Raw genomic sequence first — 406955 nt, 5'->3', positions numbered from 1 at the left:
CACGTCTCGGGTATCTGCAGATGGTGATGGGGGGAGGGGGAGCACTATGCACATACTCCACCACACTATCATTGGCTGCAAAGAAAAAAAGGATTATAATAAATGGAATGGGACTGGAGAGCATTTGAGAGCAAGCCCTTCCCCATCATCTGCCATTGCCAGTCGTTGTAATAATCTTTCCCACTAAGTGAAAGCAGGTAAGGATCCTTCACTGAACCCAACGATTGACTTTGTTGATGGCGCGTTCCTCTTCTGATTGGAGCTTTTTTTACGGCGCGTCACATCAGAGGGACTGTGTCTCTGGATTGCCATGGGTACGGGGGCGGGACTTGGAAGCAACGCAGCCTAACGCGGATGGATACAGCAAGATGATTTATCAATCCTTTCAGCGGGTTGGTAGAATATACGCGTTTTAATAAAAACACTTTGCATTTGACATATATACCATAGAAAGACATTTTCACTTGCTTTTGGGGGGATCACAGAAGTTCGTAGGGAATTTCAAAAAGGAGCAGCGAAGACTATTTTTTTCTGGCGGAGGGACACCACGGGGTTGGTGTTTCATGCCTGTGAGTTGTCTCCGGTAGCCAGAAAACGGGGGGGGGGTTACATCTGCCCCAAGGGCCGGGCCGGCGGGCGGGGGCATGGAGGCCGCGGGGGGCAACCTGGGCACCATCCAGCGGGGGCTCTTTACATCCACGCCTAGAGAGGGCCATCCTCCTCCTGCGGAGCTCCCGAAGCGAGTGAGTGGGGATGGGAGTGGAAGCTCTGCACTCGGGAACGGTGCTGCACGATGACCAGACACCCCGTATTCAGCCTGCGGGAATGATTGCTTATGGCTCGGGTTCCCCAACCTTCGGATGCCACTTAAGCATTGCTTGGGCTACAGCCATCCGTGCAGATGACAGGCTGAAGCCAGGACCGGATTCAGACACGCCGAGGCTCTAAGCCATATTAATATTCAAAGGCTCTGTGCCATCAACAAAAAAAGAGTGTTACATCATAATAGAAAGGGTAATGGCAAACTATTATGTTTGCATATATACATAGGCAAAGATGCAGTGAAAAGCAACTCAGTGAAATATATCTAGCAAAAAGCTTAATTTGCATTATCAAATACCTTATGATTTCTTAATTAGCATATATGAAACCGAAGCCTTCTAGAAACACAAGTGCAGTCACAGAGAACAGAACTTAGTTAATGGAAGTACAATGTGCCTTGTAATGAAAAATTAATACTGGTGTTCTGAACAAAACATGTACAAACTTACAGTAATCCAATATGCACTATTGTATACCTTTAAATGCAAATATCTTCTGATTTCTTACTTAGCAATGCATATGTGAAACTGAAGACTTCTAATGTAAAGGAACATAACAACATTACACAGATTACCACTTAGTAAATACAAGCAGCAAAGGAACCTTGAGTATGAGATCCCTTCTCTATAGCCATAATGAAGTAACTGTCAAGTTTCGATAATTTTTTTAACTGCCCTTCCTAGAATAATAGAATATTAGAGCTGGAAGGGGCCTACAAGGCTATTGAGTCTTGCTCAGTGCAGGAATCCAAGTTAAAGCATACTCAAGAGTTGGCTGTCCAGCTGCCTCTTGAATGCCTCCATTGTCGTACTCCTCTAACAGGAAGTTTTTCCTAAAGTTTAGCCAAAATCTGGCTTCCTGTAAGTTGAGCCCATTATTCCATGCCCTGCATTCTGGGATGATTGAGATCCTGGCCCTCTGTGTAACAACCTTTCAAGTACTTGAAGAGTGCTATCATATCTCCCCTCTGTCTTCTGATTAGCAAGCTAGCTAAATGTGGGCTGGATGGAACAACTATCAGGTGGATCCACAGTTGGCTCCAGAATCGTACTCAAAGAGTGCTTATCAATGGTTCCTTCTCAAACTGGGAGGAAGTAATGAGTGGGGTACCACTGAAGGCATTTGTGAGTGCCATGGTGCCCACAGGCAATGGGGTTGGTGACCCCTGCTGTAAGAAGTGACCCTTCCCACACTTAAGCAAAAATGAATGATCAACTTAGTAATAATTCTGTCACCTTAAAAGTTGAAGTAGTATTCTCTTCCCAACTCAATCTCCCACTTTCCATTTCCCTCTATAAATGGTAGTGTTCTGGAATAGGAATCTTTGGCCCTCGATTCATAGATAGACTCCAACCCCCATCAGCCCTAGTCAGCATGGCCAGTGGTCAGGGATGATGGGAGCTGTAGTCCAATAACATCTGGAGGGCACCAGGTTTCCCATCCCTGTTCTAGAATATGGTACAATTCAATGAAAGGTAGCAATAATAGTTGATTATTTAGTTGTGAGGGTTCCTACATTACTGTTCACAGTTGACATCTGAGAAGAACCTAGTTAATTTTATCAAGAATATTCTTTGCAGGCTTCTAAACCTCTTGTTTACTTTGCTTACTTAAATGTTTGTTTTTGTTTTCTAGACTGATTCATCAACATCCTTCAGTAGTGAAAGTTCAGGAGAAGACTGGCTTATAAAGGTTTGCTGTCCAGGAGCCCGGCATCGATACTGTAGGCATGTCCCCGCCCAAAAGGTAAATATTTCATTAAACTTGTTTTAACATGTCTAAGGCTTGATAAGAGGAGCAATGTGAATGAATGCTCTGTGACACAATAGTTCTCAGTGTGCAGCCTGAATATTTGGGTACTGAGTTGATTTAGTAAAGGAGTATACATAACCCTCAAATTCTGTCTCTGTGTTTTAGATTTCACTTTTTAAAAGTTACCCAAATTCATGTGTCACATATGTTCAGTATGCAATGGGACTGGAGGGTTATGCTTGACTCCCTCCTTCTGGATCCACTTCAGTAACATAAGCGGGATATAACATTGTAGTAGTGCTTACAGACTCATAGAATAGTAGAGTAGGTAGGGGCCTATTTTAAATACCCACACTGTATATCTGTAATTTTGCAGCCATAGACATTCCAAATAAATTTGAAGTACAAAAAGATAGGGGAGACCATGAGACTTCCATGTAATCATGAAGTAGTTGGGATTGAGCAAGGTTAAATGCTCATGCATGCATGCGCACACAATATCACATACACAACATCTCCAAGAAATCAGTTGATGAGCAGATATGCAGATTCAATTGAAAAAAAATGTTTTAGAAAGGAGAGGGAAAACTCAGATAATGAAAAGCCATGGTGATGAATTGTAGGTATGTACAAATGCAGGTTAAAAATGGGAAATGTTTCATTAGTTGTAGAAGGAAGTGAATTGGGAAATATATGAAAATTCAGTGTTTTAAAAAAATTCAAATAATGACAGAGAAGTAGTTGAATATATGGCTAGAATGAGGGACATTATTATTTGTAGAAGTGATATTACAACTACAACAAGGAAATTGAGAGTTCTTTGCAAACATTCAGTATGACACAGGGTGAAAACACCAGGTTCAAATGCCGCTTTTGGTGACAGATTGTATGACATTGTGTTGGCTAATGTGTGAAATCCTGGCTCTAAAGCCAATGATTAATATTTGATTATCTTTAGTGAAACTTACGGATTTTAATGGTTTGAATGTGAATCTGGGGACATGCAATGTCTGTCAAACTCCAGACCGTTTTACACAAAATCTGGGATCTTAGAGATCGGATGTGTTTCCCCTTTAAACCAGCTTCACGGAGATTTCAAAATTGTTTGGCTGGAGGTAGGAGGGGAGCAGCTGCCTTCAGGTGCTGGGGAAAGAAGAAGGTGGGAGAAAAGAGACGGGCTGGAGGCGCCTTGCACTTTCCCCACAGCTCCCACCAAGCAGGAAGGGGACAGGGGGAGCCATGGGGACCACCTTGCTAGCACACAGTGTGGAGGAAGTATGGAGGCATCTGTGCAGGGGTGTGTGTGTGTAATGGCTCCCTTCACACCTGTCCTCTCTTGGAGGCACCTGTTTCCCCCAGAGGCTCCAAAACCACCTCACTTCCTCAGCGGCGCCTTTATTAACTGTAAAACGTTTGGAGAAGAGAGCATGTAGTCATAAGCTATAAAGCAATAGACTGCTATTGTTCTTCCTCTGCCTAAAAGCAAGGTCCAGGGACATCCATAAATGACAAAAGCGAGTAATTGCGAGGGAGGAGGGGGAAAGGAGGGGGAAGAGAGAGACAAGTCAGCTGTGGATTTCCAAACTGTTTGGTTATCACCACCTTGCTCCATTCACTGGTGTGTACATTACATGGAGTCAACAAGATGAAGATGAATCAAATATGTACAGCCTGGTGCAGGTTTGTTTCAGTCCCCACTTCGACAAATCAATCTTGCTTCTTTTTAAGGATACTAGTGTGTACGTAGCCTGAGAATAATATCTGAGTTTAGAAGACAATTTTTCTGTTCCGATTAAAAAAATTCTATCTCCCGTACTGGCCTCATTGTCTTCAATGCTTGGTTGTCCTGGGATAGTGAAAGATGTTTACACTATTCCAAGCCAATTAAGTCATCTCTTGGACGGCTGAATAAAACTATTTGAATAAAACAACGATGTCAGCGTGCTTGTACAATGGAAATCCACTTGCGCAACAGGTTTTTGCTTCTCTCCTCTCCAATCCCCCTGTGTGCCCTCAAGTTTGATCTGTCAGGCCCCATCGCCTAGGGTTCTTGGAGTGCCCAGAGTTCGAGGGGTAGGGTGTGGGAGGGAGGAGTGTAAGCAGACTCTTGCTTGCATTACGTTGGCTCTCATCCTTTCTTAAGAAGCACCCTTGTTTTGAGTAAACTAGGGAAAATCCATTGGAACTTAAAAGCACAGCAGCTGATCACGTTTAGACTTTCCTTGTTCACTCTGTCAGACGTCAGTGCTAATGAGACATACTCCCAAGTAAGCATGCATAAAATTACATCTTTAAATGTTTTTCTTATTTCAAATTTATGCAGCGTATATCATCACAGCCCCAAAAGACAGGATTCCCACACTGTTTGGATAAAGAAGATGAGTTTGTAGAGTCTACAGAACAGATGCCTATTACATCTTACCAGGTACAACAGTTCAAATGTTTTCTTGAAGAGATGCAATGAATTTGACGCATTCTGTATTCCAGTTGCATGGATTTTACATATTGATGAATATGATGATGAAGGTAACATTACACCAGTGCATAAGAACGCTGTACTTCCTGGCACATTATTTAAGACATATGTTATTATACAGCCGCAAGAGTGGCTGTATACTATAGCCAGCATGGATTTTTCACATTCCGCCATGTTAAATTGAAAATACCCTACGTGTCATTCCACTGCTTCCCATAAGCTCATTTCAAAACCAAATCTTACAAAACATATAGCCCTGAACTTAGAAATGCTTGCTTAACAACCCTCTAAATTTTCAAGAGAGAATCCAGAGTTCAAAGTGTAAAACAAGAGGGAAAAAAATCCAGACCCCTGTTTGACTTTTTTCTGTCAGTGGTCTCATCATTAGTTGAAATTAATTAAAAACCAGCCATGTTCACAGAATACCTGTAATCCTATTACTGACCTTGCCCCATACTCTGACCTTCATCTTCTGCAGTTTAAAAGTTAAAAAAATGCCTGGCTGATTTTTAATTAATTTAAGAAATTTAACATTGAAATCTATGGTAGCACAGGCATGCTCAGTAAGAACCAACTGTCAGTGTTCTAAAAGCCAGTCTCACAGCTGTTTGACTTGGCTAATCAGGGGGCCACACTCATGCCAGATATTTATTCCACTTTAAACAGTCATGGTTTCCCCCCAAGAATCCTGGAAAGTGTAGTTTGTGAAGGCTGCTGAGAGTTGTTAGGAGATTCCTGTTCCCCTGACAGAGCTCCAGTGGCCAGAGGGGTTTAACAATCAGCCCCTCTTCTGGGGATTGTAGTTCTGTGATGAGAATAGGGCATCTCTTAGCAGCTCTCAGTACCCATCACAAACTACAGTTCCCAGGATTCCAAAGGGGAAGCCATGATTATTTAAAGTGGAATAAATGTCTGGCGAGGATGTGGTCAGAGACCACTTTGGTTTAAATTTGGGTGGGAAACTATGTCTGTCTACTGTAGAATAAAAAAGTGGGAGAATCCCTGAAAAATAAAGATACCGTTAACAGTATTTTTCTTTTGGAAAGGAAAGGGGCTTTCCCCCTGTCCAGTTCCCACCCACCTAATCCCCTTTCCCTCCCCCTTCCTCCCTCTATTGACTCTTCCTCCCACTCCCTCCCCCTTTCCCCCTCTCTGCCCCTCCCCAGGTCAGTTTCACTTGTCCTAAGCGTGATTGCACAGGAGTTAATCCCGCTGAACTTAATAAGCATCCAAATAATGAAACCTGCCCCTCCCTTCTGCTCCCCCTTCCTTTCCCCCTCCTGCCCCTCACCTCCCTTCACCTCTTCTCCCCTCCTCCTCCTCCTCTCCCTTGGTCAGTTTCATCTATCCTAAGCATGATTGCATGGGAGTAAATCCCATTGAACTCAATAAGCATGCAAATGATCAAACCTGCTCTCCTACTCCACTCCCCCCTCCCCCTGCCCTCGCTTTTCCTCCATGGTCAGTTAATCAGTTTGAAGGCACATAACAACAAAACAAACATGATTGCAGGGGAGTAAATCCCATTGAACTCAATAAACATGCTAATGATGGGTCCATTCTTAACAAACTGGCACAAGATCCCATTTCTTCCCTCCCAGATTAAAAAGCAGAGAAATTCACTAATAGGAAAAAAACCCCTTGTGGTTTAAGCCAACAGATATTTCTATTAAACTTTTAAAGGCAGGGAAATAGGGTAGCTATAGTGAATGCACCAGGGGAGCGGGACATCTGACCTCTTCTCTGAGATACTGTCCTGTCCTACAAATTTGTAAAAATGCAGACACAATTTTGGTTGGTCTTTTGCATTCAAATCCACTTCCTGTGTAGCTTGGAAGCATCAAGAATGCCTGGTTTTTAAGGTTGTTAAGTAAAATGGATCTGTGGCAAGGAACTGTGGGGAAAACGTCTTGCCTGAATTGGGGCCTCTGAAAGACCATGAAACTGTCAGTTCTCACAGCTGAACTCCGTTAATTAAACAGTAAGCAAGACCACTTGCTTATCAGCTGAGACTGGTTTAAGGGGTGGTGGCAGTTTACCTATCTTTCAGGGTTGGTGTTGGTTTAACTCAGCCCTGGTAAGGAAGGCATGGGTTGTGCCTCGTTGGATCAATTGTCCTGGGCTTGGGAGTTGACCCTGGTGGGAACTGGTGAGTTCTTGACAGGAAGAATTTGGCAACATATGCCTCTGAGCATATCATGAGTGGTGGCAACACCTGCAATCAGGATTGCATCTCCAAAGATGAAGAATTACATTTGTGGTATGTTTGTTAGTGTCCTTGCTTGCTTCTCTCCTGTGTTACTACTGTTTCTATGGAGAATCTAACCTAGAAAATTATATTTCTCTCATTATTCATCCTAGAAATCTGTGGCAAATTTATTATTATTATTTTCAAAACCTTTTCATTGGTCAGTGTCCTATGATGGTGAAGACAACCTTTTGTGTTTCAAACTGGAGTTTATATTCTGTTTCTATTTTGGGTGCATTAACAGTTGAATCTGAAACTGCAGTTGATGTAAAATTAGGCTGATTACACTATGTTGCAACTTAAGCAATGAATTTAGCTGTCAGAAAAAACAAACTTGGCCTGCCCAAAATGCATGTTTTTAGCCCACTATGTGTAAACCACTCCACTTAAGGAAAGGTGGGCCTGGTCAATTAAAAACATAGAGCATACCTAGAATATTGCTAGAATATATTTCACCTCCCACTGTTTTATCTTGTGAAAACTGAGACACTCCTTATTCCGCTGGGGACTATTCCGCAGAATAGTCAGTGCCATTATTCCACAATAGTTTTTATGAGTTTTCTGGTGTGAATTATGCAAAGTGTTGCTGTACTTCACATATTAACAGAAACAAAAGAGAATAATTTACTATAGGAAACTTCACTAAAATTTCCAAGTAAATCAAACATAATTAAAGTGACTGAAATGTATCAACTGTCTTAACATTGTTGCTTCAGCAGAGATCAGCACAAACAATACAACAATACAAACAAGTTGGAAAGAATTGAGTAAGTTGGAACTGAGAACTGATGTCACAGTACTATGACCTAACTTTGGAACACTTCTTTTCTGTTGTGGAGAAGTGCTGTTGTACTAAATGGTGTTGTGCTTTCTGATCAGTTGCCTTATAGCTTACAAAAGACAAAGACTATTTTAAAGTGAGTTACTAGAAAGTTAACATCTTGCTTGACAAGTTGTGAAAGTGATGAGTACCAGCATAATTCTTAAAGCCCTCTGAATATTTTTAATTTGTTAAGACTAGTGAGGTCACTGACCAAATCCAGTGGGCTCTGGTTTTGTTTTACATATTTTAATATTCTCATACTAGGGCTACCCAAGAGTGCCAAGGCAGGAAAGCTCAGACTTACAGTGGCTCATAAGACTTCGCTGTCCAAGGGCCCAAATGGAACAGATGATGGCAGATCCAAAACAAGTGAGTGATTAAGCTCTTCGGGTGAGAAGATACTGTTTTGCCAGTGCAGTATCACAGAATATCTAATAATATAGCACTGCAAGACTGCTAGAGCAGTATTTCATCTTGATTTAATCAAGTTGTGTTTTTTTAAAAAAACCCTTAAACTCATGCAGCAGAATTCCTTATACTTTGATTTTTTAAATTTCAAAAGCTACAGATGTTTTCCTTCCTAATTCTACTCAGAAGTTAATCTTTCCGAAGGCTATTCTTCACATTTGTAAGCAGATTTAGTGTAATGGCTAAGACATTTCTGCCCTCGTGTTGAATCTCACCTATGCCAGCAATATTCTACTTGGCCTTGGCAAGTCATTCTTTTTCAGCCTCAGACCCCGATATACAATAATATAACAACAATGTTGACTTACCTTATGAAGTAGTTCTTAGGATTATAACAAGATGATGTATGTGAAGTGTTGGAAATACGCAAAGTACTATACAAATCCTGAGTGTTGTTATTGGGGTGTCATCAGCTCCATCTATTGCCGTCTAAATGGAAGGCAATTTATATATCATGTCGAAAAAGAGTTTTAAGCAGTTCCAGATATTTGTAGTAGTAAGGTATTTTCTTTATTCATAGTGCTATATTGTTACCTTGAAAGTCATACAGTCATCTTGTGAGTAGCTTTAAGAAGAATCAAGTAGATCAGTTGATTCAGTGCAGGAAGTTAGTGGTGGCACAATGTGGCGATAGTTAGTCACTGGCTGGCAAATTTCAGTGTGGGGAATAATGCTATGACTGTCCCCACATGCTGCTGTTTCCATTTGGAGAGGGGAACTCAGTTTTCTACTTTCCTATGAAAGGACTTGCATTTCATTCTAAGATGTATATTTTTATTAAATTTATTACCTGCCCTTCACCGGTAGGTCCCAGGGTGGGTCACAACAATATAGAATATAGTATTAAAAACAGTTTAGAACAAGTTACATTCACAACTAAATATATGTATCTCAAGTGTCAACAGCCAGGATGTAGTGTTCCATCCTCTGCAATATTCTTTTAGGTGAATGCTGAGGCAGACACAGGCATCAGACTGTATTCCTTGTATAGGCAAATTTGAATTTGGGATTGATGGAATATGGCATACTCACTGGGATTCTCCACCCCTCACCCCTTCTTATAAGTCTCTTCCAGCAGTGTCTACGTCCTTGAGTAGATCACCTAGCAAGACTTGCAGAAGTATTCCATCTGGAGGCACAAAAGCTTCAGAAAGTTGGCTAACCCAGAAGCATTTTTCCATTGCACAGGTACAGCAGAGTTTGGGGCAGGAGAAGGAGTATGAAATCAATACTGGCACTACTCTGCTGAAGCTTTCTAATATTTGGACAGAAGGGAGAAACTTTTGCTAACAGGTTTATTAGAACATAAGGCTGACAAAGTATAATACTGCAAGGCACGAAAGGGCTGACAGCCACTTCACTGTTCTGAAGTCATTGATTCTTTGAATTCCATGCAGTTTATTGAATGTGTATGTTTTGGGATTAGAAGAAACTGAATTCCAGTCTGCTGTGCATGGGGATTTTTGCAGTTGTATTTTAATTTTTTTACATAATTTATATGAAATAACTTTTTAAATGTGGTGTTGGTTTGGATAAATAATGTAAGAATGTAGGACTGAAAGTTATTTATTTATTACAGTGATTTATACCCCACCTTTCAGGATACATATTTCAAAAGTGGCTTATAAGAAACTTTAAATACATTTTAATACCACAAAAAATAAAACAATTAAAAGCCAAAGCAATCAGGATCCTTCACACAGCATTATTATTATTATTATTATTATTATTATTATTATATAGACCTACTTAGCAAAATAAAGATGGCAAGTTTATCCTTGTATTTGGTTAGCAATAGTTGCTCATCACTAAACTCTTGATGCTGTGATTCTAGGCACTGTGTGCAGCCCTTCTAGGATGGAAGTTGCCTTATTTTTCACATGCATGGAATATTATTGTATACTCGAGGATTTATACTGAATTGTGCTATAATGTAAAATATTTTAAATTGGGATATATTAGAACTTTTACTATTCAATTAGGGATATTCTACATATCCTAAATTAATTTAATTAAGTTAAATTAATTTAAACATGTTGGATTAACAGTTCTGACCACAAAAGTCTGTTTTTCTTCTAACCTTCTAATCGGTGCAAGCAGTAATAATGGCAACTCCTCTCACCCCTTTTTGTTTTGCTTTGCACTTTTTATTCCACTAGGAGATCATTTCCAAAATAACCTTAAAGTTGCACCAACCCAAACTCCATTAAAAGGCTTTGAAATAACTATTTTCAGCCTCTTCTTTAGTCATGGGCCTACTATACACTGCTCATAAAACTAATTGTTAATTACTGCTTTTCATCCAGTAGTTTTACTTCACAGATTTTGCTGGTATTTTATTAGGCTATATTTAATGAAAGCCAGGATGTTGTTGGCACTACCCAGGCCCTGTTGGAAAGAGAGAACAACTTTGTAAGGGTAAGCAACAAAATATGTTCGCCATATGCCTTTCTAATGTTTGAGGAAGACATGCACATAATGGAAATGCCTGACCCCACCTACCCCTGCAACTATGGCTGCTGATATGTTGTTTGAATCTAATACATCTACATGTTACTTTTGCTTAGAAATGCTTTTCCAGTAGCATTGTAAATATGGTATATTGAACCTTGTGGTTGTTTGTTGTTGTGTGCCTTCAAGTCGATTATGACTTATGGCGACCCTATGAATCCTCCGTAGCGCAGAGTGGTAAGTGGCGATAATGCAGCCGAAGCTCTGCTCATGGCCGGAGTTCGATTCCAACGGAAGGAGGAAGTCGAATCTCCGGTAAAAGGGGTCGAGGTCCGCTCAGCCTTCCATCCATCCGTGGTCGGCAAAATGAGTACCCGGCATATGCTGGGGGGCAAAGAAAGGCCGGGGAAGGAACTGGCAATCCCACCCCATATATACGGTCTGCCTAGTAAACGTCGCAAGACGGCACCCTAAGAGTTGGAAACGACTCGCACTATAAGTGCGGGGACACCTTTACCTTTTATGAATCAGTGACCTCCAAGAGCATCTGTCATGAACCGCCCTGTTCAGAACTTGTAAGTTCAGGTCTGTGGCTTCCTTTATGGAATCAATCCATCTCTTGTTTGGCATTCCTACTTTTCTACTCCCTTCTGGTTTTCTCAGCATTATGGTCTTTTCTAGTGAATCATGTCTTCTCATTATGTGTCCAAAGCATGATAACCACAGTTTCATTATTTTAGCTTCTAGTGACAGTTCTGGTTTAATTTGTTCTAACACCCAATTATTTGTCCATGGTATGCGCAAAGCTCTCCTCCAACACCACATTTCAAATGAGTTTATTGTTCTCTTACCCACTTTTTTCACTGTCCAACTTTCACATCCATCCATACAGTTCAGGAATACCATGGTCTGAATGATCCTGACTTTAGTGTTCAGTGACACATCTTTGCATTTGAGGACCGTTTCTCGTTCTCTCATAGCTGCCCCTCCCCAGTCCTAGCCTTCTTCTGATTTCTTGACAATTGTCTCCATTTTGGTTAATGACTGTGCCGAGGTATTGATAATCCTTGACAAGTTCAATGTCCTCATTGTCAACTGTAAAGTTACTTAAATCTTCTGTTGTCATTACTTTAGTTTTCTTGACGTTCAGCTGTAGTCCTGCTTTTGTGCTTTCCTCTTTAACTTTCATCAGCATTCGTTTCAAATCATTACTGGTTTCTCCTAAGAGTATAGTATCGTCTGCATATCTTAAATTATTGATATTTCTCCCTCCAATTTTCACACCTCCTTCATCTTGGTCCAATCCCGCTTTTTGTATGATATGTTCTGCGTACAGATTAAACAAACAGGGTGATAAAATACACCCCTGTCTAACACCCTTTCCAATTGGGAACCAATTCGTTTCTCCATATTCTGTCCTTACAGTTGCCTCTTGTGCAGAGTATAGGTTGCGCATCAGGACAATCAGATGCTGTGGCACTCGCATTTCTTTTAAAGCATTCCATAGTTTTTCATGATCTACACAGTCAAAGGCTTTGCTGTTATCTATAACGCACAGGGTGATTTTCTTCTAAAATTCCTTGGTCCGTTCCATTATCCAACGTATGTTTGCAATATGATCTCTGGTGCCTCTTCCCTTTCTAAATCCAGCTTGGACGTCTGGCATTTCTTGCTCCATATACGGTAAGAGCCTTTGTTGTAGAATCTTGAGCATTACTTGACTTGCATGGGATATTAAGGCAATAGTTCGATAATTACTGCATTCTCTGGGATCCCCTTTCTTTGGAATTGGGATATATATTGAACGCTTCCAGTCTGTGGGCCATTGTTTAGTTTTCCATATTTCTTGACAAATTTTTGTAAAATTTGGACAGATTCAGTCTCAGTCGCTTGTAGCAACTCTATTGGTATGCCATCTATTCCTGGTGATTTGTTCCTTCCAAGTATTTTAAGTGCATCTTTTACCTCGCATTCTAAAATTTCTGGTTCTTCATCATGAATGAATCTGTCATCCTGTCATCTCTTTGATAGAGTTCTTCTCTGTATTGCTTCCATCTTCCTTTTATTTCATCTCAGTCAGTCAGTCAGTGTGTTCCCCTGTTGATTATTCAGCTTCCCTAGTTGTGGTTTAAATTTCCCTTTCATTTCTCTTAATCTTTTGGAACAGGGCTCTTGTTCTACCCTTTTTGTTGTCCTTTTCTATTTCTATACAATAACTATTGTAATAGTTCTCTTTGTCCCTACGTAGGAGTCCACATACTGCAGCTGAAATTATTTAAGTATTATTGCATTTATGTTCCACCTTTCCTCCAAGTTGCTCAAGGTCATCCCATGGTCCCAGTCCCTTTCCATTTTATCCTTACACCAACCCTGTGAGATAGGTCAGGCTGAGGGACTGTGTCTGGTCCAAGGTCACCCAGTGGCCTTTGTGGCTGGGTGGGATTTGAACCTGGATCTTAGTCCAACGCTGGAACCCACTGGTGTTGGGAGACAGGACTGCCTATCTTCAGACTGTGTGTGTGTGTGTGTGTGAAGGAGGGGGATTCCAATTTGATGAACCTTTGCATTAAGGAAAGAAAACAACGCCTCCCTGTTTGCAGGGAGCTTTTTTGGAAAGGGATATTTGGAGATGAGATTTTTGCCACACACATTTTTTTTCAATTAAAAGAGACTAACATTACAATTAGCGTGGTGGGGGTCACAAAATTTTTTTGAGCTTACTAAGGGGGTCCATGTACTCATAAAGGTTGGGAACCACTGCTCTTGTCTGTGCTTGGATATTGGGCCTCTGCCTGAACCCTGTGTCTTTGTCACTTTGCAGCAGGTGCTATTGGTCTGAATGGAAAAAAGTGGCATTGTAGGTTTCCAGCTCCAAGGTATGAGCTGATGCATATGCACTAGCAAGTCCCAGTAGTCTCTGAAGAGGTTGGACAGTTGCTGGGTTGTGTGTGTCTTGGGCCATGTATATCTTGATGTGGGTTTGCCTTGACTTGGCAAGTAGTTTACATGAAAATAGTGGACTTTGTAGATCATGCCTTTTGTCTACAGTCCTGTATGCTACCTTAGAAAAAAATTCCAACACATGAGATATATTTGCTCTTCAAACTGGTATGCATTTCTCACCTTGTTCTTTTAGGAGGTTTGTGGCATAGCATATGTCTTGTTTCAGTTATTTGGGCTGATTGCAGGTGTTGCCACCACTCACCATATGCTCAGAGGCACATGTTACCAAATTCTTCCAAGCTACACAGGAAGTGGATAGGACTATGAAAGACCAACCCAAATTTTGTTTGCAGTTTTACAAAGTTGCAGGGCAGTACAATATCTCAGAAAGGAGGTCAGGTCTCCTGCTCTCCTGGTGCATTCACTATAGCTGCCCAATTTCCCTGATTTTTAAAGTTTGATAGAAATATCTGTTGGCTATAGGTACATTCTTAAACCGCAAGGTTTTTTGCCTGTTAGGGAATTGTCATCATACCACTAGCTCAAGTTTGGTTTCTTAACCTGGTACTTGGCAAAGTCTGCAGTGAGTAACGCCTATAGGGTTTGAGCCAGTTAGTATGATATTCCTCTTCATTCCCGAATTTCAAGCATAGGCTAGCCCCTAAACCAGTTCTCATTCTTGGCAGACCACTTACTGTGCTTCATATAAATCATGCTGTCAAGATTTTCTTCAAAACTGTGACAGTAAGACATGTTTGTTTTCAAAAATAAATGTGAGATTATTGTTCTTCAGAATTCCTTAAGGCCAAATAGAAATGTGACATGTGGTCTTTACATTTTTGCATCTCTTAACTATGACATGCTAGCCGTGCTGTTGATCAGTTTTTTCCTATCTGAAAGGCAACCCTTCCTGAATATGCGGTTGTGTCTAGTTAAGAAGACCAAGTGTTGTATTACGGCTGCTTTACTTGTTACAAAAGTCCTACAGAGAAACTATTTCTACGCAGCAAGCAATTTGTAATCTTTATGTGCAATTGTCATGTAATTGGCTATGGCTTCCAAGCAGATATGCACTGAATATTGATGCAGCAAAAACCAAAGTATGCAATTTTCACAATGACGATCTACAAACAGGTTACACATTTTATTCACACACATATCTTTTGAGAAGATATGTTATAATGTGTGATGCACCCCTTAGGTTTTAGTTCATTAATGATCTGTCTCTTCCAGTTTACCTTTCTTTCTGAATAGTGTCTGGTGAGTTTAAAATGATTTGTTGTACTGATTCATAAGCTACCTAGCTTTGTTAACAGTAGTCTCTCTGTCAATTAGGAAGTAGACAGGTATTTGAAGCACAGTGATTTCTTAGCTCTAAGGAGGAGGGAAATGCTGTACAAGAAATGGTTTGAGAGCGTTTCGAGCCCACTACTACAGAAAATTCAGGACAAAGTTGACAACCAATCAAGTGAAGAAATAGAGAAAAGGAAGCGAAAGGAGCTCTCCCTTTACTTAAACTACTGTAATAAGAAGGTATTGGTAAAGAAAAATGCTTATTACTGAAAGGCAAAATTGCTGTTTCTTTTACCAAGGCTGAAACAAATGCTACGTCATAGAATTGATAGTTATTTTAATAGCAAACGAGTTACAGAACATGACTGGAGCTCTTAACAGGTTCATTGCAGAGACGTGTATTTGTGTGAGAAAAATGTATTGTTTATTGTACTAGCTAAGAGGAAAATGAGTGGATTTCATTTGCTCTAATGAGGAAATAATTTTTACGCCGGTGGTTCATGTAACAGTTGGAATATTTAAGTCTAGACACTTGAGTAGCTCTGTGGAAACGAATGCTGTGGTTTTACTCAGAAGAATTTATGAGCATGAAAAGGTACTGTATATATTCGGAGAATAAATCTGAGTTCTGGTGCCACCTTTTAAACAAAATACTTCAGCATTATCTGGGTTTGAATAGACTATTTGCAGACAATATTCCATTTCTTTCACAAATCAGAAGCACTTTTCCATCTGCACTGATTGATTTGGCTTTATTTTGTCATGTAGAAAAGAGCAAGCTGTGTGTGCAGGGGCATCAGGAGCACAACAATGTAGATTGAGTATGACAAGCTCCTTAGCAGCCTGTCCACAGTGTTTGCGTTTTCCTTGCCTTTTGCTGCATTTTAAAATGAGGATGGGACCCATCTGCTGTGGTTTTCCTTTCTGTAGATACGTTTGACTGGTGGAGAGCAGGGATGGGGTTCACCATCTGATTCTGCTCCATTGTTCAATTTGTCAAATGGGCTGCCGGTTCCTATTCACTATAAATTGTGTTCCGCTAGTTATTGTGATTCCAGATTCTCCCTTTCTTTGGTTTTTTTCTGAAAAATTATATAATTTCCTCCGTTATTCCTTATGCTGCTGTATATTTATATAGTGTATACGGCAGCAGCAGATTACAAAAATAATTACATAATTCTCACAACTGATTTTTTTAAAAAAATTAGTGTCACTAACAGCCACGAACGCATGCAGAGAGGGAGCCTGTTCGACAATGAGACGAACTTGCAGATTATCCCCAGACTTGATACCAAATCCAATTTTGCAAATATTCTACGCCATCCCTACTCGAGAGGGGACTGTGGAAGTGAGGTGTTTGGAGGGGAATGTGTAGCATGGTTCTTGTCAGTTGTGTATATTTCACCATTTGTTAACAGAATTGCCAAATTCATTTTTGGTTCACCAACTTGGATGAATTAATTCTGTTTCTTCAAATAATTAGACTTCTTATGTGCCAAACAACTTTAAACACAGAACTATGAAAAGTAGTCACAAGATAAGTGTGAATGCAGCAAACCGTCAGAGGATAATTGGAGGACATGCCCATATGTTTGAGGAAAATGGTGTGCACAGCAAACAAAATTGGATTGTAAAATCTAATGTGCAACCTCAGTGAAGGACAGGGAACTGGATAAGTATATCTTAAAGGATGAAAGAAAATACCTAGCCATGCAGCCTTGTACCAGCGGATGGATTTTTGGAGTTGGAACGTAGAGAATCAGGTTCAAGGTGACCTTATGGACATTTTGTATAGCTTTGAGCTTATTGCAATTTTACATCCTCAGCACCCTATTTGTAAAATGGGAATAATAGTAATCTACCTCAGAGTTGTTGTGAGGGTGATAACATGCAATGCTGGTAGATGCGTGTATCTTAAGTGAGTAAATGATAAATTATATGTGCTTGTGAGCTTTGGAGGGGACATTGAATTTGTGGTGCTTGTTTTAGGATGAGGCAGACATTTCAAGCAGGGATGCTTAGCTATGAGAGTATCCCTGTTTTTATTCTTGAAAGAAGAATTGTGGTGGGCATAGCTTATGTCGAGAAAGCCCCCTGTCTTGATAAGAATATAAGGAGGACCCTGCTGGATCAGGCCAAAGGCCCCTCTCATCAAGCATCCCATTCTCATAGTGGCCAACCAGATCCCTATGAGAAACCCACAAGCAGGACCTGAAATCAACAGCTATCTCCCCTCCTACGGCTTCTGGCAATTGGTTTTAAGAAGCATACTGCCTCCTGCCCATGGAGGCAAAGCAGAGCCGTCATGGCTAGTAGCCATTGATAGCCTTATCCTCCATGAAATTCTGCTCCCTCCCCAGAATGTCTACTGACTGCCACACTGTCGTCCTCTTCCAAGGAAAAACAATGCAAGGGAAGGGATAGTAGTCAGCAGAAAGTGCTGAAGCAGTGTCCTGTCCTATGTGAGCTCAAGGTTCACAGGGGAAGCCTGCTGATGTCCTGTCAAGAGGCCAAGTCAAGAGTTGATGGCACCTACAGGACCTTGGGCCAAGGGTCCTACTGCTATAGCTTTATTTATTTGTATTTATTATTTGATTTATATCCCGCCCTTCCTCCCAGCAGGAGCCCAGGCTGGCAAACAGAAGAACTAAAAACACTTTAAAACATCATAGAAACAGACCTTAAAATACATTAAAACAAAACAACGTTAAAAACATAAAAAAGGTTTAAAAACATTTTTTAAAACATTAAAAAAACACATTAACAAGCAATTCTAACAGACGCAGACTGGGATAGGTCTCAACTTAAAAGGCTTGTTGAAAGAGGAAAGTCTTCAAAAGGTGCCGAAAAGACAGCAGAGATGGCGCCTGCCTAATATTCAAAGGGAGGGAATTCCACAGGGTAGGTGCCACCACACTAAGGGTCCATTTCCTATGTTGTGCAGAACGGACCTCCTGATAAGATGGCATCTGCAGGAGGCCCTCACCTGCAGAGCACAGTGATCGACTGGGTATATAAGGGGTAAGACGGTCTTTCAGGTATCCTGGTCCCATGCTGTATAGGGCTTTGTACACCAAAACTAGAACCTTGAACTTGGCCCAGTAGCAAATGGGCAGCCAGTGCAATTTTTTCAGCAGCGGGGTGACATGTTGGTGATACCCTGCCCCAGTGAGCAGTCTCGCCACCGCATTTTACATCAGCTGCAGGTTCCAGACCAACCTCAAGGGCAGCCCCACATAGAGCATATTACAGTAATCCAGCCTGGAGGTTACCAGTGCGTGGACAACAGTGGTCAGACTATCCCAGTCCAGAAACGGCCACAGCTGTCTTACCAGCTGAAGCTGATAAAAGGCACTCCTAGCCATGGAGGTTACCTGGGCCTCTAGCGACAAAGATGGAGATCCAGGAGTACCCCCAGACTACAGACCTGCGGGAGTGCGACCCCATCCAAAGCAGGCAACTGCCCAATTACCCGAACTCGGGAACCACCAACCCACAGTGCTTCCCTCTTGCTAGGATTCACACTCAGTTTACTGGCCCTCATCCAGCCCACCACCGAGTCAGGCAGTGGTCCAGAGCTTGCATGGCCTCTCCTGATTCAGATGTTACGGAGAAATAGAGCTGCGTATCATCAGCATACTTCTGACACCTTGCCCCAAATCTCCTGATGACTGCTTCCAAGGACTTCATATAGATGTTAAACAGCATGGGGGACAAGATGGTACCCTGTGGCACCCCACAGCATAACTGCCAGGGGGCCAAAATACAGTCATCCAATGCTATCCTCTGAGAGCGACCCTGGAGATAGGATCAGAACCACTGTAAACAGTGCCTCCACTACCCATCTCACCAAGTCAGCCCAGAAGGATACCATGGTCAATGGTATCAAAAGCTGTGGAGAGATCAAGTAAGAATAACAGGGTTGCACTCCCCCTGTCCTTCTCCCGATAAAGGTCATCCATCAGGGCAACCAAGGCCAATTCAGTCCCATAACCAGGCCTGAACCCAGACTGAAATGGGTCAAGATAATCTGTTTCATCCAAGAGTACTTGCAATTGCTGCACCACAACCCTCAATCACCTTCTCTAAAAAGGGTATTTGCAACCGGTCAGTGGTTGTCACAAACCAATGGGCCCCGGGTGGGCTTTTTCAGGAATGGTCGGATCACCGTCTTTTTCAAGGCGGCTGGAACCACTCCCTCTCGCAACGATGCATTGACCACACCCTGGATCCACTTGGTCAACCCCCCTCGGCAAGCTTTAATAAGCCAAGAAGGGCAAGGGCCGAGAGGACACGTTGCTGGCCGCATCATGGCAAGCACGTCCACATCATCAGGCTGCATCAACTGAAACCGTTCCCAAGAAATTGCAGCAGATGTTGCACTGGACACCTCATTGGGGACTACAGTAGATGTGGATGGGGCATCAAGACTGCTACAGAGTTGAGCAACTTTACCCTCAAATTGCCTTGCAAACAATTCACAGTGGGCCTCTGAAGGGTCTAAGACTCCATTTCCTGGAGTTGATGTCAACAGACCCCTGACAATAGGGAAAGCTCCACTGGACGGTTACTTGAGGATGTGATGGAGGCAGAGAAGTGGGCCTTGTTCGCCACCCTCACCACCACAAAGTAGGCACGGTTATGATGTTTTACTCATGCCCGATCAGCCTCACAGCACATCTTTCACCACTTGTCCTCCAGCCGTCGTCCAGCCTGTTTCATTGCCCTTAGCTCACTGGTGTACCGAGGTGCAAGCCGGGCTCCACAATGCCGGAGGGGGCTCTCGAGGGCAACCATGTCAAGAGCCCGATGTGCCTTGCTGTTCCACAGCGTGACAAGGGCTTCGAGAGGGTCACCTGATCTATCTACTGCGAACTCCCCCAGGGCATTCAGGAATCCTGTGGATACCATTAGGCTCTGTGGGCAGACCATCTTAATCTCTCCACCACCCCTGCAGGGAAGGATCAGAGCCATAAGTCTAAACTTCACCAGGAAGTGATCTGACCATGACAGTGGGGTAACATCCACCCCCCTATCTCTACCACCTCTTCCTCCATCTGGAGCAAAAACCAAGTCAAGGGTGTGCCCTGCCCTATGTGTTGGGTCAGTAACAACTTGAGACAGCCCCATGGTCGTCATGGAGGCCATGAAGTCCTGAGTTGGACCACTAGAGGCAGCCTCAGCACGGACATTGAAATCACCCAGCAGTATTGTTCTGGGCTTCTCCAACACCACAGCCGAGATGGCCTCCACCAGCTCAGTCAGAGAAGCTGCCAGGCAGCAGGGTGGACGGTACACCAGCAACAACCCTAGTTTACTGTCTCCTTGGCCCAACACCAGGTGCAGGCCCTCACAGCCACCTTCAAGACAGAGTGGCCTCCTGGTGACAGAGATGGAAGTTCTGTAGGCCACAGCAACTCCTCCCCCCCATCCCTGCAGCCTGTGCTGGTGTTGCACCGAGTATCCAGGTGGGCAAAGCTGGGTCAGATTAACTCCTCCCAGCTCACCCACCCAGGTCTTGGTAATGCACACCAAATCGGCACCTTCATCCACAATCAAATCATGGATGAGAGTGGTCTTATTGTGTGCCGATCTTGTGTTAAACAACAACACACACAGCCAGTGGGCACAGCAGATGAGCAACGAGGAACCAATCTATGAGAGGAGTGGCAGCAAGGAACAAGGCGCAGATAGCCTTGCTTTCGCCTTCTTGGGTAATTCACCACATCCCCATGGCTATATTTCCCTCTGCCCGTAATCACTGAAATTGGGTGGCATCACCCATGTTCCTCTGTACTAAGACTCCTCCTAAACACCTGATATGGACCCAACGTGAGCCCACCAACAAAACCTGCTGGAGCCAATTATCCCAGTAGGCCTCTGTGAGGATTGGGAACAGTCGCACCCATTCAAACTTTTTCACACAGGGCCCATCTACTCCCCTCCTGTCTCACACCCAGGGAGGGCCAGCCTTCTGCCAGTTACAGACTCTCACTCTGAAGGCACCTGGCGACTTTCTCCTGTCATTCAGTTCACTGCACAGGCTCCCACCCTGTGCAGGAACTACACATGCACCACAAGCCCTCCCCACCACCAATCTCCTATAGATTGGTTTAACAGAAAACAAATTAAAAAAAGAAAAGGTAATAGAAGGGGGGGCAATGCCCTTGCCCTCGGGACTCCCCAAGTGGCAACCCCCTTCAGGGGCAACCCCGCCAGCGGCAGACCCACCTCCCAAGGGCAGCTGGGCTTTTATGCCTCCTGACCTAGTGAGCAGCTGATACAAGCGGCTGCAAGGTTAACTGCAGCCTCTCTCTGGAACCAAGGTCAGGCAGGGGGTCCCAGTCCTTGCAGCACTTACCAGGGACTGCAGCTGTCTTGAGAGACAGCACCCCAAAGGAGCAAGCAGCAAGCACCCAGATGCTCAGAGACTCACTCCCAGGGCAGGTCTTCTGCAGTCCCTATAGTGCTGCTGCTGTGCTCTTTATGAGCTGCTGTCTCTGCAGGTGACTGACTAAAGCCTACTATATATTTTGGCAGTAAGCCCCACCTCCCCAGATACATAAAATTTGTACTCATCTTGCCTTGGCCGGGTATATGTGTATGTAACCCACTCCAGCAAGCCCCCCAAATGAACAGAACTGGTGGTTCCTCCCCCCCTTCCTGTGTGTGTTTGTGCTGAAGAAGCACAACTATATATATTGTCGTACACTGCCTAATTTTATTGTATGAACTGATGGTATATAAATGTATAAATAAATAAACTAGCAGGAGGAGATGGAGCAATGGGCACTCATGATTATTACATCATAAACATTTATTTCCTCCCTCTCTATAAATACCAAACCCTCATTTTTCCTATTATTAAACAATGCTTGAAATACTGTTTTAGCAGAAGATTGATACATACTTTTATGGACAATCTTTTAGAAAAGGTGCATGCACACAGGTAAACAAATGCCTGCAGACATGCCCACAAGAAACCTCAGGTTTGTGGAACTTCCGGAGAAATGCACATTAAAAAATAATTAAGCAGGTGCACAAGAAGAAAATGGAGGATGGGGAACTAGTAATTAAGAGGAGACAAGACAAGCATGGAAACATCCCATCAACCACTGCCCAGTATTGTGGAAAAGAAACATTGAGATAGATTTGGGAGGCATAAAATTGAAAGCACTCACATGTGGACACACAGAAAAATTGGCTTTGTCCAATGTGAATATAATTAACACCCCAGAGTGAACACAGCTCAAGTCCCATCATGAGACATATCTGTACTGTTTCACTGTGCCCTTCTACATGTTTATTATAGCTTTCCCTCTCAGCTTGACTTCCTGCAATTGAAAACACCAACCTACTATAGTTACATTCTGCCTACCTTCTCCTCATAACCTGTTGGCTTGTCCTAAGATTCTGCAGAGCATAAATTTGGTGGTAGTGGTGGGCTTCAGGTGCTCTCTTTTGCAGTTCCCTCCATTCTTTACAAGTCTTTTTTAAAAACATCATACTCTTGGGCGTGAGGGAGGAGATTCCATTCCTGGTATTATGTTATGTTGCTCTTAGCTCATATTAAATTGGAGGCAACTCTTAAACTAGTTGTCTAATGTTACTGCTGTAAAACAGTCTAGCCTTTTTCTAGTTCTGCTGGATAGGGAAGACTGGCACTAGTTCGGTGTGGTTGCATAAACTGTTGGGTTAAAACACTTTCCCTGCACATAATATATAATAATCCAATATTAATAATATATAATAATCCAATATTGAAAATGTATAGTTTTTAAAAATAATTCCCAGATTTCATAGTCACCTTGGGGCTGTGCACTCAAATTACAGCTTGCATTTGTTAGAGATCTAAATATAAGTTTACTTTAAAAGTGAATTTTTAATTATGGTTCATTCCGGAAACACTGTGTGTAAGTTTGAAGATGAATATTAATAAAATAATAAACATAAAAATAAAAAATACTGCCTGCATGTTTTGTGGGCAGATTCAGAACTGAAGGACAAGAGTCCTTTTCTTTTGGGGCACAAAGTAAGTGATGACATACCCTCCAATGTTTGAAACTAGATGAAACTAAAGACATGCTTATTATACGGCCAGGAGAGTGGCTGTATACTATATCCAGCATGGATTTTTTGCATTCCGCAGTGTTAAATTGAAAATACCCCCGCATGCCATTCTGATGCTTCCTATAAGCTCATTTCAAAACAAAACCTTAAAATCTTATAGTTCTGAACTCAGAAACACTTGCTTAACAACTCTCTAAATTTTCATGGCGATACACAAAACAGTCAGAGAGAATTAAGAGTTCAACGTAAAAAGAGAGAGAAAAAACCGAGACCCTTTTTGGACTTTTTTCTGTCACATAATTTGTTGAAATTCATTAAAAATCAGCCATGTTCACAGAGTACCTGTAATCCTATTACTGACCTTACCCCATACTCTGACCTTCATCTTCTGTAGTTTAAAAGTTTAAAAAATGCCTGGCTGATTTTTAATTTAGGAAATTTAGCATTGGACTCAATGATAAGGCCTGGCATGCTCAATAAGACCCAACTGTCAGTGTTCTACAAGCCAGACTCACAGCTGCTGGGCTTGCCTAATCAGGGGGCCACACCCACACCAGACCTTTATTTCAGTTGAGGCAGTCATGGCTTCCCCCAAAGAATCCTGGGAAGTGTAGTTTGTGAAGGGTGCTGAGAGGAGACTCCTATTCCCCTGACAGAGCTCCAGTGGCCAGAGTGGTTTAACAGTCAGCCGCTCTGACTGAAGCCCTGTGAGGGGAATAGGGCATCTCCTAGCAACTCTCAGCACCCTTCACTATCTACACTTGACAGGATTCTTTGAGAGAAGCCATGACTGCCTAAAGTGAAATAAAGGCCTGGTGTGGATGTGTCCAGGGACAGCTTTGGTTTAAATTTGGGTGGGAAGCTACATGTGCCTGCTGTAGAATAAAAAGGTGGGGAAAACCCTGAAAAAAATGATACTGTTCACAATGTTTTCATTTTGGAAAGGAAAGGGGCTTTCCCTCTGCTCAGTGCCCACCCATCCAATCTCTAATTTTCTAGGTTAGATTCTCTGTAGAAACAGTAGTAACACAGAAAAGAAGCAAAGTAAGAAGAACGCCAACAAACATACAAAAAAGTAATTCTCCATCTTTGGAGATGGCAGGTGTTGCCACCACTCACCATATGCTCAGAGGCACATGTTACCAAATTCTTCCAAGCTACAATTGTGTTTGCATTTTTACCAATTTGTAGGGCAGTACCATATCTCCAAGAGGAGATCAGGTCTCCTGCTCCCCAGGTGCATTCACTATAGCTGTCCAATTTCCCTGCTTTTTAAAGTTTGATGGAAATATCTGTTGGCTATAGGTAAGTTCTTAAAACACAAGGTTTTTTGCCTATGAGTGAATAACATTCTTGATCACTGCTCCCTCCCCATTATTTATTACACATTGTTGAAGATGCTATGACATCTGCTGTATGTTTTAATTTATACTACAGTAACTTGTTCTCAACTGTTTTACAACAAATACTATTGTGTCTGGCATTTTAAACGAGATATTAATATTAACAAAATCATAACTGTCCTATAGTCTACTCATAATGTGCTTCAACTACTGCAGAGTGTGAAATGGCAGGCTGTTTTATGGTCCTTAGAGCACACATGAATATGCATTTATACATATGTGCACCAGATAAGAGATATTTCTATATCCCACTCAGGTATCTCTAAAGACCATGCTTGGGGAGCTGAACACTGAAAAAATGACAATTAACAGTTCACACTGATGATGTCTTAATAAGACATCCTCAGAAGGCAAAAATAGGGTCACTGATTTAATTTATTTGAACATGTCATGTACCCCAAAGTTGGGACTGGCCCTGGTAAATAAAGACAATTGGAGGTATGCCTAGGAATGGGTGTATGTGCACCTGTAGTAATCAGGAGGAGTGAAGCTTATACAGAAACCATAGCTACCTTACACTAACCAATACACATACTGTACTCTTCTGTTCATGCATTTGTTTTGTACTTTCCTTGTGTCTTTCCTGCCATTAGGCTTCTTCTGCTCCTGGATCTCCAGTCTCCCTTTGTGTGCTCCTTCCTCCATTTCACCCACTTTTTGAGTCCCCTTACTCTTCCTCTGGCTCATATTTTCCTTCTTTTCTTCCTCCATTTCCATTCTCTCTCCTTTCAGCCTCCCCTTCCATGTCTCCACCAATAATAGTTCTCCCCTCAATACTGCTTCCTCCCTCAGTTCAACCTCATTTCTTTCATTCACTTCCTCCATTTCCCCCTTACCTCCACTCGCCTTCCCTTTTTTTCCAGCCACCCTTCTTACAGCTGACCCTCTCAGAGGTAACCGGCTCTTCCACTGTTTTGCCAAGCTTCCCACCGCCGCGTCTTCCTTCCCACTCTCCACCTCCTGCTGCGGAACCCTCTTCTGTTTCAGCTTCTGAACTATCTCTGTCCACACAACAGCCTTCGGCTTCAGAACAGGAACCTTTTCATGCCTTCAGTGCTTACCACTCCCACAATCCTTTCTTCCTCCCTATACCTCCACCTATCCAATCCTACAGGAGATATCAAGCTCGGCAGAAGAATAGCGACAGCATTAAATATCCTTGAAGACAGAAGATGCTTTGGTTTCCTTCAGTTCCATGGCCCCAAAAAGGTTTAGCTCTACAGTAGATCAGGTTCAGGTGCTCATATTTTATAATGTTTCTTAGGTGTTTTGTAAATGCTGTTGATTACTTGTGGGGTAAGATATTCTGGATTCAGTGCTACCTGCACTGTGGGTATCATGAAGTGAAAGAGAACTGAGGAGACAGTGCCTCTGTGACTCTGTGTATCAATTGTCTGGTACAAACTTTTTACTCCTCTTTGAGAATCTAAAAGGTGCATAGTACACAAGATTGTAAGCTCTTTGGAGCAGGGCTGTATCCTATATTGATTTGTGGGGCTACAATCCTTGTAATTATATATTTGATGTAATTGAAATGAAAGCCTATCTTGTACTTCTGAGCTATGTACTGAAAAACCCAGGGGTGTGCAACACACCTACACTGCAAATATAGCTGGCTGGTTTCTAATGTGAATGCCACAGGCAAAAGAATCCTGTACTGTAGTTTAGTGGGGATGCCGACCCTTTGCTGTTGGAGAGTTGTAGCCCCTCCTTGGAGCTGCAGATTGCAAGGTTGCTTGGTTTGGAGGAGAAAAATGGGCTTAATGTTGCTATAAATATGCTCTATAGTGTAGATGCACCCTGTGTCTTGCTGTCTGATTAAGAACTCCTCCAAATTATATGTTATGTTCAGCACACTTTTTTAAAAAGCATATTTAGTACTGAACACTTCATTTTCCAGACAAAGCTGCTACACTGGGCCTTGATCTGGATCAGGAGTATGTCACATGGGAAGCTTTTAGAAACCTCTTTCTTCTATATGCGTTTTCCTAGTAAAAATACCCCCAACTGATTTTTCTCTAAGGTTGCTCTTTATTGTAAATAGCACTTTTGAGAACAAACTGGAACAAAAACAGTGTGGGGAAGAAACCCTTTGTGCTGTGGTCCTGATCCAGATGGGGTCCAACATAGCTGCTTTTTTCTGGGGAAATATTTTCTGTAACCACAATTGAAAAACTATGTTATAAAGTGTCATTTGATATTTAGTGGCCACAAAATCTGTTTTTAATAACTGAGATTGCTGCCTAACAGACATGCTCACAACTCAAGTTTGGTGACTACTGCACTAAAAATGGCAACCTTGGTAATGCTGAAAGATTTAAAAGTTAGTATCATGACTTGATTTATGAAACCAACTTGTTCAGTGCCATTGATGCATAAAAATGATGGAGATAAATTAATTTTACACGCAGTAAATGGTAGATAAATGTTCATGTACTGTGAATATTCATCTAGGATATTTTGTGGTATTTTCAGATGTACCTTAGGAGTTACAGAGAAAATATTAACTACTTGCTAGCTAAGTATTATGTTGCATGCATAGCTTCAACTTGCACTTTTCCTTCTTTCACAGGGCAGCACATTTTTAGAAAGTTATAGTCATTCCTCTTATGATCCTTTCTTTCTGAAGAGTTCTACAAACACTTGGAAGGTAGGAAAGCCAGCATGTAGAATTAATTCTGACCAGAAGATTAAGCAGATTGACTAAACACTGATGAAGATTGTATTGGTTTCTGAGCATTATGGGCACAGCCCATGAAGGGATGATGAGTTTGGGTTAAAGATTTTTACAAATTAGATTTAATTTTAAGAATTAATTGGTGCTTTAGGGAATTGCCCACTGACAAACATACCTTTCTGTAGACTTGGCTTTTCTTTTTCCCATCTAGGTCCTCACATTTTCTCCCCTTCACCCCACATATGTACAGTTCACATTTCTTGTTGTCAGATGTAGTACCTGTAGTATTGTGGCTGTGGACACATACTTTCTTAGTTCTCAACAGCTTGAATTTGCACTTGGAATTACAGTTGCCAGCAAATTACAACTGCCAGTAGCAGCAATTACAGTTACACTGATGAGGAGGAGATTGTTTGGCTGGGAGGAAAGAGAAGAGTGGGAGGTGAAAATGGCCGTAGGATTTTCACAGTAAAAATTGATAGCTTGCCTAAGCCACCCACTGAAGGCCAAAGTGACATTTGAACTGGGGTCTGCCCAGCCTTTTCTTGTAAGAAAATACATTGGCCACAAATCAAAACTTCTGTTCTGGAACTGATGGGATTCTAGAGCGCAGAAATATGAGCTTCCCTGGAGCCTAGACCTCCTGATTCTCAGAGGTCCTTTTGGAGGGACTCCTTGATGTTTGGATCTGAGTCTACTGTTCTTTGCCGTGTACCATTATACGGTGAGTTCTATAAACAAGCTGGAAAAATACTGCACACTCTGTCACCTTTCTTAATGTTTGCTTGTGTATGTATTGTGATTGTTAAAACTTTAAAAATAATAAAAGAAGATATGTGAACTTGTCTGTGTTTCAAATAGGCTTCAGTTCCGCCTTTATATGACCCCTTGTTAAAGGAGATACAAGGAAGGTACCTTGAGGCCGGCATTATTCAGCAGTGTGACACAGGTAATGCTATGCTATCTCAGACTTGATAGCCCTTGCTCGCCTATTCTTTCCCCTTCTGCACCAAGCTTCTACAGGTTAGTCTGACTTGTCCTGAGGGATAGGATGGGGGAGCTGAAGGATGCAGATATGGTCACTTGGGATCATTTGGTCATTCCTCAAAGACTATGAAGTGATACAGTAGGGGGGTGGTATATATATGGAAGGGGTGGATTTGATCCTTGATGCTGCCTTACCTTCATCTCCAAGAGCAATCACTCAAGCTAATGGAAATTATGCTTCCAACTTTGTACAGGAAAAATATACTCCTCCAAAGAGATGAATGGACTTCATAAGGTTGAACTGCCGCTGCTTCCTCTGAGTCGGCAACTTATGAATCCAGTAGAGTGGCTGAAAATTCCAGCTGGGTACATGGAAAGTGAGATTCGTCAAAACAGCCGGTAAAGCTTGTTATATATATATTTTAAAGTTTCTCTTTATTTCATCTTTCTCACTCGAGAGGGATGTTAGACTCATTTTATGCACTTCATGGAGCATGTGAACCCAGGGGTTTTTCTATAAAAGCTTATTATGTGTGTGCTTCCCATTGAAAAAGGGGCTATTGGTAACACCTAATGTCTTTTTTATCTGAACACTTCAACTGATAAATGCTATCATAATATGAAAAGCATAATTGTAATAATCAGTACTAATTTGTCTGAAAACAGCATTAACCAGTCATTGGCTAGGAACTTCTGTTTGTTCCATAGTCATTATGTTCACTTTTTTAATATGGATGTAGAAACTGAGAAGGGGGCAGCCAAGAGTCCTTTCTGCCCTGGGCGGAGAACAGTAATAGAAAATGTGTTTGCAATATTGTTGGTTGCTGATTGGTTGAGGGTATGGTTGGTTCAGAGCTTGTGGTTTATTTTGGCATATTATTTTATTGCTACTTCTCTTAATTTGCTTTCTCAGAATTGGTTCTGATTTTTTTCTCATCATTTTAATAATCCTTTTTATAGAACACCCTTTTCACAATTCCTTGTCGTGGAATTTCGAACTTCTCCCATCTGTTCATTGCCCTCTGCCAGCCTTCCCAGTCCTTCTCCACTAAAGCCTTACCATTGTTAAACCCATTCTGAATCTTTGTCCTCCATTCAGAAGACATTTCTATTACAACTCTCACTCAGACCAAGCCCTTTGGTCACCTGTGCATCTAGAAGAGTACCCTTCTAGGGTGTATGAGCAGGGAGTTCTCCCCCTTTTGCTTTTAGGAGCTCTGTACCTTTAACAGTTGAATGGCAGGCTGAAATTCAGTAAGACATGACTCCCTATTGCTGCATTTCTGCATAAGACCAGCTGATAGTTGCATTGCTCCAGAACTCTGCAATACAAAGGCATACATCCATTCAACGTGTGACTGCTATCTTACTATATGTTTACTAAATGTATATTGTATAAAACAGGATCTTGGGTCAAGCAGGATTGGGTTACTCTAAAGAAGTTTCTTGCTTTGGAAAAGTAACATTTTCTGTTAGTCAGCTGAAAGAATTGCCCCTTGCTTTTCCCCAGAGGATTCTAGAGGGCATTGACCACAGTTAGGATGGCATCTCCTACAGTATCTGACAGGCAAAGCCCTAAAGCTCCCTTCTGGAGGAGGAGCTGCCCTGTGCTTCCCAGACTGGCTCTACCTGTGAGCTAGTAGGTTGTGCCTTGATCAGGCTCTTATCTCCTGTCCAAGCAGTTAAGTTTCCTCAAAGTTCCTTTTGATTTTGTCCTTCTTTGGGTTCCCCTCCCTTTCTATTTTCACACACACATAAGACTAGCAAGGGGGGGATTCACTAGCGGGGGGGGCAGCGAAGCAGCCTGGTTTCCTGCCAAATGCAGGGTAGTTGGTCCCAATGCCATTTGTGAAGGCCGCAATGGCAGTGATTGCAGTGGTGATGGTGTTAGTTCAAACCATCCTGCAATGCCAGCATGGCAAAAGCAGGAAGCCTCAGACTAATCTTCGTATCGCTCACATGTGGAGGAGAAGCCACAGCACATTGTGTCAGGTGGAGCAGTGAGGAATGAGCCACTCCGTATCACCAGCAAAGGATAGGCCATGGAATGTTAGCCCTAGCCTAGCGGTGCATTTGTGACTGCTCTTTGCATATGGAGCAGGCAGACACTGCACAGGGACTTTACTGGGAAGATCTTTGCCAGATGTCAGCCCCTCAGAGCCTGGACAAAAGTCTCCAAGATCAGAGGCGAGTGTTGTGGGCCTGACAAGATGACCTGGTGGGGTGCCATACTCAACCCCACTAGTATGTTTCACAGCCTAGCTGGGGAAGGGAAAAAATCTTGAATTGCATCTAAGAGCTGATTGCAGAGCAGGTTTGCCAGTCATGGTCAATGTGGGGGGCGGAACATCCCTGCAGCCCTTCCAGTTCCTGCTGTGGTTCCAGGAGGTGCGTGGGAGAAAGGGAAAGTGCAGTTTCCAGTTTCAGAGGAGATCTAGAGGAATGTGCAAGGATCCTGTTGCTTCTCTTCCAGTTTCTCAGAGGACCTTTCTTCCCTTCCTCAATCAAAGGGCAGATTCAGATCATATTGGGCATCTTCCATTGGATCCCCAGCCACTGCAGGAGACAGGGAGGAAGGGAAGCTTTCTGGAAAAGAGGTGGAAAGTCCCTCAACTCAAGCCAGGCCTTTTTCTCCAGAAATGTTTCATGTCTTAACAGCTAAGGCCTATGGAACCTTGCAGCTCCCATTAAAGCAGCCATCTGCTGATGACAAGGCGGAACCTTCGTTGAAAGGGATGAAGGTGGATTTTCCATATGGAGCTCCTTTACCTGTGGCAGTGCCTCTTCCAGAGATATTTCAGAAGGACTGGTCAAGGGAATGAATTACCTCAGCTAAGCATATGTCCATTTACTGGCTGGCTAATAGATTATACAGCCTTCTGGACAAATCTATGGAACAGTTGTACGTGTCCATTGTGGATACCCCAGTCGCAGCTTTGTAATCTTCAACAGTCTTTCCTGCTGGAGAGGAAGGCAGGTGTTAAGGGATACCTGTGATAAGAGGGTGGATATAGCTCTTCACTGGGGGGTTGAGGTGTCAGTGTCAAATTCAGTTTTCACTAGGGCAGTATGTCCTATGGTGAGATTGAAGAAAATATCACTGTTGGTGGCCTTTTTGGTGGATTTGGCCTTTGACGCCTTCCAACAGCAGAAGAGTATTAACTGGTTGGAGTTGGAGGCAGTTCAGTTTGTACCTCTGGCCTTCCAAGTTGAAATAGTTCATTCCCATGTGTTCATTTGGATGGACAATATGTCACTGGAAAGCCTATGTCAACAAATGGGGGCAAGTGGTTGGTCTCTCTTGACAAGCCAAAGTGATTCTGCCTGGGCAGAGGCCGCTCTTCGCTCCATAAAGGCAGAGCATCTGGTGGGTGTCTTGAACCAGATGGCAGATTGGTTGAGCTGGATGTTGATGACAGAAGTCAAGTGTGAGTTACATCTGCAAGTTTTCCAGATGGTGATGGACACGTTTCGTGGATCCAGTCATAGTTCTGTTTGCCATGCCAGAAAATGTAAAGGTGGAAAATTTCTTGTTCAGGTTCCTTTGCCTGATGGCTCCTAGGCATAGATGCTCTAGCAGAAAGGTCGCAAAGTAGGTTGTAGTATACCTTTCCACCACTTCCTTTCTTGGTGAAAGTTCTGCGCAAGGTTCAGGGGGCAGTGGTGGAAGTAGATGCAATAGCCCCCTCTTGGTCCAGGAGGCCTTGGTCTGTGGGGCTGGTGTCATTGTTGGACAGGAAGTGGAGGTTGGCTCTTCTGAGGCAGGGTCTAATGGTCCATCTGAGGCCTCAAATGTTGCAGCTGATAACCTGGAGGTAGAAAGGGGCTGGTTGATGCAGTTGGGTTATTCGAAGAGCAGTTTACATAATCTTTGACTTCTAGGAAGAAGTCCACAGATGGGGTGTACTCATTCACTTGGAGAGCTTTCCCTTCTTTGTTCTGGTAGGACTCCTACCCCAGATGAGAGTATGGAGGTGCTGGGATTTCTCCAGGTGAGGCTGGAGAAAGGTCTTTGCACAAATACCTTGAAGAGACAGCTGGCTGCATTAGGCAGCATTTTGGATTGTCTGAGTTCCATCTCTTCTCCACATCTACTTGCACAGGGTTGCTTTGTTGACTCCCTTGATGGTTCATAGGTTTCCAACCTGAAATCTTAATTGGGTAGTGATTGCCCTTATAGGGGCATTGTTTGAACCTATGGCTACGTGTTCCATCAGATTGCTTAATCTTAATACTGTGTTCTTGGGTTGTGATCATGTTGGCCAAGAGTGTTTTGGTGTCGGGGGCCCTCTCAGCTGATCCCCAGCTAATGTATTTTACAACTGGATAAGATGGTCTTGAGACCTCAGCTGTATTTATTCTGAAAGTCAGTTCCTTATTTCCTAATATTCATATATTATTCAATATATGAATAATATTGGGGAAGCCTGGAACCCCAGAATATGCTTGATGGTGAGATCTCAGAATAAAAGGATATTGGATGAAATACCAGCTTGGCGAAAGGTCATGAAAGGTAATTAATTTGGGATGATGAAATAGGATAGCTGAAGCCATGAAGAACAGCTGATAGGAACAGTAGACAGCTGGAGAATGTGTAAGAGTGATAAAGAATAGTGGTAAACATTTTTATGAAGAATAACATGCAGAAATAGCCAAAATACATTAGGTCATTAGGACACATGCCAGATTGAGAAAAACAAGTATAAGTATAAGCTTTATGTGCTAGGTGGCCAGAATAAGGTGGGAACACCCAAAAGGAATGTCTGAGGTGGAGTAGGCGTAGCAAGGCCTATATAAATGGTCAGTGATGGCAGCAGACACTTCACATCCAGGAAAAAGGGACTACATTACATCTACGACATGCCCCTGGCTTGGTAAGGTTCCTTATCTGTTTTCCAGACTGATTACCTGGGTAAAAGGTGAATGCTGGCTGGATGGAAATGGTAGATTTTGTTTATCAGGTTAAAACATTTGATGTATGAATGTTATGTGTGAGCCTGGAATGGAGCTCATTAGATCTGGATTCATTGTAAGGTGTAAATAAAGCATAGGGTGCCATCCCATGTATCTATTGTATACTGAGTGCATCACAATAGGTGTTCATATATAAATAGGTCGGTTAGGCACACCTATGTATATAAAATAATAATCCAATTGGTGAAGGGTAACAGATATGGTGGAAAATGCTGTATGTTAATAGAAAGTTTAAGTGTAACACAAGAGTTCTTGAATTATGTGTGGAATGAGAGAAGGAATGCTGGCTGAAGGAGGGGAAAATGGAGAGAGCTGGAGGATTTGAGCATGTCTGGAAATTCTAGTAAGAAGGAAGTTATCTAAAAATGTGAAAAGGTTTCTAAGAAATAATTAGGAGGATATCTTCTGTCCTATTGGTAGAGGTTGGAAAGAGACAAACAGGAAGTCTGTTTTCCAAATTGGTCTTGTTTTTGAGATATGCACCAAGTGCTCTACAGATGTCTAGAGAGACATGCGTGTTCAGAAGGGTGTTTAGGATTGGGGCAAAAGGTGAGCAGGATTAATTCCTGTTGTCTATTAAAAGCCCAAGTCACTTTTGGTACAGACGTTGGATCTGTGCGGAGGACTCCTCTATCCTTGTGAAATATGCATAGATTATTGGCTATGGATAGAGCTTGCAGTTCAGAGACTCTTCTTGCTGACATAATCGCCACTAAGAAAAGGACCTTGTACGATAAAGTGTTTTAATGAAATTTCCTTCAAGGGCTCAAAAGGAGGTCACTGTAGCACCATGTGTAGATTCCAAATTGGGAATCTGTGTTGCACCAGAGGACTAGTAAGCACTGCTCCTCTTAGAAATTGCTTTAGATGAGGATGGATGTTGACAAGGATGCCAATAGTACTGATGTCAGTGGTGATGCCTGCCGTCTCAGTGTGTTCAGTTTTAGTCTCATATGAAATCTATTCTATGGGGGACCTGCTTGTGAGGCTTGCTTCTTTTTCTTCACACATCAGGATACAAACTTTCCCCATCTGTACTGGCAAATATGTATTATGGATAGTTTTCCTGAGACTAACATTGTTGCCACCACATCTGGTGCCAACTTCACCTTCAACAGACTTTGCTGTTCAACTTCCAGGTGGTTAGTTTTAACCATTCGAGTTCTGGATGGATTACTGGTCCTTGTGTTAGGATAGTCTTGATTACTGATGGAATCCAAGGTGATCAACGGATATTATTTATGCTGTGTGGTCCTCTGTTTTGTTGGACCTTTGGGCATCCCCAGGCTGGTCTGTAGGGTCTATCATCCTGAGTTCTGGTTCCAAATCTTGGGGAACGAAGGGACTGGTATGGATGAAAATGCCTTTGTGTAAGTTTGTCCTTCTTTTGGCTTGTATTTGGCACTGCTTTTTTCTTATCCTTGGTCTTAACCAATACCTTTTCCAAAGCTTGGTCCCCTAAGACTTTGTATGGCTTTGTAGTGAGGATCAGATGGGAGCTTGGGTCCACCTCCCAATGCTGCAGTCACAGTATTCTTCTCCACATTATTTCTGCAGCTGTGGTGCTGGAGGCAAACTGTGGTGCATCTATAGATGCATCTGCCATAAAGGCTGTTGCTCTTGCAATCTTGAGGCAGGTCTTCCTCAGTCAGTCCAGATCTTGATTGGGATCTGCTAAAATGTCATCTGTCTATAGTTTGGCTGCTCTCACAAAAACCAGTGCTGTGCAAGGTGCTCCTAAGGCCAACGCTGCTGCTTTGTGTACGTTCCTTCATGTGAAGTCTAGTTTCCATCCTGTCAAATCTTTCAGTTGACAGTCCTCTTCTTTGGATAGGTAAGTTTTTGACAACAGAGCTGAAATGGGTTCGTCCATGTCTGGCATCTTCAGCTGCTTCATTATTTCTTGTTCTACCATATCATATTTGCTGGCATAAGGCAATTATTTCTTTGATTGCAGTGGTGCTTGTCAAGCTTCCCTTATTAGTTTATTTAACCAATTTGGCACCTTCACAACCTTTTCAATATTCTTGTGTCCTGGTAAGACTTGCCACCCTTAATGGTGTGGATTCAGGCTCAGTTCCTTTAAACTCTAGTGTAGCCCTGGTCTTCATGAGGAATTGTAAGAAAGGTGCATCCTGGAACAGTCATGTGGATACCTGTTCTTCTACATCAGAGTCCTCACTCCATCCAGCCTCTTCTGTATCTGGGATGCTGCACCTTTCATATTCCTCCATTGTGTTATCTGCAAGTGGATATACAAGTCCTGAATATGTTGAAATAGCTCTCACTCGATCCCTAGGGGTGTTATGAAAAACTGGGAGACACTGTGACTGATTCAGATTATGTGGTGGCACTGTCAATAGCTGCACATCGTTGGACACTGCCCATTTATCATGATTAATGTTGAGCACTGACATGTTACTTGATAATAATTCTGCTGATATGTGTGCCATTAAGGCCTCTTGAAGCTGCCTGATCAGTGTTGAAGGTAATAACCAATTTTCTGCTGCTGCTGATTTGTATCCCATTTCTGGTCAGCTGTTGCAGAAGGCACAGATGTGCTTTCATGCATCATAGAATTACAATATTGAACTGGCTGTGGTATGCTTGTTTGGCCAGAAGCTGGTGCCTGAGCCCCTATATTGATATATTGATTACAAGCTGATTTTGCCTCTCTTGGCCACAAGGGGAAACAGCTATGATAATATTGGGTCCAAGGTGCTGTAGCTTGAGTTGGCTACAGGTGGCAACGGACTTCATTGCTTTATATGCTACAGGATTCTCTTGATTAAAACCACTCGGTTTGCTGCTTAATGGGGAGCATGAAGTTAAAGGTGTTTGCAGATCTGAAGTCCTATGGAGCTCTTCTGTCTCAGATATGTCTTCCTCATTTAAAGCTTGCAGTCTTGTCTGCCTGATCTCTGCAGCTATTATATTATCCTCAACAGTTTCTGCTACTGCAGACAGGGCTTTGGATCAGATTCTCCCTTTTGCCCATGTTTGATGCCACTGCCATGACTGCATTGGGGCTATAGTGTGTTTCCAAGCCAGCCACCGTTACTGCTAATATAGAATCACTAGCTCCATGCTCTCCTGCTGCTGGTGGTCTTTTAAATATTGCAACATGGCAGGTGCTACTTTTTGCGGCATGGCTGGGGCCCTCACCCTGCTTAGAGACTTCTCTTCTGCTGCTGCTTTCCTTCCTTCCATTGCCGGAGTTTTAGAACTCAAGGCAACAAAGAGTGGCTGTAGAAGGATCGCTAAGGATCAGTTCGACTGTGACTACTCAGACCAGAGTTCTAACACTGCTGTTCAGTTTATTTGTCTCCATGATTACTTCATTCAAGTTAACTCTTTTAAATCAGTGCATAAATTAATTCCTGTGCACAAATTAATTACTGGCAATCACTTAATACCCTTGCTTAGTTATAAATAGAATTAAATGCTGGTAATCATGTAATACATTGATTAGTTGGAAATCAGAATGCATTTCATTAGATGGGGAAAATCACAGTATAATTAATCAGTGGGAGTACAGGCAGGCAAGCATGAACATTAATTAATTAGGGAGATTGAAAGTCTGGGGCAGCATAGTAGATGTAGATCGTGCTGCTGTAAACCCCAGCAGAGATTGAAGTTAGTAAGAGAAAAAACAGCTGTAAAACCACTCAGTGCAGCCCCTTGAAGCCCTGCATGCACTTTACCTCAAGGCTCCTGCTGGGAGGAAGGGCAGGATATAAATCAAATAATAAATAAATAAATAAATATTGTATGATGTTATGCACAGTCCAAACATTCCCACACTTTTTAAAATGAACTCTCTCACAACCTTCCAAGGACTGAAAGGGCCAGAAGAGCTTTAGCAAAATAAAATAAAATAAAACAACCTGTTCAAGCAAAGCAGAAAAATTAACTGATGCTCCAAGGTGAGGAGTTCCTAGAAGTACCTGGAGCTCTGACATTTTTCTGCCTCTTCAAGCTATCCACTTGGTGGTGTCTTAGTGCCACTTGAGAACACATTTCTGACCCAGTTGTCCCACGTGGAACAGACCAAAGTTTCCACTCTGGAGCTTGCCACTTCCCAGTCAGCTAAGGGAGAGCGTCAGCAGCTGTTTTGATTCCACTACACAGCACATGTGTGTGTGTGTATGAGAGAGATTTCAGCAGTGCTATCAAGTGCAGAACATGATGACAGACCAGTGGGTGCTGAATTCAATCAAGTACAGGTACAAGATAGAACTCCAATCATCGCCCCATCACGATTCTTCCCATTTCATGTCCAACAAACAGCAGAATAGTGTTGGATGCCATCAGACACATGCAGAACACAGATGCCATGGACCAATCCCACCAGGAGGCTGTTTGCAGTATTTATTCCATCTTCCCTCATCTTGGAGTGCTGCAGGAGGATGGCTACTGCCAGGCTGTGTTAGACCTCAAATGTCTCAACAAATCAGTCATTTACAGACAATTTAGGATGGAGATTCTGGCTTCCATAAAGGAAGCACTGCATATTTCAAATTTTCTGTCATGGATAGACCTCAGAGAGGCTTACCTGCATATGCCAATTCATCCCAACCATTGAAGATTGTTAAGATTCACCTACAGGGATCAACACTTCCAATATCAGGCCTTGCCATTTGGTCTCACTTCAGTGCCTATTGCCTTCATGAAAATCAGGGCTACCCAGATTGCCTATCTTCAACATCAGGGCATGTTTATCAGATCATCCAGGATTCAGTCCAAATCACATATTTGGATTTGATCCAAATCACCTATTTCTGCTTCACAGGACATCCAGTTGACTCTACCATGTCGGAAAGATAACAGATTTCTCATGAATACAGAGAAGAGCCATCTGTCCCCAACTCAGTGGCTGTTGCATTTGGGGGCCCTGTTGATCACCAGAGAGGATTGTCAAGTTCAAAGCAAAAGGTTCCATTGCTGTCAGTGCAGATGACAGATGTGATGTACCCTGCAAAAGTCCTTGGTCTTCTGGTGTCCACAATTCAGATTGCACTGTGGGCTTGGCACTGCAGTGGGTGCTTCTTCCTTACCAATGGGTGATTGCAACCAGTCACCCCTAGACCTAACCAGTCTCAATGCAAGTTGGATCTTCCATGAGGTGGTGGATGCAACAGTTAAACCTTTGGAAGAGAATGCCTTTCAGGGACCTTATGAGAACTACATTTTAGTAGGATGTAAGCCTCCAAGACTTGGGCCATGCTATAATGGGCAGCTCATACAAAAACTGGTTAGAGGAGGAAGCGACTCACTGCATCAGTTGGATAGGCTGAGGGCGGCTTCTCCGGATCTGCAGTACTTTGCTCAGCTCTTTCATCTGAGACAATACAACAATGAAAACACATGTGAGTATGCCGGGGGGGGGGCATGGTCTGAAAGTCTGCAGAAGGAGGTGTCATTGTTTTTAATTGCCAGAGCAAAAGCTTCCAACGCTGTATTTTGCTGTCCCTTCAACCTGCCCCACCATTTCATTCACATTATTTTCCATTAAATCTTCTTTGATTTCTGACTTTAGATCTTTTTTCCAAATAAGCTACCTGAATTGTAATCTCAGAGAGGAGCTCCTGTCTGTCTCTAGAGGGCTTCAGAATGTTAGAAGCCATGCTTGACTCACTGTCAGGACAGCTGTCAAAGTAGCTCTGTTCTTTTGCTTCAGAATAAGAATCCAGCTGCCTTTCTTTAATCCTGTGTGTGCCCCTTGCATAACCAGGCCTGTAGCCGGCGGGGGGAGAGGGAATGGGGGCACCCCCTCTTAGAGCTGTACTTTGCCCCTCTAGGATTTTTTTGTGGGAAATTGTCTTTTTGTGACATGGTAGACAATGACAACCTCCATTTAAAGAATAATAGCTTGTTTTAAGAACAGGAACAATTTCAGATTGTTAACAGGAACAATTTTCCCACTGGAACATTCAATGAATAAGGCAGGGTGAGTGCACAATAAAAGCCGCATCTGGAAGAGCCCACAAAAGTCTGCTCACTCAAGACTTTCCCTGTCTGAGGGTGGATTTTTCATGATCATAATCATTCATTAATTACTTTAGTGATCTTGAAAAAAAAACAACAGTGTGTATAGAGTTAAATATTAGAACTTTGCATTATGGGCTAGAGTTAGACTCCACCCCTTGGACTTTGCTTTGCTTTTCAGTTTCAGTTTCAGTTGTGCTATCTAGCCAGCTAGCAATAAAGAAACATGTTTGTTTACCTGCAGTAAGAAGTAAGAGTTTGTTTACTTTGCAGCTATGAGTAGAGCAGGATTGGGTGCTTTATTTATTTTATTTATTAAATTTATATACCGCCCGACTAGCAATAGCTCTCTGGGCGGTGCTTGTTGCTAAAGGGTGAAATAAAGAGATAGCTTTAAGTGATCTGAAAAAATGGCTACCCATTACTCTTTTAAAGCACTAACTATACTCATAATCATAGGGGCTATTTTGTTTTTCTTCTTTTTCTTGATTACTTGATGGCAAAGGATGAAAACAGAGCCAGAGGAATAGAAATATTGCTGTGTACACTGCACTTAGATAGCTGGCTGGCTGGACACCTAGGCTGTACTCAAGCCTAATTTCTGATTTTCCCAATATGTGCAGCTCAGCATGAGGCCATTTTAGGGTTTCTTGACAGAAATATCAACCCAGCAACCAGTTAAAAAAACCCAATTGCTTTCCATAATTAGTTTCCAATTGTTTAGTTCAGCAGCCACTTAAAAAGTTGTCCAACGTGAAAGACAATCTAAAGGCCAGGAACAAGACTAGAAGGAGGGACTCTCAAGGATGAGTTAATAAACACACCCTAATGTATTTATTTTCTCTCTGTCCTTCCCTAAATCTGGAGTATGGACAAGTTTGTTTTTCAGGTGGAATCTAAAACTGAGATACTTAATGCAGCATCAAAGCCAATCTCAGGAGTTCATTGTCTTTACTAAAGTAGTTCAGCTCATGAAGAATTAGATTCTCCGTCCTTGTGAGTTTCAACCTATCACTTGCCAACAGTCCAGCTTTCAGGAAATGTAGCCCAAATCTCTTGTGTTGGCACAATCTTCATAGCCAGTCATTCACCTGGAGTATTTTTCTTTCCCTTTCTATTCCTCTTCTAAGTACCAGAAGGATGGATGAGAAACCTACCTGGGCCCCGAAGTCCTTGAATTTATTTCCCAGAGCTTCAAAGTCTGATGTGATTTCTTTGTAGCTCCTGTTGGCAGTATCATTTGTTCCCACATGGATGAGAAGAAAGGGATACATATCAGAGGGCTTTGAGTGATGGCAACCCTTCAGTTACAACTCTAATCCCTCCTCCAGGGAGACAGCATACCTGGCAAGCCCACGGATCTTCTCAGCATATTTCGGTTTCAGGCTTTTGCAGCTTTCTCTACTACTGTCCCTATTTATGAGGGTTACCAAGCCACCGCATCAGGGACAAGGAACCTTTTTGGCTCCACAGGCCACATTCTTAGCAGGATTGGCCTCATGGGCTAAATTCCCATAAAATTTGAAAGCCTGTAAAATGCAAGCTTCTTTTAAGTGTTTTTCAAAGGTGGAGGGGGGGACAAATAGAGAAAAACTTTCCTTGGCTGGGTGTGCCTGTTCCCTAAGCATACCGTAATTTAACCTCTGTTCATCAGCTAATGAGAGGGGGTTAAATTCTGCTCAGAGAACAGCCAATGCAGAATTGAACCCTGCCCTCCCATTGATCAGCTGACATCACAAGTGAAGCCAGTGGGCATGGTTTGGGAAAAATGGCCTCTTAGGCCAAACTGGACCCCCCAGTGAGCCAAGATTGGCCTGTGGGCCAGAGGTTCCTCACCCTCATGCTATATGGTCATCATACAATACATTCACTAAACATTATTAAAAAGAACAGTATGCTTCCACTGAGACCACTTTGCGACAAGTGTGACCTTGAATTTAGGCAGCTGTTGAGTTTCTCATGCAGGTTGTAGTTAGCATTAGTACCTTAATTACGCAAGGGAGAAGCCACTATTATTTTTACCTAAAGGGTATTTCTCCTTGGGTAAATGAAGGTCATCAAAGCAATACCCTAGGTTTTCTGGCTGGCAATTTCCCCCCCTGGTTTTCATAGTTCTGTTCCGGAGGTTATTATACATTTAAAATAGAAGGAATAGATTGTTGGTTTTGTGTTCTCTTTTGTGTTTTGTAAGTCGTCTTTCCTAGCCTGGCCATGAAGCAAACTGAAGTACAGGAGGAGGAAAAGCTACCCACTTCCTCTGAATCTCAACATTTACAGCATTCAACCACTAGGGGGAACCAAATCCCACTTGATCAGGAGGAGGAATACTCCTTAGATAAAAACAATGGTTTCTTCTCCAGCCAGGTCAGAAGTTTGCCTCCACACACCAAAACGATGAAGGGCAGAGGAGGTAGGCCGGTCTGATTTCTGTTCAGCCCATTTTCTCCTTGCAGAGCTCAACATCTGATAGGAACAACATTGTCTGTCATGGCAGAACAACTCATATGAGTGTCCAATTTGACACTGTTCAGAGTGTGTCCTTTTCAGGAATACTTTCCATCAAACAAATAGTTCAGGCATCAGCATTTCTTGTCGCAATTGCCTCAGAGAGGGGCCCTTTTTTCTAGCCCCAAACTATGTATTTTTCACAAAGATTAGATAATTTTTAGTTATTCCTTCTTTCTTTTGTTTGTGCCATGTCCATCCTCAGCAAGGGAATTTGCATAGACCTAAGTGCTCTTTTCATGTCCATAGGTTCTGCTGGACAGAACTGCAGATTCAAGAACACCAGTAGATTTATTTCAGTTTGGGAGAAATCTATGGGAAGAAAGGTGTCCATAAAAACTCTTTTCACAAGCCTTAGATTTGACAGAGCTCTGGGCATGCTATCACAAATGGGATCGTGATACATTTCCTGCAAAGTGATTCTGCACTCCATTTTGAGGAAGACTTGTAGACCTTGTGATGTGGATTGCATTCATTGTGAGGGGATGGCTGTCTTTCATGGCATATTTGTGAACTTTCCAGTATTTCTGTTGGATAGTGCTCGGCAAATACTTCTTGTCTGATATGGGAAAACGTATCTTATATCTCAGATTAGATGTCTGCCATCTGATCCTAGGTTGCACCAGTTCCATCTGCAGATACAGGGTCACATATTGAAATGCTTTTGTGTAACATTCCCTCTCTTAGATATTCAGACATTAGTAGAGGGAAGGTTGGGCAGCAACGGTCTTCCTTTAATTTCATTTTTATTTTTTTTGTTCTTATGTGTTGCTGCTTTTAGTCTGGTGATTATGTTAGTACTAATGGATTATTGTAACAATGTAAGTTATTTTGAACAATTGCTTTTGGGGGGAGAAAAGCGGGTTTTTAAAAATATAAATACTAAAAAGGGGGAATGTTACATAGAGAAGCATTCATTCTGTGTATTATGGGAGTGCTTTCATGTATCTTTTGAGTAGTGCTAGGAGATTCAGGCTCCAGCAAAATGACATTTTGTTAGGCTATTCTTAAATTTCAGTATAGTAGACTTAGTAGTTCATCTGGGAAATAAACGGTGCAAGAAACTGGCTTACTTAAACATTGTATTCTTCCATTTTGTATAGAAACTTATATAATGTTGGACAATGTTGGACAATGTTGGACTGGTTTTATAGTTAAAATAAAGGCCAGAAAGGGCCTTTAAGGAGTGGGCTTTGCTTGTTTGTTTGTATGGTAATAGTTGTGGGTTTCTGAAAATGATCTTTCCCCAAAGTTAGGGCTGCTGAGACCCACAGTTTGAGATCTTGGAGAAGGAACAGGAAAGGCTTCACTGATACTATGGCTTGGAAGCCCCCTCCCCCCCCCATGTGGGTGTATTTAATGTCCTGAGACTTTGCTACAGTTTGCCAATCTCACAGTATTGGAAAGGGATTATATAAGTAAAACTGAAACCACTTTTTATGATAGAGCTTGAATTTACTTAGTCAGGAAAACTGCCTGTTTACCAGGATAAAGTATGTCCCTGCTGTCTTGGGGGCACCACACACGCTACTCGTGTTCTGAGGCTGTCCCATTCTGTGGGAAGGTATGGTTAAAGAGACAAGGCTAGACCTTACATGATGCTGAAGATACTCCTCTTGCTCCCCTTTAGAGTGAGGGCTAGACTTGTAAAAGTGGCAAGGTAATTTCCTCTTTCCATAAGTTTGTACCCATTACACCCTTACGTACTATATAAATGTCAGTGCCAAGTGAGGCTTTCCATTGTCGAAGGAGCTTTATTACCAACATAGTGACTCTTGTTCTGGAAGGGTGCTGTCTTGCAAGTGGATTCAGCTATCCTGCTTATAGTAAAGAGCACCTCTGGCGATAATGTACATAGTTCCAGGTCCCTTTTCTAGGGTAGGGGTGGGGAATCTTTGATCCTCCAGCGGTTGCTGGTCTACAGCATCTATCACCCTGACCATTGGCTGTTCAACTCCCAACTACTTTAGGCACATTTCTATAGCTGGTAGGGGAGGGGTGTGAAGAGCGCAGCTCCTGGGCAAGGTGAGTGGTTCCTATTCTCCTTCTTCTTTTTTGTAGGAAGGCACATATGAGAGCTAGGAAAGGTAAAGAGCAAGAGAGGACACGAAAGAAGGAATGTATCCTAGCCAATAGGGGCTCAACAACCAGGAAAGCCAGGAGCCCTGAGAGGAACCTGCTCTGCAGCCCAAAGCAGGGACTGGTCTGGGCCTAGCCCTGTGCCTTCTGCCAGCTTTAGAACAGTCTGCCTTTTAAAGACAAGGGGAGGAGACTTCCCTCTGAAGATGATTTGTCCTACCCATCCACTCCAAACAGAATAGTTCTGTGTTGTTCATACACCATGTGTTTTATATTTTCCCATAATTCTACCAACATATAAACATTAACATGGTATTGTTTTAAATATCATCGAAATGGAAAGGTAATGTTAAAATATTGTTCAGTTTGGCATTTTAAATCTTCTTCGGAGTATCAGACAGGCTCAGCACAGCACTATATACAACTGTTGCAACAGCAGTAAGCATTAGTGCCTGATAATGGTCTAATTTCATTCTGTTAAAAGGAGAAAAATGAGCACAACTAGAAACGTGAGTTCTATGGATTTCAAGAGTTGGGGTGATCCGTCCTGGCTTCTACTGAACAAGAGACGTCCCTCTGCCAGGAAACCAGATTTCACCTGCATGCCCAGTCTTTTGACAAATCAAATGCTAACTGGCTCATCAGTTTGGAAATCAGCAATAAAATCTGCTTCCTAATGATACGTCTTTGAAATGGGTTTCTCGTCCAAGATGTAAACCAAAAGCAGTGTGGATAATGAGCCACAGTTGCAGTAAATATTTTCAAACAACAGTAAATCCTCAGTTTTTGCAATAGACAGAGATAGTTCAGGATGATGTACAACAACCTACAGAAATTATATATTTATACTGTCAGGTTAGGAGTCATACCGTGTGTGTGCAGCTTTTACTTTTCAGTATATTGCCTTACATATGGGAAATCATGCAGGAGGAAAGTGTTATGTGTGCTTTATAATAGTCCAGGAACACATGGATTAAATGCTCTGCAAATGTGCACAGAACTATTTTGTAAATTTAACAGCAGTGCGGCCTTTGCTATACGAGTAAGCTCTTTAGCAGTTATTGATTCTGGCCACAGTGCAATAACATAAAGCACAGACATATTTACAGTAGGGAATCCTTCATTTAAATGGGTTTGAAATATTGGGTTGTATCAAAAGCACCATCAGTGTAGTTCTGCTGGTGCAGAGACACTCCTATTTCCTCTCCTTCCCCTGCACATCCCCAGAATCTCCAGAGAGAGAAGAAAGGAGGGGAAGTGGCAAAATGGGAGTGTTGGATACCGCCCATAAGAGTGTGCGCATGGAGGTGTGTGTGTATAAGTACAAATACACACAATATGTAATATATAATATACATAGACACAAAATGCAGACATATTTTGTTACAGTTGACTATGGTTTCCTCTCATATAAAAATCCCCCTCCAAAATAAATGGGGCTTGAATAGGAGATGGTCTTGGTGGACTCGTCCACTTAGTGTCCTGTTGCTGACTTTACCTAGTTCAGTTAAAAAGTATTGTATATTTTAGACAAGTATTATAGTTGACAAAACACAGGCATCTAACAGAGGGTAATGTCAACCTCATGCGTCCCCAGTTTTCCCAATAATGGACTTTAATCTGACTTTGAAATACTCGAATGGTACTTAAATGAGATGTTAAGAGACTGAAATAAAACAAATTTCCAAACAATTTTTCCAGTACTATGTTCCCTCCATGGTTTAGAGCAGATGGTAAAACCTGCATTTTAGTGAGTACCTGGCTGATTTTTTTTAAGCTATATATATATATTTGTTTTTGGCCCTTAGTCAACTGTTAATTGACTAAGGGCCAAAATTGAGGTAATATGAAAGATACTCTTTGTTCAGTTTGATATGACAATGGCAGCTGAATGAGCATGCACCCTAAATGTGCAGAAAATATATAGTAAGGAGCACTACCAAATGCTGACAATGTTAAGAATATCCAAAGTGAACCTGTTGAACTTCATGCTGATGAAGAACAATGCATTATCTACCAGAGGCAATTGGACAGCCCCTTCTTCCACAAGCATGTTCTTGAAACTAATGCATGAAGATTCCAGTTTGGATGCACACCATAGATCTTCGACTAAGAAATGTTGACTCTTCAAGATATTAACCTGAAGTGTGCCAGTTGCAAATAAAGACGTAACTTATGTACAACTTTAATACCCTTCATTAGTTTACTGAAGTCCTCGTAGAGAGATTTGCAAGCGACACACCCATATGATTGTAGGCAAACTAGTTGAAATTATTAATAGTGGTAATGAGAAAAAAGTAATACTGAAGGCCTTTATTACCTTCAAATTTGCAAATGTAATCAATTCCATTGTTTAGTTGTAGAAATGTGGTGGTTTTGCTATCTTTCGTGTATGTATTGAGTTTGATACAGATACTTACTCAAGCAGAAATAGTTGTTTTGTTTTTATTCTTGCCAAAAAAAGTTGTCATAAGCAGTTTTACAGAATGTGGTATGTCGTTTTGAATTGAATACATATACTCTTGGGAAACCAGCTTTTATTATATTACAAACAGTGAATCATAGAAAACTGTTTTATTCTAGCAAAGCTCGCTATTCGGTTAGAACTTGTTAAGCAAAATAGCACCTAAGGGATACAACTCCACTCCATGTTTGAAGTTGAAAGTAGTACTCAAATAGCAGAGCCAAGTTAAAGAAGCACATGTGCTGGTTTATTCTGGTTGTCAAATGCTCAAAACCATCTACTACTATTACCACCATTCTCAGTAATGAGCACAGTTTAGGTGAGATTCCTTCTGCAAGGTGCTGAAGATCTCTGACTGGGGCTTTTGCACAGGATGATGATTTGGTGGGCACTTTTGGCTCTTAGAATCTAAGAGGAAGGTCAGGCTTCCTGCATATAATTCCATTAAATCCTATGATTTATAATTTAAATACCTCAATAAATATTATTTGCATTTTGATTTCCCCCCTTGAATTTAATTCCTATATTTTTTTCACATTTGACAGTACAATAAAATACATTTTTGAAAATCAAGATGCAATATGAATCTTGACAAATATAAAATAAGCTTATTTTATTCAGTATACAGATCCAAGTAAGACAATCTAACTTTCTCTACCTTGGGCCTTGCACAGTTGATGCAGATCTTCTAGAAGACCAAAGTATTTTTTCATAAATATATCAACCAAATCATGTGAAAAGTATCTACATTATTACAGATCACTTTTTAAAATGAATATTTTCCAGTTATTCCTTTTTTATAACCTTCAGAAACTGGTTATAAAATGATTAACAGAACTCAAGAGAGAACAGTGCAGAACTTAGTAAAGAAATCTACTCTTAATTATATACATTGTTTAAAGGATCCTGAAGTGCTAAAACTTCAGCATATATTCCTTACAATTGATATCCTGAGATGATGGTTAAGCAGATTACATTCTCCAGGCTTGAGATGAGACCGTTTGGTTCAACCTGTGAATGGGTTTTCATGCATATAACACTGACATCAGGTGGGGAGGGTGAGCTCCCCCTACTGCTCAAAGGCAGAATAGCTGTTCAAATGTGCAAGGCTCTTCTGGCTTTCCATAGCCGGTTCAATCCAGTTCTATGATGACAAGCCAGACAAGAGGAGATGACAGGTAGGAACAATGGTAGCAAAATGCAAGGGAAAAAAACCAGAACAAGTCTCTTTGCAGACAGAGGGAACTAGGAAATGATAATCCTGATTTTATTTATTTATTTATTTATTTAAACAGTTTTATATAAAGGCCGCTCCCAACTGAAAAAAGGAAACCAAAAACTAGGGAGTGGCCCTGATGTCATTGTTATATGCACGAAGAAGACCCATTCACAGGTAGGACCTCCTGCAAAAGAGCATTCATGGAGAAGGCGACTAAGGTTGCAGCCAAAATCTTGGTCTGTGATGGCAGACGAAGGCAAGCGTAGACCAACATAATACATGTCTTGATCCACTGGGCCAATGTGGAGGAGGAAATCTTCCTTTTCAGGAAAGCAGGGCGGAAGGAGCAAAAAAATGGATTCTGATCGATGGAAGGGCTTAGTGCAAGAAATAAAAAACTTCAGTGCCCTTCAAACATCTGGAGAATGCCAAGCCTTCTCAGTGGGGTGGACTGGAGAGGGACAGAAAGTAGGAAGAATACGCTCTTGCTGGCAGTGAAAGGGTGACAGAACTTTAGGAAGGAAGCACAGGTCAGTATGAAGAATCACCCTGTCCGGAAATGCTTGGCAATAGAAAAGAGCATGAAGTTCAGAGATCCGTCTAGCAGACGTGATAGCCATTAAAAGCAAAACTTTAAAGGATAGTAAACGCAAGGAAATGTATTTTGAAGGTTAAAAGGGAGGCTTTTTCAGGGCAGTGAGAACCTTGTGTAAGTCCCAGGTAGGAAAGCGATGTTGAACTGGAGGCGATGATAATGAGCCATCACCTTGGAAACATTTTAGGAAGGGATGCAATCCCAACGGTCTGATTGAATCCTTCAATAATAGGCAGGATAAAGTTGAGACTTGACGCTTGAGTGTGTTGGGCCTAAGCTCCAGTGAAAGACTGTCCTGGAGGAAAGACAAAAGTTCTGTGATGCTGGCCTTTCTAGGACAAAGAGTTTTCTCTTTGCACCAGCAAGAAAACATTTTCCATGTGGTCTGGTACATACAAAGGGTTGAGGGGCACCTGGCAGCCAACATGGTATCAATCACTGATGGTGGAAGGCCAGCCTTGATGAAGTGCAACCTCTCAGATTCCAGGTACGAAGGGCCAGCCAGGCTGGATATGGATGGAGAAACTGGCCCTGGGAGAGCAGATCTGTGCGTGGAGGAAGAGGTCAGAGCAGTCAGCATCAGGTTGACCAGCTCAGAGAACCAGGGCCTCCGAGGCCACAGCAGAGCTGCCAGCAGGATGGTTACCCATTCTTCTCTCACCTTCTGCAGGACTGAAGACAGGAGCGGAAACGGGAAAAGCATATAGGAGCCTTGGTGGGCATGAGGAGACCAGTGGATCCAGTCCTTTTGCTGAGGGAGCCACATAATGGGAAAAGAATCTGGGAACGTGTTGATTCTCTGGAGATGTGAAAACGTCCACATGAATCCTGCCAAAATGATCCAACAACAGCTGGAACCCCTGAGGATAGAGTTTCCACTTGTTTTCTGCTCAGCCAATCACCTTGAGCATTGTCATTCCTTCAGAGGTGCTCTGCTTAGAGCGAGTCCAGGAGTTGTTCCACCCAATGGAGTAGGAGCAAGGCTTCCTGTTGGAGTGGGCAGGATCTCAACCCCGCCTGATGATTGATGTGGGCTTTAGCAGTCATGCTGCCGGTGCAGAGAAGCACCCCCCCCCAAGTGCCTCTAGGAAAAGTGTTGAATTGCCAGGTGGACAGCCCGCAACTCCAAGTAGTTGATGGGGAGTAAGGACTCCTCTGGTGACCAAGTTCCCTGAACCATGTGTTCACCGCACAGGGCTGGCATCTGAGGTAATTACTGTCCGGGGGGGCTCTACAAGGGGAACTCCCATCCAGAAGTCTGATTCCTGAAGCCACCGTAATGGACAGCTGAACTGACCTGGGAATATGGATCTGCTGGTACTGCCTGGCAGCAATATCACTCTGAAAAGGAAGGAGCAGCCACTGAAAGGAGTGTGAGTGATGTCTTGCCCAGGGGGTGATTTGAATTGCTGAAATCAACAGACCCAACATCCGTGCTACCAACATCAGATCCATTGACAACTTGTGAAGAATGGACTGCACCACTGACTGTATTTTGTAAATCTACTCTGGAGAGAGAGCCAAGAGGGATAAGCATGTGTCTATGAGGGCTCTCTATAGAAAGAGGTGACTTTTTTCCACATTGACCAGAAAGCCAGCATTCTTTAGACAGGCCAAGGTGATTTGGAGGTCCTGAGTCTGAGAGGGTGAGCGGATTAGAAAGTCATCTAAGTAGGAGTAAATGTGTATGCCCTGGAGACAGAGGTGTGCTACCAGGATAATATGATTTTTGTGAATAGCCTGGGGGCAGACACCAGTCCAAAGGCCTTTTATTGGAAGTGCTGGCTGTTGAAGAACCTCAGATAGTGTCTGTGGTGAGGGTGGATAGGGATTGGACGTAAGCTTCTGTCAGCTTGATGGATGATAGGAAATCCCCAAGACAAAGGGCTTCTTCGATGGAACTAAGGATCTCCATCCTGAACCTGCGATAGACGATAAACTGATTGAGTAGTTGTATATTCAGGACTGCCCAGACCAAGCTGTTGTGTTTGGGCACCGTAAATAACAAGGATGCTGGAGGAACAGTTTCCACTGCTGCAATGTCCAGAAGATGGAGGATGGCTTGCTGGACCTTGCCCTTCTTCTTGAAATTGGAGGAAACTGTGGAAGGAACAAATGAGTGAGGAGGCAGAGCTGAAAATTCCAGACACAGACCCTGCCTGAGGGTCTCCAACACTGGATGGAATGCTTGCCGCTTGTTGGTGAAGTAGTGAAGGCAGCCCTCCACTGGTGGAGATATGGCATCAGAACTGATGTTTGGAAGCTGCTACTGTCCTCTACTGCCAAGATGGGGTCTGTTCCAGAAAGGGTGAGGTCCAAACATCCTTGCCCAGAGCTGAAGACTTAAAGGACTGAGTAGGCTGGTAGGGATGGAAGGGCCTTCAAAGAGTGTTTGATCTGTTTCCCGCTAGAAGGCATGGCCTTCTTGACCTTGGACTCCACCAGCACCTCTTGCAGCACCAAGTCCCTAAAAAGCTTGTCCCTGGAATAAGGTTCCTTGGCTAAGTTAGATTCTGCCCCTGTGGCAAAGCCAAATGGTCCTCCTATAAAAGGCGGACATTACCCAAGCCTGAGCTGAAAATTGTGCTATGTCTATAAAGGCATCAGCAATGAAAGGCACCACTCAAGAAATATTCAGAAAAGTCTTGCTAAGTCTGGTGGGATCCTGCTGAGAAGCGGCCAAAAGATCCTCCAGCCAAAGCAAAGTCACCCTAGCAAATACCAATGCGCAGAATGCTGTCCGCACTAACAGGCACAAGTCTCATGCATATGCCTGAGGCCCAAGTCCAGCTTCCTCTCCAGTGGATCTTTCAGCTAGACATCAGAGTCTTTAGGGCTAAGTGACTTATTCAGCATCCCAACAATGGGAGCATCAATGAAAGGCACTTTCAAGAGATCTATTGTGGGCTGCTCCAACACACAGTGTTTCTTGGCAATTGCAACTGACTTCTTACATTGCAAGGGAGAGTCGTATTCAGCCTTGATGACCTTAGGCAGAAGAGAAGGGAGTCTCACCACTGTGGACTTGGGAGTAGGATCAGGACAGACCACAGCCACCCTAGAAGAAACCATAGTCAGGGCATCCTCAGGAGGAACTAGATCCAAAGCCGCCATAGTCTTACATAGAAGAGGCATATAGTGGGCATCGTGAAAAAGGCAGGTGGTTATCACTTTTTCCATATCAGATTCTCCATTCCTCCTCATCTAGAACAATGAGGTTACCCTTGGGATTTCCCATGGCAGCCTGATGATCTGAGCAAGCCAATCGTGCCAAGGAAGCTCTCTTCCTAGCCACCCCTTGGGGGTCAGGAGAATTACGCACAACCGCAGAGGATGAAGAGTCCTTGTGCAGGTTGGAAGTGTGGACCTTACAACCTGTGTACTAGTAACCTGGCTACCAGAAGCCATGATAAGGTGGTGAGTCCCTAAGGAGGAGGCTGAGAAGCAGACAAGTCCCTAGCTAAGCCTGCCAGAAGTGCATCCCTGATTTGGTGCAACATAAGGGGTGTGAGCTGTAACCCAGATGCCTCTCACTTCCACAGGCATGGAAGAAGAAGGCAAGTTCCTAGGATTTCCAAGCAAAGCTGTAGAGACAAGTATGGAAGCAGAATCCTGGAAACCTAAGAAATGCTCAGGAGAAGAATCAGCTGAAAAGGTGCGATCCAAAGCCCTCCTGCCACCCACCTCCTCTTCATCAGAGAGGTCTTTATTGAGTTCTCAAACTCCTGCATGCCAAGTGCTGGTGTACCTCTCTAGCCAAGTCCCTTCCTGGACAATATCCTCCCCTTCCTCCTGAGATGGCACTGGAGGATGAAGGCAGAGAGAAAGGCACGCTACTGGTACTGGGATTCCTCTCTCTCAAACCAGGCATGTTAGATGGGGCCAAACGAGGAGTGCCAACAGTGCTTGACTGAACCAGAATCCCAGAGACAGAATGCATTGTAGCCTGACTCAGGGAGGGAAGAGGGAATTGGTTCTTCAGACATAAGAAGCATCAGCACAAACACAGAGGCTGTAGCTATGGCTTGTGTCTTTGGGGGGGGGGAGACAAGCAGTAGAAGTATTATGCACCCCAGATTTCTGCTTGCTGTTGCACATCCTGTATAGCTGGATACCAGAAGTGACTAGACTGCTATTGGGCAGTAGAAAAGCCAAGCAGGCTCTCCATAAAGTCGGGTGCAACATGCACAGGCAAAACTGTCTCCAAAATGATGGGCACAACTGAAGCACTAGCAAGAGTTAAGGGGAAGGCGGCAGGAAGAGAAAGAACAAGTCAGCAGGGGCCAAGGACTGAAGAAACCAACACTATAGAAGCAGGGGCACAGGGAACTTCACAGAAACAGAGGTGTTTTCCCCCCGCCGCCAAGGGGAATGACAGAGATGAAGAGAAGGAAGGAACTTAGATTATGGACACAATGCAGGGAACACACAGCACAAGAAAAAACACTGGAAACCAAAAAGTTTTAAAAAACAAGCCTTAGCAAAGGCATGCATGACCACTGAGGGTGAAGGCAGAATAGAACTGGATTGAACCAGTTATGAAAAGCAAGTGCCTTGCAAATTTGAACAGCGATTCTGCCTATGACGGCTAGGGGGAGCTCAATCCCCCACCTGATGTCATCTACATGCGTGAAAGAATAAATAATTCTAGCCCTGAACTACACCACTCCTCAACACGTATACATGTTGATCCAAGTGGTAACACCTTAAACATTTTTAATGTCAGGTTTCTAATTAATACTTTAAAGAGCTCTAAAAATGGAGACATTGGTATTCAAATTTCAATATCGGCAAAGAAAGGCACGTCTACAGTATCTTAATACAGCACATTTTACATTGCATAGATTGTCACCAACACACCACAGAGAAATAATGTACCAGCGATCAGGTGAAGTGACTGTGCAGCAAGAATTGCACCCAGTTATGTGCCTGAAAGGAAGAATTATTTGTAAAAATGGGAGTAGTCCTCACAAAACAATAGTTCTTATTCAAAGGAGTGTTTTCTGGTCAAATAATTGCAGATCAAATCGCACCCAAACTTCCCCCGTTGGTACCTCATGCAGCAATATACGTTTAGTTGTAGGTCCCTTGTGTTCTTGCTCAGTTCTGATTTTGGCTACTGGAACTTCAGTGCGGCCCAAAAAATCTGTTTAACAACAACAAAAACTCACACCTGAGTTAAATCATTAAGGCTGCAATTCAATGCACACTTACTTGATAGTCTCATTAAACTCAATTAGATTTACAGCTCCATCTTATGTATGTCTACTCAGAAGTAAATGTGAAGTGTGAATTAAGAGGAAATAAAGTGTGATTCAAATAAGATAAGAAAAAGGAAACATTAGGGCATGGCAAGATGCTGCTTCTGCCCCTCTCTAGAGAGTAAGTCTTGGGTGTGCAAGCTCTCTTCCTGCCCCCTCTCTTCCCTCATCTAGAAGTTAATCGCTACAGCAGGACACTGCAAGTGAACACAATCTCACAGAGCAGGCATTCCCTTCTATGCACATATAGGTTCCGGGTGTACGGTGCTTTTTTCTGATATCAGTGCTAAGGATTCAATCTAGAAACTGACGTGTGTTTTTACGGCAGGCTGCTTCTGCTCCACAGCATCATCCACTGGGATCCATAATGCTCTCAGGACGATGTGTGTACTTGTGTGTAGTTTTGTTTTTTAGTTCCTTAGCAGACAAAATTCAAAAAAATGGGAACCCCAAAAAGGGAACAGGAATATGGACAAAAGACAATGGGGTAGATAAAAAAGAAAGGTTTATTAATTGAAGTCATATTGGTTCTTCTGTAGGGAAATCTAAACTCAATTTAAGATATTTTTAATTATAGAGTGATCATTATATAAAACTCAATGAACAATGTGTAAAAAAGTCATAATAGACAAAAAGGAGAGCAATTAATACTTCACACTCAAAAGCAAGTTTTAGAAAACACAATATGCATCTGTCAATTAAAAGTATTCTAATAGAACAGTGGAAGTTCTAATTCTTATAACCAGATTTTATGAGAATAGTATGCATATGTGCATATAAAATTCCAAAAAACTATTACAAGGCGCAATCCAACTTGCATTTATGCCAGGCTGAGGGGAGCTGGATGCAGCAGAACTCCAACTGAGCTAGCTGGGTCCTGGCTCAGCTGGGATGAAGCTGGCTGTAAGGCCTGAAAAAGGGGCACGTCGTGGGAGGGGCTGAGATGAGGGGACTTAGGCCACATCTAACTTGTGTTTGGAGCGCTCCTGCAGGTCTCAATCCAGGCAAAAATTATGCCAGGAAAAAAGTCGGTCTAAAAATAATTGCAATAGAAGTTAATGGAGAATTCTTACTCCCCAGTAGGGGTATTTGGGAAAGCAGGCTTTTACTTTCTGGTCCCTGTGTGCAGCTCCCAGCTGAGTTGGCATTCAGCCTACCCAGACGCTCCTGAATGGCAACTGGATGTGGTAGAACTTTATTCCTTCTCTTGCTCCAGCACAACATTCCCCCGAGTTAGATTGCTCTGCCTAAGAAATAAAGATTCAGCATTTAGATGTGCTGCCTGTTCCTATTAAAGACAGAATATGGAGAAACCGATTGGTTCTCCATCGGAAAGGGTGTGAGATGGGTGTATTTTATCACCCTATCTATTTAATCTATACACAGAACATATCATGCGGAAAGCAGGATTGGACCAAGATGGAGGTGTGAAAATTGGAGGGAGAAATATCAATAATTTAAGATACACAGACGATACCATACTACTAGCAGAAACCAGTAATGATTTAAAACGAATGCTGATGAAAGTTAAAGAGGAAAGCATAAAAGCAGGACTACAGCTGAACGTCAAGAAGACTAAAGTAATGACAACAGAAGATTTATGTAACTTTAAAGTCGACAATGAGGACATTGAACTTGTCAAGGATTATCAATACCTTGGCACAGTCATTAACCAAAATGGAGACAATAATCAAGAAATCAGAAGAAGGCTAGGACTGGGGAGGGCAGCTGTGAGAGAACTAGAAAAGGTCCTCAAATGCAAAGATGCATCATTGAACACTAATGTCAGGATTATTCAGGCCATGGTATTCCCGATCTGTATGGATGGATGTGAAAGTTGGACTGTGAAAAAAGCGGGTAAGAGAAAAATCAACTCATTTGAAATGTGGTGGTGGAGGAGAGCTTGCGGATACCATGGACTGCGAAAAAGACCAATAATTGGGTGTCAGAACAAATGAGAAGCTAAAATTATAAAACTGAGGCTATCATACTTTGGACACATAATGAGAAGACATGATTCACTAGAAAAGACAATAATGCTGGGAAAAATAGAGGGGAGTAGAAAAAGAGGAAGACCAAACAAGAAATGGATTGATTCCATAAAGGAAGCCACAGACCTGAACTTACAAGATCCAAACAGGGTAGTTCACAACAGATGCTGTTGGAGTTTGCTGATTCACAGGATCGCCATAAGTCGTAGTCGACTTGAAGGCACATAACAACAAGCCTGTTCCTATGCTATGTAGATCAAGCAACTAGGGCCAAAAATATCCCCCTACCAATCCTATTTCCAAATAGCTATATGTCAAAGTAATGGTCAAAAGTCCAAAATCTCATTAAGACCTACAGGATTCAGGGTTTTGGCTTCTTTTTATGGTCCAAAAAGATCCCTTACCAAAAATCAATCGACAGGATACTTTTGGGAAAGGAAGAGAGATGGCTTCTAAAGTTAAAAATTATGACTCCTGTAGGTCTGAATTGTTATGGAAATTTGTACGTGCAGAGGTCATCAGCGGTGTGAGATGTGTATGTGCCAGTTAGTGTATTTACCTAAGTAGCAGGCTTTTACCCTGCATTTAGCTCACTGAGACTTGAGACTTAGTTAAATAAGAAAAGCTACTTTATTTATAGAAACACATAGTAGATAGGAAAGGCATACCTAGTTCTAACTAAGTTGGAGGTGCAATGCCCTGATGTGAGTATTGCCCTCATGGGTCAGGAGAGAGAGCAAAGACAAAGATGTCTCCTCTCTCCTCGGATAGTCGGAGAACCAAGGAAGGAGGGGCAGATAAGCTTTCCTGAGCATATCAGTCTACAACGGAAAGAAGTTAGGCAGAGAACAGCACAGGTAAAGGTAAGCAAGCCTGGCCAGCTGGGGGACCCTTACTCTATCTTCCTTCTGGAATACAAACAAAAGAACCCAAACAGGAGTTGTTCTTGCCTCACTTCCAACACCCCTTCTCAACAAGTGTTTGGTTCAGCCCACGAGGTTCACCTTGTCTCTCAGCTTGCAGTATCTGACTTTGCCCTTCGTCAGAGTGTCTGCAGTCATGTCTTCTGTTGGACAATACTCCATCTTGAGAAGTCCTCTGCTGTAGGTGTCTCTAATGAAATGGTGTTTCACGTCTATGTGCTTCGTTCCTGAACTCACCCCTTCTGACTCAGCGAGTCTGATGCATCCTTGATTGCTTCCCTCTCCTTCTTGGTTGGTGAACTGGTTTTTCTGCACAGATATCCCACTACTGCTGCCACATCTGGCCTGGTAACAGTACTGATATACAGACGTTTTCTGATGTCTTGTATCTCTCAACGTTTCCTTCAGTATTTGGCTTTTTCTTGCATATCCTCTTGCAGCCCACAGGTTTCCTTCCTTGAGGAAGCTTGGCCAGTGTCCAAGTTTTGTTCTTGTGTAGAGCTTCCAGCTCTTCCTTGGCTGCCTGCCTCCACCTCTCAGCTTCAGCTTTGGGTAAGACTTCAATCTCTTTCCAGGTCTCTGGCTCTGGACGTAAGCTCATGAGGTAAGCAAGTCTTTCTGGTGGTACACTTTTGTTGGTGCGTTCAGAGCATCTGGGTGCTGGCACTTCAGCTGCCCCTTCTGGCCCTGATGCCTTTTCTGGCTCACTCCTCATCTACCTCTGCTGGTGTATTATTGTTATGCCTTCTGTTGTGGAAGAATAGCACAGTTTCTTCTTCCATTTTGCTGTCATCTGTTTGGTGTGGCGCCCCTTCTGGTTGGTGTGCACACTTTCCTTCATCAAGGTGGACAGCTCTATATACTCCAACTTCACCAGTTTTGGGATCTATTACCGGTATCCCTTCTGTGTTGACGAATATCCAATGAATATTACTTCCTTGGCAGTGTTGTCAAATTTTGACCTCTTTTGTTTGGGGATGTGTACAAAGGCCTTGCTGCCGAATACACGAAGGTGAGACACGCTTTGTGTCCTATCATGCCATAGCTGAAATGGTGTTTTCTTGGTTGCAGATGCTGGAAGTCGGTTCAGCAGATAGGTGGCAGTAACTGTTGCTTCCCCCCAGTACTTCTGTGGTAACTGTGCATCTTCCAACAAGGAACAAATCACCTGTCCAAGAGTCCGGTTCATATGTTCTGCAACCCCATTTTGTTCTGGACTATAGACAACTGTAGTCTGGTGCTCTATGCCTTCCTCACGTAGAAAGTCCTGCATAGCCCTGGACACAAATTCTCCTCCATTGTCAGATCTTATAATCTGTAGCTTTCTGCCAAATTTGTTGGACACAATTCTGACATAGTCCTTCAATTTTTGAAGTACTTGACGTTTCTCTCTCAATAGGTACATTGTAGTATACCTTGAATCACCTGTGAAAGTCAGCATGTATAAATTTCCACCCTGTGATGTGTCTACAAAGGTCTGTGTGAATTAATTCTAGAGGTTTTGTAGTTTTCCTTTCACTTTTCTTAGGAAATTTTGGTTTCACACTTTTTATCTTTATACAACATTCACATTTTTCCATGGATTTACACTGTCCAATTTTAATGCCTCTAGCCAATTTTTCCTTCTCTAGAGCACTGATTCTGGCTAAGCTGGCATGTCCCATTCTTCGATGCCAAACATGTAAACACCCAGAATCACACATTGTAGCTGTATTTGCATGCATAGTTTCAAAATATTCTAAATGCAAAAGTCCATTTTCAATTTTGCAGTACAACATACTTCACCTTCATCTAAAACTTGGCAAACTTTGCCACTTAGAAAAAGTTCACCTCCAAGCTCCATTATTTTAGTGGCATTTATTAAATTAGCTTGACATTCTGGAACAGATAGGCAATTTTTCAGTTCAAGCTCTCTGGCACCCTCTGGTGTTTTGCAAAGTACCTGCACTGTGCCTATTCCTTGAAAACAGAACGTGTCTCCAGCTGTGGTCATTATATTCTGTGTATGAGTTTTAAAATTCTTAAACAAATTTTTATCATTTATTAAATGTGCACTACAACCTCTGTCAATTAAAATCTGGTTTTATAATCATTATTTCCATCAGATACATGGTAACTGGAATGCTTCACTTTAGTCTGGCCCTGTGTTTTTCTTTCAGCTTCCCTTTGTTTAAAATCAACTATTTCTCCTGTCTCCCTTCTATGGCAATCTCTTTGAAGGTGATTAGGGGATTTGCATTTGAAGCCATTCTTCCTCTATCTGTGCCCTCCTGTGGTTTTGAACGATGACTCATCTCTCTATCCTGGCTTTGGTTGCTCTTTTACCCACAGTAAAATTTGCTTTTTCAGACAGAGCTTGTTCCTGTCTCTCTTTATAGTCCTGATCTTTCAAATATTACATAATCTGATCCAGGTTCTGATCTGTCTGTTCTAATATGCAAGCAGTTATATAATGGCATTCATTGAAAGAAGCCAGGAGAATTACTCTTTGTAAATCTTCATATAACAACCTTCTACATGTTTCCAATTCTTGGAGCAGACTTGTAAATCTGTCAGATGTTAATTCAGATCTAGAGTGCTAGCCTGTTCCAACGTGTACAGCAACTTATAGAGAAACATTACATGTTTTTTAGATTTTCTGTGATACACATTTTCCAACTTCTTCCATATTGCCTTCACATTCCTACATCACATGCTGATAAAGCAGAAATAAGGAGATTTCACTTTGGCATGCTTATGCCTCCAGGATGAAGTGGCTTCTTCATCCGCTGCCGAGAGTTCAGGATCAGTTGGGACTCCATGCAGATTCTCCCCTTCCAGAAGTGTGGTCATTCGGAGAATCCAAATTGCATAATTGTCCTTCTCCAGCCTTGGGATGCTTGTTTTAAGTGTTGATTCTTCAGCCATGGTTTCTTTTGTTCTGCTTTTCTTTCTCTAACCTAAAATCTGCTTTTGATCTCTTTGTAAATCACACACGGTACTTAGCCTTTTTAGCTTTCAGGCACAACTTGCAATTCAACTTAGCTTACTGGGCACCCATAACCCTTTGTTATGGAAATTTGAATATGCAGAGATTGTCAGCGGTCTGAGATGCATGTGTGCCAGTGTGTGTATTTACCTAAGTAACAGGCTTTTACCCTGCATTTAGATCACTGAGATTTAGTAAAATACGAAAAGCTACTTTATTTATACAAACACATAGCAGATGGGAAAACCATACCTAGTTCTAACTAACTAACTAAATTGGAGGCACAATGCCCAGATGTGGGTATTGCCCTCATGGCTCAGGAGAGAGAGCAAAGACAAAGATGTCTCCTCTCTCCTTGGACAGTCAAAGAAGAGAACAAAGGAAGGAGGGGCAGATAAGCTTCCCTGAGCTTATCAGTCTACAATGGAAGGAAGTTAGGCAGATAACAGCACAGGTAAAGGTAAGCAAGCCTAGCCAGCTGGAGGACCCGAACTCTATCTCCCTTCTGGAATATAAACAAAAGAAGCCAAACAGGAGTTGTTCTTGCCCCACTTCCAACATTAATGAGACTCCAGACCTTTCACTATTCTATTAGAATACTTTTACTTGACATGTATATTGCACTTTTTAAAACCTGTTTTTAGTGTACTAACTGTTCTCCTTTTAAACTCTGTTATGACCTTTATACAGATTTTTAGAGTTTTACATAATATACTAATATATTAATTGTTTAGTTCCCTGCCTCTTCATTCCCTTGTATACTAGACAGGAAAAACACAGTGTATGAAAAGTGTGATGTGACAAGGATGTACCTAGTACAAAAGAAGATGGTAAGGAACTGCTCCTGCACCAGCGGACCCAGGCCTGAAGTATGCATTACATACGGATCATGTTGACACACACACACAATGGGTTTTCCCCGTTCTTCAAAAAGCAGCAGCTTTGGGAGTGACTAATGGAAAGGTTTGTGTACAGTGAGATTCTTAATCTTTTCCTAGCTGCTACTTTTCCACATTGTCACACACTTTGGGTTCTGGATATGTGATTGTGAGTGCACATATTTGTGTTCCATATGAGTGGCTGTGAGCACAATTATTTGCATATAATAGGTAGCCCCCCCCCCCGTGTCATCAGCTTCTAGATTTCTCTGTTGGCAATTAAAGCAGAAAGTGTACACAGAAACACAACCACGGAAGCTTTATGCATAATCCATAAGAACCCAAATAATACTAGTTTCAGTACCTGGCTTCTCGTAAAGCACGATCGGGGAAAGAAGACTCATTCTGTATGAAAAGTCGTCTGATGTGACAAGCCCCACACAGTGCGTATTGGGTGGGGCTGTTGGGGCAAAGGAGGCTGTGGGCTGGTAGGCTAGTGCCCAAGGGTCCAGCCATGCCTCGCACTGGCCCTGGACACCAGAGCAAAATAATGGGAGGCAAGAATAGTAAGAACAGAATATATGGCACCTCTGTCCCCAAATAGCTCTGCTAAGGTGTTCAGCACACATCCAAAAGCATAAATTGGGCTAATGGGTAGTCAGAATTTATAGGTTACCACTATGTACACTCTACCAATTTCTTTTCATCCACAAGGGACAAAAAGTGATAAATATCACAGACAAAATGCTGCACGTACCATCAGGTGAGAACTGATCCCTGTCAAACATGGTGATACATAGCACATCTTGATAGAGATCCTTGATGAAGAATTGGCAGTTAAAGTTCCATTTGGGGTTCAAAGTGTCTGGCAGTGTTCTGGTAGTATAACTTTGAGGCCCCATGCTAATTTCACAGTATGGGTTGCTCTTCCCTTAACAAAATAGAAGTGTACAGATTAACCTTTATGAAAAGAATAAAGTAGACAAATCAGACTAAGGAGGCCATTTTCACAAGAATGTTTTTTTTAAATTTCAGTTTATATGGCTTTGATTCATGGCCAGATTAAGGTGGTTGGGGCCCCTGATGCTGTTCCCAAAATGGCCCCCCCTTTCTCCCCAAAAAGGAATGCCTGAAATAATGTATCATAAAATGTCTTGTAGTATCTTAAAGACTAACAAACGTATTATGGCATAAATTTTGTGGCTCCCATATATACACAAAATAGTCTTCAGCTGTGCTATTTTACAACGCCTAGCAAAACTCAAACACATTTTGCCAGCCTTGATAATAAAAAGAAAATACCCTGAACATATACAGGGTCACATTTTAAACTCGCATAACTCATCATTCCTTTTGTTCACTTCCTGCCTCGGGTTCTTCACCAACTCTCAGTCTACCCTCCCACGCATAGCTGTTGTGAAGATACAGTAAGAAGTACAGAATGGCTGCAAAAGGGGATTCATCGCAGGCATTAGCTCCTTTAACCAGATACAGAGCGCATTTATCATACAAAGGCCATATTCTTCCCTCTCCCCTCTCTCTGGCAGACTAGTCCAGCTGTGACGCTTCCACCAATCTTAATCTGGCCAGATTATTATGTGTTTAGAAGCTGAGCTTACTCCCTGGTGTGCAGGGGACTGATTCCTAAGAGGAGTTAGGCCTGTAGCTGTGGGGGACTGTGGAAAGCAGAGTGGTCTGCTTCCATTTTTTTAAATGATTATTAAAACTTTTTACTATTTTACTTTTACAGGTAAAATAGCAATGAAAAATACAGTCACCCTGCTCCCACTTTCCAGTGCTCTGCCCCAACAACAAACTCCAATTCTGAAGTTCCATTCTGAGCACATACACAAAGTAAGAGTACTGTCATTGCTGAGATGTGGCACCCATGGGCACCAGGTTGACAATCCCTGGACTAGGAAAAGAGACAAAAGCTCAGGGATTCCTGCAGCCTGATGGCCAAAATATCTTGCTCATGAATCACAGCTCTGACTTCACTCATTGCCTACCAACACTTGAAGGGGGGAGCAGCCTGTCTGACTCATCTCACAGAAATTGCTTAGAAGGTTGCCCGCACGTTATGTTTCATAGCATTCTTTCTAGAATGGCTAGAGACTTACTTTTTTAAAAAAGAAATGGAACCTCAGAGTCTGGGCTCCTCTGTTTGCACAGGACCTGATGCAATTGCAGCATTATAAATCCGGCCCTGCTCTCATTCTGTCTTCATTATATTTACAATACTGTTTTATTCTGTAAGTTCCAAACTATATAGATGCACATGTATTTTAGCTCCAGATATTTTTGCTTGGCAACTATTTATCTGTAATACCAAACTCTCTACACATTAGCTAGGTCAGCTTAAATTATATGGCCGAACATGAAGATCTATCCCTAAATAATTACCATTAGGTTTACATGCTTTTAATTCGGTTGCTTCAATCACATGCACCATCAAACGTCCTATTCCTGAATTCTTCTGTGATCGAGCTGAAAAAGAATAGAAAGTTAAAACTAATAATTAGCTTGGATGAAAAAACAAAGCTGGCAGAGCAACACGTGGAACAAACCACAAGCCATCTAAATTGGTGTGCTTGCACAAAAGCTGGATCAGTCACCACTGCACCAGCCACCCTAAAGTTTGACAAGTATATTGTGCAAGTACACCAACTATTTCTCCTGAAAACTCCTGAAGTTTAGGAACTCTCCTGGGGTAAGCAGATTCCACCTGCAATTTATATACATTTGTCTGGGCTGGGTAAAACTGGTGACCTAAGAAATAGATACTTTTCTTTTTCAGTTTCTCAAACATTCCTTCATTACGTAAACAGAATTCTTTTCTCAGCACTAACAGAACTGCAACTCAAAAAGAACCTAGCCTCCACCCATCCCTCCAGGCTACTTTTCAAGCCAGAGGTATATCTTAGGAAGATGAGCATGCCTGAAAATGTGATAGTGAGGATATGTGGCATTTAGATTAAGGCAAAAAAGTGTCACCAATGATGAATCCTTCCAATCACACTAGAATCCAGCCCTTAAAGTTCCAATCAAGCAGTGGTCAGCACCTTGGTAAGCCTTTTCATGTTTCTTCTTTTCAGTTTCAATATAATGTTCTGATGCTCCTTTGATTTTCTGGACCCAGGCAGTTCTGCAAAAGTGAGCATTTGTTGTTATTTTTACAAAAATAAGACAACCACAAAAACGATCCACAAATAGTTTTGCATTTATTTAATTTCTGATCATAAGGGGTGTAAATAAAATAGGAAGTAAATAAAATAGTAATGTTCCTTCACTAGATGGTTTTTATAATCAGGTGTCCATTAAACTGTAGATCACACAGATGCTAACAGAGCATTAGTTATGAGGAACAAAAATCAGAGGAAGCGAGATAATTTATTAATAATAATTTAATAATTTAATTTATGTGTCGTCTATCTGGCCAGTGGCCACTCTAGGCGACGTACAACTCAGTTACAATAAAATACATCATAATAATACAATACAAACGATAACAATTATAAAACAATGACAGTTCAGAGTAATAGGCAATTAGTCATAGAGATTAACCCTCCCCGGAAGTCCCAAAGGCCTGTCTGAAAAGCCAGGTCTTCAAGGCCTGGCGGAATACATTCAGGGAAGGGGCATGCCGGAGATCATACGGGAGGGAGTTCCAGAGAGTGGGGGCCGCCACTGAGAATGCCCTCTCTCTAGTCCCCACCAACCCAGCTGTTTTAGTTGGCGGGACTGAGAGAAGGCCCTGTGTGGCTGATCTTGTCGGGCGGCATAATTGGTGGCGTTGGAGGCGCTCCATCAGATAAACTGGGCCGAGACCGTGTAGGGATTTAAAGGTTAATACCAACACCTTGAATTGGGCCCGGAAAACAACTGGAAGCCAGTGCAGATCGAACAACACTGGAGTGATGTGCTCCCGGTGACGACAATTTGTAAGTAGTCGAGCCGGCACATTTTGTATAAGTTGTAGTTTCCGGACCGTTTTCAAGGGTAGCCCCACGTAGAGCGCATTACAGTAATCCAAACGAGAGGTGACCAGGGCATGTACCACCAATGGGAGCTGATGAACAGGAAGGTAGGGTTGCAGTCTACGTATGAGGTGTAATTGATACCAAGCTGCCCGGCTCACTGCCGAGATCTGAGCCTCCATGGACAGCTTGGAATCCAGAACAACCCCAAGGCTGCGGACCTGGTCCTTTAGGGGCAGTTTCACCCCATCGAACATCAAGTCAATATCTCCCAACCTTCCCTTGTCCCCCACGAGTAGCACCTCGGTCTTATCGGGATTCAGTTTCAACCTGTTCCTTCCCATCCATCCACTCACGGATTCCAGGCACTTGGACATGGTCTCCACAGCCAACTCTGGTGAGGATTTAAACGAGAGATAGAGCTGAGTGTCATCTGCATATTGGTGACACTGCAGCCCAAATCTCCTAATGATTGTCCCCAGCGGCTTCATATAGATATTAAATAGCATGGGAGAGAGGATAGAGCCCTGTGGCACACCACAATTGAGAGGCCAATTAGTGTGTGAACTTTTGAGGTAGGCACAAAACTCTCCTTCAGGCAGCATGTTCAAGAAAAGGAAACAAAATCTGTTTCTGTGCCTTGTTATAAGCCTCTCTTATCTCTTGCTGCAAACTTTTTCAGTCTTGAGATGAAAGGATGAAGCACTAGCAAACTTAAATCCAGTTATGACCAGGCCAGATGAGAGAGATTCAGATTACTCAAAGGACCCCTGGGGCAGAGCAGCAATGAAGAATCTTCTCCCTTTGGAAATATGATCAAGGCAGGCAAGTCTCCATCACCATAACAAACTGAGAGTTTGATCCAATGCTGCATGATCATGTTCCACTTGTGGGACTTCTCCTTCCCCTCACTCTGGAGGAAATTTTGAAGGCAGAGGAGAGGAGGGGGAGGTTCCATTGTGCAAGCAGAATGGCAACACTTACAACCTTTTGTTTCCACAGGACTACAGCAGGGTGGGCAACCTGTGGCCCAATCCACATGGGTGGAAAGGAAGGAAAAGAACAGGGGTTAAGAGGAAAGGGTGCTTTCTCCATTCAGTCAAAATGGTTGCAGAAAATTAGTCTAGCATTATCTAAATAGGTATGCTAACTGCCTGCAGAATGCTTGTTATTGGGCACTATACAAATACTGTTAAGAAATAAATAACTACACCACAAACATAGGTTCTTGAATACAAATCGAAGCAGGGCAAAAAGCTTTAGATGAAGAAATTTTTGTTACCAAATTATTTCCCGACAGATAGTTTTGCCTCTCCTCTGTATCTCAGTAGCCAAATTCACCATGTGAGGGGTAAAATACATGGAAACTTCCATGGCCTCAGCTAAATAAGAGTCACATCTAAGGAGTCTATTCCCTTCTAACTGTTCACAACACAAATCCATTTGTGGAAGCTGACAATTTCCTGGCTCCCAAAGGAAGCATGTATTATTGTAAAGAGTAAGATAAACCTAGCTATATGGGATGGAATAATCTCTCGAGAGGGTAAAATAGCAGAACATTTCAGATCTCCTATTTTATTATTTATTTACAATATTGATAGTCTGCTGTAAAACAATGAGTTGAGAAATGGTGTGTAAGATGTTGTCTAACAGATCTACAAGCACTGAAAGTTAACAATATACAAGTACTAAAAGTCAACAGTTTGTTACAGAAAATTAACGTGATTAATCAATCTTTTGTGATTGATTAATGACATGGATTCTGACTCAAACTGTGTAATTTGTCTGCCCTGGCTCTCTAAGAGCCATTAAAAATTTCAGCACATCTATGTCTAATGGCATGTTATCCACAGACAGTAGATCGTATACATCAGACTTTCTTAGCCTTTTTAAACCCAAACATTTAAAAAAACAACCCACACCTTTTAAACCTGGTTCCTCTAATTATTTTGTTCAAAGTTTCAAAAAGATTGAAATATAGTGATTTTTCATTTTAAATAACATTTTTGGCTTAATAATAAAAATAAATTAAATACTTTTGATTTTAAAAAATACTCTTTTAAAAAAAATCCACATGGAATTTTTAATTTCAAGGAGTCAGCTTCAATTATTATTAATGTGAGCACTGATACTGAATGTTCATCACAAGCTTTTGGATTCTGGGCACCGTGGAAGACAGCACATCTCAGGTCACTTCGACATCCAATCGATTGTGCTACTAGCAGAAAAACTAGCTTCACAAAGGTATGAAGATAAAAATGGAATAATGTGCAGAGCCTGCTCTCCTGTTTTGGGGTATACAGAGAAATATTTAGACCAAAACCTTTCCAAAGTGAATTGTTTGAAGTCATTTTTGTCAGTTGAATCAAATTTGAGTTCCAAAACCTCCTCTTGGAGATGCTCTGTCAAGGACTCAATGTCAATGATAAAAGGCTTCCTCACAAGCTTATGAGATAATGCTGAACTACTCTGCACTCATGATGATGTAATAAGCTGCATACTCTCTTCTCACCTTCCAAGCATAACATTTTATACTTTTATATTTTAATGTTATTTTTTACTTATATAGTACATATATTTTGGAAACACTCACCCCTACAATTGAGAAACAGGGCTAAATGTGGTGCCAACAATGGAGAAACTCCATCCTGTCCTTTGCTTAACTGAGACAAAGTAGAGTTCTCTTAGCCACTCCTATAGCCAATCTGTGCATTAATGTTCTAGAATACTCTTGTCTTTGAACCCACATAATTTCAGTAGCTATTTTTCCATGCAGGACTCCAAGCCCCAAAATTGTTCTTTCAGCTGAGCATTCTCTAAGCTCACCTTTCATTGATGTTGTCTGTTTTTAGTGCGTACACTTTATCAATGTGGGAGATGTGGAAAACTGGTTCATCACTAGAAGGATCAGTTGGCAATTTCACTAGGACTTCATTAAGAAAAACAGGCTGAAAGAAACACAAAGATAGCTTCAATCATAGGGAAAAATGCCCACCAACCAGCTGAAACAAAATGGTAATTAATTTCATTGTGTCTGAAGTAAGACCATCGTGAAAGAGAACTATTGCCATGCTAGGGAAGTTGCAGACAACCATCCAGAAAAATCCACAGAAGGTAAGATATCACTGGGAAAGAGCAATGCCTTCCTGCCAAATGCATGATAATTTTGTCTAATTTGTACCTCCTATTGTCTGGGACCAGTCCTTGATACTGAACTACTCACAATTATTTAGGGCAGATTCTGATGGAATACTCTTCTGCGACAGAGAATAAAACTGTATGCTGGTTTGAAGAGAAAACTTGTAAACTTCTGCCATGGCGCTTTCCTGAGAAATTCCCATTACTTTTCATAGGGCTATAACCTGAGAAATGTTAATCAATTAGTGAGCTACAACTGCATCTGTTGATTAAATTTGTATATATTTGCATATTGGTAAAGGTATTTTGAAGCAAGAACCATACTTTGTTTCCAGATGATGCACATATGCCCCATAGCAGGCATCATCTTAGAAGAGGCATCCCCTCATTGCAAGAGAAAAGAGGGATGCTTCTAACTTAAAGATCATGGTGCTTGCTTACCATCTGCAGTTTTTATAAATTCTGGTTTGGAAAACAATTGTTTTTAAATTGGGGAACCTTTTGAGTTAATTAAAAGTCTGTAAGAGAACGAGTTGTAAAGATCTATATACATCTATATATGGAGAGAGAGAGAACTTGAGTAACAGATAACACAAGTTATCCAGAAACATAAAGAAATTATGTAGCATAATTCATTTTATTAAACGATCAAAGGATCCATGTGGTATTATGTTTCTGGATACTGAAAAAGCATTTGAATGCCTAGAATGGGTTTTATTTTACAGCAAATCTTGGTAAAAACTGGTCCTGGGGGTAGATTTTATGAATGGATCAATTTAATGTATGCAAAACCAACAGCTTCAGTTTGCGTAAATGGGGTGAAATCTTATTTATTTAAACTTAATAGGGGAACCTGTTAAGGATGTCCCCATTCACCACTCTTGTTCGCTTTATCTGTTGAACTCTTAGCCGAAGCAATTAGAACAAGTGTACTTATTAAAAGGTGCAAACATAGGCAATAAAATTTAGCAAAGTTTCTAGGTATAACTTAATAAAGTCAGAATGGTTAGAGTATAATTTAAATAGAAATATAAAAGATAAAACAATATTTTGGAGAGACATTTCAATAATGTATCTTGGGATATGCATAATCTGGATATTTTTGGGGGAGTATAACTCATGCAAGAGGTTAAAGATGATATAAATAGCTGGACATTAAACATCTCTTGGATGGGAAAAATGACTACTATAAAAATGAGGGTTCTACTGAAAATACTATTTTTATTTTTAAACATTTCATTACAAGTACCTTCATATTTATTACTTAAATGGCAAAAATTATTAACCAGTTTCATATGGGAGGGGAAAAAGCCAAGAATTAACTGAAAAGGCATTATTTAAAGCTACATAAAATAGTTGTCTAGTATTTCCATGAATACAGAAATGTTTTGAAGCTGCAGGACTTGCATACAGGAAGTTTTGATATCAGTCTGATAACTCAGTATTCTCTGAATAATATAATATTGCCACCAAATTGGAAAACCTACTGTGGTACCAAAAACAATTTGATAAATAAATTTTCAAGGAAAACCTATGTCTAAAAAATATTTAATGTGTGGAATAAATATAAAAGGTAATTGAGCATAGGTGTATCCCCTTGTACAGCAATACTTTATAATGAAGAGATTGGGGATGAAACCTTAGGAAATTTAATGCTATGGGAAAAATATGGGCTGATGGAAATAGGAAAATTAACCCATAGTGGAATTTTAAAACTTATAATGAAATTGTTAATGAACAAAACCATCCTATGTTTTTCCAGTATCTTCAGATAAGGAATTTAGCTAATATAATGAATAGGTATGGTCCGATTCGAGAAAAATCTTAATTTGAAATTCTCTTGATGAAAGATGTAGTACACAAGTTGCTAAGCTAACTACATAAAATTATTGAGTTTAGAGAAAACACAAAATAATTATCAATTAAAATGCAAAAGAAATTTGGAATATGACATTCCATTTACTACCTGCAAATGGCTTTAGAAGAATGTTGCATAGCAAGCAATTAGCGTTACTCTAAAATAATCTGCTCCCATTGGTGGTACATGCCCTGGTCTCCTCTCGCCTAGACTACTGTAATGAGCTCTACGTGGGGTTACCCTTGAAAACGGTCCAGAAGCTGCAACTGGTACAGAATGTGGCGGCTCGCCTGATTAAGGGTAGCCGCCGCCGAGACCACATTACTCCAGCGCTGAAGGAGTTGCACTGGTTACCAGTTGCTTTCCGGGCCCAATTCAAGGTGTTGGTTTTGACCTTTAAAACCCTGCACGGTTTTGGCCCAGTCTATCTGAAAGAGCACCTCCAGCATCATCAATGTTGCCGCCCAACAAGATCAGCCTCAAAAGACCTTCTCTGTCCCACCAGTTAAAACAGCTAGACTGGTGAGAACTAGGGTGAGGGCTTTTTCAATCATGGCACCCACCCTATGGAATTCCCTCCCAAATGACATCCGCCATGCCCCCTCCATAATGAGTTTCCGCCGGACCTTGAAAACCTGGATCTTCAGGCAGGCCTTTGGGGTGGGCTAGGTTTTGGTGTTACTGTTGGAATTCTAAGGTTTTAATGTGAATTTTATGTTGTGCGTCTCCCAGAGTGGCTGGAGAACCAGCCAGATGGGCGACTAATAAATAAATGGTTTCTCTGATCGGATGGTGGATATATACCCTGTCCTGGATGGGGTTACACTCCCCCTAAAGGAACAGGTGCGTAGTCTGGGAGTCATCTTAGACTCTTCCCTCACACTTGAGGCTCATGTAGCCTCGGTGGCCCGGAATGCGTTCTACCAACTTCGGTTGGTAGCCCAGCTACGTCCCTATCTGAGTAAGGAGGACCTCTCGTCAGTGGTACATGCTATGGTAACCTCGCGTCTGGACTACTGCAATGCGCTTTACGTAGGGTTACCTTTGAAGACGATTCGGAAGCTACAGCTAGTGCAAAATGCGGCGGCCAAAGTGCTAACAAGAACTAAGCGGTCTGAGCATATAACACCTGTGCTAGCCCGTTTGCACTGGCTTCCAATATGCTTCCGGGCCAGATTCAAAGTGTTGGTACTTACCTATAAAGCCTTATACGGCGCGGGACCACGATATCTGTCGGAACGCCTCTCCCGATATGAACCGGCCCGTACACTACGGTCTACTACGAAGGCCCTCCTCCGGGTTCCGACTCATAGGGAAACCCGGAGAGTGGTGACAAGATCTAGGGCCTTCTCAGTGGTGGCCCCCGGACTATGGAATGGTCTCCCCGAGGAGGTGCGCCTGGCGCCGACACTATCATCTTTTCGGCGCCAGGTTAAAACCTTTCTCTTCTCTGAGGCATTTTAATTCCTGTTAATTGTAAATTATTATATTTTGATTTTAGACTGTACAGTTTTGTGTACAGTTTTGTGTTATTTTTATTGTATTTTTAATGTTCACCGCCCAGAGAGCTGTTGCTAGTCGGGCGGTATATAAGCTTAATTAAATAAAATAAATAAATAAATAAATAAATTAAATAAATAAAACTTCTGTAAGGTACTTTTTAGATGGCATCAACTCTGGCAAGATTAAATCAGATTTATCTAATAGCACATGCTAGGGGTGTAAATCTTTAAAAGCAGACATTTTGCATGTTTTGGAAATGTCTGAAAATAACCCTTTTTAGACCTCTGTGCTAAGAGAAATAGAAAATCTAAAAGTGTATATTTTACCAAGTAAAAGTGATAGTGCTTTTAGGTTATATAAGAGATCTTGTTTTGTCAGATGATAGAGAAATGGTAACATGCCTTTTACATGCTCAACTACAATCAGCTACTACTGGAGGAAAATGAGTGCTCCCACATCAGGTAACCAGATTGTGAGCTTTTGGGAAAATATTCAGATGGTAAAACTGATGAACGTTATGATAGTACGGGAAGGTAGACAGGTGGATAACTATGTTGTTGAAATATAGGCTCCCTTTATTATTTACTGGAGCAATAAAATACAGGAGAATGTTGAACCACAAATATTGTTGGGAACCTTATAAAAATGTTATGTTCTCATATTTACCTGCTGTTTTTGGCCACCTTTCCCATTTCTTTTATTCTCCCCTTAAATAAGTTGAATATTTGTATATGTATCATAGCTTCTTAAGAATTTAATTAAAAAAAAATAAAAGTCAGTTGGGGTGTGGCTTGTCATGCAGCAAGATGGACGTTTAGCTATGAGCTCTAATTCCAGCTTAGGCCCCTGATACTTTAAACTTAGACCCCTAATACCTTATCTTCAAGGCATCCTTAAATCACACCCTGCAAGGGAATGTCATCTAACTCTAGCAAACGGCTTCATAGTGTGAAAAAAACAGTTTTTCCTCTACTTTATATTCTGACACTTTAGACCTGTCAAGTGAAGATGACACTGTCATGGCGCATGATGGGAATAAGAGCGGTAAGGGCCCAAAATTGACTAAAGCTCCAGCAGAGGAGTGGGATCTGTCAGATCAATTTTGCATAATGAGGCAAGCTTTTACAAAGGATCCAGATGCAGCCTTATCCCTGGATCAGTGCTACACTGCAAGGCACTTAAAGATGTTGCCGGAACTGCTAGTGAGGCGCTTGACTTGGGGGTTAAGCAGCAGTCACATATTGACAGATTAAAGCTGGCAACTAGAGACATTTAAGGATGGAGGAACAGGAAAATTTGGGGTGCAGAACCAACATTAGATTTCGTGGTCTTCGGGAGAGATTCAGTAGATTTTCTAATTCAGTGGTTTAAGGAATTAAAGATGGAGCCTGAACTTGCTCCTCCTGATTTTGAACAGGTTTTTAGATTCCTGGGAATCCTGGACATGTAATTGTGAGATTTGACAAATATTATACTAAGGACAAGATCTACTGGGCCTTGTGAATTTTTTGTGTGCTGAAATACCAGAATGTTGATGTTCAAATTTATCAGGATATTTGTCCTGAGACATTAAAGTGGAGGAAGCATTTCAAGCAGTAATAGCAGTCTTGCAAAAGGTTGGATTTCAATATCGATGGGGGTTTTCCTTTTGTCTCATAGTTAAAGCTAAACTCTTCACAGCAGCGCCTTTGAAAGAAGCAAAAGTAATTCTCAAAGACCTGGCTTGGAGGAGACAACGGAAGAGGCAAGTGAAGAGAGGGGAGAGGAATCTGAGAGACAGTGCGGGATGGCAGAAAGTGAAAAAGGGAAGCGAGGAAAGGAGATGGATGCAGCTGCAGAGATGGCGGGGCAGCAGGAGACCAACACATAGATGGCAGTTACTAACAGGATTGGTTTTGCAGTCTAGTTCCTTTAAGTACTTAGGAACAGTAATTACAAAAGACTTGTATCAGCTCAAAAAGAGAAATTACAAAGGACTGCTTAAAGAGCTTTGACGGGAATGGGATCAATGGGAAAAATTAAATCTTACCTAGCTAGGGAGAGTAGCAGTGGTGAAAATGACTTTACTTCCTAAATTTCTTTTTCAGACTCTGCCAATTTGGCTTGATAAAAATTTGATCCACAAATGGCAAAGACTTATAAACACATTTATAAATGCACAGAAACTATCTAGGGTGAATAAAACCATTTCTGTCAAGCCTCACATAATTGGGGGGTTGGGTGTCCCAAATTTACGATATCACTTTGATGCCTGTCAAATTAAACAGTTGATACCCTTAATGTGTGGTGTAGTGGTTAAGGTGCTGGACTATGACCTGGGAGAGCAGGGTTCGAATCCCCACACAGCCACGAAGCTCACTGGGTGACCTTGGGCCAGTCACGGCCTCTCAGCCTCAGAGGAAGGCAATGGTAAACCACCTCTGAATACCGCTTACCATGAAAACCCTATTCATAGGGTCGCCATAAGTCGGAATCGACTTGAAGGCAGGCCATTTCCATTTTCAAAGTTGGATGTAATGTGTTGTAGCCTACTTCAATTCTTGAAACTTACCAGAGATGTTATAAAAAAGATTGATAATCTGTTTTTAAGCGCTACTATCCAGGTTTGGAAATTGTGGGTGAAAGTTTTGGCTCCTCATGAATCTCCATTGTTGCCCTTTTTGTATCATTCTAGATTTAAGGAAAACTTTAAATTTCAATAATATTGGCACTGGTCTATATAGGGTGTTGGATATTTTTTACAAATGGAATTCCACTTATGGAAGCCCAATTGCAGGCTGCTTTGCATCCCACTCCTTTAGAGTGGGTTCAAGACAGGCAAATAGGCATGTTTTGTCAAACATATTCACATATGCATGGTTCTGTTCAAGGTTTAACTTAGTTTGAAAAGTGGTTGTCTGAAGGGGGTGATCTCTATGTTGTACTGCACTTTTGTTATTAAGAGTGAGGGGACAGTTGATACCCTATGGGAACTCTGGGGAGCAGATCTTGGGATGGAAATCTTAGAGGGAACATGGAATGCCCCCCCTGAAAACAGTCACTGCCAGATTGTGAGAAATGATGCTTAAACTGATTTATAGGTGGTATTGTACATCTGTTAAATTTCATCAGATTAATGCTTCTCTATCATCCATCCATTGTTGGAGGGGATGTGGACTGTTTGGGAGTTTCTTCCATATGGGGTGGTTGTGTCCTGTGGTCCAAAGCTTTTGGCAATGGGTGTTTCAGGAGATCTCTTCAATTGTAGTTTAACTCATCCTGATGGACCCATGGCTTGCCTTAATCTCTGTATTTCTAGATGAGCTTCTGAACCTTACCCATAAAAAAATCATCTTTTTTTTTTAGAAGCCGCTTGGGTTGAAGTAGCACATCATTGGAAATACTCATCTCCCTTTACAATGGTAGGTTGGTGGGGAAAAAAGTGGGCTTTAGCATTAGCAGAAAAGTTAACTGAGAGGAATTGGTCATTGAGACGTGGCAAGATAAAAGAGACTTCTGAAGATGTCTAGTATTCTTTTGTTGTATATGTGGTACAGAAAGACAGAATGATATTGTCACCATTGTCACAAAAATCTTTTGGGTTAGACATAATTTCAAAGAGATTCTGGGTAATGGGTTGACTTAGTGCTTATACTTGTTTTTGGTCATAGAATCATAGAATAGTAGAGTTGGAAGGGGCCTATAAGGCCATCAAGTCCAACCCCCTGCTCAATGCAGGAATCCAAATCAAAATATCTTATTGTGATAATCAGGAATTGTATTTGCTTTACATGCCATAGAGTTTTGGGGTTGTGTGTGTGTGTGTGGGTTGCCTTCTGTTATTGTTATATGAAATTTATTGAATAGAAGTATTTCCCCCCCAAAAAAGTCAGTCAGCAACATGAAGGACTTACATGTGTGAAGCAGCCAATGCAAACGCTGTCAAATTAAATCAACACGATTTGAGATGTGCTAATTAAAGTATATTTAGTAGCCTAAAAACCTTGCATGAGCTATGCACACCTGTGGCCATTTCCATCCTTCAGAAGGAAAGCCAAGATTTCATCTAACCAATGCTATAATGTTTTTTTTTTTTTAAAAAAAACACTAACACACTAACGACAAGCAATCTGTCCATAGTGAAAGATGTGTATAATTAACATTCAGAATCATTACTATTGATAGGAGGCTGAGATGATACATTTAACTTCAGAAGCATAAGTAGACCAAGGGAGTGTAACAGATATTCAAGAGATTATTTCCATTAAGAGAATATATCTTTTCCCTCCCCTTTCCAAATGCACAACTCTTATTCTTTAATTTACTCACCACTTTGTAGACTTTGAATTGAGTATTTGATTTTGGGTTGAACAGTTTATCTGACCCTGTAGATACAAACTGCTTGACCATGTAGGTGAGAAGCAGGAAGTCACTGAAGAGAAATCCATACAGTTCTTTGTTGCTCTTTGTCTTGTAAAGTTTGCCACTGTGCAAAAGCTTCCGTGGTCCCAAGCAATTGGTCAGAGAGTTAAAAATCAGTTGCTAAGAGGGAGAGAAAACCAATGCAGCAATACACTTACTCCCAAAGTTGAGTGTCACTGCTGCTTACTGAGAAGAACAGGGGTGAGCCAACAGTTAAAAACATTCCAAAACACAATTACAATTAAAATATTCTAAAATAGTTAAAAACATTCTTTTATCAGTGATCTCTGGGTTGCCCGGAACAATCCCCTTCAGCCATCAAATGCTTGGGTAAAAAGGAATGTTTTCAAATTCTTGCTGAAAGTCAATAGTGATGGAGACAGATGCACCTCACTGGGAAGGGCATTCCACAAATGGGGAACCACCACTTAAAAGGCCCTGTCATGAGTCAGCACCAACAGGGCTGCATTTGGTGGTGGTACCATCAACAAGGCCTCACCTGGTAGTTGTAGGATCTGAGATGGTTGACACTGGGGACGATGCTCTTTTAGATACTTGGGTCCCAAGCCATTTAGGCCTTGACATGCTAATGCTGACATGCTGAATTGGGCCTGGTAGCTAACTGGCAGCAAGTGCAGCACTTTTAGGACTGTGACACATGGTCCCACTGGGCTGCCCCACTTACCAGCCTAGCAGCTGCATTCTGCCCTAGCTGTAGCCTTCGGACCATCTTCACGGGCAGCTCTATATACCACACATTTCAGTAGTCTAGATGGGAAGTCACTAGAGCATGGACAACTGAGGCTACGCTATCCTGGTCCAGGAACAGCCATAGATGGAGAATCAGGCTCAGCTGGGCATAAACACTCCTAGCCACAGAAGTCACTTGGGACTCTAGCAACAAATTGGAATCCAGGAGTATTTTCAGACTGTGAGCCTGTTCCTTCAGGGGAAGTACAACCCCTCCCAGAATAGATCATACAGCTACTTTCTGGACACAGGAACCCAAGGCACTTCTGTTTTACCAAGATTCAGCCTTAAACTAAAGGAACACTTTACAGGGGTGAAGTGGAATTGGTTTTTTGTAATTAACACACTTTCTCTGAAAGCCAGAAACTATGGGCCAGGCAACAAGGGATTATATATCCTTTGTGAGATTAATGTTAGATGCACATCATAATAATAAAAAAATGGTCTCCAGAATTTATAAATGACAGTTAGCATCTTCCATGGAATCCATGTTGGGGATCAAAATAATATGGGATCATGAAATGGGCTTGACCATTGCAGATGAGAAATAAGCAGCTCTGTTGTTAAGAATACCCTTTCACTCTCTATAGGCCTAAATAAGGGAAAACTCTTTTGAGCTGCAGTTAGCAAAAGATGCTGAAAGCAACAAAAAAGCTTTCTTCAGGTACATCCATAGTAAAAGACAGAGAAAAGAAATGGTGGTACAGCTACTCACTGAGAATGGCAGGATGATAACAAAGAAAAGGCAGAAGTGTTCAATTCTTACTTTGGCTCAGTCTTCTTCCAAACGAGGGTCTATGACCCTCCTGGCAAACATGATGTTGAAGGGGCAGGATTGCAGATTGAGATTGATAGACAAATGGTCAAGGATACCTAATCACTTTGAATGAGTTCAAATCTGCAGTGTCTTATGAACTGTTCCTAGCTTCAAAAAGGGCAAAAAGGAGGAGCCTGGGAACTACAGACCAGTCAGACTGGCATCCTGGGGAAATTCTGGAGCATATTATAAAGTGGTCAGTCTGTAAGCACCTTGAAAACAATGCCATGATTGCTAGAAGCCAACATAGATTTATCAAGAATAAGTCATGCCGGACTACCTTATCTCATTTTTTTGATTAGGTAACCCTCACGGTAGACTATGGGAATGCTGTGGACATAATATATCTCAACTTCAGCAAGGCTTTTGACAATAGCTGACATTTTAAAACAACTACATCTGTTTTGATTTTAATTATATGGCTCACGAGCAAAGTCAAAGATGCTATTAGAGGCAAGAAAGCTTCCATCAAAAAATGGAAGTCTTGTCCAAATAAGAACAATAAGGAATACCACCTTTGGTGAAAGAGGTCCAAGCAGATAATATGGGATGCCAAAAAAGAATTTGAGGCACATATTGCTAAAAACATAAGCACCACCAACAAAAATCATTAAATACATTAGTGGCAGGAGACTATCTTAGGGAGGTGGTTGGATACTTGGATGACAAGGTGGTCAAAGGTGTGCTAAAGCAAGATAAGGAGATTGCAGAGAAGCTGAATGATTTTTTGCATCTAGCTTCACAGTGGAAGATACAGGGCAGATCCTTGTGCCTGAACTAACTTTTGCAGGAAGGGAGTCTGAGGAACTAAGGCAGATAGTGGTGATGATGAAGTTCTAAACTTATTAGACAAAATGAAAACTGACAAAAAACGGTCCAGATGGCCCAAGAGTTCTCAAAGAACTCAAATGTGAAATTGGCTTGATACCTTAAGAATGGAAAGTGGCCAATGTAACACCAATTTTTAAAAGGAATCCAGGGGGATCCTGAAAATTAGAGGCTGGTTAGCTTATCGTTTGTCCCAGGAAAACTGGTGGAAAGTATAAATAAAGGTAAAATAAGCAAGCATATAGAAGAACAAGTCTTGCTGAAGCAGAGCCAGCATGGCTTCTGCAAGGGTATGTCTTGTCTCACCAACCTATTAGAGTCTTTGAGAGTGTCAACAAACATATAGATAGAGGTGATCTGGTTGCAGTGGCGTCACTAGCGGGGCGTGGGCAGTGCGGACCACACCCGGGTGACACCATGAGGGGGGTGACACCAAGAGCCACCCCGTCGCGGGGCAGGACACCCGCGCCGTTGCCTGGCAAAGGAGCCGAGAAGCGCTCCAGGTTGGTGTCAGAGCAGCCAACTCCTCCTCGGAGGCAGGCAGGCAGGTGGGCGAGACCGGGAGCAGCGACGGCGGGGGGAGGGAGGCACACCGGCATTCCCAGGCCTGCTTCTCCAGCTGGGTGCCCCTCCGGCGCACGCCCTCCCAGGGGCATGGCATGGGTGGCTGGCCTTGTGCGTGCGCGTGTGCACTCAGCAGGACATTTGGGAGCTCGCCAAGGAGTTACCACACTAGGTGACACCAAACCTAGTGACGCCACTGTCTGGTTGACATAGTGTAATTGGACTTTCAAAAAGCTTTCAACAAGTTACCTCACCAAAGACTCCCGAGTAAGCTCAGCAGTCATGGAATAAGAGGAGAAGTCCTCTTGTAGATCAGGAACTGGTTAAGTAACAGGAAGCCGACAGAAGGAATAAGTGGAGGAATGTAGAAAGTGAAGTCCCCCCAAGGATAGGTATTGGGACATGTGCTTTTTAATTTGCTCATAAATGATCAAGAGTTAGGGGTGAGCAGTGAAATGGCCAAGTTTGCTGATGATACTAAATAGTTAGGGGTTGTTAAACAAAAAGGAACTCTCCAAACTCAGTGGATGTGCGGTAAAATGGCAAATGCAGCTCAATGTAAACAAGTGTAACGTGATGCATGGTGGGATAAACCTTAATTGAATATATACGCTAATGGGATCTGAACCAATTGTAGTGATAGCTCAATGAAGATGTTGACCCAGTGGGCAGCAGCTGTGAAAAGACAAATTCTATGCTAGGGATCATTAGGAAAGGTATTGAAAATAAAACAAAAATATATATAAATTATACATTTGTGTAATGCTGTTATACATATCTATAGTGCAATAGCATTTGGAATAGTGTGTACAGTTCTGGTTGCCTCACCTGAAAAATCATATTGTAGAGTTGGAAAAGGTTCAAAGAAGGACAATCAGAATGATCAAGAGGATGGAGTGACTCCCGTATGAGGAAAGATTGCAGCATTTGGAACTTTTTAGTTTGGAGAAAAGTCGAGCCAGCGGTGACATGATACAAATTTATAAAATTACGCATGGCATGGAAAGAGTGGATAAGAAGTTTTTCACCCTCTCTCATAACACTAGAACTTGTGAACCTCCAATGAAGCTGAATGCTGGAAGATTCAGGACAGATAAAAGAAAGTATTTCTTCATAGTTAATCTATGGAACTCGCTCCCAGAGGAGGCAGTGATGGCCACCAACTAGGAGGCCTTTAAAAGAGGATTAGACAAATTCATGGAGGATGAGGGGATCAAAGGCTACTAGCCATGATGGCTATGCTCTGCCTCTAGATCCAGAGGCAGTATGCTTCTGAATACCAGTTGCTGGAAACCATGGGGGAGAGAGGAGAGTGCTCTTTTGCTCAGGTCCTGCTTGCGGGTTTCCCATGGGCATCTGGTTGGCCCACTGTGAGAACAGGATGATGGACTAGATGGGCCATTGGCCTGATCCAGCAGGCCCTTATATTCTTAGGTTCTTATGTGACTTGTTTATAGCTTTCATTGAAGGGGTGAACACAAACTTAAAAAATATGTTTATGTGATCTGAGAACCTAGAACCTAACACATTGTTAAGAGAAGCCACTTCTTCCCTATGATTAGACACATTTCTATTATTGATAATTCCATTTTAAAGCTCTTAGGCTGCAAAATTATTTTGGAACTGAACAGCCAAAACAATCTGAAGAAAACAGACAAAGCAACATAACATCTGACTGAATCTAAACACAGCATGAAGCAAAGCCTAGGTGGAAAACTCTCACAAAATTCAAGTTACTCAGAGATGGATTTCACATGAAACATCCGTGGCTTGGAAAAAACTTGGGATGGCCACATAATTAGTCCTGGGTATTATCTCTTGAAATACATGGAGCAACCACACAGAACCAACAGATTAGCTTACAAAAGTACTGTCAGAGGGCATGAAATTGTCTTCAGGTATCTTGCTACTTAGGCTTTTTGTGACATGTGACAGAAGCTACACATGCATAGGAAGCTCTATCATCAAATTATCGGGCATTAACCTTTATTAGCATCATGCTGGTTTAAAATATATCAATTGTTTGGGTACTCACAAAAATCAGAGAAACCAGGAGAAATGTAGCATCTAATGCCTTCCCCACTACTCCCATACATTAGCTGATCCTAATTTTGATGTACAGCTATTGTACTTTTTAACATCATGCAGTTGACAGAATTACATGTATGGGTGCTAAGCAAGTGCTACATCTGGTATGTTCTGCAGAATTCAGCATTTTGAGAACATTTTTAAAAGGCAAATTTCCAGCCCACCTGAAAAGCCATGTGCCATGTCTGCATTACTTGTAGTAGACAAGATACAGCATTTCAATACAATGAGTAATTCTTTGACTCTAACACTGCTACTCTCTTACAGTCCCTCCCAAACCCATCAAATCCCACTCTCCATATCCTTTCCTCTTTCAAATCATCTAGTACTAGCTGATAAATGTCATAGTCTTTGAAAACCTAAAATCAAAATTGTGAAAAATGAGCTGATATGCAAAATTGTTCATTTGCATAATGTATTCAGAACAAAAATGTGTGTTGCAGAAGACGGTTATTTTGAAATAAAAGTTTGAATTTGTGGTTTGTTTGCAGTGTGCATTCAATCTTATCAATTTAGTAAGGATTTATGCATGATTAAAGAGACCTTCACCCCTTGTTTCCCAACTTGGGATCTACATTTTACTGCATTTCAGCCACGTATGTCATCCTTGTTTATCCAGTTCTTACACACCACCCAAGCTACAGTTACCTCAGCAAGTCCTTCACACTGAACGTGAGATTGTATCCACTCAAGCCGGTCAGAATTTTCCTTTTCTCGCACCCCTTCATTAACCTGGGAACACAGTTCCTCAGCGCACTCAAGGGCCAGCTTCAGATTAATGTGATCTGGGTGAGTTTCAGGGGCATTCTCCAGAATCTGGTTGAAAAAACAGACAGACTAATGTAGATCATAAAGAAAAGTGCAATATTAAAGAAAAAAATCCATATATGTAGTTTTCTATATATTTGTAAACATACCTGCATTTTTCTGCTCACCCTCACACAACACAGTCAATCAAGTTAGTCAGCGCTTCAGAGAGAACAAATAATTTGATACTCACACTCTTTATGAGAAGAGGGTAGCGAGTAATTCTCTGCATAGGTTTCAACAGGAAGCTGGAGAGTGGCATTCCTTTACAGCGAGGGTCTGAAGCCAATTTCTATGAGTTAAACCACAGTTTTTGAGAGACTAGAGGATTAACTAGAGGATTTTCAATGTGCAAATAGCTATATAACCTTCAATTTGTTATACTGCACAAAGGGGCAGGCACTTGTATCTCTGTCATGTAGCTGGAGAATATTAAGATGGAGAGTGTGGCATGCCTAAGGCCACTCACTCTATTGAATTGAAATGGACTGCCTTCGATCCCGATTTATGGCAACCCTATGAAGAGGGTTTTCATGGTAAGCGGCGTTCAGAGGTGGTTTTACCATTTCCTTCCTCTGAGGCTGAGAGGCAGTGACTGGCCCAAGGTCACCCAGGGAGATTCATGGCTGTGTGGGGATTCGAACCCTTGTCTCCCACCTTAACCACTACACCACACTGGCTCATGGCCACTCTATTAGAAGAGGAAAAATCTGCGCTTCAGAGCTGGAACAAGCCTCCATTTACTCCAGTAGATTCCAAGCTAAGTAAAAGCCTTTTATATTTATAAACACATATCAGAATGACCATTCACAAGGAGTTACTCCCCATATGAGTCACTAACATAATTCAAATGGCCCATGCAGCCACATAAGGGTGCAACCTTATCTTTAATATTTAAGGGTTTGACATTTCAGGATTTGGTGAAGGGCATAATTGGCAACTTTTAGACAAATACATAAATTGCACGTGGATTTATAGTCATTCCTCAATAAGTGAAGAATGGCAGTCATGCAAAATGGTCACTTGGGTGCCTAAGCTGAAAGGACAAAGAATGTATCAAGACTAGGTATGCCATCCAATTAAAAAAACGTAGTTGGGCCTAGGGTTGCTCGCTTATACTAGTAAAGGTGTGGGGGAGCATCCAAACACAGATACAGCTGAGCCAATCACAAGGAGCATGATGTGGGCCAATAGCTTGACTTCTGCATGGGTCAACCAGCCCTCTTTTTCAAGGAAGTGGCTGGAGCTCAGTGGCAAAGCAAATGATTTGCATGCAGAAGGTCCCGGCTTCAATTCCTGGAATTTCCAGAGAGTGTTCGGAAAGAAGACTCCTGCCTGAAACTCTGCTGCTGCTAGCCAGTGTCAACAATACCGAGCTGGATGGACCAATTGCCAGTGCAAGGCAGCCTCTTACGTCTCTTCCTATGATTAAATCTACCTATGAGAAAAAAAATTCTAAAGAAAAAAGCATACACTACATTAGATCCTAAGGCTCTGCTGGCGAGAGCATCCCATGAGTGGAGTTCTGCTCATAGGATGCTTCCATCAGTGGAAGCGAGGCAGCATTTTTCACTGATTCCCCCCGCACCATTAAAATCTATTCTGGAGGGTTGAGGAATTTTCTGAAGCAGCATTAGAGGGGGCACAGAGAGCTGTAGGGGGAGCGGGAGATCAGCAAAAAGTCTATCCTCCAAGCTACTCCAGTGGGAGGTTCTAGAGGATCCAAATTCTTCAAAAGAGCCTTTCCATTCATGGAGGGCTAATCAGGATCCAAGTCTTTGCCTTTAGATGACAGGCACATGCTTTGAACAGGCTATAACTTATATGAGACATTCTTCATTCTCTCACGCTCACTGCAGGGAATGCCTCTTAAGGTGGTGCTTGCCATCTGCACATTTTATAAGAAAATTTACCTGGCTGAAACAGGAGAGATGAAAGAGCACACATTGCTAAAATCAGCTTGGCTTAGACCACTTGCTATTTGACTCTTCCTCTCCCAGAACTGTCATCTGCTTGGTTGAAGCAGAGGGAGAGGTGAAGTCTGTTCCATTGGCTTGGCTGGGGCCAACTGGCATTTGGCCCCTCTTCTCCTAGAACTGTCTCCCTCAGTGGCTATTCCATTAAACATTTAAGTAATTTTATGAGGAACAAGTGCCTGGATTTGCTTTTTTTCCTTTTCCCTCTCAATCCCTTTCCTCATTTGTATCACATATATTAGGCTGTAAGTCTGAGGGCTGGGAATGTGCTTTTTAAATCTAACCAGAACCTATAAATAACCTTTTTTTAAAAATCTGCTTGCCAATTAATGGAGACCATTGTTTTAACCGGTTAATCTGTTTGAACTTTGCAGCCATAATCATGACTATTCATGGAACAAGCTACCTTTAGGTTTGATAGCGCAACAGAGAAATGAACTGAGATCCAAGTTAGCATGCAGCTGAGGGGTACTTTACATAAAATGTTTGGAAGCTACTGATGTAAGTGTATGTTTACTTTGTGAGGAGAAAGGAGATGTTCCCTGATTTGGTAAATGTGGATAATGGAGAGAGAGTGTCTTATCGGCACCAGCCTCATGAAGAGAAAGGAAACATGACTGAATTAAGACATTACTGCATGACATACTTTCAAAAATTCTTTGAACTCTGGCTCTTCATCTGTTTTTTGCTGCAACAGTGCAGCCCCATTAAGCTGGCAGCTGCAGAACTGGATATAGGCTTGCATTTGAGATAATTCAGGAGCCAATATGTCTCCAATCATCTGCACTGGCATTTTTTCACCTCCAGACTTCTTACGCAGACGCAGGGCTCTGGAAGAAAAAAAATGAAAGAGGAAGCAGTTTTAATAAGGAGCTTTAAACAGGAACAAAACTAGGGAAGGACTCACAAGTTCTTGTCACACAGAGGACATCCTTTGTGGCAGGATCAACTCTTGTTGGAAATATGAGACATGTCGGTCTGTCATACCATGCCACCAAGGAGCTCATGCAGAATCCGTAGACTGCTTCCACTGTCATGGCCTAAATTATAGGCTCTTCAAGCAATCTTCAGAGGAAGGCTGGACATATCCAAGAACACTAAGAAAATGCTACTTAATCCCTATTCAGCAGTAGTATTTATGGACCCTTACACCTACCAACGTAATCCCACTGTCACTGTATAAAATGGAAATTTTACTTACCGTGATTTTCTATTTGTAGATAAGACTAGAGGACATTCCTGGTTAGGGATGACTACTACTGGTTGTGACAGGCAGGGTTTTGAAACTTCTTAGTCTCCTCTCCAGGGGGAGGAGTCGTCCCACCCTCCAGACCGAACTGACAGAGCAAGAACAACTCAACCCCATTAATGCCAACCAGGCAGGCGTTCTTTGAGCAGAACCCTGTACAAGGTAATAATTAGAAAAAGGTAATAGACAGAGACAGACCAGACAACTGGAGAAAAACATCACACAGTAATAGAGACACACATTACTAAGCATCATGTGAAAATGTAAGACGCTGGCAGAATCCCTAAGTCCCCAACCCCATGCTCCAGAAGGCCATAGCAGAGGAAGGAGAGGTGGGTGGAATGTCCTCCAGCCCTATCTACTAATAGAAATTCGTGGTAAGGAAAATTTCCATTTTTGCTAGATAGGGCTGGAGGACATTCCTGGTTAGGGATATAACAGAGGAGTATATTACTACACAGGTTGGGCTTCCTCTGTCTAATGAGGCAACACCTTCTGGAGCAGCTTCCTACCAAATGCAGCATCAGCTGAGGAAAATGAGTCTATTTTGTAGTGCCTGATGAAGGTGTGTGGGGAGGCCCAGGTAGCCGCCCTGCAGATAATCCTCAATCGGGAACCCCCCTTACATGCTGCTGAGGCAGCCACCCCCCAAATTGAGGGTGCTGTGGTACCCAACGAGGTTTCCTTACCCAATGTCTCATATGCCTGGGCTATAGCAGCCCTTAGCCAGCGGGAAACAGATGAGATGGTCACCTTACACCCTCTCGATTTCCCAGAAAAAGACACAAAGAGAGCCTCTGACCTAAACTCTAGTGTACGGTTGAGGTAGAAGTGAAGTGCCCTCTTCACATCTAATGAATGGTACCTACGTTCCTGAGTGCAGGAGGAAGTGGGACAAAAAGAAGGCAGGACCACTTCCTGGGACCTGTGGAAAACCAAGTTGACCTTAGGTTAAAAGGATGGGTCTGGATGAAGGACCACCTTGTCCTGATGGAATATACACACAACTGGGGGTCTGAAGACAAGGCCCCCAACTCAGAAACCCTGTGCACTGAAGTAATAGGTACCAGAAAGACTGTTTTAGAAGTCAGCAAGTTCAGGGGACAGGTAATCATCAGTTTGAATGGTGGACCTGTTAACGCCATCAGGACCCAGTTAAGGTTCCAGGTTGGGAACCTATGAACTGTCTTGGGAAAACAAGTGCAACCCCCTTTAGAAAGCGCTTGAGAGCGAAGGACCCCCCCAGACTGAATAGAATGCTACTAAGGGCAGCTGCTTGACGCCTGATGGTATCTGCGCTCAGCCCCTTATCCAGACCCAACTGAAGAAACCCCAAGAGGACCTTGACATCCCTGGACAATGGTTCAGCCACATTCTTAGAACACCAAGACAAGAAGACCCTCCATGTAGAGGAGTAGACCCTGTTTGTGGCTTGCCTATGGGAAGCCAGCAGAGTGTTATAACACTTTGCCCGTTAATCCCATGTCTCTCAACCAGAGCCACTCAGCCTCCAGGCCGTTAGCCGGAATAGTTCTGGTTGAGGATGGCAAACTGGACCCTGTAGCAGAAGATCTGGTTGAGTTGGCAGCTACCAACGAGTCCTGACTGACAGATTCAACAGGTCCGGAAACCAAGGGTGTCATGGCCAATACAGGGTCATGAGAATCAGTTCCGCCCTCAAGGTCTGAACCCACTGAATTGTGCACTGTATCAACCCGAATGGAGGAAAGGCATGTAGAAGGCTGTGCAGCCACAGCATCTCGACAGCGTTTGTACCCTGAGCCTGGAGACATGGTGTTTGAGTGAAGAACCTGTCCAGCTGCATGTTTTCACGGGTGGTGAAGAGATCCACTAATGGTTCGCCCCACTGCCGCACTACCTGGTGAAAAACTGCTGGGTTCAAGCTGCCACTCCGCCTCCTTGATCGCTGTCCTGCTGAGCCAGTTGGCTACAAAGTTGTTTGTGCCTGTCAGATGTTCGGCCTTTAAGGAAGCCAGCTGTTGCTCCGCCCATTTGAACAGGTGATCTGCTTCAAACATTAGACCCCTCAATCAAGTGCCCCCTTGTTTGTTGACATATGTCTTCACAGATGAGTTGTCGGTGCATATAAGGAGATGCTTCCTTTGATCTCTGACGCGAAAGCCCTCAGGTCTAGCCTGATGGCCTGTAACTCCAAGACATTTATACTGAGCTCCAATTCCGCCACTGACTGGGTGCCCTGTGCCACATGGTGATCCAGGTGAGCCCCCCATCCATATAGACGCACATCTGATGTCATGATTATATGTGGCAGATCTTCCAAGCTGACCCCTTGGGCCAACCACTGGGGGTTCAACCACCACCTGGCTCTGCCCTCACTGCTGGAGAAATTATTATCAAGCTTCTGTGCCCAAGTAGAACCACATCCTGGTGGGGTAGAAGAAGCTGTTGTAGTGTCCTCAAGTGGAATTGAACCCATGGAACCACGTCGTATGATGACACCATGATCCCTTGGAGATGAGCTAGAAGCATCAGGTCCTTCTCGGGAGATGCTGCTGCTTTCAGAAGCAGTAGGTTGAGTTTCAACATCCTTTCTTCTGTGAGACTCATCCAGAAGAGGTGCATGTCAAGCTGCATCCCCAAGTGTGTAATCGCTTGGAATGGGACCAACATGCTCTTCTCTGTTTACCACAAAGCCCAGCCCTTGAAGCCAGGCCAAAGTAAGGTTGGTGTCTATCCGGGACTTGCTCTCTGATGGTGCCCTCACCAATATGTCATACAAGTAGGGATGTACACAGATCCCCATTGTCCAGAGATAGGCCACCAGCACCTTGGTGCTGAGGAGAGGCTGAAAGGCAACGTCTGGTACTGGAAATGTCTGTTGTCGTATGAAAACTGAGAAAATGCCTGTGTTGCCTGTGAACTGGAATGTGCAGAGAGGTCCACAGAAGTCAACCAATCCCCCTTTCTTAGAGCCGCTGTTATGGATTGAAGAGTTTCCATTTTGAAGTGTCTTTTGGACACCCACCTGTTGAGCCATTTTAGATCTAAGACAGCCTGGGTATTGCCATTCTTTTTGGTTACTAAGAAAAAAATGGAATAGACCTCTGATTTCCATTCTGAGGGCACCACTGACTCGATCGTCTGAATGCTCGGCAGGTGCTGAATGGCATCCAAGTAACTTTGGTGCTTCTCCGGTTTTTGGGAATGCGGAGTGGGCAAGAACAGATTGTGTGGAACTTGAACAAACTCTACTGCATATCCCATGGATACTGTCTCCAGCACCCATTTGTCCAAAGTGATGTCTCTCCACCAGGGGGCAAACTCCAGCAGCCTTGTTCCCATCCCGCAAGAGACCCCTGGAGGACACCAGTCAGGAGGAGGGAGCCTTTTGGGCATCCTTCTGGGGTCTCCCTAAGGAGAAAGACATGCCTCCTGACTTTGTTGAAGAGATGTGATCACCACCTCTGTCCTGTCTGACCAAGCGAAACCTGCTGGGAAACTGGCCTCTAAATCTGGAGAACTGCCTTGAGGAATGAAAAAACTGATTCTGCCTGTTCTTCCATTCATCTTTTTTAGCCATCGGTACAGCTTTCTTCTTGTCTCTAGTCTCTACAAGGTGAGCCTCCAATGACTCACCAAACATCTTAGAGCTGGAAAAGGGAAGAGCCATGAGGCGGGTCTGTGACCCTGCATCCACTGCCCATTGCCTGAGCCAAATGTTGCATTGCACCACGGTAGACACTGCCATGGACTGTGCCGCACATTGTAAAGCATCCATGGACGCATCACCGGACAACACTGAGGCATATGCCATTTTCTTTAAGCCATCCTTCACGAACTTGGGAACATCGTCCCTTGTGCCTATCTCTTCTACCCACATGAACACTGCCCTGGAAAAAACTGAGGCTGCAGCCCTAAAGCCCATAGTATCTGCCTCAAAACTCTTGCGAAGAGCCCCTTCGACCCGCTTATCACAGGGATCCATGGGCCCCCTCCCTTTCAGTGGGAATCACTGCTCAGTAAGCGAGGACCGCATCTGGTGGGTCCACTGTGGGAAAACGCAACTGTGCCATGATCCTCTTGGCAAACACATAATGCTTCTTTGCCCACTTAGCAGGTAGCTTTATTTACATGTTAACGCCCATTCTGCGTCCCACACATCATCAAAAGCCTGAGGAAAAGGAACAATAACTGGCTTCATATCAGTCGATGGGAAAGCCTTTTTAGTGCCCGCTGAAGACGACTGGGCGGGTGCATTGCCTCCCCCCTCAGTCTCTGACAACTGCAGCACTCTGTGCACCTTCAGAAGAAGGGGTTGAACAACCTCTGGGGTGAAGAGCCTAGGTTGCACCTGGGTCACCTCTAGTTCCTCTCCCGATCAGACAATGCCTCCTGTTGGCCAGTGATCTGCTTGGGCGACTGTCCTTGTACCTGTAACCCCTGGACCTTCATGGGTGTGGGGTATGCGTGTGGCTGAGTGGTCCTGTTGACTCATAACGCCCTCTAGCACCCCACTGTGTCCAGTAAGATCCTTGTCTCCTATAGGCGCTGCCTGAACCCTCCCCACTGCACAATGTGACAGGGGGTGGAGGTGTGCCATCCAGGTTGATGACAAGAGGGCGTGCCACCCCGGCTGGTAGCTAGGGTAGAAAGAGAGTGGGATCTGATATAGCTAAGGTGCGATGGCAAACTGCTATATTGCCCCTCCCTGCTTGAGCCGCTGGAGTGAGATCTGCGTTTTCGCTTTCCCTTACGGGAGTGCCTGCGGGAGTGCCTACCTCACTTATGTTTAAGGACATGGTGAATGGAGCCATGATTTCAGAGGAGATAAACTCCTTGACCCAAGACATGAACTTGGGAAACTGAGAATGGGGGGGGGCTTCCATACCATCAGCAATACTCACCCCCCTGCTGCCCCCGCTTGGGGCTGGAGAGAGCACAGGCTGATAACTTGTTGAGCCTTGTGGTGGTGGCTCACAAGAATCCATCATGTCTCCCATGTGACAGGAGTCTTGGCAGGAAAACAAGGAAAAGGCAGACGAAGCCATAAAATGGCGGCCATGGCTGTTCTGTCCTTAGGAAAGAAGTGTGGGAAACCGCTGCAATGAGGAGCTGCCTTAGCGGGCTCTGCTCGAACCCCTGCTGCCATGCATGATTTGATTTCGGGCTAGACACCCCCAGGCAGCATACCACACAAGTTCCTCTTCTCAGAAGGGGAGGAGCCGGAGACCCCGCTCAGTATGAGTGTTGTGAAAATGTGGCTCCATGGAGCAAGAAGTCAGTTTCCTTTCAAAAGTGGCTGCCACTGTTGCTGAGGCACTGCAGCTAGCCACACACCGCCAATGTTGGAAACGCCTTACACGGTGCCAAAAAACCCAGCCAGGCTCAATGATCCTCCCAAGCCCCAGACCCATGGTGTGAAGGGGGGGGGAAGAAGACAAACGGTAAAGGATGGAGATGGAAGAGAGAAATAAATAACAAATTCAGGAGAGGAGAACTACTGAAAGCAGAAAGAACAAAAAACAGCAGAAACAGATAAAAGGAAGCTCTGAACATAGAGAAGACCCAACCTTCACAGACCACAGGCAGGGCCAGTCTGGAGGGCCGGATGACTCCTCCCCTGAAGAGGAGACAAAGAAGTTTCAAGACCCTGCCTGTCACAACCAGTAGGAGGAGTCATCCCTAACCAGGAGTATCCTCCAGCCCTATCTAGCAAAACAGACATTTACAAATTTCTGCCACCTGTCATGGCCCCGTCAGAGGACTCCTCCGATGAGGATGACTCAGGAGTAACGGCAGCGGACCCAGGTGCAGCAGACTCAGAAGGAGACACAGAGGAAACTCCTGAGAATCCAGCTCCTTCTCCCCCTCAGCTGCAGAGCACCCCAGGGACAGCAGAGGCCCTGCAGCCAGACGCAGACAGTGAACAAGATACTCCCCCCTCACCTGCAGAACGTAGACAGCAGAAGGTCAGGCAGAAGAGAGGCAGGCCTGTCTCCTTAAGGCCCAAACGCTGAGGGCTCACACCTGCGGTCCAACCTGCTCTTTATAAGGCACACCTTGGCTGCAGCTTGTTGCTGACTGCAACGTCAGGCGTGGCTTCTGTGTTCCTAGTTTCCTTGCAACCTCTTTTGGACTGACCCCTTGGCACTTGATCCCGGACCTCTACTGACCTCGCTTCTGGACTCCTGACTCGGCAAGTACGCTTCGGACAAGCCTGGCCCTTATCAGCTCCCCTCCTCCTAGACCTGGCAGATTTATGGCCAGACCGCCGGCTAAGGACTTTGCTTCCCTGCCAACCACCCAGGAATTTCCATCCCCCCACCGGCACTGCTGACGCAGTGTAGAGCTGACACCACCCCTTCAATGCAACTTTTTGCTTCTGACCCCACATTTTCTTCAGACATGCTTTTGATTCTCCTCAGCTGGTGTTACATTTAGTCACCTTGACATCACATCATATAAGACTACAAACTGAACAAAAAGATTCCTGAACAGAAACATAAAACTGAGGAGCAGGAGAGTGGACCGGAGAGACAACCCATTCTCTGTTTTTAGACCAAATGTTAAAAATTACAGCTAAGATGCTACTGAGAAGTCAGGAATATTCTTGATGTCTCCAGAGGCTCTTCTCTTTCAGCTCAATTGTAAAAGACAAGTTTTGCATGCAGACAGTCCCAGGTTCAAGTGCCAGCATCTCTGATTTCTCAAGAAGCGTGGCTGGAAAATACTTCTGTCTTAAAGCTTGCAGAAGAATCAGATCAGACAATATTTGTTAATGGCCCTGGTCTTTCTGAACTGTTATAAGCATTTTTATTAGGGCTAAATATGGCCTGCATGCAATAGTATACATGTCTACTCAGAAGTAAGTCCCATTGAGTTCAGTAGGGCTTACTCCCAGGTAAGTGGGTATAGGATTGTTATTTTATTTCTTTGGACTGGAAGAACTAAAAACACAAAAACTAACAAAACAGCAGTAGCACTTACTTCAATAACTTTGTATTCGATATTATGAGTTCCTTCCAGTTGCCAAAAATTAATCCCATTTCTGATTCGGAGAGACAGCCTGCTTCAGCCATTTGTTTCTGGAAAACCTACATTCAGAAGGATACAGGAAGAGGAAAATGAGTTTTAAATACAATGGCATGCTTCTAATAAACTGTACTTCTCTCCCAAATTATGAACTGTTTGATAACTAACAATAGCCTCAAAACTGAACTTTTCATTGGTTCTTAGAACTATTGTGTATTTTTTGCCAGCTATTTCTTCTAACATACTTCTCTGACCAAATATAAAGAGGACAAGGTTCTCACTCTAGCATCCATCAGCTGTGTGGAAGAGCTAACTGCTAACAGATGCAGCTGTTCTCACTTCAGTAGCACTAGGATGTGACAACATTCCTTCCTGCACTGCTGTTGTGAAGTCTGTGTAGTTGTACCTACAGTATTAGATTTGCTTCTATGGGGAGCTGGAAGCTTCTAGAATTTTTGTGAGGGAACTGCTGCTGATGCTCCCTCCCCACTCAAAAAAGAGAGACACTCATGCCTTAAGAGCTGGGATAAACCTTCTCTTGCTCTGAATTTTCCTACTGTCACTAGTCTGAATTGAAGTAGGCATGGACACCATGATTAGAGGGCAGTTTATGTGTCTTGCACAGGTGACCAATCAAAGGACAACAGTTTCATGTTAATCAACCTGTCTTTCAGTCTTTGTGATCTCTGTGCTGTCACACATATGGAAGACTAGTGAGCTTACTATTTGGAGTGGGTGCAGTGTCCCTAATGTGAACAGATTTTGGAGAACCAAACTTCTACAACAGTCCCTGGGAGTATATCAAAAGTGTAATGCTTGATTAAAGTGGAAGAGATATCTGCAAGGCACAACTGGGCCATTATAGCACCTCTTGACAAGGCTGACTATTTAGGCATATCCCTCCTGGAATGCGCCTTAATAGTTAACGGTATTATCTGGTCTTCAGCTTATAGCAGAAATTAATCATGCAGATGATTAATTTATTAGTTTCTGTTATAAGGTGAAGACGATATGGCTGGAGGAAGAAACATAAACAGGCAATTAACACCTTTTGAAAATATAATAAAAGGGAAACTAAAGGAGTTTTATCAAATATATATAAAATATTATTGGCTACTACTGTGCCAATTGAATCTGTAAAGCAAAAATGGGAAGACAAATTTAATATCCGTATAATGGAGAAAGAATGGGCATATATATGCAATAAAGTTTTAAATATATATATTTGTGGCCTTGAGGGGAAATGTTTATAAAAGTTATGGTACTGTACATTTGTCAGAATAGCCAGAATGTAACCAAATATGGTTACACCAAAGTGGTGTAACTTTCTCCTCTTGGACACATGGGCGGTCATACAATGATGGGACTCTCTCTCTGATTAGATTGATTTGAGCTTTGAACTTTCATATTTTGTGGTGTTATTTATTGATACTGTTGAAGTTTTTTATTATTATGTTCTGAATTGTTTTTTATTCTATTGTTTTATTTTTGCTATGGAAGCCGCTTTGAAGTTACCTGGTGAAGAAAAGCAGCATGCAAATATACTAAATAAATAAACAAATAAATAATAAATAAATATGTTGGAGGTATAGAAGGAGAGGGACATTTGCCCACATTGGACAGGAATGCCCCCATGCAAAAAAAAAAAAAATGAAATAGTAATACTATTTTTAGATGCAGAAAAAGTCTTTGATAATATTGAGTGGTATTTTTTACTGGAAACATTAAACTCAATTTTAATTTGGGGACAGTTTTTAGAATACGGGTACAAGACATTTATTCAAACCCAAATGCAAAAGTCTGCATCAGTGGGACAATCTTGGCAACATCTTTATTTTGTGTATCATTACCAAGATATACATAATGAAAAAACAGAATATTGAAGACAAAGTTACTATTAATAACTAATAATAATCTTCTTATCCTGCTTTAGCACACTTTTAACTTCTGATCATCCAAGAGTCCAACTGCCTCCCTAGACTGGTTCCTGCTTTTAATGTTTTTTTTTTAGTAATTTTATTTGTGCATTTTCAATAATACAATCTTACTCAAAAGAACCCGTAACTCCTCCCCTCCCCTCCACCCCAGACATTCCATGTATATATATATAGAGAGAGAGAATTGTGAAAGCAATGAACAGAAATTCACCCAAACTTGCTCTGGATCCCTATAAGGATTCCATTAATCACCTAAAAATATATGCACATAATTGTGACTAACAAAACAGAGTTTTTCATTGTATTACCAAAACATTTCGGCTTCCGCCTTCATCAGCTACTAACATACAAATGCTGCTACCAAGGTGGCAGTTATAGAGCTTTGAGGATGGAACACTCAGAGGCTCTCACCACCAAGCTCCCCTTTGTAAATTTAGATAATCCCCCACACCACTAGCAGCAGCATCTTAGTTAAGAACAGCATCTGTTCCACATTTGGGGCATTTATTGAGATAAAGGTTCCTATAAAAGATTGATCCAGAATTCCTTCTATAAAAAGATAGAAGTCCACAAAAAGATGCAGACTGTCACATCCCTTAAGATTTCCTTTGCTTTGAAGTCCAAATCTGCTTTTTTTGCTACAATTGTTACTCGTCAACAGCATCTCTGATGGTGAAACATTATGTGTTTCTTGCAACATTAACACCAATGGTCAGATCTTTAGCAAGCTTATGCAGCCTAGCATGCTTGATAGAATTTCCCATTCCCTTTATGTTTAAGGTGGTTACTTTAAATTGGTTAGCCATAACACAAAATCACATTATCAGTATATTGCCTCCAAGCCCACTTCCTCTGTTGTATGTTTTGCCTCGTTGCACCCTTCCGATTGCCTCCTCCCCAAACTAAAATACACGAAGAGGCAACATGGCTGAACCTTTAGCAAACTTACACCTACAGAGTTGCATCTGGAAGAACTCTCAAAAGAAATTCCTCTCAGGCTACAAAAGTCTAAGGGAAGGCAACTAGTTGCCCACCCATAAACCATTATTATTTGCCTGAACTAAGCTGGCCAAGCTCTCCTGGTCCAGGAGTGGTCATAGTTGTCTCACCAGGTACAGCCGATAAAAGGCCATTCTAGCCACTGAGACTACCTGGGCCTCCAGTGACAGAGCTGGACCCGGACAGAGCTAGACTCATCTAGGCAATTGATTGATTTTTCAGACATGGGAGCCACTCACCCACAGTGCTTCTGCCTTGCCAGAATTCAAGCTCAGCTTATTTTCCTTCATCCATCCCACTGGTCCAAGGCCCACACAGCCTCCCCTGATTCAGATGTTATGGAGAGGTATGGAGCTGAATGTCATCAGCATACTGATGACACCTTGTTCCAAAACTCCTAATGAATGCTCCCAGCTGCTTCATATAGATATTAAATAGCACTGGGGATAAGATTGGACCCTGCGGCACCCCATAGTGCAACTGCCAGGGGGCCAAAAAACAATCACCCAATGCTACTCTCTGGATTTGGTCCTGTGGGTTGGACTGGAACCACTGTAACATGGTACCCCCAATTCCCATTCCATGGACCCAGTCCAGGAAGATACCATGGTAAATGGTATTAAAGCCACAGAGAGACAGTGAAGCAGGAGAAAGGTTTCATTCTCCCTGTCCCGCTGTCTGTAAAGGTCATTCATCAGGGCAACCAAGGCTGACTCAGTCCCATGGCCAGGCCTGAACCCAGATTGGAATGGATCTAAATAATCTGTGTCATCCAAGAATGCCTGCAGCTGCCCCACCACTACCCTCTCCACCACCTTCCCCAAGTTGTGGATATTTGAGACTGGTCAATAGTTATTCCAGTCCAAGTAGTCTGGGGCTGGTTTTTTTAGGAACACCTCCTTTTTCAAGGCCACAGGGACCACCCCCCTCACTCTGGACCCAACCAGTCAAACCACCTCTACTAGATTTAATAAGCCAGGAGGAACAGGGATCAAGAGGGCACATAGTTGGATGTGTAACTGCCAGCACCTTGTCCACATCAGCTGACTGAATAAGCTGAAACTGATCCCACAACACATTACTGACTCCAGCATTGGGTTCTTCATCTGAAACTGCAACAATAGCAGAGTCAAGGTCACTCTGAAGTTGAGTGACTTTATCCTCAAAGTGTGTAGCCAGTTGGTCACAGAGAGTCCTTGAATGCTCCAAAGGCCCCACCCCCCCAGTAGGCTGCCTGTTGGGGGATGCAATGCAAGATGCAAAGTGAGCCTTCTTCGCAGCCCGCACTGCCACATGTTAGGCATAATTCTGTGCACTAACCAGTGTTCGGTCGGCTTCAGAGAGGATGCTTGGGAGTGATCATGTCAGCTGCCCGTCTGATCTCGCCATTCCATAGCGAGACCAGGTCTTCAACAGGATCATCAGCTTTCTCTGGAACATATCAGGTTCCAAGGGTGGGCCATCCAAATGGGCCCACCACCCTTACAGGAGGGAACTGCCACTACCAGTCTAAACCTCACCAGTTAACGGTCTGATCATGACAAGGGAGTGCATTGCATACTCCCTACCTTCGGTCCATCCTTCATATCACTTGGACTACATCAAGGGCATGTCCTGCTCAATGTGTTGGACTGATGACCATTTGAAACAGCCCTTGGTTGTCACAGAGGCCATGAAGTCCCAATGGCTACCTCCGCATGGATGTTGAAGTCACCCAGAACTATTGTCCTGGGGTTCTCCAACACCACACCAGAGACCACTTCAGCCAGCTTAGTCAGGGATGCCACTGAGCAACAGAGTGGTTGGTAAACCAGCGGCATCTCCAGTCTCTGTCTCCCTGGCCCAATACCAGGTGCAGACTCTCTATGCCCTGCTAAGATCATGATGTTTCCTGGTGAAGGAGATGGTGCTTCTATAGACAGTAGCAACACTCCCTTGACACCCCTCCAGTCTAGCTTGGTGCTGTACCAAGTATCCAGATGGGCACAGCTGAGTTAGGTCAGGCCCACCTAGCTCACCCATCCAAGTCTTGGTGATATATGCCAAGTCAGCTTCTTCATCCATTTCAAGTCATGGATGAGCATGGTCTTATTATGGACTGACCTAGCATTCAATTATAGCGCCACCAGACTAGCGGACTCAGCAGATAAGCCACCAGTAACTTCTAGAGGAGTGAGAGGGCTGAGGCAGGGGACAAGGACCAAACATCTAGATCTCCACCCCAGATGGTGGTCAGTCCCTCCACTCTGACTCTAACTTCCCCTGCCCATCACCACTGAGATTTGGGCAGCATCTTCCTAACTCCCTGTTACCTGTCCACCCAGATACACCCAATCACCATCAATATAAAATATACAGCTGGGAGATTAGGGAGACAGATAAAAAATGAGGCCCATTAGTAGGTGCTTCCCACACTATGAGATGGAAGATAATAAAGCCGTTCCAACACTCCCCTGCATCTCAGTGGGAACACCAACAAACCAATAAGAACATAAGAAGAGCCTGCAGGATCAGGGCAGTGGCCCATCTAGTCCAGCATCCTGTTCTCACAGTGGCCACAGATGCACGTGGAAAGCCCGCAAGCAGGATCTGAGTGCAAGAGCACTATCTCTTCCTGTGGCTTCCAGCAACTGGTCTTCAAAAGCATGCTGCCTCTGACTAGGGTGGCAGAGCACAGCCATCATGGCTAGTAGCCACGGATAGCCTTATCCTCCATGAATTTGTCTAATCTTTTTCTAAAGCCATTCAGGTTGGTGGCCATCACTGTCTCTTATGGGAGCGAATTCCACAGTTTAACTACGCGCTGGGTGAAGAAGCACTTTCTTTTGTCTGTCCTGAATCTTTCAACATTCAATCTCATTTCATGAGTTCTATTATTATGAGAGACGGAGAAAAACGTTTATCTACTTTTTCCATGCCATGCATAATTTTATACACTTCTATCATGTCACCGCTGACTCGCCGTTTCTCTAAACTAAAACCCCCCAAATGTTACAACCTTTCTTCATAGGGAAGTCACTTCATCCCCTTGACCATTCTGGTTGCCCTTCCCATCTTCCAGGCTCCTCTCCTAGGAAAGGATCACAGGTCCTGTCAGTCACAGTGCCCGGCCTGCAATTCTGTATCCAAGCTCACAGAGGGGACGCCCCTGCCCCAGTACCTCTCCATAGAGGCAGCCCAAAGGGGCAATCCTCTTTGGTGTCAATCCTGCTGACCATGGCAGAGCCTGCTGTTACAGTGAGGCAGACTCTGGTCCACACCCAGACCCCAGCGGTATACACTCAACCAGCAAGCAACCCTGCAATCAGCCCAAACACTCTAACCTTCAGGCAGCTACCTCACAGGGCAAACAAACTGATGCAGACAAAACACACACTCTCTCTTGCTGGCTGACAGAGCAGACCAGGCAGGAGCCAGGATGGCGCCAACTAGCCCTTCCCCCCGCTTAGTCCTACTGCAGGTTTGCTCTCTCCAACTACGATGAGCTTACTAGACATCTAAATAATGTTTGAAACCTTTAACCACTGTAATTTACCAGACTTAACAGCTGGTAGGTAGGTGCAGTCATTATACAGCCACGAGAGTGGCTGTATACTATAGCCAGCGTGGGTTTTTCACATTCAGCAATGTTAAATTGAAAAAAAAAACACCATGCCATTCTGATAATTCCCATAAGCTCATTTCAAAACAAAACCTTACAAAATTTATAGTCCTGAACTCAGAAACGCTCGCTTAACAACACTCTCAATTTTCATGGCAATACACAAAACAGTCAGAGAGAATAGAGAGTGCAAAGTCTAAAAAGAGGAAAAAACCCCAGAGCCCTTTTGGATTTTTTTCTGTCAGAGTTCTCATAATCTGTTGAAATTCATTAAAAATCAGCCATGTTCACAGAGTACCTGTAATCCTATTACTGACTTTGCCTCATACTCTGACCTTCATCTTCGGCAATTTAAAAGTTTTAAAAATGCCTGGCTGATTTTTAATTAATATAATTAAATTTTGCATTGAACTGAATGATAGTGTCGGGCATGCTCAGTAAGAACCAACTGTCAGTGTTCTAAAAGCCAGACTCACAGCTGCTTCGCTTGCCTAATCAGGGGGCCACACCCACACCAGACTTTGATTTCACTTCAGACAGTCATGGCTTCCCCCAAAGAATCCTGGGAAGTGTAGTTTGTGAAGGGTGCTGAGAGGAGACTCCTATTCCCCTGACAGAGCTCCAGTGGCTAGAGTCAGCTGCTCTGACTGAAGGTCTGTGAGGGGAACAGGGCATCTCCTAGCAACTCTCAGCACCCTTCACTAACTACACATCCCAGGATTCTTTGAGAGAAGCCATGCTGTCCAAAGTGAAATAAAGGTCTGGTGTGGATGTGGCCAGGGACAGCTTTGGTTTAAATTTGGGTGGGAGGCTACATGTGTCTGCTGTAGAATAAAAAGGTGGGGAAAACCCTGAAAAAAAAATGATAACTGTTCACAATGTTTTCATTTTGGAAAGGAAAGGGGCTTCCCCTCTGCTCAATGCCCACCCATCCAATCTCTAATTTTCTAGGTTAGATTCTCTTTGGGTTTGGGTTGGTCTTTCACAGTCCAATCCACTTCCTGTGGAGCTTGGAAGAATTTGGTAACGTGCCTCTGAGCATATGGTGAGTGGAGGCAATTAGTCCAAATAATAGAAAGAAGACATGTGCTGTGCTGATCTTGTTTTAGCAGGGAGGAAGCAACATTATTAAGATAGTTGACATAGTTCAGATAGTCACTTTAAATATGTCTGATTTCCTTTGCAATTTTAGTGAAGTTTCCAATAGGAAAACATTTTCTTTTGTTTCTATTTCTGTGAATATGTAAAATACAGCAAACACTTTGCAAAATTTACACTAAAAAAACTCCAAAAATAATTGTGGAATAATGGCACTGACTGTTCTTCAGAATAATCTCCAGTGGACATCAGGAGTTTCTCAGTTTGCATAAGATAAAACAGTGGGAGGTGAAATATATTCTAGCAAAATTCTAGGTGTGCTCTATGTTTTTAACTGACCATGCCCACCTTGCCTTAAATGAAGTGGTTTAAACATAGCAGGCTGAAAACATTCATCCTCTTTTTTTCAACAGCTAGAGTCATTGTTGAAGTAGCAACATATTGTAATCAGTCTGATTTTACATCAAACTGCAGTTTCAGATTCAACTGTTAATGCACCCAAAATAGAAATAGAACATAACCTCCAATTTGAAACACAAAAGGCTGTCTTCACCATCATATGACACTGACCAATAAAAAGGCTTTGAAATTAATAAAAATAAATTTGACACAGATTTCTAGGATGAATAATGAGGGAAATAAAATTTTCTAGATTAGATTCTCTGTAGAAACATTAGTAACACAGGAAAGAAGCAAAGTAAGAATACCAACAAACATACAAAAATATAATTCCCCATCTTTAGAGATGGTAGGTGTTGCCACCACTCACCATATGCTCAGAGGCACATGTTACCAAATTCTTCCAAGCTACACAGGAAGTGGATTAGACTGTGAAAGACCAACCCAAATTGTGTTTGCATTTTGACAAATTTGTAGGGCAGTCCAATATCTCAGAGAGGAGGTCAGGTCTCCTGCTCCCCTGGTGCATTCACGATAGCTGCCTAATTTCCCTGCATTTTAAAGTTTGATAGAAATATCTGTGGGCTATAGGTATGTTCTTAAACCGCAAGGTTTTTTGCCTATTAGTGAATATAATTATAGACTCTGGACTTAATAGTCTTGCTGGGGCTCTTTTGATGGTAGGGTGCATTATTTCACTTACTTAAAAATGTAATATGGCCCTACCAAGCAAAATATATAAAATCATTATGAATTTTGATACAACACCAAATAACTATCAATAAGTGAGAAAGAAGCTTGGGACACAATATTCCACTGACTATTTGGAATGGATGTGGAAAATATACCACAAGAAACAATGGGTGGTATGAAATAATTGCACTAATGGAACAACTTCCACTTGTGCAAAGGGTCTCCCCTCCTCTCCTCATGAGTACCCTACGCTGTCCCAAAAGGGTTGGGGAACCACCAGAACAGAGTTAGGGGGCATGCGGGGGAGAAGTGGAGAAGATTCCATTGCACAAGGAGAAATCCTTGGACTGACTGAATGATTGCCTTAGTGCTATGTTGAATACAACCTAGTAAGTGTCACCTTAAAAGAAAAAATGGACAAGTTTCTCTTTAAATAGTATCTAACTCCAGCTAGATTGAATCCGATTTACCCAGGTGCAAACAACATTGGAGGTGTTAAACAGTATATGTGGACGGTATCTATATTTTCCGATCATGGCTGAGAGTAAAGCTGTTTTAGGCTGCAATCTTAAATGAAATAGAAGCTATAACAGGATATGCCTCAACAGCATCATATCTTATCAGATGACAGCAGCTTGAGTAACTGGAGAAAGGAAAATGCCCCCATGTTAGATAATTGGATTATAAAACTGTGGGTTAACATTCCAATGGTAAATTAACAACTATTGTAAGAGTAAGGGAAGGTAGGCAGGTGGGCAATTATTTTGTTGAGAGTTCTTTTATCATCTGTTGGTGTATTAAAATACAGGATAATGCTGAACCACAGATTCAAATGAGAAGACTTATAATTATCTTTCTCTTTAATTGTAGCTTTTTTATTCCTCGTTCTCTTTTCTCTTTGTTAGATAAGTTTTAATATTTTGTGGTTTTTAATATTTTGTCCTGACAGCACCACTGGGTGGGTAGTACCGTTCTGTCATTTGAATCTTTCCTGATTAGGCATGACTGGAAGTAGTAATGACCAATACTAGAGAGAATGTTTGGGTTTGACATAGATACTTAACTTTTCACAGCAGAAATTGCACAATTGTTTGGTTGCACCTTGATATTCTCAATTTGATGGCAAAAGAGAGATTCTATAAATTGCTTTAACGATCATAACATTGGAAGACATGCTGTACAAAACAGCAGTTGGTGACAAATTGAATTCTTACATGGTTACCCTTTACTGTAGGAAATACGGTAATTTTCAGTCCTGCTGAGGCATATTATATGAAGATATATTCTATAAACTTACGTTAATGCTTTTGTTAATTACAGTCAGACTTCCCTTTTGCACAGCTTTCATTTGAAAAAAAGTCTTAATGGCCTCCTTATGAGATATTTAAGGTAATACTTTTATAACTACCTTTTCCATCCAAGCAAATCTCACCTCCAAGACAAGCTGAAGGTCCTCCATGTATTTTTCCTCTGTCTGGATCAGCTCATGTATGTAACCCTGTCTCTTCCTTTCCATGGGATGCATTGTGTCAAGGCTCTGGAGATCAGCACACCCTATATAAAAACATTTTAAGCCACTTTTAGTTCAATTACTAGCTCAATACCAAACATAGAATACACAGAGAAAGGTCTCAGGGGAACAAATCTTTTGATGAACATGGAGAAAACTGGCTTTGAAATAGTTGAACCACAAAGATGCTTACTTAGTATTAGCTTAGCTTATCCTGTGTTCTTCAATCAGCAGCCAATGTGCCTCTCATCAAATCCAGTTTTTAGCTCTCATGACCAGAGATGGTGTGAACCATCTCCAATCTCAGCAGAAGAATTGTGATAACAGCAGTGCTACACATTACAGCACAGAGGGTCACCATAAGTCAGGATCGACTTGAAGGCAGTTCAACACATTACAGCAATGGTGTGGAGAAGGGCATCCAATAGCCTTCATGTGGTCATGTCAACATGTCTGTGTGACATGGCAGAAAGGAATTAACTGCCAGTTTCCTACACTGAAAACATTTATTTACTATATTTGTATAAAGCCGTCCAATAGCATTGTTGTCTGGGTGGCTCACAAACATAAATGATACATTATAATTCCAGAGAGAATAAAAGCAGATGACTAAAAAATTACATAGCACGTTAAACGGTGATTCAATAATCACCGCTGATTATTTTTAAAGCCGGAGAGAATAAAAAGTCCACCTGCCACCACAATAAAGAGCAATAATGAAAAGGTACCACATGGGGCTGTCTGAGGGTATTTCATAACTGGGGTGCCACCAAAAAAAGCCCCTCTTCCTGGTAGCCACATACCTCACTTATTTGGCATCAGAACCAGCAGTAGAGTCTCTGAAGAAATCTCAAGGCATGGACAGGTATATGTGGGAGAAGGCAATCTTTCAGGCAACCTGGTCTCAACCCATTTCGGGCTTTATAGGTTAAAATCAGCACTTTGAATTGGACATGGAAATGCACTGGGAGCCATGGAAGCTTATAAAGCACTGGTGTACTGTGATCAAATCACTCTATCTCACTTAGCAATCTTGCAACCCTACTTTGGACAAACTGCAGTTTCTGGACCATTTTCAACAGCGCACATACATACTGTTTTTGCATGTCTTGACCAGAGGGAGCAGCAGACACCATCACATTATGTCCAAAGCGCTGTAACCAGAGTTGGCCAGAGGTGGCAGCAGAGTCAATTGCTTTTAATGTACAGTACTAGAATTTGTCTGTACAGGATATTGTTTGGCTGTTTACTGGGGATGCTGAATTAAGTGGTAAATGAGGATTTGGAGCCTCGTTCTCCCCCCCCCCCATCTGACAGTTCCTCTTCATTCAATGATTATAACCTTGTCCACCTCAACTCCACAGCTGGTGTGCGCCACAGCCCTGTCTCTGCTACCGCAGAAAGGCTTTGATGAAAAATCTCTCCTTCAGCCATGTTTATTGCCACTACCATCTGGCTGAAATGTGTCCCTGATATCACTGACGTAACTGCTACCGCACTATCACTAGCTCTGCACTGACTGCTACTGGCAGGGTTTCTAAAGAGACAACATGGCAGGTGCTAGCTTTCACGCAATTGCTAGTTCCCTCCATGCGCTTAGGTGTGTCCTCCTCCCAGAGCTGGGAAAAGTTACTTTTTTGAACTACAACTCCCATCAGCCCAATCCAGTGGCCGTGCTGGCTGGGGCTGATGGGAGTTGTAGTTCAAGAAAGTAACTTTTCCAAGCTCTGCCTTCTCCCCTACTCCTGACATCTTAACAGCTTTGGGCATTGTATTTGCTTGCGGGAGCTCAAATTACAGGGAGAGACTTTCTTAAATGAAGGGGCTTAGCGAGGAACTGTAATGGTCGACTGAGTTTTCCCAGGCAAGAGAAGAAAATATGTTGCAATCCAAACTACTATTCTTGTAAATAATCAATGCAATTAAATACTAGCAATCACTACATGCAACTGATTGGTGAGGAATGAAATTAGTAGTAATCAATAAATTGATTAGCTACAAAAACCAGTCTATTAAATTCATTGGGTACAGAAAGATCACAGTATTAGTAATTAGAGGGAACACAGGAAATTCAGAGAATCAATCTATTTACAAGGATTTAAGGTACTAATGCTGAGAAGAAAGGCTAGCAGCAGTAGGTTGCACCGTGGTAAAAAATCTGATATAGATTAGGGAAGGAGGAAGGAGGCAAAGGAACATTCAGACTGCCACAGTGAGGCAGACGTGCATTTACCCGAAAGTAAGTTGGTCCCTACTCACTCCCCCACTCTCTCACAGAATTCACAACTTTCAAATTTTCCAACAATTTAATGATCCAATGGCTAGAACCTTTAGCGAAAAGGTAACCTATTCAAGTGAGGCAAAAAACAAACTGAGGCACCAGGAGGAGGAGTTACCCAGAAGCAACCTGGAGCTCTGACATTCTTCTGCCTCTTCAAGCTATTGGTGGATAATAATTCACTTGGTGGTGTCCTAGTGCCCCTTGAGAATGAACATTTCCCAAAAAGGGGAATGTATCTTTGGAACAGGATTATAAAGCAGTCTTGGGCTATACTGGACTTCTGGTCAGGACAGAATACACCAGGGGTAACCAATGTGATGCCCTCTACATGTTGTGGGACCACAACTCCTCTCATCCCTGACCATTGGCCATGCTGGCTGGGGCTGATGGGAGCTGAATTACAACATCAGGAAGGTACTCTGTTGATATCCCTGGCAGACTGGGTTCCGCCTTTCTGCACTCACAACAACTCTTTCAGATAGGTCAACCTGAGTTAGTGACTGATCTTGGGTAACACAGTCCAACCCTACTAGTCCAGCCCTCTAACTGCCATGCCACACTGGCTATCTGTGCCTGGAGATCTATTCAATCAGACTAACTATGACTGGAAAGAAATCACACACAACCATATTATTTTGTGTGTCCCTTTAATAAAATATTTTTGCATAGTTATTTCCAGTTTTCAAAAAACAAACAATTATACACAGCATACGCTGTATTTGCATGGTGAAACACTGAACATTATTCTAAAACTTTAATACTAGAGAGCCCAAAAAGAAAAGAAAAAAGCTATTAAGGCAGCATTGCAACACTATAATATGTAAGAATTCAATATAGTTAATCACAGAAACAACACAATCCTATGTATGTGTATTCAGAAGTAAGACCCATTGAGTTCAATGGAACTTATTCCCAGGAAAGCATTATAGGCTTGCAATCAATATATACCTTTGCCTGGAAGTAAATCTAATTAAACTCAGTGGGACTTATTTCTGAGTACATATGCGTAAGATTGCACTGTAAAGCAGGATTATGGTATATCAGCCTATACCACTACAAATCAGAGATCTGCCATCATTCTTGTAACATATTGACAATAGTTTATGGTTGGATTGCATAAAAAAGGAGTGCAAGTCACATGACAGTTTGGTAAATACTGTTATGAGCAATTAGCAAATACAATTTTTAGATTGCATAGTACTATAAAATAAGAGTAATTATTTGTAGTTTTCCAAAATGTCACAAAATGTTGCAAAGTCATAAGCAAACTTCTGAGTTCTCCAGAAGTCTCCATCATGCTGGATGGTAATTTCTAGGCTTAGTCAAGAAAACCAAATTCTTAATTTATCCCTTAGTTCTGCAAGATCTTCTTGGCCTCCATATTTCATACCTTCGGAAAATTACCTCAATCCTATTTCTGGAATGGGGGCAAATACATAGGATATAATCTAATGAGGTTCCTCCATTTCCTCATGCCAATACATGTCCCCAGAACCTGCTCCAGAAGGTTTTTTTTGGGGGGGGGGCTCAGGACCAGACCTTGCCAGGATGGAGGCAGGGGAGAAGACAAAGCTATTTCTTTTGCACAAGTAGGTGGACATAATTGAATGTCACTCATAATTGAGGCAATGGAATGCAACTACATGCCGTAATTCTATTATCTCTCTGGAGTTACCTGATAAGTCTTAATTATCCACAAGAAATTTGCAAGAACAAGGCCATTCACATTTAAAGCTAAAAGCCACAATTCAGAGAACCTTTTTATGTACATCTAAAAGCTTGGTCTATCTACTAGAACCTTTGGCTCTTGTTTTGAACAGCAGAGGCATCCATATAATAGAAAAACAACTTCTGGAACTTGCAGAGCTTCTTGATATACATTAATAAGTGCCAGCTCCGTCGGGAGCAGCTCATAGGAGATGCACAGGAAGAGCCGACTCCCATGAACAGGCCTACTGGGGAGTAAGTGGTCCCCGTAGACCACCATTGTAATTTTTTTTACTGCACCAGCCTATTAGCCAGTGGATTTATTGTGAGGATTGGGACATGGGGGAGCACTCCAAGGGAACTTGAAAGTTTTGTAAGTCCCCACCACCATGCCCCCAGAACACCCTATTTTTGGGGCTTCCACTGGCTCTGTTCACTGGGCTGGCCGTCCCTGGCGGACCTCCAGCTCAGCTGCGGCACAGGTCTTCTGCTGGGGGAGCCCAGCAGTAAAAAAGCGAGGAGGGAAGCACCCAAAAATGCTCCAGTCAAAGAGAGGAAAACCCTCAAGGTGCCAAACCAACAGACAGCGGAGAGTGAAAATAGGAATTTTTATCGCAGCCCAATAAAAATTCCTATTTTTACTCTCTGCTGTCTGCTGGTTTGGCACCTTGAGGGTTTTCCTCTTGTTGACTGCAGCCTGGCAGTGCCAGGAGCCTGCCAGCTCAGCTGGGGGCCCACTGCATCCAACTCCCCCAAGCCCAGCAGAAATATGAACTGGACTGTGCCCTAAGATGGTTTGCTCATTGGTTCTGAATGATTATCCAGTCATCAAAAATGACACAGAATACAAAGAGAAAACAAGAACCTTTCACTGGTGTTGGGAAGTCATCTTTTGCCTGAACCCTAGTATGTGGCTAAATTCAGACTGGCATAATTTGCAACCCATCAATCCTAACACAGTCCACCAGCTAGGTTTGTCTACCAGGGGCTTAATATACTTCTTGTACTTGCAACCTGTCTGGGATGGCATAAACAGCAAAGTGGTCAACATGTTAGGTAACTATATGCGGCTGATGGATACAGTTTGGATTTGGGACTAAAACATGACATCCCCAGATTAGCCTGTCAGAGATCTTTTGGTTGAAAGTTGCTAAGCACAAACACAGTTTGTGAGAAGAGGCCAGAATACTGCATGATTAGCATTTGTATTGATGCAGCATCTTAACATTTGCTAAATGACCACTATCAGCAGAAATGGGGGGGGGGGAGAGAGAGAAATAAGCTGCATGCTGAGCCATTTACATCTGCTACCACCAATAATGATAACTTAATTCTGTGAGAAACTATCACAATAAAATACAAATAAATTCATAATTTATTGAGGCATATAACTCTTCTATATTGCACAAAACCCTCCCCACAATCTATTACTTGATAAAAGTACATACAGGCATCTATTTTTAAAAAAAATAAAACTATTAAGAGTATGTAACATTCATTTTGTTTAGAGGGCAATTCTAAACACACTTAAATGGAACTTATGTCCAAGTAACAGGATTGTTATGTTGAACAAAATACTTCTGAATAAATTAAATTGTATTAATACTTTTTGATGGTACCTAACAGATGCTCTTGGAGGTCGCCATAAGTCATAATCGACTTGAAGGCACATAACAACAACAAACTTCTGCATATTCAGACTGTAAGCATTTCGGATTGCATATACCACAATTGTTTCTTGTGCTCTCAAATTGCAAAAATCTATTTGAAAAAGTATCGGTTATACATCAATGAATTGCTTTACAAAACTGTCATCCTTTAAAAAGACTAGCTTTTCCCAAGAAATTATCTTAAAGCAGTTAAATTATTCAGATAGTACGCATTATGGAAAATTAATTTATTTAAATCACAAAAGAATTACATCATTGGCATCAGCAAGTACTACACATATTAACTTAATGATGCCCTGAAATGACCAATCTAAATGGAAGTTTTTCTAAAGTTGAGGATCCAATCTCTTAGGGATATATAGTAAGTTTGGTGAATTTTGGTCTCCTGTCAGACATTCTCTGTTCTATATCTTGTCACGGCAGCCTTATCCTCCCCTCTAAAGGGAGAGGCAGAAACAAGTGAAGTTCAATTGAACTTAAACCTCTGTAGGACAACAACAAAAAATTAACTAATATCTGAGTAGGAATCTCCTGTTTTGACAGTGGCATTGACAAGGAAATTGCCAGGGGCCAATGCAGTTGCATCAAATATTTAAAAGGGGACAGCAACAATACTGCATTTGATTGTTAGAGCTAACTACTTTGGCATTAAGGGTAGCTACAGAATGTTAAAAGGAAATAGCTTGGTATATTTTAGGGTTTCACTACACTTTAAGTGGATGGTTTTGATTAATTATAGTCTGAGGTTTATGACCTATGTTGTATTTTATATGTTGTATTTTATCTTATTCTGTACGTCGCCTAGAGTGGCCGTTAATTCGGCCAGATAGGCGACTCAAAAATAAAATTTTATTATTATTATTATTAAGTGTATGCATTACTGAACCACAGCAACCCTTTCTTTCTCCAGGAAGAACCTTGTTGGGAGGAGACCATTTCGAGCGTAGTAGTGTCAAGGAGGAGTGCTAAACCCTTTCTCCTCACAACTGCTTCTATGCTTCAAATCATCATCCTCAAGCCACTCTCCCCCACCCCCCCAAACAAGTTTTCAGATGTGTAATTGTCTTGGACAAGCAGCATAGACATAGGAGTGTCCAATGTCTCCTTGTAGCCTGTGTTCCACCATCCTGGATGAGACTCTCTCTACTGACCCTTGCTTCCACTAAGTAATGTGAAGTTTGGCTGGAAAGGTCGCATCTACCTGTGAGAAGTGCAGCCTGCAGAAAGGCTTGTAGGTCCAGTCATGCTTCTTTTGACATCATTGGGAGTATGATGGGGCCTAGAACCTTGCCATGCTTGTCCTGGAATTGATTGGGGCTTCCTTGCTGCCCCACCAACCTCACAGCATCACCTGAAGGATCAGCACTGATGCATCTGAGGAAGGATGGGTCAAACCCAAGATCTCTAACCCCATCATGCTGCCAATAATGAGGAATAGAGACCTCTTCACAAACACACCTTCACCAACACTCCAAAATTCGACCCCCCACACACAAAAAGATGCCCACCAAAAGAGACCTCTTCCAGGTTTTCTCTCTACTTTAACAAATAATAAATGCAGCATTAGAGAGCCTTTTCTCAACACCTGTAGAACGAACCATGTTATAGACAAGATTGTATTTGAATCAGACAAAATTTTTTCCAGATCTAAAACCCAGCAGAAACCATCAAGTTCATAAAAAGCACACATGGTTTTATTCCACCTCTGCTTTTTTTTTGTTCAACAGCACAGTCACTAAATACAGAATTGTACATGAAGTATATTGTGAGAGATCATCAGATAACAAATCAGAAAAGGAGATAGAGGGTGCAACATCATGAGAGCACAACTATTTATGTAAAACAGTACAAATAGTAGGTCTTTGTGTGCCTAAAGTTGCACAATGTCAAGAGACAACTTGACAAGCATGCTAATCGTTCATGGTTGTTCCTAAATAAAGGAAGTAGAGAAAACCAGATGGGACAGTGCAGAAAGCCACACAAAGACCCACTATCTAATCAGTTTGCAAAAAAATAATTGTAACTGTACAATATAGAACGAAATTTGAAGTCTTGTGTGGATTTAATACTGAAGCGAAGCAAATGAATTGTTTCAGACAGATCTGAGTAGGCTGTCCACCCTGTCTCCATGCTATAGTCAAACTTGGATAGTGGGTCTCTGAGGTGCTTTCACACTGAAGGCAACATTGGATCCTTAAAAAATATAAAAAGAAAATAAAATTAGAGAGAAATGACCACAACCAAATTTTCTGAGTGAAACATGAAAGAGGCCCAATCAAAAGGCAGAGTGAAACAATTTCTTATTAACAAATTTTCTGAACATGGAATTACCATGCCTTTTCACTTTTTGTCATTTCAATAAACACTATATGGGCAAATGATGCACTATTAATTTTTACTATCTGCCAAAATACTACACAAGTTCATTTATACATCGCTGCCAAGCTGCCAACTGTTTAACAGAACAAGGTAAGCAAGGTAATGACTAAGACTGCTTGCTGGCCTTTTGATATTTAAATTCAAATGTCTATTATGTTTAATATAAAATACCATCCAACAGAGTAGTACCATTACTACCAACTGTCAAAAAGAGTCTTCAGATACCTGCATTGATTCATAGGAACAAAGTTCAACCATCAAAGATTGTCATTAGAATCTTCATCTAGTATCCTGACCAACAATCCTAATACTGAGCTCCTTCTGGGATGAAGGGTGGGATATAAATAAAATAAAATAAATAATACTTGTTTCAAAATGCATGAAACTAGCCAGCCAAATGACCTTTGTTATTAGGATGTGTATGACATCCACCACATTCAGAGGCAGCGGGGGGAGGCTTCTGTTTGGTGGCCTTTATACACCCACACCCTCTTACTTCACAAAGAGAATGAACAGAGCTGAAAGTAACTGCATATCATTGGTATATTACCCTACCTCCACGTTTTCTTGACTTGTTATGGTTGGATAAATTACATATTTCAACTGAGAAAAATGCACCGTTATCATAGGAGGCAAAGCAAGAATAGTTGCTCTCCAATGCTTGTCAGAGTTGTTCTTCCCTGTTTTTCAAAGGGGGGGGCTTTTTCAGCCCAAGGGTTGCATTCCCTTTTAGGCAACTTTCAGGAGACCATAAGCCAGTGGTAGATGGGTCAGAGCAACAAATGTAAATTTTACCTTTGTACAGTAGACTATATTATGCACACCCCTCTCTATTCTATATTCAGGCAAGGAAAAGGCACAACGAGAGCTTCAGACACATTCCACTCAGACAAAACACTTAAGCAGGGCCAGTGAAGGGCATGGCCTGGGGAGAAGAGATGCGACATGGGAAAGTCCTGGTGACCGGATAGAGTATCTGGAGAGCTGTATTTAGCTCCTGGACTTGAGGTTCCTCAGCCCTGCTTTCTGAAGCAGCAAGGGAAAAGGAGAGGTAGTGCAAGTAGATTGGGAACAGGACAGAAACAAGAGAGGTGGAGCATAAAATCCAAGTATATCTTTGCTACAGCCACCAACTGTTTCTAAGATGAATATTTTCTTCTTTGGAGCCACTGTGGTGTCAGCTGCTCCAAAATCTCACATACATCCCCCCCCCAATTCCTGAGAACATCACAATCCAAATATGCAAAGCAAAGAGATCTTATATATCAGCATTTTTCCAACCTGCATACACACAGTATAAAACAAATGTTTGTCCATCACTTCTCATGCAATGGTTTTTCTGAGACAGATCATCATTTCCATCCAGAAAAATGATACAAATGCCTCAGCCCTAAGGGATGTCACGTTTATCTTTTCCACTAAGGAACATTAAAAGTACCAATAAGTAGACAAACCATTCCGTTATGCATCAAAATTGCCTTGGTACAGCACTATTTGTTACATTTGATAATTTTGGGACTATGAACTATATTGTAAATTACATTATTTTTTGCGCACCAGATTTACACAAGTAGGACCTGCAACACAATGTTGCAGTATATCAACACCATCTAAGAACGCTCCTGTTCAGGACTTCAAGCAATCATTCACGACATCGCTGCTCCCAATCTTCACATTCTATGTGTTTGCATTATTCTACATGCTTACAACTTACATATATTGTTATACACACACACACACAGCATAGATCATACATGCTTACCTATTTGGGGCTTTTTCCAGCAATCAGGGATCCTGGAAAAGTAGGGTTGCATACATGAAGCTGATTTAGACTGTATCAGACCATTGATCCATCTGCTGTTATTATTTATTAATTTATATACTGCTTACATGACAAAATGGTTTGTAGCCCACTAGCAGCTTTCCAGGATCTCAAGCAGGGCTATTTCCCAGACCTGCTGCCCTAGACTCTTTAACATGGAGACAGTAACTGAGCTGGAGACTTCTTACATGCAAAGCATGTGGGAAGTGCTTTTATTTCTTCTAGACTCCAAAGAGCACTTAAGAGTGCAATTCTGTATGTGTCTACTAAAAAATGAGTCCACTGAGATAAATATATACATTAAGGGAAATATAAGTTGAGTGGCTAATAACTGGCCATTGTGGACATCACCAAGTCTCATGGAGGATATGCATATAATCCATCCATGAAGAGGGAATTATGCATATTCCCTGGTTAATATACATAATCTCCCACAGGTCTTGGAAAAAGTGCTTATTTTGTACATTCTCTCATCATTACTGGGGAATGTGCATATCTTGGCTGAATTTTGCAAATTCTCTGGCTGTTATGTATAAACTTCAACAGGCCTTGGGGAATGTGCATATCTCAACTGCATTATCTCGGGACAATATGCTCATTCTCTTGTCAGTATGTGTAGTCTCCAAGCAGCAGGGCTTTTTCCTATCTCTTGTTCAGGAGTGTGCAATGTGACCCCCCCACACACACACACACCAGACTACTTCTGGTCCCCTGCCTAATCTTACATGGTCCACAATATATCCTCTCACTCATCTGTTGAGCAGCAGGAAGAAGGGGTGGGACTCCAGATAAATATTAACTTTTTTCTGCAGTTCAGCTGTTCTTTCACTCTCAGCTGTTCCCCAGTCAACTGTGCTTCACAAGGGGGATCACAGGGAGTCTTGCCTTCCCCAGTTCTAGTATTATCCAACAACCTACTTTCCTCAAACCTGGAGTTGGCCCTTCTTAATTTATTTACTGGACCTCAGATTTGTCAAGTAAAGAACTTATATCACATTTTCTTACTACAGCTCAGTCGGTTATTGCCAAAAATTGGAACGAACTTTGGAGTACTGAGCTGAGTCACTGGTACCAGAAATTCTGGAAGACAGCAATTTTAGAAAAGTTAACACAAACTAAAGATACTAAGAGGCCAGATACTATCATATTTTAGTTATAACCTTTTTCTTGTGATTCTTGGAAAAAGAATATAATAAAAATGGGTTTTAAAATAATAATGGTGAGCAGTTTTCTGAAGAATGGTTTGCCAAGAGCTATCTAATGGTGAAAAGGTAAATCACAACTAGTTGCTATACTGTAGAGAACAAAAAGTCATTTCCCCCCCATGTACATTATTCAGATAAAAGTCAGGTTCATGTTCATTGCCAAATATTGCAGACCGAAACCATGGTTTCTGTGATTAGAAATATTTGCATCAAATTGAAGACCATGAAAATTCTCCTGTGCATCTAGACAATTATTTACAATGGAAACCTCTTGAAAGCGATTTAAAAGGGGGGCAAATGATAGATTGTGTGTTGCAAAAAGCTATTAAATCCAAAAAAGAGAAATGGTATTTTAGAAATTATTGTTGATGTAGTTTTCTTTTGTGCCAAAAATAATGTTGCTTTAATAGGGCCACCATGTGATGAGATGGGAGAGACTAGTGCAGGCATATTTTTAAGTGCATTGGAATAATTGGAAATGATTAGTCATTATAGTATTGAAGTAAAAGAGCATATTGAAGAATATAAAAAAGGAAAAGGGATCTATTTTTCACCATTTATTCAAAATGAATTCATTTATCTACTGGGAAATTCAGTGTGGTCAAAAATAATTTCTCAAATACAGGCAACCAAATATTATTCTACATTATTTGTTTGTACACATGATGTGTTGCATCATGAGCAAATGAGTGAAAATTATAAGATACATTAAAGTTTGGGATAAAAAGCTGTCTACTGAAGAAAGTTTCCTTGATTTTATTCGTTTAACACACACATACACACACACACAAAAAAACCCCAGTGATGGATTAGTGAAACACTTGAAAAGCTGATCAGAGATGGATTGGAGGATAAGGATAATGCTGCAAACATGAGTGGTAAATACAATGGTGTGCAGTCAATTTTTTAAAAAAAATTCTTTGGCAAGTTTCACACTGTGTTCTGTCCATAGTCTCTATCTGGCAGGCACGCATGCAGGTTCTGTGACATTTGACATGCCTACTTTTTTCAGAACCATACAAATATATTTTCTGAGTTCAGCTATTCACTGGGAAGCCCTAACAAAACATTTCAAGATCTCACAAAAGGGGCATTCAGAAACAAGGTGGTCATCAGAAGCAACAGCAATTTAAGCATTGCACAGGGCTGCCAGAAGTTTTTTTTTAAAAAAAACCTATAGAACAAATTGAAGAAGTTTTGAGCAATTCAGAAGCAGCTTCCATTAAACAAAGCCTCCTTTTTCAAATTGGTTTTAAATTTGTTTGCACATTATCTGTGTAGTGCCAAATACTCCCATTACATTGGCCATGTTAATCAGTTGTTGCAAACAAAACATACGCCTGTGAGTCAAACAGCAAAAATGATTTCAAGACACATTACAAGAAATATGTGATATTCATTTTGAAATGATTTCACATGATGTGACTAACTGAATAAATGGAAATATCCACTGAATTTTCCAAAAAGAGAGCAATATAAGTAAAATAAAAATCTTGATGAGTTCCCTGATGATGATTTTAATGAAACATCAAAACAGCCATTCAAGATTCAAATCCTAAATGTACTCGACATGTTCATTTGCATTAACAAGCAAATGCTTGCATTTTAGATGTGAAAAATAGAAAGTTGCTTTTTATCAGGATCATCAATCACAAAAATGAAAATTGCAGAGCTCAAAATGTATGCAACTGATGTCACCCTAAAGTATAGCAAAGATTTGGATTTCTATAAATTTGTACTGAAATAGAGAGCTTCAAGTTTTAAGCATTATCATTATTTCCAAATGTCACCACTCTGTTTTGCAATTAATTCATGAATATTCTGTGTCAGAAGCATACCCTAATATCAATGTTACATTACAGATTTCATTAACTTTGCCTGTGACTGTTGCATGTTGTCAAAGCTTCAGCAAACTAAAATTAATGAAAACATATCTCAGATCTACAACGAACCAAGAGTGTTTATTAAATCCTGCAATATTATCTGTCAAAAATGTAGTTGACAAAGAAATCAATTACAATGATATTGTAATTGTTCTGCTTCATTTAAAGCACAAAAATACATTTTAAAAATGTAAGATTGCATAATTATGCATCAATCTGACATTTCTAACCTTGTTACCTTGATAGTGAAATGTATAGGTAAACTGTAGGTAAAGTTAGTTAAGACTTAGTAGAAAAAAGACTTATACCCACCTATCTATATATCTAGCATTCCAGTTGACATTAAAAAAAGTTATGATTTCCATTGTGTAATGGATTTAAGTGTTTATGAATATTGTGATAACGAATAGAAAATCAGACTGCTCTGCAAAGTACATTTTGGTTTTGACTGTTTATATGAATAAGCAGTTCGTGTGTGTGTGTGTGTGTGTGTGTGTGTGTGTGAGTGAGAGAGAGAGAGAGAGAGAGAGAGAGAGAGAGAGAGAGAGAGAGGGGGTGGTGGTGCACAAGATATGGTTTACACCAGCTGCACTTATGGTTAGTAACAGCACTGCCTCTGACCCTATTTACCACTGCTGAGACATTAGCTCAAGAAACTCTTGATGGAAAAAGGTTGTCCGTTCCTGCTTTCACTCTGCGGTAGTCTTTTCAAGGCTTTAGGACTGGATGTTGATAAGTCAGAAGCACAGCATATATGCATAGTCCACCCTCGAATCCTTCAGGAGGAAGGGCAGCATATACATTCAATTAATGTGACTGCTACTACTACTAGTAGTAGTCAAAACCTCAGCTAGGGAACATCATAACTTCACAGAGGAGCAGGGCCATGACCTCATCCACAGTGCTGATAGTCACATTGGCCATTGCAGAAGGTGGAGGGGCATTAAATCAATGCACCAGCCTTGAGCCCAAATCAGACCTGATGCCATCATGTGATGGCATTGGGGCTGGCCCCACCCCGAAGCAATTTTCCTGCCCCCCACACTTGCCATTTGCTCTGGCTGGCATGAGCAGCAGGGCTGAAGATCCAGTGGTGGCCCTGCCACTCTGTTAAGCCCTGATGCAATCCAAGCCCTGGTTGGGGAGCAGTGTAAAGGAATATGTATTACACAGGGCATATGTATAGTCTCTGAAGTGATGCCACAGAATGTGAATTCAATATGAGAACATTAGTAATGTCCCACAAACTTCCATGTCAAAACAGAAAATTAAAAATGGGCAAAACATTGCAGATTTGTTTACATCTAATCATGAAAAACTGTAACAAGCACATTTCTTCCCCAAATGTTAGTGGAACTAAGAACATTTCATGCTGGCTGGGGCAAAAAGCAGGGGGCAAGTAATTTGCCAGCAGTGGCCTGAAACAGAAATGGCTTGGATCAAAACATTCTCTCTCCCAGTCCAGTTTTTCCTACAAAGTAATTCTTCCACAGCTGGTTAAAACTGTCTTCCCTTGCAAGTCTGATTATAATGAACAGCAGCACGGGAAGCAATTTCCATCAGAATTGGGGAGAAAAGGCTTTAGGTGCAGATGGGACTCTATAGACCCTGAGGAGGATGCAGATCACACTGATGTCAACGCAGATGGCCGATGCCGCAGTGTTTTGTTTTAGTCCCATCCTGAGTCAGTCCTTTAGGAAGAGCAAGACTTCCATCAGTTTTTGTTGGTGTACCGGCTCACAAATTTTTCCCAAGTGTATTGCTATATGTAAAATGTAGATGGTTTTCTTAATGCCAACACTGTTGCCACTACTTTGAGGGGTAGGCCTGCATTCGGAAGATATTGCCACTCAACATCCAGTCAGTTAACCATAGCCATTTGGGGTCTGAATGACTGAGGAGACCCTGGGTCAGAAGATCTCTGCAAGTAGTAGGCTGCACAATCTTTGAGAACCACTGTTTTCTGGGCCAAAATGGTGCTATCGAAACATTGCTGTTCTCTCCTCATGTACCTTCTTGAGCACCCATGCCAGAAGGGGTGTGGGTGGAAAGGTATACTGTAGGTCCTAGGACCATGGGCAGTTTACTGCATCTGTGCCTTCTATCGACAGAAATGTTGGGTAAAACCTTGTTAGTTGATGATTTGCCAGCATCTTTCAGAACTGATGTTGTAATTTCTTGAATATATTTTATTTCAGTTGCCACCTTCAGGGCATTAGTATTCTGCAGCTCAACCAATCTACCTGAATGTTATTGGTTCTCCAAACATTATCATCATTTTTTTATATAGCACCATCAAATGCACATGGCACGGTACATAAAATAAAACAATAAAAACAACTCCCTGCCAAAAAGGCATACAATCTAAATAATAATAATAATAATAAAATAATAAAAAAATATTTCTGAGTCGCCTATCTGGGCGAATTAACGGCCACTCTAGGCGACGTACATTAATACACTAAAATACAATATAAAATAGATAAGACCATAAAATAAAATGAGGAAAACAAAAGGAGGAGAAACAAACACAGGACAAAGCAAGGACTGCAAATGCACATACTCTAGGGATACAAATTATAAAAAATAAAAAACCTATGCCGAAATTCCAAAAGCTTTGGGGAAAAAACGAAGGTTTTCAGATAAGACTTAAAAACTGAAATTGTGGGACGAGTCCACAAGTGCTCCAGATGACAATTCCAGGAATACAGAGCAGTGAGAGAAAATGGATGAAGTTGAGCTAAAGAACCACAGAGTTTGTGAAGATTCCAAGCAGGGAGAAATGAGAGGTAAGGAGGAGCCAGATCACATCACGCTTTAAAAGTTAAGACAAGAAACTTGTACTGAATCCTGAAATAAACAGGGAGCCAATGAAGCGACTTCAAAAGTGGAGCAACAGGTTCAAAATGATGGGCCAAATAAATGACCTTGGCAGAGGAATACTGAATGGAAACCAAGAGACTGATATGAGTTTATGGAAGACCAAAGAAGATTACACTAGCCAAGGACAGAAACAACTAAAGCATGAACTAATGTCTTTGCAGAGGAGACAAGACAGGCGGAGTGTGACTGTTGATTCTCCTTGATCTCTCAGTGGCTTTCGATACCATCGACCATGGTATCCTCCTGGGAAGACTGGCTGAGTTGGGAGTGACTGCATGGCAGTGGTTCCGCTCCTACTTGGTGGGTCGGCTCCAGAAGGTGGTGCTTGGGGAACATTGCTCGGCACCCTGGACCCTCCAGTATGGGGTTCCGCAGGGGTCAGTTCTGTCCCCCATGCTGTTCAACATCTACATGAAACCGTTGGGTGCAGTCATTCGGAGTTTTGGAGCGTGTTGCCATCAGTACGCTGATGACACGCAGCTCTATTTCTCCTTTTCATCTTCTTCAAGTGAGGCTGTCAACGTGCTGAACCAACACCTGGCTGCAACAATGGACTGGATGAGGACTAATAAACTGAGGCTCAATCCAGACAAGACTGAGATGCTGCTAGTGGGTGGTTCTTCTGACCAGATGGTGGATGTCCAACCTGTCCTGGATGGGGTCGCACTCCCCCTGAAGGAGCAGGTTCGTTGCTTGGGGGTTCTCCTAGAACCATCTCTGTCACTTCAGGCTCAGGTAGCCTCCGTGGCATGGAATGCCTTCTACCAACTCCGCTTGGTGGCCCAGCTATGCCCCTGTCTGGACTTCAGTTGTCCATGCTGTGGTAACCTCCAAGTTAGATTACTGCAATGTGCTCTATGTGGGGCTGCCTTTGAAGATGGTTCAGAAACTGCAGCTTGTGCAAAATGCAGTGGCTGGATTGGTAACAGGGACCAGATGGTTCAAACATATAAAACCGATTCTGGCCCGCTTGCATTGGCTGCCTGATTCAAGCTTGATTCAAGGTGCTGGTTTTAACCTATAAAGCCTTACATGGCTTGGAACCACAATACCTGATGGAACACCTCTCCCGGCACGAACCCACCCATACACCACGCTCAATATCAAAGGTCCTCCTCCAGGTGCCTACTCTGAAGGAAGCTCGGCAGATGGCCACAAGGGAGAGGGTCTTCTCAGTGGTGGCCCTCAAATTATGGAATGATCGTCTTGACAAGGTGCGCCTGGGCACCAACCCTGTTATCTTTTTGACGCCAGGTCAAGACTTTCCTCTTCTCCCAGGCATTTTAACAGCACTTGAATAGCATGTATTTTGACTTGCCTATTGGTTTTTATGGGTTTTAATTTGGTACGGTTTAAAGTTGTATACTTGTTTTTAATGTTCTTAATTGTTGTAAACCACCCAGAGAGCTTCAGCTATGAGGCAGTATATAAGTGAAATAAATAAATAAATAAGGTAGCCGTTGGAGTCTGTCTTCCAGTGACATACCCATACATTTTGCCATCACTGTATCTCCCATACATAGATGGTCTGGGTCCTGATTAGGTTCAACCAGGATGTCATCCACCTACAGTTTAGCATTGCAGAAAAAGCAGAGGCTGTACAGGATAGTGCTAGGGCTGCTGTTTCATGGCCTTTTTAAAGAGTGAAGTCTAACTTGTGTTCCATAACGTCACGGAGTTGACTCCCCCCGCCTCTGAGAGGAAATGTTGACACCAATGCTGAAAGGGTGCATTTATTGCTGGGTCCTTCAGTTCCTCCTCCGTTTCTGTGTCTAGCATGTAGTATTTGTTGACATATGAGACTGATTAGGGCTGTGCTCTGTATTCGGACAAGGTCTAAAGGACAAATCAAATCAGGCTACTTTAGGACTTATTTGCGATTGTGCAGATTGGGCTGAGTCAGTCACTGCCTCATAAGAAGCAAAGAACACATTTCCAGATATTTTTACAAATAAAGTTACTTAGAGTTTTTAAAAGCACCTAGCACTCATGTGTCAATGTCTATGTTTGGCTGGCTGTAGGGTGCTGCAGCACATTCGAATTCTCCCTCTCTCATATTCACTCACTCACTCACACACACGCACTCACACACCCCCATAACGCTGAGATATTAATGGCGGGGGGGGGGGAGAGACAGTATTTTATTGATGCTGACAGTTCTTCCTGCAAATCAGCACAGAAAGCACCAGTGGGGAGAAGAACTTGCTTCCAATCATAGTGCTTGGGGTGAGGATCACATAACATGTAAGGAAAACACTGACTCTGTGTTTTATTGACAGCTATTCCTGCAAATGAACATAGAGAATAATGGTTGGGAAGGGGCTTTGCTGTCCAATTATGCTTGTTGTGGGACTGGATGTATTGATATAATACTGATCTTTTTCCTGCGTGGCTCAGGATTCTGTAGTTCTCCTAGCAGAATGCTCTTTTTTAAAAAAGACTAGTAACTGTAGCAATCTTGTCTCTTAAGCCTTTTTTATCTGTGTTAGTGCAGCATTTTTGAAGGTTCCAATCTTACATTTTCTTTCCATACCCCCCTCGCTGTTCTGTATTTGCAGCCTAATTCTTTTATTTAATTCATTTTTAAGAAAGCAACACAGCCAGCTAGCTTCACATATAGTTCACTCACATAATCTTGAATTTCAGAGTTTAGTTCAACTAGCACCCATTTTCAGACTTTTAAAAAATATTTCATTTTCCAAACAGACTAGTATTCTGCTAAGAAATGTATTAGCAGCCCCTGGAGTGTAGTGAGACAATTTTCACTGGGTAGGCAGAGACAAAAATTAGGGGGGGCAGAAGGGTTGGGGCATTGGTCACTATAAAAGAGTTTTCGGGGGGGAAGTTTTTATAGGTAATGACAAAAATAAACTCCAATTTATGCATTTTAATTGGGAACTATGACTTGTGAAGTTTACCAAAAAGCAAATCAGTTTAAAATACAGTATTTTCCACATGCAAAATAGTTGTGTAAACTAAAAAACAGTTACCAGGAAGTAAATGTACATTGTGCAAGTCATCCTATCATAATGATCTGAATAGTTAATAAAATCTAACGCACTGCGAGTTCTCTGCAAACTTGTAGAGGAACTGTTCACTTGAAATTCCTTCAAATATGTCACTTTCAAAAGCCAAAATTACTAATGAAGGATTGAACTCCTGTATGATGTCAGCACATGCATCAAAGTTGAGAATGAATTTTCATGCATAGCTGTAGATGCACCAAAGGTAAGTCCTGTAGCATACAAAGTGTATATGTGCGGAAAAACAGGTGCAATGTTTTAGTAAGCTCATGAACTGTGAGTTCAGTTCTCCTGAGGTAGCTGCTTCCCAGAACTAAATACCCTGGTCTCCTCTGCCATGCCTGGAAAGCAATTAAGAGAAGTTTCACTTTACAAATTAAATTAATACCTATAACCATAATTTTTCAAAAGGAAATGCTTAACAGCATGTCATATCGGAACTGTATGTCTCTCCGAAGTACAGGTGCTAGAATTAACTATGAAAGTACTGTGTGCTCTTCTAGAGAAATGCCCTGGGCCAGCCAGCTAGCAGGGCTTCTGATGGCTCTACCAGCAAATCTCACACCCCCTATATCGGTAAACTGTAAGTTGCATGAGAAAAGTTAAATAAGGTAAATTTATAATGATTATTTGCACAGTTGGGTGGAGGTCTAAAATTGTTGCAACTAAGGCTCTTCAAAACCATTTTGAAATGGAACCAGCTTGAAAAGATATATTTTTGAACTTTTTTAACAAACGAGGGAATAAATACCCACCAGACATGAACACAATATTCCAGCTCCCCATTCCCTGGGCTAAGTTAGTAAGGTCTCATGAGACTTCCTGGGCCTTGGAGAGCCAGCTCACTCACCTCTCTGCTTCTTCTCAGGTCCTGCCTTAGACTAGGCTAGGCTCAGTATTGCCAACAAGAACATTTTTCCCATCACACCCACAATCCAAATCCACCAAAATCTGACCATAACCCACTAGACACTGCATTTGATAACATGTCTGTCTTATTGTGAAACACTGTTATGAGGAATTTAAAAGTATTAGCAACTGATGGGGGGGGGGGAGAGGGGAAACTACTGTGGAGAGGGCAACTCTCAAATTTAGGTCTGAGAGAAGTATGGAGGTTTTGCATTCCTGTTTTTCTTTAGGTTTAAAAAATGCTCTCTCTGTGCGTGGCCATTGACTACTGTGAGAACAGGATGCTGGACTAGATGGGCCTTTGGTTTGATCCAGCAGGCTCTTCCTGTGATGATTATAAGATGTACTGTTTATACAAAAGATATCTGTTGTGGAAACACCTTATTAAGTAGAAATAGAGGTTCCTCATCGGTGAGGCAGGTGCACTCTGTGCATGCTCATGCCATTTATTTCTGAGGCTTATAGTTCCTAACCATCATGTCTCCTCTGCCCAAGTCTGTGGGAGCCAGCTGTGGTTTGTGAGGAGTAGGCGGTGCTTAGGCTGCATCACACTTTGATTGGGTAGAATACTGCCTGCACATTTTCCTTCTCAGTAAGCCAATTGGAAATAACCTTGCCTTTATACTTTGAAAAACAAGCACACCAGAAGATCTGGAGACTTAACTTAAAAATCCTCCTCTCTGTCACTGGCTCATTGTGTGGTATTGGGTACATTACTCTGTTATCCTTTCAATCAAATGGACAGCCAGCCAGGTACTGCAGAAATGAGACAATAGTCAAGTAGCACTCTAGAAACTGTACGTAGGAACAGAAATGCAAACAATGTAAAATATGAGAAAATGTCTGAAAATGGAAAACAAAGATTTTGTTTAGACAGTTTCATGAAATACATAATAGAGAAAAATAATGAAATTGAAATATTTGTAAAAAAAACAACAGATTCTGACCACTGAAAATCACTGAATTGGCAACAGTGGACAGCTGCCGCAAAGTCTAGGCCCAAAAGCGTATGCACACCTACCAGATGCACTAATAATATTCACTACCTCCAGAGGCTGCCTGAGCACTTCCCCCTGGGAAGGGAGAGATGCTCTGCAGTGGATAACAATACTGTCCTTCCCACCTTTCCTTCCTCCAGTTGCAAACCCTTTCGCTTGCCAACTCCCTTCCTCATCCATCCAGATTTGTGTTCACTTCATTTACACTTTTAACTCTTATATTTCCTGTGTGCACATTCCTGTGGTAACTTTGCCCTGCTCCTCTCTTTGGATGCCTAAACTGTATTTCTAAAAGCTCAGCTGAAGTTTTAAGTTACTTGGAGTGCTTTTTTTTTTTTTTTAAATTAAGTGCTGGAATTCATATCTTGATAAATTATAAGATGCCTCTCCCATCCCCTCCTCGGTGGTGGTTGATAGTCACTGGACCTGGTGGAGCTGCTAGGAAGTCACAGAGGTGTTGGTAATGAAGTAATAGTGGCGTAGCCAATTGTCCTAGTTTTCTCTCCATCTTCCTCACTTGCAAATATTTTATGGACACGAAAGCACTGCAGCTGTACAAATACTGAGTGCCTAAGTAAACTGAAAAGTGTCTTACTAACTGAAACGTGTTTAAGAGGAGTCCTGCTGTCACAGTTGCTTCTCTGCTAGAAGAAAAAGTGTGTGCCCCCATTTCCTACTAGTTCTCCCCATTGTCTTTCTTTACAAATAAACAGTGGACATTTAAACACTGCAGTTTTTTATTCATATTTAAAATTTAAGTGTCTAACCTTGCTGTCACAATTTCTAATGTGGGTTTATGTCACAATAACTATAAGTTACTTAGCAGTGAGCCCCACTCAATTCCATGGGGAAGGCTCCCTGATAAGTGTGTACAAGATTGCATCCTGAATTGGTTAGTCTTAAAAGTGTCACACAGGACTGTTAACAAGGAACTCCATAAAATTCCAGATCTATGGAAAAAATATTATTTCCCTCCACAAGCTTATTCACTTCTAAATCTTTTTTCCTAGGTAGAGGAATATAAAGTGACCTAGGACCTGAGAGACCAGGGTAAAAACAGCACTTGGGCACAAAGTTCACTTGGAGGAAACATGGAATGGATACAAACTCAATGCTGATAAATACATAAAGATAAGAAGAAGAGAGACAGTGTGGCATAGTGGTTAAGGAGTTGGACTATGACCTGGGAGACCAGGGTTCAAATCCCCACACAGCCATGAAGCTCACTGGGTGGCTTTGGGCCAGCCTCTGCCTCTCAGCCTCATGAAAACCCTCTTCATAGGGTCGCCATAAGTCGGAATCGACTTGAAGGCAGTCCATTTACAATAAGAAGAAATCTAATTCCAGACTGCTTGCCCCTGATTTTAAATTGGATTTGTGTTTATGTGCAGCCAAGTTTAGAATCTTGAAATAACCCATCCTAAACATCAAAGGAAACAGAATGGCTGGGACACAACCAGGATATCAAGGCCTACAAATACTGAACTCTACAGGTGGTCCTCAGCAAATCCAATGTGGGGCTGTCTGCTAAGAACTGCCTTGGTAGGGTGTGCAGGCAGGATGCAACTCATGCTCCTGTGCTGCACAGAGGCCCTGCACACTGTGTTGTCATCTGCACTTTTAAAGTTTTAAAGTTGCCAAAGTGTTTTAATGGTCATTTTAGCTTCATAAAAATCCTGTAAACCACAACATAGCGCAATTTTAACAAACTAATATAATAATACAGCCTACGTTATCCTTCTTGGCAATGCATGAAAGCTTTTGTAATAATACATTTGCTAGCCTTTAAAGTGCTACTGAACGTTTTGTTTCTGCTGTAAGCTATGGCTACCCCTTTGTTTGAAAGGGAACCAGAGTAATATTTACCCAGTACCATGCAATGAGCCTGTGTTCTGCTGCCTAGAGATGGATAGTTTTGGATTGGGATTGACTGAGCAGTGAACATAAGAGCCTGCTAGGTCAGGCCTGTCGCCAATCTAGTCAAGCTCTCAGCCTGAACACTACAAATTGGTAAGAAAGATGAGAATGGGGCCAAGAAAGCCACAAAAAATCCAACCACCTGCACTATAACTTAAGAGAAAGGTATCACAAGTCAAAAGATAGCAATTAGATAGTATGACTATTTGCTGCTTGTTGATCCCCATGCTATGAATGACACCGGGTTTTTTAAAAGCATATTTTCTAACTGCACAAATTCCCCACTGGACACCCCACACTATATATAAAAAAGCCAAACTAACACACAGCATGTTTTGCTCCTTGCTTACACCCTGTATCAATGGCAGTTTCTTGATAGGAGTCAGTAGTTCCTATCTACTATACTGCAATGATTCACTTAAGAATCTGCCTTAGGTCATTTGCTAACAGGACAATCCAATGGCTCTTGCAGCAATGTAAAGCCCAACTCGGTGACACTTACACCAGTGCAAGGACCACTGGCTCATCCTGAAAGTTAGCCATCTATTCCTGCTGCCTCATCAAACTAGTGCTGCCAAAATTGGTACCTCTCAAACACTGGGCTTCTCCTGTTTTCACCAAGATTGTCAGATAAGCATCACGCAGCTGGTGGCTTAAAACTAGTCCATTTTACACTGCACTGAAAAGGGTCTGCAGTACAGACTTTCAGTATAGGGTGCTGTTAGTTCACAGGAGAAACATGACAACTCCTGACACCATAAAGTATTATTGCTTGGGTATTTGTGGGTCCACAGGTGAACGTATGGGTCAAAAGGTACAAGAAATCAGGACAACCAGTCCCCCCAATCTGTTCTTGACTAAAAACATCTCTACAGAGTCAGATACAGACCTTGGCTTGTCCTAGCCAGCAAGGAACTTCAAAAACTATAGCAGGTAGTTACAGTTCTCCTCTGCCCTTGAAGGTCTTCTTCTTCAGCTCTTAGCATAACTCGGTCCTGGTTCTGCTAAGTTCTTATAGCGATGATTCATTGTTCATTCTCTCAGTTTAGAAAAATATCAAAGGACAGGCCCCAACTCTTTCTTCAGAGCCTGCAGGTTCCTCATCCTTCCATCTCAAGCCATTCTTCTCTCAGTTTATAGCAGCAGCTGCACAAGCTCAGAGACTCCTTGACTGACAGGGATTAGGCCCAACAGAGGTAGGCCAAGGCACAAGGCCTCCAGACAAACTGAAGGATAATAAGATATAAGTCTGTGCCCTGAACCTATTCCGATATTGCCAGGTCCACTAAAATCTCAATAGATCTACTGAAATATAATGCTGATCTACTTATTTTCTGAAAAATACCTTTGAATGAGAAATCTACTGATGTTTGGCCTTATGTGATTTTTTCACAGCAATATTCCATAACAGGAGTAAAGATGGCTGCCCCCGACGGCTGCAATTCTAAACCCACTTACTAAGGGGGAGTGAAAGCAGAGCCACAGTCAGAAGGGCAGTTGTGTTCAGTGTGTGCTCTGCGGTCAGCAGGATGGTCTGCTCAGTTCCCCGCCAGAGTGTTTTGTGGTGTCTCTGAATCACCTTGTTACCAACCGATGGAGTTTTTCAGAGGGGTTGTAGATGGTCTAGCTCAGACTCAGTCCAGGCTTATGATTGGTACAGTTCAGACATCGTTTTTTGAAGTATGGAAACCGAGTGCATTCTACCCTTACGTAATTTGTGTCCATGCTGTTCTTTCCACTCCCCTGCCTGAGTGGCAGTGCAGCAGCAAAAGAAGAGGTGCCGGAACTCAGTTCCACCTAATTCCACCACAAAAAGGCCCTGGTTATTGCAATGCTGGAAATTTGGAAACGGAAGGAAAATTTCATTTGGGTGGTGGTGGTGGCGGGAAGAAAGTTATCTTTTTGTGGGACAATGCTCTTACTCCCCCCCCCCCCCGGTTGCTACATCCCCGAGCAGCCCATCATCCACAGTTGTGTGGTCTTTCTTTTTGTTCAATCAATCAATCATTTATTGCTGTCTGGCCATAGGCCGCAGACCGATAATACACTTTTAAAATAAAATAAAATCATAAATGTTATTACATACAATGTTGCCTCTTAAAAGTCTAACTGGCGTGCCCTAGTTCAAGTAGACATTTCCTTCTCAGCTTCTGCGCTGCTAGGGCAAATAAGGCTACCCTATAAGTAATTCCAGGGTCTCTGTCTGAAAGAAGAAAGATAATGCGTGAGGGTATGTCTTCAGGTGCGTGAATCAATGCCTCATCCAAGAATTTGGCCCGGGGATGTTTGTAAAGAGAGCAATTTAACAGATAATGTGGTAGATCCTCCACCTCGAGAGCTTTACAAATGCACAGTCTTTGATCTTGGGCAATGCCGTTATGGCGACCGGCCAAATAAGCTGTGGGCATTGACTGAAATCTCAGGGCTGTATAGGCGTGACGCAGATTTACTGAGGTGAGGAAATCTAAATAGTTTGCTTTTGTTTGATCAGTTTTAAACAGATTGTACCATATTGAAAAGTTGGAGTTTGTTAAAGCTAATCTGTCTATCCGGGCTGTGTGGAGAAGGATGGCCTCCTTAAAGCTGGTTTTATTAAGGGAATCTTGTAACGCTTTGCGGTCAATATGATACAGTTGGCAAATTTTCGTGAGTTGGGCAGACAAAAATTTGTCCGACCATGTATCTGATACACTGATTTTTAGAGTTTGACGTGGGAGGGGTTGTTTGTCCAGTTTCCAAAAATTTATCAGGGCAGAATGGATCATTGCTCTGACTGGCGGGGTCCCAGTTTCTGCCCGGATTAGGGCCGCTGGAGTGGCTGAAGGGAGAAGCAGGATTTTTTAAAAAAAATTATTTTGAACTGTCTCTAGGTGATCGAGTAGCGGATTTTCCCATCCCCAGATTGGGGCTCCATATTGGAACATCGGTATAACTTTACTTTGGAATAATTTTAAAGCTGGAGAGACTAGATTGCCCCCTGATGTACAACAGAAGTTCAGAATAGAACCACTAATTCTTAGTGCGGCTAATTTTATGTGTTCAATATGTTTTCTCCAAGAGAGAGAATCGGCAAAGAGTATACCAAGATATTTAAAGGTCCGACACTGCTCGATTGGATGTCCATTTATTGACCATTTATGTATTGGTGACCTATTGCCAAATACCATGATTTTTGTCTTGGCACAATTTATTTGTAAATTTTCAGTGGTACAATAAGATGAAAGCCTTGCCAGGGCCCTCCTGAGACCATTGCGGGTTATTGATAATAGGGCCATGTCATCCGCATATAAAAGTAGGGAAACTTTTCTTAGGCCCAGGGAAGGAGGAAAAAGATCCATTCCTGATACTGCCGTTACTACGTCGTTTAGGTAAAAGTTAAATAAAAATGGTGCCAAAGGACAACCCTGTTTGACTCCTTTTGTTATTAAAAAAGGGTCTGTTTGGGAACCTGTGGGGCCCACTCTGACTCTGGCGTTGGTATTGGTATATAATGATCTTATCAAAAATAATAAGCGTCCATCTATGTTAGATTTTTTAAGTTTTTTCCATAGTCTGGTTCTGTCAATTGAGTCGAACGCTGCCGCTAAGTCTACAAAGGCTACGTATAAACGCTTTGTTGGGCCGTGCATTGACCTTTTAGCTAAAAAGGAAAGGGTGGCACAGTGGTCTATTGTGCTGTGGCCTTTCCTGAATCCTGCTTGTTCGGGATGTATAATTCGATTGGCCTCCTCCCATTCTTCTAATTTTATCATTAGGAATTTAGCATAAAGTTTGGCTCCAGTATCTATCAAGCTTATTGGGCGATAGTTATTTGGGTCTGTGCGATCACCCTTTTTATGGATTGGGATGATTATACTGAGGTTCCATCCAGCCGGAAGTTCGCCAGTGTCATTTATTTGAGTGAAAAGTTTGGCTAGAATCGGGGCCCACCAGTCTGAAAAATTTTAAAAAATGTCTGGGGGTAGCATGTCCTCACCAGGAGCCTTCCCTTGTTTGAGGGAAGAGATTAGTTCTTTCACTAATGATAGTGGGACTGGGGGCCAGAGAGGCGAGGATGGAATCTGCCACAGAGAAAGAGAAGAGTGAGGGGTTATTTGTTGGTGATTTTGGGAAGCGTAATGGTCGAGCCATTGTATTGCTGTAATCTGGCATAGCTCCTGTGGGTGCTCAGTTCTCATGGTTACCAGTTCCCAAAATCTGCCCTCATTTTTGTCTTTAACAGTTTGGGCAAGAGATAACCAGCCAGCTCTTGCAAATGCCTGCTTTTTCTGTTTTAATAACTGTTTGTAATTTGATCTTAAAGTCACAAGTATTGCCCGGGGGTAGTTTATCGGGTCACTTAGTGCCCCCCTTGTGTATCTCGTTAACTGGTTCCTTGCTATTTTGCAGTCTCTATCAAACCATGACTTGTTCCTTTGTCTGTTTGGCTTGTAGGAATGGGTCTTTGTTAGCTTTGGTCTAAGAGCATAAATTATGGTTTGATAGTGAGTCAAAACTTCTCCTGAACTAGTTATGAGATTTTGCTTGTTTGCTTGAAATTGGGGGCTAGTCAGGAGAAGGGCTATGGAGGTGTTTAGCTCTTGTGACCAGGGCTTTCTTCGTTCTGTCAGTAAGCCCTCTTCACTCACGGAACATGATGGGGAAAGACTGGATGGAGACGTTTTAAGATACAGGATTAAAGGAAGATGGTTGCTTTCTGGCCTGTTATCTACTTTGAACTCCGTGATCTCTAAATAGAGGGGCATTGAGATGAAAATATAATCTATTACACTGGCCCCTCTATTAGTCATATAGGTGTATGTTCCTTTGGAAGAATCCTGATTGGAACCATGGGGGCATTGTAAAGTTGTCATACTCAGAAAATCAACTAGCCAGCAGCCTTGTTTGTTGGAATGGGTGTCTCGCGATGTCCTTGGTTCTATGGGTAAAGGTGGATAAGGATCGTTGTTCATAGCGGCGATCGCCCCGGGTCTGAGTTGGCCAAGTCTGGCATTAAAGTCGCCACAAAGGATGATGTGGGATTGAGGATGTCGTCTCCTTATTTCGGTCATGATGTCTGATAAATGTTCCCATGTTGATTGTAGTCGAGCTATTGCAGGCGGGAAGTAGATGTTTACGCAAATGAGTGTGCCAAATTTGTTATCTGTTAGCCTGATAGCTAATATGTGTTGAGTGTCTCCACAGGGCAAGATCTCAGATTCCACTAAAAGATCCACCGAGACTAAGGTTGTAAGTCCTCCACTTGCACGCCCTTTGTTTTTATTTTTGGTAGCCGGGATATTGAAGTCTCTGTAGCCTCGTAGATGTGGTGTGTTCTCTATAGGGAGCCAGGTCTCCTGCAAACATATTATCTTAAATTTTTGTAGATACGCTGTCCATTCTGCATCATGGAGTTTGTTTTTCCATCCCATGATGTTCCATGAGATTATCGAAAAGGGTCAATTATTATGTGCACTGAGGATAACGCTATCGTTCGTCATGTTACTTTTGGAGCTTGTTTTTAATTCCTCCTTTGATCTTCTTTTCGTCTTAGAGGGCGTTGAATTTAGCTTGTCTGAGTCCGCTGAGGAAAATGCCAATAATGATGTTTCATTTGCTATTATCACTGAAAGATCAAGGACATTCTCGTTGCTTGTTTCAGTGGGTCGAAGTGGCTGAGGAGAAAGATTTGGCATGGGTAGTTGGATATGTGCACTTACAAGACGGAATTTCATAAGATCCAGTCTGGAAAGTATTGCTATTCTTTCATTGAACGGAAGGGCAGTAAAAGCTTCTAATAAAGATTTTTCATCCTTATCTAGAGGTTCCTGGGACCAATATAGAGTGTGGTTCAGTTCCTGTGAGGGCAAAGGCTCCGAGGTTTCTGGATTGGGTCTAGCCTCTTTAGGATCCTGAACGTGATGGTCTTCTTTTGGGACCGCGGTAGTTTGCTCTTCACGAGTTGAGGTGGTTGGGTCTTCCAATGTTTTTAGTCTCTTGTTGATCGTCGAGGTTGGAGGAGAGTTAAGCATCTTTGTGTCAATCAGAGGAAGAGGTGGTGTCTTGTTTTCAAAATAACGACGGACATATATACCTAGCCCTGCTAATGATGTCCTATGTTGCCAAAAGTTTTTCGCCTTCCACTGTGTTGCAAATGAGATGACTGCCCTGGCGGTAACTTTATTGTAGTAAAGGTACTCGATCCTTATTATGTCTTTCGTGCTGAAGTTAAAAATAGAGCTGTGTTGTAGAAGTTTTAAAAAATGATGTTTCCTTTCCGTTTGGGGCTGAAAACCGAATGGTTTGGGGTAATTATCAAGAACTATTTTGTGTCGGATCCAACTCAGTTCCCACACTTTTTGTTGATTTGCTTGGACGTCTGTTAGGTGGCCATTTAAGGTTGAAGAGTTTGCCCTTGTAAAAGTCATTTTCTGGGTGTCTAAGTTTCCATTTTTTGGTTCGTCATTCTTTTCTTGCTTTTTTCCTTTTTCTTTTGTTTTTGAGGTGTTCTGGTCCAGGCACTTGAAAAGCTTGTTAAAATTAATTTTATTCCCCTTTACTTTTTTTGTGTTTTTTATATTTTTTGATTTCTTCTTTTTTAGCATAGTTTTCATTTTCCTCTTTTTTCTCTTCGGATGCTTTTTCGTGAGCGACTCTGGATCCTTTTTTGTAGGTTGTTGGATACTTTCAGGGTGCAAAACATTTTTTAAGGAGATTAAGGAGTTTTGTTGCAAGGGAGCCAAGAGTTTTAAGTGGAATTCAACTAGATCCGTTAGTAAGTGATTGCACTCGGTGAGGAAAACTCTAATCTGTCTTTCTTTTTGTTATCTCAGAGTTTATTTTGATTAGCAGGCCTTTTCAGACTCAGACAAGTATTCTTGTTCTATTTCAGTGCTAAGAAGTATATTTTAGCCATACCTGTGTTTGTTTAGCAGTTTACTATCTTCAAATCTGCAGCAAGATTTCATTTCTCTTTCGGAAATCTTTTAGCATAACCAAGTGTTAATAATTAGGAACAACTCACCTACACATTGTGCTGGGCATTCAGCAAGCCAACTTTACTGAAAACAAGAGTGCTATAACAAAAACTCACCCACATATTGTGCCGGGCATTCAGGACAACTTTTGCCCCCTGAATTCATTTATCTCAACTTAGTTCTTTAGTGGGTTATATTAAAACATTTATCTGAAAAATAACTGAATTTTACATCAGTCTAGCAGCCACACCTTTACTCTGTTATACTTTTTATTTCTTCTTAAGCAACAGCACATACAATAAATAAACAAATAAATGCGTGGTCTGCGTGGAGCCGGAGTCACAGGTGGCAGAGTTCGTACTGCTGGCACTAGCAGAGGCACAATTGGTAGTGGTGCTGATAGAAGCAAGCATGCTTCTGCAAGGAACTTATTTTCAGAGGAGATATAAGGCACTGGCGGCAGCCCCCGCCAACCGGGCAGCCCATGGAAGAAGGGGGGAGGCAGCCCAGCCCATTGCTGCTTATATTGAAATGGATATCCCTGGTGAGTAGGTGTCCAGTGTTCTCCAGACATGAGTGATGCCATGGACCCTGGTGCAGCGGTTACCACTCACAGTGGAGGGACTGACAGCTCTCATGCAGATTCTACTGAGAACCAAGCCCTGAGAAGAGAGGTACAGCATATCTCGTATGCCATGGCCTTTCTGCAGCAAGCACCAGCACCTGCGGTTGTCCTAGTTCCTGCTCCTAGACACCCACTGCCCATGGGAATGCCAAGTAAGTTCACTGGAGATCGAGACAAGTTTGATGCCTTCCTAGCCCTGTGTGAATTGTACATGAGGGTCTGTAGTGAGGACTTTCCACAGGATGGAGACAGAGTGGCCTTCATCATCAGCCTACTGGAGGGAGAGGCTGCTAAATGGGTGAGCCCTACACGCTGGTGGCCAATGACCCTCTTCTTGATGACTATGATGGATTTGTGGCAGGCAAGGCTTATATGTTCTGAGATCCCCAGCGTGTGGAGAATGCTAGTTGAAGTCTGCAGAACCTGTGCCAATGGAAGAGCTCCATGTCTGCATATGCTTTGTTCTGGCTAATTTCACAGAACCTGACCTGGAATGACTCTGCCCTGCTGGCCCAGTATCAGCTGGGACTCAATGAAGAAGTCATGGATGAGCTGGCCAGGATTCGAGCCCTAGGGACTTTGAATGACATGATACAGCTCTGCCTCCAGATTGACAGCTGCATGGAAGGTCTGTGTCAGGCACGGAAGGCCTCAGCCTTCAGACCCCCACTTCCAGTCCTGCTGCCTTGCATGAGGTTCCCTCTTCATTCGGAAATTCCACCAGTGCCTGAAGAACCACCAATGCAGATTGGGAACATACCTACGACTGACAGAGGATGAAAGAGAGAGGTGCAAATGGTGGGACTTTGTCCGTTTTTGCAGAAAATCAAGCCATTTTGACTAGGCCTGCCAAGGAGGAGAAAGCACCTGCTTCAAAAAACTTCAAATCCCAGCTCTCCTAGAGGTCCAAGAGCTGGGAGCAATGGTCAAGAGGGGGCCTCCGGATGAACCTCTGACCCCCAAACCAACTATTACCTTGCTTGCCACTGTTTATTTGCCTAATGGAAAGGAAGTACAGACTGCTGTTATTCTAGATTCTGGTGTGTCCACCAACTTTATGGATGTGTAAAATGTGAATTTGTAAAAAAAAAATGTAAATTTAATTTTTAGGTCGCCTATCTGGCCGAAGCCACTCTAGGCGACGTACATATTAAATTTCAATAAAATACAATAAAATACAATAATTACAATAAAATACAATATAATCAGCAGTAACAAAAATAACAACATATGCTGTACACAACAACGGGCATTCAGTATGTAATTAGCCCATCCCGGCGGTCCCAAAGGCCTGTCCAAACAGCCACGTTTTTAAGACTCGGCGGAAGGTATCCAGGGAAGGGGCATGCCGAAGATCGAACGGGAGGGAATTCCAGAGAGTGGGGGCCGCCACCGAAAAAGCCCTCTCTCTAGTCCCCACCAACCTAGCTGCTTTTGTTGGTGGACTTTGTTTTGCAGCACAAGATACCCACTTTGTCCTTGTCTCAGCTGCTCAAGGTGGAGACCACTGATAGATGGCAGATAGTCTTGGGAGCTGTCAACTGGATCACCATGACAACGAAGTGCCAAAAAGTGCTATGCTTTATGTCTCAAAGCTCACATCCTGGGAATGACTTGATTGACTCAGCATGACCCCACATCAGTTGGTCAGAGATATACGTTATCCTTTCTTCTGATACTGTCTGAAACTGCCAGCTTCCCTGTTAACTCCAGAGGTTTCATCTCACCCTTATCGGAAGGAAGAGCCACTCTCAGGACCTGAAATCAATGACGGAGTATGAAGTTGAGCAGATCTTGGCCTCCTGCCGATCCCATGGCCGGCTACAGTATCTAATTCACTGGAAGGGATTTTCACCAGAGGACTGCTCCTGGGAAGCTGAAGAAGACATACACTGATCTAGTGGCAGACTTTCATGGACAATAGCCCCATAAGCTTAAGCCTGAATTTTGTGGGGAGATTCCCCTGTGGAGGGCAATGATGCCATCAGCCCCAAGAATAACCTTTGGCAAGAGTGGGTGGATGAAGAGTGGAATACAGATCTTGGAGAGGGGGGGTTGCCAATATTGCAGAAAGGAATGAAGGAGGCACAGGAGAAAGGTATTCAGAAGCATCTGGGCTTGCTAATAGAATTACTGAGAAAAGCTCAGAACCTCTCCTCCTTTCTCCTTAACCATCAAATGATGAATCTGCCTAGGCACCCAGCTCAGATTTAGCTGTGTAAGAGTTGGAACTCAATGAACAGCTGAGAGGGTTAAGTGAAAGCAGTCAGTGTGAGCCAGAGTGTATGCTGTCGCCAAGATCAAGGAGATTAGATAAGAGATGGCAACAGAAGATGCTTTCATCTCCTAGAAAACGCCTTCGCCTTACAGCTGAAGCAAGAAAGATCTAGAATTAACCTTTAGAAGTAAGCTCCCACCCCTCTCTGGTATAAATGTTTACTAATGCCTGTTTAGTGCGGTTGCAGCAACTCCTTGAAATCACTTCCATGCCTTGTTCCCGAGATAAGCCTATTTGGTATCCTGGAAGATATTCCAGTATTCTGATGCATGACTAGACTGTGATGTTGTGTTCCTGTATTGAATTCCTGAAGTTTCATGCAGAAAAATTGAGTCTTCTAGTCCTGAGTCTTGTTCTTTGGTTGGGAGCCATGACAGGATGGGTACAAATATGTCCAAACTAGATCAGGCTTTATCTGTATTTACAAACTGAAGCCACAAATAGGGTTGCAGAGGTCTGTGCACAGAGCTGATAGTGATTTTTTTAGATTACAAAGGTGCCTGATTAGTTTCTTCAATAACTTGGGCACTCACACTACTTTCTCTGATAGTTTGAGATGACGCAAAACTCTTGGCACCCTGGATGACATGGAAGGTATAGGGTCATGAGCAGGTTTGTTTTTTTTAAATTCTAGCACTGTTATGACCTTCGTAAGTAGTGGCCTAAAATGGAAATGGAAAGATTCCTTAAGTAACCCTCCCTGGATCCAGAAGATCTAAATGATTACCAGCCACTCATTCATTCCATTCTTGGGCAAGGTTCTGGAACACATGGCTGCAGGCCAAATCCAGACTATCTTAGATGAAACCAATTTTCTAGATGCATTTCAATCAGGGTTTAGACCCAGTTTTGGCACAGAAACTGCTTTGTATGATGACCTATGTTGGGAGACAGGTAGGGGGAGTGTGTCGTGATTAATTCTCCTTTCTCTCTCAGTGGCTTTTGATACCACCAACCATGGTATTCTTCTGGAGCGGCTGTCCAAGTTGGGGGTGGATAGCACTGCTTTGCAGTGGTTCTGGTCCTAGCTGGATGGTTACTCTCAGAGGATGATGCTTGGGGGTATTGTTTGGCTCTATGGAGCCTCCAATGTGGGGTTCTGCAGGGTTCGATTTTATCTTCTATGTTATGCTCTTCTATGCTAATTAGCATCTACTTGAAACCACTGAGCAGGGTCATCCAGAGATTTGAAGTAAGTGGTCAGCAATATGACACAAGTCTCTCTCTCCTTTACATCTCCAGGTATGGCAATAGATGTGTTAGAATGATGTCTTGCTCTGATAATGGACTGAATAAGAGCCAATAAACTGAAGCTGAATCCAGACAAGACTGAGGCACTGTTAGTAGGTGGTTGTCTAGACCAGATAGGGGGGTTGTGGCCAGCTCTTGATGGGGTTACACTCCCTCTGAAGGAGCAGTTATGTAGCTTGGGAGTACTTCTGGATCCACTACTATCACTTGAGGCTCAAGTGGCTGCAATGGCGAGGAGTGCTTCCTATCAGCTTCGGCTGGTGGCCCAGCTACAATCCTATCTGGACAGGGATAGCGTGACTTCTGCTATCTATGAACATAAGAACATAAGAAGAGTCTGCTGGATCAGGCCAGTGGCCCATCTAGTCCAGCATCCTGTCCTCACAGTGGCCAACCAGGTGCCTGGGGGAAGCCCGCAAGCAGGACCTGAGTGCAAGAACACTCTCCCCTCCTGAGGCTTCCGGCAACTGGTTTTCAGAGCATGCTGCCTCTGACTAGGGTGGCAGAGCACAGCCATCATGGCTAGTAGCCATTGATAGCCCTGTCCTCCATGAATTTGTCTAATCTTCTTTTAAAGCCATCCAAGCTGGTGGCCATTACTGAGTCTTGTGGGAGCAAATTCCATAGTTTAACTATGCGCTGAGTAAAGAAGTACTTCCTTTTGTCTGTCTTGAAACTTCCAACATTCAGCTTCTTTGAATGTCCACGAGTTCTAGTATTATGAGAGAGGAAGAAAAACTTTTCTCTATCCACTTTCTCAATGCTATGCATAATTTTATACACTTCTATCATGTCTCCTCTGACCCGCCTTTTCTCTAAACTAAAAAGCCCCAAATGCTGCAACCTTTCCTCGTAAGGGAGTCGCTCCATCCCCTTGATCATTCTGGTTGCCCTCTTCTGAACCTTTTCCAACTCTATAATATCCTTTTTGAGATGAGGCGACCAGAACTGTACACAATATTCCAAATGCGGCCGCACCATAGATTTATACAACGGCATTATGATATCGGCTGTTTTATTTTCAATACCTTTCCTAATTATCGCTAGCATGGAATTTGCCTTTTTCACAGCTGCCGCACACTGGGTCGACATTTTCATCGTGCTGTCCACTACAACCCCGAGGTCTCTCTCCTGGTCGGTCACCGCCAGTTTTGACCCCATGAGCGTATATGTGAAATTCAGATTTTTTGCTCCAATATGCATAATTTTACACTTGTTTATATTTGCCATTTTTCTGCCCATTCACTCAGTTTGGAGAGGTCTTCTTGGAGCTCTTCGCAATCCCTTTTTGTTTTAACAATCCTGAACAATTTAGTATCGTCAGCAAACTTGGCCACTTCACTGCTCACTCCTAATTCTAGGTCATTAATGAACAAGTTGAAAAGTACAGGTCCCAATACCGATCCTTGAGGGACTCTACTTTCTACAGCCCTCCATTGGGAGAACTGTCCGTTTATTCCTACTCTCTGCTTTCTGCTTCTTAACCAATTCCTTATCCACAAGAGGATCTCTCCTCTTATTCCATGACTGCTAAGCTTCCTCAGAAGTCTTTGGTGAGGTACCTTGTCAAACGCTTTTTGAACGTCTAAGTACACTATGTCCACTAGATCAGCTCTAGCTATATGCTTGTTGACACTCTCAAAGAATTTTAATAGGTTACTGAGACAGGACTTCCCCTTGCAGATGCCATGCTGGCTGTGCTTCAGCAAGGCTTGTTCTTCTATGTGCTTAGTTAAACTAGCTTTAATAATATTTTCTACCAGTTTTCCAGGGACAGAAGTAAAGCTAACTGGCCTGTAATTTCCGGGATCCCCTCTGGATCCCTTTTTGAAGATTGGGGTTACATTTGCCGCTTTCCAGTCCTCAGGCACGGAGGAGGACCTGAGGGACAAGTTACATATTTTAGTTAGCAGATCAGCAATTTCACATTTGAGTTCTTTGAGAACTCTCGGGTGGATGCCATCCGGGCCCAGTGATTTGTCAGTTTTTATATTGTCTATTAAGCCTAGAACTTCCTCTCTCGTTACCACTATTTGTCTCAGTTCCTCAGAATCCCTTCCTGCAAATGATAGTTCAGGTTCAGCGATCTGCCCTATATCTTCCACTGTGAAGACAGATGCAAAGAATTCATTTAGCTTCTCTGCAATCTCCTTATTGTTCTTTAGTACAACTTTGACTCCCTTATCATCCAAGGGTCCAATCGCCTCCCTAGATGGTCTCCTTTTTTGAATGTATTTATAGAATTTTTTGTTGTTGGTTTTTATGTTTTTAGCAATGTGCTCCTCAAATTCTTTTTTAGCATCCCTTATTGTCTTCTTGCATTTCTTTTGCCAGAGTTTGTGTTCCTTTTTATTTTCTTCATTCGGACAAGACTTTCATTTTCTGAAGGAAGACTTTTTGCCTCTAAGAGCTTCCTTGACTTTGCTGGTTAACCATGCTGGCATCTTTGGTAACCTCTAAGTTACATTACTGCAATGCGTTATACATGGGACTGCCTTTCAAGGTAGCTCAGAAATTGCAGCTGGTGCAGAATCATGCAGCCAGACTGCTCACCAGGTTAAGAAGGTGTGAGCACACACTGAAGGAGGTGCAGAGGGTAGTAACACAAGAACGGGCCCCCTATCTGTGGAACTCTCTTCCCAGGAAAGTATGCCTGGTGCCATCATTATTCATGTTTAGGTGACAGGAAAAAACCTTTCTCTCAGGCATCTGGTTCTTAACTTTTGAAGTTTTTTGGAGGGCTTCTGATGTGCAGCCTTCATAAGAAGGGTTGCTCTGTTTTGTTTTTAACTTTTTATGTATTTTTTAATCTTTTGCTTTTAAATTTAAAATTTTTATTAACTGTAAGTTGTGTAGAAAAACAAATGTAATAAATAAATCTTGAAACAGAAGTGTGGACACTTGCTCTTTGACATCAGAATCTTCACTCCACTTTGAATCATCTGTTTCTGCTATACTACTGCATGTTTCATCCTCCACGGATCCATCCTGGGTGCACTGATCTAGATACTACTAAATTTGTTCTCATTTGACCCCCAATGGTGTTTTGAGTGACTGAAACAAACTGAGGTTGAGTAGACACGTTTGAAGGCATTGGAAACGACTGCACATTATTAAGTACATTCTGCTGATCAACATTTACATTAGTCATTGACCATTGTTTGACAATAATTATGCTGACATCTCAGCCATTAAAGCCTTTAATTGTCTGAGCCATATAGGATTGAATGTCAACTTTCCTTGTTGCTGTACTATGTTCTGACCTGATGGGACAGTATGGAGTAATGACACAGAAAGGAAAGTATGCATCATTGGGTTTATATACTGACTTGTTTGTAGTACACCAGGCTGACCACTAGGGGACATCTGTCTCACTTCTCCTGTTGCTGAACCATTATTAGAAAGTTGTGACTGCAAGCTTTCACCAGAGAGGGGAATAATGACATTAATATTAGAATCAAGCTGCTGTAGCAGCATCTGACCAGAGGTGGCAGCAACCTCTACACTATACAACACAATCCTATTTGCTGCAATAGGGGAAGCTGATTGGTTGTTTACATTCACAGGAGAGTTTAAATAGACTTTTAGGTCTGGAGCCAGTTCAGATTCTTCCTGTCATGAGTCCTGCTGGAAGGGGGTCGACTGAGAAGAATGAAGTGGTGGAGGAGGACTTAGAGTGGGATGGTCAAGCTGGTAAAGGGCTCAGTGGGGAGTTGGATTCAGAAGGCGCCCCAGCTCTGGACTTTGACAGTTCAACCCCAGCAGCTCCAGGTATCCCTGTGGAGAGTCAACCTGACCAGCTGGTTGTTTCCCAGCCTGATGCTTCCCCTCTACCTGCACCTGCGTCACCCACAGGCAGCCCTCCCCCAGAGGGGGGTGATGGGAGCTCCTCCTTCGCCTCACGCCCGGAGCTGAATGTACTTTTTTAACCACTCAGAATCAACCTGGAGCTATGGTGTTTTCCTGCCTCTTCAAGCGCTTCCGGACTGTCACCATTTTCAGATGGGATTCAACCACATACTGGCAGGTTAGACAATTCTTTGGGAGGAGGTGCACAACAATGCAATCCTCCTCCGCCCCCCAAATATCAGACTTTCTGCAATAAGGAACAACAGGAAAATGCACTGGAAAGTGTGGGATAGTGCTTGCTTTGATGCAATGTCATCTAACCTCTCCACAAGCACATCAGAATGAATGTTCATTAAATAACACAATGTCATCTAATCTCCCTACAAACAAATCAGGATGAATGCTCAATAAACAGGCCATCTGGAAGCACCTACATAGGCTGTAATTAACAAAAAGTGCCATAAACATTCATAATTGCCAGGAGGTAATCAGAGTATTTGATTACCTCTTGGCACAATGTAACTGAGTCTTCATTACTTTCATACATACATTTACTTTCTTAACAATTGCAATTTGGCATCTTCTGGAGCAATATTGACAGGAAGGGCTGTGATTTTGATGCTTTGACTTATTTTTTCACACTGTCCATTGTGACCAACCCACTTTTCCCGCAGAGGAGATGCTAACCCTAACTATTCTGGAACAGCTTGCTACTTGAGTAGCAACTTGCTTTTCAAACCCACGTAGACTAACATATGGAAACAAGATAGATAGCATGAAGTTGAAACCTATGAAGTCTAAGTTTTAAAACTAGTTCAAAATTAAAAAAGGAAAAGGAAGAAGGCACTGTTCCACCTTAAACTACAACCAGCCAAGTCCAACCAGGTCCCTTTGCATAAAAGAAAGCACAGCACTGATTGGAAAATAGGACTATGTGACATTTTGCCTTCTGAATGGATCTAGTTATACACCAACACCAGATCAGAGCGAGTGAAAGAGCCCAAAATCTCCTTTTAGGTATTATAAGGTCAGAAAGGAACAAGTCCAGCCACAGCTGCTGAAAGAAAAAGAAAAAGAACAGACACCTGTTTGCATATACAATGATGTTCTGATGAGCTGTAACACACCGGTAATAATGATGCTCTTTGTACCAAACTAAAAACATGCAAGCTGAAAAAAATAAATTAATCATTGCATTAAACAATGTTCACTTACATTGCTGACTTGGATCACAGTCTGTGGTCATCTTAACATAATTTGAAGGAAAGAGACCTGAGATGCCATTGATCTCCCCTTGCCACCAATCTGGGTCATCTTTGTGCAGTACACTGATAACCTGCCCCTTAGAGAAACTGAGCTCATCTTCATTGCTTGCCATGTAGTCATACATTGCTATCACTTGACACACTAGAAGAAAAAGAAATCCACAAGACCAGCTGTGTTATTCTGTAATGGTAAAGATATCATGCATGGATTCAGAAATTTAAGTCCTCGCCAAAGAGCAAAGAAGTACTTTTAGTTTTACTGCTAGAACACCACATTCCCCACCCCACTGGCCTAATATAAATGCGTGAAGGGAGACAGCATACTGTAACAGGAGGATGATGTGGCAACAGAGGGGTTGCCCACTCATTGTTTTATACTATTTTTTCAAATTATGTTTATTAATTTTCCACGTTCACCAAAAAGTAAGGAAAATTCCAACATTATAAATGATAGCATCCAGCTGTTACAAATACTATTGTAAAACAAACAAATCAAATGCTTATCAAATTTGCAGATGATACAAAATTGGGGGGCATAGGTAATACCGTGGAAGACAAACAAAATTCAAAGGGACCTTGATAGGCCGGAGCATTGGGCTGAAAGCAACAGAATGAAATTCAACAGGGATAACTGCAAAGTTCTACACTTAGGAAAAAGAAACCAAATGCACAGTTATAAGATGGGGGATACTTGGCTCAGCAATACGACATGTGAAAAGGATCTTGGAATTGTCGTTGATCACAAGTTGAATATGAGCCAACAGTGCAATGTGGCTGCAAAAAAGGCAAATGCTATATTAGGCTGCATTAACAGAAGTATAGTTTCCAAATCGTGTGAAGTACTAGTTTCTCTCTATTCAGCACTGGTTAGGCCTCATCTTGAATACTGCATCCAGTTCTGGTCTCTGCACTTCAAGAAGGATGCAGACAAATATGGTGAGTGGTGACAACACCTGCCATCTCTAAAGATGGAGAATTATATTTTTGTATGTTTGTTGGTGTTTTTCTTACTTTGCTTCTTTCCTGTGTTACTAATGTTTCTACAGAGAATGTGATCTAGAAAATTTTATTTCCCTCATTCATCCTAGAAATCTGTGTCAAATTTATTTCAACGTCTTTTTATTGGTCAGTGTCACATGATGGTGAAGACAGCCTTTTGTGTTTCAAATTGGAGGTTATGTTCTATTTCTAATTTGGGTGCATTAACAGTGGAATTTGGACCTGCAGTTTGATGAAAAATCAGACTGATTCCAATATGCTGCTACTTCAGCAATGACTCTAGCTGTTGGAAAAAAGAGGATGCATGTTTTTAGCCTGCTGTGTTTAAACCACTTCATTTAAGGCAAGGTGGGCACGGTCAATTAAAAACATAGAGCACACCTAGAATTTGCTAGAATATATTTAACCTCCCACTGTTTTATCTTGTGCAAACTGAGGCACTCCTCATGTCCATTGGAAACTATTCTGCAGAATAGTCACTGCCATTATTCCACAATTGTTTTTGGAGCTTTTTTTTAGTGTTGCGAAGTGTTGCTATACTTCACATATTCACAGAAAAAGAAAACAAAAGAAAATGATTTACTATAGAAAACTTCACTAAAACTGCAAAGTAAATCAGACATATTCAAAGTGACCATCTGAACTATATCAACTGTCTTAATAATGTTGCTTCCTCCCGGCTAAAACAAGATCAGCACAGGACATGTCTTGTTTCTATTATTTGGACTGATTACAGGTGTTGCCACCACTCACCATATGCTCAGAAGCACATGTTACCAAATTCTTGCAAGCTACACAGGAAGTGGATTGGACTGTGAAAGACCAACCCAAATTGTGTTTGCGTTTTGACAAATTTGTAGGGCAGTACAATATCTCAGAGAGGAGGTCAGGTCTCCTGCTCCCCTGGTGCATTCACTATAGCTGCCCAATTTCCCTGCTTTTAAAAGTTTGATAGAAATATCTGCGGGCTATAGGTACGTTCTTAAACTGCAAGGTTTTTTTTGCCTATTAGTCAATTTCTCTGCTTTTTAATCCGGGAGCTAAGAAATGGGATCCTGTGCAAGTTTGCTGAGAATGGATTGATCATTTGCATGCTTATTCAGTTCAGTGGGATTTACTTCCCTGCAATCATATTTAGCATAGGTAAAACTGACCAGGGGGGAAGGAGGGAGGGCTAGAGTGGGCAGGGGAAGAGGAAGAGGGGAGGGGAGGAGGGAGAGAAGAAGGGAAAAGGCAGGTCTGATCATTTGCATGCTTGTAGAGTTCAATGGTATTTACTCCCATGCAATCATGCTTAAGATACGTAAAACTGATCATGGGGAGGAGGAAGGGGAGGGGGAAGGGGAAGAAGGGGAAGGGGAAGAAGGGGAGGGGGAGGGAGAGGCAAAGGAAGGAGGAGGGAAGGGGCAAGGATAGGAGGGGAGGAGAAGGGAGGGTGGGTTTGATCATTTGCATACTTTTTGAGTTCAGTGGGATTTATTTCTGTCCAATCATGTTTGAAAATGGAAATGGACTGCCTTGAAGTCGATCCCGACTTATGGCGACCCTATGAATAGTTTTCATGGTAAATGGTATTCAGAAGTGGTTTTACCATTGCCTTCCTCTGATGCCGAGAGGCAGTGACTGGCCCAAGGTCACCCAGTGAGCTTCATAGCTGTGTGAGGATTCGAACCCTGCTCTCCCTGGTCGTAGTCCAACACTGACCTAGGGGAGGGGTGGGGAGGGGGAGGAGATAGGTGGGTGGGCACTGGGCAGAGGGGAAGCCCCTTTCCTTTCCAAAAGGAAAACACTGAACAGTATCATTGCTTTTCAGCCTTTCCTGCACCTTTTTATTCTACAGCAGGCACATGTAGCCTCCTACCCATATTTAAACCAAAGCTGTCCCTGGCCACATACACACAGACCTTTATTTCACTTTGGACAGTCATGGCTTCTCTCAAAGAATCCTGGGAAGTGTAGTTAGTGAAGGGTGCTGAGAGCTGCTAGGAGATGCCCTGTTCCCCTCAGAGACCTTCAATCAGAGCAGCTGACTCTGGCCACTGGAGCTCTGTCAGGGGAATAGGAGTCTCCTCTCAGCACCCTTCACAAACTACACTTCCCAGGATTCTTTGGAGGAAGCCATGACTGTCTCAAGTGAAATCAAAGTCTGGCATGGGTGTGGCTCCAATTAGCCAAGCCCAGCAGCTGTGAGGCTTTTAGAACTCTGACAGTCGGTGCTTACTAAGCATGCCTGACATTCAGTTCAATGCAAAATTTCTTAAATTAATTAAAAATCAGCCAGGCATTTGTTATGTGCCTTCAAGTCAATTACGACTTATGGCGACCCTATGAATCAGTGACATCCAAGAGCATCTGTCATGAACCACTCTGTTCAGACCTTGTAAGTTCAGGTCTGTGGCTTCCTTTATGGACTCAATCCATCTCTTGTTTGGCCTTCCTCTTTTTCTACTCCCTTCTATGTTTCCCAGCATTATTGTCTTTTCTAGTGAATCATGTCTTCTCATCATGTGTCCAAAGTATGATAAGCTCGGTTTCATCATTTTAGCTTCTAGTGACAGTTCTGGTTTAATTTCTTCTAACACCCATTTGTCTTTTTCGCAGTTCATGGTACACACAAAACTCTTCTCCAACACCACATTTCAAAGGAGTGAGTTTTTCTCTTATCTGCTTTTTTCACTGTCCAACTTTCACATCCATACATAGAGATCGGGAATACCATGGTCTGAATGATCCTGACTTTGGTGTTCAGTGATACATCTTTGCATTTGAGGACCTTTTCTAGTTCCCTCATAGCTGCCCTCCCCAGTCCTAGCCTCCTTCTAATTTCTTGACTATTGTCTCCATTTTGGTTATTAAGGTTATGAAATTGGCTAAAAGCCTTACCTTCCTGTGTTCTGTAGGTTGTTTCAGGGGGGAGGAAAGGGAAAAGGACATTTTTATGCACTTCCCTAAACCTCCCATCTGTTATATAGAAATTAAGCAGTCAGGTTTAGGGTGAGCAGCCAGCCTCAGCTCTTTAACATGGAGGTTGCTAACCTAGAGCCCACGGGCTCCATGGTGACAGTAAAGGCCTTCATTGGGGCCCTCAGGCAGGGCCCCCAGACCCTGAGCTTTATTTTATTTTATTTTAAGTAAATTTCTAGCCCTCCCAGAAAGTTGTGAAGCAAAATGTGCAGTACTCTTCTAGGAGATTTCTGTGAAATGATTACCTTTACTGGGGGAGGGACTTAGAGAGTGCTACCCTGTCGGTTCCTTTCAGTGTCTCAGCAGCTTTTGATACCATTGACCACAGTATCCTTCTGGAATGGCTTAGCAGGACGGGAGTTGGAGGGATAATTCTGCAGTGGTTTTACGCCTACCTGAAAGGTCACTTCCAGAAAGCTCCTCAGCCCCATGGCTTTTAAGCTGTGGGATTCTCCAGTGTTCCATCCTCTCTCCCCTTTTGACATCTATATGAAACCACTGGAAGCTGCATCCAGAGTTCTGGGCTACTCCGTTTCTCCATTTAAACTAAATCAGCAAAGGCTGTTCAGGTGCTAGACCAGCGCTTGAAATCAGTAATACCCTTGATGAAGGCCAAAACCCCCGAAGATGAATCCTAACAAGATGAAGGTACTGTGAATTGGTGGTTTCCATCAACAGAGGCCTGATATCTCTTCTCTCAGAGGCAGAAGCAGCTGAAGACCATCACTGGAGGAGGTGAGGTTGTCACCCAGCCCTACAGTTTTTTTAAAAAGTGTTTTTAAATTTGTATATTTGTTTTTAATGTTTTTAATTGTTGTAAACCGCCCAGAGAGCTTCAGCTATGGGGCAGTATACAAATGCAATAAATAATAAGAATAAATAAATAATAATGCTCCACCGCTGCCTGTACTCCCGGCTCCCAATCAAGCTGGCCTTTCCCCATCACCAGCCAGCAAAGAGACTGACTGACTGACTGATTAAGAGCCCACTTGGGCCTGACGTCCTGGGGAGTTGAGGGCTATATCTGTTCCCGGACAGACACGGGCAAGGGCCACTTCCCTAACATTTAATGACTGAAGCCTTGTTTAGGCTCAGGGCTGCTGTGAGGTAGGCTATCTTGCCAAAACTGTGTCTGGTTGACTCAACCTGGGATTGTTTTGTTGTAGCCGTCTCGGTTTTTTTAAAAAATCATATGCCTTGGACAAGAACAACTGGGGAGAGCTTGGGGGACTCCAATTGCAGCGGCCTTGGATAAGAGGAGGTATGGTGAGAGCAGATGAAGAGGTTGCGACACACACAAGTGGTGGCTGTGCTGTGTTCCAGCTCCTTCTCTGCTCAGAGGAATTGTGGTCATTCTATCAGTCAGCCCTCAGGCTTGTGAATACTGTTACTGAATGCCAAGTAGGTTTCAAACAAAGTCTTCCTCATCCATGACAAGATTGTGGATGGGGAGACCCATCTGGTTTGTATTACTGAAACCTGGGTGGGTGAGCAGGGTGGAGTTGTTATTACCTAGCTGTGCCCACTTGAATACTCAGGGCAGCATCAGAGCAGGCTTTAGGATCAGGGAGGGGAAGTTGCTGTAGCCTAGAGGAATCTGATCTCTGTCTCTAGGCCATTCTGTCTGCTTGAGTGAGGATCTAGAGTATGCTTATGCTGGGCACTTGGGACAGATTAGGGATTCTGTTGGTTTACGCTTGCCTTGTGACCAACAGTTTCCCTGCCTGAGCTGATAGAGGTGATCTTGGAGGTGGTGTTGAAGACTCCCAGGATGTTGGTTCTGGGGGAATTCAACATTCACACCGAGGCCACTAAGTCTGGGGCGGCTCAGGACTTCGTTGCTGCCATGGCAACCCATGGGGCTGTCCAAACTTGTCATCAGCCCAATGCATGTGGCAGGCCAAACTCTGGATCTAGTGTTCTTGACCTGGCAGGACAAGGGTGATCTAAGAGTGGGGGATTTTAACATCAATCCCTCGTAATGGTCAGATCACTTCCTGTTGAGTTTAAGACTTTCAGTGGTGTTCTCCCCCTGCAGAGGTGGGGGACCTATTAGAACGACCCACACTTGGAAACTGATGGATCCACCTGGTTTTCAGATGGCTCTGGGAAATTTTCTGGCTGATATTGCTAGTGCCCGTGTCGAAGCTCTGGTTGATCTGTGGAACACATAGATGACCTGGGCCATTGATACAATTGCACCTTACCACCCTCTTACACTTGATAAAGCCTGACTTGCTCCTTGGTATGTACCAGAACTGAGTGCAATGAAACAAGCTGGGAGACAGCTTGAACACTAGTGGAAAAGACTCCAGACAAATGCAATTGAACACAGAGTGTTCAGTACCAATCCAACTCAGTGGCAGTGAAGGCAGTGAAAGAGTACTTTGCTCTTTCCATTGCATCCTCACTATGACGTCCGGCAGAGCTTTTCTGGGTAGTACCAGGCCTTTTACGTACTGGTGTGAAGGTGGTAGTAAAACCAACAGTGGCCCACTGTGACTTGTTTGAAAAGCATTTTGAAGATAAAATTGCTTTGCATCCACCAGGACCCTGACTCTGCTATTACAGCTGGTGAATCTCAAGTGGGATCCAGAACGCAGTCCAGTTTGGTTTTACTGGATGAATTTCAGTTTGTATGGCCTGAATACGTGGACAAGGTGCTCAATTCAATCGGGTTTAGGCCTGGTCTTAGCATGGAAAGGTCATCCTGTATGTTGACCTATATCGGGAGAGAGATGGGGGAGTGTGACCCTGTTTATTCTCCTCGATTTCTCAGTAGCTCTTGATGCCATCGACTATGGTATTCTCCTGAAGCGGCTGTCTGAACAGGGTCTTCTTTTTTTGTGTCCCTTCTCCCGTGCATGTAAGATGATTTCAGCTTCTGAGGACCTGCTTCTTAATTTTTAGAACATATTTGTATAGCGATAGTGTTGCTGTTGCAACTCACCTTAGGTCTGGCTGTGAGTAGTCTTCATCAGTTGAAGGCAAATGGGCATATGAAAGTTGCTTTAATGGCTACTTTTTATGAAGAAAAATAGCTTTGGGAAGGGATGGTTTTGAATGAAAAAGTGTGCTAGAAGCACATTATGAACTTCATAGGTGAACTGCTGGGAGGAAAGGCAGGATATAAATCAAATAATAAATAAATAAATAAACCTGACCAGTTCTGCTGGTTGCTTGACGCTCGTAGGGGAAGCAGACACTATCCCGTCAAAAACCTAAGTCAACCAGAGGACACAAAGAAGCTTAAATGACTCCAGGGGTCCTGCTAAGGCAGCTACAGGAGAAATAGCTAGAGCCGGACAGCTAGAGCCAGTTGAAGAGTTGTGCAGACTGGCCAGGATTGAGGTGTGGTAGGCTCTGCCTCTTTGGAGAAGCTGGCTAAAGGACTCCTGCCTTATTTTATAGCATTTTTCTTATGAGAGGCTGAAGAAAACAAAATCATCCTCTGAGTCATAAGATGGCTGCAGGGCTAGGAAGGCCCTGAAAAATATACTGATGGTTTTCTCCCCAAGGAATTAAACTCAACATCCGCCTCCAAATCCTCAGCTGCACACAGCAAAGTCCTTGGGAGTCATGGCAAAATCCAACTTGGGGGAGTAACTCCATACAAACAACTGAGAAAGAAACAGTATAGCACTCTCCCCTACCACTTTTCCACTCAAAATTACTGCTTTATGAAGCTGTTTGTATTTTCAAAGAACAGCTATTGGGGCAAACACGTTGAGTGTTACTTGTAGTTTACCCCTAAATCTAAACAAAAATTCAAGTAAGCTTTAGCCACCCACCTGGATAAGCAGCTGAGGTATTCCTTTCGTTGTTTGGACCCAAAAGTTTCACATGGGTAGCAGGAAACCACCCTTTCTGTCTTTTTTTCCCTCTTGCCTGCAAAAAGAATTTGAAGCTCTCATCAACCAACAAGACAAACAATGAAGGGGAAGAACTGTGGGGGACAGCAGTGGGCAACGTCCTACCCGTGAGTCTAATTAGCTCTGGCACAGGTCATAATTTGGTCCATGAGGCCATTTTTCCCAAACAACGCCCACCTGCCTCATATCTGATGTCATACATGATGGGACAGGTAAGACATAGCTGCAAAGGAACAACTGGGAGCACAAAGCACGCTCCCTATTATACCTTGGCAAGTGGTATTTAACTGTTTGTAGGCACAGTTTGGACTCAAACATTGCCTGCAATAGGACATTTTTCAGCTGCAGACCACCTTTGCAGATCTGCAGAAGGAAAATGTCCATCTGCAGATGGACTCTGTATCCAAACAGCACCTGCAGACAGATAAAGAGCTCACTATCAATCAGCTGATCAGCGCTGACAGTGAGCTCCTTTGAAGATGTCCCCTGATGGCAAAGATATTGACAGTGTCATCTGTCAAAGTATCCCACAAGGAATGGGGGAGGTCAGCATGCATTCTGCTGGCTGGATCCAGTTTCCCACCCCTAGCGTACACCACCTTGAGCTCTTTGGAGAAAAAATGGGATATAAATGTAATAAACAAACAAACAAATAATTCTATACTAGAGTTTCCCAGCTCAATAATTATCAAAGGGAAGTAACACAAGTTGCAAGTGCTGTGAATAGATCAGGTAAAATTAACCACAGGCAAGTGACTTGACACTTTGGGTTTTCTAGCCTGGAAGACATTAAAAGAAGCCAAGATTTTAATAAGAACCCATCATCAACTTCTTTGAAAGCCAAACTTAAAGTCAAAGATCAGACAGGGATATCTGAATGTTATCATGGAAAATCTTGACTTATATAGTAGTCAATGTGTGTAGTTAATTACACATGAAATGTGCACCACTATAATTCTTCCAACTCACTATGAACTGATCCTGCTGCTCCTTCCCACTTACTTGCCTCAGAGGACAACACCGAGATTAAGGACAGAAAATAGCACCTGAATAATTCTGTCTCCATAGGGGCATTTCTGTTCTTAATACCAGACTTTGATATCATTTTTTGTAAACAGATTTGACAGCCTCTCAGGGCTATAAAGCGAGATACAAGTGTTCTGAATAAACAAACAAACTGAAAGCGATCAATATGTGAGATAAGCATGTGATTATACAAAGCTGGTGTATCTTAAGCTAAGAAAGCTGATGATCCTTCAGGATGAAAAATGCTCAAAAAGAAGAATGCATGACCTGATCAACCAGTTTTTTTTCTTTCCCCTTGTTTAAATTAAAAACAATTTAATTTCCAAAGTGATTTTCAAAATGTCAATGCATTCCTACTTAAAAGACCCTTTTGCTTTTAATCTTTAGATACCACGCACAGTAGGAAATACAGGTTTTGCTCAGTTGGAAGTTTTAAAACTTTTAAATATGTTAATCAATAGGCAAGAATTTCCCATTTTGTTACCTGCAGTTCTCCCTGCCACCATCCACTAGAATTTTTCTTCAAAATAAGTATCAGCTGCCCTGGGGCAAGACTCAACTGTTCTGTTCCTGATGCAGTATATGCTGTGGTAACTTGAGCAATTTCTGAAAGGAGACAAGTATCAGTGGAAAATTAAATCACTACAATAAACATACTCTAAATACTCTAAAACCTGATACTCACCAGGTTTTTTATTTATTGTTCCTGTCTTGCTAGCAGTTGCGTAACTCTGCAAGAAAATAAAAATCTCACTTTAATTTGCAGCAGTGGCATAACTAAACTGTCTTAATGAAAGCCTATTCAGATGACATGCTTTTTTTGGAGAACAAATAAGAGAGTTGATTTTTTTTGTGGTTTTTTTGCAAATAGTTTTAAAAAAAATCTTTCAGCTCTTCTTTTCTTGCCACAATGGTCTATGGGATTTATTGCACTTGTTCACACGGAGTTCTGAGACATTATCAGATTTGAGTACATTGATAATCTCCGCTGCAAGCCCTGGTTAGCTTCTCCCTCTCTTCTCTAGTGATCAGCTCACAGTGCTGATAATCTGGGGCAGAAAAGAGAGGGGAATTTCTTCACAGGAACAAGCAGGTATGTCAGGATTAGGGCCTTGGTGTTAATCCTGGGATACCACACATTCTCCACTCCCAAAGAAAAATAAAAGACTGCAAGAAATCCTTACATCATGATCCTTTGGTCTGACATAGTTTGAAGGAAAGATTCCCATTTTATCACCAATGCTTCCAGTCCACCATTCCCCATCTTTCTGAGTAACTAATATTTCTTCACCTTCACTGAAAGTTAAATCACCAGGTTCAGAACTAGTGTAAGAATATAATGCTATATGTTCTGAAAAAGAAGAGAGAATTTCGGTCATGTAATAAAGCTATACATGATTAAAGACAACACTGTGTTTATTCATAGTTTCGTTCACTTTTCAAAGTCTGAACCAGCAGTCTTTTAATGAGGAATAACAAATAACAAAAACAAAAAAATATTACAGGAAGTTAAGAGCATAAGAATAGCCCCCCGGATCAGGCCAGCGGCCCATCTAGTCCAACATCCTGGGGTTGTATTTAACTATGTTCTACTCACTGATATTAATGAACCTACGTTAGTCATGTCTAGGACTACCATTGAATACTACCCCTATTCTTATAGTGGCCAACCAAATGCCTATGGGAAGACTGCAAGCAGGACCTGAGTCCAACAGCACTCTCCTCTCCTGCAGTTTCCAGGAACTGGTATTCTGAAGTATGCTATGTCCAGCAGTAGAGTAGAACATATCCATCAGGGTTAGTAGCCATTAATATCCTTATCCTCAATGAATCTGTCTAATCCTCTTTTAAAGCCATCGAAGTTGGTGACTATCACTGCCTCTTGTAGGGGCGAATTCCAACTATGCTCTGTATAAAGAAGTACTTTCTTTCTTTGTCTTGAATCTTCCAGTTTCAGCTTCATTGCATGTCCACAAGTTCTAGTGTTGTGAGAAGGAGAAACACTTCTCTATCCAACTTTCTTCAAACCATGCATAATTTTATACACTTCTATTATATCGCTGAGAGCCAGTGTGGCATAGTGGTTAGAGAGTTGAACTACAACCTGGGAGACCAGGGTTTGAATCCCCACACAGCCATGAAGCTCCCTGGGTGACCTTGGGCCAGTCACTGCCTCTCAGCCTCAGAGGAAGGCAATGGTAAACAACCTCTGAATACTGCTTACCATGAAAACCCTATTCATGGGGTCGCCATAAGTCGTAATTGACTTGAAGGCAGGCCATTTCCATTTTTCATTATATTGCTTCTTACTCGCCTTTTCTCTAAAGTGAAAAGTGCAAATGCAGTAACCTTTCCTCGTAGGACAGTTGCTCCATCTTCTTGATCATTTTGGTTGCCCTCTTCTGAATCTTTTCTAACTCCTTGAGGTAACCAGAACAGTATACAGTATTCCAAATGTGGTTGTACCATGGATTTGTATAATCGTGTTATGATATTGACAGTTTTATGGAATTTGCCTTTTTCACAGCTGCTGCACACTGTGTCAACATCTTCAACAAGCTATCCACTACGACCCCACAATATATGTGAAAATAAGATTGTTTAGTCCAGCATCCTGTTCTCATAGTGGCCAACCAGATGCCTAAAGGAAGCCCACAAATAGGAGCTGAGTGGAACAACGTTTTCCCCACTTGTGACTACCAAACTACTTCTGACAGCAGAGGTAGAACATAGCCATCATGACTAGTAGTCTTTGAGAGCCGTATCCTCCATGAATTTGTCTAATCCTCTTTTAAACCATCCAAATTGGTGGCCATCACTGTCTCTTCTGGGAGTGAATTTCATCATGGTGTCAGGTGAAGCGCTGGAATCAATTTGTGCAGACAAAGCCTCAAAGGGCTCAAATCCCACTTTCGGCAGGGAGTCTTCACTGGCCCCATACCTGTAGGGCAGGTGGGCACAGCTTATTACAACATATAAAAACAAAATAACAAACATTTTATTTTCAGTTCTATCTAATCCCAGAACAATTCTTCTGTGATCCTAAAGTTACGGTATTAGAGGATTCAGTGTTTTTAGTTTTTATTGTGTGCTATGCAGTTTTTAAAATATCTTACAATTACTGTAAAACTCACGCAAATATTAATGTATTTACTGGTGGGTAGGCAGTCTAGTAAGAATTTTGCTCAGCTAGTAACTAGTAATTAGCTAGTAACTAGGATGCACACCTTAATGTGGTAAGAGGGTTTGAGAGTGTTGCAGAAGCTGAGAGCAATGCCGTCAGGAGTCTAGACCAAGAGGCTAGACTCCTAGCAGGGGCACCCAAGGCGGAACTATCAAAGCTGAGACACCAGACTAAGATGCATCCAAACTCAGAGGAAGGCAATGGTAAATCGCCTTTGAATACCTATTACCATGAAAACCCTATGAACAGACTATCCAAAATGCAACACGAGATAGTGCTGGAAGATGAGACCCCAAGGTCAGAAGGCACTCAGCGAGCTACTGGGGAAAAACAATGGACAAGTATGAGTAGCGCTGTGACTAATGATGCAACTGGGTCAAAACTGAAAGGAAGCCCAGAGGCTGATGCGCACAGATGTGAAAGGAGAGTCCAGAGTTGTATGACGCACACAATAGGAACATGGAATGGGAAAAGCATGAACCAGGGAAAGTCAGAAATTGTCAAGCAAGAAATGGAACGTATCAACATTACAATACTTGGCTTGAGTGAATTAAAATGGACGGGAATGGGACATCTTCAATCAAGCAACTACAAAATATTTTATGCAGGAAATGAGAAATCAAGAAGAAACAGGGTTGCTTTAATACTGAGACGTGATGTAGCAAAAGCAATTAGGAGCTACAAAGCAAGGTCTGAGCAAGTGATATGAATGAGATTAAACGGGAAACCTATTAACATAACCATCATCCAAGTCTATGCTCCAACGGCAAACACAGAAGAAGAGGAATTGGAGAGATTTTACACAGAAGTACAAGACGAAATTGATCACACACCAAAACAAGATGTGCTGATAATCATGGGGGACTGGAATGCAAAAGTAGGGAACAGAGAAGAACTAGGAATTGTGGGGAAATGGGGCTTAGGAGACAGAAATGAAGCAGCAGACTTACTGAATTCTGTGAAACCAATAATTTGTTTCTTGCCAACACATTTTTTGAGCAACCAAAAAGACAACTGTACATGTAGACATCACCAAATGGTCAATATAGGAATCAAATTGACTATATAATTGTTAGCAGAAGATGGAGAAGTTCCATACTTTCTGCAAAAACAAGACCAGGAGCAGACCGCAGTACAGATCATGAACTGGTCGTATCAAATATCAGACTAAAGCTAAAGAAGAAGAACAAAACAATCATATTGTCAAAATACAATTTAAATAACATCCCAGAAGAATATAAAGATCAAATAAGAAACAGATTTGACGCTTTAACCTTAGTTGACAGAGAACCAGAACTATGGATTGAAGTCAGAGACATTATCAGGGAAGAATGCAAAAAGACAATACCTCTAGTTAAAAAGAGAGAAAGACCTCAATGGATGACTGAAGAAACTCGTAAAATGGTTAAAGAGAGAAGGAAAGCAACAGGAAATGGAGATAGAAACATGGTCAGAACCCTAAATGCAATAATACAGCGACTAGTACGTAGGGACAAAGAGAACTATTACAATAGTTATTGTATAGAAATAGAAGACAACAAAAAAGGAAGAACAAGAGCCCTATTCCAAAAGATTAGAGAAATGAAAGGGAAATTTAAACCAAGAGTAGGGATGTTGAATAATCAACAGGGGAACACACTGACTGACCGAGATGAAATAAAAGGAAGATGGAAGCAATACACTGAAGAACTCTATAAAAGAGATACCAGGTTGCAGATTCATTCACGGAGGAACCATATGATGAAGAACCAGAAATTTTAGAATGTGAGGTGAAAGCTTCTCTTAAAATACTTGGAAGAAACAAATCACCAGGAACAGATGACATACCAATAGAGCTGCTACAAGCCACTGAGACTGAATCTGTCCAAATTTTGACAAACATTTGTCAGCAAACATGGAAAGCTAAACAATGGCCCGCAGACTGGAAGCGTTCAATATATATCCCAATTCCAAAGAAAGGGGATCCCAGGGAATGCAGTAATTATCGAACTATTGCCTTAATGTCCCATGCAAGTAAAGGAATGCTCAAGATTCTACAACAAAGGCTATTCAGATATATCGAGTGAGAAATGCCAGACGTCCAAGCTGGATTTAGAAAGGGAAGAGGTACCAGAACTCATATAGCAAACGTAAGTTGGATAATGGAACGGACCAAGGAATTTTAGAAGAAAATCACCCTGTGCTTTATAGATTACAGCAAAGTCTTTGACTGCGTAGATCATGAAAAACTATGGAATGCATTAAAAGAAATGGGGGTGCCACAGCATCTGATTGTCCTGATGCACAACCTATACTCTGCACAAGAGGCTACTGTAAGGACAGAATATGGAAATACCGATTGGTTCCCCCATCAGAAAGGGTGTGAGACAAGGGTGTATTTTACCACCCTATTTTTTTAATCTATACACAGAACATATACGGCAAGTGGGAATGGACCAAGATGAAGGTGGTGTGAAAATTGGAGGAAGAAATATCAATAAGATATGCAGATGATACCATACTCTTAGCAGAAACCAGTAATGACTTTAAATTAATGCTGATGAAAGTTAAAGAGGAAAGCACAAAAGCAGGACTACAGCTGAACGTCAAAACGACTAAAATAATGACAATAGAAGATGTATGTAACTTTAAAGTAAACAACAAGGACATTGAACTTGTCAAGGATTATCAATACCTCGGCGCAGTCATTAACCAAAATGGAGACAATAGTCAAGAAATCAGAAGAAGGCTAGGACTGGGGAGGGCAGCTATGAGAGAACTAGAAAAGGTCCTCAAATGCAAAGATGTATCACTGAACACCAAAGTCAGGATCATTCAGACCATGGTATTCCTGATCTCTATGTATGGATGTGAGAGCTGGACAATGAAAAAAAGCGGATAAGAGAAAAATCAACTCGCTTTGGCATACAATGCAGTGTGAAAAAAATAATTAATGGGGTGTTATAACAAATTAAACCAACTATCACTTGAAGCTAAAATGATGAAACTGAGGTTATCATACTTTGGACACATCATGAGAAGACATGATTCACTAGAAAAGACAATAATGCTGGGAAAAATAGAAGGGAGTAGGAAAAGAGGAAGGCCAAACAAGAGATGGATTGAGTCCATAAAGGAAGCCACAGACCTGAATTTACAAGGTCTGAACAGAGTGGTTCATGACAGATGCTCTTGGATGTCACTGATTCATAGGGTCGCCATAAGTCGTAACTGGCTTGAAGGCACATAACAACAAGTAACGTCTGTAAATGCATTTGCAAAGCTGTATTCACTCCCTGCTTTTTTCCTGTTTGAACCACTTTAGCTTCAGTCCATATGTCAGGGCTTGTACATGGTGAAGAGGCTTCCATGTGCAAGCCATGTGAATGAAACAATGGACACCCAGTACCAATTCATTAAAAAATGCCCTCGTCCCCACTAAAGTTGCAGTGGAAAACTGTCAAACACGAAGGCAACATCTACTGGAGGCTAAGAAGTTATGAAAGGATTCTACTGGCCAAAGTTTGGAGAGCTGTGTGCCACGTCACTCTTTCCCCCATAATTACGGCTCCCTGTGCCTTCTACCTACGGCAAAGGCTATACATTCACAACCCTTTGTGGTCTTTCCCTGTCCCTTCCCATATTAGCTTGCACTGTCCCACATTTTTCTGAAATTATTTAAAGTCTTAGAAAAAAAATGAAGTATTCAAGTAGAATACACACAGAATAGAATATAGAGTTTTCCTTGACTAATTTGTTACATCTTGTAATTTCCATGCTTTTATAATATCACATAATTAAAGGCATGCTAATTTTGAGGGGCAGATATCTTTAACAATTTATGAAGCTCTTTCTGTAAGCACAAACAAATCCAAAGGTTAAGGTGGAGATTATTTAAAATGAAAATCTTACCCTCACCCAATGTGTAAGGCAGCGTTGCGTGTTTCTTATTTACAGTGGCATAATCAGCTTCCAGCCTGCATATTAAAAAAAAACCAGTTATTTTGGCAACTGCAGGATACAGTGTTCATTATTTAGTGACTCAAACTTATAAAAGCCAGGAAATTCAAAGAAAGTATGTCTGGGAATTCACAGCAACCCATCTGCTACTATAAGTACAAGGCATCAAACGCATTTTAACAGATTCTTATTCCCGCGCCTTCAATTTTATCTTTTTCAAGTACCCATGTAATAAACCGCTAATCCCAAACTGAGCTTCAGCCATTCACAGCAAATTTGGGACTGGGATCAAAGTTAATCGGCAATACATGTAAATTCATTCCATGTAGCTGAGATGTAAGCTTTTATAATTTTATTTATTTGAAAAGAAGGCGAGAAGGAATTGCAGGAAGTATGACAGAAATGCCATCCGTCTGTGGCTGCCAGGGTGCACATCCAACTTTTTCTAGAAGTTCCCTCTCAAAAATATATCCCTCAACTCCAAATTTCTTAATTCTCCAAGTTCAAAAAAATAATTTAGTGATTAAAGTTTAAATGGAAAGCTAGAATAAAAGGTCCAGGTGTACACTGGTGGTAGTTTCCTTTTACTGTTCTCATGCCTAATTCTCAAAATTGCTATTTGTAGCCAGGACAGTTTAAACAAGGGATACCTTCTGAAAGAGAATCTCAGGGAGTGGGGTGGTGGTGCGTACACACACCTCCGAATCTCAGCCTAAGTCTTCAATTGAACTTTTGCACACTACCAAATACATTTTCCAAGCTTATTCAGTCCCATCATTCCCAGAGCCTTACTTACTCCTCCTTTTGGTATTCATTTTCAGGCAAGATCTTTACATAGGATTTGGGAAACCACCCTCTCCCTCTTCCTACTTCTCCAAACCACCAGTTTTCCTGCTGCTCCAAGACAGTAATTATATCATTTTTTGAAAAGTTCAAGTGATTATCTTTCTTTGCAGTCCAGGAACACAGTGCTTGTGCTTTTAAGTTTTCTACAACTTGCCCCTGTTTTAAAAAAAAAAGTGTTAGTGTCAACCATTTGTGCAAGTTTGTTTCTTTATTAAAAGGTAGAAATAGGACAGAGTCATTTCTGGCCCAAATGCTAGCATATCATAATTTAAAACCAAACTTAGGGAAGAAGTAGAACATCCTCTGAATGTTGACTTGGGATAGCTTATGGGATATGAATGACTCTCTCCACTATATAATATAGTATATTTATATTTCCCACTATAGATTATTAGGTCAGTTGTCCATGTAAGGACAATTCAATTTCCTCAGTTGCCACAACTTAGGTTTTTCTGTCACAAATATTCAGACAAGTAAAGTTTCAGCAAATTTACTATAAGAATGAAAATCTGAGTAAAGGACAGAGTAGAAATTTTCTTTAATAGACATATACATGGCTAGCCATTCCGGATCTGTGGACTTTAACCCTTACGTTTCTAGAAATTCAGTTATGGGTTTCATATAAGGTATTTTTTGTCTAAGTGAACAGAACAGGATACAAGGATACAGAGACATAAGCCGCTCTTCTGTAAGTAGAACATACCTGTCCATGGATGGGAGAAACAGATCCTGGAGAGACGGTTCGAGTAAAAGCAGATTTTTTCTGGCATGTGTTGACATTTAAACTCGACAATGATATATTTTGGTAATTGGATCCTTCAGCTGATATACTTGGTGAAAATGACCTGCAAATTCAATATATGAACATAAAGGAAATATTTTTAAGAATGCACAACTGCTGGAGTAATGAGTTGTGATGCAGCAAAGCCTCCAAAATGCATGTAAGATTCATCAGGGATGAAGTTGTGTACTTCAACAGTCTCTCCACCCACTATGGTATTTCAAATCAAGCTGTAGCATTCAGCCATAGGTTATACATGAGAAAGATCACTTCTGAATTTAAAAAGAATATATACCATTTGTGTTAAGGTAAATGCCATTATTTCTCAATACTTAATTATTGATTGATTGATTTAAAGTATTTCTATCCTGCCCTTCTACCCTACTCAGGGCGGCTACAATAAAATAGTACACATATATAGTAAAATACACAATAAATACACAAACATTACAGTAAATTAAAATGCATAAAATACAATTAAAATACATAAAATGCATTATGCAGACTCATACACACACATACAGACATGTATATATGTGCATACGCATATGAGGGAGTGAGAACAAAAGAACTTAAAGGATAAAAATAAAAGATAAAAAACTTTAAACAATGTCAGGCTGACCCGTCAGTCCCAACCAAAGGCTGTCTGGAACAAAATAGTTTTTACAAGTTTCCGGAAGACCATCAGGGAGGGAGCAAAGTGGGCTTCTTGTGGCAGGGAATATACAAAGTGCTTGTTTGCATATACCTAGTACACAACGGCCTATATTCCATTGCACATGGAATGCAAAGGATTTAAGCAAGCCTAAATCTGTGTTGGATTGAGACTGCTATAAATAACAAATTGAAGTGGTCAAAGCTGATCTGTAGACTTCTGTCGTATTATGTAAAATTAAATATATCTTTTATATTTCATGGGTAGTAGGCTATTAAGTTGTACTTACTCTGAGGCAGTTGGCAAAGATACAGGAACTGAGGCAGTTGGCAAAGATACTGTAGGAGGAAGTAAGGCTCTCTTAGGAGGTGAACCGCTGTTTTCATTTTCAGGAATTTTTTCTACATAATTGCATGGAAACCAGCCTTGATGGCCTTGAAAGCTCCCATATAGCCAACCAGGCTCTCCTTCAGTTTTCTCAACTACCTAGGGAAAAGGAAGAAAGTACACAAAGCCAACTAGTGAGGTAGTGAGAAAACGTTATCAACTAGTTTACTAGAGACCTTTTTAATTTTTTTATTTTATTGCATGGCATTTTTCAAAGAAATAGGCCTTAATTTGAAATAAATATCCTATTTAGAATTCAGAATTTATCACCCATTTCTTACCAGAATTATATCTCCAGGATTGAAACTCATCTCATCATGATTCCTTGCTTCAAATGGGTATAAAGCTCTATACTTCACAAAGACAACTGATTTCCTAGAATCAGGGACGCTTAGAGCATGGCCTGGAAAGTCAAGGAAGAATCATTACTAGCTGCTAACTCTGTCAATTCTGTTAATTTCAAAACAGCAATTAGCACCTACTTGGGGGTTTGCATTAATGCACAATACTGACTGCTCATTCAAGCCACTGATAAAACCCAAGTTAACTTGATTAACTTTACTTGAAACACAATGCAGACCACTGAACTGCTCTTACCCACCAGGGTCACACACATTAATGAAATGGTAACACCAGCAGATATGCTATAGACAGCTACCAAAATCTAGTGTTTTAAACTATAAAGAAACCAATATCCTTACAAAAAAACACATGTGGGATACCTTCATTTTTCAGTGTTGAGTTAAGATTTCGTCCCTTTGTCTGTTTAAGGATGTCTACAACTTTTTCATTTAACTGAAATACGGGTTTTTCTGACTCTTGCAGATTGGCCGTATGTTTTCTTTTTTTCTCTTCATCAAACTGCTTATGCCTCTCCTCAGCTTCTTTTGCAATCTGCTCCTGCTTTCTTTTGTCTGTCTGTTTCTGCTTTTGCTGCTCAGCATCTCGTAGAATCTCTGCTTCTTTGTTCCTTTTTTCTTTTTCAAGCTTTTCCTCCGTCACCTTCTGCTGCTGGGCCGCCCTCTCTTGTGTAACTGCCTCCTCAGCCTTTTGCTTTTCCTCATGGATTTTTTCTTGCATTCGCTCTTCCTGTAGTCTCTTTCTTCTCTCTTCTTCCTCCCTCCGAATATTCTCCTGCCACAAGTTCTCCTTTTCCCTTTTTGCTTTTCTTAAAAAACAGAGAAAACACTGTCAGTAAAACAATATTTATTATCCTGATACTGAAAAGCAAAGCTGAATAGGAAAGACTTGACATAGATCATTAAAGCAGCTGCCCTCAGTTTGGATTATTCTCTTCCTGTAGCTCTGAAGGTCTTAGGAAAACTTAAGGACTGAACTAGGCATCGTAATAGCAATACTGATGAATATATGCTATCTGCTGAAATGTATCTTAAACTTTTCAGATATGCATTCTGAAAAGTTTAAAAATACTAAAGATACTAAATTTATTTATGCCACAGAAATGTGACATGTAGGGTGTGGGCACGCTCCACAAGGATCTGCAGAAACAGCATTTCTTTTGGTAAAGATTATTCTCATATACTGGTTACAACAGCTGCCCTGTAGTTTTTAGAATCAATTCAAGGAGGTTTTTTTTTAACTGTTAGGCTTGTTACAGAAAAAGGAACTCTCTTGTCACAAGTTAATTTTGCAATTCACATTTAGCAATTTCTTACAGAGTGCCTATCTCAATAAAATTTGGTACTAATCAATGTTTTTTGCTTAAGTGCAGCTCTCTAAAAATGTATATTCTATACTTCCCTTATGGGTTTCTGTTCAGTTAGTAGAATTTATTTTATTTATTTATTTATTATAAATAAAGTTAGTAGAATTGTGAATGCCAAGCAATTAAAAATAGACCATGCTTAAAAAAATGTTGCTACCATTTTTCTAATGATAACATCAATCAAGGTGGGTCATAATAGCATTAATAAAAACAATAAAATTATTCAATTTTAAAATGCAGTATCAAACACAACATAAATATGAAACCAAGGTAGATAAATGTATTTTGGGGGGGGGACACACATCAAACTCCACAATAATAGCCTAAATAGTAATAAATGACATCTAAACCTGTCATCTAAAAGAGTATAACGGAGATCCTGAAAAATAAAAACCTGGATGCTTTCTACGGATGGCATTACCGTGCAGCCTCATCTTCCATCCTCTTCTTCTCGACCAGCTCAGCTCTTTTTCTTTCCAGCTCTTGGATTTTAGCTTCTTTGATCCTGTGGAGCTGCTCAAGAGCTAACTGCTGTGTGCTGTAGGCTTCTCTTAGCTCCTAACCAAAAAAATATAAAATACATCAAATAAGCAAAACTACAACCTTTTTATGGGAAGTAATTTGATTTAGTGCTGTACAATCCAAGTCCTGATGCAAGGAGGCAGGCCATTCTACATTAAGAGGTGTTCAGTCTCCCTAATAATAAAATCAAGAGGACACATTCAAAATTAAGCAGAAGAATGCTTCAGAAGTTTACATTTCCAATATAAGTTTCTTTTAGCTACTGGAGAAAGCAAGATATGATGGAGGAAATGAGAAGTATGGCTCTATCCAATGACCGTGTGAGCTGAAAAGCCTCTCCAGAAAGCCTGTCCAGAGGGCTGGAGGAACCTCCTAAACAATGCACACTTCATTGTAGTGTGCTTTGGGGGATGGGGGAACTACCTGAAACTGAGCAGAGAAACCTTGTGCAAGCCCATGCCCATTCCACCCATGGTGTGGAAGGAGACAGGAACCCCCCAAAATCTTCTCCAACTTGGATTTTAAAAAGAAAGTGTATCTCACTCCATTAGAATGAACAGGGGGAGATTTAAGAGGCTGCACCAGCAAGAGCTAAGAATGAGATGAAAACTACCCAGCACACACAAAGTAACCTCTTCCTCAAAGGTCACTCAGCTCCTCCGCCTCTCTGTTTTATTCTCCTTGCTGCAATCCCACTGCTGCCATGAGAGAAACACAGAGAGACTTGAAGGCAGGAGCATGTGCAGAGTGCAATGGCTAGAGCATCTTTCCAAAGGATGCTATGCCACTTCAGCTGCCTTGATCTGGCCTCCAAACTTGTGCATGCTTGCCTCCAGGTTTCTCTCTTTCTCTCGTGGTGGCTGGATTATGGCAAAACAAAAGACCAAGGCAGAGGTGGGCAGAAGGAAGGCAACTGTGACAAGGCCAGAGGAGGAGATGGGGCAGACAGAGAGAGGATGCATCAGAAGGCTATGTGGGACTGACCTGGCCAAGAAGCTGGTGGTCCCCATCCATCATATGTTAATAACCCCCACCTCACTTTCAGAATGTTAATTTTTTTAAAAAGTATGTATTTCTTTGCATATGGTGCTTTAATATCCAAGTACTGTCCATACTTTTTAACCTCTGTAATTTTGAGCATTTGGAATTGTATTTTCTGCATATCTGCTGCATTTTTTTGGCATTTGACTTTTAGACATGTTGCACCTTAATATCATGCACTTTTTAAGAGTGAATTTACTAAATCGGAATGTAGCTGCTTTTTATATTTGGGGGGGTGTTGGTTATTGTTTATTTAACAGTGAAAAGAATGGGTGGCTTTGATTGCAAAAGGCTCATAACTCAGTGGTAGAGCACACATTTTGCATGAACAAAAACCTGAGGCTCAATCCCCAGCATATCCAGATAGGGCTGGGAAAGGTGCCAATCTGAAACCCTGATCTACTGCAAGTTAGTGCAGACAATACCAAGCTAGAGACCAGAGGTCCAACTTGGTGTAAGAAAGCTTTCTGTGTTCCTAACCTGGGAAGAAGCAGCACCTTTACTGAGACTATCATAGGCAGGGAGGCATATGGAAGCAGAGATAGAATGGGCCAGTTTAGGGGAAGGAAATCAAACATTTACTAGCTCACTCTCTCTCTGTTCCTTCACCAAACCACGGGAACCTGAACTGTCATGCTAGGGTTCATCTGAATCTAGTGGTGATGCTTTTTAATACTTTTTCAGTATACTGATGACACCTAACTTGACTTATCAAAGCTTTTCATCCAATTTCAGTGATCCAGAGGAAGTCCTGAACCAATGTTTGGGATTGATCATGAACTGGATGAGTCAGTAAAGTGAAACTCAATCCTGATAAGACAGAGATGCTGTTATGTCATTCCTCCTCTGATTTGGGAGATGGTGTGCAGCCTCTTTTAGATTGGTTTGCATGTCTCCATAAAGGTCAGGCTCTCTTCTTGGGGTACTATTACATCCAACCCTCTCTCTGGAGGCCCAAGTGGGTTTGGAGGCATGAAGCATCTTCCACCAGGTTAGGCTAGCATGCCAGCTACAGCCTCTTCTCAATAGAGACAGTCTTACAGAAATTCATGCACTGACATCTAGAATAGGAATGCAAAAAGGATGCTGCTGGTAATGTTTTCCTAGAGAGAAACAGGCAGCCATCACAGTAATCTGGGATGAAACATGACTCCGAGAAGGTGTCTATGCAGGTGAACACTTCATCTCTGAAAATGGACTAAAAATAACTAATACAACCCATGAGAAATCAAGCTAGCTAGAAGACTGAAATGTTTGTACACTTTCCCTTTAGGATAAACAGCTAGCCTTTAGTTTGGATTGAGCAGCGAGGCTGTAGAAGGGAGGAGGCAAACTTGGAAAATATGTGCCTGAAATCAGTTCCGTCCCTGTGAGTCCTTTGAACTGTAAAGGGGCATTTTCCCTGGCCGTTTAAAGGATCTTATGATCTGAGCTCAACCTCCTGCTGCTGCTTCCCTTCAGCATAACTCCCAACCCTGACTGCAGTGCACCACTAATAGCTTCAAGGGAACAGGAAGACATGCACATGTGCAGCCTTTGCTCCCCTTGTTTCGGGTTCTTTTCCACACAAGGATATTTTTCTACATATCTTGGGTTACCTCCTGGTATTCAGAAACCCACTCACCCTCCGTATGCCCCCATTTTGGTATTCAAACATGGCATACCCTCTTTACAAAAAATGGGAAGTAATCAAAAGTGACAATATTTACTTCAGGCTTTACAGAAGTCAATCTGGATAACTAGACTAGACTCCATGTCAGATGAGCTAGTAAGAATTAAATAATGGATGAAAAGCTGTGTGCAACACAATATATACATTTTTAAAATCTTATCTAAAAAGCAATGACATTTAAATTAAATGGACCATTGGTCTCACCTGAAGGGTGATTTTCCTATGAGTACGGACATCACAGCGGGTGTTAGCTCCACCTATCGTGCGAAGGCAAGAATGTCTTTGAAGTCAAGACTAGGGGCGTCAGGCCCCTCCCACTCTCCAGTTCATTCGCAGCGAGTCTAAGGAGAAATATCTAAAGATACAAGAACAAGGCCAACCGGCCTGGCAGCAGGAAAATAACACAATAGTACCATGCATAGTAACATGACTCCAACATAGCGGTATAACAGAACTAGAAGTCTTGACTTCACTCTTAAATTTAAATATAATAGCGTAACAGTAATATATAACACATTAGAAAATATATAGTCATCCTCCAACTGGGAGGGTCGTGATGTCCGTACTCATAGGAAAATCACCCTTCAGGTGAGACCAATGGTCCATTTTCCCTATGAGTCCGGCCATCACAGCGGGATGTACCACAGCAGCCCATACAGGGAGGGACCACCCACGTGTTAATCCTTATTAAGAACCTGTTGTAACACTCGTCTGCCGAAAGAAGCGTCAGCAGAGGCATAACGATCAATTTTATAATGCCTTATAAATGAGTGTGGGGTAGACCAGATTGCAGCCCTACAAATATCGGCAACAGGAGCATTAGTGGCAAAAGCAGCCGAAGTGGCAGCTGACCTGGTAGAATGAGCCGTTATACTAGCTGGAACTGACAGCTTCAGGGACTCATATGCTAAAATAATGCATGCCCTTAACCAACGAGATAAGGTAGAATTAGATACTTTATGCCCCATAGGCCTTGGATGAAAGGATACAAACAGAGACTCCGTTCTTCGAATCTCTTGGATCCTAGACAGGTATGTCTTGAGAGCCCTCCGAACATCCAACGAATGCCAAGCCTTCTCGAGCGGATGGGTAGGATTTGGGCAAAAGGAAGGTAAAACAATGTCCTGGTTGCAATGAAAAACTGAATCGACCTTGGGACGGAAGGAAGGATCAGTCTTCAGCACAACAGAGTCCTTATGGAAGACGCAGAGGTGTCGAGCAGAAGACAATGCGCCCAACTCCGAAACGCGTCTGGCAGATGTGATTGCGATCAGAAACAAGACCTTGAAGGACAGCATACGTAGGGGCACAGACCTGATGGGTTCAAACGGAGGGCGTTGCAAAGCCTACAGAACCTTCGGCAAACTCCATGAAGGAAAACGATGGACAACAGGCGGAGAGCGTAGGGCGACTCCCCTCAAAAAGCGTTTGATGAACGGATGTGAGGAAATATGATCTCCAGGAAAGGACACTGAGAATGGACGACAGAGTGGACGCATGTCGACGTAGAGTGTTGGGTCGAAGTCCCATCATAAAGCCGCTATGAAGAAATTGCAGCACCTGATGCACAGTGGCTTGGGATGGATCATGGTGGTGGGACTGACACCACTTGGAGAAAGCCACCCAGGTATGTTGATAAATACGAGTGGTAGATGGTCTTCTCGAGGCCAAAATAATATCAATCACAGCGTCAGACAGTCCAGCTGACCTCAAATGTCCCCGTTCAAACGCCACGCTGTTAGATTGAGCTAAGTAGGGTCCTGATGCAGTACTGGACCCTGGGATAGAAGGTCTGGCCTGACTGGAAGTGTCCAAGGATCCATCATTGACATTGCCAGAAGATCTGAGAACCACGGTCGGCGTGGCCAAAATGGTGCTATCAGAACCAGCTGTGCCCTCTCGGTTCGCGCCTTCCTCAAGGTTTTGGCTAACAATGGTATGGGAGGAAAGGCGTACAATAGACCATCTGGCCACGGTGTTGTCAGAGCATCCACTGCTTCTGCTGCTGAGTCCAGGTATCGGGCAAAGTACCTGGGAAGCTGGCAATTGCAACTGGGAGCGAACAGGTCGACTGAGAGGGCGTCAAACCGACATTGGAGACGATGGAAAATGGCTGGATGAAGTTTCCATTCTCCCGGAAATATCTGTTGTCTGCTGAGCCAGTCTGCTGTCACATTCCAAATCCCTCTGAGATGTTCTGCTTTCAGGGATTGTAGATGTTGTTCTGCCCAGACAAAAATGAGGGAGGCTAAGTCCTGCAGGGGACGAGACCTGGTGCCCCCTTGTCTGTTCAAATGTGATTTTACACACGTGTTGTCTGTTCGAATGAGCACATGGTCCAAAGGGAACAGAGACTGAAAATGACGTAGAGCTAAGTGGACAGCCTTTAGCTCCAGCCAGTTGATGCTTTGAGTTTGCTCCGCGGTGGACCAAACCCCGTGAACATACTGGGAGTTGCAGTGGGCTCCCCAACCGATGAGGCTGGCATCTGTGGTTACAACGGTTCTGCAGGGTTCTCTGAACGACGTGCCCTTGGAGAGGTGTTGAACCTTGGTCCACCAGCGGAAGGAGAGGCGCAGTGCGGGGCTCAAACGAACTTTGCGATGGTTGGTGCTGGCAATGTCCTGTTGAAATGGCAACAGAGTCCATTGAAGGTGTCGAGTGTGTGCTCGAGCCCATGGCACAATGTGGATGGTAGAAATGAACATCCCAAGCGTTCTGGCAAGAAGCATGACGTCTGCGGATGTTTGTTGCATCAGGGACCTTGCAATGTTTGTGATGGCAGTGATGCGATCTGGAGCCAAGAAGACCATTGCCTGCAGGGTGTCCAACATTGCCCCTAGATGTAGTAGGCGTTGGGTTGGTTGGAGATGGCTTTTGTCGAAGTTGACAAGCCAGCCGTAGGCCTGCAAAACATTGAGGGTGATCGTTAAGTGATGATGAGCCAGCTCCTCAGACTTGGCCCGTATTAACAGATCATCCAGATATGGGTAGATATGAATCCCTTGGGTCCGGAGGTAAGCCACTAGGATGAGTAGCACCTTGGTAAACACTCTTGGAGCAGAGGAGAGGCCGAATGGCATCGCTCTATATTGAAAGTGCTGGTGGCCAAAAGCAAACCAAAGAAACTTCCTGTGAGCTATACAAATGGGCACATGGAGACATGCTTCCTTAAGGTCGATAGAAGCCAGGAAGTCTCCTTCATGCAGACTCTCCGTAATGGAATGGAGTGATTCCATTTTGAACCTGCGATATGTTACAAAACGGTTGACAAACTTGAGGTCCAATACCGCCCTCCATGATAAATCTCGTTTTGGGACAGCAAATAGGAGGGAGTACACCCCTTCCGACCTCTCAGTTGTGGGAACTGGCTCTATCGCCGCTATGTCCAAGAGGTGGTGGATAGCTGTCTGCAGGATGTTGTGCCTGGCTGGTGCCCTTGGGCAAGGGGACGGATGGAATCTGTCTGATGGAGTTGCCCAGAACTCTATGGCATAGCCATAACTGAAAAGGTCCCTGATCCAGGAGACCGTAGTAAGGCGCAGCCATCGATCTCCAAAATTAAGTAATCTGCCACCTATGGGGAGGGCGTTAAGACTACTTGCGTAGGCGAGGACCTCCCTTATATGAGGACGATGAGTTGCCCCTGCGCCCTTGGTACTGACCTCTGCCCTGGAAGCATCAGTTCCAGGAGCCCCTGAATGCGTTGGGATCATAAGATCTGAAGTCGCGGCCTCGTCCTCCTGGCCGCGTTCCTCGAAAGGGCTGGTTAGAACGGAAGGAAGGAAATTGCCTGAAGGGCCTGTGGTCGCTGTTCTTGACTGTGGCCAGAACCGGTTTGTGGGCGTCTTTTGGATCAACCAGCACTGCCTTTAGAGCTTCCTCGCCGAAGAGTAGAGATCCGGAGTAAGGAGCCCTGGACAGGTTCAATCTGGCCACTGAATCAGCTTGCCAGTGGCGAAGCCAGAGGGTGCGACGAGCGACTATTTGAGCCGTCATGGCTCGTGCCCCTAATTGAGTGGCATCCAAAGTGGCATCGGCCACAAAAGCTGCTGTCTTACGCAATTTCAATAGTGCTCTTCTGAGGGCGACAGGATCAGGGTTAGCGTCCTCTAGAAGGTCATCCAGCCACATCATAGATGCTCTGGAGAAGATGGAGGCTGAAGCGGAGGCACGCATGGCTAGGGCAGTGGCCTCGTGATTCTTGCGGAGGGCGAAGTCTATTCGTCGCTAAGTAGTGTCTTTTAGGTGGGATTCCCCTTCCCTGGGCAAAAGCGATCGTGAAACGAGGCGAGCAATTGGTTCATCTATGCCAGGGACATCTAACTTGGTGGCAAAGTCTGGGGCTAGGGCGTAAAGTCTGTCAGCCAGGTTCTTGAAGCGTCGAGCTTTGAGTGGATGGGCCCATTCTTCAGAGGCTAATTTGGCAATTGGGTCCGGCACCGGGATGTAGTGTTCAGTAGGTGCAGGGGATTTGAGGACCTTGGCCCCTTTGATAGCTGGGGCGGACGAAGTTGAAGGTGCTGTCTGGAGACCAAGAGTATTAACTACCCTGCGTGCCAGGGGCTGATAGTCTGAGGCATTAAACAAGCGATATGATGTATCCTCCTCATGATCTGAATAGTCGCTCCAGTCATCTCCTTCAACGTGGTCATTGAAGGTTGACTCCTCCGCATACGAGGCTTCGTCAATACATCTGCCTCTGGCTACATCAAAGGGGTTAGGTGAACAGGAAGGGTGAGTTTCATGACACGCACGATGTTCCATGTTGAGTTGAGGTATGGCAGGAACTTGTGGTAGTGACTGCATTTGGGTAAAAATGCCAGCATGGCTTGAAGTTGGGAGAGGAAATCAGGAGACAGCTGCAGCCCGGATGTGGCAGATGTACGTGCCTGAGGAGCTATTGGAACAGATGTTTGGGGCGGTAAATCGGAGGAAGGATCGTTAGTCGAATACTGAGCGGGAAAGCCAACAAATTCTTCCTCGTCAGAGGAAGCAGCAGGGGAATGGAGAATATCGCTTATGTGTGCCTGAGGTGCTGTGGTGGTGGTTGGCACAGAGACGTAACGTGGGCGCTTTGGTTTGCTATGGCTGGAAAGATGTTTTGTCTTAGCCAGGGCTTTGGCGTGTCTGGTCTTAGTCGTGTTAGAATGTTGTGGCTTGGCTGTTTGTGGCATGCCTGGCTGATCTGGCACCATATGGGTTGATTGCGGCATGCCTGGCTGTTCTGCCATCTTATATTAACTTGGGTACAGTACACTGCCACGGAGGGGGCAGGATGTAAAGACCCGAACTGGCTCAGCGTACGACCACGGAGGGGGTAGAGTGCACTGCCACAGAGGGGGTAGAGTGCACTGCCACAGAGGGGGTAGAGTGCACTGCCACAGAGGGGGCAGGATGCACTAAGGTATTAGCGTTAATATGTTATAGGCTGTATTTAGACTTAGCACACTCAGATTAGTGCTGTAGGCTGGGTTTCAGGCGTGGTACACGGCCCCAGAGCGGGCAGGATATACCAATATAAATCAGATTTAGTACAAGTCAGCCACGAAGATTAAAGCTCCAGCCTTGATAATACAATCCAGCCACTAGGATTAAAGCTCCAGCCTTCATAATATCATTCAGCGACTAGGATTAAAGCTCCAGCCTTGATAATACAATCCAGCCACTAGGATTAAAGCTTCAGCCTTGATAATACAATCCAGCCACTAGGATTGGAGCTCCAGCCTTGATAATACAATCCAGCCACTAGGATTACAGCCACAGTAAATTTGTGTGCAAGTCAGCCCTGTGTAAGTCTGTTTGCAGCACCACAGTAAATTTGTGTGCAAGTGAGCCCTGTGTAAGTCTGTTTACAGCACGTATACAACACACATACGGATAGATAGCCTGCAGGGAAGGTATCCGATGGTTAATAAAGGGTAACAAAAAGGGCGGAAATTTTGAATTCAAAAAATGGCACCCGGAAAAAAGGGCGGGAAAAAACGATCAAAAAAGGCGGAGAGAGAAGGAGCAATGGCGGCCGTCTGGGGACGAAGTGGGGGGAAGGGCTGCCCAGCACAGACTAGCAGGGGGAGCCGCGGGGTCGATAACCGCACTAGCGGCTCCAAAACCCCCCCAAAAAGAAAGTGCAGATAGAAGCCTGTGAGGGATAAGGCAGCAGGAGGCAAGCCGCTGCCGGCGCCGGGAGCAGGGCTAGCCGCGGCGAAACTAACGTGCCGAGAAAAGCCTGTGAGGGCTGAGGCAGCAGGCGGCAAGCCGCTGTCGCCGGCGGGAACAGGGCTCTCCGCGGCGAAATAAGGAGCGGAGAGAAAGCTGGATCGCCAGGCTCCAGGGAGGCAGAACCCTGGTAGATTACAAAAGGTTGGAGGGAGCCGCAGCCGCAGGCTCCCGCCTCGGAGAAAACGGCAGCCGCAGGCTCCCGCCTCGGAGAAAACGGCAGCCGCAGGCTCCCGCCTCGGAGAAAACGGCAGCCGCAGGCTCCCGCCTCGGAGAAAACGGCAGCCGCAGGCTCCCGCCTCGGAGAAAACGGCAGCCGCAGGCTCCCGCCTCGGAGAAAACGGCAGCCGCAGGCTCCCGCCTCGGAGAAAACGGCAGCCGCAGGCTCCCGCCTCGGAGAAAACGGCAGCCGCAGGCTCCCGCCTCGGAGAAAACGGCAGCCGCAGGCTCCCGCCTCGGAGAAAACGGCAGCCGCAGGCTCCCGCCTCGGAGAAAACGGCAGCCGCAGGCTCCCGCCTCGGAGAAAACGGCAGCCGCAGGCTCCCGCCTCGGAGAAAACGGCAGCCGCAGGCTCCCGCCTCGGAGAAAACGGCAGCCGCAGGCTCCCGCCTCGGAGAAAACGGCAGCCGCAGGCTCCCGCCTCGGAGAAAACGGCAGCCGCAGGCTCCCGCCTCGGAGAAAACGGCAGCCGCAGGCTCCCGCCTCGGAGAAAACGGCAGCCGCAGGCTCCCGCCTCGGAGAAAACGGCAGCCGCAGGCTCCCGCCTCGGAGAAAACGGCAGCCGCAGGCTCCCGCCTCGGAGAAAACGGCAGCCGCAGGCTCCCGCCTCGGAGAAAACGGCAGCCGCAGGCTCCCGCCTCGGAGAAAACGGCAGCCGCAGGCTCCCGCCTCGGAGAAAACGGCAGCCGCAGGCTCCCGCCTCGGAGAAAACGGCAGCCGCAGGCTCCCGCCTCGGAGAAAACGGCAGCCGCAGGCTCCCGCCTCGGAGAAAACGGCAGCCGCAGGCTCCCGCCTCGGAGAAAACGGCAGCCGCAGGCTCCCGCCTCGGAGAAAACGGCAGCCGCAGGCTCCCGCCTCGGAGAAAACGGCAGCCGCGGTCTCTTCAAGGGCTCCACAGAGCGCGACTTGAGAAAAGCAGAACCGCTACGGGAGAGAAAAGGCTGCGATCCCCCGAAGCTCAAAACGGCCAAAAAACACAGAACACCGCAGCCGCGGTCTCTGTGGGGGTCGCCAGACAAGTAGGAGAGAGAACGAAAATAAAATGTTAAAGTCAAATCAGGGAGAACCGCAGCCGCGGTCTTTGAGGGAAAAAACCTCTAACAAGCAACAGAGGTAAGTGAAAGTAGGGAAAGAAGGACTGGGAAGACACACAAGCGACGCTGGGTTCGCACCCAGTCAAAACGAATAAACAAATACAAAAACAACTTAGCTAAATGCTACACTATAGGATCTCAATAAGTTTTCCAGTCTTGTTCGTCCGAAGGCAAGAATGAACTGGAGAGTGGGAGGGGCCTGACGCCCCTAGTCTTGACTTCAAAGACATTCTTGCCTTCGCACGATAGGTGGAGCTAACACCCACTGTGATGGCCGGACTCATAGGGAAAATATCTGACACTAGTTAGCTAGCAAGCTTCATATCAATACTTTGATTACCACTTCCTTATTTCATCTCACTGAATGCAGATAAGGGTTGAAAGCAAGCAGAAATGCAAAGAAAAAAAATATATTCCTGCTCTACTGTACTGATTATTGAACAGGCAGGATTGAGAGTCAAGTGGTTAAAAATGCATTTTTTTAAAAAAAGAAAACTATGGGAGTTTTATAAGCAAAAAAGCCAAAGATTAGAAAATAACCTTAAGTAAGAGGAAGAGGTTGTTGAGACAGCTTAGCAGACACAAAAGGCACTGAAGAAGAGAAGCATCCATAGTCTCATACTGCAAGATAAGGCAGATAAAAAGCTGTTACACTTTGCACTCCATTTCTTAATATGTAGGGAATGTATGGTGTTGTAATTGGTTAATCTGAATTACTCTCAGTTAGCATGTTAGACATTAATCATGCTATCTCAAAATTATTTCCTTGAATAGTACACCAAGTTTTCTTAAATTCTTCCATTTAGGTGTGTATTGCTGGGGAATGCATCAGGACTCTGGCCCATTACTTGTTCCGCATGTCACCGACTGCCAGCCCCCACTGATCCGCCACCTCTACACACACTCAACAGAGGAGGAGGCGGCAGGAGGGGAGGGGGCTCCCCAGCCAAACAATATAGCAGAGGCTTCTGTGACAGCCTCTCCAAGCAGGTGAAGGAGGAAAAGGAAGTGCAAGATATGGGGGGGCAAAAATTCCGTTTAATTCCAACCGGGGGGGGGTCTGAATTAAGCAGATATTCTCCCACCCCAGCCGACAGCCTGTCTCTTGCCCCACAGCGTGGCACCTCTTCTTCCTCTTCCATGGGCTGGTGCTGCTGGGGATGATATTGCCGCAGCCTCCATGATCAGCCTGAGGGGCTTCTGCCTCTTCTTTCTCCATGGTAACAGGAGGGGCAGATCAGCAGCAGCAGTGCATGTGTGCTGGTTTGTGTGTCAGAGAGAAAGGTAGCATGAAGGGACTCTGCACTTGAGAGAAGTTTACACAAGGGAAGGGTGAAAGGCAGTTGCAACCCCAGGAATTATTATTTTGACTTCAAATCACGTGGCCTAGCAAGGAGTTGGGTGTTGTGCTTTCTTCTTGGCCCCCCCCCCCCAGAGGTGATGGATCAGTTCTAGTTTCAGAAGTGGATGAGGGGCACATTAGCTGCAAAGCATTCAAAGGGGATGAAGAATCATACCCCTCTCTCTCTTACAAAAAAAAAGAGGCTTTAGAAGTCTGTGAGATCTTCTCACCTTCTCCCCCCCTCTGAATTTCCCCCCATGCCCCTGAAAGTATTTCAGAAACACTTGTTAAACAAGGGGTGGAATCCTACATTGGGGTGTGTTCTCCCCCCCCCCGGTTAATTGTCAGGGTGCCTGGTTGCAAGAGGTGTTCACACAAAGCATTATAATTTGCAAACGCAGGAGGAGAGGTGTTGGGTGCTTCTTCCCTTCTTTCTTGTTATAAGAGAGACAGATTATTCAAAGCAACGTCTCCCCTCTCTCCGTCAAATTCTGCCTAATCAGAACTGGTCTCTCGCTGTCGAGTTAGCAAACTTAATCTGTTCCCTGTTGGGAATGGATGCTACTGCTGTGGGAAGGGTGAAAGAGGAAGCAATTTTCTCAGTTAGGAAGGCAGCAATACGTAAATGTTAAAGTTAGCTTGGCTTACTTCAAAGTAAGCTTCACTGGTCACAGTGGGGCTTGCTTATGAGTAAACATGTAAATGACTGGGTTGCATGACACTATAGCAGATTTATCTTGATAAAATAGGTTGTTAATTTCTTTCTTTGGCTGGATTCTATGAGGAGATTAGAAATAAGGAGAATAAATGTTAAATAATTTCTTTTGCAATCGTGTAAATTAAGCTCATTTTATTATCCTAGGTACAGTAGGGCCCTGCTTTACAGTGCTTCACTTTATGGCGCTTCGCTAATGCAGCCGTCTCAGGTGCAATTAGACTGAAGCCCCACTCATACGGTGCTTGTTCCACTTTTACGGCGGTTTTCGGGCATTGCACTCCATTCTATTCAACGAGTTCTGCTTTTCGGTGCTTTTCGCTTTTCACAGCAGGGGTCCAGAACGTAACCCGCCGTATGAGTGGGGCCCTACTGTACATAACCCTGCGGGTGCAGAAGGAATGGAAGGCTCTTTCAACAAATGAGCTTCTAAAACCACAATAAGTTTTAAAAAAATTTTTTGATGAAACTTGTCACACTATTAATTATTATTTATTAAATTTCTGTCCTGCCCTTCCTCCCAGAAGGAGCCCTGGGCAGCAATCAAGGAACAAAACACTTAAAACATCTCAAAAGCAAAACATCTTAAAAATATAAGTTAAAACTTCTCTAAAAGCAATTCCAAAACACACTCAGACTGTTTGTAAGTGGGACGTGTACTCAGGCACAGGCCCTTAGTCAATGGAATCATAGAATTAGAAGGGGCCTACAAGGCCATTGAGTCCAACCCCCTGCTCAATGCAGGAATCCAAATCAAAGCATTCCCAACAGATGGCTGTCCAGCTGCCTCTTGAATGCCTCCAGTGTCGGAGAGCCCACCACCACCCTATGTTCCATTGTTGTACCACTCTAACCGTTAGGAATTTTTTTCTGATGTTGTTACAGGAAGCCAGGTTTTGACTGAAGTCCATTAAAAATTTTTTAATTTTTTTAAAATTGTTTTTTGGATTTTAAAATTTGTATATTTGTTTTTGTTGTTTTTAATTGCTGTAAACCGCCCAGAGAGCTTCGCCTATGGAGCAGTATATAAATGTAATAAATAAATAAATAAATAAATTCCATGTCCTGCACTCTGGGACGATTGAGAGGACAACCTGGGCCTCCTCTGTGTGACCACCTTTCATGTACTTGAAGAGTGCTATCATATCTCCCCTCAGTCTTTTCTTCTCCAGGCTAAAGGTGCCCAGTTCTTTCAGTTTCTCCTCAGAGGGCTTTGTTTCCAGTCCCCTGATCATCCTTGTTGCCCTCCTCTGAACCTGTTCCAGTTTGTCTGCATATTTCAGGTGTATTTCCTACTAGAAATCCGACTTTCTTAGAATGAATATGCATAAGCTTTAATTAATAATTCTGAAAATATTCCTGGTTTATGGAGTAGGATTATCATCATCCCTAGCTATAAAATGGGTGCAAGACCAGACTCTAACAACTATTGCTCTATAAGCCTGCTTTCCATTATTGGGAAAATGTATGCTTCTTATCTTGCAACTAAACTGAAAGACTGGATTATTGGCATGGAACAGATTGGCTTTAAGGAAGGTTCTTCTACATTGGATTATTGCCTGACCCTCTCTCATACTGCTGAAAAATATTCCAACTCACCGAGACAGGATGTTTGTGATTTTTATTGATCTCAAGTCATCATTTACTCTATCTCTCAAGAAATCCTATGGAGGGAATTAAACTCTCTATCTACTGAGTCTTGATTGTTGTTCTAAATAAAGATCATTACAGTAGGGCCCTGCTTCTTGGCATTCCGCTAATACGGCACCAGCGGGGCGATCAGCTGGAGGGAGGGATGGAGCTCCCTGTACTCCAGCTGATCGCACTGGAGAAGGGGAAGATCAGCTGTAGCGTGCTACAGCCGATCTTCTCCTCTTCTGGTGTGATCAGACTGCCGCTCAAGCTGATTGTGCCTGAGGAGGGGAAGATCTGATCTTCTGCTCTGGTGCGATCAGCGGGTTAGGTTCCAGACCCTGGTGCTACAGCTGATCCACTTTTTGGCAGTTTTCGCTTTCCAGCGGGGGTCTGAAACCTAACCTGCCATATGAGTGGGGCCCTACTGTATATCACAATAGTTTAGCCCAAGTGAGATGTGGTTCTGAAGGCTACCTCACGAATATTATTTATTCATTTGGGGGGGGGGTCAGACAAGACTGTGTGTTAGCCCTCATCTTATTTAATATTTATCTTGGCAATCTACCACAGGTATTGCACTTAACAGATTCCCATCCCCCTAAATTGGCCTTGATAAAGATCTCTAGTCTTCTTTACGCAGATGATATAGCATTGTCTCAGATTAGATTGGGCCTAAAGAGATTACTGGATGGCTTTGGAGACTATTGTAGAGGTAAACAATTAACAATTAATTATGCTAAGACCAAAGTTATGGTTTTCTCAAAGAAGCAAACCAGATTCAGTTGGAAAATAGATGGCCATAGGATCAAACAGGTTGACTCATATGTATCTGAGTATTCACTTTCATAGATCTACTAAATGGGTGATGCATAGGAAGTTTGCAAATACAAGAGCTGAATACATCCAAGAACTGCTCAAATACGATGTTACATTTTTTCCTAACTAAGGAAAAGTAGGTATGTCCCACTGCAGGTGAAGTTTTTAAGGCTAAACAAATTTCACAACTTTAATACAGAGTAGCAGTGTGGGTCATAAACTTGCATCCCCCTATTGAAAGGGTTCAGTCCTTATTTCTGAGATCTATTTTGGATGCTCCAAAATGTGTGGCTGGCTCAATTCTTAATTTGGAAGTGGGCTTATGCTCGCTAACAAGCTTAGCTCAGAATCATGCCTTAGATTACTGGAGCCAACTGTTTCATAGAGACATTGACACGATATATCTCTTCATGGAAAAAAGCTTTGTCGCAAAAGACTTTGTCACTTGGCCTTTCCACTGCTGAATTGTGCAGGCATAACAACTTGCATGCTAAATTTCTGATCAAGCAGAGAATTCTGGATATTGATAGATAGCCTTGTCAAACCATTCCTGTTCCCTGTAGTTTTAGGATTAAATGTCCCCCCCCAAGCAATGAATGTGCCCCTTATTTAAGTAAGTTATCTGTGCCAAAGTACAGGAGAGCATTTTTTCTGCTTAGGGTCAATGCCATGCCCTCTATGATGGTGGAAGGACATACCCCTTGACCAGAGATTTTGCCACGTGCTTTAGCACACATGCATTTGTATTGAAATTTGATAAGAGCGTGAGGGAAAGATTGTTGCACTCCATTTTAAAAATAATTTCCTGGAAGATCCAATGCAGTTCTTTTGAAAATATGTTTAAATGGCAATAGTCCTTTTGTTATTTTAAATGTTGCTAAATGGTAAAATATTGTTATTGATACCAGGGCTAAAATGCTCGAAGATCATTTTGCAATGCTTGCTTATTTGTAATGGTTGATGGATCAATAAGCATTTTGAGTATGTATGTATAAGCTCCTTCAGGAGCTTAGAGGGAATAGTGTCTATTAGGGATGGTGTAGAATATTTGCAAAATCAGATTTGGTATCGAATTCTAGGATAATCCACAAGTTTGTCTCATTGTTGAACAGGCTCCCATTTTTTGTGTGCATTTGCTGCTATTAGCAACACCGTAATTTTTTTAAAAAAATTGATGTGAGAATTAATTATTTATGTAATTATTTTTACAATCTGCTGCTGCTGTATACATTATATAAATACACAGCAGCATAAGGAATAACCGAGAAAATTACATAATTTTTCAGAAAAAATAACAAAAGGGAGAACCAGGAATCATAACTAGTGGAACACAATTTATAGCGAATAGGAACTGGCAGCCCATTTGAAGAATTGAAAAACAGAACGGAATCAGATAGTGAACCCCACCCCTAGTGTCTAGGCTTGTATTAGGGCCACAAAACTGTGACGACATTTATAGTCTGCTGTCACAGTTTTGTAGCCCTAATACAAGTCTGAGAGAAATTTGGGAGGAGGATCTGTATATTCAACCTGAAGGTGGTATCCGGGAATTGTATGTGGCAAAAGAACCTGATCTGGTCTATCTCTGCAAGGGTTCACGAGTCTATATCCAAACTGGTTTTGTGACAGTACTCCATTTTCATCAAATTGGGCAGAATTGATGGAATGTTTTCCAAAGGCTATTGGAGAGGCTGTTGACAGCTGGTCAATGTCTGGTTATGTGTGGTGGTCATGCCCAGTGATCTAAACCTTTTAATCCAGACTGTTCCAAGAAATTTTAGATATTGTATCACAAATTATACCCCTTTCTCCTCAACTGACTTTGCTATAAATAATAAATAAATAAATAAATATTGATCTGTCCAAAGGAGATGCAGACTTCTTTATAACAATTCTATTATATTAATGTTTGTGATCGTGAAATTAGAAATCACTCAACCTTGGAACCATGGTTCTCCCTTCACATTGGAAGGCTGGTGGAATAAGGATTGGGACCCGGCATTATTAGTAAAACCAACTTATCAAAACAGGCTATGCAGGTTTCTGATTAAAGATATATTTATAGAGAAATGGTGGTATCTCTTGACATACGTGGGCAATGCTGCATGCACTCATCACCTGTTGGTCTAGACTAGGGATGTGCTAGAATTCCGCCCGATTCAGATTTAGTACCAAATTTTCCATTAATTTGCTAATTCTTAATTGCTGAGGATCAGATTTTAATGCAGCAAATTTCTGTGGCTATTTTTGAAAATGGACTTTTTTAAAAAAATCCACTTCTAAAACATGAATTTTAAGAATTATAATTTATCGATGTTTTAAAAGGAAATATTAGTATTTCCTTTAAAAAAATCAATATTAATACTGGTATTTTTTCTGAGCGGAAAAAAGCACGGATTGGTAAAAGAAGTGACTAGCAGATACAGAACAAACTCAAATCAATACCAGCCTGTTAAGGTGATGAAATGCTTTCAAACCAGCATCGGCCAACAGATCCCAGTCCAGATTGATTCAGAGATCTCCTGTGAATGCCTACAATTATTCTGGCTGTCTGCATGGTTAGAGTTTGTATTTCTCCCTTTGAGGCTGGTTCTTGCTTGTTCTTTGTTATCAGCCACTGGATTTGTTAATTATGGGGTTTGGGGGAATGGGAGGAGGGCTGTTTGTTGTATGTAGGTGTGCAACAGATAATGCTTTAATAAACAGTATTTTGAAGAAGAAATAAGTGGGACCTGCAACAGCTTGTTGAGTGCTCCTGTTCAGCCATGCCCTCTTCCAATACACTCCATTATGTCCCCTGCTCACCTACAGTTTTCCATTTTCATTGGGCTGTTTGGGGGATTTTCATCCCTGAAAGTTTTCTGCAAACTTTGGGGTCCCCTGAAGGCTGCTAATAACTGCCCCTTGTTTGTGATGTTGTTGATTTGGCTACAAAAGGACCAGCACTCAGAGAATGAAGGTGTAGGGTGCGTGCGTGCGCGCCTCAATATTATAAACCGGAAACTGCTAGGCAGAATAAGAACTGTACTGGTTATTAGTTAGATGGTGAAGAGGCTGAGAGATATAGAAGGCCTTCCTTCTTGCTTTCCTATGCTCCTTCATTAGCTTTTCTTAAATTAAAGACAAAAGTGTCTTAAAAAGATATTATTTTGCATATCAGGTTTTCCTTTGAACAAAAGAACATCCAATAATTTTATGGATTGTCATTTTCTATATTATCTTTTTTCCTATATTATCATTATGCATTTGACTGTTTTCTGCTCTGCGATCACAATATTCAATGAAGAATGGATTATAAATATAAATAAATTAATAAAATTAATTCATTTTACAATGTGAAAAATGGCACCCATACAAATGTATTGCCATGGGGTCCCATATTGCAAATTGCTGACACAAGCAGCTTGCTATATTTTTTAACATCGAATTCGAGATCAATTGCGGAACATCTGAACAACATGAACAGAAAGGGCAGAAACTGTATGCAACCTTTTATAGAGCCTTAATAGCTGGAAATAAGTTTGAGAAGCTGAAGTAAAAATCAGAAGCAGGAAAGCTTTTCATAGGAGATATGTATATAATACAAGTAATAATTCACAATTAGAAGGCAAGATTGTACCTTAAGCTGATTATTGAAAGCATCCATTTCAGAGAGCTTGGTAGCTGTTTCTTTTTCGAGTACATCCAGTTGTTCTCTAAGTCTTTGGCATAATTCTTCCTTTTCTGAGGACTTCTTGTGTAGCAAATTGAGGCCTGTATCTGCAGAGGAAGACCAAAATTCAGGGCTTAATCTTCACTTTAAAACGTTTCAGTAATTTTTTCTTCTCTTATTTCTTTTAGTTTTAATTTTCATTTTCAAATAGTACAGAAAAGGAACTATAACATATTTCCCCTCCCCCCTCCCTGACGACCCCGTTTCGTTCTATGAGGGAGCTATTGCCAGGGCTGTGGAGTCGGAGTCATGGAGTCGGAAGCAATTTTGGGTGGAGTCAGAGTCGGTAGAAATGTACCGACTCCGACTTCCAAATAAAGTCACTATAATTGGCAACACATAAAAGAGATAGGTAGGGAGTACCATTATTTTTATTAGTGCAGTTCTACTAGAAAGGCCCATATTCAGTTTAGACCAACTTTTAAGGTCTGCTACTGTTCTTTTCCATATTGGTGTATAGTTAAAATGGAATAATTTCTTCTGATATTTAGATATTTGGGCTCCCAGGTATTTGATTGTGGAACTAGCTATTGGAGTTCTCAGAGAATGCAAAATATTTAATTGTATGTTAGGGGGGATATTAAGGCATGAGATCTGATTTCATGAAATTAACAGTAAGGCCTGAGACCGCTCCAAATTGTCTACGTTCCTCTTTCAGCCGTGTGATGCTTTTTCTGGATCTGATAGCATTAATAGTACATCATCAGCATATAGGTTAAGCAAATATTCTGTTTGGTGCACCTTCACTACCTGTATGGCTGCATTAGTTCTCAATCTGTTTGCTAAAAACTCCATAACTAAAGTAAATAGGAGGGGTGATAGTGGGCAACCCTGCTTAGTTCCAGCATTTAATGTCAAATTCCTCGTTGTTGTACCATTAAATAAAATTTGGGCTGTAGATTGGGCATATATTGATCTTATTAATGATATAAATTTGGGGCCAAAATTTTATTTTTCCAATGCTGGTATTAAAAATTGCCAACTGACTTTGTCAAAAGCTTTATAAACATCCAATGAAAGAATGGCTGAATTTAATTATACTAAAGAGCCTCCTTATTGGGCCTGCGATAATCCTACCTGGAATGAATCCGTATTGATCCGGGTGGATTAAATTTTGTAATTACTAATTTTAACCTATTAACCAAAATTGTTGTAAAATTTTTTATAGTCTGTTTAACAGTAATATTGGCTGATATGAATCTGGAGATGTAGGATTTTTGCCTGGTTTTAATAATAAAACAATATGTGAAGTCTTCCAAATAGGAGGCAATAGAGCCCCTGTTAGAATAGAGATAAAGAATGGCAATAAATAGGGTACTAGTAGTTCTTTATATGACTTATAAAAAATTCCTGTGAACCCATCGGGTCCTGGAACTTTGTCAGGTTTTAGTAATTTAATTGCTTCTAAAATTTCTTCAGCCATGATACAGTTTTCCAATATTTCTTGTTCTGCTCTTGATAGCTTGGAGATATTTGAATTGTCCTGATAATTCTGAATGAGTGTGGGGTCTTTTTGCTCATGTTTATAGAACCTCTCCTATCTCCAAACTGTCATTGACTAGGGGAGAAGAAACATTCCCTGTGTGTAAAGTACGGATTAAATTCTGTTTTCTCCTTTTTATTACTCTTTTGTTATGTGCCTTCAAGTTGATTATGACTTATGGCGACCCTATGAATCAGTGACCTCCAATAGCATCTGTCATGAACCACCCTGTTCAGATCTTGTAAGTTCAGGTCTGTGGCTTCCTTTATGGAATCAACCCATCTCTTGTTTGGTCTTCCTCTTTTCTACTCTCTTCTGTTTTCTTCCAGCATTATCATCTTTTCTGGTGAATCATCATGTGTCCAAAGTATGATAATCTCAGTTTCATCATTTTAGATTCTAGTGATAGTTCTGGTTTAATTTGTTCTAACACCTGATTATTTGTCTTTTTCGCAGTCCATGGTATGCACAAAGCTCTCCTCCAGAACCACATTTCAAATGAGCTGATTCTTCTCTTACCTGCTTTTTTCACTGTCCAACTTTCACATCCACACGTAGAGATCAGGAATACCATGGTCTGAATGATCCTGACTTTAGTGTTCAGTGATACATCTTTGCATTTCCAGTTCTCTCATAGCTGCCCTCCTCAGTCCTAGCCTTCTTCTGATTTCTTGACTATTGTCTCCATTTTGATTAATGACTGTGCCAAGTTATTGATAATCCTTGACAAGTTCAATGTCCTTGTTGTCAACTTTAAAGTTACATAAATCTTCTGTTGTCATTACTTTAGTTTTCTTGACGTTCGGCTGTAGTCCTGCTTTTGTGCTTTCCTCTTTAACTTTCATCAGCATTCATTTCAAATCATTACTGGTTTCTGCTAAGAGTATGGTATCGTCTGCATATCTTAAATTATTGATATTTCTCCCTCTAATTTTCACACCTCCTTCATCTTGGTCCAATCCCGCTTGCCGTATATGTTCAGCGTATAGATAAAACAAATATACCTGCCTCACACCCTTTCTGATGGGGAACCAATTGGTTTCTCCATATTCTGTCCTTACAGTAGCCTCTTGTGCAGAGTATAAGTTGCTCATCAGGACAATCAGATGCTGTGGCACCCCCATTTCTTTTAAAGCATTCCATAGTTTTTCATGATCTACACAGTCAAAGGCTTTGCTGTAATCTATACAGGGTGATTTTCTTCTGAAATTCCTTGGTCTGTTCCATTATCCAATGTATGTTTGTGATATGATCTCTGTTACCTCTTCCCTTTCTCAATCCAGCTTGGACGTCTGGCATTTCTCGCTCCATATATGGGAAGAGCCTTTGTTGTAGAATCTTGAGCATTCCTTTACTTGCATGGGATATTAAGGCAACAGTTCGATAATTTACTGCATTCCCTGGGATCCCTTTTCTTTGGATTTGGGATGTATATTGAACACTTCCAGTCTGTGGGCCATTGTTTAGTTTTCCATGTTTGCTGACAATTTTTTCTCAAAATTTGGACAGATTCAGTCTCAGTAGTAGCAATTCTACTGGTATGTCATCTGGTCCTGGTGATTTGTTTCTTCCAAGTATTTTAAGAGCAGCTTTCACCTCACATTCTAAAATTTCTGGTTCTTCATCATATGGTTCCTCCGTGAATGAATCTGTCATCGTGGCATCTCTTTTATAGAGTTCTTCAGTGTATTGCTTCCATCTTCCTTTCATTTCATCTTGATCAGTCAGTGTGTTGCCCTGTTGATTATTCAACCTCCCTACCCTTGGTTTAAATTTCCCTTTAATTTCTCTAATGTTTTGGAATAGGGCTCTTGTTCTATCCTTTTTATTGTCCTATTTCTATACAATAACCATTGTAATCGTTCTCTTTGTCGCTACGTACTAGTCGCTGTATTGTTGCATTTACAGTTCTAACCATGTTTCTATCTCTTTTTGCTTTTGCTTTTTTTCTTCTTTGCATATTGCTGAAAAGTTTTTTTGCTTGTGAGGTCTTTTTTTGTAGTAATCCCTTGCCCAGGTAATCCTTGTAGACTGATATTAGTATCTCCTCCTATAATTATATTAGTTTTTGTGAGTTTGTGTAATTTATTCAGTAACATATAAAAAAAAATAGTGGTCCACTATTAGGCGCATAAAAAGTAACCAATGTAATTAATCCTAGTCCGGACAGTTTTCCTTCTAGAAAAAGGAATCTTCCTTGTTTATCTGTAAAGCTTCTTGTAGGTTCAAAATCTAAATCACCCCTAATCAATAGTTCTACTCCTCTTGCCTTATTTGATCCTTTTGGTAAGAATTTATGCTTCCGTATTTTGCTGTTTAAAAGACCATCTGTTAATGTTGCACCATGGGTTTCCTGCAACATTAAGCTCTTGGTTTACAAGTTTTTTACCAGTTTGTACAGCCTATTTCTCTTTATTGTGAACCCATCCCCTTACGTTTAATGTAATGACCTTCAGTTCAGTGGTTATATTACTTTGGGCACATTACCGACTCAGACTGTTTATAGGCACCCTTTTTAGTTAAATTGGGTGGTTGTCTTTCCCCCTTCCCTTCCCCCTTCTTTTCCCCTTGTCCCAGAATTTCCCCCTTTCTCCCAGTTAATCCCACCAATACACCCCTCCCTTTGAGGCTTGGCTACACCACTGATGTGAGTGGTGGTGGGGAGCATTAAAGGGAACAATAAGCCAATTAACATCAATGTTACTCTTCCCCAAAACATGTTTTGCATTCCGCTTCTTCCATTAGTTTAAGAAAAAGAAATGAGATTAAATCCCCCTCCCCCCCACTATAAAAACTATGTTGTATTGGAAATAAAAGGTGTTTTGAGATAAGTGAAATATCGGTTTATTTCATCATGACCTACTTTTAACCTTCCAGTGGCTCTGTTAATAAAAGCCTATTCAAGCTGGATTTTGACTTGCTGATCCTATATTTTATGCATAGTTGCTGTAATGGCCCATATACTGTTGCCATCCTGTATCACAAAGACATTCCTTCTTGATTGATGTGCTTGCAGGCCTTGACACGTATCTCCTTGTAAAATGTAAAATGGATGTCTTCCTTGTTTAATGAGTTTACATAGATCTGTTCCTTCTCTCACACTATCTGCCTTTGTGTTGCTAAAGTCTGAAGCGCTTATCTCAAGGTCGCATGTCTGTGTGAGCCCCTTCCTGAGGCACCAAGATGTGCCTGACTTTGTTATTCTAAAGCACCCCTCTTTCCATATCTATAACGTTACTTTGTCTAGCAAGAAGCTGAATGTCCTGGCTCATTCTTATCTCAAGCACCCCAATTCTATTCCTTAGATGTTACTATGGCTGGCAATATTTTATGCAGTTCTATGACGTGTAACCCCTTCTTGCTGTTATCTTAAAGAAACTATATAATCTCTGTCCTTCTAATAAACGGGGTTCCCACTTCTGAAAAGCATCTTGCTTGAAGGTACTGGGTCCCCTTTGCAAAGGTAAATCTTGTATTGTGTTGTGTTATTTCTTAGCCTCTGGTAGTGGATAATTGCGCTCAACTCCGCACCTTCCCGGGTGTACGTGAGCTGAGAAGGCAGTGACGGCTTGCGTGTTGGGTTTGGACCTAACAACTATATAAACAGAGATAAACTGCGGAAATACCATTCTATTCTTCATAGAACGGCCACATAGCTCAGAACCTCTCATTGCCTTTTCTATTTTTTCCCATATGTGCTGCAATGCCTAAACAAAATTAGTTACTGTTGATAAATATGTACAATATACAATTTTATCTCCTGCGATTTGGCGAATTGCACAGACAGCGTTGCAGGAGATAGCTGCCATCATAGTTGTTCCTTTCTACTTTATCCTGTCGTGTTCTTTGAGGTCTTTTCCTTCTCACTGTCTCCATTCATCCTCATCACCATCGGATTCCAGGATGTATTCCTCATTGGCTTTGCCGCCATCCATCCCGGCACCTTTCTTCTCTGGGGGATCCAAATGTAGGATTTTCAAAATATTTCTTACTTCTTTTATTGTTCTTGCCGAATGTGTTGCTCCCTTGTATGGGACAATGAAGCTAAATGGAAATCCCCAAAAGTATTTAAAAACTATTTCCTGTAGCTTTAAGGTGTACGGTCTCAGACGCCTCTGTCGTTGCAGAGTTTCAGGGGAAGGTCTTGCAGGACTAAGATTGGGGTATCTTTATATTTAACACCTTCCAAGCTCCTTAGCTGTTTTAAAAGGCTATTTTTGTGTGTGAATTTAGTAAAGCAAACAATAATGTCCCTGGAGCCCTCTTTACAACATGGCCCCAATGCTCTGTGAGCCCTTTTGAGATGTCTTCCGTGAGTGGGAACAGAAGTAGCAGTGACTTCAGCCAATTAACAAGGAACAATTTAATATTGTCTTTTTCTATATCTTCATCCAGCCCATGAAATCTGATTCCTGCTTCTATTTCGGTTTTCCAGATCTTCCAGCTTAGGTTTGGTCTCCATAGAAGCCTTTCTGTGCATTTTAAGGTCATTCCCCTGTACCGCCATCTCTTCTCCCATCTTTGCTACACTGGATTCTGATTTTTATATTCTGGTGGTTAAACCTCCCAGCCTTTTAATCCAGAATAGCAGCCCAATTTCCCATAAGGTCATTTTTGAATACCTGGAGTTGCATTTGCATTTCTGCTCCAGCCACGACCGCGTCTTGTATTGCAGCCACATTTTCAGGCTGCATATAATTCCTCGGCATGGGGAAAGGCAGTGCCATATTTACCAGTGATTCTGTAGCTTCCTCAGATATGGGTCTTGAGCTAATGCTTCTCCCCACAGGTCGAAAGTAGTGTGTTAAATCCAGACTTTTGTTTCTAGCCGCTCCAGTGATCATCCCCTATTGGGGGTGCATGAAACACTGGTTGGGTTTCAGTGTCTTTCGCTCAGACAACAGGCATAAATGAATAAAAGGAAAAGGAACTCCCGGACTACATCGCCAACTTCCAGGAGTGCTAGCTCTGTCCCCTTTTTTCTTTACTTATATAGCCCTTGTAATTAATATGTTTTATATTCGCTAATCCCTGCACCAATCCAATCAGCTAGTTAATTATTGTGCACATTTTAAAGTCAGAGAATTGGACCTGAAAGCTAGAGACTTGCCCAGATTCTCAATGAATCCATGGTGGAACAGAGATTTCAGCTGACTGCTTAATCCAATACACTGAAACACAGAGTTGGAGGAAGCTTAGTAGGCTCTCTAAACTCTGTCTGACAATGGGTATTCAGTGCTAGAGAATCCCCAGGAGATGGTTGCCTCTGCTTGAAGACCTCCAGCGTGTTGTGCCCAGTCGGAGGGACAGCTAGATCAGGGAGGGGAATCAGATGAGGACGAGGCTCCTTGGGGAGCTGGAGGAAGGGAGATGAGCGGGGAGGGTTTTGGCAGACCTCAAACCCCCATGCGCAGCACTTACACGGAGGAAGTTCCTGCCCCTCCTGCGAGTCCAACGCCAGAGCAGCTGGGGAGTGACTCTCCGATCGCACCATCCACTCCCGTGCAGGAATCCCCACCAGACACTTCAAACCTTCCCAGCCAATCAGCATCCAGCTTCCAGAAGCCACGAAGCCCCGCTGTCAGATGTGCTGTCTGAGACGCACCCACCTCGTCCCATGTGAGGAGGCACAAGAAGAGAGACTTTCAAAGGGTGAAACTCAGGCAGAGCCGCCACTTATGCATGAAAACCTTCCCTACTTAAGCCGGTGTCTGCCAAGGCACACGTGCTGAGTCAACTCTCCCCAAACGCTGCAGAGACTGCTTAGCTAGGATAGTTAGGGAAAATAGTGAGTCAGACTAGACAGGCATATGAAGCGCACTGCTTTGGATGTAACCATAACTAATAAAAAGAGAAAAAGATATCACCTTGCCGGTCTGAATCCTTCATCTCTGGGCACGACAGCTTGATTCAGCCACCACCGCCCTTCACTGACGCTCCCATGACAGAACCCATGGAGGCCAGCAGTGGCAAAGAAGGGGGTCTTCAGAGAACAGTCAAAGCCTTGTATGCAGAAGTCCAGAGCCTCCGCGCAGAAACCCAGAGTCTCCCACTGAAGAATCAAAACCTCCGAGCCATGTTTAACCAAGCTGTTCAAGGAGGTGCGGCTCAAGCAGCCATGCTGGCTGCCCGTGTCAAAGCGCCAATGGGATTGCCTCCCCGTTATGGTGGCCGGAGTGACCAGTTTGCCACGTTACTTGCCCAGTGTGAACTGTACATGCAAGTGAGTCAAGCCAAGTTCCTGAATGATGATGTGAAGGTGGCTTTATTATCAGTCTCCTTGGAAGGGGAGGCTGCCAAACGGGATAATACATTTTTTGTGCAGAACGATCCTGTCTTGACCCAGTATACTGCGTTTGTCAACACTATGACTGAGATGTTTGCCGCACTGGGCTCCTGCTGGGAGGAAGGGCGGGATGTAAATCAAATAATAAATCAATAAAATAAATGTTTTGTGATCCTCAGCGGAAAGAGACTGTGTCCTGGCAGTTGGGAACTCTGAAGCAGGGGGAAAGCTCTGTGGGGGTGTACACCAACCCTTTTTGTGTCCTAGCTCAAGAGGTGGATTACAATGACTCTGCCTTGATGGATTTCTACCGGAATGGACCTAGCGCATAAGTGCTGGATGAACTGGCACGTGCCTCCCCGCCGGGCAGCTTCGCAGAGTTTATCCAGTTATGTCTGCAGATCAACAGCTGGGTTGAAGGTCGTTGTTTGGAGCGCAAGCCAAAAGCCCCACATCCCCAGGCTCCCATGCCACTCCCGCTCACCTGTCTCACCCCTAGCATGGGAACTTCAACTCCATCAGGGGTGGAGCCCATGCAAATTGGAGGGGTGATGGCATGCCTGTCAGAGGACAAGGAGAAGAGCAGGAGGCAAGGGCTGTGTTTCTATTGCTCGGGGGTGCCCCTCCAAAGGAGAAAGGGCTCCGGTGCAGGAAAACTCCAAATCCCAGCTCTCGTAGAGACCGAAGAGTCTCTACACAACCCCACTATTTTCTGGGATGAAGCGGTGGTGGTATTTACCTCGGGCTATTGCCATCAGCACTGCCAACTGTGGAAGAAGACTCCCTCTGCCATGTTGGCCGGAACTGCGCTGCAGGAGGGAGCCGCTTTGCCTGAAAAATATGAGGAGTACCAGGACATCTTTGACAGAAAGGAAGCTGACCAGTTGCCCCCCACCTCTATGTCTGTGCCATAAATCTGATGCTGGGAGCGCGCATCCTTTCAGGACGGATGTATCCCTTGTGTGAACCAGAGTTGGCGGCGGTAAGGGAATTTCTAGAGACCAATCTAAAGAGGGGTTTCATTCGACCATCTCAGTCACCTTTGCTGTTTGTTAAGAAAAAGAGCAGGGAGGTATATTCATGTAATGATTACCAAGAGGTCACAACCCCTCCCTTGCCACTCATCACCGAAATGCTGGAGCGACTGCGGTCAGCCAAGATCTATAACCAAGTTGGATTTGAGGGGAACTGACAATCTTGTGTGAATCAAGGAGGGGGATGACTGGAAGACTGCATTCAAGATTCGATATGGCCAGTTCGAGTACTTGGTCATGCCGTTTTGGCTATCGAACAGCCGTGGGGTCTTCCAAAGCTTTATGAATGACATTTTTAGAGACTATTTAGACAGCTTCATGATCGTGTATTTGGATGCTATCCTCATTTACTCAGACTCTCCAGCTCAGCACGAGGAGCATGTGCAGGTGGTGCTGCAACACCTCAGGGAACATCACCTCCATGCCAAGCTGGAGAAATGCGGTTTTGATCTAACCACGTTGGACTTTTTGGGATACCGCATTTCTCCCACAGGAGTCAAAATGGACCTGGGTAAGGTCCACAGCGTTCTCATATGGCAACCTCCCAAAATGAAGAATCTCCAGCAGGTCCTGGGGTTTGCTATTACCATTGGTTCATTGCGAACTACTCTGACAAAACTGCACCGCTCACGGACTGTCTGAAGGGTTCAGGTCCCTTTTGCTGGACAGAAGCCACACAAGGACCCTTTGAGGAGTTAAAAATCCTGTTCACCTCTGAGCCCATACTGCAGCACGCAGATCCTATATGCCCGTTCGTGGTGGGGACAGGTGCGTCGGATGTGGCCATTGGAATGGTGCTTTTACAACCAGCCCAGAGAGGGGATGGTCTGAGGCCACGCGCATACTTTTCATGGAAGTTAACAAGTTCCAAGCAAAACTATAACTTGTGGGGGAAAGAGTTGCTGGCAATCCATGATACTTTTGAAACTTGGCGGCATCACTTGGAAGGGAAGCAGAACGAGATAGAGGTTCGCACAGAACATTGGAATTTGGAGAGTGTCCACACTGCACGTAAGCTGAACCAGAGACAAGTGCATTGGGCTCAATTTTTCACTCGCTTTCACTTCAAAATTCATTACATTCCACAGGAGCAGAATAAGTGGGCAGACGCACTGTCCCACAAGCCGGAGTATCTGGAGAATCCGACCCAGAGACCACAGCAACTCATTATACCCCTCAAGAAGTTGGTGGCAGCTGCATGCCAGGACTCCTTCTTCGAGGAATTGCATTCAGCGCAGGAACCAGTTGCTTTTGTTAGGGAGAAGCGTTTGGAACTAGAGGGGCAGCCTCCTGGAAGTGCAGCTGACTTCGTGCTAAGGGGCGGTGCGCTAAGGCCAAGTCTGTGGGGTGGGGGGAAATGGAGCATGGAGGGGGAATGATGTTGTGCCCCAGTCGGAGGGAGAGCTAGATCAGGGAGGGGAATCAGATGAGGACGAGGTTCCTTGGGGAGCTGGAGGAAGGGAGATGAGTGAGGAGGGTTCTGGTAGACCTCAAACTCCCATGGCCAGCACTTACATGGAGGAAGTTCCTGCCCCTCCTGTAAGTCCAACGCCAGAGCAGTTGGGAAGCGTCTGATTGCGCCACCCATGCCTGTACAGGAATCCCCGCCAGACATTTCAAACACTTCCCAGCCAATCAGCATCCAGCTTCCAGAAAGCACACTGTCACCTAGCGAAGCCCGGCTATCGGATGTGACAACTGAGACTCACCCCTCCTGGCCCATGTGAGGAGGCACAAGAAGAGAGACTTTCAAAGGGTGAAACTCAGGCAGAGCCACCACTTATGCATGGAAACCTTCCCTACTTAAGCCGGTGTCTGCCAAGGCACACGTGCTGAGTCAACTCTCCTCAAATGCTGCAGAGACTGCTTAGCTAGGATAGTTAGGGAAAATAGTGAGTCAGAGTAGACAGGCATATGAAGCACACTGCTTTGGATGTAGCCATAACTTTAATAAAAAGAGAAAAAGATATCACCTCGGCTCAGTCTGAATCCTTTGGCTCTGGGCAGGACACAGTGAGGGAGAGAACACACATGCACATGGGAGCTGGTTTCATTGTCAAACTACTCTTAGCAGTGTCTCCTATGTTCAACTGAAATCTGTTCTCCTGTAATTTAATTCCATTAGAACCAGTCCTATCCTGGGCAACAGAGAACAAGGTGAAACCCCTATTTTTCCTGGTATTAATGATTCTTGCTTACTCATAAGGCCATGATGAATGCCCCAACCTGTACTAATACCGCCCCTTCTGTCCCTTTATTGTAAGATTTTTCAGACTTCCTCCGACAACCTTTTTGCTTATTGTGTTCTTTTGCTGTGGATGTCCATGCAAACCAACCACGTGCTATTACTATCACTGGTGGAAATGGCCATGATCCTGAAGAACTCTTTCCCCCTCATCTTCCTCACCATTTATAACCTTGAGAGTGAATCTGTTGAGTTTTATCCATGTTACTCTCAACATCTAAACAGTAATAATAATAGATATTTTTGGATGATTCCTCTCAGTGCAAATCTGCACACTTGCAAAGTTGTGCTTAATTTGAAAGCTCTTTTCCTTAAATCTTTACATTTCATGGGGTTGGAGGAAACGGCTGTGATTGTAATGGTAGTAATTCTGCAGAGAGTGATCTCTACATTAGCTTGGTAAGTGGAAAGAAGAGACTGGATCCTCCGAAATGGCTGCTGCGGGGGTAGGGGGTGGGAGTGGGAAAGAGAGAATCTTAGGCCAAAGGATAAGATTATTCCCTGACCAATAACCTGTAAAAAGTCTAGGTAGCCTGTACATTTGAATATCAATCTGTTTTTATGCACTGAACATAGAACTCTGAAACAGTTTGAAGCACCCACCCTGTGGAATTCTATCCCCTTGAATATTAGGCAGGCGCCATCTCTGCTATCTTTTCGGCGCCTTTTGAATGTGAGGTGAAAGCTACTCTTAAAATTCTTGGAAGAAACAAATCACCAGAAACAGATGACATACCAATAGAGTTACTACAAGCGACTGAGACTGAATCTGTCCAAAAATTTGTCAAGAAATATGGAAAACTAAACAATGGCCCGCAGACTGGAAGCGTTCAATATAAATCCCAATTCCAAAGAAAGGGGATCCCAGAGAATGCAGTAATTACTGAACTATTGCCTTAATATCCCATGCAAGTAAAGTAATGCTCAGGATTCTACAACAAAGGCTCTTGCCATATATGGAGCGAGAAATGCTTGACGTCCAAGCTGGATTTAGAAAGGGAAGAGGCACCAGAGATCATATCGCAAACATACGTTGGATAATGGAACGGACCAAGGAATTTCAGAAGAAAATCACCCTGTGCTTTATAGATTACAGCAAAGCCTTCGACTGTGTAGATCATGAAAAACTATGGAATGCTTTAAAAGAAATGGGGGTGCCACAGCATCTGTCCTGATGCGCAACCTATACTCTGCACAAGAGACTACTGTAAGGACAGAATATGGAGAAACTGATTGGTTCCCCATCGGAAAGGGTGTGAGACAGGGGTGTATTTTATCACCCTATTTATTTATACGCAGAACACATCATACAGAAAGCAGGATTGGACCAAGAAGAAGGAGGTGTGAAAATTGGAGGGAGAAATATCAATAATTTAAGATATGCAGATGATACCGTACTACTAGCAGAAACCAGTAATGGTTCGAAACGAGTGCTGATGAAAGTTAAAGAGGAAAGCACAAAAGCAGGACTACAGCTGAACGTGAAGAAGACTAAAGTAATGACAACAGAAGATTTATGCAACTTTACAGTTGACAATGAGGACACTGAACTTGTCAAGGATTATCAATACCTTGGCACAGTCATTAACCAAAATGGAGAAAATGGTCAAGAAATCAGAAGGCTAGGACTGGGGAGGGCAGCTGTGAGAGAACTAGAAAAGGTCCTCAAATGCAAAGATATATCACTGAACACCAAAGTCAGGATCATTCAGGCCATGGTATTCCCGATCTCTATGTATGGATGTGAAAGTTGGACAGTGAAAAAGGTGGATAAGAGAAAAATCAACTCCTTTGAAATGTGGTGCTGGAGGAGAGCTTTGCGCATACCATGGACTGCGAAAAAGACAAATGATTGGGTGTTAGAACAAATTAAACCAGAATGGTCACTAGAAGCTAAAATGATGAAACTGAGGTTATCATACTTTGGACACATGATGAGAAGACATGATTCACTAGGAAAGACAATAATGCCTGGAAAAACAGAAGGAAGTAGAAAAAGAGGAAGGCCAAACAAGAGATGGATTGATTCCATAAAGGAAGCCACAGCCCTGAACTTACAAGATCTGAACAGGGTGGTTCATGACAGATGCTCTTGGATGTCAGTGATTCATAGAGTCGCCGTAAGTCGTAATCAACTTGAAGGCACATAACATCAACAAAAACTGAAGTTTTAACCTAGGGATATATTTCAAAATCAATTCATGATTTTCTGTCAGACACAGATGAGAGGAACTCCCAGTTTTATCTATTCCCAAAAATCCATAAAGGAACTCATCCTGGACTGGTGGGCACATTCTGAACTTTAAGAATATGCTGTGGGCACCAGGCACAAAATGGCTGCCATGACTGAGACAGTATAAAATGGCTGCCATGGGGCACTGCATAACCCAAAATGGCTGCTGTGGGGTGTGGCATAACACAAAATTAGAGTACAGTCATTGCTGCATCCCTCCCGGACAATCCCATGTTTACTGTCAGGTAAAATACTGTTACGGGTTTCGGGGTTGAGATGGATGATTTCTATGGGTCCCCTTCAACCCTGTATCTTTATTTATTTATTTATTATTTATTAAAAATATTTATAAGCCGCTCTATTTTCACAGAAACTCAGAGCGACGAACAACATAATAAAACATGTAGATAAAAGCACAAATACAGCAATAAAATTACAATCTCTATATTTAGAGGTCACAGTAAGCCCAATCCAATACTTAAAAACTCTAATTATTCATTTAAATTAAATGCAATCCAGAATAAAAATGTTTTAACCAGGCGGCGAAATGACAAAAGCGAAGAGGCAGAACGTATGTCTACAGGTAACGAGTTCCAGAGTCTAGGAGCGACAGCTGAGAATGCTCTATCTCTAGTCCCTGAAAGACGAACTAGTGAAACTGGCGGAATTGTAAGAAGAAAATCATTAGCGGATCTCAAAGGACGGGGGGTTCGTAAACAGACAATCGATTGGACAGATAGACAGGGCCCAAGCCGTGAAGGGCTTTAAAGGACATCACCAGCACCTTGAATTGGGTCCGGAAGCAAATCGGCAACCAATGAAGTTGCTGTAACAGGGGAGTCGTGTGAACACGAAAACTAGCCCCGGTCAGCAACTTAGCTGTAGCACGTTGAACCAATTTTAGCTTCCAAACAGTCTTCAAGGGCAGCCCAACGTAGAGTGCGTTGCAGTAGTCCATCCAGGATGTGAATCTGAAGTTGGGATATGCAAGCAAGAAACCTGCTCTACTGGTCAGACTAGTTTCCTTTGTTAATCTAATAGTTTAGCCACTGAGGTAACTGACTTATTGAATGGCCGATCTACATATCCAAAGGGATGTAGCCAAGAGAGATCCTGTTGCTACTGGAACTCTTCTCAGGGGAGAGGCCCTCCTCCCCATATCCTGGAGCCAAGGAGAGGCTTGTGCTTTTTAGTTTCATCTTGGGTTGAAGCTGGAAAGACATACATCGAGGCCTGCTCTGTGCACCATGGCTGTGGGGTGCCTCCCTACAAGCCTGTTCAAAAAGTAAGATCTACTGGACTATTAATGCTATGAACCCCTCCATCTTAAGGTCAGGTTGGGTATAAAAAGTCACCACAGTTTCCGCTGACCTTCTTTGCAAAGAAACCAATCCCTGGAAGTCTTGTACCACTCAGAGATTGGGGTAGCGTGCAACAATACAAAATAAAAAAGTATTTTTAATTTTTTTTACCATACTTTGATGGCCCCAGGCCATGAAGCTGTTTATAAATGTGTAAAATAAATAAATAAGTCACTTATGCCCTGCTGGCCCTGACTGAAGAAATTACACCATACTGATACCCCTCAAAACACATGCACATGCACGCACCCCCCCCAATGCTGTTGCTGTTTAATTACAACAGGGAGCATTCCCCAGTACCAGGAAAAATATACAAGGTGGCCACACTATACGCACTCCTGCAGACACATATAGGCCACAGACACACATGCATCTCTCATACACACACACTTCACATATCCACAGTTATAATACCTTCCTCTTTCTCTCTGCCTAAGTGTATGTCTACCTCTCGGACCATGCATATACACATCTCTTCGTCCCCTCTCTCAGCTTCTCTCTCTCATACCACACACACAGAGCATACCTGAGCAACCCCCCTTCATAAAAGCCCCTCCACAGGCAAATGAAGGGCCTGCTGCCAGCTCCACACCTGGCAGGCAATGACTGGCTGAGTGATTCCTTTATTGAATGGGGCAATCCCGTCACTCCTTCTTCCCCTGCCCCAAGACTGGAAAAAAAGCCCCCTTATGGGGCAAAGCAAGTGCCTGCCACCAACTCCACATGGCCACTGGGCAACAGACAAGCAAACAAGAAGGACTACTAGGCAAGACTGCAATCCACCCCTGCCCAGCATACCGTCTGCTGCGATGGAGGGCCATGGGAGAGAGCTGAACAGGACCTGGATATTGCGTAAGGACCCTCCTCCGAGATGCCCCCAGAGCGCCCTTTCGCAGGCCTTCCACCAGCTCCCCTTATGCTCGGCTGAGCTTTTCTGGCAGACCTCCAGCTATGGCTGAGCCGGGATGAGGGAATTATGCCAGCATTGCTCAGTGTAGCCCGGCTGAGCCAGGACCCAGTCGGCTCAGTTGGAGGTCCATCAAATTGAACTCCTCTCAGGCAGGCATAAATGCAAGTTAGATGCAAAGAAGTATAAAGAAAAATTGAGAAAGCAGAAAGAGAAATTATTTTGAAGATACTTACCAGGAGAGTTGTCCAGCTGCGTATGATTTATTCTCTCACTTAACTGCTGTTTTATGGGAACAAGGAGAATCAACTTGTTCTGATATTCCTATAGAAATGGTGATGAAATTTCAGGAAGTTACCATCAGAATAATTTCTTTTATTTATTTAGTTAATGCATTTAACAATTTTCATATGCTTCTTAAGGCATTTCAGCTGTCCATTCTGAGATATATCTAAGGTACTATGTGACGGCATGTAAACAGGATTATAAAAAAGTATTAATAAATAAATACAATATACTGCTTACACTTATCTCTTCTGTACATTCATCCATATATTCTATAAAATGGCCGTGATACTATCTTGAACCTTAGAAATGCTACTTATGTTACATAAGATTTAAATACTACTATACATTGCCAATATACTGTATAATAACTAAAGCATGATATAAATTTAAAAATAGATGTATAAAAACATATATAACCACACGATACCTTTTCTTATATTAGACTGTAACATACCCAAATTGGCAATCTCTTTTCTATATTGTATGATGTTTCCAACCTTCCAACCTTTCTTTGTAATGTCCATGTTTCTTTAACATTATTGTCAATTTCACCAATAAACAACTCCCATAAACAACAGTAAAATGTCTGTTTTACTTGGTGTTCACTCCTCTTTCCAGGGCTTTGCAGTTCCTGGGATCTATGAAATACTGAATTACCCTTAGGTAGAAAAGTTGAGTCTGGACGCAGGACCACCTTGCCTTAATGAAAAATGCAGAGTTGGGGGACAGAGGACAGCACCCTAACTCCGAAACTCTGTATACTAATGTCATTGACACCAAAAACTCCTTCTTGAAGGTCAGAATGTTTAGAGGACAGGTAGCCATGGTCTCAAATGGGAACCTGTTAACGTGGATAATACCCAGTTCATATTCCAAGTCGGAAATCTGTGAACCGTCTGGGGAGACACGAGAGCGCCCCATGATATTCTAATTAGCAAGCTAGCTAAATGCAGGCTGGATGGAACAACTATCAGGTGGATCCACAGTTGGCTACAGAATCGTACTCAAAGAAAAACAGAGGCTTGTGGTGAGGGACAAAGGATAGAAGAACCTGAGGAATAAAGGGTGAGCAGAGGAGAGGAGAAAGAAGGAACAAAAATTAAAGAAGGCAAGAAACAGAGAGGGTTTGAGCAACAGCAAAAATACCCAACCTTCACAGACCACAGACAGGGTCGGTCTGGAGGGCAGGACAACTCCTCCCCCTGGAGAGGAGGCAAAGGATTTGAACCCCTGTCTGTTATGACCAATAGGAGAAGTTATCCCTATCAGAGAATGTCCTCCAACCCTATCTAGCAAAGAGAATTTTTGCATCATCATCATAACAAGCAATATCCAATCTAACGCACAGAGTAGACCTACTGAAATCAATGGTCTTGCGTAATATGCTGTGTAAGACTGTTGGATTTCACCCACTAACAGCAATTCCATAGAAAGTTATGAAAACTTGAGGCAAGTACAAGGACAGTCATTAGTGTTTCTCCACTGGAATCCATAGTACATCATGATATCATATTGCGGTCAATATGCAGGCAGTTTGATTTAATTTAACAGTGGCACAGAGCAACTGGGCTTGTTTCTCCAAACTTTAGATAATTTTTTGATATGCTTAAATGTAAAGGACACCGAGCTGAAAATTATTTATAGATAGTATTTTACGCCCACAGAAGAAATGGGAGAAACTATTTTGATGTACTCAATATCTCGGATTTATAATCTGACCATTTTTTCTGAACATTAGTCACAAGTTGAAGCATTTTGGAATAACAAATATTGTTCCATGCAACAATATGCATTCAACATTCTATAAGCTGTAATTTGTAAAAACTAAAAAAAACTATTAAAACTCAAGAACTTAATACTTTAAAAAGTGCATATTGAGATTTCTTTCAGTATAATTTTTTTCCTCGCAAAACTATCATAGAATAGTAGAGATGGAAGGGGCCTATAAGGCCATCCAGTCCAACCCCCTGCTCAATGCAGGAATCCAAATCAAAGCATTCCCGACAGATGGCTATCCAGCTGTCTCTTGAATGCCTCCAGTGTCGAAGAGCCCACTACCTCTCTAGGTAATCGGTTCCATTGTCGTATGGCTCTAACAGTTAGGAAGTTTTTCCTGATGTTCAGTCAAAATCTGGCTTCCTGCAACTTGAGCCCATTATTCCATGTCCTGCACTCTGGGACGATCGAGAAGAGATCCTGGCCTTCCTCTGTGTGACAACCTTTCATGTACCTGAACAGTACTATCATATCTCCCCTCAATCTTCTCTTCTCAAGGCTAAACATGCCCAGTTCTTTCAGTCTCTCCTCATAGGGCTTTGTTTCCAGTCCCCTGATCATCCTTGTTGCCCACCTCTGAACCTGTTCCAGTTTGTCTGCATCCTTCTTGAAGTGCAGAGACCAGAACTGGACACAGTACTCAAGATGAGGCCTAACCAGTGCTGAATAGAGGGGAACTAATACTTCACGTGATTTGGAAACTATACTTCTGTTAATGCAGCCTAATATAGCATTTGCCTTTTTTGCAGCCACATCACACTGTTGGCTCATATTCAGCTTGTGATCAACGACAATTCCAAGATCCTTCTCACATGTCGTACTGCTGAGCCAAGTACCCCCAAACTGTGCATTTGGTTTCTTTTTCCTAAGTGTAGAACTTTGCATTTATCCCTGTTGAATTTCATTCTGTTGTTTTCAGCCCAATGCTCCAGCCCATCAAGGTCCCTTTGAATTTTGTTTAGCTATGCCCCCAATTTTGTATCATCTGCAAGTTTGATAAGCATGCTCTGTACCTCCTCATCCAAGTTGTTAATAAAAATGTTGAAGAGCACTGGGCCCAGGACCGAGCCCTGTGGTACCCCACTCATTACTTCTGCACAGTTTGAGAAGGAACCATTGATAAGCTCTCTTTGAGTACAATTCTGGAGCCAACTGTGGATCCACCTGATAGTTGTTCCATCCAGCCCACATTTAGCTAGTTTGGAATCAGAATATCATGGGGCACTTTGTCAAAAGCTTTGCTGAAGTCAAGATATATTATGTCCACAGTATTCCCACAGTCTACAAGGGAGGTTACCCAGTCAAAAAATGAGGTAAGATTAGTTTGGCAGGATTTGTTCTTCACTGCATTGTTTTCAAGGTGCTTACAGACTGACTGCTTTATAATCTGCTCCAGTGTTTTTCCAGGGATTGATGTTAGGCTGACCGGTCTGTAGTTCCCCATCCTCCTTTTTGAAGATAGGGACAACGTTAGCTCTCCTCCAGTCATCCGGTACTTCACCAGGCCTCCATGATTTCACAAAGATAATAGACAGTGGTTCTGAGAGTTCTTCAGCCAGTTCCTTCAATACTCTAGGATGCAGTTGATTGGGCCCTGCAGATTTGAACTCGTTCAAAGTGATTAGGTATTCCTTGACCATTTGTCTATCAATCTCAAGCTCCAATCCTGCCCCTTCTCTTTATGTTTCCCGGAAGGGTCATAGATTCTTTTTTGGGAGAAGACTGAGCCAATGTAGGAATTGAGCACTTCTGCCTTTTCTTTGTAATCTGTTATCATTTTGCCATCCTCGTTGAGTAGCTGTGCCACCATTTCTTTTTCTGTCTTTTACTGTGGACATACCTGAAGAAAGCTTTTTTGTTGCTTTTAGCATCTCTCGCTAACCTCAGCTCATTCTCCACTTTAGCCTTCCTGACCCCATCCCTGCAATTCCATGATACCTGCCTGTACTCTTCCTTTGTGGCCTGGCCTTCTTTCCACTTCCTGTATGTGTCCTTTTTTGTTTTCAGGTCATCTCTAAGCTTTTTGTGAAGCCACATTGGCTTCTTCTGTTGTTTACCCCCTTTTTTCCTTGTTGGAATTGCTTGCCATTGCGCTTTTAGAATTTCCTTTTTTTAGAAACTCCCAGCCATCTTCGACTCCTTTTCTCATTAGGGTCGCTTGCCACGGAACCGTACTTACAATTGTTCTGAGTTTACTGAAATCAGCTTTCCTGAAGTCCAGGGTACACATATGGCTACTCTCAGCTTTTGCTTCTGTTAAAATCAAGAATTCAAGTATGGTGTGGTCACTTTCTCCCAGAGTTCCCGTAACTGCCACTTCATCCATCAAATCATCTCTATTGGTTAGAATCAAGTCCAGGATAGCTGATCCTCTGGTGGCTTCCTCCACTTTCTGTAGGAGAAAGTTATCTCCAACACAAGTCAGAAATTTATTGGAGGGGCCGTCTTTGGCAGAATTTGTCTCCTAACAGATATCGGGATAATTGGAGTCCCCCATTACTACTACATCATGCCTCCTCGAACTATCGGCAATTTGCTTTTCGAAAGTTACATTCTCTTCTTCTCCTTGATTGGGTGGTCGGTAGTAGACTCCAAGCACCACATTCCTTTTATTACTTGCCTCATTAATTTTAATCCAGATACTCTCGGTGGAACTTCCAAGCTCATCTTCCTGTATTTCTGTGCAGGGATATATATTTTTAACATATAGTGTGACTCCACCTCCTTTTTTATTCCTTCTTTTCTTTTTGAACAAGTTATATCCTTCAATTGGTGTATTCCAGTCATGGGAGTCATCCCACCAAGTTTCAGTTATACCTATCAAGTTGTAATTGCCCTCCTGTATTAAGAGTTCAAGTTCATCCTGCTTGTTTCTCATGCTCTGCGCATTAGGATACAGGCATCGAAGACCATGTGATTTATGGCTTGGCTTCCTTACTACATTTTTCTGAGGACTGTCACTGGTCCCTATTACAGCCAATCTCTCTGTTCTCGTTACTGTACACAAGTCTTCAACAGTCATTACCACCATGATTTCCACTATCATGGAAAATAACATAAATCTGGTAAAGTTCCCACCAACAACCTTTATCAGTTTTAGGTCTTTTATAGTAAAAATGAAAAGAGTTAAATAACATTATATTTGAAAATTCGAGCTATTTGCGGACTAATTGTTTGGATGGAAACAAAGATGGTTATACATTTGAAGATACATCTGGAAAAGGCAGGGCAGCACTTTGAAACTTAAAGTGAAATCACATACTTGAAGCTGTTGCTGTAACTGCTTGCTTTCAATAATTCCCAAATCACATTTCTTTTCCAGAACATCCAGCTCATTTTTCTGAATTTGTTTTCTTTTTCTAATATCTTGCAATCTCCCAGAGATCTGTTGGTGTTTGTCATTCTGTAACAAAAAAATGTCTGAATCAAACATGTAATTTGAGAACATAAAAATATGCCTCTGATATACATCAGCTAATCACTGCCCCCCCCAAAAACAGAAAATGAGTCAAAACTACTTAATATGAATTTTTAAGATAAAATTATTTGGAAGAGGTCTCAGGGTCAAACAAGCCACTAAAGTTGAAGATATGTATTTTTCCTTCTAAAAAACTTTTTTTTATTAAAAAACAAATGTGGGGGAGACACTTTGGACTGCAGGTGTGGCATTGGGAAGGATGTTGAAATCCTATACCCTAATTCAAATTGCCCTTCCTTCCCCCTCCCACTATTAGCCACAAAGAAAAAAAACTTACACCCTTAACTTCTTCATGTTTTTTCTTAGGGTGTAATAGGTATTAGACAAAGTCAGACACTGTCCCTGCATAACAACATACAAGCAGACTGCTGGATCAGGTCAGCATATGGTTCTCATAGTGTCCAACCAGATGCCTATAGGAAGCCACCAAGAAGATCTGAGTGCAATGGCACTCTTCCCTCCTGAGATTTCCAGCAACTGGTATTCAGAAGAATACTGCCTTTGGCCATGGAGGTAGAACATATCCATGCAGCCCAATCCAAATCAGATCTCCCACAGATAATATTTAAGGAGATGAGGGGAGTTTGGGAAACCTCACATCATGTCTACTTTGACTCTCAGTCAATATCGGAGTTCTCTTTAGATCAGGTGGCAAAACTAGTGTCCAAAGGCCAGAATAGATGGTCACTTTTCAGAATGAGGCTTCCTCCTTGATATGATAGTATGGCAAACTGAAAAGTACAGTGCAATCACTATAGAAGTAAAAGGGAAAGGGTGGGGAAGAATCTTGTTGCACTGAGGCAAGCCTATTTACCCTTTTTAAAAGCAAGATGAGTATTTTGATATTGCAAAGGAACAGTTTGCATCCCTCAACAGGGGGCAGGGAGGGAAGAGTAAGGTCCTTGAAATGATTTGGCACCTTGCATTCTTTCCCCCTTTTGTAAGTGGATGAGCTTTCTACTGTAAAGTGGCTAAGTGCTCTCCTTTTAACCCCCCTCCTCTGGATCACTCATTGCCAAAAGAACAAAACTGGTTAAGGCATTTTATAAAAGACAGACAGCTAAAGTTGTCATGAAAACCAATTCAAATGCACTCGGATTACTAGTAAGAAGTCTGAGAATGGTATGTCAAAATCTGGGTGGGGCACAAAAATTTAACTCATAACAGTGGCTCGCACTACAGCAGAGAACACACCAACACACAGTTGGGGTGGAGGTCTGTAGTCATCTCTTCATACACTTGAAGCAGCCTCACATTTAAAGGGAGGGAGGATTTGCTGTGGCAACCAGAAACTTAACTATGGAAAAGTCACTCACTTTCACACAATTCTAAGATTGGAGGAGGAGGAGGGGGGATTTCTAGTGGCAGAATGTAAGCTGCATTTGCAACCATATGTACATACATGATAAAAGCTCTTAAAATAATTTCAAAACTGAGATAGCTTGTAAGGGGAGAGATTGCATCAGCGTTATATTTATAGGCTGCCCATCAATCTAAACATTCACAGAGCAGCCCACAACAACAACAAATATGATTTCCAGAGGAAGAGCCGGGTTTCAGTCTTGTGAACCCTGAAAGTAAAAAGAAGAGACTACCCCATCATCAGTAGCACACAGGCACTTGCTAGATTTGCATCTAACGCTAAGCAATGGTTTTGTACACGAGCTGCCCAAGCCCAAGCCAAGCCTCAGACTCATGTGCTCCCCTCCCCAAGTGGCTGGGAGAAGGACTTTACTAACGTTTAGCTGTATATGTTGTTACATATATTATCGTAGTTTGTTTTAAGCTAGTCAGTATCAAAACAAGCCAACTTCAAACCAAGAGTTATGAAGCTAGCTTGTTAAATCAACCAGAGTTTGTTTAAACCACGATCTCTATGATAAAGGATTGTTTATTTATTTTATTTATTTATTATTTGATTTATATCCCGCCCATCCTCCCATAGGAGCCCTATTGTGGGGAAGAGTCGTAGCATGCAAAGAGTCCCAAGTTCAATCCCCGGCATCCCCAGGTAGGGCTGGGAGGGACTCCTGCCTGAAACCCCAGAGAACAGGTGCCCGTCAGTACAGGCAGTATTGAGCTGGATGGACTAATGGGTCTGACTCAGTATAAGGCAACGACGTATACCCAAAATAGCTATACCATCACTGTCATTTTGGCATAATTGACATTTAACGTTTCTTTTGTGCTATAGTCACTAAGGTTAGACAATACCCTTCTTAGGCCTCTTCAAGTAAGTGATAATAAAATCACATCCGCATAAAAAAGAATGGAAATCTTTCTTGACACTATCGAAGAAGGAAAGAATTCTGAACCAGGTAACTTTGGGACTATATCATTTAAATATAAATTAAACAGTGATGGGGCTAGAAGGCAACCATGTTTTACACCTTTGGTGATGGCAGTAGGTTCAGTTAAAGAATCAGAATCCCAAATCTTACTTCAGCACATGTGTTGCTATAGAGTTCTTTAATCAAGAACAAGAGATGTTTATCGATGGTAGTATCGGCCAATTTAAGCCACAACTGGTTTCTATCAGTCGAATCAAACACCGCAGCAAGATTGACAAAGGTGACATAAAGGTGTTTGCTGGGGCCTGCAATGGCCTGTTGAGCTAAAAAATAAAGGGTTAAGCAATGATCAATAGTACTTTCACCTTTTCTAAAGCCAGCCTGTTCAGTGTGAATGATATGATCAGAAGTTTCCCGCTCCTCTAGCTTGCTTAAGAGAAATTTGCTATATAATTTAAAATCTATGTTGCTATATAATTTTAACTCTATCTATTATTGGCCGGTAGTTGTTAGGATCCCTTCTATCGCCCTTCTTATAAATGGGGAAAACAATGCTCTGTTTCCAACCAGCTGGAAATAAACCTGAATTATTAATTGGAGTAAACACTTTAGCCAATAAAGAGACCCACCAATCAGAGAAATACTGGTATATTTCAGGTGGCATCATGTCTTCACCTGGGGCCTTCCCAGGCTTGAGAGATGTAGTAAGATTTTTTATCTCATATTCAAAGACAGAAGACCAATGGGACAGATTAGATGCTGCAAATGAAATGGAAAGACTAAACTCCATATCAGTAGTCTCGTTGTTGTTGTTATGTGCCTTCAAGTTGATTACGGCTTACAGTGACCCTATGAATCAGCGACCTTCAATAGCATCTGTCATGAACCATCCTGTTCACAGCTTGTAAGTTCAGGTCTGTGGTTTCCTTTATGGAATCAACCCATCTCTTGTTTGGCCTTCCTCTTTTTCTACTCTCTCTTTTTCCCACCATTATTGTTTTTTCTAGTGAATTATGTCTTCTCATTATGTGTCCAAAGTATGATAAGCTCGGTTTCATCATTTTAGCTTCTAGTGACAGTTCTGGTTTAATTTGTTCTAACACCCAATTAATTGTCTTTTACACAGTCCATGGTATGCACAGAGCTCTCCTCCAACACCACATTTCAAATGAGTTTATTTTTCTCTTACCCACTTTTTTCATTGTCCAATTTTCACATCCATACACAGAGATTGGGAATACCATGGTCTGAATGATCCTGACTTTGGTGTTCAGTGATATATCTTTGCATTTGAGGACCTTTTCTAGTTCTCTCAGAGCTGCCCTACCCAGTCCTAGCCTTCTTCTGATTTCTTGACTATTGTCTCCATTTTGGTTAATGACTGTGCCAAGGTATTGATAATCCTTGACAAGTTCGATGTCCTCATTGTCAACTTTAAAGTTACATAAATCTTCTGTTGTCATTACTTTAGTCTTTTTTGACATTCAGCTGTAGTCCTGCTTTTGTGCTTACCTCTTTAACTTTCATCAGCATTCGTTTCAAATCATTACTGGTTTCTGCTAGTAGTATGGTATTGTCTGTATATCTTAAATTGTTGATATTTCTCCCTCCAATTTTCACACCTCCTTCATCTTGGTCCAATCCCACTTTCTGTATGATATGTTCTGTGTATAGATTAAATAAATAGGGTGATAAAATACACCCCTGTCTCACACCCTTTCTGATGGGGAACCAATTGGTTTCTCCATATTCTGTCCTTACAGTAGCCTTTTGTGCAGAGTATAAGTTGCACATCAGGACAATCAGATGCTGTGGCACCCCCATTTCTTTTAAAGCATTTAACAGTTTTTCATGATTTACACAATCACAGGCTTTGCTGTTATCTATAAAGCACAGGGTGATTTTCTTCTGAAATTCCTTGGTCCGTTCCATTACCCAACGTATGTTTGCAATATGATCTCTTGTACCTCTTCTCTTTCTACATCCAGCTTGAACGTCTGGCATTTCTCGCTCCATATACGGGAAGAGCCTTTGTTGTAGAATCTTGAGCATTACTTTACTTGCATGGGATATTAAAGCAATAGTTTGATAATTACTGCATTTCCTGGGATCCCTTCTTTGGAATTGGGGTGTATATCGAACACTTCAAATCTGTGGGCCATTGTTTAGTTTTCCAATTTGTTGATGTTTTTGTCAAAATTTGGACAGATTCAGTCTCAGTGGCTTGTAGCAACTCTATTGGTATGTCATCTGTTCCTGGTGATTTGTTTCTTCCAAGTATTTTAAGAGCAGCTTTCACCTCACATTCTAAAATTTCTGGTTCTTCATCATACGGTTCCTCCATGAATGAATCTATCATCCTTGCATCTCTTTTATAGAGTTCTTCAGTGTATTGCTTCCATCTTCCTTTCATTTCATCTCAGCCAGTCAGTGTGTTCCCCTGTTGATTATTCAACATCCCTACTATTGGTTTAAATTTCCCTTTCATTTCTCTAATTTTTTAGAATAGGGCTCTTGTTCTTCCCTTTTTGTTGTCCTCTTCTATTTCTGCACAGTAACTATTGTAATAGTTCTCTCTGTCCCCATGTACTAGTTGCTGTATTGTTGCATTTAGGGTTCTGACCATGTTTCTATCTCCATTTCCTGTTGCTTTCCTTCTCTCTTTAACCATTTGAAGAGTTTCTTCAGTCATCCATTGAGGTCTTTCTCTCTTTTTAACTAGAGGTATTGTCTTTTTGCATTCTTCCCTGATAATGCCTCTGACTTCACTCCATAGTTCTTCTGATTCTCTGTCAGCTAGGTTTAAAGCCTCAAACCTGTTCCTTATTTGATCTTTATATTCTTCTGGGGTGTTATTTAAATTGTATTTTGGTATTATGATTGCTTTGTTGTTCTTTAGCTTTACTCTGTTCGATACAACCAGTTCATGATCTGTACCGCAGTCTGCTCCTGGTCTTGCTTTTGCAGAAAGTATAGAACTTCTCCATCTTCTGCTACCAATTATATAATCAATTTGATTCCAAGATTGACCATCTTGCGATGTCCTCATGTACAGTCGTCTTTTCGGTTGCTCAAAAAATGTGTTCGCAAGAAACAAATCATTGGCTTCACAGAATTCAATGTCTTTCTCCTGCTTTGTTTCTGTCTCCTAAGCCCCATTTCCCCACAATTCCTAATTCTTCTCTGTTCCCTACTTTTGCATTCCAGTCCCACATGATTATCAGCATATCTTGTTTTAGTGCGTGATCAATTTTTTCTTGTACTTCTGCGTAAAATCTCTCCCAAGTCCTCTTCTTCTGCATTTGCCGTTGGAGCATAGACTTGGATGATGGTTATGTTAATAGGTTTCCCATTTAATCTCACTGATATTACTCGCTCAGACCTTGCATTGCAGCTCCTAATTGCTTTTGTTACATCACTTCTCACCTTATCGGGGTGGCTCAGGATTTCATGGTCTCCATGACAACCATGGGACTGTCCCAATATGCCATTGGCCCAACACATGTAGCAGGGCATACTTTAGACTTGATTTTTGCAACTGGACATGGAGATGGTGATCTGAATGTAGGCGCCATTACATCAGTCCCTCTGTCATGGACAGATCACTGTTTGCTGAAGTTTAGACTTTAGGGGCAGTGAGGGCAGAAAAAAACAATATTTTGCTGCTACTATCAAATCATCAATCTGCCGCCCAGCGGAGCTCTTCAGAATTGTCCAGGGACTATTACACGCTGGCCCCAAGGACATGGTAGATCCATCTGAGGCCCGGTGTAATGAATTTACTAGGCACTTCCAGGATAAAATCTTTAGCATCCTCCAGGATTTAGACTCCAGTGTTAGAGCAGGTGAATCCAGTGAGGTATCCAGAGCACAGCCTTGTCCCAATTTCTCGGATGAGTTTCAGTTGGTACAGCCCGAGGACGTGGACAAGGTGCTTGCACAGGTTTGTGCAACCTCTTCTGTGCTGGATCCTTGCCCTTCTTGGCTAATAAAAGCTAGCAGCAATGGAACAGTCGGCTGGGCCAGGGAAGTGATTAATGCCTCTCTGCGAGAGGGGGTGGTTCCTGGCACACCTGCAGCTGATTTGGGCAGAGGTAGGTCTTCCCTACATTAGAGCCCGTGCCTACTGCTCCTTGATTAATTATTGGGGAACTTTATTAGAATCTTCAGCCAGGGTTTACAACCAGTTGCTGAACTGCAATTCTTGGACAGTAAGGTATCACAATTTGCTTCAGACTTACTTTACCCCGGTTGAGACATTCTCTGACATAAATTTGTTTAGGCATAGTGTATTTTTAGACAGACGAGCTATTATTAATTCAAAAATTCAAGACTCTATAAATGCGATCATCAAAGAACTGCCTATTTGTCAATGCTTATCTTTTCAGAACTTAAGCAAGTTTTTACAGCCTTTCGTTTCCAAACAAGGCCAGCAGTTTGATTGACAGTAGATACTCCCAGACTCCTTTGGCCCTCCGCCTCTGCATACATAGAGCCCTGGAGATCGAAGACCTGCCTCACCAGCTGCCATTTTGTCCACTGTATTCAGAACCTCAATCCAAATTTCTGGGTTTTATTGTCTTGCCTGCTTTTTAACTCTGTGCCTGAGAAGATTTTTATCCTCTTGTCTGATACAGACATTACTGTAACTTATAGGGTCTCACTTTTTGGTTTGGCAGCATCAAGAATTTGCAAAAAATTTTGTGCCAATAATGCAGTCACCTGTTCGTGGGATGCCTTGATTTAATGTTTTTGCTAGGTGCTCTAATTTTAGATTATAACTTATTTTAATGTTATAAGTGATCAAATTTCCTGTTTAGTTTATTTAACTATTTCAATTTCTGATTCTATATGTTATATGTGTTGTAAATAACTCCATGTTAACTCTATTCATCCTTTTGTTTGTACCTGCAATGGCCTTTGGCCCAAGCAGTAATAATAATAACCTACAAACTATGTAATAGCTATATAAAACATACAGTAGGGCCCTGCTTTACAGCGTTCCGCTAATACAGCGGTTGTGAATTGTAGAAAGGCCCCGTTTTACAGCGCTTGTTCTGCTTTTACGGCGTTTTTTTGCCGCCAGGCGCCATTTTGGTCAATGTAAGTCAATAGGATCCGCTTTACAGCGGGGGTCTGGAACGTAACCCGCTGTATGAGAGGGGCCCTACTGTACACTAATTTGTCATAGCTGTACTAGCTGAACTTGATGGGGGAGGTGCTACGAATACTTTGGAAAAGCGTTTTATCACTAAAGGAACTATTATTTATTATTCAATTAATGTCCCGCTCTTCCTCCAAGAAAGTGTCCACTACAGAAATAAAATAAAAGTGCAGCAATGAAGAAGCATTCAGACAATTTAGTTGAAAAAGTGCTAGGATTTCTATTTTTTTTTAGAAGCTGGGAGAAAACAGAGTTATGAGTATGGAAGAGCCTGTACCGTAACACATAGGGATATGTCTGCAAACACAAGTCACTGGGTAGCCGCCATAGTGCCCTCCAGATGTTGTCGGACTAGAACTCATCATCCTGACCATCTGATGTCGTGGCTGGAGCTGCTGGAGTCCGACAACATCCAGAGGGTATCATGCTGGCTCCTCCTGTCAGTGTAGTTCCACATGTCCTTTGCTGTGTATGACTCACCAGTGCATCTAGTTCAAGATTAAGGCTCTTCTTTTTAGAGGCCAGTTTGACGATTTCTTCTTGTTCTCTGTTATGTTGATTAAGACGATCCTGATGCTGAATCCTCTCCCATTCTAGATGCCGTTGGCGCTCAAGTTCTTGCTTTGCTGCCTGAAGACAAAATCACTAAATGTAACTCCTTTAAAACTACTAAAAGACCATGAATTTTGATGAACATGCATTTCAACCTTTGGACCTGTGACAGGGCTGGGGGGGAAGGTGACAGCACCCAGGAGCAGCAAACCTCGCTTGGTACACAGTAGGCAAGATGCGGTAAAAGGAGATGGAAAAGTGAGGTGGAACATCCACCTCGGCTCAAGGAGATGGAAAACAAGGACACAGAAAATGAGGATGTACATGTACCCTTCAGGAAATCCCAATGCTTTCAGGCTATAATTTATTACCAGCAACCGAGGAGAATATTTGGGTGTGTGTTTACGCTTACAGGACTCTGAGTAGAAGGAAAATGAAAAATGGGAAGACTAGGTTCAGGAAAAAGCGAAAATTAAGCAGATGGGTAGAAACTGGACCAACCAGTTGGCTAGCTTTCTCACTCACACGGGTGGAGTTTACTTGTGGGAAAACGCAACATCAAGTTGGACTTTTAGCTCCCACAAGCACATCCAGAGGATTTTGAACTCTTTGGGGAGAGACTTGAGGGGCTGTTTTAAATGAACAGGGCTTTGCCCATAGGGATATTATAAAGTCTATTCAGCTTTTCAAGTTTAACTCCTCTCTGGAAGGAATTCTCAGGAGATCAAGCCTGCTAAGCAAAGTCCATTATATTGATTATCTCCATTATCTCAGAAGTCTCAGTGCCAGTTGTTAATGAAGGAATTGGGCACAGAAAAAGAACTATGAAACCTCTGCAGAAACTTGGTCTTCTTGGGCAATGACATGGATTCTGAGGGACCTTGGGACAGAGAAGCAAGAGCAATGTCAGCTTATGTCCTGTTCTGGTCCCACGGAGACCACAGGGCAAGACAGAGCAGTTGTCACAGCACCAACAATGCCTGATGAGCAACTTGGTCTGGCAAAGGTTGGAAGTGAACTAAGGCCTTTTGAGCCTGTCTCCAGTGCACCTCTATTGGGCTCCACCCTCTTTTGGAGAACGAGAGCATCTTAAAAGGGTCAACATCTGGCCTGAAGACAGGTATTTTCTCCTGCATCCCATGGCCTCCTGCCTGGTGTGCTTCCTGTGCTGTTAGTAAGGCAGCATAGGAGACACTCCCCCAAGCGCAGGGGAAGGCATCCATGAACACTTGTTCTATGATCTCTGGTACAGTAAGGCCTTGCTTATACGGCGGGTTCCGTTCTGGACCCCCGCTGTAAAGTGGAAATCGCCGAAAGGCGGAACCCCATTGACTTTAATGGGGCACGTCGGGCAAAAATGATGCAAAAATGCTGCAAAAGCAGCTTTTAAAGAGGGGAGGAAAGCCGCCGCATTAGCGGAATGCCGGGAAGCAGAGCACCGGGAAGCGGGGCCCTACTGTACTGTGGTGGCAGGTTCAATGGACTCCTCCCTGCCAACCTCAGATTCAGTGGTCCCTCAACTACCAGCATCAGTATCAGAGCCAGGAACCCAGTCTAGCCCCTTAATGGTGGCACAGTAGCCTCTGGCTCAGTGTCCAGCTCTTTGGACTGCTTCCCTCAGCAGGGTTGCAAGTGCTTGTAGGGCACCTCAATTCTGAGTGTCAGGCACCAGGAAGGGCCTTTTGGAAGCGCTTATGTGATGTCATGAAGGGGCTGTCACCATTGAGTGAAGGTGATGCAATAAAAGCAATGGCTTGAAGAAGGCTTAGCAAGGACCTCACCTTCCCTAAAGTTTAGATATTTCTTTATCACCCAATCAACGTTGTCCTTTCTCTCCACAGTGGTGGCTATCTGGCTTTGGACTGACCAGTTAGCCAAGACATCAGCCCATTTCTAGTGGTGCCCATGCGATTAATCCACTGACTTCCAAAAACCCTGGCTTGGTGAGAGTCTTCAACATGCAATGCTTCATGTGTCATATTTCAGGTCACATAGCCAGATGGGAAGGTTCAAGGAAGTAGCCCCCTGGACTAGAATTCAACTGGAGGTGATACCAACACTATTGGACCTTGCAGGCTTGAGGCAGAGAAAGCTATAATGTAGGTCTACATAGCTATAGCTGGTCAAGTAGGGATCTACCTGAGTTCTGAACTGAGAGAAGGTTATTTATTTATTATATTTATATTCCACCTTTCCTCCAAGGAGCTAAAGGTAGAGCACAAACATTTATCCTCGGAACAATCCTGTGAAGTAGGTCAGGTTGAAAGACAGTGACTGGCCCAAAATCACCCAGTGTGCTTCATGGCTGAGCTGGGATTTGAACCCTGGTCTCCCAGGTTGCAGTCTGACACTCTAACCACTATATCACACTAGCTTTCAGGGTTGTGATAAGATTGTTACCCATACACCAGTTAATGGAGTATTGTACACTGTGGCGTGGGTGGGGTGTCTCCACGTATAAAATGAAAGGTAAACTGGCTAGGCTAGGTTTGGGGGGAAAACATGGGGGATGCTAAGTCTGCTATTAGGTTATGTAGAATGAAATGAATGCTGATGAAAGTTAAAGAGGAAAACACAAAAGCAGGACTACAGCTGAATGTTAAAAAGACTAAAGTAATGACAACAGAAGATTTATGTAACTTTAAAGTCGACAATGAGGACATTGAACTTGTCAAGGATTATCGATACCTTGGCACAATCATTAACCAAAATGGAGAAAATAGTCAAGGACTGGGGAGGGCAGCTTTAAAAGATCCTCAAATGCAAAGATGTATCACTGAACACTAAAGTCAGGATCATTCAGACCATGGTATACCCAATCTCTGTGTATAGATGTGAAAGTTGGACAGTGAAAAAAGTGGATAAGAGAAAAATCAGCTCATTTGAAATGTGGTGCTGGAGGAGAGCTTTGCGGATACCATGGACTGTGAAAAAGATAAATAATTGGGTGTTAGAACAAATTAAACCAGAACTATCACTAGAAGCTAAAATAACACTGAAGTTATCATACTTTGGACACATAATGAGAAGACATGATTCACTAGGAAAAACAATAATGGTGGGAAAAACAATAGAAAAAGAGGAAGACCAAACAAGAGATGGGTTGATTCCATAAAGGAAACCACAGACCTGAACTTACAAGATCTGAATAGGGTGGTTTATAACAAATGCTATTGGAGGTCACTGATTCATAGGGTCACCATAAGTTGTAATAAACTTGAAGGCACATAACACACACACACACACAAAACGTTAGATGGATGGGCAAAGGGTACTTCCCTTCCTGGGTTCCACACACTGATTTCCACAAAGATTCTGGTTGGGTTGAGGTAGCAGTGGAAAGCACTGTTGTGCATCATCAAACAAGGCCTTGTTATTCCATGCAATTGCACACACAATATTTGGGGGGGATTTAAGATAGGTGAGCTGGTGGGAAGTGCCAAAATGGACTCCCCCGCCAAACATTCAAGTTCCAGGATGTACACCTTGTGTGGGGTGGTGTCCATATTCATATCCACTGGCAAAAACAGACCAGCGGGGTGGGGCTACTGTTTCACTGGCAGCCTCCCTAATGGAGGAATTATGCTCCTGGGCAGAGATGGGGTGTTAGTTAAAGTATGATGTTTTGCCATCAAGATAGGTAGCTCTAAGCCAAGAATCAATTCTGGACAGTTACCAAGTTGGCTCTGGAGCATTAAGGGCTCAGGCACTTAAGATTTGGCACACATTCTTTTCAGACTGGAACAGCCTCAATGGTGACCCAAACTGGGATTTCCAAGCGAACAAATACGGCTAATGGGAAGATGGCACACAGACGCATTTAAGAGTTGCATTTGGCCATTGAGTAAATAGAGGCCTTGATGCCAGTTCACTTGTGATGTTTGCAGCTAACTGTCTCCCTCTCTTGACAGGTAACTTACTGGAAGGGCAAGAGCATGGGCTCTCATGTGCAGCTGTGACACAGTGCTTGTGGCAGCTGCAGGGTGACAAGAACAAGCAATCAATAAATGAATAAATTAGAAACCTTATCCCAGTCTGCATCTGTGTTGGAATTGTTTAAGATATTTTTAAGTATTTTTTTTAACAAAAGATTGTTTTAAGATTATTTGTTTTAAAGATGTTTTTAGTTTTGTTGTTTGTTTGCCACTTTGGGCTCCTTCTGGGTGAGATATAAATTTTAATACATAAATAAATAGTGGGCAATAAAAGGCACTCTAGACAATGTTTGGGATTTTAAATCTGCCAGATTCCTACATTAATATTTCTGAAATTCTTATTTCATGACTAATTGTAAGTTATCAATACTGGCACACCTTGGTTGGTATGCCACACTTGTAATTTATTTGTTAATAGCTGGTTTAAAAATGTGCCAAACAAACAAATTCAAATGATGAGAAGTTTGTTTTTCATTTGACATTCACATTCAAACATTCATGTGAAAAGTCCTCCCCTCTTCCAGAGCCAGACTTGTGATTTCCTTTTTCTAAAAGGTGATATTTTCACATGATGCATACCATGATGAACATGAGCTTTAATGGCCAAACTGATTACTCAACTGAGAATTTACAAAGTGAAGTCAAAGCTAGGGAAAAATCACACCTCAATTTATTGGCTGTTAGGCCTATGCTCACATCATTAAGCAAACCTTGTCTAAAAGCATGGACAAGTAAAGATTGCCAAACACTCTACCACAATGATAAACTCAACAGATTCCGTGCAGATTCAAAACAAAAAATATTTAGACAAACAACCTCCCGCCTTTCAATTTCTTTCCTTCTTTCTTCCTCCTTTCGTTTTTCCATCTCCCGCTGTTTCTCTAAGTGCCTTTCCAGTTCAAGTTGTTTCTTCCGCTCCTGTTCCTGCTGCTCCCTTTGTCTCCGCTCTTTCTCTTCTCTTTCCCTCTGAGCTTTACGCTCCGCCTCTCTCTGCTGCTGCTCCAACAACACTTGGCGTCGCTTCTCCAGTTCCATGTTGCCTCTTTCATAGTTTGCTTTCCTCTTATCCTCAAATGTAACTAGATTAAATAATGGTAAATGGCACCACACTACAAAAATTTATCAAATGCAGATTCTTCTCTAGCAATAACAACTTGTATGAAACATTTATGTATTACCGAAGTAGGTAACATTCAGAAAAAACCACTAATCAAAGGAAGGCAAATGGAGAAGTATTAATTAAATGTGCAGAGCTTTGATATTGTTAGTGTATATGTGTGTGTGTGTATGTGTATATATATATATATATATATACATTCACACACACACTATCTATCTATACACACACACACACACACACACTATATATATATATGCTTTTAATGTTGATGGTTGTATTGTTAATCATGTTGGGATGTTTCACGCAACTGATTAAAAATGAAAATTATTTAAGTAAGGTTTCAGGTCTCAAGGGCTCTCTGTACGCTGTCTGCTTTTCCCATAATCCAACCACTCTGATTCTATACATAGCCCAATGTACCATTGCTCTTTGGTCCCAACAATGTACCACTGCTGCTATGAACATACATTTGAGTCCTACAATTATTATAAAGTGTTCAAATGGCTTCTATCAAACAAACTGAAATCAAGCATGTATGTCAGAAATAAGAGATAAAACAGTATTTCTTTCAGTTCTAATGTCTTTTCAAAGGCAACTTTGCACTTGTAACATAAAAAAATCCCACTGTTACCTGGAAGTTTTTTTGGGGGGTCCTCTTCATGCATTCTCTGGTATGTTGGCAAAATACAATCAGTATTTTCAGCATACTTTCCACTTCTAGAGGGAAGAAACAGTGTATTTTTTTTAAAGGGTTATTTTGCATTTATTATACAATTTTAGTAACATGTCACCTTATGTTATGCACCTCAAAGAAGGTGGCACGAACTCAGGAGGCAGAGTTAATGGGAGAGGCTGCCCAGCTTTGGCCATATCAGTTAAATGCATAGCTAATATGAACTCCTCGGCTTTCAACTGTCCATTACCATCAACGTCAGCAAGTGACCTAGGAAAGACAGAACAACTGCATTAACAGAACTGAGGGAATATGAGATAGCAATGTCACTATTATAATACAATGTTTCAGTACATTATCTTCAAGATACATCCCATCAACTGGATCAACTTTGAAAAAGCAAAACCATAAAAAAACCTGTTTTAAACCAAAAGTGAGGAACCTCCAGCCTGCAGGCCTAATTTGGCCCAGCACAAGTTCCAATTTGGTCTGCAAGGACCCGCCCACCTGCCCCACACTTCAAGTGGCAAGGGGAGACATGGCTGCATATGCACAATCAGGAGTCTTATAGTGCATTCCCAATTGTGCATTGGTAAGAAAGGCTTGCTCTCATTGCCAAACAGCTAATTGGCAGTAAAAGCAAGACAGCTGGGATCGACTGCGCTATAAAATTCCCCATGGAGAACACCATAGTGCAGCCAATCCTAGCAGGAAGTGGAGTTCAAAGTCAGTGCCTATCAGCTAAGCAAGTTCTGTGGGATTGGCTGCACTATGGAGTTCCCCATAGCGAACTTTATAGCAAGGTGATCCTTGAAGGGGCCTGCAATGCACCAAGTAGGCTCCTTGCAACCAGCCCTGCTCAGTGCTTTGATCACCAGGTCTCCAAAGCACTTTGCAGGTTTATAAGTTCTGCATGGTGCTTTGAAGTCCAGATGATTATGCAAACTTCAAGGCACCCCCTCACCTGACATAAGTGTGTTGTCAGGTGATTAACAGCTGGGAGTGGTACCCACCTGTCACCTTATCTAAGTAAGGGGAAAAGGACCTGGCCCACTGGTCAGATACAGCTCCCACCTGTTTTAAACCAATACATTGTTAAATTTTAGTTCACTGGATAACACTCATTTGGAACCCCACTGATTTTAACTGGAGAATTAAATTCATGTTTAACTGTTCTGGTGGCATGTGCTACATAGTAGCAGGTTTTTATTATGTTTCCTCGGGAAAAGGAAACACTCACTGTAACCTACACTGAGATGTATATCTAAATGAATGAAAAAACGAAGTTGTAAACATCCCAAATGACCCAAAATAGAGAGATTTAAGATACCCAATTTAAAGAAATGATTTAAATAATTTAAGATAAATTATTTAAGATTCTCAAATGAAACAAATATAATATCCCTCCCAACACAAATTTGCAAACGAAGAAAATGGATAAAATGAATAGTACAGTATAAGTATGAAATATGGACAATTATATTTCCTCAAAAATTATTCTTGTTACCATAAAGCATCACAAAAGTATCAGGGTTTTATCAATTCATTAGTGAACTTACCAAATAGTAGCTAATTGAGTCTGGGAAAGGTTTGATTGCAGAAGGACATTTTTTGCCTGAAATCCTTAGTAAATCAAAGATTTAACATTTACTAAGTATGCTAAGATAACTCTAATTAGACCAAAGATCTAGTGATGTTTTTACTGTCTGCAAGCCAACTAACCCATTTAATTAACTTTAAATATCACCCAAAAGTTCTTAGCCTGCAAAGATATACTCATTCACACATTTATAAAAATTTTCACACACATGTATGTCTCATATTACATTTATAATGGGATTTTACTTCCCTATGTAGGTCTGATAGCAATTAGCTTATTTGAAGGAAGATATTAATTACACAAATAATCAATTGGTTACAAAATTAATTTTCAATTCCATTTCCTTTAAAATGAAATTTCCCCTAGAACATATTTGTGATCCACAAATGAAGTTATGAGTAAGCTGCATATTCCACAACTGTCTTATCAAAGAACACAACTAGGAAGGTTCTTTCTTAGAAACTCTTAACAATAAAGGCTGAAAGCATGTACATTAAAAAAAATCTTTTGCATCTTTTAAGAATTGTATTTTTCCAAGCTAAAATCTATTACTAACCTGATAGGTATCCACTCATCCCTTTATCAAGGCTATTAAATTTCTGCCTGTATTTTAATCTGGAAGCCTGAGGAACTGCCCAATCTGAAGATCCAGTCTTTGGTGAATTCCCAGTTAGTGAGGTAGTAGAAGAAGAATTTGAACTGAAATATAAAAGCAAGATCATGTTTTCAAAAAATTTGGTATCATATAAAGATATGTTCAAATTGGAACTTTCTTCATATGTTCTGTGCAGCAGCAGAATGACTTCTGTCTTTCCAAGTGCTCACTTTTATGGGAAACTACTTAGACTGCAAAGACCACCAAAAGAAGCATTCCTCTTGAAAAAGCATGCACTTGTAACTGAGACATGAATGCTTTATGCTTGAAGATCCATACCTACTAGATCCTAGATCTATTAGGGATTGTGTCTTTTGGATATTGGCACCACCAAATCCTCCCATCATGGGACTGTATGAACTAGAATGAGGCAAAGCTGAAACAAGAGAAAATTAGGTACAAGTCAGGAAAGAGTTAATAGCCCACACTGGAAGGCAAAAATATCTCCACTGATTTCTACACGGATAAAAGACAAACTATCCTCCTTGTAACCAATGCACTGATTGTGTTCAGGAGGCTACAACTGAAGGTGATATACCACACCATCTGGGTGGCATGCTTAGATTGGTATGAATGACTTCAGTCATTTTGGCACAGACCTAACTCTGTACCAAAAACCCAATTAGCTTTGAGAACTAACCTGACAACATCCTAATGTTACGCCTAGTGCATAAACACAACTCTCTTATTTTTTCCTTATTTTACTCTGTACATTCTCCATTTCCTTCCAGCAGTTTTCTCCCCCAGCCCAATGCCCCCGTTTTCTTTCATATCCTATCTCTATTCTCCAATCTTTCAGAGAAAAATATTTCAAATATGCACTTCATACTTATGGAAAAAAACTTTTAAATCACTTAATAGAACTGCAACATTTAGTTGATTTTAATCTTTAAACATGTTTTGATAGATTAAAAAGTGCATATAATATTGCTGCGGTATCTTGGTGCTGGTGAGACTGGATGTCACTGCTGCCTCACAGAAAATAATGGTTAAGCTACAAATTGTGGGTCTCTGCAAGCAACACTGAGTTGTGTAACTTTCCCACAATGATTTGGCAGCGTTTTTCTTTAATATGAATGAGCCTCAGAGGCTATGTGGGAGGGATGAAGGGGGAAAGACATGCTTAGCACTTTCCCTTCCTGCCATTTGTCTCCTCAAAAATCACTCTCCTCTCAACTACTTTTCCATTTGTGGAGGAAAAGACATGGGGTCTGTATCTTTTCCCCATGAGCAAGAAAATAGTTTGTGTAGGTGTGTGATCTTGAGTGGGAAAACAACATAAGGGAAAAGGTTAAGCACCACCTCCATCTCTCTTCTTGCTTGTCATAGCAGGCTTGCATTTTATGAAATCAACAACAACAACATGTGGTGGGGTGGGGAAAACATCATGCAAAGTTTCACCCTCAAGGATATTACAGTATGTCTAGCAGAAACAGATTAGTGTAGCAGAAAGGAGGAATTTTAGGTGGAAAAGTTGGCAGCTAAATATTTGCCAGGAGGAGATAGACTCCTTTCACTCTCAATCATTCTGCATTCAGAATCAAGACTCTGGCTGGCATCTGACTCAAATTATCCAAACTGGAACTATGTACATTATCAGATATGATTATACTCACTTGAAGAGTATGATACAGGTAATGGCTGAAGGAGGCTGGATGTTCCATTTGGCAATGTTGATCTGCCTACAGAAGGCAGCAGGGGAGCAGAAATAATCAAGGGAGGGACGGAAGTTACAGAAGTAAAAGATGACATTGGAGCCAAAGGTGAAATTGTAGGAATAGATGCTGGAATAGACAGATTTGGCATACTGCCCATGCCTAGAAGATGAATTCAACAGTTAATATTTATTGTATAATCTGTTAACACCCAGCAATTCTGAGGAGTCATGTCTCAATTTTTCAGGGTAGATACTATACAAAGTAATTTTAGATAACAAGTCTATGCCCCAAGGTTACTTAATTACATCATTGGAGCCACTACATGGCCATAATTTATTTAACAAAATTTATATACCACTTGATTGTAATAAAACCTCTAAGTGATCTACAAAAAGTTTTCTCCCTAGTATTTTAGAAGATTGTAACACATCCCAAACACTCTAGGCCACAGAGTTCAGAGAAGAAAAAGAGAACAAGCAATATGCTTCTAAGTAGTTGTTTTTTTTACCAATAGATGGCTAATATATAGTACCATTTTACAGAAAAAGAAGTATTTCTTCAGTGAGATCCAAAGAGCTAGTTTAGGCATGCTGGAGGACTTGGGCATACCCAGAAGGATTTTTTTTCCTCCTTAGAACAGCAGAGCCTCATGTCATCAGAAATAGCTTTCAAAACTCCCCTTAGTTTCAAAAAGAGCATGCCCTGTGGTATGCACAGTGGCTATTTGAGACGCACAACCCTCCAACCCCCTTTGGCATATAGAACTAGTTGTACTGTTTTGGGGCCCGAGCTATATTATTATGCCATCAAAACACAGGAAAATCATCTCAACAACACTCTTTACACTATTCAGTTTTATAAGAAAAATACACAATGATGCTTAGTTATATGTTCTGCACGTATCTTTAAAGTAATGATCTACAGTCTAATGATCATACATTTGCATGTAGTTATTCATCTTTATCAGTAATAATTTGGGAGGGGCAGTCTCCAAACAACTGCACATGCATTAAATATTTATGATTACCAAAACGAGCAGAAATCAAGGGAGAGAACACTGGAGCCTGCTTCATGATTGGAGGGAGAACCACAGGCAAGGGCTGGCCTTGTAGCTTTAGCTTGATGAGTTTCATAGCTATAGAAAACTCCTGCTGATCCATTTTCCCATCCTTGTTCAGGTCTGAAAGTGCCCTTAAAAACAAATACAAACACACCAACTAAATGTCTGTATGTTCTATAGTTCAACAGTAGAGGACTGTCATCCTTGCTGATTACTCATGTTTGGCAAGGAGCTCTTAATGCTTTTCCCATACACGAACTGTTGTGTATGATCTCTGCGGTTGATCCTTTCTCCCAGAAGGTACAACAGGCTTCATGTCAGGAATTATTTATGTAGAATTAGGATGGGGATATATATATATATTAAAAGCTCCTGGTTCATGAACTAGATGGCCAAGGAGGCACAAAGTGGTATATGAAGTTCCATTAAAAAAAATTTGCATCCAAATTCCAAAAGGATTCCCCCTCTCCACATTTACAATAGGCAGAATATTATCTTCTATATTGGGTGAAACTATTCAAATTGGCCATAACCCAATGACAAACAGTTCCATATAAAAACAACTACTGGGTTCTGTATTTCATTAACAACTTCAAATGATATGAAGATTTATCACATTATTTGATTAGTATCTCACAATTTCCTATCCATTCTTGTTTCAAAAGTATCTCTTTACATTTCAAAAGATGAGTATAAGCCAGTCTAGAGCATTTAATGCTGCCTCGTGTTCCTTTCTGGGAACTAAATCTAGTATAAAATTAAGATGACAAGCAAGAGGTATACTAACATTAGTGAAGGACAATATTGCTTGGACAATCATTTTGCAAAATGCTTTTGCTCTATAACATGTCCACAAATGTGGAAGGTGTCTGCTTCATTTTTGGCACAGTACCAGCAATTGCTATTTCCAACTTTATAGATCTCATCTAATTTCAGAGGCCTTGTTGTTGGTGCTGCTTCTGGCTGTGTTGGCATTGACATGTGACAGGGCCTTACTGGTGGTGGTTCCCCATTTGTGGAATGTGATCCCTGGTGAGGTGCACCTGTCTCCCTTATTGATTTTCAGGAAAAAATTAAAAACATTCCTCTTCACATAGGCATTTGATAGCTGGGTTATACTGGCCATGGCAACCATGAAATTAATAACTATGAGGGTAGCTGATTGCTTTTAAATATTTGTAGATGTTCTAAATGTTTTTAAATGGCTTTAGATGGTTTTTAATTGTTCATAATTGTTTTAAATATGTTCTTATTTGATTTTAAATTGTGCTGTTTGCCACCCTGGGCCCCTTTGGGAGGAAAGGCAGGATATAAATTTAATAAATAAATAAATGCCAGTGCATCCCATAGCTCTCTCTCTCAGCTATGAGTTCACAGTAAACTGACTCCCAGGTCCAAAAAGGAGAGACCAAACTTCTAAACAAGTTCTGCTTTGTAGATCTTTCCCCCTTTTTTCGTTGATTTTCACTGATATTTTATACTTTACTTTGAATTGTGATCACCTGATGTCAGATGACTGACAAGTGGGCATTGTTCATTGCTACTGTCAGTATTTGGGCAGCTGCATTTTACATTAATTGTACCTTCCAGAACATTTTCAAGGGCAGCCACATGTAAAGCACATTAGAATAATCTAAATGGGAGGTTACAAGTGCATGGATCACTGCTGCAAAACCGCATGGATCGCTACCCAGGAATGGGCTCAGGTGATGAACCAGTCACAGCTGGACAAAGGCACTTCCTGCCACTGAAGCCATCTGAGGCTTTACTGACAAGAGCTCTATCAAGAAGCATCCCCAGACAACACATCTGCTCTTACATCCATACCAAAGTCATCCAGAACAGGCTATCTACCCAATTGCTGGACCCTAAAACCACCTACCCCCTAGGCCTCAGTCTTTCCATGAGATATTCCATAGGGGGAATTATATTATTTGTTTCAGAGCATTATTAACCCATGTATAATCCATAAATAGTTGGAATAAGCAGCAGTCTTTAATTAAGACCCACTTTGTAGAAAGGAAAACCAACACAGGGTTAATGTATTTAGGCCCAAGAAGCTCAGGATTACTGAATTTTACCCTTCCCCTAACTTAGAAAATTACAACACAACAAGAAATGATAAAAATTGGGCAAGGGTAGGAGAGGAATATTAATCACCTGAATTGTTCTAAGATGAAACGCTCCACTGTATTAGGATTTATATTTTGCCCTTTCATAGTAGAAAGAGCACTCACACAAGAGCTTACACCAATTTAAAAGTTCCAAATAAATTTAAAACTTAGCTATACAATAAACAGTAAAACAATTCAATATGCTCATAGAGTTTAAACCTTCAGAAGTTGCTTCTATTTAGAATCCCAAGAAGCAAAAACAATATAATCTGTTCTATTTCATCCAATTGTCAAGTAAGAATTTTGTGAACAGAGATCTTATTTAACAAGATCCATAGATGCTGAAGAGTCTAGCAGATGATCAATAAAAACAGCAGACCATATCATAAAAGTAGTATGCACCAGCCAAGGATTAGAGAATAGGACTATCATGAAAGGCAGTTTGAAAATTTCACTGTTTGCTTAAGTTTTTTGTTTTGCTCCAAACTCAGAATTAACAGCATGTGGCACATTTAGAGGCAGCTATGACCACCACAGCTGCATTAATTTCAGTTTGTTCTCCAAAATAGTAGGCTATTGACCTATACTCAGAGTTCAGTCCTAATATTTTATCCTAGGATAGAAATTTAGATATAAATACAAATGTACTCTTTGTTCAGATCATGCAAGTTAACATATTTCTCTGATGAAAAACAACAATATTTAGATAAATTATGAGCAAATCAACATGTAAGAGATTCAATATGCAATCTTATACACACGTACCTGGGTGTAAGGCCCAATGAACACAGTGAGCCAACATACATCGGATTGTGCTGTTACTCTCACAATCTGTCTATCTGTCTATCTAGACAAAGGGTGCTATATAAATTTAATGATCAATCAATCAATCAATGTATGTACATATATGTGTGTGTTTACCATATTTCAGCCAAGACTGGAGATGGCAGACCAGATTGTAAAAAAAAGGTACGTGCTTGATCACCTGTATGGAAAAAAGGGGGGGTAAGGAGAGAAAACATAGCATAATACTATTATCAATTGATCATTTTTTCCTGAAAAGACACAGTCACAAACTGGATCATATTTTTAAAAGGAATCTAAGTTGTTCAACTATTTTCTATGGCAAATGCAAATGTATTGTATAGAGTGAATCTGATTATTCACAAATCAATAAATGAGAACCTTAACGTTGAAAAATATTGTTTATGTATTTACGTATTTGCAAACACCTATTCCAGCATTCACATAGCTATGTCAGCCTGCTGAAGTACCACATTCCCCATACCTATCTCCTTCCACAGACAGACAATAGAAAAGACATTGCTACTGCCACCAGGACAAGTAAAGGCCCAGTGGGAACAAGGATGGCCACTTGTATCTCTGTTTGAGTGGTGCACAGAGAAACCCACAATTACTGCTGCCCAACCCAGGATATCCTAGATCACGGATCACCATGTCCCCAGGTAGGACTCTGAGCTTTCTTCTTCTTTTTTTTAAATCTCTAGCCCTCCTAGAAGGAAAGTTATGAAGCAAAAGGTGGAGGTACCCTTCTAAGCTATTTATGTGAAATGAGCCAGCCTGGCTATTCCCACCTGTCAGGGTTTTTAGCCAATGAGCTGTATTTCCAGACCAGCAGGACATAGTTGACTTCCCATGGTAAGCATTAGGTTGTTTGAGGGGCAGGGGAGACAGAAGTAGCAATGACTGTACTCTAATTCTGTGTTACACGACACACCCATGGCACCCATTTTGTGCTATGCCCCCCCCTTGTAGCCATTTTGTGACTGGTGCCCTCAGCATTATCTCAAAATTCAACGTGTGCTCCCTGGTCCAAAAAGGTTAGCGACCCCTGTTTTAAAATGTTATAACACAGCAAGACCGCTTCTCCCAATATGTATTAACCCAGACCCTATGCTCGGCATCAGAGGCCCTTCTTCATGGGCCCCCTCCGAAGGAGGTGTGGAGAGTGGCAACACAAGAACAGGCCTTCTTGGGAGTGGCACCCCATTTGTGGAACACTCTCACCAGGGACGTATGCCTGGCACCATCGTTATCCATCTTTAGGCATCAGGCAAAAACATTTCTCTTCTCCCAGGCATTTGGTTTGTAACTTTGAAAGGGTTTTGGGGAACATCTGTTGTGTAGCCTTCCTAAGAAGGGTTGCTCCACCACCTTATATACTTTTTTAAAAAACCCTATATCTGTATATATATCTTTTATTTTTAATTTTTATTAACTGTAAGTCATTTTGAGTGCACATATTTGTGTAGAAAAGCAACTAATAAATTTACTGAATGAATAAATTGGGAGAGTGGGCAACTCATTTCCCCTAAGTCCCAAACACTGCTACAAGGTTCTTGTTCCTTGCTGACTAGAGTCTTGAGGGAGTGTGGATACACTGCAACATTTTGTTGTGCGCCCCTACTTGTAAAGAACAGATACAAAACATCTCTTTGGCTTTATGACACACACCTTTTGAACTTTGTTTTTTTTCTGTTATTTAGAGAGGCTGCCATTATCTAGTTTTGAATACTTTGGAAACATTGAGTTTCTCTTTACGGACCAGTTTTTCCCTTAAGAGCCAACACCATATTTTGCTTAACTTATCAGTGTCTTTGCCTTGTAATGATGAAACTTATTTTCTAGACCTCACAGCAGCCATGCTTTGGTATGCCATGCTCCCACAGCAGCCATTTTGTGACTGGCATTTACAATATACTCTCAACATTCAAAATGTGCCAATGGTCCAAAAAAGTTGGCGACCCCTGTTCCTGTTGGCCACCCCACACCATCAGTTAAGTCTACCAACAATGGGAGGAAAATGGGATGGTCAAATGGAGGTGGAAAGACTCCTTCCCCCCCCCGCCTATACCACATAACATATAGGTCTGCAACGCACTTGGGAATCTGACAGGGGAAGCATCATATGAAGACAAGAGCTTGCTCACAGTAAGTTTCTTACACCCTTTCTTTGCTCCTCCCCTCCACAATGAATACTTCCCAAGGGGTCCTCTTCTTCCTACTGCTTTACCCCTTAAAGCAAGTTAAAATAAAAGGGGGTAAGGAACAGAGCTTGGAAGTAACTCATTACAAATAACGAGTTACTTGTAATTTATTACTTTTTTGAGTAACAAGTGGGTAACTTCATTACATTTTGCTTGTAACAGAATGAGTGGTAACTTCATTACTTTTCAGCTGCAACTGTAATGTTTCCAGCGTTACTTTTAGAAGTTACTTGGGGGGTGAAGCAGGGGAAGTCTTTTGCTTCAGTGATTGGTGGACAAAAGTCCTGTGCCTCACACTGGGCTTCTGTGCAGCATTGCTCTTCCCTCGTGCTCTGTGTTAGAAGACCACGAGGGAGGAGTTGGAGAGCCAGATGACTGTGGAGCGGAGAGAGAGAATAAGAAATTTCTTCAAAAATGGACAGTGGAGAAGAAAGGAGTGGAGGAAGAAAGCCTGAGGGCAGGGATGAAGAAGGAAGCAGGAGAATGGAGATGAAGACCTGTGGAGGTGAGTGACGATGGTGCGTGCGTGCGTGCGTGCGTGCGTGCGTGCGTGCGTGCGTGCGTGCGTGCGTGCGTGCGTGCGTGCGTGCGTGCGTGCGTGCGTGCGTGCGTGCGTGCGTGCGACAGAGAGAGAGAGAGAATATTAGGGTTACTAGACCTTACTGCTTTCAGGGGTGATCTCCGGACTCACTCCGGATGGTGGATTTCTGCTTGCCCGCCCTCCCCCTGCCCGCCCTCCCCCTGCCCACCCGCTCACTTGCCTTACTGCCCCCCACCCCCGCTCTCTCACCCCCCCACCCCCGCTGTTATAAAAGGAAAGCATATTTAAAAATAGTCTAAATATAGGCCATGTTTTTAAAAAAACATTCAGCACAAGTAAAACAAACTTATCATAAACATAAATACACAACGAATTTTATAAAAATATAAACTAAACATATTCCTATTTTGTATAAAATCCAGACTAATTCAAATGACCATGCATAAAGGTAATAATCATTAGTATTATTTTTCCAATCAAACACCTATATTATAACTGGGAAGCAATTAATCCTGTACCTAAATTTTCCAAAAATGAATAAAAAAAGGCTGTCAAGCTTCAAATTTGCCCAATTCTCCTCCATGCTGCTTAGCACGATGTGTGTTATCTCTCACTTCTCTCTTGGCAGCAGGGCAGGGAGGATCGGGTTGACTTGGAGCATGTGGAGACAGAGGGGCATGTTGCTGAGGTCAGAGCTCCCCCACCCCCAATAACCTAGACCCAGCTCAACTTCCAATCTCCTCCTGCAAATAAATAAATTCATACTCCACTTCTCCTGAATAGTTAAAAAAAGCTTATAATGAGAATAAACAGTACAAATAAAATCAAAATATAATGAGAAAGTAAGCTAAGAGGTAACAGCTGCTTCAAAGTTGAGACTTCTTAAGTATGGACTAGTTTGGTGCTAGAGGTTATATCCATTGTTTGTCCTACTCATAGTAGACACACTGGCATTAACAGACCTAAGTTTGTAATGCCCATTAATTTCATTGGGTCTACTCTGATTAAGACTAACCCTGGGTACTTACTCTGAAATTGTCACATTTTGTTCACTCACTTTTTCCAGGGTACTCATGGGATCATCAGATTGTTGTCATCCTGTGTGTTCCCTGTGCTCATCATCTTCTTAGGAACATAGAAAGATGCCTTATACTGGATAAGGCTATTTGTTCATCTAGCCCACTGTTATCTACTCTGTCTGGCAGCAGGTCTCCAGGATTTTTACATATGGCAACACACATTAAAGAGGGAGCAAGGAAAATTGCCTTTGGTGGGGGGGGAGGGTGTTCCATGTTCATTCCCAACGATCTATTTCATTACCTATCTTTTAATTACTGCTATAACACTCTTCTTTATTAAAGTAATCCTATAACAACACTAAATAAAAAGTACTTTGGTGGAAATTAATTTTTATATTAAAATGAATGAAAAATGATTACAAATGGCATACTGGGGTGAATTGTTCCTTTCCCACACACACCTATGTCATATCTACTAATGTGAATGGAACATAGTGGGATGTACACCTGATCTCGTCTCATCTCGGAAGCTAAGCAGTGTCAGGCCTGGTTAGTACTTGGATGGGAGACCACCTAGGAATACCGGGTGCAGTAGGCTTAGAGGAAGGCAATGGTAAACCACCTCTGAGTACCTCTTACTGTGAAAACCCTATGAATATATCCAAAAAAGATTCATAGGGTCGCCATAAGTCATAATCGACTTGAAGGCATTATAACACCACACTAAAAAGGTATTGTTATACCCTCCAAAAGTGTGGAAAGATAATTGCAATTCCACATACCCAGCATAAGTCCCTCAGCCTAGCTCAGCCAGCTCAGTGTAAGTGAAGTCAGCATTAAGTCCCCAAAAGGGGGCCTTCTGGAGGCATGTCACGGGAGGAGCCAAGGTGATGGGACTTAGGCCACAGCAACCCCATCTTGAAAGCACTTCTGCAGGTCCCAATTCTAGTAAAAGATATGCAGGGGGAAAGTCAGTCTAAGAAAATAAATACAGTTTTCAGATTTTTAATGTCTATTATATTTGTATGCCTACTTTGTACGCCGCCCAGAGTAGCTGGATAGCCAGCCAGATGGGCGACTAAGAAATTCAATAAATAATAAATAAAATACAGTAGAGGTCAATGGAGAGGACTTACTCCCTGGTAGAAGTATTTGGGAGAGCAGGTATTTATTTTCTGGTCCCTGTGCACAGCTCCCAGCTGAACTGGCATTTAGCCAACCCAGAGGCTCCTGCACGGCAACTGGATGTGACAGAACTTTATGCCGGCTTCTCTTGCGGTTGCACCACTTATACTGGCTTCTCTTCTTTAATTGCCATTAATCACAATACCCCTTGTTTCCTTCAATAGGTAACGCATGCCAAATTTCAACCAAAAGCAAGTTCATGATTTAAATCTGCACATTATAATGAGGAACTCAATTCACTGCAGAAGCATACCAACCTGTAACATATCCCCCAACCGGTTTGAGACTGTCAAATTGCTTGTCATACTTCGCTCTCTCTTCAGAGGTGATGGCCCACATGCTTGAGCCTCCTGAAAGACATCAGGAAACGCCTTTTAAAAACTAGTTTAACATGGGTACAGCCAATTGGGAAAGAAACAAACTTCTGTTTCACAAGCAATAATATTAGATCATGTGCTTTTGACACACCTTACCCTCACCAGTTTAGCATGAATGTTTTTATAATTCATGATGTTTTGTTTCTTAGATGTGCAATAATTTGCTTTCTGTTCTTCCTTCATTTTTTCAGCTTTAAAACAATTACAGGCATACCCCGCTTTAACGTTCGCAATGGGACTGGAGAGTATACTTTTAAGTGAAAATCAACTTTAAGTTGAAATAGCTGAGAGCTATTTGCTAAGGGCGGTATATAAATGCAACCAAATAAATAAATATAAATAAATAAATAAGTGAAGCAATTGTCTTCACTTGTACTGCACACAATCACCACTAGATGGCAGCGGCGTCATGCCAATAAAATGTACGTTATTGCGAAGCGCGCGAACATTAAGCGGGTATGACGTATGGAGCATGTACGTTATAGCGAGGCAACATTAAGTGAAGCAACGTTAAGCGAGGTATGCCTGTATATGGACTTTACAGCATTAGTGTACATAGGTTTCAACACTGTTGACTTTTCACAGTTAATTATTATTTATTTATTACATTTATATCCCTCCCTTTGTCCAAGGAGCTCAAGGTGGCATACATAGTTCTCCTTCTCCAGTTTATCCTTGCAACAATCCTGTGAGGTAAGTTAGGCTGAGAGATTGTGACTGGTCCAAGGTCACCCAGCAAGCTTCATGGCTGAGTGGAGATTTGAACCCTAGTCTCCCAGGTCCTAGTCCAACATTCTAACCACTACACCACGTTGGCTCTATATTCAGTATTCTATATTCTATATTCTATATTTCATAGGCAAAAAAACCTCGTGGTTTAAGAATGTACCTATAGCCAACAGATATTTCTATTAAACTTTAAAAAGCAGGGAAATTGGGCAGCTATAGTGAATGCACCAGGGGAGCAGGAGACCTGAACTCCTTTCTGAGATATTGGACTGCCCTACAAATTGGTCAAAACGCAAACACAATTTGGGTTGGTCTTTCACAATCCAATCCACTTCCTGTGGAGCTTGGAAGGATTTGGTCACATGTGCCTCTGAGCATATGGTGAGTGGTGCCAACACCTGCAATCAGCCCAAATAACAGAAACAAGACATGTGCTGTGCTGATCTTGTTTTAGCAGGGAGGAAGCAACATTATTAAGACAGTTGATATAGTTCGGAGAATCACTTTAAATATGTTTGATTTACGTTGCAATTTTAGTGAAGTTTCCTACAATAGATCATTTTCTTTTGCTTCCTTTTCAGTGAATGTGTGAAGTACAGCAACACTTCACAACACTAAAAAAAGCTCTAAAATCAATTGTAGAATAATGGCACTGACTATTCTGCAGAATAGTTTCCATTGGACATGAGGAGTATCTCAGTTTGCACAAGTTAAAACACTGGGAAACAAATCCTAGTAAAATTCTATGTGTTCTCTATGTTTTTAATTGACCATGCCCACCTTTCCTTAAGTGGAGTGGTTTAAGCATAGCAGGCTGAAAACATGCATCTCGTGCAGACCAAGATTGTTGTTTTCCAACAGCTAGAGTCATTGTTTAAGTAGCAACATATTGAAATCAGTCTCATTTTACATCAAACTGCAGTGTCATTCATCTGTTAATGCGCCCAGAATAAAGAGCATAACCTCCAGCAAAAGGCTGTCTTCACCAGGCCTGTCCTTAGCATGTGCGGGGCCCAGGACAAAAGCATACTTGCCCCCCCCACATTCTTTCTCTCTTTCAAACCTCCTGCCCAGAATAAGCTGGCAAGCGCTGCCTGTAAACGCGCTGCACAGCTGATGAGCGGGCAGCAGGCAGCACAAGGAAGCCACTCAGACAGGGGATTCAAACCTCCCGCCTAAAATTAGCTAGCTAAGCACCGCACGCACACCCGCTTCACAGCTGATTGGCAGAGAGGGGAAAAACCGCTGAGGCACGCAGCCAAAGAGCAGGAGATTCCCCAAGAGCAGGAAGTGGCTGGCGAGACTGCAAAGCTGAAGAGAAAAAACCCTGCTGCAGCCCAGCTTCTCATTGCCAAGCGCGGGGGCCCCCAAAGTTCAGGGGCCGGGACAACTGCCCTGCTTCCCGGTGCCTAGGGGCGGCTCTGGTCTTCACCATTATGCAACATTAACCAATAAAAAGGCTTTGAAATTAATAAAAATAAATTTGACAGATTTCTAGGATGAACAATGAAAGAAATATAATGTTCTAGGTTAGATTCTCTGTAGAAACAGTAGTAACACAGGAAAGAAGCAAAGTAAGAAGAACACCAACAAACATATAAAAATGTAATACTCCATCTTTGGAGATGGCAGTGTTGCCACTATTCACCATATGCTCAGAGGCACATGTGACCAAATTCTTCCAAGCTACGCAGGAAATGGATCTGAGAGAGGAGGTCAGGTCTCCTGCTCCTCTGGTACATTCACTATAGCTGCCCAATTTCCCTGCTTTTTAAAGTTTGATCGAAATATCTGCTGGCTATAGGTATATTCTTAAACCGTAAGGTTTTTTGCCCATTAGTGAATTTCTCTCCTTTTTAATCCGGGAGGTAAGACATGGTATCCTGTGCAAGTTTGCTGAAAATGGATTGATAATTTGCATGCTTACTGAGTTCAAAGGGATTTACTCCCATGCAATCATGCTTAGAATAGGTGAAACTGACCACAGGGGATGGGGAGGGGAGGAAGGGCAGAGGGGAGGAGGGGGACGGGAGTAGGCAGAAGGGGAAGGGGGGAGGAGGGCAGGTTTTATCATTTGCATGTTTATTGAGTTCATTGGAATTTACTCCCGAGCGACTTCCCGGAAGTGAGTGCCCAGCTGGTGATTGTCTCTGAGAGATCTCTGCCTCAGAGGAAGCTTTTTTCAGTTTAAAAGCCAGCCAAGAGGAAACTTTGACTGGCTTAAATGTTCTCCAAGGTATAGGTGAACGGATCAGATTTTCCACAGGACTTCGTTGAGCTGTCGGCTGCTGGAATTGATCAGGAATTCCCTGAGATAAGAAGGCATACCGATCGGCTGAAGACGGAGTCAGGACTTTCAACAAGCTGTACTGAAAAAAAGCGAAGCGTTTTTTTTCTTCCTAAAAACGTTCTTAACCAGCGAGCCTCCTTCTGTCTAAATCTTATCATTTGGCTTAAATTACTACAATAAAAGGGATTTGTTTACGAATCAGCAACTGAGAAATCTGGGTGAGACATACTTTTTCTCTTTTAAATATAATTAAGGAAGAAAGAAAATGTAAACAATTTATATATTTTTTTTACGACAAAAAGCTGGCCTGAATTTGGAGTTTTAAAGATTAAAAACGGATGAGAGGTAATTATTATTTGATGGAAATATATTTTGGACTATTTTTCTCCTTGGATTATTTCTTTTTGGACGAATCTGCTGTTCGTATATGTTACTAATCGCTTGGTGTTGTGAACCAGAATTGTTTTGCATTCCTGGACGTAGATAAGAACTGTGCTGGCCAGACTATAATAACAGGCCTGGAATATTAACTCTTTTGTTGGTGGAGGGAAAAAAAAATAGACTGCCTCTAGGTTTTGGAACAGTGGTTAATATCAGAAATTAAAGGCTTCTTTTGAGAATGACAACTAAAAAAGCAACTAAGGCCCAGGAGCGAAGAGGTTCAATTGACCCACAGGAAGGGGCTATACCCCCAGATATGTTTCAAAAAATAATGGAAGGGATTAGTGATCTAAAACAAGAAATGAAAACTGAATTGAAAGATATAAAAGACCATATTAAAACACAAGTGGATGAGATTAAAGGGACAATTGGGCAAATAATGGAGGATGTAAAAAATACTAAAGGTACAAATCTTGGAGAATAGAACAGATATACTAAATCTGGAATTAGAAAAAAAATTGGACTACATGGCTGTGATTGAATTGAGAAATAAAGAACATTGTTTGAGATTCCGTGCAATCCCTGAGGAAACAGGTGAAGACATCAGAGATAAAATTGTTAATGCTTTAGTAAAATTTCTGGATTTGAATGAAGATCAGATGAAATTTGAAATAGATAAAGTTTATAGAATTAATTCCAGATATGCAACAATGAAAAAAATTCCAAGAGATGTGCTTGTTCACTTCATAAAAAAGACGACCAGAGATATGGTATTACAACAACACTTCAACAATACCTTTAAAATTGATGGTAAGGAAATACTGGTGATGAAAGAAATTCCTATTAGACTTTTATGTAAGAGAAAAGAATATGCTTTCTTTACAGAAAAACTTAAGCAATGCAAAATTCAATTTAGATGGGATGTTCCAGAAGGAGTGATTTTTACATTCAGACAACAGAAATATCGATTGAATACTGTTCAAAAAGCAAGGGATTTCTTGAGAAAAGCTTCAAAAGACATGGAAGAAGATAAACTCAAAGATATGGATATAATTCCTGGGAAACAAAGTCAACAGGAACATGCAGAGGAGGGGAAGGAAGATGATGGATTAAAGGGAGCATCAGGTACATTTTAAAATACACGCTTAAAGATGGATTACAAATATCTAACTTGGAATATAAATGGAGCCAATACGGCGCAGAAGAGAAAGAAAGTGTTTCATTATTTGAAAAAATTAAAATTGGATATAATTTGTTTACAAGAAACTCATATTAAGAAGAAAGATTCCAAATATTTGATTTGTAAAAATTTGGGTGAAGAATTTATTTCGGCTGGATCAAAAAAAAAAATGGAGTTGTTCTTTACATTAACCCACAATTGCTTCCTAAATTGATATTACTGGATGATAGTGGTAGATTTGTGGGGGTTGAAATTACTTTACAGGGCATAAAAATTTTGATAGTGGGTATTTATGCCCCCAATGAAGATAAAACAAGGTTTTACACAGGACTTATGGAAAAATTGTCAGAGTTTTCATATGATCATTGGTGTGTCATGGGTGATTGGAATGGGGTAATTTCACCAAAAATTGATAGACTTTCTGAAAAAAATATTAAAGAGACACAGGGTAAATTACCGAAGATTTGCTTTGAACTGATGGAAAATTTAGAATTGGTGGATACCTGGAGATATATAAATGATAACGCAAAGGAATTTACTTATTTTTCAGAAATTACATAAAACATTCTCGAGGATTGATATGATTTGGATGTCTAAAAATCTAGTGAAAGATATTTTTAAAATGGATATATTACCAAAAACTTTTTCGGACCACAATCCTGTGATATTAACTTTAAAAAAAAAAATCTTGGATTTAGATGGAGACTAAATGAATCTTTATTACAGAATGACAAAGTAGTACAAGAATGTAAGAAAAAATTAAAAGAGTTTTTTGAATATAATTTACATAAAGGAACAAATGAAAATATTGTTTGGGATACAAGTAAGGCATTTATGAGGGGATATTTTATTAAATGTAACTCTGAATTAAAAAAAAGAAACAGAAAATGCAATTAATTTTGGAAGAAATAAAACAAAAAGAGGAAGAATTGAAAAAGAATCCAACTAAAGTTTCTATTGTAAATCAAATTAAAATGTTACAGAATCAAGTATCAATGCTGACAGAGAAATTGAAAGGAAACTAAATTTTGCTAAACAAAGGACTTTTGAATTTGCAAATAAACCATGGAAATGGTTAGCATATAAATTAAGAAAAGAACGTCAAAAAATATTATTTTAAAGATACAAGAAGGACATGAGATGCTGACAGATAATGTAAAAATCAAAAAGATTTTTCATCAATATTATTCATCACTGTACAAGTGTCAGGAAATCCCATCTGAAAAAATAGAAGAGTATATATCTAAACAGAATTTGCCTAAAATTACAGACTTTCAGAGACAAGCTATTAATGGCCCTATCACGTCAAGAGAGATATCTGAAGCTATAAACAAAATTAAATCAGGAAAGGCGCCAGGACCAGATGGGTTATCTGCAATGTACTATAAATGTTTGGAGGAAGAACTCTTGCTACCTTTACAGTATACAATGAATTCTATTTTGCAAGAGGGAAAGATACCGGATAGTTGGAAAAATGCTAACATAACATTAATACCTAAAGAGGAGCAAGATTTAACTAAAACAAAAAATTATCGGCCGATATCTCTATTGAATAATGACTATAAAATTTTTACAATGATCTTGGCAGAAAGAATGAAAATAATATTGCAACAATTTATCCAGGAAGATCAATCGGGGTTTTTACCTAAAAGACAATTATGTGACAACGTCAGGAATGTCTTGAATGTGTTGCAATATTTAGAACAACGAAATGATAAACAAGCAGCTTTGATTTTCTTAGATGCTGAGAAAGCATTTGATAATTTGAATTGGAAATTTATGTTTCAGGTTTTGGAGCAAATGGATTTTGGAGACAATTTTATAAAATGGATTAGATCGATTTATACATCTCAGAAGGCTCAGATAATTGTTAATGGAGATTTAACGGATTCATGTGAAATACAAAAGGGTACAAGACAGGGATGTCCATTATCTCCCCTTCTATTTATTCTGGTCTTAGAAGTGCTGCTTAGAGATATAAGGCAAGATAAAAGGATTTCGGGATTAAAGATAAAAAAAGAAGAATATAAACTGAGAGCATTTGCTGATGATTTGATAATTGTATTAGAAAACCCTTTGGAAGGAATTAATGTATTGATGGACAAATTAAAAGAATTTGGACCGTTAGCAGGATTTAAGATCAACAATCAAAAAACAAAGATGTTGGTGAAAAATTTAACTTTAAGGGAACAAAAAGAGTTAATGGACAAGACAGATTTTACAATAGAGAAAAAGTTGAAATATTTAGGTATCATTATGACAAATAAAAATTCAAAGTTGTTTCATGATAATTATGAAAAATTATGGACAGAGATTAAGAAAGATCTGCTAAGATGGGATAAACTACAATTGTCATTAATGGGTAGAATATCCGTGATAAAAATGAATGTATTACCGAGAATGATGTTTTTGTTTCAAACAATACCGGTAATATCCTCTGATTTACCTTTTAAACAATGGCAAAAAGATATCTCTAAATTTGTATGGCAAGGAAAAAAACCAAGAGTTAAATTTAAATTACTACAAGACGCCAAAGAAAGAGGAGGACTGGGATTACCAAATCTGAGACTTTATTTTGCTGCCTGCTGTTTAGTCTGGATAAAGGAATGGTTATTATTGAGGAATAAAAGATTATTGGATTTGGAGGGCCATAATCTGAAGTGGGGATGGCATGGATATCTATGGTATGACAAAGTAAAAGTAAATGACTTCCGGGAAGGGTGACTTAGCCTGTGCCTGCTTTTGAGACGGGCTCCTGCCTCAAAAGAAGCTTATTCAGATATATCAGTCAGTTTTTTCTTTTTTTTTTGACTGATTAAACTTCTCCCGGGTAGGGAGAAACGAAGAGATTAACCTCAAAGCCTATTTTTGTTGGGACGACCAGATCTCATTAATTTATGGGACGAGGTCCAGCCGACGAAGGTGGGACGGATTTTTAACAGCAAGCTCTATCTGATAAAGCGAACGTTCACCTTATCTTCTAAGAGAGAACGCACTAACAGGCAAGCACCCTTCTTTCTATATTTTTCTTTTACTTGACTTAAATTGTTGCTGTTTAAAAGAGATTTGCCAGATTGATCAGTTTTTGACATCTCACTGGGGAGCCATAACTTCTCTCTGCTACGCACTAATTAATAGCTTATCTCTGTTTTTGTTGCAAAAAGCTGTCCTGGATTTGCATTCTAAAGATATACACAGAAGAGGGATTTCTATTCCAGATTTTTATTTTGAAAAATATTATACTGTTTTGAGACTACTCTCTTTTTGGTCTATTTTATTTTGACGAATCTGTTTCTTGACGATTGCTATTAATTGTTTCGATCCTGGGAACTGCATTTTGTTTACTTAACTATTGGAGAGATAAGGCTGTCTGCTTTGTTTATACTGTGATGTCACCAAGTTTGGAGTATTAACCCAATTGTTGCTGAAATAAGAAGTGGTTTTCTTATATTTTTCTTTTAAAATGGCAATTAAGAAAGTGGCTGAAAATCTGGAAATAACTATGTTTCAGAAAATAATGGATGAGATTGAGATAATGAAAATTGAATTGAGTAAAATGAAGCAGGAGATTAAAGATATAAGGGTCCCTGTGAGAGAGGTGACCCTGGAAGGGGTCCCTGTGAGAGAGGAGACCCCGGAGATTGGAACAGGGGTCCCTGTGAGAGAGGTGACCCTGGAGACTGGAATAGGGGTCCCTGTGAGAGAGGAGATCCCGGAGATTGGAACCAACGTGGAACAGGAACAAGATTTGGAGTCTATGGACTTTAGAAATAAAATCTATTGTTTGGAACTCAATGTTATCTCTGAAGAAATGAATGAAGATTCTAGAGATAAAGTTATCAATGGCATGGATAATCTTCTGGACTGGAATGATGTGATGGAGCCCAATATAGAGAAAATCTATGGAATTAACTGCAGCCATGTGACAATGGAAAAACTTTTAAGAGATGACCCAGTGTATTTTGAAAAAAAGAACAGAGATATGATTTTACAGCAGTATTTCAGCAACCTATTCAGAATGGATGGCAAGAAAATATTTGGGATAGAGGTAATCCCCATCAGACTCTTACTATATGACTATGGCTTTGACAGCAAGATTATTATGGAATACTGATAATGGAAGATTGGATATTGAAATTACTGGACTTAACAAGACTACTGAAGATGGAAGATGGAAAATGGAACTAATAGAGATAATAGAACAATGGCTACTGAAATTATTGAACCTAACAGATTCTGATGTGATGGATTAATTGAAATGTTTATTTTGACTATGGTTATGACAATAAGATTATCATAATTAGTAATGAGATGGATTAATCGATATGCTTATCTGGAAAAAAAAATTGATAGATATATTTCTTAAAGAATTGAAACCTCTCTTTGACTTTTTGTGGAAAGAATAAAGTAATGTTTATGAGATTTGATGATTAAGTAAGATAACTACTGGAGGAAAGTGATTTTATAATATGACTTAAGAGACAGGATTGTTATATATTATAGACTTATAACTGATTTGATCTTTGACAAATGGGAAGTCAATATTTTACTCTTTATTTTTTATTTTTGTTTTTTTTTTTCTTTTTTTCTTTTTGTTTAACTATTTTTGATTTTGTTTTTTGTCTTTGAATGTTTTATGATTTTGTCTTGTATGTTTTATGAAAATCTGAATAAAAATTATTGAAAAAAAAAAAAAGACAAAGTAAAAGTAAATGTAGACTTTAATAATCATTTTATAAGACGTCCTCTGTTGAAAATATGGAATAGATATAAAAAAAGGTTCTATTCGAAAATACCATTATGTGTCTCAAGTCAAGAAGCGTTTTACAGAAGAGAAATGGCTGGAAAAGAGAAATGGTTAACTTATCAAGAACTATTAGAAAATGTACATGGAGAATATATAATGAAAGAGAGAGAACAACTGATAAAGGAAGGATATAGTTCTCAATGGTTTGCCTATTTACAATTGTTAGAAAGATATAAAATGGATAAGAAAATGTATGGGTTTGAAATAAGTAAATCTGATTTTGAAATAGGTTTGTGTACAAATGATGAAAATATAATTGCGAAAATGTATAAACTCTTACTGAAAATGGATATGGAAGAAGAACAAGTAAAAGAGTGTATGGAAAATGGGCAAAAATTTTGGTTATAATATACAAATGGATCAATGGGAAAATATGTGGAAAAAAGGCTTGAGATTTACATTATGCTATAATCTTAAAGAAAATTTCTATAAAATGATGTACCGTTGGTACATGACTCCAGAAAAATTGTCAAAAATGTATAGTAATGTTTCTAATGTTTGTTGGAAATGTAAACAACAAGAAGGATCATTTTATCATATGTGGTGGCTGTGTAAACAGGCAAAATCATTTTGGGCACAGATAGGTAGGATGATGCAAAAAATTCTAAAGATAAATATTCAGTCAAAACCAGAATTTTTTTTATTGGGTTTTATGGATAAACAAATAGAAAAGAAATATGGAAGAATAATATTATATATGATTACGGCAGCAAGATTATTATATGCACAAAAGTGGAAAATGGAATCAACACCAACAACGGAAGAATGGCTATTGAAATTAATGGACTTAGTAGAGATGGATAAATTGACATGTCTACTTAGAGAAAAATCGACAGACACATTTCTTAAGGAATGGAAGCCTCTCTTAGACTTTTTGTTGAAAGATCAAAATAAAATGATGATATTGGGATTTGACTATTAACTAAGATAGCCTATGGAGAAAAGTGATCCTGTATGTATATATTAAGGGACAGGTTTGATGTATATTATATACTTATAGCTGATCTGCAACAAATCGGAAGTCAACTATTTTATTTTTATTTTTTTTGTTGTATTGTTATGTTTTTTTACTTTGTTTTGTTTGTCTTTTGAAAAATTTGAATAAAAATTATTTTAAAAAAAAGGAATTTACTCCTGTGCAATCATGATTAGGATAGGTGAAACTGACCTGGGGGAGGGAGGAGGAGGAGAACAGGAAGGGGAGGAGGAAAGGGGAAGAGATTAGGTGGGTGGGCACTGAGCAGAGGGGAAGCCCCTTTCCTTTCCAAAAGGAAAAGATTGTGAACAGTATCATTCTTTTTCAGGATTTCCCCCACATTTTTATTCTACAGCAGGCACATGTAGTCTCCTACCCAAATAAAAACCAAGGCTGTCCCGGGCCACATCCACACCAGATCTTTATTCCACTTTAGACACTCATGGCTTCTCCCAAAAAATCCTGGCAAGTGAAGGGTGCTGAGAGTTGCTAGGAGATGTCCTCTTCCCCTCACAGACCTTCAATCAGAATGGCTGACTGTTAAACCAGTCTGGCCACTGGAGCTCTGTCGAGCATGCTTATCAAATTTGCAGATACAAAATTGGGGGCATAGCTAATACCGAAGCAAAATTCAAAGGGACCTTGATAGGCTGGAGTATTGGGCTGAAAACAACAGAATGAAATTCAACAGGGATAAATGCAAAGTTCTACACTTAGGAAAAAGAAACCAAATGCAGTTATAAGATGGGGGATACTTGGCTCAGCAATACGACATGTGAGAAGGATCTTGGAATTGTCGTTGATCACAAGCTGAATATGAGCCAACAGTGTGATGTGGCTGCAAAAAAGGCAAATGCTATATTAGGCTGCATAAACAGAAGTACAGTTTCCAAATTGCGTGAAGTATTAGTTCCCCTCTATTCAGCACTGGTTAGGCCTCATCTTGAGTACTGTGTCCAGTTCTGGTCTCTGCACTTCAAGAAGGATGCAGACAGACTGGAACAGGTTCAGAGGAGGGCAACAAGGATGATCAGGGGACTGGAAACAAAGCCCTATGAGGAGAGACTGAAAGAACTGGGCACCTTTAGCCTGGAGAAGAAAAGACTGAGGGGAGATATGATAGCACTCTTCAAGTACATGAAAAGTTGTCACAGAGGAGGGCCGGGATCTCTTCTCCATCATCCCAGAGTGCAGGACATGGAATAATGGGCTCAAGTTGCAGGAAGCCAGATTTTGACTGGACATCAGGAAAAACTTCCTAACTGTTAGAGCCATACGACAATGGAACCGATTACCTAGAGAGGTAGTGGGCTCTCCAACACTGGAGGCATTCAAGAGGCAGCTGGACAGCCATCTGTTGGGAATGCTTTGATTTGGATTCCTGCATTGAGCAGGGGGTTGGACTTGATGGCCTTATAGGCCTCTTCCAAATGTACTATTCTATGATTCTATGAATAGCCATACATTCGAAAGACAGACTTCTCTGCCATTACATCTTCAAGCTCAGAAAAGCTTTGTTGAATTTCTGCCTTTATGCATTTCATTGTGCATGTATTTCTGCTAAAGACACAGGAGCTCTGAGAGAAAAAGCAAACATAACTCAGGAAGTGATAATACCTCAGGAAGTTAGAAATTGCCCAATATATTCTAATAGCATACTGTGTTTTATTTCCCCTGTATGTCTTTAACTTGGTGCTTACATCAAACCCACGGTTATACCAAAATAGAGAGGTAAGGGCCATGGCTCAGTGGAACACATATTTTCCATGCATAAAGTCCAAGGTTCAGTGCCTAGCATCTCCAATTAAAATGTTCTTAGACATGTTGGGTGGGTCCTTTTCTTTGGAGCGCAGTTGCCAATCAGAATGGACAGTATTGAGATGTAGCCAATGCAGTGTCTTCCAGATGTTGCTGGTATCATCCCTGACTATCGGCCATGTTAAGTGAGGCTGATGGGAGTTGTAACCCACCAACCATCCTGAGAGCACTACATTACCTACCCCTAGGCTAGATAGATCAACATGTTGACCTAGATCACTTTGTAGATCCATCACTTTTGCACATACTAACCAGGGCTGTGGAGTCAGTACGCCAAACCTTTGACTCCAACTCCGACTCCTCTATTTTCCCACTGTCCGACTCCAACTCCGACTCCACAGCCCTGATACTAACAGTTAAAATCTCGGCCTGCCCTTGCAAAAGACTCGGAAACTTCAATTGGCCCAAAACGCAACAGCAAGATTACTGTCTGGGACTCCCTTTAGAACTCATATAACCACTGTTTTAAAATAGCTGTCTGTTTCCGGGCCCAATTCAAAGTGCTCACATTAGTGTTTAAAGCCCTAAATGCCTTAGATCCCAAATATATGAAAGACCACCTCCTTCTCTCTTGGGTATTAAGAATGGCAGAGGGGGCTCTTTTCTTAGTTCTGTCACCCTCAGAAGCTCTGGGTGGTGGTGGCCCAAGAGAGGACATTCTCTGTGGCAGCCTCAAAGTTGTGCAACTCCCTCCCACTGGCAACTTCACTATATAGTTTTTGGCAAATGCTGAAGACGCCTCTTTACCCTGGTCTTTGACACCTAAGATGCGTATTTTTAAGACCCCACCCTGTTTTTTGTGATGCGATTTTAGGTCGCTTTTAACTGTTTTTAATGATGTATTTTTAAACTGTTGTGACCACCCTTGGACTTTTGGGTGAAGGGCGGGTAATACATTTAAATACTAATATTATTATTTATTTTTATTATTTAATTAAGCTTATATACCGCCCGACTAGCAACAGCTCTCTGGGCGGTGAACATTAAAAATACAATAAAATAACACAATACAGTATATCACAATACAAAACTGTACAAAAATCTGTACAGTCTAAAATCAAAATATAATAATTTAGAATTAACAGGAATTAAAATGCCTCAGAGAAGAGAAAGGTTTTAACCTGGCGCCGAAAAGATGATAGTGTCGGTGCCAGGCGCACCTCCTCGGGGAGACCATTCCATAGTCCGGGGGCCACCACTGAGAAGGCCCTAGATCTTGTCACCACTCTCCGGGTTTCCCTATGAGTCGGAACCCGGAGGAGGGCCTTCGTAGTAGACCGTAGTGTACGGGCCAGTTCATATCGGGAGAGGCGTTCCGACAGATATCGTGGTCCCGCGCCGTATAATAGTAAAGAATGTGAGGAGCACATTGCTAAGAACAAAGACCACCAACAAAAATTCTTTAAATACATTCAGAGCAGGAGACTGGCTGGATTCTTGGATGACAAAGGAGTCAAAGGTGTGCAAGAGCAGGATAAGGAGGCTAAAAAGAAGATGAATGAATTCTTTGCATCTGTCTTCACAGCGGAAGATATAGGGCAGACCCCTGTGCCTGAACTAACATTTTAAACATTTTAGTTATTTATTTTTACATAATCCAACAAAATTCCACAATGACTAGAGCTCCCATTCCCCCTATCCTTCCGCTCCCCAATAATCAATGCAAAGAGAGAGAAAAGGAAACAGCTCTCTAGGGCAGAAGCCTCATTATACATCAGTATTTCAAAAGAAAAAGAATTAACTACAATCCATAAGCACCTGAAGTGAGCTAGAAGTTGTCTGCTACTGCCAGCCACCATAAAGGTTGTAAATGTCCACAAGTCCGCCATACAGTTGTTTTGCCTTTTTTCCTATTAGATAACCTTAATTTGGAGGTCAGCTTTTCAAGAGGCGCAATCTCCTGCACCTGCCGATGCTAGAGGGAAGCCTGCAGAGTCCTTCCAGAAGTGTGCTATCAATTATCAGGCTGCAACCAGCATATCACATCAATTTTTCATATAAAACATCTCTATTTTCCTCCAAGAGTAGATTCAATAAAGCAAGCTCTGGCATCAGTTTTATTTCTTGCCCTGTAATCTTTCTGACCTTTCCTCTTACCTGAGTCCAGAAACTCGCCACTTTCTGACATTCCCACCACATATGCTTATACCCTCCAGTCAACCCACACTCTCACCAACATGCCAAAGAGGATATTTGGGTAATATGTGGCAATCACCTCCAAGCGGGTCTCTCCAGTAATTTCTGTACTAGAGTTCTCTGATCCCTTCTTGATACGCTCCCTGATGAACTCAGATGCAAGCAAAGCAGGATTAAGCCTCCATGCCAGGAGAGACTGCTTAGGGGATGACTAAAAGAATAGGCTCACCGGAGCATGATCCGTAACCCAATTACCCCAATATCCATGGACTTTATATTAGTCAGCAATGAATCAGTGACTATGAGGGTGTCCAATCTAGAGAAAGTACTATATGGTCTACTCTAGAGTAAAATGTGCAACTATAATCCCTGGGGTACGGTTCTGCCCAGACTTCATTAATCCCTTCCCAAAAATTCAAAAAACAATTTTTACCTACAGCCTCTGGCAAGCCAATTTGCCCTCCTCCATGCCACCTTTCACCCCTTGCTGCCTCAGATCACCTTACTTCCCCTGTAGTAACATTCCCTCCCTGCAATTCAAATTAGTGTCCCCTCCCATTATCAGATCAGCCTTTATGAGTTTACACAGTTTCCCCTTAGACTGTAAAAAATTTAGCCTTCATTAGGAGGGTAGAACTTACCAAAGGTAACCAACTGTGTTCCATTCTACTTCTCAGTGGTAGAAAACAGTCCCTTAAACAAAATTGCCACTTCTTTTGCCTTACTAATGCCTTTTGACATGTATTTATATTTCCACTGATAACCCATCCGACAGCTTAGCATTATGTGTCTCTTGCAACATAAGCATCATTGGCTGCAAGTCTCTAACCAATCTGTAAAGCCTGATCCTTTTAAGAAGTGTGCCCAGTCCCTTAAGATTTAATGTGGTGACTTTTTCCTGCGTAGCTCCCTTCCCTTGGCCACCCTGAGTACCATTGCTTCTATCTGCTCCAGAACATCTATGTTCTTTCCCCATACTCCTACCTCTCCCCACTAACCCAACCTCCCTACAGCCACGCCATCCATTCGTCTCCCCCGGCACACCCCCAGCACCGGGGTCCAGCTATCCTTGTGGATCCTTGCTTGCAATGCCAAAGCGTGAAGCATTTTCCCCAACTCCATACTTGCAGTACCAATCTCGCAATCAGCTATTGCTATTTGGGGCAGACTGAACATGCAATTTATGTTTATGTTGTAAACAGAGCCACCAGTTTATTACTGCATAAGGCAGTCAAGTAAGGCAGAAATCTCTTCCTACACTGTTTCAACCAAATCTCAAACAGAATACTCTTCAAAAGAAAAACAAACCAGCAACCTACAAACGCCTCCTGCCCTGTTATGTCCCCAGTACCAACATCAGAGTCCCTTCTTAACGTCCACTCAATCCAAAGCCACCTTCCTTGCAACACACAACGTGATCTACCTCCTTTGGTTCAGCAGGTCTCTCAGATTACAAGATGGCTCAAAGTTGCTCCTGCAATCATCCTGCCCCAACCCAAGCGCCTTCAGCTTGTTCTTCCACACAACTTTCCAATCAGCATCTCTACCGGCAGAGTCCTTGTCTTCCCCTTCGCCTCCATCTGCTCTATTTCCCAAGTCTGGCAGCTCTATGTGCATATCTTCAGAATGTTCAAAGGCCCTTTCCTTGTTGCTGAATGAACTGTTCCCTTATAAGGGACAACTGAGCGAAAGGGGAAGCCCAAGTAGTATTTCAACCCTGCCTCTTGAAGGTTTAGGGTATAGGGCCATAGCTTCCACCTCTACTGTAAAGTTTCAGGTGCTAAATCTTGCAACACCTGAATAACTGTATCATTATATTTGACCTCCCTCAGATCTTTCAAACATTTCAGCAATGTTTCTTTGTATACTTTGCAAAACAAAATCACATCTCTTGAGCCATCTTTCATCCTCGGGCTGAGCACCTGATGTGCTCAGTCAAAATCATCGTCTTCCAGTGTGAACGCTGGCAGGAGTGAGGTCAGCCATTAAACCAAGAACCTCTTAATATTGTCTTGTTCATCCTCCTCATCCAGACCATGAGAGTGAAGATTAGATCTATGGTTCCCTATTCTGTAAATCCTCCAGTTGTAATTTAATGCCCTGTGTGCCTTTGATAAGTTCTTCGTCTCTTCCTCTGGTGTGCTGATGTTCATCCGTGGAGTCAAGGTGCGTTTTGAATCCCCCCAGCTTCTCCTCTAACATGGTGGTTCCAGCTGGCCATCAAGGCTGCCTTAAAAAACTGAAATTGTTTAGAGATTTCTTCTCTCACTACAGGATCCATTAGGACTGCAGTGTTTGATTTGTTGGGAGGAGGCGCCATATTGGTCTCTGTTCCCACCGAACTCTGAGTCAGGTCTCAAGTCTGTCCGTTGTTCCGTGGCTCTGAAGTAGTGAGTCAAATCAGAGTTTTTACTGAGTTGAGTTCCTGGTGTCGATCCCCATCAGGGATGGCAGGAAGAGAGTCTAGGTCTAAGGATTTTCTGTCAGTCAACAGGCAAAACATTCAAAAAATCAAGGGAGCTCTCTTCCTACACAGACATACTGCAAGTGTTCTGGCTGTGTCCCTGCCTGAACTAACATTTGCTGGAAGGAACTGAGGCAAATAACAATGAAGAGAGATGACGTTCAAGGCCTGATATACAAAGAAACCTGACAAATCACGGGGTCCAGATAGTATCCACCCAAGAGTTCTCAAAGAACTCAAATGTGAAATTGCCGAATTTCTAGAGGAAAAAAGTAACTTGTCCCTAAGATCCAGCTCCGTATCTGAGGACTGGAAAGTGGCCATCGTAACACCAATTTTTAAAAAGGGATGGGGGGAATCCTGAAAATTACAGACTGGTTAGCTTAACATCTGTAAAACTGATGGAAAGCATTGTTAGATAAAATAACCAAGCATACAAAAGAAGAAGTGTTGCTGAAGTAAACTGGAATGGCTTCTGCAAGGATAAGTTCTGTCTCACTGACCTATCTGAGTTCTTTGAGAGTGTCAGCAAGCATAGAACAGTGACACAGTTGACACAGCGTACTTGGACTTTCAAAAAATTTTCAACAAAATATCTCACCAGAGACTACCAAGTAAGCTTAGCAGTCATAGGGTAAGTGGATCAGACACAGGAAGCAGAGAGCAGGAATAAATGGACAGTTCTCCAATGGAGGACTAGAGAAAGTGGAGTCCCCCCAAGGATCAGTATTGGGACCTGTGCTTTTTAACTTGTTCATAAACAATCTAGAGTTAGGGTGAGGTAGCCAAGTTTGCTGATGATACTGAACTGTTTAGGATGATTAAAACAAAAAGGGATTGTGAAGAACTTAAACTGAGTGAATGGACAGTAAAATGGCAATTGCAATCAAATGTAAACAGATAAAGTGATGAATGTTGGAGCAAAAACTCTTAATTTCACATATACACTCGTGGAATCTGAACTGGTGGTGACTGGCCAGGAATGAGATCTTGGGATAGTTGTGGATAGCTCAATGAATATGCCAACCCAGTGCATAGCAGCTGTGAAAAAGGCAAACTCCATGCTAGGGATCATTGGGAAAGATACTGAAAATAAAACTCCCATTATACAAGTCTATGGTGCAATCACATTTGGAATACTGTGGATGCTGGATTAGATGGGCCATTTCTCTCCCCCTCATAGCACTAGAACTTGTGGACATCCAATGAACCCGAACACTGGAAGATTCAGTACAGACAAAAGGAAGTATTTCTTCACACAATGCATAATTAAACTATGGAATTTGCTCCCACCGGAGGCAGCGATGGCCACCAACTTGGATGGCTTTAAAAGAAGATTAGACAAATATGTGGAGGATAAGGCTATCAAAGGAGACTAGCTGTCATGGCCCCGTCAGAGGAATCCTCAGATGAGGACGACTCAGGAGTAACAGCAGCAGACCCAGGAGCAGCAGGAGACACGGAGGAGCCTCCTGAGAATCCAGCTCCTTCTGCCCCTCAGCTGCAGAGCACCCCAGGGACAGCAGAGGCCCTGCAGCCAGACACAGACAGTGAACAGGATACTCCCCCCTCACCTGCAGAACGTAGACAGCAGAAGGTCAGGCAGAAGAGAGGCAGGCCTGTCTCCTTAAGGCCCAAACGCTGAGGGCTCACACCTGCTGTCCATCCTGCTCTTTATAAGGCACACCTTGGCTGCAGCTTGTTGCTGACTGCAACGTTAGGCGTGGCTTTGTGTATTCCCAGTTTCCCTGCAGCATCTCTTTGACTGACCTCCTTGGCAATTGATCCCGGACCTCCACTGACCTCGCTTCTGGACTTCTGACTCGGCAAGTACGCTTCGGATAGGCCTGGCAGATTTACAACCTGACTGCTGGCTAAGGACTTTCCTTCCCTGCCAAAGACCCAGGAATTTCCAGCCCCCCCGACACTGCTGATGCAGTGTAGAGCTGACACTAGCCATGACAGCTATGCTCTGCCTCCACAGTTGGAAGCAGTATGCTTCTGAATACCAGTTGCTGGAAACCATAAGAGGGGAGAGTGCTCTTGTGCTCAGGTCCTGCTTACGAGCTTCCCAGAAGGCGTCTGGTTGGCCACTGTTACAATAGGATGATGCACTAGATGGGCCATTGGCCTGATCCAGCAGGATGTTCTCAATAAACAGGACTGCTTTGCACTTGTTATCTGGTGCTATGCATGTTATCTTAAGCAAGAAAGATTTACAGTCCTTCCTCTCAAAAACCTTTGGGGCATGCCACTTATGTGACAAGGCCTTAAAAAATGGTATATCATCCTTCACAGTTGAACTGCTCAGAATCATGTCACATTGTTTACAAGGTAGGCCACATGCCTTTGCAAACGGCAAAATCAGCAGCTGATTCAGACAGTTCATGCTGTAGTGTGTGCTCATGCAGAATGATCAGAAAACACATACAAGAAAATTATGTAGGTAAAAGTAGATGTTCTTCTGCAAATTTGCCAAAATTTGAATTGTTAAACGTAGAAAGACAGAAGCTCCTTGTCCTCAGAGAATACCCTAAACAAGCTACTTACCATTCATGGCTGTAGGAATATCAGCCATTAAGGTCCTGAATGTTCCTTCCTAGCTCTTAGCCATCTGAAACATAACATTGTACCATTAATAATACAAGGTCAGAATATTGTTCAGCTCCTGCAAAGCAAAGAGCTCACATGTCCAACAAAAAAATGATACAGCATTTCAGAACTCTACTAAATGCTGAATTAACATGGAGGTGTGTGATGCAGTCTTCAAACTGGCAATCTGTTCTTAAAAAGAAAATGGCACTAATTGGGATTAGTATAGGCTGGAACAAGAAAAAGTAGACATCAAGACATAAACTGAGTAACTTAGAGCAAGCATTAATATTACATACTATGGTATTTCTTCTCAAGGCTTATCTCTGACTTAATGAGTCAGTTAAGTCTCTAAATGAAAATCTATACAGATCGTATTTAGAAGGTGGGAGAGAGAAAAAAGAACAGGGATCGGGACATGAGGAAAAAAGAATTGGATAAGAAAAGGATATGACTCTACAGCAAGTGAGGACAGGAATCTAGCAGTGAAACAGGCAGGAAAATTACAATACTTATCTAGAAGCACCCTGGACTTACAACTACAAATGGAAAAGATGAACATCAGGCACAAAATGAGTATAAAAATTTGCAGACTGGAGGAACTTCCCAAGTGGATACAGTTGATCCATTTCTAATGAAATGGTTCTCATAGATTAAATTAATGAAAGGCTTCCTGGTGGCTGATATCGACAATGCTTTTCAATGAGAGACGTTCAGCATAATAAACATCCCAGGGACATCGTTGTTTGATTTTTGCACCTTGCAACTAAGGAAACCATCTAAAAGCACCTCTGGAATATTGATAAACTTGAATGGAAAGGGGAAAGTATGACTTTCCAAGACTTGAGTCCGAATACATCGCAGTGTCGGAAGAACTTTAAGCAATATATGGAAAAGCTAATGGGCAACAGTGGATGGTGGTCTGCATCTGCTGCAATCCACAGGGAAGTCAGAAACATACTATATTTGCTCAATTTGGGAATGGTGGAATTTTCCATTAGCTTTACCTCTGGTGACGAAGTCTCTGATGGCATTAGTAGCAGAGAATGGCCGGAATCATGGAGACCTCATAAAGCTACAAATAAACTATGTTTTAAGTGCACTGAAATCTTCTAGCCCTCCAATTCCCAGCGACATTTATCCATTTCAACTTCTCCGGTTCGTCTGCGCATAGGATAACCTCTTCAACAGCATGGCATATTGCACACTTCCTTGATTGAAGATGTGTCTTGGCATGTTCAATGCTTTCATCAATGTTTTGGGGCAGGAGAGGATGACTAAGATGATCTCTTGCTACGAGTCCTGCTAATTTCTTGATTGCCTGTGCAATGGGTCTTCAGACCATGGGTATGAGTACCATAAAAGGATGGGGCAAACTGTTTGTCCTATGTTCTGTTAATCTTAATTTTAGCATGTTTTTAAATTGTTTGTTTAAAAAAGTATTTTAAATTTGTGTATTTGTTTTTAATGTTTTTAATTGTAAACTGCCTAGAGAGCTTTGGCTATGGGAAAGTATACAAATGTAATAAATAATAATAATAATAATAATAACAACAACAATAATAATCTGTTCTGGTTGTTTTCTCATTTGGAACTTGCGGTCCCTTGCTATCATTGGGTCAAATACTATGGGTGAGGGTAATCCAGAACTGTTGACATTGCATGAGGCATGGTTATGAAATGAGGGAAAGTTCTCAGGGCTGCTAGATCTGAGCAGCCTGACACCGTCTTCTTGCAAGAGGCACACCACAAGCAGTACACAAATTGTATACTTAAACCCTGAGGTTTTCATTTGCAATTCACTTCTCCTGGATCTTCAAAGTCTGGGGGGTGGCTTAATTCTGGGATGTGGTTGCCAGCTGCAACAATATGGGATGCTATGAAAGCTGTTGTGAAGGGAATATGCATAAGTGAAGTAGCTGGCATAAAATATTGGCAGAGGTTGGAGAGGGACAAACTGTCAAAGGATATTTGAGTCTTGGAAACTAGGCATAAAGAAGTGGGAAGTCCTAAATAATATCCGGAGTTGCTTAAAACGAGTTCCAGTTTTGGAAGGATGGCAGGATATAAATAAAGATAATAAATAAATAAAAATAAAAAGCAAGAAGAACTAGAGGAATTGGACTGAAATTTTCAGCCCAACTGTCTTACTTGAATCAGCAATATTACAAGTTTGGAAACAAACATTCAAAACTATTGGCAAAAGAGATAAAGAAAAAACAGCTTAACGGGAGGTTGGAGGTGGTCTATGACAAGCAGGGGAAGCTGTGTTACGAAGTGCAAAAACTTAGTAAAGTGTTTGCAGAATTCTATTCCAGTTTATACTTCTCTGAAGTGTCTGCCCGAGCTAATATTAAGGTCTATCTTCAAATGATTTCTCTTACAGAGGCTCACAGAGACAGATTGTGCACAAAGGTAACAAGCAAACAAACTCAAACACAACAAAGCTCCAGGGCTCAATGGCTTTACTGGTAACTTTTATAATGACTTACACATTCCATACTTGGTGGAGGTCTCTAATGATGCTTTGCGTGGGGAAGGTATGTCGCAATCCTGACATCCGTTGACCATAATCTTTCTACCCAAACTTGGTAAATAGCTCACTGAGATGGATTCATATCACCCCACTAACTTGCTTAATTAGAATGAGAAGCATTTCACCTCAAACTTTGCACAAAGGTACAACTCTTTCCTGACTTGATATATAGCCAGGACATCAGATTGCAGACCTCACCTGGATCTTCTGAATGCTATCTAACATTGTAGAAGCACTCGGTGCCCTTTGGCTCTCTTCTCCCTTGATGCTTATAAAGCCTTCAACAGGCTTGATTGGGGTTTTATTAGCAGTTTTGGCCAGTTTTGGAGGAACCAGCCACACATATAAAGTCAGAGCACCCTAGTGAGGGAGCCTGCTCCACGAGCTAGAAGGAGCGCCAGCTGACGAAGCGTCAAGGCGAGTTAACCAGCAGAGCGAGAAGAGGGTAAGTAGCACCCATTTATTCCATTATTTAATTGAATTAAAACAGCTCAGAGCAATAAGTAATAAGGGCAGCCTAAGGTCACCCTGAGCTAGGAGCCAAATCCTGAAAGAACCTATATCTTAGGAGACAGATCCTAGGAGAAGGAAGCTTATAGAAAGCTAGTGTTCAACACCACCCTAGCAGGAAAGCTTCAGGGGACACTGTAAACAAGGCTAAATTCCAGTCGGAGAGAAAGGGAAAAAGGAAACTCCACTGATACATACAGGGAGAGAGTCAGCTCAGTCCTTGCTAAAAAGGGCAGCTTTAGCCTTCCTGAAACACAACCACAAGCTCTGTTTCCCTAGGTTAAAGAAAGGTCAGGCTGTTCTAGGTGGGAAAACAACAAACAAAAAAGACTTGCCTGGAAGTCGCAGCCCCTTGCTTAGATTAAAAGCAGCCAAAAGCTTAAACAGCCCCGCCCCTCGCTCAGGAAGGAAGCCTGCCTTCCTGCCTTCAAAGGAAGGAAGCCTGAGATAATCCTAAAGAGTTAAGCCCCAGCTGATAGTTGAGCCATCAGCCTCAAGTAACACATCATTGGCTGGCAGCAGTAGCTGGGAGGAACCAGCCACACATATAAAGTCAGAGCACCCTAGCGAGGGAGCCAGCTCCACGAGCTAGAGGGAGCACCAGCTGACGAAGCGTCAAGCACCCAGCTGACGAAGCGTCAAGGCGAGTTAAGCAGCCGGGCGAGGAGGCCAGGGCCACCCACTCTGCCCGTCTGTTCCGTAATCTCAACTACACCGCAGTCTCCAACCCATCGACATAATAAACCTTAAACAAAACTATGCAGGTAAGAAGCCAGCAGGGGTGTGGGGGCTTTCCAGTGTTTTGCACCGCATGCAGCATGTATGACTATCTGCCTGTTGGACAGAAGTCGTGGGTGCGCTCTTGGTGCAATGAGCTCCTGGCTCTCCGGGAATGACTTCATTTCCTTGAGGCCAAGGTGGTGGACCTGGAAAAGCTGAGAGAGGCAGAGAGGTGTGTGGAGGAGGCCTTCAGGGACGTTATAGCTGTGTCCCACTCCAACGATGATAGCTCTCCTGCTATCATGGAGAACGATGGTCTCGGGGAAGGAGAGCATCCAGCTGAGGAAGAGGGAAACGATCCCTTAGAAGGGACCCATTCCTTGGGGGATGAGCAGCTATCCTCTCGTGCCGAGGATATATCTCCAGGGGGTGGAGGGATCCTCTTAGTGGGTGATTTGATTATTAGGAACATAGACAGTGGGGTGTGTGATGGGCGTGTAGACCGCAAGGTGTTTTGCCTGCCTGGTGCGAAGGTTGCGGATATCACCCGTCGTTTAGAGAGTTTGGTAGACAGTGCTGGGAAGGAGTCAGTGGTCGTGATGCACGTTGGCACCAACGACATGGGGAAATGCAGCCGTGAGGTCCTGGAAGCAAAATTTAGGTTGCTAGGTAGGATGCTGAAAGCCAGGACCTCTAAGGTGGCTTTCTCTGAAATGCTACCGGTTCCACGCGCAGGACCAGGCAGACAGGCCCAGCTTTGCAGTCTCAATGCATGGATGAGACGATGGTGTCGGGTGGAAGGGTTTGGATTTGTTAGGCACTGGGGAACTTTTTGGGACAAGCCGGGCCTGTACAAAAGGGACGGGCTCCACTTGAACGAGAATGGAACCAGACTGCTGGCACTTAACATTAAAAAGGTAGCAGAGCAGCTTTTAAACTGACTGAGGGGGGAAACCCGACAGGAGCGGAGGAAGGTCCGGTTCGGAATAAACCTCCCCCCTGGGATAAAAACCAAAGAAATGATGAAATTTTAAAAGGGGTAGGCCTAGAAGTAGGCATTGTGAGAGCAGGGGCACAGGATATAAATTCAGAAGAGCAAAATTACCACAGGCCTAACCACAAGTGCCAAAGACACTTGAAGAGAGACACTGTTTACAAGTGCCTGTATGCCAATGCTAGGAGCCTCCGAACCAAGATGGGAAAACTGGAGTGCTTGCTCTTAGAGGAGAGCATTGATATAGTGAGCATAACGGAGACCTGGTGGAATGGAGAAAACCAGTGGGATACGGTTATCCCTGGATATAAACTATATCGGAAGGACAGGGAAGGACGTATTGGTGGCGGAGTCGCTCTATACGTGAAAGAAGGCATTGAATCCAGCAAGCTCGAAACCCCAAAAGAGGCAGACTCCTCCACAGAATCGTTGTGGGTGGTGATACCGTGCCCCAGGAGGGACTTAATACTGGGAACGATCTATCGTCCCCCTGATCAAAATGCTCAGGGAGACCTTGAGATGTGATATGAAATTGAGGAAGCATCCAAACTAGGAAATGTGGTAGTAATGGGTGACTTCAACTACCCGGACATAGACTGGCCGCATATGTGTTCCAGTCATGACAAAGAAGCAAAGTTTCTAGATATTCTAAATGACTATTCCCTAGACCAGTTGGTCATGGAACCGACCAGAGGGACGGCAACCCTGGACTTAATCCTCAGTGGGGACCGGGACCTGGTGCAAGATGTAAGTGTTGTTGAACTGATTGGGAGCAGTGACCATAGTGCTATTAAATTAAACATACATGTAACTGGCCAATTGCCAAGAAAATCCAACACGGTCACATCTGACTTCAAAAGAGGAAACTTCACAAAAATGAGGGGATTGGTAAAAAGAAAGCTGAAAAACAAAGTCCAGAGGGTCACATCGCTCGAAAATGCTTGGAAGTTGTTTAAAAACACTATATTAGAAGCTCAACTGGAGTGCATACCGCGGATCAGAAAAGGTACCACCAGGGCCAAGAAGATGCCAGCATGGTTAACGAGCAAAGTCAAGGAAGCTCTTAGAGGCAAAAAGTCTTCCTTCAGAAAATGGAAGTCTTGTCCGAATGAAGAAAATAAAAAAGAACACAAACTCTGGCAAAAGAAATGCAAGAAGACAATAAGGGATGCTAAAAAAGAATTTGAGGAGCACATTGCTTAAGAACATAAAAACCAACAACATAAAATTCTATAAATACATTCAAAGCAGGAGACCATCTAGGGAGGCGATTGGACCCTTGGATGATAAGGGAGTCAAAGGTGTACTAAAGAACGATAAGGAGATTGCAGAGAAGCTCAATGAATTCTTTGCATCTGTCTTTACAGTGGAAGATATAGGGCAGATCCCTGAACCTGAACTAACATTTGCAGGAAGGGATTCTGAGGAACTGAGACAAATAGATCCATATCTAGATCCATTTCAATCGGGCTTCAGACCAGGACATGGGACTGAAACAGCCTTGGTTGCCTTGTTAGATGATATGAGAAGGGCGTGGGATAGAGGCGAATGCACCTTCCTTGTCCTTCTCGATCTCTCAGCGGCTTTTGATACCGTTGACCACGGTATCCTCTTGGACCGCCTGCAGAGGTTAGGTACTGGGGGCACTGTATTGCAGTGGTTCCATTCCTTCCACTCTGGGAGGTACCAAAGAGTAGCACTGGAGGAGGAGGTCTCAGATCCCTGGCCCCTCATTTGTGGGGTACCACAGGGGTCTATCCTTTCTCCAATGCTTTTTAACATCTATATAAAGCCGCTGGGAGCAATCATCAGGAGATTTGGGCTGCAGTGTCATCAGTATGCGGATGACACACAGCTCTATCTCTCATTTAAATCTTCACCAAGGTTGGCTGTGGAAACCCTGTCCAAATGTCTGGAGTCGGTGGGTGGCTGGATGGGAAGGAATAAGCTGAAGCTGAATCCTGACAAAACCGAGGTGCTGTTTGTGGGAGACAAGGGAAGGTTAGGAGATATAGACCTGGTGCTTAACGGGGTACAACTGCCCCTGAAAGACCAGGTCCGTAGCCTGGGGGTCATTCTTGACTCCCAGCTGTCCATGGAGGCTCAAGTTTCGGCTGTGAGTCGGACAGCTCTGTATCAACTCCATCTGATACGGACGCTACGCCCCTACCATCCCAATCATCTGCTCCCACCGGTGGTACATGCCCTGATCACCACTTGCCTAGACTACTGTAATGCGCTCTACGTGGGGTTACCCCTGAAAATGGTTCGGAAGTTACAGCTGGTACAAAATGCAGTGGTGCGTCTGATTACAGGCGGCCGCCGTAGAGATCACATCAGTCCTGTGTTGAAGGAGTTGCATTGGTTACCGGTTGTGTACCGAGCCCAATTCAAGGTGTTGGTCTTAACCTTTAAAACCCTATACGGTTGTGGCCCAGCTTATTTGAAGGAGCGCCTCCAGCATCGACAGGGATGCTGCTCAACAAGATCAGCCTCAGAAGACCTTCTCTGGATCCCACCTGTCAAAACAGCTAGACTGGTGAGGACTCGAGAGAGGGCCTTCTCAATTGTGGCCTCCACCCTATGGAACTCTCTCCCAAATGATCTACGCCATGCCCCGTCTATAATGAGCTTCCGCCGGACCCTGAAGACCTGTTTTTTTAGGCAGGCTTTTGGAATGGGCTAGTTTTACTGTGTTTTTAAATTTTTAACTGTTTTATATACTGTTTTATCATGTACGTCGCCCAGAGTGGCTGGCTATCCAGCCAGATGGGCGACTAACAAATCTCATAATAAATAAATAAATAAAATAGTGGTAACGAGAGAGGAAGTTCTAGGCTTAATGGACAATATAAAAACTGACAAATCACCAGGCCCGGATGGCATCCACCCAAGAGTTCTCAAAGAACTCAAAGGTGAAATTGCTGATCTGCTAACTAAAATATGTAACTTGTCCCTCAGGTCCTCCTCCGTGTCTGAGGACTGGAAAGTGGCAAATGTAACGCTAATATTCAAAAAGGGATCCAGAGGGGATCCTGAAAATTACAGGCCAGTTAGCTTAACTTCTGTCCCTGGAAAACTGGTAGAAAGTATTATTAAAGCTAGATTAACTAAGCACATGGAAGAACAAGCCTTGCTGAAGCAGAGCCAGCATGGCTTCTGCAAGGGAAAGTCCTGTCTCAGTAACCTATTAGAATTCTTTGAGTGTCAACAAGCATATAGATAGAGGTGATCCAGTGGACATAGTGTACTTAGACTTTCAAAAAGCATTTGACAAGGTACCTCACCAAAGACTTCTGAGGAAGCTTAGCAGTCATGGAATAAGAGGAGAGGTCCTCTTGTGGATAAGGAATTGGTTAAGAAGCAGAAAGCAGAGAGTAGGAATAAACAGACAGTTCTCCCAATGGAGGGCTGTAGAAAGTGGAGTCCCTCAAGAATCGGTATTGGGACCTGTACTTTTCAACTTGTTCATTAATGACCTAGAATTAGGAGTGAGCAGTGAAGTGGCCAAGTTTGCTGACAACACTAAATTGTTCAGGGTTGTTAAAACAAAAAGGGATTGGAAGAGCTCCAAAAAGACCTCTCCAAACTGAGTGAATGGGTGGAAAAATGGCAAATGCAATTCAATATAAACAAGTGTAAAATGATGCATATTGGAGCAAAAAATCTTAATTTCACATATACGCTCATGGGGTCTGAACTGGCGGTGACCGACCAGGAGAGAGACCTTGGGGTTGTGGTGGACAGCACGATGAAAACGTCGACCCAGCATGCGGCAGCTGTGAAAAAGGCAAATTCCATTCTAGCGATAATTAGGAAAGGTATTGAAAATAAAACAGCCGATATCATCATGCCGTTGTATAAATCTATGGTGCGGCCGCATTTGAAATATTGTGTACAGTTCTGGTCGCCTCATCTCAAAAAGGATATTATAGAGTTGGAAAAGGTTCAGAAGAGGGCAACCAGAATGATCAAGGGGATGGAGCGACTCCCTTATGAGGAAGGGTTGCAGCATTTGGGGCTTTTTAGTTTAGAGAAAAGGCGGGTCAGAGGAGACATGATAGAAGTGTATAAAATTATGCATGGCATTGAGAAAGTGGATAGAGTAAAGTTCTTCTCCCTCTCTCATAGTACTAGAACTCGTGGACATTCAAAGAAGCTGAATGTTGGAAGATTCAGGACAGACAAAAGGAAGTACTTCTTTACTCAGCGCATAGTTAAACTATGGAATTTGCTCCCACAAGATGCAGTAATGGCCACCAGCTTGGATGGCTTTAAAAGAAGATTAGACAAATTCATGGAGGACAGGGCTATCAATGGCTACTAGCCGTGATGGCTGTGCTCTGCCCCCTAGTCAGAGGCAGCATGCTTCTGAAAACCAGTTGCCGGAAGCCTCAGGAGGGGAGAGTGTTCTTGCACTCAGGTCCTGCTTGCGGGCTTCCCCCAGGCGCCTGGTTGGCCACTGTGAGAACAGGATGCTGGACTAGATGGCCCACTGGCCTGATCCAGCAGGCTCTTCTTATGTTCTTAAGATGAACATGGGCAATCCTTTCATTAAAATGTTAATAGAGCTGTGTAACTATTCGCATGCCAAGGTTCGAATGAATGGCTCTGACTTCAAAGCTTTCTCCATAGCCCGTAGAGTCAAGCAAGGATGTCAACTCTCTCCCCCCCCCCCGGTGTTCACCATTTCTATAAAGCCACTGGCATTAATATTGCGGCCGCATCCAGATTTGCATGGCCCTGTCATTAAGGGGACTCTGAAGTCCCTCTGACAGCAGTACCTTTGACCCTGCAGTTGTTGGGATTTAATGGAAGCATTTCAAGTTTTAAAATAAAAATCAGATATATTTGATCCAGCCACAAATTATAAGGTTGTATGGCTTTACTATATGCCCAAAGCATGTTAAATACTTGGGGATTATTTAACGAGAAATCTAGGCTAATTTTCAGCTCTTTGTGGGTCAAATATGACAGGACTTAAAGCAGTGGTCCAAACTGAACCTTTCCTAGTTAGGACAAATAGCATCCATCAAAATTACTGTTATTGTTTTTGTTTCAGACATTACAGTGTGTTACTGCCCTACATTTTTTATGTTTTGGCAGACTGTTGCTGCGCGTTTCATTCATGAAAACAAAAATACAAGGCTCAGAAACAAAATTTTGTTCAATGAATAGAATGGAGGGAGTAGGTATTACACATCTGCATTTGTATTGTGAAGCTTTCCAACTTCGCCATTTGGGAGCATTGATTCATAAGGACCAGGGTAAGCTCTGGGTTAGCATGGAACTGTCTGATGCCACATACAAAATGCTCCCTTTTCTTTAGAAGCAACTTCGCTCATTTTAACAAGCCCCAAGCCATTTTTCTCTAACAATACAAAGGTGGTGTCAAGGATTTATCAAGTACTACAGGGTCATAAATGAGGAACATTTTGTGGGATAAAAATGCTTTGGGATCAGGAGCTGGGTTACTCTATCCCTGATGATAAATGTATAGTGCTCTGGTCCAGAAAACCCTTGAAATCTGTGTCTGCTCAGATTAGGGAAAATGCACTTAATGCATTGGTGATATTTGATCCCAGTGCAGTTATCAAGGATTGTGGGAATGGTTAACTCAGATTGTTGGAGGAGCTGTGGAGCATGTGGTACCTATATGCACATGTAGTGCATTGTCCTAAAGTTCAGGCATTTGGACACAGGTTTTTAAAAGTCTCAACTATTACGGGACAAAACTTACTACTGGCGCCATATTTAGCTTTACTAAACCTTTTTGTGGAAGAGAACCAAGATCTGCTATACAAGGAATTGATTTGGTTTCTTGTTATAGTGGCTACACTTGAGATAACTTTCTGGGGGCACAAGATGCAGGGCATATCCTTAAGTTCCTTGATCAATAGGATCTGGACTACAGCTCTAGCCGAAAGACTTACTGGCTCACTCAAGGAAAGCTCAAGAGCATTCTTCGGAGGTTCATTTCTTTTTATTGGTTTCCCTTCTTTCAATATGTAAATAACTATGCCACTGATTTGAACCCCCCTCGCACACATGGCCAAGTGAGGAGAGATGTAATAAGACAACGTTCATGCAAGTTACCTTATGCAACAGGTACTTTATTATTGGCGTACTTTCTTCCTGATATCTTTGCTTGATATTCCTACATATGATCTTGTTTTGTTTCTTGTTTTTTGCTTCTTTGTAAGCTTTTAAAAAAATTCTTAATGTGTTTTAAAAAACAGAAGATATTTAGATAATATACAAATGAAATATGTTTTTTGTTCAACATTAAGGTTCGTCATACTTATCTGCTACTGCAGCATGAAAATCAGAAAATTATAACTATCCAAAATGCACAAACAATATGTATTAAGTTTACATTAAACAATAATGATTAAAAATGATGATTAAATAGAATCTTTCTCACTAGCGATTTAAACTTAAATAATTAAAATTGAGTCCTTCAGAGAAGCAATTTAAATCAAATCAATCAAATTGATTTAAATCAAATCAACCCTGCTTTTGATTTAACGACTTCTGAAATTAAGCCAAGTGCGAGGCTAGGATTTGACAGACCAAGTGGTACTTTGCGATGAAGTTCTCACTTACCCTAGAAGCCAATCGGGATGAAAGGAGAGGTGTGTGTTAGCTACTGATAAGAGCTTTTGCAGTGACTAACTCATCTCCTTTCACTCCGATTGGCTTCAATCAGCATGAAAGGAGAAGGAAGCATGTTGTTAGCCAAGTGAAAAGACTCTTCTCAGTGGCTAACATGCTCCCATTTCATGCTGATTGGCTTGTACATAGAAACCCTGCAGGGACCCTGCTCCCAAAGTAGTAAGGGGTCTATGAACTCCCCACAACCCTGGACAACTACACCCCTGGGCCTCAATGACATAGCCAGCTATCAGGAGGGGGACAAAGAGACAACTCTGAAGCTGATTAAGTTTAAGAGACTGAATTCATATCAGATCCCAGCAAGGAGGAATGGGAGCTCTCAAATGGGCTTTTCCTGCTTCCATCCAGCACAGGGACTGCGCTACATGTTACTGTCCCTACTAAAGATAGCAAAAAGTGCACATAGCGTGCAAGTTCCATTTCAGCTTAGATGGCCATAGTTCTCAGAATTCATAAACCTCAACATCATTCTGCCTGGATCTATTAGTCCAGGATCCAATTCTCCACCCAGATCCTGAATGGCTACAACTAGGAGTCGCACGAGTATAATAAGCACTGGTGAGAACACATTTGTGCCTACATGGGGCAGCTACACTATCACTGTGTTCTCAAGTAGCAGCATTCTATAGGACAGTGAATGATCTAGTTAAAGGTCCAGATCTGAGAACATCAAATGCCTGCTGAGACAGTTCAACAAAGCACTTTGTGGGTAGAGTCACTCTCATTCACTCAAATCCTGATGCCACAATTAATGCAGGCTGAGCAGAGGTGTCTACAATGCTGTCTCATCTTGGGGTTTTGAATCTGTTTCAGCTGTTGTGGCATGAAGATGTGGACAGAACGCCTGGAGAGGTTTGACCTACCACTTGTTCTCTTGATCCTTGCTCATCACAGCCAATAAAATCTAGCTGGGATAGAATGACTAGGTGGGTCCAGGGAGTAATGCTTTGCTGAGAAAGTGTGTGGTGCTGACTGCCTTGAAGGAGTTGGTGGTGAAGCCTCTTCTTAAGAGGCCCTCCCAAGACCCTGAGGTCCTGAATAGCTACCATGCATTCACAAGTGTCCCTTTCCTCAGCAAAGAGATTGAGAGGGCCATGGCCAATCAGCTCCAGGCATATCTGCATGAAGCCGATTATGTGGATCTATTTCAATCTGGCTTTAGGCCTGGTTTCTGCATCTTCCTTTGTGTACCGATAAAGGACCTGTATCAAGAGGGGGTCAGGAGGAGTTGTTGATCTCTCTGTGGCTTTTGGTGCCTTTCACCATGTTATGTATCCTCTTGAATGGGGTCTTCAGGTTAGAAGTTGTGCTATCGGGTTTTGCAGGGTATCATATAGAAAAGGTTACGATGGTCCCAGAAAATGGCTTTTCTGCTCAGATTTCTGGGTAAAGAGCAGGCTTGTGAGAAAGAAACAGCTTATCCTATGAGTTTCCCCAGCTAATTTGCTGTGTGAGATCATTTCTTGCACGATGTTATCTTTGATACAAATGCTCTTCAAGACCATTACTGCACATCCGCTAGGCCTAGAAAGTTCTGTTTAATTGTCCCTTTGATTGGCTAAGGAATATGCCTTGCTGTTGCTAGGTCTTTCCTTTGATAGTTGTCCTGTTTTCTTATCCTGCTATTATGTGTTCCTGATGGGATCAGGTATTGTTTGCTATCCTAATCTATGTTGGTATGTTTAGAGATAAGACTATAATTAGAGTTTATTTTGCCCTGTGATTCATTTCTCAATTGTATTTTTGATATTATATTTTATGCCTGCACCTTATGGGTGATCTGGGTTTAAGGAATTTTATGCTGCTCTTTGTATGCACTTGCAGTATTTTTAATAAAGCTATCTCATATTTACTTCTGTGTATGTTCTTTTAGGTAAGCCAGGTACTGAATCCAGCACCTTTGGCTAGTGGCTACTAGCTACCGATTGGTCTTTTTGGCTTGTAGCTCCAGGAGCAGAGTGTGTGATTTTAGCTCTTGCTCACTGAATCCCAGGCAGGTTCTTTTTGCTTTTGAGACTTAGGTTTTTCTCATTTGGCCTAAACTGGTGGGCAGTAAAGGAGTGATAGCAGCATGACTACTCTGTAGGGTTAGTTTTCAGTTCTTTTTACCAGTTCTGGCAGAATTGGCAACTGAGGATGCCTTACAAGGACTATGATCTCGAAAGGGAGAAAATTCTGCCTTAATGTTCTTTAACATCTGTATGAAGTGGTGGGTGGGATTTAGATTTTGGCATGACCGGTAAGTGGATGACACTCCCCTCTCTCTGCTCATCTGAACAGGAAAAAGCTGTTCAGATGTTCGATCAGTGTCTGGCAGGGGTGTTATTAACTCCTACTCATGCCCTTGGTTGTTAGCCTATGGTAGGGCTGGGGAACCTCAGGCCCTATGTGGCCCTCCAGCCTCTTATCCGGCCCCTGAACTGATTACTGCCTTTGAAGACAGTTCAGAAACTGCAGCTGGTGCAGAATTCAGCAACTAGACTATTCTCCACGACAAGACGGTCTGAACACATGACACTAATTCTGGCGCAAATGCATTGGCTACCAGTTAGTTTCTGGGCTCAATTCAAAGTGCTGGTTTTGACCTGTAAAGCCTTATACAGCTCAGGACCCCAATGCCTCAAGGGCCGCCTCTCCCTATATGTACCAACCCAGACCTGTGTTCAGCATTGGAGGCCCTTCTTCATGTGCCCCCTCTGAAGGAGGTGAGGAGAGTGGCAACATGAGAACAGGCCTTCTCAGTGGTAGCCCCCTGCTTGTGGAACACTCTCCCTAGGGAAGCACGCCTGGCGCCATCATTACCCATTTCAGGTACCAGGCATAAACATTTCTCTTCTCCCAGGCATTTGGTTCCTAACTTTGGAAGGCTCTTGGAGGGCTTCTGTTGCGTAGCCTTCCTAAAAAGGATTGCTTCATCACCTTATATACTTTTTAAATATATATATATCTTTTACTTTACTTTCAATTTTTTTTAACTGTAAGTCGCTTTGAGTGAACATATTTGTGTAGAAAAGCAACTAACAAATTCAATAAATTAATAATTAAAAGTGCCTCTTGCTTGCCTGAACCGAGTACAGAGGAGAATGCTTGAGCATGTGGAGAAAATAACCTATTGTACAAAGCTAGAATATGCACTAGTTTCTCTGCCCACTTTTGCTTCTGGCTTCACCCACCACTGGCATTTGACCCTTGGAAGGTTGCCCAGAAAGGTTGTGGCCCTCGGGCTGAAAAAGGTTCCCTAGCCTATGGGGTTCATCTTGTTCCTCATGCTATTCAATAGCTACAAAAAACTGCTGGGTTTTGGAATTATGTTTCATCAATATGAAGATGCCCAGCTCTCTCTCTTCCATTTGATACCAAGGAAGCCATGGCAGTTCTGAACTGGTGTCCTAGTATTGGACTAGATGTGGGCTAACAAAACTGAAGCTTAATTATGACAAGACAGAAGCGCTATTGTGGAATTCCCTCCCCTTAAATATTAGGCAGGCGCCATCTCCGCTATCTTTTCGGTGCCTTTTGAAGACTTTCCTCTTTCAACAAGCTTTCTAAGTTGAGACCTATCCCAGTCTGCATCTGTGTTAGAATTGCTTTTAATATGTTTTCTTTAATAATATGTTTTCTTCCCTTTTTTAAAAAAAGATGTTTTTAAAGCTTTAAAAAAATGTTTTTAACGTTGTTTTCTTTTAATGTATTTAAAGGTCTTTTATGATCATTGCTGCCCTGGGCTCCTGCTGGGAGGAAGGGCAGGATATAAATCAAATAATAAATAAATAATAAAATATTGGTCAGTAGGAGAGCTGAATAAAGAGTGGTGATGTGACCTGATCTAGATGGAATTTTATCCCTCTTGAAAGATCTGGTCTGCAGCTTAGGAGTCCCCCTTGGTTCTGGATCCTCAAGTTGGACACTTTTGCACAGCTTTGGCTGGTGTTCCAGCTATGCCACTTCTTTGCTGAACCAGATCTGGCCACTGTCAACACGCCCTGGGTCAATTCAAACTGAAAAACTGTAACACACTCTATGGGTCCACTTCTGAAAAGTATTGGGGAAGCTTAGATTGTAGAATTCCCTCCCTCCCCACACAGGTTAACTTGGCTCCCTCTCTTTTAACCATCAGTGAGTCATTAAGACTTTTTTTGAGGGGGCTAGGTTTGGGTTGAAGCTTTCCCCCCCTACTTTTATACTTGAGTTGTTGTCCTGCTCTTGGTTTCATAAAGATGTAATCAATGTTAATCATGTCTATTACAGTTCAAAGGAGATAGAAACACAGTTAGAACCCTAAATGCAACAATACAGCGACTAATACGGAGGAACAAAGAGAACTATTACAATAGTAACTGTACAGAAATAGAAGAGGACAACAAAATGGGAAGAACAAGAGCCCTGTTCCAAAAGATTAGAGAAATGAAAGGGAAATTTAAACCACAAGTAGGGATGTTGAATAAACAACAGGGAACACACTGACTGACCAAGATGAAATAAAAGATGGAAGCAATACACTGAAGAACTCTATCAAAGAGATGCCAGGATGACAGATTCATTCACGGAGGAACCATATGATGAAGAACCAGAAATTTTAGAATGCAAGGTGAAAGCTGCTCTTAAAATTCTTGGAAGAAACAAATCACCAGGACCAGATGGCATACCAATAGAATTGCTACAAGCTACTGAGACTGAATCTGTCCAAATTTTGACTAAAATCTGTCAAGAAATATGGAAAACTAAACAATGGCCCACAGACTGGAAGCGTTCCATGTACATCCCAATTCCAAAGAAAGGGGATCCCAGGGAATGCAGTAATTACCGAACTATTGCCTTAATATCCCATGCAAGTAAAGTAATGCTCAAGATTCTACAACAAAGGCTCTTACCATATATGGAGCAAGAAATGCCAGACGTCCAAGCTGGATTTAGAAAGGGAAGAGGTACCAGAGATCATATCGCAAACAGATGTTGGATAATGGAACGGAGCAAGGAATTTCAGAAGAAAATCACCCTGTGCTTTATAGCCTTTGACTGTGTAGATCATGAAAAACTATGGAATGCTTTAAAAGAAATGGGGGTTCCACAGCATCTGATTGTCCTGATGCGCAACCTATACTCTGGACAAGAGGTTACTGTAAGGACAGAATATGGAGAAACCGATTGGTTCCCCATCGGAAAGGGTGAGAGACAGGGGTGTATTTTATCACCTTATTTGTTTAATCTATACGCAGAACGTATCATACGGAAAGCGGGATTGGACCAAGATGAAGGAGGTGTGACAATTGGAGGGAGAAATATCAACAATTTAGGATATGCAGACGATACCATACTACTAGCAGAAACCAGTAATGATTTGAAACGAATGCTGATGAAAGTTAGAGGAAAGCACAAAAGCAGGACTGCAGCTGAATGTCAAAAAGACTAAAGTAATGACAACAGAAGATTTATGTAACTTTACAGTTGACAACGAGGACATTGAACTTGTCAAGGATTATCAATATCTTGGCACAATCATTAACCAAAGTGGAGACAATAGTCAAGAAATCAGAAGAAGGCTAGGACTGGGGAGGGCAGCTCTGAGAAAACTAGAAAAGGTCCTCAAATGTAAAGATGTATCACTGAACACTAAAGTCAGGATCATTCAGACCATGGTATTCCCGATCTCTATGTATGGATGTGAAAGTTGGACAGTGAAAAAAGCGGATAAGAGAAAAATCAACGCATTTGAAATGTGGTGTTTGAGGAGAGCTTTGCGGATACCATGGACTGCGAAAAAGACAAATAATTGGGTGTTAGAAGAAATTAAACCAGTACTAGAAGCTAAAATGATGAAACTGAGGTTATCATACTTTGGACACATCATGAGAAGACATGATTCATTAGAAAAGATAATAATGCTTGGAAAAACAGAAGGAAGTAGAAAAAGAGGAAGGCCAAATAAGAGATGGATTGATTCCATAAAGAAAGCCACAGGCCTGAACTTACCAGATCTGAACAGGGTGGTTCATGACAGATGCTCTTGGAGGTCGCTGATTCTTAGGGTTGCCATAAGTCGTAGTCGACTTGGAGGCACATAACAACAACAAATTTCAATGGGTCTACTCTGAGTATAACTGATACAATTGATATCATGTAACTATATCATGATTTTAGCAGTTTTGGTTTGTTTTTATATTTGATGTGCCTTCCAATTTTTCATCTTATGAGGCACTTTGAATTTCTTTTATAAAGGTAACTATCAAAACACAGACAACTTAACAGATACACCAGTGTGCCCTTACCAGTATGCACAACTGTGGCACAGCCAGCATAAGACCAATCAATGATACACTCCAGGGATCCTGAAGATGCGGGTTCAAATTGTCTTAGACTATAAAGCAGGGGTGGAAATCGTTTTTCCCAGGCAGAGGGCTACATTCCCTTTCGAGCCACCTTCTGAGGGCCACATGCCAGGGATAGAAAGGGTCAGAGGCAGAAGTACATGGAGCAATGAATGTAAATTTTTACTTTTGTACAGTAGTCTAGATCAGCCCCTCTCTATCCTCTGTCCAGACAAGCAAAAGACATTATCAGAACTGAAAATTGCATTACAGCCAGAGAAAAACATTTGGAGTGCAAAGCAAGGCCAATCAGAGGTGTGGCCAGGGGAAAGTTCTGAGGGTCAGACAGAGAGGCCAGGAGGAGCACATTTGGCCCTCGGTTCTGCAGCTCACCACCCATGCTATAAACAACCACTTGTTTGACTGGCCAACATAGAGGGAAGGGAGGAACTACTTGCTACCATAACATTCAATCAGCCCTACAGCTCACTTGAAAATAGTATGCATGGAGTACCCATGGGCTCCTCACAAGAAAGGTTCCAGCCCCATAATACACGCACAACCGTGAAGGGGAAGGAAGACACTAAAACACGGAAGCAACAAGAGACACCCTAACTGGGCATTCACAGGAAACAAGGCCATGATTTCTTTGGTAGATCAATAGGAGACACCACTGAGGTGGGATTTTGTTTAAATCTCCCATCAGAAAATGTGGAAAGGCAAAACTTGGATTCATACTCAATACTTGCACAGTCACAGGAGAGCAGGATAAAAGCACATTAAGGGCCCTTTGGAAATCACCCTGTCTATGGAATTGGTCATATATATTTGAGGACCAAAAGTCAGGATATAAATAAATGCATGCAGAGGGGGTTATCTAAGGAGCTGCAATCTAGTAGAACAGCCCAGGTTAAGGGGACCCTGGTCATGGTCACCCACACTCGGAAGACCTAAGTCAGTGCAGCACTAGAATCAAGCAAAGGAAGTGGTGGGGAATGGGGGGACCAAAAGAAATGAGGACAAGCTCAATCAAAAAGGCAAAAAGAAGAAAAAGACAGCTGATTACAATGCAGATTATAACAATCTAAGATCTAAAGGACAGACAAGGATTGGAAGATTCCATAAGGCAAAACATTATTCATATTTTCCATTACAAGGAAGAATTTTCCACTAGGAGCGGTAGAAAGCTTCACAGTTTAGCTTAAAATGAAAGTACTTTGACAAATCTATTCATATATAAACACTAGAGGCTGTACCCCTGCTCATTCCGCTCACCAACCGCCTCCACTCCTATCATGGTAACCACCTAGGGGTTCCCCTTTCCATCCCATGCAATTACTCAGCTCTCTTTTCACCCCATTTCTGAAGCCATGTCTCTCTTCTGTTATGAGGCCCCACTTTGCCCCCGTTTTCATTTTCACCCCATGTCCATGCCTCCTACCCCTTTTCTGCAATGACCCTTGCACACAGACTACCCCAATGGTAACCTCTGCCTCCTCCCGCACGTTCCAAATACTAAGCACTCTTTTCACTTTCTGCCCAACTCAGCCCCTTTTATACCCATTTCATTTTCACTTCACTTCCCATGCCGTCCCTTCCTCCTTTTTTGCAACCCCCTTTTGCTTCTGTTTTCACTTTCACCCTTTTTTGCCTTCTCCCCCTCATTTTCTCAATTCCCTCATGCACAGAGACCACTCCCATTTCAATGCTGCCGCCTCCCTCCTATTCTGCAGCCGCCCTTTGTACACACGCCCAATTTCCACCTTCAGCCCTTTTTTCCTTCCTCCTTTTCTCAACTCCCTGGCTGGCAGACAGACCAGCCCTATTTCCATGCCCTCCTCCTGTTCTGCAGCCTCTTTGCATACAGACGTCATTTTAAACGATGGCAAGGGTTTGAGCAAAGCAGCGACGGAGAACACGGAGGAGGAAAGGTCATAAGAACATAAGAAGAGCCTGCTGGATCAGGCCAGTGGCCCAGGTCTTGGTTTTAATCAATGGCAGGGGATTGAATGGAGCTGGAAAAGGCTCTGTTGCACCCATGTTAACTTTCTGGTGTTAGCTATTGTGTTGCACCCATCTCTATTTCTGTTTTTAAAAACTTTTTTTATAAAAAACACCCAGCCCTTAGTTTCCTTCCTTCTCATCCTATTGTTTAGCGCTGCCACTCTCTCCCTCTTACTGCCCCTATCTGTCCTCACTACTTTGCCAGGGTAGAAGAGGATCTCAGTATTGTTAGTGTATGTAGACATGACTCAAAGGCTGTTCATGTTCCTCTCAACTTTGCTACTTTTGAGCACGTAGGTTCCCAACTAAGTTATGCTAACATTAGCAAGACATCAGCATAGCAAGTCCATTTAATTCCAATGCCCAGGTTTGAAACAATTTAACTAAACTGGTAAACAACAGTAGGTTCATGAGAGCTACTGCACTCATGGCCTGCTTAGGGGCATTTGGATAGCCACTGGGAGAACAGAATGTTGGACTAGGGGGGCTTTTGCTCTGATCCAGGAGGACTCTTCCTATGTTCTTAGCACAGGCATGAAGACTGCTTAGTAGAAGTCTGGGGAGTATACCAGGAAGATCCCTAAGTGTCTGGATACCTTAAAAAAATGGAGAGGAAGGCAGGAGTAGGAGAGAAAATTCCAATAGACCATGACAATCCCCACCCCCAGGGCTGGCCATACAGTTAGGCAATGTGGGGCAACTGCTCAGGCAGCAGTTGTTGGGGGGGAGCAGGGGCAGCCCCTGGCTGCTTTTCCCAGCCCCTCTGTTGGAGGACAGAGTTATGATCTTACGCATCTTATCCTGGCCCTCTAAACTAGCCTGCTGTCTCAGGAGGATGCTATCCTGTCACCAGTGTTGATCTACCAGTCCAGTCAGCTTCTATACATGGAACAATGAGGGTGCGCCATCTTCTCCTTTGCCTCAGGCAGCAAAATGTCTTGGACTGGCCCCAACCCCACCAGGCCTTATAAACATAAATGGATATATGACTGCACTGCCTTAAGATCAATCCTTTCTCTCTGAGACCATAAGCAGGGATTGAACCTGGGACCCTTGTGTACTAAGCCTGTTCTGTCCCATTGGGCTTTAATTCTCATCTGTATGTCTTGTTAATTTTAATTTCTGCCAATAGAGGCTCCTCATTAAGGGCAAGTGGGGCCCACCCTAACCACCAAACCTATAGCCCAGTTCCTTCTCCGTGTCTTACATTTATATTCAATACAGTACCTTACCTTTACAGACACTCTGGGCTTGTTTATGTTCATCGTCTGTTCTGGCCAATTATCTCTGGATAAGGGAGCCAATCACAATCATTGCTACGGTCCCATCCATCTCTAGGGTTAAAATTCTAGCAGGAGTGGCTTATGGAGGGCAGGGGTCCCCTCCGCACCTCCAGGACCTGCATTTTGATTTTATTCCTCATAGAATAACCAATCAGGAGAAGTCCTTCAGAAATGCATTGTACGTTCCATAGCGTTAGGGCAGGACTATGAAAAGCCTCCCCAATGCATTCCAATCTGAGCCAATCAGACCCATACGTTTGCAATCGGCACCGGCTCCTCTCTGAGCTTGTGTTGCTATTCCTTCACATTTACAAGCAGCAGGCTAAAGCAGCAGGAAGCATGATTCTTTCTCTGCAGCCAGCCTTTGGAAGCAGCAGCAAAATTTCTTTGAGTTCAGTTCAATATTTGATTAAGCAAAGTAGGTGGATGTTGCTGCATGCGGAGCAAGGGGGAAATGCAGAGTGGTGCGGGGTGGGTATACTTTGATCCTGAGGGGCCTTTTTTTACTGTTGGAGGGGGAGGGAGAAGAGGAGGATGGCAGTGGTGGTAGGGGATAAGCCTGGCTCTAGGCCTCGGGCCTTTTGCTGACTGTTGGAGGCAGAGCTTGGAAAAGTTACTTTTTTTGAACTACAACTCCCATCAGCCCCAGCCAGCATGGCCACTGGATTGGGCTGATGGGAGTTGCAGTTCAAAAAAGTAACTTTTCCAAGCTCTGGTTGGAGGGAGGGAAGGAGGATGGCAGTGGTGGGGGATAGGCCTTGGTTTTGGCGTTGATGGAGCTTTGCTGATTGTTGGACAGGGAGGAGGAGGATGTGGGTGGGGGTAGACCTTGGCCCTGGCCCTCATGGACATTTTGCTGACTGATGGAGAGGAACAGGATGGCAGCGGTGGGGGGGTAGGATTGGCCCTAATGGGCCCTTTTTCTGTTGGGAGAGGGAGGGAGAGGAGGATGGCAGTGGCGGGGGGGTAGGCCTTAGCCCTGGTGGCTGTTTGCTGGCTGTTGGAGAGGGAAAGAAAGGAGGGGGTGGCAGTGGCAGAGGGATAAGGCCTTGGCCCTAATGGGCTTTTTGCGGACTGTTGGAGAAGGAGGGAGCGGAGGCGGAGAGAAAAGCAGGACCCAAATGGATTACTTGGAGGGGCATATTGATGTTTTTCATCTAACCAGATGTACCTGGAAAGAAGAGTGGCCACTGTGTTGTCTGTGTGTGTAGGCAGGCAGAAGAAGAGTTGTTTAAAAGAATTTCTAGTGTTGTTCATGGCTGAGTGGCGATCTCCCAGATCCTGGTCAAATGCTCTAACCATTGAGCTTATACATATATAAATGCTCATTGTGTTTTATCAATAATTTTATTGTTTTGTAGACTGCTTCTAAACCAAAGTAAGGCACTTTTCAGTTTGTTTAGGAATGCGAGAAGCATGAACCACGGAAAGTTAGAAATTGTCAAGCAAGAAATGGAACTTATCAACATTAAGACAAAAGTAATGATAGCAGAAGGTTTATGTAACTTTAAAGTTGACGAGGACATTGAACTTGGCACAGTCATTAACCAAAATGGAGACAATAATCAAGAAATCAGAAGAAGGCTAGGACTGGGGAGGGCAGCTATGAGAGAACTAGAAAAGTCCCTCAAATGCAAAGATGTATCACGGAACACTAAAGTCAGGATCATTCAGACCATAGTATTCCCGATCTCTTTGTATGGATGTGAAAGTTGGACAGTGAAAAAAGCAGATAAGAGAAAAATCAACTCCTTTGAAATGTGGTGTTGGAGCAGAGCTTTGCACATACCATGAACTGTGAAAAAGATAAATAATTGGGTGTTAAAACAAATTAAACCAGAACTGTCACTAGAAGCTAAAATGATGAGATTGAGGTTATCATACTTTGGACACATAATGAGAAGACATGATTCACTAGAAAAGACAGTAACACTGGGAAAAACAGTAGAAAAAGAGGAAGACCAAACAAGAGATGGATTGATTCCATAAAGGAAACCACAGATCTGAACAGTGTGGTTCATGACGATGCTATTGGAGGTTGCTGATTCATAGGGTTGCCATAAGTTGAAGGCACATAATAAGGTTCTGTTTGTAAAACTCCAGTGTTTAAGCATCCACAGAATCTTTCAATGGAGGAGGATGGGAAGAAAACCAGACCTTGCCCATGCCCCCATTGGCCACAGCCTGTGACCTCGTAGCAGCCCCACCAATTTTAGAGAGCACCAGCCACCACTGATTATTGTAGTTATTGTGAAGCTGTCTTTGCTACTAGCCCTGGCATTACTGCAACTGCCTGATGTTGTGTGACCATAAGATTACCTTACCTATGGGTTCACAGATAAATCTTTTAAACCGTCTATGATAGATTGTTATTTCTGAAAGATCCTAGTATTCAAATTTAATTTTACCTTTATTTTTATTATGTTTAAATATGAACTTTTCTTGGTCTTTTCTTGTGTCCTCATGCAAGAGTATTTTCTACAAAGAATACATATTCTTTGTACAATTAGTCAAAATAAAGAAAAAGTAAATATTCTACAAAGGATAGGCATTATCTTTCTTTCAACAGTATCTATGTTTTAGTTATGAAATCTGGAACATGTGTAAGCCACCACCTACAAGAGAGCTTCCACAAGAAATATTTTCTGATCCTCAATATGTCATCAGGGTTATCCTATTCATTTTGAAAATATACTAAAAGGTGTATATAATCTCCTTACATGGGCAAGAGTGAAATGCAAACCATAATACACTGTTGATTATTAGCAATGCTGCCTTTCATTTTTTGAAAATGAAGTTTCTAGACCTTTTGTTTTCAGATACTAAAAAGTCACATCCCTGACAATGAAATCACAGCTAGAAATATACCTTTTTCTCCCTGTATTATATTTTCACAGTGTCCCAATTTTAAAGGATTGTTGAATTCTCAACACTGACGAGATGGAGCTCGCTGCTTACGTGAGTGCTGCCATACCCCATTATGTACAACTGGAAACTTGAAACAGCATCTTCTTGCTTATGCTATTCATAAGCACCAGTGGAAAAGGTGCTTACACTACAAATATCTTCCCCATGATTGCAAAAATGCAAATTTCACTCCCAAAGATCTTCTGTCATATGCACCACACCATCAACTGCTGCTGATCATCTTGATTGATAGGATACAATTATTCTACTGGTAGCAATTATTATCTTCTGTTAATACCATCATAGTGATTTTCATTATTTTAAAATAGAATATGGCTCTATTAGTCTGGTATGGCATTAATTTTTAAAACTTGAATATCCTACGCCTCACTAATTTTTCCCTTTATTCCATTATACGTTACATGATGTGTGTATGTGCATATATCTATCTATCTATCTATCTATAATTAATGTCAAGAAAAATAAAGGAAGCCACAGACCTGAACTTACAAGATCTAAACAGGGTGGTTCATGACGGATGCTATTGGAGGTCACTGATTCATAAGCCATAAGTCGTAATCAACTTAGAGGCACGTAACAACAAATATAACAAACTTACTCCTTCATTGTCAATATGAATGCACATGTTTTCTCTTGTTCACCCATCTTTTATTAACATCTAAATAAAGATACTGCCAAGAACAGTACCACAGTTCCCATAGAAACATGTGGGGGGGCGGTTTTGAGGATATGCAATTATTATTCTCCATCCTTCATTGCATGGATTAAATTCACATGGGAGATTTCATAAAAGTTAAACACATTTTAACTGCATTTAAAACTGTAATCCTACATACAATCAAAACGTAACACTGAACTGCTAGCTAGCAAGCAAGCAGTTTTATTTATTTTGGCTTTCTGCAGCCATAAACCACTCAACTGGAGAGCTGATATGGAAGTTAAATAATTAGTACAAATATGCTACACATATATTTTTACAAACGAGGAAAGTAGGAAAAGGTTAAGACAACTAAAAGCACAAGCACAGAGCGTTTGAGTGCCAGGCATGACAGATACAGGGAGAAGAATCGACTGCGTGTCATGGCGACTCCCAAATGGCTTGGCGCTCTTCCGCACAAGAGTCGCCTTCACAAGGGCCATCCTACCCGCACCTTTTGCAACTACTTCTCAAGACACGCAAGAGTTTCCGCCCTTGCGTCAACTCCCTAACGAGGAGCCCAAATGGCCCTTTCGCCAATCCTCCCTCTCCCATCTCTCGCCCACCCACAAGCATCGAGTCCTTCAGCGTCCACAACATTTCCTGAGCTACCTCATTAATTTCCCCCCCTCGACACAAACTGAGAGACCCCGCAGGGCGCCTAATACTCTCCACAAGCCGCACTTCTCCCCCGCCCCGACGTCCCTAGACAGTCCCGTCCAATGTCTCGCTCGAGGGAAGCAAAGGCGCTACCCCACCACGCCAGGCCTCGGTCGCCCGCGCCGCGCCTGCCAGCCCCGCCACGTCTCCCCGTCGTCCTCCCCAGCGACCGGGGCGGAGGGAGGGCGAGGCAGATGCGATGGGGCGAGACCGCCAGCTGCCGCACCTGCGCCTACCTGTTGCGCTGCCCGTCACCGCGTCCTTCTCGCAGCGAGCTCCCTGAATGCCTCCTTCCTGTCGGGCGCTCCGCCTCCTACTGCTGCTGTTGCGCCTGCGCCAAAAAGAGAACTTGGCGATGTTTGCGGGCGGTCTTCTTATCGCAGCAGGGGGCGGAAGCAGCAGGAGCGTCTGGCGCGCGTCGATCCTCGGAGCGTGGCCGAGCATCGGAGACGCTGCGGGTTAATAATGCTTTTTGTTTAGGACTGAGCGAGTGCCAAGTCTGAAATGAGAGTTTAACCTAGGAACAGAGAACCGAAAGAGAGCCACCTGTAACAGTCCTCACAGGAGAGGATAAGCTGCCACCTCTGCTAAGCCCTGAATGGCGCCGCAAGAGGATTGGTCGTCATCACAACTCCTGTGGCTCCCAGAGGGCGAATGCAACTGAACAAAGTGAAGGCGCAAAGGCCTTATCTTTGCGGCCGATCATCCGGCCTTCCCCCTGGGAAGCGCGGTGCGGACATACCGAACCTAGTGAAACCGAGCCTCCCCCTCCGCACCGCCCACAGGAAGAGTAGAGCTGATAAAAAGGACGTGGCTGCTCTTTGCAATGAGCAGGTGCTGCCTTTCCCAGATCGCTTCACAACTGCCCACGGCGCAGCTGGAAGGGTTGAGCAAGTGATTATGAATAATAATTCCCATCCTGCCTCCCAAAGGCGCCCAGGGTGGCAAACACCAAGTATAAAATAAAGTCTTGTCTATCACTACAGCCTTCCCCCAAAGGCAAAGGGAGGTGGTATGGGGAAAGCTGGGGCAACTGCTCTCTCTCTTTGTTCCTCCCAAATACCTACTGTGAATGCAGGTCCAAAGATCATGTGTTCCAGCTGCTGAGCATTGCCGGTGTTTTCTGGGTGTTTTACTCTGCACAGGCAGTTTTTCCACAGGCGCACAGGACAGGAGCTTTCACATGCCCAGTCCCATGCAGAGCACAAGGGAGGCCTACCATATGTCCAGCAGCAATAACCAGAGCACATCTAGCTGTTCGGGGGGGGGGGGATAGGTCCCTGCACCTTTGCAAGCCCGTGACAGTTAAACAACAGATCAAAGCATACTTAGCATGGATATGGATCCACAAGGAACACCCAACTGTAATCCCTGCGGTACATCATAAAACTGCTGAGCTGGCAACTACATATATGTGTCTTTTCGCTTTCAGAACCCACTCTATCCCCGTTAATAAAAGCTTTTATTCTGTCACTGCTGATGTATCTTTATTCCTTGCAATGATTAGCAGATAGGAATCCATTCCCCTTTTCCCTAGTTTATTCTCACTTCAGCTGCCTTCAAGATGGGACACTGCCTGGAAGTGGGGCAGAGACCCTGTGGCTACTAGGATTCAGTGTCAGCAACCCATTGACTCTCATGCATTGTAAATAGGCCTATTTAATGGAATATGATAATCACTATCTACAGTCATCAATGCACTTATTAAAGTGCAACAGCCAAATCCTATGGGCAATATTCAATGCCAGTGAAAGCCACAGAACTTTCCTTTCTCCCCACTGCAAGCCCCCAAAACCAGAGCTTGGAAAAGTTACTTTCTTTGAACTAAAACTCCCATCAGCCCCAGCCAGCATGGCCACTGGATTGGGCTGATGGGAGTTGTAGTTCAAAAAAGTAACTTTTCCAAGCTCTGCCCAAAATATGCTCTAGGGTCCCACAACCATCTGGAGCAGATTTTGGGGACACAGGGATCTGCAGGAGGGGAAGAGAGGAAGCATGGAAATGGAAGTCCTGTTTTGCAAGCAGGCTGATACTACTGGAAAATGTGCTATGACTTTACTTAGAAGAAAGTCCCATCATGTTCAGTGGGGCTTAGTCCCAGATAAGAACCTTGTTCCTGCAATCTTGTTCCTGTTAGACTAGATGGATCTAATTTTTGAGTCAGGTGCTTAGGATTATGTGATGTGTACAGAACAGGAGTGGAGAACCTATGGAATTTCAGATGTTTTGGATTACAGCTTCTATTATCCCTGACTATTGTCCATGCTGGCTGGGGCTAATGGGAGTCCAAGAACATCTAGAGAGACTCAAATTCCTAGTCCCTAGTAAAGAATGGGCTGGAAATATAGGTGCTCTTGAGGAATATCTCCTTTGACCCCTGCCGATCTTGGTTTCTTGGAGTTACAGCTGACATAGGGGATTGACTGGTTGGGTCCAGGGAATGATTAATGTTTCATTGGGGGAGAGGAAGGAATTGTTGACCTTGAAAGAGAGTGTGTTTCCCTTCCTTAAGAGAACTTCCCTGGACATAGAACTATTGCCCAGTGCAAATATCCCCTTTTGGGGCAAGGTGGTTGAGAGGGCAGTGGTGACCCAGCTTGAAGCATGTCTGAAGGAAAGTGATTATCTGAATTAATTTCAATCCCACTTCAAATCAGGCCAAGGTGGTTTCAACCTTGATTGCCTTGGTTGATATTTGTCAGGAAAGAACTACCCTGTTTGTTCTCGACTACTCAGTGGCTTTTGATACTGTTGACCATTGTATCCTTCTGAAGTGGCACAGAGAGATGGGGATTTGGGACACAGTATTTCAGTGCTTCTGCTCCTGCCTCCAGGTAATTATGAAACTTATTGCAAGAAGCTGCAACAGATGTTGCACATTGTATGAAACATGATCCATCCCTTGCAATAAACAGCATAAGAATACCTGACAGATCATCTTACCCCTTATATACCTAGTTGATCACTACACTTTGCAGGTGAGGACCTCACTGGGGACTACTGTGGATGTAGTGTAAAGATTGCTACAGAGGTAAGCAATTATTGTCTATTGCAAATTGGCTGCTTTGAATTTCAAACTAAAACTCCTCCATAAAAAACATTATTTGTTGCAATTTATTTACATTGCCCCTTCATCACCCCTCCCAAGGCAAATCCAGCAACCAATTGTAAATCTCGTGCTCGATTGATTTGTATGGTGTAAAAGTTCCAAAACCGGGAAAAAAACTTTTTTTTCACATAGACTCCAGTCTTTTTTTGGTTTATTTTGTGTTTTTTTTGAGGTGATACCAGCTAAGCTGCTCAGACACAGTAAAGTAAAATCTTGGATTGCTCCAGCATCTTTCAGTTCCGTTTGTAGGAAGAAAAAACGTTAGTTTGAAATCGGAAACTGACGGGATTAATATCTCTGTGTTTGAGCACGTTCTACCAATTTAAACTCCAGGCACTAAGCATTCTTCCCAGCTTGCTTAAAAGATTTTAGGCGTGAGTCGGTCTGTGCTTGAATTAAAATTGTCTTGCTGGGGCTGCCGTAGCTGTATGCAACTCATGCGCATGCTCTCTTGTTGCTAGTGAAGTGATCATAATGGCCGCTTCTTACAGGACGCTCACGGTGGTACTTGGCGTGCGTTGCAGTAAGTGCAAGGGAAGGTAGTTATGACAGATTCTCTCTCTCCGTGTGGAGTAGTATTTATTCAAAATCTCTGTTCTGCCTGAGAATGATTACGCTTTCGTGCATGTTCTGTTGCTCTGCTGTTAAGGCTTCTGGAAGAGAAAATAGGGAAAAAATGAAGTAGTATAGTTGAAATCGCTCTCCGGTGAATGTTCACGTTCTGTTTTTTTATATACAGGACCCTGAAATCTTATTTAATCTAAAGGCGGAGGGGAGCGTGAGAGCTCAAATTCACGCAGGCTCGTTCCCATAATTTAGCGTTAAGTCTGAATGTAATCTCTTTGTTGTACTCTGAGCTCGGTCACCACCACATGCACTACAAGTACATATTTTGCATCCCTCCACGCTTTAACATAATTGTCTCAAATTGTATTTTTTTACATTTCATTTCCATCAGACTTTGCTGTTTCTGTTTTACCCCTCAATGTCCTTGTGTGTGTCACACCTACCTACAGAGGATAACAGTTAATGCCAGTGTGATGTAGTGGTTACAGCAGAGTTGGCTAACCTGTGGCTCTCTAGATGCTGCTCTGACTTTCGGCCATGCTGGTAAGGGCTTGTGGGAATCTGGAGGCCAGCAACATCTGGAGGGCCATACGTTAGCTGCTCCTGGGTCAGAGTGTTGCGGGAAGATCTGATAAAAGTAGTTTTTATTCACAAAACCTTATGCCAAAATCTTATGGTGCCGTACAACTCTTGGTTTTTCCTATTTGTATGAATTGCGGTTTCAAATACTCAACAGTAATAGATTCTTAAATGAACAGCTCCCAGCAGCTAGTTAATATGTCAGTTAGGCTGCAGTCCTACGCACACTTGGGCATAACTCAAACTGAACTTGATAATCTTTTCAAAGATTTGCATAGGACTGTAGTGCAAGGCTGTTTTGCTCTAACACAAAACTAAAAGAGAATTACAGAACTCTTTGATTAATTTCCAGCTACATTTTAACCGTATTTTATCTGTTGAAGGATACCTTTCTTTCTCAGTGGGATGCCTCAACTCTAAAGATGGAGAACCAGAAAAATTTAAGCCACCTCCAAAGCCAGTCATGGTTGATGAATCAAAATTCCAAGTAACAGAGAGACGGTAACATAATTTTCACTTTATATTCAGCTATACCTTATTTCTTCTTATAATAGCAACACACCACTTGCTATTATGTTGATAATGTTATGTGTGTGTCTGACAGATTCTTGAGTCCTGAATTCATCCCTCCTCGGCAGAGAACAAATGCTTTAAAGTTCTACCTTGAGAGAAGCGACATGATGCAGAGGAGAAAAGCAGTGAACATTCCAGAGTTCTACGTTGGTCAGTAGCATGTCTAAAGTGTTATTTGACCTAATGTAGTGTTGGTTATGTTGCAAAAATAATGGTGAATTTGATACCAATAGAATTGTATCTTGATTTTAAGAGACATTCCCATATATCTTAACAAAGCGACTGTTCAGTCTAGAGGTATTCTGTACTTGGCTATATGGACTATAAATCCTTTTGAATTTTACCAGTACCCAAGCAGTTTAGGCAGAAATTTGCTCTTGCAAAAATGACATGATGAAAATTACTATTTTAAAAGAGTCTTTATAACTTTGCAGAGTGTTCATATTAAAAAGTGCATAACTTGAGCTGTATTATGTTGCTCTTTCTGAAAATGAAATTTATCTATAAATATTTCTAAACCATCAACTCTTTAAAAAATATGGCTGTGGACAATAAAATCATTAAAACATCATAAAACTATAAAATCATAGGATGCAGAACAAATGACCAACACTGAATCAAATTAATTATTTAAAACTCACGGCAAAACAAATGTTTTCAGCAGGCAGAAAAATATCAGAATTGTAGGTGCCTGTCTGATTTCAATAGGAACAGTCTTTCAAAGTACTGGTGCCACAATGTGAAAAGTTTTAGTTTACATAGAAACTAAACAAATATGTGATAACTGTGGGATAGTCAGGAGGGCTTTTCCAGATGATTGCAGCAAGCTGACTGGTGTATAAAGGACAAAGCGGTCCTTCAGATACCCTTGTCCTAATCTGTTTAGGGCTTTATACTTTGTCAGTAAGACCTTTAACTTAGCTTGGCAATGTACTGGCTGCCAGTGCAGACTTTTCAGCATCAGTGTAATATGCTGATGTGGAAGAGTTCCAGCTAAAATTTGGGCTGCAGCATTCTGCACTAGCTGCAATTTCTGAATGTGGGTAGCTTCATATAGAGCATTGCAGTAGTCCAGTCTAGAGGTTACCAAGACTTGCACCACGGTAGCCAAACTATCCCTGTCTAGGAACAACCATAGTTGGTGTACCATCCAAAGCTAAAAGAAAACATTCTTAGCCACTGAGGATACTTCTGCCTCCAGTGACAGAAATGGATCTAACTATGTATGTGCTCCTTTGGGGAGAGTACAGCCCAGTCAAGAACAGCCAGCCAGCCAAGTTCCTGGATTTGGAAACCACTTACCTGTAGGACTTATGTGTTACTAGGATTCAACTTCAGTTTATTGGCCCTCGTGTAGCCCATCAGCAACTCCAGACATTGGTCCAGGACTTGCACAACCTCACCTGATTCAGATGTAGAGCTGAGTTTCGTCAGCATATTGATGACATCTTGCTCCAAATCGTCTAATGACCATTCCCAATTGGCTTCAAGTAGATGTTAAAAATAGTTGAGGACAAAAAAAAAAGCGCATTGGAGACAAGATGGTACCATGAGGGATCCCATAATTTATATAACACATTAAAATATCATTGCCACAAAATAAGTAGCCGTTTCAATGGCATCCATAGTTTCTACTCTTAGATCAAACAAATTCCACACAAATTTCATCAAAGAGAAAAAAACCCCATGATCAGCTGTCCTGAAGTTATCAGTATCTATACATTTTACAAGTCTTTGCTCTGTATTCATTTTACTGAATGGGAGCAATCTAACCTGATAATACATGAAGAACAGGCAGGTTTTAGATCCAACAGAAGCACTGTTGACCAGGCTTTTATTCTGCATCACCTAATAAGCAAAACAAGAGCTAAAGCGTGGCCATCCTTATATATTGCATTTGTTGATTTTACTGCGGCCTTTGACACAGTAGACAGAGGGCTTTTATGGCAGAAACTGGCCCAAACAAACATCAACCAAAGGTTGCTCTGGCTGATTAGAGCCCTCCATCAAGCCAATGCGATCCAGGTGCGCATAGACAACAATGGCACCCTGTCATCTAAAATCCCAGTGTATAGAGGGGTGAAACAGGGCTGCTTATTAGCCCCCTTTTTATTTAATTTTTTCATAAATGATATGGTAGAGGCACTATCATCGCCCACCTTCTTTCCCCCCCTCTATAGGGGCCAAAAAGATCTCCATCCTTTTATATGCCGATGACGCGGCCCTATGCTCTCTAACAAAAATTGGCCTCAAACGAATGATCTTAAAATTAGAGGAATATTGCCACCCAGAATCTAAGGATAAATCAATCTAAGTCCAAAATTATGGTATGTGGCAAATTTATGAACGCCAAGAACAACTGGTCATTAAACAGGGCCCCCATTGAGCAGGTTTCCACTTTCAAATATCTTGGAATTCACCTATCTAATAGACTTTCTTGGGTCCCGCAGATAAAGGCATCGACAATAGCTGGTTCCCAAGCCCTGGGTCTTGCCAAAAGGTTTTTTTTTCAACCAAGGAGGACAACTTATCCTCCCCATGATAAAAATATTAAAAACTAAAATACTCCCAAAGATTTTATATGGAGCAGAGCTGTGGGGAACTACCGCCAGCACCAGCTTAGAACCTACACAAAATATGTTCATGAGACAAGTGTTAGGTCTCCCAATGGGGACCCCTTCTGCCCATCTTAGAGCTGAGCTTGGCTTACCTTCTATTGCAGCTCGCATTGACTTAGCATATTTACGATACTGGCTCAGAATCTTTAATATGGAAAACTCAACCTTGGCCAAACAGTGTTGGCACGAACAAATGCAGACCGGTGGATGGGCTACAGAATGTCAGAGGATACTCTCCAAATATGATCTTCCCCAAACCAAACTGACGGAACTAAGCAGAGTCGCACTTCGAAATTGGATTTTTGAAAGTGACGCCAGCCAGGACCGGATGTCTATAGCGACGGCCCCCTTTTCATCTTGGTGCCCTTGTTTTAAACTCAATCATTCTATGTCCAACTATTTGGACACACTCGACAGAGCCAATATCAGAAGAGCGTTTACTGCTCTTCGTTTTCAGGCCATGCCTACAGCCTACCTAGAAGGCCGATACAGTGGCATCCCAGTGGCTCAACGCCACTGCATATATGGCTGTAAGGCAGTAGAGGAGATAGCTCACTATCTACTTTACTGCCCTCTCTACGAGGACCCCAGACGAAAGTTTTTACTGTATTTTTTAGATTATTTAGCGCCCTGCTCTGATAGGGAGAAGGTAAACATGCTTTTATCGGATAATTCTAACTTAATGTCCCAGGCAGTTGCTAATTTCGCTCTGGCCGCTCAAAAACTGAGAGTCCTTTGTCACAAAATCCCTGGTTTGATATAGCTATCTGTCGTTTTTTCTTTCATAATCCTTTGATCTTTTAAAAATATATTTTTTTATGTATATGTGCATAAGGCCTATGGCTAAAAGTCACAATAAAGAATGTATGTATTCATTTTAGGTACTTATTAAAAGGTGAAAATACTAATCTTAGGAAAGAGTTTTATAATGGACATTGAATCTAGCATACGGGGGGGAAATGATAACCAAGGAAAAAGTAGACCAACGTAGAAGCGGGGGCAAGGAGGGAGAAGAAGACCAGTAAATTGTGTGGAATCCATTAACTGAATTTAATATAATACAAGCGAATGTTGCCTTCTTGTTGGTCAACTCTAAACACCAATCATCTTCCTGCCAGGTTTGACTTTTCCCTCCCCTGCCCCTTTAAAAAAACACTGAAATTAGGATATGAGGGTTTCTTGCTAATGCCCCCGCTATCAGAAATAAGATTGATCGCAACCAGGAATAGGGCTATTGTAATGGCCCCTTTAGTTGTGGCAGTCTGCTAGATTCTTGTTTAGGCAGACCTTTGAACAGCAGCCCCCTCAACCCTTTGCTGAGATATTTTGGGTTTTTAAACTAGTATTTTTAATGTTTGTTTCAAAAGATAATTATTATATTATAATTTAGAAAGTTGTGAGTTGCTTTTGAGGACCCATGTCAAAGTAGGATATACATTCCTTATATAAGGTGAGGAAGTGGCTGTACACAAAGGCAGAGGTATGGCTGCTTGGCTCTTGTGAACAAAAGCTGGCCAATCAAGGATTATTTAAAGCTAGTTACTACATCAAATGAGCAGTTTTGTGTAATGGTAAGTTCAGTGACGTATTGCAGGCAGCCTTTAGAAAAGGAGGAGTCCGCAAGCTGCACAGCCAGATAAAGGAGCTTTAGGTGCATGTTGAGTATTCCTTATTAGTATGCTTTCATGTACAGAGGCGACTGGACTTGTCAAATACCTCTTGTGGAAGAATGTTTCTTCAGGCCAAATTGTATGTTGGCATGGATGTGATTGATTTGGTTGACATTTTGGTACAGTTTTGCAGCTAAATACAAAAATGTCACTGACAGAGAACTTCAGAAAAGCAAACAAATCTCAGCCCATGAACATATATTATAGGCTGGCTTGAATTGTGGATCTGGCTAGCCACTTACACTGAGGGAACCATTGCTTGTCTCTTAATTACATGCAGCTCCCCAGCACGGTGCACAATATTTGTCTCTGCTATCTTCTTGAGCATGTTTTAGTGAAAAAAGATGACACATGAAGCTTTTTAGGAATAAGAAAACTTTGTCTCACTGCCTGTTAAAGTTTGCTCCATAACTGTATGACTGCATTATAGGATCACAGAATAGTAGAATTGGAAGGGGTCTATGAGGCTATCAAGCCCAACCCCCTCCTCAATGCAGGAATCCAACTTAAAGCATACCTGACCAGCTGCCTTTTGAATGCCCCCAGTGTTGGAGAGCCCACCACCTCTCTAGGTAATTGGTGCCATTGTCCTACCGCTCTAACAGGAAGCTTTTCCTGATGTTCAGCCAAAATCTGGCTTCCTGTAACTTGAGCCCATTATTCCATGTGCTGCACTCTGGGATGATCGAGAAGAGATCCTGGCCCTCTTCTGCATGATAACCTTTTAAGTACTTGAAGAGTGGTATATCTCTCCTCAATCTTCTCAATGCTAAACATGCCCAGTTCTTTCAGTGTCTCCTCGTAGGGCTTTGTTTCCAGTCCCCTGATCATCCTCGTTGCCCTCCTCTGAACCTGTTCCAGTTTGTCTGCATCCTTCTTGAAGTGTGGAGACCAGAACAAGATGAGGCCTAACTGGTGCTGAATAGAGGGGAACTAATACTTCACGCATTTTGGAAACTATACTTCTGTTAATGCAGCCTAAAATAGCATATGCCTTTTTTGCAGCCACATCACACTGTTGGTTCATATTCAGGTTGTAATCAACAACAATTCCAAGATCCTTCTCACATATAGTATTGCTGAGCCAAGTATCCCTCATCTTATAACTTTGCATTTGGTTTCTTTTTCCTAAATGTAGAACTTTGCACTTATCCCTGTTAAATTTCATTCTGTTGTTTTCAGTCCAATCCTCCAGTCTTTCAAGATCACTTTGAATTTTGTTTATGTCTTCCAAGGTATTAGCTTTCCCTCCCAATTTTGTATCATCTGCAGATTTGATAAGCATTCCCTACATTTCCTCATCTGAATCATGAATAAAACTGTTGAAGAGCACTGGGCCCAGGACCAAGTCCTGTGGTACCCTGCTTGTTATCTCCTCCCAGTCTGAGAAGGAACCATAAGTGCTCTTTTGCTCTTCTGCTGCCTTCCCCCTTGTTCCTTATTGGAATCTTTTGCAATTGTGCCTTTAGAATTTCCTTTTTTAGAAAGTTGGGTGTACTATTGAAACAATAAAATAAACACTGCTACAAAGCAAACATTACAGTATGCCAAAAACATTCAGTGTGCAAAGGCACTGTGGTTAGGTGGTTCCCAAATCCAAATAACTGGTCACTTGCCTGCTTTGGATGGTGCTGTACTTCCCCTGAAAGAGCAGGTTCATAGTCTGGGGGTGCTCCTGGATCCATCTTTGTCTCTAGAGGCCCAGGTGACCTCAGCGGCTAGGAGGGCCTTTTACCAGCTTCAGCTGGTAAGACAGCTGCGGCCATTTCTGGACCGGGATAGCCTGACCACTGTGGTCCATGCACTGGTAACCTCTAGGCTGGATTACTGCAATGAGCTCTACGTAAAGCTGCCCTTGAGGTTGGTTTGGAAGCTGCACCTAGTGTGAAATGTGGCATCTCAATTGCTCACTGAGACAAGATATCGCCAACATTTTAACCCACTGCTGAAAGAAGCACTGACTGCCAATTAGCTACTGGACTAAGTTCAAGGGGCTGGTTTTGATCTACAAACCCCAAACAACTTGAGACCAGGATACCTGAAAGATCATTTCATCCCTTATATACCCAGTCGATCATTGCGCTCTGTAGGTGAGGTCCTCCCACAGATATCATCAGAAGGTCCATTTTGCACAACATAGGAATCGGGCCTTTGGTGTTGTGGTACCTACCCTTTGGAATTCACTCCCTTTAAATATTAGATAAGCACCATCTCTTTTGTCTTTTCAGCACCTACTGAAGACCTTCCTTGCTCAACAAGCCTTTTAAGTAGACACCTTATCGCAGTCCGCATCTGTATTGTGATTGTTTTTAAGATGTTTTGTTTGTAAGATGCTTTTATTGTATGGGTGATTTGATTTAAATGAAATTGATTTAAATCATGATTTTTCTGAAGGACTTGATTTTAATTATTTAAATCACAGTTTAAATTACTAGTAATCATTATTAGTAGAAGTACATTATCGTTTAATATAACTTTAACACATATTCAGAGATGTTTCATTAGAAGGTAGGTCCACATTAAGCAATTAATTTGAATTGTTTACAGATTAATTTTCATCAAAAATGGGATGATAATTTGGTCATACTAGTATTAAAGCAGAATGAACTTACGAAGTTATTCAGGTGATGAACCACCTCCAACTGTTCAGTTAATCAGGTTGTTTTTGTCATAATGTGCCAGAATCACCACCACCAAACAGACTTTGAAATTGTACTAATAAGGTGGTTTATTCTTCTAGTTAGTTTTCTTCTTCAACAGACAACAACATGCACATGGATTTTTGAATAACTGTTTCAGTTTTTAGGATAATGTAATTAAAAAAAACAAAATTAGGCAATTTCAGCCAAGTCAAAATGAGAAACTTAAAATAATGTGTGGTACAGTTAAGTTCATCTTCTTCACCTTTGTCTTCCTTGTTCATTGTCTGGAAAAGAAATACAAGCTTTCCTGCTTTTTCAGTTCCCAACTTATTTCTCAATTTAGAATGAATTAGTCCAAAGGAAGAAACAATTCTCTCTACACCTGCAGAACAGATTACTGCTGTTAAGAGCTGGATTACCACTTCAGTGGTCTCCTCCTTGTTCAGATCTGCTCCATGTCCCCGAATATTCTATTCATTGACCTTCTCTATCTTTGTACTTAGAGGCAAGGCTTTGAGAGGGGGAGTGCACTTCATGTATATCACCTGCAGAATAGGACTGATCAGGTTATCTCCCATCTCCATAAACTGCTGTATTCATAGAATATAATTAGAAGTTGTATAATTAGTATTCATAATGACATTTTTGACCTAGGCTCTTTTTTTACTAATTGTTTTAAGTAAATTTTGATCTTTGACATTTTAACCTGATTTAAATTTTTTAAAATCCAATTTTTATTTTTAAAAAATCATTGATTTTTATCAACACTTTTATTATTTTATCAGTTGTCTGCTGTCCTGGGCTCCTTTTGGAAGGAAGGAAGGGATATAAATTTTATTCATGATATTAAAATTGGACTCATCTTGATTGCTGATGTTAAATAAGTATCATGGTAAACAATGGTAAAATGTCATACTTATTAATGTACTAACCTAAGTTTGATTTTATGTTATCCTTACTGTCTCTGTCCGTGAGTCTGAATGTACTGAGGTGGTTTAGATTTTAAATAGTTTCTTTCTTTTCTGGCAGGAAGTATTCTTGCTGTTTCTGCTGCAGATCCGTATGCTAGTGGAAAGAGCAGCACTTTTGTTGGACTTTGTATCCAGCGATCAGGAAAAGGACTTGGTGCAACCTTCATACTTCGTAATATAATAGAAGGACAGGGTGGGTACATATTTGAATGTACATCTTCACTTTTTTCAGTTTGGCTGAGGGAAATGCTGAAAATTAATATTGGCTTCAGCTGCTTTTCAGGCATATTATGTGGATGTGATGAAAATGTATTCCAGTATAGTATACCTTCATTGGATGGCCTCAAGCCATTCAGTTTCAAGCAAATAAACAAAATGTTATCAAGGACTAATTAAGCTGGCATGATGTTGTATGCAGAAAAACACTGGATTTCGACATCTAAAATGTTAAATTAAAAGGCTGTATTGTATTCCAGATCCATTCAAAGAAAAGTTGAGACTGTTATATGAAGTGTTGAACATCTTTATAGCAATCTATTCATTCTGTGAGCCCCAAGTGCTGTGTAACTCCAAAGTTTGTAATTCTTCTACCAACCAAAGTCAGTCATAACAGAGTATTGTTACCCTTTTTCATAATTTCATTTTTTGTACTGATATGACAATTGTTAAATAATTTTCCATTTAAGGTATTGAAATTTGTTATGAACTATACAATCCTCTAATCCAAGAGATCAAGGTACTGAAACTGGAGAAGAGATTGGATGATAACCTTATGTATTTACGAGATGCTCTTCCAGAGTACAGCACTGTTGATATTAACATGAAGGCTGTACCACTCTCAGTTAATGAAGAAGTTCCTGTTAACAAGGTAATCGCAAGGAATAACTGAAGCTTGTGTTTTGTAACTAGTTATGCTGGAATATCATTTTGCAATGTGAAGTGGTTGCATAGCACGATTAATTTGCTGTGGTGCTGTGATATTGGCAGTCCACAAAAGGCCACTACTTCGGGGGAATTGGTCTCTGCCCTTTGGTCAGTACCTTACACTATAGATGGCTAACTGCTTTAGACCTTACTCATAGCAAAAGAGAACAATGGTTTCTTATTGCTAGCAAGCAATTACAAAATAGAGCTTTTTCGAACTCCTGAGAAGCCTGAAAAGGTTATCTTTTGATGGTGGCTGTCTTAGAGCTCTAACATAGAGTGTACTTGAAGAATAAGGTTTCTAGCTACTTGTCACCAGGCTTGGATATCAGTGTTGAGATCTACAGTTAATTGATATTAGTAGGTAGTTCTTCTATAATATCTTTTTAAGGGCTGCCTTTGCTACATACCTTTGTCCTCGATAGAATTATGTAACCATACAGAATAAAGAAGGTGTTAATTTATATGCACTGGCATGACCAGGAAAAAGATGGGAATTGCCTTTAAAATGTAGTTCCAAAATATTCTTGCTAAAGGTGCTAAAATGTCATGAGAATGTGAGCATAAGTAGTCTGAAGTCAAAAAGAAACCCAGCAAATCGTTGGGGAGCATCTGAATATGTAGCATTACTAAAGCTAAGCAGGTATAGATGGAAAGTAATTATGAGTGCATGGAATACATAAAACTAAAGGAAAAAAGACTCACTGGAATACCAAATATTTGATCTGACATACTTTACTTTCAATTACACTAGATGACGGTCGGAATGAAACCTAGACCCTGGTCAAAACACTGGGAACATCCAAAATTCAATATCCAGGGCATTAACTTTGACTTATATCTTCATGAAAAAGACAAAGCAAGAATAAAAAAATGGCAAATGCCTTGGAGAAAATTTGATATGATGAAAGAGTATGATACATCAGAAATTGAAAAAAAAATCTGGGCAGAAGTGAATGAAGAGCTGGGAAAAAAGGTATAGAACACTTTACCTGAAAAGACCACCACCATTAATTTTAGCATATTATTTCATAATGTTGAATAATAAACATACATATGAATGCTTTTCAAACTGTTAGTTTTTGCATCTGTATATTTACAACACCAGCTGTTTCTATTTGCTTTATATATTCTATAAGTTCATCTTGTGTTTGATAAGATGATCAAGAAACGAAGACAGGGACTGACTTTGGACTTATAAAAGTATTTTGCATGCCTTACATCTATTAACATAAGGGTGATAAGAAACAAGTAGAGTTAGATATGGAATTCAAGTCTAGCTCTACAGTGATATGTTGACTAACTTATATGGATGAGCTTTAGATGGAAATATGAAAAGGCTAGTAGAATGTAAAAACTGATAATAGAGGCTGTTGTCATCTAAAGCTTGAGGTTCTGGGCCCAGGTAAGATAAAAGATTTTAATTTGTAAAGATGAAGATGACAGTGAAGATTGTAACCGTTTACCTGTTATACTGGGAAAAATTTGAGACCGTTCTTCCTAGAGACTTTGAAAGCAGATATTTGGGTATCCTTTCTCTGAGGCATTGGATTTGTTCATTCTCTTTGAATCTTGTCAAATTCAGCTTCTGTTTCATGTACAGTTTAATTTCTAACACTAACAGTGAGTTGGAGGAAGAAGAAATAAGGTGTTGAAGTTGCCTCACTACAGCTGTATATTAGTAAAGAGGGTTCTCCACTGAAGAGGAGCTAACATATTATACTTTACTGTCTGGAACCTCCCTGCTATTAATTAGCAGCCTCATTCAATAGTATATCAGTAAGAATGGTGCATGCCGCAGGGCTCAGTAGTATAAAAAGTCACATATAGTACTTTAGAATACTACTTCCCATAGGGATCACAGCTATTGTCAGAAACCACACTGAGAAACCTCATATCATCTGTGTGTACATGAAGCTGCAAGGCAGCTAACCAGTTCCATGATTGTATACCAAAAGAAAATTGTAAAATAATCTGAAGATTCACTTTGAGCAGCTGTTTTTGAGAGTAAGCAAATTAAAGCAAGGGAAGAGAAAAAATCAATGGACACTGATGTGACTACAGTATGTAGCATATAATAAATTATACACTAAAAAAACATACAAAAATAAGATCAAGTACACTATATAATAAAGAACAAATTGTTAATCGGTTTGGGTATAAACACAGGAAACTAATTGTGTCATGTTGATTTTAATAACTTGCCTTATTGTAGCGTTAATTCTACATATACGATTGCATTTTAACTCTTTCAGACTACTGGTGTGCTTTACCGAAGCAGCTGCAGTTCAATTCGTAGGGTGTTACTGGCAAGTGCTGCTTGCCAGAGGAACAGCTTCTATCTCCCACATGCTTTCCCTTATTGGCTTGCCGCTAAATTCCCTTTATAGATTATATGTAATGCAGAATCTGCTTTGAGTTTGAAGCCAGTATAATTGGGTGGACAGCAGAGCTTCATAGTCCAAATGTAAATTCTGCATTCTTGCCCAGCTTTTGCCCATCATGATTAATAACATTCAAGCTGAGAGGGATTTGACAACTGGGGCCAGGAGGGAGCAAACTCCTTGCTAATGGAATAATCCCAGGATTCTGAAAGACGCAATTATGGCCCTCTCCTTTTTTAAAAAAACCTTCCTTTGGGCCCAGATTTGTCTGTTACCCAACTGCAAATACTCCCTTTTGTGGGTATTTGTCATTTGTAATGTGGTTGTGTTGGTGAAGAAGACGGAGTCCAGGTGACATGGATCATGGCCTGGTTTTGGAACAGAAACTGACTTGGTCACCCTTACTGACTGTGTTTTCTAGAAGACTGTTGATTCTCCTAAACCTCTCAGCAGCTTTCAGCCCCAATGATCATGGTATTCTTCAGTGTCATCTGTCTAAGATGGAAATTGGAGGTATTCAGTGATTTCAATGCTACTGGGAATATAGGATTCAGAAGATGGTACTGGGAGATCTCTACTCCACATTGGCATTTTTTCAAGATGTTGGCACAGGGTTACATCATGTCTTCTGTGCTGTTTAACATCTCCACAAAGCTGCTTGGAGAAATTGGGGAGTTTGGTGGGGGGCTGAGGTGAGGTTCCATCAGTATACTGATGAATCCTTTTCATCTTAATTCAGATGTGACTATGCACAATCTAAACAGGTTCCTGATGTCAGTAATGAATTGAAGAAAGGCTAATGTACTCAATTCAGACAAAATGGAGTTGCTAATAATAGATGGTTCATCTGATCTTGTGGTTGGTGTTTGACCTGTTCTTGATGAAAACTTGATAAGACTGCGACCCCTCCTGAGGATCAGGATTGCAGCTTGGAAGAGTTATTAAATCCAGCTCTGCCTATGGATGTGCAAGTGGAACCTATGGGCAGTAGTGCCTTTCCTCAGCTCCAGTTGGTGGGCCATTTGTGTGCTCTTCTGGAAAAAGAAAACCTTTTCAGAGTTATCTATCCCTTGGTTATTTTCAGGTTTGGTTACTGCAGTCTGCTCTGTGTGGGAGTTGTGGGCAATGAAACAGGCCGGAGCACAGATGATGGAAAGCTCTCTCTGAAGCTGACTGAACTCTTCTTGGGTCACACAACTCTGCCTTCCAAGTGGTAAAGGCAGCAAAGAATTACTTTGCTGCCAGCATTGCATTCTCAGAGAGCTGTCTAGCAGAGTTATTCTGGGTGGTCTGGAACTAGCTGTACCAAAAGTGGTGGGTGGCCCTCTGGAGCACTCAGTAGTATGCTATGGACACTTTGCACAGCATTTCAAAGTTGCTCAGCTCTGTAGTACTTTAGACACAGAAATTTTTGAAAGCCCAGTCAAGGTGTTCAGTGCCATGCCTTCCCGTATTTTATGGGATCAGTGTCAGTTTCTGTGCCCTGAGGATGTCGACAACACTCTTGAATGATGCCAGGAATCCCTGTCCATCCTAACTGGTGAAAGCAAGTTTGGGGGGGCTGACTGTGTGGGTCCAGTGTGTAACGAATGCATCTTTACACAACAGAATGGTTAAGCAGTAGTGTGTCCACTCCTGAAGAAGCTCACCCTTGACCCTGCAGTCTACAATAACTACTGCCTGGTTATGAATACTCCCTTCTTGGGTAAAGTGGTGGAGAGAGTGGTAGAAGAGCAATTGCAGACGTTTCTGGAGAATATGGACCATCTGGAGCCATTTCAACATTGGTTCTGGTACGGTTTGGGAACTGATCAGCCTTGGATGCCCTGATGAATGACCTGTTTCGAGAGTGGGATGGGGTTGGAAATTCCATTGCTATCTCCACTGCTGATTCCAGAATGTGATGCTAGAGGACTTCCGTTCAATCCAGTGGCAGCTACACTGGGAGACCCATAGAATTTGATCTGTGTGCCAGGTCCTGAAATACCTAAAAAATCTGATTAAGTCTGCTAAGAGGATCCCAGGCTCCTGATGTGTGCATGAGCTTTAGAATACCCTTTTAATAGGTAAATAAGAGCCTGTGGACCAGCCTTGTCATTAGAGTTGAGCTGGCAGCTGATTTGTGGTGTCATGAAGTTAAGTTATTTAATTTTTAGCCTTGCATTTTTATTGCCAGGGAGAGGCAGTTCTGGTATTTGCTGCCCCAGGTGTCAAAATAACTTGCCCACCTTGATATGATGGGGGTGGGTAGGTGCCATTTTCAAATCCATTTCAGGCAGCAAAATGTCTTGGGCTGCTCAGGCTGGCTGTGCTTTGAAACCACAGAGTATTGGTTTGATGTGCTTTGATCTTACTTGATGAGAAGCTGTAGCAAAAGAACAAAAGTGGTGAAGAGGCCTACCAGGTGGTTACACTGCCAAGCTACAAAACTTGGATGTTTAGTGCTCTAATATTTTGGAGAGTGGCTTGCTTGAGTGTCCTGGATGACACTTGTGTTGATCATAGGAGCCTGAATGCCTGCACTTAATGGTGCCATGACTGATGCACCAATAACAGTGAAAGGAACATGACACAAATGATCTTGTGTTCTAAGGACAATGAGAAGGTGGTGCAGATGGTTAGAAGTTTAAAGATGTATGGGATAGGAATATTCCAGTTGGACATCATACTCAGATGCTGGGACAGAGGAGCTTTGAAGGGACTTAGAAAGGGACCATGCAAGGGGACTCCAGAACGACAAAGGGAGAGTGTGCAGGGAGAAGGATCACAGTCTGAGAGTGCTCATTCATGAAGCTCTTGTCATTAGAAGCTCAAGTGGCCTTAGTAGCAAAGGGCACCTTTCAGGAGTGCACCATCTGCAACCCGTACTGGACTTATCCATGTTTTGGTAACCTCCAGATTAGATTACTATACAATGAGTTTCTTTGAAGACTGCTCAGAATTGTAGTTAGCTCAGAACATAGCCACTGGGCTACTAAGTGGGACTGGGCATTCAAAACACATCTCATCAGTGCTTAAAAGGTTCCACTGCTTCCAGGCTATTTCCAAACACAATTCAAAGTGCTGGTGATTATTGTTAAAGCCCTATATGGCTTGGGACTCGAATATTAAAGGGATGCTTTCTCTCACAACAATCTACTCATATATTAAGAACTTCTTAGGAGCTCTTCTCCAAGGGCCTCCACCAGTTGAAGTGAAAGAAAATGCTTTGGGATGAGGAATTTCTTGGTTGACATGCTCCACTTGTGGAACTCTTTCCTCAGGGTGGCTCATCTGGCACCTAACCCTAAAGCCTTTTAGAAACTAGGCAAATACCTTTATAGGTCTGGTGCAGGGGCATAGGAGGGCCTCCACAGAAGTGAACAGAGGGGGGAGCCACAGGAACAACATATCAAGATGACACCCGAAGGATCAATGTGTGAAGAATTCCTGAAGAGAATCCAAGAGACTTTAACAACTATGTTTTTGTAGAAAGGGAACATATACCAACATTTCAAGCCTAAACAAGCTAAGTAAATTCCCCATACCTTCCTGAAATAATTTGAGCCCAAGGAGTAGAGCAAGCCCCACAATCTGGAATGTTCTTAAGTGGGGAGGGGGAGAGTGATGAATTTGATATGACAGTATGTTTAAATATTGTAGATATGCTGTTAGTGAGTGGGGAAAGTGCACTATCTGGCAAAAATGTATTAAGAATGTTAAATGTGAAATAGAATGGCAAGATTCTGTACAAGTATATCATGAAGTAAATTAAAGTAGAATTGATTCATCCATAGGCACCCCATTGAAGTTGCAATTTGTCATTTGTCTGCTATGACAATGTGAGAATAAACCTCTCACAGGAGGACAGAATACGATGTTGGGGTAATGCATTAAAGGGATTGATAAATTGGCCAAATGAATTTGGTGTCAATAGGATGGTTTCATTCAGAGCAAGTTGATAAAATGATTTTATCTGTATCAGGAGCTGTGTATGTATACTATATGAGTGTGTTCTGGTGAGCTGCCATTAGATGGCAAGCAAGATCTCTTAAAGTAGTATCAAAGATGATTGGATAAAGGAAGTAGAAGAAGAGAATGAGGCAGCAGAAGCAAGACCATGCAAGGACTATGCTTCTTATGGGGGAGCTCCACCCTGTGTTGGGATCAGCACAAGGCAGATGAGGGGAAGATCAGACATATGTTGAGAGAACTGCAAGATGCACAAAAGGCAAAGGAGTTTAAAAGAGTGAGAGCTACACAAGAGAAAGAGACCTGCAATCCACAGTCTGAGTGAGCAACCAATAAAGTATCCCTTCATAGAAGCAAGTAAGAGACACTTTAAACAAGGCTTTGTAACTAGCCTCTCCCCTTTTGCTACCCTTGGGGCTCATTTCATCATTTTAACAATCCATGTCACTTTGTTTAGACCATTATACATATCTGTTAACATTAATGTTCAATTTGTCCAAATATAGTCCATCTTTGTGTAACTTCTACATCTTTCTTGAATCCTGGGGGTCATTCTGTGGCAACACACAACTTTCATATGGAGGTACTGTCCTCTGTCTATTGTTGCACTCATTTGGACTCTGGTCACTTGCTTGGTTCAGACCAGTTCTGTGATGGTGGCTCTTTGTGTGCAGAAAGAAGAGGCCCATGGCCAGTGGGCCTTTTGAGATTTTCCTGCCCATGGAAGCCCAACACCAGCCATGACAAAGGGATGCAGCCCCATGGTCAATTTTTCTCTCTCTCATCTTCCAACTGCATTAACCTTCATTTCTCCACAAATTAATCTCTACAGTCTTGTTGATTCATTATTCTAACGGGTACATTGGGTGCAAAAGTAGGGTGGATCCATAAATCACTTCATCCATAGTGCTAACCTGCTGTGTTCACTCCCGCCTCCATGGACCCCTCTCTGTCACGGCCATTGTTGCCAACCGCTGCTGCTTCTCCTCCTCCTTTTCCTCTATCATTCATTGCTATCAGCACCATCTTGCTTGCCAACCAGAGTGCCAGTGAGCAAGTAGGCAGTGGCATCGACTGTCTCCCCTTTATACCACACTGTTTCCTGGATGACCGTGAGAGGTGCCTGAGCAGGCATTCCTATGATTTCAGGCAATCTGACACAAACATGGCACAAAAGGAAAACTGACTGTAATAATAAAAACAACTAAGCAAAAATGCCTTTGTTGTGTGGCTGGATGAGGGATATGCATGGCTGGTGCAGGGGGGATAACTGATTATATATTGATAACAACCGTAGACAGGCAGAGAGCACAATAAAAATTACAACGGCAAGCTTTTTCCCATCCCCACTTTTCTATGGTAGCGTGTAATACTATCCCAACTTGCCTGGTAGGAGTAAGTCCCATTCCAGTCTGTGGGACTTACTAGATATGTGGATAGGATTTCATCCAATCTGCCTTAACACCAAAGGAAAATGGACTGTGTTGGTGAAGGAAAACTCAAAGTTCAGGTCTCACGGTTCCAAATGTAGTATATTCACTCACATGACTGGATATAAAACAGGATTAAGATTCAAGCTTGCTCCGAATGCTTTCCCCTCTGATATGTTGTGCCCCCATGGATGGCATGCCTTGCCTGCTGTCAAGGCAATCATCCTAACTGTGTCCAGCTTAGGCAACTTCTTTATGGTGCTATGTGTGAGATATTGAATATAACTGCACTGTATAGGTACGAGTGGCGTCATGCCCTCACTTCTCTAAACTGACAAACGTGGACAGCAGCAGCACTGATTACTATTGCTTGACTGCTTGCTGCATTCACAGAAAGGCACTAGTATGGGCAGCTACACATTAGGGGAGGTTGTTTGACACAGACACTTAGTCACTGTCAGTCACACACTCACTCAGGACAGCATCCAACCCAAAGGGCGGGGGTAGGGTATCAAGTCAAACAGTGGTGGGGAAGTTGAAGGGGATGGATGGAAAAAGAGTCCCTGAGTGGGATTCCCTCTGAAAGTGCATTGACAGCATTTGCCAGCAAAGTTGACGAGGCAGGCACACATCACCAGACACAGTCACTATCCTACTGCAAGCCTACCCACACTTATCTGGGAGTAATCCCTGTGAAATGTAATAGGCTTCCTACAGAATAACACTGGTTTTGTTGCAGACTAATACAGTGCTTGCATCCCTGCGATGAACCAAGATAGCGGCAGAGGCTTCAGCTCCTTAAGGAAACCTCAGCTGCCATCTTTCTTAAGGGCACCGCTGCATGCACAACCGCAGAACAAGGTAAGTTAAGCAAGGGAATGGAGGAGTTCCGAAGCTCTCACCATGCGTGAATCGCGGAAGGGGAGCGCTGGGGCCTGGGGCAGGCTTTTGCCCAAGGGCCCCGGCATGTCTGGAGCTGGCCCGGATTCTGACCCCTGGGAAGGCGGGTTGAATGAAAGAGAACTCCCACTCAGTCTGGAAGCAAATAGACAAGCTCTTCCTCATCTCCAGGTCAATGTCTCTGAGGTGAACCAATGAGACTTGAGGTGGGAGCCACCATGCAGCCGCTGAAGCAGGACCAGGAGAAGCTGGCTCAAAACCATGCCACGCTTGCTGGTCTAACTGATGCAAGCAATTGAACTAAGGCAAAGCTGCAAACCAATGCCAGACTCCCTAGCCCTTGTGCAGGGCCCAGAAAATGGTACTGTGGCCACAAATCAGGATGCGCTTAGGCTCAGCACTCCAGCCAAAGCCTGCAAAGACAAAATAAAAAATTAACTACAGACCCAAAGCATGGAGGTTCATGTACAGACACAAAACATGCTAATTGAAAGGCCGCATATATTTCTTAAAGGGCCCAGTCTGCCATCTCTCAATGGCCTGGATACACCTGTCTCCCAGGCCTACAGATAGAACACTGGAGGCTGCAGTTATACGAAAGGAGTGTGTGCCGAAGCTTCCGGCTAGAGCTTCAGCCCTCTCCAAGGCCTTCTCAACCATGGCCCAAAATTGGAAACGAGTCAGTGGTGACTGATCCTCATGTTGCATTAAACCCCAGGGTTTTGCCCACAAAGGAGAATATGTGCAGCCAAATACCGAACAGGGCAAAGGTCAGTAACTCCACATGGCACCAATTCAACCACCAAGTCCCTTCCCCTCTGATCAGTCTTTGAATTGCGCAGCCAGGAATAGACAGAAAAAACATCAGAAAAACAAGGCCCTAGTTGACCAGTGAAGCAGCCACCAACTCATTAACTGTGAAGGTACAATAAAATGCCAAGAGCATGCAGCCTTAAACAGATGACACTGAAAATCAGAGTGACATAAAACATTAAGGGCCTGAAAACAAGCCAAAAGCAAAGTTGGGGAAATAGGGCTATCAGCATAAGGCTGCCAAGGTGCCTCTCTAGCCCAGGCTTCCAACGTCTCCCTCACTCTAAAATCAACTGTAGGGTGGGGAAAACAGTGGGCCTTGGAATTAGGCTTGCCAGGTCTCCGGCAATCTGCCGGAGACTCCGGCAAAAGGGGGCCGTGTCCGGCCTCCGGCTATACTTCAATTTAAAAGGTGGATCTCCAGCTTTTTATTGGCCCCCTCAGCCACGCATGCGCGATTGACCACGCATACGTTGGGCTGCGGCTGGCCAACTTCCGCTCTTTACCATTTCAGGCAGGCAGGCCGCAGGCAGGACTTGAGCAGCCGACACAGTGAGGGAGGGACTCCTCCAGCAGCAGCCCCTGCCCGCTCCCGCCACCACCCATAGAGAGAACATACAGGTGGCCGGGGCCCGGGCGTGTGAGGGTGATCTGATGGCCCATGGGTGGGTGGAGGCGAGCGGTGGCAGCAGCGGAGGCTAGGCTGGGCCGGCCTGGCTCTGTCTTTCTTAGCCCCGGCTGGCCCGGAGCCAGTTCCCCGCCCTGGGGCTCAGGCTGCTGAAGTCTCTGGTGGGGGGGATCGCGATCGCAGCTGCAGCCGCAGCCGCTGCCGTGGGTGGACTGAGGCGAGTGGTGGGGTGGCAGTGGAGCCCAGGCTGGGCCGGCTCCCTCTTAGCCCCGGCCAAGACGGGGGCCGGGGCCCATCCCATGCGGCTTGCGGCCTGCCTGGCAGCCTCAGCGCAGGAGCCGTGGAGGGCAGGCCGGGGCGGCTCCTCCTCCTTAGTCCAGCCGGTTCTCCAGCTCCAGAAAGGACGGCCGGCCGCTTCACCCCTCCTGCTGTTGGCGCCGCTGGGGGGCCCATCGCGGCCGCTGCCGCCCAGGGGTGCCCACAGCAGGAGGGGTGAAGCCGGCGGCCGTCCTTTCCGGAGCAGAGGAACCGGCTCTGGGGCTAAAAAGGAGCCGGCCCGGCCTGCCCTCCACGGCTCCTGCTGAGGCTGACAAGCCGCGACGCCCGTCTCCTAGCAACCGCTGCCGAGACAGGGCCGACGCGGCGGCCTGCAGACTCAGCCTCAGCAGGAGCCGTGGAGGGCAGGCTGGGCCGGCTCCTCCTCCTTAATTCAGCCGGTTCGGAGGTAGGCTGACCGGCCCACTTCTGCTACGTCTGTTAAGGAAGCGTGCTGAAAGGCTTTGAGGGCCTGTTTGGATGTCACACTCTCGCACCTGCAACTCTTTAACTTAATCTCAGGTGCTTGAAGCGCTGTTTATTGAAATAAATTTGCACATGCTCGGCGATACTGTCTTTACTTCTTCATTTCTGGGCTGAGCCGTGGTGGTGAAAGCATGTTTCTTGGGGTATTACTGTGCTTGACCCTTGCCTTAAACTAAAATTGGGGATTTGTTGGCTCGGGGTTGCCTCCATACAAATACATGGGCCATAAGAAGAGTAGAGTTAAGGGCAGAAAGGATTTGTTTCTGCAGGACTCCTGTGTTCTTCTCTCCTCTTTGTGTTACTGTGTGTTTTTAAGTGCTTCCATCCTCCAGGGACTTAATTATTTCTTGCCAGGTTAGATTTAAATCTGGCTGTAGAATTCCCCACTTTAGCTTCATATCTGAATTCATGTATTAAACTTTGCAAGACAGTCTATAGTCTGTGTTTTCTTCTCCCCTTCTTTTTTTTTTAAAAAGCTTTCTGTTATCTGTTGCTGTCTGCAAACCCTGAATGATGACAGCATGTGTACTACCAGCTGTCAGATGTTCAATATTATCAAAACAGAAAGAAACTGGCCTGTTTGAAAGCTGCATTTTTATAGAGCCATAATTTTATTAGAGCAATATGGCTTTGGCAACATTCCCCCACCCCTTTTTTTCTTATTTTTTAATTGCGGTTTCTACATACTTTAACCATAAAAAAGTAAATTGAACAATATTTTTCTGGTCTAAAGTTAATTGTTGGCGAGTTAAAAGTACATCTTTAAGTCTGCAGGCTAGCACATAGGATGACATACACCTCAATCCTCTCCACTTTTATTCAAAAGTAGTTGTTACATATGGTTACAACCTTAGTATTGGGCATTGTAATAAAACATCCCAAAACATGATGATACACTGCTTCTTGAACAATTTGTTCATTGACCAGGGAAGGAAGGAGTCAGTTTACTTACCTGCCATGTGATCCCACTGAGTTTCACCATACTCCAAACTAGGTGGAATCCATGTTAAATGAAGAGTAATGTTGAGTTCAGCTTCAGCATCCCCCACCATGGTCAATGTATGTGCCCTACTTTTGTCTCTTGCATGATGTAGTTCCAAAAGTCTCAGAAGGTAGACTTGTTTAGACAACTATACTGGTTAATTGTGAGACTGACACTACTATAAAAGCTGTCAAATGCTCATTGTTGATAAACCATATTCAATTTATTTAGTAATTTTTGTCTAATAATAACTTTTGCTTATAAATTGTTTTAAATTTTTTAAATTTTTTAAATTGTTTTTAAAAGATGTGTTTTAAATTTGTATATTTGTTTTTAATGTTTTTAGTTACTGTAAACCTCCCAGAGAGCTTCGGCTGTTGATGGACTTTTTGATGAACTTTGCCTGGTTAAAAAGTTTGTGCCTGAGGTCAGAACATCTGATCTTCCTCTGGATGAGAAATGGGTGCAGTTGCTAAAGAGCATCAGATCAAGAATTCTGGTGAAGGTTGTCAGTGCAGTGTTTGCCATCCCAGTAAGCGATGCTTTCGTGGAGAGAGTGTTTTCACTCATGGGCAACGTACGGACTGACAACAGGAACAGTATGTTATCTTCCCGTGTCAAAGCAGAGCTTTCTGTCAAATTAGATTTTGGCATGAACTGTGCTGATTTTTTCAAATATGTGAAGGAAGAACAAAGGTTGCTTAAAGCTTGTGTTTCAAATGAGAAGTACAAATTCTAAACTCAGCCTGTTTAGTTATTTAACACCAGTTCCTACAGTGAAAGCACCTTGTTCATTCTTTCTGTTTTTCTTTTATAAAGAGTAATACTGTTTATAATGTTTATAATGGTTGAAAACATCCCTTGGATGTCATCCACTTCTCTTTTGTAAGAGAGATAAATGTCTAAAACCAGCTGCAATTTCATTGCTTCAGTGGGTCTCTACTCTAGTTGGGACTAGATTGATTGGTGATGTAACCTGCCTTTGTTCTCTTAAAGATAGTGTTTGTTAATAAAAAAAATTGTTTGTAACCTGGTGCTATTGGTTTTATTTGTGTCACATTTTTACCTTTACCTTAATACTAGAGGTAATTGTATAATTGTATAATTGTGATTGCCAACTGCTTGCCTAGAATGCCCTCCCTTGTCCTTAACATGGCTGCAACCGTATCTACTCAGAAGTAAGTCCTATTTAGTTCAGATCTTGTAAGTTCAGGTCTGTGGCTTCCTTTATGGAATCAATCCATCTCTTGTTTGGCCTTCCTCTTTTTGTACTCCCTTCTGTTTTTCCCAGCATTATTGTCTTTTCTAGTGAATCGTGTCTTCTCATTATGTGTCCAAAGTATGATAACCTCAGTTTCATCATTTTAGCTTCTAGTGATAGTTCTGGTTTAATTTGTTCGGACACCCAATTATTTGTCTGTTTTGCCTAGAATGTCCTCTCTTGTCCTTAACATGGCTGCAACCGTATCTACTCAGAAGTAAGTCCTATTGAGTTCTATGGGGCTTAGTTCCTTAATAAGCATGTTTACAGTTGCTGCCTTCAGGGGCATCTATCTGTGCTCCCATCTAACATCTCTGCAACACTAAACTCCTTTCTTCCAATAATGGCCAAGTCTGAGGGCACGTAAACCCTTCTTGCCAGAAGCAAGTAAACTAGAAGGCATCAGAACTGCACCTCCCAAGAAATGTCCCTAATGTCCTAGTAAGAGTTCTACCTAGAAGTTGAAGGGTTACGCTGACCCTTTGGTATGTGTTGCTGTGGTTGGTATGGTATTGCATTTAGGGAAGCATCACTGTCTTTTTTCATTTTCTGTTTGCATTTCATGTACCTTTGACCCTCCTCCCTTACATCCATAGAAGCAACAACAGTGGTTCCATGTGGTCAACTAAACCCCTAAAACCCACTGATGATGTGCCTTGTTGGTTGCATGATGGTTTGTTTTTTGCCCACTAATGGTAAAAGAGAATTCACATATTTGAAAGTGTGGCTGCAGTTGTTGTTCCCAAGCTGCTGCCTGTGAAGGTAGACCAAACCATGGGTGTTTTTTCTCTGTCAATTATTACTCACTGGAATTGGATTGGCTGTCCAAGTGAGTTTATAGCACCCCACAGAGTAGACAGAAAGGGTAGAGAATCTTCTTTCTCTTACACATTTCTCAGCCCTCTTTCTGAAGTGAAGGGTCAAATCTGTAAAGAAGTTTGGAGCAGCCACATTAAAAGATAAGGGCAGGGCATTACAGGCAGAGGGTTGCCAACCCTGCTTGGATATGGATGTCTTTGCAGAGGATCCCTAGTTAAGCATTACTAACAGCACAATCCAAACTATCTACTCAGAAGTAAGTCCTGTTGAGTTCTATGGGGCTTAGTTCCTTAATAAGCATGTTTATAATTGCTGCCTTCAGGAGCATCCATCTGTGCTCCCATCTAACATCTCGGCAACACTAGGCTCCTTTCTTCCAATAATGGCCTGGCCTGAGGGCACGTAAACCCTTCTTGCCAGAAGCAAGGAAGCTAGATTAAATGTTCCCTAAAGGTGTTGAACTGTGACTTGGGAGACCAGGGTTCATATCCCCACACAGCCATGAAGCTCACTGGGTGACCTTGGGCCAGTCACTGCCTCTCAGACTCAGAGGAAGGCAATAGTAAACCACCTCTGTCTGAATACTGCTTACCATGAAGACCCTATCTGGGATCAACTTGAAGGCAGTCCATTTCCATTTTGCATCACCCTAAGCTTGTGAGAAAGAATGACCTTATTTTACACCCTATTTTAGGTAAGATTTCTATTTTAATCTCCAGAGATTTTTTTTTGAATGGCATGCTCCAAGCAACTGTGGTTGATACAATGTATCATGCTTAATGATATCACTAGGGCCCGCCCCGTGACATCACTAGGGCCCGCCCCATGATGTCACTAGGGCCCGCCCTGTGACGTCACTAGGGCCCACCCCCATTTTCTCAGGTTTTTGGATGGCTCCGACTTGGCAACCCTAGTGCTGGATGAGATTCTGTAAGCAAAGTCCAGCTCCTCTCCCCCCCGGTGTTCTGTTTATGTGGTGCTGGGATTAATAATTGCAACACTTTGGAGACTGTCGTGTCTTTCTGAGAGACTATTTTGAGCTAAAGATCAACACAAATTCCATTTGAATCAACAGATTGAAAAGTTATAGCAATATCTCAGATTAATTAAACACAAGCCTGCAAACTTTCACAAGCAATTTCTTTGACATGTCATAATAGAGGTATTTTTAAAATACAGCTTGCTAATATTTTTGAAAAAATACAAAAGTGTTGAAAGTTATGAGTAAATGTCCAATACAGTAGGGCCCTGCTTTCCGGCGTTCCGCTGATACGGTGGCTTTCAGTTAGGGGAAATTCCCCGTTTTAAAGCCGATTTTGCGGTTTTTTGGCATTTTGCGGCATTTTCGCGTGACGTGAACCCATCAATGGGTTCCGCTTTACGGCGATTTCCGCTTTACGGCAGGGGCCTGGTCCCTAACCTGCCGTATAAGCGGGGCCCTACTGTATATGCATTCCTGGTGTAGTGGTTAAGGTGTTGGACTATGACCTGGGAGACCAGGGTTTGAATCCTCACATAGCCATGAAGCTCACTGGGTGACCTTGGGCCAGTCACTGCCTCTCAGCCTCATGAAAACCCTATTCAGAGGGTTGCCAAGTCGGAACTGACTTGAAGGCAGTACATTTACATTTACATACATGCCAAATGCAGCAAGTATGGTAACAGAGACAGCAAATGCAGCCTCTATGCAGCATTTCCCCCCCTACAGCTCAAATACCTTTTGAACTGGAAATGATGCTGTATCTTTCCGAGTGACTGTATGCATCTCTGTGAGAATCACTTGGGGGCTCTTCCTGCTGTGCAAATGCCACAGGGGGGGGACTTTACTTTTGCTCAGCAGGAGAAAGGGGGACACCCTGGGTATAATTGTGTGTAGGCCCACCACAAGGGAGACCTGAGTCCCTTTCCCTATCATCCCTGGTGTTCTTGGTCACAGAGATAACTCTGGGAGTTTCCCTTTTCCTCATTTATTCCCTCTAGTAAAACTGGCTAGTGTGTTTCGTTTTTACTTGTTCTCAGTCCGCAGATATATTTTTAGCCTTGTTAATAAGGGAGAAAAAACAAAACTCCCCACTCTTCATGACATGTTGGGACCAAGTTTGGATTAGATGAGGCTGATGAAGCTTTTCATGTCATTTCCTGTTGCTGCCCTCCTGAACACCCACCCACATTTTATGCACTCTCCTCTTTCATTCTCCCTCTTTGCTTTCTGCCTCAGACCTACACCCACTGACTCGCACGTTTTTTGTGGTGTGGGGGCAGAAGGTGCAAAGCAGCCACATTTCATGCTTGCTGTCTCCTTTCAGGCTGAATTCCTGCTTGTGGTCTCCTGTGAGGATTCGTTTACTGCTTGCAGCTCCTGGGAGAGAAATCATGAAAGGTAAAAGGGCCGGGCCGGGGGGAAAAACAGCTTTCTTTTAAAAACAAAGCAGGGACTTCTGTCTAGTTTGTGTGGCCTTGTGGGGTGGAGTGAATTTCAAGACTGAAAGAATTTTGTTTTTGAACTGAACTGGGCAATTTGAAATCTCCAGGATTGCTGCTCTTAAAAAAATAGAACTCTGGTTATTTACCCACTGAGTTCTGTCTAGGAACAGGCAGCAAAAATGTAGAGGCAAGGAAGCAGTGCCAATGAGCTGAACAACTTGTCATGCTGTAACTTCTGCTTGATACTGAACACACTGAGCTTGCTTCAAGAATCAGTGAATTCCACGCTGGTAACAGCAGGTTGTAGACTTCCTCTCCATTTGGATTAGAGGAAGGAAAAACTGACCATAACATTTCAGAATTGAAGGCATTTTCTGTAGGTTTATAGGAAAAGCCCTGCAGCTTTGAAGAGGTGTTATTTGGGTTGTTTTGTTAACAGTGGTTCATTTGCTGTTGGGTAACTGAAGAAAATAGTAACTCGGGGCTGGAAATAAGCTGTGGATATTAGCAAGCAGAGGAAAGGAACTAAATCTGTGTATCCCCTGATGTTGGGCATTGCTAGGCATTTAAAATATTCAGGGTACAGGTCCATGGCACAGATTTGCATATAATCATTTAGATGCAAAGATGCACTTTTGGGCTGGGAAGAAGTAAACTCTGCCTTTTGCTGTCAGGGGTGTGTGGCTGGGATCTGACTGATCCTGCACTTTGCTGTATACTCCGCTACCCTGTTTGTGCACCGCCCAGAGAGCTTCGGCTATGGGGCGGTATAGAAATTTAATAAATAAATAAATAAATAAACACAAATCATTTTAAAGTGTTTTTCTTTAAGGGGGGAGATACAATGCTCAAAAGACCTGGGGCTTGGGCCTTTGGGGCCATCCCCTAAAACATCCCTGCACTACAGGGATATTCATGATTTCCACTTTCTAAAAGTGCACAAATACAGTATATCCCATACTTCTTTCCTTTATTTATCCCCCCTTCTTTCTCAGTATTTTCTCAACTTCTCCATAAGTTTCCTTAATTTAAAGGAAACCTAGTCTCTTGTCTCCATCTCTCTTTCAATAATATAAATCAACACAAGTTAATGGCTATCTAGAATATGTATCTATATTTATTAACCCATTTTCTTGATTTTAACTGCTGCACTACCCTTTAAAACAGTTTGGGGGTTTATTTTAAGTGCTAATACAGTTTATCCACTGATATAAAGGCGATTTCTGGAGGTGGTGGGCAGCCAGCAGTTTCTGTTAGTTGGGGTCAGAATTTTTCCATCATGGAAAATGGAGTTGTGTTTTTGATTAAGTTGAAGTATTACCTGCTCACCACATCTGTTTAATCCAGTGTCTGAAAGACAACATGCAAACTATAAGAGTCAGCAGCTGGCAGCAGCTGGCAGCCCCTGGCCCAGATCTGCACCTCCCCCCCCACATCCCCAGAATGCCCCATTTTCGGGGCTTCCGACAGCCTTCTGTCCACCAGGCAGTGCCGACAGGCTGCTGGTGGCACCACAGCTCAGCCGCGACAGAGGGCTGCTGCTAGCAGGGCCTGGTATATCTGGAAGCCTGCCAGCGCTGCCCGGGCTCCAGGGCATCCGACTCACCACAACCCAGCAGAAAGGCGAGTTGGATTGCGCCCCTAGCCAAGGCACAGAGCCGCCTTGGCCTAGGGTGCACCGTAACTAATGAGAGGAGCAAATGACTGGAACTATCGATTCAATTTCTTTTTCTTTCCTGATGATAATTTTCTAGTATTTTTTATTTGGTGGTAAAGAATGTAAATTGTGGAAAGAATAGAACATGTTTTTGAATAAGAATAAACGATTAAATTTCTTGAAAAATATTATTTTTACATTCATTTAAGAAAAACGCATTGTAGTCCTGTCAATGTGTATAAACCTGGAACATGAGCAGGCTACGTCTGAACTGTATTTTTATGAGGGCTGTTCACTGGATTTGTACATATCACAAACAAAACAGGTGTGGAGGCTATGGGGCGTGGCCAATGAGGTCATGGCCAACTGCTGTCCCCTCCCTCCCTTGCAAACATATTGTGGACACTTAAGCGTTGCAGTTTTACAATTGGCACCTAACTAAACTGTAAGGGGTCTGTGCTGTCACAGTAGCTTCTCAGGTGGGAGAAAAGGTGTGTGGCCTCCACTAGTTCTTTCCCTATTCTCCTTCTTTGCAAAGAAAGAGTGGACACTTAAACACTGCAGTTTTAAACTATGGAGCCTAACAGTTTTAGTCCTCACTCTCATGTGTCTGCACACAGTTAAGTCATACCTCCTCAGTAGTGAACTGAAACCTCGATCTCGGCTCATTCGTAATGCTCTCCCAATCCTGTTTCAAAGCACACATGCACAAAGTGAGTGAGTTGCTGGAAACTAAAATTAGAAGACACTACAAAAGGCTTTAGTCCTATGCTTGCTGTCATGAGTAAGCCCCACAGAACCAACATTGCCTGGAAAGTTCATTTAAAAAAAGAAACAAAATAGTTCAGTTCAAGTACATCCAAATGCACGTTTAATTTATCATAATTTCCGCCTGCCACACACAATGCACAAGGGTGCTGCTCTTCCCCAGTATCAACCCTAAACCATGCAAAAAACTCAGGTGAATAGTAAAAAGAAAAGAAAATATTCATTTGGGCAACTTCGTAATGTATTTTTAAATTAAAACATATTTAAAATGAGCATCTATAATTGAATAAATGTAATGGTTAGAGTGTTGGACTAGGACCTGGAAAACCAGGGTTCAGTTCTATTACATCCACTTAAATGAACACAGTGGAGCTTACTTCTAAGTAAAATGAACAGGATTATGTTAGTTACTACAGCTAAATCATACCTCCTCCCTGGTATAGTTAACTATTATATATGTGAGACTATATGTCAAAGCAAATTTTATATTCAGGAATATTATTTATTTAAACTATGCCTGCCTTATTCCCTGGTATGCAGAAAGAACCTCCCTGACCTGGAGCAGTGTATTCAAGTATGATGGATAATAGTCATTGACTAAAGATTTTCAGAGTTTTTTTTTATAAACAAAACCATCCTGTAAATGGTAAGCTTCTATTGCTCAGAGAAAAAGATATGACAGGTAGAAAAAACAAGAAGCCAACATGTTAGAAAAAGGAGTCTTTCCCCACTATATGATCAGTTCTGAATACTGTAGCAGGACGTTCCACAAGTTTCTCCAGGATTTCACTGGTGAGGGGACTCAGAAAAGGTATCTCTAAGTTTCTTGGTTTTTATAAAGCAGGGATTTGCTTAACTCAACATTCCTTCTCCTTCTGATCAACCTCATATACACAGGTTCCACCTTATTCAAAGTGAAATTGGGGCTGGAAGTGTGCAACAACCCCATACATGCCCTGCTAGCTGGATTACCAAGATGTCTGTGTTTTCCACTACTCTCGTATTCTCTTCCACACCTGGGCTCAGAAAGAAAATAAACATCTGGCTCTCTTGAAGGTACTGCTAAGTTTCTTGTTTTAATTAAAATGTAAGTTCTTGCTCTTATCACTAATGAGAGTTAATTATCTTGCACAAGCCCATATCAAATATTCAGGTACTTTTTGTGTGAATAGTGTTTTATTGAGATTTCTAGTAAATGTAACGACAAACAAGTAAAACAATAATCAAAGTACAATAAACATGTCACTCTATATAAAATAGAAAGAGTACATTCAGCAACAGAAGCTTTATATGTAAAATAGAAGGAATGCCAGAGAGCAGAATAATAGAAATAAAAAGCAAGGTACACATCCCAATAAAGTTTTATACTACTACACATCCCACCAAAAAGAATTTAATGATGAGGGTAGCCTCGCTTCTGCCCCATCTTTGATAGCATAACATAAAAAGGGATACCATATTGGAGTAAATTTATTGGAGGATGTCTCCCACCAAGCTTTTTTTTGCTCTTGAGTTAATTTTTCATGTAGTACAAGTTACCAAAGTCTGGTAAACCAATTTTTTATTGATAAATGTTCTGCCCCCTTCCAATTTTTGGCTATTTCAAGCCTCACTGCAAGTAGGAATCTGGATAGGAGAGACATCTGAGTTTTAAGAACAATGGAACCCCCTTTAAGAAAAAGAAGTGCCAAGGCAGGATCTGGTATAATTGTAGCTTTAAGAACTTTACTAGCCATTTGAAAAACATTGCTCCAGAATTGTCTCACTTTATTACAATCCCACCATAAATGTAGGAAAGAGCCATGGATCAGGCATCCCTCCAGCATAGTGGAGAAGGAGGAGTTGATATAGTTCAGTTTGACCAGAGTGAGGCGCCCCCGATGTATAACTTTCAAAGCATTTTCTTTGATGAGGGCTGAGGTGGCTCTTGAGTGTGAACCTACCGATATATCACTCCATTCCTCTTCTGTGATTTCCCTCCCCAGATCTTTAGCCCAGACTTTACTTGCTGAATTTTCTTGTCCATATTTAAATTCTGATGGGAGGCTATAAATTATAGAGATAGTGCCTTATTGGCTAGAAGTTTCTGTTTACACAGGGCTTCATAGGATGTCAAAGAACGTGGCAAACTTTCTGCTTTGTAAATTGTGTTTATAAAGGAGGATACTTGTAAGATTCTATACCAGTTGACTCTTAACACAGAGAGATGTTTTTCTAATTGAGAAGTTTGTAAAGGACGTCCTTGATTAAACCGATCTTGCATTGTTAGCAATCCCCTCTGCTCCCAGCCTTCGAATTGCCTGTATTTGTCAATGTGATGAAATTTGGGGTGATCTAGGAATGGAAGAAGAGGAGACGGCCAAGGTGCTAGTTTGTGGATCCATTGAGGCCAGATTTCAAGGTGGCATTCAAGAAAGGGTGTGTGATTGAGGAAAGAGCACATTTACACAGTGGTAACAAAGGGAGTGATCATGCTGATGGGTATTTCACTTCTGAAGTAATTTCCATTGAAATCCAAGGAATACTTAGATCAAAACAAATCATTTGAACTAGTTGTTTAATCTGCGATGTTTCGTAATATGGTTGCAGTTTTGGCATGCCAAAACCTCCCTTATTACTTGAGCGATACAGAACTGCTTTACTTAAGCGTGAACATTTACTGCTGTTACTGAAAGAGTCAAGCATTTGTTGCCATTTCTGTAGGAGTGTCTCAGGGAGATAAATGGGGAGTGTTTGGAAGAGGAAGAGGAATTTGAGCAGAATGGCCATTTTCACTGCAGCCACTCTGCCAAGCCAAGAAAGGGAATATTTTTCCAAGAATAAAGCTCAGTTTTAATAGCTCATATTAGTGGATCGAAGTTACACTTTTTAAATTGTTTTAAGTCTTTGGTAATAGCTACCCCTAGATATTTAAAACCACCAAACACCAACAGGAGACCAAATACATCACTCAAGTGAGCCTGTGCTGGCAAGGGGAAATTGTTGCAAGAAAGTTCCGACTTTCTGTAATTGTTTTCTAACTCCTCCACTTCTTTAAAATTAGCTAAATGGGTTTGCAGCCATGGGATCAACGTGATGGGGTTCTCGTAAAAATAGAAGTACATCCTTTGTGAAGAGATTGATAAGGTGCTCTTGGCCATTAATAACCAAACCTTTAATATTTGGGTCTGCTCTAAGCTTATCTGCCAGTACTATTGCAACTGCAAATAATATAGGAGATAAAGGGTATTCCTGCTTGGTGCCTCTTGTTAAATTAATAAAAGGGGAGTCACATCCATTAATACGAATTGTCACTTGTGAACCAGAATAAAACTGATGAATGACATTAAGGAAGGACCAAAATTTAATTTAGTTAATAAGCGGAGTAGGAAAGGCCATTCAAGATGGTCAATGGCTTTGAAAGCATTTAGGGAAAGTAGTTCAAGAGGAGCGCCTGTTTGTGATTAAGAACCCATCTGACAACATCTGAAAGTTGCCATTTAGGAATAAAACCCGTCTGATCGGTGCGAATGTATCTAGAGATAAATACAGTTAGTCTCTCAGCCATTATTGAAGTAAATAGCTTAGCATCTTGATTCAGGAGAGCTATTGGGTGGGAACACGGATCTTTATGAGGTTTAGGGATGACAACTATTCTAGTTTGTTTCCAGGTCTCTGAGATCCTATCTCCCTTCATATTTCCATTCATCAGTGCTTGTAGATGAGGAAGGAGAATTTCACTAAATGTCTTATAAAATTCAAATATTCTCATACATTAAATAAATAAATAAAAATAAATTTGGGCTGGACCTGGACTGGACCTTTTGTATTATCAGGTGGCAGGGAGAAAAGATTTGTAGTGGCAAACTACCCCAAGAATGGACATTCTTGGGGTAGTTTGCCACCATGAATCTCCTCTCCCTCCTCTCCTGACAAAAAAAAAGGTCCAGTCCAGGTCCAGCCCATGAAGAAACCAGATTCTCCCACCCCTACTTATGATGCCAGCCAAACAGCGTTTAGAGGCAATTTGCCACCACGAATGTCCTCTTACCCCCACCTTGACCATAAAAAGTCTCAGGCTGGCTCATGTAGAAACCAAATTCTCTCTCACCCCAGGATGCCAGCCAAAAATTTTTAGGGGCAGTTTGCCACCAAGAATCTCCTGCCCCCCCCCGACAATAAAAAGGCCCGGCCCCACCCATGAAGAAACCAGATTCTCACCACCACCACCACCAACTTAGGATGCCAGCCAAACATTTTTCAGATGCAGTTTGCCATCAGGAATCTTCTTTCCCATCTCTCCCTTCTACAATAAATAGGGCCCAGTCCAGTCTATGAAGAAACCAGATTCTACACACACACACACCTTAGGATGCTAGCCAAACATTTTGGGGGAAAGTATGCCACAAAGAATGCCCCCTGACTATAAAAAGGTCCAGTCTGCCCCATGAAGAAACCAGATTCCCCACCCCCCATTATGATGCCAGCCAAACATTTTAAGGGGCTGTTTGTCTCCAGGAATCTTCTTTCCCATCTCTCCCTTCTACAATAAATAGGGTCCAGTGGCTTATGAAGAAAGCAGCATCCACCTCCACCCCCATGCCAGCTAAATATGCTTTTGAGATTGTTCACTGCTATTACTCTCAATGAAATGTCTATAACATTTATGGCAGTGATGAACCCAGAAGTTGAACAATGAACTCAGTGATATATTGCTAATTTCAAAGACTGGTAGGCTGGCTAGTCACAGAAAAAAATAAATTCAGCTTCAGGCAGATTTTGCAACAGAGTGGTAGATCTACCGCATATTTTTTGCTCCCAAAAAGCACTTCCTGAGAAACTGGTTTCATTCTGAATATAAGAGATTTGGATTCTGGGACCATGGGCTATGCTTCCTGGAAGATGGACTGCTGGCAAGTGATGGGTTGCATCTCACAAGGACTGGGAAGAATGTCTTTGGCCACCGCATGGAGAAGTTCATCAGGAGGGCTTTAAACTGAATCCTAAGGGGGAGGGAGACGTAAACTTGGTGGTAACGACTGATGAAGGCTTTGCACAGTAATGGGAACAGAGAGATCGGCTCTAATAGGGCCCAGTAAAAGTCCTTAGAAAAATGTAGTAAGGAAGCCAAGCCAGAAATCACATGGTCTTCTATGTCTGTATACTAATGTGCAGAGCATGGGAAACAAGCAGGATGAACTTGAACTCTTAATAATTATGACTTGATAGGTATAGATGAAACTTGGTGAGATGACTCCCATGACTGGAATACAGCAATTGAAGGATATAACTTGTTCAAAAAGAACAGAAGGAATAAAAAGGGAGGTGGAGTCACGCTATATGTTAAAAATATATATCCCTGCACAGAAATACAGGAAGTTGAGCTTGGTAGCTCAACTGAGTGTATCTGGATTAAAATTAATGGGGCAGGTAATATAAGGAATGTGGTGCTTGGAGTCTACTACTGACCCGCAGGCTCTTCTTATGTTCTTAATCAAGGAGAAGACGAGAATGTAACTTTTGAAAAGCAAATTGCCAAAGTTTCGAGGACGCATGATGTAGTAGTAATGGGAGACTTTAATTATCCCAATATCTGTTGGGAGAGAAAGTCTGCCAAACACGGCCCCTCCAAGAAATTTCTGAGTTGTGTTGGAGATAAGTTTCTGGGAGCAACCAGCTATCCTGGACTTGACTCTAACCAATAGAGATGATTTGGTGGATGACGTGGCTTCACAAAAAGCTTAGAGATGACCTGAAAACAAAAAAGGACACATACAGGAAGCGGAAAGAAGGCCAGGCCACAAAGGAAGAGTACAGGCAGGTATCATGGAATTGCAGGGATGGGGTCAGGAAGGCTAAAGTGGAGAATGAGCTGAGGTTAGCGAGAGATGCTAAAAGCAACAAAAAAGCTTTCTTCAGGTATGTCCACAGTAAAAGACAGAAAAAGAAATGGTGGCACAGCTACTCAACGAGGATGGCAAAATGATAACAGATTACAAAGAAAAGGCAGAAGTGCTCAATTCCTACTTTGGCTCAGTCTTCTCCCAAAAAAGGGTCTATGTCCCTTCCAGGAAACATGAAGTAGAAGGGACAAGATTGGACCTTAAGATTGATAGACGAATGATGAAGGAATACCTAATCACTTTGAACGAGTTCATATCAGCAGGGCCTGATAAACTCCATCCTAGAATATTGAAGGAACTGGCTGAAGAGTTCTCAGAACCACTGTCTATTATCTTTGTGAAATCATGGAGGCCTGGTGAAGTACCGGATGACTGGAGGAGAGCTAATGTTGTCCCTGTCTTCAAAAAGGGCAAAAAGGAGAAACCGGGGAACTACAGACCAGTCAGCCTAACGTCAATCCATGGCAAAACTCTGGAGCAGATTATAAAGCAGTCAGTCTGTAAGCACCTTGAAAACAATGCAGTGATTACTAGGAGACAATATGGATTTATGAAGAACAAATCCTGCCAAACTAATCTTATCTCATTTTTTGATCGGGTAACCTCCCTTGTAGATTTTGGGAATGCGGTGGACATAATATATCTTGACTTCAGCAAAGCTTTTGACAAAGTGCCCCATGATATTCTGATTAGCAAGATAGCTAAATGTGGGCTGGATGGAACAACTATCAGATGGATCCACAGTTGGCTTCAGAATCATACTCCAAGAGTGCTTATCAATGGTTCCTTCTCAAACTGGGAGGAAGTAATAGGTTGGTACCACAGGGCTCGGTCCTGGGCCCAGTGCATCCAACGAGTTGGATGAGGAGGTACAGAGCATGCTTATCAAATTTGTAGATGATACAAAATTGGGGGGCATAGCTAATACCGTGGAAGACAAAAACAAAATTCAAAGGGACCTTGATAGGCTGGAGCATTGGGCTGAAAACAACAGAATGAAATTCAACAGGGATAAATGCAAAGTTCTACACTTAGGAAAAAGAAACAAAATGCACAGTTATACTTGGCTCAGCAGTATGACATATGAGAAGGATCTCGGAACCACTGTAAAACATCATACTGCTGGCACACTGCACAACTGCCAGGGTGTCAAAAGACAATTACCTAATGCTATTCTCCGAAACTGACTCTGGAAATAGGGTTGGAACCACTGTAAAACAGTTCCTCCAATACCCATCTTACCAAGTCGGCTCAGAAGGATACCATGGTCAATGGTATCAAAAGCCACTGAGAGATCAAGTAAGAATAACAGGGTCGCACTCCCCCTGTCCTTCTCTCGATAAAGGTCAACCATCAGGGTGACCAAGGCTGATTCAGTCCCATAACCAGGCCTGAACCCAGACTGGGATGGGTCAAGAAAATCTGTTTCATCCAAGAGTACTTGCAACTGCTGCATCACAACCCTCTCAATCACCTTCCCTAAAAAGGGGGTATTTGCAGCCTGTCGGTAGTTGTCACAAACCAATGGGTCCAGGGTGGGCTTTTTCAGGAGTGGTCAGATCACCGCCTCTTTCAAGGCGGCTGGAACCACACCTTCCCACAATGATGCACTGACCACATCCTTGATCCACTTGGTCAAACCCCCTTGGCAAGCTTTAATTAGCCAAGAAGGGCAAGGGCCGAGAGGACACGTTGCTGGCCGCATCATGGCAAGCACGTCCACGTCATCAGGCCGCATCAACTGAAACCGTTCCCAAGAAGTTGCAGCAGATGTTGCACTGGACACCTCATTGGGGACTACAGTAGATGTGGGTGGGGCATCAAGACTGCTGTGGAGGCAAGCAACTTTACCCTTAAAGTGCCTTGCAAACAATTCACAGTGGGCCTCCGAAGGGTCTAAAACTCCATTTCCTGGAATTGATGTCAACAGACCCCTGACAATACGGAAAAGCTCCACTGGACGGCTACTTGAGGATACGATGGAGGCAGAGAAGTGGGCCTTCTTCGCTGCCTTCACCGCCACACAGTAGGCATGGTTATGATGTTTTACTCGTACCCAATCAGCCTCACAGCACGTCTTTCACCACTTGCGCTCTAGCCATCGTCCAGCCTGTTTCATTGCCCTTAGTTCATTGGTGTACCAAGGTGCAAACCAGGCTCCACAATGCCACAGAGGGCGCTTGGGGGCAACCGTGTCAAGAAATTGACCCTCGCTGTCGGTTGGGGGTGGAGGAGAGACAATGTCTCCTTCCTCTGCCCTCCTGGCAAGCATATTTTAAACTAGAGATTCCTCCCCCCCCATTAAACATTAGCCTTGCCCACAAACGTATTCAGGACTGGGTCTGAGGTGGGGTGGGTGGTCCCCAGGTCAACCCTGGACAGGTCAACCTGATGCCTCCCCCAAATCAGAGCCACGGGGCAGTTGGGGAGGCTGTGCACAGCTCTTTTGGTTACTTAAAAGGTAAGACTTTCAACTAGGTGGCCAGTGACACCAATGAACACTGCAATATTATGGAGAACTACTCTGCTCTAATGCTAGTCCTTACCTATGGTTTGCACTTGACTAAACCTGCATAAAATTACAATCACAGCTTGGAAAAGTTACTTTTTTGAACTACAACTCCCATCTGCCCAATCCGGTGGCCATGCTGGCTGGGGCTGATGGGAGTTGTAGTTTTAAAAAGTAACTTTTCTAAGCTCTGGTTACAATGCACTTCAATATCCTATGAAGTCTATAGTCTGAATCCATAAACTCAACAATTACTTAAAAGTAAGGCAGTCTTTCTCAGCTCTTTTGCTGACTGCGTTCAATGGAGAAATATTAATTGTACAGGATTTTTGTTCCTTTTTGTAGTTTTATTACAAAACTAACCAAAACATTGTGAGGGATGTACAAAAGGAGCAAGTAGGGATGTTCCACTTGTAACATAGAATGGGAGCTTCCAGGTGGCCCTGAACCTGGGTGGGTGGGTGGGTGTCATGGCAGTCAAAGAAGTCACAGAGGAGGGCCCAAGGAGGTCACAGAAGTGGGACCAACTTGCTCCAGTCTTCTCCCTGCTCCTCCCTTGCAAATATGCTTGGACACTTAAGCATGCCAGTAGTACAATCACTGATCATTTAACACAGGAGTAGCTAAAGTGGTTCCTCCAGATGTTGTTGTAGTATGACCACCGTAATCCTTGACCATTGCCCAATACTGATCAGATCTGAGTATCCCAACCTTCTCAAATGAATTGAAATAAAAAAAATCACAGTTCATATTAAGGCAATAATAATGACTACTACTACAACTAATGCATTACTACACTATTATCTTATACGGACTAGAGTGTATGCCATAACCATACAATCCCAACCATGTATACTCAGGACAGCATTTTAGCCTGCAGTCGTAACCCTACTTACCTGGGAGTAAACTCCATTGTATTTAATAGGATTTACTACTAAGTAGACATAGTAAGATTCACAATCAAGCAGTTCTGTTATACCCTCCTAGTTTACAGAACTGGTATTTAAAACTACTAAGTTTTTATCACCATCTGGTCCCAAGTAATCATGGTGTCCTCCCTATTGTATCTTCACAAGAACCCTCAGAGGTAGGCTATTGTGATTGGTCCAACTCCAAAGTCACCAAGTGATCTCTATAGCTGAGTTGGGATTTGAGCCCAGTACTCCCCACTCTGTCTAACATGGAAACCACTATACGCATTGGCTCAATGGCAATGCCCCTCTCTCACTGTTGTTCCCTTGCAGCTGGTATTCAGATGCATATTGCCTCTGACCCTGGAGGTAGCCACCATGACTAGTAGCTTCTAAGTTTTGCTGTCCATGTATTTGTTTAATTCATTGACAAGTCTTATGTTTGCTAGTCATGGAAGCACTCTGTGGTAACATTCGTTTAGGAACCCACAAATGTAAGACCTATTTAGGAAGAAGCAGCCATATTAGGGTTGCCATGCTCAGGGCCTGAGAATGATTCTGTATCTTTAAGAGAAGAGAAAATTCAGCCAAGTGCAGGTTTTGTTGCAACCCTATAATGGGAAAAACCACAAGGTGGAATTCTCCCTCCCCCCTGCACAACTTTTAAAGATACAGAAGACCTCTTGGTTGCCAGGCCCAGCCTCTAAGAGGTCTTCTGTATGTTTAAAAGTTGTGCATGGGGAAGGGAGAATTTCATCTTCTGGTTTTTCCCATTACTGTACAGTGTTGCAAGAAAACCTGCACTTGGCTGAATTTTCTCTTCTCTTAAAGATACAGAGTCATTCTCAGGCCCTGAGCCTGGCAACCCTAAGCCATATGGATGTGGATGTGGGTTGAGTCCAAAATAACAGAGCATTGACGATAATATGGCTACTCAGAAGTAAGCCTCATTGTGTTCAGTGGGGCTTACTCTAGGTACATATGCATAGGATTGCCGCCTACTAGTGCAATCCTCATGTCTAAATAAGTCCAGTGGAATTCCAATGGGCTTACTACCAAGTTACCCCCTCAGAAAGAGGGAAAGCACACACACACACAGCTTTTCCAGTCAAGTAGAATATATTGTCTGATAAAGTAGAATTAAAATGGATCCTCCTGAACTGGCATGATTTTTTAAAACTACCATCAAAGTAATACTTGCTTTAGTGCCCATAGATGGCACAGTAAAAAAATAATAGATCCAGTTCTTACAGCACTGCTTTGGATCTATGTTTTTGTGTCATGGTGGTACAGGAAACTGATGGATGCGTTTTTTTGTGGTTCAGTCCATGAAAAGACATGTACTGTCTGATTTGATGGTAGTTGTGGGGGACGGAATTCAATGAAAAAAACATGCAAATGAAGATGATCCATTTAGTTCTACTAGGTCTGACTTTTGCCCAGAGACCCCATATAAAAAGAAACCAACAACTGAAGGAGGAAACCCAGGTTGAAGCCCCACTTAGCCATGAAGGTCACTGGGAATCCTGACCTTTTCATTTATTCACTAGGGCTGTGCACCACATTTGTACAAATCACAAACCTATTTGTGTCCTATCCAGATCAGGTTTATTTATTTATTATTTATTATTTGATTTATATCCCACCCTTCCTCCCAGCAGGCTGAAGCAGTTACAAATCTCTACAGAGCAGATCAGCTACTCCCAAATCAAATTTGTAGAGATTTGTACAGCTCTGTAGCTCAACCGTCTCTGATGAACCCAGACAGGGTGTCTCTGAAATGGAGCAATTACAACAGCTTATAAGGAGAACATCAAGGTGGGGAGAGAGGGGAAAGGCTAGAATGGTATCACCCCACCCAGCATTCTCTAATCACAGTGCTTGGAAGGGGTAAAGTCTTAAAATGCAGAAATCTAATTTGTAAGTTCTGCTTCTTAGAAATGTTTGGTTGGGAGTTGGGTGGCATTTGTTTAGTTTGTGTATGTTTTCTATTCTTTCGAATCAATCTTAGCCCCATCCTTATTTACATTTTTTTTAAAAAATAGTCTGTTTTTATATCTTATTATATTCTCATTGTGAATAATTATTAAACCTTATGGGCATATTTAACCATGAATATTATTAATATTAAATAGCATTTTTATTTTTCCCTCCCTCACTACTACTGTTGGCAATCTGCTACCTATATGACAGGGTCTTTTTAAAAACATCTTTCATGGAAAAAGCAAAATTTAAAGGTGGCTAGCATGAAAACCCCTGGAGCTACTCACTTTAAATTTAGAAGGGATAATCCCATCCATAGGAGCTGCCATGTCCCCAAATTTCATGTTCCTATGTGCATATTATCCCCATGGTGCTGCCAGCCCATGTCTGCCTGATGCTACCTACACATGTTGCAAACCTAACTAAAAAAACCCTCATTTTCTTTTCAAAATCTTGAACGAAGGTACTGGGGAAACACAGGAGAATGAGAACTGGCATGACTGAGCACTCAAGTCTTTTTTTTTTAATCTTTCTTGGAATAAGTAAAATTTACAGGTGGCTAGCATGAAATCCCCTGGAGCTATCTACCTGAAATTTGGCAAGGTTAATTCCCTCTATAGGGGTTCCCATGCAAAGAAAAAAATAAGTAAAAGTAAAGCCCAGGATCCAAGGAAGGCAAAAGCTAAGAATGCATACGAGGCAGCACCACTATAATAGAGTGGCTATCATTTTCCTGCCCATAATACAAAGTAAAAAATATATTTCATGTAGAGCCCAGACCCCAGGGTAGGCAAAGGTCAGGAAGGCACTTATTGGATGAGGATACCATGATTTTTCTATATCCACACCATGTGCACCCATTCAGTCCGGGGTGTGTGTGTTAACCAGGCAGTCCTGCAGAAGGGAAAGGCACGAAAGAGGGGTAGGGCAGTCACGACCAGCCACTATTTCAAATTTTCCTGCTCTCCCATCCACTCCCCCCCCCAAGATTGTTTAAAAAAGCCTACTAAATAAATTTGCAGAACACAAATGAATAACTCACCATCAGTCAACCAAGCCACAGGTGTGTCTTACAGTGTTTCCCTTGTGAGTCCAACTCCAAGTTCTTCAATGAAAAATAAAATGAAATTCACTAATAGGCAAAAAATCTTGCAGTTTAAGAACGTACCTATAGCCAACAGATATTTCTATCAAACTTTAAAAAGCAGGGAAATTAGGCAGCTATAGTGAATGCACCAGGGGAGCAGGAGACCTGACCTCCTCTCTGAGATATTGGACTGCCCTACAAATTTGTCAAAATGCAAACACCATTGGGGTTGGTCTTTCACAGTCCAATCCACTTGCTGTGTAGCTTGGAAGAATTTGGTAACATGTGTCTCTGAGCTTTTTACACTTTGAACTCTCGATTCTCTCTGGCTGTTTTGTATATCACCATGAAAATTTAGGGGGTTGTTAAGCAAGCGTTTCTGAGTTCAGGACTGTAAGTTAGTAAGGTTTTGTTTTGAAATGAGCTTATGGGAAGCATCAGAATGGCATGGGGGTATTTTCAATTTAACATTGCGGAATGCAAAAAATCCATGCTGACTTTAGTAAAATGGGGGGAAATATGCTGCAACTCACAGTAATGAGCAAACATGGCTGGCTGGTGCTCCTGCTCCCTCCCTCCTTCTCTCTGTCTTTCACATACACACACACCAGACACCACACACACACACACCAGTCCTCTTTGGCTATTTCAATCACAAAAAAGGACAGGGTAACAAAGTTCTAACAGCAGCAAAACAACTCCTTTCCTGGCTCTGCTGTAAAAATGTGCTGCCCACAATGAAGTTTATAACATGTCAAGCTGTATTCTGATTGGCTCAGGGTGACCATATGCCCACCCTAGTTTCTTTGTTAAATTAATGTGTTTTGCTGTTGCAGCAATTCCTGTCTGCCTATTGACTGAAAGGCAAAACTGGCTACTTCCACCCTAGGAAAATGCTAAAAGTTTACATGCAAAGATTGAAGACATCAAAGACAAAAAAACCAACAGAGAACTAGTTCATCAGGAATGGCAAGTGACCCAATGTTTGTGTCTCCAGTTTTTCTGTGTCTATAGCATTGGAACATTCTGTGAAGCGGTATGCATTCGAACACAATGAAAGCATTCCTCCAGAGCTCTAAACGTTTGGTGTGGGATGTGCACTTGTTTTATACTCATTTTGAGTAACTTTATTGTTAAGATGCACATCCTATTAAATTTTTCACTGCTGCTTCCATGGCAGTGGCCATCTTTGCCGCATTGTCCTATGTCAGGTTCCCTTCAGCCAGCAATTGCTTTTGGATTTTATCATCACCGACTCCGCACACAAATCTATCTCTTACCATCTCCTCCAGAACATTTCCAAAAGAACAGTGTTCAGTAAGCTTTTTTAGAACAACTATATACACCGATTGACAGCCAGTGTGGTGTAGTGGTTAAGGTGTTGGACTACGACCTGGGAGACCAGGGTTCGAATCCCCACACAGCCATGAAGCTCACTGGGTGACCTTGGGCCAGTCACTGCCTCTCAGCCTCAGAGGAAGGCAATGGTAAACCCCCACTGAATCCCGCTTGCCATGAAAACCCTCTTCATAGGGTCGGAATAGATGTGAAGGCAGTCCATTTCCATGTACTCCGATACAGATTCACCTTCCTTCCTCCCCCTCTTGTGGAATTTGAAACATCCACAATTATACTTGGCCTTGTGGTCAGACAAGATTTTTGGCAACTCTGCCAAACTTTTATCCCCTGGCTGTTGTAGTTGCACTAGGTTTTTTAAAAGAGAATAAGATTTACTGCCCAAACACTGAGAAATATTGCCTTGTTTGTCAACCTCAGTGATTTCATTAGCAAGGAAATAATGGCTCAGTCTTTCCACATATTGCTGCCACTCTTCTGTTTCTGGGTTAAAGTCCTTCATAGGTTGACATGATTTGATTTTTATTTTTCTCACTGCCACTGTTAAGTTCTTATGTAATATAAACAAGATTACTCATTTTGTAGGCCCAAAACAAGAGGGTGTTTATTGCTGAAAAGGCTAACACAAAACTAGGATTGCCAGGTGTCCAGTTTCTGCCCAGAGACTCTGCTTTGGGGAGTCCTCTCTGGGTCTCCAGGTGAGTCACCTTAATCTCCAGACTCTTAGCTTTCATTTTTAAAAAAAGCAATTAAGTTTCTAGGTGGTCTGGTTCAAAAGTTATAAACCAAAATGTCAGCCCGCCTGCAACTTCTGTTAGTACTGGCTGCTCTAATCCCTGCCTTTTCAGGTTTTTAGCCAATAAGTGAAGTCAGGGTTGTGAATGACAAGCTTCATAACCCCTCCAGACAATATCTAAGCCCCATTTCAAGTTCTGAGAACAGTTTCCTTTTCCTGCTTGTCTCGCATCAGGAATTCAGTAAATACATAGCTTTCAGCAGTATAAAGAATACTTTCTCTGTACAGGATTGGGACTTGCTTCAGAGTAAACATGCACTTCAACAGAAAATCACAGCAGGATCTTGGTGGGCATACGCAGTAAACAATTTTAGTTATTTTAATAGAAGTATGAATGCAGGTTTTTTAATTACTTGAAAAAATGGCATATACATTTTATCTTTCAAATAATTTTTGAACAGAGGTTTTAAAAAGTGTACATGCTGCAGTGTTATACTTTCCTAATTAAGGAGTCAAACAAGTTTAAATTTTACTGGGCTGTTGAAGAGGGCAGTTTATTTGTCTTATTCATAACCTGTTTTGAAAATCTTCCTAATATGAAGCTTTAATGGGAATAAAGCTGCAATGCTAATTCCACATACCTGGGAGTTAATCCCACTGAATTCAGCAGAATTTACTTCTGAGTAGACATGGTTAGGATTGTGCTGAAAATCAATGGGACTTTTGTGAACATAGAAAAGGATTGTGTTGTAAATCTTTATCTCCCCCTCCAATCTTTTTTTTTTTAAAGCAGTTAGGCAGGGCTTACTTAGGTGTCACTGCTTTTATTTGGCAGGAAACGAATACTTAAAAAAAAAGTTCTGCAATGGCCAACTGGTTTTGACAATAAACTATTATATGGGGTGTACGTACAGTATTTTTACATCTCCAGTGTGTGTGTATATATGGAATGTTTCCAACAACCCTTTGAAGTAGGGTTGGAAACGAAGGCAGCTCACAACAAGAAATAACATTCAAGGGCAGAAAAAGCTGGGAGAATGCACTTCAGAGTTTTTGTGTTTGTGTATGTGGGGCTCAGCCATGAACTTTGACAAGTTAAGTGAATGTGCAAAGCCACCCCATATCCTAAGAAAACGTATTGTAAAAAATATAAATCAAATGTATTGAAAGCTTTTTAAAATGTTACCATCATCATTAATAATTATAATAATCAGAAACAATAAAAATTCTGAATCACCTTTTCCATATGTCTCAAGGCAATTTACAAACATACCATAAAAATAGCTAATAATAGTTTTTAAAACAGTACAAAAAACTGAAGTTTAAAAACAAAGCTAAACACCTGAGGCAGAGACCTTTTCATCCAGGTTTCCTTTAAAATTTGTACCAAATTGCTTTTCATCTTGTCTGATCCAAATGCCAGTTTTTCAAGCTTTTTCTTCATTATTTTTCAATGGGGTTTACTGTGTTTTGATAGTGAATTTTGCTGCCTGGTATTTCTGCACATTGAGAACATTTGTGGGCCTTCTTTGGGCTACTTGCATTGCAAGCTAATTAAATATCACTTGAGTCAAGCATAATGCTGCAGTTTAGTTTATTATCTGTCCTGATTATCTTGTTCTTCTCATTTCAGTTTCCAATAAATCGGTGCATGAATCTTGACCAAATCTGACTAACAACCATGCATACACATTTGCGACCACAGCCCCAAAATGACAAGGCATGACATCGGTGAGGTTTGGCTGAAACATGGGCCACTTTCATTTTTACTGAAGCCAATTATCTGCAGTGTGGATATGCGGGAAAATGGATCCCTACAACAAGGCCAGGACCACCTTGCCCAGTAAAAGGGGGGTATAAATCCCTCCCCACCCCCTAAAGGGTGGCTTGGGAGACCTTCCAGCTCCACCCCCCCCAAGGCCCCACAACTGTGGGTAGGTGTCATAGTGAGCACCAAAGGTGAACCGTACTCTACCAACAGGCCCCACACACCAGGAAGGCTGGTCTTGGGTCTCACCAATCACCTTAAAGTTGTCAAAGGGTGCCCACCAAAACCCTAACATGACCAATTCCCACATATACCTCCACAGAAATGGACAAGCCTCTGCTTAGTCCCTCTTCCCCCATCTGTGGCTAATAATATAATGCAGGGAACTATAAAAATATATAGGATAAAAACAAATCATTGCCCAAATCAGATAGGTGGACCCCATCAGGCCTATAAAGTTCTACCCATGGACATCTCACCTCAGGATGGTGAATGACCTCGCCCTGGAGCCCAGCCACAGCGAGACAGACTTCCCTATTTACCTTTTAGCTTGCCTTATTAATTGCCACCCCTCTCCAAACCCACCTGGGGAGTATGTCTGACCATGTAATGAGGGCCCCGGGCCAACTCTGTCAAATGACCCCAAAATCTAAACATGCTTATATAATCAGACCCTTGCCCTTTAACAAGCCCAAATCATTGCCACCCAAACAGATGACAAGGAAGAAGGCTTTTCATTCATTAATTTGTGTAGCCCTGTTCATAAAAATGTCACAAGGTTTTCCCTGTGAAGGACATGTTCTCCCCACCCCACAATTCCCACATTTCGTTTAATGTTGAAAAGTTGATATGATAGGCAGGAGCAGACAAATAAAGCCTTAAAATACAAATCCCAAAGTAAATTTTTCTTGACTGTGAGGGATGTTTAAAAATTAATGTTCTTCAAGGAAATGGGTGATTATGAACTTCAAATGGTGGCTTGGCTGTGTTCCTGGGAAATATGGGCTCCCATTTTGGCCAATGGGGGCAGCCATGCTTTTCCCTCCAAAAATGTCTGTGAGAATGACATTATGGCATGAGTACTGTCATTCCCAGAGGTATTCTGATCCAGGAAATTGACCAAGCAGCCAAGCAGCTATCTCACAGGGTTGTTGTGAGGATTATATGAGGAGAGGGAGAACTTTGGAGAAAATGTGAGATATCAGTGCAATAAATAAATAAATAAACTTCCGCAGCTCAAACAGTATTCCAGGGGCCACACCAAAACACATGAATGAGGACTTGTCCAAATTCGTCTTCAGCCCTGCCACCCTTTCAAATTAGAAAGTTCCAACATGCAGACCATATCATTGCACAAAGATTCAAAGGGTGCTCTTTGTCCTCCCACCGCAGTAACTAATAATATCAGGATTAAATTGCAGGGCTATGGCTAACAGTTCCAGACAGAGGGCAAAGAGCAATGGAGACATGGGACAACCTTGCTTGGTGCCCCTCTTTATAGCTATTGGTCATTTGTGTGGACAACAATACAGTCTAGCAACCACTGGTATATATTCCTCGGGTGGTATTGCTCTAAAACCTTAAGTAAGAGACACCATTTAAGGTAGTGAAGGGCCCAACATTCAAGGGCCCAGACTTCTATGAGCTCATTCTATATCAAGGCAGGACAGTTCAAATTCTGGTAGAAGTCCCTTCAGAAAGTCAATCATATCATTTTGTTCCACCATCTCTTTCAGACCACACATCCTAATATTCCATCTGTGACCCTGATTCTCCTGATCATCAATTCTGAGGATGACATTTCTTTGACTTTTCAGCAAGGATTTAATCTGCACTTTATGACGGATCCCCATTCCTAAAGCTTCTTCTACTGATTTCTCCGTCTGCGTCTTGCTGTGACATCCAAGATTTTAACCTCTAATGACTTAAAGACATCTTGCCACTTCTTAATTAGATCAGCATGAAGATTAGAAATGTGGTTACAAACGGCTTCCATTGGGTCCATTATAGTCGGGTTGCATCTCTTTTATTATCCTTGTTCTTAATTGCCATTTTTGGCACTACATCCTTTTTCGTATTTACTCCCACCACCTAGGTAACCAGTTTTAAAAAGTTTGTAAGATACTAGTTCTTCCATAATTGAATTCCCGAGCTCATAGAGCACCCGCTCCACCACTGAAATATGCCTCTGGTTAGTATTAATTATGTAATGAGTAGATTTTAATCAACGGGGGGAGTGGAGCTCCGATCTTAAGCTCCTGCTCTGTCTTGCACGTGCATCCCTCCCCTCCCTACACAACTGGTTTATTGAGTACACATAGGTAGGTGTTGAAACAAGAATATTTTGATAACCGTATGGATTCACCGTCTGTCCCATATAAAAGTGACGCACTCTGTCTTACAGATATTGACCCAGTCCTTAGGGATACGTAGTTCCTTAATTTACTCCATGAGAAGATAACAATGTAACCATTCAGTCTGGTCATAAAAATTCTGAAATCACATAAAAATGGGATGTAATATGTGCAAATGTAGACTTTTCCACTTTGCAATCAGGAGTATTGTATTTTCTTGAAGTTGATACTAGCAGATGTGGAAGCCAAATGAAATGGCCCTTAGTCCAATGGTAGATCAATACTGGGACAGCTGTAGGCCATTTGTAGGGATGACTAAGCCTTGATCAACCTGGTTGACTAATGTGTTTTAACACTATTGCTATTTTAACGGATGACTGTGGTGTCTGCAAACAGATCAAAGTACAATGGGTTCTCAGCAGTGATCTCAGAAGATCTGAAAGGTTTACTTTCAGGATCAAAAAATGTAAGCATCACACTGCAGTTTGCAGTACCACAGACAGGTGGCACTGTGCACTATAGAAGGAACACTTCCCCCCCACCTGCACATCACTTGCACTGGCTGCCACTGGCTGCCTCAGCAAGCAGGCGGCAGTCTGGTGGGGTGGTGGTGGCTGGCCATGCACTGTGTGGCGGCGGCATTTGTCCAAGGGAGGTGGCAGTGAGGGCAGTGGCAGCCTGGGCAAAAGGCTGGTCTGTGGCCTTGCTGCACTGCTCAGTCTAGCTGCGCAGCACAGTGCATCTACAGTGTTTGTCTGGGGCAGCAGCAGCAGAGGCACAGGCAAGGCAAGTGGGTTGGAGAGGGGATTGGGAGTGTCTGAGAGGGTAGGGGTTGGTGAGGGAACTGAGTTTTCCTGGGTAGTGGTAGTGGGAGCTGGGTTTGGTGGTTGGCAGGGGTGGGTGGTTAGTGAGCTGGCAAGTTGAGTGGAGTGAAAAGGGGGGTTGGCAAGCAGAACAAACTTAGTAGATAAATAAAATTTATATTCAGTGTACTGTTCTTTTTTGCTAAAGGAGAAGCATTAGGAATGCAAGCTCCTCTACGAAGTCACACAGGGAGTTACAGATTCTCCCTCTTTAATGAAGGCTGGAGGTAAAGGAACTGAAAAGTGTATATTAAACTATAGAATTACAGTTGTATGTAAGAAGAATGCTGCCTGCCCTCTCTGATTTTTCTAAAGCTGCACTGAATTATTACCAGTTTTCTTGGACTTAGCTCTCATAAGGCATCTTTTGATTTGAAAGGGGAAAGGAAAGAAAATAGGGTCCTCTTATATATTTGCTGATGTAAATCATCCAGGTGTGCTTCACTGGTGATTTGAAAGTAAAGGAACAAGCTTGCAAGCAAGTACAGGCACAGCCTTGAGTGCTTTTTGAGCAGTCAACTAAAGTCAGCAGCAAATTTCATACCAAAGCATTTCACAGTACTGATTTTGGTTCCTAACTGCAGATGTCCCAAAGCAGAAGGAAAGTCTGCTTGAACGGTGGGCCCTAGGATCATATGCGCTTCATCCCTCAATTGCTTTGTATTCCAAAACGGAAAAGAAGAAAGGGAAGTCTGCTAACCTTTTACCCACTCAACACCCAGCCATAGTCCCTGCAGTGGATGAAACACAGAGGACAGCATTTAGCAAGAATATGGAGCCTGTGGGTACCAGCACTGAGATGGCATTGCTCAGCAACATCCTAGCAGCATATTCATTTATCGCAGGTAGTTATCTCATTATTTCTATTTATTAGATGTTTCATGAGGCTGTATTAATATATCTGCAAGTAACATTCCTTTCTACTCCCCCCCATGCTTTTATTTTGTTTTTGGCAATCTGAAAAGCAAAGGAGTCCAGAAAAGGAAGTATTTATTATTGTGTGTATCATTATTTCTGATACTGTTAGAGTTTGTCCCAGGGGAAGGGAAAGGCAGTGACCTTCCTCCTCATTCTTCCATGCATAGAGTGTGTTAACTTACATAATGGCCTATGTAATGGTCAGGATTACAGAAAAGTTAGTATGAACACCAGAATTAAATGACTGGCATATTTTTTGTTTCATAAAAAAAAAGGATGTTAAGGATACAGTGAATTAGTCTTGTTCTTGACTTTTAGATTTTACTTCCTGTTGGACAATCAAGGGAAAACTTTTTAGAATAGTAGAGTTGGGATGGGCCCATTGAGTCCAACCCCCTGCTTGATGCAGGAATCCAAGTTAAAGTATACCTGACAGATGGCTGTCCAGCTGCCTCTTGAATGCCTCCACAGTTGGAGAGTCCACCACTTCCCTAGGTAATTAGTTCCATAGTTGTACTACTCTAACCTTTAGGACGTTTTTCTGATGTTCAGCCAAAACCTGTAACTTGAACTCATTATTTCACATCCTCACTCTATGATGATCAAGAAGAGTTCCTGGCCCTCCTCTGTGTGTCAACCTTTCAAGTACCCAAAGAGTGCTATATCTCCCTTCAGTCTTCTCTTCTCAAGGCTAAAAATGCCCAGTCCTTTCAGTCTCTCCTCATTGGATTTTGTTTCCAGTCCCCTGATCATCCTCATTTCTCTTTTCTGAACCTGTTCATCCTTGTTGCCCTCCTCTGAAAGTGTTCCATTTTGTCTGCATCCTTCTTAAAGTGCGGTGTCCAGAACTCGATGCACCACTTGAGATGAGGCCTAACCTGTGCCAAATAGAGTGAAACTAGTACTTTATGAGATCTGGAAACTATACTTCTGTTAATGCAGCTTAAAATAGCATTTGCCTTTTTTGCAGCCACATCACACTGTTGGCTCATAATTCCAAGATCACTCTAATATGAAGTATCGCTGAGCCAAGTATCTCCCATCTTATAAATGTGCATTTGGTTTCTTTCTCTTAGGTGTAGAACTTTGCAGTTATCCCTGTTAAATTTCATTCTGTTGTTTTCAGCCCAGTGCTCCAGCCCATCAAAATCACTTTGAAATTTGTTTCTGTCCTCCAGGGTATTAGCTATACCACCCAGTTTTGTATCATCTGCAGATCTGATTCACTAATAGGCAAAAAACCTTGTGGTTTAAGAACGTACCTATAGCCAACAGGTATTTCTATCAAATTTTAAAAAGCAGGGAAATTGGGCAGCTATAGTGAATGCAGCAGGGGAGCAGGAGACCTAACCTCCTCTCTGAGATGTACTGCCCTACAAATTTGTCAAAATGCAAACGCTATTTGGGTTGGTCTTTCACAGTCCAATCCTCTTCCTGTGTAGCTTGGAAGAATTTGGTAACATGTTCCTCTGAGCATCGGATGGGTGGGCACTGGGCAGAGGGGAAGCCCCTTTCCTTTCTAAAAGGAAAACATTTTGAACAGTATCATTCTTTTTCAGGGTTTCCTCCACATTTTTATTCTACAGCAGGCACATGTAGCCTCCCACCCAAATTTAAACCAAAGCTGTCCCAGGCCACATCCATGCCAAGACCTTTATTTCACTTTACAAGTCATGGCTTCTCAGAAACAATCCTAGGAAGTGTAGTTAGGGAAGGTGATTGAGAGGGTTGTGGTACAGATGAAACAGATTATCTTAACCCATTCCAATCTGGGTTCAGACCTGGTTATGGGACTGGATTAGCCTTGGTCGCCCTGATGCATAGCCTTTATTGGGGAAGGACAGGGGGAGTGTTACCTGGTTATTCTTACTTCATCTGTCAGCGGCTTTTGATACCATTGACCATGGTATCCTTCTGAGCTGACATGGTGAGATGGTGTCAGGAGACAGAGTTGGGGTCCCGGGGGGTTGGAAGAAGAGGATTCAGACGGATGGCAGGGAGGAGGGGGAGCAACTTCGCCCGAGTGGAGCGAAGACGAAGCAGAGGAAATGCCAGAGATAGGGTTGCTTAGCAACGGAGAGCCTGATTGCTTTGGAGTTTCAGAATCCTCCCTAGACATTCCCACGCCTCCCCTGCTCGGAAGCTCAGCACAGAAGGGGGAAGAGGGAGGGCTGCCCAAGGCAGAAAAGCCGCAAGTCAGTTTACCATCAGCCCCCCCATCCCCCATACTGGAATCGGAACCTTCAGAAGAGGAGGGGCCGATGCTTCCCCCTTCGCCGCGCACACGAAGGCACTTGAAAAGACAAGAGAGAAAGGGGGGAAGGCGGGTAGTGCCTGAGGGGCAGTTAAGGAGGAGTGAAAGGTTGCGCGCCCGTTTGGCCCCTTCTTAAAGAACCGGCGGGAAAGCAGCCCCTTGCTCTGTCAACTTTCTCCCAATGCCGCAGGACCTGTAATTCTGTACTGCTTCATGAGAAGACGCAGTCTTTGTTTGGACATTACTCTAATAAAAACTGAATTACTTACAACCCCTGGTCTGGTTCCTGAGTCTCATCCTGGGCCTGACAGATGGGTATTGGAGGCACTGCTTTACAGTGGTTCTTATTTCCAGGGTCAGTTTCAGAGAATAGCATTAGGTGATTGTCTTTCGGCACCCTGGCAGCTGTGCACTGTCCCAGCAGTATGCTGATGATACCCAGCTCTATTTCTCTGTAACTTCTGAATCAGGAGAGGCCGTGCAAGTCCTGGACCGGTGCCTGGACTCAGTGGTGTGCTGGATGAGGGCCAGTCAACTGAGTGTGAATCCTAGCAAGATGGGAGGAGCTGTGGTTTGGTGGTTCCCAAATTTGGATAATTGGTCAGTTGCCTGATTTGGATGGTGTCTTACTGCCTCTGAAAGAGCAGGTATGTAGTCTGGGAGTGCTCTTGGATACATCTTTGTCACTAGAGGCCCAAGTGACCTCAGTGGCTAGAAGTGCTTTTTATCACCTTCAGCTGATAAGTCAATTGTGGCTGTTTCTGGACTAGGATAGTGTAACCACTGTTGTCCAGGCACTGGTAACCACCAGGCTGGATTACTGTAATACGCTCCTACGTAGGGCTGCCCTTGAGGTTGGTCTGGAAGCTGCAGCTGGTGCAAAATGCGGGGGTGTGACTGCTCATTGGGGCAGGATATCGCCCACTGACACTTTGGAATGTTAAATATTAGGCAGGCATCATCTCTGTTATTTTTTTGGCACCTACCAAAGACCTTCTTTCAACTATCCTTTTAAGTAGAGACCTTAATCCAGTCTGCATCTGTGTTGGAATTGTTTTTTAAAATGTTTTTAAAGCTTTTTTTTTTAAAGCTGTTTTTAAAGATGTTTTAATACATTTTAAAGGTGTTTTGTTTTAATATGTTTTAAAGTCCTTTGTGTTTAATATGTTTAAGAGTGTTTGCTTTTGTTTGCTGACCTGAGTTTCTTCTGGGAGAAAGGGCGGGATATAGTCAATAAACAAACAAACAAATAAATACATGCCATTGTTTGATGGTTTGATTTTATATTTCAATTGTGTTTTATTTTTAACCACCGTGGGATCCATTTAGATGTGTGATTTAGAAGCTAAATGAATAAATAAGATAGAGGCCACATACCAGCCACCTCATCTCATGTTGTGTGTCAGGTAGCGGACACAGAAAGAGGGTCCTGCTTGAAATACAGTACAGTTGGGGCCCGCTTCCTGGTGTCCCACTTTTCGGCGTTCCGCTAATACAGCGCCAGCAGGGCGATCAGCTGGAGGGGGGGCTGGAGCTCCCTGCACTCCAGCTGATCGTGTCGGAGGAGGGGAAGATCTGATCTCCTCCTCCTCTGGTGCGATCAGCGGGTTAGGTTCTAGACCCCCACGCTACAGCTGATCCACTTTTTGGCGGTTTTCGCTTTCTGCCAGGGATCTGGAACCTAAGCTGCCGCATGAGTGGGGCCCTACTGTAGTACTTGAAATAATTGTTTGGTATAAAAAACCACACGTGACTACTCTATTTACTCTTTATTGAGGCTGAGAATGACTTGCATAAAGCCACCCAGTCAATTTCTGGGTAAGGAACCCAGGACCAAGTGAAAAACAGGAAAGAAAAGCAGTGTAATACTTTCACTAGCTGCGCCAAACACTTCAGATCTCAGATGTCCTGTAGAACAGACCAGTATTATTTCCATATTTCAGATGGCAGGCTTGTTTGGTGAGATTTGAACTGGGAATTCCCAGTCAATCCTTTGCTGTCCTGGCTATCTATCCAGTGGGCCACTAGAGCTACGAATGACTATATATATTGTAAAGGCTTTATTGTACTCATATCAGTCAACTGGATTTGCTCTAATCTGAAGTTCAGCCCCTCATAAACTTAAAAGTGGCTATTACTCTTTTATCTTAAGATCAAAGGCTTTCTCATTGAGGAGGCGAGCTCTCTGGCCTGTAATTTGCAGAATGAATGGCATACGTATATTTACTCTGCTTAAGAAAACTTGGCTTCTCTTCAAATAGCGTGAAAATTAAGTAACTGTAGATGCTGTCTGATGAAATGTGTTTTGAAACTACCTTTCCTCAGGTCACAACGTTTATCTTTCACCTATGCTTGTTTTGTATTCCTTACATGACACGTTTCCCATGTTTATTCCTTCTCAGTGTGAAAATGTTTAAATCCTCTGTTTAAATTTGTTGGGACTGGAATGTTAGGAATGAGTGGATTCTCCCCAGTTCTTCTTCATTATTGTTATGCTTTTCTGTTGCTCTCTGGGTTCCACTCCAGTTGTCTTCTTCCAAGAAAAGAGAACACAAAATCTTGTTTCCCTGGAAGAAGGATTTTTTTATTCTGACTTTTTAAAAATAGTGCCTTTCTGCAGAATTGCACTAGTACTCTTGCAAGACGGCCTCTGTATTAACTTTACGCTTCAGATTAAGACATTTTTATTATTTCAGTATTTTAATGATTTGTATTGGGAGGATACTATCGTTTGAAAGTAAGGGTGTGCCCATAGTTTCACTTTTTTAAAAAAAAGTCTTCTAGAGGGAGGGGTAAAAAGAAATTTACAGGGCAATCCTAACCTCAGCAGGGCATGACAGAGCGGCTTAGGTACTGCTGCCTCCACAGTACTGCAGCTCATGCTGTCTGGGGCAGAAGGTGGGGCAGCAGGAATATCCTGCTGTGCACTACCTAGACCTGGAGCTGGCATAGCAATTGTGCCTGGACTGATAGGTGGTAGCTGTGACAGCAGTGGATCCTCACTCAGCTCAGCCCTTCCCTCAACACCCCATTTAGGGCATTCTGCAGGGTACCACTGGCAGTGCTTTTGCCCACCCAAACTTTCTGCGGTTTGGGTTCTTTGTACACTGACATCATTTCTTGGGCAGAGGCCAGTGGAGCTGTTTTGGGTGACAAAGGTGAGACCTCCACCCCATCCCCTGCACGGTGAATCAGAGGTTTGTATTGTAGCCTAACTTGGTCAATCAAGTAATCTAGTGCAGAGGTGTGTGTGTGTGCCAGAGTTTGGAACCCCAGCACTATGTTCTGCCCACACAATAGGTGTGATCTGTGTTGCTAAAATGCTATAGTACAATGAAAAATGGAGATAGACTGCCTTCAAGTTGATTCCAACTTATGGCGACCCTATGAATAGGGTTTTCATGGTAAGCGGCATGCAGAGGTGGTTTACCATTGCTTTCCTCTGAGGCTGAGAGGCAGGGACTGGCCCAAGGTCACCCAGTGAGCTTCATGGCTGTGTGAGGATCTGAACCCTGGTCTCCCAGGTTGTAGTCCAATACTCTAACCACTACGCCACACTAACAAGATAATAATGATTGGATGACAGCATCATATGGATTCCCTGTAAAAAATGAATGCAAGAAGCATGGCAATTCCAAACTTACATGCTTAGTATTGAAGCCCCACAAATGAGATGCATTAATGTACAAATTATTTATAAAAAATTATTAGAGAATATAGAGAAATAATGGTAATAACAACATTGGCTAGGTAGCACTCCTGGGGAATTTTACTTTTTTTCCGAACACAATCAGTTCTTCAGTTGCATGTCTTGCTTTGATATCTCAGCAATGATCCTCAATATGTTACTAGATAATTAGATGGAATTAGATCATCACTTCTACCACCACCAATAGGTGTCTGTCTTCCCTTGCACTGCTTGTCATTCTGTTTAATCTACATCTTGAGGTTCAGTGGTTCATGTGCAATCACTAAACATCCCCCACTACAAATGTGTTTATCCTAGATCTCCTCATCTACATTTTCTTCTTATTATTCTCAAGTCCTTCTCCTTCCCCCACCCTGAGGCTCAACATTATCTGTCACCTGGATTGGTAAAAAATAAATGAGTTCAGGCTGCCTCAGGAAGTCCCACAAACATGTTATTTTATTCCTCCCTACCCTCTAAAAACCCATTTTTTTCCACATTTCAGAAAACTCTGAGCGTGCTGCTCTGTATTTTGTGTCTGGCATTTGGGTTGGACTCCTCCTGACTTTACTGACTTTCGTGCTTCGAATCTCCTGTCGAACTGATCGCAAACCATCACCAACAAAAAAGCCATCAGGGGACACTGACAGCAGTGATAGTGATGATGACTCGGACACTACATCTGACCTGTTCGCTCAGTGGCCCCACAGGTTTGAAAGAACTTTGAATATGAATGTCTTCACCTCAGCTGAGGAGATAGAGAGAGCTCAAAGACTGGAAGAAAGGGAGCGCATCATACGGGAAATATGGATGAATGGGCAGCCAGATATTCCAGGGACCAGGAGCCTAAATTGCTACTACTAACAACTGGCAGATACTACCGTCTGGTTCTGCAGGCATCCTCTAAGCCTTTTATACAGGAAGGAAAGAATGTCTTCCTTTCTTATGCAGAGAGCTAAGTGAAGGCAAACTGACATCAAACATAATCTCCACCCTCCCATCCAGTATTTAATTCCTAACTGTTCCTCTTCTTGCAGCTGCTGTTTTTCTGGAGTAGAAGAGACATACAAGACTAAAGACTGGCTTTATGTTTTAGACAATTTTAAACCTATGGCATGGATTGTTTCCCTACTACATATCTGAGAAGGATGAGTTTTGCTTGCCTAATGTTTTAATACTAAGGAACTTGTGAGAGATTATTAAAATACAATCTTGGTAAACAGGGAACTGAAACACAAAGGCATGACATAGGGATTTTTTGATATTTGGAAGTTGTAGAATTAATGTATTTACCAAAAACACAAAAAACTACTTCAGAACCGGGTATTTTCACACTATGAAATCATTTTCGTGCTTGGATGCTCTTATCTTATTAATTAAGACTGTTTTTAATCTTGCTTCAGTGGCAGCATTTTTTTACTAATATCTCAGGGACAAAATCCTTCCACCAACCTAAGTTCCCCCATGCTTTTTAAAATTATTTTTCCATCCAGTTTTTTTCCCAGTGGGGGCTTTGTTATTATAGAAATTGTCAGTGATGAGTAAGAAACCTTGGAGAGGTTGAAAGGATTTAAAGGTGTGTGTGCGTGCTGCTCAGTGATGTGCCTTATTGATTGATACTCAGTTGTAGTTTTCTTTATAGCAGTGATGCACAATATTTCATTTATTCCATCTTTCCCATCAAAAATAGATTTTGATTTGCATTTATGTTGCAGAAAGAAAATGGGAGCAAGGATGGTTAAAATAATATTTTTTTGGATTTACATCTTCAGTTTTGGGTAAATGGAATATAAATGATCTTTGTACAGATTTCCCAAAGTTGCTGAAACTAAGTAAACAACCGTTTCATCCTGTTAAAGGTGCATTATGATCTGGACACAACAGACAGCTTTAGTGGTGACCCATGCAGTTCTAAGAAGGCATGAGCCTTGATTTCAGTAGAATTGGGCCAGACTGTATCCTTCAAACATTAAGCACACACATTGTTTTTACAACTGGTTTTAGTCATTTGCACTGGAAGCTCTCTGCTGGCTTTCACACACTAATCCCTGATGTGGAACTTAAGATATATTAGGGTGGTACAGTGTTTACTGCCTTTCTTCTTGTCTACCCTGGCAGTGGCATTAATAGTCAGTCAAAAAATTCCAGGGAGTTAATTAGGAGTGATTTCCCTCTTCCTGAACTAACATTGCTTATGATTAACCCTTCCACTGCCCTAATTTGACACACAATAAAGTAAAGGTGTCCCCGCACTTATAGTGCGAGTCGTTTCTGACTCAGGGTGACGTCTTGCAACATTTACTAGGCAGACCGTTTATATGGGGTGGGATTGCCAGTTCCTTCCCCGGCCTTTCTTTACCCCCCAGCGTATGCCGGGTACTCATTTTACCGATCACGGATGGATGGAAGGCTGAGTGGACCTCGACCCCTTTTACCAGAGATTCGACTTCCTCCTTCCGTTGGAATCGAACTCCGGCCGTGGGCAGAGTTTCGGCTGCATTACCGCCGCTTACGTCTCTGCGCCATGAAGGATTTTTTTGACACACAATAAAACTATACAAAACAAGCAAATTAACACTGGATCCTTGGTATGTCAAGTGTGCATTATGGGGCTGTGGTTTTTCCTCAGTCCTTCAGATAGATGCTCAGTCATTTGTAAAGTTTAAGCTAACTGTTTCTATAAATGTATTCTCCTTGTACCCTTACTGTAGTTGTGATTTTTTTAAAAAAATTGGTAGCTTTGGGCCATCATCCTTGTGCACTTAGATCAGAAATAACCATACTACTTTATTGTTTCTGTTCCTGCTGGTACTTTTCAATATGCAGACCTCCACAACAGTCAGTGACTCCATTGCAAACAGCCCTTCAGTCATCATTGTTTTGTAGTTAAGAAAAAGGCTAATATAGGAAGTGGACACAATTTCTTTCCTGACATATGCATAATCACACAGTTAAAATATCCCTTAGCAGTGATAGCTGGTGCCCATCAGAACTAATAGGGCAGGACAGCCAGTAGTAGGTTAAGCCAGCCAACTGAGTTTGTCTCCATCCTTACAATGTCACTAAGTACACTTAAGCATCTTGGTACAATTCCTGAACTATAGTACTTTATCCTGGTTTATATAGTTTACATGCTGTCATACTTTGTTGACTGCTGTGTGATTCTATCACCACCATCCACTTCTAGCCTTCCCTATCCTCTAGTTAGGCTCCCATTCCAGTGTGAGAAAAGGCAGGGTTAGGGATAGAATGGTATCAGGCACATGTGTTCAGATCACATAGCTGCACACTCAATCACACACATGAACAGGAAAAGAAAGATGCCTCTAAAATAATCTTCTACAAGTGGGCATGCTCTCTTCTGCTAGGCTGTAAAGTGTAGGTGAAATGGAAGGCTGATCTTCCTCTCAGCTCTGATGAGAAGTGACAAGAAGCAGAGCAGCTGAGCAGAGGGGAAGGGAGCCAGGAAATGGGCTGCTTTAAGCCTATTACGATGAGGGGAAAACTGAAACTAAATTGTAGAAGATTATGCTTAAGGGTATTTATGAAAACTTATTTTCCTGTGTCTATGGCAGGGGTGGGAAACCTCAGGCCTGGGGGCCAAATGCAGCCCTCCACACCTCTCTATCTAGCCCTCAGAACTCTCTCCAGACCAAGAGGAAAGTCTTCAAAAAGCACCGAAAAGATAGCAGAGATGGCGCCTGCCTAATATTTAAGGGGAGGGAATTCCACAGGGTAGGTGCCGCCACACTAAAGATCCATTTCCTATATTGTGCAGAACAAACCTCCTGATAGGAGGCCCTCACCTGCAGAGCGCAGTGATCGACGGTATATAAGGGGTAAGACGGTCCTTCAGGTATCCTGGTCCTGAGCTGTATAAGGCTTTGTACACCAAAACTAGAACCTTGAACTAGGCCCGCTAGCAATTGGGCAGCCAGTGCAATTCTTTCAGCAGCGGGGTGACATGTTGGCGATACCCTGCCCCAGTGAGCAGTCTCGCCGCCACATTTTGCACCAGCTGCAGCTTCCGGACCAACCTCAAGGGCAGCCCCACATAGAGCGCATTACAGTAATCCAGCCTGGAGGTTACCAGTGCGTGGACAACAGTGGTCAGGCTATCCCGGTCCAGAAACGGCCACATCTGTCTTACCAGCCGAAGTTGGTAAAAGGCACTCCTAGCCTCTGAGGTCACCTGGGCCTCTAACAACAAAGATGGATCCAGGAGCCCCCCAGGCTACGGACCTGCTTTTTCAGGGGGAGTACAACCCTGTCCAAAGCAGGCAACTGACTAATTATCCGAACTCGGGAACCACCAACCCACAGCGCCTCCATCTTGCTAGGATTCAGACTCAGTTTATTGACCCTCATCCAGCCCACCACCAGCTTGAGAACAACAGTTGCAGCCACGCTGCCTGGTATGTGAATTCTCTTTTACCACTATTGGACAAGAAACAAACAACAAGGTGCATCATCAGTGGGTTTAAGAAGTTTGAGTGGAGCGCATGAAACCACTGTTGTTGCTTCTATGGATGAAAGGGAGCGAGCATAAAGATAAATGAAATGCAAATAGAAAAAGAAAAACAAAGGACAGTGATGATTTCCGATATGAAATACCATGTCAACCACAACAAGATTTCTACGAGTAAGGCAGAAAACTAAGCATCCCACAACCAGTCAGGATTCTTAACCAAAAACCAAAAATATGAAAAATGAAGAAATATTTGTATAAGCATGACTATCAAATTTGTTTATTATTTACACAACCTGTAAAGATATTTATAGTGCAATCCTACGTTTATTTATTCAGAAGCAAGTCCCAATGTATTCAGTGGGGCTTACTCAAACAGGGACAGAAATGCAACCTCAAGTGATAAGCAACTTCATTCACGCAACCCAAAATTCAGAATCATGCCACTTTATGCTGTTTTGCAACTGACTATACTTGTTTTTATGGTTATTGGATTTTAAAGGGATTTATTTCTTATTGTGAACTGCCTTGGTTTCCAGACTGCAACCCTACCTCACAGGGTTGTTGGAAAGATTCCCATACATACACACACACACTGGAGATGTAAAAATACATACACCCCATATAATAGCTTATTGTCAAAATAAGTTGATCACTGGAGAACATTAAACAAAATCAGTATTAGTTTCCTACATAATAAAAACAGTGATACCTAAGTAAGCCCTGCCTAATTGCTTTAAAATAGGATTGGAGGGGGAGAGACTCAAAGGCCACAGTGATTCCAACATTTATTTATGTATTTATGTATTTTATTTACAACATTTATATACCGCTTTATTGTAAAAAATCACAAAGCAGTTTACAGAAAGAATTAAAACAATAAAATTATTGGCAAAAACAGTTAAAGACAGGCATTTAGAAACATTCAAATTAATAACACCAACAATGAGTTAAAACACATTTAAAAATGCAATAGCTTCTACATGCCTGGATAGGCTTGCCTAAACAAAAATGATTTTAGCAGGTGCTAAAAAGAGGCATCTACCTAATGTCAATAGGCAAGGAGTTCCAAAGCTTAGGTGCTGCCACATTAAAGGACTGATTTCTTACAAGAGCGGAACAAGTACTGTGTGGCACCCGTAACGTGGAAAGCACACCTTGAACTTTGCCTAGTAGCAAGTCAGCAACCAATGCAGATTTCAGAGCAGAGGTATTATGTGCTGATAGGGTCTCACTCATGTCAGCAATCGTGCCGCAGCATTCTGCACTAACTGCAGTCCCTGGGTCAGGATGTGCTGCATGGGGATTTCTGTGACCTTGGCTGACGGGCTGCTAGGATTTTTTTAGTTTTGGTTTTTCGTTATGAATCCTGACTAGTTTTGGGATGCTGAGTGTTCTTCCTTACTCATAGGAATCTTGTTGTGGTTGGTATGGCATTGCATTTAGGAAAGCATCACTGTCTTTTGTTTTTCCAATCAGATAAATGTTTTTGTATGAATTGTATGCGCCAAGCAACTGTGGTTGATGGTTAATGTATCATGCTTAATGACATCACTTGGACCCACCCTGTGACATCACTTGGACCCGCCCCCAATATCTCAGGGTTTGGGATGCTTCTGACCTGGCAACCGTATTTCCAGACAAACTAAAGAATAATAAGACACAGGCAAGGCCCCTTGGGCACAAGCCTGCCCCGGGTCCCAGCACTCACCTTCCACGATTCGCGGCAGAAACATATGCTGATCTACTGATTGTCTGAAAAATACCTTTGAATATGAGAAATCTACTGATAATTGGCCTTATGTGGTTTAAAAAAAAAATTACAACAAAGCAGTAATAAAGTTTGCACAAGTTGCTTCTTCAGCCAGGTAACTCAGGGGAGTCAAAGCAAAGTCAGAAGGGCAGTTGTGTTCAGTATGTTGCCCCTGCCAGAGTATTCTGTGGTGTCTGCTGAATCACCTTGTTACCAACCGATGGAGTTTTTCAGAGGGGTTGTAGATGGTCTAGCTCAGACTCAGTCCAGGCTTATGATTGGTACAGTTCAGACATCGTTTTTTGAAGTATGGAAACCGAGTGCATTCTACCCTTACGTAATTTGTGTCCATGCTGTTCTTTCCACTCCCCCGCCTGAGTGGCAGTGCAGCAGCAAAAGAAGAGGTGCCGGAACTCAGTTCCACCTCGTTCCACTGCAAAAAAAGTCCTGCATATGTATGTCTAATCGGAGGGATTTTGGAAGTGGCACCCTGGTTGTGGAATAGTCTTCTCTGAAAGGTTTGCCTGGCACCACCAGGCATTCACCTTCAGCATCAGGTCAAGAAATGTTTGTTCACTGCGGTTTTTAAAAAAACATATGTTTTATAGTGTGGTCCTTAGTGGGAGGATCTGTGTTTTAATTACAGGTTTTTTTGTTTTATGTTATATTTTATTTGTTACATTTGTTTTGTGACCTTTAGTGGGGCTGAATGGGGCAGTCATATGGGGCAGTCATAACTTAAGTAAATAAATAACTTAAGAACCAGCAAAATGATGTCGTGAAACAAAGTTGGGGCTGGCTCAAAATGACAAGGATCAAAATGGGTTGTTCCGGTTTGCTGATTTTTTTGGTGAAATGCCCATGAGCTCCCAGCTAAGTGTTAGTCTGTCTCCTGGACCAGACAGAACTAAAGATTTGGTTGCAATTATCTCCTCCTGTTTATATCATTTACCTTGTCTCTAAATCTCTCTCTGACTTAAGTGCAAATTTCCCCTTTCTCAGGCTGCGGGCACACAAATTGCTTCAAAAGCAGCCAGAATGGTTTTTCTTGCTGCCTTTGGAAGCAACACTACCCTCTGCTGACCAAACCTCCCTTCCCCAGTGCTGCCTTCAGACCATTCAAGACTGCCCAGAGCAAAGTGTGGGCCAACACTGTCTCTGCCTGAGCCTGAATGCAGCAACGTGTTTCCATTGGCCATACCTGGAAGACAAAGGGGCCGATCTATCAATCGGTTGCACACCTTGAAGCTAATCCAATGAGATTTTAAGAGTAAATAGGGGCAGGGTATGTTCAGTGGTACTTATTTGTAGGTAAAAAGGGTTAGGATTCCAACCCCATACAGCAGTTTGAGGGAAGAGAGATAGAGTCTGTGTATGGGTCTACTCATAGTACAATCCTACTCATGCCCAGGTATGTTTTCATAGAATAGTAGAGTTGGAAGGGGCATATAAGGCCATCAAGTCCAACCCCTTGCTCAATGCAGGAATCCCAATCAAAGCATTCCCAACAGATGGCTGTCCTAGATCACAGATCATAGAATAGTAGAGTTGGAAGGGGCCTATAAGGCTATCAAGTCCAACCCCCTGCTCAATGCAGGAATCCAAATCAAAGCATTCCCGACAGATGGCTGTCCAGCTGCCTCTTGAATGCCTCCAGTGTCGGAGAGCCCACTACCTCTCTAGGTAATTGGTTCCATTGTTTTATGGCTCTAACAGTTAGGAAGTTTTTTCTGATGTCCAGTCGAAATCTGGCATATATTTTGGGGTTCAGAGACATGTTAAGCTTGGTTTGAAGTTGCTGTAGTTGGCAACTCTTCTTTTTTAGTGTTTTGAACTTTCAAGCAAATAAGGAACTGGGAACTAGGAACCAACTTCAGCGTCGTATCAGTTAAATAGATTAAACAGTTGCGGGGACGGCAGCTGACGTTTTGGTGTATATCTTGGGAACCAGACCACCTAGAAGCTTAATTTTTTAAAAAATTGAAGCTGAGAGTCCGGAGATTAAGGGGTGCTAGCCGGAGAGCTGGAGGGCCCCCCAAAAACCGACCTGGTAACTCTATATTAGACATATAAATTGAAGAATTTCAACTCATTTACTGTTTCTCATGACTTCATTTTGGGACCGTTCATGTATAGATTTACATTAGGTTAAAATCATTAGATTTTACATAATTTGATAAACTTTGTGAAGTTTGCATCTAGTTGCAGGATGTCTATTTTGAACTCATTGAACAATGTCACGAACTCTATGAATTCACTGAAGAATGACAAACATTCCTTAAGAATCTAAATAAGGACTAGGCAAACTCCTCAGACTTCCCTTTGTTTGCTATATTCTGTTTCCTTGGAATCCTAGGGACAACAGAACAACTGATGACGATGACAGTTAGTACTGAAAGTCCACCTTGTAAAGAGCATTGGTCCCTGCAGCTTAAAGTGAAATGAACATAGATCAGGACAGGCATGGTGAGTGATATTGTTAATGCAGTACTCTCTTAAAGCTAAATTTTGAATGCTAACCAAATGGGCACCATGATGAAACCAAAAGGAAGCTCAGAGTCTTCTGAGGACAGTGAGATTGGAAAAAATGGCTTAGGGGGGCACTATCAAGAAATTACAAATAGGTAGATCTGTTGGCTTTTTCTAATAGGGCAAAAATGGAATCACAAAGGCATGAATCAGAACGTTTCTGTTACCTGTTAGGCCTTGGGAGGAGCCATAGTTTAGTGGCAGAGCAGATGCTTTGAAAGCAGGTCTCAGGTTAAATTCCTAGCGTGTCCAAGAAAGGCTGGGAAATATTCCTGTCTGAAACCCTGGAAAGCTGATGCCAGTGAGTGTAGACGATGCTGATCTGGATGGACTGACTCAGTATAAGGCAGCTTCCTATGTTCCTGGGCATAATCCTTCATTGCTTCACTGCTACATTTAACAAGTGAATTACCTCAGTGAATTAAAGTAATGGTATTAATTGTCTGACTCAGCATGGGGCAGCTTTCTATGTGTCATCAGTGGCTTAATCTTTTACTGGTTAAATGCTACATTTAACAAGTGAATTATTCTGGTGAATTAAAGTAGTAAAATAATGGGTATAGCAGTCTTGCAAAACTCATCCTATCAGTCATGTATGGTGGTGTCCAAGTGGTTCCATAAGTCTCTTGTTTTTCTAGGCTGGCTTGAACTGCAAAACACAGCACATTCTCAAACACATTGCAAGGCTGGGAAACTATGTTCATCTTGGTGGGTAACAAATAGTACAGGCCTGCTTACAGAAATTCAGTGTGGTGTAAAGTACCAGGGAGTTCAACTCAGGGACCCTGAAGCAGTGCAGTCTACACCACAAGGGCAACTCTCGGGCTATTCGCTTGAGCTTTGCAGTGGCACTCAGATAATATGATCAGAAAGGGATACTTCTGTAAAGTCCCACCATTAACTGTGGCCCTCTCTGTAGCCCCAGCAAAGTGGCTTGCTTTGGGGAGGGTGCTGAAACTCTTAAAGCATGAATTCTATGAAAGATAGTCAAGGGTTAGCAATGTAACAGATGTTATTAATGAGAGAATATAAAACAAATATCAAACTAAGATCTTTTGAGAGTGCAGTGTTATTTATGGTATAAAGCTTGAAACTTCAGGACCACATTCCTCCTTCACTCTAGTTCCAGACCCAGTAACTAGGACTGTACACTGACCCCTGATTTGATTTGTGACTCTGATTTGTAAATACAGAACAGGAAATCCCATTGACACATTACAAAACCAAAATGGCCGTAACTTTCTTGTTTTTTGACCTAAAGACATTCAATTTGGAGACATTGTACGGCTATACAAGGGATTAATCCTGTCAAGTTACAGGGGGATAGTTCAAGGGGTTTTCATGCAAGCCAGCTTTAAAGTTTAAAATGTTTTAAATTAAAGCGGATGTAATGGGTTTTTTTTCACATAGGGACAAGATAGCCCCATAGAAGGAATTTACGCTTTAAGCTTTCCTTTTTCAAAAATTAATAAATAAAAAGACTGAGTGCTTAGTCATCAATTCTCACGCTCATGTGTTTCCCCTGTTCCTTTCTTCAAAATTTTGGGGGGGAAAATGAGTGTGGGTTTTTTTTGTTTAAAAAAATTAGGTTTCTGATACTAGACATGAATAAGTAGTGCTAGGTAAGCATGGGCTGGCAGCATCAGGGATGTAATATGCACATAAGGACATGACATTTGATGACCTGGTAGCTCCTCTAGAGGAGATTAATGGTGCTAAATTTGAGGTGGGTAGCTCCAGGGGATTTCATAGAATCATAGAATAGTAGAGTTGGAAGGGGCCAACAAGGCCATCGAGTCCAACCCCCTGCTCAATGCAGGAATCCAAATCAAAGCATTCCCGACAGATGGCTGTCCAGCTGCCTCTTGAATGCCTCCAGTGTTGGAGAGCCCACTACCTCTCTAGGTAATTGGTTCCATTGTCGTATGGCTCTAACAGTTAGGAAGTTTTTCCTGATGTCCAGTCAAAATCTGGCTTCCTGCAACTTGAGCCCATTATTCCGTGTCCTGCACTCTGGGACGATGGAGAAGAGATCCCGGCCCTCCTCTACGTGATAACCTTTCATGTACTTGAAGAGTGCTATCATATCTCCCCTCAGTCTTCTCTTCTCCAGGCTAAACATGCCCAGTTCTTTCAGTCTCTCCTCATAGGGCTTTGTTTCCAGTCCCCTGATCATCCTTGTTGCCCTCCTCTGAACCCGTTCCAGTTTGTCTGCATCCTTCTTGAAGTGCAGAGACCAGAACTGGACGCAGTATTCAAGATGAGGCCTAACCAGTGCTGAATACAGGGGAACTAGTACTTCACACAATTTGGAAACTATACTTCTGTTAATGCAGCCTAATATAGCATTTGCCTTTTTTGCAGCCACATCACACTGTTGGCTCATATTCAGCTTGTGATCAACGGCGATTCCAATATCCTTCTCACATGTTGTACTGCTGAGCCAAGTATCCCCCATCTTATAACTGTGCATTTGGTTTCTTTTTTCTAAGTGTAGAACTTTGCATTTATCCCTGTTGAAATTCATTCTGTTGTTTTCAGCCCAATGCTCCAGCCTATCAAGGTCCCTTTGAATTTTCTTTCTGTCTTCCACGTTATTAGCTATGCCCCCCAATTTTGTATGATCTGCAAATTTGATAAGCATGCTTTGTACCTCCTCATCCAAGTCATTAATAAAAATGTTAAAGAGCACTGGGCCTAGGACCAAACCCTGTGGTACCCCACTCGTTACTTCCTCCCAGTTTGAGAAGGAACCATTGATAAGCGCTCTTTGAGTACGATTCTGGAGCCAACTGTGGATCCATCTAATCATGTGAACCATCTTTAAAGTGTGCTTTTTCCAAAAAAGTTTAAACAAAGACTATGTGTGCTTGGTGATGCCATATGTGTGTGTCCCCTGTTCCTTGCTTCATGATTTGGGGGGGGGGATTGAGGATTTCAAAAAATTAAGTTTGCAATATTAGATATGTGATACTAGATACTAAACACATCAGCACCATGGAGATGATATGTACAAAGAGACATGACATTTGGGGACATGGTAGCCACTATAGAAGGGATTAACCCTGACAAATTTCAGGTGAGTATCTCCAGCGGTTTTCATGCTAGCCTCCTTTAAAATATTTCCAAGAAAGTTTTTTTTTTAAAAGACCCTGTCATATAGGGGGCCAATTGCCAACAGCAGCAGTAAGGGAGGGAAAAATAAAAATATTATTTAATAATAATAATATTCACTGTGGCTAACCATTGGAAATAATACTAACAATAACAATAATTATTTTTAACTCAGAATGCTGGCTAATATACCTACAACATTTGGCTGGTTGACTGGCTGGCTACCTAATAATATTTTTTTTAAAGTGTAACACAAGCTGGCTGCTTCTTATTGTTTGTGTGTAGCAACTAGAAATTATGATGATGATGATGACGAATTCAGAAAGCTGTGGCTAGATATGCCCACAAGGTTTAATAATAATTATCAATAAGAATAACATTTAAAAAACACACATACAACAAACTTTTTTAAATAATATGTAAATAAAGATGGGGTGGTGATTGGTTGGGAAAGAACAGAAAACATACAGAAGCTGAACAAGTGACACCCAATCCCTAGCAAACATTTCTAAGACACAGAACTTACAAAAGATTTCTGTGTTTTAAGACTTCACCCCTTCTACGCCCCATGAGTGGAGAGTATTGGGTGGGGTGATAACATTCTAACCTTCCTCCTCCTGTCCCTACCCTGGTGTTCTCCTTTATGGTGTTGTAGTTGCTCCATTTCAGAGACATCTTATCTGGGTTCATTAGAGATTGTTTTGCGCTGCAGATCTGTACAAATCTCTACAAATGAATTTGGGCCTAGCTGATCCACTCTGTAGAGATTTGTACCTGCTTCGGTCTGAGCTGATGGAAATTGGTCCAAATCGGCCAAAATCAGCCCAATTTGGTTTGTGATTTGTACAAATACAGTGCACAGCCCTACCAGTAACTGCTCTTTAACTGACAAATTCCAACTGCTTCTTTTCTAACATTCTGCCCAACAAGACTCCCTTGTCAGAGGAAGCAGCTGCTGTAGAGACTCCCATGCCAGATATTTGCTGCTCATGGCATTTGCGTACATCCAGAGTTGGTATGCTTCTTAATCTCATACACATAATTAGTTTCTTGTTAAATAAAGGCAGCCTATTTACACTCCTGCTTGCTGCCTCTGCTTTGCGGATTGTATTATCATCTTCTGTGGGAGAACCAGAAAGGAGTCAAGTAGTTCTGAAAGATGTGCAGAATTCCAGATAAACTGAGCTCCTCAGTTACAAAGCTTTTGAATGTCTTGGCCCTATTTAAAGCCTAGATCAAACATGACTTCGGCCGTTGTGAGGAAGGGCGGAGTATGAATTTAATAATTAATTAAATAAATAAATAAGTAGCATGATATTTGGGGATCCTGCTCCTTCTCCTTTTTAATTTTGCTATATTCCTAGAACTTAATTAACCATTATGCTAATAATTAACTTGATTAACTATTATGCTACAGTGAGAGATTCTAGCAAAGCTAAAGCCCCCAATGCAACTATAATGATCTACTGTGAGGCCCAATCCTGGGCCCAGTAGTCTTCAACATTTTTATTAATGACTCGGATAAGGAGGTGCAGGGAATGCTTATCAAATTTGCTGATGATACAAAATTAGGAGGGATAGCTAATACCCTGGAAGACAGATACAAAATACAAAGTAATCTTGATAGGCTGGAGCACTGGGCTGAAAACAACAGAATGAAATTTAACAGGGAGAGGTGCAAAGTTCTAGGGACAAAGAAAACTATTACAATAGTTATTGTATAGAAATAGAAAAGGACAACAAAATGGGAAGAACAAGAGCCCTATTCCAAAAGATTAGAGAAATGAAAGGGAAATTTAAACCACAAGTAGGGATGTTGAATAATCAACAGGGCAACACACTGACTGACCAAGATGAAATAAAAGGAAGATGGAAGCAATACACTGAAGAACTCTATAAAAGAGATGACAGGATGACAGATTCATTCATGGAGGAACCATATGATGAAGAACCAGAAATTTTAGAATGTGAGGTGAAAGCTGCTCTTAAAATTCTTGGAAGAAACAAATCACCAGGAATAGATAGCATACCAATAGAGTTGCTACAAGCTACTGAGACTGAATCTGTCCAAAGTTTGACAAAAATTTGTCAAGAAATATGGAAAACTAAACAATGGCCCACAGACTGGAAGCGTTCAATATATATCCCACTACCAAAGAAAGGAATGCAGTAATTACTGAACTATTGCCTTAATATCCCATGCAAGTAAAGTAATGCTCAAGATTCTACAACAAAGGCTCTTACCATATATGGAGTGAGAAATGCCAGATGTCTAAGCTGGATTTAGAAAGGGAGGAGGCACCAGAGATCATATCGCAAACATACGCTGGATAATGGAACGGAGCAAGGAATCTCAGAAGAAACATATGTATCCACAGTTATGGAGATATTTAAGATGGTGGTAGCATGTTCAGCAGGAGCTATACAATCATATTATCCTCTGTACCCAGCCAAGTTCAGCTGTGTGTTTAATGGGTCAATTGACTGTGGGCCCATCAATGCCTGTAAAGTGGATAGTTTAGTTCAGACCCTTTAAAAAATCTATTACCAGCATACAATAAAAACCCCAATCTCTTGAAAAGAAGCAATCTCCTGAAAACTCATGCTGGAACAATACTGTTTTCACTGCTTTCTAAAAATGAGCGGTGTTTGGGCCAGACGTCTAAGCTGGATTTAGAAAGGGAAGAGGCACCAGAGATCATATTGCAAACATACGTTGGATAATGGAATGGAGCAAGGAATCTCAGAAGAAAATCACCCTGTGCTTTATAGACTACAGCAAAGCCTTTGACTGTGTAGATCATGAAGAACTATGGAATGCTTTAAAGAAATGGGGGTGCCACAACATCTGATTGTCCTGATGCGCAACCAATACTCTGGACAAGAGGCAGAATATGGAGAAACCGATTGGTTCGCCATCGGAAAGGGTGTGAGACGGGTGTATTTCATCACCCTATTTGTTTAATCCATACGCAGAATATATCATACGGAAAGCAGGATTGGACCAAGAAGAAGGTGTGAAAATTGAAGGGAGAAATATCAATAATTTAAGATATGCATACGATATAATACTCTTAGCAGAATCCAGTAATGATTTGAAACGAATGCTGATGAAAGTTAAAGAGGAAAGCACAAAAGCAGGACTACAGCTGAACGTCAAGAAGACTAAAGTAATGACAACAGAAGATTCATGTAACTTTACAGTTGACAATGAGGACATTGAACTTGTCAAGGATTATCAATACCTTGGCACAGTCATTAATCAAAATGGAGACAATAGTCAAGAAATCAGAAGAAGGCTAGGACTGGGGAGGGCAGCTGTGAGAGAACTAGAAAAGGTCCTCAAATGCAAAGATGTATCACTGAACACCAAAGTCAGGATCATTTAGACCATGGTATTTCCGATCTCTATGTATGGATGTGAAAGTTGGATAGTGAAAAAGGCGGATAAGAGAAAAATCAACTCATTTGATATGTGGTGCTGGAGGAGAGCTTTGCGCATACCATGGACTGCGAAAAAGACAAATAATTGGGTGTTAGAGCAAATTAAACCAGAACTATCACTAGAAGCTAAAATGATGAAACTGAGCTTATCATACTTTGGACACATCATGAGAAGACATGATTCACTAGAAAAGACAATAATGGTGGGGAAAACAGCAGGGAGTAGAAAAAGAGGAAGGCCAAACAGAGATGGATTGATTCCATAAAGGAAGCCACAGACCTGAACTTACAAGATTTGAGCAGGGTGGTTCATGACAGATGCTCTTGGAGGTTGCTGATTCATAGGGTCGCCATAAATCGTAATCGACTTGAAGGCACATAACAACCACAAAGTCCAAGAAGACATAGCATTGGACACCTCAGCTGGAACTGTGGAACTTAAATTGCTGTGGAGTCAAGCGATTTTATCCTCAAAATGATGGGCCAAACAGTCACAGCAGGTTCAGAGGAAGGCAACAAGGATGATCAGGGGATTCACTGGAAACAAAGGCCTATGAGGAGAGACTGAAAGAACTAGGCATGGTTAGCTTTGAGAAGAGGAGAGATAATGATAGCCCACTTCAAGTAGTTGAAAGGTTGTTACTCAGAGGAAAGCCAGGATCTCTTCTCGAGCATCCCAGAGTGCAGGACATGGAATAGTGGGCATTAGGAGGCAGCTGGACAGCTACCTCTCAGTTGGATTCCTGCATTGAGTGGGGGATTGGACTCACGGGCCTTATAGGCCCCTTCCATTATTCTGTTATTCTAAAAGCAACTCTAGATTGAGAGTTGACCTCTCCCTGTGTGAGCCTCTTTAATTTCTTTTATAGTTTATAGTTTTGAAAACTGATATTCATTGTGGCTGTATCCACAGTTATGGAGATATTTAAGATGGTGGTAGCATGTTCAGCAGGAGCTATACAATCATATTATCCTCTGTACCCAGCCAAGTTCAGCTGTGTGTTTAATGGGTCAATTGACTATGGGCCCATCAATGCCTGTAAAGTGGATAGTTTAGTTCAGACCCTTTAAAAAATCTATTACCAGCATACAATAAGAAACCCAATCTCTTGAAAAGAAGCAATCTCCTGAAAACTCATGCTGGAACAATACTGTTTTCACTGCTTTTCTAAAAATGAGCGGTGTTTGGGCCTGATGTACTATTTTAGGGAAACTCCTCCAAATTCTGGACACCAAAAATGAAAAGGCCCGCCCTCTTGTGTTTATCTAATGGTCACAAGAAAATGGAGAAGTGCTTTAGCAACACAATGATGCTCTTGGGAGATTCATAATAGACTCTCTCTGGTCTTAGGTCATTTGTGGCTTGAACAGTCAAAACCAACACCTTGAACTGAGCTTGAAAACATATAGGCAGCCTGTGAAGCTGGTATTTCTTCTTCTTCCCAGTATTTATAGACCGCTTTTCACCATAAATGATCACAAAGTGGTTTACAGAACAATCAATAAAATAATACAACAATCAAATAATATGGTGTTCAAAACAAAAACACATGTTTTTATTCTTTGGCATCATGCTATGGAAAACACAGCAATAGATTATCAGTGTGACATGGTCTGATCTGCTGACTCAAAACCATTCTGAAGTTTCTGGACCATGTTCAAGGGAAATCCCATTAGCAATGGTGGCTAATGTTTTTTGGCCAAAGGGCTGCATTCACCCTTGGCCATTCCTACAAGGGCCACATGCCAATAGTGGATGTAGCCATCTCACACTTTTGTACTCTATGATGTATACACACAATGTATAGAGGGAACGTACAACACATAGCCCCCCCTTCTTCAATTGATCTGTACAGTGTTTAGGGTTTTTTTGCCACCACTGCCAAAATTGGTGGAATCATGAGAGTAGGGAGAAACCTTTGCTTGCGGGCTGCAACAGACCTCCCAGAATGGGGGTTAGCCAGCCCAGGTCTACAGTCTGGTCCAATTTCTCTAGGAAAAGCCACTTCACACTAAAGTGGTAAAAGGGATTATTGATCACCACCACTACCAGAGCAGTACCCATAAGCTGTGGAACTCTTGTTTCATATGGAGTACAGTTTCATCACATAATAAATCCCCCAACCAGAAGTACCTCATCAAATTGCAGAGAGCTGAGCTGGGCTGGACCAAATACTGATGACACCACAATCCACGTCTCCAGATGGCCTTCATCAGTGGTTTCATGTGGTATTTATTGAACAGCATGGGTTGGAACAGCAAACCACCCATTTAGACTTACCCTCTAGGTAGGACTGAATCCATGTAAAATGGTTCCTGTCATCCTGGCCTAGAAGGATACTATAGTTAAACAATCACTGAGAAATCCAGGAGAATTAATAGGGTTGTGCTCAATCCACATGGGTGACAAAGACAGTTTCTGGACTGGAATCTAGATGGGAAAAGATCTAAGTAGCCAGTTTCATCCAAGAAAATCTGGATCTGGTGTAGGCCTGCTGATGTTTGCATAGATATTAGCCCAATTCCCATCAAGATTCATGTGCCTGATTTCATCCCGGTAGCCCATATAGTCATGTCCATTTGGTGGTATGTAAACAGAAAGCTTCAGCTGCTTCCATGTAAGAGGAAACATGTAGCCTTCTAATTTGAAGTACAACTTTTGTTTGCAACTGGACAATCCAGGGTAAATGTGGTGTGCTAATGTATGCTTCCACAAAGTTATGTTTTCTTCCTGCATGATACATCAAGAAGCTGCCATGTCAGAAATAGTTTTCATGCATTTGGCATGGTCCTAAACATCTTCAGCTGTCTTCAAAGAGAAGTTAACTATCATGTATTACTCGTTGCCTTCCAGAGCTAAGCAACACCACAAGAAAATCTACTGAGCCTCAGGAACAAGACCAAACATTAGCATCCCTCCAGCATAATGACAGTCAAGATAATCTAGCTACATCCAGTAAGACCTCCAAAGAACCAGATTCTTCTGAGTATGTTTCAGATTTATAATTATTAATCCAGTATTGCTTCATTCTTATGACAGTAGGTGATCCTCTTCTTCCATTTTGTTTTTATCAGGCATGATCCTCACTTGAAATTAAATTCCTCATCACCAGCCTCTCCTAACCATGACCAATTTGTTAACGTCAGACTGCAGAAGAATTTCTCTCGTGAGTAAAGTTGAATAAATATTCACATAGAAATACTAGCAGTTTTATTGTATACATCTCTCAGTTTAATCTTGCTCCAAATCATACTAATAGTATTCCGGTGCTGAGTTATATGTAACTAAAATGAGACTATTTAGAAACAAGAGTGAAGTATCAAGTATTTTCAGGGGAACCCCAAGGTTTGGAGGAATAGGAGGAAATCTTTGGGGGTGGGAGGAGAATGCCTATTAGGCCAAAAAAGAAACCCTAAATCCCCAAACAGCCATTAAGGACTGAGCATGCTCAGTGACTACAAAATGTTGACCATTGGGAGGACAGAAAACGGGAAGGGGAAATGGAGCAACCTGAAGGAAAGAAAAGTTAGCTGGTTAGAATCCTGATCAAGAGCACAAGAGCACTCAACCCTGTAACATTTTGTTGGGGGTGCCACTAGTTCATTATATTGAACAATGTCCAGATTAGAGACCCTTTGATTTTTTTGCTATAGGAATCTTTCTTGTGTCATCACTGCCACCTTTCTGTTACTCATAACAGTGGAGGAAGTAACTGTGGGATCATCTGCTTGCTGCATCTGCTTCTACCAGTACCACCATCCTCTTCTGAAACCAGGTTGCATTTGTCATTTGAAATACTGGCTCTACAGCAGCCAAAGTAAAATAGAAGTACTCTGGAATCTTATACGGGCAAGCTTCTGGATTTCATAAAGCCATTTGTTCTTCCAGCAGAAGAGAGCAGTGCTACAATGTCTGAAACTGAACTGGCAAAGGGGATAGCAGTACAATCCTATACATGTCTACTCAGAAGCAAGCCTCATTGAGTTCAATGGGATTTACTCCCAGATAAGTGTGAATAGGACTGAACCATTACTTTATCTATTTTGGCCCACTATTACTTTATATATTTTGGCTTTTTGCTAGGATAGGATCTGTTTGTTGGTGCCTGTTCAATAGCATTCTGTTGAACTGGCAGGCGGTTTCATTTTGAGTTTGTTATTTTTCGTTATTCTTTGTTTTTACCATTCCAATATTTCCCCTCCTGAAAAATGATATTGTTAACAATGTTTTCTTTTCAGAAAGGAAAGGAAAATGGCTTTTCCTCTTCCAGTGCCCAACCACCTAATCCCCCTGCTTCCCCCCTGCTACCCCTTCTCCTTCTCCTCTTTCCAAATGGTTTTGGATCCTTCCCCCAGCCCTGGGAGAAAGCGAATGATCACTTTTAGGCAAAGCAAACACACATGCTGGTTGGTTTCACCTTAGCAAAGCAAAGGCACAGGCTGAGCAAATCAAAGAGCAGGCTGATCAAGCAAAGACTTGTGCTGCAAAGCAAACACACAGGCTGGTCAATTTCACATTAGTAAAGCAAAGACACATGCTTGCCAGTTTCAAGTTAGCAACCCAGAGGCAGGCTAGTAAGTTTCACATTGGCAAAGTTTGATGTGGTTCTTTTGTTAAGTCCAGTGTCAGAAAAGCCGGAGAAGCTTGCAGCATTCAGGATGGGTCTGCAAAGATAGCAAACCTGCAGACTATTGGGAAGTCCAGTGCCAAGTTCGATTTTAGTGAAATTCTCACCCATCCCTAGTCTTGACTTAATATTTTGCTCAACTGTTTGCTATGAACTGGTGAAGCTCACTGCTCTGGAATGGGTCAAATTGTACTTCACAAGAGCTGTTGAAGCTTCCAGTGCATTTCTGCATGGAGTTACACTGGTGTAACTTTGCCATGCTGCAAACTCCTTGCAGTTCTCAACCTTTGTCAGTTAGTACTGGCTGGATTTAAGGTCTCAGGCAGAACCCTCATTTGAATAGGCTATGCTCAGCTTTCTGCTGTCTTAGCACCTACACCATCTCCAGGAAGTAAACTTGCTAGTGCAGCTGGACTGTCCAGAGACCACAAAGAAGAACAATTTGCTTGCCTATAACTTATCATAGATGAGTGGTCATCTGTGCAAACACACAGCCCACCCTTCTTCTCCAGTGCAGGCAATACTATGCCTGTTGACTGCCACATGTTTTTTTTGTAGAATCACTGTGTCAGTCAAAACTTTCATCTAAGGGGTTAGAGGAGTAATGTGTTACTTTTCTGCTTCCTTAGATTTCTCTACACCATAAGGGCAGCTTTTAGGTAGATTTCTAATGAGAATGTAGGTCCTTGTCTACTCTCCGTGGTTCAAAAGATGAGGTTTCCAAGCACTCTGTTATTTGACACTATATTTGATGTGAATGAGAAGGACTTGGAAGGAAAGCGCAGCCTTTCTTATGTTTTCTTTCTTTTCTTTAGGAGATAATGAGAATTCAGACATAGAATGGACATTTTACCCAAGTTCTGGTAATCATACTTATTATACAGGAAAAAAGTGCATCTTTGACGGTGTACATCTCCGAAACAAAACTACAACATCTGAAAAGACATTGGAAATGTGCATCAGAAAGAAGAAATATGGTAACAGCCCCAAACCTCTTCATTCTTAATCTTAATATCTTAAAGGAACTTTTGGTACTCAGAACTGTGAAGCTGAACCACAAATATTTGAGTGTTTTATTTCTATTTCTATTTTTCAAAGGAATGGAAAATCAGGGATGGCTAACTTTTTCCAGGCCAAGGGCTACATTGAGGTCAACCCTCTGGGAGCCATCTGTCAAACTGGGTATATCTAAGATGTAAAAATGGTATTCGGGTTTTTTTTAAAGGACAAACTTGGAGTAAAGGGGAGTCAGAAAAACATTTCTAGGGTATTTTCTAAGTTAAAAAGCTCCAAATGTATCCTGTCCTCATAAGGAAGTTGCTCCATCCCCTTGATCATTCTGGTTGCCCATTTCTGAATGTTTTCTAGCTCTGCAATATTCTTCTTGAGATGAAGCAAGCAGAACTATATATACTATTCCACCTATGGTCTCACCATACATTTATATAATGTTATGATGATATTAGCATAGCTCAGTTTTGAAACAATTTGAAGCATCTTTCTCCAAAAACATATTTTTAAATCAGCAATAAAGATAAGCACAATTTATGCTGGCATTACCACATTGTGCCCAAGATCTTTTTAACTGGAAATCCTGTGGATTGAGCCTACAGCCTTGTACATGCTGTCTTGCTGGGCAGATATTTTTAGATGGTGAATTTTGTTGAGCATGCCTCTATTTTTTATAGAGAGACTAAGAGACTAGGGATGGCTGAGGATTCTACTAAATTAGACGCTGACACCGATATCAATAGTTTACATGTTTGCTATCTCTGACAGACCAATCCTGAATGCTCCAAGCATCTGTTCCTGACACTGGATTTTTTATAAGGTTAAGTGAAAATGACAAGTCTGTCTTTCAGGCTGTTTTTGCTTTGCTGTTTGCTAACACTCTGTGAAATTGACTAGCCTGCTTTTTGCTTTCTCCCATGGTGGTGAGGAGGGATCAAATATAGAGCCAAAGGGGCAGGAAGAAAGGAGTAAGAGAGAAAGAAAGAGAATGGCAAAAGAGAGGCTGGGAAAACATCTCAGGACTCAAGGCTGATTCCTCAGATATTTCTCTGTCCCCTTCATCCTGGCCTCCCAAGGTGTGTGTGCATGTGCAAAAGGGCTCTCAATCAAAGGAGGAGGTGGTGACAAAATGTGTGAAAGAGGAGGAAAAGAGAGAATGTATGGCAAACAAAAGAGAGGCTGCAGAAACAATGGGACTATTGCTCTTGTAAAGGCTGATTCCTCAGATGTGTCTCTCTCCCTCCCTCCCTATGTGTGTGTATGTCTAAAAGGGCTCTTGGTCAAAGGAGGAGGAGGAGGAAGCAAAGGGCGGGAGAAAAGAGATAGATACAACAAGACTGATAGCCAGAGCCAGTGCATTCAACAATGCAATATGATACATGCCTGCTCAGAAGTAAGCCCCACTGAGTTCAATGGGACTAATTTCCAAGTAAGTGTGCATAGCTGCAGTTGGTTAGACTTCTCTCTCCTCCCCCTCTCCATATTGTTGCTAGCACTGCAGGGAGGGGTTTTGGACTCTCCCTCCCTCCCTCTCTGTGTTTTGTGTGTGTGGGGAAGTGAAAAGGGAAAAAAGTTTTGGCAAAGGGAAGAAAGTTTTGCTTAGAATGTAGCCTCTTCTCTTCTTATCCCCCTCTCTCTGTGTATATGTGTGTGTTAAAGCACTCTCAATCAAAGAAGGAGGAGGCAATTGGGTGAGTGAGCAGGTAGCCACTTTCCTTTGTTAGAAAATGATAAAAACATTGTTATTATTCAAGAGAAAGAAAATCAAACCAGGAATAGCAAATATAGTGATAAACAATGAAATAAATGAACACGGAAAGGAACTGCCTGTCAGTTTGACGGAATGTAATCTAAACGGCAACAAACAGTAGATCTATTTAGTCAATAAACAGTAAGTCAAACCAATGTCTTTTAAGCCTCAATTTGCAGTCCACTGATTGATAAAAAGTCCATCTTTCCACAGACTTATCAAACTGAAAATTCTCATTTGTGAACTAAATGTGAACTAAAGGCTTGATAGGAGTGCCAGCCATGTCAGCTGGGAAATCCTCCAGAGCATTCAGGAACACATCACATTTCATAAGTCTCTGAGGGCAGACTATGTCAATGCCCCCCACCCCCGCAGAGTAGAATAGCCACATTCAGTTCAAACCTCACCAGGGAATGGTCCATCCATGACAATGGACTCACAATGAGCCCCCCAATCATAGAATAACAGAGTTGGAAGAGGCCTATAAGTCAAGTCCAACCCCCTGCTCAATGCAGGAATCCAATTTAAAGCATACCCAACTGGTGGCTGTCCAGCTGTCTCTTGAATGCCTCCAGTGTTGGAGAGCCCACCACCTCCCTAGGTAATTGGTTCCATTGCCGTACTGCTCTAACAGTTAGGAACTTGTTCCTGATGTTCAGCCTGATTATCAGCTGGGATGATCGTGAAGAGATCTCGGCCCTCCTCTGTGTGGCAACCTTTCATGTACTTGAAGAGTGCTATCATATCTCCCCTCAGTCTTCTCTTCTCCACGCTAAAGGTGCCCAGTTCTTTCAGTTTCTCCTCAGAGGGCTTTGTTTCCAGTCCCCTGATCATCCTTGTTGCCCTCCTCTGAACCTGTTCCAGTTTGTCTGCATCCTTCTTAAACTGTGGTGTCAATGGAGTATTACCAATCTACTCTGCAGCAAGGACCAGGGTGAGGGTATATACAGTGACATGAGTTTGGCCATTGATGTACTGAGAGAGCTCCATGGCCCATGAAGCTCCATCTGAGGCAGATTTAGCATGGATTTTGAAGTCCCCCAACACCACTGTGAAAAGATTCCCTAACACCAAATCCAGCTTGTTTAGGGAGGTTGTAGTTCAGCAGGGTGGATGGTACACAAACAACTTTCTGCATTCTGTCTCTCTGGTCTAGTGCCATAAACGGTCCCTTGAACCCAGACACAGTGCACATTTTCTTCTGCTGAGGGAGATGTACTCAGGTGGATACAGCTGGGATAGCATCGTGCCGCCGAACTCATCCATCCCCTTGGTCCCCTCATCCATAATCAAACTGTGGATTATATGTTTTGTTTTGGACAGACCTGGCATTTAATAATCCTCCAGTCCCCTTTGTCTCCCGCCCAGAAAGCATACAGTTTCATGCTGGATTGGACTCTCACACCAGGGGCATCAAACTACCTTCCATTAACACACACCACTCCAGAGCACCTCCATCTTCTCACCTGGAAATGGCCTAGAGAAAAAGACAACAATCTCCTCAGAGGAAAAAACAAACAATTGCTACCACACATAAAACTCTGCCCTATAAAAAAATTTAAAAGCCTTCACCCTTGTGGCACCCAAAGGACATGACTCAAAGGGGAAATTTACCTTTGGTGTCATCCCATCATGGTTGCCTCCAACAGTGGTACTGCCAGCAATCCCCGGCAGGCTTGGCTTACATCCTCCTCTTCCTCACTGCAAGGTGCCCTGGGCAACTGCAGCGATTCAGGAAGACAGAGTGCCGCCCGTGCCGCCCCAGTGGGGCCTAGTCCTGATGTTACCTCTCTCCCCAAAACAGCCTCTTGGAGACAGCTGCTTTCTGCAAGGGGATAGGGGGGCCTGCTGTTAAACTTTGTACCTCTTCCCTGTCTCAGCTAACTGCTTCCCTCCCATTCACCTCCTTCTGCAGCCAGCTGCTATGTCTCATTCCAGATAACATTCAGCAAAATATCTAAGGCTGCCATTCTACACACACTTTCCTAACTCTTGAGTAGTAAACATGCATAGGAGGATTATACTGTAAGGGCAACAGAGACTGGGGGCTCATCCAGACGACTGCAAAATGTGTGACATGCCCGCTATGTGTGTTTATTATTTTTCAGTAGTCCAAATGACGTCTCGCGCTGTTACGCATTTTCGCGGGTTAAATCCGCTCCTTGCAATACCGGCAAAAATGCGATTTGCTGTTTAAAATTGGGAATCATCCGCTGTGCCTTCAGGAGGTAGGATGCAATACCGCGGACTTTACAGCTGATGGGTGGTTCTTGGACGTTTCCCCTTGCCCCTTCTCATTCCAGCCAATCACATATCTGCACTTTTGCGCATGTGCGAGAATAAGCCTGGGAAAATTGAACCAATCATCGCAATGGTGGGGTGTTTGAGGGGAGGCTGCAACTACTGTGCAGATGCATTTTATTTTTTGCCAGCCTGCAAACTGGGCGGCCGCTCTGGGTGAGATCTGCAATGCACAGCAAGCGAGAAAGGGGCTGCTGGTCGGTTTCACACCTGCCTCCGGAAAGCTTTGTCAATTTCATTCTACTTGCTGGGGTTTTTGTTCCAAATCATTTCGCAGGAAGGAAAGGGAGAAGGAGGGGTGTGTGAATGAAATTGACAAAGTTTTCCAGAGGCAGGCGTGAAACCGACCAGCAGCCCCTTTCTTGTTTGTATTTGCGATATTACGCTTAAACGAATGTATGCTTTTCTGCCTTTATGAATATTTAAGGAGATACACACGCTGGCAATTGCACTTATTTCTCCAAAAAAAGCAAGAAACTGTCAACCCCCCTCCTTCTCCCTTTCCTTCCCACAGCAAAATGATTTGAAGCAAAAACCCCAGCGAGTGGAATGAAATTGACAAAGCTTTTCCCCTCCTTCTCCCTTTCCTTTCGCAGCGAGAACTCCTTTACAGCCATATTGTGCTTCGTTGCAAAGGGGGAGAGGAGCATACGTCATTTTTTTGCTGACCAACTGGTTGATAGGGGGAGGTTTTAGAGGCGGAGCTTGGAAAAAGCGAAAAGAATATAGGGGTCTTACCGCTGCGTGTGCGGGTGCAAAAAAGCATTTTTTTTAATTGGGAAAGAGCGAACTAAAAGGCAAAGTGAGGACTATCAGATGACAAACCGAATATGGAAACGGTGGATTATCCCGCTCTGTTTGGATAAGCCCTGAGAAATCGGGATTAAAGGAGTTATCCCACTCTGTCAGCCAGGTGGTTAGAGGAGGGGCTGTGATTGCATAACAAAGCTCAGCCTGGCCTTACACCAAGGGTTGTTTGAGAATACACAACAGGAACTCTAGCTCCTCACCCCCAGCAATGCAGTCTGCTCAATTACTTCTCCCTCCTGGATGTCAGATGCTTCCTTTTTCCCCTCGGTGGATTGCCAGTGGTCTGTTGGCACCTTGAAGAGTATGTCAGTAGCTGCAAAATGTGTGCAGCCTTTGTTAGCTCAAGAGTTGTAACTAAACTGTAGAAGAGCTACAGAGATGATAATATATCGAACTATTGCCTTAATATCCCATGCACGTAAAGTAATGCTCAAGATTCTACAACAAAGGCTCTTACCATACATGGAGCCAGAAATGCCAGACGTCTAAGCTGGATTTACAAAGGGAAGAGGTACCAGAGATCATATCCATACATTGGATAATGGAACAGACCAAGAATTTCAGAAGGAAATCACCCTGTGCTTTATAGATTACAGCAAAGCCTTTGACTGGGTAGATCATGGAATGCTTTAAAAGAAATGGGAGTCCCACAGCATCTGATTGTCCTGATGTACAACCTATACTCTGCACAAGAGGCTACTGTAAGGACAGAATGTGGAGAAACCGATTGGTTCCCCATCGGAAAGGGTGTGAGACGGGTGTATTTTATCACCATATTTGTTCAATCTATACACAGAACATATCATATGGAAAGCAAGATTAGACCAAGATGAAGGAGGTGTGAAAATTGGAGGGAGAAATATCTATAATTTAAGATATGCAGACGATACCATACTACTAGCAGAAACCAGTAATGATTTGAAACAAATGCTGATGAAAGTTAAAGAGGAAAGCACAAAAGCAGGACTACAGCTGAACTTCAAAAAGACTAAAGTAATGACAACAGAAGGTTTATGTAACTTTAAAGTAGGCAGCAAGGAGATTGAATTTATCAAGGATTATACAGCCACAAGAGTGGCAGTATACTATAGCCAGCGTGGATTTTTCACATTCCGCAATGTTAAATGGAAAATACCCCCGCACGCCATTCTGATGCTTTCCATAAGCTCATTTCAAAACAAAACCTTACAAAACTTATAGTTCTGAACTCAGAAACACTTGCTTAACAACCCTGTAAATTTTCATGGTGATACACAAAACAGTCAGAGAGAATCGAGAGTTCAAAGTCTAAAAAGAGAGGAAAAAACGTGCTCAGAGGCACGTTACCAAATTCTTCCAAGGTCCACAGCAAGTGGATTGGACTGTGAAAGACCAACCCAGATTGTGTTTGCATTTTGACAACTTTGTAGGGCAGTCCAATATCTCAGAGAGGAGGTCTGGTCTCCTGCTCCCCTGGTGCATTCACTATAGTTGCCCAATTTCCCTGCTTTTTAAAGTTTGATAGAAATATCTGTTGGCTATAGGTACGTTCTTAAACCTCAAGGTTTTTTTGCCTATTAGTGAATTATCAATACCTCGGCACAGTCATTAAGCAAAATGGAGACAACAGTCAAGAAATCAGAAGAAGGCTAGGACTGGGGAGGGCAGCTGTGAGAGAACTAGAAAAGGTCCTTAAATACAAAGATGTATCACTGAACACTAAAGTCAGGATCATTCAGACCATGGTATTCCTGATCTCTATGTATGGATGTGAAAGTTGGACAGTGAAAAAAGCAGATAAGAGAAAATTCAACGCATTTGAAATGTGGTGTTGGAGGAGAGCTTTGTGCATACCATGGACTGCAAAAAAGAGAAATCATTGGGTGTTAGAACAAATTAAACCAGAACTATCACTAGAAGCTAAAATGATGAAACTGAGCTTATCATACTTTGGACACATAATGAGAAGACATGATTCATTAGAAAAGACAATAATGCTGGGAAAAACAGAAGGGAGTAGAAAAAGAGGAAGGCCAAACAAGAGATGGATTGATTCCATGAAGGAAGCCACAGCCTGAACTTACAAGATCTGAACAGGGTGGTTCATGACAGATGCTCTTGGAGGTTGCTGATTCATAGTGTCACCATAAGTCATAATCTACTTGAAGGCACATAACGAAAACAAAAAAAAACCCATTATCAGGAAGGAATTATTCCTCAAGATTAAATAAAATGATTTTTCTTGTGTTGTGAATAATGATGTAAAATAATAGTAACAACAACAACAACAATAATGAAGTAGAATTTAGGCTGCAACCCTACTTATCTAGAAGTAAGTCCAATTGAACTCAGTGGGGATTACTTCTGAGTAAACATGTACAGAATTGCACAGTCATTCTGAAAGGATAGGCATGTACTAACCAGAATGGTAAGAGCATGTACTTTACCTCTGATTTATTGTGTATTTTAAATGTGGATCTTTATATTTTAATGTTTGGATAATTTGCCAAAGTGCCAATGTGACAGACCTCCAGAGAAGTTAATGTTAGTGGAATGAAACCAACGTTAAAATTGACCTCATTTTGTTAATGATGTTATAAACTTTGCTGACTTAAAAAAATGTACTGGTGAAAGCTGCTGGTATTTGCGTAGAAGGCATCTAGTCCTCACAAAAGGCAAATGTGTATGACCTGTGGCAGAATCTGCGGTTGCATTTTATTGGAGTGGATTTCTCCCTCCTCCTTATTAGAGACATCTCCCAGTGCTGTTCTCTGAAGTGAGCCCTGTAACTAGGGCACAGCACCACCAGCTCCCATCTCATCGAGCCAATCTATGAGGATACCAGGGGAACAGTATTGAGAGATCAAGTGAGAGCAACAGGATTGCACTCCTCCTCAAAGGTTGACCAAGGCTGATTCTATCTCAAAATAATGCCTGAACCCAGACTGAAATGGGTAAAAAATGGTAGCTTTTCAAAAGTCTTAACTATATCTAGTACTGCAAATGACTGTTTAAATTTTAAGAAAGTAATTTTAGATTTATATTAGCATACAGATATTTTCAAATTAATGTAATGTATATGCATGCAACCTCTATATATTGTGAGAAGAATGCTTGCTCAGCACAAATGAATTGATCCTTTTCTACTGTTCAAATGTTGTAAAGTATATTTTTGATACAGTTGCCTTGTTTAGTTGTGTCTTTGTTTGATATCACAGTGACTGAAGTTGCCTCCAGAAATGGCATTCCACTGGTGACACTCGGTGACCACCCATACATTTGTCCAGAGCAAAGTACAGACTTTCACAAAATGGGATCAACCCTGCCTCCAGTGAATTTTGGGAGGCAAGTTCTTAAGCTTTAGGTGCTACCACCTGTTCTCAGATGCAACTGTTTACATCTCTTGAGTTAGTATAAAACCCTTAGCTATAACTTCATGAAACCTGAAGGTGTGGATTGTATGGAAACATGGTGAAACATCGTTTGTGTGCATGGCCACATTTCCCAGTGTTCTTCTTACCTGACTTGCAGCCGTAGCAACATGCTAGACAGCAGAGGGAAGAGAACAGCACTGAAGATATATTAGATGAACGAAAGATGGGCTTTGGGGAGAGTGAGGCAGGTAAACAGACAGTCAGAAAAGCTGGTGGAAGGGGAAAACAACAAAACACTATGATAAGAGTCAGCATGAAATTCTCAAGACCAACTCATGACAGACTAGGGATGGGATCTAGTTGTTGGTGCATGTTTGATTGCATTCTGTTGAACTGGCAGGCAGTTCCATTCGGGTTAGTTATTTTTCTGCTATCCTTTGTTTTTACCATTTGATTACCCCCTCCCTAAAAGTAAAGCCATGGGTTGAAAAGCAAACACACAGGCTGGTTAGTTTCACCTTAGCAAAGCAAAGGCACAGGCTGAGCAAGGCAAAGACTCAAGCTGCAAAGCAAAGAGCAGACTCATCAAAGAAAAGACATGGGCTGCAAAGCAAGACACAGGATTGTCAGTTCGACGTTAACAAAGTGAACACACAGGCTGTCAGTTTCAGGTTAGCAAAGCAAAGAGGCAGGCTGGTAAGCTTCATATTAACAAAGCAAAGTTCAATTCTTTTTTTAAAAAAAATCCGACATCAGAAAAACTTGCAGCATTCCAGATTGGTCCACAAAGATAGCAAACCTGTAGACTATCATGGAATCTGATGCCAAATTCAGTTTTAGTGAAATTCTTGCCCACCCCTATGCCAGACTGACCTTGTCTTCTTTGTTGATAGAGTGACTAGCCTGGTGGTTCTGGGAAAAGCTGTGGATGTACTATATTTTTATTTTTGCAGTGTTTTTAATAAGGGACCCCATGATACCCCATCATATTCTTGTCAGCAAGCTGGTTAAACGCAGATTAGATGATACTACTGTTAAGTGGATCATCAATGGCTCTTCATGAAGAAGTGGTGTGCCGCAGGGTTCTGTCCTGAATAGGGATGAGGAAGAAATGCAATTTGTTTGCATTTGAATATGGATCTTTCAAATCTGCACATTCTGAAATAATATGAGAGCCAAAACACAGCCGGCCTTCAAAATTCACACTTATACAAATTTTGCAGTGCAGTTGTCGAACCAGCCAATGTTTACAAAAATATATATATTAGGGGACAGTGTGCATAAAAATGAATATATTAGTGAAAATAATATAGAAAAGTGCATTATAAGGAGAAATTGCTTGCAAAAATGTATGTTAGTCAAAATAGCAGACAAAAATGTGTTTATTAGGAGAAATTCACAGTAAAATGCAGAAGAATTTTCATGATTTTAAAAAATCATAAGTTGCTTCAGAAATGTAGAGAACAGAATTTAAGATTGGAAAAATGAGAATCTGAGAGAACCGAAATTGACAGATGGTTCAATCCCCAGTCCTGATCCCAGTCTTAACATCTTTATAAATGACTTCGAGAAGGCATGGAGAGAATGCTCATTCAATTTGCAGTTAACACAAACTGCCATTAAAGACAGAAACAGGATCAAGATTAAAAATTTGGCCCAAACGAACAAAGAGTGTCAATAGAACAAATGTAAAATTCTGTATTGAGATAGGAAGAATCAGATGCACAAATACAGAATGAATCATAGAATAGTAGAGTTGGAAGAGTCCTATAAAGAAGAACTAGAGAACTTAAGAATGCCTGGTGGATAAAGAAAGCTCAAGAAATCCAGCATTTTGCAGATGCTCATGATGCACGGGGCTTTTTTAATGCCACAAAGGCCATCTATGGACCTACAAATTATGGTACAAATCCCTTACATTAAATAGACGGTACCAAACCTCTCAAGGACAAAGAGTCTATTGCACTGCGTTGGAAAGACCATTACCACGACCTGCTTAATCGTAACTCTATTGTGGCTGATGAGGTCTTCTCGCAAATCCCGCAACAACAAATTAGAGATGAGCTTGCAGTATCCCTTAATTTGGATGAAGTCAGTAAAGCCATTAATCAAATGAAGAATAACAAAGCTAGTGGACCTGATGGGATTCCTGCTGAAGTTTTAAAGAAGGTGGGCCTGAACTTACACAACAACTTCATAAGCTTATCGAAAAAATCTGGATGAGGGAGGAGATCCCGGAAGACTTTAGGGATGCCACAATTATCACTTTTTGCAAAAAGGGCGATAGAACAGATTGTGGGAACTACCGAGGCATCTCTCTTCTTGCTACCGCAGGTAAAATCCTTGCAAGGATCCTCGCAAATCGCCTCCTACCTATCTCAGAAGACATCCTCCCTGAATCCCAAAATGGTTTCCGCCCTTCCAGGGGGACAGTGGACATGATCTTCACTGCACGACAGCTTCAAGAAAAATGCAGGGAGCAAAACCAACCTCTGTATATGGCGTTTATTGATCTGACTAAGGCCTTTGATACTGTAAATCGAACTGCTCTCTGGACCATCCTTCTGAAAATTGGGTGCCCTGATAAATTTATGAATATTTTGCGACTCCTCCATGACAACATAACAGCAACAATTTTGGATAACAATGGCTCTCAAAGTGATCCATTCAAAGTGGGATCAGGCATCAAACAGGGATGTGTTATTGCTCCATTGTCTGCATCCTTCTTGAAGTGCAGAGACCAGAACTGGATGCAGTATTCAAGATGAGGCCTAACCAGTGCTGAATAGAGGGGAACTAATACTTCACGCAATTTGGAAACTGTACTTCTGTTAGTGCAGCCTAATATAGCATTTGCCTTTTTTGCAGCCACATCACACTGTTGGCTCATATTCAGCTTGTGATCAACGACAATTCCAAGATCCTTCTCACATGTCATACTGCTGAGCCAAGTATCCCCCATCTTATAACTGTGCATTTGGTTTCTTTTTCCTAGGTGTAGAACTTTGCATTTATCTCTGTTGAATTTCATTCTGTTGTTTTCAGCCCAATGCTCCAGCCTATCAAGGTCCCTTTGAATTTTGTTTCTGTCTTCCATGGTATTAGCTATGCCCCCCAACTTTGTATCATCTGCAAATTTGATAAGCATGCTTTGTACCTCCTCATCCAAGTCATTAATAAAAATGTTGAAGAGCACTGGGCCCAGGACCGAGCCCTGAGGTACCCCACTCATTACTTCCTCCCAGTTTGAGAAGGAACCACTGATAAGCACTCTTTGGGTGCGATTCTGGAGCCAACTGTGGATCCATCTGATAGTTGTTTCATCCAGCCCACATTTAGCTAGCTTGCTAATCAGAAATCATGGGGCACTTTGTCAAAAGCTTTGCTGAAGCTGAGATATATTATGTCCACAGCATTCCCACAGTCTACAAGGGAGGTTACCCGATCAAAAAATGAGATGAGATTAGTTTGGCAGGATTTGTGTTTCATAAATCCATGTTGGCTCCTAGTAATTACTGCATCGCTTTCAAGGTGCTTACAGATTGACTGCTTTATAATCTGCTCCAGAATTTTTCCAGTGCTTCAACCCTGTCGGGACAGTATACAAATCAGCCCAATTTGGGTTGTGATTTGTACTAATCTAGTGCACACCCCTAAGTTCTACCCAATTGCAATTTCCAATGTATGGTGAGGTGATATTTTGTCCCCAGATAACATTTGTGTCTATGGTGTAGAGGTGTGCTAAATTTTCCATTAAATAACATTTTCAATAGCTGAGGATCAGATTTTAATGTAGCGAATTTCTGCTACTGTTTGTGAAAACACTTTTTAAAAAAAATCTGCCTCTAAACATTGTAAGAATGATTCAGTATTTCCTTTAGAAATGTCCTTCAAAGTATCAATATTTTAAAGGAAATATCGCTATTTCCTTCAAAATATTGACATTTCCTTTAAAAATGTCTACATTAACATCGATATTTTTCCGAGTGGAAAAAATTGGATCAGTAAAAGCCGCAGGTAGTGGATAAAAAACAAACTCAAATGGATGCTAGCCTAGGTTGATGGGATGCTCTCAAACTGGCCAACAGATGCCATACCTGCTGTGGTATCCTGAGACATGTGCTTGACAATAGGCAGACAGACAGAGCCATAAAACACTTCTTCAGAGGAGGCAGATTTTTTCTGTGCAGTAAACGTTTGAGCCTCCCACAGCATATTCAGTAAACACAATTTCTGTTCCTTTAATAACATATGGTTTTTGTTTTCAATTACAAACAACAAAAACAATATTTTAAAATAAAAATGTTATGAAAATATTTTAAATGGTCTCAAAAAAACTTTATTACAACTAATTGATTGGGGTAGTAATACACCCCAATGGCAAAATTCAACGCATTTCTGGAAAATTTTATGCCCCAGGTGGTTTTTTGTTTTGAGACCGAAAATGGTAAATTTGGTGATGTTGTATGGGTGAAAATTTGTGATAATGTCCTAGAAAGTCTACCCTGTAGGTCTACTTATGAGTAAATTGCACAATGAAAACTGCTCTGGGATGGGTTTTTACCCACAAAATTGATGAACTTTAAATCCTGTTTTCCTGACAGTGAAATGGTTTTACAAGTTTTTAAATGGTGTCAGTCAGGAAAATTTTGTCTAAAATGTTTGCAGAATGGCTTCTAAAAATGCATCTTACTCTGCTGAATAGGTGAGATTGGGAAAAGAGATTAACATAGGGTATTATTCCATGTCACCCCAATCTCTGAGCGGTGCGACACTTACAGGGCTGCCAGCGCTTAGCCAGGGCTTGGTTTGCTTGGAATGAAGGTTAGCAGAGACTGTGGTGTCTTATTTATTTATTTATTTATTTATTTATTTATTTATTAAACTTGTATACCGCCCAACAGCAGAAGCTCTCTGGGCGGTTTACAATAACTAAAACAAACAAATACAATTTAAAATACATCTTTTAAAAACAATTTAAAACAATTTAAAAATTTAAAACAATATAGAACACATGCTAAAATGCCTGGGAGAAGAGGAAAGTCTTGACCTGGCGTCAAAAAGATAACAGTGTTGGCGCCACGCGCACCTCATCAAGAACATCATTCCATAATTTGGGGGCCACCACTGAGAAGGCCCTCTCCCTTGTTGCCATTCTCCGAGCTTCCCTCGGAGTAGGCACCCGGAGGAGGGCCTTTGATCTTGAGTGTAGTGTACGGGTGGGTTCGTATTGGGAGAGGCGTTCCATCAGGTATTGTGGTCCCAAGCCGTGTAAGGCTTTATAGGTCAATACCAGTACCTTGAATCAAGCTCAGAAACATAAAGGCAGCCAGTGCAAGCAGGCCAGAATCGGTTTTATATGTTCAGACCATCTGGTCCCTGTTACCAATCTGTTACCATGTTATAGAATACATGGTTTTTATTTACACATATTCACAACCTGAGTAGAAGATGGAAGCGTTCTCAGCATTAACAGTCCAATGGATCTTGTTTTTCCATCAGGCTCATGAGGCACCCCAAAGTCATGGTGCAGAGAGCAGGCCTCTCTGTGTGCCTTCCTAGTTCCCAGCTTCTCCCAGATCAAACTAAAAAACCAAGCCTCTCTTTGGATCCAGGATGGGGACGAGGAGGAGGACCTCTCTCCAGAAAGTGTTCCAATAGCGACAGGATCTCATTTGCTATATTCTTACATATGCTAATAGTGGCCACTTGACAAACCCATTAGCTCACAGGCTAGCTAAACAAAGGAAACTAGTCTGGCCAGTGGAGCATGTTTCTTCCCCTGCAGATTCAAAACAGGCTGGAAAGGAGATTAATAGAAATCATCTATCTTAACCTTCAGACTCATATCTGTTAGTCTCTTCTGGCAAGAAGACTGTTGAAAACTACTTGATTAGTGATTGTGAAAGGTGAAGAGAAACATCTTGGTTAAACACTTCTAGAAGGAGTCTGATGATAAAGGAGGGATGGCAGAGCTTTATAGTGAAAAGAGACAATTAATTTTCTAGGTGCTGCGCAACTCAGTTTGCTTGGAACATGCATGCCTGGCTTCATGCAATGGAGCGTCTCTTGAAGTCTCTTCAGGCAAAACCCCAAACCTTCCTTCTTAGGTATAGGCTATCATAGTGAAAAATTGGTTTTTAAAGGGCACTTCTTAAGAGCTTAAGAGCTATGGGCTTCCAGATATCTCTTAATACTAATGTTAATAAACTACTGATTTTGCTATAATGAGTTTTATGGTTGCTAGGATTTATTTTACGTTATTGTTTGCTATTTTCAATAGAAACTTGCTTGAACAAAAGCAAAATGCCATAAATTTAAATAGAGAAATTTCCAGGCTTTCCAAAGATCGGAGGCAATTTTTTACCATTGTACTCCTTTTATTTCCATGAAAAAAGTCCCATTTCTCTCATATAGAATGGAACAAAAAGTGTGTGTTTTATATTGAAAGAACCTTCACATGACTCATCAGAGTTTCACAGTAACTGAATTAGGTGCTACATACACATATATAATCAAATCAGAAAATGATGTGTCTGTTCCTAATGTCCTGATGACTTTTGTTTTCTTTTTAATAGTGCTATGTATATAAAAAAGTCAGATACATTTATTCCACTCCAACATTTGCCGGAACTTCCTTGGTATGTATCTAGTATTTAATATTTGTTCTTCCATGCTATATTTTTATTGTTTTATGCTTCAAAACAGAGTAATCCTACTTTTAGCCAGAGAGCAGCTAAGTGCAATGGAGTACTGGAGCCACCATTGCATCAAAGCCCTGCCACGTACACTGACCAGGGTGGAAGGAGTGTGTGTGTGATTTTCCAGTGAAAAATTTCCAGCTCCAGATTGGCGCAGCAGAAGGGCCCAACCTGAGTATGTCTCAAGGCTTAGGATGCAATGGATGCATGACTGGCCTAATTCTGCCCCTGCCCCACCCCTGTAATGTAATGTTGTGGCTCTTTGCTTCTGATAGCATTGTCAGAGCTCTGCCCCCACCTACCCTGGCAGAGGTGGGGGACCAGGACCTCGCACCAGCATGGACTGGGGGTTAGGAGTGCAAGCAAATTCTGCTAATTTACTCACTAGCATCAATGGGCTTTGAAGTGTTTTACATAGTATTAAAGCAGCCTCCCTGGTGACCTCCAGATGTTTTGGATTCTAACATCCAATGCCAAAGGTCAGGGATGATGGGAATTCTAAACCAAGACATCTGGAGGGCATCATGTTGGAGAGGCCAGTATTAAAATGCAAACACAATAATAAAACTACAATAATCTCCACTATCATATTGCAGCCTGCTTTGAAACTCAGGATCACAGTAAAGAGTTTGAAAAGGGGGGAAATGGAACCCTTGTGCATCATGTTTACATCATCTAAAATAAAAAAGTATTTAAACTAAGTATTTACCTTTTTAATTGCTTTAACAGGGAAGTATCATTCCAAATAAATCCTATGAACCTTTTGTAATTATTTAGTCATTAATATGTACTTGGTGAAATGGATAAAGAATCACAATGTTGTGACAGTTTGTAGAGTTTAGTGATTGCTTCAGGGTGTCAGAAATCACACGGAGACACCCACCATATATAGCATTTGGCCATGTTATCATATTATGCACATTCCAATCTCCAAGCAGTGAAAGACTCCAGGGGTTCCAACACTTAGAGTTTGTTTCCTTGGAATGCAGGCGCCTGGAGACTTAGTGTCTTTATGATTTATGGTTTTATTTACACGTATATACAACCTGAGCATAAGATGGAAGGGGCTTGCAACATTAACACTCCAACAGATCTTGCTTCCCCCTTACGTTTTTAGTGAGGCTTCCTAAAGCAACAGCTTGGGATTCAGCACACAGAGCAGCCAAGCCTCTCTGTGTCTTTTCAGCTTCCCAGCTCCATAACAGACTAAAACACACACAGGCTATCGCCTGGCCCTAGGATGCTTACCCCTTTCTTAAAAGAGCATAACCAGCCAGTTGTTCCTATGGCAACACATCTGCCCTTTACCAAGTCAACAGACATGCAAATTGGGTACTTAAATAGGTCCAACCAGGCTCATTAGCTTAACAAACTGGCTTTGCCAGTTCAGTAGGCTCCCTCTCCTAAAAATTCCATCCTTACAGATAACTGAATTACAGGCTTGGTGAGGGTACCCACAGAAATCATCCATGCCAACCTCCCAATCCTATAACACTAATTTGGGACTTAACATGCCCTTGCTGCTCTGTTTCCCAATGGTTGCGGAACCATAGTAGCATTTAGCTCATCGTAGGGCTTGTCTATGGCAATTAGCAGTAAGAAAAACCTCCCACTGGTACCAGTGGGAGATTCCCCCCTCCCAATTTCTAATTGTCACATAGAAGAAGGGAATGATTTTTGCTGATATCACTGCTAGGATTTTTTTTAAAAAAACGTAAAATGATGCCATTAGTATAACATGCCCTGAATGTACCATCAGAAGCCCTGTTAACACATTGGTTCTCCTTGCATGTAAACAAATACATGAGGGGGAAGCATTGCAAAGCCTATCCTGCCCAGTGTGTCACAATTATTATGTTTAAAGCCCTTCACAAATTTAAGGCAAAGATCTACAGCAGGGAGCCTCCTCTACTCATGGAAGCTCCTTGTGTGCTTTAGGACACGGCACAATCAGGGAGCCTCAATACTGCAGATCTTTGCCCTCTATCTTATGGAAGATCCTAAATGTGATCATGGTAACATGCTGGGAGGGGAGGAGTTGGCTGGAGGGGGAGAGGTTAGCAATTTGTCCTGATCTCTCTCATGCGTTTGTTTGCACACAAGGAAAACAAATGCCATATAAGAATTTAGTGTCAGACTAATCTAGACTGTTCCCACAAAGGCCATTTATTGTGAAATATTCATTCACACTCTTTTTACAGGGCATCTGCATGGTCAGGCTCCTACCTGTAAAAAAGTGGGGGGGGGTTCCTTTGTTTTGTGTTTTACACATTGAAATAGCTGCACAATTCCACAGGTGAAATGCCCTATCATCAGCAATTCTGGCAGTTATGTTCTGTATAAATTTTTATAGCCACTAGGGCTATGCAGGCGCACCCCCCCAATCCGATTTGTGGCTCCGATTTGTGGCTCCGATTTGTAAATACAGATCAGGCCCAATCCAGTCTGGACAGATTCAGACTCGAACTAACCTAATTCAGATCTGAATCCAGATAACAATCCAAATATTACAAATCTCAGGAAATCCCACTGACTTACTTTGCAAAACCAAATGGCCTAAACTTTCTTGTTTTTGGACCTAGAGATATTAAATGTGGAGACTTGGAAGCTGCTATATAAGGGATTAAACTTGCCAAGCTGCAGGTGGATAGGCCTAGGGGTTTTCATGCTAGCCACCTTTAAATTTTAAAATGTCTTAAAATTAAAATGGACAAAATGGCTTTGTTTGTTCACACAGGGACATGTAATTTGTTGACTTGGTAGCCCCCATAGAGGGAATTAATCCTGCCAAATTTCAGTTGGGTAGCTCCAGGGCTTCTCATGCTAGCCACCTTTATATTTTGCTTATTTTTTTAAAAAATCTTAAAAATAAGACTCTGAGTGCTCATACATCACAGTTTTCATGCTCCTTTGTTTCCCCTGTTCCTTTCTTCAAAATTTTGGGAAAAATTGAGGGTTTTTTAAAAATTAGGTTTACAATACTAGACATGAGTGGGTAGCATTAGGCAGACACGAGCTGGCAGCACCATGGAGATAATACCCACCCTGCCCCGGATCTGTCCCCAAAGTTATTCAGTGGGTGGGGCTAAGAGTTTTTGTAAAATTCAAATATGGTTGGGGAAAGGAGACTCTGTGTCTCTTTATCTCCCTGAGCAGGTACAGCCGGCACTGTGAAAGAACTGCTTCATGCCCAGTGCAGGGCACATCTGGAGCGATGGGAGGGAGATTCCTCCTGCTGCCCATACTTGGTCTCGCGGGATCTTCAGCTATCTCAAGTACTCCTACGAGAGTCTGAGCAGGGCAGTCGAGGCCAAGCCTTAGGCCTATGCCCGTATGACACTGGCCTCTTCCTTCACAGGCTGGCTTTCAAGGGAGGACAACATTGGAGCAAACTGTTGAATAGCCACGTAAGAGATTGGTATCAGTTAGGGCCAATTCATGGCCTCATCCCTCCAGAGGGGGCATCTGGGATTGGATATTGTTGTTCACTCCCCCATGCCCTGTCCTGCCCCCCTGATCGCCCCAGATCACTCCGGGATGCAATGCCTGACCAATAGTCATTTGGGACTGTCTGCAGCCGATTCAGAGGAGGCCCAAAAGTCTCCAAAGAGGCCTGATTCACCTTGTGCCTCAGCCAAACACGGAGCACAGACCTAATAACCATACAAGTTGGCTGCTTCTTGTTGTTTAGGGGTAGCAACTGAAAATAATAATAAAACAAATTGTTATTCTTATTGTTATTAATGGGTTGATTAGAGACTGCTTTGAGCTACAGATTTATACAAATCTCTACACATCAGTGGAGGCCCCTCATTAAGGGCAGATGTGGCACTGCCCACCCTAAACCTCCAAACCTATAGCCCAGTGCCCTTTCTCTGTTCTTTATATTCATATTCAATACAGTACCTCACATTTAGAGACACTCTGGGCTTGTTCCTGGACATCTTCTGTTCTGGCCAATCATCTTTGGATAGGAGAGCCAATCACAATCATTGCTATGGTCCCATCCCTGTCTCCAGGGTTAAAATTCTAGCAGGAGGGTCTTAGGGAGGACAGGAGTCCCCTCAGCACCTCCAGGACCTCCATTTGATTTTATTTATCTATATGGTTCCAATAGCTCTTTAAGTTTATAGAACATATTTCTCTCTGCATCAGAACCTTGGCAAATGCTAGTTAGTGTAGTATCACTTGTGTTTTGATGGTTTGAACTTTAACCAGATTGGAACTGGATGGAGCTCCCCCAGCACATTTAATGCTGATTTTGAACCATTGGCTCCATTTTGTGGTGTTCAGAAAGCAATGGGATATTGACTGCATATCTGCATATCAATCCTGGATGTTAGGTCTATTGGTGGTGATAAATGGCTCTGTGATTCTCATTTCACGTCACTCTGACCCAGTCTAACCTGTGTTCACATAGTCTGCCAGAACCCTAAAGGTTTCTTCATAAAGTTGCTTTCATGTAGGAAATTATGTAAACCCCATGTGTGATAAATTAATGTGTTTTGTCACTATGAACAAATAACAGAAAGCCACAGCTGGTGGACACTTTCTGCTGGATTGTAGTAAAATATATATGTTAATCCCATGTGATAAACCTAACGCACAGAAATAACTAGATGTTAGAACTAGAACAGGCAATTTTGTTTAATGTGAAATGACTCTGGGAGACACTTCTTCAAAGATGAACCAGCCACAATAGAATAGAATAGAAAAATAAGAATAGGAAAATTCAAGTCAGGAAGCACAGAAATGTTTGTTCTTGGAGTCTTTATAAATTTGAGAGTACAAAGCAGATAAGGATTTATTTCTTTGTTCTACTTGCTTGATTTTTGTTTCCATAGATTTTAGTTTCCATTTGAGCAGGCTGGATAACTTTGACTCCCTCCTGTGGTGACTAGGACCCCTCACAGCTCATAGTCAGAACATAAAATGGAAAGTATCCCCAAAGAATTCAAGCTGATATAAAGAGAGGTTTAGAAGGAGCAACTAATTTTTGTTTTTAAGACCCTTTTGACTGACCTTGGCTGAATGCATTTCTTTTTGACAGATTATGTATCAGATCTGCACAAAAAGGTTTTTTACAGCTTTAGTGCAAAGCCATTCACATTTTTAAAACCTGTAACTCTTTTGTGGCCTTACTGGGATTCACTTAGGGATCATACGTCAAGGATGTACGGATGTGCCTCAGTCTGTTCTGATGTTCACTCACATTTTCATCTGTTAGTTTCCATCCTGTTCCGCTTTTGTTTGGTATTAACACTGTAATTATCTTTTCATTTTATTTCTCCCCCCCCCATCTACTCCAGCATGCCTTTCTGCATAAAGGAGAAACAGCAAGAATTAGAAAGGGAAAAGATGGAAGTAAAAAACCTGGACATTTGGAAGCCTGCTCCGTCTCTGTTCCATTCTTTATTTACAACTGGACTGACCAGATGATTAACTTTTCAATAATTTTAGAAGTAATCGAAGCTTTTGCTGAAAAGACATTATGTTACATGTCATAAAGTGTCTGGGAATATAGCTGGTAACCATTTTTTTCTGTGAGCAGTTATCCCTATTTGTAGAAACTGCTTATACCATAGATCAGTTTTGAAAAAGAAATTAGATGTTACACATCTTAGCATACGTTGTGTTACTTTCTTGAAACTAATCAGTCTGTTCCAAAATAATATTTTCCAAAGCTGCACCTGGACATTAAAAGTAGATACCAGGCCTGAGGTTTGGTGAGTTTGGCACTCTCCTTATGTGAGTCAGTAGCAAAATGGAATTTCAGATCTTATCTTACAGAGAGCATAATCAGAGCAATATTCAATCTTCCCATGTGTGTATGGTGAACACAGGTAACGGGAATGTGATTGTAACAAGAAACCCTGCTCTATGCATAGTCATTTGCACATCTCAGTTGAATGTGTGCAAACTGTAAGCATACAGGTTCATGTGTATGGTCATGGATCCTGCAAAAAACATATTTCTGACCACACAGACAGCCTACTGTTTGCACAGCAGATGTGCAAACAAGCACATATATGGCAAGGGGAGGGAGAATCAGAGAACTCAGAGTTCAAAAAGACCTTGGAGATCAATCTTGTTCTAATATTTTCATCAAAGCTTTTTTTTTCCAGCCATGCAGGACGCAACATCCTCTGAGAGGTATTCCAGGAACTGTGCTGCTGGACTGGGAAGATGAAGAGTTGGAAGCACTGTGAGACAGCTTTCTTTTTTTAAAAAAAGAATAAGAATTAAAAAAAACCCTTAGCCACTTCATACAGTTATTAAGGAAGATAAATGACAACTCAATCAAACCCCATCCCCAGAATACAGTAGAGCCCTACTCATACGGCGGGTTACGTTCCAGACCCCGGATGAAAAGCGAAAATCACCAAAAAGCGGAACTTCATCAATAAAATGGCACCCGACTCTCAGCTGCTGAGCGCATCATGCCAAAAAACGCCGTAAAAGCGGAACAAGCGCCATATGAGTGGGGTCTTACTCTAATTGAAAACCGCCGTATTAGTGGAACGCTGAAAAGCGGGCCACTGAAAATCAGGGCCCTACTGTATGTTGGATATTTGCCCGTCTCACCCCATAAAAACAATCAAAAAATGGCTTCCATTTTTGCAGGGAAAGAATAGAGCTGCAAAACTGAGGGCCTTTGTTTGGAACACCTCTGTTCCATTGTTAAATAGCTTCTGGCAATGTGTTAGCTGAAACCTTCTAGTCCTGCCCATTGGGACAATGGAGGAGAGGTCTACTACATCTTTCTGCATGGCAGCCCTTCAGAAGGCAGGTATGATCCCAGTTCTTTCAACCAATCATCATGGGACTTGATTTCCAGGCACCCCACCATTCTGGTTACCCTCCTCTGGACACACACAGTACTCCAGATTGGCCTGATTAATACAGTAGAACCAATGTGGTTGCTGCCAATTAGGACTGGAATCGTTGTGGGTGGTGATACCGTGCCCCAGGAGGGACTTAATACTGAGAACGATCTATCGTCCCCCTGATCAAAATGCTCAGGGAGACCTTGAGATGAGATATGAAATTGAGGAAGCATCCAAACTAGGAAATGTGGTAGTAATGGATGACTTCAACTACCCGGACATAGACTGGCTGCATATGTGTTCCAGTCATGACAAAGAAGCAAAGTTTCTAGATATTCTAAATGACTATTCCCTAGATCAGTTGGTCATGGAACCGACCAGAGGGACGGCAACCCTGGACTTAATCCTCAGTGGGGACCGGGACCTGGTGCGAGATGTAAGTGTTGTTGAACCGATTGGGAGCAGTGACCACAGTGCTATTAAATTAAACATACATGTAACTGGCCAATTGCCAAGAAAATCCAACACGGTCACATTTGACTTCAAAAGAGGAAACTTCACAAAAATGAGGGGATTGGTAAAAAGAAAGCTGAAAAACAAAGTCCAGAGGGTCACATCACTGGAAAATGCTTGGAAGTTGTTTAAAAACACTATATTAGAAGCTCAACTGGAGTGCATACTGCGGATCAGAAAAGGTACCGCCAGGGCCAAGAAGATGCCAGCATGGTTAACAAGCAAAGTCAAGGAAGCTCTTAGAGGCAAAAAGTCTTCCTTCAGAAAATGGAAGTCTTGTCCGAATGAAGAAAATAAAAAAGAACACAAACTCTGGCAAAAGAAATGCAAGAAGACAATAAGGGATGCTAAAAAAGAATTTGAGGAGCACATTGCTAAGAACATAAAAACCAACAACAAAAAATTCTATAAATACATTCAAAGCAGGAGACCATCTAGGGAGACAATTGGACCCTTGGATGATAAGGGAGTCAAAGGTGTACTAAAGAACGATAAGGAGATTGCAGAGAAGCTAAATGAATTCTTTGCATCTGTCTTCACAGTGGAAGATATAGGGCAGATCCCTGAACCTGAACTAACATTTGCAGGAAGGGATTCTGAGGAACTAAGACAAATAGTGGTAACGAGAGAGGAAGTTCTAAGCTTAATGGACAATATAAAAACTGACAAATCACCGGGCCCGGATGGCATCCACCCGAGAGTTCTCAAAGAACTCAAAGGTGAAATTGCTGATCTGCTAACTAAAATATGTAACTTGTCCCTCGGGTCCTCCTCCGTGCCTGAGGACTGGAAAGTGGCAAATGTAACACCAATCTTCAAAAAGGGATCCAGAGGGGATCCCGGAAATTACAGGCCAGTTTTCTTAACTTATGTCCCTGGAAAACTGGTAGAAAGTATTATTAAAGCTAGATTAACCAAGCACATAGAAGAACAAGCCTTGCTGAAGCAGAGCCAGCATGGCTTCTGCAAGGGAAAGTCCTGTCTCAGTAACCTATTAGAATTCTTTGAGAGTGTCAACAAGCATATAGATAGAGGTGATCCAGTGGACATAGTGTACTTAGACTTTCAAAAAGCGTTTGACAAGGTACCTCACCAAAGGCTTCTGAGGAAGCTTAGCAGTCATGGAATAAGAGGAGAGGTCCTCTTGTGGATAAGGAATTGGTTAAGAAGCAGAAAGCAGAGAGTAGGAATAAACGGACAGTTCTCCCAATGGAGGGCTGTAGAAAGTGGAGTCCCTCAAGGATCAGTATTGGGACCTGTACTTTTCAACTTGTTCATTAATGACCTAGAATTAGGAGTGAGCAGTGAAGTGGCCAAGTTTGCTGACAACACTAAATTGTTCAGGGTTGTTAAAACAAAAAGGGATTGCGAAGAGCTCCAGAAAGACCTCTCCAAACTGAGTGAATGGGCGGAAAAATGGCAAATGCAATTCAATATAAACAAGTGTAAAATTATGCATATTGGAGCAAAAAATCTTAATTTCACATATACGCTCATGGGGTCTGAACTGGCGGTGACCGACCAGGAGAGAGACCTCGGGGTTGTAATGGACAGCACGATGAAAATGTCGACCCAGTGTGCGGCAGCTATGAAAAAGGCAAATTCCATGCTAGCAATAATTAGGAAAGGTATTGAAAATAAAACAGCCGATATCATAATGCCGTTGTATAAATCTATGGTGCGGCCGCATTTGGAATACTGTGTACAGTTCTGGTCGCCTCATCTCAAAAAGGATATTATAGAGTTGGAAAAGGTTCAGAAGAGGGCAACCAGAATGATCAAGGGGATGGAGCGACTCCCTTACGAGGAAAGGTTGCAGCATTTGGGGCTTTTTAGTTTAGAGAAAAGGCGGGTCAGAGGAGACATGATAGAAGTGTATAAAATTATGCAGGGCATTGAGAAAGTGGATAGAGAAAAGTTCTTCTCCCTCTCTCATAATACTAGAACTCGTGGACATTCAAAAAAGCTGAATGTTGGAAGATTCAGGACAGACAAAAGGAAGTACTTCTTTACTCAGCGCATAGTTAAACTATGGAATTTGCTCCCACAAGACGCAGTAATGGCCACCAGCTTGGATGGCTTTAAAAGAAGATTAGACAAATTCATGGAGGACAGGGCTATCAATGGCTACTAGCCATGATGGCTGTGCTCTGCCACCCTAGTCAGAGGCAGCATGCTTCTGAAAACCAGTTGCCGGAAGCCTCAGGAGGGGAGAGTGTCCTTGCACTCGGGTCCTGCTTGCGGGCTTCCCCCAGGCACCTGGTTGGCCACTGTGAGAACAGGATGCTGGACTAGATGGGCCACTGGCCTGATCCAGCAGGCTCTTCTTATGTTCTTATGAAGGCAAGGAAATCAGAGCCAATGACAAGACAGAGCCAACTATTTCTATTTTTGTCTCCATCTTCCTCCCTGCTCAGTTCTATAAGAGCAACATTGAGACTGAGGAAGAGAAAGCAGGCAGCTAGGGCCAGTTTCTGGACTAGCTGTAAGTAAGAAGACAAGTACGCATGTTTAGCTTGTGAACAATGAGCAGAGAAATCCAGTACATTACACTGGTCTGCATATCCACTCCAGCAATTTCCCCCCCAAATCCTATGCCCCCTGAGTCCAGGGTGGGAGGATAGAAATGGCAAAAAAATCCCATACAAAACCAGCAGGAAAATGGGAGAGTCCTTGGGGGTGCCAGACCAAGATGTCTGCTTGGTCCAAGGACTCCCCATCCTAATTGACCCATGTGTAATAGAAAATGCAATAAAACACAGCTAAACATAGGAGGAAACAACATGAGATATCTCAAGGATCTCATTCTGCTAAAGAAAAGCAGGATGAGATCCTAGGCTCCTTTTTGGAAAGAAGGGCAGGATATCGATCAAATAAATAAATAATACAATGGATCTTCTGAATTATTTTAAAGAACTATGTTAAGGATAAATTAAAATCCCACATGATGGTAAAACTATAGTTCACTTGTCCTATCTAAACCAGCTTGGGCTTTATGGGAAATAGAACCAAAGTGGCCTTTATTTGACTTTTGGTATAAAATGTCGGTTTATTTCCTGGTGACCTGACCCTTACCTACATTCCAGTGGCTCGCATAATAAAAGCCTGTTTAAGCTGGAAACTTCCCTACTATGCATTTCTGTTTCACATTTATGCTGATGGCCTTGCTTATTGTTACTAATGCACCTTGCATAGACATGTCAAATGCTGTTCCTATGCCCCTCATATCCTTGACTTGTAATACTCCCTTTGATATGTAAGCAAAGTAATATCATGTCTGTCTCCAGTTTAGGGGGCGCCCGGTTGCAGCTGGGCCTCCCCTCAATAGTTGCCTTTGTCTGCTCCTGCATAGCTCTTATCTCAAGGACATGCAAAATATGCAGACATGGAGTCTGAAGATAGTCTTGATGTTTCCACTTTGTCCTTCCCCCTGTACCCCTTTACCTCCTTACACATGCCCCAAAGCTATGACAGTTAGCAATTGCTTCTTTTGTATTTTATGACGTGAACCCGATATTGTAAACTTCGGGGTAAACCTATATAAACCCTTGAACACCAATCAACGAGGTTCCCATGCTGGCCTGCTTCGGCTTGTAAGTATTGGGTCCCCTTTGCAAAGGTTTTTGTCTCGTGTTACTTGATCTCTGATAGTGGGTTTCACTCAGTGAAAATGTAGGACACTTCACAAATTCCCAAGTAAGTGAAAATGAGAGGCAGTAGGTGGGAAAGTGGCAGTTAATGGAGATAAGAGGAATGACACTGACATACAGCAAATAATGAAAATATGTATGCAGCAATTAAAAGAATGATTTGATGTAGGATTGGAAAGTGGAATTGCAGACCCTGGGAGAGAAGGTAGATGTTATCACAACACAATTGGAATCACTAACTGGAAAGATCGATAAAGCATTAAACTTAAGTCTAAAAAATAAGAAACACATAAGAGACCTAAAAAAAAGCAGAAAAAGAGCTGCGCTAGGACCTAGAGAACCAGGGCATTCAAAAAAATATTAGAATTTGGAGCTTGGAGGAGGGTGTGGAAGAGAACAACATGACAAAGTTTGTAGTGACTCGATTGAATAGTATTTTGCCTGACTGAAACATAAGGAATCAGATATTAACAGAGCACAACAGGCACAGCTGCTGAAGACAGAACTTCCCACCCTTCTGATGTACTAATCTGCTTTGCAAGTTACACTCTGAAAGAGCAAGTCATGAAAAAGCTATGGAGCAAGAATGGAATTAAATTTAAAGATAAAGTGATTTTTTTCAGCAGGATTTGAATATGAAACCTTTGAAATGAAGAAGGGAATTCTGCCCTTATACACTGAAGTTGCAAGATAAGGGTGTAAAATGCAGGTGTGGATTCCTGTTTTAGTTTATAGAGATGGCCACATTTACATTGCAACGATGTGTAGAGAGGCAGCTAGAATGCTGAAGGAGTTACACATTGACTCTCTGGAAGACAATGGGGAGGAGTCGGATGAGGAGGTGAAGACACAACAATGATGGAGCATGGCAAGTGAAATGAAGGGAATGTGGAATAAAGAAAGACAAGCACAAGTCTGGAAGGTTTGAGCAAAAAACCACATGAACTAATTATAAATCAGCATAGCAGTTAAGGCATTCAATTCACTATTGAGAAGTGGAGATTACATTCAGTGAGACTGAGAGTGAGAATCAGGGTTGAAACTTGTTAGAAGCATTGAGAGTGATTTGAGATCCGTTGTATGCTATTGTAGGTTAGAATCATAGAATAGTAGAGTTGGAAGGGTCCTATAAGGCCATTGAGCCCAACCCACTGATCAATGCTGGAATCCAAACTAAAGCATACCTGACAGGTGGCTGTCCAGCTGCATCTTGAATCCCTCCAGTGTTTGAGAGTTTACCACCTGCCTAGGGTTCCATTGTCGTACTGTTCTAACAGTTAGGAAATTTTTCCCGATGTCCAGTCAAAATCTGGCTTCCTGTAACTTGAGCCCATTGTTCCATGTTCTGCACCCTTGGACAACTGTGAAGAGATCCTGGTTACATAACTTTTAACTTCTGATGTTTTGTATGTTGAATAATAGACATCATTTACCAAAATTTATCAATATTTGCTTAAATATGAAACTGACCCTGAAGAAATTAAGAATACATGAATAAATGGAGGCAATAGAAGAAAGCATCTTTTTATAAATATGGGAGAACCTCTGGAAGTCTCACAGAGATTTTCTCTCAATGTGGCTGTAAGAGAAAATCGCTATGTTAATGTGTAGATGGTACATTACTCCTGTGAAAAATAATAAAATAAACTAGAACTACTCTCTGGTATGCTGGAAATGCTAGAAGGATAGAGGCAATTTCCCCATTACTTACGGTGGGGATGTGAGGTTGCAAAGAAATATCAGAAGGCAATTTTCAGAAACAAATAAGATTTTCAATTTGTTGTTGTTATGTGCCTTCAAGTCGACTACAACTTATGGCGACCCTATGAATCAGCGACCTCCAAGAGCATCTGTCATGAACCACCCTGTTCAGATTTTGTAAATTCAGGTCTGTGGCTTCCTTTATGGAATCAATCCATCTCTTGTTTGGGCTTCCGCTTTTTCTACTCTCTTCTGTTTTCCCCACCATTATTGTCTCTTCTAGTGAATCATGTCTTCTCATGATGTGTCCAGAGTATGATAACCTCAGTGTCATCATTTTAGCTTCTAATGACAGTTCTGCTTTAATTTGTTCTAACACCCAATTATTTGTCTTTTTTGCAGTCCATGGTATCCACAAAACTCTTCTCCAACACCACATTTCAAATGAGTTTATTTTTCTCTTATCTGCCTTTTTCACTGGCCAACTTTCACATCCATGCATACAGTTCGGGAATACCATGGTCTGAATGATCCTGACTTTAGTGTTCAGTGATACGAGGACCTTTTCTAGTTCTCTCACAGCTGTCCTACCCAGTCCTAGCCTTCTTCTGATTTCTTGACTATTTTCAATACTGGATACCTTTTCATCCTGTAATATTTTTGTTAAACTATTTAAAATACTTTGTAAATGTAAATGGAATAGGATTCATATTTCTTAGTGTCCACAATAATATTATATGCTAAATACTGGAGAGTAAGGGCGTAAGCCTCCTGATTGTTATGTCAGGCCAAGGGGATTCAGGATACAGCATAGCTGTGGTAGAGGAAGGAAGATGTTAGCATAGCTGGACTGTGCTTGCAGGAATCCCCCCCCCTCTGTGCACAACAACAGCATCACTGGTGAACTCTACTGCGACCTGGATGCAGTCAAGGCTTGGCACACCTGAAAAGGGGTGTTTGGGGGGCATGTTGGGAGTGGAACCAAGTGAAGAAGGACTTATGCTGCATCCTGGCCCGTTGTCCTGTGGACCCCAGCCCAGGCATATGCTATACTGGGAGAAAGAGTGTGGAAGGAAACATACATTTCCTTTTGCCAAGCTCTGAGGGAGCAGCCAGAGTGCTTCGCTCCCCAGGGCTCCTGAATAGAGGTAGGATGTGGCAGCCCCTTTCAATGGCTCCACTCCCACTGGCCACACTCCAACTACCCTCTTCCGTGTTTGATTGCACCCATAGACAATTTAAGGTCTAAAAAGAGATACATTGGGGACTTTAAGCCCTCAATTTTTTATCCTGTAGAACTGATGCTTTCAGTCTAGACATTTAACTCGCCAGATGAATTTCATTAAGATCTTCTGACATTCATTCAGCTGATTTTTAGTTATTTTAATTGGTAAATGTTGAAACAAAAATTTGATTTTAGGAATAATCATTTTAATGGCAGCCATCTGTCCTGAAAAGGATAGATTTAACTTCTTCCATTCCTCTATTAAAGGTAGGCATTCATTGAAAAGTACTTCATAATAAATTTATATAGATTCTGAAAATTTGAGGTCAATTTTATTCCTACATATTGAACTAGTTTTTTGACCAATGATAGTCAAATTTATCTTTTAATTGTTTTTCCAATTCTTTTATCATTTAACCCTATGATTTCTGTTTTAGTTTATTCAACTTATAACCTGCCAAATGTCCATAATCTTCTATTTTTTCTCTAAAACCTTCAGTGACTGCTTAGGCTGTGTTATAGTTGATATCGTCTGTGTATAATTTTATTTTTCCAACCCTTTTAAAATTAAAATTCCCTCGATTTCTTGGCTATCTTTTGTTTTAGCAGCTAAATGCTCTATAACCAAAACAAAGAACAGAGTATATAAGGGGCAGTCTTGTTTTGTTCCTTTGGATAGACTAAGTCCTCGGTCCTGGGTCTCACCTGGGAACCGAATTTGCTGCACAGTGAGATTACAGAGGAAGCGGAGGGTCAGTGTTCCAGGAAGCCCCTCCGTGCTGGTACCAGGGTCAGTTAGCCGGCTGCTTGGATCTCATGGGAGTTGGGTATGCAGGTGGACCAGAAGGAGAACTAGCATCTGTCTGGTCCACGATGGCATATTTAAAGGAGCCCACCCCATCCATTGCAGCCAGTTAGGGCAAAGACTTTTGAGTTTGAGGATGTCAGTGACAAGAGTTAATAGCCACAAGAGGAGGTCTGAAGGAGAGCTGATTTTTTAAAAAGAGCTCAAATCACACAGGCTAGCGGTGATGACAATGGAAGCTTGGGCAATGTGTCGCAGTTGACTAGCCATGGTGGTGGCCAGCAAAGGATCCAATGGCAGTGGAGATAACTGTTTTTTATTTTAAGCCATTTAACAAGAACCTTGGCTTTAGGATTGGAGTAAATAGCTTGAATCCAATGTATAATCTCCAAAATTACAATTCTACAGTACACTATATCCATGATTCATAATGTGAAGTATTTTTCTTATATTATCTCTCATTTTCCTGTTCCATTTAAACCTGCCTGGTCCTGGGTAATAATTTTACTTATTACTCCAATAAATCTTTTTGCCATTATGCCTGTAAATAATATATAATCTGTATTCAAGAGATATATAGATATGATATTACTATTTGGTTTAAAATGAAATAGAAACAATTCAGTAGTTCTGTTCCTTAGCATATAGTTTGCAAAGCAGAATGAGAATTAACCAGCCCACCTTCCCCTCATACAGACTAGCTGAATAAAAACAAGAGACAGTCTTCTTTAGTAAAAGTGTTAAGAATGTTTACTCACAACCTTTCATTAGTTCAGCAGACATATGCTCTAGCTTGCAGAGAAAAGACAGAAGTAGTTAGTAGATTTAGTCCATCAGCTGGTAGAGAAGCCTGTAGAGGCTTCTCTCTCCTGTGGCTTAATGGAGAATTATACTAATAAGAGAACAACATCTCTTAACAAAGAAGAGGAAGAGAAGAAGGGGGGAAATCTATCAAATTACCTGTCAAACTACCACAAACCTATCAAACTACCACAAATTTTGCAGTTGAGTTTCCCGCATTTGGGGAAATTGCAGGGGTCAGCATACTCGGAGTGCAATGGATGAGCCTCACCCTGGGAAAACCACCTTCATGATCATGGTATCTCCCCTGCCAGGTAAGTACATCTCAGTAGACAATCATAGAGGTGTCCCCAATTCTGGCCAGAAGGGACATCTCCCTATTAAAAGCATGCATGTTGCTTATCCCAACAGTTACTAGGGTTGGATCCTTGCCCTCTTTATGTATTACTACAATATTTGTATCTTTCCAGGTCTCAAGAATATAGCTTCTATCTAATATTTCATTCATAGTTTTCTTTAATGGATTTACAAGTATACCAGCAAATTTCTTATATTATGACGCTGTCAAGCCATCTGGTCCAGGAGCCTCATTATCTTGCAAATCCTTTATAGCATCCAATATCTATCTTTTTGATATGAGTTTATCAAGATCAATTTGGTCTTCTATAGCTAGAAATTGGTTTATTTTATCTCTCTCTGGCCTCTTAGTTTTGTAAAGTTCTAAATAATACTTTCAAATTCCTCTGTGATTTCATCATCTGATATAGTACACCCCACCTTTTTTCTTATTGGTGGAACCTTTTTTTTCTTTTGCTTTTATTTCTTGATAAACCTTACTTGCCTTGTTTCCCTATTCAAAGGGATTTTTTAAAAAATGAAGTTAATTTTTGGTAAGTCTTATATGTGTCGATTAAATCTAATTGCTTTCTATAAATGTTTAGCTTCCTATCCACTTTATTTTATAGGGTTCTTTAATGCTCCTCCCGTAAGCCTGTTAATTTATTTAAGTAACCATTCTTTCTTCTCTTTTTTTCGTAATCTGAGGCGGGAGGTGAGACGACTAGAACGCCGGTGGTGGAAATCTCGCTCCGAAGGTGCTCGGACACAGGTCAGAGCAGCAGTAGCTGCCTACCAGGTGTCAGAAAAGGCGGCAAAGAAGGAGTTCTTTGCGGCCTCTATTGCATCCGCGGAGTGCTGTCCCAGGAGGTTGTTCCAAGTGGCCCGAAGCCTGGTCGGTCCAGTTGCCCAGGTACCCTTGGAGCATTCTAAGGCCTCCTGTGACAAATTGGCAAAGCACTTTGCTGATAAAATCGAACACCTAAGGAGCTCGATTCCGTACGCCGTGGATGCAGTGAATGAACCAGAGTTGACCATTTGAAATCCGGTCCAGTGGGATCGGTTTCAGCCTCTCCCTTCTGAGGAAGTGGACAAGGTGCTTTCATCTGTGAAGCCTACCACCTGTCTGATTGATCCTTGCCCATCATGGCTCCTTGTGAATTGCAAGGAGAAACTGAGCGAAGGGATTAGGGCGGTAGTAAACGCATCCTTAGCGGAGGGTGTAATGCCACTGGCCCTCAAGGAGGCAATTATAAAACCTATCTTAAAGAAGTCCTCCTTGGATCCCCAAATTTTGAACAACTTTCGCCCAGTTTCGAATTTGCCATTTCTGGGCAAGATCATTGAGCGAGTGGTGGCTAAGTCGCTCTGGTGGATGATATGAGGAGGGCACTAGATAGGGGAGAATTCACCTTTCTTGTCCTCCTGGATCTTTCAGCGGCTTTTGATACCGTCGACCACGGTATCCTGTTGGATCGCCTGGAAAGACTGGGAATAGGAGGCACTGTTCTACGGTGGTTCCGTTCCTTTCTCTCTGACAGGCATCAACAGGTAGCATTGGGCGATGAGGTTTCAGACCCTTGGCCTCTCATTTGTGGAGTGCCACAGGGTTCTATCCTCTCTCCCATGCTATTTAACATCTACATGAAGCCGCTGGGATCCATCATCAGGAGTTTTGGGCTGCGGTGTCACCAATATGCAGATGACACTCAGCTCTATCTCTCGTTTAAGTCCTCACCAGAGGCTGTGGAGACCATGTCCAAGTGCCTGGAATCCGTGAGTGGATGGATGGGAAGGAACAGGCTGAAGCTAAATCCTGACAAGACTGAGGTGCTGCTTGTGGGAGACAGAGGAAGGTTGGGCCCTGTTGACGTGAGGCTTAATGGGGTACAATTACCCCTGAAGGACCAGGTCCGCAGCCTTGGGGTTGTTCTTGATTCCAGGCTGTCCATGGAGGCTCAGATTTCGGCAGTGAGCCGGGCAGCCTGGTACCAATTACACCTCATACGTAGGCTGCAACCCTACCTCCCTGTTCATCAACTCCCACTGGTAGTACATGCCCTGGTCACCTCTCGATTAGACTACTGCAATGCGCTCTACGTGGGGTTACCCTTGAAAACGGTCCGGAAACTTCAACTGGTACAGAATGCGGCGGCTCGTTTACTTACAAACAGTCATCGCTGTGATCATATTACTCCAGTATTATTCAATCTACACTGGCTTCCAGTAGTTTTCCGGGCCCAATTCAAGGTGTTGGTGTTAACCTTTAAATCCCTATACGGTTTCGGCCCAGTTTATCTGAAGGAGCACCTCCAGCATCACCAATTATACCGCCCGACAAGATCAGCCACTCAGGACCTTCTCTCAGTCCCACCAACTAAAACAGCTAGGTTGGTGGGGACTAGAGAGAGGGCTTTTTCAGTGGCGGCCCCCACTCTCTGGAATTCCCTCCCGTTTGATCTTCGGCATGCCCCTTCCCTGGATACTTTCCGCCGAGCCTTAAAAACTTGGCTGTTTGGACAGGCCTTTGGGACCGCCGGGGTGGGCTAATTTACATACTGAATGCCTGTTGTTATGCACTGCATATGTTGTTATTTTTATTATTGCTGAGTATGTCATATTTTATTGTATTTACTGTATTTTATTGTATTTTACTGGAATTTAACATGTACGTCGCCTAGAGTGGCTTTGGCCAGATAGGCGACCTAACAATTAAATTTACATTTACATTTAAAACTGGTGGACAAAGAAATTCAGTATCTGAAACCAATTTGCTTGTTATTACCTGAGATTGATTGCACTAGGGAAAAATATGTTAGTTCCTCCTTGCATTTTCTGGCTATTTCAGGATTCATAAGTAAACCATCATTCAATCTCCAGTTTTTTCTTACGAATAGATATTTCCATTGTGAGAGTATTACAGTCAGCATACCGAGCTGTTTCTATGTTGACCCTATGTGTTCTATATAGTAAATTAGGAGCTGCCCAAAACATATCAATTCCTGAATATGATACATATGGTACTGAATAAAAGGTATAGTCTTTCATATCAGCTTTGTAGTATCTCCATACATTTGACATAATGTCAAAGATTTCATGTAATTTGACACATTCTTTGGCAATGATCCAGTCTGTTTCACTTTCTTTAGGCTTATGACTTTTGGGTCAAAAACTCCATGTCCCCTGCTAGTAGTATCACATTTACTGCAAATTCTAATATTACTTTTTTAAAAAATCAAAAATATTTGCTTGATACTGATTTGAAGCATAGACAGATCCTAAATTATCTTTCCTAAAGGTCAATTGACATTCAGTAAAACAAATCTGCCTTCTCTATCTTGATATTATTCATCCAGTTTCCAATAATTGTTTTTAATGATTTCCCTTCGCTACCCGCTGCAAATTCCTGTTTTATTATTTAAACATTTTTCTTGGCCTTTCTTAGGGGGCGGTCCAACTCCCATTTATGCTGGGCTGAGAGGAGTTAAATGCGGCTGATTCCCTGCTTGAACCGACTGGGTCCCAGCTTAGTGTGGGTGCACTGGTGTAAGTCCCTCAGCCTGGCTCAGTCTTAGCTCAGCTGAGGCTGAGCCAGTTCATCTGAGACTAGTGTAAGGGGAGCCAGTGGAAGCCTTGAGGGAGGGGTGTTCTGGGGATGTGGTGGGGGAAGTCCCAAGATGTGATGACTTAGGCCACATCCTGTTCAGAGCACTCCCCCAGGTCCTGGTCCAGGCAAAAGTTACACCAGGGAAAAGAAAAAATTCACAATAGAAGTCAGCGGAGAGGGCCCAGTCCTCTCAGATTAGGTCCAGGCACATCAGGCAGCCCCACCCATACCTGTCCTAAAGAGCTTGCTGGATCTAGCAGACTTTCTAGCCAATCAAGCAGCGGCAGCAACAGAATTTAAACTGAGCATGCTCCAGACTCATCTGACTTCACTCACTGACATGCACGGCATGGCATGCTGCTGGCTGGGCTAGTGATGTTGGGACTTAGTGCTTGGGAGAGAGGCCTGTGGCACTCTGCTCTTGGGAAAAACCCTCTACAAACACTGGGCACTTTGAGCACCGAAGGAACCCCTGCTGCTGCTGCTGCCCACTCTGCAGTCTGGGCCCTTGAGAGAAGCTCTGGAGGGGGGACAGAACATCCACATACACTCACCTCATACAACTTCACACACACGACAATCAGCTAGGGGTGGGCAGGGACAGGGCTGAATGCCCTGGCCATCCCAAGACAGGAGGCTGACTGATGTGGGAGAAAGGGAGACAGGTGTGGTGGGACAGTGAACCCCACATCACGGTATTGGGTTGAGCCATGCAGAAGTGGGGCTGGTGAATGGAGAAATGAGCCAGGCCACCCAGGGCGGGTCTACAGAGTTGTCAGGGTAGGTGGGGACACATAGCTGGTAATGGACAGGGGCATGGTTTCACAGCCTGAAGAACAGCCAGGCAATGCGGTCATGTGCAGCCACTCCAAGCAGGTCCACACCATGGTGAGGAGGGGGCTCCACCTCCAGCCCCTCCCAGCCCCCCTCCTCAGGCACTAGAGTGCCTGCATGCCAGGTGCCAGGTCCAGGAGCAGCTTGCAGTGACATGGCCACATTGTGTATCATGGTACAGGCCAGCACAATCTGGGACACCTTCAGTAGGGAATGCATCACCTGTGAGCAGTGAGGCCAGGCAGGATAGGGTGTCATCAGGAAGGGCTGCAGGGAGTAGTTGCAGGAAGCTGAAGGAAGGAGATGAGAGTGATTAGTGTCTGGAGAGACCCTGATGCCCACCACCACATGGCAGCCACCACCCTCCACCCACTAAGCAGCCTCTAGCATTGGACCTTCACCTGCCATGCCCATGATCCAGACCATTTGGAGTCGTTTGACTCCTTGGCTGCATTACTGGACCTTGCTTGCTAAAACCCAACTGCTTGGAACAAAACCCTAGATCCTCCCTCCTTTTCCCTCGTTATCCCCAAGTACTGGCAGATTTACAACCCAGCCACTGCTTGCCCAGCTTCCGCCTAATTGTTTTACTACACTGTTCATCACCACTGTGCAGCTGGCAAAGACTGACAAGGACATTCCAGGCAGAAAGCATGCCAAATGGTGTCTGTCTGTCCCTAAGAAGAAGCAGGACCCGCCACCCTGTCCTCGGTGACCGTGGGCCAATAATTGTCTCTTAACCTAAACCACCTCACAGGGCTTTTGTGAGGATAAAATGGGGAAGGGGAGAGCTATGTTTGTATGCCACCTTGAGCTCCTTGGAGGAAAGGTGGAATACAAATGTGAGACCCACTGCCTGCAAGGGGAAGAGGACCATCGCTGCCCAGGGAGGTAGAGCCATCTGCCTGCCTGTGCTGCTGCTGCTGCTGTGCTGCTGCTGGAAGATTTCATCTACTTATATAGTGCTGGACGATGTTGGTTTAGCGGGTTGAATTGTATGGAGTGATTACACTCAAATGCATGTTGTATGTAAGGTGTAAGTTGTGTATTGTCTGTCTTATGTCATATGTTATGTGTTGTATCTTTGTTCTAATTACATGTTTGTTGTATGTATGTTGTTTGTATATTGTCGTGGTGTACAAGAAGTGACTGGCAGCCCCCGGGGGGTAAGGGGTGGGTTTTTATGTTTATTTGTTATATTGTTTAAGATAGGCCTGTCGAGCAGGCAATTAGGGATAGGGGCATGTGCAATCCAAGGAGGGATGAAACAGAGAAGGAGAGGGGCCAAGCTATACCAAGTTTGGGCGGCAGGTGCCGGATTGATGCTAGGGGCAGACCATGTCAATTTAGAGGAACACGGGATAGATGCATAATACCTATCCCGTGTTCCAGGTCTGCCCAAAACCAGAAGTTAACTGGGGGAAGCAGGATTCCTACCGACCTTCGATTGCTGATGTGTAATGCCAGGTCTGTGACACAAAAAACATCTGTCATCCATGACATGATACTGGATGAGTGCGCAGACCTGGTGTGTATCACGGAGACCTGGCTGGACGAGGCCTCAGCTCCCATCCTTAAGGCCATGTGTCCGCCGGGTTTCTATTATGCACAGCAACCGAGGGTAGGTAAGCGGGGAGGGGGAGTGGCAGTCATCTACCGGGAGTCTTTGATTTTCACCAGGCCTCCGCTCCCAAGGACCAAGGTTGTTGATTGCATGTACTGGAGGTTGGGCCCGAAGGGCAGTTTGGGGATCTTGCTCGTGTACCGCCCGCCCCGCTGCACGGCAGATTCCCTGACCGAGGTGTTGGAGGTGGTCTCGGATGTACGAGCGTTGAGCCCAGAGCTTTTAGTACTGGGGGATTTCAACGTGCATGCTGAGAACACCCTCAGTGGAGCCCCTTGGGATTTCCTGGAAACCATGGCTTCCTGGGAACTGCACCTTAGTAACACTGAGCCCACCCATGTAGCCGGTCATGCTCTCGACCTTGTATTTGTCCTGGGAGCGGTAGGAAGTGTTCTGAAGTTGGAGGCTATTTCTTTTACCCCTGTGTCATGGTCAGATCACTATCTGGTGAATTTTGACATCTCGATGCCACACTCCCTCCACAGGGGTAAAGGACCTATTAGAATGGTCCGCCCTAGGCGCCTGATGGATCCAGAGGGATTCCTGACTGCGCTGGGGGAATTGGAACCTGCTGAAGGTCGCCCGGTCGAAACCCTGGTGATGGAGTGGAATGAGGGAATCACCAGGGCATTAGACCGGGTGGCTCCGAAACGTCCTCTCCCCCTGAATAGGACTCAGACGGCTCCGTGGTATACACCCCGGTTGCGTAGTCTGAGGCAGGAGGTGAGACGACTAGAGCGCCGGTGGCGAAAATCCCGTTCTGAAGATGCGCGGACACAGGTTAGAGCAGCAATAGCTGCCTACCAGGTGGCAGTGAGAGCAACAAAGAAGGATTTCTTTGCTGCCTCTATTGCATCCGCAGAGTGCTGTCCCAGGAAGCTGTTCCAAGTGGTCCAAAGCCTGGTCGGTCCAGTTGCTCAGGAACCCTTGGAACATTCTAAGGCTTCCTGTGACAAATTGGCAAAGCACTTTGCTGATAAAATCGAGCACCTGAAGAACTCGATTCCGTACGCTGTGTATGCAGTGGGGGATCCAGAGTTGACCAATTGCAGTCTGGTTCTGTGGGATCGGTTCCAGCCTCTCCCTTCTGAGGATGTGGACAAGGTGCTTTCAACGGTAAAGCCTACCACCTGTCTGATTGATCCTTGCCCATCATGGTTTCTTATGAAATGTAGGGAGAAATTAGGCGAAGGGATCAGGGCGGTGGTAATTGCATCCTTGAAGGAGGGTGTTTTGCCACCAGCCCTCAAGGAGGCAATTATAAAACCTATTTTGAAAAAGGCCTCCTTGGATCCCAAAGTCTTGAACAACTTTCGCCCTGTTTCAAATCTGCCATTTTTGGGGAAGATCATTGAGCGAGTGGTGGCTGGCCAGTTGGCAGCACACTTGGATGAAACGGATTATTTGGATCCATACCAATCGGGTTTCAGGACTGGACATAGTACTGAAACAGCCTTGGTCGCTCTGGTGGATGATATGAGGAGGGCATTAGACGGGGGAGAATCCACCTTTCTTGTCCTCCTGGATCTCTCGGTGGCTTTTGATACCGTCGACCACGGTATCTTGTTGGATCGCCTGGAAGGATTGGGAATAGGAGGCACTGTTTTGCAGTGGTTCCGTTCCTTTCTCTCTGACAGGCATCAACAGGTAGCATTGGAAGATGAGGTTTCAGACCCTTGGCCCCTCACATGCGGAGTGCCACAGGGTTCTATCCTCTCTCCCATGCTATTTAACATCTATGTAAAGCCGCTGGGAGCTATCATCAGGAGTTTTGGGCTGCGATGTCATCAATATGCAGATGACACGCAGCTCTATCTCTCCTTTAAATCTTCACCAGAGATGGCTGTGGAGACCTTGTCCAAGTGCCTGGAATCCGTGAGTGGATGGATGGGAAGGAACAGACTGAAGCTCAATCCTGATAAGACCGAGGTGCTACTTGTGGGTGACAGGGGGAGGTTGGGTGCTGTTGACCTACAGTTTAATGGGGTAAGTTTACCCCTGAAAGATCAGGTCCGCAGCCTCGGGGTGGTTCTTGATTCCAAGCTGTCCATGGAGGCTCAGATTTCGGCAGTGAGCCGGGCAGCTTGGTACCAATTACATCTCATACGGAGGCTGCAACCCTACCTCCCTATTCATCAGCTCCCACTGGTGGTACACGCCCTGGTCACCTCTCGATTAGACTACTGCAATGCGCTCTGCGTGGGGTTACCCTTGAAAACGGTCCGGAAACTACAACTGGTGCAGAATGCGGCGGCTCGGTTGCTTACAAACAGCCACCGCCGTGATCACATCACGCCAGTATTATTTCACCTACATTGGCTGCCAGTTGTTTTCCGGGCCCAATTCAAGGTCCCTATATGGTCTCGGCCCAGTTTATCTGAAGGAGCGCCTCCAGTACCACAAATTAAGCCGCCCAACCAGATCAGCCACACAGGGCCTTCTCTCAGTCCCACCAACGAAAACAGCTAGGTTGGTAGGGACTAGAGAGAGGGCATTTTCAGTGGTGGCCCCCACTCTCTGGAATTCCCTCCCATTCGATCTTCGCCATGCCCCTTCCCTGGATATATTTCGCCGGGCATTAAAAACTTGGCTTTTTGGACAGGCCTTCAGGAATTCTGGGGTGGGCTAACTTTTTTGGGATATTTTATTATCTATTGATCGCCCTAACTGATTTCATGCTGCTGTGATTAATGATCGTACTGATTTTATTGTATTTTATCTGTATTGTATTGTAATTTACTGAATTTTAGTTTATACGTCGCCTAGAGTGGCTTCGGCCAGATAGGCGACACAAAAATTAAATTTATTATTATTATTATTATATTATAATCAAAGTGAAAAATATGTATCTCCAAGGGCTCTTTTATTGAGGAATGTAATGGTTTATGTCAAAGTTAGGCTGCCTTGGGCTCCTGCTGGGAGGAAGGGCGGGATATAAATCAAATAATAAATAAACTTTTTTCTACTGAGGGCTGTATTCCCTTGCGGGTAATCTACTGGTGGTTAATACTGGCAGTGGGCAGATGACGGTTAGAGCAAGATACAAACGTGTTCTGGATTAACTAATCTGGAAGAAAGACCACCCCGCTTCAATTTTCAACATGGCTACATAGATTAGAACTGCGGATACACTGGTGTTTGGATGCACTTTATCATTCATTTCTTGCTGGTGCACATTCAAAGACAATATGGCGCATATTAGAGCAAGGGCAAATTGGGAAATGACATGAAACAGTGCGAGAGGTCATTTGCAGTTAGAAATTACAAGCAGGGGAAGTGTTAATCTCTCCTCTCCTAGACTCAGATTCTCCTCCTACCAGATTCTTTCCTCTGTTTGCCTTATGCAGAATGCCTTCCATTACATGTGTGAACAGTCAATGTTCAGAGAGCAAGGGTAGCTGAGGTTTTGGAGTACAGCTCCCATCTGCTCCTGGCAGCATTGCCAAAGACAGAGGATGATGAGAGTGATGGGATGGCAGAGCTGGAAGACTTACAAATGTCCTTGTGGAAATTTTAAAAAGTTATGGGGGGTCAACAGTCAGAGGCACAATGTCACCACATGGAACATGGAAATGAACAAGGTATATGGGAAGCTTAATGAACAGTTAGTGCAAGAACAAGTGAACTACATAGCTACATTTTTTGAAAGAAAATTTTTCTCATGTAAACACAACAAAATGAACAGTGCAAGAAAAAAGCTACTTTCTGGCAACGAAGAGTGGGAAAGCGCATTCGATAATCAACAGTGCAAGTTGTACACAGGATATCAAGGAGGGGTTATGGGCTGCATGGCATGTGTCTCTTCATGGGGCAGGCACACCTTTAGTGAACCTATGTAGAAACTAGTGGCTGTTTGCAGGGTACTTCAGGCTTCATGGAGGAGATGTCCCCAGCATGGATAAAGTGTTCTGGGGTAATAGCACCATTTGCCATCAGATTAGGAGGTGGCGTTTTCACCTCTGAGCAGCCCTGGCTGAACAACAGAGCAGAACTGTGTGCTGTATGATTGAGATGGAAAAAATATCTCAATTTTGGTTCTCTCAGTTTCTCATTTTTCCCAGTCTTAAATTCAGTTCTCCATATTTCTGTAGCAATTTGTGCATTTTTTTTAAAAAAAATCCTCATGAAAATTCTCCAGCATTTCAATGAAAATTTCTCCTAATAAACACATTTTTGTGGACAGTTTTGACTAATGTGCACATTTTTGCAAGCCATTTCTTATTATATAAATACATTTTTGCATATTATTTTCACTCAGGTATTCATTTGTATGCACACGTTCCCCTATTTATTAAATTTTTATTTATTTATTTATTGCATTTACATACCGCCCCACAGCCGAAGCTCTCTGGGCGGTTTACAACAATTAAAAACATTAAAAACAAACATACAATTTTTAAAAACACATTTTTAAAAAGCAGTTTAAAAACACATGCTAAAATGCTGGGAGAAGAGGAAAGCCTTGACCTGGTGCCAAAAAGATAACAGTGTTGGCGCCAGGCGTACCTCGTCAGGGACATCATTCCAATGTGGCTTCACAGAAAGCTGTGAGAGGGGGTGGTCCCTTGCTGCCTGAAAGAGGCGGTAGTGAGACCACTCCTGAAGAGGCCCTCCCTGGACCCAGAAAATTTAATAATTATAGGCCGGTGGCAAATGTTCCATTCCTGGGCAAGATCCTGGAACGAGTGGTGGCAGGCCAGCTCCAGACACTCTTGGATGAGACCAATTATCTGGATCCATTTCAGTTGGCTTTCAGGCCTGGTTTTGGCATGGAAACAGCCCTGGTCACCCTGTATGATGACCTCTGCAGGGAGTGAGACAGGGGGAGTGTGACTCTTGATCTCTCAGCAGCTTTCGATACCATCGACCATGGTATCCTTCTGGGGAGACTAGCTGAGTTGGGAGTGGGAGGGACTGCATGGCGGTGGTTCTGCTCCTACTTGGCGGGTTGGCTCCAGAAAGTGGTGCTCGGGGAACATTGCTCGGCACTCTGGACTCTCCAGTATGGGGTTCCAGGGGGGTCAGTTCTGTTCCCCATGCTGTTCAACATCTACATGAAACCGTTGGGTGCAGTCATCTGGAGCTTTGGAGTGGGCTGCCATCAGTATGCTGATGACATGCAGCTCTATTTCTCCTTTTCATCTTCTTCAGGTGAGACTGTCAATGTGCTGAACCGGTGCCTGGCTGCGACAATGGACTGGATGAGGGCTAATAAACTGAGGCTCAATCCAGACAAGACTGAGATGCTGCTAGTGGGTGGTTTTTCTGACCGGATGGTGGATGCTCAACCTGTCCTCGATGGGGTTGCACTGCCCCTGAAGGAGCAGGTTCATAGCTTCTCCTATGATTTTATGGCATCATTATGCATTTATGAGCATTTCAGAAGCCTGATAATTTTGATTGAATAAATTTGTTGTTCTTGACGAGGAGAGTCCCCAGATCACAGCAATATATGATATGGGGTACCCCAACATATATTTTGGGGTTCAGATACATGTTAACTTTGGCTTGGAGTTATTGTAGCTGTGAACTTGTCTTTTTTTAGTGTTTTTAACTTTCAAGCAAATAAGGAACTGGGAACTAGGAACCAACATCAGCATTGTTATGTTATCTGAGACTGATGGGAGTTGTAGTCCAACAACATCTGGAGGGCACTATGTTGAAGACCCAATTAGATTAACACAACTCCCTTCCCACCTACCCATCTGTTTCAAACACATCCAGAAAAGTATGTCTCTTAAATTCTATGTCTGACAGTGCGTTCCTTTCAGAAGTTAAAATTAATCTGCAATCCATTTAACTCAATGGGGCTTAATTTGGAGTAGACATATATAGGACTGGACTCCACCAGAATACATTTCAGCATTTCAGGGGCTATACTTTATTAATGCTGTACCAACTACAACTACCATCTGCCGCTTATGTACATAATGTACATATATTATCTCAGCCTAAGCTACCTCACGGGGTTGTTGCAAACATAAACAGGGGGAGGGAATGGCAATGGTCATGGCATTCACAAATAAAAAAAATTCTGGGGAGGGGGGCACACACAAGTAATAACATGTCTGACAGATAGAATGTTAACAGGTGAAGCTTTCTCCATAATTGTATTTTCATACAAAAAAGGTTTACTCCATTTAATTTCTACCTGCCCCACAGCTGTCCATAAGAGCCTGATCTCCTGCAATGCCACCCCTAAACCATGCAAAGAACTCAAGTAAAAAAATAAAAAAACCCACAGAATTTGGGCAATTTTTTTTTTAAAAAAAAGAACATCTGTAACAGTATGAAATAAGACATTCTCAGGCAAAAAGAAGTTATGAGACAGTAGACATAAAAACCCACACACAAAGCCTTGACAAAGAGCGACAAAAATACTCTGAGCATGAGCATTTTCACATTTTAAATTTTTACTCATCATTGTTCTTGCTTATTTATTGCCTTGGGCCAGTCCCTAACTCTCAGCCTAACCTACCTCACAGGGTTATTGTGAAGATACAGAAGGCAGAATTAAAATGGGAAAGAAGGAAACTAAGGCTGCAATGCATGTCTACTCAGAAGTAAGCTTTATTGGGTTTAATGGGACTTACTCCCAGGTAAGTGTGTACACAATGCACACTTCTGAGGGGACGTACTTCTGAGTAGAAAAGTACTGGATTGCAGGTTAGTCCTTGTATTACATGCATCAAATTTTACTTGCCTTCACCAGATTGATGCTTCTATAAAGGGCCATATTTTTTCTTCCCCCCCCCCCGCAAATGGGAGTAAGCTCCATTAAACATAAAGAGACTTACTTCTGAGTAGCCTTGTATATATTGTACAGTAAGTCAGCTCTACAATCATTTTTAACAAGTGCCTGTTTGAAACTCTTTGCATTTGCCATGCGGAGGAGGATTTGCACAAAAGAGCTTCCAGGGAATATCTTCCTCACAAGAAAGGGCAGGAAAGAAAACTGGAAGCAGGAGCTCTTTAGGACCCTGGCTGCTTGCTGCTGCAACTTCTGCCTGCCCCTCGCTCACCCTGAAGCTGTGGTGCGTCTCTCTCTCTGCTGGTTAGAGAGGAGAGGTGGGGAGGGAGGCAGAAGACACCTCAAGCTTTCAGTGCTCCCCCACATGTCTCTCTCGTCTCTCACCTCCACAGCCAGTTCTTCATGTCCATTTTTCTGCTGCCTCCTTGCCTTCCTGCTTTTTTCTCCCTCCACTCCTGTCCATTTTTAAACAATGGTTTTCTCCACTCCATCTCACTCTCCACCTCCTCCCTCATTACCTCCTAAGCACCCATAGAGCATGAGGGAAGATCGATGCTGCACAGAAGCCCAATTTGAAGCACATGATTTTTATCCACAGATCAGAGGAGCAGACTTCCCCTGCTCCCCCCCCAAGTAACGCCCAAAAGTAACTCTGGAAACATTACAGTTATAGCTCAAAAGTAATGAAGTTACTACTCGTTCTATTACCAGCAAAATGTAATTAAGTTACCCACTCATTACTCAAAAAAGTAATAAATTACAAGTAACTCTTTATTTGTAACTAGTTACTTCCAAGGTCTGGGCACAAAACTTGTATGCCTTGAGGGGGAATTTATATAATTTCAGCAGTACCCATCACCAGAAGATGTATAATTTAGACCTTGTAAATTTTTGAAGATGGAAAAAAGGATCTGTTAGATTTCATGCACACGTGGTGATTCTGCAAGGTTACCTTACCCAGGTGTTTTGTTGTTGCTGTTGTTTTGCAGAATCCATTAGAAAAGTGTCCATGGAGAACAGATCTAAGATCTGCATACAGAAATGTATGTGAAAGAAACATCCCCTAATCTCAGAATCATGGCATAGTTTCATGATTCCTTGTATTGCAGATACAGCAGTTTCTACATTATAAGAGAACAGGTCAGCCGGACAGCGAGACAGATTTGCAATATCATATTAAAAATATTTTGGGTGAAATTATACAGCCAAGAGAGTGGCTGTATACTATAGTCAGCGGGGAGTTTTCACATTCCGCAATGTTAAATGGAAAATACCCCCACATGCCATTCTGAGGCTTCCAATAAGCTCATTTCAAAACAAAACCTTACAAATCTTATAGTTCTGAACTCAGAAACACTTGCTTAACAACCCTGTTAATTTTCATGGCGATACACAAAACAGTCAGAGAGAATCGAGAGTTCAAAGTCTAAAAAGAGAAAAAAACTCAGAGCCCTTTTGGACTTTTTTCTGCGAGTTCTCATAATCTGTTGAAATTCATTAAAAATCAGTACCTGTAATCCTAATACTGACCTTGCCCCATACTCTGACCTTCATCTATTGCAGTTTAAAAGTTAAAAAAAATGCCTGGTTGATTTTTAATTAATTTAAGAAATTTTGGCTGGAAGCCTATTATAACGCGGGGCATGCTCAGTAAGGACCAACTGTCAGTGTTCTAAAAGCCTCACAGCTGCTGGGCTTGGCTAATCAGAGGGCCACACCCACACCAGACTTGATTTCACTTGAGACAGTCATGGCTTCCCTCAAAGAATCCTGGGAAGTGTAGTTTGTGAAGGGTGCTGAGAGGAGACTCCTATTCTCCTGAGAGAATGGTTTAACAGTCAGCCACTCTGATTGAAGGACTGTGAGAGGAACAGGGCGTCTCCTAGCAACTCTCAGCACCCTTCACTAACTACACTTCCCAGGATTCTTTGAGAGAAGCCATGATTGGCTTTGAGCCACGGCTTTGAGAGAAGCCATGATAAATTCTTTTAAATTGTTTTTAAAAGATGTGTTTTTAAATTTGTATATTTGTTTTTAATGTTTTTAGTTATTGTAAACCGCCCAGAGAGCTTTGGCTATGGGGCAGTATATAAATACACTAAATAAATAGATAAATAAATAATGATTGTCCAAAGTGTAATAGAGGCTTGGCGTGGATGTGGCCAGGGACAGCTTTGTTTTAAATTTGGGTGGGAGGTAGGGTTGCCAGGTTCAGGGCCTCAGACTGATCCTGTATCTTTAGGAGAAGAGAAAGTCAGCCAAGTGCCAGTGTTCTTGCAACATTGTAATGGGAAAAACCACAAGGTAGAATTCTCCCTTCCCCCTGCCCAACTGTGAAAGATACAGAAGACATCTTGGTTGGCAGGCCCAGCCTGGTCAGTTTTACCTATCCTAATCATGATTGCATAGGAGTATATCCGATTCAACTCAATAATCATACCAATGATCAGACCTGCCTTTTCCCTCCTTCCCCTTTCCTCTCCCTTTCTCCTCCGCTCTTCCTTCTTCCGCCTTCCCTGCCCACTCCAGCCCTCCGTCCCCATCCCCTGTAGTCAGTTTCACCTATCCTAAGCATGATTGCCTGCTTTGTGTGTAAATCCCACTTAACTAAATAAGCATGCAAATGATCAATCCATTCTCAGCAAACTTGCACAGGATCCCATTTCTTACCTCCCGGATTAAAAAGCAGGGAAATTCACTAATAGGCAAAAAACCTTGCGGTTTAAGAATGTACCTATAGCCCATAGATATTTCTACCAAACTTTAAAAAGCAGGGAAATTGGGCAGCTATACTGAATGCACCAGGGGAGCAGGAGACCTGACCTCCTCTCTGAGATACTGTACTGCCCTACAAAGTTGTCAAAATGCAAACACAATTTGGGTTGGTCTTTCAGAGTACAATCCACTTCCTGTGTAGCTTGGAAGGATTTGGTAACATGTGCCCCAAAACAATAAATGTATTAGCTGCCCTTCACATCAAGGTCAATTTATGATATACAATATGTTAAATGAAGAAGTAATTGTACATGCACAGGACTTAAATTGAAATGGGAGTCAGACTTTGGGATTACCAATCCAGAAAATCAATTGACCACACTTTGGGATTTGAAGCCAGTCACCACACACCAATAGATTTAATAACTCACTTTCCCCAAAGTGCTGGAGAGGTTGCACACCTACAGTCCATTGGCCATATGGGCCACCAAGAGGTTTTCTGCGCCCCCAAAACTCTTCCCAATTTATGATTATTATTTTTTAAATTTTAAATTTTTATTTTTTTTAAAAAAATTGACTTCCTATGGGTCCCCCACTGTGATGCCATGATGCTGAAAGGAGGTCCATCCCAAAAGTTTTCTACTTTTATTTATTTATTTTACTGACTGTTCCCTTAGGTCCCCCACTGTGATGCCAAGAGGTTTTTTGTGCCCTCTAAGGCCACAAATTTGTCCAATTAAAAAATTGTCCTCCCACATTTTCCTTTTTTTTAAAAAAAAAATTGTTTGTGCTGACTTTTACACTTTGTCTATACCCACTTTAACCATGGGTCAATGCAACCCTGAGTCCAAAAAAATTTAGCTTCCACTGTTGTAAAGGAAAAGTGATGCTGGCTCATATGCGGAGGCACTGTATTCCACCTGAAATCTTCCACTCATGAAAAAGTTAGGGCATCTTTTATGATCACCTGTTGGATATTAAAGTACTTCTGTGGCTTTCTTATCAAGATTTATCATAACCAGCTCTCATCTGGAATAGGTTTTCTTTTTAGGCTTCCATATATGATTGATGCCTTCTGGAATTATAAATCTATACACTATCAGGACACAAAGAGGTCCATTTTATTTATCATAACGGGAATAAAGAAAGAACTGATGCAAAGGCTGCTTTGTAATTTCACCATATCATAAACTGATCCATACCTTGTTAAGTCAAGTATGAATTAGAGCTAACCGAAGGAGGCTTTATAAATAATTTCATGTACATAAAAACACATGTTGTATTCCATTCCTTCAGAAATTTACAGGGTGAATTTTTATGTGATTCTTATGCACGGTTATAAGAATGTTTACAAGAATGTGCTGTCAGGCAGTACTCTTCAGTTTCCCCCCCAAAACTTTTGAAAAAAATATATTTTTAATTTGTTTGTTTGTTTATTAGTATACGGTCACAGACCTGTTCAAGTAAAATGATCAATACAGCATCAAAATAGTTAAAATATAGAAATATAAAAGTACAGCATAAATGAAAACTAAAAATCATCTTATTTTGTAAGTTTTTCATGTTTACAAATGGTCATATTAGTTGCATGGAAACTGAGTACAGTGAACTAGTTAAATCTTTAAATCTATTTAGAGAGATGAGAAATCTCAGTAAAAACTTTGCTGTTGCAGTTCTTCTAGCTTTCTGCAGAATTCTTATAGAGATTTCTCCTAAGACTCTCCAAAGTAGCTTCAAATATATTTTTTCTTTAACACTGCAATTTTGCAAAATGTTGCCTACAGTGAAATTAGGCACAATTTTGCAGCTTGTGGTACCATTTCCTGATTTTGGATACAATGCCGACCCAATCCCCATTTGAGCTGAAATATACGTCCTAGAAAGCAAAAAGGTGAGAAACCACTCCTTGGTTCTTTGGAACTATCAAAAGTGATGACTATGTAGCAGGATGCACTTTACTAGTTTATTTGAATGATTTCACACTGGGTAGCCAATCAGCACAGTGCATTCTTCTGCAGCTTTGCAAAGGCAAAAATGTCAATTTACCTGTTCAGTGAGTTGTGAAAGGCTCTTCAGTGTTTGGTGTACACTCCAAGGACTGCTTGTATCCTTTCAAATCTGCAGTGAACCAAGAAATAGTGTATTGAAGTGGAACTACTAGAGAAGAAAAATAATAATGAGGTTTCCTAAAACAGTATTCTGAACTGCAGCTCTTGCCCACCAGTTTGTGTATGTATATGTGGTGTTTGTGTAGGGATAGGCAAGAATTTTGCTATAATCGAACTTGACACTGGACTCCATGATAGTCCACAGGTATGCTATCTTTATGGACCAATCCTGAATGCTGTGAGTTTCCAGCTTTTCCTGACACCATTTTAAAAAACTCATTAAACTTTGCTTTGCTAATGTGAAACGACCAGGCCTGCCCCTTTGCTTTACTAACTTGAAACAGACAAACCAATGCCTCTGCTTTGAGAATGTGAAATTGACCAGCCTGTCTGTTTGCTTTGCTAATGCTAAACTGATAAGCCTGTGTCTTTGCTTTGCAGTTCTTGTTTTTGCTTTGCTCAGCCTGCTTTTTTTTTTTTGCTAACCTGAAACTGAGAAGCCTGTGCCTTTGCTTTGTTGAGGTGAATTTGACCAGCCTGTGTGCTTGCTTTGCTAGTGTTAACTGACAGGCTTGTGTCTTTACTTTGCTAACCCTTGCTAACTGCCTGTGTCTTTGATTTGTAGTAAAGCAATAGCTCACTTTCTCCCAGGGCTGGAAGCAGGGGGATTCAATAAGATTCAGGAGGGGGAGGAGAGGAGATTGGATGGGTGGGCACTGGGCAGAAGGAAAGATACTTTACTTTCTGAAAAGAAAACATCGATAACTATATCATTATTTTGGGGGAAGGGAAAAATCAGAAAGCAAAAGATAGTGGAAAAATAACTAACTCAGTATGGAACTGACTGCTAGTTTGATGGAATGCAATTGAATAGGCACCAACAAGCGGATTCCATCCCTAGTGAGGGTATGTGCTAACATGGTAAAGGGATCAGTCTGGAAACAATTGTTTTTCCTCCTCTTCTTGACAGGTTCATCAGTGGCCACAAGTTTTAGCCTCTGGGAATTCTTCCTTGGCTGCTGTTCCTACTAGGGTTGCCAGGCTTAGCGCCTGAGAATGATTCTGTATCTTTAAGAGAAGAGAAAATTCAGCTAAGTGCAGGTGTTCCTGCAACACTGTAATGGGAAAAACCACTAGGTGAAATTCTCCCTTCCCCCTGCACAACTTTTAAAGATACAACCAAGAGGTCTTCTGTATCTTTAAAAGTTGTGCAGGGGGAAAGGAGAATTCCACCATGTATTTTTTCCTATTACAGGGCTGCAAGAACACCTGCACTTGGCTGACTTTCTCTTCTAAAGATACAGGATCAGTCTCAGGGATTGAACCTGGCAACCCTAGTCATGGGCTCTTTTTGTGCCAGGAAGATGAAGAGGGATGGAGAATGCAAGGCCACTCACAATCATTAGATGTGGTTTAAAATATTTTAATAACTAAATAAAAGTAAGTAAATTAGTAGAAATAAATATTTTTTCCTTTTTGATATGCGTTTTCTGAAATTTCAAAGTTGGTTCTTAATGATGATATGATACAGGAGTAGAAAATACTAGGGTTGTGCTGAACCTTCATATTATCTTTGTTTCAGCCATATAAAAGAGATAGGAAACAAAGTTGCTTCTGAAAAAGTGGGGTGATGGTGGTAGAACTTTTTAAAAAAAATTAAACTTTGATGGAGAGGGCTGGGGGGATTGTGCTTACATTAGCAACTCTACAAGTTGGCAAAGGGCCCTTTTTATTTTCTTTAAAAAATTTTTTTTAATTTTTTAACATTAATTTTTAACATTAATTTAATTTTTTAACATGCTTACAGTGGGGGTTTTTCCATCAAAGATCCCATGCTGGCAGGTCTACCTAGAAAGCTCATGTGACACATAATAAAAATATTTTAAATTCTCTTTTTTTGTTCTTAAAGTACCATACATGCTTGTGGGGCTTTTTGCACACAATATATCATCTCAGCAGATTCCTTCCTGGAAATATCATGTGACTGTGCAACACTGAGATGTCAGGAAGCCAGGCTGGGATGGATTTTGTGCAGAGCCTGGCGCCACTGTGAGCGTGTGTGGGGTTTCCCTAAAATGTTTGAAAAAAGTAAAAAGAGCCCTTGGCCACTATACTTTGTAAAGTAAGCACAACCTTCCTGCCTCTTCTCACAATCCCCACGAAGGAGGTAAAGACCTTCCTAAGTAGTGTTCAGCAGAGCACTAAATAAAATGGGCACCCTTTAATAAGGGTGGCTTATTTGTTACTCTGGAAATATGTGGCAAATAATTTGAGTAGTAGTAGATTGTGGATATTTGATTATTTCACAAGAGACTAAGCAAATATTTGCTTTAATGGAGACAATGTAAGCCATTAATCTTTTATGCATAGATGAGGTACTGGTAGTGGGGTGAATATTTCATTAGATGAAAGGCCGTATATGGAAAAACAGGAAAGAATTGATCAGGTTTGTCACCACTAGTGAGCTCATAATAGTGATTTGAGGAAATTGTTTTGGACGTCAAAACCAAACTAATCACCTGTATTTCAACTAGGGATGGAGGAGAAATTCAATTCAGTTTGCATGCAATTCAGTTCAAACTTATTTCAGTTCTGGTGAAATTGGCATTGTGATACGAGGTGTTTGCTTGGAGTTCCACAGTTATATGTAGCTATCTGTGTTTTGGTTAATAATCAATTATTTGTAGGGGGTTTTTTTACTCCCTTGTTTTCTAGTATTTCCTGTTATCTCCTTTTTGCACTATTTTTGGAAAAGTAGAATCATAGAATCATAGAATAGTAGAGTTGGAAGGGGCCTACAAGGCCATCGAGTCCAACCCCCTGCTCAATACAGGAATCCAAATCAAAGCATCCCCGACAGATGGCTGTCCAGCTGCCTCTTGAATGCCTCCAGTGTCGGAGAGCCCACTACCTCTCTAGGTAATTGGTTCCATTGTCATATGGCTCTAACAGTTAGGAAGTTTTTCCTGATGTCCAGTCGAAATCTGGCTTCCTGCAACTTGAGCCCATTATTCCGTGTCCTGCACTCTGGGATGATCGTGAAGAGATCTCGGCCCTCCTCTGTGTGACAACCTTTCATGTACTTGAAGAGTACTATCATATCTCCCCTCAGTCTTCTCTTCTCCAGGCTAAAGGTGCCCAGTTCTTTCAGTCTTTCCTCATAGAACTGTTTCCAGTCCCCTGATCATCCTTGTTGCCCTCCTCTGAAACTGTTCCAGTTGTCTGCATCCTTCTTGAAGTGCGGAGACCAGAACTGGACACAGTACTCAATATGAGGCCTAACCAGTACCGAATAGAGGGGAACCAATACTTCACACAATTTGGAAGCTGTACTTCTGTTAATGCATCAAGAAGCATCAGGATGGCAAGGTTTGCCCTATGGCAAAGTTACATACTGACTTTTATCCTTATCTTTAAAAAACCCTCCTTATTGCATTGTATGGATTGTTTTTGTCTGGTGTTGTCTGGAGTTTTGTTGGGAGGAGAGGAGGTAGCGTGTAAATAGGGTTGCCATATTGCCCAGTTAGCCGGGTTTTACCCAGATTCTTTCCATGCCACCCAGCACCCATTAGGTGGCCCGGATTCTCAGCTTTAATTTTAAAAAAAAGTTTCTAGGTAGTCCGGTTCTCAAGATATACATCAAAACGTCAGCCACCCCGATTGTTAAATCTTTTTTTAAAACAAATCTGTCCTGTATAGTACTTTGTAGCTCTAACTCCGCCTGTTCAGGATTGCAGCCAATAAGTGAAGCCAGGGTTGTGTTTGGTTGACCTGAGGCAGTGCCTAGAAAACCTCATTGCAATGCCAGAAAATTGTGGTTTCCTCCCGTTTATCTGAAAATCTCATAAATTGGGTAAGTATATACATGTCAGGTTTTTTTCCTCGTGTGCAGGAGTCAGATCCTGGGCAGTGTTCTGAAAACCTTCCCAATACTTGCTTTTGTTGGGGGTAAAAACATGTTAATCCAATATGCCCAGAGTAAATCCCATTGAATTCAATAGGACTTACTTTTGAGTAGACATGGTTATGAATGTGCTGTAAATTAATGGGACTTTTGAGTAAATGGAAAAAAGAATTGTGTTTGTGTTCTAAATCTTTCAGTTGCTCTCCAGTCCTATTTTAAAGCAATTAGGCAGGGCTTACTTAGGTATTACAGTTTAATACTTTTTTTTAACTAATACTGATTTTTCTGCAATGACCAACTGGTTTGACAATAAACTATTATATGGGCTGTATGTATTTATACATCTGCAGTGTGTGTGTGTGTGTGTGTGTGTGTGTGTGTGTGTGTGGAGTCTTTCCAACGACCCTGTGAGGTAGGGTTGGTGATTGGAAAGCAAGGCAACTCACAATAAGAAATACATCCCTTTAAAATCCAATAACCATAAAGCAAGAATAAACAGTTGGAAAACAGCCTAAAGAGGCATGATTCTGAATTTTGGGTTGGGTGAATGAAGTTTATTTATTTATTATTTGATTTATATCCCACCCTTCCTCCCAGTAGGAGTCCAGGGCGGCAAACAAAAGCACTAAAAGCGCTTTAAAACATCATAAAAAACAGACTTTACAATATATTAAAACATCTTTGAAAGTATTTTTAAAAGCTTTAAAAAACATCTTTTAAAAAAAACATATTAAAAAGCAATTCCAACACAGACTCAGACTGGGATAAGGTCTCAACTTAAAAGGCTTATTGAAAGAACAAGTTCCTTATCACTTGAGGCTGTAGTTCTCTGCACACTTCCCAGTTTGAGTAAGCCCCACTGAATACATTGGGATTTGCTTCTGAGTAAAAAAATTTGGATTGCACTATAAATATATTTACAGATTGTGTAATTAATAAATATATTTGATGTTGTTGTTTTTATGTGCCTCCAAGTCGACTACGACTTATGGCAACCCAATGAATCAGCGACCTCCAAGAGCATCTGTCATGAACCATCCTGTTCAGATCTGGTAAGTTCAGGTCTGTGGCTTCCTTTATGGACTCAATCCATCTCTTGTTTGGCCTTCCTCTTTTTCTACTTCCTTCTGTTTTTCCAGGCATTATTATCTTTTCTAATGAATCATGTCTTCTCATTATGTGTCCAAAGTATGATAACCTCAGTTTCATCATTTTAGCTTCTAGTGATAGTTCTGGTTTAATTTGTTCTAACACCCAATTATTTGTCTTTTTTGCAGTCCATGGTATGCACAAAGCTCTCCTCCAGCACCACATTTCAAATGAGTTGATTTTTCTCTTATCCGCCTTTTTCACTGTCCAACTTTCACATCCATACATAGAGATCGGGAATACCATGGCCTGAATGATCCTGACTTTGGTGTTCAGTGATACATCTTTGCATTTGAGGACCTTTTCTAGTTCTCTCACAGCTGCCCTACCCAGTCCTAGTCTTCTTCTGATTTCTTGACTATTGTCTCCATTTTGGTTAATGACTGTGCCGAGGTATTGATAATCCTTGACAAGTTCAATGTCCTCATTGTCAACACAAATCTTCTGTTGTCATTACTTTAATCTTCTTGACATTCAGCTGTAGTCCTGCTTTTGTGCTTTCCTCTTTAACTTTCAGCAGCATTCGTTTCAAATCATTACTGGTTTCTGCTAATGGTATGGTATCGTCTGCATATCTTAAATTATTGATATTTCTCCCTCCAATTTTCACACCTCCTTCTTCTTGGTCCAATCCTGCTTTCCGTATGATATGTTCTGCGTATGGATTAAATAAATAGGGTGATAAAATACACCCCTGTCTCACACCCTTTCCGATGGGGAACCAATTGGTTTCTTCATATTCTGTCCTTACAGTAGCCTCTTGTGCAGCGTATAGGTTGCACATCAGGACAATCAGATGCTGTGGCACCCCCATTTCTTTTAAAGCATTCCATAGTTTTTCATGATCTACACAGTCAAAGGCTTTGCTGTAATCTATACAGGGTGATTTTCTTCTGAAATTCCTTGGTCCGTTGCATTATCCAACTTATGTTTGTGATATGATCTCTGGTGCCTCTTCCCTTTCTCAATCCAGCTTGGACGTCTGGCATTTCTCGCTCCATATATGGTAAGAGCCTTTGTTGTAGAATCTTGAGCATTACTTTACTTGCATGGGATATTAAGGCAATAGTTCGGTAATTACTGCATTCCCTGGGATCCCCTTTCTTTGGAAATGGGATGTATATGGAACGCTTCCAGTCTGTGGGCCATTGTTTAATTTTCCATATTTGACAGATTTTAGTCAAAATTTGGACAGATTCAGTCTCACTAGCGTGTAGCAACTCTATTGGTATGCCATCTATTCCTGGTGATTTGTTTCTTCCAAGTATTTTAAGAGCAGCTTTCACCTCACATTCTAAAATTT

The 406955-nt window shown here is 42.1% G+C and overlaps 5 protein-coding genes and 1 non-coding gene across 24 annotated transcripts; 4 read left to right on the top strand and 2 right to left on the bottom strand.

Annotated features, from left to right (window-relative positions):
* The first annotated feature begins 347 nt into the window (after positions 1-347).
* Positions 348-46142, top strand: FAM228B (family with sequence similarity 228 member B). Of its 6 annotated transcripts, none has more exons than XM_061607540.1 (11): positions 348-392; positions 2458-2568; positions 4898-4999; positions 8386-8490; positions 9655-9777; positions 10933-11007; positions 15319-15522; positions 27322-27399; positions 28288-28375; positions 28668-28812; positions 44444-46142. In XM_061607540.1, the coding sequence occupies exons 1-11, from the start codon at positions 369-371 to the stop codon at positions 44634-44636; spliced, it is 1248 nt and encodes a 415-aa protein (XP_061463524.1). In that variant the 5' UTR covers positions 348-368; the 3' UTR covers positions 44637-46142. The 6 variants fall into 6 exon arrangements, with proteins under 6 accessions (XP_061463524.1, XP_061463525.1, XP_061463521.1 ...); XM_061607541.1 differs by lacking the exon at positions 348-392 and adding an exon at positions 457-569; XM_061607537.1 differs by lacking the exon at positions 348-392 and adding an exon at positions 625-743 and having other exon boundaries at positions 15319-15516.
* A 258-nt stretch (positions 46143-46400) lies between these two features.
* On the bottom strand, positions 46401-273242 carry ITSN2 (intersectin 2). 8 transcript variants are annotated; one of them, XM_061607531.1, is made up of 40 exons: positions 272697-272785; positions 247107-247170; positions 227656-227748; positions 222567-222630; positions 219499-219662; positions 218430-218630; positions 217093-217189; positions 216715-216857; positions 216118-216181; positions 214691-214828; positions 214517-214602; positions 213582-213844; positions 208759-208908; positions 200608-200748; positions 195518-195605; positions 179640-179779; positions 172053-172133; positions 161167-161303; positions 159742-160187; positions 159301-159422; positions 158922-159118; positions 157900-158041; positions 157147-157352; positions 156303-156367; positions 150412-150578; positions 149913-149958; positions 149712-149833; positions 148121-148217; positions 140317-140508; positions 101388-101509; positions 91184-91290; positions 83612-83795; positions 81183-81281; positions 80831-80998; positions 75043-75255; positions 67062-67183; positions 63321-63403; positions 62662-62745; positions 61016-61189; positions 46401-53383 (listed from the first exon to the last, which is right to left on the bottom strand). In XM_061607531.1, the coding sequence occupies exons 2-40, from the start codon at positions 247132-247134 to the stop codon at positions 53226-53228; spliced, it is 5394 nt and encodes a 1797-aa protein (XP_061463515.1). In that variant the 5' UTR covers positions 247135-247170; positions 272697-272785; the 3' UTR covers positions 46401-53225. The 8 variants fall into 8 exon arrangements, with proteins under 8 accessions (XP_061463515.1, XP_061463511.1, XP_061463513.1 ...); XM_061607527.1 differs by lacking the exon at positions 247107-247170 and having other exon boundaries at positions 272697-273242; XM_061607529.1 differs by lacking the exon at positions 247107-247170 and having other exon boundaries at positions 156309-156367; positions 272697-273242.
* Positions 273243-275468: 2226 nt separating this feature from the next.
* On the top strand, positions 275469-287185 carry MRPL19 (mitochondrial ribosomal protein L19). Of its 3 annotated transcripts, none has more exons than XM_061607526.1 (6): positions 275469-275491; positions 277099-277216; positions 277320-277438; positions 285248-285382; positions 285876-286057; positions 286868-287185. In XM_061607526.1, exons 2-6 carry the CDS (start codon positions 277179-277181, stop codon positions 287093-287095), a joined length of 702 nt encoding a protein of 233 aa, XP_061463510.1. In that variant the 5' UTR covers positions 275469-275491; positions 277099-277178; the 3' UTR covers positions 287096-287185. The 3 variants fall into 3 exon arrangements, with proteins under 3 accessions (XP_061463510.1, XP_061463508.1, XP_061463509.1); XM_061607524.1 differs by lacking the exon at positions 275469-275491 and adding an exon at positions 275949-276092; XM_061607525.1 differs by lacking the exon at positions 275469-275491 and adding an exon at positions 276020-276108.
* Positions 287186-302267: 15082 nt separating this feature from the next.
* EVA1A (eva-1 homolog A, regulator of programmed cell death) lies at positions 302268-332637 on the top strand. Of its 5 annotated transcripts, XM_061612832.1 has the most exons (5): positions 302268-302462; positions 305829-305987; positions 321029-321126; positions 324965-325225; positions 331746-332637. In XM_061612832.1, exons 3-5 carry the CDS (start codon positions 321108-321110, stop codon positions 332102-332104), a joined length of 639 nt encoding a protein of 212 aa, XP_061468816.1. In that variant the 5' UTR covers positions 302268-302462; positions 305829-305987; positions 321029-321107; the 3' UTR covers positions 332105-332637. The 5 variants fall into 5 exon arrangements, 3 of the variants coding, with proteins under 3 accessions (XP_061468816.1, XP_061468819.1, XP_061468817.1); XR_009760824.1 differs by lacking the exons at positions 324965-325225; positions 331746-332637 and adding an exon at positions 322900-324230; XM_061612835.1 differs by lacking the exons at positions 302268-302462; positions 305829-305987 and adding an exon at positions 318255-318286.
* An 18446-nt stretch (positions 332638-351083) lies between these two features.
* Positions 351084-372556, top strand: SPATS1 (spermatogenesis associated serine rich 1). The gene is given in 5 exon segments (XM_061607499.1): positions 351084-351123; positions 351992-352153; positions 360246-360372; positions 366980-367042; positions 372412-372556. Coding segments are annotated over 5 exon segments (537 nt in total).
* A 10226-nt stretch (positions 372557-382782) lies between these two features.
* Positions 382783-382946, bottom strand: LOC133378619 (U1 spliceosomal RNA). The gene has a single exon (XR_009761066.1). It is a non-coding gene; the product is annotated as a U1 spliceosomal RNA (small nuclear RNA).
* Positions 382947-406955: the final 24009 nt, after the last annotated feature.

Source organism: Rhineura floridana, chromosome 2 (assembly GCF_030035675.1).
Source record: "Rhineura floridana isolate rRhiFlo1 chromosome 2, rRhiFlo1.hap2, whole genome shotgun sequence".
NCBI classification, from domain to species: domain Eukaryota; kingdom Metazoa; phylum Chordata; class Lepidosauria; order Squamata; family Rhineuridae; genus Rhineura; species Rhineura floridana.
This window is presented reverse-complemented; position numbering and strand designations above follow the sequence as displayed.

Bases quoted from the DNA above. Each gene is read 5' to 3' on its own strand.
- FAM228B (XM_061607536.1), top strand. From the start codon at position 645: ATGGAGGCCGCGGGGGGCAACCTGGGCACCATCCAGCGGGGGCTCTTT. The intron at 11,008-15,318 runs GTAAGCAACAAA...TCTGTCAATTAG, and splicing joins GAGAGAACAACTTTGTAAGG to GAAGTAGACAGGTATTTGAA. The intron at 28,376-28,667 runs GTAATGCTATGC...AACTTTGTACAG, and splicing joins TATTCAGCAGTGTGACACAG to GAAAAATATACTCCTCCAAA.
- ITSN2 (XM_061607527.1), bottom strand. From the start codon at position 272,904: ATGCTCGGCCACGCTCCGAGGATCGACGCGCGCCAGACGCTCCTGCTG. The intron at 227,749-272,696 runs GTAGGCGCAGGT...GATGTCTTTCAG, and splicing joins GGTGACGGGCAGCGCAACAG to GAGGCTCAAGCATGTGGGCC. The intron at 213,845-214,516 runs GTAACAGTGGGA...TATTTAATCTAG, and splicing joins CCCCCCAAAAAAACTTCCAG to TTACATTTGAGGATAAGAGG.
- MRPL19 (XM_061607524.1), top strand. From the start codon at position 276,044: ATGGCCGCTTCTTACAGGACGCTCACGGTGGTACTTGGCGTGCGTTGC. The intron at 277,217-277,319 runs GTAACATAATTT...TGTGTCTGACAG, and splicing joins TTCCAAGTAACAGAGAGACG to ATTCTTGAGTCCTGAATTCA. The intron at 286,058-286,867 runs GTAATCGCAAGG...CAATTACACTAG, and splicing joins AAGAAGTTCCTGTTAACAAG to ATGACGGTCGGAATGAAACC.
- EVA1A (XM_061612832.1), top strand. The intron at 325,226-331,745 runs GTAGTTATCTCA...TCCACATTTCAG, and splicing joins AGCATATTCATTTATCGCAG to AAAACTCTGAGCGTGCTGCT.